General features: G+C 46.1%; 1 protein-coding gene across 2 annotated transcripts; it reads left to right on the forward strand.

Annotated features, from left to right (window-relative positions):
* Positions 1-154159: 154159 nt before the first annotated feature.
* On the forward strand, positions 154160-451731 carry COPG2 (COPI coat complex subunit gamma 2). Of its 2 annotated transcripts, XM_069229321.1 has the most exons (25): positions 154160-154295; positions 184709-184761; positions 189203-189283; positions 195482-195553; positions 206411-206490; positions 237655-237730; positions 241525-241617; positions 252992-253078; positions 303284-303441; positions 304510-304539; positions 305272-305405; positions 307151-307218; positions 308915-309103; positions 309561-309656; positions 311319-311562; positions 312666-312741; positions 314247-314350; positions 314782-314907; positions 363701-363766; positions 364513-364652; positions 384227-384398; positions 392339-392436; positions 393898-394036; positions 432405-432503; positions 450093-451731. In XM_069229321.1, the coding sequence occupies exons 1-25, from the start codon at positions 154259-154261 to the stop codon at positions 450221-450223; spliced, it is 2649 nt and encodes an 882-aa protein (XP_069085422.1). In that variant the 5' UTR covers positions 154160-154258; the 3' UTR covers positions 450224-451731. The 2 variants fall into 2 exon arrangements, with proteins under 2 accessions (XP_069085422.1, XP_069085421.1); XM_069229320.1 differs by lacking the exon at positions 304510-304539 and having other exon boundaries at positions 154161-154295.
* The last annotated feature ends 41812 nt before the right edge of the window (positions 451732-493543 follow it).

Here is a 493543-nt window from a genome sequence, read left to right on the forward strand (position 1 = left end):
CGCCATCCTACACAGAGACACCATCAAAGTCACCACCAGCTCCCAAGACACTATCGGCAACACTGAACACATGCACTTCCTCGTCCACATCAACAACAACTCCACCCTCAGAGGTACACTAGTCTACAGACCACCCGGACCACGCCCCGCCTTCTGCGACACCATCGCAGACAGCATCAGCCCGTACGCCCTCACCTCCACAGACTACATCATCCTCGGTGATTTCAACTTTCACTTAGAAATCCCACAAGACCACAACACTACCTCTCTCATAGACAACCTCAACAACCTCAGACTCAAACAACTGGGCACCGACCCACCCACTCAGCAGGACACACGCTGGACGCAATCTTTACCTCAAGCCAACACATAGCCTACACCCACACCACTGAACTCCTCTGGACAGACCACCGCTGCGTCTACTTCTCCTTCACCAAACCCTGCATACACTACCATCAACACACCACACCCTACCGCATGTGGGACAAGATCCCCACAGAACAATTAAACTCCCAACTGGCCCATAACACCCCCCCACACCAACGACCCCAACGCAGGAGCACACAACCTCTCCAAATGGATCACTACCTGCACAGACACACTAGCACCCCTCAGAAGACACATCACCACCCGCAACATCAAGAACGCCCCATGGTTCACCCCTGAACTCCAAGACTCCAAGCGCAAATGCCGCCAAGCTAAGAAAATACTGAGACTAGAACCCTCCTCAACCAACTTCTCCACACTCAAAACCAACATTCGCACCCATCACCAACTCTTACGCACTGCTAAAAGAGTTCACTACAAGACACGCCTTGACAACAACTCCCAAAACAGCAAGGAACTCTTCACCATCATCAACGAACTTGCCAAACCCAAAGCCAGCAACATAGACCCCACACACACACAGCCCCTATGTGACGCCCTTTCCAACCACTTCCTCCACAAAATCCTGGACATCCACAACAGCTTCACATCACACACACCCATCACACATACCCCTCTCCCACCCAACTCAACCCCCCCTCAACACCCCCCGCCACACTATCCACATGGACCCCTACCACACACAAAGAAACGGAAAAAAACATGAACTCCATCCACTCCGGTTCCCCCTCCGACCCCTGTCCACACCGCATCTACAACAAAGCTAACCCTACCACCGCCCCCATACTCTACAACATAATCAACTCCTCTTTTGACTCCGCCACCTACCCAGACCCCTGGAAGCACGCAGAAATTACCGCTATCCTAAAAAAAAAAAAAGCCGACCCGGAGATCCTCTCCAACTACCACCCCATCTCCCTCCTCCCGTTACCCGCCAAGGTTGCAGAGAAATTAGTCAACACTCACCTATCCCACTTCCTCGAAGAAACCAACACCCTTGACCCCTCACAATCTTGGTTCCGCAAGAACCACAGCACAGAAACCGCCCTCATCGCATGCACTGACGACATCAGGAACAAAGTCGACAAAGGCAAGACCGTCGCACTCATCCTCCTAGACCTCTCCGCAACTTTTGACACTGTCTGCCACCACATACTCCGCACACGCCTCCACAACATAGGAATCCACCACAAAGCCTTAGACTGGCTCTCCTCCTTCCTCACCGACCGAACCCAGAAAGTCCGCCTCCCGCCCTTCCACTCCAACACTACCAAGATCACCTGCGGAGTCCCCCAAGGGTCCTCTCTCAGCCCCACTCTCTTCAACATCTACATGATCCCCCTAGCCAACATTCTCCGAGCACACGGAATCACCATCCTTTCATATGCAGATGACACCCAACTCATCCTCTCCCTCACCCGCAACCCCACCACCGCCAAAACCAACCTACACGCCGCTCTCCTAGACACCGCCAACTGGATGACCACTAACCATCTCAAGCTCAACTCAAACAAAACCAAAGTCATCATCTTCGGCCCCAACAAAACCACATGGGATGCTTCCTGGTGGCCCACCGCCCTAGGCCCTGCACCCACCCCCGCAACCCACGCACGCAACCTCGGCATCATCCTCGACCCCGCCCTCTCCATGACACAGCAAATCAATGCTCTAACCTCCTCCTGCTTCCACACAATCCGCACCCTAAAAAAATCCTTCAAATGGATCCCCCCTGAGACCAGAAAGACAGTCACCCACGCACTCATCAGCAGCAGACTGGACTACGGCAACGCCCTCTATGCCGGCACCACACTCAAACTCAAACGCAAACTCCAAAGAATCCAGAACACAGCCGCGCGCCTCGTCCTTGGCCTCCCCCGACACGAACGAATCTCACCACACCTCAAATCCCTACACTGGCTCCCCATAGACAAGAGAATCACATTCAAGATCCTCATCCATGCACACAAATCCCTCCACAACACCGGCCCAATCTACCTCAATGAAAGAGTAAACTTCCACACTCCCACACACAACCTCCGATCAGCCGACCTCGCCCTAGCCACAGTCCCCCGCATCTAGCACACCACCACAGGAGGCAGGTCTTTCTCCTACCTTGCCCCCAAAACCTGGAACTCCCTCCCCACCGACCTTCGCAAAAACAAAGACCTACTGGTCTTCAGAAAGAACCTCAAGACTTGGGTGTTCGACCAGTGACCCTCCCTGGCCCGCCTCCCCTCCCCCCACCCCCAGCGCCTTGAGACCCTCAAGGGTGAGTAGCGCGCTCTACAAATTTCTTTGATTGATTGATTGAGCATGAAGAAAGCATTCAGGCACATCCCAAAGGGTCTTTAACTCCATAAATAGCCCACTGCGTATCACGCCCTGGAATTCCACGCCTTAATCTTCCCAGGCTAGTAGTCTCATCGTCTGGGCTTCCATAGGCTAGACCGCTATGGTGCCCCAGGAGCACGTGCAACAATTCTATTTCTTATGGCTCCTAATGTGTGTCCAGATCTCCTGATGCCAAATGTATACCTGGCAGACTCCCCTTGGCTCTTGATTGCTCTGCCTGGCAAAACCTCTGTCTCTTACTGTCTGAAGAAACACTGCCTAACTGAATGCTGTTAGAGAAATCCCAGTGGAAGGATCATGTCCAATCACAAGTCATGTTAATATCACAGTGCTTGCTGTAACTCTGTGAAGAAGTGGGAGGCAAACAGATTTCACTCTGTAGATGTCCCACACTTCCTCACTGAGTCATCAGCTACCCGCAGCTAAATACTTACTAGAATACACTGTTTCTTATCCCACAAGAGTCCTGTATAGTCACTGCTCAAGAAACATTCAACTAATGAGTTTTGGATCAAAGTAGTCCCTATTGTCTCGGACTGCTTCCATCAATACGGCTACTACTTCCGGATATTCCATCTGGATCGTACGAAGTTCTCAATTTGAGCCCTTCATAAGCTTTCTCCCCAATTTGAACCAAAGAAAATATACGAAATCCTGATTTAACATGGGAGTACATTCCACCCTTTTAGGGCTTTAGGAACACAGACATTCCACTTTCATGGCTTGATATTGAGAGTCATGCAAAGGTAAGTAAGCAAACATTGCTGGGATGTAGATTTCCATTACCTAAAATTGATATTCTACAAAAAGTCAGGTTTAATAGAGGAATGCTTCACATATTCCTAAAGAGTTGCTACCCCTACTCTCTTTAAGCATGGTAACATGTTTCCTCTTTATTTGTTCTTTAATCAGCTGTCAATAAACCTTCACGAAAGAAAAATGGTGTCACAAGTCTGGTATTCTCCTTGGTACAGTAGTTAGTGATCAACCACAGCTAGTCCTAAGGTCCAGGAGAAGCAAAGGAAGGAAGGTCAAACCATCTAGAGTGGATTTTCATTTTAAGTTGCCCAAAAAAAGTCCAAGAGTAGGTCCTTTGAGTGGGCGTTCTGTGACTAGGGAAAAGTGGCAGCCATTGCAGGCACAAAAGCTTCTTTCCAATGAAGAGACCCTCACTGCGAGTGTATCCTGCTCGGAGAGTGGGCACTGGATACACCATCACACTGAGGAAGCAGTACCACCCCAGACACCCAGCTCCCAGATTAGAATTTGTAGGGCCGAATACCCCTATTCCTCAAGGGCTGGGTGGACATTAATAAAAGATTTATGCATTATCCAAATATCCAGAGCAGGGCTGTAAAATTGCATTAAACATATGTACAAAGGCCAACAGGAAGACACCATAATGAGAAGACAAATATAAAAAGCCACATCCAGGCAGCTGGGACACCACTAATTTCCATCTTCTGGAAGTTTACCAAATACATCTTCCCTCAGTCTATCAAGTTATCAGTTGTATCCTGTGCCTCTCAGTTCACAAAAGCGTAATATTTTCTTGGCAAGCGTTGTTTACATAAAAATCAACATGGTTCACTTTGTTAAAAGCATAAAATGATTCCATAATTTATATATATAATGAACAGTCAATTAAAAAAGTGCAAAGTGTAATATGCTATTTATCACCATTGTGGGGCCATCCCTCACCAGCGGCAACGACTAGAGTAGGTCATGATGACCTCCCCCTCCATCAATGGCAGTAAATGGAACATCAATCTCTGCACATCTGCATATACGGTTTATGCTATGGCATTTGTTCATGTGTATTTGGCATTTAACAAAACACAGGATAAAATGGGCAATAAGGTGTAGTGTAATAAGGTATAGTCACACCGAAGAGGCCTCCTGATTATCCAGCAATGTGCTCACCGTGTAAAGTCGCTGTTACATACACTCTTTGAAGCCAGAAAAAATATTTTTCTCTTGTCAGAAGTTCTGAATTGTGATAATACAAGGAATTTGACCTTTGGACGGTAGTGATGCTCAAATATGGCTGATTAGTACTGCTCGTGTTTTATCAAAATTTCTTTCACTGTCATGACACTGCTAATGATCCCACATATTACATTGTTTGTGACATGATCTATGACATCACTGAAAACATCACCGCAACATCTGAAAAAACATACCTGATAACAAGACTGTGCATGATGAGGGCATGAGTTATACTTACTTTAGGGCACAAGTTATAGTTACTAGAGATAACTATAACTGGCGAATTTCAGAGTTTTTTTTAGTTTAGTTTGAAATGTTATGTTGTCACTGAAATTTTCGTTTCACCTAACTGTAACGTCACTTTATCCTTTGGGGTTTCTAGTGAATTTCTAATTTTTTTTAAAATGTAAAGTAAAATATAACAACATCACTTTAACCTTTGTTGTTTCCATTGAAAACACACAGACACACACTCAAACATATATATATACACACACACACACACACACATATATATGTATATATATTTTTTTTATATGTCCAAACTAGAAAGGTGTATGTCATCTCACATAATAGAACAAAAGATGTTGTAAAATTTTCTATTACACTTCATCAAAACTCCTTATTCATTATTTACATGAGTACAGCCTCCAGAAGCATATCAGATATTGAAAACTGCTAAAAAGCTAGTACTGAAGGTGCAGCATTGCATGTAATGTGCATCTTGGGTAAGCATGAATGACCGCCATTATACAGATAGGCTCAAGTCATCGTCTGTCAGACCTGTGTAGGCTGCTCAATAAAGAATAGGGACTACGATTTTCTTGATGTTGAAACAGAAGCTACAGAGACCAGTAGTACTAAATTTGCCTCACGAATTCTTGCTCTTGAATGACATAGGCAAAATACCCTGGTGAAATCTGGTGAACTGTGACTTTTTTTCTTGCCAAAACACATACAGTGCAGGTGGGGCTCGGGGGTTCAGTCACCTTGACCATTAGAAAGTGGTTCACTAAAGTGCTGTTTTCATATGTGTGGTTCAGCTGGTAGCAAAACCGCTAACTCTGTTCCTCTTTGAGTTCTTGTTGCACACTTCAGATGACAGCGGTCCATTCTTTCCATTGATCAGACCATCCTTGGTGCCATGAGAATGACTGACATGACTTAACCGTGGTAAGAGTCTTGCTCCAAGTGCTCCTGAATCTCTTTAAGATCACCTCTGTCCATATTTCGAGCTTCGGACAATCAAACCTTAATCCAGAAGGTTAGTTGGTTATAGCTAATCTTCTATATTATAGGATTGTCTTCCAGGTCTAAATGTTCTAGTAACACGTCGTATTTTAAGTAACTTGAGTATCCGTTAGAGGAGAAAATGTTCATGGACCACAAGCTTGGACAACCATGTCTTTTAAAAACTTATTTTCATTGAGATTTTGTTCGTTATGTCAAGTATGGAAGCAGTTCAAACAACAATGGACATAGCCACACAGACAAACATTTCAGATTGTACAATACCACGGCTTAAACAATTGGACGTAGGAATTGCAACTGCATAAAATATCCCTGATGCCCCTACGGTCGTGGAGGGAGTGTGAAAAACCTATGTTTTCAATAAGGGGGATGGGGAAATTAGGGAAATTGCAAGTAGAGGGGAACAACAGTGCGAGTGGGGTTGTCAAAGGGATATACAGGAGAAAAGAGATCATCGTGGGTGGGGCGGTTGTAGGAAGCAGGGACGCTGAGGTGGTAGCCGCTTGGGTAGCTCTGTTACCCTCTCCGGCATTGCCGGAGGGGACAAAGACGATGAGCTAGTGTGGAAGGCAATGCAAAACTTGTGAAGTGGGGGGATGGCGTCAGCGACAGGGGAGTATCACAGTGAATCATGGTATGGGGGGGTATTGGGTATAACAGGCCCACAAGCTTAGACCACCATCATGCACACGAAGTTTGGAACTACAAATTGCAACCGACTAGCTTTCACATGATATACTTTCAGTGCTGAGATGATTTAGGATTAATAATGCTCAGGGCTCGAAGAAACACGCATCATATTTGATTCCGAAGGATGGTAAAGAGAGCCTTTCATTTTTGCACTGGGCAGTGATGGCTTGGATTCAGAAAATAGCGGTTTATTGACGTGAAGGGAACATCCTGAAAACAGATTGAAAGGAAGAGGAAAATGTGCATAGAAAAGTCACATATGTATAGGGCACTTTGCTGGTTCTATTTTCCATCTTATTCTGGGGGGGGGGAGTGTAGGTTACCATTATATGACCCGTCTGAAAAATTTAGGAAAGTAGATTTGTCACCAGGTTTGTACAAGTAAGACTCCTAAACAGATTTTGTGATGGAATGCAAATGTGCATACTTGACAAACAAAAGACCGGGGTGTAGGAAGATAGATGCCACTGTATGGCAGACAGCAGACACCTAGAATTGCATATTCAACCTTTGAAGACCCCTACACTTACCCTGCAGACAGCAACGACTCTGGCGTGCTGTCACTTTGCCCAAGGCTGCAAAGCAGATGACATATTAGGCTATTGCTACTTTGATCTATATATGTACATAGTATTTGGGAAGAAGCTATCAGAAAGGCAGCAGAGAGCTATCCAGGGCTAAAGGGGTAGCTGGGTTCTGACAGTGGATGTGGACTGTTGCTTTGTTGTGAAGTCATGCTCTTTAAAGTGGTGTGTCTGCAGAGGCCGGTAACCGGCTGCAAAGTTTTGGAAGTTAAGAGCAGTAATACTGTAGACTGCGTGTGCACTACCACTCTTAACATGTGTCGTTTGTGCTCAACAGGACCTCCAGCCTTGCCAAGGAAATAACTGGTGAGAAGTCTCACCACCTAACTACAAGGACACCTTTCATCCCTCAGCACACCAGTTGTGGTAAAACAAATTGATTCACTATATTGAATCCCAGTTTTGTTGATCTAACACCAGAAATTTGAGAGCTTACTCATATACTAGCATGATGCTGTAAATTCAGGAAAGAGTTTAGAGGCTGCTGTTTAGAGGTTGCTGGCGTAGCAATTGCTACTTCTATGTTGCTCCATGAGATCCATGAGAACTGCTCTGCAACATTTGTTATTATTTAACATAATGCCAGATTTTTTTTAAAGTAGGAAAGCCACAGATTTGTACATGTTTTAGTAGCTGGTTATTTCTGTTTGTTACCACTTACTGATTAGTGTCAGGGTGCAACCTGCTGCTGCACTTTAGTCTGAGACTTCTTCAAAGAATTTTAAAAAATCCTACATGCGCACATACATAAGGAATGCAAGTGGAGCCCCTTATTGGCCTCAAAATATGACACTCACCCTTGATACATTTTTTCAACTTCTGTCCCAGTTTTAGAAACATGAACTCTGTGCAAGGTGCAGGGTTAGCCATTTTTCCAACTAGATCCAGGGAGTCAGGGGGACTGTTATGTAGGAACCACCATTGCATTAATTGACGATGGTGCATATCAGGCAAAGATCAGTCTTGCAAGACTACAGTATTATTTATTGTATTAGTGAGTTCCCCTTTGCTCATGGATGGACACAAACAACAAATCCATACTGTATATTTTAAGAACTTCTTTTTTAAATGAGTCCTCTAATCCAGTAAAGATTTTGTGGATAGCAGTAACAATAAAATAAATTAATTAGAGGCAATGGAAGTGATTAATAAAATAAATGTTACAAAATGGTATTTCAATAATTCATTGCATTGAATGATCAGATCAGTCTCTGGTAATCAACCCCTCTCTACTAGCCCCTAGCTAAACAACAAAAAATGCCTTAATGAGTTTCTTAGATGACCATTAGGTGGTGGCCTTCTCTGGGGATGTTTTCAGCAAAGCTTGAACAATCTCCAAGGGAGCTGAAGATGCCTCTCTACCTAATAAATATGTTACCATGTCTTGGTATTTTGAAAAGAGCAGACCTTGTGATGAATGCAAAAATTAGCACATGAATTGGGTTTGCACATTTACTAAATTTTATCACAAGTTATAAATACCATTAATACATATGCATGATTAATGAATGCACTATCAAACAATAAAAAAGCAACAAAGCGTTATTTGCTGTACGTGTGCAATCAATACTAAACATAGCACCTGTTCATAAATGACATATGTGCATCCAGATACACAAACATATAAAATGCAATGGGTGTCCCTAAGCAGAAAAGGCAAAGATTGTGTCACTCTCTTAGGTGATGGAATTACAAACAGATACATGTTTGGCGAAACACGAGGGGAAGCATATCTGAATCTGGCGACTGAGATCACTGTGACACATGGTGATGTGTGTTTCTAATAGGCCAACTCATCATCATCCTCGGCATACCCAAGCCTATCTAAGCCTGGTTCTTAAACTGAAAAAGTCAAAAAGACAATAGGTGGAATGTTGAATTATTCTCAGCTACTGGTTCCTCCAGGTCTTTAACCCAGGAACCCTTTACTGTGACGTACATGTACTAATACGGACTCCTGCACTGCGGAATGAGTGCCACAATTACATCATTGTTAAACTTATCCCTGATCCAGACGGTGCCTCACTGGCCATCTCACCGGCAACAGGAGAACTCACTATAGTTATGAATGGAGGCACGGTCATCCAACTAGGGAAAACTGTGATCTCTTGGACATGAGGCATCACTCACATCACACTCATGTCTCGGTCACCTACAAAATCCCACAGGTTGCTTTGATTCCATGAATCTGTTATCAAGACTAGTAAAATCCACTATTGCAGCCAGTTCTCAAGGAGTGTTGAACCCAAAGACTTCATAAGGGATGAAGATGCCCACTGAAAAACAATGAACTGAATGGAGGGCGAAGGGCTCAGCGATTGACAGTCCAAAATGTACACTTCATAAGGAATTGGAATTGGGATAAGAAAATAAGGGGCTTATTTAGAAGTAGCTTGTGCCACTGCAGCAACATAATAAGTTACGCTCCAGCAGCGCAAACCTTTCACCCATATCTACGAGGCCATGCACAGTCACTTTGCGTGGCTTTTCATGGCCTCACATATATGGAGTAAGGCAATGCCGCACAAAGTCCTGCGTTGCCTTACTCTGCGCCAGAGGGGAGTTCTATGGGTGTTGCAGTGGGCTTTGCCACGCAACACCCAGGGATTTTGACGCTGCCCCAGATTTACTAGATGACATAAACCTGGGGTTAGCACCGAAACCTTACGCCTCCCCAGTGGTGGCGTACCGAGGAGAAATATTTTTATTTATCCTCATTTTTTCCTCTTTTCCTTATTCTGCAGCACACATAGAAAAAGGAAAATGCCTCTCTGGATTGTTTTTGTGCAGGAAGGTGTTCTTCCCTGCACAAAAACAATCCTGCATGCAACACTGGCAGCATTGCGCCATGGTGCCAGGGTGCCTGCATTGGCGCTAGGCAGCAAATTGTGCACTGGTGCAGGGCAAAGGACAGGATTTCATAAATGAGGTGCATTCCTGCCCTTTCACATTGGCCTAGGGAAGGGCAGCAAGAAGACTTGCGGTGCTGCCCTACGCCAATTCCCCATAAATATGGACCTAATTGTCAACACAGAATCGAGGTCTTTCACAGCAGATGCCCAGTGAGCATTCTCTGTGACTAGGAACTCATCAAGAAGATCACTGGTGCAAAAGAGCCATAGAATGGCATGTCACTTCACACTGACCTGCACCATTCCCTGAGACTGGAGCACTGTCGCGGTGTGTAAGTTGTTCTAATCTTACAATGTATGTTGAGGATTTCATAAGCCAAGTTTCTAGCAGTTCGCTGTAATCAACACAGTGAGTGGGTGGCTCATTTGGTGATCCAGTACATGACTACCTAAGCCTGATGACCCCGTTTTCACCCCTCAGGGACAATACGACAATAGCAAGAATTCAGGTATCATCCTAGGGATACAGATAAGGCCAAACAGGAATTGTGATCCATAGCTACCATTCCCAGTTGCAAACCATGGATGTACAATTAGTACACCAACAAATTAAGAATGGGAATGCAATTTGTAATGCAACCTAAGCACAAATATGTCAAATATCAAATTGGCCATTCACTCGAGAATGTGAATTGACCAGAGTAATGAATATTGATTAGGAAGGCCACTGGTTATGACCCACTATTATTTGCTGTGAATGCATGGATGACACCCTGCAAAAGATAGCAGACCTCAATCCTTGTATTTGTTTTATCAAACAGGGAAACATATTTTATTTAAACCAGCCAGTATCCAATAAAAGACAGGTGCTGCTTTAAAGAATTATCTTCGTTTGGGAACAAATTAGGGGAAGCAGGCACTGGCACTCTGGGTCACTGCCTGCTTCCAACAAGGCTGCCTGACATGATTCCCAAAGGGAAAGGAGTTCCACAGGGACATCTCCCACTTTCCAAATCAAATACCTCCCAAATCCAGCATCAGTAACAGTTCAATCGTGAGTGGCAGAAGCTGTGATCACAAACTATAGATACATTCATTTCTGTGTCCGAAATAGAAGTACATCCCCCTACCCCATATGTAATACAGAATTTTCTGACTCCTAGTATGCGATTGCGCTTTCTAAAAAGCCACTTTGCGATCTCAAACCCTGCAACTTTGACAATGGCAAGGTTAGCAACCACAAAAGGGTGATATATGACCCAATGTCTGCTATCCAGAAAGCTGGGGTGCCAAGTCCCACCTTAGCATGCGTTGTTGTTCCTGATGCACCACTGATGCTTGTTCTAGTAAGCACATAACAAAACACATGCATGTATTCATAACTGAAAGGCAAACATTTTCTTTCTGCCAGTGGCATAAGTCACACTGATGCCACCTCCCCCGCAGAATGTAAGGAGGGGCCCAGGAGTCTCTCAAGTTCCATAGAGATTCATTGACTTTGGCCTGAATGAGGGCCTCAGGAGGTTTGAGGGGGCCATGAAGAAGTGGGGACCCTCTGCGTCATAGGGGCTTCAGGGGCTTCTGTTATGGCCCTGGTTTTGCCTTTTTAGGGTAGAGCACGCAAAGTGCTCTGTCCCTGTTATTCTCTCTCTACAGGCTTGTAACCACGCCCATCATTTTGGTTGGTTCATGGGCTTGCCTTTTGAAATTGGCTTGGTTTGATTAGTGAAAGGCATGCATATGTTATGCCTTTTCCGGTGTTTAGCCCTCCTCGAGCGCACCGCCAATTACTTAAAACATACGAGGATCCAGGTTTTCCGTAGGGTTTCTGGACTACTTTTTCTCTTTGTTTCGCAGACAGTGCGATCTCGCTGGGCAGTAGTAATACACTTTGCATGACATTGATCCTTTTACATGGATAATTGCATTTTTGCCAGTTACATGTAGAATTGCACTTTTGCCGATAAGCTTCACTGTGAGCAAACTTCTGTTTTGTTTTGTGAGTTTGCTTCGCGCTCATGGCGGGCGTTGGCTCACTTATGTGAAATTGTTTATCTTTTCATTTTCAATTTATGTGGCAAGAAAAGTCCGATTAGGAGTTCACAATGCTAATAACTCTAACTTGAGCAAACGTGAGATTCATTGCATTGCAAATGCTTGTTTACATCTGTTAACCCTCGCGTTCGTTTGCCCATTTGAAACAGTAGCCCGCTTTCTAGTTCTGTGAGTAAAGCTCCTATTCCCACATCTCTAAATATGTAAATTATGTTTTAAGAGTTTCATTTTGGTTTTATTCGTGCAAACTTCAAAAAGGTGAACTCTGAGACCAAAAACGGCAATGATATGCTTGTGCATTCTTTGAGTGATATTTATTGCACATATGCACTGTAGTATGCTAATTCTGAGTACGAAAGTGAAACTGGGGCCTGTAGACATGGGATGGCACTGAACATCCACCAGCACCCCCAGAACAACTTTAACTGGTTTACTTTGCCCTGCTCCCAAGTGTAATGAAGTAATTCACAGTTTATTTCTACACAAATATTTAAAACACATACTAAATTTCAGCAACTGATACTTGTTGGCCAAAAACTTTTAATTTTAATAAAAGATCTGCTATTGCGTCTATCACATTTTTCTTTTGCACACTACAGCATGTAACATGGAGCAGTGGGCCAGTCCACTTCAGCCACGGGTTACCATCTCTGTGACAGCAATCTGCCCTTTTATTCTTTTACAAGGATCTAAGTATTTCCTTATGTGCCACGGACTACAACGTCGATATGTGCTTTTTGAGGTCAAATAATATTTTTGCTTTTAGCCAATGTTTTACTTTAGATTGATAAGGCCAAGTAAACAAGTATTGGCAAATCCAATGTCAGCCAATGTTTATGTGGGTGTGTGTGCATGCACGTGCATGGACACGCAAATTAATGCATGCATACTCGCACCCGGCTCCCTCTCTATAAAAATAAAATAAACTGATGGACCCTTTAGGAAGCTTTTGCCCCCTGTAGCACCAAACCACGTCACTGCTATGAACATCAGCTCCTTCCTTTCTATTATTTTCCCCTGCTGAAGATTCAAGACCGATTCACGTACCGGTGGTAATGGAAAATGCTCCAAGTTCTACTGGAAAATTCACAAGTCAAAAGTTCTTCACCGTAGGTCTTGTATTGTTGACAAAATTCAGCTAGTGGATTCTTCTCCAGATTTAACAATTCCCTACACAAGTTGTCGGATTATCCATAGCTACCCTAAGTCAGGCAGCTGTAGATGGAGGGAATGGAACAACCGATTGCTGTAAGTTAGATCATGTCTAGAGAAGCCTCAGCTAGGCCAGCACACACACATACATTTATAAGGACGGCTCCAGAGGTGCGAGTCTAGAGTACTTCGGGTGAGTTGATCAAAGTCACTTGGGTTAGTAGATGCCATTAGTAAAGTAGGTGCAGTGGGTACAGTTGCCATCTGGCCATTTTCTTTACTATTCTTGTCTCTATTTTTAATTCCAGGCCTGTAAAATATTGCAAAAAGCTGTGAAATCAGGTGTTTTTTCCCTTTAGAGACTAGGGGCTCGATTTAGATTATTGTGCATGGGTTACTCCGTCACAAACATGACAGATAGCCTGTCCGCAGATTTACAAGTGCATTTAAATATAATTCATTTTGTGACAAAGTAACCCGCCCGCTGAAAATAAATCAGGCCCATAATGCTTAAATGGGAAAAAAATCAAATAAAAATTATTCAGAACTGAGTGAATCATTTTAGAATGAGTATTACAGCAAACACACGGATAACTGCTTTTTATCAAACACAATCCCCACAATTTTATATAAATTCACCCTCACCCACCAGCTCTTGACTGTTTCACAAGAGCAAAACAAAAACAAGTTGCCAGCAAGTAATTTTTTTCTAAGAAAGGTGAAACAAATGGTGCACTAGTAAGTTATTTTCTAATTGGCACCCCTAGCAGTTGCATCTTGGTCCAGGGGTAGCACAGACCCACCGCATCCCAGTTATGGCACTCTTTCCTACACTAACGAGAAGAGAAATGGCGGTTTTACTTCTGAATTGGAGTCCACACCACCCTTCTTCCCCACTGCAAGTCGCTAAAGAATTCAACACCTTAAGCAATGTGCTGCAGCAGGGCAGCCTGAAATTTGAAATAAGGATTATTTTAAAAAGTGTAATAAGTCGATAGGGCCAGAACTTAAGTAGTGACAACTCCTATAACACGGAGTTGGGAGTAGCAACAAATTAACAGAGGGAGCCAAGCCAGAGTCGACCCAAGGGTCTGGCTCGGACCTTGGAGTGCGAGCCCCAAAAATGTTTGCTATTTAACTTAAACAACAAGCAGCATGTAAAATATGACAAAGTCTCTTCAAGTCACAATATGGCACTGAACTTAAAATTGATAGTTTTTAAGCATGATCCATTAATGAACTAAGAGACAAGATAATTGTCATGTAAATCGTGTAAGTGGCCCAGATCATTATACAGCAACATTATAGTCTATTAAAATCAAGAAGCACATGTTTTTTTTAAATAACTGGTGTTCTGAACTCAAATGTTTCAAAGTGCATTCATACGCGATAATGAGAAAAAAGAGTTTTGGTGAAATAAATATTTGCCTAAGATCACACAATCTAAGCGGGAAAGGCCAATTTGTCCAGGTTTTCTGGTTTCACTTTGTACAAATCAGCCACTAAATCGTTATTTGTCTTTCTTTAGCTTAAGGCCTTATTGATATCTCTTGATGCATTTTTCTACAGTTGTATATAGCGGGAACTTGACCCGAAGGTATTGGAGCTGCTTAACAGGAGCATCAGTTACATTACGTCATCTTTCATTGTTAATAGGGATGAGGAGATTAAATAATTTGTCCACAATCACTCAATGTTAAGCCAATGCAGAGACTCAATACTGGTTCCCCAGGTCCAAAGTAGTCAGCTTTGGCCATAACACCACATCCAAGGTAAGGAAAGAGAGGCGATCTGAGTCTGAAGTTGTAGTGTTGGGGGCCCTAGGCCCTCATTCTACTAATATTAACGTCATAGACACATAGTTAGGGTTTGTACCACTGGCCCAGGGCAAGTGCGCCTGCCCCCTTTTATTAGCAAGGTCACCTGACTGGTGACGCCTGTGATGGATGGGTGTGGGGTGAGTGTGGAAGCCAGCCCACAGCAGAGTGGCTGGTGGAAACACTAGAATGTGTCCAGCCGGACACTACATTCCTCCCAAACTTTATTGAAAAACAAACAACCAAGTCCAACCTGTGGGAGAGAAACATAAACACTAAAATAAACACAGTCTCTTCAGGTGGTCCACCGGACATGCTGCGGGGACAGGTACAGCTGGTGGTACTCGGCCTCACAGCACTCCTCCGTAGTTTAACCAGACTGCAATGGACACGAAGGGCAGTGTTGATGAAGTCCAGATACTTTAATCGTCTGTTCATGACATCACAATGCACTCAGGCACTGTAGGTCCTGTCACAACTCGGCTCACAGTGTGAGAGTCTATTCACAAAGTTCGATGCGGGTACATTAGGAGCAGTGGGGAGTCCACTTCAAGGATCTCTGGGAAGGCATTCAGGCTCCAGGGATAGCGAACCTTCAAAGACTGAGGATGACATGGATGAAAAGGCGTCATCCTTGAAGGCGTTTGTACATCCTAAGATCTGCTGGTAGAGCAGCTCCAGGCTTCCCTCTCGAGCCAGAACTCCATCGGACAGGAGTCTCCTCAAGGCTCTTTGGGGGCTGCCACAGGACTATGTGGACTGTGCCGGGTCTATCGCAGGCCAAGCAAAGGCGTAGCTGAGGAACAGCCAACAGGACCACATCCAAGTCGCCAGGGTGGTTGTCACATGGTCCTTGTGCTCTGATCGTCAGGACTTGGGTGCTATGGCCTTTGTGCAATAGTTTTTGGGTGACCAGTCTCCGTCTGCAAACTAAGTGCTTCCTGGTGCCTGTCGTGGAGCTACCTCAGACACATCTCTCTTGGCGGGATCCCCCTCTTGCTGGAATGTCCATGAGGCGCTTGCCCCTGGATTGGCATGGGACTGTGTGGGCTGTGTGGGCCTCTCTTAGGCTGCCCCAAGGGGGTCGCTGCAGAACTCCCAACAGGGAGGATGATTCACTGGGAAAGCATGCTCTCGTCGGCAGGTCTCAGGTTCACAGGTTTCTGGGTGAGCAGCCTCCCACGGTGTCAGGGATGCCTTGTCAACTTCTGGTCTCTTCGCTGACTTCGGCTCCACTCTGGTGGTGCAGTGCTCCTTAGGTGGTTCGGGTAATGCACCTGTTAAGGATGATGGTCTTACCGAATAGTAGATCAACATGTGGCATTACCTTTCTTGGAGAAGGGATGACTTGTGGGACTTCATGGCCACGTTCTTGTATGGCATGTGCAGTTGGCAGGAGGGAAGCCATTGATGTCAAGCAGCCCGTGACATGTGGAAGGACGGTCGCCTTGAGAAGTGTGCGGCCTAGACGCAGTTCGCGCATGCTGGTGGCTTACAGTTGGTCCACCCATGGAGCTGTTTCCAGTGATGTCTGTTCACCACAGTGGCCGGCTTGTGGTGATGGATGCCCTCTCTAGTACTGCTACAAGTCCTCAGTCCTATCGCTCTTCTCCCTTTCTCTTGCTCACCTGTGATGTTCCTGATCTTCTGTGTGACAGGTCTGTCACACCCTTTATTCTTCGATCCTTCACGTCGTGCCACTGTGCCACGTTCCTCTCTCCTCTCCGTTTCCCTTCTTGATGTGGCATTGGGCCAAGGGTCACACGTTGTGTCACATGGACCTCTCGCTGGCTTATGTGCTGCACCGTGGGTGGTGCATTGTCTTCTGTCGCAGCCCCTCGCAGGCTTAGGCCTATCAGTAGGACTTGATTCCTCCTCCTCACATACCTCTTGCAGGTCTGGTCCCTTCCGCAATCTTCTTGGTGGTCCGCTCCCTGACTGGAGTGTCACTGTTTCTTTCTTTGTGTCTTCACTCGAGGGGCTGCGTTTGCGCCTCAAGACTGCGCCGTGTGGCACTTGCTCCTGCCTCCCTTCCAGTTTGCATGGCAGGATCGGTCACTCCTCGTGACTTGTTCAACGATGTGCTAACGGTGGCCATCTTGTGCTGCAGTGTGGCCAGCTGGCACTGCCTCTTTTTACTGAGGTTACAGCTCGCTCTATCTTTCTCCTGGGCTAGTGCGGCCCTCTGCGCACCTCTTACATTGTGCTCTGTCCTTCTTCCTGGGGGCCCTCCAGTGGCGCTCTGCCTGTCCTTTATCTGGGCATACAGTGGTGTCTGTCATCACTAGGGCTGCACTTTGCAGCATACGTCCTCCTTGCGCCCTCCATGGGGCTTGTGGCCTCCTGAGGCTTTGCTGCTAGGCTGGGTTGTCTTGCCGCCTCTCTACCTTGCTGGGCACACGCACTGTGGGTTGTTCCGGGTGGCTGGCATGTTGTTCATGCTGTGGTGGCTATAGTGGTGGCTTCTGGACAGCTATGGGAAATGTGGTGCTTGATACTGTGAGGGTTCTTCCCTAAGTGCAGGAGCAATAGTCCTGATTCCCAGCCCCTTCACCATCCTTTGGGGCCGTGTGTGATCACTGGACTTTCATCCGCGCTGTCCCCGAGGCAGTCCAGCTTGGCGGGGGGTGTTCTCTTGTCTCTGCTACCTGTAGGGCACCACAGAAATTTTGTTGTTCTGCATGTGGCTGTGCTGCTAGGTGGCACTGCGGCCACTTTACTCACTGCCGCGGCTGCTTCTTTCCTGCAGACAGTGTCTCAGACCTCACCTCCAGCCGTCACAGCACCCCTGCCTTGGGGGCCGCCACCACAGTCATGATCCTTTGGGGTCAGCAGCGGCACGTCCACATGGGCTTCCAGTCCTGGACGGCCGACAGAGGTCTCTCCTCTGCGACAGCCTCTCACCAACTTCCAGGCTGCCTGTCAGGGTCTCCGCAGACGATCTGCATCGGTAAGTGCTGCTGCCCATCCTAATGCAGGGCTCTTTGCAGGGTTCTTGCATGCAACTATTTACTTATGGAGAGGAGTATGAAGGTGGGGGCGGCGGTGCCTCAAAGTCCAGGCGGCCCTTGCAGCACTCTGCCCGGCTCCCTGACTGCTCCAAATCAACTCTCTCACCTCGTGCATGGCAGGTGGGTGGGTGCTGCTCCCGCTCCGCCACTTGACTGGTCTTGCGACGATAAGCCATAGTCCTGTTCCTCCTTTTTTCCGTGCTTTCCCACAGCTGGGGGTAACCAAGGTGGGGTGGGGGGGGGCAGGACACTGCAGGTATGGCGCAATTTCCACTTCACCTCTCAGGCTGCAGCAGCTTCCATAATGCTGTAGGCCATTAGAGATAACAGTGCGGGGTCATAATGCAGGTGCGACGTGGGGGCTTGTGCCTTTGCCACCACCTATGTGGTTGGCTGTATACTCTCCCAGCACATCAAGCGGGGATGACACACAACAGTCTTGCACAGTGACTTTGTGCTGCTCTCTCTTTTGCGACCCCGTAAGGTGCAAGGTGGGCGCCGGAGCAGGACTTGTTGCCACCGTCATGCTCTCTCTCGAGGTGGCCTCATTCTTGCCCAGGATCTGGCATGTTCATGCTGCCAATCGGTGTAGGGGTGCCCTTTGGCAAAGGAATCACTTCCCCCCACAACCAATGGCAGAATTGCTGGTAGCATGCATGCAGGGACGGACCCGCTTGAAACATTGTAGTGTTGGGGACCCTAGGCCCTTATGATATTAATATTAATGACACGGACCCATAGTTAATGTTTGTACAACTGGCCCAGGGACGAGTGCCCGGCACCTTTTATTAGCAGGGTCACCTGACTGGTGACGCCTGTGGTCGATGAGTGTGGGGTGTGTGGAAGCCAGCCCTCAGCAGAGTGGCTGGTGGAAACACTAGAAAGTGTCCAGAAGAACACTACAGAAGCCACATGAAAGCTCGGCTCGTTATGTGCTCGAGGTTCCAAAATGACCTCGAGCTGGCCCAGAGTCATGCTTCAGGCTCGAGCTTTCAGTGGCTCGCCCACCTTTGCTGTAACATCACAAAAGCATAACGGAAGTGTGATGTTATTTTCAAAGCAAAGGCTTCTCTGTCAGGGAGCCCCCCCGAGCCCCTTAACCTCAATCCCGAGCACGCAAAGGAGGCTAAAAGGCACGCCGTCAAATCAAGGTTGCCGGAAACCAACAGAACAGAAGGGAAATAGGGGGGAGAGTTAGCAGAGGATCTCTTTATAAACTATTGTGACTTAAGCGAGGGTCACAAGAGAGTCTGATAACATTTAGAGGCGACGTGGCCTTTCTGCCAGCAAACACATTAAGGCGCAATTAAGAAAGCCAGGGTGACTTATAGCACTGGGGCTGTCAAATCCGCGCCGGAGACGTCTGTGCTCCGCTAATGGGACCGACTAGAAACTGTCAACAGGTGTAGGGCACGATCAGACGGCTTTGCTTCTGTTTCAGCCTGTCACCGTGAATAAAATTCATGTCGTCGTTCAAAGCTTGCGTTAAAGTTTAATTCAAAAAATACTTCACCCCTTGACAGCGTCTCGCCGAGCGCTGGTAGCGGGGCACGTGCGGTTCATCTGTGGTGGCCAGGTGCTTCCGATAATTAAAATACCACCCCACGTGCAGCGATAGAAAATTGCATTGTTTCCGGAATTGATTTAGCAGCAAATAAAGACGCAGGTGCCCTCAAGGGGACAACTGTAAAATTTGTAAACTGTCGCATGAATGTTAGCGTGGGTGTTTTATTCGTGTTAGTCCTCTTCCTTTGCAAAGGCTTGTTCATCCGGGTTACGTGACCAGATGGGTCCATGGCACAGCCACACCTCGTTGTTACAAATTAGTCATTTCCGGTAAACCAATATGATTAAAGTATCAGTTACAACGTATTTTTTTTTAGCTTCCCCTAGAGAATGATGCCGAAGTGGACCCCAAAACCCGCACACGGGCCTTCAAAGGAATCTCCCACAATCTGTATAGGAACAGTTTTACATTTTCCCTAGATGGTTTCTCTAAAAGTATGGCCCAGAATTGGAAACATGGTGCCTCATATGACATGGCTGAAGCCTCTGGGTTTTCGCTTAGCCACTTTTTAGTGGATAGTGTCTGTTGGGTGCTGCTATTTCCCTTCCACTTCAAGCACTACTGCACTGCTCTTGATAACAACTTTCCAAGAATATCGACGCACAATATTACAACCAAAGTGGCAAGGGTGCCTGACAGAATGCCAAATTGTATCAATTTGGGTAAACTACATCTGACATTTGCCTAATTTCTCAGAGGCCCTTGGTCCAAGACTAGAAAACTCAGTAAATTGAAGCCATGGTGGCTGAGCATTTGCAGAACAGTACCAAGCCCAAACACACACACTGAACACGTTTCTCACCCAATGTCGAAAGAGACTTTTTCAGGGTAGCAAAGGGCTGATTTCCAAAAGCCACGAGTCAGGACTTAACCATGACTTTAAAACTGCGATCACTCTAGAAACAAAAGGGCTGGAGAAATGTTTTAAATATTCGGGATAACCAGTCAGAAGCCATCCTAAAACCTAATGTAAACAGACTCTGCCTTTTTGGTGTTGGAAAGTGGGTCATGTAGGCTTCCACAAAGTTTGGACTGGTGTCATGTGATACAGACTCGCCAAACTTGTGGTCCAGTAATATTTTCTGCATGTTTTCAACCTTCTCATGACATATTCTCACTTCCTCAAGACAGCGTTCACACAGGCCTCAGTTTGATGTACCTTGCCTCTGAATATTGCCAGCTACATCAGGACTAGCACATTGCACACCCAGTTGGCCGGGCATAGCTGAAGGGTTCATAAAGGGAAGTGTTGCCACACTGGGCTCACTCTTTACTATGACCTGAGAGGTTTGGTTTTCTTTTGTTGGGCTGCCGATATTGCTGCAGCATGGCAATGTTACATTGACTATGAGGATCCATAACCCAGTACTGACCCACTTAGATGGTGATCAATCATCACCAGCACCTGCTTGCAACCATCTGCTTGGCAAAACCACCCGTAAGCTACTCAGTTCTCAGAGGGCTGTTCGCCCGATGCGGCCGCTCCTTAACATCACACCCGAAGAAAAAAAATAGCACTTGGTGGCAGGCCACTGTCACTGCACCTCCTCAATCAGGCAGAGATACTAATGCTGACTGCTGGGACACTTTGCAGATAACCAGCAAGCAGGTATGGGTGATGATACTCAAGCAGCACTGGGGCTACAGCAAGCACCACAACCCATGATTCCCTGCCACATATGTCGTCAAACTGCATGGATTCCAAATCGAAGACAGTCTTAAAGACTTTCCACATCTGTTCCAGGGACTAGGTTCTCTCAAAGGCACCATGGTCAAGCTACATGTCGATAAAACTATCAAACAAACGGTCCACAGACACCATCATGTGCCAATCTACATACAGCTACTGGTGGAGAAGGAATTGGAGCCGGGTAATAAATGAACATTATTGAAACAGTACCCTGCCCAACTCCCTGGATGTCTCCTATGATCATCATCACAAAGCCAAAGCAGCCAGGGGCAGTCAACTGTGTCGACATGCATCTCCCTAGCAAAGCCATCCAAAGGAAGAGGCACATAACTTCAAGCATGGAAGACATTATCGTAGACCTAAAAAAGGTGCAGTCTGTGATCCTAGAAATTAGACCTGAATGCTGGTTATAACAGTCTCATGCTTGACCTGACCTGCATATATGTCACAACCATCTCAACTCACCTAGAGCTATAAAGGTACAAGTGTCTTAATTTTGGAATTTCCTCTGCTGCTGAGATGTTCTAAAATGTCATTAGGGAAACTCAGGACTATATAGCATTCTGAACATCAGTGATGACATAGTCAAAACACAGAGCAAGTTATTTTGATTTGTAGAGCCAAATCGCTTGGCACAACTCAACCAGAAATCTAAACGGTCTATACATTACACATCAAAAAACAGAGCTTTATTGAGAATAGTATTTCTAAAAAGATTTTCTAAAAATATTTTACATATAAACAACACATTTTTAGTATGATAAATATGTTTCTTCTTACATCTACCATACCACTTGAGCCCTGGGGAAGCAAACATTTATAAAAGACATGTTAGCTGTGGGAACAGCGATAGCTGTGTTGTGATAACTAATGATTTATGAATGTTAGATTATGACCAATGTATTAATAGAAAAGTCAAAGAGATCTATGAAGTTTAGTGATAATATTGTTTTGTGGCGAGAATAACAAAAGTAAAATAATCAACCATAATTCTACACACTGAAAAATGTGTTCTTTATATAATGTTTTTTTGTGAAAATCTTTTTGAAAATATTATATTCCTTATTGTTGGAAACAAATTACTCCACAACGCTGGCTGAACACCACCGCTGCCTAAGGGCAACACTCATGAGAACATAGACTAACGCTACATAGAGTACTGTCTTTGAGAATCGGTTTGAATTTTTCTGATACATCTATTTCAAAGATGGCCTGATGGTGGACCAACACAAATAGCAGGCTATTCAAAATAAATGCCCCTGCTCCTGGAGAGCTATGGAAGTGAGAAGCTTTCTTGGTATGACCACCTATTTTTGTTAGTTTGTTCACAATTTTGCCACCATCTCTGAACCGTTGCGAGCACTAACAAAAGCAAATGCCAGGTGGGAATTACATGCCCAGGAAGATGCAAAGCAATGATTGAAGATGTGGTCTCAATGTCTCTATGTAAATCTAAGGATCAAAGAGGGAGACCCGCTGAGATACCACATGATTCAGTCACCGACTCTGCTAGTGAAGGACCAAGTACTATTGTTGATGTCAAATACATTACCAAAGAAGATACAGCACAAATATTTAATCATACTTGTGAAAATTTGGGATTTGAAGATTTGCTTCATCTGGAGGAAGAGGAAGAATTGTTTCCTCAGTATACCAAACCTACTAGATTAGTCATGCTGCTGCACAAAACAAATTAAATATTTAATTTTTCAGCAATGGAAGTCGTCATGACTAAGTTTTACAAAGGGCCTATACCTTACCTATTGGTAATCATGTTAGTTTTTACTCCATAAAGGTTGATTCAATACTGGCACCACTAATAGGTAGATTCACCATTAACTCAGATGACGATTCTCCATCAGAATTAGTGGACAGAAAGGTGGACCGTGCGCTCATGAAATCCATTGTAGTGCATAACATGGTGCTGAAAGCGGATACTTATGCAGCTTATGCTTCTCCATCCCTTGTACAGGATTCTGAGATACTCTCAGAAGCAGTTCAGGAAAAAGTAGACTACTCAGATATTTTGGTACAGATAGTACATCAAGCTACATATTTAGGGGATATTTCTTCAGAAATTTTAAGAGCAACTTCTCTGGGTTCGGGGATTCGGAGTTGGCTCATCGCAATTTGTGGATGAAGGAATGGAAAACAGATTTTTCTAGTTTCTCAAAATTCTTATTGAAGGCAAGAAACTCTTTAGAAACCAGTTTGATGAAATCATAACAAAATTCCACAAGGATCAGAAAAATGCCCTCCCTTTCAAATCTTCATCTTTCAGAACCTCCAGAGTCTTGAAAAGGTACTCTAAGGAGAGTTTGAAAAAGGATACTAAATCATAGAAGCATTGAAGACCCAAGAAATCTTAGAAAGGACAAGAGAAATCTGGCTAGTCAGGTACAAGGAAGAAGCACTCCTTACAGTATATTTCCTGTCAATATCAAAGAGCCAGTAGGAGGCCTACTATTAAAATATGTCTAGAGCTGGGAAGAGAATGTGAAAGACCAATGGTTACTAAGGGACTGATTACGACCTTGACGGAGGGGTTACTCTGTCATAAATGTTACGGATATCTTGGCAGACGTATTGCAAGTTCCATTATATCCTATGGAACTTATAATAAGTCGGACGGGATATCCGTCACGTTTGTGATGGAGCAATTCCCTCTGCTAAGGTCGTCATCAGGCCCTATGTATTCTGGGAGATTCCTCTTACATCGGGTGGTGTGCGAACTAGAATTCCTCTAATCCTGTCAAAAGGGAATCCTTATGGGCAGGAACTGACATTTTTAACCAAGAGGGCATTTATCCCCAAGCCAGCTTCAGAGCTCAGAGAAGGTACCTACTCGATTCTGTTCCTAGTTCAGAAGTTGTCAGGGAACTACTGTCAGCCAGACAAATCCTGAGGATCAGTTGAAGGCTCAATTAAGTCCCCCTCTCTATCCCCTCAATTCCATATGCCTAAATAGCACCAGTGGAAGCTCGTGGGAGGGAAAAGGGTCCGGGCGGTGCCTGGTGGTGGGGGAGAGTTTAGAGGAAATGGGGGGTGACACAGCAACAAAAAATCTATATATAATAATAATAATAAAAGAAAAAACGTAACCTTTGCCCCAAGCCTCACAGCTCCGATCCGCTCTGCCCTGCTGCGTCCAATCCTAATGCTGCTTTCATCCTGCTGGCAGCATGAAAGCTGGGCGCCAAGCCTCGAAACTCCGATCCTCAACTGCAGGCACAGGCTCCCAGCCTGCCCTGCTGCATCCAATCCTAACTCTGCTTTCATGCTGCTGGCAGCATGAAAGCTGCATTAGGATTGGACAGAGCTCCCAGCCAGGGGGCTCTGAGGCAGAGTGGAAGTCTCTGCCTTCAGTCTCCAATGTGTGTTTGGCCAGCCCAAGACAGCTGTCCAAACATACATGCGCACTCCCCCTTCGTCCCTGTCATCACCATTGGCCCGCCCCTTTTACAAGAAAACGATAATAAACATAGTTTATTTTGATTTATTATTGTTTTCTTATAAAGGTTTTGCAGCTGCTGCAGCTGGCGGGGGTGGGGGAACGCTCCTCTGCCATAGCGAAAGAGCTGCCCCTCGATAGCACAGAAGACTGAGGTGATCAAGCAAGGGATGGATGTGGAAAGGGAACAGCTGGGAAGGCGATGTAAAGAAAGAAAAAAGTCATGAGTGTTCCTAAATCTCACTTCACACATATGTATGTAATCTTAATCCTCCTTGTTACTGGGAAAAGAAAAGACCCAGACTTTCGTCCATATGAGGTAGGGTATGTATGGAATTCCTGTCCCAGTAAACGTCTAGTGATGCTTCTCTGCAATTGTACAAGTTTAAACGAGAACATTAATCATCCTTTTATCTCAGACCCAAGAAGCCTCATCTCTAACCATTAAAACTCTGTATTATTGGTCTTCACCAGTGGTTAGAAACCTTTCTGACTTCTGTGGACCCCCACTATATCATTGGTAGAAGCCGGGGAACCCCACTGAATCATTATTGGAATCCGGATACCCCACACTGAGTCATTACTGGAAGCCGGGGATCCCTGCCTAAACATTGTTCAAGATGTGGACTGCAAAACAATACACACAAAAATTACAGAAACATGCATTCCATCAAGCACATACACAAATGATAACACCTTTTATTTAATTTGCAAACAAAATATAAATAAATACAAAAAATATTAGGAAGGTTGGAACTTTTCTAAATTCCATTGAAGCCACACATCATCCATATTATATTCTGTTTATGCATCTGCACTGCTCTCACAAATCAATTTGACGATGCTGATTTAATTTTTAGCCTCCAATTTCAAATCCTTTGACATTTACAGGATGTTTTAAAAATGTAAATTGTACATTTAGCCACTTTATTTTTATAAACTTTATTGATCTGGTAACGTCTTTTAATTTTTTAAGCAGTCATTGAGTCCCTGAGTAGGCTTTTCGGATCCCCAGGGGTCCCCTGACCAGAGGTTGGGATCCACTGGTCTACACAATACCCACCATCAAAGTTGGGAAGCCTTGCATCCCAGGGGAATAGTCAATCCAAGAACTCTTGTATACCCCCTGGTAAAACTGCAAATAAACAATACAAGTGAGCTCTCAGTCCAAACATGCAACATTGCTTATTTTCCTCCATAGCGCGAAATACTAATGTCAAGAATTCCAAAGTATATGAGAACCAAATACCCAGTTAGGCCTTGTTACATACACAGAGCCTCGGCCCAATGTCAATCGGCCAAACCATCAGCACACTGCACGGTTTACCCAAGTTGCCGATAACATCTCTCTTTGACCACAAAGCCAGTATTAGTTCACCTGGCTTTATATGGACAGTGCGGAGGAGTTGCTCCTGCTGTGCTTTAAACTTCAGAAAGGTGACACAGATATTTGTTGTGCACGCCAAAATCCAGGGGCAGGCCCTCCACGTGGGCAGAGAGGCGTCGCCACCAAAAAAAGTCCCCCCATTACGGAAAGATAAAATGGTAATAAACTTTGTTTATTAGCATTTTATGTTTCAGCGCCCCTCCTGAACTGAGTGTCAGGACGAGGCGTGGCAATTGCTGCCATGGTAGCAGGGAGCTGTGCACTTGTTTAAAGTGCGCATGTCTGTTTGACCAGCCGTATTGTGACGGCCAGCCTGACATGCGCACTTTAAACATCTCTAACCCAACTGTCTTAAGACAGTTGGGTTAGAGGAAGCATAGGCATCCAGCGTTCTGGTGAACGCTGAGAGAACCCGCCCCACTAATCCCGACACTGGTTTCATACTGATTACCAGCATGAAATCAGCATCAGAACTGGCTTGTGCAGTTTCCTGGGTCCCGTGACCGTCGCGCATCGGATCTGGGAGAGACGACACGATGCAAGGAGAGAAGATCGTCAACAGGTAGGTGCCTTTTTTTTAAATGTTATTTTTATTGTATCCCCCTTCCCGCACCCCCCTCCATTGTAAATATAGCGGGCCACCACTGCCAAAATCCAGATACAAAGACAGGCAGCAGCAGACTGAACTGGGAGTTGAATGGTTCAACTGCACCCTTACCACTCCTGCCGAAGACGTCTAGAACCTTTCTCCATAATGCTGGAATCCAGAAGCATAATCATCAGCGCAGAGCAATTTTATAAATGCCCACCCCGCCTTCACTGTGCTGTGCTGCATAGGTGCAACCAAGTTGATGCTCGCAAAGCATTATGGGATTTGTAGTTCTGTATGATACAACAAAAATTAACCAGATCTGCTGTGAGTAAACCACGCCCTACAATGTCCCAATTGTTGTTTAAAGCACCTGAGTACCATTATGATTTAACAAATAGACCATGAGTATGCTGTTCTATGATTGATTATATGAGGTTCACACTGGAGTTCATGCAAAGTCACTGGGAGCATGTGCTCTTAGGAACAAATCTTCGGGTGTGAGTGCAGGGGTAGGTTAATACGCTTGTTTTCAGTCCAGGGAGGACCTGGTTCAGCAGTTCATGCTGAACAATTCCCTTGGAGAACAGGGTCAAGACTGATTTGCACATGGCTGGGTCCAAATGGGGGTGCTGTGGTAGGCAAAAAAACGATGGATTAAACCAAGATCTTTGTGTATGGCGGTGAATTTTTACATTGTTCAGCATTCAGTCCATCATCTGTTCCTTTTGCTTCTGATCATGCAGCACAAGTATTTGCTTTTTTCCCACGTCCTCGTTATCCATGAGGTACTTCCCGATGTTTTTGATTGTCACTACTTATTGAACGAAGTAGTCATGCAATACCGTGAGTGTGTTCAGGTTTGTCAGAAGCTGTAGGTTTCACACATCTTTCACAGTGGTGAGGATAGTAGTGATATACATTGACAAACTCTTCCCCTTTCTAGAATATTAGGTACATGAGCATATGCGTCCTGAACAAATGCCAACTGATCGCTTCTCAACAACCTCAGGCATGAAACATGTAGACCTATAAATAAGATTCAAGTATACTCACTTGTTCTTACTTAAGACCAACACTTTTGAGACTTGGACCACGATATCCTGCAGACTCTTCTTTTTTTTAACTTCAGCATAGACTGGACATTCTATTAAACACATAGATACACCTGGTCAATAGTTGTTTTAAGCCACTTTTTCCAATCTTCTCACCCACTAGCTGGACATACATCCAAAACTCTAGTCTCTCACTGAAAATCAAAAGATCCACAGTAAAGAGCCCCCTTGTGGGGCCCGTTGGGCATTGCAGCACCAGCTCAACATGGGGCAAGCCTGATGATGAAGCATGCCATATTTTGGTGGGTGAGGGTACTTGCTTCTAAGAGCCCATGCTCTCAGTGACTCTACATGAACTCCAGTGTGAACCTCATATAGTTATTTACTGAACAGTATGCTCACGGTCTATTTGTTGTATATAAGAAGAGTGCATACTGGACCGAAAGTCTCCTTGTCCTTCTTTAGATATATATCAATATGATTCCTCATAGTCCCCTCAGCACCACCATGTATATAACCACTCTAACAAATATGCATACTGGGAAGTTTAAAAAGCCTGTGTTACAAATGTATTTTGTGTTGTTTTTATGATACTGCCAGCGTTCACTGCTTTAACCTTCTTTCCTCGCTTCACTAGTGTGACAACTACAGACCAGTGGTCAGGGTAAACATCTGGATCAGGACAGCTCACTTTAGAGTGCTCAAACTGCAGCAAGTGAGTCAGATGGGATTCCAAGGGAACTTAATGTCAACAATAGATTTGCAAGATGCCTACTTGCACATCCCTATCCACCTCAAACACCAGAAGTACCTCAGGTGTGCAGTAGGACCATTTCATTGCTAGTTCAAAGTCATAGCCTTTGGACTCAAGTCGTCTCCTTGAGTTTTCACGAAAGTCTTAGCCCCATTGGTAGCCATGCTTCATTTAGAGGGGGCTGCTGTACTGCCATATTTTGGACCACTGTTCAATTGTATCAACTTCTGTTCAAATGAGAAAGGTGCACATGGTCAGAACCTTGGAAGAATTAAGAAATCACATCTTCATCATAAATCTTGGGACGTCTCACCAAGCCCCACCCCAAGATCAGTTTTTCATTGGGGCAAATTTCAAGACACATGAATATGGTCACTGTGTCCAATAAGAGATTCATAAAAATTCAGACACATGTCTAGAACTTGATTCAGGATATCAACACAACAGTAGCATTTTGTTTGCAAGTACAGGGCGACCTACCAGGGTCAATCTTTTTTGTGTCTTGAGCATGGTGGCACCACAACAAATTAGTAGGTCACATTCTACAAGGCATGGTGTTGGTCTGGACTCTATTAACAGCAGCAAATCCAGTGACCAAAGCAATGCAAAAAGGAACAGGTTTGGTGGTTGTCCATGAAAAACATATTGAAGGGTGTCGCTATGAAGTCAGAGACCCTAATCATTATAATCACAGACACCAACACTACAGGTTGAGGTGGATGGCTGGATGGCCATCAAGCATATGGATTATTGGCTGAAGAAATATCAAATTAGGTCCTCACATTGGAATTCACAAAAGAACAGCAATTATCAGACCAGACAACAACATTGCAAGATATTATCTTAGCAAACGGGGGGCATCTGTAGCTCAGATAACAGATCAAATATTCGCCTAGGCCCAGGAAAATGTATCTCTTTAAGAGTCTACATCAAAGGCACTGTAAATGTGGTAGAAGACAAGTTAAATGGAGTGCTCCTCTGTTGACTGGATTCTGCCTCAGTCATTGGATGTTTCATCAAAGATGTCAGAGATGGGGAACCACAACTGTGAAATTTGTTGCCATTCGGAAGAGCACACTAACACCAGTTTTTTGTTCAAGAGCACAGGAGGATGGGGCTTGGGATTTGGGTGCCCTCTTATAGGGGTGAACGACAGGTCTCTTGTAAGCTTTTCTCCCTTCTTCTGAAATGTATAGAGATATTGAGGAGAGAAACAGCGAAGGTGATTCATGTAGCACTGGCTTGGCCAGGTTCCACCTGGTACTCCCTAATAGTGACTCTGAAAAGAGACAACGAATGGCTTCTCCCTATCCATCGTCCTACTTTCTCTCATCCAGTTCTACAGATTCATCATTTTAGATGATTGCAGATGACAGCTTATAGAGTGAGAAAACAAGGCTGTTAACCAGGGGCCTTTCAGAGAGATTATCTTCTATATCCAGACCCCCAGAAGGAACTCCACAGTAGCTTCTTAAAAGAATAATTTGGGCACATTTTCTAGATGATGTTCAGCTCTACATCTAGATCCACAAACTACAACATTTTCTGAGATTGAAAACGTTTTGCAGGATGGTTTCTCCCTGAGTCTTAAGGTTTCCTCACTCAATGTTCAGTGGGCAGCAGTGAGGGCATTAAGGAGTGCTTCAAAAGACTGGGATGAGGATGGAGATCTAGATAAAAGATTGTTCAAGATTTTGAGACTTTTCGAACTCTAGCACCTCTAAGATTTGCTGTTTAAATTTAGTAATAGTTCTCCAAGCTCCTAAACCATCTCTGTTTGAGCCTCTAAGGTTTGTATATTTAAAGTTCTTAACTCTTAAGACATTTTTCTTGCAGCTGTTACATCAGCAAGGAGATTAGGGAAGTTATGATCATTGTCCTTTAGATTTGCTTGTCTTTCAATATGTGAAGACACAGCAGTCCTTCATTTAGCACCTTCTTCCATCCGCAAGGTAAAATCCTCTTTCCATCTAGAATAGGACATGTTCTTCCCAGTTTTTCATTCAAACCCCCAAACCCTGGAGGACAGGGAAATTCATTTTTTGGATTTAAGGCAAGCAGTCCTTATATAGAGAGAGAGGATTGCACAAACAAGAGTTAAGGGATCCGGTAATTTATTTGTTTATTTTGGAGGTGTCAGAATTTATTTAAAACCTTCTTCTCAGATATTAAGTAGGTGGGTAACATTAGTTTTGACTCTAGACTAACAAGCAGCAGAGGTTCCACCTCCGGCAGGAATTCAAGGCAGGTCAACTGGGGGCATGTCAGCAAACAGATGAAAAACATGGGGCATCCACATCAGTGATTTTTACAGAGCAGACACATGGGTATCCCCATCTATGCTGATTAAGGACCACAGAATGCTTCAGTATAGGAACATTCGCGATTCTTTAGGAGCAAAAAACCTTTCAGGAATAATTGTTGAATAAAGGCTAATACTTTGGTTCAGCATGAATCTCTCTTGCCCTGGTCCCTTTAATGCTTGTGTTCTTATTGTCTTATAAAGTGATTAAGATGAGCAAAAGCAACATTCGGAGGTAATGTTCTGTTATTTACCTGTAATTTCCTTAAGCTAGAGGCTGATTTTGACCATTTAATTAAAACCTCCTTCTGCCCGGTTTGGACCAGGCCAACCAAGGCTGGTGGGCTTGACTTAACAAAAACAGGATGATGAAAACTTGTAAACTGAAGATTTTTGGGAACGTGTGCGGATGAGGCTCATTACTTCGGGAGAAATTAAATTACTGTTAAGTAATCAAACATTCACTACGTTTGAACTACCCATGGAACTCAGAACTGACAATAGAGCAACCTTCCAAAGGGTAGAGTTCAGCGAATATCTGGATAATCTTGGGATTCAGCGTAGAAAGATCATACCAGGTCATCAGTAATGTAAAGTGTTTCTTGTGCGGTCTGAATAAAGCACTGTGCATTGGAGCGGAGCAAGCGAGGATCTTGAGTGGAGCTTACACCACTTCCAGACAATGTATCGCAACACTCCCCATACTACCTCATGGTGTACGCCTCTGGCCCATATGTTCAAGAGGCAGGTGTGGGACAGCATTCCAGCAGCACCACATTGTGTCTGCCCAGTTCAATGAGTAGACAAGCCAACAACGAAGATGAATGACTACACCAGTCAGGCCCAAAGGGCACGAGAATCCTTGATATGTCCAGGTGATCAGGTGCTCACACAGGTATCCTAGCTCGAAGTTCTGGACACCTTTTGAAGTGGGGGCTATGGACAATAAAAATAATTTAGGGTACCATGGTGTTGCCCCACCGTTAAGGAGAATGGATGACCCAGAATGTTTCAGGGCTTAAAAAAATACTTCCTGACGAGGACTGTTAACATGAGGGGGGAGAAGTGAATTGGGGCTCCCTCTCTCCCTTTTGTCTGTAGTAATAGACTGCATGTGGTGAACCTCAGACAGGAGGTCAGCTAATGGGGCGCCTGCCCACTTCTTGCTCTGTGCAGGCTCCTGGTGGGTCCTTGTCAGCCTGGTTCCCCCTCTTCCCACCCCTCTCATCCCCGTGGTTTTGTCTGAATACAGTGGGTGGGATTTCACGGTGTTCCACTCTATCATAACCCCTAACTACAGTTTCCTCTAATAGCAGTATGTCTACCACTGTAGCCTTTGGAAAGCGTTTTTTTGTTTTACATTTAGAATCAAAAAGCGCACTACCGACGGGAGCTTTCAAAAATGTGTTATTTTGCTGTGTTTTCATTTTGCCTTGTTCTTCCTCCTCTTCTGTCCATTGAGGGTAGGCGCAGTCCTGGTTCAGTAATCTGTGTCAAGGTGATGTAAGGATGTTCTTTTCAATTTTAGGTGCAATGTAGAATTTCAGCTCTGGCTTGTGTTGCAGTCTGGTGTTACTGTGAAGAGTAATCCAGTAAAACATACATTTTGTTATTACCTTATGCGAGAGGCTAAACAATAACACAAAAAAACAAAAAAGTGAACCTGCATTCACATCCAAAAGGTGAGACCTATTGGTTGTGCCAATGCTTGTTCAAAAAGCTGCCTGGCCGCAATTGTATACTTCTGTTAGTATTAATTAAGCACACGTTAGCCGATAAGGTGCATAAAAACGTATGGGGAATATGATCACTACAACAGGGTGGAGTCAGCGATTTTGGAGCATGGCAACAAGAAGTATGGCAACTGTAAGTGTAAAATACTGTAAAATAAAAAAGATTGGGAACTTCGCTCCCAATAGACCCCGCCTACTGAAACCACTGCATGGCGCTAAATGAAACAATAACAGAAGAAAACAAGAGACAATACAAATCTTAGATCTACAAGTTAAAAAGTTACGTTTTAAAAAAAATGAGGAAGCTGATCAAGGCAAATCGAAGCTCCTTCAGAGGGCTGTCCCACTCTGTGGCTGCACAAACAGAAGAAGCATTGACACAGCCAATAGGTCTCGCCTATGCAAGAGCCATTGGCTTTGCAAATGTGTTTTAGCCATGTTGTACATCAGCATGGCTGCTGTTCAGCATGGCTAAACGTTATTGGGGAAGAGGAGAGTTGCGTAGAATGGAGTGTCATAGCGTAGAGTGTTGAAGAGTGAAGCAGAGTGGCGAAAGGAGGAGTATACTGTTGTGGAGTGTCATGAACTGGAGTGTTGTGGAGTAGAGTGTAGGGGCGTAGTGTAGGGGGACATAAAGTAGAGTGGCGTAGACTCATAGAGTGGAGTAGAGCCGAGTAGCATAGAGTGGAGTAGAGTGTTGTAGAGTGGAGTGGGGTAGAATATCATAGAGTTGAGTAGCGTGTCAAAGTAGAGTCGCGTAGACTGGTGCAAAGTAAAGTGTCATAGAGTGGAGGGGCATAGAGTTGAGAGGCGTAGAATGGAGTGAAGTGTCATAGAGTGGAGTAAAATGGCATTTAATGTCATAAAGTGTTATAGAATGTCGAGTAGCATAGAGTGGAGTGGAGTAGAGTGGAGTGTGGTGGAGTATCATAGATTGGAGTGGCATAGAGTGGAATACAGTGGCCCTGAGTGAAGTGACATAGAGTGGTGTAGAGTGGAGTCGAGTGTGGGGAAGTGGACTGTGGTGGAATGGAGTGCTGTGTCATGGAGTGGAGTGTCGTAGAGTGGAGTAGAGTGTACAAGCGTGTTGTAGAGTGGAGTGGCATACCGTGGAAGGGCATAGAGTGGAATAGAGTCTTGTAGAGTGAAGTGGTGTAGAGTTGAGTGGTACAGTGTGGGATATGCATGGTGTGGTAGTGCACTGCCATTACAGACAGCACATTTTCAATTGAAATGACCATAACCTTTGCATATATAGTTCTACAGATAAAACTATACAGCGTTCAATCGATAATGTGTGTAAATGGCATCACCAAGTGTACTGATTTGTTTTTCATCTTCTTAAAATATTTGTTTTCGCCACAATTCAGAATTACAAAAACAAATGTGCTTTATTTGTGATTTCCATATTCGAATACATTTTTAAATGATTGCACAGTTCATTTAAAGACATTTATGTTTTTGTGTGTGCTAGAAAAACACCTTTTCTATCCCCAGTACCAGAAAGATTGTCACATAAATCCTCTCACTTTGAAGTCAGAGAAAGAAAACACCAAGCCCCCACGGCAGACAAAGCCTGACATTTGACTTCTGTCTTTTGAATGCACAGCAAATGTGATAAGATAAGAACACAATTTAAAGAAATTTACAGAAACCGAGGACTCGTGGAAGAATACAATGAACAATGGTGAAAAAACTTTGCTCCTCAGGAGGGACAAAGATATGCTGAACAGCCCAAAACAAATAAAGTGAGCAAATAGAAAGCCAGAACAGAAAGCCAGACAACCATTAAGACAGTGGTGAACATTGGGTGCAATACACAATGGGCAAAATGCATTCCCAGGGAAGCTTTCAGAATGCCTACAAGAAGTCCTTTCTCAACCAGACAGCTGCACTATCTGGTAGGCTTTAACCTAAAAAGGCCCTCTCTCCAAGTGCGTTGATCTGGTTTCCAGGATAGCTAGTAGGAGGGAACCATGAGGCTGAAGGAACGTAGCCTGGTTGTAGTGTCTACAATTGATGTATATGAAAGTAGAAGTGGAGCCGTGAATGATCTGGTACACAACAGTCATTGCCTCAAAGAACATTATTGTACTGATAAATAGCATGTGCAGATGTTGGGTACAGGAGAAATGTGATCCCAATGCGAGGTACAGTTATGAGGCATGCAGTGGCATTTTGAAACAGCTGCAAACATTTGAGATTTTTCGTGGAAGATCTAGTTAACAACTGTTTCTGTAGTTCAGGTGGGATTGTACTAATGAGGACTACAAGAATGTGGTATTTGGTGTTGATGAAAAGTAGAATTTTTCTTAGTAATCTGAATTGCCGTAAGGGTGTGGACACCCCTCTGGAGGTCTGTTGCTCCACCTGGAATTCTGAGTCTATATAGCTACACAGATTACGTACTGTTTTTTGCTAGCTCAGGGCAGGCGCCTATCATTTCAGATCATCTAGTCACCAGTAGGCATAGTTTCTGGTGACCAGGAGTTCTGTTTTTGATGGATTTGATCTCTGAACTTTTTTTTCATCCACTGTTGGACTATTGTAAAGGATCGGAGCCATGTAATTTGATATATATGATGGGGAACTTTTTGTCTTTCTTGCTTGTTGAAGATTGATCATTGGCCTGCATATAAAAATACTAGTTTTATGCAGCAGCTGTGCTACACAAAAGGGAAGCTTTCTTTAAGTTTAGTGGAGAGAACATCTTCCTGGGCCCTCTTGCTGGGTTAACTACTAGGGCATAGGACGTTGATATCAGTTGTTGGGCTGTGCGTTTTATCCTTGACCATAACCAGACTCTCTCATTGGAGATTTCTGGGTTGCTAGGCATTGCTCAGTGTAGCACTCCTCTCAAGCAGCTGCATCTACATATGCTAACACAAAATACATCTTATATTGTGTGCAGACAATTTGACAGGCTTTTCTATGTCTTTAACTCACAGGTGATGGTGTCACACCGCCTAATTATAGCTGCAACCAAGTTGACCTGATCTCTTTCAATCCATTAGCAACTTATATTATGGTGCTAATTTTTACACACCAGTATCTGAACATTTTGGTTTACAATCCTAGTGCCTTAAATTCACCTTTGAAATAACTGTAATAATGAAACCCTAATAATGGTCAAAGTCACGATTTATGCCATATTTGGTTCTATTCTACTTGGTCAACATTTGTAATTAACGTACACATGCTCATAAAGTTTAGGCCAATTTACAGCTTTACTACAGATTTAATTTATCTCCAACCCTAATAAATCTAACAACACAATTTGGCTAAAACATAAATCAGTTATACTCTCAGATCAAACAAGGGGAACTCTTAATACATGGCCAACTTATTAACGAGTTCAGTTCTTCAGTGCTGCTAAATGTGGAATCCTGATGGTTCACCTGGGCACTTGTTACCGCGGGGTCCACTTCTCAACGTGTTGCTCATCATTGAGGTAGGGAGTTGTCTCACCAATAGATCCTCTGCTACACGTAGCCTGGGACCTCTGTCAAGATAACCTTGAAGAGGCCCAGCGTAGTGTTTTAAAGTCATTAGCTACCCAAGGAGCTAGTTTAAAATGCATCTTTAAGCATATGTGTTTAACATTTTATAGAACTTACAGCGGTTCAGCATTCGTCGTTTATAGGCCATCACGGTAACATCAATCCAGTTATTCCATTTTTTTACTTGATCAATTACTTGTATCAGGATGTTAAGTTTTAGTCTCTCTCTGTGAAGGTTCATATTCTCATGTGCTTCCCTCTAAGCGGTTGTCTCCAGTTCCCCATTGTTGTGCTGAGCTGAAGGGGCTATGTCTGGCTATGAATTGCTATAATTCCCTTAACTTTTCCCGCAGCTCGCAGCATATCACACCACACTGCTAGCTCCTCTGTCACTCTGCCATCATGTCTCACCGCTTTTAGTTGTAAGTCTTTTAGCTAATGCCTACTCTAAACATCCCTTTGCCAATCACTCTCTTTGGGCCCTCCTGGGCATAGTCAGCCGAAGGCTATGCGTCTCTTTCCTAATCCAAGACCAAGTGTCACAAATCACTATAGAGCTTTCCCCTTCTTCTGTGTTTTTTTTACAATTCGCAGAAGTCACACTTTAGGGAAGCCTCAGGGGTGTAGCTTCAGGGGGTGTGGGGTGTTACACCCTGCTAAGAAATGCATCTTCTGATAAATAGTTGGATATCGGGGCTTTTAGTCGGGTATGGTGAGGTGTCGGTCGAATTTCACCAAGAATTTTGCACAACAAAAACAAAAACACACACACACTCTGTCCTTCACTTTGTTTGGGAATACTTAAAAAATGCTGGTTCTTTCACAAAATAATTTGCTTTCTCTTACTTAGTGTCCCTAACAATCTGCATTCCTCTCCCTTTAGACTGCCTCAAGCCCCTCCTGTGCGCCAGCTTGTCGTATAATGTATTTCAACATTATATGCCATTGTGATTGCTGGGAGTTCTGAAGCTTTCACCCTCCAATCGTACAGACCAAGCTTCGCCCCGTGCAGCCTGTCTTCGGGTATGTGATCTTGATCCGCTTTGTCTGTACCACTTTCCAATACCTTACGAGGACGCTGAAGTTGATGGCAGACTCGAACTTCACATGTTTACTTCTCTCTTCAAACTGTCATGCATTCTCTTTCACCTCAGCACCAGGACTGACATTATAAGATGACATCACAAGGTGCTTCAGCTGTGGCTGGTACATTGACATTCTGCACCCTCATTACGACCCTGGTGGTCAGCGGTAACTTGGGGAAAGGTACTGCCAACAGGCTGGCGGTACCTTTTCCCAAATTATGACATTGGCGGTTTGGCTCAAGATGTAAGATGGGTAAATTCTCCCAGTTCTCCACGCATCTATGTGGACCCTGTGGCTCATCACCAGGCACAGCAACATACCTGTGTGCGTGTCCACAGGGAAGGACAAACAGAACCTGACAGGGAAAAACTGTACCATTTATGCACAATACACTGTGGCCCTCATTCTGACCCTGGCGGTCTTTGACCGCCAGGGCGGAGGACCGCGGGAGCACCGCCGACAAGCCGGCGGTGCTCCAATGGGGATTCCGACCGCGGCGGTAAAGCCGCGGTCGGACCGGCACCACTGGCGGGGTCCCGCCAGTGTACCGCGGCCCCATTGAATCCTCCGCGGCGGCGCAGCTTGCTGCACCGCCGCGGGGATTCTGACCCCCCCTACCGCCATCCAGATCCCGGCGGTCGGACCGCCGAGATCCGGATGGCGGTAGGGGGGGTCGCGGGGCCCCTGGGGGCCCCTGCAGTGCCCATGCCACTGGCATGGGCATTGCAGGGGCCCCCGTAAGAGGGCCCCTACATGTATTTCACTGTCTGCTGCGCAGACAGTGAAATACGCGACGGGTGCAACTGCACCCGTCGCACAGCTTCCACTCCGCCGGCTCGATTCCGAGCCGGCTTCATCGTGGAAGCCTCTTTCCCGCTGGGCTGGCTGGCGGTCTGAAGGAGACCGCCCGCCAGCCCAGCGGGAAAGTCAGAATTACCGCCGCGGTCTTTCGACCGCGGAACGGTAACCTGACGGCGGGACTTTGGCGGGCGGCCTCCGCCGCCCGCCAAGGTCAGAATGAGGGCCTGTATCTTCAAAAGAACATCAAACATCATGTACATTGGCTCCTAGTCACCCAACACACATTTGTCAGTCTCACTGCAACCTCACAGTAGGGCACAATAGTTGCCTTAAACTATGTGCAGCGGTACTGACCGGCAGAGCTTTATGTCCTGCTTGCACATGTCACCAAAATCGGGGACCACCAACAGCTGACACGCCAATTTGTGAGACCACAAAAGGAATAACAGCGGGTAGGTCAGTTATATTGGACAGAGTAGGATACCACAGCTTTTCCAGTCCTGGTACATTCCTCCACAGAGCATGGAGTCATGTGGTTTTCTGAACTCTTGGTAGCAAGGGGGTGCCAGTGTCTCTAATATGCTAGAATTGTGCTGCCTTGTTCAAATACATTTTGTGAAAAGTAACCCCCCATTAGGCTGTCCCCTCTATACTTCAGAGAGACTTTGGGTCCAACCTCCTCACATCTGGACCTTCACTTCAATAAGACGAAAATAGTCTGCTGCTTTCAAAATCAGCTTTGAATCATCTTTGCTGATTGTAATCTGGAAAACCACTTGGTCGTCTACAGTTTTTCTTCAGCATGCTGTTCATTACTTCAATTAGAATAAATACAAGGAAGTGATAGACCTTAGTTCAAAATGAAGGACTTCTGCTAAGAAGAGTGTAGGCTAAGAAAAAGGAGGAGAGAAGGAAGAACTAGTCGATAGGCACCATACAGATGTATATAAAAAGAAGAAATTAAAGAGATCAAAACAGTCAAGCAAACTTCAAGCACCAAAACATGGAAAAGACCTACTCATTGCTTATTAAATCCACCCCTCAGAATGCGACACTACACTTCTTTAATTCAGAAAGTGCCAAAAAAGGTGCACCTCCCCTTGGGTGTGATCCACATATTTGGCATATAGTGTACAGCCTTTCCTCTCAAGATGCAATGCCACACAACATTCATGAAGAAGGTGAATCATGAAACCTACATCCTCTCTGGATGTCATCCGCGTCCGCATCCTACGAGCTCGGAATGCAGTGCAGTTCAACTCAGCATGACTGACATGCCAGCCCTACTCAACCAGTCACTATTAAATCCTGCACCAATGGAAGCCACACACAAATGAAGACATGGTGGTAAAAAAAAATAACAAGGCACTCACACACTCTACCACCCAAATCTCTATTGTTCATCCTCATATCAGAAAAACACATTTAAAGACAGAGTCAAGTAATGTAAAAACCTAAAACCTTTCTAGCTTTTGTAATGTTTGTCAGTAAATGTGGCTTTAATAACAAAATATACAGCAGGATTTTCTCACTTTGTCACAAAAAAGGGAGAAAATATCCAATTAGCCACTACAGCCTGTTCCAAAAGCTAATTCAGACACTATCCAGCATATTTCAAAAAGTCCACAGTCCTCTCCTATCCCTGGGAACTTTTACAAGCACCTGGGGACCACGGCAGACTGTCTGTGTTAGAACATCGGACAAGAGGGTGCCTATCGGAAACCACAAGTACAAATCGTGAACGAGGCAGTTTAAATTAAGCAGATGCATTTAACAATTTACAGTCCCCAGCTCTTGGACCTGGCCCTTTTTATAGGGTCTGGCACAGGGATTTACATTCTATTGCCACACCCGTTTTTTGGCTTTAGTACTCTGTGCACTTTACCACTGCTAATCAGTGTTAAAGTGCTTCTGCTATCTCCTTCACACATGGTAAAAGTGGCCTACACCTGACTGGCACATTGAATTTACTTGTAAGCCCTATACATGTACCCTGGACCTGTAAATTAAATTCTACCAGTGGGCCTGCAGCACTCAGTGTGCCATCTACTAAAGAAAAACAAAATAAAACAAACTTTTAAAATATATTCAAGGACTCAGAACCTGGAATGCAGTTTTAAACTGTCAGTTCAACCTAGCAAAATAAACTTTTTGCCAGGTCCAAACCTCCTTTTTTAATACGTATAAGGCACCCCTAAAGTAAGCCCTAAAGGCTCATGGTGCGGGTGCATTGTATTTAAAAAGTAGGACATGTGGCTTTAAAGTTTTACATATCCTAGCAGATAAAAAACACATTTGTTGACTGTTGTAAGACCCATCTCTCCATTGATTAACACTGGGTTACCTTATAATTTTTTTATAAGTGATAGCTTTTGATTGGGAGCAAATAGAGATATGATGTTTACACTCAAATGAATTTTAATGTAAAATCCTCCTTAGGGGTAAAGTAGGGTTTTAAGTCCCAGTTCAAAAAAGGCAATTTTTAGAAAATTGGCATTTTCTTCACCTAACCATTTATGCCTTCTGGCAGTATCCTTGGTCACATTACTGCGTATGGCTCTGCTGTTGTGCTATGTATTTTCCTTCTAAACACTTAAAAAAAGGGGTATAGATGTGGGCAAGATGGGCCATCCTGCCAGGATGGCTGGGGGCACAGCTGTGCCTTGCCCTTCTTATACTTCAAAAGGCTTACTCCAGCACACACAAAGAAACCTGAGATTAGTCTTTCATCAGCCGAGACCTCATGAAGCCTTGACAGGGGAAGGGAAGAACTTTCCAAAACCAGCTGTGGGGATAGTATAGGAAATTACCCCACTTCAATGGCTGGCACCAGGTATTAATATTGAGTCTCCAACGCCACTCAGCAGTACACTCCTGGACCTGTGATCATTACAGAAGGGCTGCCTTAGTCCCCAGAGGACGGCCCTGCTGCTTGAGGCCTACCTTGCTCCCCAGAGGACTGCCGTCCTACTGCTACCAGAAGACTGCTCTGCTGCTTGAGGACTGCCTTGACACACCGTGGGCTACCCTGGTGCTTCAGTACTGTCCTGCTGTTAGAAATGGGGTCTCTAGTTGGCAGAGGCAAACACCCTTGTCCAAGTAGGGACCACAATCCTAGTCAGTCACACACAATCCAAATTATCCTGTGCCCACCCTCTGGTAGCTTGGCACTGAGCTGTTAAGGCTTAACTTAGAAGGCAATGTGTAAAGTGTGTGTGCAATAAATCGTACAGTAACACAGTGAAAACACCACAAAAACCCACCAAACAGGTTTAGAAAAATATAGGATATGTATCTGGTTAAATTAAGGTCAAAACGATAAATATTCAATAAGCACAAGTTGAAATATCACTTTTGCAGGTCTAAAACGAGTCTTAAATCTTAGAAATTAATAGTTGTCTGTTGATTGCACAAAGTACCTGGTTTGCGTAAAAAAAACACGCACGGAGAACACAGAGAAGGAGATGCGTGGAAAAATATGATGTGGGTCTGATTTTCAAAGCAGCACAGACGATGCGCCATTCCTTTCCAAGCTGCAAGGGGCTTTGTGTGGTTTTTGGCACGCAGTCTTGGTTCCTCACTGCGATGCGGAGATCTTTTTGACAAGCAGGGATGATTCGGGAAAATCCTGGGCATGCTGGAAGAAGTCACAAGCGTTGCGTCGATCCGGTGTGGTGATGCATTGAATTTTCTGTTGCACGGCAGGCGCTGCATTGATTTTCCACTCGGGAATTGGCTACATTGTTCCGCTTCAGCTGTGCGTCGATCCGATAGGGCTGTGCATCGAATTTCCTTTCGCAAGGCTGGCACTGCATCAAATCTTCACTAGGGAAGTCAGGCTGTGTCGTTCCGGTTCAGCTGTGCAGCGATTTCTTGGTCGCAAAAAGGCTGTGCATCATTTCCGGCAAACTGTGCATCGATTTCTGGCGCACAAGGAGTTTCCTGAAGAGGTGAAGTCTTTTTGGCGCTGAGACTTCAGAAAATAGGAGGCAAGCTCAATCCAAGTCTTTGGAGAGTACTCAGCAAAGTCAGAGGGCAGCAGGGCAGCAGTCCTTCTCAGCAAAGCAGTCCAGATGAGTCCTTTGGGCAGCCAGGCAGTTCCTCTTGACAGGTAGCAGGTTCAGGTCCAGAAGTGTCTGAGCTGGCGGGGTCAGAGACCCAATTTATATACCCAAAAATGCCCTTGAAGTGGGGGAGACTTCAAAGAGTGGTTTTGAAGTGCACAAGTTCCCTGTTCGGTACAGGTCTGTCTGACAGGGTCCCACTAGGGGGTTTGGCAGTCCATTGAGTGAGGGAAGGCCACTAGCCTTTGAAATGGAAGTGTCAGGCCCTCCACCCCTCCAGCCCAGGAAGATCCATTCAGTATGCAGATGAGTGCAGGTGTGACTGAGTGTCCTGTGTTTGTGGTTTTCTTGGGTGAAATGCAGAAGGAAGCTGTCAACCAGCCCAGCCCAGACATTGATTGGAGACAGGCTGTAAGACACAGATGGATTTTAAGTGCAGAGAAATGCTCACTTTCTAAAAGTGGCATTTCTAACATAGTAATATAAAATACAACTTCACCAATAAGCAGGATTTCTTATTACCATTCCGGCCATACTAAATATTACCTGGTTACCCATTTCTGATCAGAATCTCCCACTCAAACAGTATATGAGGGTAGTCCTAATGCTATCCTGTGAAAGGAGCAGGCCTCACAGTAGTGGAAAACGGATTTAAGAGTTTTTCACTACGAGGACTTATAAAACACACATGTACATGTTCTGCCTTTTACCTACATAGCACCCTGCCCAATGGGTTACTTGATGCCTACCTTAGGGGTGACTTATATGTAGAAAAAGGGGAATTTAGGGCTTGGGAAGTACATTTGAATGCTAAGTCGAAGCGACAGTGAAACTGCACACACAGGCCTTGCAATGGCAGACCTGAAACATGGTAAAGGGGCTACTTATGTGGGTGGCACAACCAGTGCTGAAGTCCCACTTATAGCATTCAATTTACAGGCCCTGGGCACATGTAGTAAATTTTACTAGGGACTTACAAGTAAAACAAATATGCCAATTGGGAATGAACCAATGTTACAATGTTTATGTTAGAGAGCATGTGCACTTTAGCACTGGTTTGCATTGTTAAAGTGCACAGAGTCCTAAAACCAGCAAAAACAGTGTCAGAAAAGTGGAGGGAGGTAGGCGAAAAGTTGGGGGATGACCACCCTAAAGCTGTCAGGTCTAACACCTGCTGTCTGATTATGAAGACTGAATCTGCTCCCTTCATCCCAGGCTGTATGAGTGACCCAAAGAGTCAGTTGGCTGACCTCCTGTCTGAGCTACAGAGACACAAAAAGCTCCAGAGGCCAACTGCCCAGCTGACCTGCTGCACTGGATCTGCCCACGTTTGCAACTGGAACTGCCTAAGTCCTGCTGACCTCTGCAGGAGTGAGTTCCTGATCAACAAGAGGTGCTACTCCAGGTTTTGGACCCTTGACTGGCATCAGTTGAGTTCCTCTTATAAAGAAAGGTAAAATCATGAAGTTTTGGGCTTTTTGCAATAACGAACAGGCCCATCTGCTCTGAGACTCTGCCGCCTGCAACAACCAGTGAAACTGATTTGTTGTGCTACAATGACCGCTAGCGATGACCGGCAATGCAAGATCTGCACTTCGCACTACGCCAACGACAGCCTGCAGTAACTGCTAACATGAAGCTCCAGCAGCGACTGTCTGTGGTGAAAGTCCATGCCACCTGGTCTGCTCTTCGCATTACAGTGACACCTATCCTCAGCTCTCTCCCTGCGTGCCGCAGCCTCCTCCACCACTAGAGCAATTCTTCGCAGCAGACTTTGAGAAGGTTAATTTGTCAGTGGGACTAACCTGGTCCCTGTATTCAACCTACGTTCCATCACGGGTGGCCTGAACTTGTGACTTTACCCCAGTTTAGCATAACCAGGTGACCGCAGGTGGCACTTTGTGCTTTTACACAGGATACTTACCTAAAACCTTTAAATTCAATATCTTGGTTCTACTGGTTGGATCTTTGTCATTCTGGTACCACTTTATTAATTAAAATGTACTCTATTTTTGTACATTGGTGTAGGGTTTTTCTTGTGTTGCGTTTTCACTTTGTTTCTGTTTGTGTGCTACATAAATACTTTATACATTGCCTCTAAGTTAAACCTAAATGCTTTGTGCAAGGTGGAACACAGGTTAATTTAGTGACTTTTGGGGTTCAACCTGACAAGTATTATGTTTGTTGCTTGAGTAGGGATATCACCACCTCAATATATAATCCAGTTTCTTACAGTCAGTATCTAACTCACCCTACTTTTACCATCTGTGTCCTCTGCAAACGTAGCCTCACATTCCTCACCATAACAGGTCATGCAAGTCCACAAACATTAGCTAAGATTTTTGTATGACACTGATATATTTAAAAAGCAACACAATCCACTCTTTTTTCAAAAACACTGGCATAAATAAAAAAGGCTGCTGTCCTACTGTCATATGTAAATGCAATGTTCGGTCTCTTTGACAGCTCCATCTTTCTAGCCTTCTTTCGCTTTAACTTCCTTATGCAATCACTGGAAAACTTCAATATGTTCCTCTTGCTATATCTTGTCTTTTGTAGTGGCCATAAAATGTGCCCCTTATAGCTTTGTCACCCTCATATAAATGTTTCACTGAGCTTCACACGGAGTTTCAAGGTATCTTCACAGCCTCCTCAGTCAGGTGACCCTCAAAGCTTTTCAACCTTGAACACGCACAGATACATTGTCTACATCTGAGCAACATACATTGTTACATCTGTTAACAATGCACACACCAAGACGTTACTAAACCTTGGTAAAGTGCCTTTTAGTGGGTGAAAATCATCATTAACTGGCCACATCTCTTTTACTGTATTTCTGCACCTCATTTCAAAAGTACAACCTCTCTTTCTTTGAAACCATGCTCCTGCAACACAATAATACCTATTTTCCTCCAGTCTATTAATCACATCAATCATTTACATAAACTACCATAGCTCCCACTAATGATCTTACCTACTCCTGTTAATTTATTCTACACATACAAACTGCAGTGAATACATATAATGGTTTCCTTAAGGCCACAAGACAATGCCAATAACCAACAGATACCAATAATCCATGGATTACCCACTAACCTTGGGTTCCGGACTAGAGTGCTGCCCAGCGTATACAGCTTCAATGCCTCATCGAGGGTAGCAAGCTCTATGAAAGTGTAATTACAATAGAATTAGAATACCATGTGTCTCTTCGAAATGATCCTTATGCATCGGAAGGGCTGGATGAGATGGCATAAATTTAGGTTGGAGGGGTGTCCTTTGTGCATACATTTTAAGAATGCATTTGAGCCAGAATACTACTTTAATGAATGGTGGACATTTTGAGACAAAGGGTTCCCCTATTGGAAAAATACTAATAGATGTGCATAGATTTCTGCCAGATTTATGAAGTGGTTTACAGCAAACTACTTTGGGATAGAGGAACAACATTATAGTGAGGTCAGGGAGAGCTGACCTAATCATTGCCTTTTGTGTCAGACAAGAGGTCTGAGAGGCTCATTGGAGGCCTGTAAATGTAAGTGGAGTGATATTATGTAGAGGAGACTGAAGGCATTCCCTTAGTCAATGCGATAAAGTATGAGAAATTACGGTGGTCCCACAAGAAAGAGATCAGAAGTATCTGTCCAGGGCAAGGACTCTCTGTACCAGAACTTCCACCACAGGACTTTAATTTAAAAGCAAAAATTTATGATAAAGACAAGGTGTAAACTATGTTTACGCTTATGCCTTTGAGATTTTGAGATGACTTTTTGATTATGTGCATGCATGTAAATGTGAACCTTATGTAATATAATTAGTGAGTACCTTACATACCTAAATGTATAGCATTTAGATACATTGATGACTTAAATTGCTAACTATGTTGTATGTCAAATTTTAAAGAACTTGACTGATATTTGTATATTTGTCTTGCGAACAACATTACGGTGTTGGCAGGGCTACCAGTAGAAGTTATTTTGTTTCAAATTTCTGTACTGTGGTGCACTTTTACACTCTGCTTTTCTAGATCCATGTGTAAATATCTTATCTGGTCTAGGATTGTTTGACTTCTGAAAGTTGTAGTCCTGATTTGATCATATAAACAAAAATGCACGTTCCAGAATGTAAAGCAAAACCCTGGATGCAAAATGAGGTTCTTGAATGGAATCAAAAAACGCCAGAGATGAGACAGTGAACCAGCACATTTAACAGAATTGAAGATAACTAAACCATACTTGACAAGGGGGCTTGAGGTCTCCCTTAAATCCGTTTTTAGGAAAGGTTGAGGCAAATTGTGCATGCTATGTTATGTTATGGTATGTATAACTCACTATCACCTGCAAGGGTTTCCTGACACTGAACAGGTGCATGTGCCTATCCCTGCCTAAGGGAGGTTCGTTAATTGAAAAGCCAGGCCTTCAGCTTCTTGTGCAATTCTAGAAGAGAGGAGTAGGCTCTGATGTGGCCTGGGGGGCCATTCCATGCTTTAGGAGCTATGTAAGAGAACACCCTGTCCTCCTGATCTAGTTCTGTGTATGCGTGGGATGTGTGTGAGCAGGAGTCTTGTGGAGCTGAGATGTCTGAGTGGTTGTTGAAAGGAGATGTGACTGTTCAGCAGGTAGAGCCTACATTGTGTGTGTGCCCTGAATATGTGTGTGAGGAGTTTGAAATGAGAGCGTTTGTGCATCAGGGCCCAGTGGATCTCCTAAAAGTGTGGTGTAGTGTGAGTTTTGTGTGGGAGGCTGAGGATGAATCTGTATGCCAAGTTCTGGATGGCTTGTAGTCTTCTAGTGAGTTGCTTTGTGATCCCAGCATAGAGGGTTTTCCTGTAGTCCAACTTGCTGGTGATTAATGCATGAGTGACAGTTTTTTAAATGTTGCTCTCGAGCCATTTGAAGATCTTCCTCTGTCAGGAATCAGACACCTACTTGCGGATCTTCGGTAGTAGATGATGGAGAATTCCAGATATTGATGGTTCTTTCGGGTCTACCAGAAGTAGGGCGACCTCTTCTGGTAGCCACGTTGCTGGCAATGCAGGCTGTCTAAGCAGGAAAGAACCCTACAGAAGTAATCCCACTGGAGATAAAAGCCTGAGGGCAAACAAACGTCAAAAGGCGGATGGAATCCAGGAAGATGGAAAACAACGGGGAAGAATCAAACAAAAAGCTGAGCTGGGATAAGGCAGGAAAAGTAGGAAAAAGACAAAGATGATGGTTGGAAAAAACCCAGTTAAAGCAGGAGCAATTAAATTAACACTAGGGCAGGAACACAAAGGGGGTCATTACGACCCTGGCGGTCATGGACCACCAGGGCCGGGGACCGCGGATGCATCGCCAACAGGCTGGCGGTGCATCCAGGCCTATTCTGACCGCGGCGGTAAAGCCGCGGTCAGAAAAGGGAAACCGGCGGTTTCCCGCCGGTTTTCCCCTGGCCTGAGGAATCCTCCATGGCAGTGCTGCAGGCAGCGCCGCCATGGGGATTCCGACCCCCTTACCGCCAGCCTGAACCTGGTTGTCGGTAACGGGTGTCGTGGGGCCCCTGGGGGCCCCTGCAGTGCCCATGCCAGTGGCATGGGCACTGCAGGGGCCCCCTAACAGGGCCCCACCAAGATTTTCAGTGTCTGCATAGCAGACACTGGAAATCGCGACGGGTGCAACTGCACCCGTCGCACCCTTTCCACTCCGCCGGCTCCATTCGGAGCCGGCATCCTTGTGGAAGGGGGTTTCCCGCTGGGCTGGCGGGCGGCCTTCTGGCGGTCGCCCGCCAGCCCAGCGGGAAACTCAGAATTACCGCTGCGGTCTTTTGACCGCGCAGCGGTATTCTGACGGCGGTACTTTGGCGGGCGGCCTCCGCCGCCCGCCAAAGTCGTAATGACCCCCAAAGTGTTGTAACGCAAGGACTAAGCTAGACAGACTTCCTTATATAGGCAAGAAACTCAGGAAGTTATGAGGAAGCCCTCTTGGATTGTGAATCCGCCTAGGGAAACCTGGGAAGAAGAAAAAATGATGGAATGGAGGCACTGAGGGCATCCTTCATCAGCAATTTCCCCCATGATGGAAGCAGGAGCACAACAGCACTGGCAAGTAAGCCGCTGCAAGGTAAGTGTTGCCAGGTGACCCGGTAACCCACCGGTGGGCTGCTCGTGCTGTCTGCCAGCCTCCAACAGTGCATCCCACCCGCCCAACATGATTCCAGGTGTCGGGCGAGACACCAGTGCAAACCACAGAATGTCCCCCCCTGCGAAGCCCCAGGTTTATGAGGGAAGAGATGGGAAAAACAGCAAACCATAACAGGAGCATGGACAGTGGAGGCATCCTCTCATGAATGATCACAAGGTGAATGCCTTTTCCAAAGAATCAAAAATTGGACTCTGTTACGGAACAGGCGGCAGTCACAAATTTCCTGTACTTCATCCTGTACTTCGTTCTCAGGTCCTTGATCAACAAATACAGGAGGCTGATGGTCTCCATGATAGCAGCAATTTCAACTGTGGTGACGGCAGGCCACAAGGTCAGGGTTCGTTCATCAACTGTGATAGGAAGTTGTTACAACTCTGACAGGGTCCGGTTGAGGGACAAATTTGATGCATTCGGAGGTGATTTTGTTGCAGAAGAATACAGAGAGCTTCCATCTGGAGGTGATTTTGTTATAGAAGAATTCAGAGAGATTGTTGCAAAGGTCTTGAGAGGGGGTGATGTTGCTGGTGGGGGTGGGAGGTGTAGTGATATCTTTGATGATGGCGTAGATTTCCTTCCTGATGTTAGTACCTGTATTGATGCAATCTGCAAGAGCTGTGTTCATGGTGTTCCATGTCGGTCAGTGGTAGGGTCTGAGTTCTGATTTGAGGATGTTTTTGTCTGTTGTATTTTGACTTTTCCTCCATTTGCGCTCTAGTTAATTGCAGTGGCGTTTTGCAGCCTGAGTTCCTCTGTATACCAGCTGGTGTATGGTTGGGCTCTTGTTGTGGGGTTGTGCTTTTGGGAAGCTAGGGTGTTATTGTATGTGGTGATCCAGCTGTCGAGGTTCTTGATCGCTTCCGGCAGGTTGCTGGTGTGCTCGTGTGGGTGGACGGAGAGAGTGGAAGCCAACTTCTCTTCTATGATGCTTTTCCAGCTGCAGCAGACAGTTCCAGTGGTGACAGGTCTGTGGCGATGTGGGATGGGTATGTTAAAACTGTGTGGTCGTTCAGTTCATAGTAATTGGCTTGCCAACTCTGATGTTGCTGATTGAGGAGAAAATCAGGTCCAATAGGTGTATGTGGTGTGGGTTGGTTTGGGAACATGCTGGGTGAGGCAAAGGTTCCTGAGGATTTTTATATTTAGAAAGGTCACATAGTTGAGTTGGTGTGGTCTTCTAGGTGAAAGTTAAGGTCTCCAATAAAGACTAAGGTGCTGATGTTGATGATGAGTCATGTAACTAAGGCCCTCATTATGACATTGGTGGTAAATCCCACTTACCGCCACGCTGACTGCTGCAAACCTACCTCCGCCCCAGCGGACATCCGCTCACCATATTATGACGCACACACTCCAATCCGTCACTATTTAGCCACAGACACAATTCTGCCACACCAAAAGTTGGTGATAAACTAGCGGTATCAAAACCCACACTGTTACGCCAACAGAACAACACCCACCACATTATGACCCACGAATCACCATGGCGGACATTCAATGGTGGTAAATCATTGGCGGTACACAACACCGCGCTCAAAATACACACATTAACAAAACAACACTACATTGGACAATTTGAATAACACACACCTGACACCCATACACACACCACACCCACACCACTATAAAACACACACACACACACATTACCCACAACCCTTTACGACTAAAAACAATTGCCACAAGGGAGATAGCATGACCACAGACAAAACCACAGCCACACACTACCATCACTTATACACCATCCACGCATCTTACATCACACACCCCAACACATCACCCTACACACCCTCACCCACACTACTCACACAACACCCATGGCACCACAAAGACATCCCAGATTCTCAGAGGAGGAGCTAAGGGTCATGGTGTAGGAAATCATCCGGGTAGAGCTCCAGCTATTTGGAGCACAGGTGCAGCAGATATCCATTGCTAGGGAGATGGAGCCATGGTGGAGGATTGTGGACAGGGTCAATGACGTGGGACAGCACCCAAGAACCAGGGATGACATCAGGAAGAGGTGGAACGACCTACGGGGGAAGGTACGTTCCATTGCAGCAAGACACCAACTCACTGTACAGAGGACTGGCGGTAGACCCCTACCTCCTCCCCCACAACTAACAACATGGGAGGAGCAAGTCTTGGCCTCATGCATCCTGAGGGCCTGGAAGGAGTAGCAGGAGGACTGGACTCTGGTAAGTCAACTCACTATTTCTATCACCCCCCTACCTGCATGCCATCACATACCCTCACCCTCACTCCGATCACTCCACCACCACACACACCCCCTACCATCACATATCACTCATCCCAATGCAAAGCCCTGCAAGCACCACCAATGCATGGACACCACTCACAGCCCTGCATGGACACCTATCACTAAAGCATTCACACTAGGGAGAATCAGCTATCCCACCATATACCAACTCACACAAGTGAAAGCTGCTAGGGCGAATACAGCCAAAGAGGGCAACCCACCGATGCACAATATGTCACACACAGAAACAATAACACTGCATTCACATCCACACAGGTACCCCAGCCAATGTCAGAGGAGAAGAGGTGCCAGCACTATCCAGTCCCCCCACAGAAGAGGCCCACAGTGATGACAGTGACTCTGGTCACCTGGATCGAGATGACCTACCTGGCCCAGCAGGGACCTCTGGACAGTCGGTAACCCAGCCACAGTCACACACCACCACAGACCCTGCCCCCTCAGGAAACACCACCACAGCACCTACCCAGCGTACCCATACCTCTATCCCCAGGACACGCCAATCAGCAGTGTGTCCACCACCACAGGGACCCCAGGGCACACATCGCCCCTAAGACAATCAGGGACCTGGGGTCAGTGGCAGTGGGCACACGATTCAGGAGACAGCAGCAAAGGACAACAGGGAAACTGGGAGGAATGCTGTGCGCCAGGTGGAGGACAGGCCCAGGTAACCGACTCTCCAGGACGCACTCAAAGACATCCTGGGAGCAGACCAACATTCCCAGGATATGCTGGCCCAGATCCTGGCCAACGTGCAGGAGAACAGGCAGCTGCAGAGGGACAGTACGAGGGGATCAGGGAGGACGTGCAGCCATTATCACCACACTGGTCTCTATAGCAGGAGTGCTTGCAGACATGGCCAACTTTATGAGGGAGGCAGCCTCACAACAGCGGGCCCCTGCCACTAGCCAGACATCTGAACTGCCTTCCACATCCGCTGCTGCTAGTGGACAGGAGGCCCCGCCACAGGACCAACAGGCCACCGCACCGCTCCCCCTGCAGAAGGAGAACCACCCCGCAAACGTTCCCTGCGATCCAGGCAGAAGCCAAAGAATATTGCCAAAACCCCCACTAGGAAATGAGACTCTCTTCATTGTCAGCCTTGTGTCCCACTCTGTCACCCTGTCCACCTTGAACTGCCATTGTTCCCCTTCCTATGTCCCCTTGGACAATGCACCTGTGCTACCAATAGACTTGAACTATACCCTGGACTTTCCTCCACCATCACCCCAGCCCAATGCACTTGCCCCTCTACTTCTTAGCACTTAAATAAACACCCATTGAAAAATACAACTATGGGGTATGTCAAATGATTTAATTATGTATTCATTTAACCAGGTTCAAACATTGCTATTCAAATGTACAGTAAGGTTCACATTGGAAAGACCTGTAGTTAGCTGCAGCGATCACACCAGGAGCGATAGTGGGGCACCAACATCTGCAAAATGAGTTACCAAAGGGTATAGTGAGTGGGCATAGAAGTAGGAAATAACAGCATGCTAGTGACAAAGATAATCAAGAAAATGTCAGTGTAAGATGAAGTAACACTGTCCTACCTGTGTGTCATTCAAAGTATTGTCTGATCCCTGCAGTTCTGTTGTCCTCATCCTAATCCTCTGCCTCCTCATCCTCACTGTCCACAGGGTCCACTGTTGCCTTGTGGCCATCTCCAGCCTCTTCCTCCTGCAGAAAAGGCACATGGTGTCTCAAGGCAAGATTGTGCAACCTGTTAGATGGAGGCACCAAAATCTGACCTTCAGGAGGCCAAAGGTATGTTCTGTTATCCTTCTTGTACGCCCATGTGCCTCATTGTAACTTTCTTCTGCCTTTGTCCTGGGATTCCTCACAGGGGTCAGTAGCCATGATAGGTTTGGGTGACCTGAGTCACCTGCAAATATGGAGGGACAACATTTAGCCACACAATATCCCATATGGCCTACACCATACCCATACACCAACATCCACTGGGTGGGAACCAGGGCTCACCTATTAGCCACACCCTGTGCCTCTGTACTTGGGCCATCACATTTGGGTTGCTGCTATTTCTCAGGATAAAGGCATCATGCACAGACTCAGGATACTTAGCATTGACATGGGAGATGTACTGGTCCGCCAGGCACACCATCTGAACATTCATGGAATGAAAACTCTTTCGATTTCTGAATACCTGTTAATTTTGCTGGGTGGGACAAATGCAATATATGTTCCATCAATTGCCCCAATTATGTTGGGTATATGTCCCATTGCATAGAAGTCAGCCTTCACTGTGGCCAAATCTTCCACCTGGGGGAATACAATGTAGCTGCAAATGTGTTTAATCAGGGCAGACAACACTCTGGTCAGCACTATTGAGAACATTGACTGCCAAGCCCACTGTCTCTTGGAAAGAAGCAGTTGCCAGGAAATGGAGAACTGATAGAACTTGCACAAGAGGGGGGATCCCAGTGGGGTGACGGATAGCAGATATCAGGTCAGGCTCCAGTTGGGCACACAGCTCCTTGATTGTGGCCCTGTCAAGTCTGTAGGTTAAGATAATGTGCCTGTCCTCCATTGTTGCCAAGTCCACCAGGGGTCTGTACACGGGGATATGTCTCCATCTCCTATTCATCCGCAGCGGTAGCAATCTATGGTGCAAAGAGTGAGGAGCCGGTCACAAACTGAACATTGTAGCCACAACTGTACAATGCATGATGTTATTTTGAAATGTATAAGTGGCATTTGCCCTGTATGTCCAATTGTGAACTGTGGTGCAGTTATAATCCAGGGCCCACCCCCCCCAAGAAATGGCGTCCGCCTGTCCTTTGTGAGGTAATTCCGCTGACGTTGTGCGCTGTTGTGGGAGGCGGTCGGAAACGGCAGGTCGAGCACCCACTGTCGGAAATGGTGGGAGGACCTGAGACGCTGGGCACAGAGGACCGCGGAGGCCCAGCTGGGGATGGCCTCCCAACGAGGAAGGGGTGCCTGTCGAACCCTGACCCCCCCGATGGCCCGCATACTGACGGTGGCCTATCCAGAGCTGGATGAGCACTTGAGGGCATCACAGCAGCCACAAGGGGGTGAGTACAGTGCCCATTATTACAACGTACGCCTGGTGGGGTGGTATCCGGGTGGTGAATGTGTGTCTGTGGGTGCCCCTAGGCCAGGCTTGACATTGTAGAGTAGGTCCCATGTTGGCCAGGGTTCTTATGTGATATTCCTCCTACCTAGCTTGTAGGCATCCACTACTGGGCACGGCTGTGTGGGTCCCAGGTATGCTGCAGTTGGCGGTTCCCTCCTCATGCCCTGGTGGCTAGCATTGTTACTGGTATGCATTCCATAGTGGGTAGACCTTGTTCCTGTGTGTGAGGGTGGTATGTATGCCAACAATGGTGTTGGTGCAGCCATTGACCCAGTGTATCCTTTGCCTCTCTCCCCCTTTTTGTTTTGTCATCCTGTCCTTATATACATTAGCATCATCTGGCGGAGGAGCAGAGGCACCGGCGACGGAGGGAGGGAGCTGCATCCCACAGGACCCATGAGGCACAGTCCACCGACAGTGAGGGCACCAGTGGGGCGGAGGGCGAGGGGAGCACCATGGCGGAGACTGGAGGGGACAGTTCAGACACAGATACCTCCTCCGATGGAAGCTCCCTGGTGGTGGCGGACACTTCTGTGACCCCCCCAGCTACAGGTACAGCTGCCAAGCCACGTACCAGCACCGCCCTCCCAGAGGCCCCTCATCGAGTTGCCTGTGCCTGCTCACCCAGGAGGGTGGGCATCTCCTTTGCCCCAGGCACCTCAGGCCCTGCCCCTGTAAGCCCTGCTGCCCTGCGTGAGGAGGCTATTGACCTCCCGAGATCCATCTCTGTTGGGCAGTCAACCATTGTGAATGCCATCCAGGGGCTGGCAGCCCAGATGCAACAGAGAAATGCATTTCTGGAGGGCATTCACACTGGCTTGGCAGCAAAACAGAGATCGATCCAGACTCTCGCCTCCTCTCTGATGGCAGCCATTGTCCCTGTTTCCACCCTGCCCCCTCCAACTTCCTCTTCCCAATCCCACTCCCCTCAACCCCAGCCTATCCCAAGCACACACGCAGACGAGCATGCACACAGGACAACACTTAAGAGTGGCACAGGCAAACACAAGCACCACAAATCATCCCACAGGCACTCACACAAGCACCATCCAGATGCAGACATACCAACATCCACTGCCTCCACTGTGGCCCCCTCCTCTTCCTCCTCTGCCTCCCTCCCAGTTGCGTCTACTCTCACACCTGCATGCACTACATCCTCATCCACTGCCGCCATCACCGGCACACCTAGCAGGACACACACCTCACTGGCAGACACCACCACAACAGCCATGCACACGTCTCCTGTGTCCTCTCCCAATGTGTCTGTCTCCCCTCCCAAGGTACACAAACGCAAGCACTCAGACACCCAACAGCCATCCACCTCACAACAGCATCCAGCCCATGCATCTTCACCCAAACACAGCAGACAGACACCTCCCACAATCACTCCCTCTTCCTCCACTCCCAAACCTTCTCCATCTTCCCGCCCCAGTGTCCCTAAGCAGCTTTTCCTCTCCACCATTGACCTCTTCCCTCCCTCTCCCCCAGTCCTTCACGTCTGGCCAGGGTGGCTAAAACCCAGGCAAGCACCTCAGCCACCCAGTCCATGGGCACAGTAGTGTCCACACCCACTCATGGTGGTAAAGGATCCAGGGCACCAGTCAGCCTCAAGGAAAGGGTGCTTGCCCCAAGTGCTGCCCGGAAGGGAAAGGACCCCTCCCCAGATGCTGGCAGGAAGGGCAAGGGGTCTGCACCAGCAGGCAGGAAGGACAAGGGGACTGGTGCTGAGATTCAGTCAGAGCCCCCAACAACAACCATGGTTGTGCAGCCGTCCGAGGCTGCAGGGGATGGGCAGGAGCTTCCCCCCACAACCACCACCAGCAGCACCACCACCAGCAGTGGGCTGCCGTCCGAGGCTCCAGGGGATGGGCAGGAGCTTCCCCCCACAACCATCACCAGCAGCAGCACCACCACCAGCGACAGTGGGCAGCCGTCTGAGGCTACACTGGATGGGCAGGAGCTTCCCCCCACAACCACGAGCAGCAGCAGCACCACTACCACCACTGAGCAGCCGTCACCGCAGGCGGACAGTCTGTTAACCTGCCTCCATGGGCTGTTGTGAGGCCTGCCCCCTGCAAATCCTGTGGGTATGACACCCCGCTGAGAGACTGTGACCTTGCACTCCCCAGGATCTGAAGCAAAGGGCATGATGCCCCCTCCAAAACCAGTGGGTATGACACCCACTCACGCCATCCTCCCCAGGATCTGACGCACAGGGCACAATGCCCCCTCCAGAACCAGTGGGTATGACACCCACTCACCCCATCCTCCCCAGGACCACGCAAAGGGCATGTTACCCCCTCCAGAACCAGTGGGCAAGTCACCCACTCGAGAGACTGTGGCCTTGAACTCACTAGGACCAAGCACAGGGAATGTTGCCCCCTCCAGAGCATGTGGGCAAGTCACCCACTTAAGAGACTGTGGCCTTGCACTCCCCAGGACCAGGCACAGGGCATGTTGCCCCCTCCAGAACCAGTGGTGTTGTTCCATCTGCCGGCTGAGGTTGCCCCCGTTCCCCGTCCCCCTGAGGTGCCTGCCTATTTTCCAACTGATGCCCCTACAGTGTTCTCTCCGTGTTGGTGCAGGAGACAAGTGGGGCCTTGGATTTTGTCATGTGGCCCACGCACATTGAGGACTGGGCAGTGTCCCTTGAACTGTACCTATGTATATACGTTTAGATTGAATGTTCGTATTTTTACTGTATTTATATTATTACGCTCAACTTCATCTATTCGTGTTGTCCTTGCATTGTTCCTGAGGGGTACGGGGCCAATATGTTTTCTTACAGCATCTGATTGTGTGTATGGTGTTGGGTGTGTGTGTGTGTGTTGTGCGTGTGTGCGTCACTCTCTTTTTCCTAACCCCCTCCCCTATGTGCTAGGTGGCTGTACTCACCTGTGTCATCTTTACCGTCGTTGGTGTTTGTGGTGGAGCAGGACGTAAAATATCATAGGAAAGATTTGCAGCTCGGGCTCCATGCCATTGTGGTTGTTCCCTGTGTCTCCAAAGGTGAGTCCTTTTCCTTCTGTGCAGTGTTTCTGCCAGGCTTTTGCTGTCATTGGTACCGCCCAGGAAAAGGTGACAGTTTCGAGGGTCTTAATTTGTTGGGCGGAACATTGGCCTCCGCCTGGCTGTTGGTGGCTACCACTGTGGTGCCTGTTGTTTCCGTTCTGGCGGTCGGTGTGGTAAAGTGGCTGTCTATCTGAGATCTTTCCGCCATGGTCATAATTTGGCGGTAGTTACCACCAGCATGTTGGCGGTATTACTGCCATTTTATCACCGACCACCAGGTTTGTAATGAGGGCCTAAGTCTATGATATCACTGGCAAAATTGGTGCAGGGTCCTGGTGGTCTGTATACAAGGGTTCCACCCAGGGAGACGTTGGGTTGGCTATGATGCATATCTTGAACATGAGGTGTTCAATGTAGCTGGTGGGTGTGTCCATGTAGGTGGCGAGGTGGATAGTATCTTTGAATATGATGACAATACCTCCAGGTTTGTGCTGACAGTTTTGCCTGGCAATATTGTAGCTCGCAGAGACAGCTGGAGCAATGTCCGGTGCAGAGGTTGGGTTTAGCCTTGTTTCCTTGAGGAACAGCAGGTCGTGCATAGGTCTCATATGTCAATCAGCTGTTTTGTGACCGAGCAGGTGTTGAGGAGCATGCATGTATGTGTGGCATGTTTTGGGAGTGGTATTTAGTCTTCGTGAGCAGGAGTCAGTGGTTTGTGGTTTGTGTCAGTGAGTGTGGTATTGGTTGCTAATGGTGCAGGAATGATGGGTGTCAGGTGCGGCCCGTCTTTTAGGGCAGAGGTGCCACGCCCCCCAACCTTTTGCCCCTCCTGAAGAGTGTCTGTCAGGCTGAACAAAGGTCAGCCTGACAGACACTCTTCATTTTCAGCTGAGACAGCCAGGAGCAGACATGCGCGATTTGCGCCGACTCCTGGCTGCCTGAGCTGAACTTTGCTGGGCTGAGCAGGTCACAGCTCCCATGGGCGTGACCTCCTCGGCTCAGCAAAGGTGCCTCAAAGCCCTCCCCTGGGTGACGAGGAAAGCGTCTCCCATTGAATTTGACCTGGGCGCTTCTGGTTTAAGCCCTGAAGCTCCATGGGCGAGTGTCAATCAGTGACACTTCGTCACAGGGTGGGGTCAGCAGTCTTACTGACCCCATCCCACTCTTTGACGAGGCTGGGACTGCTGCAGCCAATGAGGGAAGGCAGCAGTCCCAACCCTCCTGGGACCTCGAGGCTGAAGGTAAGTGTGTGTGCGTGTGTGATGTTTAAAATGAATGTTTGGTGCGTGCGTGCATGTTTGAATGTTATGAGTGTTGTTAATGGATGTACGTGCGTGTGTGTGTGCGTGTGAAAGAGTGAGTGTGTGTGATCTTTTAAAATGAATGTTTGGTGCGCGCGTGCATGTTTGAATGTTATGAGTGTTAATAGATGTGTGTGCATGTGTGAAAGAATGAGTGTGTGATGTTTTAAAATGAATGTTTGGTGTGTGCGTGCATGTTTTAAGGGTATGAGTGTTAATGGATGTGCGTGCGTGCGTTTGTGTCTGAAAGAATGAGTGTGTGTGAACTTTTAAAATGAATGTTTGGTGCGTGTGTGCAAGTTTGAATGTTATGAGTGTTGTTAATGGATGTGCGTAGATATCTGTGTGTGAAAGAATGTGTGTGTGTGTTTGTGTGTGTGCTTCCTGCCTGCCACCCTCCCTCCTAAAGCTGCCAGCCGCAACTGATGGGTGTAGGAAGTGGGAGAGTGCATGAGAACTTGCAGGTGGTGCATGTAAACAATCCTTTTGTGCTGTGTGCAATGTGACAGCAGTGCAGCAAAAGTAGGCCACAGTTGAGAGCAGGGAGAAGAGCAGCAGGGTAGCAGTGGGTAGGGGGCATGTCTGCTGTGTGTCTGCGCTGTAGTCAGCATTAAGTAGGTGTTGGGAGGTGGAAGGAGCACAGGATGCCTTTGGCAGGAAAACAGTAATGTAATTTCCTGTGCAGATGGATGATGGGAAATCCAGTGATGTCACTTCTTGTACAAATGGGTGATGGCTTCTTCTTTTAAAGACCCGTTTTGACAAGAAACCAGAGATGTGACTTCCTGTGCAGATGGATGATGGGAAACCCAGTGCTCACTTCTTGTGCAGGTGGATCGTGGGAAATGGGATCATCTTGCTTGCCGTCACACACTAGGCCTGGAGCGGCCAGAACTGGGTATGACACAAACAGATGGATATGATATAAATATAATTAAATATACATATAATTTTAAAGGCGCTGTCTCCTCACATAGATTTTTTGAAATGTTGTAGTAACTAAATAGGAAGACTGGAAATGTCTCCTAAAGAATGCTTTTGCAATGTGGGAAAATGGTGCATTTTTAAATGAATTGGCAAGTAACATTAGACACATCTAATATGGTTGAAAAGATGTGCCAAACACCACTTTTTCTTACTGCCCATTTACAGTCGCAGCTCATGGGAGTTACAGGGGGCAGGCCAGCGCTCGGGGGGAGCAGATTAATGAAATAAAATAAAAACTTACCTCTGCAAAGCAGGCACAGGCTCCCAGCTTGCCCTGCTTGCCCTGCTGCCAATCGTGACGCTGCTTAAAGCAACATTAGGATTGGCTGGGAGGGCCCAGCCAGGGAGCTCCCAGGCAGACTGGGAGCCTGTGCCTGCTCTCTCTAGCCCAGCAACACAATGCCGGGCTGGAAAGAGCACACTGCACATGTGTGTTTGGCCAGCCCGTGATGGCCGACCACACACACATGCGCTCTGAGGAGAGTGCACAGTACACTCCCTTCACTGCTCGTCACCCCCAATGCCCCACCTCTTTCAGAGCGAAAGGATAATAAACATAGTTTATTACCTTTTCATTGTGAAAGGTTTGCAGCTTCTGCTGCTGCTGGGGGCCAGGGGGGCGATGCTCCTCCACCATATTGGAGGAGCCGCCACGGCCTATTTACCGTTTCAAAACAAAATCTGAGACAGGTCCATCACAAGTACCCTGACTTGTTGTCCAAAAGTGTCTATGCCTGTCTAACCCACTGTGGTAGCATTTCAGCCTCTCCACAAGAAGGCATTTACCAGTTTTCTGAAACTTAATATTGGTAGCTTCAGAGAACTGGACCGCTTTGAGTTTCGTCAGACTGATAGCTGTGATGGGCCTGGGCACCAGCCCTTTTCAGCCACCTGAGGGTTTAACAGACAAAGGGGGTCATTCTGACTCCCGCCGGGCGCGGTCACCGCGCGCCCGGCGGGAGCCGCCAAAATACCGTACCGCGGTCGGAAGACCGCGGTGGGTATTTTGAGGTTTCCCCTGGGCTGGCGGGCGGCCTCCAAAAGGCCGCCCGCCAGCCCAGGGGAAACCGTCCTTCCCACGATGAAGCCGGCTCGTAATCGAGCCGGCGGAGTAGGAAGGTGCGACGGGTGCTACTGCACCCGTCGCATATTTCACTGTCTGCTAAGCAGACAGTGAAATACAAGCGGGCCCTCTTACAGGGGCCCCTGCAGTGCCCATGCCATTGGCATGGGCACTGCAGGGGCCCCCAGGGGCCCCGCGACACCCCCTACCGCCATCCTGTTCCTGGCGGCCGAACCGCCAGGAACAGGATGGCGGTAGGGGGTGTCAGAATCCCCTCGGCGGCGCAGCAAGCTGCGCCGCCTTGGAGGATTCCAACGGGCAGTGGTAAACCGGCGGGAGACCGCCGGTTTACCCTTTCTGACCGCGGCTGAACCGCCGCGGTCAGAATGCCCTCTGGAGCACCGCCAGCCTGTTGGCGGTGCTCCCGTGGTCGGTGGCCCTGGCGGCCACCGGCCGCCAGGGTCAGAATGACCCCCAAAATATTGCATCCTGTGACTTTTGTCAAATTCATAAATAAAAGGTAAGAACGCACAGTGATGTTGGCTGAAACGACAGGGAGTTCAACAGGGAAACACGCCCATTTACACTGACATATGTTACTCAATCTTTTTTATCATCTTTCTTTAACATATTGCCACTTAAAAGTACAGTCTCCTACACTGCAGTGAAGAGTGGGAAGGGCTTCCCCGACTACCACCCACATTTAAAGTCATATCATGTTCTGGCAAAAGTAATGTCTACCTAGGTTCTAGCTGTAATTGGGGGGCCAAGTGTTTAGCGCTGCCACTGATGGCTAAGTAGCTAACTACATGTTGTCTAGTCATCAATAATGATCTTGCAGGAAAACCTCCAAAATCTTCTGTAGAATGGTACCCTATTCCTGTCAAATTTTAAACAAAGTTTATAACCCATGTGTTTTAAAATGCAGAATTTGCCATTCAATTTCCCCAAATTGTAGTGGGGAGAACCACCATGGCCCTTGTAATCTATTGTTAAAGTACATCAAGTTTTGTCCTTTCTTCCTTGCCTAATGTGCTTATAAATGTACCATTTGCCACTGGTATACTAAAAAAAACATTTGAGAGAATCAGGATGAGAGTTTTACAACCTATACCCCCGATGCGCACAAAGTGATTTACTGTTCAGTGTGGGAACAGGCAATAAATCACAAGATGTGATGCCTCAGTGAGTTTTGAATTCTTTCCCCAAGGATTATAATACACAGAATGTTACCTTCATGTTCAGTAGTTCGAAACTATGCTATTTAAAGCCAGAGAGCAAGTGTAGTGAGACAGAAATACAGAACAAGGCAGCAGTTTTAGTTATACTTATAGTCACAGTTATTCTTAGGTTGCGAAACTGTCACTAATTGCCTAAAGTTACTTTCTGGCATGAGTTGTAGTTTTCTCAGATAAGTATAACTATCACTCTATCTGCTGAATTTCTGTCGGTTTGTGTGGGTAAAATGTGAAATTAATTATAACATCCCTGTAATTTTTGTTTTTTTTCAGTGAATTTCTATGTTTTTTTTAACACACACATTAATATAACCAGTGCCGCTAATGGCCTTTGGTCTGCACCGTGGGGGTTGGCCGCCGGGCCGGGCCTACAGCCAGAGCCTGCGGAAAACTCTGCTGCATGCATCCAAATCCAAGCTGTGCATGGCCTTCGGCTGTACGCAGCATGGGGATGGATGCAGTAGGTGTGTTTTATGGTTTTTTTTTAATTCTGGATCCACGTATCCACTGCAGATTTACACAGGGGGCCACGCTGAGCCCTGTGGAGGATAAGCGGTTCCCAGATCAGATTTTTAAAAAATTAGGATTTTTTTTTGCCCATAAGGGGTCTCTAAGGGACCCCTCTATGTGTCCTATAGGGTCAGGTACCGGTATCCTGACCCCTTATGTGTTTCTCACTGTTTTTTCCCATCCCTCCAGCTAATGTGACAAAGAAAATGGAGGGCGCAACTTTTCTGTCAGGTTGTGGCCAGCCAATAAGGGCCTTGCTTTTCCCCCGGAATATTCCGTGGGTGGATCCACAGAGAATCTGCATCCATATATATCTATATTTATTTACCTTAAATAACTTTGAATCTATTAAATGGATTCACACCAAATTACAAAAAGAACAATCTATGGACCAAGATCTAGCTTCCTGCCAAATCTGGTGTAATTCCGTTCAGCAGTTCGGGCTGTAGTCCATGTCTAAAAAATGCATAATCCCCATAGGCACAGAATGGGGGAAAAGTGTTTGGGACCCCCTTTTTCTCGGGCCCCGCTTGACAGATCACTCCGAAACTAGCTAAAGTGAGTGTTGTTTTAGTTTTGAAAATTTCGTGAAGATTTGTCAAACGGCACCAAAGGTATTGGCAAAACAAAAATGTTCCATCTATAGAAAAAAAATTGTCTTAACTATAGCTACCTACTGGCTATAGCCAGAAATTGGATTTCTGGTTGGTTAGGGTATGCACCTACGCCAGAAAGAACCCACCACTCTAGTCAGGGCAAGGGAGTCACATACCCAAGATAACCCCTGCTCACCCCCTTGGTAGCTTGGCCTGAGCAGTCAGGCTTATCCCAGAGGCAACACACACAACACACGTGACACAATAAATACACCACAAAGGAAACACAACAAGTTATATAAAAATAAACTGTATTGCATAAAATATCGTTAGACCAAACATAACATGTATCAGTACTACCCTGCTACTAAAGTAGTTGTCAGAACATCACACAGGTTACTAGTACTATGCGAAAATAAGCTGTAGTCAGGTAAACATATAGGTTACTGTTTTTCTGCAACACAAGCAGTAGTCAGGTTTTCATTTTCACCAAGAATGCACATGTCATCATAAACATATTAGAGGTGCCAAGGCACTGTCATGAATAAAACATTCCCCACTTGGTAAGTTCTCAGTATCACCAACATGGTTGCACATAGCAAACAAGCATTCCCAAATGGCAAAGGTCAGGCACCAAAAATGCACAGGTCATCCATACATTCTCCTTCCCAATGTGTGTACAGTAGATGCTGAAGTGCCAGTTATCACAGGAAGGCCTAATGGCATAACCAATCACCCAAGGTCATGAAAATACAGCATAGGAATAAATGAGGACATATGCATACTAGGAACATGCAGACCATGATTGATCCATCCTTGCATCCCCGTGTACACAACTCCATCCACCATCTCTCCATGAGACACAGCACTCCCGCGTGCCTACCATGAGTCCATTCGTAGTGTGCGGGCTCCTAAAATGGACTGGGATGCTTTATACAGCCTCACGCTGTCTCTGGGGACCTATCACAAGGACCCCCAACCAGGACCACTGGTTGGTCGTGCCCCGGGAACTGCTCCCACAGGGGAGAGGGGTAGTGCAACAAAACACCTCCCCAGGTCTGCCGCGTGTAATGACTTGGGGCGGCCCAAGGCAATTACTGCAGGCATGTATGGAGCGCAGAGGGGCGGGGAACTTCCCTGTGCCCATCTGGTGGCGTAGATCGCCGGGCACCCACACAGCTCCTGCAGAGCCCAGGACCCACTCCCATGGGCCTTGGCGGTGAGAAGCCACACAGCAGAACCCGGAACAGCTGAGGGGACTGCAACTGTCCGCGCAGCTCCGACTTCAACTGTGTATGCCTGCCTGTCCCCTGGGGATACCTTCGAGAGCGCGCCCCGGTCACACCCAGTTATTCTCGTCCAGCGGCTCCTCTCCCACGTCGGAAAGGTGGTTGGGGGTCCCACACAGGGGGGTGAATGTTTCATTGGTTCCACATTCCATCCATCATTTGTGTTTGTTTGCTTTTGTCGCCAGAAGTGCGCCGGGTATGCCCAGACGTGGGTCTTGGGCTCACTATGCCACTGGATTCAAGCTAGCCTGGCTGATGAAGGGTGATACCCAGAAACCGGTCCCAGGATGCTTGTTTCCGGTCCAAGGAGGACCTGGCCTGGCAGTTTGCTTCGCGGGGAAATGACCAGTGGAAGGCTTTCAGCCGAAATGCATTGACGTTTTGTTTGGGGAAGCACTGTTTTCAAAATAAACTAAATGGATTGATCGTGTGCTGCGTTATTATATATTCCGCAAACTCAATGGCATGGTAAACAGATGCTGTGGTGTGGCTGTTGGCGGTGGAAGGAATCACGATATATATATAGAGAGAGAGAGAGAGATAGATAGATAGATAGATAGATAGATAGATAGATAGATAGATAGATAGATAAATATAAATATATATATATACATATATATATACATATATATATCTATAGATAGATAGATAGATAGATAGATAGATAGATAGATAGATAGATAGATAGATAGATAGATAGATAGATAGATAGATAGATAGATAGATATACTTATCCCCTACTGGCGGTCGCCAGAAGGTAGTTATAGCAAAAAACGCTTTTCCTACGGAAACGAGGACCTAGCTATAACTACCTAGTTATAGAACTAGTTATAGTTAGGACCTAGTTTCCATTAGGAAAAGCATTTTTTTATTTTGCCAATACCTTGGGTGCCGTTTGACAAATTCTCATGAAATTTTCAAAACTAGTTTGCCACTCACTTAAGGTGCTACCTATGAAAGTTTCAGGGTGAACCGACAAGCGGGGGCAAGAAAAAGGGGGTGTCCCAAAATGCATTTTCCCCAAGCAATTTCTCATAGTCTGAACTGGTGGATGGAATTACACTAAATTTGGCAGAAAGCTAGCTCTTGGTACAGAAAGTGTGCGTTTTGTGATCTGGAGTAAACCTGTTCAGTCATTTTTAAGATATTAAGTGAAAAACAAATTTGCACCTCTAGGGACACAGATCCAACAGTCCCCATGCTAAAATCTGATTGGCTACCAACACTTCAGCCAGGAAGTGTTGACAGCCAATTTGCAACTTGGACTCAGCTGAGCCGCCCCCCCCCAAATAAAGTAACACTAAAGAAAAGGGGGCAGGCTAGGAATACTCTGACTCCCTAGCCCTCATGCTGGGGTCCACTATGGGGGCAAAAAAGCATTTTTTAAAGTTTTCGCCAGAAACCGCGGTGGATCTGATGAAAAAAAAAAAAAAGAACAAGTGCAGGTTCCTGTGCTTGTGTTCTCTTATGAGCCCTCAGGTAGGCCAGGTCCCAGGGGCATTGTTATTAATATATTTTCACATGTGGCTCCTCCTCCCTAACGGCACTTTGTGCCCCTGGGACCTCTGCCTCCCAGGTGCTTCATTATAGTAAAAAAAAAGGATGGGGGCTGTGTGCCCCCCACCTCTGTAGGCCTTTAAAGGGCCCGGGGACCACCATCTCCCTGAGTCTAGGCTTGTATATTAGAGGGGGGCTATGCAGACCACCCTCTTTACAGGGCATTTGCCCCAGGGACCGCCACCTCCCCGGGCCATGGCGAATATACCAAGGTATTTACTGCCCCAGGGACCACCACCTCCCCCGGGGCGGCCTGGTGCAAAGAAAAGGAGGGCTGTACACTAATGGCACTGGGTACTCCCACCTCCCAGGGCCAGCTCCCGATCTCCTGAGGTGCCCGCGCTCGGGAGATAGCAGTTTGCTTTCACTTGGCTGGCGCTTTGACAACTCCTGCTAGGCAAAAGTAAACTGTACGTGCGCTCTCAGCGGTAAAGAGCAGGAAAACTGCTCGCGCTCGCTGGGAGCAGACTTTTCATCTGCTTTACTGCCTGCTGTCAAGCGGGTAGGAAAACAGATGAAAGGAGTGCACCCGCACGCAGGGAGCAGGTAGCCTGTAGGAACCGCAAGGAGCTTGAGGCTACCCTGTGGTCCGCACTACTAAAAGTGAGTAGTCAGTTCTTGCTTGTCATCTGCTATTGAAATCAGAGATCGTTGTTCTTGCTTTTAATCACTATGAGTATGTAAAATGACCTAGAAGCCCGTCTGTTTGGCCTTGCACATATACATTAGAGGTGTGTAAGGTCTTCCCGCCTTTTCCCAGGATGATGGACAGCATACTAAAATGCCCCGAGAGCGCATTTCTCAGCACATGTTAAAGATGTACTCCTGATGCAAAAGAATATAAGCACATCTCCACCAAACAAACAAGCATTTACTACATAAAATTAAGAGAAAGTACTCTTGTTTGATGGAGATTCAAATCTTTGTAGTCTCATCATCTGCTACTCACCAGGATTCATGTTATTGCTGATTTCTGTATGTAGACGCTTGAGGAACTATGACATTGTCATAGGACGTGCGCAATGCAGGGTTGGATGCGTTTGCCCACAGGAGCTGTGATGCCATAGGAAAGGGTGAATTTTAGGACTGAAACCCATCCCTACTACCCACGCCACTCACATCTAGAACCTCAGGATCATCATCGACAGCAAATTCAACATGACCACCCGAGTCAATGCTGTTAGTGCCTCATGCTCTCAATCAGTACCCGGAAAACCGTCCCGCACACCCTGATCGTGAGTAAGCTAGACTATGGGAAAACCTTCTATGCCAGGACCAACAAAAACTCACCAAAAAACTGTAGACCGTTCAAAACTGGTCGGCAAGAATGGCTCTCATTCTCCCACTCTATACTCACATCACAGCACACCTGAAGGAGCTCCACTGGCGCTCCATACACACACGAGCACAATTCAAAATCATGACCCACATCATGAAGACACTACATAACACCAACCCACGATATGCTTTCACAAACCTTCCAGACACCTCCCCTTGTCCAGACCCCTACTTGCACACATCCCACGCATATGGAAAACCAGATGCAGCAGTCTTGTCTTCTCCTACATTGCTCCTACAGCATGGAATAGCCTGCCACTACGCACAAGAGCCTCCTCCTCACTCCTTGAATTCTGCAGGAAGCTGAAGACCTGGCTTATCAAATAGTGCCACATTGCTTTGAAGTCTGGCTAGACCGACGCCTGCTAAGTGCCAGGATACCCTCGCGGGACACAGTGTGCTCTACCAATCTGCATAATGTAACATATCATAGAAAAGGCAGAATGTGTGCCTTATGAATACGAAAATGGCAGACTCATTATAAACAAGACCCTCCCGTCCCAGTGGATACTGCGTCGAAAGCAGAGAGAGGAGAGCGGTGGAGAGAGAAAGGAAGGGCAGAGAGTTCAGCTACTTTATATTGCAGGGAAGAGAGAGAGAGGGGAATGGTGAAGATATAGAGCTGTGGACAGAGAGAAAATAGTATACCTATGAAAGATGAAAAGCAAAGGAAGAGAGAAGAGGGGTTCAGAAACCAACAAAAATTAGGAAAGTGTCATTATAAAGCAGTTGCAGAGAGAAGAGGGCAGAGATAGTTTCACAAAGTAATGGAATAAAGATGTAGATAGAGAAAAGAGCGGAAGTAGAAAAGGGAAAGTATAGAGGAACAGAGTTATTTAACAAGAAGGACGGAGAAAGAGAATGGAAGGAGCAATGTTACAAAGGCAGAAAGAAAGGTTAGAAGAAAGAAAATAAATGAGAGGTGCTATGATAGAAAGAACATAGTGAAAGAGAATGAGATGGTAATAGGCAATGAGCAGTACAGAAAGAAACATTGACACAGGGAAAAATAAGCGTTGGCAAAGCCAGTGGCTCTGCCGCTGGCTGCCAGCCTTTTGACTCTGTTAATGCTTGTTTTGTTTTTTCATGGTTTTTGCAAAACGTTATTGTTTAGGAAGCTCAGGGGCCCTTGTAAATCGAAAAAAACAAAACAGTAGCTAAAGCAAACTTTTTTTGTTCTCAAAAAGCATGCATTGAAATAGTAGTCCTGGCACTGAAGGGAGAATTTTTTTGTGGATGTGTTCCTTGTGAAAAGGAATAAGCTTTGATAAAAGATACAAGATTGGTATCCTGGGGTGATCACATTTGAGAAATTGATATTTTTCCCATTTAATTAGACCACTCTCTCTCCAATCTGTTAACATCTCATGATATTTCATAGTAGATGATTTTAAATCTGACAGCTCAGCTCTAGCGTAGCATTTTGTCACACCAAAGCTTCACAAGAACATTCGGAACCCCCCAGGTAGGCCAATTGTGTCAGCGATGGATTCGCTACTTGAGAATACTTCAAGATACATTGATTATTTTCTAAGACCATTTGTGGAAAGTTTACCTTCTTATGTGAAGGACGCTACACAGTTTCTAAAAATAATGGATGGCTTAAGTTGGGAAGATTACTTCCTGCTCCTAACGATGGATGTTACAAGTTTATATACTTGCATCCACCATGAGTTAGGTCTTAGGGCGGCCAGACATTTTATGAGAGCCAGATCCATTTCACATCTTGGACATACAGAAATGATTTGTGATATGATATGGTATTGTCTCACTAATAATTTTTTCCTCTTCGATAATCAAATATATAAACAGCTACAAGGGATGGCTATGGGTACATGCTTTGCTCCCAGCTATGCAAATTTGTTTATGGGCTGGTGGGAGGAGCAGATGTCCCTTAATATTACTGACAATGAGGACAAGGTTGTGTTGTGGTGTCGGTATATTGACGACATTTTTGTAATATGGAAAGGTGATGAAAATTCAGCAATGAAATTTGTAGCGGCCCTTAATGCAAATTAGTACAATTTACAATAAGTGAACAACACAGCAAAACATCAATTCAGTTTTAGATGTAGAAGTTAGCATTGAAAATGACTGTGTAAATAAGAAATTGTGTAGAAAAGCAACAGCTGGCAATATCTTGTTAAATGCCAGAAGTGCCCATCCCCCCAATTTGATTAGGAGTATTTCACTGTAGCACTAATGAGGATTATCAACAGGAATGCGCGGTAATGTGCAAACGTTTTGCAGAAAGGGGTTACAGTGAGCGAATTATCAATGTAGCTATAAAGAAGGTTGAGGGCCGATCTAGATCAGAGCTACTGTATTCATCATCCAAAACTAATGTCAATGATCAAAAAATTAGATTCATTATGACTTTTTCAAGTCATGCTTATAGGTTGAGACAGATTCTAAATAAAAGCTGGCATATCCTGCAGACGGATTCCTATTTGGCTAATTCTGTTTGTGATCTGCCATCTATCACTTTCCGGAGAGGGAGATCAATACGTGATAACTTGAGCCATAATATGGTGGTCAGTACGAGTAACAACATACAGGATGGTTTAAGGGTTTCAGGGTTCTACTGCTGCAAACAGTGTAAGGCCTGCAGGTATAGTGCTAATTGCCTGGATGTCTTTTGGGGCAATGGACAGAACAGGTACAAGATTCTGGGTCACTACAACTGTAATACTGAATATTGTGTATACTGTTTGAAGTGCCCATGTGACAAAATATATGTGGGGAGCACTATACATAAAGCAAAGAAGAGGATACTGGAACACATAAGAGCTATTCGTAATAATGACCGCAAGTACCCGGTGGCAAGACATTTTCAGGCAGAACATCAGGGCAATGAGAAACTGCTCAGGTATTTGGTATGTGATCAAGAGGTGATATTCAAAAAGCTTTACGGATTATGGAATCTAAATACATTATTAGATTTATGACTCTTTCCCCTGGGGGATTAAATTCCAGTGAGGAAATGAGTAGTCATCTTGGATAGTAATTCTGGATATTATTGGAGGTTTCGATTTCTGTGGTACAAACATATGTTAGATTGTGTAAATATATGTTATGTAGAAAGGGCTTGTAATATTCAGTGTGGGGTTTTAGTGGGCACATGTAAATGAAGACTCTTTGGCAGTGGAAAGTGGATGTGAGGAACATTTTCAATTTAGTGCGAACAATAAGGTGCTTTTTTGTGAATTTGATGACAAATGCAGGGCATCCTTTAAGTATTATGTATGTATTTGTAAAACATATGCAGAATTATTCAAGTGAATGTATAGTAGAATTATGCTTTTAGGATGTAGATGCTCCCCTATGAATTTTTTATAAGGGGTTTTCTAACAATCTGTTAGTAATAAGCACAAAAAGCAAAACAGTTCTTAACAAAAGTGTTTGCATTCTGTTTCTGTGGTTTTAGTTCAATGGTATATCATACACCATTCCAATATGGCCACTGGTTTTTTGAGTAGTTTGTTTTGGTTTATTTGAGTAGTCTGTTTTTTTGTTTTGATGTATCTAGGTATTTGAATGGTTAATGTGTTCTTTTCCCCCATCCGTGAACAAGGCTAAGGCTGAAACGCGTTGGGAGGAAATCTCTGTGTGATAGTAAACTTTTTGTACAACTGGCTGGAAGTGTTCTGACCTTTTCTTTGATTCTAAAGAAATATTTGGTGTATATATATCTATATCTATATATATATATATATATATATATATATATATATATATATATATAAAATCACCTAGTGGCGGTTGGTAGGTGGGATCAAATTTCTATACAAAAAACATTTTTTTTACTTGCCTATATCTATAGCATCACTTGACGAATCTTCACAAAACTTTCCCAAAAACATTTGCCAGGTCTGTCAGCTGCTGCCTGGAAAGTTTCGGGGGGATCCTTCCAGGGGGGCCGAGAAAAAAGGAGGACGGAATTACACCAAATTTGGCAAGAAGGTAGGACCTTGTGTTGCATAGGTTCTTATTAACCTAATGAAACTACTGGATTTGGGTGGCAGAATCACCTGAATTGTGGGGTACTGAGTACAATCCCACATTATGTGATGCCTGTAGGCCTAATCCGGGTATTACCACTCAACTAGCAGTGCCTCATCTCCACCCGAGAGCGGGAATGACTGTGGCAACTGGGGACATGACAGGGAGGATTCCTCAGGGGAATCGTGGCTGATCAGATCTCATCCCTTTCTCTCAATTACATTGGTCTCACAAAGGCAAAGGCAAACAGAAGCAGAGTATAGTTCACAAAGGTTTATTGAAGTAACTGCATCTTAGATAAAATGGCATGTATTGCAATAACTAGGATGACAGAACACACTAAAAACTACATTCTGACAAGGAGAGTTAAACACAAAAACAGTCCCAGCATACTGTCACTAGGAATAATATATTCGTTTCCTACCTAAACTATGTTAGAGCACATATGATAAGCCCTAATCCGCCCTTCAGTTTTCTCCCCTGGGAAGACATCATCCCCATACCAGAGCAAGGAAGCATGTTGTCTAAAAAGACACTGTCCCCATATAGGCCAGGGATTCAGCAGTCTAAGCAAGCAGCTTTTGCGAAGACTTTCAGCAATCAGCATGCAGTCGTGGTCATCTGGCTGGAATCTCCCTCTAACATGTATGGGACAGAGAAGTATTTTTATAATAAAACAGTTTCTGTTCTGAGAAAATGTCCCTATGCAAGGATGTGTATGTTTCTGTGAATGTCGGAGACACAACGTACCACTTTTGCCGGCAACCCTATCTGACTGCAGCCTTGAGGAAAGCACAAAGTGAAATGAATGCAGTGCTAAGAACATGATGCTTTCCTAGGTGAAGGAACAAACAGATAGAGAAAAATAAAACAACATCGCAAATGTGGCTAATGCTAGAAAAATAAATCGATGCTGAATAAAATGTAACTGGGCTAAAGTGCACAACGGCAGGCCTAGTTTGCTAAAATAACATGTCTAAAACATGGCTGAAATAGCTACAACACCCTCCCCCTGCCGGTTCAAAAGGGGTTCAAAGCCTAAAATAAAATATGAAAGCCTTTGAAACTATTCATAAAAGCCATAAAAGCATATAAATATGAATGCCAATAATAATAAGTTAAAAGACACTTGAGCATGGGGTAAAATGGGGCAATTTAAACATCAGTAGTGACGTCAATATAACCAAATTCAAAAGTCAATGTCATTTTTAAAATCCCCAATTACATCAGGGACAATTAAAGCCAGGAAATGTTCCACTTCGGCAGGTGGTAAAGTATCCAGATCGTTTCCAAGGAAAACCAAGGAGCACTCATGTTCCAAAGCCTGAGCTCCATCTGAGGCAGCAGCGTTCCGTGTTGTGCCCACTATTGAGTTAAGAGCTGCATTATCCATGAAGGGCAACTCATAGACAGCTTCCTGTAGCAAACGCACCCTCAACGTACATGTCTGGTAATGAGCCCTCAGCGGGAAGATCGATAGATCAGCATCTAATGAAAGTAAGTGCTGCGTAGAAAGACAAACTTTCAGTGCACATTCGAAAAGTCACCAAAGGCATCGAAACACGGGCTGTACACAATCCAAAATCGGTCTAAGTGACAGAGACCAGTCGCACTCCAGTTGTTCCAGGAGTTGTGCTCCAAAATACTGCATCATGCGTTCATGACACAGTGGTGGAAGCACTTTCAGTCCTCCTTAATGTGAAGGGACAGCCATTGCGCAGAAAAAATAGCCACAGCAGAATGCCAACTATTATGGCCAAAGTAATTGGAAATCCCCCAAAAACACTTGAAAATATTGAGTGTATGGCTGAAGGTATTAAGCCAAATGTAGAGGAAAAGGTGTGAATGAATCCAGAACCAACAGCCTTAAAGAAATACCCGATTCCAGTAGTACTGGATGTGTTAAATATTCGTTCCACGAGTTAACCAAAGTTTCTTGGAAAGTTTGTACTTAAAAGGAACTGAATCTCTGCAGATGACCTCGCAACTTGAAGCGCACAGGTCTCGCACTCAGATGTACGCACCACATGTTTTTGAAGCAATAAAGTCTTGAGTCTGCTCAACTTGTCAAAATTCACATCTGAAGTAGCAATATAAGGCCAAATCTCTGCGACTTCCCTTTGTTGTGTAGGGGGAAAAAAGGACATTTCCACAACAGGCTTGCATTCCAGAACAACTCTCACTGTTAAGGAGCACACAGCTTCCATTTGAGAGCACCTAGAACGCAGTTCTAATCAAGGGAACTGGAACTCCCTTCAGATAGCAAGCCAAGTTCGCTGCCAATGCATTACATGCCCAGTGCAAGGACAGCTGCTTACAAACAATTGAATGGCTCACAGAAGTCTCCCTTCACTTCCGCAAAAAAGACCTCTTTCATTCCCTTGAAACATTTGTGCAAAAAGGGAAGCTCCCACACCTCATGTATATAACTATCCCACAACCTTTCATATCTACCTACTGGAATATGTTTTAAGCAGGATGTGAATTGAAGTGTTGAAATAGGCAGATTAATAACCCCGGATATTAACCATTCACCAGATGGTATTTCAGCCACAGTATAAGGCAACTTTTCTAATTTCTCAATGTTTAGCATGACAAGTCGCTTCCTTCTTAGCCATTATTTGTTGTTGTCGATTTAAATTAAATGTTGAAAATATGTCCATTGCGCTAACATGTTGCCAGGGAACGTGACCGGCTTTCAGTGTTTGTAGTGTCCAACCTAACTGCATAATGGACCTTGGTTGACCCTGTCCATGGTATAAAGATGACATGTCACTCTGTACTATGTCTATTGTAGAAGAGACAATGTTGTTTAAAGCGTATATATTCTGTTTCACAAGGTGTTAATCCCATTATCTACCACGGCTAATGCTTTCTGTAAATTTCCCTGATCTATTTGCCTTAACCGGGCAACAGCTTCCTGTTGGGAAAGTTTCCAAATTTCATTATATACTGCATATGAAAAGCACTTTCTACTTTGTCTTCTGGGACCTAACAGGAAACCCTGCAATCGGTATTGTTAGACAGGAGAATGAGGTGTTCTTTAACAGCATCAAGTGAGGAACTTTTCAACCATTGCTTGCATAATTTCCCTACACTATATGTTGTCACTATACCTTAGTGTTCCGATGACACATAGCGAGGGTCTGGCCTATTTGTTCTAAAACCCCCGTTGAGTTTACAAAACATGTATGGCACCCATTGGTGTCTATTGGCCACAATAACCACCCACCAGGACTTGAAAGTGATGTGTTAAATGTTCCATTCTGGACCCACTCACTGAGCTGATCTTCAGTTGCATTAATGTACTTTTGTCATTTGTAAAACTTTTGCAGCGGTATGAATACTGGGCACATTCAAATCCTTAATTTATGCCTAGCCTAAACAATTTGTCTGTTGTACAGCTTCATTTAAAAATATTATTTCAACAGTTATCAGGCATGCTCTAAATAAAGCTTATTTTCCCCTTATTTGCCAATTTTTAGTTCCCCATACACTTTTTAAGTCTATCGACTTCAACCAATATTCATAGCCTTCTATAGCTAGCCGGGAAACAAAGGAATCAGAATAAATCAATTTTGTATCAGTCACTGAAACGTATTTACTTTCCATTACTGGCAATTTAAAATAATATGACTCAGCCTTTTAAGCATTGTGCCCAGAGAAATATGCAAACCTTTCAGTATACTTTTAGAACTCCCCACTGGCGGAGTTGGACAGTGTTCCCATTGCGTAAGATTAAAAATAGTCTTTGGGGTACTTGCTCTGTGAATGAAATGATATCCATAATAATTATAACCGAACATATCTCCATAATTTCCTTTGGAGTGATACACATCCTCACTTTCAAATAAGGTGAAATATTGCAAATCAGACATCATTGAATCAACTGTTTTCACATCCCAATCATCAGAAACTACTCCTGGTGCTATGACATATTTCATGGAAAGTTTAAATACATACAGAATTTGGATGACCTCCGTCGGGCCATGTATATCAAATGATACCCTACACTGAACAATCCCATCAGGAATTGGTATAGTGGAAATGTTCACTAGAGACAGGTCTCTGCAGACTTTGTGAAAGGAAAAATGTGGTTTTAGGACCTCATCCAACAGTTCAACTGTAGAGCATTCAGGAAAGTAATGACCATGTATCAGTAAAAAGAAAACTATGACAAACCCAATCCAAAGGAGGAAAGCAAGTACAGTTAATAAAAGCCATAGATAGTTCCATGGAAGAATAAAATAGTTAATTTTGAGACAGATTATCAGCTTATGTGTGTTAGGGTTTGTGCACAGCAAAGAGCATGTCCCCTCTCACTGCACTAGTGGGTTCTGTAATAGCTCCCTTTTAAACTTACTATTCAAACCCTTTCTTGTTATCTCACCTTCCCCCCCCCCTTAGGCTTCTGTGTATGTTGTTTAATGTGCTGTTTTGTTTACACATTGGGCCTTACTTTTACCAAGGCTTCTTTAAAACACTCCTCCCTAGGCCATGTGTTAATTCAACTCATTTGCATAATAACTGAAACTCTGCACACCTTTCAAGAACATGTGCAGCATGTGAGGACCACACCCAGCCCTTCAAACCACACCCAGCTCTTCGAACCACACCCAGCCCTGTATATAAAAGGCAGCCCCCGAGCCTCACCCAGTGCTTGTGCTCGTCTACCTCCCGCTTACCTGAGAACAGATCCCTCAGCGCTGGCACTCCTGCTCTCTACAGACTTTCATTGGCTTCAATGGGCGCAGCTGCTGGCTCTTCCTTCTTCTGGTTTCCGGTTCCTCCTTGCCTCAGCCTCTCTCCTACAAACAACCTGCAAAAGAGAAAGAAGACAAGGTTAGACTGATCAGTATCTCTTGCCAGCAACAAGTAAGTGCAAAACTTTTTATTACCTGAAGGAACTTTGACAACAATTTCTGGATTCGTGTGTGGACGGTTTGAAGCAAGATACCTTCCACGAACATTGTGATTCAGGCTCTTTGTTGCAAGAATACCTTGCGGAGCTTTGTGAAACAAACATTGTTTTTTTTTTATGGAACTTTTAAGAATCGAACAGTGGAAACCATTAACAGCAAGGCAAACAGTAAATCAAGGACTTGCACAAATTACATGCTGTATTTTGATGTAAAAGTACAGTATTTGTTTTCCAAAAGATTCTGGAGATATGGGAAAAGTGAGTCTGCTATTGGGAATTTAGGCTTTAGTTATATTAAGATGAATGTTTGATATTGGTAATTCTGATAACGGTATTTGTTTAATGTTTTAGAAGCTTTACAGTAATAGAAAGCACATCCCAGAGCAGTAACACATTCCAAACCTGGAAACTCGAGACCAGGATCCAAGAGGTACTTTTAGAAGAGAATTTCTAATAAATAAAGGGATAGTCAGGAACCCATTTAGGAATAGGTTGCACTTATCTGTTCTTTGTTTATGTTTCATTAGGCACCAGTTTCTACAGAAGTCAGAAAGGGCCGCAGATTTGTGCAGCACTTCAACAGTGGAAACGCAAGAACGGTGTTGTCTCTCTTTTTATTTTATCCACTTCCCCCCTACCCTTGAGCTTCTGTTCTTAGTGCACTGTGTTAAAAACTAGTGTGCTGGAACAAGCAGTTTCAGGGTGGGGTCGGATTGTCTTCAACCTCCATCAGAACTGAACAAGAACTCAGGTGAGCTGGGCTTTGACAGAAGCACAAGCCTTAAAAAATGTCAGTTCTGGTGGACGATGAATACCGGGGAAGAAATAGAGGGCATTGACGTCACGGATATGGCGCAGGCCCTAAATGAGGACTTGGCTCATAATGAATCAGTGTCTGGCATCTTACAACATATGCAAGAGGAAATAGAGAGATTAAAGATGGAGAATACCTCTTTAAAACAGGATTTAAGCAGGTATAAATTTAGGGGATCTCAGTGGAACACAGCTTTTACGCCTTTGTTTAAAACCACCTCAGAGACAGGGGCGCCATCAAAACATACAACTTTGCCTCCCCCAGTTGAGGTTACTGTTAATGTTCCTAATGCTGTGCCCTTAGCAGCACCTGAACGTTTTCATGGAGATAGTAACAAATTCCATGTTTTTATCCATCAATGTCAATTACACTTCGTTTGTAAGCCACAACAGTTCCCTACTGATGCTACGAAAGTGGCATTCGTCTTGTCTTATTTGGGTGGCACAGCAGCCAATTGGTCAATTCCTTTCGTGGATAGAGATGATCCCATCCTCCATAATTGGAATCAATTTAAACGTACCATGACCAGCCTTTTTGCAAAACACACTTTCATGCAGGCAAGTGATAATGAGCTTTTAAATCTTAAACAAGGTAACAAGGATTTATTGACCTATCTCACTAGTTTTAATCGTTTACTCACCGAGACACAGTGGCCAGAAGGAAAGCGTGTCTCCCTTTTTTATAAAGGTTTGAGAGACGAGTTAAAAGACGCGCTGGCTCATATCGTTGATTTGCCAGAAGACTATTCGGACTTTGTAGATTTAGTTGTGAAATTAGAACATAGACTAGGAGAAAGAAAGGGAGATAAATACAAACTGGAATCACGGTTAACTTTTATTAAACACGAGAAGAAAGACACAGATAATAAACTCCCTGAACCTGAGCCTATGCAAATAGGGACACTCAGAGGTCCACTCACATCAGAGGAAAAAGAAAGAAGGAGAAAACTTCAATTATGTTTATATTGTGGCAGGGCAGGTCACTTTGCCAGAGAATGTCCAGTAAAGCCTAAAACTCCACAAAAGGGTGCTGTTTCCTCCACCTCCTCAACTGAATCGGGAAACGATTAAGCTCGACAAGGGGAGAGGTTACTTGTTCGAGAAAACATTTTAATCAAACCTCTAATGCTGCAGCCTTCATGGTACCGCACATACCTAGACATTTCATAATTCAGGTTGTTTTAATTGTTACTACCCAAGTGAGGCATTCTCTCCCTGTCCTACTGGACTCAGGCGCGACAGGAAATTTTGTGGATAATAAGTTAGCTGAAAACTTAGGACTTCCTATGTGCCTAAAGCCTTGTCCAGAAGCAGTATGTGCAGTGGATGGGTCAGAATTGACCTCTGGATTAATCACAAAACAAACAAGTCCACTTGTTATGGTCTGTCAGAATGGGCACACAGAGGTGATTAGCTTTGATCTGATAGATACTCCTAATTTTGGTTTGATTCTCGGGGTACCCTGGTTAACAACTCATAACCCAAAAATTGACTGGGTGAACAGAACTGTTACTTTGGATTCCTCTTTCTGTAGAACCAATTGCTATCAAGAAGCAGGTACAGAACAGAGCACAATATTACACTGTGCTAGTGTTACACAAGATGAACCAAGTCTCCCTCCTGAATATTCTGACTTTAAAGACGTCTTTGATCCAGTAAAGGCTAGTGTGCTGCCCCCACATCGGTCTTATGACTGCCGTATAGATCTTATCCCAGGGGCCCCTTTACCTAATAACAGAGTATATGCTTTGACTGACGAAGAAACCAAATACTTAAGAACCTACCTAGATGACCTACTACAGTCTGGGTTCATCCGTCATTCCACATCTCCGGTATCATCTCCACTCTTTTTTATCCCGAAGCCGGATAAATCCCTGCGCGCGTGTATCGATTATAGAGGACTAAATAAGGCTACAATAAAGAATAAATATCCTCTTCCTCTAATACCTGTGTTGTTGGATCAATTAAGACATTCTACTGTATACACTAAACTAGATCTGCGGGGAGCTTACCACCTGGTCCGAGTAAAAGAGGGGGATGAGTGGAAGACAGCTTTCAAGACAAAGTTTGGTTTATTTGAGTACACAGTAATGCCCTTTGGGTTATGTAATGCCCCTGCGGCCTTTCAGTTCTTTATAAATGAGGTCCTACACGAATTCCTGGACGTTTGTGTCATAGTATACATAGACGACATCCTCATTTACTCTAAGAACTCAGAAGAACATACCCAACATGTTCGTGCAGTATTATCAAAGTTAAAAGAAAATCATCTTTTTGCTAAGTTAGAAAAGTGTACTTTTAATGTCAGCAAGGTGGACTTTTTAGGATACTGCCTGTCACCTCAAGGAATAACTATGGATGTAAAGAAAATCAGTGCTATTGCTGATTGGCCAGAACCATCCTCTGTAAAAGATATTCAGAAATTTCTGGGTTTCGCCAATTTTTATAGGAGGTTTATTGCACATTTTGCAGACATTGCGGCCCCAATAACTACCTTGTTGCGGAAAGGGCAACGATTTCTTTGGACTGATGAGGCGGCACACGCCTTTCAACTCCTAAAACAAAAGTTCACTTCAGCCCCAATTCTGAAACATCCTGATCCTGACTTGCCCTTTTTTGTTGAAGCGGATGCTTCACAAGTAGCTTTAGGAGGAGTTCTCTCTCAACGAGATATAGTAGATGGCCAGTTACATCCTATAGCCTTCTATTCCAAAAAGTTATTACCAGCTGAACAAAATTACACTGTGGCTGAAAGGGAACTACTAGCTATCAAAGTAGCTTTTCAGAATGGAGGCATCATTTAATGGGAGCCAAGTACCCAGTTACAATCTTTTCTGACCATAAGAACCTACAGTTTTTTGGATCACTTAAAGCACTAACACCACGTCAGATGCGCTGGTTAAATTTTTTTAGCACATTTGACTTTGTTATAACCTATAGACCAGGTGCACAACAAATTCAATCTGATGTGTTATCTAGATACGGACATACCTCAGACATGAAACAAGATAAAATAGGAGAACCCATTATTCCTCCCCAAAAGTTTTTGGCACCAGTACAACAGAAGGATTTCATCACAGATCTATATAATGCACACATGCAAATAGCACCTCAGGATTGGTTAAAGGATTCCCATAACACAATACAACGAGGTTTATTGTATCACGACAACATGCTGTTAGTGCCCACCTCTGAATTACAAACACAGGTGATAATTTGGCATCACACCTCACCGTTGGCAGGTCATCCTGGTTGGGTAAAAACCCTGGAAAATGTGCAAAAACACTTTTGGTGGGACACTATAAGAAAGGACATTAAGCAATTTGTCACTACCTGTCCAATTTGTGCAAGACATAAATCTTCTCATAAGGCCCCTGACGGCTTGTTAATACCAATGCCAACACCCAAGCAACCTTGGCACACTGTGAGCGTAGACTTTATTGTAGGCTTACCACCTGTAAAATCCTTCACAACAGTGTTGGTTATAGTGGATTTTTTATCTAAAATGGCACATTTTGTACCATTACGGAAATTACCCACGGCGGCAGAATTTGCCGATATTTTTATAAGGGAAATTGTGCGTTTACATGGTTTGCCAAGCAAAGTGGTGTCAGATCGAGGGAGCCAGTTCAACTCTAGATTTTGGAAAAAATTATGTGAAAAACTGAAAATAGATGTGGCATTATCCACTGCTTTCCACCCAGAGACAGATGGACAGACTGAACGACTGAACCAAACCTTACTTCAAACGCTACGTTGTTTATTGGCTGATTATTCTAGTGAATGGTTGGAAGCTCTCCCTGTAGCGGAGTTTGTTTATAATAATACTGAGCATTCAGCTCTACTTTGCTCACCATTCTATTTCTTGCAGGGGTATCATCCAAGAGCTATACCCATTTTGTTAGAAGAGTCCCTGTTGCCTACAGTAACGGATAGACTAACGAGGTTAGGTGACATACAAGACAAAGCCAGGAAACATTTATTAAAGTACAAGGAAAGCATGAAAAGACAAGCAGACAAACACAGATCTGAGGCCCCAATGTATAAAATTGGTGACAAGGTATGGCTCTCCACAAAGAACCTAAACATAGAGGGATCCCGAAAGCTGCAACCACGTTTCATTGGACCCTTTAGTATAACTGCCATAGTAAACCCGGTAACAGTAAAATTAGATTTACCAAAAGAATATCCAGTACATACTACATTCCATGTGTCCTTGCTTAAGCCGTACAACCCAAAAACCCGACCTGAACCACCACCTCCACCCATACCAATTAAGGGAAATCTAGAATATGAAGTGAAAAACATAAAAGACTCAAAAAGAATTAGTGGACGTCTGTTTTATTTAGTAGAATGGAAAGGATATGATGAATCTGAGAATTCATGGGAACCAGCATCATATGTACATGCCCCACAGCTGATTAGACGGTTTTATTTAAAAAACCCAGGAAAACCCCGTCCTGTAGGAGGGCCTTTGAGGGGGGCAACTGTTAGGGTTTGTGCACAGCAAAGAGCATGTCCCCTCTCACTGCACTAGTGGGTTCTGTAATAGCTCCCTTTTAAACTTACTATTCAAACCCTTTCTTGTTATCTCACCTTCCCCCCCCCCTTAGGCTTCTGTGTATGTTGTTTAATGTGCTGTTTTGTTTACACATTGGGCCTTACTTTTACCAAGGCTTCTTTAAAACACTCCTCCCTAGGCCATGTGTTAATTCAACTCATTTGCATAATAACTGAAACTCTGCACACCTTTCAAGAACATGTGCAGCATGTGAGGACCACACCCAGCCCTTCAAACCACACCCAGCTCTTCGAACCACACCCAGCCCTGTATATAAAAGGCAGCCCCCGAGCCTCACCCAGTGCTTGTGCTCGTCTACCTCCCGCTTACCTGAGAACAGATCCCTCAGCGCTGGCACTCCTGCTCTCTACAGACTTTCATTGGCTTCAATGGGCGCAGCTGCTGGCTCTTCCTTCTTCTGGTTTCCGGTTCCTCCTTGCCTCAGCCTCTCTCCTACAAACAACCTGCAAAAGAGAAAGAAGACAAGGTTAGACTGATCAGTATCTCTTGCCAGCAACAAGTAAGTGCAAAACTTTTTATTACCTGAAGGAACTTTGACAACAATTTCTGGATTCGTGTGTGGACGGTTTGAAGCAAGATACCTTCCACGAACATTGTGATTCAGGCTCTTTGTTGCAAGAATACCTTGCGGAGCTTTGTGAAACAAACATTGTTTTTTTTTTATGGAACTTTTAAGAATCGAACAGTGGAAACCATTAACAGCAAGGCAAACAGTAAATCAAGGACTTGCACAAATTACATGCTGTATTTTGATGTAAAAGTACAGTATTTGTTTTCCAAAAGATTCTGGAGATATGGGAAAAGTGAGTCTGCTATTGGGAATTTAGGCTTTAGTTATATTAAGATGAATGTTTGATATTGGTAATTCTGATAACGGTATTTGTTTAATGTTTTAGAAGCTTTACAGTAATAGAAAGCACATCCCAGAGCAGTAACACATTCCAAACCTGGAAACTCGAGACCAGGATCCAAGAGGTACTTTTAGAAGAGAATTTCTAATAAATAAAGGGATAGTCAGGAACCCATTTAGGAATAGGTTGCACTTATCTGTTCTTTGTTTATGTTTCATTAGGCACCAGTTTCTACAGAAGTCAGAAAGGGCCGCAGATTTGTGCAGCACTTCAACAGTGGAAACGCAAGAACGGTGTTGTCTCTCTTTTTATTTTATCCACTTCCCCCCTACCCTTGAGCTTCTGTTCTTAGTGCACTGTGTTAAAAACTAGTGTGCTGGAACAAGCAGTTTCAGGGTGGGGTCGGATTGTCTTCAACCTCCATCAGAACTGAACAAGAACTCAGGTGAGCTGGGCTTTGACAATGTGCTCCTGACAGTTCTATTGCAGTAGAGGCTGTTGAGTCAGTGAAAGCGTCATTGATGTCGGCAAAATATCCAGAAGCAGTTTGTGCAAAATCTGGAGTTGTGTTTGGAAGAGGAGAGCTAGCAGAAGTCTCCCTTGGTGGTTCATAGTAGATTATACCATCCGTTTGTGTAAAGTTTGAGCAGAATCGCTCAATGTTGTTGACGTTACTTGTCACAGAAGAAGTTAGTGGAACTAATAAAAGATCATTTTCCACCCTCCCCAAGCTCAGAGAGGTATCAGTGTTGCTGCTTAAAACCTGTAGAGGAACATCCTGGTCTGTAGTGAGAGGGATTTGGGTGCTACTCAGGAGTCCTCTAGGTCTGCTGTGCAGGATATGCCATATGGTGTAGCTTGACATTGTTGTTGGAGGCAAAGCATTTTTCTTTAGAACCAGGCAACGGTGCTAGAATGACAGTTCTGTTACTGTGTATTTCCGGGTCTGGAAATGGTGCATGATAGGAAGGACCAAACTCCTTTTTAACTAACAGCAATCTTTTCACGCACTTGATCCCCAACTTTTAGAATCCAGCAGGTAGATGTTATTGGTACATCCCTTATTCCCAAGGAGGCGGCACTGGCAGATGCGTTGTCGTCACAGAAATGTTGTATGTCCTGTAAGACAGTGGCACGTTCATTTATGTCAAAAGATGTACCTGCCACCTCCGCACCAGGACCATCAAGATCTAGAACATGCATTTGTGTTCCGAATAGGCATTCGTATGAGGTACGCCCCCCCCAGGGACCTTCTGGGCAGATTATTAAGTGTTCTCTGGACTCCGTTCAGGTGAATAAGACAAGTAAGACCCATGCCTAATACTCTGGCTGTTAAGGATTGCTTTAAATCCCAGTTTCTTCGCTCCATGGCACTATTTCCCTCAGCATGAAATGGAGACAAATAATGCAGTTGGACCCCTAACGAAGTCATGGAGTCCCTGAAAGCCCTTGAGGCGAAAGCAGGGCCCTGGTCCAAGTGGAAAGCCGCAACACTGTATGTGCCTATATAGACTTGCAAATCTTTAATAACAGTTCGAGCGCCAGCCAAGCGTTGTGGCCAAACCCATAGAAATCTGGAGCATGAGTCAACAGCGACTAAAATGTATATGTATGCACTGTCAGGTGTCAGGGGACCACAATGGTCCAAGTACATACATTGCAATAGTTTGTTTGAAATTAAAAGGGGTGTCTGCGTTGGACGTTTGATCGTGGAACCCTTTATTTTCGGACAGATGTCACAACAAAGGACATACTGCTTGGTCTGTTTGTATAGACCTGGCCACCAGTAATGTGCTTGTAACAATGATATTGTAGCCGCCACACCAGCGTGGGCAGAAGCAACTCCCTCATGCGTTGCTTTGATCAATTCTGGTCTTTGATCTTTGTTGGGAATCACACGATTCTCCACCCCTGGTATGACTACTAGGGCTGTATTGAGGCATCATATGCTATAGGAATATTTGGCAGAATATACCTAGGGCAAGGGCGTGCCCTCAGCCGAAGCTTTCACTGCAGCCAGTGTTTCATCATCCAATTTCATTCTAGAACAAATTACTGCAGCAACAGAAGCCATAGCTACTGCTGATTTGGCTGCTTCATCAGCCAATGTATTGACAGCAACGTGTATTCCAACACGCTGGTGTCACAGTGTATGTACAACATGGACATTAGGTAGCGTTTCCTTCAGATCCGCTACTTTCCCCCACAAGAGTATGTGTCTGATGGTATTTCCTTTTGAATCCCTGAACCCATTCTGGTGCCGATAATGCAGATATTCATTGAATGACTGGGCACAATAGTACGAATCACAGACAATTAGTGTCAGCTGTTCAGGATCCGCGTCTTCCAGTGCCATCACCAGAGCGTTTAGCTCTGCTAATTGTGCAGTGCAGTCCTCTAATAAGCTCTGCGTGTAAGTATACTGTGGATGGAATTCACCATCCTTCATGTAGCCACTCACGACTATCAGTGTCCATAATTGTTTAATATTGTTCAATAGGCAATGTGTTTGTTGGAACTGGGTATTCAAGTTCATATTGCAAAAATTCTTGAGTTTGTACTTTTGAGTCAAAAATATAGTCGACATCAGTGGCCGTCAGAGACGTTGCCCATTGAATCCAACGTGAATGTAGTGCTTTAGCGTTGGGAATGCTAGCCTTTGTAACAGCCTCAAGGGCCGGGATGGAGGATATGACAATGATACATTTCCCCTGGGCCAGAGGTCCCTCTTTGATGACAGCCATCTGAACAGCCGTGAGAATTTTCTCAGTAGGAGCAAAGCGTTGTTCTGCTGTAGAGTACAAATGTGATTTGTATGCAAATTGTGAAGCCCCACCCTCATTGAATGTTACATAGGTGAAACAAATGGCACCAGCAATCAATCTGATGACCAAGTGTTTTTATTGTTCCTTGTGTGTAAGTGTTTAGCTGCAAGCATGTCTTGTTTTAATGCTCTAAGAATGATTGTGTGTTTGACCGTCCAGCATTTACTGGAAAAGTCAGGACGTTTTAAGTCATAGAGAGGTTTAGTGCACTGTGCACAATCTGGAATGTATGTCCTGTATGTATGTATGCCAAAATTTAAAAAGCCAAATAAAAACTGGAGCTTTTTGATGGTGTTTGGAGGTTTTAGTTGTGTGCATGTTTAAAAAAATTGGGGCGCTAGGGTCTTTCCTTCATCTGATAATTCGTATCCCAAAAACACGACACTAAGGAAGGCTATTTTTTTTATTTTTTTTTTATTTGTAGCCTATTTCAGCAAATCCCACAACAATGCGGGCTACCCGTCTTCTATAGCGCATGAGGTCGTCGTCTGTAAGGTAGATATCATCCACGAAGGACAACGTCTCAGGGTCAAAGTCGTGTAAAATAGATGTGTCACAAGCTGAAAACAGTCCTGGACTGTTCTTGTACCCTTGTGGGAGTCAGCAGAATTTTTCTGAGAGCGCTGAAACTTGTTAAGTCCCTACTTTCAGGTGCTATATTTTGGCAGAAAAATCAGTTGGAAATATTCAAAGTTGTTTTATATTTTTGGCGCACTATATTGTTCACAAGTGCTGTGCTGTGTGCATTTTGTATAGCAAATGTGCATATGACTGTTTAAATGTCTGCAGCCTAAGACTATTCTGTATTAATGGTCTGATTTAGCTACAGGGAACAATGGTTTGTTCATTGGTGAGGCACAGGGTTCAATTACGCCCTGGTACTCTAACTGTGTGAGGATCTCCCTCAAGGGCGCTTAGCTTCACGCTTTATTGGTTGTGGTTGTGGTTGGGATTTAATGGGTATTACATGATAGGGAGAATCTTTATCCCACTCAATGTGGTTTTGATATAACACAGGTGCTTGCACCACTGCCCAATCAATGGCGTGAATTTCTATGAGCTTTCTGGTAACAAGGGGCCAGAAAGATTTTTTTATTATTTCTTCCCCATAACGGAGATTACGTATAAATTCTGGTGGTCAATCCTTCTCGGCTAGCAAAATATCATAAATGTTAATGACGCGATCAAAAAAGATGGTGTTGATTGTGCGTTCAGTGTCTCCTTCTAACTGTATAGTTACTTTAAAGACCCTGTCCGGCGTGGACACACATAAGTCGGCAGTCTCAACTTGTAAGAAGTCATCAGCTGCTTTCACCTCCAGATGCTCTTGAAGATCCTGGTGAACTATTGTGAGCTCTGCTGCATGTCTAGCAGTGCTAGTGACCACTTCCTGTTATTCAGTAAAGCCTCTTTCTGAGTGGCATGTCGTATTGCAACTGCTGCCATGTTTTTCTTTTTGAATTGGGGTTTTTGTTGGGGAAGTTTCTCTTCTTTCTTAACAGAAACTTCAGACGAGCGTTGTGAGTCCTTCCTCGGTTTCACGTATTCTGTTCACTGCTCTGACCTCCCACCTCTCTCACTGCATTTTTCTTGTGAGTCCTGAAAGGAATGAGGTTGGCGTGTATTAGTATATTGATATCTGTCACGCGTTTTTATATTATCTCTATTTCTAAGATTATAGCGGTTTTGAGGGTCTCCGAATGCAGAGATTCTCCTCTTTCTTTTTTAGGTGTTTGTTGTTTTTTATCCCAGCGTTTTTTAGAATCTTTAGGTGCTTGCTTGGTAGAATCTTTATTAGATCTACCCTGTAATTGTAGTTTAATGGGTCTGGCCCCCCAGACCAATACTAGAGTAGGTCTCGGCGATAATCTTTGGCAGCTTTCGTTCTTGATCCTGTGCAGGAATGTCCCGAAACCGCATACGCTCCACTAGTGTAACTGCCTCCCCTTTGAGATTACTCAATATTATTGAGGAAACTGTGGCAAAATTGCCCATCAATTGTGTCCCCACATCAAGGACTGGGGCAGCCCTGTAATCATCTTGAATTTGTTTTAACAACTCCGGAAGATTGGCAAGTGTTGGTGTACCGTGTGCGGTAGTATAGAGCATGGCAAATACCGTGCCCCAAGTGTTGCAGTTAACTACTGTGGGAACCATCCCAAATTGCAAGCACACAGTGAGTACTCTATGTTTATCCTGAGGACCTGTATGGGGAAAAGCTAACCAGAACAGAATTTCCTCTTGCTTGGTCGGTACTTTACCCATGATCGAATGTACAGTTGCAGGATTCATTCCTGGTGTAACTGAATGTGGTTGCGCTGGGGCATCAAGTGCTGGGTTTGTACTTAATGTTTGCATTACAAACTGTACTAACAGTCTGTATATTGCTGTGAGCTCTGTATATAAGCGGAGAACCTAGGCTACTGCCAAGGTAGCTGCATCAGGGTGCGGTGTATATATGGCCAATAAAGGCTAGGTCGGGCCATCATTGCTCAGAGGACCTAACGTATAATATTGTATGTGGTAAGGCACCATCAAGCCAATTATTATGGTCTTGATAAGATAGAGGTATCTCTAAATATGCATAAACTCTGTATTGTGTAAATATGTTAGCAGGTGTATAGTGATGAAATGTATTTGTGTTCCAGTCAACTGCTGGAAAAGTGACCCAAGAATAAAATGCTTCTGTTCTGTAGGCTGGATGAGCCTCAACAACAAATGTAACTAGACCCCCCTGGCCGGTGAGGCCATTTACCAATAAATGTGCAGTGAGCGGTGGTTGCATGTTTGCTGCAATTACTACCCATTCGTCATGGTAAAGGTATTTGTGCGGTGGTTGGATTAACATATTGAAATTACTATATGTTAAAAACATATAGAAATTCACTGAAAAAAACAAAAGTTACAGGGAAGTTATAGTTAGGAAACAGAATTAAAAACACCTTAGAAATTCACCGAAAAAAAACAAAGATTACAGGGACGTTATAGTTAGGAAACAGAATTTTAAAAGAAACCTTAGAAATTCACTGAAAAAAACAAAGTTTACATAGATGTTATAGTTAGGTGCTGAATTTACCCATACCAAACCGTAGAAATTCAGCAGTTATAGTTACCTGAGCTAACTATAACTGGCGCTCCCATAATGCACTGCTTATGACCTCACATATAACATCACTCATAGCATGGTCAGTGACATTACTGATGACATCTCGTATGACATGTCCCAAAAATAGGAAAGGGTGATTAGTGGTGCCCACTGGCCCTCATTTTTGGGTAAAAGCCCTTATAATTCATCAACAGATTCGGACTGAGAGCAAGAAAGAGAAAAAACACAAAAGGGAGGAAGGAGGAGCAAGAGAAAGGCGGAAAAAATTATGACAAAGGGAGAACGCAGGCATGAAAAAGAAGCCGTCAGAGTGGGATGAGGGGGAGTGAGTATCTTGTGGTGGATGAAAGAAGCATGAGGTGGAATGAGGTGGATTCAAGGTGACGTAAACTTGGTATTCAGCAGCTCAAACCTCGATAGCACCGGCCAAGATTTCTGAGCAAAACTTTAGGCTCCAACAGTTATTAGTTTACAAGTTAAGCACTGCTGTTCTGGAAGTCAAATTATGAAAATCTGTGCTGTCTGCTATTGGCTTATGAGAGAAGATATGTAAATTTACTAATGTCAATGAGAGCCTAACATACAAGACTAACTCTTCCAGTGCCATAAGCAGTGAACATCAGTTCACCAAAATGACGGTGGTAGAGGGAGTGACATCACATATCTGATGACGGCACATGGCTGACAGCATTTCCCAACTTTAGCATCTCCCACATGGGCTGCTGATGGCACTAAGGGGAATAAAGGGGATTAAGGAGCAATAACTACAGAAAGTGAACAGTCCTCTTAGAGCTTTGTTTACTTCCTCTTCATTCTGCTGCCTTTGTGACCATAGGTAGCAATGGCAGTGCCAAGGTTACCAAAAAGCAAGCAACGGCGACTTCTTCCTTCCCTTATAGGGTAATGGCTAAGGTCCATGCCAGGAGTCCACCATTGTGATATGACTGTAGTTGTATAAATTAAACTAACCGTTAGACGGCACTGGTCATCTGATGCTTCACCTGACACAAAGCACCATATTAAAGCTCAAAAACAATAAACAAATACATAAACAGCTACTCAAAATAAAATAATGAAATAAAATAATAAAAAATAAACAGATAGCGCACAGCATAATAAAGTAAAATGGAGCACCGGCGTTGACATGTCCCCTACCTCCATCTTGCGCACACCGGGAGAGCACAGAAGCAAAAAAACGCTCTTTGTAGATTTGCAAAGGCTTCAGCAGAGGGCCTGACCTCTAAATCTTCTTTAGAAACTAGCTTTGTATCTACAGTGCTCGGAGCACGCAGACGTTGAAGTTGTTTCGCAGAAGAAATACTTCCTCTCAGGAGGGAGGTGTCACATTTAATAATTAAAGTAGTGATACAGAGGACAAAGGAAGAATACGCCATTGCACTGTACCAAAGGGGTCCAGCGGCTTCTCCTCATTCGAACCAATTTTCCACCCTGAAAGACTTTTGCTTCGCAAAGCTCCCTTTAGAAACACCTTTCAGCTTTGAACGTCGCTGACGCATTCAGAAACGTCCGCGCATTTAGCAGGGGTAACAAGTTAAAGTTAATATAGTAGGTGCAGTGGCACCCGGTGGCTGGGGTGTGACAGCCCCTCTACGCCCAATTATATATGTCTATTACAACTCAAAAGTGGAACTTGTGAGGCCCATTTTCTTTGCTTGCATAGAGCCCCGGGCACCATTGTTACTCCGCTGACATTTTGTTCAGTTTTTATATTTCCACTCCTCATTTTATGTTCGCAGGGGTTGTTTTGCACCCTATTCGACCTTTTTGCACATCAAACAGGATCAACGAATTGAAAAGTCTTTGGTCGAATTTCATATTTATTTACAAGGTGCCAGCAAGGCAGTGTGACCCTTGAAGTTCTTGTCAATTGACAAATTCCTTCCATTTTAGATTTAACCAAGGCGCTGGCTTCAGGGGGAAGAGTATAAGTGATCTGGTGAGAAATGGTGGCATGAGAAACAGTCGCTAGAAATGCGTTTTGGGGTTGAATTACATCAGACTGCCAGCAGTTGTAGTGGCCTCGTTCTCTGCTGCGGTTAATACTGCCATCTTCCGGGATGCGCATAGTCAAGATCTGCGCTTTGGAAGCCCGGCCCTGGAGACACAGCAAGACACGCCGAACCAGAAGACAAGAGGGCGCATCCTAAGCCTGCTGTGATACCATGTCACATGTCTCTTACTGACCTTCAAAAATCCCTGAGCTCTCTAGCTGCAGGGGGTTCCACGAGTGACTGTTGCCGGCTGACTATCAATGGGTGGGGTTCATTTAAGCGATTTACCTTTTCTCCATGTCTGCATGCGCCTGGTTTATTCATTTGTGGTTTAATGACTTACATAGCGTCAGATGTACAAAGCATTTTTGTGGTCGAAAACACTCCGATTTGGAGCTTGCAAACGCAAAAGTGCTTTTCTTACTCTTGCACTCCCATTTTAGGAGTCAGAAACATTTTACAGACTCCTAATATGGGAATGCAACCACATACCATAGAGGCTGCATTTTAAAGAAAATGTTACTGTATTAAAAGGTGATCACAAACGTGGTGGTCTGCTGACCCTAGCAGGCCCCCATCACTGTGAGGGCCAGCGTTTGGACAGAATTGTAACTTTGTCCTACCTCATTAATATTCATAAAGGAGGATAGATTACTCACTTCGAATTAGCATTTTATGAACCGGTCTATTAGTTCATAAAATTCTTTACTGATCATAAAAATACTGGTCGCAAATTACAATCAGGTTTTTGCGACCAGTAAGTTGTACATCCGGCCCATAGTTCTGTAAAGAAGACATGTTCCTACGGTATGCTGTGTGTCAGCCATCATTAGTAGCTTGTGCTAGTGAGAAGATTTTCTAAAGTCAGAGATGTTGTCAAAGTCTGCCTTTGTTCCACACGGGGAGTCCTACTGAGAGCATTGCCTTCTGAGTCTACCATCACAATGCCTCCGAGTGTGACCAGACAAATATCCGGCCTAAGATGAAATTGAGTCACTGGCAGCATTTCTAGGAAGATGAGGTACCGGCAGGGCTGGCTTTAGCACAGGTGGGGCCCATTGCAGCAATCCTTTTTTGGCACTCCCCGCATCCCATGAGCACCTCCTCAGGTTCCCTCACTACCACCCGACAAAAGTGCCCCTCATCTTTCCATAGCCCCTCTCACACATACATTTCATTTGTTTTAAATCACTTGTAAATACTGGCTTTATTAATCCACTAAGCTAGCCACCTAAAATGTAGTTCTGTTCTTTGCAGCAGGCGTATTAACCCTCTGCGCTACTTTATGGGGAGTCAAATCTGCCACTGAACAAAACGCCAATCACTCACACTAGCAAGAACATTAATCACAAGAGTTATCTTGACATTTTTTTCTTCCTGAAGGCTGGACGTCTAAGGAACTTTTCAGCAGGTGCTTTTAAATCCAAGTTTCGTGGGTTATTGCTAAATAACCCTGATGTCAGCGCCCCCCATCCAGGCCAGTACCAGGTCTGGCTGCACAGGTCGCACCACCCTAAAGCGATTTACAACAATATATACATAAGAAGACAATACAACAGTGCAAAAAATAGTAATCATGAAATGTAATCAAAGTGCTCCTATGCAAATACTCATTAGCTTACTTTGTGACTAGTCCAAAGACAATAGTCCAAAAAGCAAAAAGAGTTCATATATTTTATGTGCCTCTCTCAGGGAGGTGCTCCACCGCACCAATCCACAATAAAAAACCTGGGTTAAAACTTCAATATTGTAATTCTAAAAATCAAAGTATTCACTACCAACAACACATGTTTACCTCTTTTATAGCTATTCAAATTGATTTGTGCAAATTTGCAGTTGGGAGAATCAACATACCATTACAAAAATAATCTAGTCACATAAAATTAAAGAACAAAATACAATAAATGTGCAAAATCACAATATGGGAGGTGCAAATTCACCAACAGATCACTCATCTTTGTGGCCTAGAGGCAGATACAGAATAACAGCAGACCGGCCATCCTCATGTTGGGACCAAATAGCAGCATATGGTCGCTAGCTTAAATACACTTTCCTCCGTGATTTCAGCTTGAGAAATTTTACAATAAAATGGCACACAAATTACAATTTTCCAACACTTCAGCTTGATTTGTGCAATTTGTGCAATTTGTGAATAAAGTGCAAATACCAACATATAGCATCTATGCAACATAGTATCTGAAAATCCAACATAGTATCTGAAAATACTTTAGATGTATTTGTTTAAAAGGCGAGTGCAAGGAATGTGAAAAACCATAGGATAAAAGTCAGTAAATACAACAGAGAACACTCAACATTTAAAACCCATTGGCCAGGATTATGCTTATCTTTCTTTACTGAAAATTCTACAGCAGCCAATAAACATTAAGTAAATCAATAACTACATTTCCCAACAGCACTTGTAGTTCTAGCATGCCCAATCCCAGGCCTGCTGTCCCTATAAATGACACTGTCTCTTTAGTCCTTCCTCTTTCTTTGCACAAACTTGAACACCTGATCTCCACAAATTGGATCTGTCAACCTCTCAACAGAGAACACGAACTGCCAACTTTGGCTGAACTGAGGCAATCATCTCGTTTCTGCCATTACACTGGTTGTTCATACGCCTTTATTAATGGAGCCTATGAACAAAAGAAAATGTGCTAATAATAACTGGAAATGAATATGTAAACCAAGGGTGGGTACAATTCCAAACATGATAATTCAATTTAATTACATATCACAAATTGTATGATATATCTTATAATTACACAATTATTTCAAGAATGTATTATACAAAATCACAAGATGCTATATCAACAATAGGCTCATGCCGCCATGATATCTTCCAGACATGAACCAGCCCCAAAAGCCTCGGATGCCATGGCTCCCCGAATTGAATTTGCTCCAAATATGTTAATGTCTGTGCTAGCATCCCCGAGTAGCCATTTAACCCATCTAGCCAAAGTGGTTGATGACACTGGAGTGAATGGTTTTTGCAATGAAATCAGCAATTGCACTCTCACATCTCTGCAATTCTCTCTACAGTTTTCGTACATTTTAAACATCTTACTTCACATAGTTTCTGATTGTGAGGAAAGGCTGCATAAGAAATACATTTAGTTGCGGTTTTAGTACATCTAGAAATAGTGACGGAAGCTCCAGATGGAGTAAGTACTCTACCTTTTTTAATCCAGGGCTCGTACATCAGACACACGCCGACATGAAATGAGGCATAAGAGCACAGTGAGTTTGGCCGATAATTGCTTACGAGAAAGATCTTCATTGCATGGCCAGGATCTGATAAAACGCTAAACACTATCTACATCCCATAAAGTGGAATACATGGGTTGAGGGGGCTTGGCCAATCTAATACCCTCTAAAAATTTTGAAATCAAGGGGTGTTTGCCAACAGGCTCAATGTGAGGTAGTCCTGCTGAAATAGCTGACCTGAAATATTAATGATCCTATATACTAAGCCCTGAGTTGCTAAGTCTGACAGAAAATTTGCGATCATACTAATTTGGGTCCCCATGGGATCAACACCCCATTCATTGCACCAACCCATCCATTGCTTCCAGGAGGCTTCATAGCGTTTGTGGGTGGAGGGAGCCCAAGATTGGGAGAAGAAGAACATAGCGTCTCTTGAAACCCCCGGCATTTGCCAACATCTCCGGAAAGTCACCATGCCATGAGTATTAACTGTTCCTGAATTATCAACAGATGAGGAAGCCCTGACGTGTCCAGGAGCAAGGAAGAGAACGATGGAATTGTTATAGGAGGAACACACAATAGTGACATCGCTACTAGAAACCACGATTAAGTTTTCCAAAGAGGGGTCACTAAAATGATCTCCACTAATTGTCCCTGGACCTGTGCGAGTACTCTCTGAATCATAGAGAATGGAGGTAAAGCATAAAGGAGATCTTGGGGGCATTCCTGAAGAAAAACATCCCAGCTCACTGCTAGTGGGTCCGGTCTCGAACTGAAGAATCGTGGAAGTTGGGTGTTGAGTCGAGATGCAAAAAGGTCTATCGAGCATGAGCCCCACCGATTAATCAGATTGTGAAAAATTGACTGATGAAGCTTCCAATCACTGCCATCCCTCAGAAAACGTGAATTCTAGACCACTACCACATTGGAGCGATACGGAATGTACTCCTCTATCATCGAGATTTGATGATGGTGACAAAAATGCTAAAATTCCTTGGCAATCTCTGCCAGAATGCGAGACCTGGTCCCGCCCAGGCAATTTATGTATCTAACCGCTCAAATGTTGGCCATCTGCAGCTGAATACAACAACTTGCTTTGTGAGGAGAAAGGGAGTGAATCGCGAAGTCTCTCACTAGAAGCTCCGAACAATTGATGTGGAGGTTCAACTTCTCTGAGGACAAACTACCTCCCTTCTCCACCGAGCCGCAACGAGCTCCCCAACCCCACTGACTGGCATCCAATTCTATTGATATTTCCAGTGAGGATTCAAAAATGGCTTTGTCATTCCACGCATTCATGTGGTCTAGCCACTAGGGTATCTCCATCCTGGCCTCCTCTGACAATAGAATCTGTTCTGAGTAAGCCAGCCTTTTGCAAAGATGCAGAACCTTTAGACAGAGGGCTCAATCATGTAAAGGCCAGGGGAAAATCGTCTGGATAGAAGAGGCGAGAAGACCCACCAGGCAAGCTAAAGTCCTTAACAATATAGTCGGAGAGGCAAGGGGCTTTCTGTAACTCTCTGTTGATCGACATATGTTTCGCCAGAAGTAATTTTAATTGCGCTTGAATGGAATCCACTTGAAAACCTAAGCATTCTATACATTGAGAGGGAGTCGTAAGAGACTTTTTGTTGTTGATCAGAAAACCTAGATCTTGCAGAATCTGGATCGCTCAAGCAAGATGACTTAAAACCAAATCCTTGGTTTGGGCCATGGTTCAAATATCGTCAAGATAGATAATGGAGCGAACATCTTGTTCTCGAAGGAACTGTGGTACTGGTCGTAATAGTTTGGTGAAACACCAAGGGGTGAAGACATTCCGACGGGAAGGACGCTGAATTCGTACCATTGGTTTCTCCAGCAGAATTGAAGGAATCGCCAATGAGGAGCAAACATCAGCAACGTTAAGTAAGTGTCTTTGAGGGCCAAACGAACCAACCAATCAATCTCCTTTTTTATAAAAGGTCTCTTAATAGATGGATACCCTCCATTTTGAAGTGATGGTACATTATCCAAGAGTTGAAACACTTTAGGTTTAGAACTAGGTGAAAGCCTCCGCTTTTTTTCTGGACCAAAAAGATTGTGGTGACAAAGCCTGTTGGATGGGGAAGTGACCTGACTATTGCATGCTTGCGCAGAAATGCTACTATTTCTTCGTAAATGAAATTGCTCTCTGTTTGGAACAAATGGAGAGGAAAGGGGGGGCACTCCTTGTTTGGGAGTGGAGTAAAAGTCTAGTTTGTAACCCTACACTGTTTTCAAGATCCAAGGATCCTGAGATATGTGCACCCAAGCGGGAAAATGATCTTTCAACGTCTCCCAAGAATAACCTCTGAAAAGGGGATTATTCTCATCTGAAGCTGAGGTGTCTGAGGTATTCCCACTACCTCATCCTCCACCTCTGTAGGCACGACCATGACTTCTCCTGGATCTAGATGGATAGAATCCTGATGTGGTCTGATAAGAACCTCTGCCCTTTTGGTTGTAGCAGGGAGAGGTCTGATAGAATCCTCTGCCTGACGCCGACCTCAATAGCGTCCAGCCCTTGTAAAAAGGTTACCACTAAACACCCTCCTCATCGAGGTCTGAGCCTTATCCAGGGCCGAAAAAGTGGAGAAGTATTTGCCCAAGTTCTTAACAAATTTTTCTCCAAAAAGCAAACCATTCACCAAAGATCCAGGCTCTGTAGGAGCGAGTTCCTCCAGTTTAGGGTCTATATGCACTAAAATCGACTTCCGTTGTTCTGTGGGCCTGGCACAGTTGGCATTTCCTAAAAGACAAATTGTTCTCTGAGCCCATTCCAAAATGGCTTCTGGATCTAAAGGTGTATTGGCTTCTTTTGCTTCAACAGCTAGTTCCAAGATTTTAGTGATGGGCCCTGATAGGTCAAGTAGTTTGTCCTGGCAACTTTTCCAGGCTCGGTCTAATCCCTTCTTATGGTTCTTAGCAAATTTCTGAAGAAACAGAGCCACACTGGGGTCACTTTACCAAATAAGGAGGGGCGTAGGCATTTGGATCTTAGCGTACTGTGCACGTCTTTATCAAAGCTCTTGCAGAATCTCTCCTGCACATAGTGTGTCACCTCTAAACATGGCACCCACTCAGTAAATCTGGGGTGTATAATGCTCTCAGGGTCAAAAAACAAATTCTTCTGCACCACTGTATCCGTCGTGGTATGATGGGATTTGCGTTTATGTTTGTCCATTTGTTTGGTCTCTGCAAGAGCTTGATCTGAGTTAGAGGAATGTGATACAGACAATTGGGACTCCTCAGTGCGTGGCATTGGCGGCCTTGGAAAAGGTTCTGAATCTACCCCAGCACCATGACCACATTCATGGTCCTTGAGGACTGAGGTTGCCATTTGAGTGTTTTTTCCGCTAAGGAAAAAGTTCCCATAAAAGCTCTTGGGACATGGCCCCTATTATCGGGCTGTGTCTCTATTCAATGACTCAGAGGGGGGGAGGGTCACCTCATTAATTCTTTTGCCCAAACCTAACTAGAGGTTGTGTGAAAGGTTTCAATGCCTTTATCAGGGCCTGGTTTACAGAGTCCTGTACATGATGACCCAGGGCTTGTGCCAATCTTTCCCCCATCTGGTGTTCAAAGGGCACCTATGCCTCTTCATGGTAATATTCATCCTCTTCTGCATAAACCACCAGGCTTTCTGGAGCTAGAGGATATGAGGGAGTTCCAGGGGGTGGGGGGAAACAACCCCAGCAGGCAAATTGAGGAGAAAACTCATAATATATAAAAAGAGCCAGTCTCAAATTGGCCCAGTTCTTAATTGTGCAGGGAGCACCTGATCAAGTTTTCCCTAGGTGAAGCCCTTGTCAGTTTTTGCGCCCTGTCGGGCATTCTGGGGGCACTAGTGAGAATTCCAATCAACACGTAGCACTGATGACTATCTCCGACACAAAAAAGTAGGAAATCGATATCCGCGAATGCACAATGCCCAAAATAGAAAGAGGGCAGAGTCCTCTAGGCAGTGCTCGTCTAGCCTCACTAGGAGACCAGAAAAATAGTTCAACGGGCCCTTAACGAAGATCGAAGCACTCAGTGCAGGCGCTCCAATGTTTGCGGAAGTGGGAGGTATCACGCCCACACGACCAATCCCATTATCGGAGAATGGATCGGACGTATAACACGCGTACTATAAACAATGCGTAAGGGACATCCCTTTTCTCGAGCGTCACCCAGTCCCCGATCCCACTCCATGGACCTAGTTGCAATAACAGAATGTTAATAGATTATAACGACAAGCAAAAATTTTGTTTGAGAAGATCAATGGGTACTTATCTTTGGCTGCAAGCAGCAAAGAAAGAGGAAGAACTAAAGAGTGTCATTTATCGGGAGAGCAGGCCTGGGATTGAGCATGCTAGGACTACAAGTGCTGTTGGGAAATGTGGTTTTTGATTTACTTAAGGTTTATTGGCTGCTGTCGAATTTTCAGTAAGGAAAGAGAAGCATAATCCGAAACCTCCGGTCCTGACATAGAATTTTAGAGAAACAGGCAACAGGAACAATAATGTTGCCAAAACGCAAACAAGGTCACTGGTGACATTGTGCTCCATTACACAGCTGTAGTGTAGAATACACACTAGACATTTACCCAAGGAAGCAGAAAGAACTCCACTTGGGTAGATATTTCATGCAATGCTGTGGACTCTTGTTGGATAAAAGGGCAAGTGAGGTTCCTTGGTGGTAGAGTCATCAGACAGGTACTGACACACCAACTCAGAGACTCACACACCCACTCACAGATGCACTAAGACACTCATGAACCCACTCACAGACCCACTTAGACACTCATGCTCCCACTCGCAGACCCACTTATACACTTATGCACCCACTCACAGACTCATGCACCCACTCACAGACCCACTCAAAGATTCACACACACACTCACATACCCACTCACAGACACACACCCCCACTCACAGACCCACTCAGACACTTATGCACCCACTCACAGACCCACTTAGAGACTCATGCATCCACACACTGACCCACTCACTCATGCGCCCACTCACAGACCCACTCAGACTCACGCACTCACAGACCCACTTAGACACTCATGCACCCACTCACAGACCCACTCAGACATTCACATATCCACTCACAGACTCACTCTGACTCTCACACACCCACTCACAGACCCACTCAGACACTCACACAGCCACTCACAGACACTCTCACAACCACTGTCACACCCAGAGACACCCTCTTACACCTACTCTCAGACCCAGACACTCTCACACCCACTCTCACATCCACATAGACCCTCTCACACCCACTCGCACACCCAGACAGACACTCTCACACCCAGAGACACCATCTCACACCTTTTCTCATGCCCAGGGAGACAGGCCATGTGCCCATTTCCTGCCAAACATGCCATAGGCCATCGCCGGGCGCAGAGTTGGAGGGTTATAGGGGGTTGGCCACATGGTCTGGCTGCAGGCCAGGCCCTGCGGCTAACCCCATCATGCATTGCATTGCGCAACAGTGGTTGGAATAATGTATAGTAATGAAAATTACTTTACGTTAAATAAAACAGAAATTCATTAAAAAAAAAACAAAGGTTACAGGGATGTTCTAGTTAGGAAATAGAATTTGAAAAAACATAGAAATTCAATAACAAAAACAAAGGTCACAGGGATGTTATAGTTAGGTTCTGAATTTACTCGCACAAAGCCAGAGATATTCAGCAGTTATAGTTAGAGTTATTTCAAGTAACTATACTCACGGTTAAGGTGACTATAACTGGCACCTTCGCCATGCACTGCTACTTACCCCAGATATTACAGCACTCATGACAACTTTTATTACGTCAATAAAAATATCAATGAAACATTAGAAGTCAAATTATTGAAAAAAAAACTGTGCATGGCAGGGGCTCGAGTTACAGTTTCCTTAGGGCGCAAGTTATAGATACTTGAAATAACTCCAACTGCTGAATTTATCTGGTTTTGTGCGAGTAAATTCAGAACCTAACTAAAATGCCCTTGTAACCTTTGGATTTTTTAAGTGAAAGAAAAAAAATATACATATATATATATATATATATATATATATATATATATTAAAAACAAATAAGAATTAAAATTATATGGTATAAGTATCACATCATTACATTTCAATTATAATACATGAATAAAATTCAGATCACTTCTAAAAACGTTTAAATAGAACTATACAAATCAACTAAAAATAAAATCATAAACATATATAAATAAACAAAATTAAAAACTATGAGTATAAAACATTCCTGCAAACATTAATAAAAATAGCTCCAATTTTAAAAAGGGAAAAAGCATTTCAAAGTCTTACTCCAAGTGAATAAACATAAAAAATGTGAAAAAATAACAGTGAAACTCCATTAAAAGAAAACACTGAAAGAAGATATAAATAAAAAAATAACATCACAACTTCAACATAAAAACAATTAGAAAAAGTGTTGACCTTTGGAGGAACAGCATTTACTTTTCCCACTTCATTCCAAGCAGTAGTAAGGAAACTGCTTTTGGAGTGGTCTGCCAAGGGTCTTATTAAAAAAAAACAATCGAGATGTAGATCTGAGGTACAGTGTTCCCTGTGCAGGTGACATCTTGCACACGGGAGGGGGGGTGTTGTGCCACACCAGGTTGGACTTTTAAAAGCAGCTGATTTAACACTGTTTAAACATTGCAATGTCACAATCCATTCTGATCTTTGTTTGTATTCTAATGGCCAGTACACCGGAGGCCCCTTGACTTTTTCCCCCTTTATTTTATTATTCCCTCTCCTCACACATCCTTTTTATCGCCCTTATTTTTGATTAATGCCCTGTCTACTCCCTGCCTACTCCTCTTTCTTATCTACTTACTATTTTTAGTTTTGTGATCGTTCCTTTTTCCAACGTATCGTTTTCCAGTCATAGCTGACATTTTGATGGGCCCCTCTAATATTCTGTAGCCCGGTATGTCCGTGAGGAGTGTGGGATATCAGATGGATACGCCTGTGGAGGAGATAGCTGAAATGAAAATAAAAACGGATAACCTCAAATTAAGAAGAAAATTAAAGCCTATCTTTGATTGCCTTTGTTTGTTGAATTCTGTAATATTGTCCCGTTCTCATTTATAGCATGCGTACTCTATGTTGTGTTCGTCATGGGCCCACCCATGATGCTCACTGTTCGAGGGAGAAGTTCATCTCCCCTGCAACGTGCTAAACAGTGGTATGGCCGGTGACGTGAACCGACCTAATAAAAGGGCCAAGGGAGTTTCCCTTGTGGCCAGTGATTACATACCAGTGTCTGAGTGTCATTAATAATACCGCTATTCATAAGCAGTTTGTGTCGCGAGGTGTCCTAACCTAGCGACTCAACAAATTGGCGACGAGAGGGGGGATATCGTTCCCGGTGTCCCTCTGGCCCGTACCTGCTGTCCGTGCCGCCTGCTGTCCCTGGTCTGTTTCGCTGCGGCCCTCTGTCTGCTGTGTGGCCGCACACGCATCCCGACGCTCCCTCTGCCGGCGATTATCAGGGAGAAGTGCCAGAGGCAGTGTCAACCGTGCTCTATTGCACGCACGTCTCAACGCGTCCTCAGCTGTTGTTGGGGCAACAATGCTGCTTTGTGTCTTTGTAGTCGGAAGGAGACTCCGTGCGTGGTAAGCGGCGGTGGGCGTGTGGAGGCCAACTTTGCACATTGCACGTGGTGTTCGTCAGACTGAGACTGGTGAGACAGTACCTGACTGTCCCTGACACTCAACCCACACTCTTCTGGGATGTCTTCACACTTAATAACCAGGACTTCTACCTGGGGGAAACCCCTCTCCCTGTCACTCTCACCTAGAGCCAGTAGAGTGTCCCTCCCATCACTTGGAATATGACTCCCTATGCCAGTTCCCCAATCCACCTCAGGGACCCTGTGAATCACTGGAGCTACCTCATACCCCTGAACCTCCTGGTGTGTGTTAACTCCCTCCTTCATGTAGGGCACTACATCTCTGGGCATGAGCACTTCTTCAGCAGCACTGGATATAAAATTGTTGCTGCCACGATTCCAGCTGGACTCAGCTCTCCTGACTTCCAGCTCTTTCAGTTTTAGCTCTTAAGCCAAAATCAACTCTTTCATCTCTAAGTGCCTTTTCCACTCGTCAACTCCCTTTGCATCCTCAACTTTTCTGACTCCAACCGGCGAGCCCTTTCTGCCTGTCTGTCCTACAACTCTTCAGGAGTCAGACCCTTAGGGGACCTACTGCTACCTCTCCTGGAGACCCTTCCCCAGGTATAACAGCTGCCTCCAGTACACCACTGTGTAGACTCTGCACTTCCTCATCCTCATCCTCTGTGTGCCCCCCAGCCTCCTTGTCTGTCACCCAGGCCCTCAATGCCTTTTGCAGCTCCACCCTCCTGGCGGAGCTCTTAACGGGACAGGCAAGATCTTCACAGAACTGTTTCAATTGAGCAAATGAGTACCCCTTCAGTTTCCCTAATTCAAACACAGCTTCAGCTGTTGCATCTCCAGACTGGGACATGACGGTAACAAGTGCAAAGTTCCAAAGGCAGAAAACAAGTTCCCAATGAAGTAAAAAGAATCAGTCAAGGGATCAGCAAAATCATGGAAGCAGAACAAAAAAGGAGTCCTTAAGAGAAAAAGCAAAATCACAAGACAAGTAGTATGTGGTCACGTAGTGGTCTGAAATCAAAACAGTAGTGTACACTTAATTACTGTATGTCAAGTCCAAATACAAGTCCAAATCCCAACCGCTGATCACCAATGTTAGAAATGGGGTCTTTGGTTGACAGTCAGGTTACCCCCTGTTCAAGCAAGGACCCTCACTCTGGTCAGGGTAAAAGAGAATCACCCTCAGCTAACCCCTGCTTACCCCCTTGGTAGCTTGGCAGAACAGTAGGCTTAACTTCAGAGTGCTAGGTGTAAAGTATTTGTACCAAAATACACAGTAACATAATGAAAACACTACAAAATGACACAACACAGGTTTAGAAAAATAGAGAATATTTATCTAAACAAAACAAGACCAAAACGACAAAAAATCCACAATCCACAAGTCAAGTTATCAATTAAAAAGCAAAAAGAGTCTTTATGTAGTTTAAAACACACACTAACACTGTTAACGTGAAAATGTACCTTGGGTGTGTCAATATTAACCCCGCACGGGTGAGTGAGCGTCAAAAAGGGCTTGCGATGCGTCGATTCCACTCACGAGCGGGACCTTGCGTAGTTTCTCCTTTCGTCTGGTCGGGGCGTGTTGTTTCTTCTCTCTGCAGGAGACCGATGTGTCGATCCGGTCAGCACTCTCGGGTCCAGGCAGGCCTTGCATTGTTTTTACACGCCCAGCTGTACTTGGGTCAGAAATCCAGCTGCACGATGATCCGAAAACCAACGCAGCGTGGGTTTCGATCTCCCAGCCTCCGTCAGCGATGCTGCGCGTCATTTCTCCAGCTCAATGCATCGATTCTTCTGTCGCGTTTCCGGCAAGCGTCGATTTTCAGCCATGGAGCCAGCAGTGTGTCGTTTCTTCAGCCGCAGATCAGAGTTGCGTCAATCTTTACCCTTTACCCTTTACGACGCTCTGTGCGTGGATTTCCTCCGCTTAGGCTTCCAGCTTCTCCTTTCAGGGTCCCAGGAACTGGATGGGCACCACAGGGCAGAGTAGGAGTCTCCCCAGAGACTCCAGGTGCCGGCAGGGAGAAGTCTTTGCTGTCCCTGAGACTTCAAACAACAGGTTCTAAATCAAGCCCTTGGAGATGTTCACAAGATGGAAGACACACAAAGTCCAGTCATTGCCCTCTTACTCTGGCAGATGCAACAACTGCAGGATAGCTCCACAAGGTATAGTCAGAGGCAAGGCAGCTCTTCTTCCTCAGCATTTCAGCTCTTCTCCAGGCAGAGGTTCCTCTTGGTTTCCAGAAGTGTTCTAAAGTCTGTGGTTTTGAGTGTCCTTCTCACACCCATTTTCTCCTTTGAAGTAGGCATACTTCAAAGCAAAGTCTCTCTTGATTGTGAAATCCTGCCTTGCCCAGGCCAGGCCCCCGACACTCACAAGGGGGGTGGAGACTGCATTGTGTGAGGGCAGGCACAGCCCTTTCAGGTGTGACTACTGCTCCCCTCCTTCCTAGCACAGATGGCTCATCAGGAAATGGAGACTACACCCCAGCTCCATTTGTGTCACTGTCTAGTGTGAGGTGCAACCAGCCCAACTGTCAAACTGACAAAGACAGGGAATCCACAAACAGGCAGAGTCACAGAAATGGCATAAGCAAGAAAATGCTCACTCTCTAAAAGTGGCATTTTCAAACACAGAATCTTAAAATCAACTTTACTAAAAGATGTATTTTAAAATTGTGAGCTCAGAGACCCCAAACTCCACATGTCCATTCGCTCCCAAAGGGAATCTACACTTTAATCAGATTTAAAGGTAGCCCCCATGTTAACCTATGAGAGGGACAGGCCTTGCAACATTGAAAAACGAACTTAGCAATATTTCACTGTCAGGACATATAAAACACATTACTATGGGGGTCATTCTGACCCTGGCGGTAATTACCGCCATGGCGGAGGTCGGCGGTAGCACCGCCAACAGGCTGGCGGTGCACCGCTGGGCATTCTGACCGCGGCGGTTCAGCCGCGGCCAGAAACGGAAAGTCGGCGGTGTACCGCCGACTTCCCGCTGCCCTTGAGAATCCTCCAGGGGGATTCTGACACCCCCTACCTCCATCCGGTTCCTGGCGGTACTCCCGCCAGGAACAGGATGGCGGTAGGGGGTGCCGCGGGGCCCCTGGGGGCCCCTGCAGTGCCCATGCCAATGGCATGGGCACTGCAGGGGCCCCCGTAAGAGGGCCCCACGAAGAATTTCAGTGTCTGCTTTGCAGGCACTGAAATTCGCAACGGTTGCAACTGCACCCGTCGCACCTTCCCACTCCGCCGGCTCCATTCTGAGCCGGCGTCCTCGTGGGAAGGGTGTTTCCCGCTGGGCTGGCGGGCGGACTTTCGGCGGTCGCCGGCCGGCCCAGTGGGAAAGCCAGAATGACCGCCGCGGTCTTTTGACCGCGGAGCGGTCTTTCGGCGGGAACCGCTTGGCGGGCGGCGACCGCCGTCCGCCGCGGTCAGAATGACCCCCTATATGTCCTACTTTAACCATACACTGCACCCTGCCCTTGGGGCTACCTAGGGCCTACCTTAGGGGTGCCTTACATGTAAGAAAAGGGAAGGTTTAGGACTGGCAAGTGGTTACACTTGCCAAGTCGAATTTACAGTTAAAACTGCACACATAGACACTGCAATGGCAGGTCTGAGACATGATTACAGAACTACTTATGTGGGTGACACAACCAGTGCTGCAGACCCACTAGTGAAAGTAAATTAATGGCCAAAGCAAGGAGGAAGTATACCTAGACTTCCACAGTGATCTAGTAGCTAAAATAATTATAAATATACAATCTATGTAGCAACAATAGTGATTTATTGGATTATTGTGCTTCTTCTTCACATGTTATCACAGGAAGAGGTTAAACTTATTCTGGTAGGTGCTCCTAATTCAAAAACACAGTGAAAGTGAATATTGTGCAGGCAAGTGAAGGTCATATATACAATATATACAGAAGGTGGTTTAAGAACAATATGGACTTCTGTCGGCTCCGGCAATACGGGAGGCCCTGAAGTCACATAAAATTTCTTTACAGTTTTTATTCCACATTCAAAAATTATGTCGACGTTTCGACCCAAAATGTAGAGATAAATCAGAGGTGGGTCATCATCAGGACTGGGAATCAAGTCTGGTAGGTAGCACCTAGGGATTCCAGATTTGGATTTAAGATCTTGTAGTCTGATGCATCTTCATGTCGAGTAGTTCGATGACGTGTTGAACTAAGGTCTAGGAGTGTCAATCCAATTAATGCGGTGTACTGAGTGATATATTCAAGACAGTACAATCACTGGGAGCCCTTCAAAAATGGGAAGGAGGCAAAAAGATTGGGGAGGACCCTGCATAATGAAAAAAGTCCAAAATACATGAAACAGATATGTACAAATGTACACAAAGGGCCACTGCCCAGTCCAATGTACTAAGGGCCCACATGACCACAGGGCACAGTCCAAGGCCCAAATCAAATCCTGACTTAATCCGCATAGAACTCTGCAGGGGGATCAGTCTGCAAGTGGGCAGACACCTCAGGGGGATAGGAGGTGGGGGGGCACCTCAGCCAAAGTCGGGAACAAGCCCACTGGTTCTGGAGGGGGCTCCATTCCCATTTCTCAATGCTGGGGAGTGCAAGGCCACAGTCTCTCAGGTTGGTGACTCTCCCACTGGTTCTGGAGGGGGCTCCATGCCCATTTCTTGGTGCTGGGGAGTGCAAGGCCACAGTCTCTCAGGTGGGTGACTTTCCCACTGGTTCTGGAGGGGGCTCCATGCCCATTTCTCAGTGCTTGGGAGTGCAAGGCCACAGTCTCTCAGGTAGGTGACTTTCCCACTGGATCTGGAGGGTGCTCCATGCCCATTTCTCAGTCCTGGGTGGCCTACATGGCTTCCGCTGGGGGTGATGGCTGCACTGTGTCATCTGGAGGGGAGGGCTGAACTGTGGTGGCACGTGAAGGTGCCACCTGGGCAGCCTCTGCTGGTGGTGATGGCTGCACTGTGGTGGCAGATGAAGGTGCCTCTTGGGCAGGCTCTGCTGGTGGCGAGGGCTGAACTATGTTGGCAGATGGAGGTGCCTCCTGGGCAGCCTCTGCTGGTGGTGAGGAATGCACTTCCTCAGCTGGCGGTGGGGGCCCGTGACCACTTGTGGTAGTGGAGGTGTCACTCTGAGAGCCTCCGCTGGAGCCGAGGGCTTCTTCCCCTTCATGGTATGAGGCGTCGGATCCTTACCCTTCGTGGCATGGGTTGAGGGCTTCTTCCCCTTCATTGCAGGTTTTGCATGTTGCTTAACCTTCCGGGCAGGAGTCGAGCACTTCTTCCCCTTCATGGCAGGAGGTGCAGGCTCCTTCCCCTTTATGGCAGGAGGTGTGGGATCCTTAACCTTCTTGGCTGGTGGAGTGGGATCCTTCACTGACTTGCAACCACGACTAGGTGGTGCCACCACTGTCCGCGTGGACTGTTTGGCTGAGGCTGGGGTGGGACGTTGGGACCCTGCTCTTACGGGCAGAACAGGGAGGAGGGGGAGGGAAGAGGTCAATTTGGGAAAGGAAAAGCTTCTTAGGGACGGTGGAGTTGGAGGAGGGAGGAGAGATGGGAGTGGAGGTTGAGTGAGTGATTGTAGGAGGTGTATGTCTGCTGGATTTGGGTGCAGGTGCATGGGCAGTGTGCTGATGTGAGGTGGACGGCTGTTGGGTGTGTGAGTGCTTGCATTTGTGTCCTTTAGGATGGGGGACAGACAGGGTGGGAGAGGACACAGGGGACACGTGCATGGATGTTGTGGAGGTGTCTGCTAGTGAGGTGTGTGTATGGCTTGGGGCCAGATGTACGAACCGTTTTGCATGGTGCAAACTGTGAAAATCGCAGTTTGCGCGATGCAAAACGGCCATCGCGATGCACATTCCCATTTTGCAAGTCGGTACCGACTTGCAAAATGGGAATGCGACTCGCAAATAGGAAGGGGTGTTCCCTTCCTATTTGAGACTCGCACCGCGATGCAGAATTGCTTTGTGACCGCGAAAGCAGTCGCAAAGCAATTCGCAGTTAGCCTCTCTTGAAGTGGGTGCTAACTCATTTGCAAAAGGGAAGGGGTCCCCATGGGACCCCTTCCCCTTTGTGAATGTCACCCAAAATATTTTTTCAGAGCAGGCAGTGGTCCAATGGACCACTGCCTGCTCTGAAAAAACGAAACCAAATGGTTTCATTTTTTCTTTTGTAATGCAACTCGTTTTCCTTTAAGGAAAACGGGCTGCATTACAAAAAAAAACCTGCTTAATTGAAAAAGCAGTCACAGACATGGAGGGAATCGCAAGGGGGTCCTTGCGATTCGCAGAAGGTGTCTGAGACACCATTCTGCATACAATTTTGCGAATCAGAAATAGCGAGTCGCACCGACTCGCAATTTCTGATTTGAAAAAACTTATCTTTCTACATCTGGCCCTTAGTGTGGTGATGCTGGTGATGGATGTTGATGCAGTACATGCAGGTGTGAGTGTGGACGAGATTGTGAGGGAGGTGGAGGAGGAGGAGTGGGAGACAGTGGAGGCAGTGGGTGTGGTTGTGTCTGCAACTGTCTGGTGATTGCGTGAATGCTTGTGGGATGAAGTGTGGTGCCTGTGTTTGAATATGCCACTCTTGGGTGTTGTCTTGTGTGCATGCTCGTCTGTATGTGTGCATGGGATGGGTTGGGGTTGAGGAGACTGTGACGGGAAGTGGTAGTTGGACGGGGCACGGTAGAAACAAGGACAATGGCTGCCATCAGATAGGAGGCCAGAGCCTGAATCGATCTCTGTTGGGCCACCAATCCACTGTGGATGCCCTACAGGAATGCATTGCATTGCTGCATCTGGGATGCCAGCCCCTGGATGGCATTCTCAATGGTTGACTGCCCTACAGAAATGTATCTCAGGAGGTCAATAGCCTCCTCACTCAGGGCAGCAGGGCTTACTGGTGCAGGGCCTGAGGTGCCTGGGGCAGAGTAGGTGCCCACCCTCCTGGGTGAGCTTGCACGGGCAACTCGCTGAGGTGTTACTGGAAGGGTGCTGCTGATACAGGGGTGGCGGCTGTACCTGCTGTTGGGGTGGTCACAGAGGTGTCCGCCACCACCAGGGAGCTTCCATCGGAGGAGGTATCTGAGTCTGTGTTGTAACCTTCTGTCTCCGCCGTGGTGCTCCCCTCACCCTCCGTCCCACTGGTTCCCTTGGCGTCGGTGGACTCTGCCTCCTGGGTCCTGTGGTATGCAACGCCCTCTGTCACTGGTGCCCCTGCTCCTCTACCAGATGATACTAATGCACACATGTAGATGATGACAAAAGAAAAAAGGGGGGAGAGAGAAAAAGGAAACACTGGGTCAATTACTGCACCAACCCCACAGTTGGCATACACAGCACCGTCACACACAGGGATCAGGCTTGAGCACTATGCATTGCACTGCCAGTGATTTGGCTAGATGCCACAGCAAGATGAGGGCCACACACCGCCAACTGCACCCCCCTGGGACCCACTAAGCCCTGACTGACATGGAATGCTAACAAGCTAGGTTACCTGCATTTGCCATACACCCATTAACCTAGAGTTGACTCAGGCTGCAATGTCTGGCCTGGCCTTAGGGGGACCCATTAACTCACATCCACCACCCGGATCCCATGCCACCTGCCAAATATTTTGATAATTCCCACTGTACTCACCCCCTTATGGCTGCTGTGATTCCCTCAAGCGCCCATCCAACTCTGGGTAGGCCACCGCCAGTATGCAGGTCATCAGGAGGGTCAGGTTCCGACGGGCAGCCCTTCCTCATTGAGAGGCCATCCCCAGCTGGGCCTCCGTGGTCTTCAGTGTCCAGCATCTCAGGACCTCCAACCGTTTCCGACAGTGGGTGCTCCGCCTTGCCATAGACCCCCAGGGTACGCATGTCCTTGGTGATGGCACGCCATAATCCCTTCTTTTGATGGGCGCTGACCAGCAGAGGTAATGCAAACAGGAGAACAGCATTAACCATAGCATCCAGCCTGTCTCATATATGGCCCACCAATCCCATTTCCGTCACCATTGGCACACACATCGGCCGACGCACACCATGTACACCACCACAAGACATTACCCCCCCCGATGATACGATGCTTGCACACACATCGCCATGCATCCTTCCCACATGCACTGTGCACAAAGTGTACTCACCTGTTGGTCTGGAGGCCCATACAGCAGTCCGTACTGGGGTAGGACGCCATCCACCAATCGCTCCAGCTCCTCCTAAGGGAAGGCAGGGGCCCTTTCCCCAGTCACAGGGGCCATGGTAGGTTCCAGACACAGGTCACAGCAGCACACACAGTGTAGGTGTTATCCTGTTGAAGGTCAGGAAACAAGTGAGGAATCAGATAGAAAATGGCGGTCACGTCAGCGGCGGTGTACACCGTCACCGCCGGCGCCGATCCCCATTGGCCACTGTACTCCATATTATCCAATGAGGAATTGCACGGCTGTGCTAGACCTCCTTCCGCCACAATGCCCAACGTCAGTGGAGTTACCTCACTTCCACCTGTCCCTACATACTGGACAGGCGGTCGCCATTTCATGGTGGCGGACAATGGTCATATCAACCTTAACTGTGTCACCGCCTAGATTAGCACATACCTCGCCATTCCCACTGTCCCATCACATAAATGCACTATGTACACTGAAGTTGTGGTTCCATTGTTCAAATTGTGACAGCCTATTCACTCTTGTGTCCCTTAGATACCTACTGCTGCGAATGAATAGGAGGAGGAGACATACCCCTGTGTACAGACCCCTTGTGGACTTGGCTACACTGGAGGGGAGGCACATTATACTCACCTATAGACTGGACAGGACCACAATAACTGAGCTGTGTGCCCAATTGGAGCCTGACCTGATGTCTGCTATCCGTCATTCCACTGGGACCCCCCCTCTTGTGCAAGTGCTATCAGTGCTCCATTTCCTGGCAACAGGTTCTTTCCAAGTGACAGTGGGCTTGGCAGCAGGAATGTCACAGCCAATGTTCTCACAGCTACATGGCTTTCTCCCAGGTGGAAGATTTGGCCACAGTGAAGGCCAGATTCTATGGAATGGGACATATCCCCAATATTATTGGGGCGATTGACGGAACACATATTGTGTTTGTTCCCCCTCCCCCGCCAGAATGAACAGGTGTCCAGGAATCGTAAGAGTTTCCACTCACTGAATGTGCAAATGGTGTGCCTGGCTGACCAGTACATATCCCACGTCAATGCTAAGTATCCTGGGTCGGTGCATGACGCCTTTGTTCTGAGGAATAGCAGCATCCCAAATGTGATGGCCTAACTACAGAGACAGAGGGTGTGGCTAATAGGTGAGCCATGGTCCCCACCCATTGTATGTTAGTGTATGCCTTCAGGTGTCATCCCTATAGCATTGCGTGTGGCTAAATGTTGTCCCTCAATACTTGCAGGTGACTCTGGCTATCCAAACCTATTGTGGTTGCTGCCCCTGTGAGGAATGCAAGGACAGGGGCAGAGGAACATTATAATGAGGCACAAGGGCGAACCAGAAGGATAATCAAGAGTACCTTCGGCCTCTTGAAGGCCAGGTTCAGGTGCCTCCATCTGACAGGTGGATCCCTGTGCTACTCACCCAGGAAGGTCTGCCAGATGGTAGTGGCATGCTAAATTGTTGCACAACCTGGCCCTCAGACTGCATGTACCCTTTCTGCTGCAGGAGGAAGAGACTGGAGATGACCCTGAGGCAGCAGTAGACCCTGAGGACAGTGAGGATGATGAGGATGAGGACGACAGAACATCAGTTATCTGTCAATACTTCCAATGGCACACTGGTGAGACAGTGCAACTGACCGTTCCTCTGACTATTGATGTATTCTGTGTGGCTGTAACATGATGGCATTAACTTCCTTTGCATCATTTTACGGATGTTGGTGATATCACGGCTGTGTACTGATGTGCTGACTACAGACAGCTACAGGCCCTCATTTCTATGCTCTCACAGTGTTCAGATCATTTGCACTAGATGTACTGTTTCTATAAATGCACATTTTCAAAACATAAAATACTAGTAGTCAAGTTGTGTTCAAGGGTGTTTATTGTATTGCTATGAAATTGAGGGAAAAGTGCAATGGAATGGGGTGATGATGGAGGAAGGTCCAGGGTATTGTTCCAGTCTGTTTGTAGCACAGGGCCAGGGTCAAAGGGGCCATGGGTAGGGGAGCAAAAGCAGTTCAAAGTGGACAAGGTGACTGAGTGGGACACAAGGGGGATAATCAGGAGAGTCTCATTTCCTGGCGGTGGTCTTTGTCTTGGCAAGTGTCTCTGGCTTCTGTCTGGCTCGCAGGGAACGTTTGCGGGGTGGTTCACCTTCTTCAGGGGGAGGGGTGCTGATGGCCTGGGGTCCTGTGGCTGGGCCTCCTACCCACTAGCTGCAGCAAAGGAGGAGGGCTGGTCAATGGACTGGCTAGTGGTAGGGGCCAGCTGCTGTGCTGTTGCCTCCCTCATGATGTTGGCCATGTCTGCCATCATCCCTGCAGTCCTCTGGCTAGAGATCAAGGTGGTGATAATGACCTGCAAGTCCTCGCTCATCCCCTGGTACTGTCCCTCATGCAGCCACCTGTTCTCCTGCACATTGTCCAGGATTTGGCCCATCGTGTCCTGGGAATGTTGATATGCCCCCAGGATCTCTGCAAGTGCCTCCTGGAGAGTCGGTTCCCTGGGCCTGTCCTCCCCCTGGAGCACAGCACTCCTCCCAGTTTCCCTGTTGGCCTGTGCCTCTGTCCCCTGAACCGTGTGCCCACTGCCACTGACCCCAGGTCCCTGATTGTCTTGGGTATGAGGTGTGGCCTGGTGTCCTTTTGCGGTAGACACACTGCTGATTGACGTGTCCTGGGGACAGAGGTGCGGGTACGCTGGGTGGGTGCTGTGGTGGTGTTTTCTAATGGGGGAGGCTCTGTGGTGGTGTGTGACTGGGTCTGGGTAACCGGTTGTCCAGAGGTCCCTGAAGGGCCAGGTTGGTCATCCAGATCCTGAAGACCAGAGTTGCTGTCATCACTGTGGGCCTCTTCTGTTGGGACGCTGGATATTGCTGGCACCTCCTCTCGGCTGACATTGGCTGGGGTACCTGTGGGGATGTAAATGCTGTGTTATTGTTTCTGTGTCTGACATATTGTGCATCCGTGGCTTGCCCTCTTTTGTTGTATTTGCCCTGACAGCTTTCACTTGTGTAAGTTGGTATATGGTGGGTTAGCTGATTCTTTCTAGTGTGCATGCTGTAGTGATAGGTGTCCATGCAGGTCTGTGAGTGGTGTCCATGCATTGGTATGGCATGCAGGGCTTGGCATTGGGATAAGTGAGATGTCATGGTGGGGTGTGCGGGAAGTGGTGGAGTGATGGGAGTGAGGGTGGGGTATGTGTATGGCATGCAGGTGGGGGGTAGTAGTAGTATAGAGTTGACTTACCAGAGTCCAGTCCTCCTCATACTCCGGCCAGGCCCTCAGGATGCAGTATTGCCAAGACTTGCTCCTCTCATGCTGTGAGTTGTGGGGAGGAGGTGGATGTCCACCGCCAGTCTTCTGGATTGCGAGCTGGTGTCTTGCTGCAATGGAACGTACCTTCCCCCGTAGGTCGTTATTTGTGGTGCCACAGGTGTTGTGTGAGGTGTGTAGGTGAGGGTGTGTAGGGTGATGTGTTGGGGTGTGTGATGTGGGGTGCGTGAGTGGTGTATAGGTGTAAGTAGTGTGTGGCTCTGATTTTGTCTGTGGTCTTGGTGTCTGTCTCGTGCCAATGGTTTGTAGTCATAAAGGGTTGTGGATAATGTGGGTGTGTGTTTTTTAGTGGTGTGGGTGTGTGGGTGTGGTATGTGTATGGGTGTCAGGTGTGTGTTGTTTGAATTGTCCAATGTGGTGTTGTTTGGTATGTGTGTTGGTATTTTGAATGCTGCAGTATGTAATGCCAATGGTTTACCGGCATTGAATGTCCACCGTGGTGATTTGTGGTTCATAAAGTGGTGGGCGTTGTTCTGTTGGCGTAACAGTGTGGGTTTTGATACTGCCAGTTTATCACTGACCTTTGGTGTAGCAGATTTGTGTCTATGGCTGAATAGTGACGGATTGGTGTATGTGTGTCATAATATAGTGAACAGATATCCACTGCGGCAGCGATAAGTTGGAGGCAATCAGCGTGGCGGTAAGTGGAATTTACCGCCAATGTCATAATGAGGGCCTAAGAGTTTTGCACACTTCTCTCATTGGGATATACTTGGGGTACATCTGGGTGATATTTGCACAATATTTGGGCGCTTTTTTCCCTGGTGGCCATCTTGGGAGACTTACTTATTTGTTATAAAGCTCCCTAATCTCATAGTATCCTGTGTAGAAAATGCTTTCAGTTTTTGACTTTGATTCCATCAAGATTACGCTCAGATGTGTCACACTTTTGGCATAATTTCAGAATGTTAGCACTCTAGCTTCATATTGGCACTCTGCAGAGAAGTTGATGATCACTAGGGAGTTCACTGGCAATCTGCTGCTGGTGTTGAAAGTGCATATTTCAGACTGCATGTCAGAATGTTTCAATAAAGTTGAAGAGAAAGATATTTGAGAAGTCACTTAAAACTCATTTTGCTCTTTTCTAAATTGAATGTTTTAAGTTTTACCAGTTTGATTCAATCAAGATGGCTTCAGGTGTGTCACAATTTTGTCATAAGTAAGAACGTTAGCGCTCTAGTTGTTCTTTAGAACACTGGGAGGCTGCAACTATAATATCCATGTAAACCTTAGGTTTTTCCAGAGAATCTCCATGGGTTTTTAATGGTATTCTCTAACTATAGCGTCCATGGGGGGGGGAGGTGAAGGCGAAGCATGGCGCACACGACTTGGTAGAGCTCCCGTGGTCCACCTGAGAGGCTGGAATCATCCTGTGATTCTAGCTATGGTACCCGGCTAGAGATGCGAAGGGAGGCCTGCGAGAACTCTTGAGAGCTGCTTGGGCCCCCCTCGAGGGCCTCCGGCAGTCGGACTCCAGCTGTCCGTGGACAGGAGCGGCGAGGCCTGGCAGGGTCTGGGAAGAGGCCTGGCCTGCCGCACTCTCGCCACGTGCCTGGAAGAGCCTCAGGGGCCAGCGCAATCCAGTGGCCAGTGAGTGTCGATGCAGCATGAACCCCCACCCCTACCCACATCAGTCGAGGCAGCACACAGTGATCCTGGGGGATCGAGCACGGGCCCGGCACTGGAGGGGGAGCTGGGACGGAGAAGGCCTGAGGTGACTGGCAGTTGCAGCCTGGGAGACTCACGGGAGGAGTAGAGCCACGGCTGAGGGCACTGGGCCTCTCCTTCCCCACCTGTAGCTGTGGAACAGTGAGGAGGCTGCACGGCTGGGCGGCAAAGGTGGGGGAGCATCGCAACGACAAGTGTGACCAGGGCACTTGGTCCACGCGACGGGGGTGTCCTGTCGTCCGGCCCCAGGGACCCCCTCTGCCCCAAACTGAACTGTTGGCAGTGCCCCCAGGCTTCGGGGGAGACCTGTGGGCCGGACCCTGGGGGAACAGTGGGCCTGGAATGTTTAAGAGGAGTATCACGCTGCCTGGATGCCCCCCCGGACTGAGATAAGTGAAGGGGGTTTCCTCTATAGTATCTTGATTGTCTGGAACCTGTTGTGGCTACTGCTGCCTGCTGCCCTGGAGAGGTGCTCCCAAGCGCAGAAGAGCATTGCTCCCGCACCTCCAGTCCAGTCAGTACAGCGCTTGAAGGACGAAAGCACGATGCAGCGCAACAAGACAGCCCCCACTCCGTTCCACCCATTGGACTCAGGAGCACCCCGACACAGGCGGGGGCATAATAGAGGGTAATTTTAATAAAGTGATAACGTCTTTATGAGCACAGATTAAATTCTGGACCTCGTTGCCCCTCTCAGTAGCTGGGCGCTTGACACTGGTCAAAAGGTGATGCTCCCCAGGTTACTGTACCTTCTTTGTGAACCTCCCAATTTGCATACTGCAGTCGACCTTTAGAAGATAAAACAGGTTATTGACAGAACTAATATGGGCCACTGGACGCCGCTGTATTAGTCTTCAAAAACTACAACTGCCCACAGATGAGAGGGGGATGGGTGTGCCCGGTTGCCAAACATACTTCATAGTAGCGCAGCTGCAATGGCTGACACACTGGCTAGCTGTTGTTCATCTGCAGGAGATAAACTACACACCAGCACAATTGGGCAATGGTGATTTACAATTGCTGATCCTGCCTGGAAGCCCTGCTCTTAGCCGGCGACTGCCTCTGCTCTTGCAGAATGCTCTATGGTACTGATGCATAGCGCTTAGGCTAACCAAGACTACAGTGCCATATGCGCCCAATATCCCTTTAAACAATTTTCCCACCTCATCTAGAGTTCTTTCCTCAGCACGGCTGAGGCATTGGGAGGAGAACGTTTTTTCCACCCTGGGGGATCTATTTGAGAGGGGCCACCTATTACCCCACAGAGAATTTATAGTCCAGATTCAGCTCTTAGGTACCTGGTTTCTATCGCATGCCAATATTACTCCGACTGGCGAGGAGCCCCAGACACATGCTCTAGTACAGGCACTCTATGATATGGGGTCGGGGAAGCATGTGGTTAAATGGCTGTATAGAGCAGCACTCACATTCTCGTGCATCTTTGACACCTCCCCAGGACAAATGTGAAACAGACTTGGCACACTCATTACACGATAAAGAGTGGAAATTCCTTTTGGAACACGCACCCCATATACCACGCAATGCACGGTACAAATTTAGCCAATTTGCTATATTCCACAGAGCCTACTTGACTCCTTAAAGGGTACACTCTTTTTTCCCAACTGCCAAGTCTAGGTGTCCCCATTGCCATGCTGAGGAGGCCGATCTCCTCCACATGCTGTGGGTCTGTCCGTCCCTGAGACATTATTGGACTGAAATCCATAACACACTTTGCGAGATTACTGGATCCTCCTATTGGGACTTGGCAAGTCACTGCATATTAGACCTCTATCCCAGACATGTGAAGGCTGTGGTACCTCCTAGATTCTTAGACCTAGCACTTATACTAGCCAAGCAACTAATAACAATCCGCTGGAAGTCCCCTACTCCACCATCAGATCTAACATAGAAAACTGACTTGCTCAATTGGTGGGAGGCAGAAGGTGTGGCCCTAGGTAGGGAGAAATGTAGGGCACTACGGAAACATTCCATATCAACAGAATGGGGCCCACCTTCAACAACTTGGTTCAAATGACACTCAGGAAACTGCAGATGCTACAGATATCAATAGGACTAGCTGAACTGTGATCCTCTGGTTTACACAACTTGTGAACCCTGTCCCAACACACTGTTATGCCTATTCACAGTACTGGGGGTGTAGCTAGATTGTTGGGGGTCCCCTTCCCTTCCCACACAGTGCTACATATACTGAAGCAGATCTATGAGGAGCAGAGAGCAGGTTAAAGCTAGTTGGGGGGGTGGGAGGAAATGGGTTAACTACTTCGTTCCCAGTCGGCTGCAGGCACTGCGAGAGGCTCATGGTTCAGGGATTAGAGCGCACGTGGACAGCAAGGAGAATATAAATGACATACACTCCACTCTACATCATGGAGGGGTTGTTCAATTGTTCTATGAGTCTAGTCTGCAATATTATTGTGACAACATAGCGGGGGCCAATTGCTGGCAGCTAGTTGTTTACTATAATACTTGATAACTCTTGGTTTGGCTTCACCCTGGTAAGACATGCAACAATTGTTATGAAAATGGAATTGCGGTCATCACTGCTGTCTCTATTTACCTTAGGATCACCATAATGCTTGGCAATCCTATACTGTCATATAGGGGGTTATAAGTGGTTTCCACTAGTTTACCTGGTTTAAAGTTTTTAATGCCATTCGAGTTATAAAGCTGAGACAAGACTGTAATAACTGTTTTAAAAATGGTGATAAATAAAAAAAACGATGACATCCATGTAACATTTGTTTTTTAGTACATTTTAAGGGTTTTTTAACATAAAGTAATACTTAATTGCCATACCTTATTCAAACCGTTGCCGCATGCAGCCAACCCCATGCCGCGCGCCGCCTTTGATAATGAAGCACACATTCCCATGAAGCTCACTCTAAGAAAATTTCTGTTTAGGCAGAAAATCTTGCCACTGACTTAATCAACCAAAATGTTTGAATGTAGACAGTTAGTAACCTGTAGTAAGCATCTTGGTTTGATACACTACAACCAGTACCCAACTGTATAAGGACACATACTTTTTTTATTGCTGTAAACCATTATCATGGCATAAAATATCTCTTTTGTGATAAACAATAGCAAACGCAATGGTGAAAGAAGTGCACCCCAAGTGAAAAAAGGACACTGCATAAAAAAGAACAATCAAAGAATTGCTGGTATTTCTCCAATCTCTGCAGTATCTCACAAAGACAGCCTCTTTAAAAGTTTCAACACATTTATCCGCACAGTAACTTTTCTTCATTTCAATCATGGAAGGTAAGGTCTATCTTTTAGATTGTCAATGACGTTTCAACCCTAAAGAAGGATACCAGGGTCTCATCAGGATAAACAGTGACCTGGGGAACTAATAAGGAGAGAGATATTATAGAGTGAAAGGGTGTCATGAGTTTTATAAAGAGTGATAAAAACTCAAATGTATTAGGAGGATTTTACATACTGGTAGTTTTTAGAATCTGGTTTGGATAAATATAAGGGACCGCATCTTGGCTCTGTACATAAATGTCTGGGAAAAAATAACTACAGTCAGGAAAGATATTTATATATATATATATACATATATATATATACATACACAATGGAAGAGAACCTTTCTCCCACTGGGGCATTGTTTACCCAATACTGTATCCGTTTGTATATGGGGCTCAATTACCTCCAATGACCAGACAGCTAAGTATAAACAAAGTGCTAAAGTTAAATAAGGAAGGCTCAAGCAGCAAGATTTACCTTTCGTTTAAAAATGCACCCTTAAATGACCTACAAAAGGTTCCCACGATGAGGAACGCTATTCAGCAGTGCCTCCTGATCAGAGAGAATGAAGGAGAAAGAGCAACGAGGACGGGGTGAAAAACAAACTCTGCTGATCCTGATTTTGCTCAGTGATATTACCCTGTACACATGAGCCTCAGATGTACACAGTTCAAATCCTTGCATGGAACATTTGTTTTATTTTTTTCAAAAACATTTTCCTCTATTTTTTACAATTATTTATTTTGAACCAATAATTTCCCCCTGCTCCACTTTTCCTCCAAGAAACAATCCTTCAGGAAGTATTTCAATTAATAGCATGCTGGCTTGAGCACGTGCTGCTTTCACATGCCTCTCAGCTGTGCTTAATGGAAACAGCCCTCGGGCGAGCATGAACGCCGCACTTGCTACCCGATTTTGGCCCCGGGGACCTGCCACATTTTTTTATGTGAGGAGACTCATAGCCCCCCTTCGTGGGTCAAATGTGACCCTTTAGGACCCCATCCTCCAGGGCCAAAAGCTGTATTTATGGGGGAGTGGGCATGCAGAATTCCTCCCTGGGGCGATTTCTGGCCCCAGGAACGTCATCTTCCGGGGCCTGGCCATATCATGAAGCGGGAGGAGGGCACACAGCCCCTCTCCTTAGGCCAATTTTGGCCCAGGGATCCCATCTCCTGGGGCCCTTCACCTTTTATAAGTGGGGAGAGGGGTAGGCAGCACCCTCCCTAGGCCAATATCGGTCCTGGGGACTGTAGTTTTGGTGAAACAAGCGTGTCCTCATACATGACACGGAGACAGTGCTTATTTGCAGACACGCGTGGAACTGCGTCCTCGCAGTTCCTGCTTTATTTATAACCCCGTGCTCCGTGCCCCTCCCGGACACGCAGAGCACGCTACGCAAACAAGGAGAGCCCGCATGGCTCTCAGTACATTCTTTACATCCCCCCCATGTTTTACTCCCCATGGAGAAGGAGTAATATAGAATAAACTTAAACAAAAATAGAAACAATATAAATTGCTAATAACAAAAGCACTTCAAACCCCTTAACCCCTTATCCCCATGATCGCAAACACTGTATACTTTAAACGGTTGTAAATCTCTTTACGCTATCGACTTCCTTCTCCGACAGCTGCTCAACCATTACTAGACAACAACGGAATCCAGGTTACAAACAGTCCATCTGACAGACAAAGGCCCTCATTCTGACCCTGGCGGTCGGCGGAGAGGCGGCGGTCGGACCGCGAACAGACCGGCGGTCAGAAAAATGGCATTCTGACCGCGGCGGTCACCGCCGCGATCGCCCGCCACTTCCCCACTCCGACCGCCACGGCGGTCATGACCGCCGGGCTGGAGTTTGCGCACTCCGGCCCGGCGGTCGTCCCAAGACCGCCAATGGTATCATGACCCTGCCTACCGCCGCGGTTTCTTGCGGTCGGGAACCGCCATGCGAACCATGGCGGTAAGCACTATCGGGGCCAGGGAATTCCTTCCCTGGCACTGATAGGGGTCTCCCCCACCCCCCACTACCCACCCGAGTCCTCCCCCCACACCCTCCACCCCCCTGCCACCCCCCAGAGGTGGTACGAACCCCCTCCCCACCCCCACCCCGACATGCACATACATGCACCCCGACATGCACACACCCCCAACATGCACATATACACACCCCCTACACACACATACACAACGGGGACACATACCCGCACACATACATGCAGACATGCGCACCTGCCGAACAGCACACATTACCCATAGACACAGCAGCACCCCCCGCCCGCATACACGCACTCACACACCCCCTCTACACACTCACACGCACACCCCCATGCACGCCCACATCACACAACACCCCCCCTCCCCCTCCCCTCACGGACGGTCAACTTACCTTGTGCGTTGGTCCTCCGGGAGGCGACGGGAGCCATGGGGAGGTGACCGCCAACAGAACACCGCCAACAGAAGACCGCCACACAGATATGTGGGTCGTAATTCTGTGGGCGGTGTTCTGCTGGCGTGGCGGTGGAGGTTGACCAGTCTCCACTTTTCCGCCGACCGCCAGTGTGGCTGCTGGCGGTTTCCCGGCGGAACGCTCCCAGCAGTCGGAATGCGCACAGCGGCATACCGCCGCGGTCGGCGGTCTTCACCGCGGCGGTAACTCGGCGGTCTCGCGAAAAGACTGCCAAGGTCAGAATGGGGGCCAAAGTCTTTCAACTGACTGCTCGGTACAGGATTGGGGCGTAAGTCATATCTCGCACTTCTGAGGCACAAACCTTCATGCTCAGAAACGCAACCAGGCCAGGTTTGTTCAGTCAGCATTGGCCTAGTAACGCTCTCCGTCTCTTGGACCACGGTTGATGGACCATCTATGATATCATCTCCTTCTCCCTCTTCACCAGCCGACTCCCTCAGGCCAGCTCTCTTAAAATGTGACACATTTCGTGTCACTCTTTGTCTTCCTCGGGCCGCAGTTATCATTGATCCCTTCACACCAATGACCTCCCACACCTCGGGCTCAAATGGTGTTCTAAACTTTCCTCCTCCTCGCCGACACCTTACTACCACTTGATCTCCCTCTTGAAACCCTCGATACTTAGCTCGTCGTTGGACACTCGCCCTTTTAATAGTAGCTCTTCGTCGTTTTTGGGTGGCTTCAACATCCAACACCAGAGGTTTCCATTTAGGACCTGATGGGATACAGTCACGGGGAGACACTTTGAACATCAAGGAAGAGGGAGCACAACCAGTAGTGCTATGGGGCGTTTGACGATAAGCACTCAGGAACTGGTGCAAACACTGTTCACTGTCTTCCTTCTGCTCCACTCCAATCCTTCGAGCCCTGTTCAGAGTTCGCATGAACCTTTCCACATCCCCGTTCGCCTGAGGCCAGTAAGGCATTATTTTGCGATGACGAATGGCCAAACTGTCAAGATACGACCTAAATTCTTGCCCTTGGAACGGGGGACCATTATCGGTTCGAATTTCGTCAGGCAGACCAAACAAAGCAAACGTCTTTTGCAGAACTGGCCGCACATTTCCAAACGCCGTTGACGATACCACCTCAACCACCGGGAACTTAGTATAGGAATCAATCAGAACAGCAGTCAACCTCCCATCTGGAAAGCTCCCAAAGTCCATGCTTACTTTAGCCCAAGGTTTCAGAGTGGGCGGTTCGGTCACCACTGGGCAACTCGGAGGTTCCATCGATGTTATGATACAGGAGTGACACCTCCCTATCATCTCGTCAACCTGACTATCCATGCCTGGGAACCACACCTTGGCACGTAATCTCGCTTTAGTTTTAGCAGCTCCTTGATGTCCTTGATGAGCCAGATCAATCACTCTGGACCAGAGACATTGTGGAAGCACAATTCTTCGTCCCCTCAGAATCAAACCATCCTTATCGGTAGACAGCTCATTGCGCACCTTCCATATGCTTTGCATAGCTATCCTCTGATCAGGGCAGGACACATGTGTCTTCTCTAGGAAATACTTCCATCGTTTGTGGCTCAAAGCTTCCTTGACATGACTCAACATCGCATCATCCAGGGTAGCACTTACAATGTCAGTTACGAGAAGAGCATTAGGACACGCCGACTGTACGACCATGCTGATAAAACCCTCAGTACTTTCCTCATCTTGTTCTTGCCGAGCATCAAACACCTGCGGAGAAGGGTGGCGAGACAGATAATCTGCCGGATTGTTTGCACCAGGCCGATACACAACCGTGAACCTATAAGGCTGAAGGAGAACTGTCCATCGCTCAATCCTCGGAGAAGCAAGACGGGGGCTCCCTGCAAACAACGACACCAGAGGTTTGTGGTCAGTCACTACTTGAAACTCGTGCCCGTACAAGTACAAATGGAAATGGCGGCATGCCCATCGAATAGCTAGCGCCTCTCGTTCAATCTGCGCATACCTGGTTTCAACCGCCGACAACGCCCGACTGGCATATGGAACTGGGATCCATTCTTGATACCTCTGTTCCTGCAAGAGAACGGCTCCAAGCCCAACGGGGCTTGCATCTACCGCCACTTCAGTCCTCCTGCTGGGGTTGATGTAGGCCATAGTCGCCTTATCTAGCAAGGCATCCTTAATATCCATAAACGCCTGTTGGGCCTCTGGAGTCCAGTCCCAACGGTGTTGCCTTTTCGTAAGTCGTCGGAGAGGTTCAGACATGGTGGCAAGTTGGGGTATGAACCTTCCACAATACGTGGCCATCCCCAGGAAACTGCGAACTTCCGTGACATTTTGCAGAACAGGAGCCTGACGGATAGCTTCAACCTTCCGGGGGTCCACTTGCAGACCATCTTTCGAAAATACATAGCCGAAGAATTCTACTGAGGTTTGATAGAAGGCACATTTCTTCTTATGCAGGGTTAGCCCTGCTTCAGTCAGCCGTTTCAACGTTGCTCTTAGATGACGATGATGCTCCTCTCTCGTTTTGGAGTGTATCAAGATATCATCGCTTAAGTTGATTACTCCCGGAAGTCCCGACAACGTCTCTCTAATTGCATTCTGAAATACTTCAACGGCTGAGGACACTCCAAAGCTTAACCTCTTGTACCTTCTCAGCCCTATGTGTGTTGAGAAGGTAGTGATGTTCCTACTTCCGGGGTCTAGTTCCAGCTGATGGTACCCCGCATTGAGATCCAACTTTGAGAACCACTGCGCCCCGTTCAGATCAGCGATAATGTCGTCCATCGTGGGCGTTATGTGCCTCTCTCTTCGAATGGCCTTGTTTGGCAGGCGCATATCAACACAGAGGCGAATCGCTCCCGGCTGTTTGGGTTTTGGCGCAATCACCAACGGTGACACCCATGGCGTAGGCCCATCCACCTTCTCAATGACCCCTTGGTCTTCCAACAGCTGCAGCTCTTTTTAAACGACAGGTCGCAGATGAAATGGCACTCGACGATGTCTCAGTGCCACTGGAACCACACTGTGGTCTATGTGCAGTTTGATGCGTTTTCCTTTCAGCCGTCCCAGCCCCTCAAAGAGCTGTGGGAACTCGTTAAGAAGGCGTTCCACTTGAGTATCGTATACTTGTCGTGCAAAGAACACCAGTTCTAGCTCTTCTGCCGTGTGACACCCTAGCAGAGTGCCGCGATCCCCTGCCACCACATAGAACTTTGCCTCTGTAGATCTGTCCCCACTGCTTACAGCCACCTCCACTACTCCCTTGAGGGGAAGGGGATCTCGCCCTCCGTAGTTATATATTTTGGTAGCCGTTGGGGTAAGTGGCGGGGTAGGTACGAGTTTTTGGAAAAGAGTTTCATCCATGACATTGACAGATGCCCCTGTGTCAATGAGTACGGAGACAAGCGTGCCGTTGACATGAACATCACTCATGGGCGGCGGTCTTGCTTTCCGTGGCTTCCCTCCCGTGAAGGATATTACGAAAATGTCCTCTTCCTCGTCTTCCTCAAAGACCGGGCCACTCGCCACTGCTTGGTCCCTTACCTCCTCCGTACTTTTGGATACAGCTCTCACACTCGTATCTCGTCCTTTCTGCTCTCCTGGCTTATTCTTCCTAGATCGGCACATTTTAGCAAAGTGATTCGGCTTGCCACAGCGGTTGCAGGACTGTCCTTTTGCCGGGCACCCCATATTTGGTCGGTGTTCATAGCCACAGCTTCCGCAAAGCCCTATCACTGGGTTTGGCAGGGTTTATCTTGCGCTGTGCTGCCTGACGTGTCTGGACAGCATCCACTTGTTCCTCTTTTACCTGGACTACCCTAGATGATGAGGCTGCAGCTAACGACTGACCTCTCACGGCCGCCATCGCATCTGCTCGCACCGCAGACAGTTCATGTGACCTTGCAAGAATCAAAATGTCATCAAGGGACATACCCTGTTGTCAAAGAATAAGCTTTCTCAAGGCATTAGATCAGCAGCCTTGGATGATCTGCGCTCGGATCTCCTCTTGCTGGTTGAGCCCGGTGCACGAACTCACTAGTTTTCTCAACCTAGCGTAAAACATGTCCATCGACTCAACTTCGGTCTGTTGTGCCTGTCTCAGTTTGAAACGTTCATAATCCGAGTTGAGTTGAGGATCAAAATGCCTGTTCAAAGCAGTTACTGCTGCGTCAAAATCAGCCTTGTCCCCTGTATCAGGGAGAGAATCAAAGAGCTCCTGTAGTTCATCTCCACCCATCAGCAGCATTACAGACCTCCGCACCGCCCCATCTGTTTCCCGGGTGGCACAGAAGTAATTTTCTAAGCGATTTATCCATAAGCGCCACCTGGGTGCAGCAGTAGCCGGGTCAATCAGTTGGCTAAATGGTGGTAACGAAGTGAGTGAGGAGTGAATACTATTATTCAGCTGTGCTGGGAGTTGAGGGTTCCCTGGTGGCGATGGAGGATTGGCATTGTCTTGTGGTGGGGCACTCATGTCTGCACCCTCTCACTCCCGATATATGCACGGGTTAATGTTGTCTTTCTCTTCTTTTTTTTTGAATGCCTATTTTATTTATATTTTATATTTTTTTCAGGCTCCTCCCTCCTTTCGTTTCCTTTTCTCTCTCTCTTTCACGTTCCTTTTCTTTTGTTCAGCAACCTGGTCTCCTTGCTTTAAAAGGAGACGCGCCTTCCCGGCAGCTGATTTGGAAACTCCCCGCCCTCGGGGACAACGCGCGTCAATATCTGCTGCTCCCTAGCAGCACCGGGACGCTCAGACGCGGAGCACTCGACGCGCGTCAGTTTCAGCTGCTCTCCGGCAGCGAGGAGACGCCCTGAGGTGGAGCGCTGGAGCTCCGCGTGGCGTTCGCTGTGTGGGGGCGGGGCGCGGCTCACCGTTTCTGGCTCTCACAACCAGGAGGTTGACTCGCACTTCCTCTTCAGGGAAGCCGACCCGCCTTTGTCTTCGCACGCCGCGAGGCGGTCCGGTTCCACCGGTCGCCTTCGTCTTTACTCGCTCCGCAGCCGACCCGCGCCACAACTCCCACAGTATGTTGTTCCTCCCAGCAGGGGCCTGCCAGCATTACGTCGTCACTATATTTATTATATTTACCGCGTGATACCTCGACATCCCGCTCGTCGCCAATGTTGTTTTGGTGAAACAAGCGTGTGCTCATACATGACACGGAGACAGTGCTTATTTGGAGACACGCGTGGAACTGCGTCCTCGCAGTTCCTGCTTTATTTATAACCCCGTGCTCCGTGCCCCTCCCGGACACGCAGAGCACGCTACGCAAACAAGGAGAGCCCGCATGGCTCTCAGTACACTCTTTACAGGGACCTCATCCCCAGAGGCCTGGCCAATTAGTAATGGGGGTGGGTACCCCATCTCCCAGGGCCTGGCTAATTTCTTAGGGGGAGCGGTCTCCTTGGGCCAATTTGGGCCCCAGTGACACCATCCCTCATGGCGGGCCGATAAATGGTGGGTTTCCAGGAGCCTCTTTGTTGAAGGCCCTGAGGGGAGCCTCAATGTTCCTGCTGCCTCAGCCAGGTCCCCGCCCCCGGCATTGATCCCATCTGCAGGGCACAGCTAAAAATGCTGCTCTCTGCGAGAGCAAATTTTTCATCTGTTTTCCTGCCCACCGCAGTGCGGGCAGGGAAACAGATGAAAAGTCCAATACTAGTGGGCACAAGCATTTTTCATGCTCCCGTCTGCTGGGAGTGGACTTACGGGGTCATTATAACTTAGGTGGATGGAAAAGCCTGTCTGTCGAAGTCCTGACGGGCAGATTGCTGCCAGTGCTGCTTCCTTTCCGTGAGCCCCATTAAGAGTTTCCTCAGGGTCAGCGGACGGAAATTATGTTTCTACCCGTTGGCCCACAGGGAAACGCCCAACAGCATTGTCTCTGGCTCATAATAGAGCTGGCGGCAATGCTGTTGTGCGAACATCCCGAGGTTCTGGGGTTCTGCCAAAGTCAGGTCATAACTGTTTCTACTACCACTAATAAAAAAGAAACCCATTTAAAGAACTCATGCTGTCCCAGGTGAGTGGCTTGAATTATTTGCTTTTCTTTGGAATCTGGTATTTGTCTTTTGTTATTCTTCATTTTAAATGCAGGACTACAAGTACCAGGTTGCAAAGAAAGAACTAATTGTCAGGACACAGGAGTATAGTACTGGGCTTTTCTGGTGCGAATTGTTGTAATCAGCTCCATATGGTTAAATAAAACCTATACTGCTGCATTTGTTTCACCTAGGACAACAGTATGACGTAGATTTGGTAGGTTTCTTTTTGTTTAATCTTAGTCCATGGGATTTCGATTTCAGCGGACAGGATTTCGTCACCATTGTGACAGAGTAACTCATCTGCCAATATCTAAATGAATCAGGCCATCAGTCTCTCTGTATTCTGTCTCCAGTCAGCAAAGTATTTTGAAACAGTCTATTTGACAATGCAGGTCACCTGCTCTGAGACAAAGGAGCCTAGCTGGTCTTGTTAGTCCAGGAACATGGTCCTTGAGACACTGTGGTAGCGTTTAGGGAAAAATTAAAATCAAACTGCACATTATGACTTCAAGTTGGCGGTTTCATCTTCCTCCCTGATTTATAGTCACATGGTCCAATTCTACTGATCCTTTTTATAGCATATGAGTCACCCGCAACCTAATTTTACTGGCATTTTGGAGTTGAACAACTACTGAGCGCTGTCAGCTTGCAACTTTACACACCTTTAGCTTTTACTAGAGATGCGTTATCTTGGTGGCAGGGACACATTCAGCATCACATTGTCTGCTTTCCATTCTGAGCAGCAACATGTAGGCAATCTGCGGGAGCCAATTAGGCTAAGACCTGCACATACACTTAGGTCCCTAGGTTATCATTGACTCTGCTCTTGATGACTTTGCAACTCAGGAATCCAACCATAACTTCACCCTTTTCTGCCCCAGCTTCCTCTGTCCCCTAACCCAATTTGTGCCGCTCCTAAAAAGGCATACCCCAGTTTGTTCCTCCCCCAAGCAGGGAATGTGATTCCACTTCCATCTCTGGTACAAATAAGAATACAGATGGTCTATACCCAGGAGCTCCCTGTTTCCTACTACGCTAATTGCAAAGGATCTGAAACTCAGCAGCAAGACTATTTTCACACCTTCATCCATGGCAACACATTTCACCAGTGCTTCATGCATAACAATGGCTACCAATAGCTAGACGGCCTTCCCTTAAGGCACTGTGCAACACTTGCAAAGCCACCCAAGGAAAAGGTCCACACTACCTGCAAGCTAGATTCCACATTAATGCCCAGAACATGACACTCTGCGCAAACACCTTGTCTTACCATTACCTCCTACAATAAAATAGCCTACTGGATGAAGAGCATTCTCAGTGCAGGTGACATAGATACCAACAAAGATATGAAGTATACAATACATTTGAAGTTCTAAAAGGTAGTTAGGACCTGTCTTTTCCAGAAATAAAGATACAGAACCAACCTACATTCACAGTTAAAAAAATAACGACCTCAAAGTCAGAATAAAGCATTTGAAGTGCTCTTGGAGACAGACATAAGTCCAGGGTCAGCTTCAGGAAAAGCCTCAGAAACAACCATAATTTGGCACCCCCATGGCTGACTGTAATAAATGCGGTCACCTAAATACACTTAGGGGGTCATTCTAACCCTGGCGGTCGGTGATAAAGCGGCGGCCAACCCGCCAACAGGCAGGCGGTCCAAAAAATGGAATTCTGACCCTGGCGGGAACCGCCAACACAGGCCGCCACATTAACACTCCGACCACCACGGCGGGACCGACAAACAGCGCGGCGGTCACCGTCAACAGGCAGGCGGCAGACAATGTACCGCCCACCCTATCACAACTCACCAATCCGCCACCTTTTCCGGGGCGGGAGCCCCGCCGATAAAAACCCGGCGGAAACAGACTACGAACGGGAAAACGCTCACCTATACACACTCCACAAGGAAGGAGGACAGCATGGAGCCCGAATTACACATCCTACCGGCTATTGTCTACCTGCTCATCTACCAGGAGTACGAACGCCGGCGCAGACGACAACGGTGAGTACTGCACCTACGACACAGGGGAGGGGGGAGGAGGAAAGCTTAGCGGCACACACATACGCGATACACCCACCCCCCCAACCCACCCCCCCAATACCTACACACCAATGCAGAGCAACAAGTCAGAGTGACACCCCCCAAACCCCCTGGAAGAATGCAAAGACATAATTCAAATGAAGTTTCAAATTTATGTATAAAATAGGTTCATTTAAGTCATGGTAAATATGCCATATGAAATATACAAAAGTGATAATGAACATAGTGCAAAGTATAAACATAGTCAACAAGTCCTGCACAGTCCGTTCAATATCCATAGTCCGTGGGCCAATGTGTACAAACACATGGGCAAAGCCCACACAGGAGACCGGAAACCATTGGAGAGAACACTGCTGGGGCATCAGATGAGAAAACAACAGGCACCTCAGGGGGAAGGGAAAGGGGGGCACCTCAGCCACATGAGTCCACGACGCCAGATCCACGAGAGGCCTCCATGCCCACTGTACCATCCTGGGAGTGCAAAGCCACAGTCCATCAGATGGACAACCGACTCCACTGGTATTGGAGGAGGCATGGTGCCCAGAGTGCATCGTGAACACCTGCTCGACACAGAACCGGCACTGTCAATGGACCAGCGGTGCTTGAGACGGCGGTGCCCAGCGGAGCGGTGCTTGAGAGGAAGGGCCCAGCGGAGCGGTGCTTGACAGGAATGGCCCAGCGGAGCAGTGCTTGAGAGGAAGGGCCCAGCGGAGCGGTACTTGACAGGAAGGGCCCAGCGGAGCGGTGCTTGAGACGGCGGTGCCCAGCGGAGCGGTGCTTGAGAGGAAGGGCCCAGCGGAGCGGTGCTTGACAGGAATGGCCCAGCGGAGCGGTGCTTGAGAGGAAGGGCCCAGCGGAGCGGTGCTTGATAGGAATGGCCCAGCGGAGCGGTGCTTGACAGGAAGGGCCCAGGGGAGCGGTGCTTGACAGGAAGGGCCCAGCGGAGCGGTGCTTGACAGGAAGGGCCCAGCGGAGCGGTGCTTGAGACGGCGGTGCCCAGCGGAGCGATGCTTGAGAGGAAGGGCCCAGCGGAGCGGTGCTTGACAGGAATGGCCCAGCGGAGCGGTGCTTGACAGGAAGGGCCCAGCGGAGCGGTGCTTGAGACGGCGGTGCCCAGCGGAGCGGTGCTTGAGAGGAAGGGCCCAGCGGAGCGGTGCTTGACAGGAATGGCCCAGCGGAGAGGTGCTTGAGAGGAAGGGCCCAGCGGAGCGGTGCTTGACAGGAATGGCCCAGCGGAGCGGTGCTTGACAGGAAGGGCCCAACGGAGCGGTGCTTGAGACGGCGGTGCCCAGCGGAGCGGTGCTTGAGAGGAAGGGCCCAGCGGAGCGGTGCTTGACAGGAATGGCCCAGCGGAGCGGTGCTTGAGAGGAAGGGCCCAGCGGAGCGGTGCTTGAGAGGAAGGGCCCAGCGGAGCGGTGCTTGAGAGGAAGGGCCCAGCGGAGCGGTGCTTGACAGGAATGGCCCAGCGGAGCGGTGCTTGACAGGAAGGGCCCAGCGGAGCGGTGCTTGAGAGGAAGGGCCCAGCGGAGCGGTGCTTGACAGGAATGGCCCAGCGGAGCGGTGCTTGACAGGAATGGCCCAGCGGAGCGGTGCTTGAGACGGCGGCGCCCAGCGGAGCGGTGCTCTTCACGGCGGTGCCCTGTTCAGCGGTGCCTGTCTTGGCGGGGCCCTCTTCAGCGGTGCTCCTCACGGCGGGGCCCTGTTCAGCGGTGCCTGTCTTTGCGGGGCCCTCTTCAGCGGTGCTCTTCACGGCGGGCCGTCTTCAGCGGTGCTCTCCACGGCGGGGCCCTGTTCAGCGGTGCCTGTCTTGGCGGGGCCCTCTTCAGCGGTGCTTGTCCTGTCTTTCAAGGGAGACAGACCTGGCCAAGACTCCCCGCTTAGTCGCCCTCCGACCTTGCGGTAGCGGGGCCCTCCTGTGATGGAGTCTTGTGCCCGTGGGTGTCGTCCATCACACCGGGTATGGGGCTGGTGGGGCCCTCCTGGTGCGCTCGGCTGCTGCATGTCTTCTCCGCCCTGCTGCCCTTGCCCTCCTTCGCTGCAGCTCTCGGGCCCTTGCCTCCCTTAGTTGATGTGGCAGGTGATGTGGCAAGGCCACTCTCCGTGGTGGCAGCCGTCTCAGGCTTTTCGCGCCGGCCCTTAAGTTTTCTTGTCCTCTGCCCAGGGGGTGGGCTGGCTGTCCCCTTGCTGCTGGCCGATGTTCCTTCCCTAGGAGCTGGTGGACTCCAATAGCCCTGCACTATGGTGATACTAGATGCAGGGCTGGTGGTGGCTGAGGTGCTCTTTGGACTCTTACCAGATGGAGGGAGTGGGTCAGGTGATGCAAAGAGGTTAATTTTGGAGAGGAAAAGTTTTTTAGGAGCAATGGGAACGGTAGGTGCAGTGGGTATGGGAGTGGAGGAAGAGGATGTGGTTGTAGGAGAGTCAAGTGTGCTGTCTTTGGGTGCAGGTGCTTGGGCTGGAGGCTGTCGTGAGGTGGATGGCTGTTGGGTGGGTGGCTGCCTGCGTTTGTGTGGTTTGGAAGAGGGGGTGACAGACACAGTGGGAGAGGACACAGGGGACGTGTAAATGGCAGTGGGGGTGGTGACTGCACGTGTGCTGACTGTAATGGAGGGTGTGCTGGTGATGGAAGTACTGGCTGATGGTGGTGTGCATGCAGGTGTGAGTGGAGACGTCACAGGGAGGGAGGAGGGAGACGAGGAGGAGGGGGACACAGAGGTGGTAGTGACTGTTGGCATGTCTGCATCTGGATGTTGTTTGTGTGAATGCTTGTGGGATCTGTGGTGCTTATGTCTGGATGAGCTTGCCTTGGGTGTTGAGGTGTGTGCAGGCTGGTCTGATGGTGTGGATGGGATAGGCTGAGGAACAGGAGACTGGGACTGGGTGGAGGGAGTTAGAAGAGGGAGGCTGGAGACAGGGACAATGGCTGCCGTCAGTGCTGAGGCCAGAGCGTTGAACGATCGCTGATGGGCAGCCTGACCCGAATGAATGCCCTCCAGGTATGCATTGCTCAGATGCACCTCCCTTTCCACCCCCTGGATGGCATTCAAAAGGGTTGACTGCCCAACAATGAGCGTCCGGAGGAGGTCAATGACCTCCTCACTGAGGGCAGCAGGGGTAACTGGGGCAGGGCCTGAGGTGCCTGGGGCGAAGGAGATGCCCGCCTTGGTGTGCGAGCGGGCACGGGGCGAACGCTGAGGGGCTGCTTGGAGGGCGGAGCTGGTGCGCTGGGTGGCGGCTGTACCTGTAGTTGCGGTGGGCATGGATGTTGCCGCCACCGCAAGGGAGCTCCCTTCCGAGGACGTGTCGGTGTTGCTGACGTCTCCACGGGTCCCCGTTGTGGAGCTCCCCTCGCCCTCTGTCTCACTGCTGAACTCGGAGTCCGTTGCATGGCCCTCCGGGGCCATGTGAGATGCAGCTCCCTCGTGCGCCGATGCCACTTCTCCTCCGCCTGATGATGCTAATGCACACATGCACAGGAAGAAAAAGAAAATGGGTGGGGGGGAAAATGAAGACAGGTTGAGTGCATGCATTGGCAACACCGTTGGCGGAGAGGACAGACACAGAAGCCCCCTGAACTACGCTGCGCAATCGGGGTACACTACTCAGTTCTTGTGACTAGGCCTACAGGTCTATGGACGACAAATGCACACATGGGTGATGCAGGACCATGGATAGCTGTACTTGGCACCCTACAGAGGTGGGGGGCGGGGGCACAGGGCCATGGCTAACGGAGGGGACTAGCCTACAGAAAGCGCCCTGGCCTTGAGTTACCCACATCCCTCCTCCCCCACCCAGACACCTCCACTGCGCGCAAAGATGGCAGAATGTGCTGATACCCACCCCCTTGTGTCTGCTGTGATGTCCTCACGTGCCCATCCAAATCGGGGTAGGCCACCGCCAGGATCCGGGACATCAGGGGGTCAATTGGCGGCTGGCACCCCTCCTACGTTGGGAGGCCATCCCCAGCAGAGACTCAGCGGTCTTTCTGGTCCCGCGGCGGATGTCCTCCCACCTCTTTCGGCAGTGGGTGCCCCGTCTGTTGTGGACCCCCAGGGCCCGGACGTCCTTGGTGATGGCACGCCAAATGTCGACCTTCTGATGGGCGCTGACCTATTTGACATGTACAGGGTGGGAAAGGAAATATCATCACTTTTCTGCATGGTAGATGTGAGTGGCCCCCCCTCCCCAACCTTGCCATGTGGCACATGTTCCCATCTGTCGTGCGTTGCACTATTCATTCGCTCCCCTCCCCACCATCTTACATACACCCCACTCAACACAGGCATAGCCCATTCAGCGTGCACCCTGTGTACTAACCTGTTGGTCTGGAGGACCGTAGAGTAGCGCATACTGGGGGAGGACCCCATCAACAAGTTTCTCCAATTCTTCGGAAGTGAAGGCACGGGCCCTTTCCCCAGTCGCAGCAGCCATTGTATCTCCCAGACCGAGGTCACAGCAGCAATTGTAGTATAGGTCCTCTCCTGTGGATGATCAGGTCTTGAGTGATTAATCAGATAGAAAATGGCGGTCACGCCCGCGGCGGTGCGTACCGTGACCGCCGGCGCACATCGTCATTGGCTCCTGAGACCCATAGGGTTCAATGTTAACCAATGCTGCTTTGCGCCGCGGCCTTCGACCACCTACCGCCACGGTGTGCCACGCCAGCGCAGTGACCTCACAACCCACTGTCATACTTCACAGGTCAGGCAGCCGCCATTTCAAGGGCCCACATGGCATGATTTCTACTGCGTCACACAGGCCTAGGCCTTGCATTGCCACTCATACAAGCCGTTCCATGCATAGCGATTCGTGTACTGTGCAAGCTGTGTGAACGAACTTGTGGGTTGCTTGACTCTGTGCTCCATGTTGTCCTTCCTAGGCACCGTCCGCTGGGACTTGCGAGGAGAAGGATGAATTCTCGCGTGTACAGACCGCTGGTGGACCTGTCGACAATGGAAGAACGACATATCATACTTACATACCGGCTTGACAGAGCAACTATACATGAACTATGTGCCCAGCTGGAGCCAGACCTGATGTCCCCCATCCGCCAACCCACAGGGATTCCCCCTCTGGTGCAGGTTCTGTCAGTATACCATTTTTTGGCAAGTGGGTCGTTTCAGACAACAGTGGCCATATCATCTGGGATGTCTCAGCCTATGTTTTCTAAGGTTTTGTCCAGAGTGTTGTCAGCCCTGATAAAATACATGCGGAGCTACATTATTTTCCCTGAGGTGGGCGAATTAGCTACAGTGAAGGGTGATTTCTATGCCCTTGGACATATCCCCAACATCATTGGGGCCATTGATGGGACCCATGTGGCTTTGGTTCCCCCCAAAGACAGTGAGCAGGTGTACCGAAACAGAAAAAGTTATCATTCGATGAATGTCCAGGTGGTCTGTTTGGCTGACCAGTACATCTCCCATGTAAATGCCAAGTTCCCTGGGTCAGTGCATGACGCGTATGTCATGCGAAATAGCAGCATCCCTTATGTGATGGAACAGCTACAGAGACACTGTGTGTGGCTAATTGGTGACTCTGGTTACCCCAACCTGTCGTGGCTACTGACCCCAGTGAGGAATCCCAGGACAAGGGCAGAGGAAAGCTACAATGAGGCCCATGGGCGAACTAGGAGGATCATTGAAAGGACCTTCGGGGTCCTGAAGGCCAGGTTTAGGTGCCTGCATATGACAGGGGGATCCCTAATGTACTCACCAAAGAAGGTGTGCCAGATCATCGTGGCCTGCTGTATGCTTCACAATCTTGCATTGCGACTCCAGGTGCCTTTTCTGCAGGAGGATGGTCCAGATGGTGGTGTTGTTGCAGCTGTGGAGCCTGTGGAGAGTGAAGAAGAGGAAGACGACGGGGACGACACGGACAACAGGGATACAGTCATACAACAATACTTTCAGTAGCACACAGGTAAGAAACAGCCACCCCAATTTACATTTACTTGAGGCCTCATGCGTCTCCACTGTCTGTGTTTCCCCCCAGTTCCTGCTAACTGATTTGTGACTTTCCCTTCCCTTTTCAGAGCTGTATGACCCACTGCCTGACTTCAGCTTTGTTTGCCCATGGACTAAAGCTTATTGAAATTGGTATGTTGTCATCACAAAGTAACTGGACAATATTGAACCGTTATGCGTAATACATTTGTTAAGAATACAAGCAGACTCCTGTTTATTTAAGTGGAATAAGTGATTTATTTAAAGTGCTAGATATAGGTAAATGATTGGGAAGCGGGGATGGGTGGGGGTGGAGTAATGTCCATGGCAGAGTCCAGTTCTCAGTCGCACAGGTGCATTGTCCATATGCATGTGGAAGGATGGAGCAGGGGCAGTTCAAGGTTGGACAGGGTGACAATGTGGGACAGTGGGATGACATCAGGGGGTATCTTAGGCTGGCGGGGGTCTTGCAATCCTACTCTGTCTTCTAGTGAGATCTCAGGTTCCGCTTGCGGGGTGGTTCTTCTTCTGCAGGGGGTGGGGTTCTGGGGGCCTGTCGTTGTGTGGGGGCCTCCTGTCCACTGGCGCAGGCGGAGGTGGTAGGCTATTCCTGGCCTGGGCTAGTGACAGGGGCCCTTTGGGGTGCCACATGGTCCCGCAATGTGGTGACGATCTGGGTAAGGGCCAGGACGAGGGTCCCCATTGCGGAACCGATGTTCCTCAGTTCCTCCCTGAACCCCATGTACCGTTCCTCCTGCAGTTCCTGGATCTCCTGGAACCGGGCCAGTACCGTCGCCATCGTCTCCTGGGAGCGGTGGTATGCTCCCATGATGGTGGAGAGGGCCTCTTGGAGAGTCGGTTCCCCGGGCCTGTCCCCCCCCTGTCGCACAGCAGCCCTCCCAGTTCCCCTGCGTTCCTGGGCCTCTGTCCCCTGGCCGGTGTGCCCACTACCACTGCCCCCAGCTCCCTGTTGTTGTTGGGGTGGTGGGTCAACCTGGGTGCCCTGTAGTGGTGGACACACCGCTGATTGACGTGCCCTGGAGACAGAGGCATGGGCCCGCTGGGTGGGAGCTGTGCTGGTGTTCCCAGAGGGGGTTGGGTCTGGTGTAGCCTGTGGCTGTCTGTGGGGAACCGACTGTCCAGAGGTCCCCGATGGGCCGGGCTGGCCGTCTGGCTCCAGGGAGACAGAGCTGCTGTCATCGCTGGGGGCCTCTTCTGGGGGTGGGATGGACATCTCTGGACCCTCCGTGGCGGTGTGGTGGCGTTCGGGTCCTGCAGGGGTATAAAGGTATGGTTATTGCTTCTGTGTGTGGCATTTCGTGTGATGGGTGGGTGTCCGTGTACCCATGTGCAGGCATTTCCTTGTGGGGGCTTTTGTGAGGATGGCTTGTGGGGGTGATGTGTGTGTGCAGTGGGCATGCTTTGGTGATGGGTGTCCATGCTTTGGGGTCGCATGCAGGGCTTGGTGTTGGGATGGGTGGGTTGTGATGGTGAGGCTTTTGCTAGGGGTTGGTGTGATGGGGGAGGGGGTGAGGGTGGGGGTATGATTTGGCATGCAGGTGGGGTGGGGGTGGGAAGCAGTAGTGAAGATTTGACTTACCAGAGTCCATTCCTCCGCCTACTCCTGCGAGGCCCTCAGGATGCAGGATGTGCAAGACTTCCTCCTCCCATGCTGTAAATTCTGGGGGAGTAGGTGGGGGTCCGCCGCAAGTCTTCTGCACTGCAATGTTGTGCCTTGATACCATGGAACGCACCTTCCCCCGTAGGTCGTTCCATCTCTTCCTGATGTCCTCCCGATTGCGTGGATGCTGTCCCACCGCGTTGACCCTGTCCACTATCCTTTGCCATAGCTCCATCTTCCTGGCAATTGTGGTGTGCTGCACCTGTGCCCCGAAGAGCTGGGGCTCTACACGGACTATTTCCTCCACCATGACCCTGAGTTCGGCATCACTGAACCTGGGGTGTCTTTGGGGTGCCATGGGGTGGTGTGGTTGAGGTGTGGGGTGGCGTTTGTGGTGATGAGTGTGGTGCGTGTGTGGTGTGTGGTGTTTGGTGCGTGGATTCTGTGTGGGTGATGGTGTTGTGTGCCTCTGTGTTGTGGGATTCTCTATTCTGTGCTCTGTCTCTAGCCTTCGTCAATGATTTCGGGTGGTAGGGGCTTGTGGGTGATGTGGGTGTGTGTTTTATATTGTGATGGGTGTGTGGGAGTGGTGTTAGTATGTGTATCAGGTGTGTGTATTTCGAACTGACCAATGTGGCTGAGTTTTCTATGGGTGTGTGTATTTTGACCGCGGCGGTGTGTACCGCCAATGGAATACAGCGTTTGAAAGACCGCCGCGTGGATTTGTGGGTCGGAATGGTATGGGCGTATTTCTGTTGGCGTGACGGTGGAGGTTTGGTCAGCGCCATTTTTTCGCTGACCTTTGGTGTGGCGGATTGTTGAGGATGTCGGGTTTTCGGCGGTTTGCCAGTTGCGGGTCAGAATGACCGTGGCGGTTTACCGCGGCCGCGGCGGTGTTATGGCAGTCTTCTGACCGGCGGTAAGCGCCTTTTACCGCCGAGGTCAGAATGACCCCCTTATTCTTCTCTAGGAGGACCAAATGACATGACCTGTTTCTGTCTGTCAGTAATCAGAGCACACTGGAACATACCTCCTACCCCAACTTGTACTCGCTGAAACAATAATACCAGGAGAACCTGTAATCGGTAAAGCTGTAGTGAATGCCTAACATTTCAGATAACCACCACCAATCCTCTAACACAATCCACACAACACTGAGGGGCCATGCCTCCAATGCACAGAGAGATCTGCCACCCATCATTGTGAATTACAACTGTAATACAAAGAGCTGGCATCTGGGTGACATTAGTATAGTGAATCCCTGCAGGGCCCAATCTGCTCCTCACCAGACCAGATTCAAAACTGAAAACTCTTTAATATCAGCCTCTAATGCAGTTTATCCAAGTGGCTCTCGCGACTCTTTCTCTCTGAACCTCTTCAAGATTATAAAGAATAGTGGCCTCGAACTCCGTCAGGGAGCACAGCAAATGGATTGATGGTTCAGACGTCACTCGGATTTAAAAACAAACAATCAAAGGGGACCTGCAGAATAACTCGAAGCAGCCAGGTAACCAGCCACCGCTCTAACTCACTTTTTTTCAGGGGCGTATATCGGTCAATGCAAATGGGAGGAGAAGGAGCACGAGCCTGAGATTCCCCAAAAATCACCATACTGTAGGTAACATAACACATGGTAGGACAATCAGGGTGTGACCGTGTTTGGGGGTGTAAGGAGAATAGAGGGGTGAGGAGTTGTTAGGGGTATATCAGTGGCAGGAAAAATTATATTTTGAAAAATAAAAGAAAACATTTTTGAAGACATTCAGATCTCTCCATGCTTTGAGGTGTCTGTGTTTTGTAAAAAAGCAAAAGAGCTTGAGAAATTAACCTGCCAAATCTCTGGGATGTAAGATTCAGGCTGCTGGCTGTAATACCTACCTGACATTCACAGCGGTGTGCAGGACGGCGGTAGGACCCCCACCCCCCGGGGGTCACAGGTAGACGTGTCAGGAGGGTATTCTGGACTCTACACTGACAGTGCAAGCAAGTGCAGTGAGAAAGAGGAATCCCCAAGGAGCCCTCAGTTCTTGATAGGGAGATACGGCTCTTTTTATCCCTGTTCACCACAGCGACCCCGTGATAGGCAAGCACCACAGATTGGAAGGGAAGCCTGGGTCTTCCTCTGCTGATACCCAGAGCTTGTGCAGTACTAGTGATATTATTCCACTTGTGATGGGCAGTGTTGCTTGCTCACCCCTGGATAAGTAATTCTTGTAACTAAAGCTTACCTCAGGAGCCATGAATCTAAGAAATCTTCAGTTTTCCTGTCTACAGTGCTTGGTATACTAGGGATTACTCAGGGCTTGGAGGTTTCTACCAGGTAGTACTCTTGCCAGGCAGACCTGCAAGGCCACCAGGTGAAATAGGGAAATCAATATGGCTGTGCTTAACCCACCATGCTGTCCTTCCCCACTGCCCCACCATTCTCCCACCCAGTGCAGGGAATGGGGGGGACCCAAGCAGATCCCGGCTCTCCAGAGGCTATGATTGAGTCACAGCCAGGTTCCGGGCTGGACCCAGTGAAATTTGCTGAATTTGTTCAGGTGCATTTTGCCTATAATGGGACACACTGAGCAGCACCCACACGTTGTCTGCTTTCTGTTCCAAGAAGCAATGTCTGGGCGGCCAAGAAGTTTTCTTATTTTTATTTACAGTTATGACCCAAACAAAGGCTGAATTTAAGGGGCCATCAGGGCTTTTTTTGTTCAAGTATGAGTGGGCTTGGGAACTATCTGGAGCCTAACACCTATATACAAATGTAAAGGAGGGAAACAAAGGCACACTTCTTATTACTTCAGAAGTACTTAAGAGAAAAATGTGAGGCAGGTTTGTGACTTTGTTTAACCCCTGTACATAAGTGATTTGTATGCAGAGTAAGAATGTGAGATGTATTAGCCTGTCTCAGTAGTTACACAAATAACAATTTCAAAAGTCCTTCATAATAAATTTTTTTAATTAATTCTTTAATACAGCTTTTCATCCCAAGGTAGGGTGTCAGTACTTGCATCACAGGCACACGTTAAACAAGTTATACTTTGGAAAGAAATCAAACATGTGAAAATCAATGTATAGGGTGTGCTACATAAGACAATGAGGGTTACAAAGTGTAGGAGTCTCATATTGTATTTCCTGGTATTGGTAAGCATTATCTGACAAGAGTGCATGGTCAGGAGAAACACAAATTCAGGATTTAAAACGTAATGCAGTGCTTTGGGTTGCCTGTAGTAATAAAACTATTACTACCCAAAGGAACCCTTCTTAGCAGCCCTATAACAATGACAGATTGAGGAAAAAAAACAATGAGGTTCTACATCTGTGCCTTGAAGTTTGCATGCAGCTTCTTGACGCTGGTTCACAGCTCACTGTGCTATGTTACTTGGACTGCAATTTATGAACTGCAAGAAACAAAAGGATCTCTGTGTCAAAAGCAATAAGCCACTCACCTACATAAAATAAAATCTGTGATCTGCAAGCTGCATGATGTGCTTTGCAGGAGACACATTGACTCTCAATGCAACTATCTGAATCAAAACTGTGACTAGACAAAACACAGTTCTCACCAGCAACTACATTAACCACCAGAGCTATCTTACCATTATTTTTATCACCTGCGATTTGCTAGACACACAAAGATCTCTGCAGCAGGTGTATTACTCCGTCAGATATTTTAAAATACACCCTTTGTGACTAATTAAGTTAGAACAGATTCACTGTCACATTTGTCCTTGTTGACAATTTCTTTGTGGCAGACTTTACAAAAATTAAATGTGTAAGTTTATTGTCATACTCTGCTTTTCATGACTATGTCCCTCATGACTCCACTCTCTTTCCGTTGCCACACCTTGACACCCAATATATGGATTCCCAGAGTATATTTTTTGCCAATGCCCTCCGCCCACCTCAACTCAGCTGCCTATCTAATGGTGCAATTATCGCGAGACTGTTTACCTCCTGGAAGTTACAGCGCCAGTCCCAATAAAGACAACTCAGGAGGTTGAGTGTCTTCTTCAGTATCTGTGTGTACCTTCCTGGCCACAGGTTCCAATAACAGTAAGATGGCTTGGTGGGTTTATATATCTGTTGTACAATTGTGTGTATATGAAAGTAGGGTTGCCACATGACCAATTTTCAACCAGCTCCACCGGTATTTGATATCCCTGCAGGTACTAAAAAATATGCAAAATCATGAAAAGCTGATATTTGTTAGCCTTTATCAGTACATGCTTCAAAGAGCAAATAGAAATAAAAATTACATTTATGTGTGTTCAAGAGCTGCAGGGATGTCCGCTCTCGCCACTGCTCTTTGCTCTGGTGATGGAGCCACTAGCAGCAAAGCTTCATAATGATATGAGAGGTTTTGGCATGGTGGTGGGGGAAGGTCACACATCAGATATCACCATAAGAAAATGATGTGTTGTTTTATCTGCAGCACCCGGTGGATTCTGTCCCCCTGCTCTTAGCACTCCTGGAAGAATTTGGCATGGTGGCAGGCCTGTGTGTTAATAGACACAAATCATAAATGTTCCCTCTCGGAGCCCTGGCAGGCTGTCACATAGACGATTTGACCCCACCCTGGCTTCCCAGGCTTGAAACGGGAACCATTTTGTTCCACTACCTTGGCATTGTAGTGGGACATATTATACAGGTTCAGTGTCAGCACTGTATCAAACCTTTGGTCACCGGACTGATGAAGTCCGTCAAATTCTGAACCACACTGCCCCTGTCCATGGCAGGGAGATTTGCAGTGGCAAACATGGTGTTTTTGCCCAGATGCTTGTACGTAATTCAGAATGCCCTAAATACACTACCTTGCAGTCTGTTCAAGACGTTGGATAGCTTAATGGTCTCCCTTGTGTGGGCAGGGAAGAGAAGTAGGGTAGCACTACTACAGCTTAATCAACTGGAAAGGAGAATGGGTCTACCGGATTTAAAGCTACATTATTATGTGTTCAAATTGCAACAAGCTTCAAAGTGGGCCCCTGGAGAAGGCAATTGGGAGACACAGCTTTTACACGGCACATATAGTGAGTACTCCCTGCTGTCTCTGTTGATCCATGGCAAACGTGTACCGCCCGGCACCCCTAACCTGATTCATCAGTTAGCCGGGGTGTGGAAGCGAGTGGTTACTAGTGTGTTTAAATGACCTCCCTTTGGTAGGGACCTAGGGTTATGGACGCTACTCCTTTTCAGTTGTATCGAGGAGGACATGTCTATGGCCAGATGGAGGGAAGAGGGATGCGAAACACTGGGGATTTATGTCCGGGGAGACGTTTCTCATTTTTGCAGAAGCATAGGAGGCCTTTGCACTTAGGGGAGGCCAATTCCTGCAGTATGCCAAGATGGCAGGCACAGCACAGGACATTTGGATTGACTTCCTGAAAGTGACCAGCAGACAGAAACTTTGCATTTGTTATCGACGCGGTGGTCGGCAAAACATATAGTGATGCATATTTACAAAACACTCAAGAAGGACAGGGCCTGGGGACAACTGGCGGCACGAAGGACATCGGGATAGAATCTTGAGGAGCCCCTGACACACCGGGTATGGAATGTGATATGTACACTGGTTAAGAGAATCTTGTGCAAAGCCAGATTTGAATTGACCCATTTCAATGGTGTACTTCGCAGCTTTCTGACGCCTGTTAAGCTCCGTGGGATGTATGGATGCAGAGGGGCAGACTGTCTCCTATGTGGCAGTGAGGGTGCCTCCTCACTACATATGGCATGTGAGTGCCCGAAGGTGCAGGATTATTGGCTCAGGTGTCTGCCAGGTTGAGGGCAGTGGCTGCGCTGACAACTGAGGCAAGACCCAAAGAATGTCTGCTCAGCATCATTGAGAGGCCGGGGGGGAGGGAGGTCAAAGTGCACTGGAAATGTATGCAGCTAACGCTAGCCTTGGCTAAGAGAAGAGTTGCTATGGCATGGTTGGGTGTCAGGACCCCCTCCATGACACTATGGTGCAGGGATGTAGAAGAATGGGAAATTGCTGAGGAAATACATATGAAGGTTAGTCACAGGGATGACAAGCTACAGGAGGACTTAGAAACATGGGCCTCATTGCTAGAAGCCATGCACAAAGTAGAATAAAGCAGAGAATCAGGGTGGAAGCATGGTCTCAAGGCACGGCCCTCTCCGGCGTGCAGGACCACACCCATGGGGACGGGGGATCAACTGGGACAGGCCTGAGCCCTTGATGACTGTTGGGTGGTTGAGGAGGAGGGTGGAAGGGACCACATGGCTGCTCAATGCTCCAAGGCATTTCTGCTCTAATGTTAAGTGAGGAATAGCTCCGGTTAGGAAGTTAAGGATTGGAGCAGCTGAAAAAGGGAATCAAGTCGGGAGGGAGGGGAAACTGATGTGTCTCTAAGGTATCGACTCAACAGAAGACTGAATACAGTTGCAATACCATTACCTGTTTCTCTTTCTTTATTTTCTTTTATTGTTTCTAATGTTTGGAATCATTTCGAACTCTACTTCTAAAGGAATTCACTGTACGCAAGTATAATGTGAATGCGATATGATGTACTGCATGGAATGACGAACAAAAAAGAAAAAAAAGAAAAATTAAAAAAACAGATCTTTTAAAAAAGAGTATTCTAGAGCTGCGTTAATGAGCCATAAGTAATTAAGTAAACAAAGACAGAAAATTTACAAATGAATATATATGGTTTTATTTAAAGTCGTATTTAGTGTGACAACCCTGCTTTTGCAGACTCTTAAAACAACAACAAATGTCCGGCATTTTTCTCTTGGAAAGTGGAAATCCTAAGTATTCCACTTCAAGATGTTTTAACTTTATGTTAGTTTGTTGATATAGAATAAACCCAACATCAAGTACCAGCAGATCCCGCCCTCTGCAGAGGACAGCTGTCCAGAGTACAGCATCCATTTTAGTACATCCTCATTCCTCACTCCTCAGCCCTACTTCTCAACCCTGCTTCTCATCTGTCATCCCCACTTCTCATCCATCATACATCATCCCTATTTCTCATCCATCATCCCTGCTTCTCTTCCATCATCCCTACTTCTCATCCATCATCCCTACTTCTCATCCATCATATATCATCCCTACTTCTCATCCATCATCCCTAATTCTCATCCCTGCATCTCATCCCTGCTTCTCATCCAACATCCCTACTTCTCATCCATCATCCCTGCTTCTCTTCCATCATCCCTACTTCTCATCCATCATCCCTACTTCTCATCCATCATATATCATCCCTACTTCTCATCCATCATCCCTACTTCTCATACATCATCCCTACTTCCGATCCATCACCCCTACTTCTCATCCATCATCCCTGCTTCTCTTCCATCATCCCTGCTTCTCGTCCATCACCCCTACTTCTCATCCATCATACATCATCCCTACTTCTCATCCATCATCCCTACTTCTCATCCATCATCCCTACTCCTCATCCCTGCTTCTCATCCCTACTTCTTTTCCATCATCCCTACTTCTCTTCCATAGTCCCTACTTCTAATCCCTCATCCCTGCTTCTCATCCCTACTTCTCATCCATCTTCCGTCATTCCTACTTCTCATGCCTCAGCCATCATCCCTACTCCTCATCCATCATCCCTACTCCTCATTCCTCATCCCTCAGTCATACCAACACATTTTCAGTTTTGTGAAACACACCTTCACACTGATTGGTTGGGAACAGCCAATCAGAGTTATGAGAGAGAGCTGCATTCTATTTCAATGAAAAACAGCCTCCTCATTGCACATGGTGGATGAAGAGGTAGGAGAGAAATGCAACTGTGTGTTTGTTTCCAGTGAATTCAAGGCTGCACAATATTTCATTTTATTTAACTCAGTGTTTTTCTGTTTGCACAGGCCTCTGCAGAAAGCTCTGCTGGTTTGGGAAATACAAGGAGCCCTAGCAAGGGCCATAAATCAGCTCTTGGAGAAAGGGTTATAGAGGTCATCTGCAGTTCAAACGAAAACCTTTCTGGTTTCAGTTTCATATGTAGAAAGAAAATGTTTAAACTCAACTCTGGTGACAGTGCAATTCAATTCATCCAAACCTTTTCTGGTTTCATTTTTATTTGTAACAAATAAAGGCCCTCATTCTGACCCTGGCGGTGTCTCACCGCCAGGGCAGAGGGCAGAGGAAGCACCGCCAACAGGCTGGCGGTGCTTCCGGGGCATTCTGACCGCGGCGGTAAAGCCGCGGTCAGAAAAGGGGAACCGGCGGTTTCCCGCCGGTTTTCCCCTGCGCCGCCATGGGGATTCCGACCCCCTTCCCGCCAGCCTGGTTCTGGCGGTTTTCACCGCCAGAACCAGGCTGGCGGGAACGGGTGTCGTGGGGCCCCTGGGGGCCCCTGCAGTGCCCATGTCACTGGCATGGGCACTGCAGGGGCCCCCTAACAGGGCCCCAGCAAGATTTTCAGTGTCTGCATAGCAGACACTGAAAATCGCGACGGGTGCAACTGCACTCGTCGCACCCCAGCAAATCCGCCGGCTCCATTCGGAGCCGGCTTCATCTTTGCTGGGGCTTTCCCGCTTTCCCGCTGGGCCGGCGGGCGATCTTTTGACCCCCAAAATGTTTAACTCTCAGCCTGCTTTTTATTTGTAACAAATAACATGTTTACATCTGAGGCTGCTTTTATGTCTGAGAGCTGTTTTTTCTTTTCTGAAACCAGAAAGATTTTTGATGAACTGTATAACCCTTTCTCCAAGAGCTGATTTATGTTCCTAGCTGTGGAGTCCTTGTATTTCCCAAACTATCAGAGCTGTAAGAATGCAGCTCTCTCTCATAACTCTGATTGGCTGTTCCTAACCAATCAGTGTGAAGGTGTGTTTCACAAAACTGAAAATGTGTCCGTATGACTGAGGAATGAGGAGTAGGGATGATGGATGAGGAGTAGGGATGATGGCTGAGGCATGAGAAGTAGGAATGATGGAAGATGGATGAGAAGCAGGGGTGAGAAGCAAGGATGAGAAGTAGGGATGATGAAAGAGAAGTAGGGATGAGAAGCAGGGATTGGAAGTAGGAATGACGGAAGAGAAGCAGAGATGATGGATGAGAAGTAGGGATGATGGATGGGAAGTAGGGATGATGTATGATGGATGAGAAGCAGGGATGATGGATGAGAAGTAGGGATGATGTATGATGGATGAGAAGTAGGGATGATGGATGAGAAGTGAGAAGTAGGGATGATGTATGATGGATGAGAAGCTGGGATGAGGGATGAGGAGTAGGGATGATGGATGAGAAGCAGGGATGATGGATAAGAAGTAGGGATGATGGAAGAGAAGCAGGGATGATGGATTAGAAGTAGGGGTGATGGATGAGAAATAGGAAAGATGTATAATGGATGGGAAGTAGGTATGATGGATGAGAAATAGGGATTGTTATATTGTTATTTTGTAATAGTATTTATATAGCGCTTACTACCCCTGACGAGGCGTCGAAGCGCTTTTCGGCAAGTAGCACGCTACTCCGGAACCCAACAAAAATTAGTGGCGGATTAGTATAGGGAAACATGAGTACAGTTTTAGTATTATTATGAGTGCATTTGAGCCGTGGATATGAGAGTTTGTTAGTTAGATTGACTGGAGTAATGGGGGGGGAGTGGAGGAGGAAAGAATCCAGAAGTGTTAATTGGGAGTTTATGGTAAAAGGATTTAGGCTTGGGATGAGTAAAGGTAGGATGGAGGAGGGAAGAGTCTGTGGAAGGGGTTAGGGAGATCATAGTAGCAGGGTGAGAATAATGAGGGAGAATATAGTAGGGTTGTTTGGGAGATCATGGTAGTAAAGTGAGGTTTGGTGGGTTAGATGTGGAAGCGGAGGGAATAGCTTAGACAGAGTTATTTAGGAGATGAAAGTAGTAGAATGGATTTGGGATGAGTCAGAGTGGGAATGGAGGATAGATTGATAGAAACATGACATATGGTGATGGGTAGATAAGTGTGATATAAGATGAGAGCAGGTGATTGAAATTTGTAAGCTTTTCAGTGATCAAGGATTTTGGAATCCCACAGATCTCAGTACTGGCTTTTAATAGAAATTAGGTCATTTTCAACCCTTGCTGAATGCTCCTTTAGTAGCAATCACTATGTGGGTTCTTATAAGATTTTTTTTTAGAACTAAGTTAGAGAACTAGGGGACCAGATGCACAAAACCATTTTGAGGTTGCAAACGCTACAATTTACAAAAACACAGGGGTTAATGCCACAGAATGGCGTATGACCATGTACAAAAGTCCTTTTATGACTTGGAAAACACTTTCTGTATCATAAAAGGGCTTTTTAAAGTGTACGTAGCACTGCCTGACCTACATTAGCGTGTTGGTGTGCTAGAACACCCACACAGTAATGTTTTGTGAAAGTAAGTTGTGTAGACCATGTAGCTACTTTGTATATGTCAGCTATTGGAATGTTTCCTAGGGAAGCCAAGGACGCTCATTTCTCTCTAGTACAGTGTGCTCTAGGAGCTGCAGGTAAGAGTTAATTTGGCTTCAGCGAAACATGTTTGAATGCACTTAGCTATCCATCTGGCAACACCTGATTTGGATATAGGCTTTCCTTTGAGATGGTGAAAAAGCTGTTTAATGTCTCTAAAAAAAATTGTTTTGTAGAACATAAGGGCTCTTTTGACATCTAATGTGTGGAGAGCACTCTCCACAATCAATTCTGGTTGAGAGAAAAAACTAACTCGACTGATTGAGGTGAAAGTCAGAAACAACTTTTGGTAGAAATGTAGGTTTGGTGCATTGGACCACCCTGTCTCCTTGGAGATGGAAGAAAGTTTGTTCCAAGGTATACGCCTAAAGCCTGCTAACGCGTTTAAGTGAGGTAATAACAATTAAAAATGACACTTTCCAATAAAGATATTGAAGGAGACCGGTATGCAGGGGCTCGAATGGAGAGCCCATGAGTTGTGTAAGAACAATGATAAGATTCCATGAAGGTGCAGCTGGAACCCGTGGTCGAACTACTCTCAGGCCCCTCCATGAAGGCTTTAATGACTGGTATTTTGAATAGAGACATGTGTTGCTTATTTTGTAGATAGACAGCTAATGCAGTGAGATGTACCCATATGGAGGTGAATGCTAGCCCAGAGAGTTGTAAATGAAGCAGGTAAAAGACAGTGTTTTGTACAGTGGCATTAAAAGGATCAATTTCTTTTGAATGACAATAACAAACAAACCTCTTCCATTTAGCTGTGTGGCATGACTACAAGCTTCCCTGAGAATAGCCATAAATTGAGGTGGTAGATTCAGGTAACCAAATTCTATGACCTCAGGAGTCAAATCGCCAGGTTGAGAGCCTTGGGATCTGGGTGCCTCATTTCTCCATGGTTCTGAGTGCCAAGGTCCGGCCTGTTGGGAATCTCCTTCTGGGGGACTACAGAAAGGTCCAGTAATATTGGGCCCGTCAGCCCTGGTTCACATGTCGGAGCCACTAGTACTAGAGTGAGCAATGTCTGCCTGAGCTTTCGAGCTAGAAATGGAAGGAGAGTGGGAAAAGCATAGGCAAATATTCCTGACAAATTAATCTACAGTGTGTTGCACTTAGATGGTGGGTGTGGGAACCTGGCTGCAAAATTTGGGCATTTGGCATTTTCTACGGTTGCAAAGAGATCTACTCGAGGGAAACCCCCCCACCCACCAATCTAAGAAATTATAGAAGGACGACTTAGGGATGGAGTTCTCACTTGTAGACATGTTGCTGCATCCTGCTGAGGACGTCTGCAAAGTCGTCTGTTACTGGAAGGTACTGCCCTAACAGGTGAATGATGTGATGCAGAGCACATCTCCAAATTATCTGAGATAAGTGAGATAATTGTAGAGAATGTGTCCACCCTTTTTTTGTAGATAATGCATGGTTGTCATTGTTTGTCCGGACTGGACTAGGACAACCTTGCCAATTAGGTGAGGTAGGAATGCTTTCAATGCTAGGTGAATAGCTTGAAGCTCTAGATAGCTGATGTGGGGACCCTGGTGTTTGGTGTCCTTGAGACCCTGTAATGTGAGATCCTGCAGGTGTGCACCCCATCCCATGAGTGATGCTTCCTTTGTGACAGTGAGGTATGGAACAGGGCTAAGGAAAAGCTGCCCTCGTAATAAGTTGTTGGTATTCCACCACTGCAGGGAGTTATGTGTGGCGGTCTATCATCACTAGATCTTCTAACTGACCCTGTAACGGAGACCACTGTCCTACTTGGCTTTGGAGTAACCGATGCAAGGGGTACTATGGCAACACAGGAGGCCATCATCCCTGGGAGATGCACGAGTCTCCTCACTGCGAGTTGTTATTTTGTCTGAAACAACGTTTGGAAACTCTTGATTCTTGCACAATTGGGATAGGCTAATCCTATTTGCCTGTTTAGAATAGGCCCTAGGTCTGGATGAAACCGCAGAGGTTGAAGGTGAGATTTTGTGATATTGATGGAGAACCCTAAGCATTGGAGCAGATTTATTGTAACCGGAGTGTGTTGTTGACACTGTTCATGAGTGCTGGCTTTGATAAGCCTGAACATGCACTTTTTGTCTGCGTAGATGGGTTGCTACCACCACTAGGCATTTGGTGAATACCCGAGGTGCAGTAGTTGCCCCGAAAGGTAGGACTTTGAACTGATGATGTTTGCTGCCCACTACAAACCTGAGATATTTGCAATGTGCTGGGTATATTAGTATGTGAAAACAGGCGTCCTTTAGGTCTAGTGTAACCATAAAGTCACTGTGTTGGAGAGGTGGCTTCATGTCTTGCAAGGTAACCATGTGGAAGTGCTCTGACCGGATGTACTTGTTTAGGGGCCTGAGGTTTAAAATTCACTGCAGCGATCTGTCCTTTTTGGTATTAGGAAGTATGGAATGTTTACCCCTGAACCATTATGACGTAGAGGGATGGATTCTATAGCTCCTTTGAGAAGAAGAGCTGGCACATACTGTTTGAGCAATGCCTGATGTCTCGTTGACAGCCTGTGAGTGTGAGGCAGAATGTTGGGAGGTGTGGTAATGAGCCCCAAACATAGCCATGTTGGATAATGTCCAACAACCACTGGTCTGATGTAACTGCTTGCCATGTGGGTGGGAAATCTTATAGGTGATCCCCGAAAGGTGTTATATGGCCAGGGGTAACTGGGGGGAGGGGTGGGGAGGAGTCACTGTTTAGCAGTGGGTGTTGACCCATGTGGGAAAGCACCCTTATCTCTGCCTTTGGCATTATTACCTATGAAGGAGCCACAGAAATAATCGTTGTGGGAGGTAGTTTGACCTGGATTGCATTGATAGGAAGTAGGTGTCAGAAAAGGTTGCTTTGCAACCACCACGGTGTTTGGGGCATCGAAAGGAGTCATGGGTGGTTGGTGTGTGGATGGCCCCCATTGCCTTCCCTGTCTCTGTAGCCTTTATTTTTCTAGTGTTTGGTCTACTTGGAGACCAAACAGATGTTCTTTGTCGAAGGGCATATTAAGGACACTCTACTGCAGCTCTGGTTTAAAACCAGAAATACGAAGCCACGCATGACGTCTGAGTAAGATGCTGTTATTGATGCCTCTAGCTGCAATGTCAGCAGAGTTTAAGGCACACCAAATTGAGGTGTTAAAAATAAGCTTGTTTTCCGAGGCAAGTTGTTGTCCTCGTTACTTGTGCTCCTCTGGGAGATGTTAGAGTAGAATCTCCATTTCATCCCAGTAAGAACGATCATAACAGGCAAGTTGGCCCACTGAATTGGCAATTCGCCAACGATTGTTGGATTGCGCCGCGCCACTCATCCCTGCAGCATCATTAAGCTTACTCTTCTTGTCAGGCAGCTAGGCATCTCTGCTAGTTTGGGAATTGAGTGCTTGCATGCAGTGGTATAGACAAGTGAGTTTGGTGGTAACTGGCCCCTGAGACATATGGTAATCAGACGGTGAGGCCCTCTACTTTTTAATCTACTCCTGGGACGATATCTCTAGCCGTATCAGGATCTTTAAAAATGTCCTCAGTGTGTCTAAGCATGCCTTTTAGCATAGGGAGATAGTGTGTAGCCCAGTGAGTGGGGGAATTCTCTTCTAAAGGCTCTTCATGGAGCTGTACGTCATGATATACTGCCTATAAACTCCTGATCATCAGGAAGGGAGGGACGGGCGGGGATCTGGGTTTGTGTCCTCTGGAGAATCGTCGTCATAATTGTCCCAGCAGTCACTATATGGTGGTGTTTCAAAAGTGCCTTGTGCCCCACCCTCCCCAGTTGTGTCATAATGTGGAGACCCTTTAGGTGAAATTTCTAATGGGTCTTCTGGAGAATGTGGTTGAGAATGTGAGGCTGGTACTATTGGAGGAGGTGGTGAGGGTGTTGGAGGAGGCAATGGTCTGGTGGCTTTGTCTGCTTTCTTCCGGTGTTTTGTTGGCATTGGTGAGTCCAGAGCCTCCTGGAAAGAAAGCGGTCTCTTTGGAGTAGGAGTGGGTGTCGAGAATGTTTCAAGGATCCGGCCGGTGTGAGGCTGGATGTGAATTGTCTTTTGTTTGACATCCAGTTGTTTCTTGGAGTCTACGGAAAATGTGCTCCACTGGTTTGCCAGAATCTATTGACGAGGTTGGCTTAGAAGATTTTGTGTACGACCCAGTTCTGGTAACGAAGAGCCACTCTGCGTCAAAGCGGTGGACGGCGATGATGATCGGCTTGGTACAGAGGATCGGGTGGGCAAGAAAGTACTTGAGGCCAAACTCTTCGGTTTGTGTTTCGGTGCCGAGCCGGAGAGTGGGGCATCTGATCAAGCTACTCAGTGCTAACCATGGCCAGAAGGCAGTGGTGGGCCGAGGTCTTTTGTCTGTTTTTCCAGAGGGGCCAAAGTGTTTTTAGGATGATCGGTGCAGTGTTGAGGGACAGGGGGGTACACATGGTTTGCAGAGCCAGAATTTCGAGGTTGACCCAGGGGTCGGAGTCAGAACTGCCCTCAGTGGAGAATGCCTCCTCCTCTTCCACCAATGGCTGCGGGTGTTCTTAGACTTCTTCATGACCGAATCTCCTGATGCTCCTCCTGGACGTTTTGAGCAGACGTGGCTAGTGGTCTCAACGAGTTTTCTTATATCAGAGGGAGTGCCAGGCCTTGCAGCCTGCTTCCCTGTGTTCTGGAGACAAACACAGGCTTCAGACCGGTTGTAAATCGGTCTGTGGATACTTCATGGAAAGGAGTTTGTTCCATCACCAGCGATGCATTTTCTGGAGAAATTGATGGAGCTGAAGATAACCTCCCAAAGAGGCCAGAGTCCAAGCGAACCGACTCGAGCGAAAAGATATACAATTCACAGAGTGAAAAACGTGATCTATGGCACAAACCGAAAAGAGCGCTATGATGGTGCTGAACTGGAGTGCAGGTACACAGGTCCGGAACCCAACGGCAGAAAGAAACTAACAATGGAGTTGATGCCCATGCACACTATCACCAATAGGAGAAGTCACTCTACCTCGTGACTCGAAAGACTTATTCGAAGGAAAACAATTTGCACACATCCGGACCCAACACTAGATGGCAGGAGTATGCAAAGCATGCGTATCTAAGGCTACACATGCCTCGAACACATTACGTTTAGGCGCACAATAATTGGAATGCCCGGGTCTATTTTGGAATGCTTCTTACATCACACTGCCCTCAGAAGCCTTCTTGAGCTAAAGCGCACCACCACACATTCTTTACTCCCTTGTTTCTGCTCTTAGGGGCAGGGACAGCTGATGCCAAGATGGTCAAAAGTGTTGGGTGCTTCTCAGTGACCACAGTTCCTTCTCCTGCCAGTGCCCTTGGGAACGCCTGTGGCTGTTAGAGCGGTCTAACGGGCTGAAACAGTGACCTTGTTCTGAAGGGAACACCAACAGATGTCGATCTGCCTTCATACCCCGTCCTATACGCAGGGGTGCACGTCATGCATGGAGGTCAAGGAACCACAATGACCAAACTGTCACAGGAATCCAACATTGGTTCTGGTAACACGAGAATACTGTGTGGTACCACAGATGATTCAAGCTTTGTGAGCTGCAACATGATTGGAGCTGCAACATTTTGTTCATGGACTCCAGAGAAATAACAGGTAGTAGATTTTACCGGTGGAGAAAGAGCTAAGACTCCAATAGGAGAGAGAACAAATGGGAGGCACTGGATACAATCAAGCCATAGAGGCATGACTGGTGCTGGTTGTTCATATCATGTGGTCTACTTGCGGGTTTGTGGAGCTAACTGTTAAGCTCTTGTGGAAAACAAACATGTCCAAGAAGAAGCCTTGGAAAGAGGACTTTTTCTAGCCAAGCAGTTGAATGTGCAGTCAAGGATCGAGAGGCTGCTGCAGAATTGAATGATGATTCATGAATCACATGCAGAGAAAGTGACTTTTGCGCACCAATAAAAAAAACAAAACAAAAAAAAGACATTGGTTATTGTTAATGCAAGGCTGTGGAGAGAAAACTTGACAGATGGATAATTAGAGTCCAAGGGATTAAGTAGGAGCAAAGGAAGGCTATTAGCAGACTTCGGTTTGTGAAGCAGCAGTCAAGTTAAGCAGATAAAGTGATGCTGGAGCATTTTTGTTTAGGGCTAATTGAACTGAGGCCAATAGCAAATTGAACAACTCCCATCTTGGGAGATTTGTTTGGTCTGAAAGACGAAACTGCATAAAACACACTGATTGCCAAATTTCAAGTGGCACTAAAGGATTGCAGTCAGGTTTTTCCTGCCCCTGTAACCTGCACCTTTCACTTTGCAGAGGTCTTACACTCGACCGTCTGTCTTTGCCCCACTGCTCATCTGAGAATATCCATTTAAATTCCCTGCGCTGGCTTCATCGGGCTAGAGAAGAGACTGGAAAGCGGCCTCTGGCAGGGCTGTTTCACTTAACATTATCACAGAACAAATAATGATAGCCAGCTTGCTTGAAGTTGAAACAGTTTCAAAATATATTAGCAATGAGACTGGGGCATAAATCTATTACAAGGTACGCCTGGGCATTGTAGTCTCCACAATTAGTAAGGCCTTGAGAAAAAGAATTAGGGATGTAGGAAGTTTGAGAGATCTACTCCGCTGTGCCCCTGCCGCCTGCCCACTTTCCTGTTCTCTGGTGATTGTGGCAGCATCAAACTGAGTGTGCTTAATTTTTGTAATTTTTGTAATTTTTTTTTTTTACAAAGTGCACACTGCTGAGTGACCCACCTTTAGGCACAAAATAGAGACAGTGGAGCAGCTTGACAGCAAATGTTAATCATACAGTCATTCTTTCACCACATGCCTAAAGATATAATGAATGTGAACAGAAAGGGAATTTCACACCTTTGGGCCAAATACCGTATTGCTATAACATTTCAGGAATCTTGAAAGTATGAACACGTTCTGACATTAACACATAGTGAAAGCATTTCCCCAAAAACGGGCCTAAAAGCAGAAATATCCAGTATTGGTTTGTTACAGTAGCACTGGAGGGTGTAAAAAGAACTGGCTGCGTCTTGCTCCCCAGCCCAAGCAGCTGAGGGAAACTAACAGGTTGTTGCAATAGATGCTCGGGTCTCGAGGTGGAATTATATAAAATTACAGCAGACAGAGATGTATAGGTAAATTATATTTTTTGGACCCAGGACCTGTGCGTGGGTTTGAATCATCATTGCTTAAGTGAGCCTTCTTGTTTTAGTGACTTGGGTCTACCGGAACACCGAGAAGCAGTTCCGTTCATGTGTGTGTGCATACAGTAGGCAAGAGTCATCAGCCCACCTGAACTATGTACTTTAGTGGCCATACAGGAAGGCATTTCATCCCGGCTTCAGAAAGCAGCAGACCCACTGCAGGTGGCAATAGAAAAATGAAAGAAGCCAAAGTCGCAGAATCCGAAAGCCATTACAGAAGAGGACCGTGCTAGTAAAAACAAGTAGTGATGTTGGGACAGGGGCGGTGCAAGAAGTGATGTGGGGAGAGTTGTGCGCTCGAGATCTGAAAATTCCGGCTTTTGTTATATTCTTCAAGGTATCTAAAAATATGCCAGTAAGAAGAGAAACAAATGTTTGGATCGGTGTGTCCTCTGAGCGGCTACTCCAAGCAACTCTCAACATGGAAACAGTAAAGACAATGCCACACAAACTCGAGCCACAAAGCCAACTTTAAATCTTAGCTCTGTCCTGTTTTGCGTGACAATTCGCATTGCAATTGTTAGTGCTTTGCTGAGAATATATATAGTAAAAATAAAATGCACTTGTTAAAAGAGACTCAAACACACCCAACAGGAACCCCTGATCACACATGAAACATCAAAGACGCTGACAACAGGGGAAGGAAAAAAAAAAAAATGGTGGAAGAGAAGCAGGGATGATGGATGAGAAGTAGGGATGATGGATAAGAAGCAGGGATGAGGTGCAGGGATTAGAAGTAGGGATGATGGATGAGAAGTAGGGATAATATATGATGGATGAGAAGTAGGGATGATGGATGAGAAGTAGGGATGATGGATGAGAAGTATGGATGAGGAGTGAGGAATGAGGATGTCCTAAAATGGATGCTGTACCAGAGAAGGACTTCGCCTTTATGGTGCTTTCCAGACAACTACATTGTGTGTTTGGGGTCAATTGAAAGCAGATTATATACAAATAAATACATGAAAAAACACATAGACTGTGACGAGGAAGGCATCATGTTGAGAAGTGAGAAAGCCATCAGATCTCTAAAATGCCTTCATTTTATTTTAAGAGAGAGTTAAACGCTAGCCCCAAGGACCATGTTGCAAATACAGCATCCTTCCACCTCCCTGATAGCGTTACGGCCGCCCCACCTGCCGCTCTTTGCATTAAGTATGATGAGGCACTAAAATGCAATTAAAATCATTATTTTATTAACAAATATTAGGTTAACCTGACATTTTTTTGTATAATAATGTTGTTATTGTATTAGTAATTATTAAACCGGTGACTACTTCTTAAAAGTAAAAACACCTCGTACGTGTTACAGAAACTACTGTTCTGTGAAGAACTTCTATTTTGGAGATGACTGTGTTTGTAATAAACGAGAAGCCAAACGACTTAAGACAGCAGCGAACTGCCCTTGAGCCACGAAAACAGCAACGTGGAGGCAGGCAAGGCTCGAGGTACGCTAGATTCGCATGGCCGCGCCCCTTCATTAGCATTAAAGACGCCGGTCGTTCCTTCCGCTCATGCGCGGTGGCGCCTGGAATCCCTGTCTGTCAGAGGCGCCCCATCAGGCACAGCATCGGCCGCAATGATCAAGAAGTTCGACAAGAAGGACGAGGAGTCCGGTACGGGGTGGGGAAACACGACGCTAGGATGGAGGGAGGGGCGAGAGACCACCGAGGAGAAACGTAATGGGATTATGACAGGAGAGGTCTGCTCATGGCCTTCAATCCTCGGTCTTGCGTAATTTACTACCGGCACATGAGGCGCTAAGCTCGACCAGTCCTACAGAGACAAGCCGCTGAATGCAAAAGCATTAGTTTTCCCGGTCTTCGCGGAATAGTAAAGAACAGACTCTTGGGACCGGTGTGGCTTTTTCGGCGAATATGAGGGAGGGGTTGTACTGGTGTAGTGGCGGTGCATAGAGACAGGGATGTTTACCTACTAGTAAGCACGTTAAATGTATTTGCAGTCATAGCGATGTGGTGCAGGAAACTTACACTGTCTGAGTTTTGTGGCCTAGGACTAAAGTCTTTAAGACTGTTCTAAGGTGGTAGATTGCACTCAGTGATAGATAAGCCACCCCCTGCTCCTAGGGCAGTATTATAGGTTAAGAGTATTGGCTCCCCTTTCCTGAAAGTCGACTCATTGCACTCTTTTTTTCGATTTTTTTATTGACCATGCTGCACAGCATCTTGGCTATGCTGTACAACATCACCGAAAGGCATTGTAAAGGCAGTATGTCCCAAATACGAGTCTTATTGCCTTTGCCAATGTTTGTTAAACCTCTTTGCTGAATAAGCCGTATGCAAGTGCATTAAAATGTGGTCTTTCTCTCAGATGGTTACTTTTACCCTCTCCTCGGCTCTCTTCTGCAATTACCATTGCGCTAGAGAGAAGAGATCACTATGGTAGTGAAGTTAGTGAATGTCTTTAATATTATTTGAAAAATTAACTGTTTCTGCGTTTTTGTTTCAATGTACGTAATGTTAAATGAGGAGCTGAAGACCCTCGTGCCGTTGCGCTGTATAGTAGGCACAGACCTTGTTTCTCTTATGTTTGATATCTTGTCAGTAATGTCTTGGTATGGTGACACATTTGTGTTTGGGGGGAAGAGGGGTGTTTGGGTACAGTGGCGTCACAAGTGCAAAGCTGAGTACAGTCTTGTTCTGGAGAATCTGTAAACTCTGAATTGCCTAGCCGGGAAGAATATCAATTATGTTCAATTCTGTTTACTGGTCAGACTTGTATTTAGTTTCACGTCAAGAATCGGGTGTATGTTGATACTTGAATGAATAGTGCACGTATAGCAGTGCCTACATACTTGTCTTCTTTGGGAACTGGGCCCACTTCTTTTGTGTGACGGTAGGAATAATGGAAATCACTATCTGTTGTTTGTATTTATATTATGACACACTCGAAATCTCCACTCTGTAGTTATAGTTCAGCCACACCTTCCATTGAAAGGCATATTTTGATTTCCGTAACGTTTGACTTGGACAGGTTTGCACCGAATACATCCAGCCAAGGCTCAGCATGGCAATTTTCATGAAGATCTGTGCGAAAGGTTGGGGGGTCCAAAGGAGTGGGAGAATAATGAAAAACGTTGTTTTCCCATTTGACCTCTAACAGGAAAATATACATCAGCTAGGCTGTTGCTCATCATGACTAAAAGTTAGTGGCATAAAGGAGAACAGTGACTTTGAGTGTCATGGAGTAGAGTGGTGTGTTATTGAGTGGCTTAGAGAGTTGTAGAGTTGAGTGGTGTTGAGTGTCAAAGTGAAATACAGCGTCCTAGAGTGGAGTGTTGTAGAGTGGAGTACAGTGGCCTAGAGTGAAGTGGAGTAAAGTACAATGGTTTTGAGTAAAGAGGCATTGCATTGGCAGTAAGTGAATTGTTTTTGAGTGCAGTGAAGTGGAGTAGAATGGTGCATGGTGGAGTGGCACAGAGTAGAGTGTAGTAGCTTAGAGTGGAATGGCACAGGGATGGAGTAGAGTGCAGTGGCATAGAGTAGATTGCTTCAGAGTAGAATGAAGTAGGGCAGGGTAAAGTGGAATGGTGCAGGCTATAGTTCAAATGTGTAGAGTAGAGTAGAGTGGAGTACACTGATACAGAGTAGATTAGAGTGGCGTAGAGTATGCGTTTGTACCCACCGTGGGACAAGAATGCAGCTTCTCTTTCGAATCAAAGGAGAAAGAGAGAATATCAGATTGCAGTGGCATAGAATAGATTGTTTTAGAGTAGAGTGAAGTGGTGTAGAGTAGAGTGGCATAGAGTAGTTGTGTGGAGTGTACTGTGTAGGAAGCTGGCTATTTATATTGTGGGCCAAAAAGTAGTATACTGTGTAAAGAGTCCAAGCAAAACCCAGAGGAATTACAGAGGCACAAATAACACTCCAGATGCTCTCTTTTGTGGTAGTGTGGGCGACCAGTTAAGCATATCAGAGGGTAGCGCTATGTATGTATTGCACAGAAAAGCAGTAAGCGAGACACACACTCGATAAAGAAATCAGATACCAATTTATAAAAAAAAATAACAGATACTCTTATATAAATGTCGATACCAAGATCATCGGAACTGGGTGAGTACTTTTCGAGTTATGAGTTTTTACAGTTTTCAAAAGTTGACTGCGATTTTTGGAGTGGTGATGTTATCCTTTGTGGGGGAAAACATATACTGCATACGGGTACTTATCAGCGACTTAAGGTGAGGATGGGGCAAGGCCTAAGGCAACATCAACAGTTCACCTCAGGGGGAGGGTGTTGGGGGTGGGGGGGCTCTGAGGAGTCCGGCTGCAAAGGTGTGTTACTGCCACGGGTGTCCCATTCACTTCAATGGAGATTGGTCCGGTCAGAAAGAGGCTGCAAGCAGGGAGTGGGTGGCCAGTCTGGGGACCACAGAGGGATTCGACCCTTGAGAACCTTGGGCACGTAGGAGCACCGCTGGCCCACTTCTCCTGCAGCTGTGGGGCTCGGGTGCAGTGGTGTCTTTTGGTGTCTGGTTCTGATGCAGGAGATACTTGCGGTTCGAGGGGGTCTGCAGAAAGATGCTGCAGGCAGCATCAGGAAGTCCACTGTTGGCAAACCAAAGGTGGAATTTGGTTCTGGAGGGCCTGGGGACCATGCTGGCATAGTTGGCCCACAGGTGCAGTGGTGCACTCCAGTGTTGGGTTTTGGCAGTCCGGAGTCCATTGGCGACTGCAGGGCAGGAGCTCTGTGATTCCACTGGAGATCCTCGTTACTTCTCGAGGTGCTGACAGTCCTCCTAAGCTTTTGGAGGCAGAACAGCAGCAGGACGGGCTGCCTTTGGCACATTTGGCGAGGACAGCAGGCATGCTGCTGGGGTTGGGGCTAAGTCAGTTGCTGCTCCTCAGTTCTTGCTTCTCATGGCTCTTCGGGTCCTTCTTCTTCTGTAGTCCAGCAAATCTGAGGTCAAGGTATCGGAGGCCCCCTAAATACTCTATTTAGGGGTGGTAAGTGGAGTGAAAGGTAGTAGCCTCTACCTATCACTGACCCCTGGTGCTACTTACCCTAGGGGTCACTACACCCCCTAGATTTCCAATTCCTTTGGGGAGTGGGTGTCACCCTGTCCCAGAATTCCTAATTCCACCACACAAGATGATGGAATTCCTAAGGCTATGTTCATTTCAGGCTGGCCACCCTAGAGGTGTGTACAGCCTGCAAATGCAACACGCCTCCTGCATATCTGATTTCCCTCCTGTCTAGGTGCCTAACGTGCCCTGGGGTGGGGGGAATGTCTTGGAATGCAGATTTGCAGGTCAACTTGTTGGGAGGGATAGGTTAACACCCCTGCCAAAGCAGGGTTTGTTCCTGACCGCCCGAGAGCAAGTGCTGTCACCCTTGGGGGTCATAAACTCGTCTGTTGGTGGCAGACTGGTGGAAACTAGTCAGTCAGCCCACCAGCAGTTGGTAGGTTTTCAGGGTGCACCTCGAAGATGCCCGCTGAGTGCATGTATTAATAAATCCATCACTGGAATCAGTGAGGGTTTATTCATATAAGTTGTTTGATACCAAACATCCCTATTTTCAGAGAAGCCATCACGTAGCTGGGGAACTCGTGAACCAGTGTCCGGCACATGTATTTAAAATGACTTCCTTGTTCACCTGCTATGCCTAAGAATCGACAAAGGCATGGTAGAGGCATATTTGCTCATGCAGATATGCCCTCACCTATATATAATGTGCCCTGCCTTAGGGCTGGAAGGCCTGCTGTAGGGTGACTTGCAAATATTACATACAGTGTTAGGGGACATGGCACAGATGTGGGCCATGTTGTGTTTTCACCTTTTGGAGCACCTTGTCATGCAGTGGCAGTCTGTATGCATTTGGTGCTGAGGGCCCTTAGAGTGGCACAAGCTGTGCTGCAGCTCTTGGGGGATCTGCTTTAGTACCCCTGTCCTAGGGACCAGAGGCACCATTTACTAGGGCCGTACAGAGGTGCTAGAGGTCCTGGCCACTTGGGGATCAAGTGACCAGGTGTCGTGTTTTGGCAGAAGGAACACTGGCACTGGGGACCTGGTTAGCAGGAACCCAGTGCACTTTAGTCAAAGTTGCATCAAAAACACAGCAAAAAGTGTGTGGGGGGGGCTTCTGCAACCAGTACCCAGTTTCCTGCACACTGGCATAGAGTGGAGGGGTTCACAGTAGAGTGGAGTGGTCTAGACTGCAGTTGTGTATAGTGTAGTAGAGTGCACTGGCATAGAGTAAAGTGGTCCAGAGTATTAGAGAGGTGTAGAGTGAAGTGTCATACAGTAGAGTGACGCAGTGGCATAGAATGCAGTGGTGCAGATTAGAGTACCACAGAGCTCAGTGGCAGTGTTGCAGAGTAGAGTGTCGTAGAGTGCAGTGGCATACAGTAGAGCAGTGCAGAGAAAAGTAACATAGAGAGCAGTGGCGTAGAGTTCAGTGGTGTAGAATGCATTGGCTTTGAATAAAGTGGTATTGAGTGGAATAGAATGGCGTGGAGTGCACTGATATAGAGTAGATTTGATTCGGAGTAGAGTGAAGTGGTGTAGAGTGCAGTGGTGCAGAGTTGATTAAAGTGGCTTAGAGTGGAATGGCATGTGGTGCAGTGTAGAGTGGAGTGACATAGAGTGCAGTGCATTGGCGTGGAGTTCAGTGGCCAGGAGTACAGTGTTGCAGAGTAGACTGGCGTAGAGTGCAGTGGTGTATGGTAGAGTGGTTCAGAGTGGAATGGTGGTGGGAGCAGTGGCGTAGAGTACAGTGGTGCAGAGTAGAAAAGAGTGGCATAGAGTACAATGGTGCACTGTAGAATGTAGTGGCGTAGAGTATGCTGGTGTAGAGTACCGTGGTGCAGAGAAGGTTTACATAGAGTGCATTCGTTTTGAGTAAAGTGGTAAAGAGTGCAGTGGTAAGAGTAGAGTTCAGTGGTGTAGAGTGGTGCCTCACATATTGCAGTGGCACAGAGTAAATTGTTTCAGAGTACAGTGGAGTGGAATGGTGTATGGTAGAGTGGAGAAGTGCAGGATAGAGGGCAGTGGCAACGAGTAGATTAGAGTGGGCGGCATAGAGTGGAGTGATACAGAGTACAGTGCATTGGAGTAGAGTGCAGGGCTGCAGACTGGAATGGCTTAGAGTGCAGTAGTGCATAGTAGAATGGGGTAGAGTGCATTTGTATAGAGTAGAGCGATGTAGATTAGAGAGGCGTAGAGTGCAGCTGTGTTGAGTGGTGTAGAGTGGAGTATGCACGATGTGGTAGCGCACTGCCATTAGACAACACATCTTTGATTTAAATAACCATGACGTTTGCACAGACATACAGTTTTACTGATAAAAGTATGCATCCCACAAATGATAATGTGTGGAACTGTCATCACCTAGTGTATTGATTTGTTTTGATGGTGTTAAAATATTTGTTCCAACCACACTTAAGAATTACTACCAGGAGTCAGCTTGATTGTTACATAAATCCTCTCACTTTGAAGTCAGAGAAAGAAAACTAAACACCAAGCTCCCACAGAAGACAGAGTGATATTTGACCTCTACCTGTGAATGCACAGCAAATGTGACAAGTTAAGAACAAGATTTAAAGTACTGTTCAGAGAAAGGGAGCACTCGGAAGGATACTGTAAATGCGATTTTGGCAGCGGAAGGGACAATATTAAGCTGGACAGCCTAAAACAAAAAGAGCTAGCAAAAAGAAAGCAAGAAAATGTGAGTTACATACCCAAAAGCCACTGGTAAGTAACGGGTGGAATGCTTTTCCAGGGAATCTTTCCAAATGTCCCCAAGATGTTGTTAGCAAACCAGACAGCTGCACTGTGTGGTAGGCTTTGGCCTAAAAGAGACGTACATTGTAGACAGTGTTAGAAATGGGGTTGTGTTGCCTGCATTGCTAACCATAAATTGGTGAAAAAAAATAGCAAAGGAGCCAAAACACACACACATTCACATTTTAATTATATCTCCAAGTTAGCTGAATGAAAATTGACTAATAAACTGGAATAAAATTTTGGTGGATTTTTGATAAGTGGTTTCAGAGTTAAGAGCAGAGAAAATGTCCTAATGGAAAGCCTATGTTATTTGTGAATGTTGCAAGTTTTGGTCTCCTGGTGTCACTTTTGATTTTCATTTGTTTGAGTTAACGTCTTCAAATTTGTCATGCTTAAAGATTGCCTACCAAATGAATGCAGTGTTCCCCTCCAGGGTTAGTGCACATTTCAGAAATAGCTGGAATGGTATTAAGTGTAACAAGCGTTGTCAAAGCCAATAGGACTCAACTATGTAAGAGTTATTGGCCTTGCCAGTATCATTTAGCCATGTTATACAGCATTGTGGCTGCTGTTCAGCCTGGGTAAAAATTAGTGGTGTGGCCTAGAGGAAAGTGGTGGTATGGAGTGGCATATTGTAGAGTGCAGTGGTTTGGCGCAGAGTGGAATGGGGTGGGGTAGAGTCCCATTGAACGGCATTGTGTGGACTGGAGTGGCATAGAGTTGAGCAGATTGCCGTGGTGTGTAGTAGAATGTCGCAGAGTGGCACTATGTGGAGTTGCGTTGTTTGTGGTAGAGTGGCACAGAGTAGTAAAGATGTGGGTGTAAGTAACTAAAGCATCAATACAGACAGCAGATAGGGTGAAAGCAACATAAACAAGAAGCGTACGCCTGTGTTAAAAATGGAAAACTACATTGCACATCCAGGAATAATAGCAGAACACTTATAAAAGAAAAAAAAAATAGTACGCTGCAAAGGATGAGGAAGAAATACGTACTTGGTCCGTACCCCATGAAGAAGCTAACATAAGAAAGAAAGGGAAGCCTACGGGAGTTAAGCAATCGAAAGATTGTAAATGAAAGTGACAGCGAAAACAACCAAAGGTATGCTGCTTGGGTGGGTGAGCACACTGAATTCTAAACAATATTTCTCTCATCACAGCACATGCCCTGTGTAGGTGAGACTTAAAAAATGGGATTTCCTATACCAAGAGGTGGCAGTCTTAACTACGGAGTTGGCAATAGTGACTCTGTGATTATAGGTAATTAGAGTTTTGTATTGGAAGTGTCCTTGTTAATGTACTTTTAACTATGGTGACAATTGAATAATTTATGTAGAATTTGTCTGTCATTTGATATATCCAGTTTAGTTTCTTCATATCAAATTTTATGCAGATCGGGCAATATGGGAGGCAAAGGTAGTCAAATGATGTAATAGCAGTGTTTCTTAATTTGAGTTCAAGAATTTTTGCTCTCCACTACTGCAGAGACCACAGAATACGTGTTGTATGATAATGGAGTAAAAAAGTAGACCCTTGTTATGTTGCCACATGTTTGTTATGCAGTTACTGCACTGTGGTATAGTACGTCTCAATTGAGAATGGCCTTATTAACCTTAGATAAAAAGCGAAAGTTTATAGTACATGCAAACAATCCACTATAGTGGAATACATTGCCACAAAGTTGTCAGGTAAGCGTGACGTAATTTGTTTGCATCCGCAAAACTGCAAAGAGCACCTGTAGTGCTCTCAGGCTTGAAAGATCTTAACTGGTCCCTATTGTCCTTCGGCCACTGATCTTCTGTCTTTGGGGAGCTATGTTAACTGGACACCGTTTCTAAAGAACATGCTTTACTCCCCCCACTTTATTCTTCAATTTGGTTAGGTTTCTCATTTTGGATGGTGAATTTGAGGTGAATGGACTTCTGGTCAATAGACTTGTGACTGTTTTTGCTGGAAAAGTAGCTGCATAGATCTAAAGACACTTGGTTTTCCAGTGTTGCACTCCGAGCCAGACGCTAAGGCTGACATCAGACTTGTCTGAACCAACTGTTTACTTTGCATCTTACTGCTGGCATTTGTCTCTCTGTGACTTAGATTTGTTTGTGCGATAGGCATTTATTGTAGCAAACTGGTTTGTATATTGGTTAACTGGAAGACCTAGCAGAAGGGGAGTCTCCACAGGTAAAACAAGGAAAGAAAGATCTTCTTTTGAAAAACCCTCACCCACCAGGGTTACCCCTTGGTGGCATGCTTCATCATTCGGTTCCTTCTGTTCTGCTACGGAACGGAGCGTGCTATATCCAACGAGATACGTGGGAGCACTGGTATATTTTCATCAATGCAACTCCAGTGAAGGGAGTGATAGGAGTGGGGGGGGTCTTGAAGAGGTTAAAAATACCTGCCTGCTAGTGGTTCCAATACTTTAATAGATCTCCTAGTGGCGGTATAGTTAACAAGCATTTGCAAAGCAACGGGTCTCACTGTTGCTCAAGTTAGAGCTTTTAGCGTTGTAAACTCCTAACCGGACTTTTCTTTCCACACAATTTGAAAGAAAAAAAACGAGCGCTATCGCACTATGTAAAACGCAGCGCGATGAAATTGAAAACCAAAAAAACGAGTGTGATTGCGATATGTGGAAAATAAAAAGATAAAGTAGCGCAGAAACCATGCTGAAAACATTGAGCCTCGTAAGTTTTCAGTAGTTGGCCGGTGCGCTCGAGGAGGGCTAAACACTGGAAGAGGTGTGATGTATGCATGCCTTTCACTAATGAAAGCAAGCAGATTTTAAAAGGCAAGCCCATGAACCAATAAAGTGACGGGCGTGGTTACAAGCCCAAAGAGAGATTACAACAGGGATGGAGCGCTTGGGCGCTCAACCCTAAAAAAGGGGTACTTGGAAGTAGGGTATACAATGTACCTTACTGGTCTACATGTTTCAAAGCCTGCCCCGTGGCTTATCATTCGGATCAAGGATGACTCCCTGGTTCTACTCCTCGCAGAGAGATCAAATATACAAGCACTTACTTTGCATGCTAAAGGCTAGAGAATACTATACCTATCTTGTGTAGTGTCATTAAAGTAATACCTGGAGAGACATAAAAGACACAATTAAGCTGCCCCTGTGAAAGAGAACAATGGTGGGTGTGCAGATTGCGCACACATCTGAAGGGGTTAAATGAGCACATTCCATGGAGCCAGCAGATGAAACCGTAATATCACGATTGCAACTGCATTGGTAATCACCATATCATTACATTTGGGAGCATAGCACCTCTAACCTATGTATTTTATGATCTACAGGGTGGGTCCGTTCAATATGCAGCATGTTATGACCATTTCTTAACCTTAGTATCAATATAATGCTTAGCCAAACCGGATCTGATTTTTCTGTATTTTAACCTGTCAAAATAGCTTTTTTCACAAGCAGTCTGGGATACCTAAAGGGGCTCTCATGAATAACGCGGAGGGCCAAGGAGAACCACCATTTTGTTTAGGTTAGCAGTCTAGAGCTATGACGTATTCTTACATCGTAGCACGCTGCTATGAACGCACAGAAGCCGACCTCTCGGAGTTTAAGAACTCCTTCCATTTGCAAATCGTTAACATTTGGACCCGGGAGAGATGAGAAATAGGTAAAGGAGCAGGAGTGTCGCTTTGATGTAAGTGTAACCTTGTTTTCTCCTCATCGCGTCTTAGGCGCTGGCCATCAGAGTAGTTTATTAAATTTTAATGCCATATTACATCTTTAAAGTGTGATTATAAGCACACTCCCACCCGGCGGATCTATGGCACTGGAGCCAGTAACCTACAAAGTATGTCATGCATGGACCCTGTGTATTATTCTGTCTGCTTTACGTGTTCTATGTTAAGTTTGTCTTGTGTTGTCCACAGACTGCAAAACTATTATAATTTATCAGTACTCATCACTTGATCATTGAAAACCACGTGTGTTTTACATATTTGAGGTGTTGTTTGCTCAGTTCTGGCACCACACCCACAAGCATACAAAACATATTTTGGCCCAATATTGCACAGGGGCAGGTTAATTGTGTCTTTTATGTCTCTACAGGTATTACTTTGATGACACCACATAAGACAGGTGTAGTATTCTCTATCCTCTAGCATGCAAAGTACGTGCTTGCATATTCGATCTCTCTGCAAGGAGTGGAACCAGGGAATCATCCTTGGTCCTGATGATAAGCCTAGGGGTAGGCTTTTGAAACGTAGACCAGGAAGGCAGGTACATTATATACCCTACTTGAACGTAACCCCCCTTTTTAACCATACCGCCACTAGCAGATCTAATAAAATATTGGAACCGCTAGGAGGCAATTATTTTTAACCTGCTTTTTTGAGACCGATAGTCCAGATCACAGATACCTACTTCAAGGATACAAAATACGTACTATGTTTCATAAAAGACATAGCCTTTGACCCAAAGACTGAGATATTAGTGGTATTAGATGTGGAAAGCTGGTATACCAGTCTCCCTCACACAGATACATTACACATAATTGAGGTAATTTTTTAAGTAGACTGGGAGTATCAAACACCACAGAATGTGGTGATGGAGTGTTGCTGTTTGGGCATAACATGGAATTTCTTTGAATTTGAGGGAACTCTTTACCTTCAGAAACACAAGACCAGCATGGGAAGCTCTTTCGCACCAAGCCTAGCTGGCCTCTATGTCCACCATCTTGACAAACAGAAGATCCTTACTCCTCTTAATCAGTACAGACAGAATATCAAAGTGTGGAAAAGATACATTGATGACATACTGGTCATATGGAAGGGTGAGGCAGCATTGATAGAAACCTTCCTAGAATGTTTGAATAGACAGGACGAGTTTCTGAGAGTTATTCACACATTGAGCAATGAACAAATAGTTTCCTTGGATTTGAACATCATAGCCACACAAGGGACTTTAAAGACAACCATTCATGAAAAACCTACAGCTGAGAACTGTTTGCTCTTATATGTCAGCTCCCACCGCGTCACCTTAGGGAGAACCTCCCTTTTGGACATTTCCTAAGACTAAGAAAGAATTGTTCAGAGGTAGATGACTACAAGGAACAAGCTCAAAGGCTAGCATCTAAGCTGGAGGCAAGGAAATACTCACCCAGGATAGTCAATCAAGCCATGAAACGAACTCGCAACAACAATAGAGATGCTTTATTGGATATTCCTACTCCATAAAGAAAGGGAAGAGAAACCAATATGCATTACGACATTCAACATAGCTTCCAACTTAGTGAGCAAGATTGCCAACAAACATTGGCGTATCCTTAATAGTGGCTCCTTGAATATTCCTAAACCTATGCTCTCACATAGACAGGGGGAAAAGTCTGAGGGACATGCTGGTGCATACCCATCCCTGACAAACACATAAAAAACCAGACAGAACAAATAATATACTCCTGCCCACAGGACATTGCCCATGTGGCGGATGCAGTGTTTGCCATCTTACCAAAGTCACCAAAACAATAGTTTTCAATGACAACACGACATGGGATATCAGAGTTTTTACCAACTGTAACACCCAAGTAGTAGTGTATCTGATAACCTGCCCTTGTAATTTACATTATTTTGGTATGACCACGTGCAAGGTTAGAACCAGATTCTGCGAACATCGCAGTAACCTGAGGTGTGGATGTGCCACCACAAAGATGTCCGCCCACTATAAAGAAAAAGCCCACACAGTAGAGGACTACTAGTGGGTCAATCTGGAGCATCTAAAAGACACTAGTAACTGTGAATCCAGACTTATTGAAGGAGAACAATGGTGTGTTTACAGATTGTGCACACATCTGAAGGGGTTAAATGAGCACATTCCATGGACCCAGCTGATGAAGCAGTAATATCATGAGTGCAACTGCGTTGGTAATCACCAAATTATTACATTTGAGAGCATAGCACCTCTAACCCATATATATATATATATATATATATATATATATATATATATATATATATATATATATATATATTAACAACAGCGTGAGTCCATTCAATAGGCAGCAGTTTATGACTGTTTCTTAACCTTAGCATCAATATAATGCCCAGCCAAACCGGATCTGATTTGTCTGCATTTTAACCCATCAAAATAGTTTTTTTCACAGACAGCCTCTGGGACACCTAAAGGGGCCCTCTTGGCCAACACAGAGGGCCGAGGAGAGCCGCCATTTTGTTCAGGTCATTAATCTGGGCTACAACGTATTCTTACATCATAGCACGCTGCTATGAATGCACGGAAACCTGATTCCAGGAGTTTAAGAACTCCGTCCATTTGGAAACCAGTAACATTCGGACCCCGTGGAGGTGAGAAATAGTTAAAGGAGCAGCAGTGCGGCTTTGACGATGTAAGTGCAACCCTGATTTCCCCTCACCGCCTTTTTGACACTGGCCACCAGAGGAGTTTATTGTATTTTGATGCCATATTATTACATCTTTAGAGTGAGACTATAAGTGCACCCCCACCCAGCGGATCTATGGCACTGGAGTCGGTACCTACAAAGTATGTCATGCATGGGCCCTGTGTGTATAATTCTGTGTGCTTTGCGTGTTCCATGTTGTTTGTCTTGTATTGTCCACAGACATTGCAAAAACTATAATGATAATTTATCAGTACTCATCACTTGATCATTGAAAACCACAAGTCTTTTACACGTTTGGGGTGTTGTTTGCTCAGGCACCACACCCACAAGCATACAAAACTTATTTTGGCCCAATATTGCACAGGGGCAGGTTAACTGAGTCTTTTATGTCTCTACAGGTATTACTTTGATGACACCTCATAAGATAGTTGTAGTATTCTCTATTCTTTAGCATGCAAAGTACGTATGTGTATATTTGATCTCTGCGAGGAGTGGAATCGGGGGGCGGGGGGGGTTCATCCTTGGTCCTGATGATAAGCCTACGGGTAGGCTTTGAAACATGAAGACCAGGAAGGCAGGTACATTATATACCCTACTTCCACGTACTCCCCTTTTTAACCATACCACCACTCTGAGATCTATTAAAGTATTGGAACCACTAGGAGACAGGTATTTTTAACTTCTTTAAGACCTCCCGACTCCTATCTTTCCCTTCACTTGAGTCACATTGACAAAACAATACCAGTGCTCCCACGTATCTCGTAAGTTGTAGCATGCCCTGTCCCGTAGCGGAACGGGAGGAACCCAATGATGAAGCATGCCACCAAGGGGTAACCCTGGTAGGTGAGGGTTTTTTCAAAGGAAGATCTTTCTTTCCTTGTTTTACCTGTGGGGACTCCCCTCCTGCTGAGTTTTCATGTAACGTTACTCGGTTTTCAAGGAGGGCAGGCCCAGCAATGTATCCTCCTTCTTTCTCTTTTTGTTTTGATTATTGGTTAACTTGGCCATATACTACAAAGTTACTTGTTTTTTTTAGCACCTATCTCTTGAATGTTGTTAGTTAGTTTGCATTTCTGCCCAAGGAAATGCTAGCATTTTCTAGCCTTTTGTGTTTGTCATGTTTTTTTAAATCTTTATGTTGTGTATTTATCACAAACTAATAAGGCGTAAATACATATGACGTAACGTAGAACAACCAATCCCCTGCTTGCTGTGATGTAGAGAAATATAGTATAAATCGAGTGACAGTTTCTGACATTAGTTGTGTTGGACTCAGTTCCTTAAATGCTATGGCTCTGCCCTCAGGTCTATGTGTGACCAGGTTTCCCAGGGACACCCTACCCTCTTGAAACTCCCTTCAGCTGCCGGACATATATATATTTTTTTTATTCCAAAAATCTGTTTATTATTATTTTTCAGCGTGTTGTAACATTTTAACTTACATCAACATTAGGATAACAAATTTGTGCAATTATCAGTCGATTGAATAAGCACGTTCGCCGAAGGTAAGCATTGGAACGGTTGACAGCTAGGCCTCCAGGCAGATTGTTTAACCGCACGCTACCAGAGCTTGCGTAGAACAGGATTATCTAACATACGAACTCTAAAGCAAAAAAGTCCATACACTGGAATCTTGAAATCCATGGATAATTTGAAAGACAGCAAATACCACAGTGTCACTTTAAACTGCACATGAAAATCATCACATTCGCACAACGTTATGCTTGCAGGTATTTATCTTTAAGCAAACCACAGATGACAATAAGAAAATGAACAAACTTTGGAGGACTATTTCTACGATCAATAGGTTGTGATTGAAGCATGTCGCCGTGGGCACGGGAACTCTGCCGTTCTGACCATTCGTACCAATATAGGGCGGAAGCGCGTGCAGACCACATACACCTGTCACCCAGATAAGCCTCAGCCACAACTCCAAAACTGAGGCTGGGCCGGCCGCTCAGACTCCGGCACCCACCTCCACACGCACTGGCGCCGGGAGCATGTGCACACTCATTTCGGCAGTCAGACCAGTTCCTCCATATCCGGGCCCTGCCCCAGACCTCGCAAGCAAGCCATCATCGCTTCCCAGCTATCTGACAACGGATACTTGCCCAGCCCCAGCGCATCTTCCCTTTTGTAACGCCACTCCCTCTGCATTTGCCCAAACCTCAAATGAATATTTCCAGGCCCGCTCAGCTGGTGGGTCGGGTGACTTCAACTGACGGGTTATCAGTCTCCTGGCCGTTATCAAGCCTAAATCCAGAAATCTTGCTGCAGCTCTATGCCGCGTGCCCCTGGGGAAAAAGGCCTAGCACACAAGTCTCCCAGGTGAACGGAACTGAGCGCGACATGCACTCCGATAGGCAATCTACCACCGCCCTCCAGAAGCGGTGCAAGGATGGACAGGACCATAGCATGTGAATCATGTCTGCATCAATGTGGGAACAACGGGGACAGGCTGCATCGCGACGAGCAAAATATCTGTTTACTCCGGCTGGAGTGAGGTATGACCTATGAATGATATAGAATTGGATCAAACGGAATCTGGAGTTACGGGGTACATTAACATGGGCGGAGAGAGTAGATTTCCATTGCGTATCTATGAATGAGGTGGTCCCATCTCCGTCCCAAGCCGCACGCAGTGTATTGCATTCTAGGGCTGTGTGCAAGCGCAGCGCTTCAGTAAACCATCTAATCAGGTGACGTCCCTGCCCCATCACCTGTATGTACTGTACCAACAGATGCTTGGGAGGAGCAATAGACAAGTCGCCCCACTTAGACGTTAAAGACTTCAGCAATGAATTATACAGCAGAAACTGTCCTGCAGGAAGGCCCGACTCCTGCACCAACACAAGCAACGATATCAGTTTACCATCCTCATAGAGGTCGCCCAGTGTATACAGCTCTGCCGCATGCCACGCACGCAGCTTAGGCCCTGACGTAACTTTAGAGCCACAGGGAGTGCCCAGCAACGCCAATGCCGGAGCAAATGGGACTGTCCGCCCCCAGCAAGGCGCAGGGACCTACGATAACAGCTAAAAGCTACCTTAAGGAATAACTGTCTCGGCAACGCCACACGTGCTAATGGGTGAAATAAATGCGACACTTGCATGAGGGACCAAGGGCCCTCCGTGGTTGCCGTGTCGGTGAGATGCAGGCCCACCAGCCATTTGGACACCCATTGGAGCTGAGAGGCCAAATAGTAATGCTCCAGATTAGGGACCGACAGGCCGCCCCTCTCCAGCAGCAAATACAATTTTCTTAGCGCAACTCTGCAGCGTCCCCCATTCCAAATAAAATCCCTCAACGTAGACTCCAGACTCTTGAAGAAACTAGGAGGGATATAGTGCGGGATGTTAGCAAAGTAATATAATAGGTGTGGCAGGACTATCATTTTTAGCAGCGCTATCCTACCTGCCACCGACAGCGGCAGCGTCTGCCAGAAAGCCATCTGGGATTTGATTGAGGACACCGCCCTCTCAAGGTTCCCATCAATTAGGTCCTCCTCATGATGATAAATGCGGATGCCTAGATATCGGAATGCGTGGGGCTGCCAAGGAACTGTACTCCCAAAGAAACAAAGCTCTGGGTTTGAAAGCGCGGGGTCAAAAGGGAAAAGGCATGACTTAGAGCAATTAACCCTGAGGCCTGACAACGAGGCAAACTGTTGCAACAGGGTCCCAACCTCTGAAGGGATTCGCGAAATATCCCTGAAATACAACAAAAGGTCATCAGCATATAGCGATATCGCGTGCAGGCCACCCCCCAGGGGAATACCCCAACCAAAACCCCTGTCACGCAGAGCCGCTGCCTTGGGCTCCATGGCAAGGGAGAACAGCAGTGGGGAAAGGGGGCAACCTTGCCTCGTACCTCTGCACACATTGACAGACTCTGATATAATGCGCCCCATCTTAACCCGAACCTGAGGTTTAGTATATAGCAGTTTAACCATACGAATAAAGAGGGGCTCAATGCCGAATCGCCGCAAGACCCTGAAAAGGTAAGGCCACTCTAAGGAATCAGAGGCCTTCTCTAGGTCAAGGACAAGACATCCCGCCCATGGCCAGTCTCGTCTCGCATAGTGCATGATACGGAACAGTCGCCTGATATTGTACGACGTATCTCTCGCCGGTACGAACCCGTTTTGGTCTGGATGCACCAGGCCCGGCGTTATAGGCGCTAGACGTATTGCTAGGGTTTTGGCCAATGTTTATAGTCCGTGTTGAGCATAGCTAGAGGGCGGTGCGAGCCCAGCTCTGCCGGATCTTTGTCAGGCTTGGGAAGAGACACGAGCATCGCCTCCCTCTGAGATGTCGTCAAGTATCCCCTCTGTACCGCCTCCTCATAGACGTGGAGAAGCTTGGGTGCAAGGATTAAGGTAAATGCCTTGTAAAAGTCGGTCGGTAGACCATCCGGACCCGGTGTCTTGCCAGACGCCAGCTTGCGAATGCTGTCCTGTTTCTCAGTAAGGTCAAGAGGCTCCTCCAGCGCACTCATCTGGTCAGCCGTCAGACATGGGAGCTCCACCCCGGAGAGAAACTCGTCATAGGACCGTTCAGGGGAAACCACGACTGAGGCATACAGGGTCTTGCAGTGCTGCGTAAATGCAGAATGTATTTCCCCAGGTGTATGCAGCAGACGACCAGTCTCCGAGTGAACCTCCATAATCGGGCCATGGTCGCGATCACCTCTTATCAACCAGGCCAGAAGTCTGCCCGACTTGTCTGCTGAGGCGTGCGTTCTCGCTGAGTGAGCAGTGTAATTCGAGCGGCGCAGCCGTTCAAGTAGAGATAAACGTTCAGCACGGGCCCTGGATACAAAGCCATGCCTGCGGGACTACGAGCAGCCTCTCGCTCTGGGCGCAGCGATTCTCGCTCTATATGAGCAAGGTCCTGCTCGATCGAGCGCCTCAAATTCCACTGAGTCCCTGTAGGAAAGTACCATCTTGCCTGGCATGTTACCCCCATTTTTCACTGTATATATGTTGTTTTAGTTGTATGTGTCACTGGGACCCTGGTAACCCAGGGCCCCAGTGCTCATAAGTGTGCCTGAATGTGTTACCTGTGTAGTGACTAACTGTCTCACTGAGGCTCTGCTAACCAGAACCTCAGTGGTTATGCTCTCTCATTTCTTTCCAAATTGTCACTGACAGGCTAGTGACCATTTTTACCAATTGACATTGGCTTACTGGAACACCCTTATAATTCCCTAGTATAGGGTACTGAGGTACCCAGGGTATTGGGGTTCCAGGAGATCCCTATGGGCTGCAGCATTTCTTTTGCCACCCATAGGGAGCTCTGACAATTCTTACACAGGCCTGCCACTGCAGCCTGAGTGAAATAACGTCCACGTTATTTCACAGCCATTTTACACTGCACTTAAGTAACTTATAAGTCACCTATATGTCTAACCTTTACCTGGTAAAGGTTAGGTGCAAAGTTACTTAGTGTGAGGGCACCCTGGCACTAGCCAAGGTGCCCCCACATTGTTCAGAGCCAATTCCCTGAACTTTGTGAGTGCGGGGACACCATTACACGCGTGCACTACATATAGGTCACTACCTATATGTAGCTTCACAATGGTAACTCCGAATATGGCCATGTAACATGTCTATGATCATGGAATTGCCCCCTCTATGCCATCCTGGCATAGTTGGCACAATCCCATGATCCCAGTGGTCTGTAGCACAGACCCTGGTACTGCCAAACTGCCCTTCCTGGGGTTTCACTGCAGCTGCTGCTGCTGCCAACCCCTCAGACAGGCAGCTGCCCTCCTGGGGTCCAGCCAGGCCTGGCCCAGGATGGCAGAACAAAGAACTTCCTCTGAGAGAGGGTGTGACACCCTCTCCCTTTGGAAAATGGTGTGAAGGCAGGGGAGGAGTAGCCTCCCCCAGCCTCTGGAAATGCTTTGTTGGGCACAGATGTGCCCAATTCAGCATAAGCCAGTCTACACCGGTTCAGGGACTCCTTAGCCCCTGCTCTGGCGCGAAACTGGACAAAGGAAAGGGGAGTGACCACTCCCCTGACCTGCACCTCCCCTGGGAGGTGTCCAGAGCTCCTCCAGTGTGCTCCAGACCTCTGCCATCTTGGAAACAGAGGTGCTGCTGGCACACTGGACTGCTCTGAGTGGCCAGTGCCACCAGGTGACGTCAGAGACTCCTGCTGATAGGCTCCTTCAGGTGTTAGTAGCCTATCCTCTCTCCTAAGTAGCCAAACCCTCTTTTCTGGCTATTTAGGGTCTCTGTCTCTGGGGAAACTTTAGATAACGAATGCAAGAGCTCATCCGAGTTCCTCTGCATCTCTCTCTTCACCTTCTGATAAGGAATCGACTGCTGACCGCGCTGGAAGCCTGCAAACCTGCAACATAGTAGCAAAGACGACTACTGCAACTCTGTAACGCTGATCCTGCCGCCTTCTCGACTGTTTTCCTGCTTGTGCATGCTGTGGGGGTAGCCTGCCTCCTCTCTGCACCAGAAGCTCCGAAGAAATCTTCCGTGGGTCGACGGAATCTTCCCCCTGCAACCGCAGGCACCAAAAAGCTGCATTACCGGTCCCTTGGGTCTCCTCTCAGCACGACGAGCGAGGTCCCTCGAATCCAGCGACTCTGTCCAAGTAACCCCCACAGTCCAGTGACTCTTCAGCCCAAGTTTGGTGGAGGTAAGTCCTTGCCTCACCTCGCTGGGCTGCATTGCCGCGACTTTGCAGCTACTCCGGCCCCTGTGCACTTCTGGCGGAAATCCTTTGTGCACAGCCAAGCCTGGGTCCACGGCACTCTAACCTGCATTGCACGACTTTCTAAGTTGGTCTCCGGCGACGTGGGACTCCTTTGTGCAACTTCGGCGAGCACCGTTTCACGCATCCTCGTAGTGCCTGTTTCTGGCACTTCTCCGGGTGCTACCTGCTTCAGTGAGGGCTCTTTGTCTTGCTCGACGTCCCCTCTCTCTTCAGGTCCAATTTGCGACCTCCTGGTCCCTCCTGGGCCCCAGCAGCGTCCAAAAACGCCAAACGCACGATTTGCGACTAGCAAGGCTTGTTGGCGTCCTTCCGGCGGGAAAACACTTCTGCACGACTCTCCAAGGCGAGAGGGATCCGTCCACCAAAGGGGAAGTCTCTAGCCCTTTTCGTTCCTGCAGAAATCTCAGCTTCTTCTGTCCAGTAGAAGCTTCTTTGCACCCGCAGCTGGCATTTCCTGGGCATCTGCCCATCTCCGACTTGCTTGTGACTTTTGGACTTGGTCCCCTTGTTCCACAGGTACCCTAGATTGGAAATCCACAGTTGTTGCATTGCTGGTTTGTGTCTTTCCTGCATTATTCCTCTAACACGACTATTTTGTCCTTAGGGGAACTTTAGTGCACTTTGCACTCACTTTTCAGGGTCTTGGGGAGGGTTATTTTTCTAACTCTCACTATTTTCTAATAGTCCCAGCGACCCTCTACAAGGTCACATAGGTTTGGGGTCCATTCGTGGTTCGCATTCCACTTTTGGAGTATATGGTTTGTGTTGCCCCTATCCCTATGTTTCCCCATTGCATCCTATTGTAACTATACATTGTTTGCACTGTTTTCTAAGACTATACTGCATATTTTTGCTATTGTGTATATATATCTTGTGTATATTTCCTATCCTCTCACTGAGGGTACACTCTAAGATACTTTGGCATATTGTCATAAAAATAAAGTACCTTTATTTTTAGTATAACTGTGTATTGTGTTTTCTTATGATATTGTGCATATGACACTAAGTGGTACTGTAGTAGCTTCACACGTCTCCTAGTTCAGCCTAAGCTGCTCTGCTAAGCTACCATTATCTATCAGCCTAAGCTGCTAGACACCCTATACACTAATAAGGGATAACTGGGCCTGGTGCAAGGTGCAAGTACCCCTTGGTACTCACTACAAGCCAGTCCAGCCTCCTACAGTCCCCATGCAATGACCATGGATGAAGACTTTGAAGGTGTCCCACTCCATCTGGCCCGTAGTGGCAGTACCGTCGTTGTGCTCTAAAAATTCAGGGATCGGCTAGTGATGCTTTAAAGGCAGCATCCTCCAGGAGTTCAGTTCTGAGCCTCCAGGTGTAGGGACAGCTGAAGGGGAGACATCCCAGCCCAAACGTACAATCTGTGGGTTATGGTCTGAGTGCGTGCGTCCCAGATAGTCCGCATCTACAACCGCAGAGGTCAGGTCTTGCGTGCAGAGTATTCTATCGAGCCGCACATGCAGGGAGTGCGGAGCAGAGTAATATGAGTAAACTCTGTCTGCGGCATTTTGCTGCCGCCATTTATCTATCAAGTGCCAGTGTTGGGTCCAGTTGACCAATCCACGCGCAGCTGCCACAGTAGATGATGTAGGCAGTGGGGGGAAGGAGCAATCTAAGTCAGTATCTAGCACACTATTGAAGTCCCCTCCCAGTAACCAGGGGTAGTCGCTCCAACCCGATAATTGATGGGACAGAGTGTGCAGGAAGGAAGTTTGATCTACATTTTGGGCGTATATAGAGCCCAGCACTATGGCCCGACCTGCAAGTCGCCCACGGTCCAGGGCAAGTCTCCCTTGCGGATCTATGATCTGATCTTCCGCCACAAAGGGGACACCCGATTTAATCCAGATCAGGGCTCCCCTAGCATAAGTGGAGTGGACTGTTGCATATAATTGCCCTCTCCAGTGCCGCTGCAAGCGAGGGAGCTCTGATCGCGCCAAGTGGGTCTCCTGCAAGAAGGCGATGTGGACTGAGTGCCTTCTGAGATATGAATATATGGAGTACCTGCGCCTAGGCGTGTGTATGCCGCACACATTCCAAGTGAGTGCAATATATGAAGTCATAGCGGCATTAGTTCAGCATGCCCGCATACTACCCATCCCGCCCTTAAGCACCATACTGCGCGCACAACAACAGATTCCCAGCGCCCAGTCCGACAACCCGAGTAGAGCCTCCGACATAACCAGAACAAAACCAATACCATCAGAGCAGATGAACAACCGGTCCCCGCCCAAACCCAGCAACTTGAACATTCAACAACATAATCACACATGATAATTCTCAGATAGTAGGAGAGTGGGGTAGGCCAGGTCACACAGGGAAACAAGCGAGCACTAAACCAGTTGTCCCGGCTAGAGTGGATAACAGAGGGGTGGGGGGCAGCGGCGGGCTGGGTTTTTAAGCTGTGATGTGAGACAATTACACCACCAGTAAAAACTGCACATTCTGCCTATATAACATCTCATGCCTGGCAGTTGGGCCATCAGTCGGCACACACTAAGTAACATACCAACTCTGTAAACCAGGCGCTCCATTTACATCAAGCAAAGAGTTACATCATGTCTGGGTCATCCAAATGTGCCCCAGCAGGGCCTAGAAAAGGTCGCACGCGGTGGCAGGAGTCACAGTTGGGCATTCCGGAAAACCCAACTCCGAAAGCTGGTCCGGCGTGGCAGGGCAGTTGCTGGGAGGCTGCGAAATTTCAGTTTCCGATTCCGACACCACCAGTGAGGCGCTGATCGCCGCCGCCGACTGTAGCGCCTTGCGCCGCTCCTGTATGAGCTGTTCCAGGTCAGGAGCATGTGACGCGGCCTCAGCGGCCACACCACCCCTCCTACGGCCACGTCTCGCCCGCCCGCACTTGCTCTTTGATGCAGGCGGGTTCCTCTCCGCTTCACGGCCCGAAACGCGGCCTGTTGACTCCAGCCAGTCCCACGCCGCCTCTGGCGTGGTGAAGAAGTGAGATTTATTCTCGGCTATGATGCGGAGCTTGGATGGGAATAGTAGAGAGTACTCCAGGCGCAACGCCCTAAGTCTACCCTTCAAGGGCAGGTAGGAGGCCCAGTCCAGCTGTACCGCCAGAGTGTAGTCGGGGAACAGCATTATTTACGCATCGTCCACTCGAGGCGGCGGGGAGGATCTCACAGTTTTGAGAATAATAATATCTCGATCCGCATAAGGGGGCAAGCGAATTATAAAGGGACGAGGGCCACTGCCCGGAGTCCTGGGCCGCGTGGGGATTCGATGAGCCCGTTCCACAGAAAAAAAAAGGGGGTCAGTGTACGATCCGGCACTAGCCCCTTATGCCAGTTGTCAGAGTAGGCCACCGCATCCCGGCCCTCGGCACCCTCTGGCAATCCAACACTTATGTTATTTCGCCTGGTGCGGCCCTCCGCGTCCTCCACATGGCGCTCCAGTTCCGCCACACATGCCATAGCACCCCCCATTTGGCCTCCAAGTGAGACGCCACCGGTGCCAGCTCATCCACTCTCGCCTCTATCATACCTGTCTTGTCCGCCAGGTTGCGGTGGTCAGCGTGTAGCAGGACAAGGTCACTGGCCACCTTGTCAATCTTGGCTTCTAGAGATGTGTGAGCCCGCTCCAGCGAGTCGCCGATGCGCTACACCGCGGCCAGCACAGCATCCAACTTTTGACTGTCCTGCGCTGTGACGTCTTGCGACCTCCCTGTTCCAGTGCCAGAGTGAAGGCGTCCTGTCCCCGCCATGACCAAAGTCTATCTGGACTCCAATTGGCGCCACTCCACTCACTGGACGACTCGCCGCCAGTGGCGTTGGCCAAAAGCCCACCGGTGCGCCCAACCAGCTCAGGAGGACCAGGGCAGGAGATCAGTGTAGCAAATGCCGCAGTCGCGCAGTAGTGCAGGTCCTCCAAGTCAGTCCCCGGGCCCTCTTAATCAACCACCTCGATGGCGCGATTACCCAGCACCATGATCCAGCAGGGATCGACTCCTCGCCACCAGCTGCGCAACCAGCAGAAAATCCACTGTCAAATCGTTTCTGGCGTTCACTGGACAAGCGCCTCACCAATCCACTGAAAGGCCGGGCCCGCTTGCTTGTGCCCCCAGAACGGTGCCGTGCAGCAGCTCGAACAGCCCAACCTGCGATTTACTCGCAGCCTACCTCCTTCCACCTGTCTCCAGGTCTCTGATCACCAGCTCCGGGCCCCAGGCACTCCAGGCAAACTTCCCAGTCGGGGGCAGACGACTCAATCCAGGCCACATGGCTGAGAGGCCCGGCTCTTCTCTCCATCGACTCAGCGCCAGACCGGGAAGCTGATTCCCTCCCCCGCGTGCCTCTCAGCTCCTCAGACTCCGTTGCTTCTTTGAAGGAGCACTGGCCCCACAGGTACCCCACTCATACAGGCCCCGGCAGCCAGGCCCCACGGCGCCTCGATCTTGCGCCACTGCGAGGCCGCGCCCACTGCTCACCAGAGCCCTGCAGGCCGCGGACCCACATGGGCCTCTAGGAGCCGGCGTCAAGGATCGCCACGACCCAGGGCGCCACAGCAGCTCAGCACCCCTTCCGATTGGGCGCCGCCGGCCCGTTAACCCCTGTGTGCCGCCGGATGAGCCGGGCGAGACGCGGAGCTCACTTAGCTCGCGTCCGCCATGATCGCCTGCTTGGCCACGCCCTCTTCAGCTGCCGGACATATTACCCATCAAGAAAACCTCTAGGGGGCTCCCTCAATCACTCTCCCTCCATCTCTTCCCAGTGGTCCCACATCTTTGCAAATTTGTGGGGGGGTGGGCAGCCTCTTATTTAGTTATCGGTTACTCCGCCTGTCGGCACCTTTCCATATTGGATATCCAGTCTCTCAGTGTTGGAATCTATTTACACCCCCAATATCTTAGCACATTGCGCCTTGTGACCCCCCCCATTGCTGTGTTGCAGAGCTCGAGTGTGTACTTGTCCAGGGTTACCTCTTCCCCCAGATGCTGAGGGAGGAAGACCAGCCTAAGGGTATGCTCCATGGACTCTCCTACTACCCTTGAGTCTACATTGTACCCCGGTCCAGAAGACCCTCACTCTCGGATGGTCCCAGAGAGAGTGTGCACCAGTGTTCCCCCACTGATCACATGCCCTCAGACGTAGGTCTGTGTCGCTCATCCCCACAAATGAGCGAGAGAGAGAAAAATGATATCCTGGGTACAACAGTTTCAGCTGTATTAGCTGAAATGCCATCCGGATGGCACCCGCCTTGGGTTGTTTACAAGCTGCCCCTTCCCCCAATTATCCTCCAATCTAGCCAGGTCACCCTCCCACTTCCACCATAACTTGTGCAACTGGGCCTGTCTTGGTAAAGATAGTGGAGCACAGCTGGGATATAGCGTGTCTATGCAATGTAGCAACGGTATTCCAGTGGGCTCTCATCCTCCAAGTCCTAAGGTTGAGGCTTCAGTCAACACAGGATAGAACTCCTCCACAAGTACTGCAGGAATTATTCACCTGGCCTTTCATATTGACTCTGTAGATCCGCAAACATCAACCATCCTGAGTGTCCCACTGCCATCCGCCCCCCAACCCCCAAAGTATCCTCCCCCTTTGAAATGCCAATCATGTCCCTTCACCAGTAACCCAATACCCTTTGTAATTCCACCAACTTGTTCATGCCCCACAACAAGTGTTAGTCAGTCCACCCACCCACCCACCCCAGCCTTTCTGTTGCACGTCTCCAGGTTTGACCCACCTGAGCAGTCGGCTCCCTGAGGGTTGTGATTTTCCCCGCTTCGTAGAGCCATTGTGTGAAATCGTGAGGCTCCAGTGCCCACCTGTCTGCCATCAGAGCTGGTTCCCTTTAGTCCGCAATAGACCAATCATTGATTATCAGCAGGTGAGCATCCCAGTAATACATTTGGAAATCTGGCAGGGTAATACCCCAATCTACCGTCCACCTTGTCAATGTTCCCATAGCAATCCATGGGGTGGCTCAATCCCAGGAAAAAAAGGATCTACCCTCTGCATCCATGCCTGGAAAAGGTTGTTGGAGACCTCAAACTTTAAAATTTGAACTGCATAAGGAAGCTTTCGTAGGTAAATCATTATATATAGCACTGCTTTTCCCAGTACGGAGAGGGTGAGCCTACGCCAGCGTTCCACACCTTTGTGGAAATTCTGCAGGATTTACCCCCACATTTGTATCAAAGAACAGTGTACGATCTGTGCCCACATGTATTCACCAGGTAAGTAAACCAAATATCAGTCCACGCCAGCGAGACAGGCCATCAACCCCTCCTCCCCACGAAGCCTCCCCAGCATCCACCGAGACAGCAGGTACCCCATGGATTTTCCCTTGTTGATTGTTATGCCAGTGAAGACACCGAAGATGCACAAGATCTCCAGGGTTCTCTGCAGGGCCTGGTCCAGGTTTGCAAGATATAGTAATATGTCATCAGCATACAGGAAGATCGTGTCCTACCAGTATTTATCCCAGCGAAGGCCCTGCAGCAGTGCATCCCGCCGAACCCTGTTAGCCAACCGCTTCATCACCACTGCGAAAATTAGTGGAGAGAGGGGATATGCTTGTAAGGTGCCCCTGCCCAGTTCGAATTCCTCTGACAGCATGACATTCAGCCGTACTCTAGCTGTCCGCTTTTGATACAGAAGGTTCACCGACGCCCGGTAAACCGGGCTGAAGCCCATATGGTCTAAAAGGGTCATAAGGTAGGGCCATTCCAAAGAATAAAGTGCCTTCTCTGCACCTAGCACGAAGAGAAAAGCTGATTCTGGAACCTGAAGTCATCTGCCAAGAGCCGCCAGAGATTATGCTGTGTGGCTCTATATGGCATGAACCGTTGACTGAACCGGAGCCACTATGCCATCTATCACTAACTGTAGGCGATTTGCCAATATTTTCACAAGCAATTTAGTTTCCAAATTCAGAATGGATATTGGCTTATGAGTCGTATTCTTCCAGGGGCTTGGTTTGTGGATTAAGACAGATGTTGCCTGTTGAAGATCCAGAAGGAGCTCCCCCTGTACATGTTCCTCACAATACATATCATTCAGGGTTTGATCACCTTACTCTTGACATATTTAAAGAATTCAGGGAGATGTTGGGACCGAGGGCCTTCCCACTTCAGATTAGGGCAAGAGCTTCTCCAAATGATTTTTCTGTAACAGGGGCCCCCAGTGTATTCCTGGTCTCCCTACCTAGTTGTGGAACCGAGAGATCTCGCACAAAATTATGCATATCCTACTTCACCTTTACGGGGAAACTCCCTACCTAGTTGTGGCACCAAGAGACTCACACAGAATTATGCATATCCTACTCCACCTTTACCGGAGAGGCGAGAGGTGTATAGATCTGCCAGATATTGGGCAAAAATCTGGACTGCAGTAGTAGGTTTCTTAGCCATCTCCCTTTGCTGTGTGGAAACTGCCAGAATCCATTGCTGGCCCTTCTTCTTGGCCAACCAGGCCAGCATCTTTCCTGCCTTGCTCTCTGCCTCCTAGAATCTCCTCTGCCGTGCCCTGTGGAGTATCCTGGTTTCTTGGAGTACCAGACATCCATATTCCTCCCAGAGTCAAGTTAAATTCTGCTTCAGCTCTGGATCCAGCACTTCCACATGGTCATCCTGTCTCCATCAGCTCCCTTTTAATTTCCACTACCAAATGGACTCTGTCTCTTTTCTTCCCTACCACGTGCGCTATTGGGTGCCCTTGCACAGCTGTCTTTTATGCTTCACAAAGAACTGTCCTGAAGGCCACTGTACCCCTGTTCTCCTGGAAATACAAGTTAGTCGCCAGCCTGCACAGACCCCTGTGCCCACAACTATAATAATCAGGAAATGGTTTGATATGCCCCTCGTCAAATGTGTTTCTATATCTGTGTCAGTGGGACTCCGGCACCAGAAAATAGACAAGTCATGCCAACAAATGAGGCGCATTGGCCGTGTGTGAAAACTGCTCCCCCACTCCCTGCAAGTGAGGCCCACCATAGGTCCTTCCACCCCAGGCCCCAAAGCAAGAACTAATGCAGTATTAAATAACACAACACCACACCTCTCTTTAGCTTATTCCCAACTCCATTCACATTCAATGAGATATTTCTAAGGGAGGCCAGGTGTCCTTAACCATTGATTGAGAACCGATCTGGACCAATGTGCTGAGTCATCTCATCATTTCCTAGCTGCCACTGTACATCTAATCTAGGTGTTATTGCCAAAGCTAGCTTACACTGTCCTCCCCCCACTTCCTCCCAACCCTCTGTGCTTCTCATGCTGCCAGTATAAAATACCCCCTCCCCCCCCAATGCTCGAGGCTCTTGTCACCCCCAACCATCCCCCGCTCAAATCCCCTAACGTTGTGTATTGCTTACCATTGTGTCCAACGCATCCAGTAAGGGTCTAGCATGGCCAGTCCAGCTGGCTCAGGCTCCATCAAAGCACCTTAAACACAATCAAAACTCCACTTACTGAACTCTGGGCCCCACAGGAGCCCATCCGGCATCCGCCCCCAGAGGACATGTCAGGTCAAGTCGTCTGCTGTCCTGGAGGAAACCCTATGGAGGTCCAAAACCACAACATCTTCACTTGAACCATTCAATCCTTCCACCAACTTTCCCAGTTCCCTGTCCAGAAGTTCCCACCGGTTCACAGAGGGCTTTGAGGCCTGGTTGTGGGCCTGCGACCGCCTTATCTCCACACCTTGGCCTTGGTGGTGGCTGCTGTAGATCTTCTGCGCTGGCGCCGCCAAGGCAGCTAAATCCGCCCTTCAGAAGAGTACCCACCATCCTGATCCTTTGGAATTGGATGGCCCTGCTTCTCCAGCCTTTCTTTCACCTCCTTTGCCCATTGTAACTTGCAGGCGGCTGGGAAGAGCAGGGCATACTTTAAGTTGAAATGCCGCAAATGTTTCTTTACCTCCAGTAACAACTCATGCTGGCTTGGGACCAACATTATATAGTCTGGATAGATGCTCACTGGGTTGCCCTCAATCTGCGAGGGCCAGTGGGAGCGTGCCAATTGTGGTATACTGTCCCAGTTCTTGCAATTAAGTAGTCGTGTCACTTTTGGTCGGGGTGGTGCGCCGGGGGATGGGCCAGGACTCAGTACATCATTTTCACCGCGAACAGTGTCGACACCTTGGCCCCCCCCAACACCTCAGAGGATAACTATTGGTCCACAGAAACGTCCGTCGGTGGTCCCTCTGCCCTCTCTGGCACTTTTGCCAAGTGTATGTTGTTTCAGTGGGAGCGCCCTTTGGCGTCCTCCACTCTGGCTGACCAAAATGTCCACTTCCTTTTGCAGCTTAATCAACCTGTCCTCATGGTCCGCTTGGGCGGGTTTAAGTTGGACAGCAGTTGCCTCTGTGTCTGCGATCCTGTCTGCCTATCTGGTTTAGTTTTCCCTCAGGAGACCCACTTCGTTTACCACTGCCTCTATTTTCTGCCCCTGTGAGTTCTTGGTATTACAGATTGCTGCCAGGATCATAGCTGGATGGGACTACAAGTCCATATCAGCCCCCGTAGGGATCCATCTCTTAGCAACAGCATCTTACCTGGCAGGTGCTGGGCCTTCCTGTTTATTATAGATCTTAGTGAGGTCCAGCAGTTACAGGTCTATGGTTGTCTGCAAAGCCCTTATCCAACAGCAAGAAACCAATGCAGCGCCCAGGTGTCACCCTCATAGGGTCCTCCCCCACAGCCCAGATGAGGGTTGGGGGGTAGGCACTGTAGATCCTTTCTGGCCTCCAGAGTCCACCAGCTGGTTGTGTGCCAATATATGAGTCCCCCCCCAGAGGGACTGCTTAGACCTCAGACCCTGCCCAGGGGCCATGCTTTCAGTCACTCCTGCTCCAAGAAAATGGGATAGTGGCAGGGGGTGCCCTTCAGCACATACCTTGCCTGTCCTCGGCAAACTCCACCAGAATGTGCCCTCTTCCTGTGCTCCCTCCTGATTGGGCCGTTGGCCCAGTGGCACCATCTGCTGCTTCTCTGGTCTCCTCCGATTTCCTGGGGCAACGGGGAAGAGGAGAGCTGCATCCTTCGTCTTCCAGTGCTGCAGGCACTCATAGAAGCAGGCCCGTATTGTTGTAGCCCCTGCCTGGCTCTGAGGCCCTCCGTCAACGCCGCTGTGCTGCCAGGGCAGTGCGAGGCTGTCCAACAGCAAGGCACCGATGCATGGCTCAAACCGCTCCACCGGCAGCCTCTGCTGTTTTGTGCATCTTCAGCCAAGGGAGACAGCCCCTTGCGGCGGCCCCCGATGCTCACAGTCTCCTGCAGTTTTCCAGGGCCATGGGGCTTTAGTGTAGTCAACAGGATACCTACACCAGCGGGTCAGCGGCGTTGGAGCTCTGGGCCAAAATTCTGGCTCCATTGCTGCCATGGCCACGGCCCCCTTAGTCCTGTTTTTGACTGCCCCACGTTTTATACCTGTTAATGAAGTCATATTTTTGTTAGAAGTTGGAACAGTTTCAGGGTATTCAATTTCTTTCTATTAATTTGCTTTTCAGGCTTTATTTTATTTTGCAAACATTGTGGCCTCCTAGAGTAAGCCTTGACAGCTTGACTACGCTAATCTTTGAGAGTCAACTGCCCAAGAAGAGTAACTTGATTATGTAATTGGAGTGCAGTTGACCTTTCACACTTCCATGTTGTTCAGCCATCTGTACATTTCAGCTTGAACTAATGTAACGGGGTCAGAGGTTGGCAGTGGTGTGCTGATTGTATAGACATATACTGGTTCACTTTTAATATACCTTAATAGCATATACTGACCTCTGATTGCCATTCCTATGGCCCTTTCGAAGATGCCTGATAATCTATACTTTTACCTTAAGAGTGACATACATTTCCATCAACCACAGGCAAATGCTTTTTTTTTTTTTAAAGAAACTCCAGTAAAAGGTTCACTGTCCATTTGCTATGTAAGAGCATGTTCTTCCATTGGCACTAGGTGAATGTAATTTTGCAGACATTCGAAGTAACATATACTGAATGATAATTTGAAAGCCAGGGACAAATTGTGTGTACAATGATGCTGCAACAAGTATGGACTTTTATAGTAGTTTATAGGGTAACCTTTGGTGGTCTGCCTGGGAGTAAAGTATTGTGTGGGGCTTAGCTTGTTGCTTACATAGTGTTGCATGTTCTGATAACCCAAGCCTAATCCATCTTTAATGTATTTTCTTGCTCAGGAAGTGGTTCCAATCCTTTTCAACATTTGGAGAAGAGTGCTGTTTTACAAGAGGTATGACTACTGCATTCTTCTTCATATGGAACTCCAAAGCATTTTAGTACTTTTAAATTTAAACAGTGCAGTGCTGTAAAAGGAGCTAGGCGATATGGCAGATTATCGAGAACAGAAATATCCTGGTACAAATACACTGTGGCATAAATATGGAGAACATGAATATTGTGACAGTAAGTAAAAATTGATAAGTAGAGGTTTACTATTCTTAACTGCACTTCCACTTACATTGAAGATGTATATTGTGAGGGTAAATATATCTATATTTTTATACTTTACCTTTATATACTTGCCCTCGTATATTAGTTTTCAATATTAAGGCCACAAATTTTTATCTATTCGATGTTCTGGTACTATATGTTCTAGAAGTGTATCAAATAAATTGTTGTTGGTTGTGGACAACTTTGCATGTCGGCCCTTCGCATTATCATGATGCCTAGTTTTATATGTTGTTTTGCAAACTACTTGTCTTAGGTTAGGATGGTGTTGACCATTGATGTGCAATCTAGGTGAAGTACTGGATCTGAGAAACAAAGCCTAAAAGAGTCTGAAAGCTCTCTGACCGTAAGCAAGGTCTATCATAAAAGAAGCAGAGTATTGAACACCAGCTAGCAAAACATTTGTGCTACCTGTAGTGGGAGTCCTTAAAACAAAGTGACACTGGGAGCACTGGGTAACCTTGTGCTTCTCTACTGTCCATGGTGTTTCTGTCCTGTATTCCTCTTTATTTCCAACTTTCTTTATATCCGCTGCCATTGCATTGGTATATACCTTTAGCTGTCTTTACCACACAACAAAGAAAATAGCCATTACGCCTGTTCATGATATAAACTCTTCAAGACAATACAAAATGTCCCTTTTCAAAGGCTCAATAATAAGAATCTAGGGTTGAGGGGAAGAACAGTAAGAGAGGGTCACATGTCTGGATAATTACACCAAGCCAGTTCCCAGACTCCTCTCCCCTTTTCTCTGGAGAGAGTTCTCAGAGATCCCAGAGTCAGCTTGTCCACTAAGGTACAGGCCTCTTGCCCACCTAAAGGATGCTCCAGCTAGAGAAGAAACCCTTGAAGCAGCATTAGGAAAGAGTAAACTTAGATTCATGTCTCTTCACTTCCAAGGCTATGTACAAAGCCTGTGGCAGCTTCAACTCGGAAAAACACTTATCTTTCAGCGTCCTGGGTCACTTTTTCATTTTTTTTTTTTTTTTTATTTTTTTTTTTTAACTATTGGTGTTTAAGTTTTATAATACATCAGGCTTGTAACAGCCATCCCCACATTGGTTACACTGGGCAAGAGGAAAGAATCCGTTTAGCATACTTGTTAACCGCTGCTTAATGTGTAATAGCACCAGTTGGCCCACTTGTTTTTTTTTTTTTTGGGGGGAGCAGTTAATCAGTCTTCTTTTCCTTCAGAACCAGTTTAGCTGCAAAATATGACCCATGATTTACATAAGTCACTTTCAACATAATCAACAAACCAACCAAAGCTACAAGGCCCCGGATATCCGTTCTTTCCTGACTTCAACCAGTACTCTCATTCTCATAAGTTTGTCTTGGCTGTGGTCCGCGTTCATCAGATGTCGCCCGTTCTCCAGTAACACTATTTCCTTTAAAAAATGATGCCTGCAATATGTACTTTTGGAATTTAGTGGGTTAACTGGTCAAGTTGGCATCAGTAGCCTGTCCTCCATTTTTACCAATAGAATTCAATTTTTCTTTTCCTCCAGCTGGTGGTTCAGGTGAGACTGAGCTCCCATTAACTTTTTGAACACTGTAGTTATCACCTCAGGCAGCTCTTCATCAGTTGTTTTATTCAGAGAACTGGCAAATGGTCGTCCCTTCTAATATTGTCCAGCAGGTCTTTTTCCAAGTCTGCTTTCAATTGCACAGTTTTTGAAAGTCTTCAGACATTCTGCTGGCTCTTTTGTGTCTCTGCATTGGCCATCAATCTCCCGAATGTTCGTTTTCGAGTTTGCCATTTCTTTCTCTAGGCTTAACTTACACATCAACAAGAACTATATTTTCTCTTCAGATACCTTCACAGCAGTTTTAGTCTTGGTTGTCTTTGGTTAAGGTTGGCAAGATACAGATTTTAGTAGGTTTCTCACCTTTTGTCATCTCAAAATCAAATGTTCGTTCAAGTTCAGCCTTCTCTCCTTTTGTATGTGCAGTAGTTCGGGCTTAAGGAAATCTTCTTTACTTCTGTCTTTGTCAGCCGTACTGCACTGAGGTCAAGATGTAAACCCCAGGTGGGCAATCCTGAGATGAATCTGGTCGGATTGGCCTTTTTTGTATGGTTAGAATCAAGGGGATAAACATTTACCCTGCCACTGCATCCTCTATCTCGGCCTGTAGCAGCACATCCCTGGGTCCACAAAGTGAGAGGGATCTATAAATTGATTCTGATTTATAGCAGGCTGCCTGATGATGATGGTACCATTTCACGGAACTTCAATTTGTGCTCCTTTCTTATATACCTTCACATGCACCTAGGCCTCCTCAGTACTATGCAGGTTTACCCCGGCTTCTGTTGTGACGCAGGTGTGCTACAGACATCCTTGTCTGGTTGCATGGGATCTCCCCTCTCGCTTTGCTTCCTTTGGTGCTACCTAACCACATCATACATTCAAGGGAGGAGGGGAAAGATGGGCCCACAGCCACCAAATGAGAATAGATCGAGAACTGAGAAGAAGTCACCAGGAACAGTAGAGAAGAGGGCGCTGGATCACACAATGGTAGTCTCCACAGGTGTTGCAGCAGTATCAAATCTTTCTTCTCTAAATGTCTCTTGGTATGTTGTGCAAAAAGCAAGTCTCCGGTCTGATCAGCACTTCCTGAGGCCGTGTTGAAAGCTTTGGCTGGACCCAAAGAAGTTTCTGCCATCTCGGGCCTCCTCAGCACATGTGCACTGCCTCTGTCTCCTCTATAACAGCATAAATAGCACATTCCAGGGTCCACAGAGGCAAGGGTGCTTTCTAAATCTATTCAAGATTATAGCGGTGTGCCAGATGGTGAAGCAAACACTGAATGCCACCTGTTCATTCTTCCTCTATCCCAGTCTCTTCCATGAGGTAACCAGGTGACTTCTTATACCTAGAAACCAACAAACCATCCATCCTCGTGCTGAGCTGACGCCCACATATTTAATCACAGAGGAACCACCGAACCAACACAGAGACTTGCAGCCTTTCTTGTGAATACCGGTCTGTTTTTAAGTGCTGATTTATATTGAATAGATACATAAACATGAGCTGCCCAAGATTACAGAATGGCATTTGAAAGCAAAATTGGACCTCTGTTATTCGTCTAGACCATACCTCATGTGATAGCACTTCTACTCATGGAGGTAATACCTAACTTCCATACCCATTTATCCCCAATTCTTTGTGACCATGTCATTGTAAGAGATTGCTTTCATGCTCTTATAACTCATGGGGTCCTTTTTCTATTCTGTGGGCTCTTTGAGAAAATGCTTCATCTGTGAAGCAAAATGATACCCAATTCTTATGCTATGATTTTGAGGTACAACGTAGGGGTACAGGTTTGTATTGAATTAACCTATTCTTAAGGTAAATCAAATATACCCCAAACTGAAAGGGTGTCAGTTCTAAAATAAATCTTGCTGCATAATATTATGCACTCATTTTAGTTCTCGACCTTTTGAAAGTCTGATTTCTTGGAGTGGCCAACACTACGATCCTCTCCTCTCTAATCAAGTCCCTGTCCCCAGATCTAAGCCATTAATGACCTTGCCATTTACTTAATTGCATGTAATTAGGTGTGAGGGACTTAGTATTAGAGCAGATCAGATTTGAGCCCATGTATATTTATTGGAGCAGTATTAGTAACACAGTACAAGACCCCAGAGGACATCTAATGCCAAAGAGGCAACTGCTAGACGTCTTTTCAGATAATCTGCATACCTCAAAAACTGATGTGCATTACAGTGTTTATATGTTTTATATTGGTTTAAGACAGTATATCCCCACAAGAGATAACTGTTTCATGGAACAATATGGGCAATATAAAAATTAGGATGAGGCTATGTGCGTTTGTCATCAAATGGTAAGTCCTGCCCTTATGCTTTGGTCTGTGACAATCAGGAATTTTGCCTACAGAAACACTGCTGTACAAACCTTCACACCTAATACTTTCCACTGAAACTTAATTTCTGTATTGTCTAATGGTTATAATAACACTGAATTCTGAAATAAACACTTTGAAGTGTGGTTACTGGCTTCTGTATTTTATTGTAGCTTGCTCTAGCACTAATTCTGTTTATTTACCTATATCCTTTGAGTATATGGCATTCCACCTCGTTCTGAGTGCTTCTGAATCCATTCATAAGTGATTTTCTTTTTGTTTTTTGTTTCTTCAGAAAGAATTGAGTGAATGAATTGGTCCTTTCCAATCCACTGACTTATTTTCTTGTGCATTTGTAGGCCCGAATATTCAATGAGACCCCCATAAACCCACGAAGATGTTTGCATATTCTTACAAAGATTCTTTACCTCCTGAACCAGGTAAGAACACTTTCTGCAAAGCACTGTATTTATCCTTTTTATTGTGCAGTTTAAATACTGTTCATTTGTCTTTATTATCTAGTTGTGAATAAATATATTTTTCAATGTGTTAATTTAACCAATTTGGAAAAAAGATATAAAGAATGTTTTACTAGTGCAGTATTTCTTTTAGTTGCCAGAAAATGTCTAGCCTCAAAGGTACTCTCATTAGGCTGATATTTGTCTGTTTTGCCAATTGATAGGGAATGTGTAAGTGAAGAAATTCACACATGCAGCATTAGGCTCAGTCAAAAGGTAGACAGCCTTTAGGATAGCTAAGGTATGCTTAGGAAATAAGTGGTCACTTCAGGTATGTTAAATAATTTTTGAAGGAGCAGAAAACCAGACTGTGCCTTTAAATTGTCTGCAACCAAGTGATAAATAGAATGCTTTACTTAATCCCAGCAATTGTTGACTGTTGAGGGATGCGTTTCAGTTCATTGTTCTTCATCCATTGTTCCACTCTAAGCAGAGCCTATCCACATTCACATTATTATTGGTACTACTCCCACAAGAACAGTTAGGCACAAATGTCCAGGTTAGATCCCCTCCAAATGGAAATGCAAACAACCCCAGAGCAGTCTCGCCCTACTTGGTCTTATCATTGAGGTACACCTTGAGTTCTATGGTGCACTGAGCGTGAGACCCAGATGTGGGCATACCTATCCATTCAGAGCATTATTGCAACAAACAAATGAAAGGAACGTTTGAATTGATCTTAACCACTAGCAACTGATCAGGGTGCTTTCCAGCTCATCATTTTTCACTCACTGTGCCATTCTGGACAGAGACCAGCAGTATGCAAACTAGTCTTGGTAATTGTCGGATGGAGTGATAGATGTGCCCAGACATAGGTCTTGTGCTCGGTGTGCCATAGGAAAAATCTTGTCCCTCACTATGCTAAAATGGGTCTGTGTATGCTTGTTTCCCATTTAGAGGAGACTTGGCCTGGCAGTTCAAGCTGAACTGTTACAATTGGATCGGAACCGAGCCTGATTTGTATGAAGGTGTCTTGAGTGGCACCGTGGCGAAACAAGGACTGGAGTATGGCCCTTAGTAATTGCTGGTGGCTGACATTTAGTCCAGTATTTTATCCCATCACCTATTTGTTTTCTTCAGTTCAAATAACTTGACCTGAACTTCACTCAAGTATTGCAGCATGCAGCACCACTACACATTCCTATACCTTTTATGCATCCATTCCCCACAAGGAGTACTGTGGTCCTCTCTTACATTCTACAGATAATACAGTCTATTTAATGGCTGCCAGCGTAATAAATAAAGGGTCATGGGGACATTTTTTTATTTCTATTACATCTTTTAGAACCAACTATTCCCAATGAGGTTTATGCAGCAGTTTGGGGTTTAAACGTCCTGCTTCATCGGTTATGTGCTCGTCGTATCATAACATTTAGTAGCTCTGGAAAGCCGTCAAGAAGGGAGGTGAGGGAAATAGCATCAAGAGGGCCTCGTGGTTGGGTTTTTCCATGTTCCAGTAGCCATGTTGAATTACTTTCCCTTTGAAAGACTGCATTTGGTGTCACATTCCAAGTAAACAAATTGCATAAAATGCTTTTATTTTACTTCTTGACACTGTGTCTACAATGACTTTTAGCTTGCAACCCTTGCAAATTTAGTGCTCCACATGATTCCCAGGCCTTACTACTCCAAAGATCTTTACCAAGTCTGGGGGCTAACACTCTACGGGCTCCATCGTGCACTGCCCCTGTGACCTCCAATCTAGTATTGGATGCTGATTTTTGTACAACTACTTGCAGCACCATACATGCCAAAGGGAAATTCTTGTCTTGGAATGTGGCAGGCATTAAGAGTAAATTATCTGATCCTGAGTGGGGGGCTTATGTTGAATCCTTCTGTATTTGTATGTTTCAGGAAACTTGGGCCACAGCTTGTGTGTACAGGCAAGGTTATTGTTCCTTCACTAAAAATGCGATGTAGTCTCCTAGGGGCAGGGCAATGGGGGGGGGCTATGCACCTGGGTTAAGCTGACTGAGGTGGGTAGAGTAAAGGAAATTGCTGTTGATTCCTGTGACATTCTAGCAATAGTAATACGGCCAAATTTAGGTACTCCTGTGCTATGTATTAACATTTTATAACAGACCAGGCCCCTCCAATTACCAGTCTGCCACTATAGATCTCCTGCATAATCTCTTATCTGACTTTCACTCTAAATATCGTATTATCATTGCAGGCGATCTAAACGTGCGATCTAAACGTGCAAACTGAACTTGACTCAGCTTTTGCTGAGTCTACTCAGGTTGAAGATGAAGTGTGGAACGTCCCCCCTTCTTCTACCCATACAGTGTTATCTATTTCTTCCTGCAGGGCGATGCAGATACTAGATCTCGCAGTAACTTTTGGCCTTCGTTTTGGAAACGGCCGATTTCCAACTGATTTTCCTGCTATACCTACTTTCTTTAGGGGCCTTTATAGCAGTATCTTGGATTATGTAATCTTCGACCTACGGGTTTGGCATTTTATAATTAATGTAGAGGTGGGTCCATGGCTTACTAGCGACCATGCCCCTCTACAAATTGCATTTAACACCACTCTTTTCACAGGGCCCTCGTCGCTTTATGCTTCTAATGCTCACGATCTGCTGAAATTGTCCAGCAATAGGCGCGCTGTGAGATGGGCTTCATTCCAGAAGTCCAATTTGCTAAATGATGAACTCCACGCCTTAGTTTCCAGCCACCAGCTTTTTAATGACTCTATTGTATTATCTCCTTTGGAAGTTATGTCTTCCCATGTGGCTCTTTTTGCGGCTCTTAAGGAGCTTTTTATCAAATCTGCCACGATCCAAAGGAACCCCACAACCGTACCTAACTGTAAATGGTTTGATAAGGGGTGCCGGGAGGCCAAGAGCCTCCTGACCAAAGCACTAAAGTCAAAGAATCGGGACGTCATCATATATGCGAGGAGAACTTATGTCTCCACCTGCAAATCATCCAAACTCGAGTATGAGGAAAGTTTATGGGGCAATTTGGCGGAGGCGGCCAGGGCTCGCGATGCCAAACTCTTCTGGCTCTTGGTTTCACGCAGAGACCCAGATCTTTCACTTACTCCAGAATGCCATATTGATGCTGAGACTTGGCTCACTCACTTTGGGGAACTGTACGGCTCTTGGTCGGAATCTGCAGACTCTAGCCTTGCAGACTCTCCAACGTGTCATCCTGCGGTGCCTCCCTTTACTCTTAAAGAAACAGAGCTGGCAATTTGTGCCCAAAGAACAGGGAAGGCCCCTGGACCAGACGGTATCCCCTCGGACCTGTACAAATCAGATTTGTCGACATGGACCCGGTATATCAACAGGATATCGAATACTGCCCTGACAACCCGGTCTTATCCGGACTTCTGGAAGGTGGCAACTAATGTCCCTATTCACAAAAAAGGAGAAAAGAGCTTTCCAGGTAATTATAGACCCATCAGCTTATTAGATCACCTGCAAAAAATATTCTACTCTCAGCTGCTATCCAGACTGAAACATTGGATAGCGAAAAATCAGGTTTTAAGTCCTCTTCAGGCAGGATTTAGGGACAAGGTCAGCACTATCGACCAGGTCTTCCGCTTTGCTACCATCAAGTGGAAGATCGTAGACGCAGACCAAGGCCACTTATTTGTGGCCTTTGTTGATCTGAAATCTGCCTTCGACCTTGTCCCGCGTACAAAGCTGTGGGAGGTTTTGAGCAATACTGGAGTCCCGGGCTCCATGATCAATATTATTAAAGATCTTTACTCTGACAATTGTGCCAGAGTTCGCTGGAGCCCTTCAGGTGATCTGACCCCAGCATTTCCAACAGCCTTTGGTGTGAGGCAGGGCTGCGTCCTTGCGCCCACCCTGTTTCTCCTGTTTATCAATGCATGTATTCCATATCTTCTAGATTGTCCTGGCGATGCCCCTAGTATGGGTGGGCAGAAGTTCCCATGTCTTTTGTTTGCTGACGACACCTTGCTACTTTCCCAAACAGCTATGGGTCTTTCTAGTCTGCTTTCCAAGTTTATGGACTTCTGCAATGATCATGGTTTGGAAATCAACTCAGCAAAAACAAAATACATGGTCTTTGGGGACAAGAAGCAGAAAATGAAGAGGCCTGTATATCTAGAAGGCGTCTCCCTGGAAAGAGTGGGCACTTTTGATTACTTAGGCTTAAAATTAGAAGACTCACATCTCTGGCATGCCCACCGCCAGATATCACTACTGTGTTTGAAGCAAAGGGCGGGTGGCATTGTGAGATTTGCTTCTAGATCACCCAGTTTTGCAATGACTCCTGCTCTCGAAATATACAAATCTCAAGCCGCGGGGGGTGCCCTGTATGGTGCAGAGCTTTGGGGCCACTGCAACTTGGCGAATCTGGCAAGGGTGGAAAACCAGTTCCTGAAGATGCTGCTAAAAGTTCCTTCCAGCACTCCATCCCTGCCCATCCGAATGGACCTAAATCTCTTTTCAATTACGCAGATTGCTGCCTTAAGACCCCTCTTGTTTTGGATTCGGCTATGGTCATCAGATGCCCTCATTCCATTTAGATGTGGGCTCCTCAAACTGGTGGGCCGCAACCCCAACACGAAAACTAATTGGTGTGCTTATGTCGAACGGTCCTTAACCCACCTTGGCTTAGGGTCCTATTGGCACAATCCTTCTTCCATCCCTAAAAATACTGTGCAGCTGTTGAAGGACGCTTTCTGGCATAATGTCCAGACTGCTGAATTTGCTAAGGTTGTCCCGTTGTCCATGTCTGATAGTTACTTGTCAGTCAAATGTCACTATGAATTTGAGCCGTTCATGGACGCAGCACTTTCTCCATTCGCACGTGCCCTTTTTATCAGATTCAGAGTAGGGTCCCTCCCTTTGTGTTCCGTAACCTACAAATGGCCCAATTCCACCAACAGGTCTAAGCTCTGTCCGATGGGTTGTAAAAACGAAGAGTCTGTTTCACACGTTCTTCTCCACTGTCGTGCATACAATAAACAGAGAGCCCTTTGGATTAGTCCCTTATGTAAACGATTAGGTGTTAGGACCTTTTTACATGCTGAGAGAGTTCTTAAATCTGACCCATCCGTTTACATAGTCTATCCAGTGGCAAAATTCTTTGAATCAATCTGGCGTCTTAGATTAGCAATTTTAAAGAACAAGATTGGGTAGCTGATTTTTAGATCTATTTATGCATATTAATTGAACTTTGACGCATGATATTAGTTGACATATTGTGGCATTATAGGTACTGTTTTTCCATATTATTGACTATTAATGGATTTTGGGAATTGGTCACCTGTTGAGAGGAACTCTTTATTACTGGAGAAAAATATTCTATGTTTATTCTGCCATGATTTTAACTTTTTTCCAATTTTTTATCCATTTTATTGCGCTTTTACTTCTAGTGTTTTTCCACAATTTGTTGTGTATTGTACTTTTATGGTATGTTTTTACTTACCGAAATGAATGAATGAATGAATGACTTTTAGCTGCAAGTGCTGGACATGGTCCCATCCTAGCACCAACACGAAATGGCATATAGGCTGCATCCTTAGAGAGATGTAGCCTTCGTTGTAAATGTAATATCATTGAAAGCACAGCTTAATTTTTTCTACTCCTTGCACCTCCTTAGTGCTTCAAACTGGTTTATGCCCTTCCAATTTGCCATAAACAACAGGTATTACTGTTACCCAGCTAACCAATCTTGTGAGGATGAAAGGCTGATTAAGCCTTGCCAGAATTTTCACTGCTGGTTTCCAAAGATGTCCAGGTTAACCACACCAAGCCACTTGCCAGACAGAATGGTAACCTAGTTGAAAAAGGCCTTAACCTGAGAAGCAAGACGAAGGTGAAGCTGCAGTGCAAAAATTGATATATTACGTTTCTGTAGATGAGAATTTTGTGAATGCAAATGCACCTTACTGGCCTCACCAGTCATCCTATTCTGCCAGTATTTGCTGCAGTCCATCAGTATTTTGGAAAAAATGATATGCTCTAATGTGTTGTGGTGATCCAGGTAGCCTTAGTTTGTTAGCAGAGTGTAGTGTTTAAGAAAGACCTTCTGCTGGCTTGCTGAACTACGTAGACACTGTTGTGAACGGTCATCACTTCTGTGTAAATTTCTGAAAATATGTTCTTAAAATGCCTTTTTTTGATCCTATCCACAGGGTGAACATTTTGGAACAACTGAAGCCACAGAAGCATTTTTTGCGATGACCAGATTATTTCAGTCCAATGATGTAAGTGGAAAAACTCTGAGATTGCCTACAGATTCTGAGTTGTAGTCAATTTAGAAACAAGCAGTTGTAATGCAGTAGGCCTCACATTTGTAAGAGTTAGAGGTATTGACGTTGTAATTGGCAATGTATTTTAGCTATGTGTTTTGGTTTGGAGTGTAGTGGATGTATGCCAGGTGTCACAACAACCCTCCTAGGCCTGTCGCTGCAGAAGAGAAGACACAACAAGACCTCAATTTTGGGAGTGTTTTTGCCTCATTCCTACAGAGTGACTATGATATATATATAGGAGTCCAGAGGGTGATGGGGAAGTGCTGTGACAGCCACTAGGGAGGGATTCGAGGTGGGGCCTCTTCAGACAGGAAGCAGTTCTATTTGTTTTAGACTGCAATTCTGGAAGTAGCATCTGCATGGTTGCAGTAGTTGTGAGGGGACTGTCAAAGTCATGTCACCTAGTGTTAAGCTCTACTCAAGTCAGTTGGTTAATGCACCCACTGCAGAGGTCTTGACAGAATGAGGATGTCCCAGATTACAATCCTGACATAGCTTTTTCACTTCTTCATCTCTGCAAGGTTGATGCAAATGAATTATAGTGATTTTGTTACGGATGGCACCTGCTTTGCAGCGGCATAAAATGGTAGAACAAGCGCTATTAAAAAATAAAATAAAAAAAATAAAAGTAATTCCCAGACTGCCCCAAAATGCACCGGACAAAGAACCCTAGAGAGGAGGATGTGGCGTATGGGCCAGACCTGCCGACTTTGGGGCTGGGGAACATGGTTTGAGACTTGGCACTGACTCAACATCCTGTGATTATTGGGAAATCACTTAATCTCCCTTTGCTACCAAAAATGTATGTGTTCTTGTGCAGTTTAACCAGTGCTCATGTAAAGCACTGTAATTTCTTTGTATCAAGTTTGTGAGATAGACTGCAAAAAAAGCGCTCCAATCCCTTCATGTTGAGTTTGCAATGCATAAAACTGCAAAAAATTAAATAATTTAAAAAGACCCAGCAGACATTGCAAAGAAACTGCAGGATGCCCAAATACAAGGAAGAGGAAGAAACAACATACAGCCGCAAAGCGGCGAGGCAAATGAGAAAAATAGTGCACCACACTAAGTTATGTGGCCAATCGTGCAATAATCCATGTAACTGGGTCAGTCTCCAAGACGGTAACAAACCAACCTCAAGATGGGTAAAACGTAAAGAATTTACCAGCGACATGAAGGGATTTATGAAAGGCAGACCCAGGAACCAATAAAAGTGATGGGTGTGAGACGGGCACGATTAAAGCCCACAGAGTAGATTACATGTCGAGAAGGGCAGCTCTTGCGCGCTGCTATGCTCAACCTAAAAAAAAAACTTTAAAAAAGGAGCAACCGTACAGGGTAGGCTTCACCATCAAGTCGTTTGTGATTTACAGGTAGCACTCCAGCTACCTAGAAATAGCCCTTCTATGTGCAGCCCAACATACTAAATTAGAAGCTTTGCTTTAGTGGAATTATATGTATAAAAATGAAAAGCATGTATTTAAGACAATAAATATATTTTTAGAACTCTCAAGCTAATATTTGGAGAAAATTGTTGAGCCTCCAAAATATATTTTAAGCAATATTTGACAGATCAAGCATGGTGCCAGGTAGACTAATTACTAATTTTATTACCGTGGTACCAAGGGCACTGAAGATATCTCGGTTATTTAATACTGACGTAGTGGCATTCTACATTGACAAAGCCTTTTTAACAATACTGCTGGTAGCCTCAGTTCATCAAGCAGGGTTATCACTCCCCTTAATCTCGCTTATGATGGCCATGAATATAATTTTTCCCTAATGCCATTAGTATACCACTAATAATATTAGTAGCTTAGGATGATTTTCATTTAACATAAGTAGGTCTTATTACAGAAAAGGTTGGCGACCCCTGGTATAGGAATATTGCCTCTCAGAGGTATGGTTTCCTTTTTAACCCCTTCGCTGCCAGGCTTTTTCCCCTCAGGTGCCAGGCCTTTTTTAGGCTATTTGGGGCAGTTCGCGCTTAGGCCCAGTGGTTATTTGCACATCTCTGATATCCGGGTTGCCCATACTAGCTTGTGAATTACAGGGCATTTCTGAAATAGACTTCTTTTTTACACAGTGTCTTACGTTTCGAAGGAAAAAAATGTAGAGAAAGACAAGGGGCAATAACAATTGTTTTGCTATTCTGTGTTCCCCCAAGTCTCCCGATACAAATGGTGCCTCACTTGCGTGGGTAGGCCTAATGCTTGCGACAGGAAACACAACAATGACACATCACATTTTTACATTGAAATCCGACGTGTTTTTTTGCAAAATGCCTAGCTGCAGATTTTGGCCTCTAGCTCAGGCGGCACCTAGGGAAACCTACCAAACCTGCTCATTTTTTTAAACTAGACACCTAGGGGAATCCACCATGGGGTGACTTGTGGGGCTCTGACCAGGTTCTGTAACCCAGAATCCTTTGCAAACCTCAAAATTTGGCTAAAGAAACACTTTTTCCTCACATTTTGGTGACAGAAAGTTCTGGAATCTGAGAGGAGCCACACATTTCCATCCATTCAGTGTTCCCTCAAGTCTTCCGATAAAAATGGTACCTCACTTGCTTGGGTAGGCCTAGTACTCGCAAAAGGAAATGCCCCAAAACACTATCTGGACAGATCAACTTGCTTTTTTGGTCCTGGGCTCAGCAGCCATCTAGAGAAACCTACAAAACCCAGACATTTCTGAAAACTAGACACTCCAGGGAGGTGTGACTTGCATGGATCCACCAATGTTTTCTTACCCTGAATCCTCAGCAAACCTCAAATTTAGCTACACAATCCATTTTTTCCCACATTTCTGTGTGGGATCACCGCACCGTCACAAATTTTTCACCACCCAACGTTCCCCCCGTCTCCCGGTAAACATGATACCTCACTTGTGTAGGTGGGTCAAGTGCCTGTGACAGGGAAGAGCCAAAAATTAACAATGCCATCTTCCATTTCCCACTATTAAGGGGTTTGATGGTTAAGTCCCTTCTCTTGAAATGCCTCTCTGCTTAACACACACATGCAGAAAAGCCTAAAAAAAACACCTAAACATTTACTACTACTGCAAATCCTCTCACCCTGTCTCTTTCCACATCCCATGTTTAGCTATTACTGATTTAGGTCTTCTGTGGAAGTCTGCCTTGTCTCTTTTAGTACCTGTTATGAAAGTCACTGCATCTCTAGGTATCTCTGTGTTCCTGACTATGGATTCTCCTGTGACTTCCAAACTGTGATTCATGTTGCTGCTAATGCTTGGTCCCTTGCATTCATTCTTGTTCTATTCCCATTCACTTTATCATTAATTGTGAACCCTTATCTCCAAAAAAACAATCTCCTTAATTATGACTAAGGCTTTCAGTTTTCCTTTTTTTTAACTGATTTTTACAGATAAATACAGACAGAAAATAATTTATTTCCTGTCTGTATTTATTTTGAAAAGTGAAAAAATACAGAAAATTGTGCTTCTTGAGAGTTATTCTCCTTATTGTCCTTCAGGAATTCCACAACAGCTGCTAAGCAGATAAACACCATGGGGATTTGAAAACAGGATGAGATTCCTTTAAATTTGGGCATATGTTAACATATATTTGTATGTAATGCTAATGTATACATGTTGGTGTAGTGTTTTTCTTTAAATCTGTTTATTAAAGACTTACTAGATGTGCATCCATACTAAAGTTGCACCACATTTGCAACAGTGATATAATAGTACAGTAGCTAATAGCAATGTTCAAGTGACAAAGGTATGCTAAATATGGTGCAAGCGCAGGGTACCCAACAAAGGGGCTTTGCAAGCAGAGTGAAATGTCATGGGTCTAAAAACAATAAAACCAAATAACAAAACTAGTATAGGTCAAAGTTGTAGCTCATAAGGCTACCAAACCAGAGAGATGTTTTGGTATAGTATAGGGGGTGCCTCTGTAGCAGTGTTTGGGGAGGGTGGGAGGGAGTGGTGGAGAGGCAAGGAAAGGGTTGAGAAAGGGGCATGAGTAAAGCACCATAGCTTCTCTATTGCCATTGTGTGGGGGTGCTAATCAGAGGTGTATGGCTTTAAGCCAGGGTGGTGTGAAACAGGTGTATTCTAGGTGAGGAAGGTGATCAATCAGTGGTTGTCAGATACGGCGAATTTAGCGTCGGTGTGGGCCAACTTATGAGACAGAAGTTCCATTGGCATAGCATGCCAAAGAGGCTTAAACCATTGAATGATGGGCGGGCAATGGGTTTCTTCCAGTGGATTTCTATTAGCTGTTTCGCAGGACCAAGCATGTGGCTAATGTGAGCAATCAATGTGTCATCACCTCTCATTCAAAGGACCAGATACTCAGAATAATTATGGTGTTGCAGGCAGGGAGTGGGAAACACACAGCACCTTTTATGTGACCTAAGTAGTAACAGTAATTAGTAATGAGAGAGCATGACCACCAAATATGGCAGAAATCCCCCGGGTTCAGTGTTGCAAGGCCAACAGAGGACAGCACAGTGGGGTAGATGGTGTGGAGGCATGTCAGTGTGTAGTACCATCGTGTCATGATCTTGTATGCTGTCTCAAGCTGCAGTGTATCTCTTAGTTTTAGGGATGTTGAGCCAGAGTATTTCCAACTGCTTTTGTGAGATGACCTCTGCAGAGCTATTCTGTCATTGGGATTGACTTGGGAAGCCAGGGTGGAGTAGTATGATGAAGTTCTTGGTATGATGAGGTTCCTAGTGCCACTGTATGCTCTAACTAATTTCTCAAAGAGAGTTTTGGCCTGTGTAGCTCCCTGTGTGTTAGAGGGCTGAAGCGCCCAGTGGCGCAGTTGGCATTATTGCAGTTGTGTTGATTTGGGCACTTTAAAGTCTGCTTTGCATTGTTCAAAGGTTTTAATAGCATCCCCCCCTCAAAGAGATCATGTAGGGTTCTACACACACCAGCTTCCCAGCTGGGGAATGTGTGTAGGTCAAAGGCCGGCGTGAAGTCCGTGTTATGTGCAAGTGGTGTATTGGGAGAAAGGAAGGTAGTAAGGCCGCTTCTAAGCTCTACCCTATCCCAGATCTCAAGAAACGTGTTAGTGGGGAAGACAATAAACGCACTCCTCAGTCGAGTTTATTTTGGGGATTCGCTCGGTCCATGTGTAACCAGTGCTTATCACTTTCGTGGACCACTGGGAAATATAGTGTACACGAGACACCCATTAGTAGTTGAGCTGATTGGGGCAGGTTAGCCTTCCCCTGTCTCTTGGCAGTATTAAGACTGAATTTGATAGCATGGGGCATTTACCACCCCAGATAAAAGTGCATATGTCTTGATGTAGATGTAAGGTGTCATCGTAGGGGATGGAGGGAGTGGCCAAAGATTGAAAAAGGTAAAGAATTCTAGGCAGGAAATTCATCTTGATGATGTTAAGTCGGCCAAACCATGATATGTGCCGGAGATTGCCCAGGATGATCTTTTGATATTCCTGCCAGTTGGCTTGTGTCCAAGATGTCGGGTGTGGGTTAAATTAAGGCTTAACTATCTGATAGTGGGAGGAGCCCATTGAAAGGGGGGTAGTTCTTGCAGAGCCGGGAGGTCCTGCTTAGGTAGGGAATTTTCAGATCCCTTCCTTTATCAGTGATTGGCTTGAAATCCCCTCACTTGGGCAGCCTAACTGGGGAGAGACCCTGAAAGAGTTGAATGGTGTGACGACCATGGAATACCACATCTCCTTTCCTCCTGGATGCCTGCAAGATGGCTCCTTTTTCTGTGAAGAAGTGCACTTCATGAGGATGTCTAGGACAGAAATGGGGAGCCCCAGTGCTGGAGTCACACAATGGGATCTGTCCAGGTTTGGTGGTGGGGCCTCTATATCACCCTATATCGTTTGTAGACATTCTGCTGTGAAGGCCATAATATCGTCCCTTTCTGCGCCACTAAGGACTCCTCAATGCACATATTGTTTTGGTGGCTTCTGTTTTCTAAGCCTTCCTGCTTGGCCTACAGTTCCACCCCGTGTTCCTCGAGTGTGGCCACCCTGCACCAAAGCGTGTCCAGGTCTTCCGCCTGAAAGTCCGTGGCATGTTCCAGGTCATCTACACCCTTCTCTATCACGCTCCTCTATTTCAGATATTTCCCGCTGCATGTCCTGGAGGTAGGACTTCAAGTCCGTTTTGAGAGAGCCTATTTTGGAGCAGATGTCTTCTAGGAATTAGTCCATATAGGTCTGTGTGATGAGCACCGGCGAGGATCCCCCATGTGCAGCTGGTGGGGTGCTTTCTTTCAGGTCCTTGTCTGATGTTGAGGTCCTGTGCCAAAGCTACTTGCAGGGGTGTGGAATTTATTAAAATATCTACTTGTCCAGGGGACAGGTTGCTTCTCAAATCTACTTGTCCTGTAAAAAGATCTACTTGTCCCTTTGGTGCCATGTAGTGTGGCGACAAATTATGGCAGCAACCTCATTATGTAAGAGCTCTGATAATAGCCTCTCTGATTATGCCAGGGGTACTACCATAGTAGGGCTTGAATACTTGCAGTTTCAATCCCTACTGTAGCAATTTCCTTATTTTGCCACCTTTCTGCAGATCTGCATACTGGGGCTGGAGGAAGCAGTAAGCAATAGTTCCAGGGCTGGAATGCCTTTGAGTCTGCAAACCTACTAACCTGCATGTTTTAAAGATTTTCACCAGCTTCTCTCTAATATTTTCCCATAATAAGAAAGGTTGGACATTTTCTCCTGACAATGGCAGAATTAGAACTTCTTCCAGGGTTGAGAAGAAAGTGGCTGGAGGGAAAATGAACTTGCAAATGCTCAATAGATTTTCACATGAGCAAATCTACACATCGTGTTTACCCATGCTAAAACACAGTTCACAAATATTTTATAGGGGTACGACATATACCATGGGTGCACTTTTGTGACTTTCTTTAAGAATTTGGGGCCACATGATTTGCGACCTGCAAACTGCGATTCAGAGCGAATCGCAATTTGGGAGTCGCAAATCCGAATGTAGGATGGTGTCCCTGGCACCATCTGTGATTCGCAAGGGCTTCGCAAATGCCCAGCTCATGAATAATCATGAGGTGTGTCGCAATTTGCGACCCCCTTGCGAATGGCGGCCCTCACAGGGATGGTGGCCTGCTGGAGACAGCAGACCACCATGTCTGTGACTGCCTTTCAATAAAGCAGTGTTTTTTTTTTTTTTTTGTAATGCAGCCCGTTTTCCTTAAAGGGAAACGAGATGCATTACAAAAACGAAAAATGAAACGTTTTCGTTTCATTTTTTCCGAGCAGGCAGTGGTCCGCAGCTTGCTCTGAAAAAATGTTTACAGTGACATTCACAATGGGCAAGGGGTCCCATGGAGACCCCTTCCCTTTTGTGAAAGTGTTAACACCCATTTGAAATGGGTGCAAACTGCGATTGGTTTGCGCCCGCGTTCGCGGTCACAAAACAATCCTACATTGCACTGCGAATCGCAATTAGGAAGGGAACACCTCTTCCTAATTGCGAGTCGCAAACCTGTTTTGCGATTCGGTAACCAAGTTACCGAATCACAAAACTGGGTTTGTGCATCGCAATGTGCTTTTTGCACGTCGCAAACAGCGAAAGTCTCTGTTTGCGACATGCAGAAAGCTACCTACATGTGGGTCTTGGTCCCTAATTAGGTCTGGTGTTAACAAAGACATTTTGTTTTTATTAAACTTCTATTTCTCTCTCTTTCGGCTGGCTTTACTGTGAGTGATCGCATTCTGCTCTTCCACAAGGAGCATATTGGCACACAAAGTAGTTTTGTTCAGTGTCAGGAACTACAGTGGCAATCAGTGATGTAATGAAACTGGAGGGTGCCCCTTTCCAAAGAACATGGAGGAGCCCCCTCTCCAGACTCACTCAGGGCATGTGCTGTGCTGAAGGGGCCCCCTGGAGGGCGGCTGCGGGGCCTTTGTTATGCCACTGGTGGCAACGTGTGCTTTTAGAGTTCAAAAACGTTTTTTTTTTTTTTTTTGGCCAGTGTTTGTTACAATGTTGAGGGCCTGGTAACTCCCACAACAATAAAGTGTTACAAAAGCCATGTCAAAACAAGACACGCATTGATTAAACTAAAAGACTTATAAAAATATGTCAGATCAGTTGGCTTTGTCAGTGTTTGTTTATTTTCATGCTTCCCATAATCGTGTTGAAAATGGTTACACTGATTTTCCATTAGAAATATTTTTGGGAAATACTAGCACGCGTCAACACATTTTACTAAATGACACTTCATTTGCATCTAATCAGAGAGCATTCTGGGAGCATTATACTTAGCCTAATAGCCTAAACTTTTCAAACATGTGTATACACGTTTTTTTTTTTTTGTACTGGAACCAACGTTAGTAGTGAAGTGTGGCCTTAAAACATTTATTTACAGCACTCACCCTAATAATGAAGACTTTCAAATAATGAACCATAAATACAAGTTCGAACAGCTTTATCTTTCAGAAACACATTACCTCAAATGCAGAGAGTTCCACTCCCTATAAACAGGCAGCCAAAGGGTTTGCGCTGCAGAGGGTTGGGCCTACTTGTCCCAGGGACAAAGTAAACATAAAAACTTGTTGCCCTTGACCCCAAACAAGATGTCCCGGGCGTCGGGCAATAGGAATTCCACATCCCTGTACTTGATAGAAGTCTCCTTGACAGACTGGCGCCGTGGCATGGTGTACCTGGGCAGACACAGTTGAAGCGAGGTGGCAGGGATATGGTTAGGTGAGAGCCCCCTCTTTACCCATCAGTGTAGGTTGCACGAAAGTCACCGGAGAGGGCAAGGGGATGGTCAGGTCTAGCTCGCAGATGCCCACGTCCGAGGTGGCCAAGGGATGACAAGGAGGTACCACTGGTGTACTGATCAGAGTAGTGATGGGCACATGCCTAACAAAGACCTCCAGGCACGTTACAATGCTCGTGTTATCTCGAGTACACTGGGTGTTTACCTGCCAGGTGCCCACTAGTCGCCAGCCACCCAAGAGAGGTCCAAAGGAGTCTCAAGCAGATACTCCTACAGCAGCGTGACCAGTTTGTAGCAACCTGTTGGCGAGGGATTGAGATAGGAATTCGTCAGTCACTTGTGCTCTCTGTATGCGCTGGAGGGGCAGTACAGGCCTGCAATTCATGGTCTGGTAAGGGAGCCTTCAGGACACCCACAATCTAGTGGTGACTATGTTTCAAGGCAGTACCAACAGCAGCATGTGCAGCACATGCCTAGTTAGAACCCAGATGCAGAGGAGGCACTGGCAACACAGTCAGGCGGAAAGATGAACAGGCAGAGAAAGGCCTCCAATTAGGTCTGGCCGGCTGCCACATGCCAGCTTGTCGAGTCCGAGCCACCCCGTGGGCTCAGGTCTCATCCTAGCTGAGGTCTGCGCACCAAGGGGCAGTCCAGCGCCCCGCACCTGCCCCCAGTTCGCCGATGGAGGAGACCATAGGGCCGGTCCCAGGGCTATAAAGCCGCATGAATGGCCATAGAAGTTTGTAGCTGAGGCACCGCAGGTCTCACCATTCCCGTCCTGTAGTGTTTTGTTATATTTGGCTGCTTAATTTGCTGAAACACAGCAGGCATCAAAGTGTGAGTGCATGTTTATCAGTTACATAAATGTGGAAATGTTCCATTTTACAGCTCCATTTATTCTCAAAACATAAAAAATATATAGGGATAAATACCAATTAAATGGCCAAAAAATAAATATGGATAAACACAGACAGAAATGTTTAAAAAAATAATATATATGGATGGGGCCCTAATTGTGACCTGTTGTGTAAAACACTCTAAAGTTTCCCCTTAATATTAGATCAAAAACTAATAAATAATCATCTTGAGAAGAGTTCATCCTGTGATTCGAGTTACCAGAATGTACATATGCAGTTTAATCACATGTCCCATTTGCATCAATGATTTATCTTCTTCCTTGAAGCCCATACCACATCACACTGTTAATGCACAGCAACTTGTGTTTATACGTTTTCATTTTAACTTGCTAATCCCCTGTCCTGTTTTCATATGCCGCGTTCTTTTATGAATGAAGGCATGATGATACACTTGTTCAGGAGCACAGTTGAATGTCTTAATTCTTTGACGCATGATGGTAGTTATATACTCTTGAGCCTCTGATCAAATGTGTCCTGTATAAGCAGTAACTAAGATAGGTGTCCCAGGATATCTGTGAATTGCTTTTGCAGTCTAAGGGCCTCATTACTAGGTTGGTTGGCTAACGGCCGGCGGCCCGCCAGCCTTGTGGAGCGGATACAGCCACAGAGCTGGCAGTCTCCTCCCTCCTCCCCCCCACCCAACCGCCACCTACTAGTTCCTCCCCGCCCACTCCCCCCATTACTATGTTTCTACTGGGCTGACTGGTGGAAACCTCTGAAAATAGTAGCATGGTGGTCCAACCGCCACTGCGAGTCTGGCAGTCCTGAGACTGCCAGACTCTTAATGAGGCCCTAAATTCAGTGTCGGGTTCTACAGTGTTTAACAGCCTCAACAAAGTGGCCAAGCAATAAATGCACAGATCTTTACTGCCCTCCTATCCTACATCCATCACTTATTCTCTTGGGCTGGCCAGATTATTGCATATGTGAAGTGTCATTTGTTTAACATTTGCTGCCTAGAGTACACTGCCTCTTCCTTTTCTTTTTCATGATCAGAGAATACACAGAGGAGAAAATATGTAGTCTCTTTACAGTTCTTATTTTTCAACAGAACTTAAATAATTAAATAGACATATACGTTGCTGTTTTTCCTTAATGACTATGCCATTTTAGTAGCTGTGCCAATTTATTTAAGCAGAACTAGGAGTTTATCATTTTGTTTGTTTTCATACTTTTCCAGCAAACCTTGCGACGGATGTGTTACTTGACCATCAAAGAAATGGCCAACATCTCAGAGGATGTAATCATTGTCACTAGCAGGTACTGTTGTCATCTGCGATCTGATTAAAATGTCATTTACTTTCTTTTCTGTTATCAAAGTTGGTGCAGGCATTCCACAAGTGTTTAAGGAAACCAAATTTTTGCTTGGAAAATTGTTCTTCTTTGAGTTTCTGTCCTTAGCTGTTGGATTCTGGGAGTCATAAGACTCATGCATGGAGAAGTTGACTGCTTTGAGGTGCTGACAATTCAGTGGTCATTTGAAGAAAAAAAATCTCATCAGTTTGACTATTACTGTTAGCAAAGCGTTTTCAGAGGTAGGGTTCTTTTGTGGCTCTTGAACCGCTTTACCTCTTATATCAGCAAAGAAGTGACCATCTTAGTTCCCATATAGTAGGCTCCCATTTGAGCATTTACTTAGGGCCTGATTTAGAACTCGGCGGTCGGGCTACTTCATCACAATGGTTAGCGTGGATAGCATATCATGGGATTTAGCTTTCGGCCGATGGGCAATCTTTCACGGTTGTGACTGAGTAACCTGTCTGCCGAGTTATAAATCAGACCCTTAGTGTTTAAAAGCAGTTAGTTATTGTTGATGTGAATACCCTATCAAATGTCTATATTACAAATCACTTGAGCAACAATGGTTGGGGGCCCTCTTTGAAGACGGTGAATTCCTCCCGTTTCTGGAGTTCCACTTGAGACATGTCCTTCCTCCAGGTAATTTCCCCTTACATGGTTCATTAACGGCAGCTATTCGTAAACACGGGTGGGCGGGCACAACGAAACCACCACAAATGGCCTGCTGTGAATACGTAGCTACTTTCTCCGGGACCTTTGAGGCAGTTACATGTTTATATAGGAGACTGCAGGGAGATATCCCCTTACCTTGGATCGTGCTGCGGGTCTGATGGGAGGCGGACTTGGGGACTGCTATCCCAGAGAGGGACATGGACAGGGAGGTCATACTAGAACAGATCCCCAAAGTATCTAGAAATGCCATATTTAAACATATTGATTTCTATATGTTACAAAGGTCATAGCTCACGCCGAGGAGGATCAATAGGTATTATAATTTAACAAATGTGCACTGTCCCTTTGGTGGGGAAATAGGGGCTGAATTCTTCCACCTGGTCTGGAATTGCCCTGTATTGCACAGTTATTGGGAGGAGGTAGTGGGTACGCTAGCCGAGGCCATTGAGAGAGAGGTCCTGTGCACTCTGGCACATATCTAGCTTTTGTAATTGCCAAACGAGATATTGCTAGAGACTGGAAATCTCCAAGAGGACCCAGGTGGCTATACGGAAGAGAGAGCTTCTTAAGTGGGAAGGATATGAAGGCGAGCTAAGACTCTGAGAGGCCAAAAGAGGTCAGGGCTCCAATGAGATGGCCAGAGCATGGGAGGCATTAGTAGATGCATGTCGCCACCCTGAGCCCCCCACGCCTGAAGAGCGTTAATTCACCCCCTTTGACCTCCCAGTGATACTGGGATGTGGTAAGTGACATACAGCCTCCATATGACTACATCCAGGGACAGACCTATATACTTGACTACATCTCCATACGGCTCACAGGATCTTCTTCAATACTTGGTTAATTGTTGTTCTATATAGAAGAGAGATGACCTTAGGGCATGCACCGGGGTGGGGTGAGGGACCTGTGGGAGCACTGATTCTTGGTTTAACGAGAACAGGGAATTTAGCTTTAAGTGGTCAGGGCACATCCTTATGTACAGCTGGAAGTACTGCCACAAAATACTTGATCCCCACTTGCAGTCTTGTTACTGCAAAGAGCTGACCGAGCACCTTCTGGAATCTTAGAAAGCCATACTGTATTGCAGATATGCCCTGAATGGGGAAGCGCAGTATTAACAACAAATACTTCAATAAAGTTTGTTTACAAAAACCAAAAAGTACTGTCTAGCTCTACAAGCTAAGATTTTTGCCGAGTTATGTCCACAGAGTCTGCTGTAATTGTGCATTGTGTTTACGAAAGAGGGCTTTAGCTTCATGGATGTTAGAGGTTTACAGCAGATAATCCTTTGGGGGTGGTCAATAGAAGCATCCAGCACCTCCTTGATATTTTGTTCTATGCTGGACTACTGTTATAAAATGTACACATAAAGCACGTATGCGGACTAGTACACACACTCTTCCTCTTCCTCCTCTTCCTCTTTCATTGTTGAATGTTCCTTCTTTACTTTTTCAAAATAGGTGTCCCCATGCTGATGTAAGAACTGCAGATGTGTATTGTTTCACAGTGAAATGCTGGAGCAGTCTGGCTTCTCCCGACCATTCACTAAAACAAAGGACTATTTTGAGTGCTGAGAAAGTTAATTTTTTAGGAGTATATAACCGCTCGAAATACAGATTTAAAGTAAGGGTATTAAACTCTTTTATTTCAGAATACTGGTATAAGCTGTAGAATCTATAGAACTGGACATAGCTGGAAAAATAAACTTCCTTTGTTGTCAGGTACAGTTCCATTACATGATAGGTTGAAGCAAATGGAGGTAGATCAGGTATTTATGTCCCATGTTTATGAGCCTTCCTTCACACCACATCTGCAATAAAATGTAAACAAAAATGTAGTGACTCCACTTTTCCATATTCTTATCGGGAACTTAGATTTATGTTAAATCTTTCAGTAAGTTCAAAATTGAGTTTGTAACATCAGTTCCTTTATTAAGAAATATTCCAAAAACATCTGACTATCACCTTAGCTGCCACATTGTGCAGTCACAAATTCTGCTTTGTGTAAAGTAAAGAATATAACCTACTATGACAAAGATTGTTTGTAGTGTAGTTGATCTGGGAGTATCAAGGATGTTGTGCTGGCTGAGAAAAGTTCACTCTTGGATAAACTCCTTTGAGAAAGCGATCTGTAGGATGGCATTGCGAAATGTGTTGGCTGAAGCTTTCTTGGTGTATTTTTGGAATATATCATAATGAAAGAACCAATGTTGCAAACTCAATAATAAACTTACCCAATGTTTGAATATAAATCTAGGTGTCATGAGAAGGATGTGGGAAAGTAGTGCCTCTATACTTTTGTATACATCTACATTATTTGACTGTGTCTCCTATTAAGAGCACTGGAAACACGGTGAAGTTTACCTAGACCATTCCTTATTGCCATGTAAATAATGCTGTCTGAAGAAATATTAGATCATACTTTTAAAATGCTAGGTGGAGGATACCACTGTCATGGCTTCATTCTTCAATAGAGATGTTTAGTTTCTTTGCATTTCAAGATAATGCAACCTGTTCTGAGTCGTTACTGTGCCAGTCTTTACAGTGGGAGTCACTATATTGAGGTAAATACATTGGGGGTACCTTTATTTCAGTGTTTTTGTTTTTAACATCTGAAGTGCCTTTACTTCATAGGTAAGATTGTAAGTATTATTTCTAGACCTACACACATGCGCTCAGTCACACATTCCAAAGAGGTAACTTAAATCATTTTTTTTGTTTTTAAAATTACAATAGTAATTTAAATTAAATGTAATCTTTTTTAATATATTCAATTAAATAATTTAATATAATGTCATTACAAATTACACCTCCATGATTCCTAAAATTACTCCTTCACTCTATCCTTTTCTGTACCTTAAAAACTGTTATGCAGTTCCTACATAGGTAATAGGACTGCATGTTTAGGATTGCAGAATGACAAAGTGTGGGACACTGAGTCTATCCATGCAGTTAGTAACTGCCGGCCTAACTCCTGGCTAGCTCACAATGTCTCACCCAAACCTCCCAACCGACTGGGGTAAAAGGTGATTATGGGAACCTGAACAGATCATACCCTTTCGTAATGTTACTCATACATGCCAAAGCAAGACAAAAAGATGCAAGATAAGTTTTCAGTGCGTTTATTGAAACAGTCTCAATCTAGCATATAAAGAGTGAGCTGAGACAATTGGGCAGAAGAAACAAAGCAAGGTAATCAGCATTACGAAAATGGTAAAGAAGATAAACAATCGAACCATAATGCATGTGGTCTAGACATACCAGAGGCTCCTACCTAACCCTGTGTCTACTCTGAGAGCATAGCGGTTGTAACCCTCTGCGTGGCTCAGAGGCGTGGCATGATGAGATGGACGACTAGCAGCGCTCATCCGGAGCACCCAGGACGATCGTAATTATCCTGCAGACTCCTGTGCTCCTAACCCCCAGGGACCCTTTCTTGACAGCATTTGGCCCGTGGTGGGCATTCTCCTTGCCGAAGGGCCTGAGATCGTCCCAACCAGAGGCCATACTGCCTGAAAATGAGGCTGGAACAATGAGGCGTGATCCCAACCGCCGTGAGGCCTGACACGCCCACGCTGCAATACGAGACAGACTAGAGCGAGGGGCAAGGGTCGGAGACCTGAACAAGAAGGGGGCGCCCGCTTTCTTCCAGAAGAGACCCGGTGAAGATTGGTGTTGCCCGGGCACCTGCTCATGGGGGTGCAAAGATGGTCCCCCAGATAGCGCCGGGCTGCGAGGCGGTCTGGGGGCTTCGCAGGGGAGGATGGCCTTGTGGGTGAAACGGAGAACGGGGTGAGTAGAGCGCTGTGGGCCTAAGGGGCAGTGATGGACAAGAGTGGAGCCTGGAGAGCCAGGGAGGTAATCAGTTGTCCCCCTGCATGGTTCTGCTGCATCCTAGGCCCTCAGTGAGTGGGAATGCCTGGTGCAGTTTTGAGTGTCGGCGGCGGTGAGGTGGCCTGTGAACTGACGACGGGCCAGAGGAGGAGCACTCATCCCTGGGAGCCTTGACGTAGTGGCGGTTCAATGTGTGGGCCCCGGTGCCACGCTGAGGACTTGGGGGCGTGATATGGAGACCTTACCTGCCCAAATGGTTGCTTTGCACTTCATGTGCGCGGTACGAGTGACAGCTGCCAGCGGTGAGGAGGAACCAGACTTGGGAGGCCAGATGGGGGACCTGGCAAATCCAGAGGCCAGGGGCCCCTAGGGAGATATTTTCTTGGATGTTTTGCCTCACATTGTGTGTTCCTTGATTGGGAGGCTTTTCAGGGGTGCCCCTCACATAGCCATCCAGTCCCTAAGTGGACCTTGCAAAGTGGATGGGCTGTGTTCTGGCCTTGGGGTCCTGCAGACCCAAGGGTGGACGGATAGATTGGAACTGAAAGACTTGGTGCCGCCACCCAACCCCTAAGGTCAAGCCCTGGGATATCCCAGTGCATATCAGCAATTTACTTCTATGACACCCAAGTTGGGGGTGGTGCCCACTGTTGGTCTTGTATTGGAGAACCAGTGGTATAGTATCAGCTGTGTCCTTTCGCGGACACACCACCATGGGCAAGGAGAGAACCATGAAGGCAGCCCAATCCAACACAGTTAGAAATGGGGTTTCTGGTTGGCCAGGGTATACACCTAAGCCAGGCAGAACCCACCACTCTAGTCTGGGCGAGGGAGTTACACACCCAAGATAACCCCTGGGTAGCTTGAAACAAGCAGTCGGGCTTATCCAAGAGTCAATGTGTAAAGTGTTTGTGCAACACACTTGACTCAATAAATACACCACAAAGGCAACCCAACAACAAGTTATTTAAAAATAAACTTCATTAGACCAAACATGGCATGTATCAGTAATACTCTACGCAAACAGTTGTCTGAACAGGTTACTAGTCCTCTGCGAAAATAAGCAGTAGTCAGATAAACTTATAGGTTACTAGTTATTCTGCAACACAAGCAGTAGCCAGGTTGTCATTATCACCATAAATGCACATCATGGAAACCTTACCCAATGGCATAAGTCATAAAACCATAACTACAACTTGGGTGCACATAAAATGTAACATTCCCATCAGGCCCCAAAACATCCTCAACCTTCCCATACATGCAATGCCAAGACTTCAGCTGGAAACACGAATATCTGGGGGGGGGGGGGGGTAGAGGGAGCGAAGAAATGGTCCTATGGTGGTAGGAAACATTTGCAGGACTCTTCCCGCAGTGCCTTGTACCTGCAGGCCACATCGCTTCTGCGCTTCTCTTACACTATATACAGTGAGTGAGTACCCACAATGGCTGGCACCTGGGTTCTTGTGCTCCTACCCCAGCAAATACAGTACTTATGCCGTGGTCAGGATAACAGCCTGCTCTCCTTATGGGGGTCGCTATCACTAGAAATGTGGCTATTGGGGGGGGTGGGGGGGGGGGGGAGAGAGTGTCAGGCGGCTCCTCCTGGCTCTGGTGCCCCAACACCAAGTAAAGAAAATAATTCACCCAGCAACCTCCCATGTCCACACAGAGCGATTTCTGCCTCGCACAGCGCCTTACACAAAGCACGCGTCCGAAGCCCTCCAGGGCCCCTCAGAACACTACCTTTCTTCTTGGGATGCGGCCCAGCCCAATGGGAGCCTTCCAGCTGCAGGCCCGTTCCTTCCTTAGTTTCAGTTTTCCCTTGATTGCACTTTTCTTCCGCCCGAGTCACAGCAGTGATTTTCTCAAAGGAGGGGCCTGCGAGTGCCCCGGGGGCACAATATAAAGCGCGCTCATCCATGCTGACGCAGAGGTTCCACACAGCCTCTCATCTGACAGGGGAGCGGAGAGCCTCACGCGGGGACACAGGAGCGCTTTTCCTTGGAGGTGCAGAAGTCCATAATCAAGCGCTCCTCACACGCTGAAAAAGGAAAGCACAAAGCGCTCTCCCCGCGCTCAAGCAGGGGAATACTGAGGCGCTCCTCCTACATCCAAGTAATCCCAACCAATACTAACCGGTTCCAGGAGTGTCCCCTTTCTCCTTCAGCACTGACTCCAGACATCAGTAGGGGGGAAACCGAGCCGTTTGTGTGAGGCCAGGTCACAGCCTTTACAAAAGCAGGTGTTTCCCACTTCTCCCTCTACCAGCCCAGGAAGACCATTTGATATGCAGATGCACTCTTGTGACACCTCCACCCTCCCTGTGTACAGGCTGTCTGAAAGGTATGCACAAAACCTAGCTGCCCATCTGCCCCAGAGGGGATTGTAGTCAAGCTGCAAAACACCAGAATCATAAGCACAGAGAGGGGGGCGTGGCCAAGATGGGCGGCCGGAGCGGACGCTTGAAAGAGAAGCTCTGCTCTCGGCCCACCAATATTCTAAAATGATCCTGACACCAGCGCCAGTCTAATACCAAAATCGCAAGCGGAGTCCCCCCCCCAGAACCCCCACATGGGGATGTGAGGCCCTGGAGCGATCCTGAGGGGCCCTGACTGAAGATGATATCTAAAGGCGCAACCCAGCCCTGCATATAGGACATCGCGCGGCCTCACTCACGGTCCTAGTTAAGGGGCTGGGCCGCCCCGTGTGAGAATAGGATCGGCTCGCGGCTGTCGGTGACCTGTGGGGTCCGGCGCTGGACGCAAGGTGAGCGTGGCAGCGGCTGCCAGGGCCGGCGACGGCGGGTCTCGGTGACCGCGGCGAAGCGAGTGAGGCCGCTGGAGTCAGAAGGGATCCAAGCGTTTGCACAGAGGCGGCCCAGAGGGTTGCCGGGGAAATTAGCTAAGCGCCCGCGAAACCGGGTGCTAGCGCTGGACGCACCGACGCGGGCCGACGCAGACCGCGGCGGCCGGACTGGAAGTACAAAGAAGGCCAGGCGGGCTCGCGGGGCGACCTCTACTGGGTGGCTGCGGCCCGCCTGGGACTGCGGCCGTTGCCGCTGCAGGATCCGAGGCGAGGAAGGGGGCGGCGCGGGGCAGACTCGGAACCCCGACATCTGCTGTGACGCAGAATACCCGGCCACAGGAGCATCCTGGACCGAGTACAATGCCAAAGAGGGCATGAACGCGACGGCACAATAAGCACTGCGCTTCCCCCGGCAGCTGGCCCGTAGAGGGATCAGGCACAAACAACCAACCTAAACACTAGCGCGGCAACACCGAGGGCTGGAGCAGCTGATCCGGCACAACATTCGGTATTAAACCAAAAGAAGAGAGGAGGAACAAACATTATATCTGCTGACAACAAAAACATGTAGCACGGTGGTACAACCACAACCGACTGTCCACAATTAGCGTGTCTTCAATCTGACACCACCAAAGCCTGCACAAACGCCCCAACTGCAGTAAAATATAGCCCAATACCCCCCTCCCAAAAATATAAAATAAATAAATAAGCCATCAGAGGGAAGTGAATACAACCATACTGGCCCTAGCAGAAACAAGCAACAAACAGGAGCTGCGCACGATCCAACTGCTCATATCAGCTGGAATAATGGTTAAACCAAAACTGCCCAAACCTGGGCCCCAACTGGACCGCAGCACCGCACCAGATTTACAAATCACAACAATATCACAAGTAAACGAGACTCTGCGCACGCACTCGATGCAGTTCGAAAAACTCCTGCAAGCAGTTCTGGACACTAAGACATCCCTCGAAAGTAAAATTGACTCTGCAATATCAGAAATCACCATACTGCATGCGGATCACCGCAAATTAACAGATAGGGTCACCGTCACAGAAACAACATTAGAAAACGTCCAACCGGAAGTAAACAACATGAAAAATAAAATACAACAACTGGAAGCGGAAATCACGCAGCTGCAGCGAAGAACCGAAGACGCTGAGGGCCGCTCCAGACGAAATAACATCAGATTCCTGGGTATTCCAGAAAGAGCAGAATCATCCAAGGCTGAAGTATTCCTAGAGAACTGGCTTAAAGACATAATGGAAATACAGGACCCCGCAAAAGTGCCAATCATAGAAAGAGCACACAGAATCCCAGGTAGACCTCCTCGACCGGGCGCCCCACCTCGCCCGCTGATAGCGAGATTCCTAAACTGCAGAGATAGGGACATAGTCTTACAGCACTTCAGAACCACAGGTACGGCCAGCATGGAGAATTGCATTGTCACAGCCTACCCGGACTACACGACGGAAGTGCAAAACAAGAGGGCATCTTTCTATAAAATCAAGCAAGTCTTACGCGAGAACAAAATTACTTACTCACTCATGTTCACAGCTCGCCTGCGGATAGTCGCCGATGAAAGAACACTCATATTCTCAACTCCGGAGGACGCCTGGACGTGGGCTCACGCGAAAGGCTTGGTGGAACCAACTAAAGAAGACAAGCTGAAGGAGGACTGGATAACACCATACCCCCGACGGGGGGAGAAAAAAGAAAAACACACCAGCGCACCCATCTAAAACACAAATGGGCAGATGATCAGGCGCAAGCCTTAAAAATGATCAGCACGCTAGCACGCTCGTGGCTGAGCTCCAACAACGCAGCGGATTTTAATGACAGCAGCTCACAACACAGCAGCACCAGCCCCTTCCTCTCCCCGCTGATGGAAGGCTCACCCCGTCTCACCCCGCGCACGGCCGACGAAATATGAGGACCTCTAGATAGCGCCCCCACGGCAGTGATATTTAACAGCTGCTCTAAAACAACAGGGGGCACCGAGCATGCGAAAGGCCGATTTAATACAACACTGGAGACGAGACGACCCACTACGAATGCACGAAACCGCGGGAACAATTGAACCGAACTATACAGAAATCTACAGACTGGCACTGGAAACAAGCCATATAGATGTGGGCCACGGGCGAGAATGCGGCCCCTACCAACCCACGCCCCCCACTACCTGAACGGTACCTGAATGGAACAATGACACATCGGACACGATTTAGGCACCGGTTGTGCCATAGCAGTTAAAGTTGGGCCTTGCCCTATATATCCTTTTTATTACTCTATGCTGCTTCCCTCTCTTTACCCCTTCCTCACAGGGGCTCACACCACTTTCCTGGGGCTATTAATATTCTACACACTCAGGATGGTATTCGAGTGGGAGACTAGCGCGCCACGCCGGACCTACACCGCGAGATGTGCGTAGTCGACCCTGCTCCTAAAGCGGGCTCAACGAGCGAAAGATGCCATAACGTAAAATGACACACAGGGACACAACATATAACATAATAACATGGAATGTAAAAGGCATCGCTGGCGCAACCAAACGTAATAAGGTACGAGCACTATTAAAACGCTATCACATACACATTGCTATATTACAGGAAACACACATTACACCGGAAGACGCCAAAGCAATGGAAAAGAGTTGGACAGGACAGCTATATGTGGCAGGGATGTCTTCTTTCGCGAGGGGGGTCTTAATCTGGATAGCTCCGGGGGTCCCCTACACCACAAAGCATAATATAACAGATAAGGAAGGCAGATATATCCAACTGGTTGGATCGCTGGATGGGGAACCACTGACGATTACTGGGCTATACACCCCCAATGTCAAACAGGGCGAATTCTTGCAATCCACCATCACGCACTTGTCAAACACATTAAATCTACCTAGCATCTGGGGCGGGGACATGAACTGCGTCCCACAAATAGACATGGATAGATCACACCCCCCGTTAGTGGCCGCCCCAGTAAGGAAAAACTCACAAACACTCCAATCCTGGATGTCGGAGCACCGCCTGATAGATGTGTGGAGACACCTTCACCCACTGGCCAGAGAATACTCCTATCACTCACCTGTACACCTCCTACACACCCACATAGACCTAATACTTAGTTCACAAGACTTGATACACAAATTCGCCAAGGCAGAATACTCCGCCAGAGCAATCTCAGATCATAGCCCACTGATAGCACACATTAAATGGGGTAGACCGCGGACACGAATCTCGACATGGCGCCTCCAACCAAGATTATAACAGGATCCCCCCCTTCAGAAATGAAATAGCCACTCAAATCACCACATACTTTGCACTCAATAGTGGATCTACGAAATCCAGAGCAAACGAATGGGACGCACATAAGGTGGTAGTAAGGGGCATATGCATGACAATGTCCAAGGGTGTACGACAAACACTGACAAACGAAATCCGAGAGCTCGAACAAAACGTGAGATCCGCAGAATGTAAATTTGCAGAGGGCACACTGGATAAAGCGGACCTCACAGCACTGAGAACACTATGGAATGAAGCAGATCACCGCCTGAGGCAATATGACTACAGATATCACATGGCCCGCATGCCCTCAGAAGGCGACAGGCCGGGCAGGCTCCTGGCGTGGCTCCTGAAGAGCGAGCGTCATAATGCTCCCATCTGCGCCATCCGCCTAAGCACGGGGGAAATCATAAACAGCCATGCCGAAATAAACGACACTTTCAAAGAATATTACAGTACACTATATAGGGCGCACCCCCCTCCCTCACAGAAAAAGTTGCACACGTTCCTCAGTGGATTACAAATAAATCACCTCACACCAACACAGGCAGAGGAATTAGATTAGACAAACCAATAGACATTGCGGAATGTGCAACAGGCGCTAAATCAGTTGGCACATGGCAAGGCACCAGGCAGCGACGGTCTCCCCATAGAATATTATGACACCTTCCAGACGCAAACATTGGCTCCATATTTAGAAATGTTGGCCGAAGCTTCAGCACAGGGCCAGCTAACTGAATCCCAACGCGAGGCGGTAATAGTAGTGTTGCCCAAACCAGGCCGCGACCCAATGGATGTTCGATCATACCGGCCGTTATCACTATTAAACACAGTTTGCAAATTGCTTGGCAAAATATTAGCAAACCGCCTGCTCCCCCTGATGCCAGAATTGGTACATCATGACCAGTCTGGATTCATACCCGGCCGTAACACATTTGTCAATATACGGAACCTAATACGATTAATGGCAAGCACCCCAGAGAACGAGTATGGAAGGGTGGCGGTGTCACTGGACATCAAAAAGGCATTTGATACACTTGGCTGGCCTTTCCTGCTAGAAAAACTTGTCTAATGGATTTTGTTAAGACATACACAAACTGGATCAGAACTTTATACTCCAAACCGACAGCTAGAGTCAAAACAGGAGAAACCATATCGGGGAAGTTCAGAATAGAAAGGGGAACTAGACAGGGTTGCCCATTATCCCCACTGCTGTTCGCTTTAGCCATCGAGCCCCTGGCCGCCAGATCACGAATACACGCATCTGCTTGGGGCATTCAAGATGGTCACAAGCATCATATAGTCTCACTGTACGCGGACGATGCATTAATATTCCTACGTGACTATGCAACCTCCCTTCCTGGTATACTTGAATTGCTGGATCAATTTGGCACCATATCTGGCTTAAAGGTGAATTGGTCGAAATCCTGCGTATTCCCAATGCGTGCGATCCCAGAGCCTTACCGTATGGACCACTCTTCGAGTGAGTTGAAATGGTGTTACACCACATTTAAGTATCTGGGGATAAACATCTACCATGACCCCCAAGACCTCAAAGAGGGCAACTTAGGACGTGCGATCAGAGCCCTCCGAGGCTCCCTACCCTTCTGGTGCTCGCTCCCTCTCTCCCCAATGGGCAGAGTGGCAATAGCAAAGATGATTGTCCTGCCGCGTCTGCTATACTTCTTCTCCGCGCTACCATTAACATTACCAGCCTCTATCTTTAAAACCCTGAACAGTCTACTGACGGACTTAATTTGGGGCAATGGCCGCCGCAGAGTGGCTCTAACTAAAATATGTCACCCACTCGCACAGGGAGGGATGGGGGTGCTGCGTCTAGAACTATACTATGTGTCCGCCCAACTACAGTGGGTGCTTAAATGGCTATGCGACCCTGCCAACATACAGGGAGTGCAGAATTATTAGGAAAATGAGTATTTTGACCACATCATCCTCTTTATGCATGTTGTCTTACTCCAAGCTGTATAGGCTCGAAAGCCTACTACCAATTAAGCATATTAGGTGATGTGCATCTCTGTAATGAGAAGGGGTGTGGTCTAATGACATCAACACCTTATATCAGGTGTGCATAATTATTAGGCAACTTCCTTTCCTTTGGCAAAATGGGTCAAAAGAAGGACTTGACAGGCTCAGAAAAGTCAAAAATAGTGAGATATCTTGCAGAGGGATGCAGCACTCTTAAAATTGCAAAGCTTCTGAAGCGTGATCATCGAATAATCAAGCGTTTCATTCAAAATAGTCAACAGGGTCGCAAGAAGCGTGTGGAAAAACCAAGGCGCAAAATAACTGCCCATGAACTGAGAAAAGTCAAGCGTGCAGCTGCCACGATGCCACTTGCCACCAGTTTGGCCACATTTCAGAGCTGCAACATCACTGGAGTGCCCAAAAGCACAAGGTGTGCAATACTCAGAGACATGGCCAAGGTAAGAAAGGCTGAAAGACGACCACCACTGAACAAGACACACAAGCTGAAACGTCAAGACTGGGCCAAGAAATATCTCAAGACTGATTTTTCTAAGGTTTTATGGACTGATGAAATGAGAGTGAGTCTTGATGGGCCAGATGGATGGGCCCGTGGCTGGATTGGTAAAGGGCAGAGAGCTCCAGTCCGACTCAGACGCCAGCAAGGTGGAGGTGGAGTACTGGTTTGGGCTGGTATCATCAAAGATGAGCTTGTGGGGCCTTTTTGGGTTGAGGATGGAGTCAAGCTCAACTCCCAGTCCTACTGCCAGTTCCTGGAAGACACCTTCTTCAAGCAGTGGTACAGGAAGAAGTCTGCATCCTTCAAGAAAAACATGATTTTCATGCAGGACAATGCTCCATCACACGCGTCCAAGTACTCCACAGCGTGGCTGGCAAGAAAGGGTATAAAAGAAGGAAATCTAATGACATGGCCTCCTTGTTCACCTGATCTGAACCCCATTGAGAACCTGTGGTCCATCATCAAATGTGAGATTTACAAGGAGGGAAAACAGTACACCTCTCTGAACAGTGTCTGGGAGGCTGTGGTTGCTGCTGCACGCAATGTTGATGGTGAACAGATCAAAACACTGACAGAATCCATGGATGGCAGGCTTTTGAGTGTCCTTGCAAAGAAAGGTGGCTATATTGGTCACTGATTTGTTTTTGTTTTGTTTTTGAATGTCAGAAATGTATATTTGTGAATGTTGAGATGTTATATTGGTTTCACTGGTAATGAAAAATAATTGAAATGGGTATATATTTTTTTTTGTTAAGTTGCCTAATAATTATGCACAGTGATAGTCACCTGCACACACAGATATCCCCCTAACATAGCTAACACTAAAAACAAACTAAAAACTACTTCCAAAAATATTCAGTTTTGATATTAATGAGTTTTTTGGGTTCATTGAGAACATGGTTGTTGTTCAATAATAAAATTAATCCTCAAAAATACAACTTGCCTAATAATTCTGCACTCCCTGTAGAAGCACAAACCATACACAGCGAACTGGGACACACTAATATAATAAGCCACCTAATGGATAGAGATGAAACACGACGAACGCAAAATACACTACTTCACAACGCACGGGGGATATGGCACCGTTTTGTGCTGGGTAACGACAAGAAACCACAATACTCCCCCAATATACCACTACTAGATATACCTAAAGTTGAAGAGATAGCCACAAAACTAGACCTATCAGCTTGGCTGGAGAAAGGCATACAAAAAGTGGGTGACATGTTCAGTGAGGGCCACATAATAACTTACGAAGCATTGGCGAACGCCTACAGCCTGGGACGCGGTGATTTTATCGCGTTTGGCACGCTACGACAATTAATACACATCACATGGGACTGCGGTAATAACGAGCCTACAGTGGCCCCAATCTTACACGAACTACTAAACGGCACACAAGACCCAATGAATATTTCGAGTACGTACAGAATTTTGACCACACAGTTCACTCAAGGCCAAGAACAAGCTAAAAACAGGTGGGACCAAACACTAGTCACCACTCTCTCACAACAGGTGTGGAATCAGACTCTAACATTGACACAGACCGTGCCACGCAACCCCAGGCTCCGATACACACAGTTTAACTATTTACATCAGACATATCTATCTCCACATCGACTGGCACGCATGTTCCCCCAAACATCTCAGAAATGCACCAGATGCGGAACCATTGACGCCTCCTTCTTTCACATGACATGGGAATGTCCTCCGGTCTTAAATGCTTGGAGCGACATAATATCCCAAATAACCGAATGGTTAGACACCCCATTATCCCTCAACCCGGAACTCTGCCTGCTGGGAATAAGAGACAGACCCAAAGGCAGAAAGCAAACACATAAATGCATAGATCTAGCGCTAGTCTTGTATAGGCCACTAATAGCTATGCACTGGAAGGCGCCCAATGTACCGGGGGATACAACAATGGCGCGCGGAGCTCTTGCGTTGGGCAAAAGCAGAAGCATATACACTGCAATCGATGCTGGACAGAGGGATCAAAGTTAAGGGCGTAGAAACATGGAACTCCTTTGTAACAACTCTGGAAAGCAAAGACAACAAGCTCCCCCCTGAGAACAAATTTAATGAATAAGTAAATGAGTATAAAAACAGATCGCAGCGTATAACCAACACAAACCATGAAACATACCCCACACACTCGCCAACTAACAGCAACCAACAGAATACTGCCGAAACCATCTGAGCCGACCCACTCGACTCCCCATACTCGCCCCCCTCTCCTATTTCCCTCTTTACTCGACTTAATATCTCTCTCTCTCAGCTCCTATCTTGTTCTTTCATCCTAACTATCCCCAAGAATATCAGCAGAACACACCAAAATTACCATAATGTTAAGTTAGCAGTTCACAACTGCGAGATTCTAGCTCTGGTGCAAAATATAATTGTTACTTTAAAAGTTTTCACAAGATAACATTTTTTTTTTTTTTTTCCTTTCCTCTAACTCTCTCACTCTTGTGTGTAATGTTAAATAAATATAAATAAAAAGATGTAAAAAAAAAAATCATAAGCACAGAGAAATGCCCGCTTTCTAAAAATTGTATTTCTATAATGGTAATAAAAAATCCACTGACACCAGTAAGCAGCATTCTCGCTACCATTACAGTCATACCAAACATGCCTACGCCACCCCTCATAGATCAGACAATACCACCTGGACATATGTTAGGGCATTTCCTATGTAATCCTATCAGAGAGGCAGCACTCGCAGTAGTAAGAAACTAGATAGGCTGTTTATCACTACCAGGACAGGCCACACAACCATGCACATGTCCTGCCTTTTAACCACACAGCACCCTGACCATAGGGCTAGCTAGGGTCTACCTTAGGGGTGACTTATGTGTAGTAAAAGGGGAGTTCCAGGCCTGCTAAGTAAATTTGGATACCAGCTCCCTGGGACAGTAAACTGCGCATGCAGGTCTTGCGGTAGCAGGCCTGAGACTGGTTTGAAAGGCGCTGTAGGCCCACTAGTAGCATTTATTTTACAGGCCCTGTATGTGGATAAATTAAATGTGCCAATTAGATGTAAGCCAATCATATCAAATTTAGAAGGGAGAGCACATGCACTTTAACACTGATCAGCAGTGATAAAGTTCTCAGAGTCCTAGAGCCAAAACTAGGAGGAAGACAAAACACTTTAGGGATGACCCTGTAAAAAGGGCCAGGTCCAACAAAACCATAATGTAATATACAGTAACTACTCCTGGGCCCCAACAGGCTGGAAGAGGTTTGTCCCCATCCCCCAGAACAGCAAGGAACTGCACAGGGCACAGCTGAAATCCTAGAAGCAATACATGGCTCCCAGGAGACACTGGAAAATAAGTTGGACACAATGGTCATGGACATTAACCATCTGCAGCTAGACCTTCGCACCACAGTGCAAGAGCTGCAGGCAACGGTCACGGAACTTTGAAGCAACGCCACTCTTAAGAATGACCAGTTGGAGGATACTAAGGGACTATTGGTATTTACAGAGCGAGCAGAGGGCCCGTTTGCTGATTTTTATTTTATTTTTATTTTTTTCTGGAGGAGTGGCTTGCCGCGGCTTTGCAGCCACACATGTTCTCCAGGTTTCTCACGGTTGAAAGAGCGCACCGGGCCCTGGGGCCGGCATGCTGTCTGGGTGTTCCGCCACGTGCAATGGTAGCACGGCTGTTTAACTGCAGGGATATGGACATCATCTTTCAATACGTCCTAATTATAAAGGCATGCCTATCCACATATTCCCACACTACACCAGGAGGTCCAAGATCTCAGAAGAGACTTTCTTCCCATCAAACAGAAGATGCAGACTCATACTATCAAATATAGCCTTCTTTTCCCGGCACGCTTACGTGTCCAATAGAATGCCAAGGTGTATTTGTTTTAGAAACCCCAGGACGCTGCTGATTGGCTTGATTCTATAGGCTTGGATCGAGTTTTGAAGCAGGAATTTTGAGCCGGGGTGCAAGACTCTCTGGATTGCTGGTTGAAAGGTAGGGGGTTGGAAGCTACTGCCTGTGAGTGGCTGGTGTTAGGGAACTTACGTTGAATGTCTACAACTGTTTTTACAGGTTGTTATTTTCGCTGTATAGGTTTTTGTTCTAAGTCGATAAACATATGTTAATGGGGGATGTGGGGGGAGTAACCCTCGAATAGGTCACCCCAGGGACCCCTTTTATGCCCGAGGCCGATCCTCGCTATACGAGAGACAAGAGGTGCACACACAGCAGGCTATTATTGACGTTTTCGACCATCTACGTACTGTTTATTCACACCCCCACTGTCTAGGAGACTTGGGGGTGCTAGATGTATCCTTAGATGCACTTCCTCTGGTGACTATCTCCCCCGCAAGAAATACTAGAAGCAATAAAAGCTCTTAAATGGCGAAGGCACCAGGAAGCGACGGTTTGCCCGCCGAGTTCTATAAAGCTTTCTCGGACGATCTGGCTGATAGACTGTTTGATGTGTCAACAGAGGTATACAAGACGTGACGGTTCCCTCACTCCTTGTCAGAAGCCCTAATCACTTTGACACCAAAACGGGTTAAAGATCCCCTTGAGACTCATTCATACCGACCCATCTCAATGTTAAATATTGATATCAAGCTCCTTAGCGGCATCCTGGCTACTCGCCTCCTCCCACATTTACTGGGACTGATCCGTAACTATCAATCCAGCTTTATTCCGCACCGAAATACATCATGAATTCTTTGTCACCTGCCTCCAGGAGGACCACTATGCCATGGCCTTCCTGGTTTTAGAACAGGCCTTTAAATTCCCTTCACTGGGAATATATATATGGAGAGTAATGGGCAGGATGGGACTGGGCAGCAGATTCATCCAATGGGTTCAACTGTTATACACCAGCCTAAGACCTGCGTACGGGCCGCTATGTATCACCGGATATGGTGCTATGCCCAGGAACTAGGCAGGGATTCCCTTTATCCCCTTTAATATTCGCCCTTGCTATGGAACCATTGACGTCCCGATTGTGCCAGGTGTTACAGGGTTGGAGGTGCAAGTGGGCACAAAAGAACATCTTATAGTCGTATATGCCGATGATGCCTTGATTTATTTGCGATGTTCTGATATCTCAGCTCCAATTCCAGGACGTTTAGTAAAAGAATTTTGGGAATTTTCAGGTTTATGGGTTAACCTGGCGAAATCAGTACTATACCTACTGGGTCACCTCTGGGACTAGGCCCTGGAGCATCTGCCTAGGTCAGGTCTGCCATGGACGCTGGATGAGGTTAAGTACTTGGATATATATATATCACACATCATGAGAAACAGTTCTACCTTTGTAATATGGGACGGGTGGTGGAGGGACTGGGTTCCTCTGATCAGTTCTGGAACACTTTACCATTATCCCTGATTGGGGAAAATAGCCCTTATAAAAATGGTAGTATTGTCACACTGGCTATATGTAATGCAAGGCGCCTACTATCATATCCCCAATGATACATTGTGGGAAATAGACAAACTACTGGTAGTGCGTGTGGCAGGGGGGTGGGGGGATGTTTAATGTTGTCAGACCTCTTCCCAGACGGCGCTTTGTTACCAAACACCAGGCACAAGACAAGTTCCACCTAGGCAGAGGCCAATTTCTACAATATGCTAAAATGGAAGCCACAGCAAAGCAGCTTTAGCCGTCTTTCCCGGAAGAGCTCAGTCCCACACAAACCATGGTCACGCTGCGAGCTATGGCAAGAGAATGTCGCCTTGTTATACACATTTACTAAGCACTGCACTCTGATAGGCAGTTGCCGCCATTGTGGATCGAAGAGGTCTGGCTGGCAGCAACATAGTGAAATACCTATCACTCCGCAGGAGTGGGCCAGAATACATGAGGGGGGGTCATGAACACAGCAATTTGTGCTAGGTTCAAGCAAATACAATACAATATTGTTCATATGACATATCTCTTACCACACCGCCTTCACCACATACATCCTTCTAGGAAGACCACCTGTCCTAGATGTTGGGCACTAGAGGCAGACTTCTTGAATATGGTGTGGCACTTCGTTGGGGAAAGGGACTTTTGGGGGGCGCTCCTGGATGTTCCGAGGGAGGTGACAGGCTGTGAGATTCCACAATCGATTAGGACTTGTCTTTTAGTGATACTCCCAGAAAATGGAGGTAAAAAACAAGCGTAATTCGATCCTGCGTCTCACAGTAGCCAAACAGCATATAGCCATTCACTGGATGAGTACTCTCTTACCAATAAAATTAAGTTGGACAAGAGATTTAATAGAGTGGGCAGGAGCAAAAGAAGCTTGTATACATAAACTAGACAGGACACAAATGTACAAAACAGCCACCCAGCGTTGGCGACTATGACCCAAACCCTAATAGAAGGGACTACCACTAGTCAGGGTGAGGAACATTCAAGTTTGGAAGGATCCAGACAGTGAATGGTAGAATACACCTCAAATCATTCTTCAGGTCGCTCAACACCCAATAACCCCCTTTAGTAGACTGCACCAAAGACTGGTTACCAGAACAGCAATGTCAACACATACACTATGCTGGGAGTTGAGGCATAACAAAACTAGGAAGGATGATATGCTGGCTGTACCAGGTTGTCTTCCTTTAGTTTTCATAACATGAATGTTTGCTCAACTGTGTTTATATATATTCTAATAATAAAAGAATCCTCTGCCTGGCTCGATCTAAGGGATTTAGCACCAGCCCCATACCTGAAAAAAGTGTCCGGAATCAGCCTGTGGCATAGATTGCAATCCTCTCTCAAAGCTGGCAGATAAGTGCCAGCCAAGCTGCATGTCACACAGTGTGCATCCCTGGATAGTCCTGGCTGGAATGCCCTCTGCCCTCCTTGGGTCAGTGCACCGTTTATATAATAAACTATATCACATTAGAAGTACAGTTCTGATGCAGTTTTGTGTCTAGGTGATTAAAGCTGTTTCCTGAACGGGCACCCAAAATAGCATATCAAATACTGCCTTCCATAGATTTGGACAGAAATAACTCATTATATGTTGTGCAAAAGCTAACTAAACGAGCAGCATGTTTCTCACTTTCCTAGAATAAAAGCAATCAGATAACATGTGTAAAAGCCATCACTAAAAAGCGGCTAAGATAAAACATGGGTGGCCAACCTGGGTCATAGAGATCCTCACGACAGAACTCCCTAATACACCATAACGCTCCCTATTACTGAAACTAAACACAACTTACTACTTGTTAATGCTACCCTTTCTTGAACAATAAAATTACTATTTAACGTTGCTCATCCCTTCATACTGCCACTTCACCTTCCTTGTTTGAAGTGTTGTCAGAAAATCCGATCTCTGCATGCGATTGGGAGGGGTCACGAATCTTTCACGTCCCTATATATACAAATTTGGATTTCCTTAAATTTCTCACCAAATAACAAAAAGGGCTCTTTCTGTACCAAGAGCTACCTTTCTGCCAAATTTGGTGTAATTCCGTCCAGAGAAAAATTATGTATTCCGATTCTGGTTTCCTTACGGCACGTTCCGTGTCACCCCCTCACATTCGCCAAAACCCTGTCTCACCAAAACAAAACAAAAAAAACTCAGAAGGGTTAGATGCAGTATAAGATGACAATGTCTAGTCACAGGGTAACTCTGGTCCATGTTTTTTATGACCCATAAGTGTTTCAGGGTCCTCTTCTTCTCTGGAAAAATCGTATTGCCCACATATTGCAGTCCACATGCACATACCAATACGTAAACCACAAAATCATTGTTACAATTCATGAATTTCTTTATTTTCACTTTCCGTCCTGTGGGAAGGGTGTATATGTTCCTATTAGGGCGATGGGGGCTCACTCACACCATCACACATCCACTCAAACCCTCATGCACCCTCTTTCACACCCAGACAGAAAACTGTTTCACACCTATTCTCACACCCAGAGAGACAGACCCTGTGTGTGTGTCGCTGTAGATACACATGGTCTGCATAGCTCGCCATCTGATGTTGGGTCGGAGTGTTACAAGTTGTTTTTCTTCGAAGAAGTGTTTTCGAGTCACTGGACCGAGTGACTCCTCCTTCTGTGCTCATTGCGCATGGGCGTCGACTCCATCTTCGATTGTTTTCTTTCCGCCATCGGGTTCGGACGTGTTCCTGTCGCTCCGAGTTTCGGAACGGAAAGAAAACGGAAGATTTTCGACGGTATCGTTGCGATCCGGTTCGAGATAAACACATACGACGACGCATTGAACATCGAAGCGCTTCGGTGCCCTTCGGGGTAGATTTCGGCACACCGTCGGGGCCTAGTCGGCCCGACCGCGTGGAGAACAACGCCGATGGAACGGACCCCGTTTCGATTCTGCCCTGAATGCCACAACAAATATCCCTATACGGACCAACACTCGGTCTGTAACCTGTGCCTGTCACCCGAGCACAGCGAAGAATCCTGTGAGGCCTGTCGGGCGTTCCGGTCCCGAAAAACTCTGCGCGACCGTCGAGCGAGAAGACTGCAGATGGCGTCCACGCCAAAGGAGCATCGGCAGTTCGAGACAGAAGAGGAACAGGAGGAATCCTTTTCCATCCAGGATTCAGACTCCGACGAACTCGACAATACAAAAACTGTGAGTAAGACGTCGAGATCAGAAATTAAAAAAGGCAAAAAGGCCCAGGGGACGCCACTGCCAACCGGCCATGGCTCAACCCAAATTCACGGTGACCAACAATCGGCACCGAAAAAGGCCCATTCAGTGTCGAGATCGTCCGACTCCGGTCGAGACACCGGCACGCAGCCTCCTCGGGACCGAGAGAGTGCTAAAGAGAAGCATTGACACCGAGAGTTCGGTGTCGACACGGATCGACGCCGAGACAGTGGCGCCGAAGACCATAGAGGCCAAGATTTTTCGGCACAGAAGAAGAGGAAGGTTACCTCGGAGCCGAAAAAACAAACAATAGGGTTTTCGGAGCCGAAAAAAGCACCAACAGACCCAGTTTCAGGCTCCTATACTGAAGAACATTCTATGTCTTCACAAATGAAAAGACACAGATTCGAACAAGAACTGCAATCCACTGAAGTGGATCACACGCAAAAGCGTATCTTTATTCAGCAGGGGACAGGGAAGATCAGTACCCTTCCACCTGTCAAAAGAAAGAGAACACTTCAGTTTGGAGCACGAGAGGCTCCTCAGCAACAAACAGCAAAGACGGTAACACCTCCTCCCTCGCCTGTAACTCCGGCTTCGCCAACTTACACCCCGTCACATTCGCCAGCTCACACCGCCATGAGCCACGACGACCAAGATCAAGACGCGTGGGACTTGTACGATGCACCAGTGTCTGATAACAGCCCAGACACATACCCAACTAGGCCATCACCACCTGAGGACAGCACAGCCTATTCACATGTGGTGGCTAGAGCAGCTCAGTTCCATAATGTGGAACTACACTCTGAACAAGTAGAGGATGACTTTTTATTTAACACCCTCTCCTCCACCCACAGCTCCTACCAAAGCCTGCCTATGCTCCCAGGCATGCTACGCCATGCAAAGGAGATCTTCAAGGAGCCAGTTAAAAGTAGGGCAGTAACGCCTAGAGTGGACAAAAAGTATAAGGCGCCTCCTACGGACCCTGTATTCATCACCTCTCAGCTGCCACCAGATTCTGTGGTGGTAGGGGCTGCCAGAAAACGGGCAAATTCACACACTTCTGGGGATGCACCTCCCCCAGATAAAGAAAGCAGAAAGTTCGATGCAGCCGGGAAGAGGGTCGCTGTCCAGGCAGCAAACCAGTGGCGCATCGCAAACTCACAAGCGCTGCTAGCGCGATACGACAGAGCCCACTGGGATGAGATGCAGCATCTCATTGAACATCTCCCAAAAGATCTACAAAAAAGAGCAAAACAGGTTGTTGAGGAGGGTCAAAACATCTCCAACAATCAAATACGCTCCTCTATGGATGCAGCAGACACAGCTGCAAGGACCATTAATACGTCGGTTACCATCCGTAGGCACGCATGGCTCAGAACGTCTGGATTCAAGCCAGAAATTCAGCAGGCAGTACTTAACATGCCAGTAAACGAAAAACTTCTGTTCGGTCCGGAGGTCGACACAGCCATAGAAAAGCTCAAGAAGGACACTGACACTGCCAAGGCCATGGGCGCACTCTACCGCAGAGCAGAGGATCTTATACCACCTTCCGCAAAACACCTTTTAGAGGAGGGTTTCGGGGTCAGGCCACACAAGCCAGTACCTCACAGTCCGCACCGTCCACCTACCAGGGACAGTACAGGGGAGGCTTTCGGGGCCAGTATAGAGGAGGGCAATTCCCTAGGAATAGAGGAAGATTTCAAAGCCCCAAAACCACTACCAACAAGCAGTGACTCACACGTCACTCACCCCCCCCACACAACACCAGTGGGGGGAAGGATAGGTCAATATTACAAAGCATGGGAGGAAATAACTACAGACACATGGGTCCTAGCAATTATCCAACATGGTTATTGCATAGAATTCCTGCAATTCCCTCCAGACATACCACCAAAATCACAAAATTTATCAAAACACCATTCACAGCTTCTAGAGATAGAAGTTCAAGCACTACTGCAAAAAGATGCAATAGAATTAGTACCAAGCACACAAATAAACACAGGAGTTTATTCACTGTACTTCTTGATACCAAAAAAGGACAAAACACTGAGACCAATTCTAGACCTCAGAGTAGTAAACACATTCATCAAATCAGACCACTTTCACATGGTCACACTACAAGAAGTGTTACCATTGCTCAAAAAACACAACTACATGACAACCCTAGACCTCAAAGACGCATATTTCCATATACCAATACATCAATCACACAGAAAATATCTAAGGTTTGTATTCAAAGGAATACATTACCAATTCAAAGTATTGCCTTTCGGTTTAACAACCGCTCCAAGGGTATTCACAAAATGCCTAGCAGTAGTCGCTGCACACATCAGAAGGCAGCAAATACATGTATTCCCGTATCTAGACGACTGGCTAATCAAAACCAATTCGCTCATACAATGCTCAAACCACACAAATCAAGTCATACAAACCCTCTACAAACTAGGGTTCACCGTCAACTTTGCAAAATCCAACATTCAGCCAAGCAAAGTACAGCAATATCTAGGAGCCATAATAGACACGACAAAAGGAGTAGCAACGCCAACTCCACAAAGAATTCACAATTTCAACAGAGTCATTCAACACATGTCTCCAAATCAAACAATACAAGCAAGAACAATACTACAGCTCCTAGGCATGATGTCCTCATGCATAGCCATTGTCCCAAACGCAAGACTGCACATGAGGCCCTTACAACAGTGCCTAGCCTCACAGTGGTCTCAAGCACAGGGTCACCTTCTAGATCTGGTGTTAATAGACCGCCAAACTTACCTCTCGCTTCTATGGTGGAACAGTATAAATTTAAACAAAGGGCGGCCTTTCCAAGACCCAGTGCCACAGTACATAATAACAACAGATGCTTCCATGACAGGGTGGGGAGCACATCTCAATCAACACAACATAAGAGGACAATGGAACATTCATCAAACAAAACTGCATATAAATCATCTAGAATTATTAGCAGTTTTTCAAGCACTAAAAGCTTTCCAACCAATCATAACCCACAAATACATCCTTGTCATAACAGACAACATGACAACGATGTATTATCTAAACAAACAAGGAGGAACACATTCAACGCAGTTAAGCTTATTAGCTCAAAACATATGGAAGTGGGCAATCCACCATCAAATTCGCCTAATAGCACAGTTTATTCCAGGGATCCAGAATCAACTGGCAGACAATCTCTCTCGAGATCACCAGCAAGTCCACGAATGGGAAATCCACCCACAAATTCTGAACACCTACTTCACACTCTGGGGAACACCTCAAATAGACTTATTTGCAACAAAAGAGAACGCAAAATGCCAAAACTTCGCGTCCAGATACCCACACAAGCAATCCCAAGGCAATGCCCTGTGGATGAACTGGTCAGGAATATTTGCTTACGCTTTTCCTCCTCTCCCTCTCCTCCCTTATCTAGTAAACAAATTGAGTCAAAACAAACTCAAACTCATTTTAATAGCACCAACGTGGGCAAGACAACCCTGGTACACAACACTGCTAGATCTATCTGTAGTACCCCACATCAAACTGCCCAACAAACCAGATCTGTTAACGCAACACAACCAACAGATCAGACACCCAGATCCAGCATCGCTGAATCTAGCAATCTGGCTCCTGAAATCATAGAATTCGGACACTTACAACTTAACCAAGAGTGTATGGAAGTCTTAAAGCAGGCCAGAAGGCCATCCACTAGACACTGCTACGCAAGTAAGTGGAAAAGATTTGTTTGTTACTGCCATCATAATCAGATACAACCACTAGACGCAACTCCAAAACGTATAGTAAATTACTTGCTCCATTTACAAAAAAGCAAAGCTAGCCTTCTCATCTATTAAAATACACCTTGCAGCAATATCTGCATACCTGCAGACTACCTATTCAACTTCCTTGTATAGGATACCAGTCATCAAAGCATTCATAGAAGGTCTTAAAAGAATTATACCACCAAGAACACCACCTGTTCCTTCATGGAACCTAAACGTGGTCCTAACAAGACTCAAGGGCCCACCTTTCGAACCCATGCACTCTTGCGGAATACAATTCCTAACCTGGAAAGTTGCCTTTCTCATCGCCATTACATCTCTGAGAAGAGTAAGTGAAATTCAAGCGTTCACAACACAGGAACCTTTTATACAAATACATAAAAATAAGGTCGTCCTACGACCTAATCCAAAATTTTTACCAAAAGTTATTTCACCGTTCCATCTAAATCAAACGGTAGAACTACCAGTTTTTTTCCCACAGCCAGATTCTGTGGCTGAAAGAGCACTACATACATTAGATGTCAAAAGAGCATTAATGTACTACATTGACAGAACGAAGAACATCAGAAAGACTAAACAGCTATTTATTGCATTCCAAAAACCTCATGCAGGTAACCCAATATCAAAACAAGGTATAGCCAGATGGATTGTTAAATGCATCCAAATCTGCTACCTTAAAGCAAAAAGACAACTGCCCATTACTCCCAGGGCACATTCAACAAGGAAAAAAGGTGCTTCAATGGCCTTTTTAGGAAACATCCCAATGCATGAAATATGTAAGGCAGCCACATGGTCTACGCCTCACACATTCACCAAACACTACTGTATAGATGTGCTATCCGCACAACAAGCTGCAGTAGGTCAAGCTGTATTAAGAACTCTATTTCCGACAACTTCTACTCCTACAGGCTAAACCACCGCTTATGGGGAAATAACTGCTTACTAGTCTATGCAGACCATGTGTATCTACAGCGACAGATGCCATCGAACTGAAAATGTCACTTACCCAGTGTACATCTGTTCGTGGCATCAGTCGCTGAGATTCACATGGGCCCACCCACCTCCCCGGAAGCCTGTAGCAGTTCAGAAGTTACCTTCAATTTTGTACATTTGTATATATATTATTTAAACCTTTAATAGGTACATACTTACACATTTCATTGCGCGGGCACTATTACTATAGTACAACTCCTACCTCACCCTCTGCGGGGAAAACAATCGAAGATGGAGTTGACGCCCATGCGCAATGAGCACAGAAGGAGGAGTCACTCGGTCCAGTGACCCGAAAACACTTCTTCGAAGAAAAACAACTTGTAACACTCCGACCCAACACCAGATGGCGAGCTATGCAGACCATGTGAATCTCAGCGACTGATGCCACGAACAGATGTACACTGGGTAAGTGACATTTTCAATATATATATATATATATATATATATATATATATATATATATATATACACAACCCCCATAACCCATAATAATATATTATTCTTAAGATATATATATATCCCCCAGAATATATATATTCTGGGGGATATATATATCTTAAGAATAATATATCCCCAGCAGCAGTCCCCACTAGGTAGTTATAGTTAGATCAGTTGTTCATAGGAAAATCTGTTTTTGTATTGCTAATAACATTGATCCTTTTTGATGAATCGCAACAAAACGTTCCAAAGAGGTGCTACTGTTTGACTAGTTTGTGCATAGAAAGTTTCAGGGTGATCCGTTGCGCAGGGGCCGAGATAAAATGGGGGTTCCAAAATGCAAAATCGTCGTGCATTTTCCATTGACTTCTTTAAGAATTGTTACCGCAAGAACTGGTAAACGGAATTACGCCAAATTTGGCAGGAAACTAAATCTTTGTCTGCAGATTGTACATTTTGTGATTTGGTGTAAATCTGTTCAGTGGGTGTTTTTTTAGAAATTAGGGATCAAAAATAGTTGTATATCTGGACGATTGGGTCTGCAAGCAGATCGAGAGACTCCCACGGGAGCGCCAATTTAAAAATAGAACATTCTGTTTGGCCCTGGGAGCTTTATTTCCTTTGGGTCAATTTTCTCCCACCAGAGCCAGCACTCTGGTTTTCTCATGTTGCTGGTAGTCATTACAGGAGTCAACGGGGACTTATTCCCTTGTCCGGAAGTTATTTAAAAAAAAAGTGATACTACGGAGCAGGGTGCCGAGGGAACACACACACATTCTCACTCTCACACCTCCCCCCACCCCCCATTTATTTTGCTGTGTACCCACTGGACTCCAGCGTGGGCATAAAAAACTAAATTATAGATTTGTGAGGACCAACCCCTGGGGCTCTTTTATTTATTTAAGGGGAGGCAACTTCCAGGAACAAAATTTGTATAAAGTGGAGGGGGGGGCCGTGCTTACTCCTTCACCAACCTCCAAAGGCCCTGGGACCTACTCAAACCATAATATGCCCTTGGTAGCCGTCCCCTGGGGCTGAATTTGACACAAAAGCAGAGGGGCCACTGGACTGCTCTTCTCCCACCCCCTCCCTGAGCCTTAGTAGGCTCTAGGGACCACATCCTCAGGGCTGTACTTAATTGTAAAGGGAAGGGGTGCACAGCTGCCCTCCATGAGCCGGCCCTGGGGACCCCATGCCATGGCACCGGCTCAAGTACTTTGTCCGGGGGATCCCATTCCCAGGACAGAGTAGTTTCCCTGGCCTCTCTAGCGTGGTCAGGATAACATGTTTGCTCCCGCATGGCAGGAGCATTTTTAGATCTCCGCCAAATAGAACCATACATGCCTTCCCTGCTTGCAGCAGCGTGGACTAAAAAGGCATGTTTGTTCCCAGCTGGTGGGAGATTTTAACATCCTCCCGCTGACTGGGAGTAGACTTCTGATCTGTTTCCCTGCTCACACTCTGTGGGCAGGTGAACAGAACAGGTATTGCTTCTGCCTGTAGAGAGCAAACATAGATTGCTAATTCATCCAGGCGGTATCCATGCCGGATCCCGCACCATGTGGGGATGTGGATCCCGGGGCCTACAAAGGCTGGGGGGGATGGGCGGGATGGGCACACCCTCTCTCCTTAGAATTCAGCCACGTGGGATGGGGTTCCTGGGGCCTAATAAGGCAAGGGAAGAGGAGCTGGTTGTACCCTTCCCTTAACATATTTCAGGGCTGGAGTTTTAGTTTACAAGGGCGAGCTATTTTTAGATTCCACTTGACCCTTCTGGCCAGTGGACAAAGAACAGGTGTTCTGTTCAGTTAGAAACTGAATTAGCAATTACGATGCCTTTAAATCTTATTCTTGTCACATTTGCTCAGAGTCAGAGATCAAAAGTCAGTTTATCTTCTTGCAATGCAAATGCTTTTCCTTGTGACTGCAGAGTTCCAGGATTTTGTAAGGTGAACTGTTAGACCTATGTGAAATGAAAGGCTTTTGGTATTAGGTTTTTTCTAACATACAATATGACTATAACGAAGTCAACTTTACAAACATTTCAGAATATATTTCAGTAGCTGTGACGGACCATTTTTTTCCTACTTCTGTGTGATGAAAAAAATATTGTAATAGAATGAAAAAAGTCAACACTTTACTTGGTGATGTCCAAATGATAAATGTTTTATGAAACCCAATTTTCACAGTTTATTGTTAATACACTATTTAAGTTTTATCAGTAAAGCTGAAAGTTAGTGGGATTTTTTTTTGCCATTTCTTGGAAATTTACTGTCTGTAAATTACAGTGCGCTACCACATGTTTTAGTAATATATTTATTAAAAGTGAGTGTTTAAACAACTGAGAAACACTCTTACCTTGATGGCAAAGCTATTAGTAAACTAAGAGGCAAGTCATGCATGGATCATGTGTACCCTATAAGTGGGCTAGATTTATTATACATGGAGCAAATGTTTCGTTTATTTAATCAAACAGGATTTTTTCACAGCAGAAATGCCGAACTCACATACTTAAAGGTGCACTCATATGTGAGAATGACGAAAAGGGCAACTGTAAAATACAGTATTTGCCCAGGATGATACAATTTCAGACCCGTTTCCTGGTCAAGTACATTACAGTTAGGTCGAGTAGATTATATGATTTTTTGAGGCCTGTATTTGTATGTTTTGGTCCTAGGGCATTGGGTCTCTGGGGCCCCTCTTTGCTTGGGGTGGGTTTAGCGCCGAGGGATGGGATCCCCTTGGACAATGTGGGTTGGCTGTCTGCAGGGGGGTGGTGTTGGCCAGAGGGTTCGATTGCAGACCAGGCCCTATGGCGAACCTCCTGCTGCGCACTGCCAAAGCCCATGCACACCATGGGGTTGGCTGCCTGCGGCCAATCTCACGCCGCAAGCGACCAAAGGCGTGACCTCTGGTGGGGGTTTGGCTGCGCCTTGGTCTTCTGGCCAACCGAGGGAGAGAGAGAGAGAGAGAGAGAGAGAGAGAGAGAGAGAGCGAGACACACACACACACTTTTCCCACTCCCCCTCTCTCCCCTGCCCCCCCTAAAAAAAGGCAATGTGCTTAGTTGGGTTAGCTTTATGTATGGTAACAAAATATTACTTTATGTAAAAAATAAAATAAAATAAAAATTAAAAAGCCCTAGAAATTCATTGAGGAAAATCAAAGGTTAAAGTGAGATTATAGTTAGACTCTTTCATTGTATATCCTTTACATTTAAAAAACAAACCATAGAAATTCACTGTAAAAAAGAAGTTAGTGATGTCATAGTTAGGTGAATGTCTGTGCCAACATAATGTTTTGAAGTTTAAAAAATCCCAGAAATCCACCAGTTCTAGTTAGCAGAGCTAACTATAACTTGCGCCCCTTATTGCACTGCTTATGACCTAACATATTACATCACCCATGACCTGTTTTGAGACATCACTGATGAAATCACTAATGGCATAATCCAGTGAGTGTGTTGGTTTGTTTTATAGTTTACATGGTGGCAGGTACTTTTATGCCTAATTTTCGACATCCTCTGTCCAGCTAATTTTTGCCCCTGTCATGTATGGGCCTTTCTAGTTCTCTGCTTTCAGTAGTTGGCCCACCTTTTCTCTTGTTATTGGCTTGAGTTACCCACAGGGGTCCCCTTTGTAATGCAGTACTTCCAGAGCTGCCTGATCTTAGGATGGTTGCTCATTTGGCACACAGAGCAGATTGGGGTATTAACTTTGTAATTTCAGTCCACTGCATAGTTGCTGAAATAGGCAATGCACGTGGCCAGTATTCTTGATACCTGGATGCCTTGGATATATGTTAAATAAACCCCAGAACTGGTCTAATTGATCTGTTTGCAAACTTCTTCCACAGTGATCCGCATTGAAAAAGGTGACCGGTTTTGTTTCCATAAAGTTCAAATGATGTGTTACAGGGTAATGTTTGTTGTATTTTTTGTAGATTGCACTGTTAACTTGGCCTCTCAATGTCTTGTTGTTGAACTGTTTGTGGATGCTGTGCACATTGTAAAACGCATTGTTTATGGTCCAACTGTGTAACTGACAGAGATGGATTCTTAGTCTCTAGCTTCATAATTCTGCCTCAGGGTATATTGTCTGGTATCTGCCACAGAGCGAGCCTGGTCGAAAGTAATTTCTGAATCATTGTAAAAATTAAAATGCGTTGTGTTTTTCTCATACCCTTTCACATTGAGCTGATTGTATTAACCTTCAACTAATGTAATTGTTGCAGCCTGACCAAAGATATGACTGGAAAGGAAGACGTATACCGTGGCCCGGCCATCCGTGCTCTCTGCAGGATTACTGACGTAAGTGTCAAGTGTGTGGCTCTCTGTATGTATGGTGTTACCTCTTCTGTGCTGCTTGGGAGGTAAGAACTTGTTATTGAGTAAGGGTGAAATATCAGTGCACAGAGAAGAGACTGGGGGAAGATCTTCACCTTCTGAGAGCAAGTTTCTACATAGCCAGGTGGTTCAGGCTTTGCAGAAGAATGGGAGGTGATGGGTTTCTGTCTTTTTTCAGCTGGCAGATAATTATAGTCAATCTAATCGAAACGTGTTGGGAATTGTGATTGAATTGATCAGTCATGTATTGATGCAGGAAGCAGTGGGCCCTGATCTGGTTTCTACAAGGAGGTGGTGTTTTCTGTATTTTAAGAGTTTTGGCAGAGTTTCTTGTCTGATTTGTGAGTTTTTAAATGGAAAGCTTTTTATTGGGAGGATGGTGGAGGCTCCCAAAAACTAGGGGCGATTTATAGACTTGGGTGGTTATGTTTTGCAGAATCTAGAGTTATATCTTCTACAGTGAGATTAGCATGCACTTGTGGACAGCATGTATTCATTGCCTTTCTTTGAATTTGGGATTTGTTTAATGTTTCGGTTAGTTTGACTGTGGTAACCGTGTAGTGCTTTTCGAGCAGGGAACATTTTTAGCAAGACTCTGTGTAACCTAGTTCTTTCTAACAGACCTTGTAAGTAGCTCTGCGTTTTTGCTGGAATAACCTTTTTTGGGCTACAAATTTGTAAGCTCTCTTTGGTGTTACAGAGACAAAATATGACCAGAAGGACGTTGTGAAAGATGTTTTAAAGACACATTTGATTAATCTATTTCTTATTTTACTTTGATTCTGGCAGAAATTTTGAGGTCATGAATTTCATCTTAAACTTGTGGCCTTTCTGGAATTTGTGGAGTCCATCTTCTGATATGAGTTAACTTCTACATGAATGGTTCCCAAACTTTTGACTCCTGTGGACCCCCCACTGAAAAACTACTGGAAGCCGGGGACCCCCAAGCAACTTGTACAATTTAAATTTCAAACATTAAAGCAGTAATTTAGAAAAAATACACAAACGAGTACACATCAAATACTCGAATTACCAATGATATAATTATTTTATATTGAAAACTTATGCAAAAATAAAAAAATAAATTATGAGAAGTTTGCCGCAGCATCTTGGTGACTAACTTTTCAATATTTGGTTTTATTTAGGAAAGCTGAATTCTCCGGTCAGATTCTACATTTCCCAAGCGATTTCTGTTTTTATTTTTTTAGGTACATAAGATATGAGAAAGCTTTTTCACATAAATATGTATTGGGGAAAGGAAGTAAAACAATAAGGGCTTCTCATGTTTCCATAGCCTCTCTGTCACGTGTAATTCAGTTGTTTTGAAGCACTTTGCAGAGCAGTGGAGGGTGTCTGAGCACCTTACAGTGGTCTCTACAAGGTGTAGGATTCACATGTCATCTACAATGGTAGGCTTTTTCCAAGAGTTCGTGGTCTGGTGAAGCACAAAATCAGGATTCAAAACATAACAAAGTGGTTATCATTGGTTTTAATAATAAGAATGTATTTCTACGCAACCAAACTTTTTTTAGCAACATAAGGATAATGAAAGGCTGGGGATAAAAACGAATTTACTAATTTGTGCCAGGCAGTTTGCATGCAGCTCTTTGATGGCAGTTCATAGCTCACTGTGCTGGATTACGATTGTAGCTTATGAACTGCACAATAACAAAACAATCTCTGTCACAAAAGCATTAACTCACTGTGCTGTGCACATAAAATAATTTTCTTTGCGTAATACAGGTTCTCTGCATCAGCCCCATAGACAAAACTCCCATGTCTCTCCAGCAGCTGCATTAATCACCAGAGTTTTCTTGATGCTTTTATTTTCACCCGAAAGCTGCTGGTTGTACAAGGAACTTAGAAGTGCTTTTACAACTGCTGCACAAATAAAATCACGCCCGTGTTTCTGTCAGGCCCCAGCTGGAAAAGTACCTTTCTGTCGTCCCAGGCCTGTGGACCCCCTGGGAATGTGTCACGGACCCCTGGGAGTCAACGGACTGCAGGTTGGGAACCGCTGCTCTAGACTAAGGATGGTAGGGCTTAACACATGCATTTATTGTAAGCCGTTGTGTTTTGAATGAAGGTGGCCCATTGCCTTTTTGTACGTTTAGCTGTGAAACCTTCTGTAGAGCCGACCTATTATACGACCCTTTGGTTAGTGCTGCTTCGTCTGGTCCTTTTGAGCAATGCTTCCTTGTTCCAACCTGCTGGAAGGGCCCCTTTCTTATGCTTTATCATAAGCCTGTCCTGAAATCTTAGTCCCATGTGATTGTTTTTTCCTATCAAGTGACTACACCTAGACAATAGTGATATTTAATTCAGATCACGCTTCTTGTTCCTTTCTGCCATGCCATGTTTATGGTGAAGTATTCAAGCAATTGGTCCTTCTGAAGGCAAATGGCATTCTTCATCCTGGATCCATCATTTGAATTATGCTGTTTTCTGGTGTTTATATAGCGTTAGATCATGGAAAGCTTAATGTGCTAAGCTCACAGACTACTGGGAAAGCTCCTTGTAATAGTTTAAACATTAGGAAAAGTTAATTAATATATGTGACAATATATCCAGGTTTATGGTGGGGTGGAAGTGGGGCAGACAGTAAAATCTGTGGTAGAAAACCAGACCTTATGGAAACTACCATGAAGGTATATATTATTGTGGCTCAGTTTAACAGTAAATATGATGACATGGATCTTGATGTGTTTTGTTTTGCATTCTAGTTAATTGAAATATATAAGGTCTGTGCCCCCACACACTTTCTTTTGCCTCTGTCATGATGCAAGGTTCTTTGTGCCCTCATCTACCTTGTCTCCCTTTGTGTGTTTGTGCAGACATGCTTGCCACGTTCAGTCAGGTGATAAGTCAGAGCCTCCACTGGGAGACTGTTGTAAATCAGGGTGGGCAAATTACCTCCATACACTCAATAGTTAGCTTCCCTCTATTAAGCCCATCATGTAATTTAGTTTAGCCACCATTACATTAAAGAGCACCACATACAACAGTGTTTTAGTAGTCAGTGACACTTCTTGTAGGTTGTTCTACACACACCCTTTCATCCTTGAAAGTGAAGAGTAGCTACAAAAACTACAGGAAATGTCCAAAATATATACAACCAAGAACCCTGTATTTTTCACAGAAAAATTGATGACACAGTTTTTCACTGTCCATATCTACAGGTTAGCAAGGGCAACATAAAGCAGCCTTTGCAAAAGAAGCTCGCAAGGCATTTTGTCCAATTGACTTGTAGTAGATCTTAAAGGATGTTAATTCTGAAGTCTGCTCTATTATGAGCCTCAATATTACTTAAACAGACTATTACGCTGTAAGAGCCCATCTCCATCAGGTTTAACAAAGGTAACTGAAATTTTGTGATTCTGAGGTTGGGGTGTTTCTGCATATTTATGAATTTGCCTCACTTTCCACACAAGGTATTTAGGTGTTAAAATGATAGTAATTAGGATACACCTTTGCCAGACAGTGTTAACATGTAAAAATAATGAAGTAATACTGTCACCAAATGTGCTGCATAATGCTGAAGAATTAGCTTTTCTTGCTTCATAATTTAGTCCACCCCTGAAGCGTAACTCTAGTGGCACTAGGTTTGGAACTGTTATGCTTGCACAAGTTATAATATACTAGTACAAATAATGCATACATCTGCACCTGATTGAGAATAGATAAGATGTAATGGAAAGAACTGAGAATTATGCACATTGGACTCTAGATTGTGATCTTGTCTTACTGTCTCTTTCCAGGGGACAATGTTGCAGGCCATTGAGCGATACATGAAACAAGCCATTGTGGATAAGGTGCCCAGCGTTTCTAGTTCAGCTTTGGTGTCGTCCTTGGTAAGTAAACCATTCTGCAATAAAATTCTTTGATGCCAACATAACGATAATTCACAGGAGAGTAGTCTGAGTAAAAGAGACAAACTGTGAGGTTCAGGGAATGCCTATATGAAAACTGTTCATAAAGAAATGGCATTAGGAGTGTTTTGAATTTGGAGTCTTTGCATTGAACGAAGAGAAGGCTTAGTCTTTCTATGAAATGTTATACATAGAATATATCTATATGTATGTGTATGGTCAGAGTCATTTTCTCAAAGACTCACTCAACTGTTGGTGCTGGTAACAAAGGAGACCACCCTCGAAGAATATTGTGTATCCAAGAAATGATTTTACCGCACTCCAAAATTCCTTTGGCAGGTTTATTTTTAGCAATAGCAACCACCAACGCGTTTCAACTCCACTTGAGTCTTGTTCACGGTTAATGAGTCCCTTTTCCCCTTGAATAGTGTGATTTTATTACTACCACCCCATTGCATTTTGGTTATGGTAGTTTATCATTACGCAAAATTATTTTTTTAAATTAAGAATATATATAAAAATTCCACAAATTTAAATCATAAAATTGAAATAATGTATAACGATCATAGCAAAATACTAGGTTAATAGTAGTTGTTTTTACACAGCTAGATTTCTTACCCAATATTGTTTCTCTGTACATTACTATTTTTCAAAAACTCAATTTTCACCATATGAAATATTTTTCATACAAATATTTGCAATTTTAAGGAGGATAGGATTATCATGGGCCTCAACATAATCTATTATGAACCAGTTCATTTCTAAGCTGAATGAATTTATGCTTCTAATGATTACTTATAACTTCGTGTTTTTGTCTTACAGTTGCAAGAAATTCAACCATTTCAAATCATTCATTGCTGCTTATTATATATTTCAAAACCTATTAGATAATTTTTGGCTAAGTGCCTTTGCAAATAAAGTATGTTGTTTTCTCAACAACAAGACTAAAATAAAATCCCCAGCCATCTACTCTAATCCTACATCAAAAATTCCTTTCAATAATAGATTTTAGATATTTTATAGGTCATATCTATGTCCACATATTAGATTAAATGTATTATCCATATCCTCCTTATTCAAACAATGATAATATTTCCTAATAATTATTTTACAAACCAATATGAGACGTTGCATTTGTCAATAGATGACCCTGTTGTCCATCAAGTCATTTAATTCAATATTACGTTAATCAGTTCCATTATCCATTAATAATGTTCTTTATCCCTTATAAATGTACAAAGAGTTCTTCGTCCACATTCAACCCGTACGGAGTTGAATAATGTATTTACTTTCAAGTTGTCTCAACAGTAGTGTTCTATTTCCTCCACGCTCATTAACATTTACCTGTGCCAAACCAAAAAATTATATACTTCTTCAATCTGTGGTGTGTGACATCTATTATGATGTCTAGCCACTGCATAGCTGCGATCTTGGTGCTGGATTGCTCTAATATGTTCCAAAATTCTCTTCTTCAGTGGGCATATTGTACTTCCCACGAATTGTAATCCGCATTCACATTGGATCAAATATACCTCAAGTTGACTATTACATGTCAATTTTTGCATAATCTGTACTTCTCTTCCTTTGTAGTCTATAAAAGACTTGGGGGGTTATTACAACTTTGGAGGAGGTGTTAATCTGTCCCAAAAGTGACGGTAAAGTGACGGATATACCACCAGCCTTATTACGAGTCCATTATATCCTATGGAACTCGTAATACGGCTGGTGGTATATCCGTCACTTTTGGAACGGATTAACACCTCCTCCAAAGTTGTAATAACCCCCTTTGTGTTTTTCGCAATTTGGCATACCTTGCACTTGTTACATTTGTAAAACCCTATTGCACTTTTATTTAACCAATTTGTTCTGGGATGTTCTACATAGTGGCTCTTGACCAACATGTCTTTTTAGGATCTCAATCTCCTATATGTTATTTGTGGTCTTTTTCCTATTATTCGTTTGAAATCCTGATCCTTAGGCTCTTCCAATATCTTCTAAAGATTCTCTCAATCATTCTGCTGCTTTCTTTACTATATGTTAGTATCTGGTTCTGCCTAACGGAATTTTGGAGTGCAGTAAAATCATTTCTTGGATTTTATATATATATATATATATATATATATATATATATATATATATATATATATATATATATATATATATATATATATATATATTATTTTTTTTGTTGAAAAAACATTTTTTGACCTTCCTATATCTTTGGTGCTGTTTGAAGAATCTTCAAAAATTTTCCAAAAAAGTGTTACTGAGAATCTTGGGGTACCTGGGAAGTTTCGGGTGATCCGTTATACAGGGGCCAAGAAAAAAAAGGGGGGGGGGTGTCAACAAACTGTTTCTCATTATAATTCCTATAGGGATTTCATACGTGACTAAAGCAAGAACTTGTGGATGGATTTACACCAAATTTGGCAGAAGGGTAGCTTTTGGTCCAGAAAGAAGCCTGGTTGTTGTTTGGTGTAAATCCGTTCTGTAGGTTTTGAGATATTAAAAGAAATATAGATATGTAGAGGCGCAAATACCTTGTGAATCCTCCTGATCTCGTGCTGAGATATGATTGGCTGACAACACTTCAACCAGGAAGTGTTCGCAGCCATCTTTGGTCTCTGTTTCAGCCGAGCCCCATAAAAAAGATTTTAAAAAAGGAAGGGGGCCAGGGTAAGGACACCCTGACCCCTTAGCTCTCGTGTTCTCTCCCCCCCCCCCCCCACCCCTCCCACCCCCAGTGCAAAAAAGCACTTATAAAAAAAAAAAATTGCCACAAATTTGCAACTTCTATTAAATTAATATTTTAAAAAAGTGTGGTCTCCCACACTTCTTTTACTAAAGCCCCCTGGTGGGCCAGGTCCCGGGAGCATATAAAAAATGAAGGTGGGGGCTCACGGAGCCCCCCTCTTGGGCTTATTTATGCTCCGGGGACTGCCATCTCATGGGGACTTAAATCAAATAGTATGCAGAGCTTTCCTCTGGTTTCCTGCCTGCAAACATGCTGGCAGGGAAACAGAGGAAACAATTGTTCTCACAGGCAGGGAGCTGCATGTTTAGTAGCTCCCTGTCTATTAACTGCATTGCCAGCACCCACAGGAGGTGGGGAGTGGCCTGGGACCACGCAGGACATTTAGGCTCCGCGATCCCCAACAGTGGTGACCGGGTGCCCAGGTGACATGGCTGGGGGATGAGGTCCCCGGGGCTGATATTGGCCCGGGAAGCGTGGCTGCCAGGCCCCTTCCCCAAAAAATAAAGTATATTATAAGGCCAGGCCCTAGTGGTTGGGGGTCCCCGGGGTAGAAATTGGTTGAGGGGAGGGGGGCCTCGTGGCGCCCTCTCCTCCATTTAATGAAGGCTGAGCCCTGAGGATTGGGGGGGGGGGGGGGGGGGGGGTTATGCACAATGCAATTCACCCAACGCGATAAAACTTACTAACCGGTAAAAAGTACTCCAGTTGGATAGACATTTTGTGCAAACCTGGCTCCTGTTGCACAAAGGAGCAGATGAGCTTCCGTTCTGCCCATGATGCTCATATCACAGAAATTAAACCTTAACAGGAAGCACTTGAAGGAAGCTGGCTCTATATACTATACCTAAGTAAGGTATAGCGTGCACAGAGTCCAGTGGATCCCCAGAGGCTTTACAGAGGCTAAAGTAGATAATAAAAATGCTCTCTCTTGTGGTAGTGTGGTTGAGCAGTTAGACTTATCAGATTGGTAGTGATAAGCACTTGTTGTACACAAACAGTCAAGAAATGAGGCACACACTCAATGAATAACTCCAGGCCAATGTTTTATGTATCAAGAAATATACTTAACTTTTTTTTTTTAGAACCAACAGGATCTTTGTTGCAGGTAATAATTTCAAGAATGTATCACTTTCAAGAGGGGTATCCATATCGACTTTACCTTTTTCCCCTCACTAGCACACACAATCTGCAATGGCAGTGTGCATGAGTTTGGTGAGGGTCCCTTAGGGTGGCACAATACATGCTGCAGCCCTTCGAGACCCTCCCTGGCCACAGGGCCCTTGGTACCACTGGTACCTTTTATAAGGGACTTAACTGTGTTCCAGGGGTATGCCAATTGTGGAAGCAATGGTACAATTTAGGGAAAGAACACAGGTGCTGGGGCCAGGTTAGCAGAATGCCAGCACACACTCAGTCAAGTTAGCATCGGATAGCAGGCAAAAAGTGAGGGTGGGGGAGGGGAGTAACCATGCAAAAAGGGGCGCTTTCCTTCAGCACTTACAAATATAAATGTAACAGTTGCTCCAATTGAAGCTCCACTTCTGGAAAGGACAGATGATCCTTACTCCTGGGCTTGACGAAGGCAAAGCAAGTGTTTACTCCGCAGTTCCACATTGAAAAACGATTTCAAATCCTTTGCGGAGGTGAAGGCATCTTTAATATATAGGAGCACAATCGGACACTCTCACACCTACATAGACCCTCTCACACCCACACAGACCGTATAGCAGCCACTCTCATACCCAGAGACACCCTCATACACCTATTCTCACACCCACAGAGACAGGCCCTGCAGCTAACTCCTGACACACACGGCCAAAAGCTGTGCGCAAGGTGGGTTTTGGTGGGGGTTGGGGGGGGGGGTGGAGGTTGGCCGCAGGGACTGGCCGCAGGTCAGTGGCCGTGCGAGGGGGTGGTTGGATTAACATATACTATGAAAATTACTTTACATTTTTTTAAAAAAACATAGAAATTCACTGAAAAAGCAAAGGTTGCAGGGGCGTTATAGGTGTTGAAATAGAATTAAACAAACATAGAAATTCAATTAAGAAACCAAAGGTTACAGGGACGTTATAGTTAGGTTCTGAACTTACTTGCACAAAACCAGAGAAATTCAGCAGTTAGTTACTTGAAATAACTAACTATAACTTGCACCCTCGCCACGCAGTGCTAATTAACCCAAATATTACAGCACTCATGACCACTTTTTATAACGTAATTTTTTTTAGCAATGAAACATTAGATGTCAAATTATTGAAGGAAATACTTTGCATGGCTGGGGTGCGCGTTATAGTTACCTTATGGCTGCAATTTATAGTTACTTTTAATAACAACAACTATAACTGCTGAATTTCTCTGGTTTTGTGCAAGTGAATTCAGAATCTACAGTTCTATTTCCTAACTAATGTCCTGGTAACCTTTTTCTTTTTGCTTCTGGCCTCCTGTTTTTGATCCTCTGCTGAATTTAGTTTTTGCAGGCTTTAGGACTCTGGGCACTTTACCACTGCTGACCAGTGCTAAAGTGCAAGTGCTCTCTGTCTAAATGGTATTGGTGATTGGTTTATTCATAGTTGCCATATTTGATTTATTAGTAAGTCCTAGTGTAGTGCAACATGTGTGCCCTAGGGCCTGTAGATCAAATGCTGCTAGTGTGCCAGCAGCACTGATTGTGCCACTTACACGAGTAGCCCTGTAAACATATCTCAGACCTGTCCATGCAGTATCTGTGCGTGCAGTTTTCAAAATGCCATTTCAACCTGGCTAGTGCACCCACTTGCCATGTCCAAACCTTCCCTTTTGCTACATGTAAGTCACCCTTCCGGTAGGCCCAGGGCAGCAGGGTGCAGTGTATTTAAAAGATAGGATGTGTACTGGTGTGTGTTACATGTCCTGGTGGTGAAAACCAAACTTAGCAGCATTTCACTATAGCAAGGACTGTCTCTCCCGTAGAGTAACTTGAGGAGTGCCTTGAAATATTTTTTAAGTGTAATTTCCCATTGGGAGCAGATGGGGAAATGGAGTTTGGGGTCTCTGAACTCACAATTTAAAAATACATCTTTTGCTAAAGTTGTTTTTTGAAAATTGTAAGTTTAAAATTGCCAGTTTTAGAAAGTGGGAATTTCTTGCTTAACCATTTTGTGCCTCTGCCTGGCTGTGGAAAACATGTCTTGATCAGGGTGACTGTTGGGCTGTTTGTGAATTTGTTCTAGACAGTCACACAAAGGGAGCTGAGGTGTGCCCTGCATATCTTGATGGATCTTCCTGGGCTAGAGTGATGGGAGGAGCTGACACTTGCACCTGAATAGAGCGGTGCCTGTCCTTTCACAAAGCAGTCTCCAACTCCCTGTAGTGTGTCTGGGGCCAGGGCAGGAAAGGCAGGGTCTAGGGCACTACAAAGACTTCTCTTTGAAGTTTGCCTACTTCAAAGACAGAAATGGGTATAAGTACTGGACCTTTCACCCCACAAAGTTAGAACACTTCTGGACTGAGGACATGCTGCCAGGAAGAAGAGGCGGATGAGGTAGGAGGGACTGCCACTCTGCCTGTTGCTTTGTTGTGCTGGCCTGCTAGCCTTCTGCTTGCTGCGTCTGTCCTGGGAGTGAAAGGACTGGACTTTGCTTTCTGTATCCTGTTTTCCAAGGTTCTCCATGGGATTGAGTTCAGCTTGGCTCCTGTTAAGTCTCAGGAACATCAAAGACTTCATCTGTCAGCCCCCGGGCTCTCTAGCTCAGAGTGCTGACTTGCCAGGTGGTGCCAAACCCATTCCCTCCTCCCTTGGAAGTGAGCCTATGGTGCAACTAGGAAGAAACCAAGCACATCCACTCCAGGGTGACTTCGGAACCGGCGTCCCTGCCTGACTCTGCTGCCTGCATGGGGGTCCCTGCTGATTGCAACGACCGCAACCTGCTGAACAGGCCCGCCGCAGTGCCTCCGAAGTCCTGCCACAGCACGAGTCCCGAGTGTCATGTCTCTGACGTCCGTGACACCTAGCTCCGCTGCAGCACCTGTGGCCCCATGTTGTGAGCTTGACACCGCAAATTCTATGCTTCACATCTTGACTTGCTGGATTTTTGGACCCCACCCCCGTTGTAAGGAACCAATGCCTCGCCACTGATGCCGCATCATCTCCCCTGCAACAGTAAGGAACTGACACCTCACCTCCCCTGCCTAGCAGTAAAGAACCGACGCCGCACCAGCTCCATTGACGCCTCTCCTCCCCGACTCTGTGCAACATCTTTGTGTCCTTATTGTTTTCCAAGGTACTGTACCCAAGGTCCGTGCGATTCTGTGACAGGCCGCTCTCCCTCACAAGTGGCCGCAAACTGATGTGAACGACTCCGTCAAGATGCTGTGATAGCCCCAGTGGGAACTATTGTGTTTCTAAGTGCTTTACTAATATTTAATCTTTGAAAATGTGTATCTTTACTTATGTATGTTGGATTTTTGTTGTTTTGGTCTTGTTTTACTCAGATAAATATTGGCTATTTTTCTAAACTGGTGTGGAGTACATTTGTGGTGTTTTCACTGTGTTACAGTGGGAATGTGTATACGTGTGTGTATCTACAGCCACACAAATACTTTACACATTGCCTCTGAGATAAGCCTGGCTGCTTGAGCCAAGTTATTAAGGGTGAGGAGGGGTATTCTTAGCTGTGTGACTCCCTTACCCTGACTAGAGTGAGGGTCCCTACTTGGACAGGGTGCAAACCACTGTCGACTAGGGACCACGTTCTGAACTTACACGCACAAACCATAGAAATTCAGCTGTTATAGTTAATTATTTTAAGTAACTATAACTCGTGCCCAAAGGTAACTTTAACTCACACCTGTAGGAGGCTGGCTCATTATATTGTGGACCAAAAAGAGGTACACTGTGTAAAGAGTCCAAACAAGCCCCCAAAGGAATTACAAGTGACACCCCGTGTGCTTTCTTTTATGGTGGTGTGGGCGAGCAATTAGGCATGTCAGAGGGCAGTGCTAAGCATGTAAGGCACACACATAGGCAGTAAATGAAGCATACACTTAATAATGAAATCTGACACCAGTTTCTAAAAATAACACATACTTTTATATAAATTTAGATAAAGATCACCTGTAATAGGTGAGTACTTTTGAAATCAAAATTTTTTGAGTTTTCAAAAGTCAACACAGTGCATTTTTAGTAGCGTCAATGTTACACTATGGGAGAGAAAACATACACGGCAATCGGGTACTTCACAGCAACATACAGGACCAGTCTTCTGGACTAAGGGTGCGTACAGGGCAGGGTCTTAGGCCACACCAACATGTCACTTCGGGCTGCACTGGGGCAGCCAGCTGCAGTGATGCAGTTCAGCAGCGGGTGCCCAGTGCTAGTCAATGGGGATTGATCCAGTCACAAAGATGCTGCGGAGGTGGACCTGAAAGTCCAATCTGGGTGAACCACCAAAAGGGTTCAGTTCTTGTGATCTTTTGGGACGTAGGGACACCAGTGGTCCTCTTCTCCGTCCGGGGTGGCTGGGTGCAGAGGTATCTTGGACCGTTGGATTTTTGTCACCGGTTGCGGTTGTGGAAGTGGGTCCCACAGAAACAGGCTCCAGCTGTAGACTGGAGGACCAGTGGACTCTGGTCTGACAAGCCTGGGGTATGTAAGGTCACAAGGGGTCATCTTCTCCTCCGTTTTGGGCATCCAGGTGCAGAGGTGTATTGAACCTTCTGGTCTCCGTCACTAGAGGTGGTTGTGGTAGAGAGGGGCCTGCAGACCGAGGCTGCAAGCTCCATTGGGAAGTCCACAGTGGGCGAAATCAAAGTGGTATTTGTCTCTGGATGGCCTGGGAACCACGTTGACACCACTGGCCCACTTCAGCTTGGGCTAGGCGGCTCAGGTACAGTAGTGGTGTCCGGCATCGGGTTTTGTTGGTCCCGGGTCCTCACAGTTCTTCTTTGGTTGCCTGCAGATGCAGGGAAGCAGCTTCTCTGCTTCAAGGGAATTCTTCTAGGCGATTTGTGCAGCACTGGCTGACCGGGTTGGCGCCAAGTCCGTCGTGCTCCTTGGTTCTCAGGTCAACAGGCTTCTTGTCCACTCCTTATTATTTGTCCAGCGAAGATCTGTTTTCCGGGTACCAGGAGTCCCCTAAATACTCCATTTAGGGGACATAAAGGGGATTGATTGGTAGTAGCCAATGGGCTTCCTACCCTTGGGGTCACTACACCCCCTAAATGACTACTTCCTTCGGGGAGTGTTCATCACCCTGTCCCATAATTCCTAATTCAAACACACACAAGATGGCAGAATTCCTAAGGTTGTGTTCATGTCAGGCTGGTCACCTTATAGGTGTGTCCGGCCTACAAATGCAACACGCCTCCTACATAGCTCATTTTCCCACCAGAACCAAATGGGTCGTGGGGCAAAGGGGTCAGCATCTCCCTTCTGAGGGATGTCAGATCTGCGTACCAAAGGCTTGGGCTTCTTTTAAGCCTCCTGCCTTGGAATGCAGATTGGCAAGTTGTCCTGTTGGGAGGGGTGTGTAACACCACTGCCAGAGCAGGCTTTGTTCCTGTCCTCCCGAGAGCAAAAACTCTCTCCCTTGGGAGTCAGAAACACATCTAGTCAGCCCACCTGCAGTTGGTAGGTTTTCAGGGGGCATCTCTAAGGTGCCCTCTGGGTGCATGTATTAATAAATCCATCACTGGAATCACTGAGGGTTTATTAATATGAGATGTTTGATACCAAACAGCCCTATTGTCAGTGATTCATCATGTAGCTGGGGAACTTGGATTGACCAGTGTCCAGCACATGTATTTAGAATGGCTTCCCTGTTCACTTACTATGTCTAAGAATTGACAAAGACATAGTAGGGGCATATTTGTTCATGCGTATATGCCCTCACTACTAATATAATGCACCGGGCCTCAGGGCTGTAAGGCCTACTGTGAGGGTGACTTGCAAATATTACAGGCAATGCAATCAGTCCTGTGCTGTGCACTGCCTTTGGCCGTGCATACCAGGTGCGGATTTACCCTGGGAGTTGCGCTGAGCCCCGCACTGGATCAGCAAATACGCTCATTAGCCCCTCCAAAAAAAGAAAACATGTAAGCAATGTTTTGCCCATGAGGAAACTTCTACATCTGTCCTATGGGGTCTAGATACCTCTATCCTGACCCCTCAGCTCACTTTTCACTTATTTTTCCCTCCTCGCACCGAACTCATAAACAAAATGGCGGTCACAACTTTTCTCTCAGGTTGTGGCCAGCAAATCAAGGCCTTGCTTTACCCCTGGGATCAGGTGCGGGTGGATCTGCAGAGGATCCGCGTCCTTAGATATCTTTATTAATTTTTACTTTAATAACACCAGAACTACTGAATGGATTTACACCAAATCACAAAAAACACGCTTTCTGGACCAAGAGTTATCTCTCTGACAAATGTGGTGTAATTCCATCCTTTGGTTCAGCCTGTAGTTATGTCTAAAATCCCTACGGGAAATTGCATGGGGAAAACGCATGTTGGGACCCCCTTTTTCTCAGCCCCTACTTGACAAGTCAACCCAAAACTTTCCATACAGCAGCTGATGGGAGTGGCAAACTAGTTCTGAAACTTTTGTGAAGATTTGTCAAACAGCGGCAAGGTTATTAGCAAAACAAAAACGCTTTTTCTATGCAAATTATGTTTTAATTTAGGTTTTAATATGTATATTGCCAGACATGGAATAAATATTGTGTTTTCAACGTCTGAGGGTCTGTGCCTGGTCTTTTCGATTTCATCTCCTCTGGGCAGAGGGATATATATATAATCAATCCAAAGCAATACGGTTTGCCGGCTCGCTGGTCGTGGTGCCATGAAAGGCACTAACGCCTAACATACAACAAAATCCCCACTCCAAATAAGAGGGGTCCAGCACTGTAAAACATGAAGGATGCAACTTTTATCGTGGCAACATCAGACCGAACCAACAGACCACATTTCGGCTGGAAACCAGCCTTTGTCATCTTGTGAGGCACCATTTTTTAAGGGATTAAATACTCTCAACTAGATAAACCTAGACATAATCCTCTGTTACTAAATTTCCTTAAAATGTCATTAAAGTTAATCACATCAGAATAACACGAACATTGCATAAAGAAAATTATCATTCCGTGATACAAATCAGATAAGTCATAGCGGCTTTAAACAGTTCACTCTTTTCAACTGCAGTGTTGAGAAAGGGTATTGGATATAGATGGAAAACAGATCTGTTTTCTATTTATCTCCAAAACTGTTTCTCAATTCTGCAGTTGAAAAATGGTGAATTGTTCTCAGCTGTATTCCTGCCAGCTAGGCCTGCACTAAATACAGCCCCTTGTTTAAACCTTTATATTTCATAGTATTAGTATGTTCAGGAGCAGGTTATTTAAGCATGTATTTTTCTTTAAAAGTCTGCCTTGAAGTGATAGCAAAGTTTGTCAGATCTCTTCTGTATTACAAGTGTGGTAAACGGGCAGTACTATCCCATATAGTGTGTGCCCAGTCACAGTACATTTTGCAAGGGTTGATGTAAGTCGCACCACTAGCAACTTCACCTGACTTCCCTCATCTCCTACTGTTGTCTGAGCACCCCACTCATTTTCCAACTTATCTTGTAGCACATGATGAAGATCAGCTATGATGTGGTAAAGCGCTGGATCAACGAAGCCCAGGAAGCTGCCTCCAGTGACAATATCATGGTGCAGGTATGTTTGCCCTCAGGGTTGGTGTGAAGCAAGACTTTAGTCCTTGCCAACTGGTGCTGATGTTTGGGGTAGTGAAAGTTGTGTGTGGGGCTAGTATAGGAATTATGGCTTGTCATCCTATCTGCCCCTATCTGATAGAGATTTCTGTTTGCAGAATCCTTACCTTTGAATTTCCCCCAGGTGTCGGGCTGGATCAGGAGAAATTTCTGAGCAGTACCCCTGCGCGCTGTTAGGCATCAATCCGCTCTGCATCAGTTGTCTGCGCCGGATATGACATCGCGGGTCCTATATAGGCTCCACCATGGTGTGCTGACCTCAGTTGCTTTCTTTCCGTGCCAGCTAACACTGATCCGAACAGAGCTAACCCTCAGCCATTTTTTGACTGGCTTTTTGACTTTTTATTGAAGATCTTTTTGAGTTTTCAACTCCTGGTGTGTCGAGGAAGACCAGGTTTAAGCCCTGTGGTTCCGGTCATGGGGCGATGTCCTTGACAGATCCGCACCTTGTGTGTCTTTGGTGCCTGTAGTGTGACCATTACCCGAAGTCATGCTCTGAGTGTCGGACCATGCATCCAAAGGCTTTGAGGGAGCAGTCCCTGAAGCGGATGGCGGCCCGATGCTGAACTCTGCAAGTCAAGATCCAGGTCGAGAGGAAGGCCCTGGGATCAGTTGTGGAGTCTTCCATCGTCACCATCCCACTCCAAGTTCTCGGGGCAATTGAATAAATTAAGGCACAAGAAGAAAAGCAAGAAGTCGAAGCTTTCTTCAACTTCTCCTTGTCTGTCGGCCGACGAGATTATGGAGTGTCAGCGTTCTAGAACTCGCCTTGGGAAGCCTGTGCTTGGGCAGACTCCACACCTCCCTGAGTTTCCGGGAACTGGAACGACCCCCGCCCAATTTCCATTTTTGGGCATTCCAACAGAGCTGGAGCACCTGAGGGGCCCCTTTGGGTTAAGCTCCGGTGGCTTCAGTCTCTGCACCGAAGGGCACCCATGGAACCAGTCCTGGATTCGAATCTAGGTTGGCTGTACCACCTCGTCCTTCTCTGACACCGGACCTACCAGTGCCGCCATCCCCATTCTCATTGTCAACTCTGACACCGAGCCGGATGGGTGTGGTACGACTCTGACACCGACAGGCGCTGTGTGCCTCCTGTGTCGAATCCTGATCCCCTTTCTTAGGGGCTAGAATAAAGAGGAATGGGAGGGGTCGCTGCACCCTCTAGAATTCCAGCTCCAAGATCTATGGACTGGCATACAGAATTGTGTGAATCCAGCGGACTGGATACTTCTCCAGATACTGTGATGCTCTCTCCCTACTGTGGCTTCGGAGGAGGGAGCTACCTATTTCATAGTAATGAGAAGAACAGCTGAGGTCTTGGACCTTGAGTTGCCTTCGGTGGCCATCAGAACTAACCTCCTGACAGAGGTGCTTCAACCTGGAGCTTCCTCATCCGAACCCATGCTACCCATGGGTGTCCTACTGAGTACCTGGTCTGAACCCATTACAGAAGCTCCTGTGAACAGGATAATTGTCCACCGCCATCACTCGGTTCCAGAGGACCCAAGCTTTCTGACACAATATCCTACCCCTGAGAGCTTGGTTATATAGGCCTTTACTTCCCAGAGTGTGTGTTCCCTTCCGCAATCCCGGATGGGGAACCCAAACTGTTGGACACACTTGGGAAGATTTTTTTTTTCTTCCACCAGCCTAGCATTGTGGTCCAAGAACACTGCATGCCTTTTTGGCCGTTGGGATATGGTTGCGCAAGTGCTGCCACAGGTCCCGGAGGTGATCTGCGCTGTACTTTCTCAGGCAATTGCCGATGGGAGAGATGCAGCAAAGTTCACCATCTAGTGTGGCCTGGACACGACTGACTCACTAGGCAAAGTGATTGTGTTGACTGGCCCTGAGGTGGCACACCTGGCTGAGGATGTCTGGCTTTTCAGGGGATGCCCTGGCTACTTAAATGGGCATGCCTTTTGATGGCATCTGTCTCTTTGGAGACAAGGTAGACTCGGTGCTCCAAGGATTCTCATGTTACAGCCAAGTCCTTGGGCCTCACGGCCGCCCCTTGTCCTCCTCAGTCTCCATTTTGTGTCTCCGGATGGGGCCTCCAACCACGTCATTCCTGGCCAGTCACTGTGCTGTGCATGCTACACAGCCTCTGTGTGGACGAGTACGTGGGATCAACCAACTTTGTGGATCAGGGAGCCAGCGGTCTGGCCAGTATGCCCCCCCACCCACTCCCCATTCACCCCCAGCCCCCTCCCTCAGGTACCTCTGAGCCTTTCTAGTCTGACTTCACATCAGGGGCAAGTCGGAGGCAGGGTCCGCCATCACCTGCTACACTGGCAGTCCATCACGTCAGAAAGGTGGGTTTAGCAGATACTCCAAAGGGGTACTCCCTCCCATTCAAGACTACTCCTCCATCCATGCCACCAAGCTACAACTGGGTGACAGAGGATAACCCTATCCTAGACCGTTGATCCCGTGATCTTTCTCAAGGAGGAGAAGTTCAAAATGCTCACTCTGGCTCAGGTTTATCTCCCCTGGACCCAGGAGACCGGATGGTAGCTTTGGACTTCCAGGATGCTTATTTCCATATTTCCATCCTGCCTGCCCATAGACATTATTTGCGGTTCATGGTAGACCATGGGCACTTTCAGTTCACTGTGCTCCCCTTTGGACGTACCAGCGCCCCTTGGGTGTTTACCAAAGTGATGGCTGTGTTCGCTGCTCATCTGTGCAGATCAGGGTTTTCAGTCATCCCTTATCTCGATGATGGCCTGTTGAACGTGGGCACGCCAAGGCTGTCATCTCCCATCTCCAGACTACAGCAGACCTCCTACAGTTGTTGGGTTTCACTATAAACATGCCAAAGTCGCACCTGATATCCTCTCAGACGCTCCTTTTCATCGAAGCGGTTCTGAACACAGTGAAGTTTGGGGCTTATCCTCCTGAGCGTTGAGTGCAAGATATTCAGGCTGCCCTACTGATGTTTCAGCCTCTATCCTAGATTTCAGTGAAAATGACTCTGAGGCTGCTGGGTCTCATGGCCTCCTGCATTCTCCTGGTGACACATGCCAGATGGTATATGTGGGCTCTGCAGTGGGACCTGAAGTTCCAGTGGGCGCAGCATGAGGGGAGTTTCTCCAACAAGGTCCAGATCTTGGAGGGAACTGTGCAAGATCTTCCGTTGTGGTAAACGAACTATGATTGGATCGGAAGCAGATCGTTCTCCCTTCCCCAACCAGATCTGACAGTAATGACAGATGCTTCACTCCTGGGATGGGACGGCCATCTCACAACAACCTGTTGAAGCTCCATGCGATCCAGCTAGCATTGAAGGCATTTCTTGGTGCAGGGGTTTACGGACAACACCACTGCCATGTGGTACTGCAACAAGCAGGGCGGGATGGGGTTGTGTACCCTTTGTCAATAGGCTCTGCCTCTAGACTTGACTGGAACAGCAGGGCATTTCCCTGTGGTTCAACATCTGGCGGGCCCTCTGAAAGCCAGAGCAGATGAACTCAGCCAAAAGTGTCTACTGGACCACGAATGGTGTCTCCATCCGGAGGTAGCGCAGGGTCTCTTTCAGCAGTGAGTAAAGCCTTGGTTTGATTTGTTCACCTATGCAGAAAATGCACAATGTCCGCAGTTTTGCACGTTGGGGTTTCCAAGACGGCAATAGCTCGGAGACGCTTTGTCTCGAGTGGAACTCAGGCCTCCTGTACACGTTTCCGCCCATACCACTTCTGCCCAAGGACGACTGGGCCCAAGTAATCCTTGTAGCTCCGGACTGGGCAGAGAGAGTCTGGTATCCAGAACTGTTGCACATGTCCATCAGTCCTCCAATCAGACTGCTCCTTAAGAAGGATCTTCTGTCGCAGGGGAGGGTTCTGTTAACTCCCTGTTACCTCTCCGCCTTCTTGCATGGAGATTCAACGGCGACAGTTGACGGCTTTTGACCTTCCGTCCAAAGTCTGCAACGTACTCTTGGCAACCAGGCGTCCCTCCACCAAAACGATATAACCCTGTCCTCAGAAGAAATTTGTGGTATGGTGCACAGACAAGTCTGTTGAACCCCTTTGTGTCCCTCTCTCTGAGGTCCTGTTGTTTATCCTTTTTCTGTCCCAGCAGGACTCTGCTATGGGCACTTTCAAGGGTTATTTGTATGCTATTTCTGAGTTTTTGAGGTTTCCTTTTAGTTTAAGCCTCTTATTTTAAATAGTTTCCTCAAAGGCCTTACACATCTATTTCCTCCTTCCCCTTTCATTATGCCCAAGTGAGATATGAATTTGGTTTTGACATTTGCTTCTCTTTCAAAACAGCCGTACATGTGGCTATTACATCTCACCGCAGGGTGAGTGACCTGCAATCATTGAAACCTAAGCCGCCCTACCTTTTCATCTGTCCTGATAAAATGGTGCTTCGCACTAGGGCCTCCTTTCTGCCAAAAGTGGTTATGCCCTTTCATGTAGGCTGATCCATCACCTTGTCTACTTTTTTATGCACCCGTGCATCCTTTTAAAGAAGAGGAGAGACCCTGTCTCCTGAACACAAAGAGCATTGGCAGACTTCCTTGATTGTGCAAAGAGTTCCGGGTGGATGATCCACTATTTGTTGGCTATGTGGGTGCAAAGAAATGTCTGCAGTGCAGAAGCAGACCATCTCCAGATGGGTCCTATTGTACATTAAGATCTGCTCCTCACTGGCCAAGAAGCAATCCCCTGAAGCCTTGCATGCCCATTCTACTCGAGCTACAGCTGCCACCACTGTGTTAGCATGCCTGCCCTTGATATCTGTCAGGTGGCAACGTGGGCATCCTTGCATACGTTTACCAAACACTACTGCCTGGACTATCAGGTATTTGCCCGTTCGGTCCTGCAGGACTTTCTAGTATGATCTTGGCTGCAGACCCACCTCTGGGTATGGTATTGCTTGGCTATGTATTCAAAGGTAAGGAATCTGCAACTAGAAGTCTCTATCAGTTAAACAAGTTGCTTACCTTAAGTAACGCCTTAACTGGTAGAGGCATATTCTAGTTGCAGATTCCTTACTGACCCACCCATCCTCCGTGTTCTGCTAACTGATTTCTAGGGACAGGGACTCCACTTTAAGGGCCTTATATTTAACTCGCCAGTAGTCGGTGTTCTTCAAGGCTCTGTGTTTCTGCTGTGGAAAGTCGTGAAAAGAGTGACATTAGCGTGTTGGGGTGGTGCCTATATAGGACCCTCGACTTCTTATCTGGCGCGGACGATGCCGATGACTGACATGGAGACTATCAACGCCACCTAACAGCGTGCAGGGGTACTACTCAGAAAATTCTCCGGCTCCAGTCTGGCGCCTGGGAGAAATACAAAGGTAAGTAATCTGCAACTAGAACATGTCTGCACCAGATAAGGTGCTACAGAAGGTAAGTAACTTGTTCTACAGTGCCTCTGAATTTTATGGCTGATTTCACTTTTTTTTTTCTTCTTTTTTTTTTTTTTCTTTTTTTACAAGAAAAGCACTTAGTTTAGTTCAGGACTGTGGTAGTGTCTGACAAATCTGCATGAAACTACTAGAAATAAAGTTCCTTCTGAGTTTGATTTGATCATATGAAGTTTGGTGCAGACTGGTTGGGGAGGGTGCAGGGGAGGTTTGTCAAGGGAAAGCAGTCACAGGGAGGTGTTCAGAAATCCTGATATCTCTATTTTAACTTCACTTCTGACAGAGCTTCAGAATAAGCTACAAAAAAAAAACTGACAGCCAAAATTATACCAAAATTGGCATGCAAATATATCATAACTTCTACAATGTGCTTTAAAATTGTGTACCTCTATTTGTTTTTTCTATAATTATAAATTGAAATGTTGATATCGTGATCCATCAACTTCATTCTTTCATACACAGATGTAGAATCTGTTTGGCTACTAGAAACTGATTATTTTGCTTTGTTCCTCTTTTTCCAAGGGGCTGCACTAAATGGTCCATGTCTGGTCCTCAGTTGTTATGCAGATTTTTCTATCAAATCAAACTGTAGGTTGCATGGTATTAATGTACCTCTACTCTTTAAACTTAAGTATGTACATACCCCCCCCCCCCGAGTCTGTACCAGTGGAAATATGTAAGGCTCACACAGCCATGACCTAGTTACAGAGGAAGTTAGAGGAAGGTCCCAAAAGTTGCACTTTCCATTCAAATAGCCTTTTTTTTAATGGTGGGTATTTGGCAGGCTGTAGCATAGATACGGGACAAGCGTTTGGGAGAGGCGGTCAACAGGTGCACTCACACGAGGTTCCCTTTTATGTATGTGTGACTATAAGGAACTTCATCCCTTCCCTAGACCAGTGGCTGTTTCCCCTCTATTATAGGATGTTTATATGGCGAATTACCACTCAGGTAGAATCTGAGTGTGTTCCTCTGTTTTGACAACCTTCTAGTTGGAATAGGTGCCAATTTTCCATATAACTAGGGATCCATAGCCCTGAAGAATGCCCCAGACCTGTACAGGCTCAGAGTGAGGGCAGAAACATGTTAGCTGTTGTAATGAAGGGTGAAGCCATTATACTCATGCTGACCGTCGACCTAGGTTTTTAATCATACCAACGGACACGCTTATTAAAGGTGAAAACTACTGGTAGTTCATTAGGTACTTTTACTGATCTGGATCCCAGTACTATCCAGTAAGCTTTATACAAGAACCCCTTCTGGTATGTTCAAACCAGGAGGTTGAGTGAGCCTGTGTGGCACTGTCCTACCAGGGTGGGGAGAGGTGGTCTATAATAAAGCATGAAACAATTAAGTATGTGAGACCACTTCTTCTGTAAAGAAGAAATCCCCCTTAGTTCTATCAACATATTAGACTGTCTATAAAACTATTTATGGTGTTACGGTCACAACCTAATTGAGTGTCCCTATATCAATTAGCTCTCCACACCTTTTATGTGTATTGTTTAGTTTTGGAGGACGTGTGGAGAGACATACCTCTCATCTCTCTCTGTGTTTCGTGCATAGATACGTTCACCTGATTGACGGTACCAACTCTTTGACCACCACCAGTTGGCAGTAAGCAGTGCCATGGCAGAGAGAGGCTACTGCCTCCTCCTACTGAGATTAAAATCGGAGCCTCTGTTTGGTGACAGTCAGGATGCTTAATTTTTATTACAGGTCTCTGTGCTTCCACTAATTTTCTGTACTTGTAATTGGATTTCGTGCTGGAGTGGTTAGCTAATCTGCCGTAGTGTTTGTGTGTCGATACTAGCACAAAACACGCTGTTTTCTTATTCATTTAGCCGGAGAATTTGCTGGGTTTTTTCATAGCAGGTCTTGAAGCACAGAACGCATATACTATTCAGTGCAGTAAAGAAGTCTGAGAGCATTCCAAGCTGAATGTTGGATCCAACTGTCTTAAGCACTCTTGCTCTTTACATAAATGCAAGTTCCTTGGAAAAATACAATGAATAGTCAGAATGTTTCACCTATTACATTACTTAACCTCCGCTAGACCCTTGCTAGTGCATTTGATCCTTAAGAAGTTCATTCATCTGTCAGCCGCAAAAAACAAACAAAAAAAAACTAGCTCAGTGTAAACCTCCAAATTTCATTTCCAGAATTAAGATCATATTGAGGCTCAACTACGGTTTAAAAGGTACTTCAGACTTCATGATGAGGCTGCCATTTACGAAGTGCAGGAGCCTTTTTTAGAACTGACTTCACAGCGCAGCTGTCACTTAATTTATATGATTAACGCTAAAAATGAGGAGTACAACGGAGAGGGGCTTTAGCTGCGCCCATTTGTTGGTGGACAGGAGTATGTATTGATTAGGTAGCGATTGTGTGATTCCACAGGGAAAATGCTTACTCTCCACAGCAGTTGTGATTTTTTTTTTTTGTTTATCCAGCTGAATGAGCCAGCACCGCAATGGGTGCCTAGCGAAGGTCCACTAACATGCATAAAGTATCAGGCTTAGAATTGGATGGAGCTTGAGTTTTCTGGTGTCACACAGATGGTGCTGTAATACTGGTAAATTGTCTTGGATAAGTAGATGATTTGTGGTGTTTATTTTGTTTCTTGCAGCAGCATGGATTTCCTTTCTTTTCCAACATTAACTCTGCCCAGGGGTAAAGTAATCTACAGGCATTTTTAGGTCTTTCTTGTTAGCACATATTTTGCCTGACCATATGTGGGCATCCAGAAATATCTTTCAGAATACTACTCGATGAGGTTCTTCCACCTTCATGTTGGTTTTCCTGAGTAGAAGATTTGATTAGGCCAAAGTTGTGTGCTTCCACTAAAAAAGTGCTTGTAGTGCACCTTTTGGTTTGTGGCAAAGCGTATGCTCAGTGCAGCAGGACTGACTTTGTTATGGTAGCAAACCAGTGATAATGGCTCTAGGCCAGATCTCTTTTTATGGAATGTTCTGAAAAAGACAGTATTGCTAATGTATTTGTGAAAAGCCTATGTTAAACTCTATAGGTGTTTAAGGATGTTTTGTTATTACTCTGTGTTAATGCCTGCAAATATGTATTTTGTTATCTGGAATCTCAAAGATTGCTGTAGTAGGCAAGGGGTTTGGAGTGAACAAACTGGATATACAAGATTTGCTTTGTGAGAATCCCTTTTAGGCCCTCTTGGAAGAGATAGTATTTTGCGTTGCTAACTGTAATTTTGTGTGGCTTTTGAATTTTCTGACTGTGTGCCTGATGGTTTCCTTGCAAGAAAGCCTGCACTCAGAACGGAAGGCAGCATGAGTTGTTTATGGTGACAAGCGGATGATAACACCGGTAAGCCTGATTGGTGCACACAGAAAGTTACACCAGATGCCATAGTCTGGTCTGTTTTACCATAAAAAGTAATGAAAATAAGTAGGCCTGTCTAATATATTATGAACTTTATTTGGTAAAGCCAGTTAGCCTCTAACATTATTTATCACAGGCTGTAGTCCTGTTTTTGGCTATATGTAATCTCGCAGATTATCATAGTAGGCAAATAAATGTTTTGGTCACTGCCTCTGACAACCCTAGGAAAGAAGATTTTCACTCTGATGGTTCTTGTTAGGCCCTAGAGAGGGATTGCAGATTGACTTGCAAACTGTTATTCTGTACATATTTGTAGTTTATAGCTGTATGCATGATGGTTGCCAGTTTATGCACACTTTAGTAGGCCTGTGGTGCTTCAAAGCGTTTTACAGTGAGTAGCACGCTACTCAGAGCCTAGTTAATTGTCAGTCAATTGGTTATTGGGGTTAGTTTGTATGCTGTGTGGGGGCTTGTTTCGTTTGATGTGATTATTAGAGGGTCTACATGAAGCACAATAACTAACTGTAATATTTTTATGGTTTCAAAAGCGCTTTAAGGCACATAGTTATGAGATTATTAGAGTAACTTGTACACAGATGAGGGAGACAGAAGGTAGAAAAAACCAGAGGTCGATTTAAAAAGGTTGAGAATTTTAGCGTGCAATTTGTGAATGTAAACCTGTTGAAAGAAACCGTTTTATTTGAAGATACTTCTCACAGCAAAAAAGGAAGCACAGTGTGACAAATAGGAGTGGCTTTTTATATACCCACTACACCATATTAAATAGTATAATATAAAAGTATTGGAGTTCATGCAAATTATATGCATTTTAAACAATATAGTATACAAATTTTGTAAACATCTATCAAGGCGCAATAAGTATAGACACATTGCAGTAGCCATTAGTATATTCAGTACCAGGTCAGACACAATGTCCAGCTGAATGGATGTGCCTGTGGTCACCTTCTAGGATCCACCTTGCCTTGTAGTGTCGTGATGGTAAAGGCTACCAGTCTAAGCACTTCACTGGGAAAAAGTATGTAAGATTCTTAAGAGTGATCTGTTTATTATAAAACGTTATGCAAAAGCAAGTAGACCTGATGTACTTAATGTGAAAAGCATGTGGCCTTTAAGAGTGGATTTGATTTTTATCACACTCTACTAAAACCAGTAGGCAGTTGTTTTGCGGAGATAGTTGAACGTTGCCTAATTTGCTTTCATGTAATTCTGCAAAATTTTAGGAAAACTATGCAAAGACCACCTCTCCCCACCCTGGTAGGACAGTGTCCGGGTGGCACTGTCCTACCAGGGCGGGGGAGAGGTGGTCTATAGTAAAGCATGAAACAATTAATAATCTGAAATGCAAATCTGCCATTTAGCAGTTTTTTAGTGCAAAATGTGGTCTTGAGGCTATTTTAGATGCCAGCACTCATTGTCTGCAAAAAATGCGTGGAAAACACAAGGGCCATGAACAACAGAAACTCGCATTTTGGTTGTTTGCATTGTCCCTGTGGCCTCTGGGTATAATTGTGCCGCAGATAGTGGCACAATTTACAGTGTGGAGTAATGAAGCCATTTTTGGAACTTTGCGAAACAAGTGTTACACAAAATTACGCTAATCATGCCGGCATAATTTACATTTCAGCGTGGTATAATATTTTGTCACATTGAATCTCATTGATTACTGTAGAAGGCAAGGGTTTTAGTGACCCACCTGAACAAACCTTGGAGTTAGATGATTTGGATTATAGTAACCCTTATTAGATTATAATTTTGTACATGTTTTTACTTTTATTACAGTATACCTGATGGATGCATTGTTGGAAAGTTTAGAGCCAGCACAGTAGGTTTGAGTTGATTATAGTGACAATCCAGTGATAAAGGTTATAGGCTTGATTGTTTATAATGAAAAATTACGATAAAGGCAGAAGCCCTGACATATTGATAATGAAAACCAAAGGTTAAAGCCAGTAGCTATTTAAGGGTGGATTGTTAGTACGCTGTATTAAAGATAGTTGATTTGATACATGAACGCTCACAGAATTTATTTGTAGGGAAGGCTTTTCGTGTTGGTCTTCCCCTCTAACAAACCCTAGAGGTTGAAGATTTCCACTGTAATCATTTCTTCTATAATCCCTTTGCAACATCTGCAAGGCTTAGCTGTCTGCAAGGATTTTGTAATTTTAAAAAGTTATGAAATAAAATATAGATAGATAGACACACAGAGGGCAGTTGGGTCATCCTTCTCCTGCCATTGGTATATCTGAGTATATTTAATGTTTCTTCCATCCATGACAACTTACTGCAGGGGTTAATGGTAGAGACCATGTCAGTCATTGGCTCTCTTGCCCCCGTGAATGACAGCAGTTTCTCGTTACATGTACACATCCACCTGAAAATAAATGCATTTCAGTGCCAAAGCTGTTTGGCCAGTCTTTTAGTTTTCAATTATCTCCTTCTATAGTTTCCCTTCCGTTTCATTGCTTTGTTTTTTTAATTTTATTTCTTCTTTATAGTATACTTTAGCTTTCTAGACAGTGCTAATGAGCCTCTTACTTGCTGTTAATTAAACGGGCAGCGCACCCTATCCCATGTAGCTACTTCCTCTAAACTAGGCAAACATTTTGGAATGGTGTTGCCCGTAGTGTATTGCTTTAGCTTTAGCATTCTAACATGGCCAACACTGAACTTGGTGGCCATGCTGAACTTTAACAGCAATAGACTGTACAGTACTTTGTTAAGTGTAGGTCAGTGCAGTATAAGCCTGCCCCGATAAGATTGCAGCATGTTTTTAGTTTTTCTACTTTCATTCTTTTAATTTACCTTGCATATTTTGTTGCATGTGAGTGCTTTCTTACACTGTCAGAATGAATGCAATAATGAGTTAGTGGATTAGGGCGATAGAGAGCAGCAAGATGGCCACCACTTAGCGAGGCTCTGCCAGCTGACAAATTTATCCAACAGCCATCCCCAGTGCCTAGGCACTTATCAACACACTTTGGGCATGAGGCGATGCCCTATCTGATGGAAACATGAATTGAAGCCATTATGTTTTAGTTTTTGGGCCTGGCCCTTAGTTTTTGGCCCTGGCAGCCCCGGATGCCCCTCTCTCTCCTCTCCCAAACCTCCCCCCACCCCTAAACACACACCTTTCCCCACTGGTGTAGGGGTCTCTGTGGTGCTCTTTGTAGGAAAGTAGGATTTCTCTGACATGGTTACCCCCACTTTTTACCTGGTGTCAGTGTGTGTTGATTATAGCACACTGGGGTCCTGCTAACCAGGGCCCCAGTGTCAATGTTCTTGCCCCTAAATTTGTTTGGTAAGGACTTTCTACACCCCACAATTGGCATACTAGTGTACCCCTGGGAATCCTTGGTATATGGCACTTAGGTACCTAGGGCATTTGTACACCCGGGGTCCCCCATGGGCTGCAGCATGTCTTGTGCCACCGATGGGAACCCATGCAAACCGTTTCTGCAGGCCTGCCATTGCAGCCTGTGTGAATTGGTGCAAACATCTTTCACCCCAGATATATGGTTCCCCTTAAACCGCTGCCACTGCACTTTGACTCTATAAGTCACCCCTAAGGTAGGCCGTTCAGCACAAGGGCAGGGTGCATGGTTCTAAGTGTGAGGGTCCCTCTTCACGAGCAGAGGTACCCCTACAAACCCCAGACTCCATTTCCTGGGCCTTGTGAGTGCGGAAAAAACATTTTGTGTATGTAGTGGACTCTGGGCATCACAAGATGCCCCACTACATAATGGATTCTCCGAACCTAGTCCTGTTTGGTATCAAACATGTTGGACTCGTGCAACTACACCAGTTCCAGTAGGGGTGTGGAATTCCTACAGCCCGACACCCAGGACATATTGTTTGGGCTCAAGGACCACAAAATTGCATGTTTATTTTGTCCTTGGGACAAGTAGGCCCAATCCCCTGCAGCACAAATTCTTTGGCTGCCAGTTTACAGGGAAGGTAACTGTCTGCAGATGAGGGAATATTTGTATTCATATGTTAATGCTCTTTGAACTTGTATTTATGGTTCATTAATGAAAGACCTTTATTATTAGGGTGAGTGCTCTAAATACACTTTGTAAGGTCACACTGCACTACTGACAGTGGTTCCAGTGGAAAAAAAAAGTGAACACACATGTTTGAAAGGTTTAACAATATGAGGCTATGTGTGATGCTCCCAGAATGCTCTCTGAATAGATGCAAATGTTTGCAGAAGCTTGTTAGCAATATTGATGATTCTTTGCTTTCAAAATAAAATGTTAAGAAAAAATGCAGGTGGGAAAAAAACACATTGCTAAATTACTGTGAATTTTTAGGTACCATTTCTTTAAAGCATCTTTTAGTAAAATGTGTTGATGCATGCTTGTATTTCCCAAAAATGTTCATGGAAATGGAAAATTAGTGTAACCATTTTCAACAAGATTATGGGAAACATTAAAATAAACAAGCACTGGCAAAACCAATTATCCAACATTAGTTGTCAGTCTTTGGTTTTGTCAATGTGTGTCTTGTTTTGACTTTGCTTTTGGAACACTTTATTGTTCTGGGAGCTACCAGGCCCAAAAATCAAAGAACGTTTTTTGGTCTCAAAAAGCACACATTACCACAGTAGTTCCTCGGACTGAACAAAACGAATTTGTGTGCCAAAATGCTCCTTGTTGAAGAGTTCTCACAGTAGAGCCAGTCGATAGATAGATAGAGAAACAAAATTTTAGTAAAAAAAAAAAAATGTTTTGGTTAATGCCGGACCTAAATAGGGGCCCAGATCTTAAAATCACAAAAGTGCATCCATTGTATATGTCTTTGAATTAGTTGCTTTCATGAAAAATGAATTTACAGACGTAGACAAGGAAATCTTACTCCTAGAACATATGTGAACTGTATTTTAGCCCAGGCAAATATGCATGTATAGATTTGCTCATGCTAAAATCTGTTGAGCGTTTACAAGTTCACTTTCCCTCCAACCACTTTTTTTCCCCCACCCTGGATGAAATGTTACTACCGATCTTGTCAGGAGTAAATTTCCAACTTTTGTCACTATGAAAAAAGATTAGAGAAGAGCTGGTGAAAATCCCTTAAACATGCAAGTTGGTAGGTTTGCACAGACTCAAAGGCATTTCAGCCCTGGAGCTATTGCTTACTGATTCCTTAAGCCCCAGTAGATATGTGAAAAGGTGGCAAAATAGGGAAATTGCTATAGTAGGGCTTGAAATTGCTAGTATTTAAGCCCTCCTGTAGCATTAGCCCTGGCATAATCGGAGAAGCTATTATTAGAGCTCTTACATAATGAGATTGCTGCCATAATTTGTTGCCACACTACATGGCACTAAAGGGACAAGTACATTTTTGTTATAGGCAAGTAGATTTACGAAGCAACCTGTCCATGGACAAGTAGATATTTTACTAAATTCTACATCACTGTCCCAGTGTTAGTTGCATGATACCATGTACATTGGGGGTTCCTTAGAGGATCCCCCTTGTCTGTCTGTTCAGCCCTGCAGGGTCTGCGTGCAAGCCAGTGGTGCTGCTGACCCCAGACACTGTTCTGCCCTCTTGCTGCGGAGCTTAACTCGGGCAGGGGAAGGCAGAACAAAGGATTTCCTGTAGAGGAGAGGTGTTACCCCCTCTCCTTTAGAAATAGGTGCCTCTGGGCTGGGGTGGGTGTGCGCCTGAGCTCCACCAGACTGCTTTGAGGGGCTTGCAAAACTGGTTTCTTCCAGTGCAGGAGCCCCGGGCTCCTGCTCAGGCACGAAACACACAAAGAACAGGGGAGTGCCCCCCCCCCCCTGTCCAGCTCCTCCCCTGGGGCTGCACAGAGCTCTGCCAGGTGGCAACTTGATTCTGCCATCTTGGAAGCAGGATGAGCAGAAGCACCTAGGCTAACTGACTGGTCAGTCCAGTAGAGTAGCGTCCCTGACCTCCCCACCCCTGATAGGTGGGTCACTGCAGTAGTCGTCCAAGCCCCTGAGGATGGAACCCCAAATTTGTCTTCAAGACTTCTACTGTGACCTGGACACCGGATTCTGCTGCTGGACTTCACCAGGAATCAAGACAAAACTGCAACTGGTAGGAGGGCTCCTACGCCAACCTTGTCCCAGGGTATTGCAAGGACTCTGCAACTTCCGTGGCCGTGCAATCTACAGAGTCCAAGGACTCTGCCTGCACTAAGGACATTTAGAAGGAATTTCCCTTGGAGTGAAGGAGTCACTCCCCTGCATCTGCAGGCATGTCAGCGACCAGTCTGTGGATCCTGCTGTCCCAAAGACTCCTGAAGGCTCTGCAACACAGGTGGTGGTTCTGTGGAAACTGGCATTGCGGTGGTCCCTCGTTGGAGCTGCTGAGATGGAACCCCTATGCACTGCGTTTGTCATTACCAAGGCTTGTTGGCTTTTCAGCTTGAAGATATCCTTGCTCCAAGAAGCTCCAGCCTCAAGCATCACACAGCTCCAAGCCAATGTCCACTCTGCAACTCCTGTAACATGGCATCCATCTTCTTTGTGCTGCTGAGGCCTCCTCGCAACTTCCTGTGCCTGCTGCCAAAGGTTCCTCCTGGTGTCTCCATCGATTCCTGCTGCTCCAATTACTGCAGAGGTCTGGTGCTGATTTACCTGTAAAGGTTGAGTCCCTCGGACCTTGCTGGTCCCTACTACTGCAGCTTTTCTTGCATCACTCCTTTTGCACTTGCCAAGGTTTGTTGGTGGTCCAGCTGGCCACTGACCCCTCTGCATTTTATCAACCGCCATGGGACAGCTCATGGACATCTTCTGGGAACCTTCTGCATCGCCTGGACACCGAAACTGCATCTACACGACAACCGTACGTCAGAGAAGCTGAGGTCCCTATTGACTTCAACTAGAGTTTTTGACACAACTTCACCCTCTTACACCTTGGCTCCCTGGTGTAGGTACTCCACTTCTCTCGATATCCATGGGTGGGGGTACTCTTGAACCTTCCTTGTCCCAATGGGTTTCCTGGGAAGGGTCCTTCTGCAACCTTTTCAACCTTTTTCTAACCACGACTACCCAAAGATATCCTATGGGGCACCCAACACTAGGTAACACCTCTGCACGGGGCTCTTGGGGGATGCCTGCTACTTACCTCTGGCGTTGTAGTACTTCTCCGGTGTAGGAAGCTGGCCTAGTGTGTGGTGAGCACCTATTGTGTTATCACGTTATACCAGGTATCCCCTCCTTTTAGTGAAATGTAGGCAGTGTCTAGGAAGCCAGGGCTCTCTAGAGGTAGCTGTAGATGAGCAGCCAAGACTTATCTAGGAGACATGCAAAGCTTATGCAATACCTCTATAGTCACACAGCAGTTACACATGTGAAAGAACCACACAGTGTTACAAAAATTATGGTAACACAAATAATAAAAACACTGTACAGTCCATAGCATAACTCAAGGTAAGTAAAAGCACTATTATATACACACATTAGCAATTAGGAATTAGCATAGAAAACAATAGGCATTGGTAAAAGCAATAGCAAACAGTGAGGGCCCTGGGGAGGGACCAAACCATATCCTAAAAAAGTGGAATGTGAAAGGCAGTCCCCCACCCAAGGAAGTGAAATCAGTAGAGGGGAGCTGGAGGAACTAGGAACCCCAAAAGTGAAGAGGTAAGTACTGGTTTTCCCCAAAACCAACAGGAGGACTTTGGAAAAGGACTGTGCAAGACCCAGACAAGAGTGGAAGAAACCAAAGGTGGATCCTGACAGAAGAGGACCTGCAAAGGAAGGCGACCAAGTCCAGTTTGTGGTGGAGTGTCCGGCTGTGACAGGAGCCACTACCCACCCTTCTGTAGTTGCAGGACCAGGTCGATGGTGGAAGAGGAAAGTCAGGAATGCAGCACAGGAACAGAAGAGGAGTTCTAGAAGTGATGCAAGTGATGTCCCATGTCGGCAGTCGTGATTCAATCGGTCAGTGGTGCTGGAAAACCACCAACAAGCCTTGGCAAATGCAAGAGTCGGAGAAGAAGATTTTGCAAGGCGGAAGACCAGCAAAGTCCAGGGGAATTGACCCAAGGAGGGGAGTCCAAGGTGCCCTCATCAGCTGGGAGTGTCACAAGAAGAGGAGGCAGCTCCCATAGGCGACCCACCGGTAGCAGGCACAGGAGTCGCTGTGAGGCCCACTCAGCACACCTGAAGAAGTGTCCATGTCGCTGGTGCAGCAGGCAGGAGACTGTGCACTGCATGAGGAAGAAGTGCTGGAGGCTGGGGCTACACGGAGCCTGAAGATCCCTTGGAGGAGGAACAAACAAGCCTTGGTAGCTGCAAGAGTCACGGTGTACGGGGTACTGTCCTGTGCGGAGGGACAAGGGCTTACCATCTCCCAAGTTGGACAGCTGGTAGAGAGGACCAAGAGGACCACTCCAGACCACCACCTGTGATGCAGGATCCACGTAGTTCAGAGAAGAGAGGATCCACTCAGCCGATCATCATTGCAGTTTGTGTCTGCAGATGCAGGGGAGTGACTCCTTTATTGAAAGGGAGATTACTTCTTCTTGTGCAGGCAGAAGACTCCCGCCCTCAGAGAATGCACAGCCAGGGAAATGTTGCAGTTGCATGAAGGAGCCGGAGAAACAATCTTGCAATGCGGAGTCTTCGCTGTAGTTGCAGATTGTCAGTTCCTGGAGGGTCCAGTTGCAGTCCAGTGGCAAGAAGATGAAGTAAATGATGCAGAGGTGTCCTACTGGAATCTTGCCCATCGAACTAAGGACCCACCCAAGAGGGAGACCCTAAATAGCCCAGGAAGGAGGATTGGTCACCTAGGTGATCACCCTGCTATCAGGAGGGGGCTGTGACATCACCTGCCTGACGTGGCCACTCAGATGCTCCCAGGGGCCTCTTCTCACCTTGGATTCCAGATGGCAGAATCAAGTGGCCATCTGGAGGACTATGGGCACCACCCCGAGGGTGGTGATGGACAGGGGAGTAGTCACTCCCCTTTCCACTGTCCAGTTTCACGCCAGAGCAAGGACCGGGGGTCCTTGGACTGGTGCAAACCAGTTTATGCAAGAAGGGCACCAAATGTGCCTTTCAGGCATAGTGGTGGCTTGGGGAAGCTACCCCTCCCAAGTCTTGTAACACCTTATTTCCTAGGGAGAGGGTGTTACCTCACTCTCCAACAAGAAATCCTTTGTTCTGCCTTCCCCTGCCTGAGTTGGTCAAGCAGCAGGAGGACAGAAACCTGTCCGAGGGGTGGTAGCAGAAGACTAGTAGGATCAATGCTGGGGGTCCTCGAAGGCGCGCGCATTTCAGAGTGCATGAAATCATACAGCCAATACCGGCAACAGTATTGGGGTATGATTCCGACATGTTTGAAACCAAACGTGCCCAGGTTTGGAGTTACCATTATGTAGCTGGACACTGGTGTGTCCAGTACATTGGTAAAATGGCTTCCCTGCACTTACAAAGTCCAGTGTAATGGGGCTGGAGTTTGTAGGGGCACCCCTGCTCATGGAGGGGTGCCCTCACACACCTTTTCACGCAGGCTTCAGTGGAAGGCCTGCAGACACATTTGTATGGGCTTCCATGGGTGGAACAATACATGCTGCAGGCCAGGGGGAACCCCTGGTGCCCCTATGCCCTGGGTAACTAAATACCATATGTTAGGGACTTTTATGGGGGCAACAGTATGCCAATTGTGGGGTGTGCTAAGTCCTATGTATCCAAATTTAGAGAGAGAGAGCGAGCAGTCACTGGGGTCCTGCTTTAGCAGGATCCCAGTGAACACAGTCAAAACACACTAACAGCAGGCAAAAAGTGGGGGTAACCATTAGAAAAAGAGGGTACTTTCCTACATCCAGTCCTTAGGATCCTTGAGTGCTAGTCTTGGTTAGCTGTGCCTTTTTATTAACCCTTTTTTTTTTTTTTTTTTTTTTTAGTATGTGGTTTGCCCCCTCCACAACCCATAGGAACCCATGTTATTTTATGCTTTTACCTGCCTGTTTTGAAGTATATTTCTGTCTGTACATATCTCCGGTTAGAAGATATACCAAAGTTAGTTTAGTGCCTGTGTGTTAAAAAATAATAGTCTAGTTTTCTAACACTTGGTGTGGCTCTTTGACTGACTTTGTGGTTATTGCAATTGCCTTACACCCTCTCCGATGAGCCTTAGCTGCTCTCCACAGCTATCCTTTGAGAGATTTGGTTAACAGAGACCACTAATACTGTCACTAAAGTTTGCTGGACTCTGTGCAGGGCGCATCACCTATAGGTGTACACCATTTACTGACCCAGTCTCCTACAGTCTGCGACCCCAGATCCTGGCAGGAGCCTAATCCGCAACCACTTGACAGAGTAAAGGTGGGCGGTGATGACTGGGGCTTGCCGGAGATGTGCAAGGCCTATACACATCACACCTGACAGACTGTGGGCACCCATATACACCTGTTCTTTTGCGGTCGGCGCCACTCTCTGAGGCGACTGGGCGGCCGGGGTTCTCTAACTGCAGCAACTCATAAATAGTGGTGAGTGTGGGACTCCTGCACCCCCCCCCCCCCCCCCTTGGACTTTCGGGCGAGTGAAGAGGGCGCCTTGGGGGAGCTATACAACCCCAAACTCTGCAGAGAGCCTAATTTACACCATCCCCCTGGACTCGGGCAGGAGCAGAGGAGGGCTACCAGAGTCGTGTGGTGCTGACCGCACTTGCCACACCCAACTGAATGGATACTGGGGTCCCTTGCCAGACCCACTGAACATAGGGGCCTGTGCAGCACTTTGGGAAACACTTCACTGGGGTCTGCCCTCCTGAAATCCTCTCCTGTGATTGGGAAAGTGCTGTGCCTCCTCCTCATTGCCCTCCACCACTGTCCCCTCCCTTGCCTCTTTGTGCCTCCCGGACCCCCTTGGGTGAGGTGGGCCCTGAGGCCATAGGAGATTAGCAGAGGGCTACATGCCAAACTTTTGAACCTGCATGCTTTCCCTCCATACACCCGCACAACATGGGAAAACTGGAGGCCCGACAGTCTGAGTTGGCGGTTGAAGGGGAATATCAAACACAACATGCAGATTATGACAGGAGCACCAAACCCCTGATCCCGAACCACACACACTCTCTCTCCTTCTCCCTCTCGCCCCCAACAACCAGGCACAAGCCTCAGCATGCAAGACTAGGGCATAAAGGAAATGTTGATCGACGTCAAGAACAGTCTCTGTACTATTAACACCAAAATTGACTTCCCAGCTAGCCACATTGACAACATAAAAAAGGGTGGATAAACAAGACGCCCGGCTGGACCACTTAGAGAGTCACATTTCTGACATGGAGGACGTACAGACTGCTGCTGGGATACATCTTGCATCTAAGCTTAAAAACGAGGTCTTAGACGTGCCCTTCAGGCAAAGTAACTTCTGCATTATTGGCATACCTGCCATCAACAAAATGAAAGATTATGTAGAGGGAGTGTTGAGATCCTTGTTCGCTGATGCTCTCTCAGTGGTCTTTATTGTGGAACAAGCTCACTGCTTGTTTGGTCCATGTCCTCCACCTGGCGCGCTGGTCCTACCCATAGTTGCTTGACTCCTGAAGTACAGCAACACTGTCATAGGGCTTGCTAGAGGACACCACACTGTCTAGTACCAGGAAAATAACATCTGTTTCTACCCGGACCTTACACTTACGGTACAGGCTGCCCGCTGGGAATTTCTGCCTGCCAGCGGCTGCTTCAAAAATCTGAGATTATCTATGCCTTACTGTACCCTGCAAAGCTACGCATCCAGCACAACAGAAAAACCTCATTACGTCACATATCCTAAAGCAGAGATTACATTTACTCACAAGCTATTGTGCTCCAAGGAGGCCCCTCGAGAAATTCCCACATTAAATGATGATAGCCGTCTCTGTAAGATTGTTGACGCCACCTGAGAGGAGATAACCCTCTGGCCACGAACATGGCTACGGCCACTGTAACTCCAATCACCCTGCCCTGGACTTGCTGATCGGACCAGACCAATACATAACTCTCAGGGCACGACCCACACTGACCATGCCTCCTGCATTCTTCAGTTGTGCCCACACTATCCCTGTTGAGGTCCTACTCCAGATTGTCAGCCGCCACATTGGTTTATGACTGGGTAGTATCCCTGGCTCTCTGTCACCTCAACAGATGATTCTTAGAATGTTCTGCTTTTGTCGGGGATTTGTTTTTGTATGGGGTGGCTGGAATCTGGTATTTCAACCATGTTGGAAGGTTGAAGTGGGTGGGTGGGGGGTGTGGCTTTGTTGACATGTCTGTTTTCCCCTTGTTTTCCCTTACATGCTCTACACTTGGTGAGACACCACGCTCCCTTTCCGGCACCCCGTACGCATTCTTGGTGCCCCTCTCGCTATTGATCCGGCCATTACTCTTCTTCTAGACATGGGATGACCCCCATATGTTTCTTGACCCGGAATATCCACGGGCTCAATGATAGACCTAAAGCCCACCTAGTGCAGGCCTACATTAATAGACACCACATCGCCATCTGCTTCCTACAGGAGCTTCATGTGTCCCCCAGAAGCTGTGCCCCAATTTCAGGCTAGACAGATCCCAGCGACTGATGCATCCCTGTAGTCTAATTATGCTCGAGGCACCACCATACTCATGCCCATGGGACTGCCGTAGCATACAGTGTATGCTATGCGGTAGGGAGGGGGAGATATGTAATTGGCACTGGCTCCATCCACACACACAGTCATCCACGCCTCCATCAACAGCACCACAACACAATCCTGAGTTTTTTTGCAGAAGTCTGGCATATTATCGCCTCCTGGTGCCATTCTATGGGAGGGGACTTCACTGTCATTCTTGATCACACTGCAGACAGCTCTAGTTCCTCTAGGCGACTCCATCCCAATGCTGCGACTCTGCTCCCTGCACCTATGCTTGATAATTGCCTATCAAATGTCTGGTACATAAATCATTATACCAGCATAGAGGGCACCTGCCTCACATCTACTCATGGCACATTGTCCAGAATTGACTACTGGCTGCTTACACGCCATGCTCTTACCTGGACCACAAACGTTGCTCACATACCCCATACCTTATCTAACACACCCCATCCTGCTGGAGATACTCCCCCCGCCGGCTTTCTCTCTGGCCTTCACATTGAGGCTAGCTACCAATGCCATCTGCAATTCTGTCTTTCGGGACGAAATCCGAACAGCTATCCTTGGTTTCTGTTCCCATAATGAAGGCTCGGTCCACCACACCTTCCATGCTGTATGAGACTTTCAAAGTGGTCATACATGGCGCCTGTGAAGCAAAACAATCAGGGCTACTCACAGTGATGTAAACTCGACTTGCCACACTCAAAAGGGAGATCTGTGTTTTCGGGCTGGAGTTCTTCACGACACGTAATATGCAAACTCTTGCTGTTATTTTAGAGGAAATATCAGGATATGATGAGGAGGCCCACCGTAAAACTTGCTACCTCTGCAGAGAAGGAGCTGTTTGGTGACAGACCTGGCAAGACATTGGCAAACATGCTTCATAAGCCATGGGCCAACACCAAGTCGTAGAGCTTGTCGATGACCAGCAAGTGACTCATGCACAACCTGATGACTTACTCCAGACCATGACCCCTGGTGCGACAGCTTTAGATGCCTATCTTGACACTGTCAAGCTACTCTGGCTTTATCAGGAGCTAGATGAGATAACTCAGGTGATACAAAGCCTCCCTGGAGATACGGCACTGGGGCTGGATGGCCTCACTACGTCCTTTTGTAAAGAATATGCTTCCCTTCTGGCACACACCCCCTGGCAATGTATGTTGACTCCATATCCGCTGGCCAGTTACTCCCGTCTTTACAGGAAGTGGTTGTTGTTACAATACTGAAACCCGATAAGCCTGGCAATAGATGTGATTTATAGTGACTGCTTTCAATGAGAAATGTCGACAACAAGATATTTGCTAAGCTACTTGCTAATTGCCTCCTCCCACTACTGCCTGACCTGGTTCGACTGGACCAGTCAGGATTCGTGCTGGGCCGTTCGACCTCCCACAACTTTTGAACAATGTTTGCCCTCATGCACGCCATAGACCCCCAACTGGCAGTGGCTGCAGCACTGCTCAATGCCACTAATGAATTAGATTCCCTAGACTGGCCATATCTCTTCCTCCTACTCTCACGCTTTGGTATTAGCCCTAGATTTCTGCGCATGATCAGCCTCCTATATGCCTCCCCAACAGCGCTTCTTTGCATTAATGGCATAATCTCTGCCCCTTTCCAGCTACGCCCAAGACCAGACACAGATGCCCATTATTTTCCCTCATTCTATTTGCCATAGTTATGGAGGCCCTATCTGCTCGGCTAAGACAATCTCATGCCCACAGAGGTCTCTGCTTCACAGCTGGAAGGATCTTGGTTTCATAGTATGCAGATGACATCACGCTGTACGTATGGGAACCACATATGCACCTGTCCATTTTATGAGTGATAGTTCGATTTGGGGTATACTTTGGCATAGATATCAACTGGTCAAAATCCACCTTATTCCCCTCTCACTTTCCAACAGTCACCCATTCAAGCCAGAATATCCACTGCATTCGGCTACTGAGCCAATCTGATACTTAGGAATATGGCTAAGCAGAAATATCGAAGAGTTGTGGAGGGCGAACTGTGGCAGAACTATGGCCTGGCTGGAGGAGGGTGTCCTGGTCCGGTCTAGGCTGCCCCTGTCCATAGCCAGGAGGATATTTGCCATCACCAAAATGGTTGTCTTACCTAAACTACTTTACCTATTTATCAATATCCCGATTCCACTCACTCCTCAGTTACTCAGACGGCTAAGTTAAAATCTAATCTCTCTGGTCTGGGTGGGTAAACAGCTGAGGGTTGCGTGGGAAATGGTTGCACTACCCTTTCAACAAGGCGATCTGAAGGCCCCTGACATGCACCTATATGTGTACTGTGCACAAGGCCAATACATACACTGTTGGCTATATCCTACTTTGTTCCAGCCTCAAAAAGCGGTGGAGACGGGCCAGGTAGCCCCTTGCTCACTAGCCACGACGCTATGCCAGCCTTTTAGACCACTGTGTGTGAGATTGACACAGCGGTCAGTGTCCTCTGAGCAGGTAGCAAAGATTCTGGCTCCAAAAAGACGTATTTAAACCAAGGGCAAAATGAAGTGTCAAATGTCTGCACCTGGCTATGATCAGCCTTCTCAAGGGTCTGACTTAAATCTTGGCTGGGTTACTGTCAAGTCGCGTTGACAGAGGAACCGAAAAGACTGCCAAGCCAACTGTGTACTCCCCACTGTATTTAGATGCTACTGTGCTGTAAATGGATTGACTGGCGACTGATTGCTGACTGAGGGAGATGACGGATTCCAGAGTATTCTGGACATTGGCAGGGGCTATGGACTAGAGGTAAGTGACACACACAGACACACACACACTGTCCCTTAGGCATGTGTGTAGCTCTCCACTACACAACCCATTGCCATTCCAACACAGTCTGTACATGCCGAAAACACACATTTCCATACATCCATGCCATAACGTACACACACCGTTGACTCTGCACCCACATACGACACAACCACAGCAGCCAAAACAACCACACACTCAGCTACTCCCACACATGCACAACCACACACATCACGACAAAGTCCGCAACACAGCCGCAGCACTCACTTGAATGTGTCACACAGTAATACAACATATACAGCAACATTGGTCTCACATGCAAGTGACAATCACACAGACACAACCCACTCCAGGTCCGTCCACTTCAAACAGCCAATCCCCCTTACAACTCCCACACACACACACAATGGATGGCACAAACCTACCCAAAGAGGTCCCTTTGCAATGTGCACACATCAACACCGTCATCCAGTGCGAGCGTACAGTTATTGTGGTGCCAGCATTCATTTTGCAATGAATGGTGACACCACAATGACAGTTGTGTATTTGTGCGATATGCGTGTTGTGCCAATATGTCCCCAGCCATGTGTGACACCATCGTGTACCCCACATATGCATGTCACAGTAATGTCAAACGAGCATTTGCAATGCACTAGGGTCTCGCATTTCTCAGAGTTACAGCTATTAACAGTTGTAAACTCCCAAACGGATTTTTATTGCCATATTGACTGGGGAAAAAACAGCGCGATCGCGCTGCTACAGTTCACTCGTAATGAAACCTATCGGCAAAAGTGCAATTAACTATGTAACAGGGTTGATGTTATGCAAAGCGCTCAAATTCTACCAAGCGCGATCGCGCTGCTACAGTTCACTCGTAATGAAACCTATCGGCAAAAGTGCAATTAACTATGTAACAGGGGTTGATGTTATGCAAAGCGCTCAAATTCTGCCAAGCGAGATCACGCTGCGAACAAAAGATAAAAAGTAGTCCATAAACCTGACAGGAAACGGAGAGCCTCGCATGTTTTCAGTAATTGGTCGCTGCGCTCGAGTAGGGCTAACCACTGGAAAAGGCATGACGTATGCGTGCCTTCCACTAATGAAAGCAAGCAGATTTTAACAGGCAAGCCCAGGAACCAATGAAAGAGACTGACGTGACGTGGACGGGGCTCCGAGCCCTTTTCTAACTCCTAAAGAGTCTCGCAAGCGAAACACAAGCGCATGCGACACAGGCTCAACCCTAAAAATGACTGTAGCATGTATTTGCCTGCAGTGGCCCCAACCTCCCATGCAGTACCCACCCAATGTACCCTGACAATGTGGCATCCCTACATTCGAGTCCAGTGGTGGAGAGATTGTGTTTTCTCAGTGGGTCGGTGGATGCAGTGAAAGAAGGTGTTGTCCAGTCATGTCCAGTCAAAGACTGGGTGGAATGGGGAACAAAGGGTAGTTTTCATCCCTTCCCCCTCCAATCTACCAACTCAAACACTGAGGTCGGACCGCCACTTTTTTTTTTGGCGGTAAGGTGCATCCAAATCTGCACGGTTTGAAAGGTGTCTGGGGTGCTGCCGTCACTCACTTTTCCTTCTCCCACAATCGACGCAGACAGTGTTTCTTTGCCGAGATGACGTTTTAAATGCGGGTTTTCGTCTATGGGACTGCAAGCATCTAAATATGGCGGGAGGACTGTCGCTGTGGCAGACGAGTTTTCAGTCGAAAAGTCAGTGGCAGGACTGTTACCAACAAGATCTAAATCAGCCCGTTAAGCACAGCCCCTGCCTTGAAACTGACCTTGGCTTAGAAAAGTGAAGTCTGTATTTATGCCTCCACTATACCACTCACTCGAAACCCCATGTTCACTCTGCTGTGCTGATAGATGAGGATCTTTACCCGGAAGGTTAGTTTTTGGCACCCCTTTACCTCTTGGCGCCAACACGCGCCCTAGCCTACTGCGCTAGACATTCTTCTTTGCCAACAGTCACATGCACACGCCGCATGATGCATTCCCTCGCCACCGCCCAGGCTGCATGCTCTGGACCACCTGTTAACAAACCATTCTTCCAGGAAGATAATTACTTGCTTATACACTACTATGCAGAAGAAGGCACCGGCGTGTGTCCCTACAACCCCCACAGCCTGGGAACTTGATACACATCCTCCCATATTTAAGGCACAGTAGACATATTACTGTAGTTAAACTGCAGTCGTGTTGCCCAATTACAGGCTTTGGCTCATTCATATTAAGTTCCTACATAGACTATGTCGCACATCTGTGCAGGTGTACCACATGGGCCTAGTTGAGGAGGCATGTTGCTTGGGATGCTCTGCACTCTGGCTTTGTCCCTCCTCTTGCATGGGACTGCCTGAATATAGCTAGCTACTGTCCAAACGTTTACGGAGATCTGACTCTGATCACTAGCCTTTCGCTGCCACAGCCTCCACTAATAGGCCTCCTGGGTCCACTTTCCTGTTACCATAACTTTATTCTTTCTATACCAATCAAACTTAAGCAACACAAACGTAAGAAATTCTAAAGTTATACCTTAAATTTATGCACCACCTTCAAATTACTATAACTCGCACACCTCCGTACACAGTGTTATCAGCTTGCTAGCCACACTACAGTAACTATAACTCGCCAGTTTACCATGCACAGCGCTCTAGCAAGTGATGTCATTTGCGATGTCATAAGTGTTATGCTATTAATTCATATAGTAGAAGTGATGTAATATGATGAAATAAAGTTTTCTGACCTATAACCAAGCTTTAAGCTTTCTTTTTTTTTCATTTAATTTCAGTGGATTTTATTTTTAATAAAGGTTTTTAAAATCGTAAAGTGGAGTGTCATTGAGTGAGATGTTGTTAAATGGAGTGTTCTACAATGGTAGAGTGTAATGTCATAGATTGGAGTGGCATTGCACAGAGTGGAGTACAGTGTCAGAGTGAAGTGGCATGTGGTACAATGGGGTGGTCTATGGTGAAGTAGATTGATGTGTTGTAGAGTACACGGCAGTGGTGTGTCATAGAGTGGCATGTCTTAGAGTGGAGAGGTGTAAAGTAGAATAGCGTACGGTGTAGGGTCATGTTATAGAGTGGGTGATGTATCATACATTGGAATGGTGTCAAAGAGTGGAGCGTGGTGTCGCATATTATCGTAGCTTGTAGGGGCATACAGTGGAGTAGAGTGTTGTGAAGTGGTATAGAGTGGACATGCATGTCCTATAATGGCGTAGATTGGTGTAGAGTGTTGGAGAGTGGCGATGCGTAGAGTGGTATGTTGTACACAGTGTTACAGTGGAGTGGCATGGAGTACTGAGGCTTAATGGAGTAGAGCAATGTGTCATAGAGTACAGTGGGTGGGGTAAAGTAGTGTGTAGTTGCTTAGGAGTTGCGTAAAGTAGAATAGAGTGGAGTGTTGTAGAGTGAAGTACATTGGAGTAGTGTTGTACAGTGGAGGGGCATACTGTGCAGTGGCGTGTCGTAAAGTGGAATGTCATTGACTGTCTCCTGGAGTGTCATTGACTGGAGTCTCATGGAGTGTCATCGAGTACAGTCTGAGTTGATTAGAGTGTTGTGATATAGCTTGGAGTACAGTATTGTTTAATGGAGTGTTGTCGAGTGGAGTGGAGTGAAGTGGCGTAGAGTGGAGCAGATTGTCATAGAGTGGAGTATCGTACAGTAGCATGTCATACAGTAGTGAGGTAGAGTGGTGTACAGTCGAGGGGCGTACAGCAGACTAGAGTCTTCTAGAGTGGAGTGGCATACAGTGAAGTGTCTTAGAGTACAGTTGAGTGTTATACAGTGGAGTGCACTGTCATAGACTGGAGAAGTGACGTAGAGTGGAGGGGCATACAGTGGAGTAGTCTTTTATAGTGGAGTGATGTGTCATATAGTTAAGTTTAGCGTCATTGAGTAGAATGGAGTAGGATAGAGTGGAGGGTCAACGAGTGGAGTGGATAAGAGTGCCATGTGATAAGAGTGAAGTGGTGTGTTGTAGTGTCATACAGTGTAGTAGAGGTGTGAAGCAAAGGGACATAGAGTTGAGAAGAGTCTTCTAGAGTGGAGTGGCGTACACTGAAGTTGCATGCCGTAGAGAAAAGTGGAATGTTATTGAGTGGAGTGTTGTGATGTGTCAGAGTGGTGTATAGAGTGTTGTGTAGTGGAGTTGCATAGAGAGTAGTACAGTGTTGTTGCGTGGAGTAAAGTGTCAGAGTGTAGTGGTGTGGAGTGTAGTAGAGTGGACTGGCATAGCACAGCATAGTTGAGTAAAGTGTCATAAATTAGCGTCTCATGGAGTGGGGTGTCATACAGGAGAGTGGAGTGGCATGTGATGCAGCCTTAAAGCGGAGAGGTGTGCGGTAGAGCAGAGAGGCCTGCGGCAGGGAGAAGAGGCAAGTGGTGGAGAGGAAAGGCATGTGGTATAGGAGAGTGGAGTGGCATGTCCAGTGGAGTGTCATATAGTGGAGCTGAAAGTAGTTGTTTGGAGTACGGTGTCGTGGAGTCAAGTGGGGTGTCATACAGCAGAAGGGAGTGTCATATCATAGAGTTTTGTTTAAATAGACAAAGAGGGGAGATCCTAGAAATACCGCAGCACTGCTAAACAGACCGTAATAGCATAGTCATCCAGATGAGTTCAGTTGTAGTGAAATCTTCTTGTTAATGGTAGAAACATCACTTTGGCAAGATGAGTATGATTCCACAGCCACAGTTTTGTTTAAATAGACGTAGAGGGGAAATGGCTAAATACATTTAGATGACATTTTGAAGAAATATAGATTATGGGGTGTAAACTGTCCTTTCCGGTAGTAGATCTAAATAGTTTCAGTAGTTGTAGGGCCTGATTCAGAAAGGTAAACGTACACTTTTGTGTTAGTTTACAATTGTTTGCTATTCATGAAGGTATTTTATGCGTACCGTCTTACTGACTGCATAGTCTACGCACTTAAAAAGATAGTATAGTTCTATCTTTTTATATGTGGAGACTCCGCAATCTTAAAGATACGACTACACAAAAGTGTAAGTTTACCATGTGCTGCAGTACATCACAATGACAAAAGAGTATTTTATTGGTTAATGAAACCCCTTACAAAATTAAAAGGCAGCCATATTGTTTAGACCACACTTAGGGCCTGATTTAGAAGTTGGCGGACGGGTTACTCCGTCACAATGGTGACGTATGTCCCGTCCACCGAAATCTAAATCACATTGGATATAATGAGATTTAGATTTCGGCGGACAGGACATCACTCGCCATTGTGACGAAGTAACACATCTGCCAACTTCTAAATCATGCCCTTAGTCTGCGGTGTTACTGAACATTTCACCGAAATATAACATTACTTGAATCCTTGTTTTTTAGTGAATTTGAAAGTTTTCTTAACATAAAGTAATATTTAATTACCATACATAACTGCAATCCCCACATGCATCTGACCCACGCAGTGGGGAGTTGGCCACAAGGCCTGGTCTGGGGTCCGGCACTGTGGCCAACCCCTGTAAGGCAGCAAATCCCATGCTGCACAGGGTCTTTGGTCGTGCAAAGCAGGGTTAGGCCACAGCGCCAGACCTGTGACCAGGACCTGGGGCCAACCCCCTTCCCCCCCAACCCCCCAAAAAAAAACAGCTGACCCCACACGGCACACAACATGTTTGGCCGCAGGACCTGGCCCTGTGGACCCTGTAATAGACTGGCTCAGTTCATGGTGTACATGTGTGGCACTCTATATTTAGTCCAGGCAACCCTCAGTGATAGTGAATAGGTGTCCAGTTAGCAAAAGCTTTCTTGGGATAGCTGAGGCGAGCAGCTTAGGCTTATCCAGGAGGGATGTAAATCACTTGCAATACCACAGTAGTCAGGCAGTATCCCACTCACAAAAGAGAACCACACAAGTGCTGCAAAAATAAAGGATTCTTTATTAAAGCACTACTACTAGACTAGTATTGGTATATTTCCCTTTTGAGATATCTTCACACAATGTATACACAAAATAACCAACAGAAATAGCATAACATTAATAGGGCCCTATGGGGTGGGTGGGAGGGCAAACCATATACTAAGAAAGTGGAATGCAAAATAGCGAGCCCAACCAAGGAAAGTGTGGTAGTTAGCTAGGAGCTGGGGGTAGATAGAAACACTAGAAGTAAGTACGGTAAGTGTCCCCAGCGATCAGGTGCAAGATAGTTGCCCACCTAGCCGTCTATGTAACACAGGGAGTAGTGGTTGGAGTTAGTGTGATTCGGGACCCTTCCCAGTGTACCCTGAGGAAACCAACAGACAAGAGGAAGGCTGGAGAGTGACCTTACCAATGTATTCCCAGAAGACGAGAGTACCTGCACCAGGAGACCTGGATGCAGAGGGAAGGGACTTTCTCTGAAGTCAGTGGAAGCCTCTGATTGTCCAGCTGCTGTCAGGACATGTGGACCAGGCCAGTAGCACCCAAGGACGGATTCCAGACATGGAGGACCTGAAAAGGAAGGGGACAGAGTCCAGCACCCTTGGCGGTGCCCAGGAGGTGTAGGTGGCAATGCTCACACTCCTATAGGTGAAGTTCCTGCAAGTAGGTGGAGGAAGAAGTCCAACTGTGGGGTCCAGGAGCTGCAGAACATCCCAGGAGTCCCGTACGAGCTGTCCCTCGATGGTCGCAAGGTTGCTGGAGGGTCAGTGACCAGTCGGGTCACCAACAAGCACTGGCAAATGCAAGCAGGGGCTGAAAAGAGATTTGCAGTTTTGGGGACCAGCACGGTCCAGGAGAATCTACCCTTGAGGGGGAGACAGGGCTGGCCCCTCAGCACGCAGGAAGGCCAGCAGAAGTCGTTAAAACCCCCACGAGTGACCCACCAGCGATGGTCACAGTGAGCCACAAGGATGCCTCACCAGCACCACAAAACAGAAGTCCCATGCCACGAGTTGCAGGACGGGCGGATCTTCGAGTTGCAGAGTGTTGGAGTCTGGGCCTTCTTGGCATCTGAAGATCTCCTGGAGAAATAGTCAACAAGGCTTGGCAAGTGCAACATTCGCTTTGCACAGGGGTTCCAGTCCAGTGGCAGGAGCAGGGGCCCACAGTCTCCCAAGTTGGTAAGAAGACAAGCAGGACCCAGAGTAAGCCACAGACTCTCCATTTGTGAAGTAGAGCCTTTCGATGTCCATGGAACAGCAGACCCCACCAGCCGCTAGACGTCTTGAGGTGCATGCGGATGCAGGGGAGTGGCTCCTTCACTCCAAGGTATATTCCTTCATGCTTCCAGGTGCAGAGTCCTTGTGAGCCTGCAGATGCACAGCCTGCAGATGTTACAGAATTCTTGCAGGATCCAAAGAAACAATGTTGCAATGGGTGCCTTCCCTCCACAAGTAGATGTGTTTTGGTTCCAAAGCAGACCAGCAGTGGTTTCAGAGGCCAGGAGCATAAGATGTCCTGCAGAGTTCCTTGGAGAGTCTTGCTTGACAAATCTGAGGACCCACCAGCGGGAGACCCCTTGAATAACCCTAAAAGATAGTTGGACTCTCTGAAGTGACCCACATATCAGAGGGGGGGTCAGGGACGTCACCTACCTTGCCTAACCAGTCAGATGCTCCCAAGGGCCTCTGCCCTTCTTGTTTCCAAGATGGCATAATCAAGTGGCCACCTGGCAGAGCTCTCTGCACCTCCCTAGGGGAGGAGCTGGACAGTGGGGTGGTCACCTGTCCTTTGTGCAGTTTCGCACCTGAGTGGGAACCGAAGGTTCCTGAACTGGTGCAAACTGGATTATGCAAGGAGGGCCCCAAATGTGCCCTTCAAAGCAGTCTGGTGGCGCTCAGAGGCCATCCCAGCCCTTAGACACCTAATAGACAGGGGAAGGTGGTCACATCTCTCCCTTGCAGGAAATACTTTGTTCTGCCTTGCCAGCCTGAGCCAGGCTCACCAGCAGAAGGGCAGAACAGTGTCTGGGGTCAGCAGCAGCTTGGGCTGGCAGCTAGACCCCGTAAGGCTGCACAGGCAGAACTGGGGATCCTCTAAGGAACCCCCAGAGTACATGGTATCATGCAACTAGCACTGGAATCTGTGTACTTACATGATTCCAACATGTTTGATACCAAACATGCCTAGGTTTGGAGAAGCCATTATTTAGTTTGATCATTTGTGTTGACAAGTGTCCACTACATACCTTATGATGGCTTCCCCACACTTACAAAATCCAGGAAATGGAGCCTTGGGTCTGCAGGGGCACTCAGCTCATGCAGGGTTACCCTCACGCTTAGAGACATACACCTTGCCCTTGGGCTGAAGGGCCTACCAGAGGGTTGACTTACAGTGTCTTAGTGCAGTGACCAGGATATAAGATAAGCATTATATCTGTGGCGAAGGGGTGCATGCACCATTTAACGCAGGCTGCAGTGGCAGGCCTGCAGACACAGTATGCACGGGCTCCCATAGGTGGCATAATACATGCTGCAGCCAATGGAGGACCCCTGGTGTACCAATGCCCTGGGTACCTAAGTACCATATACTAGGGACTTACATGGGTGCACCAGTATGCCAATTGTGGGGTGTAAAATTCACCAGCAATCAAACTTAGGGGAGGGAGAACAGGCATTCGGGTCTAGGTTAGCAGGATCCCAGTGCACTACAGCCCAAAACATACTGACACCAGGCAAAAATTGGGGGCGTTTACCACAACCAGAACCCAGCTTACTACAGACCCCACCCCCAGGATTTTTTGTAATGTGGGAGGCATGTGCCAACACCGTTCCACACACACCCACACCCCCCCAAACCTATTATGGTCCTGGGGACTCCATCCCCCAGGGCCATATATATATTTTAAAGGGGAGGGGAGCCCTGTGCCCAAGACACATGCCTCATTAAGCCTTGGGGACCAGAGTCCCCAGGACCTTATTTTAATGGGTGTGGGGGCATCCTCCCCACACCTTATCAGGCCCTGGGGACCACATCCCCCAGGGCCTTTTTATTTTAATTAAGGGAGAAGGGGGATGTGTGGCCTTCTCCTCAGACCTTATTAAGCCCTGGGAACCCCATCTCCCAGGGCTGTTTATTAACTAAAGGGGAGGAGGACCGTGTGCCCCTCCCCCCCCCTTCACCAAGCCTTATTAGGCACTGGGAACCCCATCCCCCAGGGGCATTTTTTTTTTATTAAAGGGGATGGGGGCCTCTTGGCCCCCTCCCTGAGCCTTGTTAGGCCCTGGGGACTCCATCCCCAACAGATTTACACCAAGTTTGTCAGAGAGCTAGATCTTGGGCTAGAAAGACTGTTTGTAATTTAGTGTAAATCTGATCAGTAGGTTTGAGCAATTAATGCTCAAACGTTGAATACATCACACTGCAGAGGATAATCTGGGTCAACAGATCTCACGGTGAAGTCTGATTGGCTTCCACCGCAAAGATGTGGGGGCAGCTATCTTAGGACTCAGGACGGAGTCCTAGGGGAGAAAAAAAACATAAATGAGCAGAGTAGGGATATCATGCCTGGTGGGGTCCTACAGAGACCAAAAACTTTTAAAAAAATATATTTTGCAGTGAATTTGCTGCAGATCTGTGACAATTTAAAAAACAAAAAACAAAAAAAGAAACATGCTATTAGGAACCCTCCATCCTCAGGTGGAGCGGGGAGGGGAGGGCCTTAAGATGTTTTTTGGGGAGGGGTGCACATGGCCCCATCCCTGTGGTCATTCTGTGAAATAAAGGGAGGGGGTACGCGTTCCCAGTCGTTGAGCCTTAATAGGCCCCGGAACCCCATCCTCGAGGGCCAAATCAATTACTGTTTCCTGGGGAGATCAGCCCCGGGACACAGTAGCTTTCCTGCGCGCAAGAGTGCAGACAAGGAAACTGAAGTCTACTCCCACTTGGGTGCAGCTTTGAGCATGCTCCCAGTGGGTGGGAGCAGAATTCTACTTCCCTGCCCGCGCTCTTGTGAACATGGAAACTGAAAATCCTCCTGCCCAGATGGAGCAAGCAACAACTGCTCCCTCCCGGCAAAGTCAGCTCCTGATTCACCCTGGGTGGGCCAAGGGGGCCCTGCGACCCGAACTTACTGGTTTGTGGGTGGACACCAGGGTACCCACCTGAGGCCCAGAGAGATGGGAGGGGGCTGTGTGCCCCCTCCCCTTAATTTATAAAATAGGGAAGGTTTATGGGTTCCAGGGACCCAAGGAGGCTTGGGGATGGTGTCTGTTCACCCCTCCCCTTAAGTAATAAAATAGACCCTGGTAAATGTGGTCCCCGGAGCCCAGGAGGCTCTAAGAGGTGGGCTGGCACCCCTCCCCTTAATAAAATAGGCCTTGGTAAATGTGGCCCCCGGATCCCAAGGAGGCTCGTGGATGGATGGGGGGAGGGGTGCATTCACCTCTGCTTAATTAAATATTAAAATGCCTCAGAGGATGGGGTCCTCGTGCCATAAAGACTCAAAGAGGGGGACTGTGCGCTCTCCTGATTTATTTTTTTATTTTTATTAAAAGGATGTCCCAGGTGAGGACTGGGACACCAAAGTGAATAATAAATAAGTGGCAGGGGCAGCTTATTTATTATTCACTGCTCCACCATGGAGTGCCTAATAATGCCCTGCGAGGACTCCTCTGTTTTCTAATTTTTAAGCTTTGTGGTGCCTCTGGAATAGGGAGGGACACCACTAAGCATATTTTTTTAATGTTTTTGGGTAGCTGCAGGAAGTGAAGCAGCTCCCAGCAACATTAAAGGAGAGCTTACAATATTTTTAAAGCACTTCTAGCGGGAGCTCTATGCTTTTAGCTGGACTGCGAGACCCTGTTGTGGTTGTGTTTATAATTGCAGTTTGTTGGCTAAAAAATGGAAATGCAATTATAAAAACTAGGTTCACAGAAAGACTCACACAGTAGTTTATTTATTAATATGTTTATTAAACATTGCATTGTAGTAATAACTGAAATGTACACTAAATTAACAATACTGGTGATTTTTGGAGAAAGATGGTAATAGGGTTATTTTTTATATTTTGGTGCTGTGACTCTTTGGGGAAAATCAGTAATTCTACCTGAGTGCATCGAGGACCTCCAAGACAAAGCGCATACTTTGCATTCCAGAGGGCAGTGTGTGGCGTGAGGTTGTCAGTCAGCAGGGGGGTTCGATGTTGGGCCCAGCTGTAGGCAAGCACCTGCAGCCAAGCCTCCGCCAAATGTGTGCAATAGAGGATTGGCTTTACAAATGGTAAAAATGTATTAATTTAATTATTTTAAAAGAAATACCTAAAAATGTACTGAAAAACACAAAGGTTAAAGTGGTGTTATGGTTAAGTGAAAATGTCAGTTAAAACATGCCTTTTTAAATGTACTAAACCACTGAAATTCACAATAGTTATTTCCAGTAACTATAACTCGTGCTCCAAGGCAACTATAACTTGCATCCTCAACATACACTGCTTATTAGCCCACATGTTGTACTACTCATGACATCTTCTATGACATCAGTTATGGTTGATAAAGGTGGTTTCTTTCAAAATATTTCACTACTAAAAATCAAAGCTTTTTGGGGGAAAAAAGCTAAATAAATGAAATGCCAAACTATCAATTAAACTGCGCCAAGCAATAATATGCTAGGAGGGAGCTAATCGGTGCTTCGAGAATTTGAATGCATTTTATTTCTTGGCAAGTTATTATCCATATTATTCTAGAGGGAGAGTGCCCATGTATCTGGCTGATCTGCAGCAGGTTAAAAGTTCAAACCCTGAAAGAAATAACTCGGACTTCCAGTTTACTGAGGTTGATAAAATGAATATGATCGAATTGTAACTCCTGTTAATTACAGTGTAAGACATTGGAATAGCTCCTATAACAAGGGCAGAAAATAAAATATTACTGTGCTTGGTAGGAATGAGGTACAACTTAAGTGTCCCTCTGTCTCTGTGCCGCCTCCACAGATGCTCTTTTGTTCAATGGTGGCCAATAATTCGAGCGAGGAGGGTAGACAGCAGCACACACGTCCTCACACTCGACCATCTACATGCACAATCACTCATTCATTCACAACCATTCTCCCATGTCACCCATTCACAAGCACATACACATGCACACCCATTCACGACACACATGCACCCACAAATACATATACATAAATTCATGTTCAATCATATGCACCAAACATTAAAAACAAAAAATTTACCTGCCGCCCTGATTATCTCAGGTGGCGGAAGGAAAACATTGGTGGTAACTGGAGGATTGGGACTGCCTCCTCCTCCTCTCATTGGCTGACCTTGTTATGGATCAGCCAATGAGAGGAGGTGTCAGTTTCTCACTCGTCACAGAGTGGGATGGGGTCAGTGAAACTGCTGACCTCCGCCCACTCTAACAAGTGTCACTGATGGATACTCAGCCCAGAGCACATCAGGGTTTAAAACTTAAAGCGCCCAGGTCCAAGTCAGTCCATGATGCATCCCCTTGTCATGAGAGGGAGGGCCTCCAAGTGCCTTGCCTGGCTGAGAAGGTCACGACTGTAAGGCTGTGAAATCTTTATCCTGGCAAAGTTCAGCTCAGGCTGCCAGACATGTGCATTTAGGTTATGTACAGTAGCTGGCAGCCTGACCTGAACATGAAAAGTATCTATGAGGCTGACCTTTGCTCCTAAACTATTCATCTTTGTAAAAAGGTGGAGGTCAGAGGGGTGAGGCCTCTCCAAACTTGAGGACAGGCTGCTACTGTTGGTAGGTTTTATGGAAAGAGCTGGCTATATTGCATTGCATCTGTAAAATGACATCCCTGTCAAACAATCCGTACCTAGTTGCGCAGACACTATTTGTGGTAGCACAGCGCATTTCTGTGGTATGTAGGGTATGTACTGCAAATGTGAGCTGCATTGTGTTCAGTTCATTTGTTTACCTATTTAGTTATAATATGGCTGTGCAGATTTTAATACATATGTAAAGGATGTATTTAGAACTCCCTTGTGCCTCTGACACATACTTTAGAAAATTTGGAGAATATTGTGTTCGATGGCATCTGTCGCTGTAGATACGCATGTTTTGCATAGCTCGCCATCTGGTGTTGGGCCGGAGTGTTACAAGTTGTTTTTCTTCGAAGAAGTCTTTCGAGTCACGGGACCGAGTGACTCCTCCTTTTGTCTCCATTGCGCATGGGCGTCGACTCCATCTTCGATTGTTTTTTTTCCGCCATCGGGTTCGGACGTGTTCCTGTCGCTCCGAGTTTCGGAACGGAAAGATAGCTAATTTCGGAAGATTTTCGTCGGTATTGTTGCGTTCGGGATCGGCGTAGTTAGATTCAACACCGCGTCGAAAGATCGAAGAGCTCCGGTGCCCTTCGGGGTAGTTTTTTCGATCCCCCGTCGGGGCCTGGTCGGCCCGACCGCGTGCAGAAGAACGCCGATGGAACGGACCCCGTTCCGCTTCTGTCCCAAATGCCACAATAAATACCCCTATACAGACCAACACTTGGTCTGTAACCTGTGCCTGTCACCTGAGCACAGTGAAGACACCTGCGAGGCCTGTCGTGCGTTCCGGTCCCGAAAAACACTCCGAGACCGTCGAGCCAGAAGACTTCAGATGGCGTCAGCGCCGACAGCCCACCGAGAGTTCGAGGAACAAGAAGAGGAAGGAACCTTTTCGATCCACGAATCGGACTCCGAAGGATTCGACGATACACAAACCGTGAGTAAGACGTCGAAAACCACTCAGAAGAAGATTTACAAGGCCCAGGGGACGCCACTGCCACCAGGCCATGGCTCGACCCATAAATTCGGTGACCGACCGTCGGCACCGAAAAAGGCCCAAACTGTCACGACTCACGTGCTGCTTGCGCCTGGAATTTGCAGATCTGGTGGCGTGAATCTTCAATGTTCGGCTTTGGCCCAAAAAGGGGCGACTCTTTCTGGTAGCCACGGTGCTGTAGGCAATGGAGACACCAAGAACAGACCGTGCCCTTCAGAAAGTAGCGCCAGAGGGAAAAACCCCTTCCAAAGGGGAAAAACCTCCAAACAGGAAAAGTCCTGGAGAAAAACAAGAACAAACAAACAGGAATCCAAAAGGAGCAAAAATCAGAAAACACAGAATGCTGAGTCCAAAACCAAAAGGCAAGGAAATCAGGAGCGAAGACACCAACTGAGCAGAAAGTGTTGCAGCGCAAAGAAAGAGGAAAAACACAGCCCTTATATACCAAAAAACAGGAAGTGACCCACAGGAAGTAAAAGGACACCATCTTAGAAAGGGAAACAATATATAGAACAGAATAGTAGAGGAACCATAGAGAATAGGGAACAAGGAATGCTGGGAAAGCACAGGAATCTGGGAAGGAGGAAAAGACATAAAGAAAGGCACACAACAGACTGCAAAAAGAAGAAAGGACAAAGAAACGAAGAAAAACAGGTAAGAGGGTTCAGAGACCCCTGGGACAGTGAAAGGCAGAAGGAAGAACGAGGCCCCAAGCAAATCTGGGGCCTCGAAACGAGCAGGAGAGGCTGGGGGCGCGCCGCGTCTTAACAACGCGGTGCGCGGCCCGAGCCGAACGCCCGGCAGAAGTCGAGCTCTCGGCTCGCGCCGCACCGCACGGCGCGACAGTAGGTCCCCCTCCCGAAGGCCCAGGTTTAAGAGGGAATAAACCGTGAAAGCGTTGAGTCAGGAGAGGAGCGTGAAAGGAAGAGGCATCTTCCCATGAACATTCACTGAGAGGATAACCCTTCCAATGAATCAGATACTGAAGTCGTTTATGAAAAAGACGAGAGTCACAGATTTCCTGCACTTCATATTCAGGAGCATCATTCACAAGGACAGGAGGTGGACAAGGAAACTGACGTGAGTAAGGATCAGGCACATAAGGTTTAAGCTGAGAAACATGAAAAACCGGATGGATCTTCCATGTATGGGGTAAGTGAAGACGGACAGTGACAGGATTGACCAACTGGAGAATACGGAAAGGCCCATAGTAACGAGGTGTGAACTTGTTTTGAGAGAGACGTGAGGGCAAGAATTTGGAGGAGAGCCAGACTTTATCTTGCAGATGATAATTTGGATTGGTTGTACGTCTCTTGTCTGCAGCCTTCTTCATATACCTCTTGGTATGTAACAAATTAGATCGAATTAGTTTATGGAGTTGGAGAAGGCGTTTGGAGAAATAGTTAATAGCAGGTAGAGGAGAGTTGGATTGTGGAGAAGTAGGGAAAGAGGTAGGATGAAAACCATAGGAACAGAAAAAGGGAGTGACCTTGGAGGCACTATGGACTGAGTTATTGTAGGAAAATTCAGCTAAAGAGAGGTAAGTGCTCCAGTTACTTTGGGTAGAATTGCAAAAGCATCGAAGATATTGCTCTAGTCCTTGGTTCAGACGCTCAGTCTGTCCGTTGGTCTGAGGATGGAACCCTGAAGACAGGGCTCTATTCATATTCAGTGTTTTACAAAAATGCTTCCAAAATCGGGAGATGTACTGAGGTCCTCTATCAGAGATTATGGTATGTGGAAGTCCATGGAGACGGAAGACATGATCTATGAATATTTGACCTAGTTCTTGGGAAGTAGGCAGCTTTTTTAGGCCAGTGAAATGAGCCATCTTTGTGAAAGAATCCACTGTGACCATGATAACCCGGTTTCCTGCTGATGGTGGGAGCGAACACATAAAATCAGTAGAGATAGTATGCCATGGGGCCGATGGAACAGGCAAAGGTTGTAGTAATCCTGCCGGTCTGGTGTGAGGTATTTTGACTTGGGCACATATGGGACAGGCCTGAACGTATCTTTCCACATCCAGTTTCCAGGTAGGCCACCAAAAAAATCGTGAAAGTAGTTCTTGTGTGGCTTTGATGCCTCTGTGACCAGCTACAGGGGAATCATGGCACATTTGTAATGCTTTCTTTTGCACCTTGTTTGTAGGGAGGAATATCAGGTCTTGGTAATAAAAATATCCTTGTTTCTTGTACAATAATGGTCTTAGTTCTTCTATGTCATGGTCCGATAGGTTGGCGTATTCTTGTTGTACTTCTTCCAGGAAAGACTGAGCCACTCCAATGATCTTACTGGGTTCTAGAAGATACTGGGATGAGGAAGGAGAACACTCTGGATATCGGCGAGACAGAGCATCAGCCAGAATGTTTTGAGACCCTGGAATATATGTAATATAAAAATCGTACTGACTGAAGAAAAAGGCCCAGCGGGCCTGACGACTATTCTGGCATACAAAATTTCTTAAACATTGTAAATTACGGTGGTCTGTCCTCACCTCAAATGGTTCCTTGGAACCCATCAGAAACTGCCTCCACTCAAGGCAGGCTGTTTTCAGAGCCAATAATTCCCTTTCAAGTACGGAATAATGTTGTTCAGCTGTGGAAAGGATATGAGACAAATAGAAAACAGGATGTTCAAGGCCATCATCCTCTTGTCGTTGGAGTAAGACAGCTCCGATGGCTCTCTCAGAAGCATCAGTTACTACTATAAATTGCTTGGTGGTATCTGGATGTCTTAAGATGGGGGCTTGGGTGAAGGCTCTCTTTAAGCTTTGAAAGGCTGCTTCAGCAGCCTCAGTCCAGACAAACCCCTTCTTTAAATTGTCCTTCTTTAAGGTGTGAGTTATGTGGCTAGTCTGACTGGCAAAGTCTAGAATGAATTGTCGATAGAAGTTTGCTAAACCTAGGAAACATTGTGTTTCTTTTATGGTAGAAGGAGAAGGCCACTCTAGGATAGCTTGTACCTTTTCTTGATCCATAGCTATGCCGGTGGGACTTAAATGATAGCCCAGATATTTGACTTCCGTTATGTCGAACTCACATTTCTCTGGTTTGCAAAATAGTTGATGATCACGAAGTCTTTGAAGAACTTGTTTCACATGGGAAGTATGGAGTTCAGGATTTCTAGAATAAATAAGAATGTCATCTAGGTAGATCACGACTGTCTGATTAAGTAGGTCTGAAAACACTGAGTCCATAAATCTCTGGAAGATTGCGGGGGCGTTAGTAAGACCAAACGGCATAACCCTATATTCAAAATGGCCAAATGGGGTCCTGAATGCTGTCTTCCATTCGTCGCCTTCTCTTATGCGTAAAAGGTGGTAGGCTCCTCGTAAATCCAATTTAGTAAAACGTTGGGCCCCTCTGATTGCTTCCAGTATGTCCCTGATGAGAGGCAAAGGATAACGATCTTTAATGGTGATTTTATTCAGACCTCGAAAATCCAGGCACGGACGAAGATCCTTAGTCTTCTTGGGCACAAAAAAGAGAGGGGCCCCAGCCGGAGACGACGATGGAACAATAAGACCACTCTGTATATTTTCGTCCAGATACTCCTTTAGAACTTCCCTTTTGGGTTCCGTGAGGGAGTACATCCTCCCAAAAGGAACAATTGTGCCGGGTTCTAATGGAATTGCACAATCATATTCTCGATGTGGAGGTAGCACAGGTTTTGACGGTTTTTGGAAAATATCCTGAAACTCCAAATAGTGGTCTGGGACCCCTTGGACCGTATTAATGGACATACCAGTGGCACCTTCAGTAGCTAAGGATCTTTTCGGAGACCAATACTTGTCGGAAGTAAAACAGTTCTCGTGACAAAATTGCGAAGACAAAGAGACTGTCCGGGTAACCCAATTTATATATGGGTTATGTCTAATGAGCCACGGAATTCCAAGAATGATGGTATGGTTAGGGGACGTAATAAGATCGAAGGAGATGTGTTCTTGATGGTTTCCCACCTGTAGACTTAACATCAAGGTAGTGGTGTCTACAGGACCAGAGGATATCAAAGATCCATCCACAGTGTGTACCTGTTCGGGTACTTCTTTTGCTTGAGTAGGAACTAGGTTAGCAGCAGCCCATGTCTTGTCCATGTATATACCACTAGCACCACAGTCTAGTAATGCCATAGTCTTTTCTTGACGACCGTCAGGAAGTTGTAACAGGACAGGAAAGATGAACAAGGCAGTTGTATTGTCATTAAAGGAGCTGATGGAAGGTATAGCTGTAGATCCCGTCCCCTCCCTTCTTACAGAGGACGGGAGGTGGCGTTTCCCGAAGGTCTGGACGGACGTACTGGACAGGTACGGAGTATGTGACCAGCAGAACCACAATACAGGCACAACCCTCTCTTGCGTCTGTCTTCTCGTTCACTAGCAGAGAGCGGACCTCGGGTAGTATCCACCTGCATGGGTTCCCCTTCGATGTCTCTAGCAGGAGTGCGAGGTTCCTCGGAACGCTGCAGGTATGCACGTGAGCTACTTGGCTGGGTAAACCCTCTACTCCTTTTCTTTTCCGATCTCCGTTCCTGAAGACGATATTCGATGGACAGTGCTTGATCCATCAGGCCACGAAGATCTTCCGCTCTGGTAGAATGCACTAGTTCATCCTTTATTTCTTCTTTGAGTCCTCTACGAAATAATGTTACCAGAGTACGTTCCACCCAAGTGGTCTCTGCCGCCAGCTGACGAAAACGGGTTATATATTGCAGGACGTCTTGGGAGCCTTGTTGGATGTCGCACAAGGCTTCTTCAGCGGAGGCTTCCAATCCAGGACGGCTAAACATTTGTTTGAAGCGACTCACAAAGGCGGAATAGTCTGACAATACAGGGTCGTCGGAGGACACCATCGGGGTTGCCCAGGCCAAGGCTGGACCGGATAAGGCACTGATAAGATAACCCACCTTGGTCCTGTCGTGGGAGAATTGAGTAGGTCGGAAGGCGAAATACACCGTTAAAGCATCCAAGAACTCGCGAAGCTTGGTTGGTTCACCAGAGAAACAAGGGGTAGAAGCGGAGATTGTCGGAACATCACTGGTGCGGAGGGCCAAAGCCTGTCGTAACGCAGCATTTTCATTACGTAGTTGTTGCAACTCCTGGGCTTGTTGCTGAATCGTGGTTAACAGAGATTGCTCCGGATCTGCAGCAGCCGCCACAGTATTATCCATGGTGTTTGAGGACGTCGGAATGGTTAGGCGCTGCAATCTGTCACGACTCACGTGCTGCTTGCGCCTGGAATTTGCAGATCTGGTGGCGTGAATCTTCAATGTTCGGCTTTGGCCCAAAAAGGGGCGACTCTTTCTGGTAGCCACGGTGCTGTAGGCAATGGAGACACCAAGAACAGACCGTGCCCTTCAGAAAGTAGCACCAGAGGGAAAAACCCCTTCCAAAGGGGAAAAACCTCCAAACAGGAAAAGTCCTGGAGAAAAACAAGAACAAACAAACAGGAATCCAAAAGGAGCAAAAATCAGAAAACACAGAATGCTGAGTCCAAAACCAAAAGGCAAGGAAATCAGGAGCGAAGACACCAACTGAGCAGAAAGTGTTGCAGCGCAAAGAAAGAGGAAAAACACAGCCCTTATATACCAAAAAACAGGAAGTGACCCACAGGAAGTAAAAGGACACCATCTTAGAAAGGGAAACAATATATAGAACAGAATAGTAGAGGAACCATAGAGAATAGGGAACAAGGAATGCTGGGAAAGCACAGGAATCTGGGAAGGAGGAAAAGACATAAAGAAAGGCACACAACAGACTGCAAAAAGAAGAAAGGACAAAGAAACGAAGAAAAACAGGTAAGAGGGTTCAGAGACCCCTGGGACAGTGAAAGGCAGAAGGAAGAACGAGGCCCCAAGCAAATCTGGGGCCTCGAAACGCGCAGGAGAGGCTGGGGGCGCGCCGCGTCTTAACAACGCGGTGCGCGGCCCGAGCCGAACGCCCGGCAGAAGTCGAGCTCTCGGCTCGCGCCGCACCGCGCGGCGCGACACAAACAGTGCCGAGATCGTCCGACTCCGGTCGAGACACCGGCACGCAGTCTTCTCGGGACCGAGAAAGTGCTGGAGACAAGCATCGACACCGAGATACCGGTGTAGACACGGCTCGACGCCGAGACAGCGGCACCGACGAAGATCGACGCCGAGAGGTTTCGGCCCCGAAAAAGAAAAAAGTCACCTCGGAGCCGAAAAAAGATGCAGACAGGGTTTCGGTGCCAAAACAAACTGCAACCGACCCAGTTTCAGGCTCTTATACAGAAGAGCAATCGCTAACCTCCCAAATGCGAAAGCATAGGTTTGAGAAAGAGCTACAATCAACTGATGTAGACCATACGCAAAAGCGTATATTCATACAGGAGGGGACAGGAAAAATAAGCACCCTTCCCCCTATTAGAAGAAAGAGAAGATTGGAGTTCCAAACTGAACAAACACCACAAACAAAGGTGGTGAAAAAGGTTACTCCACCACCCTCTCCTCCACCTGTAATTAACGTCTCACCAGCACAAACTCCATCACATTCCCCAGCTCACACCACCATGAGCCAGGGTGACCAAGATCAGGACGCATGGGACTTATACGACGCCCCAGTGTCAGATAACAGCCCGGAGGCATACCCTACGAAGCCATCTCCTCCAGAGGACAGCACTGCGTATTCTCAAGTGGTGGCTAGAGCAGCACAATTTCACAATGTAAGCCTCCACTCAGAACAGGTCGAGGATGACTTTTTATTCAACACCCTCTCCTCCACCCACAGCTCCTACCAAAGCCTGCCTATGCTCCCTGGTATGCTCCGGCACGCAAAAGAAATCTTTAAGCAGCCGGTCAAAAGTAGGGCAATCACACCAAGAGTGGAAAAAAAGTATAAGGCGCCTCCTACAGACCCGGTTTTCATCACTACACAGCTGCCACCAGACTCTGTCGTTGTAGGAGCAGCTAGGAAAAGGGCCAACTCCCACACATCTGGAGATGCACCACCCCCAGATAAAGAAAGCCGCAAGTTCGATGCAGCTGGTAAGAGAGTCGCAGCACTAGCTGCAAACCAGTGGCGCATCGCTAACTCTCAGGCACTACTTGCGCGCTATGACAGAGCCCATTGGGATGAGATGCAACATCTCATTGAACATCTGCCCAAGGACCTACAAAAGAGGGCAAAACAAGTGGTTGAGGAGGGACAGAACATTTCAAACAACCAAATACGCTCCTCCATGGACGCTGCAGATACAGCTGCACGGACAATTAATACATCTGTAACTATCAGAAGGCATGCATGGCTACGAACGTCTGGATTTAAACCAGAGATTCAGCAAGCAGTTCTCAATATGCCTTTTAACGAAAAAGAACTGTTCGGTCCAGAAGTGGACACAGCGATTGAGAAACTCAAAAAGGACACGGACACTGCTAAAGCCATGGGCGCACTCTACTCCCCGCAGAGCAGAGGGAATTACAGCACATTCCGTAAAACGCCCTTTAGAGGGGGGTTTCGGGGTCAGGGCACACAAGCCAGCACCTCACAGGCAACACCGTCCAGTTACCAGGGACAGTACAGAGGAGGTTTTCGGGGACAATATAGAGGAGGGCAATTCCCTAGGAATAGGGGAAAATTTCAAAGCCCCAAAACCCCTACTACTAAGCAGTGACTCACATGTCACTCACCCCCTCCACACAACACCAGTGGGGGGAAGAATAGGTAATTATTACAAAGCATGGGAGGAAATCACTACAGACACTTGGGTTCTAGCAATTATCCAACATGGTTATTGCATAGAATTTCTACAATTCCCTCCAAACATACCACCAAAAGCACAAAATTTGACAAAACATCATTCCAATCTCCTGGAGATAGAAGTGCAGGCACTATTGCAGAAGAATGCAATCGAATTAGCAGCAAATACATGTGTTCCCATATCTAGACGACTGGCTAATCAAGGCCCATTCGTTAATAGAGTGCTCAAACCACACAAATCAGATCATACAAACCCTCTTCAAACTAGGGTTCACCGTCAACTTCACAAAATCCAACATTCTGCCGTGCAAGGTACAACAATACCTAGGAGCCATAATAGACTCAACAAAAGGAGTAGCCACTCCAAGTCCCCAAAGAATTCAAAATTTCAACAACATCATACAACGCATGTACCCAACACAAAAGATACAAGCAAAGATGATATTACAACTCCTAGGCATGATGTCTTCATGCATAGCCATTGTCCCAAACGCAAGACTGCACATGAGGCCCTTACAACAGTGCCTAGCATCACAGTGGTCACAAGCACAGGGTCATCTTCTAGATCTGGTGTTAATAGACCGCCAAACTTACCTCTCGCTTCTATGGTGGAACAACATAAATTTAAACAAAGGGCGGCCTTTCCAAGACCCAGTGCCACAATGCGTAATAACAACAGATGCTTCCATGACAGGGTGGGGAGCACACCTCGATCAACACAGCATACAAGGACAATGGAACGTACATCAAACAAAACTGCATATAAATCACCTAGAACTGCTAGCAGTTTTTCAAGCACTAAAAGCTTTCCAACCAATAATAGTTCACAAATACATTCTCGTCAAAACAGACAACATGACAACAATGTATTATCTAAACAAACAAGGGGGGACACACTCCACGCAGTTAAGCCTGCTAGCACAAAAAATTTGGCGTTGGGCAATTCACAACCAAATTCGCCTAATAGCACAATTTATACCAGGGATTCAGAATCAACTCGCAGACAATCTCTCTCGAGATCACCAACAGGTCCACGAATGGGAAATTCACCCCCAAATTCTGAACACCTATTTCAAACTCTGGGGAACACCTCAAATAGACTTGTTTGCGACAAAGGAGAACGCAAAATGCCAAAACTTCGCATCCAGATACCCACACAAGCAGTCCCAAGGCAATGCCCTATGGATGAACTGGTCAGGGATATTTGCTTACGCTTTTCCTCCTCTCCCTCTCCTTCCTTATCTGGTAAACAAACTCAGTCAAAACAAACTCAAACTCATATTAATAGCACCAACTTGGGCAAGGTAACCCTGGTACACAACGCTGCTAGACCTATCAGTAGTACCCCACATCAAATTGCCCAACAGGCCAGATCTATTGACACAACACAACCAAAAGATCAGACACCCATATCCAGCATCGCTGAATCTAGCAATTTGGCTCCTGAAATCCTAGAATTCGGGCACTTACAACTTACCCAAGAATGTATGGAAGTCATAAAGCAAGCCAGAAGGCCAGGCACTGCTATGCAAGTAAATGGAAGAGGTTTGTTTGCTACTGCCATATTAATCAAATCCAACCATTACACACGACTCCAAAACATGTAGTGGGTTACTTGCTTCACTTACAAAAATCTAACCTGGCTTTCTCTTCCATTAAAATACACCTTGCAGCAATATCTGCATACCTGCAGACTACCTATTCAACTTCCCTATATAGGATACCACTCATTAAAGCATTCATGGAGGGCCTTAAGAGAATTATACCACCAAGAACACCACCTGTTCCTTCATGGAACCTAAATGTTGTCCTAACTAGACTTATGGGTCCACCTTTTGAACCCATGCACTCCTGCGAAATACAGTTCCTAACCTGGAAGGTTGCATTTCTCATCGCCATTACTTCCCTAAGAAGAGTAAGCGAGATTCAGGCGTTTACAATACAAGAACCTTTTATACAACTACACAAGAATAAGGTCGTCCTAAGGACTAATCCTAAATTTTTACCAAAGGTTATTTCACCGTTCCATCTAAATCAAACAGTGGAACTTCCAGTGTTCTTTCCACAGCCAGATACCGTAGCTGAGAGGGCACTACATACATTGGATGTCAAAAGAGCATTAATGTATTACATTGACAGAACAAAGAACATCAGAAAGACTAAACAACTATTTATTGCATTTCAAAATCCTCATGCAGGAAACCCAATATCAAAACAAGGTATAGCCAGATGGATAGTTAAATGCATCCAAATCTGCTACCTTAAAGCTAAACGACAGCTGCCCATTACACCAAGGGCACACTCAACCAGAAAGAAAGGTGCTACCATGGCCTTTCTAGGAAACATCCCAATGCAAGAAATATGTAAGGCAGCCACATGGTCTACGCCTCACACATTCACCAAGCACTACTGTGTAGACGTGTTATCCGCACAACAAGCCACAGTAGGTCAAGCCGTATTAAGAACATTGTTTCAGACTACTTCCACTCCTACAGGCTGAGCCACCGCTTTTGGGGAGATAACTGCTTACTAGTCTATGCAAAACATGCGTATCTACAGCGACAGATGCCATCGAACTGAAAATGTCACTTACCCAGTGTACATCTGTTCGTGGCATCAGTCGCTGTAGATTCGCATGTGCCCACCCGCCTCCCCGGGAGCCTGTAGCAGTTCGGAAGTTACCTTCAACTATTTGTATATATATCATTTCAACCTTAAATAAGTACATACTTAGTCACTCCATTGCATGGGCACTATTACTACAATTCAACTCCTACCTCACCCTCTGCGGGGGAAAAACAATCGAAGATGGAGTCGACGCCCATGCGCAATGGAGACAAAAGGAGGAGTCACTCGGTCCCGTGACTCGAAAGACTTCTTCGAAGAAAAACAACTTGTAACACTCCGGCCCAACACCAGATGGCGAGCTATGTAAAAACATGCGAATCTACAGCGACTGATGCCACGAACAGATGTACACTGGGTAAGTGACATTTTCATTCTCACACATACTCAAAGTATATCTGTTTCATGGCCAATAAAAATGAAAGATGAAAAAAGCATCAACCTCACAGATGTGTGTGAAAGGAAGGAAAACTCTCCCACGCCTTTTCACGCAATTCTCTGCTTTCCCAGCAGCACTCTACAGAGGTGTTATACTTCATAACCAAAGCACATATATGTGTATTTAAAAATTGACCTTATTAAAAAGACAGTCTTTCCCTTGGTCCTGTCTTCAGTTAGACATGCACTCGTAGATGAGCGCTTTTATTGCTGTATTGAATTCCAGTTTGTGTGTCCCCGTAGTGGCTGCATAGTCTGGGTACAGTTTTCTTGCACACCCTCTTCAGTAAGTGACGGATTGTCCTATGCCTGCATTGTTTTATCACTTAATAAAATTGTGCTTTAAACAAAACCTCGCATCAACTTTGGAGTACATTAGAAAAGAGGCATTGACAAGGACCCTCTCAATGGGTGTTATTTATAAGACCGGAACCTTCAATTAATTTCAGCAATCACGGATAGGGCTCATTTTGTGCTTGAAAAATAATTAGGACCGTGTTCAGCCTCTTTCCATGTTTTCGTTCTCTTAGGGGCAACAATGTGTTTGCAGCAGACAGTGTGCACACTGTGGCGTGCATTTTCCCTTAAGTGCTACTATGTATAGTTCAACCTTAGAGCTCTTGGCAATTAATGTATGTAGGCTGGTAGGTGGTGGATTATTGGTCGCTCACCCTCCGTTGAGGAATTCGGTAACTACCTAGAATCCTAGTCCTGGCAAGGGTAGAGCAGCTTTCTGCTACTAATAGGACAACAGCTACACCCAACATCATGAATTTGGCCATCTCTGCAACCACTTAGCTAACCTGTTTATTCCTTCTTACAGTTAATCACGTACACACACACATGTAGTCATCCAGCTATCCAGCCGTGTATTTATTCACCTATTCATACAGAAATGTATTCACTTACACGTTTATCCATTGATTCATATTGTTACTTACCCATTCATTCATCCCTGCACTCTCTGCCAGCCATCCATCACATGTGACTTAGTCTTGCATTAAACAACGCTCAAATCCACACTATCGCACAATATCACCACAAAATGGAGAAGCACTTTACCTACTTGTTTTGTCAGTGCTTGTTAATCATCCAAACAATGCTGCCCTCAGAACTGAAGCGACTGCACCCTGCTATTTTGTGGAAGTGATTGTTATAATCTACTTCCAAGTCACTAATGGCCATCACTTGGGATAATCCGCTTTGCATTAGCCTGGCACCTCCGAAGTGGGGGTGTTTGGTGAACACATTGTGTGACCTCAGACAAGTACTTGTGGAAACGCTGAACTTATGCTTATAAAGTGGAATATAAATATATTTTGTTGCTGAAATTGTGTGTTTTTTAACATTTTTTGCAAGTCAGTTTTGCTTTTGAGGGAAAAGGAGACACAAATTAATGTGGGTGTGGGATGAGTAGGTTATTGGCCATGATCTAGCTGTTATTTTCAGGTAGTACTGTTGATTTAAAGGTTGTTAATAATAAATTTGGGTGGTATGTTTCTGACCTGACAGAAACACTAGAGAATCTCTAAGCTTATGGCAGTGTAGCGGAAAAACACCTCTGTCCCTTCATTTCCTTGGACAGTACCATGCGTTGGGCCTCCTCTACTACCTGCGGAAGAATGACCGTCTTGCAGTTACGAAGATGCTAAATAAATTCACCAAGTCTGGCTTGAAGTCTCCATTTGCTTACTGCATGCTGATCCGCATAGCCAACCGTCTTTTGGAAGAGTCAGAGGGCGGGTGAGCACCTCAGTGGCAGTAATATTTTTCCCTCTCTGTGTGTTGTCTTGTTTTTCTCTTCTGCTTTTTTTTTTTTTTTTACTTCTAACTACTGCTTCTTTCCTGAATGTTTCTTCCCCCGTTTATCTTCTTATCTTAATTACCATTGACTTGAAAAAACTATACATTTCTTCGAATACTTAAGATGCAAATTGTCGATTATGTATTAGAGATTTCAAGTGTTGACACCAGAGATGTATGTACCTGTTCAAAATCCTATTGTTCCTTATCATGATGGGAGTGACGGCGGCCAGCCTGCTTGTTAACCTAACCTGCCAATGAGATGGCCAAGGAGGGAATGTCTTGTAGTAGCATTCTGTTTCTAGAACAAGGGTTCATGAGATAAGATTGAGACCTGGTAGTCATGAGTTGTGTAACTAGTATACTTGTGGATGAAGTGTGGGGAATGCGCGAGTAGCCGGTGAAAATGCATTTCAGATATTCACAAAGGGTTCTAGTGAACTGAACATCCATGGGATGGGCTGAGTTGTGAAACAGGGAATCTAGAGAGCCTTATGTGTTATCCATGCTAGCGCTGTTGCTACATAATATTCAACACTTGCTCAAAGTTGAGTGGGATATGCTTTCACCATCCATTTCGAGGGTTTCTGTAGAAATCAATAGGTAATGTCACAAAGGGGTACGCAAGCGCACACACAAAAACCCCCTCACCTTTCCTCACTCTTCCCTCCCAAAAGTGCTTAAAACTGTAGCAGGAGCCAGCCATGTCCTTTTTGTTTTTGTTTTCACATTTTTTTGTTTTTGTTCCAGCTTTTATATCTTGGGAGCTGCTAGTTTGAACAAAATTACTTGCTCGAGTCCAGCATGGGGAAGGCAGTATAGCTTGAAAACAAGGATCAACACAGCAGTACATTGATTTGTTAGGGTCCAGTTTTGGGGTTATTGGGAGCAGTCCGGTGTGATGATGACAATCCTATCAGTGGGGCAGTGATTTGCTAGGGTCCAGTGTGGGGAGGGCAGTCCAGCTGCACAGCAACTCATATCCTTGAAATGCTTATTTCTCCCCAGGAAGGAGAGTGACTGCCGAAAGAAGTCTGGGTATGTAGCACCTGTTGGTTCTCTTTGTCTGTATCAATTAACTCTCCCTCACAAGGTAAACGGTTGTGCACTGCCTTCCTTGACATGTCCTTTTGTTTTTCTTTCTTTTTCTTTAAAAATGCACATGCAGTTTGTATTGTGGCCATATTGTGGTTGAAAGAATCGGAGCGTCCTCAAAATTCCTTAATCTATGTGATCTTTAACACAAACACTTGCTGCAGGCTATGATATTAGTTGTGGATGGTTGTGGGCAATAAGCATTGGTAGCAAAGTTTTTAGTTGGGTGGTTCACTTATGAAATTGAGTAGCCTGCGATTTTGGCTGTGAAGTGCAAGTATGCATTTTCTATAACTCAGTGGTGGTAACTTGGCTCCAGTTTACTTCCTCTGTCCCAATTATAACACACTGTGCCTAATTGTTCGACCAGAAAGGTCAAGAGGGATGGCTGAGGTGTTGATGCTGCTAGAATGGAGTGCCATCAGTGTTCTGTGGTGTGAGGTGTTAGGTTAAAGCTAACCATTTAATTTCCTGCCAATCATAATGATCTTGTTTAAGGAATGTGTGCACTAGTAGACAACATATGTAATATTACATTGTCCCACAGATGAGGGAGTACAGACAGCCATTGCTTCCTTGTGTGTCCTGTTCCTTCCCATGTTTGACACTGAAATACTTGTGATATGATACTGTCTACGCATATTTATTTAATCATTAAAACTTTCATTTTGACAGACATGAGAGTCCCTTATTTGATTTCATTGAGAGCTGCCTTCGTAACAAACACGAAATGGTTATTTATGAAGCTGCCTCCGCAATCATCCACCTTCCCAACTGTACAGCACGAGAGCTTGCACCTGCCGTTTCAGGTAAGTGCATGAAGTGGTTGATGTTGCCTATTCCTGGCTTCAATGTGCAGAATCAGATTAGTTCAAAAAGTGGTGCTCTTTGGTCCTTTATCTCTCTCAAAATAATGTGCATAGCTGGGGCCATCTCCCTATTGTCCATTTAGGCAGCAGAGAATATCTCGTCTGTTGATATCACCATTTGATTGCTAGTAACTAAGATGAGGCAGTCATTAACCATTTGATGAGGCAGTCATGAATGAGATAACAAATCATTGACGGGAAGCAGTCCGTTACTAAGGCCTTGTGTGTTTTGCTGAGGGAACTCTTATTCGTCGACTATCTGCAGCACAATATGCACATTCGTACCATCTCATTTGAGTAAGTTGAATCTTTCGAGTGATAGTATGGTTTCTAAATTTGCATTTGAGATGAAGGAGAAACCTAGATTGAATGCATGTTCAAGGTCCCAAAATAAAGATGAGCCTTCCTAGCAATCTCCCGTCTGATGTTTCATAATGTACGATTAGGATCTTCTTGCAGTTCTGGCCTATTGCTTTTTTGTGTAACTGTCAAAGTCCTGAGTTCTCTAGGAGTTTGTTGAGGTTCTACATGATTACTAATTCTTGGTCATTTAACAGAAGAGGTACGGAAGAGTCCAAATGTCTCAAAGGTTAATAGCTGCTAGTGCAGAGTGTGTATTGTTGTAACTGCCCACATGACTGAGCCAGAGGGTAAAATATATCAAGAGTGATGGGAGATTTCAACAAGCAGGAATGGTGCAATGGTGGACCCAATAACATCAGTAGAACAAAAGACTAGTACAAGGGCACAGTTTATAAGGGATTGAGAGGATTTATTTAAGGGAGACAGGAAGGCAGTAGAAGGTAATGGACACCACAGTTCATACCACTGTTCTGTGGTATGATGAATCTTTTGGATGATAGTCGTTTTGGCTGCAAAACCAATAGTATAATATGCACAACTCTCAGGAATTGAGTCTGTTGCATAGGATATCTTGGCACTAAGCATCATACTTCATACTGGAGCAGCCTTTTCAATAACACTCACTTCTCTGCTCTCAGTGAAGTCAAACATTAGAAATTGTAGCCAGCGATGCAAATTAAGCCATCACTAATTCCGTTATTATCACAGAGTCCAAAGCAGATGTTTTATTAAATACTATGCAGTTTTTCCTCTGTAATTGTCATCTGGACATCATGATGGGGCCTAACAGTTTCTTCACTGCTTTCAATCCCTGCCTGTCTAATTGAGAATTAACATACATGGTGTCCTCTCAGTGCTCTATTGAGCTTTCAGCCACACAGAGGGTCAAGAGAAACGTGCGGAATATACTATTATCACTTGACGTATTGCTTACTTTGAGGTGGAAACCATGACACTGTGACCACTGCAAATACATACATACATAGTAGTCGATTTAACACATGTGAATAGAGAAAGGCTGTTCTGTGACCAGATGAGAAGAGATCCCGCCCCATTTACCTGTGTTTGCAAAGTCCTGGTATTAGATGAACAAATTGGTTACTCAAACTACATGTGGTGTTAGTATTGTTATTATTTTTTACATTTTACTTGGATCATGACTTTTGGAATACCCTCTCTCAATGTTTTACATCAAGATTTTGTTTTGCCTTCCACAAAATCATATGGCAACATAGGACTTCTCCAAAGGGAGAGATGACAATGTGATGCTGAGTGCCCGTAAACTCTTTCTAATATGTTAATATTGTTGTGATCCTGTTTAGTTTTGCAGCTTTTCTGTAGCTCTCCCAAGCCTGCTCTGAGATATGCTGCTGTTCGTACCCTTAACAAGGTGAGTGTTGGGCTTAATCTAGGAAACTTAATGTGAGCAGTTTTCTGTTTATAACCATAGTATTGTAAATATTTACAGCTAGTGCTTGAGCGCAGGAAAACATTATTTCATTTTGCTGTTCTTTATAAATTACATAGAGTTCCATTGATTCTGAAACACATTTAAGTGTGATCCAAGATCTATACATTACTTAATTTAAAGGCTCACAATAGTTAATAGTTTAAAGTTGATAGCATATTTAACTTAACAAGCAAACATCACTGAGGTGACAAGTATTTAAATGTTATTACCTGAAGTAGTCCTAAGGCATCCTAGTCGTCGTGGTGGTGGTGGTGGTGGTGGAGTCCTAACAATGTTGTGAAATCAAAGCCTTGACTGAATAGTAAAAGCCAGGATGTACCCAAAGCTATGAAACTGTACTATATCAGGCCTGCCCTAAGCATATGCTCCTACTTGAACTTGGGATCAAGTTAAAAACTCTTGCATTATACACAGAGCATACAAGGCTGCATATCCTGGCTACCTTCACATTCTGGCTTGCCCTTTCTCTCCAGTCACAAATATCTCTCTTTCTCTGCCTATCTTATCAAACAACACTACTTTGAGATGCTTACGTGCGGAGGAAGGTCCATGGGAATCCAGGACCAAAGATTATGGAACAGCTTCACCCTTTATCAGTGAATGCAAGCTTTCTATGTCAATTCAGGCAAATCCTGAAAACTGTTATATTTTGCATAAGAGTGACTGAAGAATGCTTGTTCTAAGCATCTTCAATGCTTAACCTACTAATCTAGCGATTCAGTTCACTTATTGTTATGTGTTTCTGTGTACCAGCGTTCTGAAGTAGCCTAGGTGGAGTGTTTCCCTTTACAAAACTTCTACTTAAATAAATGCAGTCATAGTTCACTGTGAGGCAACCGCAACTTTGTATTCTCAGATTTAACCCTAGATTCAGTTGAAACAGAAAACATAAAAACCAACAGCATGGGTGTACAATTCAAGCAAGGGAAGTAAGGATGACTCCCAACAGCTCATTTGTCATCCTTCTCTCCTACAGCCATAGATTAGCGTGTGATGCTTACTAATGTAAGTGTTTTTTTGCCTCACCAACAGACTGACTTCTAGTTCTTTTGTGTAAAAAACTAGTGCAGAACACCAAGTTGCCCTACACGTTATTCGTGATTAATCATTCTCTTTGGTCAGGGTCTTGTGCTGCAAAATAAGGGGTCTTTTCACCTCTTTTTAGATACTGTCACAGCTTTAATCGTGTCTAATAATAGACTGCTGCCAAATCTTACATGCAGAATACGCTGTCTCTTGGAGAAAGATTTCCTTGCTTGGTACTGTACAGGATGGTAGCCTGAAGTGCTTTTGAAAATACTTGCACTGTTGAGTTGCAAACCCATTAGATTACATTTCACTGTGCATCTTCCAAAACTAACTGCCCTCTCCAGCATCATTGACAGAATGGATACCATTTTAGAGTGCGTATCAAAGCCAAACTTATAGCATTTCTCAATAAGTGCAGTACGTATTGGCTTTATTGTAAATGTGGCTGGGTGTTTTTTGTTATTTAATCTGTTTTACTTTACATTGTATAAACCTAGACTGACCATGACCCTGTAATGATTATGACTTCTAACAGTGCATTGGTTTGCTTTCTTCCACACAAAATGCTTGTCTTCTTATCTTAAAGGTGGCAATGAAGCACCCATCTGCAGTTACTGCCTGCAATCTGGATTTGGAGAACCTGATTACTGACTCAAATCGCAGCATTGCAACACTGGCAATCACCACACTTCTGAAAACTGGCAGTGAGAGCAGCGTGGACCGGCTTATGAAGCAGATCTCCTCCTTTGTGTCAGAGATATCGGATGAGTTTAAAGTGAGAATGCTGATATATTTACTTCTCCCGAGCACCCTTCACCCTGCTATCTAGCCACAACTTTTCCACGTCAGAAGTGGAGGTTCATTAGCACAAGAAACCATAAAATAACATAAGTTTGTGTAGGAAACACATTTTAGCTGGAATGCAACATTGTTAAGGAATACCTTGCATATGCTCCTAGGTTATGTTTAATATTGATTGTACTGTGCTTCGTTTGGCATGTGCATCATCCTTTCTTCCCTTTTTATTGGTCCTGTGCAGTGCAGGGGATGCCCTTTCTTTTATAGTCCATCATTGGATTTTAAATACCGTTATCTCCCAGCAACTTCCTTTCTGAGTTCTCACATATCAACTTGTCTCATTTCCTTTAGGACAGAGATTGCAAGAACTGGATATATTTGATAGTTTAAGCCTAGATTACATGATGCTAATGTGTATTGTTGTGGTGTTTCAGGTCGTGGTGGTACAGGCCATAAGCGCGCTGTGTCAGAAGTATCCTCGCAAGCACAGTGTGATGATGACCTTTCTCTCAAACATGCTCAGAGATGATGTAAGTAATGGTTTGTGCACTTTAACTGTTCTTGAATGTGGAGCCTTTATATTTAATTGTCGATTTAAATACCATGATACTTTAATACAGAATCTGTATTTGGGACGAAGAATTTGTTGAATCAGGATAATAAAATATTATAGGGATATCTCTTTGAGCTTATCAAATGTGGTTGTCCTTGAAAGCCAATCAAAATCAACAGGGCTGTAAAATAAGACAGTAGTGTATGACCTGAAAGGTCCCAAAACGTAAGGAGAGCATGCTGTATCTCTGAGGGTTGATTTGAAATTGTTCTTTAGGTCTGAGGGCCTAATTACAAGTGTGGCGGTCCTTGGACCGCTACACTTTCGGTGGCTGTCGGACCGCCATGGTTGTGGCGGTCTGATCGCCACATTACGAGGTTGGCAGGCAGCCCGGCCACCCTACTGCCGTCTCGGACCCGATGGGCTGACGGCAGTGCAGGTTGGAATCAGCCAGGGCGGTGCAGAACTCCGCGTCGCCCTGCTGATTGCAACCTGGTTCTCTTCCAGCCTTTTAGGCTGATGGAAAACAGGTGCAGGGGCCACAGGGGGGGCCTGCACTGCCCATACACATGGCATGGGCAGTGCAGGGGTCCCCGTGTCCAGCACCCTCGTAATGAGCACTATCTGCTGGGCAGACATTGCTCATTACGAGGATGCTAGTCCCCCCTGTGGGCAGGAGCATTGCCACTGGCTCGTTTATGATCCGACAACTATGCTGCCACCACTTTCCTGCTGGGTTGACCGGCGAAAATCTTGGTTTCCATCAGTAAGCCAAGTGGGAAAGTCTTAATGGAGCTAGCGAGGAGGTAGCTAGCACGGTGACAACCACCCCGTCAGGAATTTGGGAGACTGGTGTTCCCGTCTGCCAAACTCATAATCGGGCCCTAAGTCTGTATCATCGTCACTGTCAGTTAGGAATTATACTCAAGAGACATTTTCTGACATTCTTTTCTGTACACATGATTAGGGAAGTAAGAACAGCCTTAATATTATATGTTGTTTGAAGTTTTATATCTGTTATGAATTTAAAAAAAAAAACAAGACCGTCCCTGTTAAAAAAACATTTACCTTCTGCTAAGCTGTCAGGTAAGTTTGTTCAATGGTTGAAACTACTGTGGCAGCAAATGATTACATAAAACAATTCCTCTTTTCCCAGGTGGTTAAGAAAAGCCGCACAATGGTCCGTTTTCTCACCCACTAGATTGTTTCTGCTTGGTCTTGCCGTTGACTGTCAGGCACAGAGAAAGAAGGTCAAGTTCACTCAGTGTAGTCTAGCTTTAAACATGTTGGCTGGATTTATGGAGAACTGATTGTGCCTCCCACGTATTCTATCAACAGTAAGGCCAGCAAAATGGTTGTCAAATGTTGCCATGTTAATTGTGAAGCCAGTTCTGCATTTGGACATGTAAATGCTGGGATGTGGAACACGCTTGCATGGAAAGTCCCCAATTTAAGTGTGAACTTATCTGCTAGTACTAATTGTCTTTTACAGCCCTGGGGCTGAGTTAGGCATATGTTGTTGTTGTGTTTAAAATTTTTACATTTTAATAGAGTGTGTCAGAATGTAAAGTGTATTATTTAGTGATGCTTGTACAATGTGTTCATTGTTGAATTCTCATGTTTGTTTTCCCTTGCCAAGGGAGGGTTTGAGTACAAGCGTGCCATTGTGGACTGCATTATCAGCATTATAGAAGAGAATCCGGAGAGCAAAGAACCAGGCTTAGCTCACCTTTGTGAGTTCATTGAAGACTGTGAACACACGGTCCTTGCAACCAAGATTCTCCACCTGCTGGGCCGGGAAGGGCCCCGAACTCCTTCACCTTCCAAATACATTCGCTTCATTTTTAATAGGGTTGTGCTAGAGAATGAGGCTGTGCGGGCTGGTAAGTAATAGATCTGCATATGCTACATTTGTACTCTAATATCCAAGCTCCCATTCATACTTCAATAAAATCAACAACAGTGTTTTAATAAACGAAGGTAATTTGCACTAAGGAGGCATACCTGCAGCTCTAAATTTCCCTCTGTGTTAAAACTTTGCCTTTGCAGCGTACAGTCTTCCGTCCGTTATGACAGCTATCTTACACATTGTGGCACTCTCAGAAGATCCATAATGATAATTCATTCTATCTGTTATTGTTACTTTTCAGTATTATATTAACTGGTCGGTGGTCGGGATATAGAAAGGGGAACAGAATGGCTCTGGGTACTAAATAAATATCAACAGACAAGTTGAATGGTCACGTTGAGGATGGTGAAAGGGTCAAAAGGGAATGTGACGAAGATTGAATTTAGATGTGCACACCTGTCTGGATATGGTGAAGGCCACGGTATCCTGCTTAACTCTTAAATAGTTGGTGATCAAGAAGTGGTGGGAAGAAGGAAGTGGACATTAGAATCTACAAAGCACAGTGATGGCTTCTTTGGAGGGTGAATATAGGCTAGTTTTTAGCAGGCTGAGGTGAAGCAAAAGTTGAGAAACTACACGTATTTTGCAACCATACTACATATATTATGATCAAGGCAAGTAAAACCACAGTAAGTGTAGTACAGCAAAGTATAATGTAAGAACAAATTAATCAGCACTGTGGAGCAAAGGTGAAAATTAAAATGTGTGCTTCCAAAGTATAGGATAGGGCATAAAGCAGTTTGGAATAGATTAATCATCTGAGAAAGGGCAGAAATAAGAGGCACCATGGTGGAAATGAAATAAGCAAGAGAAGTGTTTGTCAACTGCCAAACAGCAGATCAGTGAAAAACAATATGCAGGGGACAGCAAGTTTAAACCATCATGGTCTGTACCTTGTCATTGTGAAACTGGGGTTAATGGGGAATTTAGCAAAATATAATTCTCATCACTTTATAGCCAATAGTGCTTTGACAGCAAAAGTCTAAAACACCTTAGACTTGACTGTTTGAATTGTTTTTACCTTTGGTGAAACTAAGCTGCCTACAGTAGACATACTTTTTTTTTTTTATCTAACAGCTGCTGTCAGTGCTCTTGCCAAATTTGGTGCCCAAAATGAGAATCTACTCCCCAGTGTCCTGGTCTTATTACAGAGGTACGTAAATGCATGTTTACAAATGGCTTTAATACTGTCTTGGAAAACCCAAACAATCGTTTGCTGTATATTGAATTCATTGTATACACTCTGGTTCAGTTTCCTTTCTTTTATGTTAGTGAGCTATTGTGTACATGTTTGTTACCTCATCCGTAATGCTATTGCATGGCCTACCTTTGAGTGTTAACAACTATAGGAGTGAATGTAAAAAAAACGGGAGTTTGACAGTGATAGAGTATGATTTCTTAAGGGGGTTCATGTGGGCTTTCTTAAACAGTCTAGAGTGTCCTTGAGTGTTTTAAGTGGTATTTAAGTTTCCTATTTTTGAATGTACAAAGATATTAAACTGCCACATCTGGTAACCTCTGTTATTGAGCGTTTGCTCCAAGTATGCCTTCCAAGTTTTAGATTATGATTAGGGCTCCCGGTTTTATGGTATTCTTTTTTTTTTTTTTCTTTTTTTTTTTTTTTTACATTTCCGTCTGTATTTATCCATATTTATTTTTTGACCATCTTATTAGTATTTATCCATATTTATTTTCTTGTTTTCAAATAAGTGGAGTCAGTGGTACAATTCCACACTTATTTAGCTGATAGACATACACTCATACTTTGGTGCCTTAACAAATTCAGCAGCCAAATATAGCAAAGCACTACACCCACAGGTAAATATTAGCAATTTACTACAAATATATATTTTTATATGCCTATATTTAAATATGCCTTAACCTTAACTCCCCATGCTGCCTATCTGCTGTCTTGGAATTCACAGTAGACTGCATGGAAAGTCATTGATCCGAAGCACAATTTTCAGTATTTTTCCACTTTTACAGATAGATACAGACAGGAAACACATTGTTTTCTGTCTGTATTTATCTGTAAAAATCAGTAAAAACGGAAAACCAGAAGCCTTAATTATGATCATTATCTGTGCAGATTCCAGAAACCATTAGCATATGAAGTTCACCCTACTCCATATTGGAGTGCTTTTACATAAGCTCCAGTTACATCCTAGTCCACCAGAGGGAGTTAGCTGATAGATTTCCTAATGTGTCAGGATTTCTTTGCACCTCAGCCACTCAAACAATGGACATTTGATGTGTTTCAAGAATCCAGGATGGTTTGTGCTAGAGGTGTAAACGCTATAATCTGTCCTTCAGTGTGCTCTTCCTGAAGAACTGATTGTCTGTTTTTTTTAATGATTTTTTATTTTTTTTATTTTAAACATGATATCCATAACCTATCTACCCAACACATGTTCATTAGTCTGTTTAATAAAGAGGGACCCCTAAAGGATCTTTGTCGCATAAAAACTGAATTAAATCTTACATTTAGGTCTGCACAACTGAAATATGTCACTATTAAATGTTCATTAAGCACATCAGGGATTGAAAGAAGTCGATCTAGAGCTGGGCTTTCCTCACTGGTATGTTTTTCATTCCCTTTCTTGCTTTTTCCCCTTATTGCCTTTTGATAATACTGTTATGAATCTTCTTTCTGGACAGGTGTATGATGGACACAGATGATGAAGTACGTGACAGAGCCACCTTTTATTTGAATGTTCTAAAACAAAGACAGATCATGCTGAATGCTGCTTACATTTTTAATGGTTAGTCTGGGTGTTGGAGGGGTTGGGACAAGGTGAAATAAGTTGCAGTGGGGTTATATGTGTTATTTCTTAAGTCTGTTTTGTTTGGATTAAGCTTAGAGGCCAGAAACCTAGATAATTGGAAGGTCTGTTTGGTGATATCTATCCAGCAGTATACAGTTAATGACTTGGCCTCAGCCACCTTCAGCAACATAAGTGTTGGTTACAGTAGTCATAGATTACAACTGTCAGGGGGTTATGTGACCTGTTAAAATCTGATTGGAAAATAGTTTTTGAAGGCTTCTATTAGTTTTTGTCTTGTGATGGTCTTATTTTAGTGGGAAAACACATTGGAGGAAGGGAATGCATTTTTATCTATTCTTTAAGTTTCTTCCCAGCACAAAGGGTCCTTTTTCTTAGGCACGTATAATTAACAGCAGTTTGTTTCGTAGGGCTGACAGTGTCTGTGCTTGGGATGGAGAAGGCTCTGCATCAGTACACGCAAGAGCCTACAGAAAAGCCGTTTGACATGAAGACTGTTCCTCTGGCCACGCTGCCATTCTTTGAACAGAAGACAGGTAAATTTAGTTTTGTTTGCTTCATGAATTGATTTCTGGTATTGATAACTCTTAAGAGAATACAGTTAATTGTATTAATTCCGGAGTCATCACCACAGATGACCTATTTCTGAAATAATGGGACATAATGAAATATTTGTGTGCCAGTAAAACATCTTTGGGGCTGTGCCTGCAAGTGCATGTGAAGCGCATGTGTCTCACTTGTGAGAGACTGTTGTGTACAGTAAAGGACTTGGAGCCCTCCAGTCTCTTACAATTTGTTGGCTTGCGTGGCACTCTTCTTTACAGCCTCGTAATTCATCACTGCAGGCCAAGCATCATTTCAGTTCCTCTGTGTGAAGCAGAAACCAAGCACTGATTTGATTCAACTTAGTCAGTGCCCGTCCGCTGCTCCAAATGTGATGAGGTACTATTTTGTTCTTTTAAACTGCTAGTGCCCTGGTAACAGAAGGCTTGCGACTAAAACAAACTTGCCAAGCAGGACAAACACGATGTCAGATTTTTAGTTTTTATAGCTAACTTGCTTTTATTTTTCCAGGTCATATTTTCTCACTTTGCACTCATGTTTTCTTTTGTTTTTGCTCGTGGGTGCTGTTCTCAAAAGATCACTATTATCTTGTTCTAAATATTACAAAGTGACATTGTTTCTTTATTATGTGTAATTTCAGAAATTATGCTGTAAACACATAACTGTGCAGTACAGCCCAATCCAACCCACACCACACCACACCAATCCAAACCACTCCCAGGTCTCGAAAAATCATGAACATGTTACTGTTCTTGCTGGTCTAGTAACTTGAATAATCTACTCGACCTAACTGTAATGTACTTGACCCGTAAATGGGTCTCAAATTGTATGATCCTAGGCAAATCGTTTAGAGATGCCTTTTTCTTCATTCTCACATATGATTGCACCTTCAGATATATGAGCTCAGAATTTCTGTTACACAAGAGAACTATTTTTTTTATTTGTTAAGTAGACTAAAGTTTGCTGAATCTAGCCCACATATAGGGGGTCACGTGACCCATGTCTAGTTTACTAATAGCATTGCCATCAGGGCAGGAGAGTTTCTAAGTTTGGTTAAACACTCACTTTTAAAATATATATTACTAAACCGTGATTTGGTAGCATATTGTCATCTATACACAATAAATTTCCAAGAAGTGTCCAAAAACCTTTGCACTAACTTGCAGCTTTACTGATAAAACTAAATAGTGTATTAACAATCTGTGAAAATTGGGGTTCAGAAAACATATCCTTTGCACATCAACACGTAAAGTACTCCGATTTGTTTTCATCAAATTAAAAAAAAAATTCAACACACAGGAATACAAAAATGGCATTTTACAACTAATGATATATATATTTTGAAATGTTTGTACAGTTGACTTAGTCATTTAAATGTTGTGTGTTAGGAAAAAATGGATACCCTGTAGCCTTTTATTTCATACTCTTAACAGCAGGTCAGGTTCCCCTTACAAAATCCTGAAACTCTGTAGTCAGAAAGAAAATGTATTGTAAGACAAACCGATTTTTTACCTCTGTCAATGTGACATACAAAAACAAGATTTAAAGGCATCTTTTATTGCCCCTCCACTTTCTGGCTGAACAGAACACCTGTTCTCTGTCAACTCGCCAAAAGGGGCGAGTAAGTCCTAAAAATAGATCGATCTGCCCAAATATGACTCACAATAGCAAGTGGTTGAGTCGAATTTTTTTTTTTTTTTTTTTTTAGCCCTGCACTCACCCCAATCTAGTCCACTCCAACCCACCCCAATCTGATCTGCCCCACTCTAGTTCGCCCCATTCCAATCCAAAACAATCTACTCCAGTCCACACCAATCTGCCCCACTCCAATCCAAAACAATCTGCCCCACTCCAGTCTACCAACTTCAGTCCACCCTAATAGCCTGCCCCACTCAAATCCAAAACCGTTGCCTCACTTTAGTCTGCCGCACTCCAATACAAACCAATCTGCCCCACTTCAATCCATTTCAATCCGCCCCACTCTAATCTGCCCCACTTTAATCCAAAACAACCTGCCCCACTCCAGCCTGTCCCACTCTAGTCCCAACAACACACTTGAATCCAAAACAATCTGTCCCACTCCAGTCCACCCCACTCCAATCCCCCTCACCCCAATCCAATCTACCCCACTCATTCTAATTCATCCCACTACAATCCAGTCCACCCTACACCAGTCCCATCCAGCCCACTCCAATCTACCAAAATCCAATCCAATACACTTGACCCCAATCCAACCGAACCCACCCCAATCCACCCCACCAGATTCCAGTCCAACCCATCCCACTCCAATCCAATCCAACCCATCTAATCCAGTCAAGTCCACTGCTACCCAATCCACCTCACCTCACCCCATCCAATCCACCCACACCAGCCTAATCCATCCCGCTCAATCCACCCCAATCCAGTCCACATGAATCCATCCTACACCAATCCAATCCACCCCATTTTGTTTTGCAATTGTATATAGCGCAAACTTGACCTAAAGGTATTGGAGTGCTTTTACATAAGCTCCAGCTACATTACATGAGAATACAAGAATTCTGGTAGACACAGCAAGATTAAGTAACTTGCCCAGAATCACATGATGTTGAGCCGTCTCAGAGACTCGAACCTTGTTCCCCAGCTCGGGCCGGTCCACTACATCCTGTCTCCAATCCACCTCACTCCAATCCTCCCCACTGCAGTCCAATCCACTCCACTTCACCTCTCCCCAATCCACTCCACCCCACCGCAATACAATCCACCATCCTATATACAATCCACCCCACTCAATTCAATCCACTCCCCTCCAGTCCGATCCACCCCAACCTGACCCACCCCACTCAAGTTCACCCTACTCCAATCCACCAAACTCCAATCCAATTCACCCCACACTAATCCAAACCTCCTCACTCCACCACACCCCACTCCACCCCACCTCAGTCCAACCATTCCCACCTCAGTCCAGCCCACCCCACCTCAGTCCCACCCCAATCCAATTCACCCCACTCCAATCCCATCCTCTTCCTGTTCACCCCACCCCATTTTAATCTACCCCTTCCCATTTCAGTCCACTGCATCCCTTTTCAGTCAACTCAACCCCATTTCACCCCATTCCAGTCCATCCACCCCACCTTAATGCAGTCCAACCCACCTCACGGCAATCCACCACATTCCAATCCCAGTTCAGTCCATCCCACTCCAATCCTGTTCATCCAGCCCACTTTACTCCAGTATAGTCCACACCACTCCAGTGCAATCCAATCCAATCCAGTCCACCCCATCCCAATTCACCCCACTCCAGTACAATCTAATCCACCCCACTCCAGTCCAATCTAATCTACCCACCCCAATCCAGTCCACCCCCACTCCAGTCGAGTGCACCCCACTCCAGTCGACCCACTCTAATCCAGTGAATCAAATCGACCCCACTCCAATCCACCCACTCCAATTCTCCCCACTCCAATCCACCACACTCAAGTCCAATCTAATCCACCCGGTCCATCCCACTTCAATCCAATTCACCCCAGTCAACCCCACTCCACTCCAATCCACCCCACCCCTCGCCAGACCAGTCCACCCCACTTCAATCCAGTAAATCGAATCCACCCCACTCCAGTCCAATCTAATCCAACCCACTCCAAACCAATTGATTCCAATTCATTCCTCTCCACTCCAGTTCAGTCTGCCCCACTCCAGTTCAGTCTGCCCCACTCCAGTTCAGTCTGCCCCACTCCAGTTCAATCTGCCCCACTCCAGTTCAGTCTGCCCCACTCCAGTTCAGTCTGCCCCACTCCAGTTCAGTCTGCCCCACTCCAGTTCAGTCTGCCCCACTCCAGTTCAGTCTGCCCCACTCCAGTTCAGTCTGCCCCACTCCAGTTCAGTCTGCCCCACTCCAGTTCAGTCTGCCCCACTCCAGTTCAATCCACCCCACCCCACTCTACTCCAATCCACCCCTCCACTATCACTCAAATCCAGACCACCCACCCCACCCCAATCCAATCCACCCCGCTCAAATCCACCTTTCCATTTCAGCCCACCCCACTCCAATCAATCCACACAACACCAGTCCAACCACCTCCACTCACTCCATCCCATTCCACTCACTCCACCCCACACTACCCTAATCCAATCCACCCCACCCTTCTCCAACCCAATCCACTCCACTACCTCAACCCACTCCACCCTATTCCACCCCACTCCACTTTGACACTCTCTGCCCCTAACCACTGAACTCTACAACACCCTACTCCACTCTACAACACACCAACAGTTCCACTCTACGACATTCTACTCCCCCACTCTACTTTGACGCTCAACGCCATTAACTTTTAGCTGTGCTGAACAGCAGCCACACTGGTGTAGAACATTGCAGAACACATTGTCAAAGCCAATAGCTCTTGTATAGGCGAGACCTGTTGCCTTTGCCAGTGCTTTTTGCAGATTTACTGTGAAGCCAGTACACAAGAGATTTGGTTAGCATGCCTTTGTGCTTTTGGTCCATGCAAATCACAAGCATTTATGAACAACAACAAAATAGAAAACTCCCCAAATCTGTTAGAACACAGTGGACCAATGTGCCTAACCCAGTTGCTTTCACGGTATCCTGAGTGTGGTGCCATTAAAGTTTACAGAATACCAGGAGGAGATGTGGCCTAAAAGCCAGAGCTGCAGACTTTGGATCTGTGAAACCAGGTTTGAGTCCCAGCACTGATTTATCATCCTTTGATTCTGAGCAAGTCACTTAAGGCCTGATTTCGAGTTTGGGTGTGGGACTCTGTCACAAACATGGCCACTATTCCATTTGCCTTGTTACAAGTGCATTAGGATAGAATGAACATCTAATAAGGCATGCAGAATATCTGTCACACTGATGACAGAGTACCCTTCTGCCAAACTGTAAATCAGGCCCTTTAACTCCCCATGCCTAAAAAACAAAAATAGAATTAATCCAACCTTGTGTAACGTATGTAATCTGGTGATCATGTAAAGCTCTCTAATGCCCATGAGCCAAGTACGCACTATATAAAACTGCGGGAAGAAAAACACCTGTTTACTGGTACAATTGGATTCTAATGCAAAGGGTGGAGATTAGAGAAGTGAAGTTTCAATCACAGAAGGGAATTGATAATCACTATTTTTGTGCACCTCAAAGTGATTTAGCTCATAGTTTGTCCCATGTTGTACACCAGAACCTGCTGATTCTAATTAAGTCAAAGGAGAAAATAACAGAAGAATGGCATAATGTGTAGAAGAATATTGGAATGATGTGTACCTCTAGACATGCTCTGGGATACCTCTGCTCTCTGGGAGGGGTACAGAAGCCTGTGAGGAACATTCTCTACTGAAGAAAAATAAATGTCCTGAAACACATGTCTAAAGATACAGAGGACAGTCTGCACCAACAATGATGAATACTAATTAATGACTTTGAACTGAAGTGAGTGTTTATCATTTACTGCATTTACCACATTGCATATCGGCAAATTGTGTGCTAATATGCCAGGCAGTGTTCTCCCTCCCCCTTTCGTGCCTCTAGACATATTTGTTTTGTTGAACAATCATATGAGTATTCAGAAAACAGAAATGGAGTTAAAACACCTGAGAGAAAACATCTGAGAGGCCGAGAAGGCCTGAGGTAGACTGAAGAGCATGTTTCACACACTGTTGAATAATGTTGCTGCATTCAAGCTTTCAAACATGAGGAAAGGAAAAGGAAGGCAAGTTAAGCCATGTGCACCAAGATTTCTGGGGTTGGGTGGAGTAGACCCTTTCTTGAAATCCAGTAGGAAACAGAAAAAGCACAGAGCAATTGTAGTGGTGTGGTTAGGTTCAATATCTACAAAGACTGGGCTCTCATACTCTCCTTAGCTAGGCAAACTAATCGCCAAAGATACTTTGGTTCACTTATGGCGGCGAGGTCAAACTGTCTAGGCCACCAATCTTTGGAAGGTGGGGAAGCAAAGTTGAGATGCTTTTTAGCTCAATGATTACTGTAATCCAGTAGAGCCACATCCATACAGAACTTGACAAGTAAACGTATGTTGAAGCAGAGCTATTTTTAAGAATATACATAGTACTTGTTTACTCTAAAGTAACATATTTTAATTTAAGAATAGTTATGGAAAAAATTAACCAGTGCTTTCTAGACCTAATGATTCTGGGATTTCCAAAATGTGAAATTAGAGATTTTAGGTTATTCTAAATTAAAACATTTATGCTCTAATCACTGTTGCTCATCACTAAATGATGAGTTACTGGCCAAGGGATAGGATGACTAAATCAAGTCAGGTTCTGGAAACAACTTTGTGCATTTTGTGGTGCTGAAAGATTAGTTGTAATACAGTTATAAGTCCCATAGGACAAAAAAGGTATGCAGATTATTATTTATGAAAGATTACTAATTATTAATTCTAGATGTCTCCCACAATGATTCTGAAGGAGCTGGGTTCTATTCGTAGTTTGTTACGCTGGGGCAGGTGTTTCTAAGAATTTGGCTGAGAATCACACAAGGCTTGACCCACACCTCCCTTCAGCAGACAGACTCACTGAAAGTTCTTCTTGATTATAGCTTATGGAAGTGGCTCTTTATATGATATATCAAAATGAGATATATTGTGCAAAGAGTCTAGGAGTTCCCTTACTAGTGGACAGAGGTTACTCTAGCAATCCCAAGGTGCTCTTTTTTAGAGGGTAGTGTGGTCTAGCAGCCTTAGGCTTATCAGAGAGGAGTGTTAGACATCTGCAAATACACTCAGTCAATAAATGAGACACATGACTCCGGAAGGAGATCCACCCCAATTTACAAAAATAACAAGTATCTTTATATATGTTTAGGCACTAGAATCAATCCGATTAGGTATGTACGTTTTGAAAGAAAAATCTTTATAGTTTTGAAAAGTCAACACTGCAATTTTTGGAAGCTGAAATGTTATCCTATGGAGGAAAAACAAATACGGCAAACACGTACAGTACAGCGACTTAATGGACCAGTCTCCTGGACTTAAGGTAGGTATTGGGTAAGGGCGAGGACCACACCAACAGGTCACACTGGGCAGCACTGGGGCAGCCAGGTCCACAGGTGTAGTATGTCGTGGGGTGCCCAATGTTAGTCGATAGGGATCGGTCCGGTTGAAAAGAGGCTGCAGACGAAGACTGGTGGTCCAGTCAAGGGAACCAACCAGTAGGTTCAAACCTCGAGATGCTTGGGAAATGGGGACACCTGGGGTCCTCTTCTCCATGGGCCGGGGGCGATGGATGCAGAGGTGCTTTGAGTCATTGAGTTTTCTCCACCGGGAGCTCTAGCGGTTTTTGGGGGCCTGAGGGCATAGGCTGCATGCAGTGGTGAGTCCACAGTAGGTAAGTGCAAAGTGTGCTTTCTCTGGAGGGCTGGGGAACTACATTGGCACCATTGTTCTACTTCAACTCGGGCTAGGCGAGGCGGGTGCAGTGGTGCATTTAGGTGTTGGGTTTTCTGTGGTCCAGAGTCCTCTCAGGTCTCTTGGGGTGTCTGCAGGATGCAGGGAAGCAGCTCTGCTGCTCTACAGGAGTTTGTGGGTCTTTGCTGAAGGCAGGCGGGCCTCCCAGACTTTCGGAGGCACAGCAGCTTGCAGGATGAGTCGACTTTGGCACAAATTGGCAGGAACAGCAGACAGGCTGCAGGGCTGGGGTCCAGTCAGTGCTTCTTCCTTGAGCTTTGCTTTTGTGGCTCTTGAGTGTCCTTCGTAGGTCAGCAGGAATCTGATATCCTGGTTCAAGGGGCTCCCCTGGATACTGAATTTTTGGGCGTTTCGGGTGGCGTAGGGTAGTAGCCAATTGACTACTATCCACTGGAGTAACTACACCCCCTCTATCACCACTTCATGTGGGAAGTGATATAGCCCTGTCCCAGAGTTCCTAAATCTGCCAACACCAAGATGATAGATTTATAAATGTTGAGTACACATCAGGCAGCTCACCTTAAGGGTGGGACTTACCTGAGGGGTGGACACACCTCTCTGAATACTAAATTTCCCCCTGTCCAGGTGCCAAATGGGCCCTGAGGCAGGGGGTCAGCATCTCTCCTTTGAAAGAAGCCAGATCTGCATACCAAGGGCGGTAGGCTCCTTTGAAGCCCCCTGTCCTGGAATACAGATTCACAGGTCATTCTGGTTGGTGGGGTGTGTAAACACCACCCCCAGAGCAGCCTTTGTCTCTGACCGCCTGAGAGCAAAGGCTGTCACCCTAGTAGGCCAGAATTCTTGTCTTGTGGTGGCAGACTGGCTAAAACTAGTCAGTCCCCACACGGGTAGTTGGTAGGTTTTCAGGGGGGACCCCTTTAAGGTTCCCTCTGGGTGCATGTATTAATAAATCAATCGCTGGCATCAGTGGGGGTTTATTAATATGATATATTTGATACCAAACATCCCTATTTGCAGTGACGCCTTCATGTAGCTGGGGAACTCGTAGTGACCAGTGTCCAGCACATGTACCTAAAATGGCTTCCCTGTTCACTCATTATGTCTAAGCATCGACAAAGACATAGCAGGGGCATATCTACTCTTTGAAATATGCCCTCACATGTAATATAGGGCACCCTGCATCTGCTAGGTGACAGGTCCCTGAAAGTGGCACAATATATGCTGCAGTCCTTGGGGACCCTCTTTGGTACTCATGCCCTAGGTACCAGGGTTACTATTTGCTAGGGACTTACAGTGAGACCGAAGGTATTGTCAATTGTGGAACAATTGCACAGTTTTTGGGAAAGATATCTGGCACTGTGGGGAGCTGGTTATCAGGTACCCAGTACACTTTCAGTCAGAATTGCATCAAATACCAGGGAAAAAGTGGGGTGACCATGTCAAAAAGGGGCACTTTCCTACTCCCATCTAATGCATGCTGGTTGCCAATATTTCACTTCAGCCAGTTACGCTTGGATAGCTCTCTAAGGGAGTTATTGACAATGATGCTCAGCAAGCAGGCTCCTTGGCTCTTCACAAGCAACAGGCAACCGTGAGGGAGGTAGGCAGGCCGTGTCTGAGGGACGACTGATCCTGTATATAATCCTGATGGAGCACAACAGCATCTGTGGTGGTTGTAGCTCTAAACTGCTCCTGACACAAATTATTAGTAATGTTGGTCCAGAAAATGTTATGCCAACAGGATGGTGACCTCACTTGAGGAAATTATGAGATCAGTGTTCAAACATGGCCAAAAAGAAATCCTCAGGTGAGAGGGACAAATTGGGACATAGTAGGTTGCAGCAGAACTGCAGATGGGAAAATGACTGATATTTACTTTTCTTTTCCAGATTACATGGTCTCCCATCGTAGGTTTGATTTCCCCCCTGGAAAAGATTCTCTGGGATGCAAATTAGGTTCTCAATATCAAACACAAGCCCCTCAAATACAAAATAGTCCCATCATGTGCATTCCAACTGCTTTGTGAAACAGAGTTCAATGTTAAAACTCCATTCTGGGCTGAAAGATTCAAAGCTTCAGTTAGTATGCATGCTTTTGTTTCTGATTTAAACAAGTTCTATTACACATGCACACCCCAAGGTATAGTCATAGTTGTTTCTCACATATTGTAAAAATTAATCCACAGTCCACACAGTACCTATAACTAATTAATACAGTTACTCCTTGGACAGGTAGTAATATTACACACACATTATGCAGTGACAACACAATCCTATTTATATGAAAAGGGGTGTAGTTTCTGTGTTATCATTTTGCCATTTCCAACTAAATAAAGCTTAACTTTCCAGTATCGAGAAGTGTTAGAGACCTGTATCTAATTGGCTTCATAAGGCTCAGGTGATTGGGTGTGGGATTATCCTAGTGGTCTGTTTTTTGGCTGATGAATAGGTGGTGTGGGTCAAGAGAATTATCATCTAGGGTAGACCATGTGGGAATTCTGTGACCTCCAGTCCAGACTCTCACAACACCCAGAAACGAAATTTGCATGTCTATTGCTGGAATGCAGGAGGTGGGTGCTTAGGCGTATGGGACCAGGGCAGAGTACATGAGCGAGCTCACCTAAGCCAGTCTGTGTAGATTAATGGTGTTTTTGCTTATAGATTACTTTTGATTGCAGACCAGAAAACCTTCCCAACCAGGTGTCTATCATTGGGTCTCAGGCCTGTTCCCATGCAAATTGGGGCAACGTTCTTCACTGAATAGTCCACCTCCACTTTTTCAGTGGGAGATTATAGCAAGTGACCACACCACATTTCTATGCCTGATCCTTACACTGGGAGCCAGAGCAGCACAGGTTTCTGCAAGTGGCCCGTGCCTTCCTAAGTACAAATAGCTAAAGCTTCCTCAAAAGTAAAAGATTAAGTTAAGTACTGGCTCATTAGAGCCAGTATATCTAACATTCTCCAGTATTGGATCTTTCATAGATTCACATACTTGAATCATTCCCCGTCGTAGAAGTGGGAATCCCACTATATCATAACAAGAAGAATGCATTACTTTAATAGACTTAATAGCCTATCTATTTCCTTTAAAAAAAAATAAAAATAAAAAAAAAAGGAACAAAGTTGTCCATAGACCAATCAGACGAAAGCACCCTTTAGAACTCTCACCAGAGGCTTCAGTTCCTCACATTTTCTACCACACGTCGTGTGATGGGATTCTCCCTGAGCTCTGCTCAGTTTTCTATTCAAAACAGCTGTTTCCAGGAAGATTCTTCTCAGGTCAGCTCTAAAATTCACCTTAATTCAGCCTAGAATACTATGACCATGTCATAATATCCAAAAAAAGGGGCTTATTTAAGCCATTCAAGAGCTGTAGCAAAAAGAGACTACACTCCGAGGACCTTCAGAGAGAGTATATTTACTGTCTCTACCCAGCGCATAAAGTTAAAGATTTCATAATCTGTCGTGCATTCTCACAGAAACCCTAAACGACAAGGAGGGAAGACTACCCTTGTGGTTACAGAGATTTAAATCAAAGGAACACCCAGTCTCTGAAGAAGAAAGTGATGACTCTTCAACCATTACTAAATCTCACGAGAGAGAAAGGTCACAGGAAGGTGAACCTTCGGAGCTCACTAGAAAGGCACTTAAAAAATCTCACCATGTGCAAACTGGTAAATCTGAGGAGATTTTGCCACAGAAGAAGAAGTATTCCCCTAAGTTCTCTTCTGAGCCCTCAACACCAGTTATTACGGAAGTTTTTCTGAGCAAAACATCAAAATTGCTTCCTTTATCAACAGAGGTTACTCTGCACCTATCACTACACCACCAGATCAGCCACTGCCTTGGTTCTATTGGGAAGCGATTCTCATGTATGTCAGGACTTGCAGTTTGGGCGGCTAATTCACTTCTGATTCTTGCAAGATTCGACAGACAAATGTGGTTGGACATGTCACAATTCATAGGTCTCCGGATGAATCTAAAGAGGAAGGAAGAAAAATTCTCCAGGAGGGAGAGCGAGCGTCTGCGGAGATAATAGACTGTGCCAATGACATCTCCTCGACAGGAATTCGGCAGTTGGCGGGGAGTAGCTGTACTTAGGAGGCAAGCCTGGCTGAAAGCGGGGACCTTTAGACCAGAAGTGCAAAGCAAAATTTCAGATGTGCCTTATGATGGTGAATCATTATTCGGAAAACGTAGGGATCATGGGACTCTCAGAAAAACTCAGGAGGAGCTGGGATGTCCTATTGCCTTGCCTCCTCTTAGCCTACAAGGAGGTTCCTCAAAAGGAAGTGGGCTGCAGCCATTTTGAGCTTTTGTTTGGACATCCTGTTAGGGGTCCACTTGCCCTTGTGAAAGAAGCCTGGGAGCAACCTCTGAAGACTCTCAAACAGGACTTTGTACACTATGTATTGGACCTAAGATCCAGAATGGCTGAATACATGAAGAGGGCATCTAAAAATCTTCAGGCCAGCCAAGCACTGCAAAAGCAGTGGCATGACCAGAAGGCTGTGCTAACTCTTTACCAGCCAGGACAGAAAGTGTGGGTCCTGGAGCCTGTAGCTCCCAGGGCACTCCCAAGATAAATGGAGTGGCCCCCACACAATTGTGGAGAGAAAAGGTGAGGTCATCTACCTGGTTGACCTATGAAGTCCCAGAAGCCCCCACAGGGTGCTTCATGTGAATCATCTAAAGCCTACTATGACAGGGCTGACATGACTCTACTCATGGCCACTGATGAAGGTCAGAAAAAAGAAAAAAGACCCCTTCTCCCACAACTCAGTGGATGGTTCAGTAGCAGGAGTTGTTCTTGTTTATTCTCTCTCTGACCAACAGAAAGATGACTGCAGAAATCTCTCGGGTTAATTCTCTGACTGTTTTCCCTGACCCCTGGTCAAACCCCATGGTGTGAACACACCATTGACACAGGTGACAGCCTGCCTGTCAAAAGCACAATATACAGGCAGCCTGGTCATGTCAGGGAATGCATCAAAGCAGAAGTGCAAAAGATAATTGACCTACGAGTTATTGAGCCTTCAGACAGGTCTTGAAATAGTCCTATAGTCTTAGTGTCAAACCCTTACTCTCAGAACGTCAAAAAAGAGATTAGGTTCTGTGTGGACTACAAAGGACTTAATACAGTCACAAAGACTGATGCTCATCCAATACCTAAGGAAGATGAGCTGATAAATACTCTGGCTGCTTCCAAGTATCTTAGCACCTTTGATTTGAATGCTGGATAGTGGCAGATCACATTGTCAGAGGATTCCAAACCCAGAACAGCATTTTCAACACCTAGAGGGCATTATCACTTCACAGTGATGCCCTTTGGTTGGAAGAACGCCCCTGCAACATTTCAAAGTTTGGTGAGCAAAGTTCCCCAAGGCCTAGAAAGCTTTTTTTCAGCTTATCTTGATGACCTTAGCTCCGCCTGGGAGGATCACCCAGTCCACGTTTGAAATGTACTGGAGGCTTGGCAAAAAGCAGGTCTCACTATCAAGGCATCAAAATGCCAGATAGGGCAGGGTAAGCTGGTTTGTTTGGGCCTCCTGGTAGGTGGCCGGGGAAAAATCCAAACAGTCTTGGATTGGATTGACGTTCAAACCCAAATTAGTTGGTTTTATTTTATTTAAATTTTATTTTACATTATCATTTTGAAATATGCAGGGAACAAACAAACCGCAATGCATTTCAAGCAGGGGAGTGATATCACAGAGAAAGACAGATAATAATTGGTACATGTCCTTCATATCAATGTCAATTTGAAATCACAAACAAGTTAGGCAGGAAGACATAAGTAAATTAAACTTCACACAGAGTGACTAACGTGAGCAGGGTGGACTCAACCTTCACTGGCATCAACAGATCCCTGGGACATTGGAGGAGAAGTGGAAAGCACAAGCATTTCTCAGCGGTTGCCAGATATCTGTGGGTCTGGTACTCACAGGTTGCAAAGTAGCGTACAATTCACTGTTTGTATCACAATATGTGAGGCTGGCCAGCCAATAGTGGGTATTGGGTGTGTTTTTGAAACCCCATCTGAGCGATGTCTCTTGTTTAGCCAGCAGGAGAGAAAGTGCAGTGAGGCGTCTAATGGTCTTGGGTAGGGTCGCCTGTGTAGCCAAGAAGGGCCATGAGGGGCTCAGGTTGCAGAAGCCAATCGACAATGGACGACAATTTGTTATACACCTCGCACCAAAATGAACTGATTCCCGGCCAGGTCCGGGCCATAAGTATAAAATGGGCAGTCGGAGCACTGCATTTGGAGCAGGCAGAGGAGCAGTTCAAGTCAATACGGGCAATATCTGTGGGCGTGATGTATTTTCTCCTAAGAAATTTAAAGTGGAGTAACTTTTGGCGCTTATTGGGAGATTGGGTCCTTCTGCGACAAGGGACAACCCAGATCCCTCTCCCAGGATTCCCTGAATCGAGGGTCTAGTATCGGGAGAGCTTTAATACAAAATAAATAAAGTTCGGATTCCAAGCGTGCTCCTGAGTCCGCAGTAGCCACTAAGGTAAGAGGAGCAAAATCTGCAGGAGCCAAAGGATATGTGGCAAAGCGTGCCCATACAGCGCGCTGCAATTGGCAGAGTACAAAGTGTTGTAAGTGCGTGGCATCAGTGAATCTAATGTCTGTGGTGCGTGAGAATGTGATCATCCGGGAAAACATCCCCGAAGGTATCCAGATGGAAAGTGCGCGGTATGCGTTGGACTAGTGTCTCTTGAGTGATGGGTATAAATGGATTATTTATGAGTGTCAAGGCAGGAGAATAAAGTGTGTAGCAGTAAAATACACGAGAAAGCTTGCGCCGTACCCAGCAGGTGGTAGAGAGAGTTTTAATATAGCTGCTATGTAACGGGACACCCCCAGGCAGGAGGGCTTTCAACGAAACAGGAGCAGAATGGTCTCTCTCTATGACAGAGTACGGGAGACGAGCATCCGGATGATACCAATGATATGTTTAGTGCCACTGTGCCACAAGGTAGTAGAGCTGAAATTACGGAACACCTAATCCACCACGCTCATACGGGAGAGTCAGGACCTCCGAGTGAATGCGTGGATGATGATCTGCTTATACCAGCCAGGTTACAGAGCATTGCAAAAATTGTGGGAGAACCACCATTTTTAAGGAGTGAATTTCGGCCCGCCATGGATATCGGTAGTTTTACCCATCTCTCTACCTAGGCAGTAAGTCCCTCTACCACAGGCCCGTAATTGAGCCGCAACACCTGCTCACTGTGTAAGTGAATTCCAAGGTCTTTCACCGAATCGGAGCACCAGCGTAAGGGGAACCCCGTCACAGGCGGTTAGGTAACATCAGTCAATGGGAAAAGCTCTGATTTAGCCCAATTGATGTGGAGCCCCGAGAATGTACCAAATGAGTCACCTCTTCCAATATTGGTGCAAGGTTGATCTCGGGATGAGGGACGAACAACAAGATATGGTCCGCGAATAGCGACACCAGCAGTGGTTCTGTGGTCCATCGCAGCCCTCTATGTATATGACCCTCGCACAAATGGTGCACTACTGGGTCCATAGCCAGGATGAAAAGCAAGGGTGATAAGGGGCAACCCTGCTGAGTGCCTCGCGTTACTGGGAAAAATGGGGACAACTCGCCATTAAGCCATATAGCTGCCGTGGGCCGCGAATAGAGCAGAGAGATCAATTTGATGTAGCTGCGGGGGAACCCGAGCTTTCGCAGAACTGAGTGCAGAAAAGGCCACTTGAGCGAGTGAAAAGCCTTTTCAGCATCTAATAACGCAACCGCAGCTGGAACCTCAGGGGACACTCTATTTAGCAGTGCGAATAGAGTGCGTACATTAATGGAAGTGGAGCGCTGCGGGATAAAGCCGGACTCAGCGGGGGAGATGATCGCCTCCAACAAAAGGGATAGACGTGTGGCTATCATTATGGCTAAAATGTTGTTGTAAGAATTAATCAAGGAGAGAAGGGGGTAAGACCCACAATTTAGAGGTTCTTTACCAAGTTTCGGCAACAGAGCTAGGACCGCCTCTCTCATCAACTCCGGCAAGGCCCCAATCTCAAGTGCCTCGGCGTACACCGATAGGAGGTGAGGGCTAAGAATGTCCTTCAATTGCTTATAGAACGCTCCAGTGAACCCATCCAACCCCAGGGCGCGCATTCTGGTCAAAGAATCTATCGCTTGTGAAATCTCTTCAGCAGAGAAGGGCTCATTGAGGAATTGCTGTTGGGCAGATGACAATCCGACCATAGCGATATCGTCAAGATAGTCCTGAAGTGTTGAACCCAAGGGCTCAGTTCTCACAGTATAAAGACTGAAGTACTATTTAAAAAACCCTGCCAGGACCTCAGAGGTGCCGCCAGCAATACTGCTGTCAGATCTTTGAATTTCAAATAGATGGGATCTGGGACAAGATGGTCGGATTAATCTGGCAAGTAGTCTCCTGGGCCTATCTCCCTCCCTATATCTACGAGCTTTAGTATACTTGCTCATGTATTGCACCTCTCGCTCTGCTAAGTCATTGAACTCCTCAAACAGAAGCCTACGAGGACCCAGATGCGAGGCAGCCTCGACATCAGTGGATTCACAGTTGAAGTGAGCAAGCTGCGTCTCGTCCCGTGTAAGACCATAGGGTATGTCACATAACATCAGCGTGTGTTGAAATGCAAACGCTTCAGATATATTCCTTGAAGGCATCCCACAACACCGTCCAAGTGTCCACAATCCCACATTCCATTAAAAAAAAAAGTTGAGCACTGATAAGCGCAAAGATGAACAGAACGGTGCGTACAACAGGGCCATATCCAGGAACCTCCAGAATTTCCTGCAGCTGCTGGCTGCAGGTATAGAAAGAGTTAACAATACTGGGGAGTGGTCAGATAGTGTCCGCAAGAGATGCTGAACCGCCGTGACCCATCGTGCAGCAGCAACCGCGAGGAGCCAGTGGTCTATATGGGACCAGGTTCAGTGTGGTGCAGAGCGAAAAGTATATGCTAACGCACCAGAGCCATGCTGCCGCCATCGGTCCTAAAGCGCGAAAGTTAAACAGAGACCTAAGGGAGCGGGCTTAGATGACGGAGCTTGAGAAGTGGTATCCAACGAAGGATCTATTGCTAAATTGAAGTCCCCGCCCAGTAGAATATGATCTATGTCAAAGTGATCAATATGGAAATTAATCTCTTGGAAAAATTCAGGGGTGTCAATATTGGGTGCATCCACGTCGACTAACAAGATCTTGCGCTTCTCCAGCAGCCCGCAACCATTAACCATTAAATATCTGCCCGCAGAGTCCACCTGGGTCAACAGTGACCGAGAAGGCACAGATTTGTGGACCAGCATACAAACCCCACGCACGGAGTGGGTGCTGTAGCTCGTAAAGTACCGGTCGGGGGCCCAAGTGGTGGCAAATTGGGGGTGCCACCCCAGTCGCAAGGTGCGTCTCCTGCAGGTAAGCAACCTTCACCGCGTGCCCGGGGAGGTACTGCAACGCCATCCTGCATTTTCAGGAATTATTTAGACCATGTACATTCCAGGACCTGAAAGAAAGTCCCAGAGCACTTGTGTGTGAGGAGGCTGCCATTCCTCCGTGTAGATCATGTGATATCTGCGTAAACTACGTGAATGGGAATGGACTGCATTGCAAAATAAAACAACAATACAGTGCATGAATTGAGAACAGAAAACACCCCTCCCACCACCCACACCGGGCTACAATTACCAGGTTAAACCCACAGGACCCTAAAGGAAGAACATGAAGAATAAGAAAATGGATCATGGTGTATACCATGGGAACATGGCAACGCAACCACGGGAATCTCCCACAATGCAGATAAACCCTCAACCGGGCTAGATAGATCATGCCATAACGAACACCAGTTTTATGAGCAAAGCTTTGATCTCTGTAAATTTCCGCTTGGCGTCCTGCACCGCAGGCGTAAAATCTGGAAAAAGGGACACTGGCAAAGAAGCTTTCTCTCTGGCAAGTCGGAGGGCGGTGTCTCGGGCCCTGAAATTCAGCAGACGGGTGGTTATCACGGGGTGAGGGGGTGTTTTAGGGCCCAAGGTACGGTATGCTTTTTCCACCATCAAAGTTGAGGTGAAATCTTGGTGCCCTAGTAGATCCGTCAGCAACTTCTCCACAAATAGGTCAAGCCATCTGGTGTTAGTAGATTCAGCAATTCCGGCAATGCGCAGGTTATTGCTGTGCCGCCTGGCCGCTTAGTCTTCGTTCTTTATGGCCGCAGTCTTTAGCCTCCCTTCTACCTGGCGCAGAATCATCCTCAATGTCAGAAATTCGACCCTCTGCACCCTCCAGGCGTGTTTGTTGTTTGTCCAAGCGACCGCTCATACTATCGAGTATGGTGGTCAGAGTCAAATCTATTGTCGATGGCGCCAAACCCAGCCCTCAACTCTGTCAATATGGCTTCCACTTCCAACGATTGGTCACCATCCTGACCACTGTGGACCTCCTCCGGGTCTCGTAGCGGGGCTGTGGCCATGTCTGCTTGATGTTTTTTTTCTGAAACAGGAGTCTCCGTTGTTTTGGGTCGCCACCGCACATGGCCACCAGTAGCCATCCAACAGCGTGCAACAGATCTGGTGGTGCGTCGCACAGCAGCCGGCAATATCCCTAAAAAGCGGTTGGTGCAATTATGACCACAGCAGCCGACCACCACCAGATCAAGGGATAAGTGCCTCAGTGAATCCTCCTATATGGATGTGCCTCAGTAGTACAATGCACAGGAGACGCAAAGCATGTGCCATCTGGACCACCCGAATCTGTAGCAATAAGGCCCCCAGCCGGTCAATGTAAATACACATAAGCCCCGGTGCAAACCAGGGTAGAAACCTGCAGGAGGTCAGCAAGGTGGCGGTGGAGAGGAGGGGGAGAGGCTGTCCCCGGTACGCATTGCAGCTCTCCAACGTGGAGGAGTGTATATTAGCCAGTTTCGAAATAGGCTTCAGCAGGCCGCAACAACATGGTAATTATCTTAGCCGGGTGGCAAGACAGCCTGTATCACCTAGCCTGTGTCGCGTTGTTCGGGGGAGGGAGCCTGCTGCTGGTCATCACTCCGGCAGTACCGCACCACCAAGCGGCCCAGCCACCTCAGGCTCACCCGAGGCCCCTGTCGGCTCGGGCCTCTGAGGTGTGTAGGCCGACGGACACGGGCCACAATGAATACCGCAGCCTCGCCCCTCGAAAGTGTTGCCGCGGCCCTCCACTTAGTGCCCCCCATGCTCATCACCACAAAGCAGGCATCATCTGCCCGATTGGAGGTCCCGGGTGTCTTCATTTGCCAATATTAGGGGATCTTCCGTCTGAGCTTCAAAGCCATGCTACCATTGCGGTCGGCGGGTTGGCCATGCCCCAACCAGTTGCTTTTATAAGCAGAAGTTTGACCCCCCAGAGAAAAGCATTGGTCAGCCATAGAGAGGGAGGCCTTTTCTGTGGTCTGGGCCTTGAAGAAGCTGAGGCCATACTTGTTTGCACTTACTTCCTTTTTCAGACAGACCACAAACCCCTCCTATGGCTTAAGCAGATGAAAAGCGAAAATCACAAATTATTGAGGTGGTCCATTTTCCTACAGGGAATGGACTATACAGTGGAACATAAACCTGGAAGTAACCGCTCCAGTGCATATAGACACTCCATATATTTCTACTTAGACAATGAAGATTCAACTGGGCAAGGTTAGTCTTATTGCCCTTCGTTTGGGGTGAGGGGGTTGTGTAGGAAAGTACCCTCTTTTTGGCATTGTTACCCCCGCTTTTTGCCTGCTATCAGTGTCCTTAGATTGTTTTCACTGGGATCCTGCTAACCAGGACCCCAGTGATTATACTCTCTCCCTCCAAATGTGGCTATCTTGGAACTTTGTGCACTCCACGATTGTAATTGTATTTATATAGCGCTTACTACCACTGATGAGGCTTGGAAGCACTTTCCGGCGAGTAGCACGCTGCTCCAGAATCCAAGAGGAATTGGTGGTGGATTAGTATAGGGAAATATGAGTAAAGACTTCATCTTCATGAGTTAATTTGAGCAGAGGAAATGTGAGTTGTTAGTTGGATTGACTACAGTAATGGAGAGATAGAGGAGGGAAGAATCCAGAAGTAGTAATTGGGAGTCTATAGTAATAGGATGAGGCTTGGGATGAGTAAAGGAGGGATGGAGGAGGGAAGAGTCCGTGGAAAGGGTTAAGGAGATCATAGTAGCAGGAGTGGTTTTGGATGACCCAAAGTGAGATAAATGAGGGAGAATTTTGAAGGGTTGTTTGGGAGATCATGGTAGTAAACTGAGGTTTGGGGTGAGCTAGATGCAGTAGAGGAGGGAAGAGCTTAGGCAGGATTATTTTGGAGATGAAAGTAGTAGAATGGGTTTGAAATGAGCCAGAGTGGGGCTGTACACATTTGTTAAACCGGCTTAAAGAATATCTGTATAATTTATTATTATGAAATAGTAACAATACATATTTCTTAAAGAACTATACATATCTAGAATAGACACATAATCAGATTATAATTATTTATCAACACAGGCATATGCAGTCCATTGCTGTTTAAATATGGTGGTTATGAAGGAAAGAGGCAATTCTTGAGTAGTCTTCTGAAAGCAAGATAGTTATCTGTGATTCTTTCATTTTGGGGTAATCAATTCCATAGTTTGGCTGCTTGAACAGGAAAGGATGCACCACCTATTGTCTTTTTCTTGTTCGGTGCTGTTTTAAAACGGGGTGCCAATCTTGAATGGAGGTTTCTTCAAGGTGGATCTTCTGGCAATGGGTAACCAATGTAGTGCTCTCAAGGCATTGGAGATGTAGGCTTGTGGCTTTACATATAATAGTAGCCTGGCAGCTGAGTTCTGAATACGTTGTAGTTTTTTTCATAATAGATAGAGATGATCAATGGTAGAGGTCTTTGGCATAATCCAGTTTGGATAATACAACAGAGATAGTAGCCTGCACCTTGTGTGGAAATACAAGGTAGGGAAAGATGCATCGCAGAGTCTTCAAGGTGATGAAGATGGATTGTGCTAATTTGTCCACTTGGGCGTTCATTGTTAACTTGGTGTCCATGGTAATGCCAAGGTTTTTAACTTCCATGGATACTTGAGGATGTGGTACGAGATAGTCAGGCCAGGCCCACAGTGGGTCATAATTTTTCCAGTCGCTACATGTCTTTATTTCCGTTTTGGAAGCATTCAGTTTGAGATGGCTCCAGTTCATCCACTGATCAGCAGCTCTCAGGCAACTAAAGATTTGCGTTTTCAATGTCTTTGGGGCATTCCAATTTAAGTAGTATTTGTGTGTCATCTGCATAGTTGTAGCATGTGAGTTGAAAATCATTGATAAATTCTGGTAATGACATCATGTAGATGTTGAAAAGCATAGGTGAGATGATTGATCCTTGGGGGACCCCTCCTTTTGTGAGGTAGGGTTTGGATGAGAAGAGGGGCGAATAGATAATAATAGTTCTGTTTTGAAGGTAGGATATAATCCAGTCAAGAGCAGTCCCTTCCCTTCAGCTCCGTGGAGTCTTTGGATTAGGATGTCACAGTCAACAGTATCAAAGGCAGCTGAGAGTTCCAAGAGAAGTAGCGCAGCAACTCCATTGCGGTCGACTGTGTTTTTAAGATCATCCCAAAGTGCTATGAGTGCCGATTCAGTGCCTCTTCATGGGTGGAATCCAGTAATCTGAAAGTATGGAATTGTGTTCAATAAATTTTGAATTGTGGATGCTGCTCTTTCGATCAGTTTGCCCAGTAAAGCTCCATTTGTGTGTAGTCTGTAGTTGTTGGGGTCCTGTGGGTGTATGTTTGTTTTCTTTAATAAAGGACATATGTATACCTGTTTCAGGTCTTCAGAACTGTAGTTAGAGTTATTGATGATTCTTCTTACAGGTGTGGCAGCGAAGTAGATAAAAAAATGTTCTTGAAGATGTGTGGTGGACAAGGGTCAGAAGGGCAACTGGAAGGCCTGCTTGCTTTGACCAAATCCGTAAATTCACCTCGTGATATTTGTTTGAAGGCATGCAGGGGCTGGGTTAGTTTATTCTTGGAGGGATTTTAGGAAAGAGGTTGCTGCTGATCGTTTTCTTTTGTTTTAAATAGGAGTCCAGTGTATCTGCCTTGGTTGTGTAATGAGTTGCCAGTTTGTTTGTGAAATCTTGAGTAATGGGATGACTTCCTTCCATGCATTTAGGTTTTCGAAATTCATTGAGAATTGTATACAATTCTTTAGTTGCAGATTTAGCATTTTGAATTCTGTCTGAGTTGTACCTTTTTTAGCTTTTTTGATTGATGATTTGTATATTCTGTTAAGTTTGTGTAGCTGAAGTTTGTCTTGAATGTTGTTTGTTTTTAACCAGGTCCGTTGCAACCTTCTGATTTGTTGCTTTATCTTTAAGCTCATTGTTTCTCCAAGATGTTGGTTTTCTTTTGCCCTGTTTAGTTTTTCTGAGTGGTATTAGGATATTGAAAGCTTCCTGTAGCCACTCATAACATTTTGGAATTGTATGTAGATCTGTGTTGGCTGTTAGTTGTGTTTCTAAGTCTTCAAAGTTGAGTTTGCTCCATGGTCGTTAGATGCATGTATGTAAGTTGCTATGGGGTGTGTTGATTCGTGCTGTTTTATGTCGTAAATGGTGGTCTGACCATGTGATTGGTGTGATGCTTTGAACAGATAACTAGTGCATGCTTTGCAAAAATGACATCTAGGATGTGTCCAGTGATGTGTATGGAATTGTATACAATCTGATGTAGGTTCAATGTGACTAGGCCAGTGGTGATAGCTTGTGGGGGGGGCATATTGAGTTTGTCAAACCAAATGTTTAGGTCCTCAAGAATGCATAGGTTTGAGTATAATGTTATAAGGTTTGAGACTGTATGCAGACAAGTGTCTGGGAATGATGGGTTGTTAGGTGGAGGTCTGTAAAGGAGTTACAGGAGGAAGTTGATGTAGGGTGGCATCTGGTGAGGAGGGCCTCACAACCTTGTATGGAAATGCTGTCTGTTTTACTGAGAATTATTGCTTGTTTGAATATAATAGTTAGCCCACCTCCTCTCTTGCCTATACGGTTTTGTGTGATAGTTTGATAGCCTGGAGGAATGGCATAATGCAACACTGGGGCCATGTCATCTCCCACCCATGATTCTGTTACGAATAGTAACTCATGCTGTGTGTCCGTGAGCAGGTCGTAGGTGTGTTGCTTGTTTTTTCAGAGTGATCGAGCATTTATGAGCAGGCAGTTTAGAAAATGTTTGTTTGTAGCGATGTTTTGTTTTGGAGAAGGGTGAGCAATATATTTTGAGCTTGTAGCAGGTGTGTTGTTAGTTGTGATAACTGTGTGAGGCTCACAGTAGTCCTGTTTTTCTATATAGTGTTCCTCTTCCAGCAGGCTTAAGAGGCATTTTGTTGAATCTGTGCGTGTTGATGGTGGACTTGGTGGCTGAGAGTGACATGATGAGTGTAGTTTTTTTTTTGTAGAGTGGCCTTATTGTATAATAGACAGGGGGATGCAAAGTTATTAAGAGTTGCATATTGTTTATTTAGTTTGAGTCCGTTTAGTGTGGAAGGAGTATGGGTTGGAGTGATGGAGGAGCATGTGGATCATAATGTAAGGCTCTAAATTGTGCCATGGATGAGAGGTGGATGAATGAATGTTGCTCTGTTTGGGTGCATGTGGTAGATGTTTGTGAAGAGTGAGAATGTAGGAGTAAAGATTTGGCAGGATTTGTATTATTTGTGTAGTCATGAGGGTGGGAGAGGGTGTGACGGAGAGTATTATAAAAGTTTGTGTTATTTTGATGTGCTAATGTGTGTTGTCGGTTTTGTTTTTGTGGAATAGGGAGAGTAGATATTGATGTAGTGTTTTTTTGTGAAGAATTTGTATTTGAGTTTGTGCTGGTGAGTGGTATTAGAATGTTACAGGGGGTGTTGATGTGTTTTGGAGAAGAGTGTATGAGGTGTGTAAGAAGGGATGGATGTGGGTCAGGGGTGTTTGTGTTAGTTTTGATGACTGGAAGAGGTAATATGTGTGGTGCAGTGGAGTTTAAAGATTGTATGGTTGTGTGTAATTGGTGAAGAGAGGGGGAGGGTGTTTGTAGGTGGTGTGTTGGAAGGCTGGGTTTAGTTATTGTCATTTTAAAAGGGGATCTGGCAGGAGGTAAGAGGATAGCGCTATTGGTTTGTATGAACAGGGAGTGTGTATCTGGATGGCCGAAAGTAGTGTATAATGTGGTTTTGTGTCGTGTGGTCGATGGTAGGTTATATTAGTGGGAATGGACAGAGTAGTGTTGGTGTGAGAATGAAGGTGTCTTACTGTTGTAGGTGTGGTGGATATGTGTATAGGTGTGGTATGATGTGGGGTTTTGTGTTTTTGTGTTGGTTGATGAGTCATTGCAATCTGTATGAGGTCAGTTTGTGATGCAAGAGTTGGATGTATTTGTTGATAATGTGTTTGTATGTTGATGCATGCGTAGGGAGTAAGTTCCTTTCTGGTAAATGGAACTTTGGGCAGCATTTCTGGCCCTATGCCCGACCTGGCCCGAACAGGCAACTGCCCTTGTCCTCTCAGCCCTTAGCTGAGACACCGTAATCCCTATGGTTAAATAGCACCATTGGCCAATAGAAACCTAGTCCTAACCCTAACCAATTAGATTTGTAACCCTAAACCCCACAACCAATGGGAGACCCAGCCCTATTCACCAATCTTACCCATAGTCCTGACCACCAATCACAACACTAACCTTAAAACCACAAACCAATTGTAATCCCAACCCTAGTACATATCACAATATCAACCCTAAAATCATGAACCAATAGGAATCCCAACCCTGGTACCAATCACAACACCAGCCCTAAAATCATGAACCAATAGGAATCCCAACCCTAGTACCAATCACAACACCAACCCTAATCTGTAAGCCAATAGAAATACTAATCACAGGAACTAATCACAACAATATATGCAACAACCAATAAAAACGTATCTAAGGGCCAAGTTATATGAAAGCCAAGCCTCTGTGGAAGGGAGGAGGAATCTGCTGCTCTATTCAGAATCTCCTTGGATACAGACAGGCTGAATCCACACTTCCAAGCTAGCAGAGTATACTTTCCAGGTAAGGGGGAGATTGATAAACACTGAAATACTGCTTGTCGTGAACTCAGATATTTGGCTTTTTTCAAGGCAAAAACAAGTGATGTACACACTTTCTAAACACAATTTAAATCACAGAAACTGATTAAGCAGTCTCCTAAACACACTCTAGTTAGCCACTGAGGTGTATGTAGCCTTGTTTCTTAAAAAAAGAGAGGTGGGGGTAGTTGGCTTTATGCAGTCTTTTGCCAAAAACTAGGAGGGAAATTTCAAACAGTCACGGCTAAAAAAAAAACAGCAATTTAAAAAGGCCAAGCTGGCTGAAACACAGGGAGCCTACAGTAAACAGGCCTGGGTAGCAGTACAAACACTTTTTAACAAATAACAAAATTTCCCTGAAAGTCTAGGGCTCCTTACCAGTCTCCTAGGATGACTGGACTGTATTAGGGCACTGGGAAAAAGCTGGGCTAAAAAAAATGGAGGCATACTGGTGTTCCCCCTATACGTCACTAGTATACGGTACTTGGGTGCCCAGGGCATTGGGACACCTGGGGTCCCCTATGGGCTGCAGCACGTATTATGCCACCCATGGGAGCCCATGCAAAATATGTCTGCAGGCCTGCCATTGCAGCCTGCGTGAAAAGGTGCATGCAATCTTTCACCACAGGTCACTGCACCAGGTCACTTTAAGTTATCGCTATGGAAGACCCTTCCAGCCCAAAGGGCAGGGTGCAGGTTCCTGTGTGTGTGAGGGCACCCCTGCATGAGCGTGGAAGCCATTTTACCAGTGTACTGGCCACAGGTCACTCACTACCTGTGGTACAGCTACATAGTGGTAACTCTGAACCTGGGCGTGTTTGGTGTCACACATGTCAAAATCATACCCCAATACTAATGCCAGTACTGGAGGCATGATTCCGTGCGCTCTAGGGGATCCTTAGAGGACCCCTCAGTATTGCGCCTACCAGTCTCCCAGGGTTTTATGGGCAGCCCACACTGCTGCCACCCCTTAAACAGTTTTCTACCCTCCTGTTGCTTGACCAGCTCAAGCAGGGGAAGGAAGAACAAAGGATTTCCTGCGGGAGATGAAGGCAACACCCTCTCCCTTTGAAATAGATGTTACAAAGCTGAGGAGGGGTAGCCTCCCCAAGCCACCAGTTTGCTTTGAAGGGAACATTTGGTGACTTTCTTGCATAAATCGATTTGCACCAGGAGAGACCCCCCCGTCCCTGCTCCGGCACAAAACTGGACAAAGGAAAGGTTAGGGACCACACCCCTGTCCATCACCACTCCAAAGGTGGTGCCCATAGGTCCTCCAGGTCACCACTTGATTCTGCCATCTTGAAACCAAGATGTGTAGAGGCCCCTAGGGGCATCTGAGTGGCGAGGTCAGGCAGGTGACATCAGGGACCCCCTCTGATAGGTGGTCATAGTGTAAATTGACCAAACACCCTGTTAGGGCTACTAAGGGACTCTCTTGTGGGTGGGTCCACAGATTTGGCGTGCATAACTCCATCAGGACTCCTGTGCAATCTACATCTTATGCTCCTGACCACCGGAACTGGAACTGACACAACTGCAACTCCAAAGACTATCTTGCCTTGCACCATTGTTTCCCCAGCACCTTTCAGCAACTGCAACATTTCCACAGCTGTGCATCTTCTGGGGTCAGTAAGTCTTTAGCTGCACCAAGAAGCAAGAAGTAATCTTCCTTGGAATGAAGGAGTCACTCTCCTGCATGAACATCCTGCAGCGACATCTGGCTACGTGGATCTGCCATCCGCTAGAACTGCGTGGATCCTGCAACACAGGTGGTGGTCCAGAGTCGCCCCCTTGGTCCTCTCTGCCCTCTGTCCGTTTTCGGAGACGGTGAGCCTTTGCCTCTCCTTGCAGGACAGTACCCCTGTGCACCGTGACTCTTGCCGCAACCAAGGATTGTTGACTCCTGCTCCAAGGGCTTTTCAGGCTCCAAGTAGCCCCGGCCTTCAGCACTTTATCCTTCCAAGGACAGTCTTCTCTCTGCAGCTCCAGCGATGTGGGACTCCTCTCCAGGTGTACTGATTGGGCCTCACTGCAACTTCCTGTGCCTGCTGCCAGTTGGTTTCCTGTGGGTCTGCAACTGCTTCTGCTGGCTTTCCAGACTGCTGAGGGTCAGCCTGGACTCACCTCCTTGCTGGTCCTTTTCAGCCTTGCAACTCTTCCTTTGCTCCAACTTTCAATTGCCAAGGCTTGTTGGTGGTCCTCCTGACCACTGACCAACTGCAACCCGGCGACCGATGTGGGACATCATCTGCACGGCTCCAAGGACTTCTCTGCAGCTCCTGGGCTCCACCGGTGATCTTCTTCCTCCCCCGTCGACCCGGATCTTAATCCATAGAATGGTGGGTAGTAGCACCTGCCCACACAGGACACCATCATGGGCTGGACTGCGTCCCCTTCTTTTGCAGGTCCTCTTCTTCTAAAATACACCTTTGGGTTCCTCTGGTCTGGTCTTGTTCTTGCAAAGTTCCTTTTCCAAGTTCTCTTCTTAGTCCTTGGGAAGACCAGGTACCTACCTCTGCTCTCCTGGTCACTGGGAGTTACTTAGGTACTCACCTCTAGGGGTCCTGAGTTCTCCCAGCTCCCCTCTAACAACTACATATCCTTGGGTGGGGGACTTCACTTCGCATTCCACTATTTTAGTATATGGTTTGGCCCACCCCTAGGGCCCTAGCCATTTTTCTATAATTTCTTGCCAATGCTTGTTGTTTTCTATGCGAAGTCTTAATTATTACTGTGTAGATATAGATATATATATAGTGTACTTACCTCCAGTTGGGGGACTGCCTATAAGTAATCCAGTTCAGTGCTACTGTAATAAATTATCTTTATGTTTGTAACACTGTGTGGTTCCTTTCAGGTGTGATAAGTTACTCCGTGACTGTTGTGGTATTGCAAGTGCTTTACACTCATCCTTGTTAAGTCTTGGCTGCTCATCCACAGCTTCCTCTAGAGCACCCTGGCTTCCTAGACACTGCTTTCATTCACTGATGGGGGTTACCTGGACCTGGTATAAGGTGCCAACACCATAGGTGTCCACCACACACCAGGACAGCTTCCTACACCATCCACATCTAAAACAACCACTGATGGAATTTTCTCCTAAGATCGTAAAAAAAAAAAGGGGGGGGGCATTAGAAAGAGTTCAGAAGCCTTAAAAAGGAATGAGCTTCTACTCCCCTTTCTTTCTCATCAGGAAAACATCAGGAGACTGGCGCCTGATATTAAATCTTCTCAAACTAAACAAATATCTGAAAAAAGCCATTTCGGATTGTCCCCTTACAAGACATTTTACACCTTCCAAACCATGGGGACCACATGACATCTATCGACCGCCAGGACACATTTTCCACATCCCCATTCATCCCAATCATAGAAAGTACTTACGATTCCAGGTAACTGGTGCCCACTTCCAATTCAATGTACTCCCTTTTGGTTTAAAGTCAGCTCCTTGAATATTAACAAAAATTCTTGCTCTGATAACAGCCCATCGAAGACCAAGAGGAGTTAAAGTATTCCCATACTTGAATGATTGGTTGATCAAAGCCCCCACAACTCAAACAGTCACAGTTCATACCAACTTACGTCTGACGCTCAAGAAATTGGATTTCACAACGAATCTTCAAAAGTCATCACTTACTCCAAAGGCGAAACTAACCTTTCTAGGCACAGCCCTCAACACCAACACAGACAAAGCTTCTACCTCTTTGGACAGACAGACAAACAAAAATCCAGCAACTGGCTAGAAAACCTATCAAAAGAAAGTCTGTTTCAGTTTGAATATACAAGTCGTTCCTGAGAATGCTATCTTACTCCAGTATTGGAACTTTCATAGATTCACATGCTTGAATCATTCCCCGTCGTCGAGATGGGAGTCCCCGGTACCTTAGAAAAGACAATGTCCCCAAAGACATAACATCAATAACATTAAAACTCTACATTTTAGTAATCTATCCAAGTTATGTAAAAAAGACCAAACTTGAGCCTCAGACAATCAAAGTGCCCCACCCTCTAGAACCCTCCTCAGAGAAGCTCCAGTACCTCAGATTTTCTACTGCACATCATGCTAGGGAGTCTCCTCTGAGCTCTGCTCAGTTTCTTCTTGTGGAAGAAGATTTAGGCCCTCATTCTGACCGCGGCGGGCGGCAGTCGCCGCCCGCCATGCGGTTACCGCCGAATGACCGCCCCGCGGTCAAAAGACCGCAGCGGTCATTCCAACTTTCCCGCTGGGCCGGCGGGCGACCGCCAAAAGGCCGCCCGCCGGCCAAGCGGGAAAGCCCCTGCAACGAGGAAGCCGGCTCCGAATGGAGCTGGCGGAGTTGCAGGGGTGCGACGGGTGCAGTGGCACCCGTCGCGGTTTTCACTGTCTGCTAAGCAGACAGTGAAAATCTGTATGGGGCCCTGTGAGGGGGCCCCTGCACTGCCCATGCCAGTGGAATGGGCAGTGCAGGGGCACCCAGGGGCCCCACGACACCCGTTCCCCCCATCCTGGTTCTGGCGGTGACAACCGCCAGAAACAGGCTGGCGGGAAGGGGGTCGGAATCCCCGTGGCGGTGCTGCAAGCAACGCCGCCATGGCGGATTCCCTGGGCCAGGGGAAAACTGGCGGGAAACCGCCGGTTCCCCTTTTCTGACCGTGGCTTTACCGCCGCGGTCAGAATAGCCCAGGAAGCACCGCCAGCCTGTTTCAAAAAGACCTCACAGGGTCTGGTGAAGGCCGCAGTATGTCATCTTCACCTCAGGAGAGCAGATTCTCATCTAAGTCTAAGCATCGGCCTTCAACATCAAAAGAGGTACCTAAACCTTCCTCAGAGCCTTCTACGCCTCCTCCAAAGGTTCTGATGGGGTTCAGAAAGCCTTCTTCAGCTCCGGAGGACAGACTGTGGACTACGATTCCACTGTTGACTAAGTCATCATCGTCGACACCGACACCGTCATCGACGAGAACTTACACAGCTACTGCATCGACAGTGACGACGGCAACAGTAACCAGTCTTTCAATGGTGGCCTCCTGTTTGTCGACGACACCATCGACGACGAGGATGTCTACGCTGTTGTTGGCGACACGGTCGACTAGAGCAGTAGGACTATTGGACACAACTTCATCGACAACCTCGTCGACGGCACAGTCGTTGATAAGGAGAAAAACGCAGTCTTTTTCAGGAAGAGGAGATATCACTCCAAGAGCTGCATCCCCGAGTAAGGTTACACCATTAATCCCAACTCATCTTTTGGAGGAAGATTCTGATGATGGTGGGCCGTTTGGGGCAGCCCATAGCCCTTCACAACTCCATGTTAAGTGTCAAGAGGGTGAAGAGGAGTATTATCAAGAGTATTCTCCTAAACGACAGCAACCATATGTATCAGAAGACATGGGTTTGGGCAAGAAATATAAGGCCCCAGAGGACGCCCCAGTGTGTCTAGTTAGTCACCCGAAGCCGTACTCTGTCATACCACAGGCAGCACAGAGGCGTTCAAAAAATCCATCAATGCCAGTTTCAACTCCTACAGTTAAGGAAGGGAGAAGGCTAGACAAATTCGGGAAGCGTTTCTCTTCCATGTCGGCCTGATAGTAAGAGCAGCAAATTCATTGGCAATCCTGGGGAGGTATAACAGGCACCTGTGGGCTGATATTGCCCCGTATCTAGACCACCTTTCGGAAGACTCTTAAGGTGGAGGTGAAGAAAATCCTTTTGGAGGGAGAGCGCACCTCAGCTGAGGTGATAGACAGCGCCATGGATATAGCAACCACAGCTTTTCGGCAGCTAGCTGGTGGGGCAGTGCTGCGGCATCAGGGCTGGCTTAGGGCAACTTCCTTTTGTCCAGAGGTTCAGAATAAACTATTGGACCTCCCTTTTGATGGGGAGGCTCTTTTCAGCAAGCGTGTTGATGAGGCCCTACAAGCCATCAAAACAGACACTGCAAGGTCCTTAGGAACCCTTCAATTTAAGAAGATGCCCTTTCGTGCCTCCATAGGTCGAGAAGTTTCGACATATCGAGGGGGTTACCAGAGCTTTCGTTACCCCTCCTATGCTACACAGCAGTTTCAACCGCAATACTCCCAGAGGCAACCACCTCAGGTGTCCTATTTCAGACTCCCTCCTAGGGGTAGACTGCGTCAGATCAAAGAGGCGGTCAGACGTCAATGACGTGTTCCAGGCTCCAGCTACAACGTTACCACAAAGCCAGAAGATAGGAGGAAAGATATCACACTTCTATCGGAAGTTGGAAGAAATAACATCAGATCAGTGAGTTTTAAACATTGTTCGAGTTGGCCATACTTTAGAGTTCATTCAACGCCCACCTTCTCGTCCTCCTCATACCTTCTTTCAGAAGCATCTAAAACAACTCCGGCTGGAGGTCGTGACCATGCTTAGGAAGGGAGCGATAGAGAGGGTTCCTTCTTCAGAAAAAGGCAAAGGTTTTTTACTCCCGGTTCTTTCTGGTGCGCAAAAACAAGGAATCTTGGCATCCCATTCTGGTTCTCAGGGACCTAAACAAATACCTCAAACGCCAAACCTTTCGCATGGTCACATTGCAAGTCATTCTTCTCCGCATGAATCAAAGATTTTATGACGTCCCTGGATCTACAGGACGCTTACATTCATATTCCGATTTCACCTGCCCACAGATAATATCTCCGTTTCACAGTAGCCAGCAGCCATTTCCAATTCAGGGTTCTTCCATTTTGCCTGAAGTCCGCCCCCCAGATCTTTACAAAGTTCCAAGCTCCGGTAGCGGCTTCCCCGAGAAAGAAAAAAATATTTTTTTTTCCCTACTTAGACGATTGGCTAATAAAAGCGCGTCATCTCAGGCAGCCTCCTACTCAACAAGGGCTTGATAGCATTATTCGACGAGCTGGGCCTCACTCTGAATCAGAACAAGGCAAACGTATTGGCAACAAGAATTATGACCTTTTTTAGGGGCAAAAATCGACACAATCAAAGACAGGGCTTTTCCTTCAATGGAGAGGCAAGGGAGACTCATTTGCCTAAGAAGCAGAGTAAAAGGAAAATGGCTCTTTCTGTGCGCACCTACAAATCGCTTCTGGGGATGATGTCCTCTTGCATACAGTTAGTCCTCTTTTGTCGACTGAGAATGCGTACTCTGCAGGAGGACCTAGATCTTCAGTGGATTCAGAGGGGGGCTCATTAACTCCTCGGATGGTTCAAGAGCGCCACTGGTGGAAAGACCAGGGGAACATCACAGTAGGTCTTCCTTTCCTACCTCCTCGCCCTCAGTTAATCATCACCACAGATGCCTCCCTCGAGGGGTGGGGAGCGTATCTTCAAGACCTTCAGATCAGCGGAAAGTGTAGCAACTCCTTCTGAAAATATCACATCAATTTCCTAGAGTTGAAAGCGATTTCCCTGGGCCTGCAGGCTTTCCTCCGAGAATAAAACGCTCAGCGGTTCTCATAAGAACTGGCAATACTGCAGCAATGCATTATTTAAACAAGCAAGGGGGAACAAAATCTCTCCCCCTATCTTGAGAATCGCAGACTATTTGGAATTCGGCCATTCGCAGTCGCATCAGTCTACGAGCGGAACATCTACCAGGAAGGCAGAACGATCCAGCAGACACTCTCAGCAGACTGACTTCCTCCTGTCATGAATGGGAGCTGAACCAGGAGGTACTCGACCAGGTCTTCGGGAGGTGGGGAAAAAGCAAACTAGATCTTTTTTCAACTCCGCAGGACACCAAATGCCGCTATTATGCAAGTTGGGTTCACCATTCGGGCTCTTGGGGGAATTGCGCTTTCGATGGCATGGTGCGGAATATTTGCCTACGCTTTTCCACCCATTCCTCTAATCTCCAGAGTACTTGCAAAGATCAAACAAGAGCATTGCAGACTCATCCTCATAGCTCCGATTTGGCCCCACCAACACTGGTTCTTGGAACTCCTCCTGCTCTCAGAGGTGGATCACATTCCACTGAAAGTCTCACCGCAGAGCAGCCTCCTGGAAGACTACTCACGCGTTTATGAAGCACTACGTCTGGATGCTGTCCCTAAGGGAGATACGTCCTGAGACATATGTTCCAGTAACGGTGAGCTCACTTTGCCTCCCTCCATCCTTCTTTTCTACTCCGCACATTGCATGGTTTAATCTTTGTGTTTCATTTGCATATGTCTTTTATAGTATATAAATATGTGCACAGGTAGATGATATATTTATGGAAAGTAATGCTTTCATATTATTAAGGACAGCTCAAAGATCTCTCATTAATTTGAATGATGTAGACTCAAAGCAGTGTGCTCTGAATACTGCTTTATAGTCTGATTCAAGCATGTGAATATGAAAATTCCAATACTGAAGTAAGAAAATAAGTTACTTACCTGTTACTATAGTTCTCCAGTATTGAAATCTTTCATAGATTCACATGCGACCCACCCACCCACCCCCCCGGGGAAGCTCACCTTTAAATATCTCTTGTTCAGCCTTTAACTTCCGCACTAGTGCTCAGAAAATCTGAGGTACTGGAGCTACTCTCAGGAGGGTTCTAGAGGGTGGGGCACTCTGATTTGATAGAATACTAATTGTTATTGCTGTTATGTCTTTGGGGACATTGTCTTTTCTAAGGTACCAGGGACTCCCACCTTGACGGCGGGGAATGATTCAAGCATGTGAATCTATGAAAGATTCCAGTACTGGAGATCTATTGTTACAGGTAAGTAACAAGCACAAGGATCCTTCAACATTATTCGTATGACTCTGATAATGGTATTTTCCAAGCAGTGGAGGGCTCAGAGAAGAAATATTGCAGAAGGATTAACATTTCTACCACCAATAGCAGAGTTTGTGATAATAACAGACACGTCTCTACAAGGATGGGGTGCTCACCTACTGAATCTCCATCAGCGGAAAATGGTCCAACTCAGACAAGAGTATGCACATCATTCATCGCAAACTAAAGGCCATAGCTCTAGCACTCTGCTTGTTCCTCCCCAGAGTTATCAAATCATCCGTGCTCATCAGAACGGACAACACCACGTGCATGCACTACTTAAACAAGCAAGGTGGAACAAGTTCTACAGCCCCGTCACACCAAGCGGACATTTGGAAGTGGGCTATACACAACAAAATCACTCTGAGAGCAGAACATTTACCAGGAGCATCAAATGTACTGGCAGACACAATAAGCAGACTGTCTTCAGCCTGCCATGAGTGGGAGCTCAACCATCAACCATCAACTATTACAGGACTCGGTACACCAAAGCTGGACCTGTTAGCAACCAGGAACAACCGCAAATGCCAGTACCACGGAAGTTGGCATCACAAGAAAGGATTGTGGGGAGATGCATTTTCTGTAAAATGGGTGAAAATATTTGCTTACGCTTTTCCCAGATTCCTTTAATCCCATTGATACTTCGAAAATTCAGGATCATTCTCATTGTTCCCAGATGGCCCAGACAATTCTGGTACACATAACGTTTCCTACTATCAGAACAGTCACACATACAATTAACACCCAGTCTGACGATGTTAACAATGAACAAAGGCCAGATCTTGCACTGCAATCCGACATCTCTACGTTTATTGGCCTGGCTCCTGAATCCCAGAAGTTCAAAAACCTGAACATTCCCTCAGATTGTAGAGAAATTCTGGCTAAAGCCAGAGCAGAGTCCACCAACAAATCATATAAAGTAAAATGGAAACGTTTCTGTATTTGATGCCAGCAAAGAAATGTATACCCGTTTTCTTCAACTCCTGAACAAATTTTGCCACATCTCCTACATCTAGTAAAATCTAAATCTGGTCTTCCCCATTCATCAATAACTGTTCACCTAACAGCAATATCTCGTTTTAGGAGTGTAGGAAAGTACCATCGTGCCTGGCATGTTACCCCCATATTTCACTGTATGTATGTTGTTTTAGTCCTTGTGTCACTGGGACCCTGCCAGGCAGGGCCACAGTGCTCATAGTATGTGCCCTGTATGTGTTCCCTGTGTGGTGCCTAACTGTATCACTGAGGCTCTGCTAACCAGAACCTCAGTGTTTATGATCTCTCTGCTTTCCAAATTTGTCACTACGGGCTAGTGACTAAATTTACCAATTCACATTGGCATACTGGTACACCCATATAATTCCCTTGTATATGGTACTGAGGTACCCAGGGTATTGGGGTTCCAGGAGATCCCTATGGGCTGCAGCATTTCTTTTGCCACCCATAGGAGCTCTGACAATTCTTACTGCCACTGCAGCCTGCGTGAAATAACGTCCACGTTATTTCACAGCCTTTTACCACTGCACATAAGTAACTTATAAGTCACCTATATGTCTAACCTTCACCTGGTGAAGGTTGGGTGCAAAGTTACTTAGTGTGTGGGCACCCTGGCACTAGCCAAGGTGCCCCCGCATCGTTCAGGGCAAATTCCCCGGACTTTGTGAGTGCGGGGACACCATTACACGCATGCACTATACATAGGTCACTACCTATGTATAGCGTCACAATGGTAACTCCGAACATGGCCATGTAACATGTCTAAGATCATGGAATTGTCCCCCCCAATACCATTCTGGTATTGGGGGGACAATTCCATGATCCCCCGGGTCTCTAGCACAGAACCCGACTACTGCCAAACAGCCTTTCCAGGGGCTCCACTGCAGCTGCTGCTGCTGCCAATCCCTCAGACAGGTTTCTGCCCTCCTGGGGTCTAGGCAGCCCTGGCCCAGGAAGGCAGAACAAAGGATTTCCTCTGAGAGAGGGTGTTACACCCTCTCCCTTTGGAAATAGGTGTGAAGGGCTGGGGAGGAGTAGCCTCCCCCAGCCTCTGGAAATGCTTTGATGGGCACAGATGGTGCCCATCTCTGCATAAGCCAGTCTACACCAGTTCAGGGATCCCCCAGCCCTGCTCTGGCGCGAAACTGGACAAAGGAAAGGGGAGTGACCACTCCTCTGACCAGTACCTCCCAGGGGAAGTGCCCAGAGCTCCTCCAGTGTGTCCCAGACTTCTGCCATCTTGGAAACAGAGGTGTTGGGGGCACACTGGACTGCTCTGAGTGGCCAGTGCCAGCAGGTGACGTCAGAGGCTCCTTCTGATAGGCTCTTACCTCTCTTGTAAGCCAATCCTCCTTCCTTGGTAGCCAAACCTCCTTTTCTGGCTATTTAGGGTCTCTGCTTTGGGGAATTCTTCAGATAATGAATGCAAGAGTTCACCAGAGTTCCTCTGCATCTCCCTCTTCGACTTCTACCAAGGATCGACCGCTGACTGCTTCAGGACGCCTGCAAAACTGCAACAAAGTAGCAAGACGACTACCAGCAACATTGTAGCGCCTAATCCTGCCGGCTTTCTCGACTGTTTCTAGGTGGTGCATGCTCTGGGGGTAGCCTGCCTTCACCCTGCACCAGAATCTCCGAAGAAATCTCCTGTGGGTCGACGGAATATTTCCCCTGCTAATGCAGGCACCAAAAGACTGCATCACTGGTCCTCCGGAACCCCTCTCATCCAGGCAAGCGAGGTCCCAAAACACAGCAACTCTGTCCAAGTGACTCCGACAGTCCAGTGACTCTTCAGTCCAAGTTTGGTGGAGGTAAGTCCTTGCCTCCCCACACTAGACTGCAAAGCTGTGTACTGCGTGATTTGCATCTGCTCCGGCTCCTGTGCACTCTTCCAGGATTTCCTTCATGCACAGCCTAGCCTGGGTCCCCAGCACTCCGTCCTGCAGTGCACAACCCCCTGAGTTGGCCTCCGACGTCATGGGACCCTCTTTTGTAACTTCGCTTGGACTCCGGTTCACTATTCTTCTAAGTGCCTGTTGGGGTACTTCTGCGGGTGCTGCCTGCTTCTGTGAGGGCTCTCAGAGTTGCTGAGCGCCCCCTCTGTCTCCTCCTCCAAAAGGCGACATCCTGGTCCTTTCTGGTCCTCAGCAGCACCCAAAAACCTCTACCGCGACCCTTGCAGCTAGCAAGGCTTGTTTGCTGTATTTCTGCGTGGGAACACCTCTGCAATCTTCATCGCGACGTAGGACATCTTCCTGCCAAAGGAGAAGTTCCTAGTCCTCTTCGTTCTTGCAGAAATCCAAGCTTCTTTCATCCGGGGGCAGCTTCCTTGCACCTTCATCCGGGGTTTCCTGGGCTCCTTCCCCACCTGGACACTGTCGCGACTATTAGACTTGGTCCCCTTGCCTTGCAGGTCCTCAGGTCCGGAAATCCGTTGTCAGTGCACTGCTGGTGTTTGTTGTTCTTGCAGAATCACTCTATCACAACTATTGTGCTCTCGCGGGGTAGTAGGTGTACTTTACTCCCACTTTTCAGGGTCTTGGGTTGGGGTATCTTGGACACCCTGACTGTTTTCTTACAGTCCCAGCGACCCTCTACAAGCTCCCATAGGTCTGGGGTCCATTCGTGATTTGCATTCCACTTTTGGAGTATATGGTTTGTGTTGCCCCTAGACCTACACTTGCCTATTGCAACCTATTGTAATTTTACACTGTTTGCATTACTTTTCTGACTCTTACTTACCTATTTTTGGTTTGTGTACATATAACTTGTGTATATTATTTACCTTCTTACTGAGGATACTCACTGAGATACTTGTGGCATATTGTCATAAAAACAAAGTACCTTTATTTTTAGTAACTCTGTGTATTGTGTTTTCTTATGATATTGTGCATATGATGTAAGTGGTATAGTAGGAGCTTTACTGGTCTCCTAGTTCAGCCTAAGCTGCTTTGCCATAGCTACCTTCTATCAGCCAAAGCTGCTAAAAACACCTCTATTCTACTAGTAAGGGATAACTGGACCTGGCACAAGGTGTAAGTACCTTTGGTACCCACTACAAACCAGGCCAGCCTCCTACAAGTAGGGCAGACAGACACCTTCTTTTTGGTCATTGAGAATTATCAAACAATTCATTAAAGGACTTTTCAGGATTTTTCCCGCTGTGAAAAAAACCACCTCCTACTTGGCATCTTTTTTATTGTATTAAGCCAGCGGATGTGAGACCCATTCGAACCTGCCCACAAGATAGACTTAAAATATCTTACTTGGAAAACTGCACTGCTACTTGCGCTTACATCTGTTAGAAGGTTTGGTGAGCTACAAGTGTTTACTGTAAAATAATTTTTCATGCAGTTAAAAAAAGACAATATTCTCCTTAGGACTAACCCTAAATTCATACCTAAAATAGCGTCGGACTTTCATCTAGATGAACCAATTGTTTAAAACAAAAAAAAAAATCCTCAAACAAGAGCAGTGCAAACTCTTCACATCTTGGGTATTAAGAGGTGCATCAAGTTTTATTTACATAGCATAAAACTGTTTTGCACATCAGACCAGTTATTTGTGACATTGTGAAATTTGAGAAAAGGGCTTCCAGCATCTAAAGCCACAGTCGAAAGTTGGATTGCAGATGCCATCCAATTCTGTCATACGAAAGCAGGAAAACCATTACTGGATAGAGCAAAGGCCCACTCTACAAGAGCTGTGTCTACATCAACAGCTCTGTTTGCTGGTGTCTCCACTCAGCAGAGCAGCAGCATGGTCCAGCAGACACACCTTCACTCAGCACTACTGCCTGGATGAGGCTAAGTCGGATGCAGCAGTGGGGCAAGCTGTTTTACGCTATCTATTCCACTAAGGTGAGCCACATTCAAATTTCTATATCCCACCATCCGCTTATTCTGTATATGCGTGTTATTTATGGTTACAAACTGCTGACTATTCTGTTTCAAGCATGTGAATCTGTGAAAGATTCAATGCTGGAGAAGAAAATAAGTAACTTACCTGTAACTGTAGTTCTCCAGTATTGGTATCTTTCATAGATTCACTTGCAACCCACTCTCCTCCCCATAGAGGCTCCCTCTAATGGACTTTCAGTATTAACTCACCCTTGTGTGGGTAAATCTGAGGGACTGGAGCCTCTGTAGTGAGTGTTCTAAAGGGTTCTTTCACCTGATTGGTCATTGGACAACTTTGGTCCTTTTTTTAACTGCTTGTTATGACACTGCAGAATTCAGTATTTTACAATATAGCTTTAACATAGATCTTCAACTACATTTCTGTGAAACAAGAGGAGAATGGTAGTCTAAAACAACCAGTCAGGCTCCATAACACAATTAAGTAATTTCTGATGAGGCTTCCCACTCCCTCTTTCAACTTGTGAAGTGAGCTCCCCTGACAGAACCGTTTAGCATTAATCTTGATTTTATCTGGGCGGTTCCTATACAATAAAATGGAACATAAATGATGTACTATCTAATGTTATGACTGAAATGAGTTCTGTGATGGGAAAAACACATCAACTTCAAGCACATTCTTGGACAGTAGTAACAAACTGTTGGGAAAAACACATCAACTTCAAACACATTCTTGGACAGTAGTAACAAACTGTTCTGTGCCAAATATGTCAAATTACAACAACTTACTTCTAAGGTAGAAATCTTCACTGGGTTGAGGTTAACCATGAACATCACATTATGCTAGGGGTAAGTATCCTTCCTAAGATGTCGAACGCCTGTTCAGACACTCTTCTGCATGATACAGGGCACTGAAGCATGGCTAGTTTTACTGACCATTCTTCCTTGCTAAGTATTTGTTTAGAGTCCCTGAAAGAAGCAAGTTCAGAACCTTATTCACATTCCACAAAATGGAGCAGCTGGGCTCCAGAGAAGAGAGCACCACCTGTCTTTACCCCCTCTCCCCTTTAACTACTTGCAAACTGTTGTATGCTGCCCCACTGGTACGTTGCCCACTGAGATGTGGCCCATTGAAATCACCAATAGAAGTGCATTTACCAATCCATAGGCAGCCCAGAAGGTGCATACTCGGAGATGCAATTTGAGACCTGTAAAATTTGTCCCCACCAACCCAGACCCCATCTAACACACCTAGTCTATCTCTTCCATGTCGGGCTGCACCTTTTAACTGTGATGTCGACCCATGCTCTCCGAATGAACTCCACAGCCTATTTCTATAGGCCCGAGATCATCCAGCATCCCCTATAGTCGTCCAGGCCAAGAGACATACAGTACCCTCCTTTACTAAATGATGTTTGAAGCCCAGTGGGTTCATCAGATGATTCCTAATGCGACCACTCGACCGCGGGGAATTATTCAAGCATGTGAATCTATGAAAGATTCCAATACTGGTTAATTACAGTTACAGGTAAGTAACATTTTTTTTCTTGTGTGCAGTGGATGGAAAACACATTTCTAATTACAGGGTGCCTGTTCTGAAATACATTTGGAAGTCCAATTGATTCGAAGTGCATCTTCCTTGCTTTTCCTCACTGTGAACCATGAGATAGAGCGCACCAAATGGTGTGGATGCGATTATAGTCCATATATTCTAGAGGGTCCATTTTCCAGGTTGTCATTGTTGTTGGGCAGATCTCAGTATCTCTTTTCACATCCATAGGAAGGAGGGGTGGGAGCAAGCAGCATGCCCATCTGAGTGTTTCAGCTCTCGTCTTGTGAAGAAGGTTCTACCTTTTTTGACATAGTGATGGCAGTACCAGTGCAGGCACTGATTGTAGAGATAGAGAAAATGAAATGCACTTCATTCACTTGAGTGGGACTTCCTTTTTTGGGTGACATTTGCTATCTCCTTTTTAAAGGACACCTGTATTGCTGCTGTTGCACAATAAGCTGCATTCACCAAGCAATCCTCAGAGGAAAAGAATGGTCTAATTTTGTGAGACTGATCATCTTTTACCACTGGGGCCTCGAAGCTCTCGTTCAGTGGTACAGGGAAAAAGCTGTGCACCCATCAGGTAATTAACCACTGCCACAGATTGTCTTTTTCCATATAACCTGGTGAGTGTCAGTGGTAGAACTTTGCTAGAAAGCAATTGCAGGCAAAAAGCCAGGCACATCCCAGTGTGCTTGAGATAAGAGTCCTTTGAGCTGTAAAAATGCCAGATCAGAGAAAGTGCTGCGCGCAATGAAAGCTGGATCGCATGTTCAGCCAACCTACATGTGCCCAAGCTAAAGCGTGAATGAAAGATTTCCTAACAGTAATGAAGATAAGTTTAAATTCTAGCACAGATATGGATGTGAGAATTCAGTATTTTACAATATGGCTTTAACATAGATCTTCAACTACATTTCTGTGAAACAAGAGGAAAATGGTAGTCTAAAACAACCAGTCAGACTCCATAACACAATTAAGTAATTTCTGATGAGGCTTCCCACTCCCTCTTTCAACTTGTGAAGTGAGCTCCCCTGACATAACCGTTTAGCATTAATCTTGATTTTATCTGGGCTGTTCCTATACAATAAAATGGAACATAAATGATGTACTATCTAATGTTATGACTGAAATGAGTTCTGTGATGGGAAAAACACATTAACTTCAAACACATTCTTGGACAGTAGTAACAAACTGTTCTGTGCCAAATATGTCAAATTACAACAACTTACTTCTAAGGTAGAAATCTTCACTGGGTTGAGGTTAACCATGAACATCACATTATGCTAGGGGTAAGTATCCTTCCTAAGATGTTGAACGCCTGTTCAGACACTCTTCTGCATGATACAGGGCACTGAAGCATGGCTAGTTTTACTGACCATTCCTCCTTGCTAAGTATTTGTTTAGAGTCCCTGAAAGAAGCAAGTTCAGAACCTTATTCACATTCCACAAAATGGAGCAGCTGGGCTCCAGAGAAGAGAGCACCAGCTGTCTTTACCCCCTCTCCCCTTTAACTACTTGCAAACTGTTGTATGCTGCCCCACTGGTACGTTGCCCACTGAGATGTGGCCCATTGAAATCACCAATAGAAGTGCATTTACCAATCCATAGGCAGCCCAGAAGGTGCATACTCGGAGAGGCAATTTGAGACCTGTAAAATTTGTCCCCACCAACCCAGACCCCATCTAACACACCTAGTCTATCTCCTCCATGTCGGTCTGCACCTTTTAACTGTGATGTCGACCCATGCTCTCCGAATGAACTCCACAGCCTATTTCTATAGGCCCGAGATCATCCAGCATCCCCTATAGTCGTCCAGGCCAAGAGACATACAGTCCCCTCCTTTACTAAATGATGTTTGAAGCCCAGTGGGTCCATCAGATGATTCCTAATGTGGAGAAAACTGATTTGAGAATTCGAAGAAAGTTCAGAACATGGCAACAAGACATGTAACCTCTAGTTCTGTGCCATGGGTTCCAGATCTGCCGATTTGTCCCCGTACATCAGGTATCACCCATGTGATCATGGCAAATGACGGGAAAGCATCATTGCATTCCGCACTAAACTCTTTCATGAACTCATCTCTTGGTTGCTCCTAATTCTTGTGTCCAACCAAAGTGCTTTAGGAACTGACAATCAAATAGGGTCACATTTGTTGATGAGTTACCAGTAAAACAGTTGGGTTCAGTCTCTGTGCTCTGGAGTCCTGAATGTATCTGAGTGACAGTCCTCACTGGGAAGGTAGTCTGCCCTCATTGAAACTTGATTCTTCAGATAAATATAAAATATCCTTGGCCAGTCCTGCCTACGCCTTTGATTGATTGAGTGTGTCCTAGGTGATTTACATATGTGACTGCCGAGGCATTTGAACCACAAAGGAGCAAAAAGCAGCTCCAGACAATTGATATGCATGCTCAGTTCTCCACACCACTTTCCTTGTCTGGATAATGTTCCACATCTGGTTTTCAGGATTTTTCCTCAGGTGTTGGAGTGCTCTATAGTGGAGCAGTTTGGGAACAGCACTGAAATGGGAGGAGTAAATTAGGACCCCCAAGAGGTTTGAGCTTTCTTTTGCAAGTGGTTTCCTTTGTTCCCTCCAAACTCTTACCTTTTTTTTTTCCTGTGGAAAGCGCAGCATCATCTGGAGGAGGTCATGTTTCACTTTGGAGGCAAGTGAGATTTCTCCTCATTTCTCATGAATACTAAATCTTGAAAGAGGTTGGCTGCCATCCCCAGATGTTTGAGAATGTAATTTGTGCATAGATCCATCAACCGTTTGTCCCCAAAATGGACAACCAGTCTCACTCCTGTGGTATTTAATTACCGGTCCCAATATGTCATGAAGGACCACGATGCAGACAGTAGACCATTTGGGCGCTTCCTAAACTCAAAGATCTGTGTCTGCCACAGGAACTGCAGGACCATTTAATGCTGTGGAGAGATGGGTATTGACAAATATGCACCCTTCAGGATGCAATATGAATTTCTTGGGCCTAAGACTGTCTGAGAAAATGGATCACCCCCTTCTTGAAGTGGTGGGAAGCTAGTTGCTGGTTGAACTCCCTGAGGTTAATGACAGGATGTGCAAGAGGTTTCTTTAAAAACCTTGGATCTAAGGTTGATTGAACTATGGCTTCTCTCTCTTCCAGAGCCGAAATGTCTTGATCTAGGAGGGGCTTCTTTGACAATAAGGAGGTCGGTATCTCTTGCCACCCATGAATAAACCATGCAAGATACTATCCCATTTCCCTACCCACCACATGTACATTTACCAAAGAAACTACTTGGCACTTACCCTTCAGAATGTACAAAGTTCCTGCCCATGTGGTATCTGCTTCAGCAAATTAACAGTATTGCTATGGACAGGAGTGAGGTTATATTGTTATAAAAGTTTAAAACAAAACAAAAAAATGAATTTCTAACGGGAGGATGGGGAGGGAAGGGTGTAGGTGCTTCCCGCCGAGAATTTAAAAAAAAAAGCGCTCTGATGAAGTCAGCGTTTGTTTAGGTTTTTTTGTTATGTTTTAACTGTCAGCCATGCTGCAGAACTGTGCTGCTGTGCAACACGACTGAAAACATTGACAAAATCAATAGGTCGCATAGGCAGCAAGACCTGCTGGCTTTGCCAGTGCTTTTTTCCCAGGTCGAAGGGGGAAGCAACAATAGGCCACATGTGCAAAAGGATATAGCGGTTGCTAACAGCTAATTGGGCCGTTTGCGACCGCTAAATGGCCTTCTGACCTGCACCAACCCTATTTTGCGAGTTAGTAACCTATTTCTGACTCTCAAAATAGGGTTTGAGATTCGTTATTTGGAAGGGGAGTGTTAAGGGCGTCTGTTCCTAATAGCCACTCGCAGTTGTATGTGTGAATGTTTTGGGACCAGAATGTGGTTACAAAACATTTGCAAGTATCATATTAGTTGTAACCTATTCGCAAATGGGAAGGGCTCATTAAGGGACCCACCTTCGCATTGTGAATGGGGCACCAACAGAGCAGACAGCAGTACCAGCGATAGTACATGTGGCCCAATGTGTGTTAGGATGGGGTTTGGTGGGGAAGGCTGGGGTGCAAGCAACAACGTAAGATTGAATGGAGGAGGCAAGCAACAAAGCTGGATGCGGCAGGCGGGTGGGAGGAGGTAAGCAACAATGTGGGAAGGGGCCGGAAGGTGATTGGGGGCAAGCAACAACACAAGTGGGGGGACAAGCAACATTGCAAGACATGGGTGAAAGGGGTAAGCAACAGATGCAGTGAGACAAATAAGGGCAAGTAATGGGATGGATCTGGGGGGAGTGAGCAAGTAACATGGAGAGGGGTGGAAGGGGTTAAGTAACAACATGGAGCAGAACTAGAGGGTGGAAGAGGGCAAGTAACAATACAGAGGGATGGGAATGTGATGGTGGGCAAGCAACAGCACAGGATGGTGATAGGAGCGCATGAGGGAGACTGCCTGTAAGCACACTCTTAAGCAGTTCTTGATCTAAATTAAAATGTTGCTCAAAGTGCAAGCAGTGACAGGATAAAAGTTCTTGGGCCATGCACTAGAGGATGGATATATACATGAAGAGAAAGTGAAGTCGGTGCGCTGGTCAAAAAGAAACTTGGAAATAAGTGGCAATGGAGCCAACCAATGCTAAGCAATGGGCAGGCTCCAAGCCTACTGTAAGGTAACAAAATGTTCTGCAAGCAACAACGCATGTGCTGTCTTGGGCACGATCTAAAAATGTTGCTTTGCTGTAGAGAGTTAAAAAGTGTTTGGAAAACTCATGTCTGCCTATGCACGGGCATCGCACTATTATGATCGCGTTATGATGTATTAGCTACCTGTTGACAGTGAAAAGACTGCCCCCACATCGCTATGCTCGAGAAGTAGTAAGTCCTTCTCACTGGAGACAGGCACTGCAGAAAGTGGGCCACTGCCTCTATTTCAGTGGGGTTGTGTTATGCTGTGCCTTGTTCGGCTACCACCCTGAAAGGAAAAGGTCAGTAAGCACCAAACTATTCACTTCAGATCCTGAGCTCAGAACAAGTCCATGTCATGTGCAAATGCAATAAATATATTTACACTATAAGAGACCAAACAGGGTAACTATCTGCTGCTGAGCAATGAAGAAAGAGGCAGTGGGAGCCTCGTCAGGCACTGTATAATATGGATTTTGATTGGTTGTTTCGGCCTACTATTTTTCCTTCGCTATCTGGGACATGCAGTTGTGGGTTTATGATGAAGTGGTATGCTGTTTAAAATAAAGCGAAGAAAGAAGGCATAATCTTCGCCTCCGGTTCTGACTTAGAGTTCAATTTGACTGGTAATTGTTTGTACCCAAAACACTTTCTGCGTCATTTTTGGCTGCAACAATCAGTATAATATAGACCATTTTAGCCAGGCAAATGTGTTTATCCATATTCCAGAACTGTTAAATGACATCCCATAATCTGGCTTTTTCTTGCTGTGGTTGCATCAAGCAGTATGGTTCACCCACTCGCTTTGCTAAATAAAATATGTTTATCAGTGATCTTATTTAATTTTTTAATTGCCCATTTGTCACGTGCCTTTTTATGGTTTTTAGAAATTGTTTGAATGTTTACCTGTAATAGTGTTTTTTTTTCATTTTATTTTGCCTGGCAGTGCAATACAGTTTTATTTTAAAATAAATTAATGAAATTTACAATGAACATTTATTACAATAGAATGAGTTTTAAAAACAAATAAATACCTTGTTAAGATGTGTAAATACCGAAAGATTCAAAAAGTTCACTACATTTGTGCAAGCAGTCATTAATGAACAACTATGGGGCATATTTATACTCCGTTTGTGCCGGAATTGCGTCGTTTTTTTTGACGCAATTTCGACGCAAAACTAACTCCATATTTATACTTTGGCGTTAGACGCATCTAGCGCCAAAGTCCATGGAGTTAGCGTCATTTTTTAGCGTGGACACCTACTTTGCGTTAATTATATGCAAGGTAGGCGTTCCCGTCTAAAAAAATCGACTCCGAGGCATGTGCGTCGGATTTATACTCCCGGGCAAAATTCACGCCCGGGAGTGGGCGGGTCAAAAAAAATGACGTACGGCCGCTTTTGCGCCGTTTTTTTAGCGCCTGCAAAAGGCAGGCGTTAAGGGACCTGTGGGCTCTGAAGGAGCCCAGAGGTGCCCTCCCATGCCCCCAGGGACACCCCCTGTCACCCTTGCCCACCCCAGGAGGACACCCAAGGCTGGAGGGACCCATCCCAGGGACATTAAGGTAAGTTCAGGTAAGTGTTTTTTTTCATTTTTTTTTGTGGCATAGGGGGGCCTGATTTGTGCCCCCCTACATGCCACTATGCCCAATGACCATGCCCAGGGGACAGAAGTCCCCTGGGCATGGCCATTGGGCAAGGGGGCATGACTCCTGTCTTTGCTAAGACAGGAGTCATTTCTATGGGGGTTGGGAGTCGAAATAAATGGCGCAAATCGGGTTGAGGCGAAAAAATTGCCTCAACCTGACTTGCCCCATTTCTTGACGCCCAAGCCCCATATCCCCCTACGCCGGCGCTGCCTGGTGTACGTCGTTTTTTTATACGCACACCAAGCAGCGCCGGCGGCTAACGCCGGCTAACGTCATTGATTAAATACGGCGCCCGCATGGTGCTTCAGAATGGCGTTAGCCGGCGCTATTTTTTTTTACGCAAAACTGCGTTAGCGCAGTTTTGCGTCAAAAAGTATAAATATGGCCCTTTAAGACTTAATTAGAGCAATACCGCTTTCTTATTGCTTGTTCCACTAAGAGTAATTAGCAACAGAGGGTCGAATACTAAGACATGCTAGCGTGTGCCTTTATTTAGACTCCACCAGCGGTAGCATGTAGAGCCTATTTACCCTTCCTACACAGGCGGCATTATTTTGCAGCGGCCTGCATGGATTTCTTTTCATTGGCAGCCTTCTGCGTTTGTTGCATTATTTCCGAACAGGGTTGGAGACTATTGCAGTGCCAAGTGGCCATCTTGTCTCAGACATTTCCAGCTACAGAGACATGATATATAATTAGTTATCATTTCTCTGTAGCTCGAAATGTCTGAGGCAAGAGCTGGCCACCTTGCACTGCAGTAGTCTCCAATCCTGTACGGCATGTCGAGTCATGTAAAAAAACATTTAATCATGTTAAATAATACAGTAAAATTGTTCAGGTAACGGTTCATATTTTTTCAATAATGTGCATAATAGATCAGTCGATAAACGGGATTGAACCTGCAGTGCAAGATAAATCATTTCTGTGTATGCAAATGTTGTTTTGAGATGCTCTTGCTAATACTTTGGACTTTAGTGCAGGTTGTTTCTTGAGGTTGTTTCATGCATCTCATGCCTGCAAGAGCATCGAAAGGGGTGGGTACCTAGAGATATTGCGAGCCCTTCTGCTTCGTTTGTATTGCTAGTCTTTACTGTTAGAGTATCAAACTGGCAGTTCAGTAACAAGGGTATAGTTTGTCTTGTTGCCGAGCTTGTAGTCAGGCGTTCTCCATCCCTTTCAAGAACACTCGTGATGTTAGAACTTTCAACCCCAAGACTGCAGTTTCATTTTATATTTTTAGGACAGACAGGTTGTCTCTTTGCTTGTCTCGCTGCAGATTCAGGATCCTTGCGAGGGTTAGTACAGTTTTTTTTCCGTGATTGTTTTTGCAGTTTCTTAATTCCTAGGGTCGTTGGGCCTAAAGAAATCCCCCCAGATTTATACGTACTACTCGGTTGCTGGTGGGCTACTTAAATGAACTCTGAGATCTGCCCGGTGCTTAGATGCAAATTATTTTTTTATGTGCCCAGTTTCTTTGTATTGTTTATCTACCTTGAGCTTGATAAACGGTTTTCATATGTGTAAGTTTAGGGATTGCAAGGATACTGTCAGCTGGTCAATGATGTCTTCAATAAAGAGTGTAAGTGTGTGATTTGATTACGAGCATCTACACTTGTAAACTCCTAGGTACCACGCATTTGTACAAACTCGAGGTGTTTGCGTAATGTTGTCATGCAGTGTTTGCCTCAAATTTAAGAGGTTGCTTGCTTTCTGAGCTGTTAACGGGCATTTCAGGGACTATTTTTCTGTAATGTAATTCTCTTTCTCAATGGAGCGGACAAGAGCTAAACTTCTATTAAACCAGTGACCCGATGTATTACTACTCAAAGTGACAGTTACACCATAATGTTTGCCAATTGAACTTGTGATTTGACAAATTGAAGTCAAGTCAACACAGGACTCAAATCTGGTTTATTTAAACCTCATGGGAGAGGTTTTTTTTGTTCACGTTATTTATTACCATATTTTGTACTGCGACCTAAAAAAATCTGTTATTGCAGCACTATACAAATGGCATCCGAGAATATACTTCCAAACGGTAGAGAGACAGAGAACATAATGGCTGAAAATAAATGGTGACAAATGTAGGTATGGCAGAACAGTCCATGTTCCAACTAGTATCTCTGATTCATCTGAACAAAAATGTTTAAAAGTCTTCTAGTAAATTAGGGGCTTTCGATCAGCCCTCGTAGTCCATTGGCCTGTTCAGCGGTCATTTACATTTTGCCTCTTACCCTAGAACACAGCATGGGGCAATGGGTCAGCCTACTTTAGCTGTTGGCTCTCTTGCCTTGTAAATAAGCAATATGTCTGATCACATGTGAATCTGCCTAAAAACTGAAGTGCACTTCAGTGCCAGAGATGGTTAGCCAATACTTTACCTTGTCAATGCTTAGCCAATACTTTACCTTGTCAATGCTTGTTTTGTCCCATTCTTTATACTTAATCTTGTATCCATCTTTATGTTTGAACTCTTATCTTCAGGTTACGGTAATTCAAATCTATTAGTACATTTTCTTTGAATCAATAAAAATTAAAACTAAATTGATTTTTTGTAATTTAACCTTTTTATTGTAAGCACATAGCCACCATGTTGAGGTGGCAACGTGTTTTCCTTTTTTTACTTGTTTTTTTGTGGTATGCATACTTAAAGTAAAAAACTCTAACATCCACTTGCCGAGGCCAGACCTGTCGACTTGTCAGTGCTTGTTTTTCTGTCTATAAAGCATATTTACTGTTGCAGTACATGGTCCTCCACTAAGCAAGTTATTAATGTAGGTAAATTAACAAACCTCTTTCATTGCAGAAATGACTCCTGTTGTCAGTAAGCAGCATGAGAAAATTACTCCAGCCCGTCAAGATATATTTCAAGGTGGGTGAAAAATAGCTTCTAAAAATAGAGCTTCTCATAAACCAATTTCCTGAGACCAACATATTTGTATGCCATCTACATAAGAATGTGATTTTTAAGTTATGAAATTCAGTGAGAACTCCGGACTGGAAGTGTGTTCTAGTAACAGCTGCTCTTCTGGCACACCTGGGTGTAATGATCTGACCAGGGTTTGAGTAGGGCTACGCATAGACTACTTTGTGAAGTTGCTGCATCTAACATTTGAAGACTAGGACTTTTAAACTTTGTATGATATACTGTGCCATGAATGGGAGTTCAAGGCAAATGACTGTAGCTTGTTGAGGTGGCATACCACTCCTGCCCACATATTTCTAAGTGTACTTGTGTACCAGCTATGGAAAGTCAAAGGGTATGATTGGAGCATGCGTGGACATACAACACTACATCCTAATCTGGGAAGGGCCTCTTGGAGTATTTTTGGAATTAGAGCTTTGGTGCGCAAGTGGTGAAAGTGAAGACAATTGGCAACTTTGGCCACACAGCATTTATGCCCTCACAGCTCCTTGGTTTTAGACAGGGCAGAATTATAGTGTGCTATGTAAAAGGGAGAATAAGGACAAGTTGTTTTTACATTTACTGCAAACAGCACACTGGAAGCTCCATTGTGTAAATCCTGTATAATTGTGTCCTAGCAACTCTTACTCTCGTCTGAGTCCATAATATCTTCGTGAACCGTTGACCTGAGCATTTTTAATGTTTCTTTCCAGAGCAATTGGCTGCCATTCCAGAGTTTAAGAATTTAGGCCCGTTGTTCAAGTCTTCTGAGTCTGTGCAGCTGACAGAGCCTGAAACTGAATATTTTGTCTGCTGTATCAAGCATGTGTTCACAGACCACATCGTTTTCCAGGTAAGTCAGACAGACCTTTCTCTGGTCTGTGACATGCCTCAGACCAGCTAACAATGTATTGATATTTTTATGGCATGCATGTTGTAGATACAAATACTTTGCATACTCCTGCCATCTAATGTTTGGCACAGATATTTGCAGGGTCTTTTTTTCCTGTAAGATGTTTTGAGTTACAGGATGCCGCATCACTCCACCCTTAGCCCAAAATACACAAGGGCAAACACAATTCTCCTCAAATTGTTTTTTTTTTTGCCATCTGTTTCGGACGTTCTCGGACTGACAGAACATTTGATGCCATTCCTTGAAGATTTGGTTCCCTCATTAGAAGAATTCAGTACTAGTGCAGCAACCACAGTTTGTACTCCTATTCGGTCACCTTCGCATCAACACAGCTGTTGATATCCAGGACTTACTGAGGATGACTGCACTTGGGGGATTATTCAGTACAAAATGACTTACCACTTCTGCCCAAAATGTAACTCTAAATTCCTCATGTCTGAACAAGCATCGTGTGTGCAACCTCTGCTTGTTTCCTGAGCATGAGGAGTCGAGCCATTTGGCGTGCAGAAAGACCATCCGGCACCAGCACAAAAAATGTTGGGAACACCAGAAGATGCAACACCAAGGATACCCGATACACTGGACATATTTGGAACACATCAGTGGAGGGGGAGAGGAGCCAAGTTTTCAGGTATCGAGCCAGCGCAGAGTGAACCAAGCCCAGAGATTCTGTCCTCAAATGCCTCTAAGGCAAGCAGAACTTCCCAGAAAAGGCCCCTCTTTTTCACTCACACTCACTCAAGGATCATCCCTCCAGAGATGAGCCTCATAAATACCCCCATGTTGAGGCTGACCCATGCTCCTGAGGGAGTCTGTCATCCAGCCGCAAATAAGCCATAGGAGGCACTGATCTATGGGCCTAGCTCTGAGCCCCCTCAACACAGAGACCCTCCCAGCCCACCACTGCAGTCTTTGACGCTTAGGCCCCACTCATCACCACACCTTCTTTACCACATGCTCCACCACTGTAATCTCATCTTCTCACACCTTTTTGCTGTCACAGCTCTCATCACAATCAGACCACTCTGACTCAGAGAAGGGGAGGTTTGTATGTAAGCCAGACAATCCCCATCATTACTCTGTTCCACCAGGAAACCGGGATGATCCAGGGGAAGATTTCCATGCAGATCCCCAGGATGATACAGACATTGACCCCCACACTATTAAAGGTTTTCACCTCAACCCCACATGCACCACCCATATTAATACCCCCACCCCCCCCTCCACATCTCCCCCAGAGGACACCACTGTCTGCCACAAAATAATACAGATCACAATGCACCACCACAAGGTAAAACTGCATGTCTTCTAGCAAACGCACAATATTATTTCTTAGTGGAGGCCCTCTCAGTACTGAGAGATTTGTACAGTACCTATCAATGCTGAGGAATATGCGAAAATATACCACTGAATTTTTATTTTTAAACCAGTCAAGGTTCCTGTGGTCACCCCATTGGTCGAAAAGAATTAAAGCTGCCATAGATGACTGAATCTACTTTGATGCAGAGCCAAGAAGAGGACCTAAGTGCAGGTATCAGGAGATGCTCCTCTCCCAGATAAAGAAAGCAAGAACATCAATGCAGCTGAGCAATAGGTGGCAGCTGTCCAGTGTAGGACTGGCAGTTTTATTGGACTGATGTCCAGCTATGATTATCATGCTGGGAACAAATGGAAACTGGGCCAGGAGCTAGTATTGGAAGGAAAGGCTATTTCCAGTGGCAATATTGGGTTTACCCTGGACTCGGCTAACACTGCCTCTTGAGAGGTCGACACTAGCATTGTGGCACAGACTGGCTGTCGATCTTGGGCTTCACGCCAGATGTACAACAACATCTTATCAGTGTCCTGTTTGGCATGAAGCATCTGTTTTGAGCCGCTAGTTGACTTGCAGCTTAAAGATCAAGAAGGGCATTGAGATTGCCAAGGGCATTGCCCCAACAGACTCCAATACTGAGGCCTGTCACCAGTAAGTAGCAGGTGAGAGGAGGCTGTAAACTATTAGCTCCTATCTGAAGGCAAAGTACATGCAGGAATTCAAGTCCTTCGGAAGAGGTGGTTACTGTGGCAATGGCCGAGACAAGGGTAAGCGTGGCTCCAATGGGGAAGTCTCTACTTCTAAATAGTGACTTGCCCACATTCCCATAATCCCTCAACACCAGTCAATAGAAGGTTGAGACTCTTTCGTATATGCTGGATGAAAAAGTCTTGGATGAGTGGGTGCTCTGTGCTACAGTGGGAGTACTGCCTGGAGTTCCAGGCGGCCAAGCATACCATTGTGTTGCCATGTAGTGAGTCACAACTGTTTACTTCTGTCATAGGAAGACGTAAAAACACTCCTAACCAAAGGTGCCATCAAGCTAGTGCCCCCCTCAACAATAGGAGTGAAAGAGTCTGCTTCCTGATCCTCATTAAAGATCATACTCTATAGCCTGTCCTATATCCCAAGCCCTTGAACTACTGCATCCATTCAGAACACTTCAACATGACTTCGCTTCAGGATGCCATTCCGTTGCCCTGCACAGAGGATCACATTGCGACTCTCAGTCCCAAGGATGCACACATCCACATCCCCATACATCCGACACATCACCGCTACCTGTGCTTTGTAGCAAGTATATAACACTACCAATGTAAAGCTCTACCCTGCAGGGAAGAAGGCAGCAAGTATGACCTTTTTGGGGAACATTCCCATGGCAGACACTTGTAAAGTTGTTGCCTGGTCAATACCACACATGTTTATCATGCTGTGCGGCTATTCTTTTCCGGCAATAGGCATTAGTTAGCCAGTCTTGAAAACACTGTTTCAGACATCTGCATCATCTGCCCATCGAGCCACCCCTTAGGCAAAGTACTGCTTTACAGCTAATGCAAAGCAGGTGTATCTACAGCAACACATGCTACAAATAGAAAATGTTACTTATCCTGTAACCATTTGTTTGTGGTTTGTAGTGCTGTAGATTCACATGCACCCTTCCTCCTCGCTGGAGACAAGGGAAGATGCAAAATGTTTTCATCTGAGTCCCTCCGCAGTACAAAGTTCATATTTTCTGTCCTATTTCATTCCACACCACTGACCGTACTCTTCCCCTGGTTAATAAACACAATCCAAGTTGGAGTCTTTGTCCTGGTGCATTATGGGCTAAGGGAGGAGACTCAAACTATCTTGCAAATCTAAACTTCTTCATAGAAAAACCACAGGTCCGTACCCAGCACTAAATGGCAGGAGTATCCAAAGCTTGTGATGCTACAACACTACAAGCTACTAACAGATGGTTAGTAACATTTTCCATATTCTTAAATCTAATGTCTTGATAGAGCAGTGAGTGTGAATGTTTGCATGTTTACTGCATAACTGGTGTCAAATTTTAGCATACTTGCTTACCACATTCTTTTGTTGTAACCCTGTCATTCTCCACCAATGAGTGCTCCGGTGACCATTGTCTTCCCTAATTACCCCAGCTGAAATGGGGAACATCTGTGGTATGCTCTGTGTAAAAGAGGTATTGGAAGATGGCATGTGCCCAGAGCAGAAAAATCAGAACATTGCATTTTAAAGTTCTTTTGGGTAACTAACACAGGTGATAAAAAAACTAAACAACAACAAATGTATTTTTTCAGTTGTACAGTGTAGTTTAAGTCACTCATGGTAGGCCAGATTATCAAACTGATGAAAGTTCGACATGTTCTACAAAATAATAGAAACCTACAGAGGTAGGTTTCTGACTTTCATGAGGTTTGTAAATTATCACAGGAACTCTCCAACTTTGCAAAATGTAATTCTGGATTTTCCACAAGGTGTATAATTTATATGAATAAAGGATAAATTAACCTTTATAAGCTCTCTCGTGCTCCTTTGCTCTCATTCTTCTCTCCATGTCTTCTCCCTTTCACCACTCCCTAGGAATATCTTTTGTCCTGTGGAGGCACCTTTCCAGCAGCTTGTTCCCTATTTTGTGGTTGTAAGAAATTGGGCTACTTGTTGGGGGCGAGGGGTGTCAACCATACTTGAGGAGGAACCACAACCCTCGTCGGGGTGAAGTCTCAAGCAAACCCTAACTTAATCTGTGCTCAGTCCTCTGGTACCTTAGCACAGTGCAGTCTGGCATACCTTAGAAGCAAGGTGTAAGGTATTTGTGCAACATTTTAAATAGTAATAACGCGAAAACACAACACAAGAACCATCTCACACCAGATTAGAAAAATATAGTAAATTGTAATAAATAAGACAAGACCACAGCAACAGAAATCCAATCAGTAGAAAAGGACATATGCAATTTTAAAGATTATGGTGGAAATAGTGCCAAAATGCACAAAACGCCAACTGTGTATATCTTGTCGCGCTGGACCTGGAAAAAGTAGCATATTCAGGTTGACCGTGATGGAGTGCGAGTTGGCAACAGGGACTTACTTAGGCCCACTGAACAAGAGTCTTCACTCCTGGTTGAGCATTGCAAGGTCTTGACTCGAGGATGCGTTGTGCAGCCAAGGCAGTGTGATTAGCTGTGAGGCTGCAGTGCCATGTCCTACTTTTACGTTTAGGCACTCAACGAGGGTGCTTGCAATACGAAGTCCTGCTTTGAGGATATGTTGTGCACCCGCTGGTTCCTAAGAAGTGCTGGTAAACTCCTGCTAATAAAGGCTACTGGTTGGTCTAGGCCGTACTCATTTACTGTGCTAAGACAACCCCTCTGCCATGCTCCGAAGCATATGTCTGCACAATAAACTCCTTAGAGAAATCGGGATCCTAAGAGTACTGATGCTGTACATGTGGCCTCCTTGACAATGTCAAAGGCTTTCAGGATGGCCTCTGGCTTCTTGGAAGTCAGCTCTGTTAAGGAGGCAACAATGGTGCAATATCCCTTAACAAACCTCTTATAGTATCCTGTGAGGCCCAGGAAGGCCCTCACCACAGTCTGTGTTTTAGTTAGTTGCCAAGCCAGGATAGTCTCAATCCTGGCCTGGAGGAGCTGCCCTTTGCCCCACCCACCTTGTGGCCCAGATATACCACAGAATCTTGACCAATTTTGCACTTACTGGTCTTGACTGGCAGGCCTGTTGACTGCATGGCCTTCAGCTCCTCGTGGAGGTGGTATCGGTGTTCCTCCCAGTTGGAGCTGAAGACGGCTATGTTGTGTAAGTAGGCTGCACAGAATGCTGCCTTCCCAGCTAGGTCCCTGCTGATCAACCTCTTAAAATTGGCAGGGCCATTCTTTAAGCTAAAGGGCATCACTGTAAACTGGAAGTGGCCCTCTTGGATTGAGGATGCAAACCTCTCTTTTGCCCCCTCAGTCAGAGCAATCTGGCAGTACCCTGATGTAAGATCTGAGACACTTGGCAGCACCCACCCTGCCTGTCTGTGAGCCCATCATCTTGTGGGATAGGGTGTGCGTCAATCTTAGTGATGCATTTGAGTCCTCAGTAGTACCCACAGAACCGGAGTTCTGGAGTGGTGCCTGATTGGGCAGCCTTGGATAATAGCACTACGAGGCTGGAACCAGGACTGGTGGAAAGCTCAATCACCCCTAATGCCTTCATCTTGTAGACCTCCTCCTTGATACTGGCCCTCACCTGATCCAACAGCTTGTAAATTTTTATTTTTGACATCCATACTGTCCCTAGTATCTATGTCATATTTACACATATGTGCAAGCTCAGGGGTGAGGGAGAACAGAGAGAACAGCTCCACTAACTGGTGAGAATCACTCTGCTGTTCTGGGGTCAGAGTGGGGGAGAGGTTAACACCTTCTACTGACCCATCGTGCTCTTGGGTAGAGAGCAGTTAAAGGAGAGGTTCACTCTCCTCTTCTACCTCTTCTGTCACCAGGAGCATGTTAACTTTAAACCTCTCAAAGTGAGTCTTGAGGTTGTTAATGTGGAGCCCACTTAAAAGGTTCCTAGGGGTCTTAAGATCGTCCAGGTAGGTAGACTTCCCCTTCTGTTGTTTCACCTCATATGGGCCTTTCCAGAGGTCCTGGAGAGCACTGGGTTCCACATACTACATAACCACACCCTTTGATGCTGACACTCTACCAGAGTGGCCTTCTGGTCATACTAGAGCTTCAGTACCTCCAGACTGGCCTCAAGATTTTCCTGTTTCTTTTTCCAGAAGCACTACATCTGATTGCGGAGTGCCAGTATATAGTGGTCTACACCTTGAGGATATTTCCTGGGAGCTTGGTCTCCTCATTCTCTTACAATGCTGATAGGTCCCCAAACAGGGCGGCCTAGAGGTGTTCCAAGGAGCAAAACACACCTCCCCCTTCTGTGGCACTTCTCTATAGGCAAATAGCAGGCATGGCAGGAGGATGTCTCACTTTTGCCTCATAGGCTCAGGTAGGCCCATTATCATGCCTTTAATGGTCTTAGTAAATCTCTCCATAAGCCATGTTCATTTGGGGTTGATAAGGTATGTAGAACTTATAAGTCACTCCATCCTCATCTCACATGGACTTCCGGTATGTGGACGTGAAGTTAGTGCCTCTGCCAGACACTAACTCTTTGGGGAATCCCACGCAGGTAAAATCCCGATCCGAGCCCTAGCTGCCGTAGGTGTAGTCACTGACGTCAAAGTAATGGCTTCTGGGTAGCAGGTGGCGTCTTCCACCAAGACTAGGATGAACCTGTTGCCAAAAGCTGTCTTGGAGTAACAATGTCGAAGCCCATCCACTCAAGTGTTCCAACAACAGATAATGGGGTCAGGGGAGCCTTGAGGTATGACCCTGACTTCCCTTTAGCCTGGCAGGTGGGAAAGTACCTGCAGAATGCATCTGAGGCCATCTTCATCCGGGGTCAATAGAAGTGGACCCCAAGTCTGGCAAAGGACTTTTCTTTCCCCAGATGACCTGCCAGGGGAATTACGTGAGCTAAACCTAGTAAGAAGGCCCTGTAACACTGAGGGACCACCAGCACACAGGCGGTCCCAGATCCAGGAACCTTAGCTCACTGTAAATGAGGTCATTCTCCAAAAAGATAAGGAGATCTCCAGAGATGTCACCTGCTGCTTGAGCCTCAGGTTGCCACCTCAAGCCCTTCAGAGAGATATGAAACCCTACTCAAGAAGCAACCTCAGCCAAGGCAATGCGAGGTCCGCATCGGATATGTGTCACGCAGCGTCTTTCCAGGGAGCTACAAGACGGCAATGCGAGGTCATGCGTTGTCATTGAGGAGGCCGCCAGTGAGGGGGCACTAACTAGTTCCAAAGAAGTTGCTGGGCTTGCGATGCAAAGTCCTGCATCATTATCAAGGCTGCAGTCAATGATGGGTTTGCGATGCGAGGGCCTGTGTCGTAAATGCGTCGCATAGTGGTGGTTCTGATGAGGCTGCAGGCTGTGATGCGAAGTCCTGGCGCCGAAAAAGTCCACACAGCAGGGGAGGTGCATTGGTTCTGCTAGTTCCACAGATGGGCTGGCAGAGCAGCTTCAGGTTTAATTCCAGGGGTCCAGGATGTGGGTGGCACTACTTGGCAAGGTAGGATTCACAGTGGCAGAGTCCAGGTGCTGTTTACTTGAGTTTAGCCCTTGGAATCACACTGGTGTTCCTGGGTATGGTTTGCAAGTCCAGTTCGTCTTGTACAGGCAAGAGGGCAGCGGGTCAGCACAGCAGGCAACGGTCTTTCAGGGCAGCAGTCCAGCAGAGTGGCAGTCCTCACAGGTGCACAGCGGTCCTTCTTCCTGGCAGTCTTCCACAGGTCCAAAAGTGTACTGGAGAGTTGGTGTCTGAGGTCCAAAATATATACCTTGTGTCTTCTTCTTTGAAGTAGGAGAAACAAACTGGAGGGTTCCCTTTGAAATGCTCAGATTCCCTGCATCCTCTGCCTGGCTCCGGACTAACTATAGGGGGTATGCAATCCTTTGTGCGACGGCAGGGCACTGCCTATTCAGGTGTAAATACGGCTCTGCCCAGCTCCGCCCTCCCATCCTACCAGTGATAGCCCATACAGAAACACCTAAGCTCTCTATTGTGTGTGGCTGTCTAGGAGGAAAACACAAAGACCAACTGCCCACTACACCCAGTTGTGTGACCCAGAGACAGGCTGTAAGCACTAAAAGGCTTAGGCAGGAAAATGCCAACTTTCTAAAAGTGGTATTTTCAAAATTGTAATATTAAATCTGGCTTTACTATAAAAGGGGACTTTTCATTACAATTCCAAAGATACCAATCCTGAACTGTTTAACTGCTGACATTTGGAACTAACAGCTCATTAAATGTTGTAAGGTAAGTATTAAGCAGTAAGTATTATCTGTGGGAGAAACAGGCCCTTTAGAAGTGAAAAACAAGTTAAAGAGTTTTTCACTACCAAGACATGTCAAATTTAAAAGTACATGTCCTACTTTTTAGTCGTATTGTACACTGCCCTGTGAGCTGCTTAGGGCCTACCTTGGGTTTATTTTGTTAGGTCTAAAACTGAACCCAGAGACTGCAATGGCAGGTCTGAGACAGGTTTGCAAGGTTACCTAAGTGGGTGGCACAAGTGCTGGAGGTCCTGGGTACATGTAGTACCCCTTTACTAAGGACTTGTAGGTAAATTAAATATGGGAAATGGGGACCAGCCAATGTTCCGTGTTTTAAGGAGTGAGCTCACACATTTTAGCACTGGTTAGCAGTGGTAAAGTTCACAGAGTCCTAAGGCCAACAAAAAAAAGATCAGAAAAATATGAAGGAGTAAGGCAAAAGGTTTTGGGGAAGACCATCCTAAGGCTGCGTGGTCTAACATTGGTGCATTCTTTTGCTACATCTTCATAAAATATTGAGATGTCTCTCCACTTTTCCACCTTGGATACGTATTTATCCTGTTCTTTCATAGGGATGATGGGAACGTAGATGCCAAATCTATAGTTCACAACTAATTGAGAATGTCCATGGGCATGCTGTTTTTAGGGTTTTCATGACACTTTATTGAGTAGCTGCTAATGACGTCCCTGCATACCCTTTCTTCTTCCATGTCCGCCCTTCCCAGATCCTTTGCCCCTAGAATGGTGGCCAAGAAAAATCTGCCATATTAGTGGATTGTAAACAGATGAATGTGCAGTTTACGTCCTAAAATTTCGCTAATGAAAGTTCTGAAAATGATGGACTAGAATCTTAATATTTCTAATTTTTTCAACACCTACATAACATTTAGTTGCACAAAACATTGTGATTTGGGCCAGGAGGTTGGGATACCGGTGACTTCTTTGGGTGTTGGATACTGCCACTGAAGACTTGACTGTAGGTCTCAGAGCCACATCCATAATGCACTGGTGCTTTGCAGCAATGTTTACATTAGTCTAAAGATGAAAGAGCCTTTCAGCCTGACCCATAGATACTTCTGTTTTATAGACAGCCTTCTAGGCATGACTGTCTCAGCCAAGAATTGGTCATTCACCATAATGCACGCTTTGGTGCAAGCATTAGTGCTTCCATAGTTTGACATTTCTCTTGTTCTCAGATGTTTAATTTAAGGTGCCCAAACCTTTGTCTGCATGTGCTTCATAGAGCTATGCTCTTTCCCTAGGACCACATTTACAACTGTGAGTTGTAATGCATTGTTTTCATGGTAACTCCTCTTTTACAGAAATGATTCTTGTTCTCATATGCAGATGCAAAGTTGACCATTCTGAAGTGAATTTTAGTTTGTCTGTCTCTCCTTTTTCACTCTCTTCTAAGACATGCCATCTAGTCTGGTTATTCCCGTTTGACAATAAATCTTAGCACAAGAGGTAATCCGCTATAATTATGTCTGATCTATAGGAAATGTCCAGCAGTCAAAAGAATCTGCATCTTGGACACAAACACTGCTGGTTTTCCCCAGCAAACATTTCTTTATACGACCAATGTATTTGTGATCTCAACAAACCCTGATGATTTTCTTTCTTTTTTGTGTTGCCTCACAGCTGTTACTGTGTGATATTCAGTGAGCAGGAAAAAACCTCTACAGGCATGGCTTAAGACATATCTCTGTATAAGAACAAAAGGTTTAACTTTTGGAGTTTGGGGTCCTTATCATAGTTTGTGAAGTTGTGCTACGTTGAGACACTAGAGCTGGGCTGTCTGGGTCATCTTGCCATCTCAAAACAGATCATCGGAAACTGACAGTAATAGCAGCCTAATCCATAGTCTGGGTTAGAAACCTCTTTACCCTGAACACCATAGAGATATGTCCTTTTGACACCCTCCATTTAAAGTTGGTGTATTTTCTCCTTTATACTGTTCTTTTCCCCAGTGATATCTGAGACTTGCATGGACATTGCTTGCATGTGTGTGTATTGCTTTCGCGCATGTGGCTGAACAGGTGAATAAACTAGTCTCACAAGAGGCAGCAGAGCTACATAATTTGGACATGAGGTGACAATGTCCAATCTTGTTCCCCAAGATTGGCAGACCACTTCATCTACTCTTTCTATTCAGTACTTTGATCAACTTCTTGACTGTGCAATTAAGGAGGACCTCAGTGCCACTTAAGGAGGAGAACTCAGAAGAGCCAGGAGAATGATTGCTTGCTGCTGTGTGGCTATTCTCCATGCAAACTGTGCCTTGGAGCCTGATTTATAGTTTGGTGGATGGATTACTCTGTAATTGGTATCCCGTCCACCTTATTACAAGTGGCATAGCTTTTTTACCCCCCCCCCCAATGACCATCAAAGCCCAACTACTGAAAGGATCTGCATGGGATGGCCTTAACAGACTAAGGGCCTCATTCCAACCCTGGCAGTCTATGACCGCCAGGGTGGATGGCCACGGAAGCACCGCCAACAGGCTGGCGGTGCTTCCATTGGCATTCTGACACCGCGGTCGCCCAGCCGGGTCCGGCGGTTTCCCGCCGGATTACCCCCGGCTGGGAGAATCCTCCATGGCGGCGCTGCAAGCAGCGCCGCCATGGGGATTCCGACCCCCTTCCCGCCAGCCTGTTTCTGGCGGTTTTCACCGCCAGAAACAGGATGGCGGGAACGGGTGTCGTGGGGCACCTGGGGGCCCCTGCACTGCCCATGCCACTGGCATGGCCAGTGCAGGGGCCCCCTAACAGGGCCCCAGCAGGATTTTCACTGTCTGCATTGCAGACAGTGAAAATCGCGACGGGTGCAAATGCACCCGTCGCACCCCTGCAACACCGCCGGCTCCATTCGGAGCCGGCTTCAATGTTGCAGGGCCTTTCTCGCTGGGCCAGCGGGCGCTCCTTTGGCGGGCGCCCGCCGGCCCAGCGGGAAAGTCAGAATGGCCTCCGCGGTCTTCTGACCGCGGAGCGGCCATTTGGCGGTTCCCGCCAGGCGGGAGGCGTCCGCCGCCCGCCGCAATTGGAATGACCCCCTAAGACTTCCCCAGAGACATTAGATTGGCCAAGCCAGCTGTCCAGGAGAAGCACTACCCAGCACCAATGAATCTGGGTTTAGCAGAAGATCCATCGGCATCTGATGTGAAGAACAGTGAGTCTGTACTTTCCTGGCCCTCCTTATGCCCAGGGCATCTGTACTCTGATCTCCTGTTGAACTTGTGAAGTTCTGATTAAATTCACACTTCACCCCCGGGCCTTGGGGTCTATTCGGTTGTGTGGAGGATGCCTTGCTGTGTGTGCAACTGTTGGAATTATCTTGCTAGCCTATACAGTTTTGGAGATATTACTTGTTGAAAATGGCATACAGCAGCTCTTGTACTGGTGAGTAGTCCACTAGTTACTGGACTCTCTGGTATATGTTGTCGGGTTACCTGTAAGGTGCCCTAACCACTGTGAAATCTCACTGTGAAAACCAGTAGATTTCTACAAGCACGGTTCTGTCTCCTGAGTGACTCCTAGAGTGAGCTGGCAACCTATCCAGCCACTCCCGCCACTAAGTAACCCAGGGGCATACTTACAAAATAATGACGCATCCCGGTGCAGCAAGCGATCTTGCAGCGTGAGCTGCACTATTAGGAAAGTGCAGAGATGGCACCTTATACCAGGTCCAGGCAACCCCTATTAGTGAATGAAGACAGTGTCTAGGGAGCCAGGGCTCTCTAGAGGTAGCTGTGGATGAGCAGCCAAGACTTGGCTAGGATGAGTGTAAAGCATTTGCAATACCACGACAGTCACACAGTAATTTATCACACCTGAAAGGAACCACACAGTGTTAAAAAAAAATAAAGGTACTTTATTACAGTGGCACTAAACAAGATTACTTATAGGCAGTCTCCCAACTGAGGTAAGTGCACATTAAATATATACACAGTAATAATTAGGAATTAGCATAGGAAGCAACAAGCATTGGCAAGAATTGTAGAAACTAGCTAGGGTCCTGTGTGGGGGAGGGAGGCATGGGGGGAAACCAAGTACTAAAATAGTGGAATGCGTAGTGAAGTCCCCCACCCAAGGATATGTATGGAGCCGTTAGTGGGGAACTGGGAGAACACGGGACCCCAAGACGTGAGTACCTAAGTGCCCACCAGGAGAGCAGAGTTTAGTAACTGGTCTTCCCAAGGACTAACAAGATAACTTAGAAAAGGAACTTTGCAAGAACTGGACCAGCACAGAGGAATCCAAAGGTGGATCCTAGAAGAAGAGGACCTGCAAAAGAAGGGGACAGTCCAGTCCACGATGAAGGTCCAGATGGGCCAAGAGCCACTACCCACACTTCTGTGGATGAAGATCCAGATCGACGGGGAAAGGAGAAGATCAACTTTGGAACCCAGGAGTCGCAGAGGAGTCCTTGGAGCGGTGCAGATGATGTCCCATATCAGTCGTTTGGTCACAAATGCAAGAGGAGGTAAGCGAAGAGTTGCAAGGCTGACGAGGACGAGCAAGGCCCAGTGAACTCAACCCTTGAAGGGGAGTCCGTGCTGACCCTCAGCAGTCTGGAGAGTGAGCAGAAGCGGTCACAGCCCCTACAGGCAACCCACTGGCAGCAGGCACAGTAAGTTGCAGTGAGACCCATCAGCACACCTGGAGAGAAGGTCCACGTCGCTGGAGCAGCAGAGGAGGGACTGTACTTGCAAGGATGGTGTGCTGGAGGCCAGGGCTACTCGGAGCCTGAAGATCCCTTGGAACAGGAGACAACAAGCCGTGGTTGCTGCAAGAATTGCAGTGCATAGAGGTACTGTCTTGCAAGAAGAGGCAAGGGCTCACCGTTTCCCAAAATGGACTGGGGGCAGAGACAACCCCCTATGTTGCAGGATCCACGCAGTTCCAGAGGAGGGCAGATCCACGCAGCCGGACGTCTGTGCTGTAGGTGCCTGCAGATGCAGGGGAGTGACTCCTTCCCTCCAAGTTAGATTCTGTCTAGCTTCTTGGTGCAACTGAAGTCTTGCCGACCCCAGAGGATGCACAGCCGTGGAAATGTTGCACTTGCTGGAAGGAGCTGGGAAAACAGTGTTGCAAGGCGAAGTCGTCTCGGGAGTTGCAGTCTTGTCGGTTCCTGAAGTGTCCAGTTGCGGTTCTGGTGGCCAGGAGCAGAAGTAGCGGATGCCGAGGAGTCCTGGTGGAGTCTTGCACGCCCAATCTATGGACCCACCTGCAAGGGAGTACCTAAATTGCCCTACCAGGGGGATTAGTCACTTTGCACGATGCCCACCTATCGAGAGGCTCACTGACATCACCTGCCTGGCCACTCAGATGCTCCCAGGGGCCTCTGCACATCTTGTTTTCAAGATGGCAGAATCAAGTGGCCACCTGGAGCAGCCCTGGCACCTCCCTTGGGGTGGTGATGGACAGGGGAGTGGTCACTCCCATTTCCATTGTGCAGTTTTGCTTGATAGCATGGTCCTGGGGTCCCTGGACTGGTGCAAACCAGTTTATGCCAGGAGGGCACCAAATGTGCCCTTCACAGCAAACTGGTCGCTTGGGGAGGCTACCCCTCCCTAGCTTTGTACACCTATTTCCAAAGGAGAGGGTGTTGCCTCCCTCTCCCACAGGAAATCCTTTGTTCTTCCCTCCCATGCTTGAGCTGGTGAAGCAACAGGAGGGCAGAAACCTGTCTGATGGGCAGTAGCAGCGTGGGCTGCCTGCAAAACCCTGGAAGACTGGTAGGAGCAATACTGGGGGTGGTCTTTTAAGAAGCCCCAAAGTGCATGGAATCATACAACCAATACCAGCATTAGTATTGGGGTATGGTTCCATCATGTTTGATACCACACATGCCCAGGTTCAGAGTTATAGTTATGTAGCTGGACACACCTGCGGCCAGTACGTGGGTAAAATGGATTCCCCGCACTTACAAAGTCCAGTGCATTGGAACTGGAGTTTGTAGGGGCACCTTTGCTTGGGGTGGGATAGGAATCTGACGCATTCCCAGCCTTGTAAATCTGGGAATGCGTCAGATTCCATGGATGTTGCGTGGTAACACCCACAGCAACACCCATGAAACTTCCCTTTTACACGGAGTCATGTGGGAAAGGGAGAAGTATTTACAAGGCCATGAAAAGCCACACAAGGTGGCTTTGCATGGCCTTGTAAATATGGGCCTTGCACACTGCGCCACTGGAGCGTACATTTTTTTTTTTTTTTTTTTTAAACTGTTGATACTGGAGGCTTGTAAATATGCCCCCCAGTGGCTACTAGACTTGGGCTATAGTGACTGAACCCACTAGACTCTGGTGAGCGGACAAGGATTCATCCACCTTGAAAACCATATGAGACACCTAAAGATTTATTTTACCTTAATGGCTTAATGGTGGGCTCTTCATTTCTTTAGGTAGTGGGTAATAGGTTACTCCAGTATTTGGAACTGTCATAGATTCACATGCTTGAATCCTGCCCCGTCGCCAAGATGAGGGTCCCCAGTATCTTAAAAAAGCTATGTCTTATTAGACATATACATTGTAGACCTTAGACCTTTAGTTTAACATCATATCACAGTCCTTTTTAAAAAAAAAAAAAAAAAAAAGACCAAACTTTGGAGTTAACCAATCAGGTCACACCACCCTTCAGAACCCTCCTGAGAGAAGCTGCTTTCCCTCAGATTTTTCACTGCATGCCGTGCTAAGGAGTCTCCTCTGAGCTCTGCTCAGGTTTCTTCCAGTCACAGCTGCTTCAAAATTATTGTTTACTCATTTTCTCTCGTCTTCTTCATAGAAGGTCATTCTCTTCCGCTTGGTGCTTCAACCTGACGCCTATTTTGTTAGTGGCACCAAAAAAGGGGCTTTTTAGAGCTTGTGGCACTTGCAAGAAGAGTCTGCATATAGATGATCCTCACAAAGACTGTATATACTGTCTTTACCCTGAGCACAAAACAGGAGACTGTAAGGTATGTTGCACATTTTCTTCAAAGACTTTAAAAGATTGTGAGAGACGACTTCTTATTTGGCTGCAGAGGCTCAAATCCAGAGACAACCCTGTCTCTGATGAAGGAAGTGAAACCTCCTCCACTTTGTCCTCTAAAATGCCGGTAAAGCGAGCTAGAGAGGTTCCTGTCACTCCTTTTCAAGAAACTCCAAAAAAAGGCATCTAAAAAGTCTTCTGAGGTCTCTACAAAATACCACAACCCATCCAAATCACCTCATATACGTGCCATATTGCCACAAAAGGATACAAAGAGGTCAGGCTTCCCTTCAAAATCCAGACAGAAATTGACTTTAGAGCCCCCATCGCCACCACCTCAGGTGAAACATGTATTTAAAAAAACAGCTTCTGCACCACTGACAGACAAATCGTCAACTGTATCTCAGTTGACTAGAACATCGACAACTCTGTCCACAGTCTCTTCTATTACATCTACCATCACCACTATAACAGTGTTGACTGTGGTGTCCTTCCTGTGAACGACTTCATCGTTGACGACTCAGTCTCCTCTGCCATTGATGATAGACATTGCATCATTGTCTACGCAGTTGCCGACAAACACCCTGTCAACGGATCTCCTGTCGACTGTACTCTTGTTGACGCCTCCATCGTCGGCGACTGGCCACCAACCGCCTACAGTTGATTTAATGGCGACGGACTCCACCAAGTCGACTATGGTGCCTTTATTCTCGTCAACGACAGCGACACCCCATACAAGGCAAAAGTATTTGAAAGAGACACAAATAACACCATCTATAACGTCACCAAGCAAGTTCTCCACCCTCGTGCCATCCCACCTTCTGGATGATGACTCTGATGAAGATGGCTTTTACAGAGCGGCAAGGAGCCTATCTGAACTACACGTCAAATGTCACGACTACTCAGATGAAGGCAAATATTATGTTCAGCAAGATTTCTCACAAGACTGTCAACAACCTCACCAGTACCAACAAGGCATGGCATGCCTTCCGTCACTCTTATATCTGATCTGCAATCTATGCTAGCAGATTATAGGACGTTTCCCTCCAGTAACTACTCCTGCTCAGAAAGCTCCAGCCTCTACAGATAATAATCGCCCTCAAACTCTTCCTCCTCAGCCCCAGCATTTTCCTGCAACTCCGCTTTTGCACCGCACTCCACTGGTGGTGACACTACATGACCCAACATCGTCTGAAAAGGCGAGAGAGGAAGGTGAAATTCAGACTCATCAAGATAAATGGGATAATTGCATTTTACCAGCATCTCCAACATCTCCTCCAGTTGAGTCACCTCTAGAAGATATAGGAGGTTTCCACAACATCGAAGAGCGGCCACACGTCTTGACCTGCCTATGCCTGCAACACAACAGGACTGTTTCCTTTATGACTTCAAAAGAGCCCTATAGGAAAATAGTCAGGGCCATACCCATTATTGACTATGTGTGGAGCCAGGGCTTAAAAATCAGGCACAATCCAGCCACAGTACCTGCTGTTTTGCCCAAACTTGATAAAAAATCTAAAACCCCAGAGGATCCTCTTGCTTTTCTCAGAGGACACCCTAAACGTGCTTCAGTCATCACACAGACAGCACAACGCCAATTATGAAACCTCTCCACACCTCTGACAAATCACCTGATAAAGACAGCAGACATCTTGATAACATTGGGTAACGATTTTCTGCAATGTTCATCCTTAATGTAAGGGCAGCAAATTCCCTAGTGCTCCTCAGCCGGTATGACAGACAACTATGGTCCAATATGTCCAATATTTGGACGAGTTTCCTGAAAATATCAGAGGGGAAGCAAAGAAGGTGTTGATGGAAGGCCAACGTTCTTCCTCTGAGATTATAGACTGCTTCTTAAACTTTGCCTGTAATGGATTCAGACAACTGGCTGGAGCTGCAGTTCTACGCCGTCAAGGATGGCTTAAGGCTACCAACTTCAGACCTGAAGTTCAAACAAAAATACTGGACTTGCCATACGATGGAGAGGCTTTGTTTGGGAGGCATGTTGATGAAGATCTCCAAACTATCAAGTCGGACACGGACACTGCAAGGTCGCTAGGCACGTTGCAGTACAGAAAAGTGCTTCTTCATTGCACTAGAGGAAGAGGTCAACCCTCCTTTCATGGAGGATGTCACCTGTATCACTGTGGAGGCAGATAACCACAGACCAGTGGGTCCTCGACATAGTTCAATCCAGACACCTTTAAGAATTTGTACAAAGACGTTCCTAATGCCACCTCTACGTGAAGTACAAAAACACCTCTGCTTGCTGAAATTAGAAGTAGAAACCATGTTGCTAAAAGGAGCAATAGAGTTCCCTGCTTCCAGAAGGGTAAAGGTTTCTATTCCTGTTTCTTCCTAATCCGCAAGAAGGCACAACGGTGGAGACCAATTCTCGACTTGAGAGAACTCAACAAATATCTCAAGAAACAATTGTTTTGCATAGTCACACTCCAAGACATATTGCAGATCCTCAACAAGAGAGATTACATGTCCTCCCTAGACCTCAGGATGCCTATTTTCACATATCCATCCATCCGCGGAACAGAAAATGGCTAAGGTTTCTGGTAGGTGGCAAACATTTTCAATTCCAAGTTTTACCCTTTGGGCTCAAGTCTGCTTCCTGCATCTTCAGCAAATGTCTAGCACCAGTCTCAGCTTGTCTCAGGCAAAAGAGGCATCAAGTCTTGCCCTATCTCGATGACTGATTGGTGAAAGTTCCCACCAAACAGTGCTCAACCTGGTCAAATTGGTGCTCCAATCATCACAGAGAATAACGTTCCTGGAAGCCATACTGGATATAAGCCTCAATATGGCCTACCCACACTCGAGAGACAGCGAAAAGTAACAACCCTAGGAAGAAAGCTGCAAAAAAGAAAGTCACTTTCAGAACGCCTGTACAAATCTCTTGTATCCATCTCATACCGTACTGTCACCCACATATGTGTCCTCTTCAGGAAGCACTAGATATACAGTGAAAGCAGGTGGCAGGGTTGTTCGAGGATATCATTCAAGTAACTCTGCTCATAGTCAAATCACTCGCCTGGTGGACACATCCAGCAAACCTCTCAGTGGCCTCCTGTTTTTACCTCTAAACTCCCCGCTAGTTGTTACAACGGATGGGGAGCTTATCTGCAGGACCTCCTGGTCAGCGGCAAGTGGCCTCCTTCACATCGGAGTCGTCACATCCATCTTCGAGTTAAGGGCTGCATACCTGGCACTACAAGCCTTCCTTCCCAGGTTTCAATAATCTTCACTGTTTGTCAGAACAGGCAACACAACAGTGCACTACATAAACAAGCAGGGAGGCACTCAATCGTGCCTACTGTCTCAGGAGGCTCAGTTGATCTGAAACTGGTGTACACCTGAAGGCAGAACATGTGCCAGGACACCAGAACGCCATAGCAGACACCCTAAGCAGGCTGAGAATAACTTATCACAAGTGTAAATTGGACCCGGGAACACTGGACCTCATCTTTCTCCGGCGGGGCAAACCAATTCTGGCTCTCTCGACCCCCCCCCCCCGTCCAAAAAAGCCAAATGCCTGTTCTTTGCAAGTTGTCATCCCCGTAAATGCTCACCTTTATTTACCTCCGTGTTCTACCATATGTACGCACTAGTGTTTAGAAAATCTGAGGGAAAGCAGCTTATCTCAGGAGGGTTCTAAAAGGTGGTGTGACCTGATTGATGAACTCTAAAGGTTTTTTTTGTCTTTTTTTTTTTGGAAAAATTATTGTGATGTGATATACTAAACCAAAGGCCTAAGGCTTACAGTGTATATGTCTATTAAGACATTGCTTTTCTAAGATACCGGGGACCCCCGTCTCGACAACTGGGAAGGATTCAAGCATGTGAATCTATGAAAGATTCCCGTACTGGAGAACTACAGTTACAGGTAATTAACTTATTTTCTTCTTAGGCATCTTTGGACACCTATATTGGTTTAGTGGCATTGGGCACATTCCAGGACCCTGAAACCAAAACTCAATCTGTGCACACTGAAACTAACATTAGTTTTAGTTTAGATGTTTGATCTGAGTCTCCAGAAGACTTTAAAGTGTTGCAGACCTGAGAACTCCAGAAAAGAGCAAAGACCTACCTTTTGTTGTAGATTAACATTTGCCATAGCGCTCAGTGTATTTCCTCTGGCCTGTAGCACTCCTTATTTTCAACTTCACCATCTAGCAGGTGCTGTCTACTCAATCCCAGTGATTACAGAATTATTGTGAACTGGAGCTAGTAGCAAGATATTCAATATTATTGTTGAGCAGCACATGCGGTCTAACATGTTTACTCCTTTTGCTTGCAGTTTGACTGTACAAATACTTTGAATGACCAGCTTCTGGAGAAAATAACTGTGCAGATGGAGCCGTCAGATGCCTATGACGTAGTCCATTACATACCAGCCATGAGCCTCTCGTACAACCAGCCAGGGATGTGCTATACTCTTGTGAGGTTGCCCGAGGATGATCCATCAGCAGGTGCTAACAATAGGCTTGTTTTGATCTTGGTGTACCTGTGGAAGTGTAGTTTGTATGCCAGATTTCAGAATTTGTAACAAAGTACCCAGAACAACTTGTGAACATGAACACTTTCATCTGAGGGAAATCTTGTTTGAGTAGTTTGATCATGGATAAATGCAGGCGTCAGTATATTTATGGGTGCCAGTGGTTCTCTTTGAGGGGCAACGTTCAAGCTAATTACATCCAGTCAAATTTTAGGGTAAAACATGTAGGCATTCCGAAAGCATGACCAAACATTCGCAGTGCAAGTTAGATTGACAACTGTCATGATGCTGGATCAGCCTTTTACATTGAAACAGACTAATAATAGAATGCATTAGAGATATCGATGGTCTGTCGTTTGAGCACAAGTTTCAGTACATAACCTGAAACGTCTATTTTTATTCAAATAACCTTTTATCGAAGTAACTTTATATGGATTTTCCTCTTAAATATTAATTAATTTCTTGGATGCTTCATGTGGAAAATTACATATAAGGTTGATTGCCATATGCCTCAATATATTTATGAAAACCCCTCCCTTAACTTGCCTGTTTAAATTAATTTCCTACATAGTCCTCTGGCACATATAGGCTACAGTGTTAGATGAAAATTTCAATAAACTTTGTGCGCTTGATTACCAAGCAATTTTCAGCTATACACCTACATTTGTGGTCTAAAATTATGGGATGTACAACTTCTAGGTATTTACAAACTAAAACATTTGCAAACTTCTGTCAGACCTTTTCCCACTGTGGAAATAGTCAGAGATTTGCGCCTCTAAAGGACTTGAGCCATCCCAATCCAGTGTGGGAAGGGAACACCACCATAGTTCATTTGGGTATATATGGGTTTCTATGCAGGAAAGACCCATTCCCCCTTATACACAAAAAAGGGAAAAACGTGTAATTGCAGAGTGGGGTTTCTTTTTGCCAACTGTGGAAATCGCAATGTTAAAAATATATACTTAGTATATCTCGAAATCTATAATGGTCACAGCTATCCAAGCACACTACTGTGAATAGAGAAGAATTGCACATCTGCACCTGGGCGCAGGAACACTTTTACGTGTGCAGATTTATGGTTTGTTTTGTAAATTGAGCCTTTTTGTCTAACCCATTAAATAAGACTTCATGTCAGCTGGGTCGCCAGATTGCTCCTAGAGCACAAATATCACTGCCATTGGTGCAGAGCACGGCACACCCCTTATATTGCAAGCATTGTATCACAATACAATTATAATCCAAATACTGCATTTACCTAACTCACTACATCATATGTTAGCATTGCAAGTCTGATCAATGAAAACAGTAGTTAATAGTTTGTTTCTAACAGTATGCTTAGCATCAGAACTAGTGGAAGGCGATATATAGGATTGTAGGTTGGCATTATTAAATTCGAAATAGTGTCATTCAAACAGTAGCATTCGTCAACAGGCTGCTTAATCATTGATTACCTTGCACAAACTGGCATCAGGGGCATCGAAAATCTATGTTGTGGGAAAGATTTTATCTAAAGGTTTGTACTAACACCTTAGCATGCTGTCAGGTCTACTCCTGCATGGGCTCTGATATCTTTAAATGATTAGGAACACAGTTCCTGACCTAATTTAAAACATCAATTAAGGGCTTTCATTGAATAGCCCTAAATCCATCCATTTTAATAAAAAAATGAAAGGTTTATGTTTCTCTGTGGTGAATGAAAAGCACAATCCTAGCTGGAAGGTAGCAAAGTGATGTTACAGGCCAAGCCAAAATTACAGTCAATGAGTGGTTGGAGGGGTAGCTGGGTTCTGAGAGAGAAAGTGGACTGTTACTGTGTTCGCAATTAGTGTTCTTTAAAGAGCTGTGGATTGGGCTAGGTCAGGGTTGGGGCGGTCCTGATAGACATGTGGGCCAAGAAGGGGAGCAAGTGGGGTTCTATCAAGTGGGGGTGATGATGTCATATTTCTTCAGGCCCTTGATGAGGCACGATGCAATGAGTAGGATTCCCTAAAAGGGGCTACTAATTAGTCTGGGAAGCCCTGAAATAGGGCATTGTCACAAACTATATGCAGGAGTACCAGGAATTGAACCATAGATCTGAAGTCACTTTCTGTTTCATTTTCTTTTGTAGAAAGAGCTGACACAAGGCGTTTTGGTTTTCTTGGCAGTGTATTTCTTGAGGTTGAGTTTGTTGTACAAAGTGACTCCTAGTGTCTCAGCAATGGATGAAAGTTTGGACTTAAATCCATCTAGGTTCATGTCATTGACCCAAGTTTTATTCTAGTTGTTTCATGTCCTTGGCAAATAGGAGTTCTGTCTTGATGAGATTGTGATTCAGGTAGGTGCTGACCATCCATGTTAATTGTATTCATTTTCTAGAGCTGTGGAAACTTTGTGGTAGAGTTGTGCATCATTGATGAATTTTAATGTAGTTGTCGGTGAGCAGAGTCCTATAATGCTTCATAGGTATTTCGAGAATGACAGGACAAGATCCATATCTGGGAAATTGTGCAGGTGATGGGTATATTCCGTGTCTCGGAGGTGCCCATGTGAATGAATTGGTGTTAATTGGTTGGATAGTAGGAGGAGAGCCAGTTAAGGATGTTGCCAGCGAATCCATTCAGAATTTCGTGATTTGCAAAGTAGCTGCATCTGTGCTGCAGTGTGATCTGAAGCAAAAACGGTAGTTGAGCTGAAGGAAGTTGGCATAGATGTGATTGTGGAGTAGTTCACACCTGGTTTTGATGTAATCTTGGAGATTTTTACAAGTGAAGGCAGGCAAGTGAAGGGCTGGTAGTTGGTGACAAATTATTATTTTGTTTTTGTTTCTCATGGGAAATATTTCACCTTTTTAATGTTGGCGTCAGCAGTTTTACTATACTCTCATCTGATATTCCAAAAACGTTTAAATTATAAATACCATTTTTTAAAATACTGCTTGAATCAATAACTTTGCCACTTTAAATGGTAAGCAACATCGGACTTGGTGCTTCAAGCTGGCTACTGAACCAGTTGGAGTGCGGCCTGGGAAGAAGCTAGTGAGCTATGTTATTTTAGTATATTGGGTAACTGGTCGATTGTTAACCTGTTTGATTATCTTAGAAACAGGGTGGGTGTAAAACTTCAGTTGATCTAACCAGCTTTTTCATGGCATATACCAGATAAAAATGTACCAGCCACATAGACAGGCAAATATCCACACTCCTAATTAAAGAAACTATTTCAGAAAACGTGAAGTTTCAATAATGATGTTTCTGTGATTAAATAATGGCAATAGTTTTTTCAGCATCTCCTTTGTGTTCTAGTGGATGGCTGTTATTTTCCTCTTCTCAAAGGCTAAGATTTCACTGCCAAAGGAATAGTATGTTTTGTATCTTAGTTCATATTTCAGTTAACTTTTCCTTATATCCCCACAGTGAAAGGTTGTGTATCTTACAACCATAATTACAAATTGAATGTTGTTCTAAGTTCTCATTGCCTTGTTAACTTCGGTGGGAACTTCAACACTAAAAAGGGATTTTATACTTCCCAAAGAGGTTTTTCAGTTTTTAATAGATGGCAACCTATAGGCACATTTTGTCTCTTAATGACGGATTTTACTCTATAAGATTTTAAGTGGTTGCCTCTGAAAAAGAGGTTGTTCCCTTACTGAACAGATTATGAAGATTCTGTTCTAAGAATAGATCATTCCAGAAAGTCAGCTTCTATTGAGGCTGCTGCACGTGAGGAGCCTGGGGAAGCCCCGGCCTGTCCCTTTCTGCATTCAAAAGACCTCCTGTTAACCGGTACTCCCATAGTGCTTAACCTTGACCTCGGTGACAACAGACAAAAAGATGATAGGTGTGTTGTCCTGTGAGATTTGTGGAACCATCTCTTCCAAAGCCAATAGCAAATCCAATTCATCGGCTGTACTGAGGAAGTGCAAAAAGGTCCTTGTTGAAGCCTGTGCATCGATTTGTAGATGAGCTCCCTAAACAAATGAGACGACTTCTAAAAGGTCAGTAAGTTTTTCTCATGTCTAATTAGGCCATTGAACAAGTTACTTATCTTCGGTAACAAATTATCTGGTAGAGACAATATCTAGTTGCCGATTCCGTACCTTAGGATTTCCCCCAGGCGTCAGTCTGGATCTGGAGATTTTTCTCAAATAGGCGCCATCCCGGCACGCTGACCTCAGTTTCTTTTCACGATTTTCCATGCCAGAAGCGCAGAGCCCTGAAGAACACTCATCACTGGTGCGTCAAAGCAAGGGCCTTGAAATGGGAGTCTCTGTCCCTAGAAATCAGTTCGCAGAGCGGGAAGGATGGGTGGGTCTATAAGGACTCTGCAACTAGATAGTCTCTACTAGATAATGCGTTACTAAAAGTAAGTAACTTATTCATCCAATGGAGACATCTAGTTGCAGATTCTTTACCTTAGAATAGATGCCAAAGCAGTACCACCAGGGGTGGTCTGCAAACCAAGATCACACAGGCTGATTGGGCAAAGTAACAGTCCCTTCGGACCTGATTGTCAAGGCAGTAGTGTTTGGTGAAAGTGTGCAAGGATGCCCACGTTGTTGCATGACAGATGTGCAGGACTGGAAATCTGCGTGCAAATGCAGTGGTTGCAGTTGTCGCTCTGGTATCGTGAGCAGGCAAACCCTACGGGGGTTGCTTTTTAGCCAATGCATATCGCATTTTATTGCAGAGAATGACCTATCTAGAGATGGTTCTCTTCTGCACTGCCTGACCTTTCTTCACACTCACATACCCAACAAAGAGTTGATCATCCACCCAGAACTCTTTGGTACGATCAAGGTATAACACCAATGCTCTTTTTGGGTCCAGGCGGTGGAGTCTCTTTCCTTCTTCCTTAGAAGGATGGGGGGGGGGAGATTGTAAACAGTAGGCAAGGTGATGGATTGGCCTTCATGTACGGGTGTGACCACTTTTGGCAAAAATGAATCCCTGATGCATAGCACTACTTTGTCAGGGTAGATGGAAAGGTAGGGTGGCTTACATGACAGTGCGTGCAGCTCACTTATCCCACGGGCTGATGTAATGGCCACAAGGAAGGCTGTTTTTAATGTTAGAAGCCTGAGAGGAGAATTGTGAAGAGGCTCAAAAGCAGCACAGTTGTGAAATGTCAGAACCACATAAAAATCCCATTGTGACTTGATGAATGGTGATGGGGGAAACATGTGGATAAGGCCAATAAGGAACCTTCTAACAATAAGAGACTTAAACAAAAAGGGTTGGTCAGGTAATCTCAGAAATGCAGAGATAACAAACAAATAACTTTTTGGGCTGCCCAACGCAGAGCCCTGCTGGGCCAAAGAAAGTATAAAGAATAGGACCTCGGAAAGAGGGGCACAGAGGGGGTCAACAGACTTGTCTGTGCACCATGCCACAAATTTATGCCTACATGGGTATACCGTTTTGGTGGAGGGATGCCTGGCTGCAAGATAACATGACAAACTTTGGGCGGAAGGTCAAAAGCTGTCAAATGATGCTGCTCAATCTCCAAGGCGAAGTCTGGACAGGTTTGGGTGGAGAACCCTCCCCTGCTGCTGCAACAGAAGATCCTCCCAAAGGTGCAGTCTGATTGGAGGATGAATAGCCATGCTCAATAGCTTGGGATACCAGACTCTTCGAGCCCAGTCCGGAGCCACAATGATTACTTGGGCCAGGCATTATTGATCTTCTTCAGAACTCAGGGCAGAAGCGGTATGGGCGGAAAGGCGTTTGAGGCTTTTGCTCCACTCGAGATGAAAAGCATCACCGAGTGACTGCCTCCTTGGAAACTCCCATGCACAAATCTGCTGACATTGCTAGTTCTCTTCAGAGGCAAACAGATCTAACCGAGGCTCTCCCCACTGCTGACAGACCTTGCGACATCCCTGGATAGAGAAGCCATTCGTGATCGACCAGGCATTGTCTGCTGAGTTTGTCCAGTGTGGTGTTCAAAGAGTCCGCCAGATGTTGAACCACCAGGGAACGGCCCTGTTTGAGTCATGTCTAGAGGCGCAGAGTCTCCTGACAAAGGGTCCATGACCCCATCCTGCCCTGCTTGTTGTAGTACCACATGGCGGTGGTGGTGTCCATGAACACCTGCACTACTTTCCCTCTGAGAGAAGTAAGGAATGCTTTCCATGCCTGTCTGATCACCCGGAGCTCCAAAAATTGATGTGGAGCCCAGACTCCGCTGGAGACAAGGTGCCTTTGGTCTCCACCTCCCCTACATGGCAGCCCCATCCAAGGAGTGACGCATCTGTCACTACTTTCAGCTCTCATTGGGGAAGGGAGAGGGATCTGTCTCTGACCTAATCGATGTTCAAGAGCCACCACTGCAGATCTTGCACAGTTCCCTCCGAGATCTGGACCATATCTGAGAGATTCCCCTGGTGCTACACCCACTGGAGCTTCAGGTCCCACTGCAGAGGCTGCGAGTGCCACCTGACATGTATCACCAGCAGGATACAGAAGGTCATGAGTCCCAGAAGCCTCAGAGTCATTCTCACCAAAATCCAGGATTGAGACTGAAACATCTGTATCATAGCCTGAATATCCTGGACTCAATGCTCAGGAGAATAAGCCCGAACCTGCACTTTGTCCAGAACAGCTCCAATGAAAAGAAGCATCTTAGAGGGAGTCAAATTTGACTTTGGCACGCTTTGGGTGAACCCCAGTGAATCCAGGAGGTCTGTTGTAGTCTGGAGGTGGGAGGCAACAACCTGTGGTAAGCCCGCCTTCAACAGCCAGTCGTCGAGGTAGGGGAAGACTGAAACCCCTAACCTGTGCAGATGTGCTGTGACCACTGCCATCACATTAGTGAACACACGAGGGGCGCTGGTAAGGCCAAAGGGGAGCACGGTGAACTGAAAGTGCTTGTGAGCTACCGTGAATGGCAAGTAATCTCTGTGGATGGGCAGAACAGGAATGTGGAAGTAGGCGTTATGCAAGTCAAACTCTTCCATCCAGTCTCCTGGGTCCAGGGCAAATAGAACATAAGCCAGAGTGAGCATCTTAAACTTCGTCTTGAAGAGATTGAGGGACCAAGGTGTAGGATAGGGCGGAGGCCTTTGTGCTTTTTGGGCACCAGAAAGTATCAAGAATAACAACCACGACCTACTTCTTCCACAGGGACCCTCTCTATAGCTCCCTTGGCCAAGCGAGCTGTAATTTCCTCGGGGAGAAGTGCGAGGTCCAAGGACCTGGCCATAGCCCGGGACTCCTTAAAGGGTATGCCCATAAGGGTGGATTGTACATCCCCCCCCAAAATACCAGACATCTTCAACCAGAAATGGCGCCTCAAGGCCACAGTCATTGTAATCGATCTCCCTTGTAAGTCGGTTGTGTCCAGCCCACATCGTATTGTGAACTTCGCTGCATCTCTCCCATCAGCAATAGCTGTTGTGTCACACTTAAACCTTACTAGGTTTGTATACTTCCACTATCCCTAGAACAGTGTCTACTCTTTAGCTGGATAAAATTTAGCTTTGGTGGTCAGGAGATGATTTATTTTTTTAGAAATATTGCATGCTGTTCTCTGATCTGCAGAGTAAGGGTCGATAGGAGCCCTTTTTCTGATGGTAGGATTGTATGAACTGTTATCCCATAGTGCACTTTGCACACTTGCCCACTTGTCACATTATCAGCATGTGCAACCGCTCGACATTGTATCCTATGTTCACTTGTTTTACCCAGTTTTTCTCTCATACTACTCTTTGAAAATACTACTAGAACTAATTACTGTTGATGAAATCTGAGCAAATCAAGAACTTTTAGAAAACCTTTTATAGACAAGAATAGTTTGACAACAACTGGTAAAGGGGGTTAAGGAGGCAGTTGTACTGGTAGTAAAGCTTTTGTTTGTTCTACACATAAATGTTAATGGAGAAAGCATAGGCCCGCTTGATATTTGTGGTAAAATGTGTGTTTTCTTTACTCTCAGTTTCCTGCACGTTCAATTGCACAATGAAGTTTGTGGTGAGAGACTGTGATCCCAACACCAGGGTCCCAGATGATGAGGGCTATGATGACGAATATGTGGTAAGTATTTTTCAGACACAAAAGGATGATGGACGGAGTGCTGACAATGCAAACACTCGCCCCCAGTCACAGATCTGGGTTTAATCCATCGTACTTTTGCTCACCATGCCACCCCACTTTGGACCCAGCCATAGGCAAATCAGTCTTGACCCTGTTCCTCATGGGAACAGTCCAGCCCGAACTGCCTGGCCAGGTCCTCCCTGGATCGGAAACAAGCATCCTGGGACCGGTTTCAGGGTATCACCCTTCCTCAGCCAGGCTAGCTTTATTCCAGTGGCACAGTGAGCAAGGGACCCACGTCTGGGCATACCCATCCCACTTGGGGCAACTTTACCAACACAAAAGGATGATGGACGGAGTGCTGACAATGCAAACACTCACCCCCAGTCACAGATCTGGGTTTAATCCATTGTTCTTTTGCTCCAGTTTGGACCCAGCCAAATGCAAATCAGTCTTGCCCCGGTTCCTCATGGGAACAGTCCAGCCCGAACTGCCTGGCCAGGTCCTCCTTGGACCGGAAACAAGCATCCTGGGACCAGTTTCAGGGTATCACCCTTCTTCAGCCAGGCTAGCTTGATTCCAGTGGCACAGTGAGCAAGGGACCCACGTCCGGGCATACCCTTCCCACTTGGGGCAACTTTACCAACACAAAAGGATGATAGACGGAGTGCTGACAATGCAAACACTCAACCCCAGTCACAGATCTGGGTTTAATCCATCGTTCTTTTGCTCACCATGCCACCCCAGTTTGGACCCAGCCATATGCAAATCAGTCTTGACCCTGTTCCTCATGGGAACAGTCCAGCCCGAACTGCCTGGCCAGGTCCTCCCTGGACCATAAACGAGCATCCTGGGACCGTTTTTTTTTGTTGCATTTGTCGCCCTAAGGGGGAAGGGTATGCCCAGACGTGGGTCCCGTGCTTCCCATGCCACTGGATTCAAGCTAGCCTGGCTGATGAGGGGTGAAACCCTGAAACTGGTCCCAGGATGCTTGTTTCCAGTCCAGGGAAGACCTGGCCTAGCAGTTCGGGCTGGACTGTTCCCATGGGGAACAGGGTCAAGACTGATTTGCATATGGCTGGGTCCAAACTGGAATGGCACGGGCAGCAACAAAACGATGGATTTAGGCCCAGATCACTGTACTGGGGGTGAATGTTTGACAATGTTCAGCATTCAGTCAATCACTTGTTGTTTTTGCACAAGAATTTTTCATAGTCAATTATATCATGTGAAATAGTGATTATCTCACTAAAAGCTGTCTCACACAGTAAGTGAATAACTGCTCTCTCGACGTTAATCAAATGTGTTAATCAAATGTGTAGATGTTTCTCCGTGAGCTGTCTGCTCTCTATTGCTGTTTGCTCAAAACTCCATTCTGGTCTATGTTTTGTGATTAGCATTAATTGCCTGCTGTTTAAGCATGCATGTGCTTACTAAAATGTATTGTCTTACCTTCCCCAGTTAGAAGACATGGAAGTGACTCTCTCTGACCATATTCAGAAAGTTCTGAAGCCAAATTTTTCAGCCGCCTGGGAGGAAGTTGGTGATGAGAATGAGAAAGAAGAAACATTTGCTCTTGCCTCCATAAAAACACTGGAAGGTAGTAAGCTTTTTTTTTTAAAATACGTGTGAATGGTGTGAATGGTGTCATTGACATCTTGAAAAAAAACTGTGACGCAACCTCTTACTGGTTTATTGTGCAAACTGTTCACAGCCTATCATATTGTAGATAATACGCAGTATTAGTAATGCTCAGTCTCAGCTGATGCATCGGGTAAATGTTTACAGCCACACGCTTGGGTACTTTGATCACAGACTGCTACCTGTCAAGAACTTTACTTTTTGCAGTTCATTTCATCAGGCAGCTACTAAATTTCAACTGCCCACTTTCAGATAGGATTTGTTTTGAACTGCATTGCATTCCTGTCATTTCACATGTGGCTGCCATCAAGATTCTTCCTGTGGACCTATGATTGTAATTTGGACCTAATGATTACCTCTCCAAAATACTCAGTTTGATTGTGCACTATGACAGAATCCTCTACCCTGGATTTTTTTTTGCTTTTTAATCTATCTGCCACTGTAGAGTTTAAAAAGATACTAACAGTAACAATTTTAGTGAGCAGTTGCATTCCGGTCATTTCATAGCAGTAAGGTAAATACATACAGAGTGCTTTTACATTGTTCTCCCTCATCACCAAAGGCCATACCATCTGTCAGACCTTCCCATTATCCCTTTAATAGATGTGAAAAGAGACTTGTTTTTGTATTCAAGCACGTTGTTAAACGATGGGTCCTTCTCTGAGAATGATGCAGAAAATATTTTTGCAGCATGTACCTTGTCACAGTTATATGCTTTTTGTATTGCTTTGATGCTCGTTTCTGATAGTCACCTTTTCAGGCCAAAGCCTACTAACAGCATAGCAGTCTGGTTGAAGACCTGCTTAAAGCTTACCTGGGAATGCATTCTGCGCCTTGCTTTCCATTGGCTTGCTGTTTTGTCACCCACATTTGCTTGCTTTCTATTAGCTGTCTTTATTTGTTGTAGCCCGTTGATCATGTCTTTGTCCCTCCTATGGTTAATAGCTTGTTTACCACCTCTCTGGTTGACTCTTTCTATTTTTCCACGAATGCACGCTTTTTGCAAAAAAAAAATGTTTTCCCTTTTTTTTTTTTTCATGAAACACTCCATGAGAGTTCATATGTTTTCCAACCGTCTCCCATATATGCTTTTCCCCCTTGTCACTTTCAGACACTCTGCTTCTGTGCACCCCGGCTGTTACCCTTGTGCTCCATGTTTCTGTTTCAATTGTTTCCTTTTGTCAGCCTACCTGCACCCATATAGCTCTTCCTAGCCCCTGTGCTTCTCTGCCCCCTGTATTGCTTCAACCCTTCTGCTGACCTGCTTTTGTGATAGTGACATCTAGTTTCAGATTCCTTGCTACAAAGCGCTGATGTCGTTCCTTTTTTATGCACTTCCAACGCGGATCTGGAGCAGTTCCTTTGGCTATTTTTGGCCAATTTCAACATTTTTGCTGTCAAAGGAACAGTGTGCCCCTTTTTTCTATGTCCTCGGGGTTCAAATCTTGTGGATCCTGTGGCAGGCAGATGTTGGCCACAGACCCTCATATTGTTTGTATGTGGTGCCTCAGGAAACACCGTGACTCCGCAGATTGGGGGTCATGCTGTCGCCTTTGCCCAAAGGCATTGCAGGAATGGCATATGTAGACCATGTAGTGTGACTGGCGTAGGCCCCACGTCATTGTCTATCTCATTCAAGGTTCCGGGATCGATTGGGAGAATGATCCAGGAGCCGTTCTCGCAAGTTTATGTCGCTCTTGAAGGATAAGACATTGAAATTCAGGTGGTCAAAGTCGCTGCATCCACCAACATCACGCAAGTCTTGTGTTTCTGATGCCCTCTTCCAGCCTCCGGTTGAGGAGTTGGCACATGAGTCTATACCATGCCTCCCTACTTTGCCCGGAGCCAGGGCAACTCTGGACCTGATGTGGGGTTATTATAATTATCTCCATGCTGTCTTTGGGCTCCTACCTCCCTCTGATGCGTCTTTGTGCCCCAAGGAGGTGAGAGGCATCCTGCCTGACTCCACACTAGATTTGCAGCTCCCTTTGTGGAGGTGACCCCTGACCCATTAATAACAGTGCTTAACCAGAGCCAAACAGGAATAGTGCCTGTGCTTCTTTATTGTGAAACACTGTATGATTTTTAATAAGGGGCCATGCCACATCCTTGCGTCCCTGCACTCCTTTTGCGAGCTGCCTTTGCTATACCTCAGCGGCATGGGCTCTTGCTGCTGGTCTCTCTGGCACCAGTGGTACACGGGTTCCAATTCCTTCTTGTGTTCTTAGTAGAATGGGATTTTTCATTCATCCTTGCACCCTGCTGTTGTCTTTATTTGTGGCATCTTGCCTACTTTCCTATACTGTGCGGGTCATGCTCATGGCACTCTTCTCTTGTGATGCCGGTCTTGTAGTCTTTACGCTGACTCTTCACCACAAGGAGACGTATTATACTTGATTATAGTTTAGAGGCAAGGCACCTTTTATGTAAGTGGTCCCTCACCACCCAGGGTCTCAAGATGTCTACATATTAATTCTTTAGGCACTGCCATGTAGCCATCTTGTGTGTTGATGTCTATCTTTCATCTTATGGTGGATATCTGGTAGTTTATGCATGTTCCTTGAACATTACGGTTCCTTCTTTCCCGGGATTTGTTTGTAGTAAGGATTGGGTGCGCCCTTTGGACACAGTCTCCCTGGTCGGTTCATTTCACTCTATTCTACAGGATGTCATAATAGTTTTAGTCCTCCGGGGGCAGTTATAACGCTTCTGCGTGACTGTTAGGGTTCCTTACTTTATAAGGGAATGTTCCTTGCTTGCTGTGTACCTTACTTCGTTTAGAAGATGCCTTTATACACTAGTACAATGAAGGCGGTAGACATGCTTGTCTTGTACCTTCTGGTGATTTTAATGTCTCTTTTTTCCTGTAGGAACATTCTTTCCTATAATCATTGATTGTTGCTCTTCTAATAGGTTAAAACTTGTTTTGTTGCTTCAGCTTTACTACGTTGTTTTCGGTTTGTGGACTTCCACTTGTGGGGTTTTGTCCCTAGAGGACTATGCATTTTACCTTTTGTTCCGTACTTCAGCCAAGTTTTTCTCACCTGCTGTCTTCTTTTAAGCCTTTGATATCAGCGACCTGATTGTAGACTTCTCAGTCAGTTAGCATTGGTTTGAATGCTTCAGCACCCTTTACTTTACTGGGGGGGTGTGATGTCTTCCACACTTTCCATCCTCTTACGTTCGTACTATCTTGCTGATTACATGGCTCGGTGTGTGTGTGTGTGTGTGTTTGTGTGTATGTATGTATATATATATATATATATCATAGTAATGCCTTCTGTCTGTGGAAGATGTCTATATACATATTTCCTTTTGTCGTTACATAGGCAATTATTTTTCTTTTTCTCCCATGTGTGTTCAACATTACACATGATCCCAGAGGTCTTAACATTAACTCTGGCCATTTTTTCTTAGGACCAGTGTTGTTTCTATACCAATAGTTGCTGTTGGTGTCTTTGCCATATTTCTATTAAAACATTGTTCAATGCTTTCTCCATCATAGATGGTTCTTGGATTTCCCCCTTTTATATGTGCTTTTACAGAGCAGTTTTGGCTACAATAATGCCTTTCTGTGGCAAAGAGCTATAGCTCAGTGGCATTGCCTGTTGACTCTGGGCCCCCATGTACTGGCTGACCATTAGTTTAATCCCTCCTTGGGACCAAGTCGTTTTTATGTTCATATTGTCTCTTGTCTTCCACCACATTTTTGTCCCACTGCCATGGTAATGTTATTCCTATGCCTTTCAATGCCTTAATGTCTTTACTTACCAGTGGTCCTTCCCACAGTTCTTCTGGTGTGGCATGTGTTTTTACTTCTCTAAATGCCTAAGAGCATCGGGTCTCTTGTCTCTTTTTCTAGACCGGCTTGCTCTAGTCAGTGGCTTTTAGTAAGGTCAGTAGTGATCTGCATTACAATCTGCTATGCATTGGCCAGGAAGCATCCCTCTGAGGGTTTGTGTACTCATTCTGTCTGAGCCAGATCCACTATCACTGCATTAGAATACGGAGTTCCGGTCCTGGATATCTGCCACAGCAACTTGGGCTTCCCTGCACACATTTACCAAACATTACCGTCTGTACAGTCAAGTCCGTTTTCACTGGCATTTTGTCCATTCGGCCCTGCAGGCCTTCCTTGTCTGAAATTGGTCTGCAGACCTTCCTCCGGAGATGGGGTATTGCTTTGGTATCTAATTCTAAAGTATAGAACCTGTGGTTAGATGTCTCTATCAGAAGAACACGTTACTTACCTTCAGTAACACTTCATGTGGTAGAGATGAGATCTAGCTGCAGATTCCTTATTGACCCACCTATCCTCCCCACCTACAGGGGAAGCTCAGCTAACTGGCTTTTCTTTTTCTCCCAAGATCCCGTTCTGGGCATTATGATGCCTTCTTTGGGAGTTCGTAATTAATCAACAGAGATGTCTCTTTTTCAGCACACTGTTTCAGTAGGCAGTTTCTATTAGTGGTTTAGTGTTTTTGGCCTGGAAAACAGTCACAGAAGAAACTAACGTCTGGGCATCAGAGAGGGGATTATAGGGACTCCATCGCATCCTGTGGATGACGTTGCTACGACTTGCACAATGCCCCCTTCCGATGAGCAGAGGTTCTGCCGGGGAAAAATGTCTGGATACAGGGTGACGCCTGGGGGAGAATTCTAATTTTAAAGTAAGGAATCTGCTGCTAGAACCGGTCTCTAGCAGATAAGGCGTTACCGAAGGTAAGTAACTTGTTCTCCAGGTAAAATGTGTTTAAAGGGGGGGGTGAGCGTGGTGTGGGGCATCAAGATGGTGGTCGCACTCAGAGTGCTCCGGATGGCTCTGTCATCCTCGTTCTAATGGGACCTACCAGACCTTTGCTTCCGGCCTCGACTCCTCCTGAGAAGACTGTGGATCGGAGGGGAGGCACCGCGTTGCTCCCTCATGCCATGGCCCTCACTGTGCTTGGAAGACAGAGGCAGGGAGACAAGATGGCGGCGGCGGGCACCCGCTGAGCCCTCTTGTCCTTTTGCACTGTGCTCCCCTTGCCCCATGCTCTGTGGCCACGGGCTGGGGCCCTCTGGCTTGGGGTCTGCCCATGCATTCACCTGGCCCCCTTTAGGTGAGTCCCAGCTGCTCTGGTTGGCCGGGAGACCTGTAGCTGCATTGGTGGAGGAGCTGCGGTGGCCTGCCGGACTCACATCTGACCTGGGCACTGAGAGGCGGGCTGCCTGGCCGAACGTGATCCCGACCGCGAGGTGCGTCTGCCTGTTTCCTGCTGTTGCACACCGTAACGGGTCCCGATTCTCCCGCCACCGGACGCAGGGACAGTTGGAGGGAGCCGGACTGTGTTGGACTCGATCCGGCCCGCCGGACTCGTGCCTGGCCCAGAGTCGCTGAGGGGGCGGGCCATCTGGCCAGTGCGGCCTCAAGTGATGCGACCCCCCCCCCCCCCCGAGGCTTTATTATGAGCACGACGTGTGCTACCTGCCATCTGCTGCTGCCTCTAGGGCTGTGCAGGGAGGAGCCGCGGCACCAGCGGCCTGCGACTGGCCCCATTGGCCTTCCTAGCTGGGGCCTGGCGAGGGTGAGCTGCGGCACATCTGAGCCCGACTGCCTGTGATCGCCTTCCGGTAGCCGCGCGGAAACTCCCTGGCTGTGGGCCTCGTGGTTAGGGCCCTGGGGCCAGGTCCAGCTTGAGCAGCCTGTCCCGTTCTCTGGGTTCTTCACAGTCACCCCCTGATTGTCACTTATTGACTGCATGCATTCTATCAGGAGGATCCTGGTCCTCACTGTTAATACCACTGATTAGACCACTGTGCCTCTGGATACCCCTCTGGAGTTTGGGTGGACGGGGTTGGAGCCGGGGGTGTAAGACTGAGATGTTGTTTCCCCTCCCCCCAAAGAATGATCAGTATGGCAGCACCATGACTGGCCTGGGGGCCATATATGCATGTTCCTAGTGGGAGACATCATGAAGACCTTTACTTCTGTCGTGGGAGACCCGGACAAGATCCTATGGGCCATTCAATCCTCACAGGAGTCTGTCAAGAATAGGATCGGGGAGGTGCGAGTGGACATGGCCCCCTTATGGCAGAATCTCAAGAATGCCACAGCGTTCCTCACTGAGGCACGTATCATCAGTGAAGGATGAAGTTCAGGAATCAAAATCCAAGGTGACCCACTTGCTAACTCACACTCGTGGGGTTACAACAACACGCAGAGGATGCAGAGAATCACTCAAGACAGAACAATCTACGATTCATTTGCCTTTCAGAAGGGGTTGAGCGTCCCCAGCCTGTTAAATTTCTAGAGATATGGCTTAAATCGTGGATGCCCTTTGGTGGGCTGTCCCTGTGGTTCGCTATTGAGTGAGCCCACAGAGCTCTTTCTACCAAACCACCACCTGGTATACTTCTTAGGGCATTGATTGTCGGTTTTCTTAACTTCTGAGATAGTGACAGCACCGAGAGGCCTGCTTGCAAGCTGAGATTCACTTCCAGACCTCAAAGATTCTGATCCTCACAGATTACTCTTGTGAAGTCCAAGCCAAGTGATGCTCTTATGAGCAAGTGAAACAAAAACTGAAGGCCGTGCATTTGCATTACATGCTTTTTTTTCTGGCATGACTCAGAGTTCTACATGCCGGTAAGACCTACTTCTTCGACACGCCGGAATCCCATCGTGCCTCGGCCTGTGCGACTGGGGCATCTGCGGGGGGCGATTGCCCTGAGTACTCCAGCGCTGGCTCTCGCCACAGGCAACGGAGGACTCTCCCTTCCTGGAGATCCTAAAGCCCTGAGTCTCCTACCCTGCTGCCCTCGCAACAAGAAGACGCCTCCCACAACCCGATCCACTGAGATCAGCTGCCCACACCGGGAGGAGATAGACTGAGTAAAACACTGCTAGTTTAGCTGATCCCATTGGGTCAAGGTGAGGTCTGGACAGGTTCATTACCATGGTGCACAGGAGATACGGCTCCCTGGAGGGAACAACCACTTTATATTGTATTCTTCTTTTCCTTTTCTTTGGGTCATTGGTGGAGTTAGCCTAAAGGGCGACATTTGCTTCTTCAGTTGGAAGGGGGGAGAATGAGGAGGGAGCGAGTTGGGGGGGGGTGGGGTGGGGGGTTTGTTAATCGGCACACTGTTGTGTTGTTGCATTATTGTTTGCTTTGTGCTTTGATGTCATGCAGGGGCGAAAGGTCTCAAGTTGTCCAGATCCCTACACAAACACAAGCTCAATTTTATATAGCAAGCCCATCCAATATGCACCCTGCGCTCCCGGCCATGCGGTCCGTTCCAAGTAGATTTCTTTCCTTTGGCACCTCATGACCCCTTCCACCATAGTTTTGTTGAGTGTTAATAGGCTTTCTGGATAAAATTAAAAGGGCAGGAGTACTGCATCATGTGCGCTGGCTTCGCCCCTCTATCCGGTTCCAAAGGAGACGCACCTAATGGGGACCTCTTGCCCGTTCCTCGCTCGATAAGGCTTCGACTGTGTGTACCACCTGCAATTTGCACTTGGGGCTAGAGGGGTCACGATATTCCTGCATTGCGACTACTCGTTGAAGGTGCAGCAGACATGGTTGGATCCTCAGGGGAGATTTCTTGCCCTAAGAGGCCGGGTGGATAGTCACCCTATTAATTTACTCAGTGTGTATGCCCCACGCCCCCCATGACTCGTGCTTGACCCGTTCTTCTCCACATTCATCGACCTAATAGCTCAGATGCCCGTAGGCTCTACCATTATCCGCTGGGACATGAAGGCGGTCCTAGATTCGGGCTTAGACGTAACGGGCCCCCATCAGAGGCCTGCTGCAGGCTCTCCACATCCCTCAGCAAATGGGTATTGAGTCGTGACCTTTACAACATGTGGAGGACCTCGCACCCTCGCTCCCGACAATATACTCGCACCTCTCCGGCACACCACACACATGCTCGCATTGACATCATCCTCATGCCTGCCACTGAACTTTCCTTAGTCACCCAAGTGCAGATACTTGCCTGCGGGGTTTCGGATCATGCTCCGACTCTCCTGACCATAGGCCACTCTGATAGCACTTGCAGGCTCATGGGGCGCCTAAACGCTTGGTTCTTACAGGACGAGACTTACTCTACCGGCCTTCGCACGAAGATTGAACACTATTTTCAAGATCATGAGGGCCCAGTCCAGTCTAACCTCGTACTCTGGGTTGCAGGCAAGGCTACAATCCACGGTCATGTTACGGCCCTTTTGCGGCACCAGGAAAAGAAGAAACAAGCATGTATAGCACACCTTGAGGCTCAAGCACTCCAGTTGGAACACAAACTAGACAGCAGGAATAGAGGAGGCCGCCCATTGTGCCTTGGTGATGGTGAGGGAGGAAATCAGGACTCACTCCCAAGAGGAAGCGAAACGAATCTGACAAGCCTTGCGGGTGCGCATTTATGATTGGGTGACAAGAATAGTAAGTGGCTTTATTGGCTAACTAACAGGCCACTGGCAGGGAGAGTGATCCCTGAGGTGGCGGACGGGAGTGGGACACTTCATAAGGACCCCCCCCCCCCCCCCCCCCCCCCCCCAATGACATAGCATCTACCATTGCCCGGTATTATGCCGCTCTGTATAGAGGTGCCTAGGCCAATTATCGAACGTGAGACGCCGCTCCTACACGAGATAGATATGCTTTGTCTTCTGGTTTCTGTTAGCAAAAGTCTAGACAAACCTATAACCATAGAGGAGATCGCAGAGGATATTGTGGCCCTTAAGTCGGGCAAGACTCCTGGCCCAGACAGCTATCCTGCAGAATACTATGCTAAATTCAGAGCCATACTGATTCACCTCTTCCATGGTCTTTATAAAGAGGCCTTGGAGAGAGGCGACCTTCCTCACAATTTGGACCAGGCTACAATAGTAGTACTTCCAAAGTCTCAACCCCCCTCAACGGCCTGTGCAGACTACTGGCCAATATCGCTAATCAATGGTGAAATTAAAATATGCCACAGTATTGGCCACTCGTTTGAAGACGGTCTTGCACCACCTGATTCACCCCGATTAGTGCGGATTCATACCAACCCGCAGCACTAGGCACTGCCTGCGAAGGTTACATGTCACCCTGGCGCACAGACACATGCACCCCTCTCCACTGGCCCTCTTATTAATAGACTTTGAAAAAGCATTCAATACAGTGGACTGGGGGCACTTGGACCTTGTCCTTTAAAAAGTGGGCGCGGAGCGCTCTTTTTGCCACATGGTGCAGCTTCTATACCAAATGCCGACAGCTTGTGTCCTTGTGAATTGGGTGCTCTCTGAGGCTTTCCCCATCGAGCAAGGTACGAGACATGGCTGTCCTTTATCCCTACTCCTCTCTGCCCTAGCCATAGAACCACTCACACACTTGATTCTTCAGGACACCTTCCTTACAGGATGCAAGTGGGTGGGGGGGAAAGAGGATCGCATTGCACTCTACGCCACAATGTGCTTCTATATTTATCGCATCCGGCGGTGAGTGGACCTAGATGCCTTCAGCTGCTACGTGTATTTGGGGAGGCCTCTGGGTGAATTAATCAATTAAATGATACTTGATTATGGAATTTCTGATGGATAATTCCAACAGCAGATTCCTGATATTGTGAATACCCCGACTGGATCCGAAGATTTTTCTCATTATTGCTCTGGTGCACTGATAGGTGGCGTTGCGCTGCGTCTACTTCAGACCAACCCTAAAGTGATGCCTGATCCACTTATATGTGCCAACCCTTCACAATGATGTCAGTTCCCTTCTTTTCCCACCCTCTGATGCGGATCTGGAGCTCACTCTACTTTTCTTTTCTTTTTGATGATTTTTCCTCAAACCTTTCTTACAGTGTGCAAGGGAACATGTCCCATATAGCGACTACAGGGTCGAAACCTTGTGGGGACTGTGACGAGCAAATGTCTTAAAGATCTCCACCGGGTATATCTCGGATTCCTAGGGTCTTTGCATGACTCCAAGTCCAGCGAGGGCTGTTCAGATGAATCGCAAGATGATCCAGGACTGCGTAACTTAGCTCTGCATTGCCCAAACACGGCCGGACAGCGCATAAGGGCCAATCCAGCCTAATTGTAACTGACAGAACACTATCACTGCCTAGAATGCTTAACTTTCATTATGCCTCAGAACACATCCACCATGATGATAATGGAGATGATGCATACCATTATTACAATGAGGACAACATTTTCTGGAACTTCAGGTCGCTAGTGGACAAGCACCCTTCCAGACACTGGGTTGAACTCTCTCCATTGCCCTTCCATAGACGAAAGAGCTGATTTTGCTTTGGAGATCAGACCGGTGTGGACTTTTTAGATCTGCAACTTCTGTCCGTTGAAGTTAAGGCTAATGTCCTGACAAATGTCCAAGAGCCTGAACAGACTACTATAGAGCTGCTTCTCCCTTTTTATTAAGCCCTGATGGACAAATGAACACTTGGGTCAAACTTTCTTTTGTCTATAGGGAAATAGAGAAGTCGCCAGAAGACATAGACCTGCCCCTGGTGACCCTCCTTTTCTCATGCAGCGCCCTTTGCCTGAAAGCTTGTTGGTCCAGGTATCAACAAGTGGACTGAACCATAACTCATTCTCTACTGCACCTCCCAATAGGGAATCAAAGTGAATGGAGGAATTTAGGAAGAGAATGTTTTGATCAGCCATTTTCGCTCTTTGCTCAGTAAATGCCAGTTTCCTACTGGGACGCTCCTCTCATGTGTTTTGGGATATGGTCAGCAAGATCTTGCTGACAGTCCCTGATGAATACCTAACTAAGATTATTTAAGATTGTCAGGATGCAGTGACGTATGTCATCCTCTCTGGGCTGAACACCACTGACTGCTTGGACAGGGCAGTCTGTACCAGTGTGTTGCTTCTGCATCACTTGCAGATAAGATCCACTGGCTTTTCAAGTGATGTTGAAGTATCACTATTGGACTTAGCATTGGATGGTACCTGTAAGAAATTGGATTATTTGGATGGGGTGACTACCCACCTCAAGGAATAATCACAACCCTTTTCACAGTGAACCTTAAAGGGAACCAGAGATATGATTTTTAAAGTTTTAAGTAGAAATAGCGCCATGAAGCACAAAGTGCCAATCATAGTCAGTGGTTGCAGTAGACAGGGACCTTGGCACAATTTGAGGCTGACCGCGATAGAACACAACTCGGATACACCAACCAGGTTTGTCCTGGTCAAATATTCTGCCTTCTGACTAAGGGGGTCTGATTTAGAGTTTGGCAGACAGGTTACTCTGTCACAAACGTGACTGATATCAATTCCGCCATATTATGATGTCCATAGGATATAATGTAATAGTAATACGGCAGACTGGCTATCCATCACGTTTGTGACAGAGTAACCCCATCCACCAAACTCAAAATCAGGCCCCAAGTCTGTTCAGTCCCAGTCCACCACAGGCATACACTACTTAGCCCCCAAGGAACTCGGGGAAAGCACCTAGAGACTCACAGGGTGTCATGCAGAGGCCAACAGCATGGTGCAGTCCAGGTGCAATTGATCATCTGGGTACTTCCAGGAAAAGGCCTCTTGCAGCTTGTCTCCCTGTTGTGATACAAAAGGTCAGCCAATTGACCCTTGGAGTCCACTTCTTTGTCCTGGGTACAGGAGAGAGAGCAGGTCCAGTCCTTTAGGGTTCCTCTCAGATCATAGACAACAGGTCCAGTTCTTTTCTGATCTTCTGCAGTTCCAGAAAGTGTTCTGAAGTGGGTGCATGGAGGTACCTCATTTATGTCTGGCATTAGCTAGTGAGTGGGATCGACTCCTGGGCCCAACCTGATGAATGAAGTTTAAAATCTCTAGGGGTAACTCTGTGCATTTTTGCAGCAGTTTCTGTTTGCCTTACAGCACACAGGCCCAAAATGCCATCTGTCTGTGCATTTTTAATAAGGTGAAAGTCTTTGGTCACATTAGACATGGACTCTGAGGGCTGGCGGTACATGAAGGGCGTGCACTATGATAATCCCACATTTAACACTAAAATACAATTTGAAGCAGGCACTGTACCCACAGCAGACCCAGATACAGAGGTCTGGTGGGACAAAACGTGGTCCTTCAACAACCAGACTGGGTATCCGCAATAATTGTCTTGGCATCTTGTTCTCTCCCTTTCAAGAATGCCCCAGGTGTTACATGTGGCTTAACAGACCTGTCAAGCAGGATTTAACACTGTAGTGTCCAAAAGGATGCTCACATCCCTCACTCTACAGATTCTTTGGAGTTCAGAGGAGCCCTGTCTGGCTGTTCACAGCAGCTTATGTTTTGTTCCTGGAGGACATTTCACACTTTTTTCACACCTGTTCAAGATTGAGCACAGGGTGAGAGATAGCAGAGGCCTATGTTAATTAGTCCTCTGACAGTTCAGGTAAGTAACCTTTACAAAAGGGACTTTTTCTTAATATTAAACATCTGACCACCACTAATTTGGAACTTTAATAACTAATAAAAATACAGATCAATTATTTTCTAGCTGGTGCCACAGATCTAGGCCCTGCTCCCATGTGTCAGCCGTGGAGCCTAAATCTGTGTTCACTCTGCACCTCACATAATTTCCTGAAGCCATAGCGATGCTCACCCAATTAAAGGAGTTTTATGAGGCCATGCGCCTCATATTAGGGCGGGCAGACGTCTCTGGAGTGACTTTTGGCCCCTATGGGCTCAGCAGGTGCCCCACTGGATTTCTGCTGGTAGATCTGTCCTCAGCATTAGTTGGGCCCTCTGGATTTGGTCCTGGATCCAGATCTGTTCTGTTTGCAAGACTGACACTTTCCCCGGAGCCCATTCCAGTGGCATTCTTCCGATTCAGCTGACACTCCACAGCAACACCAACCCTAAAGTTATTCTCAAATCTGATACAGAGCTGGATAGGCGTCGCTTGATGTTGGCTCCTGCACCAGCCGTAAGTCGACCTTCCAAGTCAGAGCCAGGGCCTACTTTTTTAGATAGACCCTCCAATGAGCATGATTGGGAGGATCTGATGATCCCTATGGGTACCCGAACCCCATGGAAAAGCCTGAAGATAACTGGTATGAGGAACTGGCAGATGTCAGTGGTTTGGACATCTCCCCAAACACTGGCTTGGTCTCCTCCCAGTGTGGCTATGGAGAAAGGGGCTTCATTTGCCATGGTGGTGATGAAAGGTGGCTGAGGTCCTGAATCTTAAGTTGCCCTCAGCCCCTGTCTAGACAAACATGCTGGCCAAGATGCTTAAGCCAAGAGTTGCCCCCACAGAACCACTCTTCCCTTTTAATGAAGCCCTCACAGATATCCTGCTTGGGGTGTGGGCCAAAACCTGCACAGGGGCTCATGTCCACATGAAGATTGCCCTCCACCACTGCCTCGCTCCTGGGGACCCAGCTCTCCTCACCCAGCACCCCACCCCAGAGTGTCTCCTTGTCCAAGCCTCCATATCCAGTGTCAACCTTGATGCATTCCCTACCAGTCCACCAGATACGGAATCCAAGATGCACGCCTTCAGCCAGAAGATGTTCTCTTCCGCATGCCTGTTGGGCCAGTACTCCCACACTATTTGGGATTCTGTTGCGTAAGTACTGCCCGTGGTCTTGAAGGAGGCTTGAGCCATTCTGACCCGGGCCGTAGCCAGTAGCAGGAATGCAACAAAGTTCACCATACTCTGCGGACTGGATACGTTCGACTCGATATGCAGAGCGATTGTGTCATCAGTGGCACTCCGATACCATGCCTGGCTGAGATCTATTGGCTTTTTGGGGTATTTTCAGGCATTTCTTATGGAAATGCCCTCCAATGACAGCCACCTCTTTGGCGATGAGACAGGTTTGGCACTCATGCACTTTAAGAATAGCAAGGCATCTTGCAATCGCTGGGACTTTCCACTGCCCCACACTGTCTTTTGCCCCTTCCTTGGCTATGGAAGGGGCACCAACTACTTACATTCCCACCCTGCCACAAAGGCCAACAGGCTTTCCAGTCCGTTTGTGGCCATGGACTCTGTACCTACAAGTCCCATGGAACCCAAGACCAGAGGTCTGCCCAGTTCAACACCCCTGCCACCTCCCTCTTCTTCCACCTCCAGGGAGCTGCAATCTCCAAACCCCTTTACTTTGCTTCTCCAAATTGTTTAACAGGGTAACAATCTTCCATTCACAGAAACCTCTCAGGCCATCCCACCATGCCCAGACCAACAACGGAGGTCCACTTCTCCCTGCTGCGTCAGGAAGTGCACGCTTTTTTGGCCAAGGAGCCATCGAGAGGGTGCCGAAATCGGAAGTGAGTCATGGTTGATATTCCTGCTACTTTCTGGTGGCGAAAAAGAATGGAAGCCTATGGCCTTTACTTGTTTTGCTCTCCCCTAACTTCTTCGGAAGAAGAAGAAATTCAAAATGTTCACATTGGTTCATGTCCTGTCTGCCCTGGACCCGCGAGACTGGATTGTAACCTGGGATTTGCAGGATGCCTATATTCACATACCTGTTCTGCTAGCCCACAGACGTTCCCTGTGGTTCAAAGTGGCCCACAAGCATTTTCAGTTTGCTGTGCTCCCCTTTGGCCTTACCAGCGCCCCTCGGGTGTCCACGGAAGTGATGGCGGTCGTTGCAGCCCATCTACAGAGTTCCGGGGTCCCAATCTTCCCCTACCTCGATGACTGGCTGTTGAAGGTGGGCTCTCCCTAGGCAGTATTCTAGGGGTGGGCCCTAGAATATGGAGGAGCTCCTGCATTCACTAGGGTACATTCGTACGTGCTAAAGTCACACGTGACTCCCTCTCAGACTTTTTCATCTGAGCCATTCTGGACATAGTTCAGTTTCAAGGCTATCCTCCGGAACGGCAAGTCCAGGATATTTAGGCTGTGATTCTGATGTTTCAACATCTATCCTGGAGTTCAGTGAGACTGACTCTGAGGCTGCTGCGCCTTATGACCTCCTTTCTCCTGCTGATAACACATGCCCATTAGTATATGTGGGCTCTGCAGTGGGATCTGAAGTCCCAAAGGGTGCAGCCAAAGGGGAATCTCTTCGACCTGGTCCAGATATCGGAGGGAGCTGCGAAAGATCTGCAGTGGTGGTGGATGAACCGTGATTGGGTCAGAGGCAGACCCCCCTACCTTCCCCAACCATAGCTCCCAGTGGTGACAGATGTATCACTTATGGATTGGGGCTGCCATTTGAGAGTGGTAATGATCAGAGTACTCTGGTCTCATGCAACCAACACTGGAATCAATATAGTTGGAATCAATGTAGTTGCATGATTCCAACATGTTTGATACCAAACATTTCTAGGTTCGGAAAGCTATTATGTAGTTGGACTGCTCATGTTGACAAGTGTCCACTACGTACCTTAAAATCGCTTCCTGGCACTTACAAAGCCAGGGTAATGGAGCCTGGGGTTTGTAGGGGCACCTCTGCGCATGCAGGGGTGCACTCACACTCCGGACCATGCACCCTACCCTTGGGCTCAAGGGCCTGCCATAGAGGTGACTTAGTGTCAAAGTGCAGTGACCGCAATATAAGCCAAGCCTTATATCTAGAGTGAAAGGTGCATGCACCATTTCACACAGGCTGGAATGGCTGGCCCGCAGACACAATTTGCATGGGCTTCCATGGGTGGCATAATGCATGCTGCAGCCCATAAGAGACTCTTGGTGTACCAGTGCCCTGAGTACTATATACTAGGAACTTAAATGGGTGCACCAGTTTGCCAATTGTGAGGTGTAAAAGTTACCAAACATCCAAATTTAGAGGAGAGAGAACAAACACTGGGGTCCTGGTTAGCAGGATCCCGGTGTACTACAGTCTAAACACACTGACACCAGCCAAAAAGTGGGAGTAACTATGCTAGAAAGATGCAACTTTCCCACAGTTATTCTGTCAGCCAGGCATTCCTCAACTAAGACTGTATGCAGCTGCTGCTGGAACAGGTTTGTGGTTTGGTGTACTACTAAACATGTTGATCCCCTCTGTGCACCTTTGTCTGAGGTGGTGGTGTTGGTTCACTCAGCCTGGCAACACTTTGCTTTGGGTACAATTAAGAGTAATCTTTTAGCCATATCTGCTTTCTCGTGGCTATTGGATCAGCCCTCCCTTGTTTAAGTCACCTGTTTTTTTCCTGAAAAGATTCCAAAACATATTTCCATCAAAACCCTTCATTCTAATGGATATATCTACCTGCGGATTCCTTGCCTTTTGAATCCCCATGTGCCAGCTTGGACCAGAAACTTTTTATAAGCTCTCAGTCGTCCACATGAGGTGCATCAGTATGTACACAGCTCCACACACAGCACTAAGCAATGTCACTGGAGCCATAAAGAGCCTCTGTCGTCATGCTGACGTCGGTTTTTCTTTATCTGCGATGCATAACGGTTTTCGTCAACTCTTCAGTAGAGAATTGTCGAGTTTTTCTTCGTCTTTTTAATGATATGCGTTTTTTTTGTGACAGTGTCACCACCCTGAATATCGGAATTTAAGCCATGCAAAGACGGATGGTCATATGTTGATTACTGACCATCATGATAACTGTCTTTGGTGTTTAAGGGCGGATCATGATGTCGACGCTTGCTCCACTTGTCAACGGATGAATCCAAAGACTCCTAAAGGAAAGGAGGCAAACCTGTTCATGGCCAGAGCAAGACTTGAAAAAAGGGTTGTTGCAATTCTTGTCCTAGTTTGAAGTCTCTGTCTTCTCATTTGTCGAAGTCGGTGTAGAAGAAGCATAAAAAGAAGCAACATCATTGCTCTTGAGAATGCTCTTTCGAAGGACAAGTCACTGAGGTCGGTGTGTTCACATCCAACTTTGGAGGATAGTCAGAAGGAGGACACTCCAATCCGGCTCCAGTGCCACTATTAGTCCCTCTTGGTTTTCATCGCAGTGTCTGACTTCTCCTCTGCCACAGGACACAACCCCAATTTCAGATCCAGTTCCTCAGCAGGAGTAGGTGTACCAAGCCTTTCCAGCACCATGTGCCGATACTAGTCAATTTTTTAATGTTATGCTCACCATCTTTAACGGAACAATGACTCTATCTGGTGCACCTGAGAGCCCCATGCGTCGCCTGGCTTATTCTTTGGGAAAATTTCCAAAGCATTACTACCAGACGCCCTTAATGCCGATAGCCCAGGTTTCGTGGCCGACTCCTGTGTCATTGGACATTTCTGGAAACAGGGCACCATCTCCTTTTGTCCTTCCACTTGTAGAAGTGTTGCTGAAGCCACAAGTGACTCCTCTAGCGCTGGCTACCTTCATGCCAACGTTGCAAGATTATACTTTGTTGCCTCCTACATCCATGACACAATTGTTGCTGGCACCTATACCTAGGCCTCAGCATAGGTCAAGAGGAGAGACTCAACAACTCCTAGATGAAGGACAATATTGCTTTGTAGAGACATACCCCCTAAGAAGAGGAAGAGGGTGAAATAGTAGTGCTGCCATTCTTTGACCCAGTTTTGGAAGGGTTAGGAGAGGAAAGTGGTTTGTACACTTCTCCAGAATGGAAATTATTGTCTCCAAAGGTTATTCAAGTGGGAAACATTTACCACAGTCATTACAACGCATAAGCCTGCAAAACACATGCCATTACAACGAAAATGTACGCATATATCAGGTGAAAACCCTTATATACGGAATTAGTTTAAAGGGTTTTTGAGGGTTTAGGGCTGGATAAGGGTATAGGGTGGCAAGGGTGATTTTAGGGTTGGGTAAAGGTATTTGGTTGGCAAGGGTATGTAATGCTATGTGTATTTTACCATGGACTCCATTTTGACCACTGAATCCATTTTGTACTTAGCTTCAGGTGCCGTCACAGCTGCGGCGCAGGATTTTTCCACACCAAGCTTGTTTTCCACACAGAACCATGTTTGCGCTTTCCTCACCAGCACAGGGTTACACTGTGTTGGAATAAAACATGGGAGATGTGAAAGGTAGACATAAGAGAGTCCCAGCATGGGAATATGTTCATCAAGGAAAAGCACAGCTCTGTCTTTGGAATGTGCATTGGGGCAGGGCCTGTTCCTTTGCGTGTACAGCCAGCGCTTGAATTTCATAACTGAAGGAAGGGGAGGATTGCTGCTAGAAATGTCTTCTCGAGTTTGATTGAGGTATAAAAGGTGGGTAAACTTGGCACCAAGGCAAGAGCTCACCTGAAAGAGGACAAACTGTTCAGGGAAAAAATCCCATGTTGGAAAGTCTTCCTGCTTCAGCCATCAGGGTTCCTCCGCTTGATCCTGGCAAAGATGAAGGATTCAACCCCCATGGGAATGCATTTTAATTTTTAATTATTTAGCTTGATTATATACATTTTCACTGCATATATTCACTGTTGATGTATTGTACATTTTCTGCCTATTGTTTATCTGCTGTGAGTATTTTGGCATTTACACGTATTTCACTGCATTCAAGTTAAATGCTTATATTCATATTTTCGTGTGCTTTTATTTGATTGCTGGGAAGTGCCTTAATAAATACATTACTCAGAATAAGAGTTCTGCATTCTTTGGTATAGTTTTCGTTTAGTTTAATGTGGAGCAGTACAGAGTATTTTTTAGGGTTTAGGGTGGGTAAGGGTATTTTTAGGGTTTAGGGTGGGTAAGGGTATTTGGGTGGTAAAGGTATTTTTAGGTAGTAGGGGGATTTGGGTGCAAGTATATTTTTAGGATTTAGGGTGGGTAAGGGTAGGGTAAGTGTACTTAGGTGGTTAGGGTATTTTTAGGTTTTGAGGGTGGGTAAGGGTATGTGGTTGGTAGGTGGCGTGGCTTGGCCTTCCGGCATATGGCTGCCACTTCGTGAGGCTCTGCTGGGCAGGAGCGATTATCTGGCATTTCTCCTGCCGGGACCGCCCCCCCCCCTTATTTTTGGTGGTGCATTTTGGGGGCCCTGCCTGACTCCTCGAGAGGTGGCGTACCGCTGCAGCCTGCGGGAACGACAACTGCAGCTGGCGACACGTGGCTGCGGCTGTGGTGGCTGCGGCTAGGAATGAGAGGCCGCACCTCCATTGGAGGACCTTGGGGGAGCCCATTCAGCCCTATTTTGGACGAGGCGTGCTGGAGCTGCCTGGGGACTGCAAGTGAGGGCTCTTGGTCCCGGGCGTGTTGGGTGACTGCCGGTGCCTCCTGTCCTCTTTTTTTGCCTGGGTGGCTACCCGCGCTGGCGCGCTTCAGTGTGTTCGCCTGAGTGGCGCGAAAAGTGCAGTTTACTATGGGGAAGGTGGATCAAAAGCAGCCCAAACTGAGCAGGCAGACTGGTCGGTCGTCGGACGACCTACCTCAAGAGGAGGACGTGCAATCGCCTTCTGTGAAAGCTATGTTTGTTGACCTTAAACACAGCCTGGCTAGCATCGATGGGAAGCTGGATCACCTGACTGAACAGATGGACCGCTTGAAGGAGAGGGTGGATGGCCACACCACTCATCTTGAGCACATGGAGTCTCACACATCGGATCTCGAGGATGGCCTTCGTGAGAATGGAGAGAAACTACCTCTGATGGAGTGGGTGTTAGAACTTATCCATATTAAAAATGAGAACCATGAGGCCCGGTCCTGTCGCAATAATGTGCGCGTTTTAGGTCTGCCGGAGTCGACTGCCATGGGACGTATGGAGGATGACGTGGAGACTATGTTTGCATCACTATTCCCCGGTGAGCTATCTCAGGGTGCTGGTGGTGGAGCGGGCGCACCGGTCGCTTGGGCCCTGGCCTCTGCCGGGGGCGCCGGCTCTGGCGCGGCCCATCATTGTGCACCTATTGAACTACCGGGATAGAGACTCAATACTCCAGTTGGCTCGTGAACGACGCCCAGTGATATACAATAAAATGGAGCTAAACATTTTTCCGGACTACACTCCTGGGGTGCAGGCCGCTCGTAAGGCGTTTCTCCCGGTTAAGCGCACCTTGGGTCAGACAGATGCCAAGTTTTCCCTCATTTATCCTGCCAAGTTGCGTGTACTGCACAAGGGCAAATTGCACTTCTTTACGGACCCAAAACTGGCTTCCAGATATGTAAAGTCTATTCCCAAAAAAGCGCCTCTGACCAGTATGCAGGCGGAGGTTGAGCCCCCTGCTGGTAGTGACTCTGACTGACCTCAGCTCTGCTGCTGTGGTCTGTGGTGCCCCTTTGCCTGGGTGAAGGACCTGGTCCAGATTGGCTCTGGACTGACCTTACAGTGTTTGGTCCGGACCATGAACGTTATTCTGGTGCTCCAGCTCATCCACCCCAATTGGGGAGGTTCCCGGATGGCCTCGCTGAAGCTCCCTTGGAGGAGTCCTATTAAACTGCTTATTGAGTTGTACTGGGTTTTGAGTTTGGGTGAGGGTGGGTTCGCTGGACTAGTCCGATTTGGGGGCCAGCATGGGTGGGATTGTGAGTTACTGGTTGTTGGGATCGTTGGTGCTGTACCTTTTTCCTTTCTTGTTCTTCCTTTTTCCTCGGCAGCTGCTGCTTTGTGCGGAATGGTTGGGGAGGGCATGCATCTGGATGGTTGATGGGACGGTGAATACCAGTGCAACAGCTGTTAGATGCCTCACTTGAAATGTCAGGGGGCTAAATGATGGCCGCAAGATGCTCTTGGTGTCTGCTTATGTGCAGCGCCACGTGATTTATATCTGCATGCTACAAGAGACCCACTTGCTTGAGGGCACGAGAGCTGGCTGGATAGGCGAGACCCATATGGCGATGTACTCTGGCTATGTGCGAGAAGTGGCGATTCTAATTCAGAAGGGATTGCTGTGGCGCACCGGTGGGGTGGTGGTTGACCTGGGGGAGGCGATATGTCATGCTCAGGGGCACTCTGTTTGACAAACCATTCTGCTTGATATCTCTTTATGGGCCTAATGACGATGACCCTGAGTTATTTGGGGAAGTTTGGCGTCTGATTGGTGCGCTAGGCCCTGGCTCCATTTTGTGACTTCAATGTGGTCTTGGACCCGGAGGACCGCAAGAGCTGGGCCAGACCTCAACGTATGGCGGATGTGAGGGCAGTGGCGCATGTCATGGCTGAGGGCGCTTTGGTGGATTTGTGGAGGGCCCGACATGGTGGAGATAGGCAAAGTACGTGTGTTAACTACACGCATGGCAACTGGTCTAGATGAGATAGGAGGCTGGGTACCAGAGACGTGGAACTATTGACTACGTCCATTGAGCATATGCCCGCACTCTTTCGGATCACTCCCCGGTTTTGTTGGAGCTGCATTTGCCTGACAGACCTGGACGCACGTTTATGTGGCAGTTGCCTAGTGAACGCGGTGAGACCGTGTTTTTCGCAAAAAGATTAGTACTGTTATCGTGGACTATTTCCGGATTAACCAGGGCTCGGTGTCTTCTGCTGGCACTCTCTGGGAAGCCTTGAAGGTTGTGATATCTGTTTGGCTAAGCAACATGGTGTGCTGAAGGCAATTAGACGGGAGTTGTCGGCGCTGGAGGTGTGCCTTGCTGAGTTGGAGAGGCGGCTGGCTTCCGACTGGATCTGCGGATCTTCTGGCTGAGTTTCTGGAGGCGATGTCCTACTATGTGGAGGCAGCGCTTCGCGAGGTGTGCTTCCTGGGTAAGGAGGCTAGGGCGAGACAATATGGTGAGGGTGAGCGAGCCGGGCGGACGTTGACGACTATGCTTCACAGGCCGTGGGCCGGGAATTACATTGTCGAACTTACTAATGCGACTGGGACACTTCGGACTGGTGCTGCAGAGGTTCAGCGTGTCATGTCTGACTTCTATTCGGATCTATATGCTGAATGGCTAGGGATGAGTGGTTTGGATACTACTGCTTACTTTGAAGAGATTATCCTGCTTTGGCTTGAGAACTCTCACAGGCAGTACCTGAATGTCCCCTTTTCGGTTGAGGATGTAATCCAGGTTATATGTAGTTTGCCAGGTGATAAGGCTCCGGAGCTGGATGGCTTGACGCCGGCCTTCTTTAAGGAATATGCACATGTTTTGGCACCATACCTTCTCGAGGTCTATGCTGAAGCCCTTAAGAGGGGTGACCTTCCGACTTCGCTGCGGGAAGCTCTTATAGTGACGATTCTGAAACCAGGGAAGGATCCTAGTAGCTGCAACTCGTATCGGCCGCTCTCGTTAATAAACATTGATAACACGATCTTGGCAAAGCTTGTTGTGACACGCCTGCAGCCCTTGCTTACTTTTTTGCAGTTTCTAGTATGATCGGACCTGACGATCATACGGAGGCAGTCTTTCTGGATGCCGCGAAGGCGCTTGATTTGCTAGATTTGTTGTATACTTGTGCCCTACTGGCCAGAGTGGATTTAGGCGTTCGATTTATTCAACTGATACGCCTATTGTATTCCCAGCCGACTGCTCAATTGAGAATCAACGGGATGTTGTTGGCTCCTTTTTCGATTGCTAGGGACACTCGCCAGGGCTGCCCCCTTTCGCCTCTACTTTTTGCTGTGGCCATGGAGCCCCTTGCGGCGCAACTGCGACAGCTAACTACGGCACAGCAGTTGCATGACTGGAGGATAAGGTGGCGGTCTGGCGCTCACTGCCGCTGACCGGATCCATTGCAGTAGCAAAGATGGTGGTATTGCCCAAATTCTTGTATCTTTTTGTTAACTTGCCTCTGTCACTTACGACAGGTTTCTTGAGGCGGTTGCAGTCCTTGCTGGTGGCTCCTGTGTGGATGGGGGGACAGCCCAGAATTGCATGGGAGACTGACTTTACCGTTTGAGCAGGGAGGACTTGCGGCCCCGGATTTGTAATTTTATTATTACTGCGCGTAGGCCCATTTTATACTTTTCTGGTTGCACCCCATACGCTATTTGCTGCATTAGGCAGCAGAGCATGACTTAGTCTGAGCGGATAGGCTGGATGGGGTAGTTGGAAGATCAGCTGGGTCCCATCGACGGGATGTGGGCACTGTGATATGTTCGGTGCGGGCTTGGACATGTTTGCTGAAGCGGGCAGGAGTGCACGAGGTCTTTGCGCTTTCGATGCCGATGCGTGTTGCGGTGGGCCTCACCCTGCTGGAAGATGGACAGATATCTGAACGTCTCTGGGAGCTAGATATGGTTACTTTGGGGTCTTGGTTCTCGGCTGGGATGTTTATCTCCTTGGAGGATGCGCTGGGAGTACGCGGCGACACTGCATTATATTGCTTCCTGTTTTTTAGGATCTGGGCCTTGCTGCGGGTGCGGTATACCTTCTTTCCCGCAGAGCCCCCTCTTTGCCGTGCGCTGGAATTATTGTACAAGGCACCGACTGCTCGCTTTCTCATTACAAGCTTGTATACTTGCTTGCAGACTACGGAGCCCCTGCCTGATTCCAAGGCCAGGGTGCACTGGGAGCACTGGGAGGCAGACTGGGGTGCACCCATCTCAGAGGAGCAGTGGCTCTATTGTTGTGCTCCGATGCGGGTGCTCTCCCCAAATTACAGATTGCCCCAATCCATTTTAATTTCCTGCATCCGCTGTACTATAGCCTAGTTGACTGAAGAAAATGGGTCTTAAAGCGGATGCGAATTGTGTACGCTGCTTGGCCTTGTAGGCGGATTTCATGCATTTGGTGTAGGACTGCGGGGCGTTGCATGATTACTGGTCTGAGGTGTTGCATGCAATAGATGGGATGACTGGTCTTACGTTGCCATGTACTCCTGTGATGGCGCTTCTGGGCTATGTGGAGGAGATCCCCTCTGCGTCCAGACGGCTGGTGGGATTGCTGCTGCTACTGGCTAAGCGCAGGTTTGTGATGTGCTGGGGCCAGAAGCGGGTACCTCGCTGTGATGATTGCCTGAGAGATGCTGCATACTGTCAGGAGCAGCTGGCAGTATACTGGGAGTTGATGCCGGAGGGTTCCCGACCGAGGGATATATGGGCCCCCTTGGTAGCGTTTCTTGCAGCTCGTGCACATGGAGATGAGTAGCTTTCTGTGCCTCCCTTTGATGATCCAGCTTTATACGCTACAGCATGTGACCCCCTTTCTCTGAGGGCGTTATGTTGACAGCGCTGCTTTTTTCCCCCTCCTCTTGCTTTGTTCTCTCTCTTCCCCCTCCCCCGTTGCTTTCTGTTCCTTAAGTTCACCTACAATACCGAATGGAGGTACTCATGTATGGGATTAGTTTCTCCTGATGTTTCTTTTGCAAATTGGATGAGTTAGCGTTTCTGCAAGCCCTCCCAGCAGAATCTGTTTTATGTACATTATATGTGAACGCTGGTTTGTGTTGTTTGATGATGTTTGCTTTTAAATGCATAAATAAATAAAAAGGGTATGTGGGTGGTAAGGGTAGATTTAGGTTTTTAGGGTGGGCAAGGGCACTTGGGTGGTAAGGTTTTTTTTTGTTTTTTAGGGTGGGTAAGGGTATGTGGGTGGTAAGGGTATTTTTAGGTTTTTAGTGTGGGTAAGGGTATGTGGGTGGTACTGCTATTTTTAGGGGTGGTTGAGCTTAGCGGCCAATGGTCGATAGGTAATAATTAGATCTATATCTGTCTAACTAGATATACACACATATGAATTAGTCTCTCGCTTTCTTTGTATGTGTGTGTGTGTGTGTATATATATATAATATATATATATGTTCGATGGCATGTGTAGCTGCAGATACCCATGCTGTGCACAGTCCGCCGTCTGGTGTTGGGCTCGGAGTGTTACAAGTTGTTTTTCTTCGAAGAAGTCTTTTCGAGTCACGAGACCGAGGGACTCCTCCCCTTTCGACTCCATTGCGCATGGGCGTCGACTCCATCTTAGATTATTTATTTTTTTTTCCGCCATCGGGTTCGGACGTGTTCCTTTTCGCTCTGTGTTTCGGGTCGGAAAGTTAGTTAGAATCTCGGAAAAAAACGTCGGTATTGTTTGCGTTCGGTATCGGGTTAGTTAGAACAAATCGACACTGAATTTTGAAGAGCTCCGGTGGCCCTTTGGGGTTTTTTCGATCCCCCGTCGGGGCCTGGTCGGCCCGGCCACGTGCGACTTCAAGGCTGATGGAACGGACCCCATTCCGCTTCTGCCCAAAATGCCATAACAAGTATCCGTATACGGATCAGCATCTGGTCTGTAACTTGTGCTTGTCCCCCGAGCACAAGGAGGATACTTGTGAAGCCTGTCGAGCGTTTCGGTCGAGGAAGACACTGAGAGACCGAAGAGCCAGGAGACTACAAATGGCCTCCACGCCGACAGGTCAAGAACGTTTCGAGGAGGAAGAAGAAGCTTTCTCCGTCCACGAGTCGGATTCTGAAGAACTCGACGCCGAAGAAACACCCAAAACAGTGAGTAAGACGTCGAAAATCAAGACTCACGAAAAGTCCACAAAAGCCCAGGGGACGCCACCGCCAACAGGCCATGACTTAACCCGAAAACTAGGTGACCGATCCAAGGCACCGAAAAAGGGCATGCTGGTGTCGAAGTCATCCGACTCCGGTCAAGATACCGCCACACAGCAACCTCGGAGCCGAGACAGCGGCTCCGAGAAACTTCGGCACAGAGACAGCGGCACCGAAGAATTTCGGCACCGAGACACCACGCCGAAAACAAAGAAGGTTTCTTCGGAGCCTAAAAAGACATCCGAAAAGGTTTCGGTTCCGAAACATCCAGCCTCGGAGCCGAAAACTAGTTCCTATACAGAGGAACAAGGATTAACCTCCCAATTACATAGATTTGGAGAGGAGCTTCAAGCTGTAGAGCCTGACTACACGCAAAGAAGACTTCATATTCATGAGGACACAGGGAAGATAACCACTCTTCCCCCAATCAAAATAAAAAGGAAACTTGCCTTTCAACAAAAGGACAAGCAACCACAGGCAAAGGTGGCAAGAAAAACAACCCCACCACCGTCTCCACCACCATCAATACATGCATCACCACCAACAACTCCACCACTGATGCACTCACCAGCTCATACTACAATGAGTCAGGATGATCCCGATGCATGGGACCTTTACGATGCTCCAGTGTCTGACAACAGCCCAGACACCTATCCTACAAAACCGTCACCACCTGAGGACAGTACATCCTACACACAGGTGGTCGCAAGGGCAGCCGAATTTCACAACGTCACCTTACATTCTGAACCAATTGAGGATGACTTTCTGTTTAACACCCTATCCTCCACCCATAGCCAGTACCAAAGCCTTCCCATGCTCCCAGGGATGCTAAGACATTCAAAACAGATATTTCAGGATCCAGTTAAAGGCAGAGCCATAACTCCAAGGGTGGAGAAAAAGTACAAGCCACCGCCAACAGATCCAATCTATATTACAACACAACTAACACCAGACTCAGTAGTTGTCGGGGCAGCTCGTAAGAGAGCCAACTCTCATACCTCGGGAGACGCACCACCTCCAGACAAGGAGAGCCGCAAATTTGATGCTGCGGGATAAAGGGTTGCAGCACAAGCAGAAAATCAATGGCGTATTGCCAATTCACAAGCACTTTTGGCAAGATACGACAGAGCTCATTGGGATGAAATGCAACATTTCATCTAACACTTACCCAAGGAGTTCCAAAAAAGAGCGCAACAAGTGGTGGAAGAGGGACAAAGTATCTCAAATAATCAGATACGGTCTTCCATGGATGCAGCAGATACAGCTGCAAGGACAATAAACACTGCAATCACGATACGAAGGCACGCATGGCTGCGCACTTCAGGGTTTAAGCCGGAAATCCAACAAGCTGTGCTCAATATGCCATTTAATGAACAGCAATTGTTTGGGCCGGAGGTCGACACTGCCATTGAGAAACTCAAAAAAGACACCGATACAGCCAAAGCCATGGGCGCACTCTACTCCCCGCAGAGCAGAGGCACATTTCGAAAAACACCTTTTAGGGGAGGGTTTTGAGGTCAACCCACAGAAACCACAGCCTCGCAAACAAGGCCTACTTACCAGGGTCAATATCAGAGGGGAGGTTTTCGGGGGCAATATAGAGGGGGCCAATTCCCAAGAAATCAAGGAAAATTCCAAGGCCCCAAAACTCCTCAAAATAAACAGTGACTCACAAGTCACACAACCCCATCACATAACACCTGTGGGGGGAAGACTAAGCCAATTTTACAAACTTTGGGAGGAAATAACAACAGACATTTGGGTCTTAGCAATTATCCAACATGGTTATTGCATAGAATTTCTCCAATTCCCTCCAAACGTCCCACCGAAAACACACAATATGTCAAAACAGCATATAGATCTTCTAGGACTAGAAGTTCAAGCATTGCTACAAAAGGACGCAATAGAATTAGTACCAAATCTACAAAAAAACACAGGAGTTTACTCACTGTACTTTCTAATACCCAAAAAGGACAAAACTCTGAGACCAATATTAGATCTCAGAACACTAAATACCTACATCAAATCAGACCACTTTCACATGGTCACGTTACAAGACGTAATCCCACTGCTCAAACAGCAAGACTACATGACAACATTAGACCTAAAAGATGCGTATTTCCATATACCAATACATCCTTCACACAGGAAATACCTAAGGTTCGTATTCCAAGGAATACATTACCAATTCAAAGTGTTGCCATTCGGAATAACAACTGCGCCAAGAGTTTTTACCAAATGCCTGGCAGTAGTAGCTGCACATATCAGAAGGCAGAAAATACATGTGTTCCCGTACTTAGACGACTGGCCAATCAAAACCAACACGCAAATACAGTTCTATATGTCATAGAAACCCTACACAAACTAGGTTTCTCAGTCAACTACCCAAAGTCACACCTTCTGCCGTGTCAAACACAGCAATACCTAGGGGCAACAATCAACACAGTAAAAGGGATTGCCACTCCAAGTTCACAAAGAGTTCAAACATTTCACAATGTAATACAAGCCATGTATCCAAAACAAAAGATACAGGTCAAAATAGTAATGAAACTGCTAGGCATGATGTCTTCATGCATAGCCATTGTCCCAAATGCAAGGCTGCACATGCGGCCCTTACAACAGTGCCTAGCATCGCAATGGTCACAAGCACAGGGTCAACTTCTAGATCTGGTGTTGATAGACCGCCAAACATACATCTCGCTTCAATGGTGGAACAGTATAAATTTAAACCAAGGGCAGCCTTTTCAAGACCCAGTGCCACAATACGTGATAACGACAGATGCATCCATGACAGGGTGGGGAGCACACCTCAATCAGCACAGCATCCAAGGACAATGGGACTTACAGCAAAGACAGTTTCATATAAATCACTTAGAACTGTTAGCAGTATTTTTAGCGCTGAAAGCATTTCAACCCATAATAACCCACAAATACATTCTTGTCAAAACAGACAACATGACAACAATGTATTACCTAAACAAACAGGGAGGAACCCACTCGACACAGTTGTGTCTCCTGACACAAAAAATATGGCATTGGGCGATTCACAACCCCATTCGCCTAATAGCACAATTTATTCCAGGGATTCAGAATCAGTTAGCAGACAATCTCTCTCGGGATCACCAACAGATCCACGAATGGGAAATTCACCCCCAAATACTAAACACTTACTTCCAAATTTGGGGAACACCACAAATAGATCTATTTGCAACAAAGGAAAACTCAAAATGCCAAAACTTTGCATCCAGGTACCCACAACATCAGTCTCAGGGCAATGCGCTATGGATGAACTGGTCAGGGATATTTGCGTACGCTTTTTCCCCTCTCCCACTCCTTCCATATCTAGTAAACAAGTTGAGTCAAAACAAACTCAAACTCATACTAATAGCACCAACATGGACAAGACAACCTTGGTACACAACACTACTGGACCTTTCAGTAGTACCTCATGTCAAACTACCAAACAGACCAGATCTGTTAACACAACACAAACAACAGATCAGACATCCAAATCCAGCATCGCTGAATCTAGCAATTTGTCTCCTGAAATCCTAGAATTCGGGCACTTAGACCTCACACAGGAATGTATGGAGGTCATAAGACAAGCTAGGAAGCCTACCACTAGACACTGCTATGCAAATAAGTGGAAAAGATTTGTTTATTACTGCCATAATAATCAAATTCAACCCTTACACGCATCTGCAAAAGATATAGTAGGATACTTACTACTTTTGCGAAAGTCCAAACTAGCTTTCTCTTCCATAAAAATACATCTTACTGCAATTTCAGCTTACCTGCAAATTACGCACTCAACTTCATTATTTAGGATACCAGTCATAAAAGCATTTATGGAAGGCCTAAAGAGAATTATACCACCAAGAACACCACCAGTTCCTTCATGGAATCTCAACATTGTCTTAACACGACTCATGGGTCCACCTTTTGAGCCCATGCACTCTTGTGAAATGCAACACTTAACGTGGAAAGTTGCATTTTTAATTGCCATCACATCTCTAAGAAGAGTGAGTGAAATTCAAGCATTTACCATTCAAGAACCATTTATTCAAATACACAAAAATAAAGTAGTCCTACGGACAAATCCTAAATTTTTACCAAAAGTAATCTCACCGTTCCACTTGAATCAAACGGTAGAATTACCAGTGTTCTTCCCACAGCCAGATTCTGTAGCTGAAAGAGTACTACATACATTAGACATCAAAAGAGCACTAATGTACTACATTGACAGAACCAAACTAATTCGAAAGACAAAACAACTATTTATTGCCTTTCAAAAACCTCACACAGGAAATCCAATTTCAAAACAAGGCATTGCTAGATGGATAGTTAAGTGCATTCAAACCTGCTATCTCAAAGCTAAAAGAGAGCTGCCTATTACACCAAAGGCACACTCAACCAGAAAGAAAGGTGCTACCATGGCCTTTCTAGGAAATATTCCAATGAACAAAATATGTAAGGCAGCAACATGGTCTACGCCTCATACATTCACCAAGCACTACTGTGTAGATGTGTTAACTGCACAACAGGCAACAGTAGGTCAAGCTGTACTAAGAACATTATTTCAAACTACTTCAACTCCTACAGGCTGAACCACCGCTTTTGGGGAGATAACTGCTTACTAGTCTATGCACAGCATGTGTATCTCCAGCTACACATGCCATAGAACGAAAAATGTCACTTACCCAGTGTACATCTGTTCGTGGCATTAGTCGCTGCAGATTCACATGCGCCCACCCGCCTCCCCGGGAGCCTGTAGCCGTTTAGAAGTAGATCTTGAACATTTGTAAATATATTACTTTAAAATTCATTATATACATACGTATTCACTCCATTGCATGGGCACTATTACTAGCATACACAACTCCTACCTCACCCTCTGCGGGGAAAACAATCTAAGATGGAGTCGACGCCCATGCGCAATGGAGTCGAAATGGGAGGAGTCCCTCGGTCTCGTGACTCGAAAATACTTCTTCGAACAAAAACAACTTGTAACACTCCGAGCCCAACACCAGATGGCGGGATGTGCACAGCATGTGAATCTGCAGCGACTAATGCCACGAACAGATGTACACTGGGTAAGTGACATTTTCCATCCATATCCCATTTTCCGACATTCCCCGGCTACTTCCACTCTAGTAGGGTCGGTGCGATGAGTGGAAGCCGGCCACTGCTCAATAGAAAGAAAAAAGGAATCTAGGTACCCCTGTCACCGGTACCAAAGAAACACACTGCACAGGCTTGTGAATTATGATTAAGAAATGTAATGGCAACGCGTTTCGATCTTCCAGAAATCTGCCTCACAGCCAATAAAAATTATGTGCACCACCTCCCTTAAAAACACTTGAAATACCTTAAACATAGTGAAAAGACTATAAGCCATTGACAGAATACAAGAAGAAATACAAAACTATATATGTACAATTAATCAACCACTAGTCATTTACGTGATATGACTATCAATTTGTACAACCACATTTTTAACATTATGTGAATTCACAGCAAACGTGTTCTGGCCAGTTAGCAATATTGCACCTCAAACAGCTGATTTTATATTACAGTATCTCAAATGTTCAATTATAAAATACAAACATATTTTCATCATTTCCAAAACCATTATACAAATATCTGTACTGTATATACTGGCCAAGTGGCCATATAGTGTATCATAATCTCTTGCACATGGTTTGTCTGACCATACACTTTTAGCCCCGCCTAGATCTCATTGCGTAAAATATATGCTCATCTTATATATTAAACCAATAAAATGTCATTTTATTCTCTCATGTCAATCTTCTGCAAAAAACAACCCCATGCACCCACATGACTAGGTACGTAAATATGTAAACTAAGGAGAGTGCAGAGAAAAACTTCCACCTATTATCCCACCAGAGATGCCCCTAACATTTGTCTCCCATAAAACCACTCATCAGCATAATGCAAACAATGAGAAAGCTATTGCCAATTGTCTCATATTCTGAATGTTGTCAACCTATCTGAACCGAAAGCTCCTCATCAAGATTCAGACCCACTGGGGCCTTACTGTTAAGATGCACAATATATTCAGACTCCAAAATCCGGAGTTTTCCCTCTCTTGTCGCCTCCTCTTGCTGATACCTCCACCCTGTGAATACCAAAAAAGGAAAGAGTATCAGAATTTTTGGCATGTTCTTGTTTCCAATGTCTCGCCACCGGATAATTATGATCTCAATTCCTAATCGCTCTCAAATACTCAAGGATACGTTTCTTGACAGGAAAAATGGTACTTCCAATGTATCGTAAGCCACATGGGCATTCCAAACATATACACAGAAATCACTAATATATGTGATTACCTTGTTGATCTTCCTCTCTAGTCCATTTGGTATTGTATATGTCTTAACATTGACACTATTCTTGCAGGCTTTACAATTACCACACTTATAAAAGCCCTTCTATTCAGTCAGCCAACTAACCTGTTTGGGAGCCTTCTTCGTGTCACTATGAACCAGAAGGTCTCTCATTGATCTTGCTTTACGATGAGTGATCAAGTGGGAAGGTGAAACCTTACCACCAATCACACTATCTGATTTGACCACATGCCAATGTTTCGAGATCATCCTTCTGATCTCCTGTGATTCAGCATTGTAAGAGGTAATGAGTCTCACCTTATCCTCATCTCTGGGGAAAAACTAGATTTCTTTGTAAATAGATCCTTCCTAGGGACACTTCTTGCTCTGTCTCTAGCCGTCATAAGGACTTGATGGGACTGTCCTCTGACTCAAAATCTATGTAACCTAATGGCCTCTTCTTTCTCATATGCATGCTCATCGCTACAATTGCGCCTGGCCCTCAATAATTCGCTGTAGGGGATACTCCACTTCAAATTGGTCAGATGATGATTTTGTGCATGCAGGAGACTGTTACCTGCTGTCTGTTTATGATGAAGGCTAGTACAAACCTTACCTCCCTGAATCTCCACATCTACATCCATTCTCTACTGTGGAACTGATGAGTAAAAGCTAGATTTATCTAATTACTCGATATGAAATTAAAAAAATCAAGCAAAAGACTGACAGACCCATCCCAGATGACAAAAATATAATCAGTGTACCTTATCCAAAGGGCTATATGACTCGTCCAATGCTCGTTCTCATCTGTCCAAACATGTTGTTGCTCGCACCAGCCCATAAAGATGCCAGCAAAACTTGGAGCAAAACAACTTCTCATGGCATTCCTGGTAACCTCTATATACCATTTTTGGCTGAAGATAAAAAAAATGGTGACTGAGACAGAAATCCAACATCTCCTATAACATCATGGTATGATCATACATATGGATAGCCGTGTCCCGAAAAAAATGTTTACAAGCTCCAATTCCGAATGCATGTATATAAAGCCACTACATCTATGGTAACCAAAAGATACGTGGACTGCCAAGGTATTTCCTCAATTCTAGAGATAAAATCTGCACCGTCCCTGCAGTACGAAGGAAAGTTCAACACATAACATAAAAGGAAAAAGTCCAAATAAGTGGAGTTAGGTTCCAAAAGACTACCGCTTGCCTAAATAATCGGCCTTCCCAGGGGATTGGTCTTATTTTTATGGATTTTTGGAAGCATATAAAAACAGGGTGCCACCAGTTTCTGTACATATAGAAACTGAAATTCTTCTGTACTAAGAAGACGCCGTTCTCTCCAATCTCCAAGTTTACTATGGCAACATCCTATAGACTGCTTATAATTTTCATGTAATGAGACCTCATAATCTCTTGATCTCATAAACTGTCTATCTGCTTCCTTCAAGTATGCCTGTACATCCCACCCTTATCAGAAGTTTTAATAACTACATTAGAATCTTCCGCCAATGATTGAAGAGCCAATTTCTGAGATGCAGTAAGATTTTCGGCAAAACGGTTCTTACTCTTCTGCCACATCTTGAACAAATTCTTTGTCACTAATTCCTGAAAAGTGTCAATGTTGTCATGAGGAGTCTTAGGGTTACACTTAGATTTGGGTTTAAATGAGTTGCTACTTGTTCTATCCACCTCTAGATTCATTGCCACCAGAAACTCCCTTTCTGATTGAGAGGACTCTTACACTATATTCCAAATCGTGCAACGTCCTAAGTCCCTCTATGTCACTCAAACACAGATTATCAAAAGTGTGATCCACACCAGGAACTAAAACAGAAGTTTTTGAAGATCTGTTCCTCTGTTGCGTGAAAATCTTCAACAATGTCAGCTTTCTACAGAACAAGAAAACATCAATACGAGTTCTACAATAATCCATTTTAGCTACATTTGCAATTTTGATGTTAATTCCACCGACTTGCCTCAAAGGCATGTAAAAAATGGGTAAAAACTGACAGATGCACTTTATGACTCCAGTGACATCATGCAGAGTTGCTTGCAGAGCTGTGCCCATACCGATGACCACAGCCGATGTAGAAGAACTATTGAAAGGTTTCCAGTCCAAGCTGGCACATGGAGATATTCAAAAGGTGAGGAACCCCCAGTTAGAGATTATATCCACCAGAAAAGTGTTACTGGCGGTAAGTACCTTGTTCTTATGACCCAATGTGACCTTGATCTAGTTTTGAGATTTTTGATTTGCTCGTCCTTTGAGCCCATGCACTGCTGCCCTTTACGTCTGTTAACCATCAAAATGGTCCTCTTGGAGACCATTATATTGGCCAGGAGGGTTAGTGAGCTTCAGGCACTATGTGCCCCCTCGATACACCAATTTCTTTCCAGATAAACTGGTCTTTCTACCCCATGCCTCATTTCTACAAAAAATAGTGACACCCCTCCAGGTGACCAAAGCATCAAACTGCCAATCTTTTTTGCCTCGCCCCACCCTACTTAGGAGGGGGAGAGACTCCATTGACTTGACCCAAAAAGAACGTTGTCATTTTACATTTATCATAACAGAGAACACTGGGTGGACGGTTAGCTCCTCATTGGGTCCTCCAGATCAAAAAAGGAAAGAGACATGCAGGTTTGGACTTTTTTCAGATGGAATGTGATCTCTATTAAGATCTGCTATTCACTAACCTAGAAGCAACCCCCAAGGGCTTGCAGGCTCATTCTGCCAGAGCCAAGGCTGCAACCACTGCGTTAGCTCGTTGAGTCCCGTCCTAGGCACTGTGATGTAGGCATCTCTGCACATGTTTACCAAGCATTACTGCCTGGACAATTGTGTCGCTGTGACGGGCACTTTGCCCATTGCCCTCCAGGACTTCCTGGTCTGATTCTGTTTTCAGGCCCACCTTCCTGGGCGGTATTGCTAGGGTATCTGTTCTAAGGCAAGAAATCTGCAGCTACAAGTTGATGAAATGTGATGAACAAGTTACTTACTTTTGGCAGCCACCCTATCTGGTAAACACTCTATCTAGTTACAGATTCCTTACAGACCCTCCCATCATCTCAGCTTCTGCAAATGGATTTTCCAAGTAGTATGGCCCCTGTAGTTCCTTAGTGTCTACACAAGGTCCATCAGCATTCTGCTTCTGGTGCATAAATGTCATGGAAAGAAACTGACACTAGCACAATGGGGTGGAGCCTATATAAGCACCACACCATGTCTCTTCTGGCACAGAAGATGCTGATACAAAGCTGATCGACACCACCTACTGGTGTTCAGAGGTACTGCTCAAGATTTTCCAGATCCAGTCTGACACCTGGGGACTATTCTAAGGTAAGTAGTCTGCGGCTAGATAGTCTCTACCAGATAAGGTGTTACCAACGTTAGATAACTTGTAGGAGTATGCATACTGGACCATGTTTAGAGGGGGAGCACAGGCACTTTGCTACTGGTTAGCTGGGATAAAGTGCACAGAGTTCTAAAGCCAGCAAAACAGATAGAGCAAAAACCTGGGCACACAAAAGGTGGCCATTTCCTACAATAGTCGTCTCGTGGGAGATAAGACAGACATGGCCATGCAGCACTTAAAAGATAGCAGGGCCACAGCACACTCCCTCAGCCTTTCTGCACCTGTGCAGCAGTATCCCCAACAGTTTCGCCCCTTTTGAGGCCCTGGAAAGGGCTTGGCATACAAACAATGCCTCAATCCACTTCCACAGCAATAGACCCCAAGTCCTTTTGAGGCCGGGGTCAGGGATGCAGCAGACAATATCCAGGCCCTAAGGGGCAACATGCTTCTCTGTCCCTTGCCCCTCCCACTACCAAGCCACTTTAGGCTGTCCTCTGCATCCCATGGCCACCCGGTAGAAGCAGAATAAGTTAATACCTCTATGGTTGGCAGAGTATTACATCCAACAAATAGATGTTTCAAATAGTCCAGCAAGGGTATGCCCTACAATTCCTTTTAGATCCACTTCATATTCCACCCGCATCAGCGCGACTTTTGGAGGACTATTTGTTCAACTTACAACATGAGATAATGGCTCTTTTGGACAAAGGAAGGAACTTGGTGTTAGTCATGTTATATCCTGTTGCCGAAGAAATACCAAGGCCTTCGTCCTATTTTAGAACTTTGTCCTCGGTTTCTTCCTGAAAAAGGACAAATTCAAGATGCTCATATTGTCCCAAGTTCTATCTTTCTCGATTCAAGCAAACTGAATGGTACCTCTAGACCTGCAGGATGCCTATTTTCACATTTCCATCCTTCAGTGTGACAGGGTTTACCTGGGGTTCAAGGTGGGTCAAGAACGTTTTCAGTTCTCCATGCTCCCCTTCTGCCTCACCAGTGGCACTCACATGTTCATGAAAGTGATGGTCGTGCTTGCAGCACATTTTTGGAAGCTGGGGTTGCAAGTCTTCCCCTCCCTTAATGACTGACTGTTGAATGCGGGCTCCGACAGTCATTCATGGACAATCTCCAGATAACGACAGATCCCTTAATGTCTTTGGGGTTCTCAATCAACATGCTGAAATAAGACTGGACTTCTTTGCAGAAACTCCAGTTCATCTGAGACTGGTCCAGGTTCCTAAGGACAACTCCACCGCCATGTGGTACTATAACAAACAGGGCAAAGTAAGGCCATGTGTCCTATGCTAGGGGGCTCTGCACCTCTGGAACTGGCTGAGTTAACAGGGCATGTCTTAAGTTGCAAACCACCTGGCAGGATGTTTGAACACTGGGGCAGACTAACTTAGCTTCCGATGCCTAAGAAAGGTAGCGCTGGGCATCTTCCAGCAATGGGTAGAGCCCTGGCTCGATCTGTTTGCTACTGCCGAGAACCTGCAGTGTCAGCACTTCTGCACACAGAAGGTCCAGAGAAGGGTCTCTCTCTGAGACATCATCCACCTAGTGTAGAGCTTAGGACTTTTGTATGTCTTCCCGCTGCTACCTCACCTGCCCCATGTTCTGGAGATCAGAAATGATTGGGTCCTAGTTATCCTACTGGGTACTGGGTGCTTGTTTCTGGTTCAGGGAGGATCTGGCCTGGCAGTTCGGGCTTGACTGTTCCCCTGGGGAACAGGGTCAAGACTGATTTGCATATGGCTGGGTCCAAACTGGAATGACAAGCAAAAAAACTGATGGATTAAACCCAGATCTGTGACTGGTGGTGAATGTTTGATTTGCTCTGCATTCCGTCCATCATCTGTTGTTTTTGCTTTTGCTTTTGCTTTTGTGGTTTCATAGCCATGAAACCTTGTGATAAAGTGGTGATGCGAAGGTGCTACACATTTTGATTTTCAGTTTATGCTATAGATTTTTTTAGTCACTCACATTCATGTTATTGCGTAGCTTGTATTGGGACCAGAAATTTAAATGTTCATATATTACAACATTCTCTCTTCGACTGTTATATGCCAACTTCAGCCGGACTACAGCATTCGATTGATAGTCTCAGTAGATACAACACAATCAACTACTTACACTTTAAGTAGAATAAAAATCTCGAAATTCAACAAAAAAGCTACATTCAAGTGGTACATACATGACTCAAAAATAGACCTAGTTACTGATTATTGTTATTTTAGAGTAACGTTCTCTGTTACTTAATATAAACATAGAAGCTAGGGCTATCAAGCAAAAAGTGAGTTCAGTTTGTGCAAAGTAAATGTGCTCTATTGGGCTTATGGGCTGTTTTTTTTTTAATTTAAAGATTTTTCTGGCAAAGTTGAGGCACCAGTGTTATATACCTTGGACATGTACGGCGGTAAAATCCTCAAGTTTTTATTTAAAAAAAATAATGCACTGTGTAAACAATTTTATTTAAGCACATCTACTCAACAGCTATTTATTACTTTGACCTAGGTCACTGATCAGTTAGCATTTTAGATGACAAATTAGAATTGTTTACTGTTTAAAACTTGAATGACTAGATTCAACCCCATTGAAGAGTTAAGACTGGGTAATGGCTGCAGCTTTGGCTTATAGGGTAAATTGTCAAACTTGTTATCTACTTCTAAATAGGACCACATATAGACAGACTGTCAAACCCACTAAAGAATAAACAATCCTGACTATAAAGTTGAATTAAAAAATACTGCACCTTATTACAGGAGGTTATACTTAGACATTACGGATCACTAGAAGGGCGAATAATATAGATGAAGTTATCTGTAGGCTGTGCAATTTGACTGAATAAAGTTTAATACATATAATATAAATTTGCCTTAGTTTATTGGACTTAAGTAGATATTAGAAGCTCTACCTTCTACAACATGGGGTGAGACAGTCAAAAGCTGCAGTAGATTTTTACAAAGTCTGATTTGCCAGCAAAAGGTGAGTGTCATTGGTCCATTTTGTACAGTTGTCCCTCATAAGATTGGAGGTGTGGAAAGATACTAAAGAATAAAGGGGTTAAAGCACAGACCACCTTTGAATATTTTCTGCCTGTAGTCTTACCGACATATGGATACTGCGGATTATTCATTAGCTTTTGTATTAAGGCCTTATATTCTCTTTAAACTGTTTTAGCACTAATTTTTTAATGGCTGTTTATTATAGTACAGTTAAATACTGTGCAATTTGATTTCTTCATGTATAAAATTGATGGCTAAATTGAATCCTAATTTAATTTCTACTTGTTTTAGTTTAGGAATGTTGTATTGGGTTTGATGTACCAAAAAGCAAATAACCTTTAACTGTAAGGCATGCATATCTCATTTCTTACAGAAGCAGTGAGTAATATCATCAAGTTCCTTGGAATGCAGCCCTGTGAGAGGTCAGACAAAGTGCCTGAGAACAAGAACTCACATACACTGTATCTTGCTGGTGAGTATGGAGCCTAGTTAGTGTATTTTTTTTATACATAAGTGCTTATGCTAAAGTGTGTAGCACTCACTGTAAGAGACATGAATTTTACAGTATGCTAGTGAAAAACAAGATAACTCTATGAGGAACCGAAAACGTACCCTTTCCAAGGATTTTTGTGCCTTCATTGTATCTACATGAATCCACTTTAAGATGACAGGTGGGGTGCTTTTGTATCATCTTATTCTAGCTAGATTCTTCATTGTTTCAAAATGGTAAATCTTTTGGTTAAGCTTGGATTTTTACACATCCAAACGCTGTGGAGGGATAGCTGTCTTTGGGCCACCATTAATAACGCTGAACCAAAATGAAGAATGCGTTTTTCATTGCATCAAGAAAGTTGCATTTTGCTGGTAAATAGAGCCATGTTCCACTTTTAGGTAAACTGTTCTGTGCCTGATTTGAGTATGGGGAAAGAACATGACTTACTTGATTTTGAATGTCATAGCACATAACCTATGGTTGTGCGCATCTGTCTGTGATTTGGATTTATGAGACATCTTATTGCTTCACATTAATCCCCAATAAGAAAGCTAAAAATCAAAATATGAATGCAGGGTACTGAAGCTGATTCCACTATCCAAAGTGGTGCAAGCGGAGCATTGAGAAAGCACTTTTGATATTAGTAAAATTCTTGATAAATATATATAAATACACATGGTATGCGTACTCCTGCCATCTAGTGTTGGTCCCAGACATTTTGCAAGTTGTTTTTTTCTAACAAGTTTGAGTCACCAGACTTGTGACCCGCAATTGTTCCAGAATGGATCATCAGAACAGCTTTATCATGTTCGGAATGTTGCTCTTAAGTCGTGTTAAAATGCACCAGACTACCTCTGCTCGGTTCACTTTCGGGTTCTGGAGCTTTCTTGTCTGCCTCGAGACGAAAACAACAACTTCAGATCCGATACCTTTGATTATTTTTTTTAAATGTTTTCATAAACCACTCAAAAGCTTTGAACATTTACTCATTCGACCTTTGATGCCTATTTGAACTAGACCTGAGAATGCTCCGAGGACTTGGTTATGGAGCAAACTGTATTCCACTTAGGTCCAAGGTGCAATGCAAAGTACATCCACTCTGATCAGCACAAGGTCTGCAATCTCTGCAGAGCACAAAGAAATAGCGTGCAAGGAATGTAGCACATTTGGCTGCAAGAAAATCCTTAGTCATAGAAGTGAGGGAAGGTGGGCGCACTATGAGATGAAGCGCAAGGAGCTGTTGGTTACACCTGACATCTTCGCAGCTGAAGAGGAAGAGGCTGGCCTGTCTCAAATCCTCTTTAGTCAAGTGCAGGAACAGGTAGCAGCCTGCTTCTCCAGAGGGAGAAGTAGAGTTCCTCAAACTACCCCAGCAGCACCAGCTTAGAGATCAAATATGAAACTTACACCGCATGCCCTGGCAGTGCTTTCAGGTCCATTTCGAACGCACAGCTGTCTATGCAGAAAACCGCTCAACCTGGCATCAAAACCAGGCACAAGAAGCCAAAGTCTTCGAGGTCTATTCCTCGCGAGCCTTGACCCACATCATGCTCCATCATCAAGTATCCACCCAGACACAAAGAGGCCTCCCACTGCACCAAAGTCACATTCCTCCTAGGCACTGAAATCTCAGCCTCACTTGTGGTCACAGATACCCACACCTTGAGCCCAGGCAAGCCTACGAGCCAGCACACCTTGACTTCAAGGTTGATGCCAAAGCCCCCCCTCATTGCTCAGGTCGAACATCTCAGAGGGGGTCTACATTTGAAAAACTTGCTAAGATCCTGGATGAATAACAGATTAAAAACTCATCCTCCTCCCAGAAGCTAGCAACATTCTCACTAAGTCTGCCGCTTCAGAACTCATCATCGTCCCAAAGAAAAGATGCCTAACCTTTGAGGAAGAACCATACTTACCACCCCTACCAAGGCCTAAGAACATCAACCACATGACTACCTGACCTCCTTACCTCTCACCACTACCTTCCACACCAATTCTACCTCCTTATTCCCCACCACCTGACACATCAGGGCCCAGGGGAAGAGCCCCTTAGGCCACAATAAAAGGGAGGAGGGGGATTTCTTGGAAAGACTATAGTTGACCTACAGGATGACCCAGATCTTGAGCCGTACCCGGCCAAGCTGTCGCCATCTGATGATACAACAGTGCATTGTGCTATCATACAGATGGCAACTCACCAGGTCCAGGTGCACATAGTAGAGGATGAAGAGGATTTCCTACTCAAAATCCTGTCCAAAGTTACTTGCTCACACCTAGGGGCATGTGTAGGAGGCTGGGCTGGCTTGTAGTGAGTACCAAGGGGTACTTGCACCTTGCACCAGGCCCAGTTATCCCTTATTAGTGTATAGGGTGTCTAGCAGCTTAGGCTGATAGATAATGGTAGCTTAGCAGAGCAGCTTAGGCTGAACTAGGAGACGTGTGAAGCTACTACAGTACCACTTAGTGTCATATGCACAATATCATAAGAAAACACAATACACAGTTATACTAAAAATAAAGGTACTTTATTTTTATGACAATATGCCAAAGTATCTTAGAGTGTACCCTCAGTGAGAGGATAGGAAATATACACAAGATATATATACACAATAGCAAAAATATGCAGTATAGTCTTAGAAAACAGTGCAAACAATGTATAGTTACAATAGGATGCAATGGGGAAACATAGGGATAGGGGCAACACAAACCATATACTCCAAAAGTGGAATGCGAACCACGAATGGACCCCAAACCTATGTGACCTTGTAGAGGGTCGCTGGGACTATTAGAAAATAGTGAGAGTTAGAAAAATAACCCTCCCCAAGACCCTGAAAAGTGAGTGCAAAGTGTACTAAAGTTCCCCTAAGGACAAAGAAGTCGTGTTAGAGGAATAATGCAGGAAAGACACAAACCAACAATGCAACAACTGTGGATTTCCAATCTAGGGTACCTGTGGAACAAGGGGACCAAGTCCAAAAGTCACAAGCAAGTCGGAGATGGGCAGATGCCCAGGAAATGCCAGCTGCGGGTGCAAAGAAGCTTCTACTGGACAGAAGAAGCTGCGGTTTCTGCAGGAACGAAAAGGGCTAGAGACTTCCCCTTTGGTGGACGGATCCCTCTCGCCGTGGAGAGTCGTGCAGAAGTGTTTTCCCGCCGAAAGAACGCCAACAAGCCTTGCTAGCTGCAAATCGTGCGGTTAGTGTTTTTGGACGCTGCTGTGGCCCTGGAGGGACCAGGAGGTCGCAAATTGGACCAGGAGAGAGAGGGGACGTCGAGCAAGACAAGGAGCCCTCTCAGCAGCAGGTAGCACCCGGAGAAGTGCCAGAAACAGGCACTACGAGGATGCGTGAAACGGTGCTCACCCGAAGTCGCACAAAGGAGTCCCACGTCGCCGGAGACCAACTTAGAACGTCGTGCAATGCAGGTTAGAGTGCCATGGACCCAGGCTTGACTGTGCACAAAGGATTTCCGCCGGAAGTGCACAGGGGCCGGAGTAGCTGCAAAAGTCGCGGTTCCCAGAAATGCAGCCCAGCGAGGTGAGGCAAGGACTTACCTCCACCAAACTTGGACTGAAGAGTCACTGGACTGTGGGGGTCACTTGGACAGAGTCGCTGGATTCGAGGGACCTCGCTCGTCGTGCTGAGAGGAGACCCAAGGGACCGGTAATGCAGATTTTTGGTGCCTGCGGTTGCAGGGGGAAGATTCCGTCGACCCACGGGAGATTTCTTCGGAGCTTCTGGTGCAGAGAGGAGGCAGACTACCCCCACAGCATGCACAAGCAGGAAAACAGTCGAGAAGGCGGCAGGATCAGCGTTACAGAGTTGCAGTAGTCGTCTTTGCTACTATGTTGCAGTTTTGCAGGCTTCCAGCGCGGTCAGCAGTCGATTCCTTGGCAGAAGGTGAAGAGAGAGATGCAGAGGAACTCGTCTGAGCTCTTGCATTCGTTATCTAAAGTTTCCCCAGAGACAGAGACCCTAAATAGCCAGAAAAGAGGGTTTGGCTACCTAGGAGAGAGGATAGGCTACAACACCTGAAGGAGCCTATCACAAGGAGTCTCTGACGTCACCTGGTGGCACTGGCCACTCAGAGCAGTCCAGTGTGCCAGCAGCACCTCTGTTTCCAAGATGGCAGAGGTCTGGAGCACACTGGAGGAGCTCTGGACACCTCCCAGGGGAGGTGCAGGTCAGGGGAGTGGTCACTCCCCTTTCCTTTGTCCAGTTTCGCGCCAGAGCAGGGCTAAGGGGTCCCCTGAACCGGTGTAGACTGGCTTATGCAGAATTGGGCACATCTGTGCCCAAGAAAGCATTTCCAGAGGCTGGGGGAGGCTACTCCTCCCCTGCCTTCACACCATTTTCCAAAGGGAGAGGGTGTCACACCCTCTCTCAGAGGAATTTCTTTGTTCTGCCATCCTGGGCCAGGCCTGGCTGGACCCCAGGAGGGCAGATGCCTGTCTGAGGGGTTGGAAGCAGCAGCAGCAGCTGCAGTGAAACCCCAGGAAGGGCAGTTTGGCAGTACCAGGGTCTGTGCTACAGACCACTGGGATCATCGAATTGTGCCAACAATGCCAGGATGGCATAGAGGGGGCAATTCCATGATCATAGACATGTTACATGGCCATATTCGGAGTTACCATTGTGAAGCTACATATAGGTAGTGACCTATATGTAGTGCACGCGTGTAATGGTGTCCCCGCACTCACAAAGTCCAGGGAATTGGCCCTGAACAATGTGGGGGCACCTTGGCTAGTGCCAGGGTGCCCTCACACTAAGTAACTTTGCACCTAACCTTTACCAGGTAAAGGTTAGACATATAGGTGACTTATAAGTTACTTAAGTGCAGTGTAAAATGGCTGTGAAATAACGTGGACGTTATTTCACTCAGGCTGCAGTGGCAGGCCTGTGTAAGAATTGTCAGAGCTCCCTATGGGTGGCAAAAGAAATGCTGCAGCCCATAGGGATCTCCTGGAACCCCAATACCCTGGGTACCTCAGTACCATATACTAGGGAATTATAAGGGTGTTCCAGTAAGCCAATGTAAATTGGTAAAATTGGTCACTAGCCTGTTAGTGACAATTTGGAAAGAAATGAGAGAGCATAACCACTGAGGTTCTGGTTAGCAGAGCCTCAGTGAGACAGTTAGGCACCACACAGGGAACACATACCTATAGGTCACAAACTTATGAGCACTGGGGTCCTGACTAGCAGGGTCCCAGTGACACATAACAAACACACTGAAAACATAGGGTTTTCACTATGAGCACTGGCCCTGGCTAGCAGGATTCCAGTGAGACAGTGAAAACACCCTGACATACACTCACAAACAGGCCAAAAGTGGCTAGAAAGAGGCTACTTTCTCACAGCATGCATAAGTCCACGGCAGACATTTTTAAATACCCAGTCAAGGCCAGAGTGGGAACCCCTCCACATCAACAAAAAAAGTACAAGCCAGCTCCAAAAGATCCAGTTTACTTTAGAGGGGGCTATTATCCCTGACTCGCTGGTAGTGCCTGTAAGACTGCCTCTGCTCAGGATGCAGCATATGCTCCTACCCCTGATAAGGAATCTAAAAAGATTGATGTGGCAGGGAAAAATGGTTGTTTTTGTAGCAGCCACTCACTGGAGGATTGCAAATTTGGTGGGCCTCCTCTCTAGGTTCGACCTGTACAATTGGGAGGCCATGAAGGAGCTCATCATGCAACTCCCTGAGGCTTCCATCCCCCAATCACACTACATCTTTTGGTGTAAAGATAACCCAATTCCTGTCAACTTGGCCATACCCCCTCCCACCGTCATGTACTGAGTTAAAACTATCTACATCTTTTAGAGGAATAGTTGCAGGTACTCCTAGCAAAGAGCACCATAAAACCTGTTCCCGTACACAAAGTGGCTGGAGTCTAGTCCCTCTTGTAAAGAAGTGCTGTCTTGTATGGTCGCCCCCAAAGTTTGGACTGAAGGTTCTGTTTTTTCAACTCTGAAATTTGCAGTGAGCAGGTACCCAGGCTCCCAACTCACTTTAACTGGTCCTGCAACGGTTTTAGGCACTTCGAACCGCTGATCCGGCTCGCCAGCTGCCTCTAACTGACTTCATGCACTCTCACTCTTTCTGCATCTCCTGCGCTTTGAATTTCTCATTCTCTCATGGCAGTTTTTTATTCCTCATTCCTTTTTTTCTTGCTCACTCTCGTCTCCTTCATTTCTTTGCATTTGTTTCTCTTGAGTGCCATTTTACATTCGTCATTGGTTAGCATTCTCGCTTTTGTTAAGTTTCTGCTCTTCTCACCCTCACCTTGTTCTTTGTTTACATTCCTCGCTCCTGTTCATTGTCACTCTTGCTTTTTTTCCATTTCTCTTTGTTTGCATTTCTCACTCTCGCTGTGTTCAGTGTTTGCCTCAGTCCCACTTTTGAAGTTTGTTTCTTTCTGTTGTTGCCTCTGTAGCACGCCTTTCTCTCCCCTCTGCCATTCAGTTTCCCCCTCCCCTCTCCTCTGCTGATTACATGGTGTCCTGTGTGCGTTTCACACCTATTTTTTTGCAAGCCCCACTCACTGCACCCGCATGGTGCCCCTCACCTCCCAGGACCTACTTAATGGCGGCCACAATGCAGGCGCGTCACCAGAGTGCCAAAGGCAAGCCTGTCCGTGTCTGTCCACACCTGGACCGCACCCAGTGCCAGAGACCCTGGTTCTACACTCCTCCTCATCTTCACCACTACCTACCTCCTCGTCTTTAACCCCAGACCACCCAGCCAGCTCTGTCGCCACACCTCACCTCACCCCACCGCAACCCACATTACGCTAGGTCTTTTCACCTGCACCCAATGTAACTTCATCTGCCTCAGCACACCCATGATCATGCCAACCTACCACCACACAGACCCCCTCCTCACCACTACCACACCTCACCACAAACTTGCATGCATCCTCCTCAACAAGCGCTAATTGTGCAAAGACGTCACTGAGATGTGGGGCCTGATCTCCACACTCGCACCTGATGTCCCATTTCTCACAGAGACTTGGCTCAATCCTCTTCTAACCCTGATAGATACAAGATCACCCACCGGGACTGTATCAACAGACCTGGAGAAGGAATTTCCATCATCCACAGAGTCCATCCAGGGCACCACCACCACGGGCAACCCCACCTCGATCATAGAACATCTGTTCTTCAGGCTCCAAACTGACGGCAAGTAGACCATCAAAGACACACTCACCTACCTGTCCCCCCTCCCCCCCCCCCCGGTCCTTGCCACATCTTCTGCAGCTCCATCCCCAACCTCCTCACACCCCTCGCTACTTACTCCAATTACTTCATATTCCTCAGTGACCTCAGTTTCCACCTCATTGACCACAGCGACACCAACAACCTCCTGGAATGCATGAACAACATAGGACTGACCTGTCATGCACTCACCTGTTTCCAACCGTAGGGATGACACTGGAGCCGATGCTAGCCCCCACTCCTGATCAAGAAAAAGACAGGCATAGAACTCCTAGTACTGGATTCAAGCTAGCCTGGCTGATTAGGGGTGATACCTTTAAACCAGCGCCAGACTGCTTGTTCTGGTCCAGGGAGGCCCTGGCTTGGTAGTTCGAGCTGGCCTGTTTGGCCTGTTCCCATGGGGGTTCAGGGTCATGACTGATTTGCATATGGCTGGGTCCAAACGGGTGACGTGGCAAGTAAACCCAGATCTGTGACTGGGGGTGCGGGTTTGAAAAGTTTCAACACTCAGTCCATCATTTTATTTTGTGATCGACAAAACAGACCAACTCGTACACCAGGGGACTCGGAGCAGCAAAACGCATCTGCAAGCAACACGAACGAAGATGGGGCACCAGCAAGACAACACTGACAGAACCTCCTCCATGACCACCCTAAACAGCTACCACTGGCTACTGAGGGAGCAGAAGAAAGACTCCTAGCAGCTTGCATCGAGACCAGTTCCAACCACAGCAAATAACTCTTCAACATTGTCAGGGAGTTCCCCCAACCCAGCAGCCATAGGCAATAGCATCACCCCCTCCAAGGAGCTCTGTTATAACCTCACCAATTTATTTCACGACCGGATCGCCACCATCTATAAATACTTTGAGCCCCAGCCCAAGCCTACAGACTTCCTCAACGGACACATCGGCACCAGCACTGTCCACCAATTGACCACATGGAACTTGCTCACCTCCCAGGAAATTGCTGCCATCATGAACTCCATCCACTCAGGCCCCAAGGACCTCTGCCCACACCACATCTTCAAGCAAAAGAATCAGCCACGATCTTGACTCTTTGCTCAGCACCTCGATAACCACGGCCACCTTCCCAGAAGACTGGAAACACAGCGAGGTAAATCCTGTAGGAAAGTCCCTTCTTTCTGGCATGGCTACCCCCACTTTTTGCCTGATGTCAGTGTGCTTAGACTATTTTCACTGGGATTCTGCTAACCAGGACCACAGTGATTGTGCTCTCTCCTCCAAATTGTGTTGCCTTGGTAATTATTACACGTCACAATTGGCATACTGGTGTGCCCCTGTAAGTCCCTAGTTTATGGTACCCAGGTACTCAGGGCATTGGTACACCAGGGGTCCTCCATGGGCTGCAGCATGTTTTATGTCACCCATGAGAGCCCATGAAAACTCTCTCTTCAGGCCTGCCATTTGCAGCCGGCATAAAAAGGTGCATGCACCCTTTCACTGCTGGTCACTACACCAGGTCACTGTAAGTGACCCCTATGGTAGGCCCTTCCAGCCCAAAGGGCAGGGTGCAGGTCCCTGTGTGTGTGGGCACCCCTGCATGAGCAGAGGTGCCCCTACGAACTCTAGTTCCAATTCCCTAGACTTCGTAAGTGTGGGGAAGTCATTTTAGCTATGTTCTGTGGCCCAGCTACATAATGGTAACTCCGAACCTAGGCATGTTTGGTATCAAACATGTTGGAATCGTACCCCAGTATTGATGCCAGTACTGTTGGCATTCCATGCACTCTGGGGCTCCTTAGAGGACCCCCCCAGTACGACTCCTACCAGCCTTTCAGAGTCTGCGAGCAGCCCACGCTGCTGCAGCCCCTCAGACTGGATTTTGCCCTCCTGCTTGACCAGTTCAAGCAGGGTAAGGCAGAGCAAAGGATTTCCTGTGGGAGAGGGGATGCAGCCTCTTTTCCCTTGGAAATAGGTGTTACTGGGCTGGGGAGGGGTAACCTCCCAATGCCACCAGACTGCTTTGAAAGGCACATTTGGTGCCCTCCTTGCATCATCTGGTTTGCACCAGCCCAGGGACCCACTGTCCCTGCTCTAGCGCAAAACTGCACAAAGGGAAGGAGAGTGGCCACTCCCCTGTCCACCACCACCCCAGGGTTGGTGCCTAGATCTCCTCCAGGTGTCCACTTGATTCTGCCATCTTCAAAACAAGATGTGCAGAGACCCCTGGGAGCATTTGACTGGTCAGGGTAGGTAGCAGACGTCAGTGACCCCATCTGATAGGTGGTCACCTCAGAGGGTGACCAAGGCCCTTTTTGGGCTATTTAGGGACTCCTGTGCAGGTGGGTCCCCAGATTCGTTGTGCAAGATTCCACCAGGATTCCACTGCAAAGACCTCGTCTGCTGGCCTCAGGAACCGCTGCTGGACTTCACAGGAACCGAACAAGACTGCAACACTGAGATGACCTTTCCTTGCAACATGGTTTCTGCTGCTCCTGTCCGCAACCTGCAACATTTCCACAGCTCTGCATCCTCTGGGGTTGGCAAGACTTCCTCTGAATCAAAGAAGCAAGAAACAATCTTTCTAGGAGTGAAGGAGTCACTCCCCTACATCCGCAGGCACCTAAGGCAACGACGTCCAGCTGCTGGGATCTGCTGTCCTCTGGACTTGTGAAGATTCTCCAACACATGTGTCATTTCTGAGAGGTCCTCTGATGTTGAGACGGTGAGTCCTTGCCTATTCCTCCAAGACAGAACCCCTGTGCACCGCGACTGTTGCAGAAACCAAGGTTTGTTGACTCTTGCTCTGAGGGTTCTTCAGGCTCCAAGTAGCCCAGGACCCCAGCGCTCCACCTCTGCAAGGACAGTCTCCTCTCTGCTGCTCCAGCGACATGGGACTCCACTTAGAGTGTGCTGCCTGGGCCTCACTGTGACTGCTGCCAGTGGGTTGCTCATGGGGGCTCCGGCTGCTTCTTCTGGCTGTCTTGTCTTCTGAGGGTCAACCTGCACTCCCCTCTCAGGGTCGAGTCCCCAGGACCTTGCTGGTCCCCTTCAGCTCTGGAAATCTCCCAACAGCCCCAGTTGCATGTGCTTGTTGGTGGTCCTCCTAACCACTGCAATTTGGCGACTGACGAGGGACAGCTCCTAGGTGACTTCAGGGACTCCTCTGCTGCTCTTGGGCCCCGCAGCTGTTCTTCATCCTTTCCCATCGACCCGGACCTTCACCCACAGAAGGGTGGGCATTGCCTCCTGCCCCACGGGGATACTCCTGCATGGACTTGAACTCTGTCCTCTTCTTTTGCAGGTCTTCCTCGTCCGGAATCCACCGTTGGGTTCAACTTGCCTGGTCCTGCTTTTGCAGTATTCCATTTACAGGTCCCCATGTTAGCTTATGGGGTGACCAGGTAACTTACCTCTTCTCTCCTGGTTGCTGGGGGTCTTCTAGATACTTACCTCTTGGGGTTCCACTCTCTCCCAGCCCTTGGCTAACTACTCCGTATCCTCTGGTGAGGGACCCATTCTTGCATTCCACGTTTTTAGTATATGGTTTGGCCCCACTATAGGGCCCTTGCTATTTTTTGCTCTTTTCCAATACTTAGTTGTGTATATTTTGTGTCTACTTACCTCCAGAAGGGGGTTTACCTATAGTAATCTAGTTTTGGTGTTCCTGTAATAAAGTACCTTTATTTTTTCAACACTGTGTGGTTCCTTTCATGTGTGATAAGTTACTGTGCGACTACTGTGGTATTGCAAGTGCTTCACACTCCTCCTAGATAAGTCTTGGCTGCTCACCACGCTACCACTAGAGAGCCTGGCTATCTGGACGCTGTAACACTATCTAATAAGGGTTGCCTGGATGCTGTATAAGGTGGAACACCACAGGTGTCCACCACACACAGGGCCAGCCTCCTACAAACCCCCTGCTCAAGAAGCTGTCAGCCGACAAAGTGAACTCAACTCCCTGGCCATCTGCATACTCCATTTTTCAGCCAGGGTCCTGGAGAAAGCCACCAACATACAACTCACCAAACATCTTGAGCAGAGCCATCTTCTCAACTCTTTCCAGTCTGGATTCCGCAGCAACAGAGCACTGAAACCATCCTAATCGTAGTCACCGACAACATCCGAGTCCTTCTCGACCAAAGCAAGACGGTGGCTCTGATCCTCCTCAACTTCTCAGCAGCATTCAACACCGTGTCCCACCTAACTCTGATCGGTAGGCTACACAACATCAGCATCCAAGGCGGCGCTCTCAGATGGTTTGCCTTATTCCTCACCGGAAGTACAAAGAAAGTCCACATTTCACCATTCACCTCCAAGACCAAAGAAATCTTCTGCAGTGTCCCCCAGGGCTCATCTCTCAGCCCCATCCTTTTAACACCTACCTGACACCCCTGACCAATATCGTCAGATCCCAAGGACACGACATCATATACTCAGATGAAACTCTACTCATTCTTTCTTTCCCCCTTTTTCTCTCTCTCTCTCTCTCTCTCTCTCTCTCTCTCTATCTCTATCTCTATCTCTCTCTCTCTCCTCACCACCACCAGAACCAGCTTCCATAAGTGCATGACAAGCATCCCAGAAACGATGAGAATCAACTGCCTGAAGCTGAACACTGACAAAACGGAAGTACTGATCTTCTGGAACAACAACACACACTGGAACACTTTCTGGTGGCCTACTGAACTAGGACTAGCACCCTCCCCAACGGACCACACCAGAAACCTCAGCATCATCCTTCAAAGCAAGATCACCATGATGTCCCAGATCAATGCAGTCTTCTCTGCCTCCTTTTTCACTCTTCATATCCTATGTAAGATCTTCAAGTGGCTCCCCCTCAACATGAAGCGCACCCTCACTCAAGGACTTATCACCAGCAGAATGGACTACAACAAGGCCCTCTACTCAGGGATCGCAACAAACCACCTTTAGAGATTACAGACCATTCAGAATGTCGCAGCCAGACTCGTCCTTAACCTTCTCTGACGTACCCACATCACCCCTCCAGCCCTGAGTATATAACCGATGCTAGTATAAACTGATGCCCCATGCATACAAGACCCTATAGGATCTCGGACAAACCTACATAAACCACTGCCTGAACTTCCACAAACCTTCCAAGCAACTCCCTCTCACACGCCCAAACTCACAGCCTCAACAGAAGCATGAGCAGAGGGCGTGCCTTCACCTACCTCGCAGCGAAGACATGGAATAGCCTTCCCCTGCAGCTCCAGACCACCCTTCCTCTGTCTGAATTCTGAAAAGCGTTCAAGACCTTGTTATTCAAATGAGTCCCTCGGACCCTGCAATCACCTGGATACCCTCTTGTGTAATTAGCTGCACTATATAAATTGGCGGATTGATTGAATGAGATCTGCTAACCAGACCTCTGTGACCCTAAACCTCAGTATGTTACCAAATATGTACATTTAATATTGTTGGACCTGGCCCTTTTGAGCAGTTATCCCTAAACTGTTTTGCTTTCTTCCTCTTATTTCTTATTTTTTCTGTCCTGCTTTTGCTGGCTTTAGGACGCTAGGCGCTTTACCACTGCTAATCAGTGCTAAAGTGCATGTGCTCCCTGTGTAAACTGTATTGGTGATTGGTTTCACCACAATTGGCATATTTGATTTACTAGTAAGTCCCTACTACAGTGTGGCAGGTGTGCCTAGGGCCTGTAAATGAAATGCTACTAGTGCACCTGTAACACTGATTGTACAACCAACATGAGTAGCCCTCTAACAAGTCTTAGGCCTGGGAGTGGTGGGGGTCGGTCTTAAACTGCCATTTCGACCTGGCAAGTGCACCCACATGCCAGGCCCAAATCTTCCCTTTTACTACATGTAAGTAACCCCTAAAGTAGGCCAAGAGAAGCCCCCATGGCAGGGTGCAGTGTGTATTTAAAAGATAGGACATGCACTGGTGTGTTTTACTTATCCTGGTTGTAAAATACTGCTAAATTTGGTTTTCACTATTGTAAGACCTGTCTCTCCCATAGGGTTATATGAGGATTGTCTTGAATTATTATTTAAGTGTAGTTTCCCATTGGGAGCAGCTGGAGATGTGGAGTTTGGGGTCTCTGAACTCAGTTTCAAAATGCATCTTTTGATGAAGTTGATTTTTGAATTGTAAGTTTGATAATGGCACTTTTAGAAAGTGGGCATTTTCTTGCTTAGACATTCTGTGCCTCTGCTTGTCTGTGGAATACACATCTGGGTCAGGATGACAGTTGGGCTGTTTGTGTATTCACTCTAGACAATCACATAAAGGGAGCTGAGGTGTGCCCTGCATATCCTGGTGGCCCACCACCAGGCTGATGGGTCTTCCTGAGCTAGAGCGGTGGGAGGAGCTCAATAGGGGTGTGCCTGTCCTTCTACAAAGCAGTCTCCAACCTCCTGGAGTGTGTCTGGGGCCAGGGCAGGGTATTGTGCACTACAAAGACTTCTCTTTGAAGTTTGCCTATTTCATACACAGAAATGGGTACTGGACCTCTGACACCACATAGTTAGAACACTTATGGACTGTGGACATTCTGCCGGGAAGAAAAGCTGGATTGTTGGAGGAACTACCACTCTGCCTGTTGCTTCGGCGTGCTGGCCTACTGCTTGCTGTTTCTGTCCTGGGAATGAAAGGACTATACTTTGCTTTCTACATCCTGCTTCCAAAGGTTCTCCAAGGGCTTGGACTGAGCTTGCCTCCTGTTAAGAAGTCTCAGGGACATCAAAGACTTCATCTGCCAGCACCTGGACTCTCTTGCTTAGAGTCCTGACTTGCCAGGTGGTGTCAAATCCAGTTCCTGGGCCCTTGGGAGTGAGTTCTGGTGCAACCAAGAAGAAACCAACCACTTCGACTCCAGAGTGACTTCAGAACTAGTGCCGCTGTCTGACTCTGCGCCGCTGCCTGCACCGGAGCCGGGGTCCCTGATGAGTGCAACAACCACGACCGACGCCATAGGCCCGACACCGCTGCAGCACCTCCAAAGTCCTGCCACAGCGTGAGTCCAGAGTGGCGTGTCACCGATGTCCTTAGCACCTGACTCTGCGACAGCACCTGTAGCCGCGTGGTGTGATCACGACACTAAGTCAACGCCTCACATCTTGACTTGCTGGGTCCATTGACCCCTCCTTGTAAGAAACCGACGCCTTGCTGCACATCACCTCCCCTGCAACTGTAAGGAACCAACACCTCACCTCACCTCCCCTGCCTAGCAGTAAGGAACCAACACCTCACCTCCCTGGTGGCAGTAAGGAACCGACACTGCAGCGGCTCCAGCGATGCCTCACCTCCCAGACTCCGTGCAACATCTTTGTTTCCTCATCGTTTTCCAGCTGTAACTGGGGTGCGTGCGACTGCGTGACTGGCCCACATTCCCTCACGAGTGCCGTCTGTCTATTGGAGACAACTCCGTCAAGATGTCGTGATAGCCCCAGTTGGGGCTGTTGTGTTTCTAAGCGCTACATTAAGATGTAACCTTTAAAAAAATTGTACCTTTGCTTGTGTATGTTGGATATTTGTTGTTTTGGTCTTGTTTTACTGGTGAGGAGTACTTATGTGGTGTTTTCACCTTGTTACTGTGTGTGTATGTGTATACAAATACTTTACACATTGCCTCTGATATAACCCAGACAGCGCGTGCCAAGCTACCCAGAGGGTTAGCAGGGCCTATCTTAGCTGTGTGGCTCCCCTAACAAATATGTTACCCAATGTATAACAAATTGGCATAACCCAACTTAATTGTAAGTCCCTAGTACATGGTACCCAGCACTGATTGTCCCATCCTGGGTGTGACAACGGTAGAACATGGCTCCCAGTCTGCCATTGCAGACAGAAAGGGCAGTTGTAAAATACTAACATGACTTTGCCATTTAAAGCCTTGGCAAAGCCCAATCTTACCTTTCTAATCTATGATGAGCCCTAAGGCAGGGTGTTAAACGTTGGACATATATGTGTTTGCATGTTCCAACTGTAAAAACCTGCAAGTGTTGTTTTTACTACGTCAAAGACTAAAAATCCCATTGGTGAGTGCAGAGTTAAAAGCTGACACCTCAGCCTTGCTAACTTCTAATTGACACTACTGAAGTTCTCACTGTAAGGCGGTGGTTCTTAATCTTTGGACTTCTGTGAATCCCCACTTTATCATTACTGGAACCTGGGGACCCCCCACTGAGTCATTACTGGAAGCCAGGGAGCCCGACCTAAGCATTGTTGAAAATTGGAACTGCAAATCAATGCACAATATATACAGAAACAAGCATTCATCATACACAAATGATAACACATTTTATTTAATTTGCTAACAAATATAAATAATACAAATTTTAATAGGAAGGTTGGAGCTTTTTTTAAGTTCAGCTGAAGCCAGACATTGTCAATACTATATATCTGTTTGACGCACCTCCACTGCTCCCACGAATGAATCTGAGGATACTAATTTCATTTTTGCCTTTAGTTTCAAACTCCTTGACATGTACAGTACGTTTTAAAAATTTTAATTGTACATTTAGCTCCTTTAATTATATATACTTTATTAATCTGTTACTATTATTTAATTTTCTAAGTAGACATGGACCCTCTGAGGAGGCTTCTCGGACCCCCCAGGGGTGTCCTGACCACAGATTGGGAACCACTGATGTACTAAAGTGACAAAAATAAAGTTTTTAAGAAGTCTAACCAACTTGGTTGCTTTTGCTAAGCTTCCTAAAGACTCTCCCATCCTATCTGTTCATAGGGTGTAATGCTGTAGATTCACATGCACCCTCCTTCCTTCCTTCCCGGAAGATAGCAGTAATCGCAGTTGTTGATACATACCCTTACTATACCATATCTTCAGCACATACTTTCTAGATCAGTTTGCTCCACTCACAATATTCATCCTTTCAGCATAAAAAGAATTCTAAGGGCGAACCATTGCGCTAACGCATTCTACAACTTGGGAGGAGTCGCAACAAGACTTGTGACTCAAACTTCTTCAGGAAAAAAAATAGCTTGCAAACATCCAGGCCCAACACTAGCTGAGTCAACCAACACCACCTGATGGCCCGCACGGGTACTGCTCAAAGAAAAATCTCTGTATCCAGTTTGACACCTGGGGGAAATTCTAAGGTAAGGAGTCTGCAACTAGAGTATGTCTCTACCAGATAATTTGTAACCCAGGGTAAGTAACTTGTTCTTCAGCAGGCCTGCGTCACACTGTTGTTTATTATTGTCTCTTTCATGTTTTTCTTCCATCCACAACAACATATAGCTTGGGGCACTGGGTCAGTCCACTTCAGTCACTGACTAACTTCACTGTGAGTGTGATTGATGGCATTTTGCCCTTCCACAAGGAGCACAACTACACCTAAAGTAGTTCTTCAGTGCCCAGGGACTACTATGGCAATGTGTTATTTTCGAAATCAAAACTTCGTTTTTTTTGTTTTTTGGGGGATTGATGAAGGCCCAGCAGCTTCTGCAACCAAAAGAGTTCTCAAAGTTTTGAAACAAATGTGACAAGGCAAGCAGAGCAAAAAAAACAAAAGGCCGACAAGCAGCACCAGACTGTTGCCAATGTTTTTTTTTTTTTTTTGTTGTTTTATTATTATTTTTTATTAGCGAGGTCCCCGCAGCTCCCACAATGTTTTATAAAAATCCAGGCAAAATCAACCAAGCCTTGACAAAGCCAAAATTGTGAAAACCAAGGCCAGACCATTTGTCTTGATAATGCTTATTCAATAATGGAACTTATTCGCAGGAACAGCACTGTAATCTTCCAAGTGGTTCATGACATGGTGACATAACTTTTCTATAATGAAAAAAGAAAATATGTTGTCAGAAGGGTCTGTGCGCTAAATTCACAGATGATATGATCTGTTAATTGGATCTCTCGCGATGGGCTGGATCTGTTGGGGAATTGGCTCTGTCCGTGCGATTGTAATGACCATGCTGCACTAATATGGTAATAGGAGGCTTTCCATTTACATCCAGGCCTCTTTACTAAGAAACCTTGTCAGAGTAGCACACACAAGGCATTGTTAGGCTAAAGATGGAGGCAACATGCACTCAACCTCGTAGAGAGAAGGGGTTAGAGAAAGAGATTGAATGTTGCATGAGCCTGTTGCTACCACCAATGTGGGGATCTGTGACAAGCAAACGTCTTTTTCCCAGTGTTAGGTAAAAGAAGGCTTAAGCATGTTCCAACTTGCTATAGCACACTTCTATTCTTAAAGCATGCATATCAGATGGTTCCTTTTTACTAAGTAGTCCTGTAAAACTGTGCACTTAAATTACGGAATTTTAATGAGCTGTTATGGAAGAGTATGCAGTAAAATTGGTAATACTGCAGTTTTTGCCAAACTATAATCTGTCTTTTCAAACAAGCCGTTTGTCTCCCCTCTGCCCTCTCACAGGTGTGTATCGTGGTGGTTCTGATGTGCTGGTGAGGTCCAGGCTCGCTCTAGCGGATGGAGTGACCATGCAAGTGACAGTTCGAAGTAAAGATGAAACTGCAGTCGATGTTATCTTAGCCTCTGTCGGTTAATGTGTGCAAGTTCTGGACCATAGAGGGTGGATTACTTGCTGCATATCCTATATGAATGTAAATAGTTCAACGACAGTCAACTGGCAACTCCCTGCATTATGAAGACTTGGGGGTTCCCCCATGTTAACTAATGATCTTAAAGACACCAATCGACGGGATTAAAGTCTTTCAACTGTGTTGTAAGGGATCTTTCACATCCCCATGATCTATGTTTTATTTAATGTCTTAACTTTACTTGCTACACAGTAAACATGTATCCCGGAGCACTAGAGAACATTCATCTCTTGCATCTTCAAGTGTCCCTCATTTGGCTTCACTTAAATAATCTATTCTTCAAGTAGATGCTAAGATGCCTAGAAACCATAGGCCTTCTGACACTTGGTGGCAGTATGCCGAATGAAAGACCGAAAGTTACAGATTTGTTAAATTCCAGATCTTTTCCAAGCTGGATGGACAGAAGTAAACATGAACTATCCAGACACTGCACCATCCTAAAAGACTGTCTCAGTTCTGAGTAAGAGGCGGCTGATATCCAGGTTTAAATGATGTTGAAGCCTGGCTGGTCTTGGGAACAGACTTTATTTCTGACTGACCCCATGTGAATTGTGGCACAAAACATTGGGTATGCCTATGCAAAGCACTGACATTTACTACTACATTCTTTGAGACTACTTGCATTTGTTGTAGGTGGGTAGTTAGCAGGGGTGAAGAAGGATGGGAATAAAGCAGCGTTGGCGTTTGAAGGTGCCCCTAGGCACGCCTAGTATAAAATGCATCCAGAACACCTTATGTGCTGCATGGAATTAAACCATGTGCTCAGGTTCTGCTAGATAGCAACTGTCTGGCAACAACAGTATTTGTCATTAACAGTCTCCACATATTAGCCTAGTTGAAAGTTGTTGATGTTAAGATACGACATTGTTTTGCTTTCCAGTTCCTCAACCAAATATCTGCCTTAATCAGTTTTCATTCAAAATGTCTATTGCCTGGCTAACACTGGACTTGCATATCGCATGTGCATCATGCATCAAAGGAGACAGAATTTAAAAATAAAGGCCTATGGCCAGTATAGGCATGGGGGGGGCAGAGCTGATGTTCTCCTTTGCACAGTTAGACAGTTGACATGACTGGCTCATGTAAAAAAAAAAAAAAAGAGGAGACACTGTGGATAAGGTCTCCTGTCTGAATATAGCGTTTAATGGTTTTGTAAACCATTTTCTAAAAAACATAGATTAGTTACGAAAATTAATTATTGGGTTAATTTCTTCCCAACGGAAATCTGCACATGGCTTAGTTCGGTTTCAGTTTAAATATTTTCCCAAATAATTGGAAACTCCAAATCCGTGCGAGACCCTCCAGTTTGAAAACTATTTTGAATCCAATTGTGTGTTTCGCCTAAACTCAGTTTTTATTAGAGAGCAAAAAGTGAATTCTTCTTGTATGTTCATGCTATGAAACTTCTCATTACATTTCAGAATCGGATCATTAAAATACATGTTTTATTTTCAGGTACTGGTGAGATTGTTTTCCTTGTATGTTTTCCTAAGAGGAATGCTTAGGATATCCATATAACTGGTCTTTTATCAACAATTGCACCATTTCATATTGGTTACACAGACAATATCAGCTATTACAATCTCATCTCCAGCAGAGGGTGCTTTAAGCCACATATCTTAACCCCTTCGCGGCTAGGCCTTTTTTTTTGTCTATTTGGAGTAGTTTGCGCTTAGGCCCCAATAACCTTTTGTCCGCATAAGCTATCCACACCAAATTTGTGTCCTTTTTTTCCCCAACATCCTGGGGATTCTAAAGGTGCGCAGGGTTTTGTGGAATCCACTAGAGGGGACCAAGAAATTGGCCAGATTAGCCAAAATGCAGCTACTTTTTTTGGGTGGGAGGGATGGGAGAAAGGGCTGCAGAAGAAAGCATCTATTTTTCTCCCCTGCAATTGGTATCAACGAAGTGTTTGCTGCGCTAAAAGCACTATCTTCCCAGCTTTCAGGAACAGGCAGACTAGATTTATAAAACCACGTTTTTCAACAGTCTTGCCATTTTAGTGAGACATAGTCTATTTCTCTGTATATTTTTTTGTGCTTTCAACCTCCTTCTAGTTAGTGACAGAAAAGGGTATGAAACCAATGGTGGATCCTGGAAAGCTATACATTCCTGAAAAGTAGACAAAATTCTGGATTCAGCAAGGGGTCATTTGAATAGATCCTTCAAGGCTTTCCTATAGAAAGTAACATTAAAAATAAAAACAAATATTGAAATTGAGTTGAGCAAAACAGCCATTTGCGTCTAAGTTTTCATCTGTAACTTTTTCTTAGTACAGCAGATTTTCAAACGCAAAATACCATTACGTCCACTCGACGCTTCTGGCTGCAGGGATATATAGGACTTGTGGGTTCTCCAAGAACCCAAGCTACCCAGAGTCCATAACTGAGCTGCACCTTGCAATGGTTTTTCATTGTGGGTAAACAGCAGTTTATTTGGTAAAATGGCCAGACTGAAAATAGGTATCAAGGAAACCTGTGCATTTCCAAAATGGGCACAAGATATGGAGTTTAGCTGCAGTGGTTATTTGCACGTCTCTAAATTTGGGGGTACCCATACTAGCATGTAGATTAGAGGGCATTTCTCAAAATGGCTTCTTTCTTACACACGGTCTTACATTTGGAAGGCACAAATTGTTATTATGTGTTCCCCCAAGTCTCCTGATAAAAATGGTACCTCACTTGTGTGGGTAGGTGTTGTGCCAGCAACAGGAAACGGCCCAAAACGCAACATGGACACATCACATTTTCGCACTGAAAACGGACTCATTTTTTTTGCAATGTGCCTAGCTATGGATTTTGAGCCCTAGCTCAGTCGGCACCTAGGGAAGTATAGCAAACCTGTGTATTTATGAAAACTAGACACCTAGGGGAATCCAGGATTGGGTGACTTGTGTTTCCCTCACTAGGTTCCGTTACCCATATCCCTTGCAAACCTCAAATGTATCTTAAAAAAACATTTTCTCACATTTCTGTGATGGAAAGTTCAGGAATCTGAGGGAAGCCACAAACTTCCTTCCACCCAGCATTTCCCCAAGTCTCCCAACAAAAATAGTGCCTCACTTGTGTGGGTAGGCCTAGTGCCCACAATAGGAAACGCCCCAAAATGCAACATGGACCACATCACATTTTACCCCTGAAAACTGACTTGTTTTTTGTAATGTGTTTAGCGGTGGATTTTGGACTCTAGCTCAGCCAGCATCTAAGGAAACCTAGTAAAGCTGTGCATTTTTTAAAACTAGACACCCAGGGGAATCCGGGATGGGGTGATTTGTTTGGCTTTCGCCACATCTTTGTACCCAGAATCCCTTGCAAACCTCAATATTTGTCTAAAAAATATTGTTTCCCACATTTCTGTGGTGGAAAGTTCTGGAATCTGAAGGGAACCACAAATATCCGACCACTCAGCATTCCCCTCGGTCTCCCAATAAAAATGACACCTCACTTGTGTGGGTGGGCCAAGTGCCTGCAACAAGGGAAGGCCAAAAACGTGTAGAGATTGAGGGGCCACCGTAGTGTGTTCATGAGCACAGTTTTTTCTATACATTTTTAGGCTGACTCTGCTTTGCGCACCCACACAAGTGAGGTATCATTTTAATCGGGAGCCTGAGGGATACGCTGGGTGGTAGGAAATGTGAGGTTTAATTTCTGTTTCTGGAAGAATGTGGAACAGAAATGCAAGGAAAATATGTGATTTTAGTCACATTTTGAGATTTGCAGGGCAATGTGGGTAAGAAAACTTGTTTCGATCCACGAGAGGCACACCACCTTTTACTACCCTGGGTGTCTAGTTTTTGAACATATCTAGAGTTTTACCCTAGACATGAAGTGAGAATGCTACCAAGTCTTTTACTTCTGTGATGCCACAAACACTCAAATTGTGAAAAAAAACGCCCTTATGTTTTGTTAAAAAGACCCCTCCCCCACCAACCTAGTTGGTGGCATGCTTCATCATTGAGGTCCCACCTGAGACACCTAGCGAGTCAGGAATGTGCTTTGATGCCTGATTTCATCAGAGCAGATTTTTGTTGTGAGTGAGAAGTGCAATAACTACGTCTTGTGGCTACCAACCAATTTTTTTACGCATACATACTGGTTGTATTTGGCACGAGGGGGAGTGATGGTTCAATATATAATATTTTATTAACAAGAGATTTCACACAAAAAATGCACTGTTAATAATTAAAACATCAAAAACTGAACTAATGACTTGCTGCTCCTGAGCTGTAAAGCCACGACAAGGCACTAAGCGCTTTACAGGCCATTCACACTCATTTTATACGTGACACACACAGGACCTTTCACACCGCCAGCCCAGCACATTACAACATTCACAACAAGAAACAATGTACACCCTGGCAGAGAAAGAAAAGACAACTATTACTGCACAACTCACATCAACAGGCAGCACCATTCAAGGGCCCATCACTGTCATACGCCCACATGCCTGACACCGCAATCACACCGGCTGATGAAGTGTGTGGACTATTGTTTGGCTAGCACTGTGTGTAGTCACCAGCAGCAAGTCACTATTCACACACCGCCAGCCAAGCACCAGCCCACACACACCGTAAGAGAAGTACCAGTCAACACACTCTGTCAGCCAAGCGCCAGTCCACGCGCACCGCTGTCGTGTTTTTTTTTTTTTTTACAAAAAAGAAAACACAAACCAATTGTAAGTAAATACAAAACGGCAAACACAACAACTCTAACTCAAAACATCACACTAATGCCAACCGTGAAACAAAACAAAAAATATAAAACGAAACACAGACCAGGCAGCAGTCAAGGGTGCTCCCAAAAAATAATTTTGTGTGTGGTACATTCTAAAACAAGCGGGCACACACAGCCCAGGTTTGGAAGGACAATCAGGGCAGTGCATATTATTCTCCTTCCTCATGCCTCTTCGCATACAGACTCTACATCTCTTACGGGGGTTATGTTTTTTTGTGGGCGTGGGAGGAATGTGATCAGCAAAGTGGCGATCTTTCAATCTAGCCACATCCTCCAGCACTCCAACACTAGGAACACTTGCCTATTCCACTACAACACGGCCACCTATCACAGATTCCTGATCTGAACAAAAGTCATCAAACAGAAGCCTTACGAACAGCAGTGTAAGGTTCCAATCTCTGATCTACTCTATCTACATCACCCTAGTGCTTATTGTAGTCTAAAATGCACACAGGTTTCCACACTTCAGCAACCTGACACCAAACAGTCACAGGTAAAGTACTTTCATCATGGATGGTAGTCAGCATGTAGACATCCCTCCTATCTGCAAATTTCACAGCTAGCAGTTCATCAGTACGCAAGGCACTGCACTGTCCCCTCTCAAGTTTTTTTGTTTTTCTTTTTTTACAAAAAAGCTCCTTTGGATAACCTTTAAGGTGCCACAAGCAACAGTGTCCACTTTAAACAATTCCCTGAACAATTACGCACCAGTGTAGAAGTTATCTAGGTACACAAGGTGACCTTTGTTAAGAGGTCCTCTATCAGGTTTCCACACAATTTTCTCACTAACTCCAAAAATGGACAGGCAACCAGGAGGGTCAATAGTGGAATCCCTATGATTGTAGACCCGGAAATTATAGACATATCCTGTACTACTCTCTGACAGCATATACATCTTAATTCCATTACGGCCCTCTTGCTAGGAATTTACTGCCTAAGAACCAAACTGCCCTTGAACAGGACCAAAGACTCCTCTATAGCTGTTTCTTTCCCTGGAACATAGATCTCTGAAAACCGATCTACAAAGTGATCATGGACACGCCAAATCTTGAAAAGACGGTCACAATCAGGGTGATCTCGTAGCAACGCTAAAGCATTATCAACAAAATGCAGCATCCGAAGCAAAAGCAAATATCGATCACGACTCATCATTGCAGGAAATATGGCTGTTGCCATCAAGGGACTAGTACACCAATATGAAGAAAGTGACGCTTGCTTATCAAGCCTATCAAAAAAAGTTCAACCCAAGAACTTCCACTCTTCCAGATTTGTGGGAGTCCACCGGGTAGCTCTAGAGTGGGGCTTAAGTCTGGCACTGTTGTCCCTCAAGTACTGTTCAGCATTCATATTAGTCTGCTTAACTATCTCACCCAAAAATATATTGTCCATAAACAAGTGAAATAAATTTATAGGCAAAAAGTGTTCTTACTCTACACCCTGTGACGCTAGTAAAGGTAGGCAACGCCAGATGCACCATGTTTGGGGGCAACCCAAAGTTCAGTTCTTCCACTGGAAAACCTTTCAGCCCCAGACTGCTATCCAGATGCCTCTTGCACATCACTCATAATCATGGTCAGAGGAAGGTTCAAAAAGCATAACAACAACCTGCTGAGTGGTTATCTTGCAGCTAGCCATAATCCTTATTATTAAAAGTAACTTGACAAGTCGAAAACAACCAACACTGTATAAAATAAGAAATAAAGTGTGGCTTTATCAGAACTTAAAAATGATACCACTCACTTGCCAGAGGTAGCTAGACTCACAGCACCTACTACACACAGACACAGCAAGCACCAACGATGTCTAATTAAAAAGGAAAAACAAAATAAAATTACACATAAGACAACACAATACACATAGTGCACAAATCCATTAATAATTTCACACACAATAAAACATAAGGTAAATATGCTGCTATTACACCATTTATATATTTAAAAAAACGGTCACAACCTATGTCCCCAGAAGAGGAGCGACCCTTCCCCCATGGAACCACTCCCCAAACACCACAGATATCATCCATAAACAAATCCCTGGTGTCTAGAGGCTTTTGCCTCCCCTGGGGGTCAGATGGGCCTAATAGAAGGCCGATCTGCCCCCATGGGGGCCACAAACGGCCCCAAAAGGGGAGCGACCCTTCCCTGTACACCAAAAATATCATCAGTCAAGAATCCGTGGTGTCTAGAGGCTTCTGCCCCCATTGGGGGCAGTGGACCTAATAATACATGATTGATTTGCCCCCATCACTAAGTAAGACCTTTTTCTGAGTGATACCTCTAACCACAAATTCCTTACTTATAAAATATTCCCCAGGTGCCAGTCTGTATCTGTAAACTTTCACATCAGTGCTCCTGTGTCCCACTAAGTGGCACTGTGTGGCTCTGCATTTGCCTTGTTCTCCCTCAGAAATGAGGGAGAAGAGCTGCATTTATGCACAACCCCTGCATGTCGACTTCTGATGGATATTTGTAACCAAATATTTCCCAGGCATCAGACTGGATTTGAAAACTCTTACAGCAGTACCCTTGCATGCCAGTAGGAGGCATCTTGTAGCTTCATGCTGATGTTGTTCCACTCCATAAGTGACGAACAGAGCTGCAAATAAGCTCTACCTATGTGAGCAGAATACAGTTTGTTTCTTTGCACTCTTTCAGAGGAGGATCCAGAGCTTCTAATGTTACCAAGATTTACCAGTGTGCAGGGTGAAATGTCACCCCCTAAAACTACAGAGTTCTAACTGTCTAGGGACAATCACAAATGTCTGTCACGGATCCTCACAAAGTATGCTAATGGTGTCTGGATTCTAAACATGACTCCAGGACTTGACGACTGTGCCCAAATCAACCCGAAGGGCATATGGGATTGTGAGGCCAAATCTTATGTCACCAAACACAAGAAGATTCCACGACGCGACCGGAAGATCTCATTCCTCCTCCTGAAGTGGTTCCCATGGCAGATCATTGTCTTCAAGAAAAAGCATAGTAAGTTGAAGCGGGAATCAACCCCTGCCAACCACTCTCAGACTCCAGCAAGGGTGTGTCCCAGTCTTCATTGAAGATGATTCAGAGTCTGGTCCCAATCCAAGCCGAATTCCCTGGCCGGGCAGCGTTGTCGTAGCAAGTAGAGGCATTCAGATGGGCCATTCTGTGCATTCTCTGTATGTTACCGTCTCCTGCTGGCATTGCTTTGGCCCCAAAGATTTTCAGAGGCCTCCAGTTAGGCTTCCGCAAGCGGGTCTGCCCTCTGTACCGTCTGTGCCCCTTGAATTAGTATTGAGTTAGGCACCAACTTTGATGCCAACTTCGGTTCTGGCACCATCTTCTGTGCTGCTTTCCTTCACATTAGTGCCAAAGCTGGAGGTAAATTGGCATGCAGCCAAAAGGCAATCCTTTGGATTCCGATACTCTGTCCTTAACACTTGGTAGGGCTCAAAATTTAAACAATCTTTTAGGCACTGACCCGAACAATATTAATAATTATGAGGAAGGAGGCAACTAGTTTTGCCAGTACAATGAGAAAAGCTGGTATGAGGAACTCTGAGATGCCAGTTATCTGCATATTTCTCCAGACACTGGCCTTGTGTCTCCTGCATGTCCTGCCACAGAAGAATGCTCCTCCTCCACACATGGAGAGGGGGACAGAAGTTCTAGACTTACAGCTACCCCCTCGAGGTGAAGACTATTGTGTTAACTGAGGTACGTCAACCAGGTCAGGTCCTTACAGAATTCCTATTACTATTTAATTAGTCCTTCACACATATCTTGTAGGGAACATGGTCTAAACCATGTTCAGAGTGCTTGGTGGTGCAAGCATTCACAAGAAAAGTAAATTCAAATCCTTTTATAAATGTGCCTATTCTTTTAGATTCTCCAGTATTGGATCTTCCAAACATTCACATGCTTGAATCATTCCCCGTCGTCGAAGGGGGAGTCCCACTGTATCATAGAAAGCAGTAGAGAAAAGTCTACATAGAAGTCAGTGTTAGACATTCACTTTAATAGCTTATTAACATAATTTAAAAAAGATCCAAAGTCAATCGATTCAGGTGACAGCAACCTTTAGAACCATCACCACAGAGGCAGTCCCTCAGATTTTCTACTGCACGTCATGTGATGGGAGTCTCCTTGACCTCTGTTCAGTTTTTCCACAGTATAAGCAACTCAGTCTACTACTCTTGCCTAGAGATTCGTGAACACTAGCTGCCTTCTTGGCCGCTACTCTCATGCGTGTTGGGACAGAGTGGCACAAGTTTTACTAGTTGTGGACACTCTTCGGGCGTACCTTACACAACCTATTTATGATCGTTGTGGTGCCGGGAAATTTGTCACATGGTCTGGCTTGGAAACATTCTACTGTTTAGGTCTTTGCCCCATTTTTGTTTTTCCATTGTATGTTGAGCAATGGGTGTTAGTGTGTCTCTTCGGTGTCATGCCTGGATAAGGTCTACTGGCTTCTCTGGGGATGGCCAGGCATTCTTAATAGACATGCCATTTGATAGCTCTCACTTTTTTGGTGAAAAAGCAGACTCAGCCCTGGAACGTTATAGAGAGCAGGGCCACAGTGCATTCCTTAGATTTTTCCGCCCCCACAAGACAATTCCACTAGCAATTTCACCCTCTCTGTGGCTCCACCCCATCCCTCTAACGAGGATGAGAGACTCCATCGTCGGAACCCTAACAGGGCATTACAGTTTTATGTTGATTTCACCAAAGAACATTGAATGGACAATTGTAGGGTTTCCCCGGGCAAAGCAGTGACTAAAGGGGCCATCTCTAAATGGATTGTCCTGCACAAAGAACTGATGTGCATGGACTAAAAAGCAGCCCCAGAAGGTTTATAGGCTCAATCCACAATGGCCAAAGCAGCTACAACTGCTTTGACATGTGGAGCACTGTCCTGGACTTTTGTTAGGCAGCTATGTGGGCATCAGTACACAAGTTCACACCCCACTACAGCCTTGACAGTCCGGTTCTGTGAAGGGACATTTTTCCCACTTTATCTTGTAAGACTTTTTGATCTGAGATAAGTTCACAGACCCACCTTCTTGGGAGATACTGTTATAGTATCTATTCACAAAGTGCGGAATCTGCAGTTAAAAGTATCATCAAGCAAGTTACTTACCTTCAGCAACTATCTTTCTGGTGGATACCATGTCTAACTGCATATTCCTCATTGGCCTTCCTACCTCCCCATTCTGTGAACTGGGCTTTTTTCCATCAGTTAGAGATATACACTGTTCAGGCCAATCTGCTGATGGGGTCTGCATCTTGAGGGCACAGGCAGCCAGGAGAGCAACTGATGTTAGCGCACATGGGTGGCATTTACTTGCAGTTCTACTAATCACTTCCTGAGTAGAACAACATCAGCGTGGAACTGTGAGATGCCACCTACCGGCACGCAGGAGTACTGCTCAAAACTTTTATGGATCCAGTCAGGTGCCTGGGAAATATTCATAGGGCGTGACATCTCTGATTAGCTTAGAGTATCTACCGCACAGGTAGTTACCAAAGGTTAGTAACTTTTATGTTGTACCTTTCTCTCTACACCTTTGAACACGGACCCAGAGCGCAGCTTTATTTTTTGTTGGTTGAGGAATTCTTACAAATTCTTTTTCCAGTGTGCAAGGGAACAATGTCACTACCAAAGGCTGCAGGGATCCAGCTGTGCCATGACTGTTGATAATGTATGTTCGTGACAGACCCCCATGAGGTGTGCCTCTGGTGTTTGGGCTCAAAGTATGACTAAGTCATGCTAAGAATGTGCAGTTAAGCACCTGAAGTCCATCCACGATTGTGAAGGGACGCTGTACATTTCAGAAGACTGAAACAAGACTTTGTGTAAGGTCCCCTCCCGCTCGAGAAGTGCAAACCCATTCCTGCTCTCTGGGCTGTTACCAGTGATTGGAGAGTAACTCCGATCATATTGTGAAGAATGGGTGAGACAGGGATTTGCCAATGAAACACTAGATCCCCAACTTCTTATGGAAGTGCTTAATCTGTGAATGCTGTGAATTTCCTTCGAATGAGTAGTTAGAAATACAATGTTTCTTTTTGTTATAAAAATAAGTATTTGGTTGGACATTGATTTATTGCTGCTGCTGTGTGCTCTTTGTACCCTGTCCACACCTCGCCCTGAGGGAGCCTTGGACTGCTTGTTCACATGTACCACTGGGAGTGAAGTGCAGAAGAGGTACATGGCCCAGTTGGTCAGGACCCATAGTAGGCCAGGCTCCAGAACATCCGGAGTAAAACGCCTCATCCACCACAGTTGGGCCCAGTAGCCCATGTGTGCCCCGTGGCCCACAGAAAGGGTTTCTGACAATTGGTGGCAAGCTGTGGAGCACCTGATGTTTAGGAGCCTTTATAGAGAGGTGGTACACAAAGACAACATGCACACACAACCGAAAACACAGGGTTGGGAATTGACCTCAGCACTACGTCCATAGATCAGATGAAGGATTGATGTGGGGTGGAGGGTGAAAAATTCCCAGAAGTTGGGGCAGAACAGTCCTTGCTAATTTCATTAGGGACCAGTTTGAGACACTGGGTGAAAGGGATGAGGCTGAAGTTGACTCAGGGGTGGGGAGGGGGGGACAAGCATGGCGGACACCCAGAAAGACAGCACTGTAGATTCAGGCTCTATCCCAGACACAAGCCATGTGTGTCCCCTAATGCACTTTCTAGAGTTTCACCAAGACACTTACCACCATTAGTTTGTAGACTATTTCAGGTGATTACACCACCTCGAATGTCTAAGGTACCACTATCCCCAATCCAGGAGTAAATCCCTTGGGTGGTTTGAGTCTAGCAGAGAAGCTGAGATTGCAGTTGGCACTTCATAAAGCTATGGCTGCGGAAGATGAGAAAGCCAGAGGGGTTGAGAGGGAGAAGCTAAGACTAGCTCATCAAGAACAAGGGAAGAGGAAGGAGAAACAGAAGGAAGAGACCCGCGAAGATAAATTGTGAGAGAGAGAGAGGAGAAACTGAGAGAGTGGAGAAAAACAGAGGGAAAAGAAAAAAGATTTGCAAAGGGAAAGTTAGCCCTTGAGAGAGAGAAACTTAGGATTGCAGCAATGACAACTCCATTTGGGAATTCTACATACAGTTCAGGCCAGGTGTTGGCCCAGGTTCAAAAAGATCTTGTGCATGTGGAAGGTCAGAATATCTTGGAATTGTTTGTGAACTTTGAAGTTGCTTGTAAGGTGCAGGCCTTAAATGAGGTGTCCAAGGCATCTGCCTTATGAAAATGAAATGAAAAAGAGTTTATAAAGCGCACGGTGTCAAGGAACGACATTCTTCCACATTCAAAAAATGTCCCAAGAGATACTAGGAGGATTAAGTGGAGAAGAGCCATGTTTTCAGGTGTTTTTTTAAAAAAATGCTCCTTGCAATGTGAGCAGGCAAGGTGTTCCATAGCTGGCCACAGACACTGAAGTAGAACAGCCTCCCCATTTGGCCTTCCGAAATCTGGGAATTATCACCATCTTGGAGAAAGAAGATCTGAGAGGTCTGCTAGGCGTGTGTCAGCAAGAATGTATTAAGTTGTCTGGGTCTTTTAAGATGCAGGGCAAGAAAGCCCACACAAAGAGCCTTGAAAATGATCCTCTTTCTGACTGTAAGCCAGTGGAGGGAGCGGATCCCATCTCTGACCGAGAGATGTCTGGGATGTTGAGGACAAGGCAAGCAGGCGCATTCTGAATGGCCTATAGCTGATTGAGGCTAGAAGCTTTGATGTTGGATACAGTGAGTTACAATAGTCCAGTTGCAAGGTGGCAAGAGCGATAGTGTCTGTCATAGTTCCGAAGGGATATATGGGAAGATCTTTCTCAGTGTCTTAATCATAAGAAAATAGGTGCGAGTGGTCCAGCTAACCTGAGTCTCAAAGCTCAAGGTGTCATCGAAATTGACACCTATGTTTCTGGCTGACTTGACCGGAGTGGGAATGGGTCCGCAGTCCTCCGGCCACCAGATGTTGGCCCAAATGGATTTATGAGTGCCAAACACCAAAACCTCAGTCTTGTCAGCATTGAGTTTTAAGGTATTGTCCTTCATCCAACCACTGATGCTGGATATGCAGAGACTGAACTTCTTCATGACAGATTTCAAGTTGTTAAAGATAGATACAATAATCTGGGTGTCATCTGCATACGACAGTACATGGAACTCAAAGGAGCGCACCAACTCTGCCAGCAGGGATACATACACGTTAACAAGGGTTGGGCTCAGGGATGAGCCTCGGGGCACCCCACCAGGGAAGACTAAAGGCTTCCGCCCTCAAACCCCCACAGCTGACAATTTGTACTCTGTTGGTCAGAAAAGGACGAATGAGCCTCAGGGAAGTTCAACAGACACTGACTTGCTGCAGATGTTGGATCATCCATACAGACAAGGTGTGTCAAACGCTGCAGCCAAATGAGCATCACCAAGATAACCGTCCCACCCGATGATGGATACTATCTGAAGCCACAATGAGGGCCGATTCTGTACTGAGGCTGCTTCTGAAGCCATTTTGCCAAGGGTCCAGAACATTGTGTGTGTGTCAATGAATTTAACCTATTCTGATTGATGGATTTTTCGAGTGTCTTGGCCAGAGCGGGTAGCAGAGATATGGGATGAAGGTTCTTCAGATCTTTAGGATCTGCACCGTTGTTTTTTTTTTTAGAAACCGGATTACAATCGCTTCCTTCCAGGATGCCGGGAAAATTCCAGATTGGAGAGTGAGTGGAAACATTGTGCAAAAAGTCCACGACCAGATCTGGGGCCAGCTGGGGAGTTGCAGGTGGACAGAAATCTAATGAAGAACCTGATTTTATGCTCAGCAGCAGGACCTTTGTTTGCTGCAGGTAAATTTGGGGGGACGGGTGGAATTCAGAGAGCTGATTGGCCTGAAAGTCCCAGGAAGCATTTTCGGTAACAGTCTTGCTTTCCAAAGGTAGATTGAATCCTGAATAGATATTCAAAATTATATCTCAAAAGAATTGTGCTACCCAGTCACAAAAAGTCTTGAAATGACTTCAGAGCAGCCTAAGAGGGGTAGTGGACAGTTCTTTTACTACTTTGAAATATAGCTTACAGGAATAGTTGATGGCTGTAATTTTCTCTGTAAATAGGGATAATTTGGTCAGTTTGATGGCTTGGTTATATCTCAATAGGAGGGCTTTATTCTCATTTTTACCTGGGTTTAAATTAGCTTTCCATTTCCTTTCTTGTCTATGGCAATATTGTTGTAGGCCCTTGAGTTCTTCAGAGCACCAGGGTGCAGATGGTTTACATCTGGCCACTTTTTTTAACCTTAAGGGTGGACAATAGTGTCCAGAGCAACATTGACCCAATCTAGGTAGCCTTCTGCAGAATATTCAGAGGAGGCTTCTGGTCTGGCTTTATTAAGGTTAGGTCCCTGTACTAGGCTCTTAGAAGTGATCTTGCTCAAATTTCTACTAATTATTGATTTATGGGGTATCCCTGGTTTCCCCATGTGTAGGCCAAACAGATTGTAAATTTGATTTCCTGATGATCAGCCCAGCTAAGGGTATGACCAAGGTCAGTATATACGTCATCATAATTGGTAAATATGCCATCATAATTGGTAAATATGCCATCAAGGATAATATGTCCAGCAGAGTGTGTGGGAATGAGTACCGGCTGGGTCAGACATCAGTTTAAGAAGGAAGGCAGTGTAGTTACATGAGGAGTCATTAAAATGAAAGTTATAATCCCTCAAAATGGTAAAGTGATTGTGCACCATGAATGGCTTCAGGGTCTGGCACCAGAGCTCTGGAAAAGTAGCCTGTGTACCCAGAGGACAGTATACTAGAAGACTCGAGAAGGTGTTATTAGCAGAGAGTTTGAGCCTAAAATGGGCTACCTCCATGGAGTCCTCTGTGCTCATAGCCACAGGCTCTAAGGTACTGCAAAGCATGTGCAATCGGATGCATGCCATTGGTAGAGACCGCAGTCACTGGGAGAATGCCTGTGACAGACCAAATGGTCTATAAGTGAATGACAGAAGCTCTCATTAGGTGGTTTAGGTTGCAACCAGCTCAATACCTCTACAGATTCCGTGGTTGCAAGAGCTTGCTTTCATGGTGTATTGTATGATTGGAATGAGTGGGTAAGAGGGATGGGGACCAATGATTTTCAGTCACTTAACTGGTTGATGGTGACAGAGCAACTCAAGGAGGAATACTGTACCCCACTTAGGCAATACCTGTCTGATTTGACAGAAAGATATCCAACAAAGCTTGCAGTGTTGGCTGATAATGATTTTCTAAAGAGATAGAACCGCTCCGTTTTAAGCCAAAAGGGGAGAGGAACTTTCTACAGACTGGTTCCAAACTGGAGAGTAAGGGCTAGGGTAATTGTCAAAGGATTCAAGGAGGGTCTAAGAAACATGGAAACGGTAATGGTGTATTCGGGAAGGAACATCAGGAGAATGGAAGGCAAGGAAACCCTTCCAAGTCCAAAATGGCAACTTGCTTCAAGTGCCACCAGGTGGGACACTTTAAGAAAGATTGTCAGGCGAAAGAACCTGACCTAGCAGAACCCATGATAGCAAGCATGCTACACCTGAGAGAAGGAACCCAAAAGGGACAGGTTACGTTTAACCTATTAGCTATGGACATTTTGGAGAGGGACCCAGATTCTCTGAAGCACATTCATCCTAACACAATGAGATTAGTGCAGGAAGTTAGTATTTATGAGTGCCTGCCCTGGGTGATACCAATGGGTATCCGTGCCTGCCCTAAAGGACACAGGAACCTTCTGCACTGTGGTTGAGAAGAAGTACCTTAAGCCTGAAATTACACTCCATGACCCAAGGATACAGGATTGGGAGCCAGTGGAGAGGGCATGGACTATCTGCTTGCCAGGGTTCAGATTGAGCTCAATGGCAAAGCACCATGATTGATGACTGGGTAAAAGCAAGGAGCTGGATGTCGTTTGGGCAATTATTTGATTGCCCCTGGCTTGGTACCAGAAGTCTTTTTGGCTTGAACAAAATCTGCTGTGTTAACCAGGGCACATGCCCTTTCAGGGTGGAACTGAGATCGTCTCTGATGTGCAGGGATAAAGGTAGCTTGCAGGAAAGAGAAGACTCTGGGAAGGCAATGGTGTGCAGACGACACTCTCTGCCACCACACTCTACGCACACGCCTCAGCAATGCAGGAATCTGCGACAGAGGCCTGGACTGGGTCACCTCCTTTCTCACCGGCAGAACCTGGAGTCCACCTCCCCCCATTTCGCTACGAAGCCACCAAAATCATCTGTGGCGTACCCCAGGGTTCGTCCCTCAGCCTGACCCTCTTCAATGTCTACATGGCCTGCTCGCTAACATCGCCCGATCTCACAACCTCAACATCATCTCATACGCCGACGACACCCAGCTGATCCTCTCCCTCACCAAGGACTCCGCCAAGACCAACCTCCACGAAGGAATGAAGGCCATCGCCGAATGGATGAAGAACAGCTGCCTCAAACTCAATTCTGACAAGACGGAAGTCCTCACCTTCGGCTCCACCCCCTCCGCATGGGATGACTCCTGGTGGGCTGCCACTCTTGGATCTGCTCCAACTTCCACCGACAACACACGCAACCTAGGATTCATCTTGGACTCCTCATTATCCATGACCAAGCAAGTCAAAGCCATCTCCTCCTCCTGCTTCAACACCCTCTGCCTGCTCCGAAAGATCTACAAATGGATCCCCACTGAAACCAGAAGAAAAGTCACCCAAGCCCTCATAAGCAGCAAACTGGACTACGGCAATGCCCTCCACGCAGGAACCACAGCCAAACTCCAGAAAAGGCTGCAACGCATCCAGAAGGACTCCACACACCTCATCCTGGACATCCCCCGCCACTGCCACATCATAGGCCACCTGAGAGACCTGCACTGGCTCCCTGTCGACAAGAGAATCACTTTCAAACTCCTCACCCACACTCACAAAGCACAGCACAACACCGAACTAGAATACCTCAACAGACGTCTCTCCTTCTACACCCTGACCTGGCAACTCCGCTCAGCCGACCTCGCCCTCGCAAACATCCCACGCAGCCGCAGAACTACAACCTGCAGCAGATCATTCTCGCACCTCGCTGCCGAGAGGTGGAACACTCTTCCCACCCGACTGCGTCAGACCAAAGACCTCCTTACCTTCAGGAGACTCCTCAAGGCCTTGCTGTTTGAGCAGTAGCAGCGTAGTTCAGAAGGTTACTTGGGTAAATTCTTGGTGAACAGAAGTGCCACAAGGGAACTCAAGAGGGTTTTCCATGTGAACAGGCTGAATCCGTACCTCCATACAGACTACATAGTGAATGTCATGGATTTGACAGAGAAAGACAATTAGCATTTTTCTGACTTGCTGCATAGTGACATGAAGGATGGAGCTGTGGAAGGAGTTTAGTTAGCTCCTGAGTTAACGATTGAGCATCAGACAGAATGTAGAGAGGTGTTGGGCAGTTTGCAAATTTCTTCTAGCTGACTGTCGGGTTGAAACCTGTCTGTGTGCATGACAGACATGGGCAACAGTAAGCCAGTAAAGGGCAGAATGTCTGACAAAGTTCAGGGATGCATTAAGGGGAAAGTTGCCAAGATGTTGAACCTGGAGTCATTGGGAGATCCCATAGACTTTCATCTAGCCTGTGGTTCTAATACCAAAGCAAGAGTCTACTGACTCACGGTTCTGTGTGGACTACCGAGCCCTCAGTGAGGTAACAAAAATTGATGCTCATCCAGTCCTCAGAGCGGATGAGCTTGTTGATCAGGTAGGGGTTACCAAGTACTTGAACACCTTGAATCTGATCAGTGGATATTGGCAGACTGCTTTGGCACCATATGCTATGGAGGAGCCTGTATTTTCTACACCACAAGGGCTGTATCAGTTTAAGGTGATGCCCTTTGGGTTGAAGCATGCTCCTGCCACTTTTCATTGCCTGGTCAACCATGTTCTTGCAGGGTTCGAAGAGTCCTGAGTGGCCTACCCGGATGATACTGCGGTGTTCAGCAATTCATGGAAGGACTACCTGAGGAACCTTGAGCAGGTGTTAGCTAGGATTAAGGAGGCAAACTTATTCCAATAAACCATATATGGTTATTGTGAAACAGTTAAAAGTTCAGTGTTCCTTGGTGACCATACAGCTTTTTGAAAAGAGTCTTTAAACCACAAAAGCCCATATTTATACTTTTTTAGCACCGCGGTTGCGCCTTTTTTTTAACGCAAAAGCGGCAAAAACGTACAAAATACAGTTGTATTTTGTACGTTTGTGCCGTGTTTGCGTTAAAAAGCGGCTCAAATGCGGCGCTAAAAGTATAAATATGTGCCCAGGGGTCAAAAACATTTTGACCCTAAGGCAATTGCAGGGTCTTCATCCGGACAAGAGTATTCTTTTTGAGCACAAAGTTGTTGCTAAAACCTAAGAGTACACAAATCCTATTTTAGGTAAAATGTCTACATAAAGTAGAACTGCTATACATAACATTTCCTATTAAACAATTGTACAGTTACCTGATATCTGAGAGTGGTGAATAATGGGAGATAAAGCAGCAGAAGTTAAAGGAAGAATCAGAACAGGATATATCATGAGTTGTGTGAGCATCTGGTGCCTCAAGTAGTGGAAATGCTGAAAATAGATAACTAGTATTTGCAATTCCAGCAGATTGATGTGAAGCTGGCCCTCAACCAGGGACAAGATTCCCTTGATCTCTAGCCACATACCAGTAGGGACACGTCCAGCTCTGGGTGTGGAATGAAGAGTGGCCTGCTGCTGGACCAATTGCAGTCAAGCAGCCATCACTGCAAATCTCAAGCCGTCACCTCTAAGACCTGGACGGGAAACAGTTAAATTGCCTTGATGGTCGACGCAATGGAACTTCAAACTCCACTGTAGAGTGATGGTCAAGAAGTCTTAGAGATGCTCACCGTGATCCAGCACCAAGCCTGAAACATCAGGATCACAATTTCCAGGATTGATCCAATGAATGGAAGGAGCCAGGGGGACTTGGGCTCATTGGTAGTAACTCTCAACAATGTCATGAGGTCAGCCATCATCCAGAGGTGGTCTATGACTAGGTGTGGCAAGCTAGTTCCAACAGCCATGGTTGAGGTACAGTAATACTGTATTGCAGACCTGTGAGTGGGCAGCGACCACTGCCATCATTTTCTTGAACACCTGATTGGCACTGGTGAGGCCGAAGGACAGCAAAATGAAAATTCTCCTAACCAGCCTTGAAGTGCATATAACATCTGTAGAACTGCAGGATGGGTATATGAAAAATATGCAACCTGCAAGTCCAAGGACCCCCATCCAGTCACCTGGGTCCAAAGCAGACATGTTTTGCATCAACATGAGCATTTTGAATGTATCTTTTTCCAGGAAGTTAGTCAGAGGCCAAAGCTTCAAAATAATCCTGAGGCCTTTGTACCTCTTTGAAACAAAAGATAGTGAGAGTAACAACCTACTCCTCTCTCTGTGTCTGACACCTTCTGGATGGCACCCTTGGAAAGCAACTACTGACCCTCCTGTAGCAGAGTGGATAAATGCTCATCTGAAATTCACTCTTGAGTTGGACAAATAGTTGGCAGAGACGAAAGGCTGGGCATAGCCACCTTGAACAATCTGTAAGACCAATCTGTTGGACGTGAGGAAATGTTGAATCCTGCCCACTCACCTCTTGTTAAGCAAGTGCCACCCAGGGCAAACTAAGGTGGCTTGGTGGCTTTTGTACCAGGGGAAAAAGAATTGGAGGACTAATGCCCCTGCTATCCCACATGCTGCCTGCAAGACCTGCGTCCACATCTTCAAAGGACTGGGGTGTCTGCTACTTCACCAGTAGGGAAGGCTTTCTCAGCCTACATGCCAGCCTTTTGAAATAGCCTCTTAACTTTCAGAATTGATGCATTAAATGTTTTGCTTCGATCAACAACCCCAAGAAGCGTGCTTTAGCTCTGCTGTCCCTAAAGCACTCTAACACAGACCCGCCTTTTCTCTCCGAAAAGGCGGGACACATCAAGACGCATATCCATAAGGTAGACATGTACATCGAAGAATCCTGTGGATCGTATCCATGCGTACCACTGGAGGACAACACTGGTACCAACCATCCTCCCAAGCAGTGCTTAATTTGTAAATAAAAATGTGCCAGTGCCCAAAGCGCCTCTGAAACATGCAGCTGCTGCAATTAAATGTGCAAGCACATAATACTGAGGCAACGTAATCCTAAAGCCATCTTGGGCCTCTTTAATCCATTTACATTATCTTCATGCCCCTTCAGCTCACTTTGCAGCTTTCTCCTTTATCCCTTTGTGCGGCATTTCTGTCTTTCTCGTCCCATATGTGCCTTTTGCTCTCAGTAAATGCCTGATGGAGAAAAATAAATGTTGGCACCCAAAAATAAGTGCTGGTGCCCCCCCACCGGCAACCACCGGCTCAAATTAAGCACGGTTTCCAAGCAACTCAAGTGTCCAGACCTGTGCAGAGAACTTATTTGCCCCCCTCTCCTGTCCATCGTGAACAGTTTGGGGGCAGGAGGCCCTATGATCTTCTGTGACTGTCAGCAAGATCTGCCATGTCCCAAAGGGCATATGCATAACAGTCTAGCAGACAAACCGCATGTACGGACTGGAGTGCTAGACTGGTGGAAGAAAAGATGTGCTTGACAAAAGCACCAAACCTCTTGGATTCCCTGTCCAGAGGAGTTGTCTGAAATTAGTTTGGAGTCACCATATTGGTCAAGGCTTATATGATACAATTCTCTGAGGTGGGGTGCTTGGTGAGAAAATCTGGGTTGCCAGGCACCAATTTGTAACATCTCACCACCTACCTGTTCACAGGTGGGCAAGAACTAGACTTTAAGCCATCAAATCATCAGTGAGGGCATCATTGAAAGGAAGTATGGGCTCGGATGTCAATAACCCAGGCTGCAAAATCTGCATTAGAACATTTCCTTTGGTCTAGCTCCTCAACCACCCTCCAGACCGTGACTGCAATTATGGCACTTTCTTCCATGATGACCCATCTGGAGAGACAAACTCTGTCTCAGGTGAGGTGCTGATTCCCCTGGCATTCTGTAAATCCATTAATAGGGCATCAGCTTACTTAAAAAGGGAAGAGCAAGCCCTCCGAACAAAAGATGTTAGGTTAGAGTCAGGGTCCAGGACGACCGGTTTCACTTTTGTAATTTCATAGCGCAATATCGCCCAACCTCGATTCCAAATCTGTTTGGGTCAGACTTTTGCGTCTGCACCGAATCATCTTTCAGTGCTGGTGGGGTTGATACTGATGTTGCAGCAGCAGGGACTGGCATGGATCTTGGGGCCAGAGTAGAAGCCTGTAGTAGATCGCGAGCTACAGCAGAAGTCTGTAGGGGCATCGGTAAGGGCCCGGTAATTGGTCCCAAGGTGCTGATATTGGAACCACCAGTGGTGACCAGACTGCTGGCCCCTGCACTTTCATGGAGCCAAAACACAACGAAAACTTGCACCATGGTTAACGGTAGCAGAGCAAGCTTGAGGTGCGTTGGGATCAGCTGAGGAATTTGCTCAGTGATCGGTGACCTTGATGGAGTGGGACTTGCATTTTGACGTCCTCACACCTTTTTGGAGTCAAAATGGCAGGGTGGGGTCAGGTCCCACTTCACTTTCTTATGCTTTGACTTCGATTTACCAGATGACTTTGAGCACATAGTGCGAAGTTGCATAAGCAAAGATTGTAACTTCTTGTGTTTGGGCAACATACAGCTTTGTCTCCCAGCTTCAGGTGCATGAGGGCATGCTTATCACACAACTAAGCCGTGACCAGAGCCCGACACCAAAGACACACTTCATGCGGGTTTGTGGCCAACATCTGCTTCCTGCTATGACAGCATATCTTGATACCTGTAGGTTTTGGTGGGGCCATTGTTCCCTAGCACACCAGTAAGAGGGTTGGAAAACTGACAAAAACAACAGGCGTGGAGATTTGGCTCCATGTTGGAGGGCCAGAAAGAAATTGACACATAAATGCAGGGTTGGGGCTTATATGCAGCTCAGCTCCATCACTTCCAGGACTGTGTGAGTTCAGCACGGCGCCACACACCACCACCTAGCAGCAGGCAGGAGCACTGCAATGAAAAAGATTTCCAGTCTGGCTCCTAGGGAGTATTGTAAGAAGAGGTGTCTGTGGTTAGAAGTATCCATCAGAAGCAGGCCCGTCAGGTGTTTTGCAATGTCAGGAGAGTCCAGAAGTGCTATCCCCACAGGCACAAGATCAACCTCCAATGCGTCTGCAGGCTGAGGAAGTGTACTGCTCCCTAGGGAGTCTGGCCTCCTCCCAAGCCTAAAGAGGCACTGACCATCGGTCTGGCAGTTGAAAATACTCAACACAGAGCTGCCATAAACTCCAAACAAGCCATCAGTGAAGGGTGCTGAGTCCAGCCAACTGTCACCACCAACTTAGTCACAAGACCGCCAGTTAGACTGGCACCATAGGAACCTTTGACTCGGAGGCTGGACAGAAGCAAACGCCAGATTACGCTTCAACCCTCCAACACCCTGGGGCTTAGGACAAAAGACAAAGGAAGATCTTTGGCCACTCTTCCATGGAGAAAATCGTCAACAAGACCCATTCACAGCAGACAGTGTGCATTTTGAGGGTGCTGGGCAGAGGGGCCCCTGCACTGCCCATGCCCACCGACCCCCGCCCGTGGCTCCCTGGCACTGTGTTTCTGTCAGCCTTTCCATGGTGGGGTCCCGGCCATGGAAAGAATGGCGGAAACAGGAGTCGTGATCAGCACTGCAGCGCTGAGTTCAGCACTACCGTGGCTGACCACGAGTCCGACCTTGTCCTGGTGGTGATAGCAGTCCTCTGCCCGTCCGGCCGTCCGACCGTCACTGCGAGTCTGGCGGTCCTTGGACCACCAGACTCATGATGCCCGAGTCTCGGCGCTCAGAACTAAACAAAACTTGCTCCTGTTGACCACAAAACCTAGAGATTCCAAAAGGTCTTACCACCAGGCTCTTTTGAATCCTCAAAATGTCCATGTTCTGTGCCATAATCATGCCATAATCAATTTCATACAGATAAATAATTAGCCTGACACCCCTAGAAACCAACCGAAGAAACAACTATCTGCAGTACGTCGGTAAAACAATGGGTTGAAGACAGGCCAAAAGAAATACCTGTGAACTTCCACAATCTCTCTTCCTTAACGGAACTGTAGATAGTCTTATTTGGACCTTCAAATCTGTAATGTGAAATACCTAGCCTTGAAGTTCAACCTCATCATCCCCCCATTCCTTTATGAAAGATCCATTCAAAAATGTAATCCCCCAATTTTGAATTGGTGTTTAAACCACCCAATCATTTATATCTCAGATTTATCACTGGATGCATTCCGTTGTCCTTTTTGTACTAAAATATATTGCTTATGAAGCCCACTGTATCATCCACCACTTCCACAATTGTTATTTTTATCAGCAGTTCCTCTACCTCAGTATCCACTAATATTCTCTCCTTAGCAGAGGATACATTTCCCCTTGAAAACTTTGCTTGACATTGTTGACCTAAAAACTCCATTGTGTGTCCTATGACTGTCTCTAAAACCCATATGTCCTCTGCTAATTCCTGCCACCTTCCATAATAACACCCTAGTCCGCTACCCAGCCTTACTGCGAAGGGTGTAGGGTCTTGTACTACACTCGCCTGGCACTCCCCATTGCTGTCTTGCCCCTGGCTCCTCCTCCCCAACGTCTTAGCCTCTGAGGGAAGAAGACCTGGGAAGATCAGATTCCAAACCGATTGAATCCAAAAGGGGTTCTTGCTTCGTAGGCTAACTATAATCGATAGACCCTGACCTTGGCCAAGCAAAAGATTCCTCACTCATGGCCCTTGCAAAAACTTGATTATTGAAAATATTCTTTATATCTTTCTGAGATTTCTGTATAAAGCTACAAGTGCCTATAAAATGAGCTATTTCTATAAAATCATCAACCTGGAGGCAACACTGAGAAGGGACCCCTTAATAGCCAGATTTGACAGCTTAGGGTTGATTTTTAGATGGATGCTTTCCTTCTCTCGGTTTACATTGTAGTAGTAGTGTATGTGTTGCCCAACAAACATACTGAACACTGCACCGAATTCCTCAGTATCCACTGCCATATCATTAACATAGGCACCCTCTGTCAACTCTCAATGATATCCAAACCTCATCTTTGTAATACTTTAACCCTATATCAAGGACCTTGCAGGATCCCCCCGCCCCCCCCCCCTCCAAACCCAGGACTGGCATCTCATTATGGAGTCACTGACATCTTATCAGCCAAAGTGAGCCTTGGGCAATCTGAACGTAGTCTCAATCTCACCTTCTTCTGTATCTCCCTACGTAACCAGTACCTCACATGATGAGCTGCATGAGGAAATGTAGTCCACATCTGGGATAACAGGTACTTGATCATATAATGGTTGAACATATCATTACCCAGTGGGTCCACAAGTTCAGGTGTCAAGATGCTGTACCTTCCTTATCTGGTGTTCCCTTACGGCTTTGAAGTACAGTGTCTGGATTTGAATACACAAGAGTTCAATCTCCACAGCCTCAAAATCTCTGCCCCCGTACCAAGGAATCTTATTTCTGTCTTATGACCACTTTGGGCCTCCTTTTTGCCCCTCCACAGTGCCATCTGCCACAACCATGAGGGCCTCTCTTTGAAATGACTCGTTAACAGAAGGAGCCCCTTCTCGGGCTGATCTGCCTGCTCTATCACTCGCACTCATGGTATTTTGTAAGTTTGCGCTGATTTTGCGTCAAAAAACGACGCAAATGCGGCGCTAACAAAAGTATAAATATGGGCCTAACCCAACATTAAACCAGCTTGCACATCAACAGTTAGCCTCTAACAGCTACACAAAAATAAACCAAAGTAAGCATGCTCATAATCCTCTGAAATCGCCATCAATTAAGCACCTCTACCAAGGCTTTCAAATTGAAACAGCCACTCCGGATTAAAGTATCCAAACACACTTGAACCAAAAATAAGCCTAAAATAGGATGACACCACCAAACTCGATTACATGCCAACTTAATTACAAAGTACTTATCTTGAGAGCAGCAGCAACAAAAGAAGGAAGATGGCTGCATATTCTGTTATATTATTTCTTAGAGTATTGCTGAGAGCTGCCAAGTCTTTATTTTGTAACTGCTGTGAATGAAGCAGGAAAGGATGCTGCAGAATGTTAGCCTCCATGCCTTGCAATAAAATTCAAGGCATACCTCGATGACCCTGCGTATATTAGGGGCCAGGACGTGCCTTTCCCAGCAGGAAAAGATAACCTCTGACAAGTATGTGCTCCCAGGATAGCAGCAGGGATGCTGCTTACACTTCCTCAGCTTGGACCATCTATTGAAGGAAGAAGTGCAGGTGCTTCTCGCTAAAGGTGCCATGAAGCTGGTGCCCCCACACCAGTGCTGTGGGAAGTTTACTCCCTCAACTTTTTAATCCCCTAAAAATGACAGGACCATACAGGCAGTCCTGAACCTCAGGACTTAGACTACATTCTGTCAAAGTACTTCCGCGTGGCCACCTTGCAGGACATCAACCTGTTGATTCATTGAATCCCTAAATCCCAAGGATTCCTACTTCCACATCCCTTTACATCCAGCCCACCATCGGTTTCTCTTCTACGTGGTAAATGGGCAATACCCCTAATTCAGAAGACTACCATTTGGGGGTCACTAAGGCTCCAAAGGTATTTACCTTGTAGGTTATGTTCGATACTATACGACTCCCCACACCTTTATAATTGTGTTTACAAAGTATTTAGTAGTGGTGGCAGCGCATCAGCACAAAAACACCATTCTTGTATTTCCATATCTAGATGACTGGAATTCAAGAGCAACAGCAGAGGGCAATGCCTAATGAGCACTCAGACAGCAGTGACTTTTCTCCATGAAGTAGGGTTCACTAAACATGCCAAAAAATCCATCTTCATCCCCAGTTGATCCAGGCCATATTTGGGTCGATTTTAAACACTGTGACTGGAAAGACCTACCCCAACCAGAAAAGGGGAAATGGGATTCCAAAAGTGGCTGCCTCTTTTCAGATAGGACGTCCCCTCACTGTACAAACGGTTATGAGATTGTTGGGTATGATGCCTTTGTATATCGTAATAGTACTACACGCAGAACGCACATGCATCATTTGCAGTAAGTTCAAATGAGGCAATACACACTGGACAAAGTTTACTGGGATCATCTAGTGTAGATAAAAGCTAAAATGCAACACACTCTTCTAAGGGGCAACAGTAACAACTCTGTTCCATAAGTGACCTTTATCATGCTTCACTCATGGGTTGGGGAGAGCATATCACAACCACATTACTGTGCAAGGTATTTGGACCGGGTTGCCACATCAACTTAGAACTTATGACAGTCTGCCTGGCTCGCACAGATTTTCACATGTTCATTCAAGCTAAAACCGTCCTGATAAGAATGGACACCATGACAGCCTTGTACTACATCCACAAACAGGGAGAAGCACTTTCCCCAGCTGTCTGCGTTGGCTCAGGAGAAATTGCATTTGGACAGTCACAACCAGGTTCTGCTCCTGATGGAATGTGTCTTGGGTGAGGGCAATGACTTTGCGTACTAGCTAAGGAGAATACATCAACAAGTCTGTGAGTGGGAGATGAATCCCCAAGTGCTCGATCAGTACTCCTGCAAATGGGCACTCCTTCCATAGATCTGTTTGCTACTTTACAACATATAAGGTGCCAAAGCTTTGTCTCCATGTACTTGGTTCTATGTGTTTACATTTAGCTGTTGTTGCATCGTTCCTCTAAAATAGGGAATGTCTATCATTTTAAAATCCCTATCATTTAGCCCTCCACTGAAGGCCTTAAAAGAATCACCTCCAGCACCTGTCTGGAAGTAGACTCTAGTCCTCACTAGGCCTATGACGAGCTCTTTGAAACATTACACTTCTACGATATGCGGCTCTTGTCAAGGAAGGTAGAATTTATGCTGATCATAACTTCTTTGATGGGCAGCAGTGAGTTACAGGCCTTAAAAGTAAATTAACCTTTCATCCACATTCATAGGGATAAAGTAGTCCTGCTAACTGATCCCAAATTCCTACCAAAGTTGGTTTCCGTATTCCATCCCTACCAAACTATTTGGGTATTTTTTTCCTGTAACCAGACCCTGTATAAAAAAATGACATTTCACACATTAGATGTTTAGAGGGCACCTCTGTATTAAATAGAAGCAACTCTATCCGTTATACCATACAAGTATTTGTAGATTTTGCTAAGCCATGCATAGGAAATCCTATTTCTATGGCAGGCATCACCAGATGGATTGTAAAATGCATAAACTTATAATGTAAAGGCCTACACTACTTGTACTGCATAAAGCACATTCCACAATTAAGAAAAGTTCTGATAGAGACTTCTAGCCGGAGATTCCTCACCTTTTTAATATTCCCCAGGTGTCAGACTGGATTCAAAAACTTTTTAGAAGTACCTCTGTGTGACGATGTATAGCCCCTATATAGTCATCACTCCTGCACGCACGTCAGTTTCTTTCTTTCCATGTCACCAGACCTGGATCCGGAGCTACATCCTGTCTCTCAGAAGACCCTTAACTCTATCGAACATTGTTTTACAGTGTGCAAGGGACGTTCGTTCTCAAAAAGCCAGATGTCTGTGACAGATTCTCACCAAATTAGCCTGTGGTGCTGGAGGACGAGCCATGACCCTAAGACCTGCATTGACTGCGCATGGATGAACCTGAAGACCATACAAGACTGCAGGGCGAAACTCTACATCGCCAAGCACTGGAAAACTCTGCAACAAGACCAGTCCAAGTTGAAAGTTTGGTCCCACTCAAAGTCCAGTTGTTCCATAAGCCAGCCTTTCTCTTGATCCATATATTTGGTTAAGTCGAAGAAAAAACACAAGCAGTCTAAGCAAAACTCTACTCCTTCCTTCCACTCACACTCCCTGGGAAGGTGCAGGGGTGTCACCATACATCTAAATCCCACTACCAAAGTAATTCGACTTTAGAACTAATCCCAGCACTTGTTCCAGCACCACCCTAGTTTCAGGGGCCATCCCCACCTCAGCAAATTGAAGAGTTCCATGCAGACATGCTCCTGCTCTTCGGATTCCTGCTGACTCTCTCTGGCGCGCTGGTGGGCTCCATGGAGCTGAAATGTTCTCCAACTGGATTACCGTCGGTGGGTTCGACTTCTGAACCCTCTTAGCCCACAACACAGCTGCCGCCTGCTCCACTCTCGACTCCACCAACAGCACAATGGTCCACGCCAGGCTTTGCCAGAAGACCGATTGTCCCCTCTGACCTTGAGGCAGTGCTGGTTCAACTTCGATCGAAATCATGCCTGACCGCCATTTAGGCTCCATTTCTTCCATTTGATCTGCCTTCATGACAACTGCACACCCTACATTCCCTACTCAGCACGGATTTCGATAACCATTTAATGAAAATGGTCAACTGGTCAAATGGTGATGAAATTGGTCAACCTGATAACAAAAAGAATTGTTTGATGACCTACAGGAGGCTAGTGGCTTTGATACCTCCCATGAGCCAGGACTTCTTTCACCACCTGGCCCTCCCACTGAAGAGAGTGCTTCCTACACACATGGTTATGCAAAAGGCAGCCAAAGTTGTTGACTTCTAGCTACTTTGGAGGTTAAGACCAATGTACTTATAGAGGTTCTTCAGCCTGTTCAACCACTTACCATTTGACAAGAACCTTACAGATACCTTGTTGGGGGTGTGGGCCAAACCTTGCTCTGGCTCCCCAGGTCTACTGCCAAATTGTACAATGCCACCACCATGCCTCACCTGAAAGCTTTGTGGTGCACAGGCAAAACTAACCTCAACACATGTCCATAGTTATAACTAACCCCAACACATTCCCCAAATACTACCACTCTCCCCAAAGGGAGTCAAAACGAGTGGAGATGTTTTGCAAGTGAGTTTTCTCAATAACCAGCGTGGCTGTCTGCTGGGGAGCTATTGCACACACTTGGGCTCGGTTAATCAAGTCCAACCCAGGTGTCCCTGACAATCTCTGACCGGTCTTAGTCCATGCCATGCAGTAAGGTGATGATGCTGCCAAGTTCCGAATACGTTGTTTCTTTGACACCACTGATTCCATTGTGCATGCCATTGGCACCAATGTCAACATTCACTGCCACACTTTCCACTATTTTTCCAGGTGATGTCCAGTCGCCCCCTCCATGCACATGGCATTAAACAGGACTCACCTGTTTGGGGACAAGGCAGACTCTGCCCTTGAGCAGCTGAAGAACAGCAGAGTCAAGGCATGCTCCCCAGGCTTATGTGCCCCACCTCGCCAGCCACATTAACCCTACAGTTATTTCTGAGCTTTGGGCAAGGTACCCCTTACTGTCAGCCAATCTAACTCCAGCACAGCGCCAAGCAGTTTTGCTGTCATGGTGCCCACTGGCCATGCTGTCAAGGTCAACAGGCCAGCAGTCCTCTACCCCTGAGCAGCCTCACCTGCCAAACCCCTGTGTCTTTAACGGAGCACAGCCACCCATTATGCAGTAGGCCGTAACATCAGACAAGTGAATCCTGCAAACTGTTCAAAAGAGCCATGCCCTTCCCTTCCATTCTACACTGCAACACCTTCCATTGTTCCCCCAATGATCGATGGAGGACCATCTTTCCGTTTTGTGTCAGGAAGTGCAAGCCCTTTTGGCCAAAAGGGCTACTTAGAAGGGTGCCCACACCAGAAGTAGGACATGGTTTTTATTCCCAATTTCTAGTGACCAAAAAGGATGGATGCTCTATTTTAGATCTATCAATGCCTTACTCTGGAAGGAAAAATTCAAAATGCTCCCACTAGCCCACAACTGGTCTGCCCTGGGTCCTGGAGCCTGGATGGTAATGTTGGTCCTCCTGCATGCTCATCAGCATAATCTGTGGTTTGTGGTGGTACAGGAGCATCTTCAGTTTGCTCTGCTCCCCTTTGGTCTTACCAGTGCCCCTTGACTGTTCACAAAAGTGATGATGGAGGTGGCAGCACATCTTCAGCAGTTAGGGGTACCAGTCTTCCCCTGGCTTGACATCTGGCTGTTGAAAGTGGGCTTTCCCCAGGCAGTCGTCAACCACCTCCAGACTATGACAAACCTGTCAACTGTAGGGTTCATTGTCAACATGCCAAAGACACACCTGACTCCTTCTCAGACGCTCCTCTTCATCAGAGCCATTCTGGATACTTTTCAGTTCTGTGCCTTTTCCCTGATCTTTCACCCTCGTCCTCGATTTCAGTGAGGTTGACTCTGGGGCTGTTGGGACTGATGGCCTCCTGCATTCTGGTTGAGCATGCAGGTGGAATTTGCAAGCTCTGCAGTGGAATCTATAGCCTTTTTGGGCCCAACATCAAGGGTGACATCTCTGTCCACATTCAGTTTTTGTGGAAGACTGTAAAGCACCTTCAGTGGTAGCTCATGGACCTTCATTGGGCAATGGCAGACCAGTTGTGACCAATGCATCATTGCTGGGTTGGGGCAGCAATCTGGGAAAGGTGGTCATCAGAGGCCTCTGGTCTCTGGCATAGTCCTGGCTCCGTATCAACCTTCTAGAGCTGAGGGCCATCTGCTTGGCGTTGAAGCCTTCCTTATGTCCATTTAAGTGAGGCTGGTACAGGTGTTCCTGCACAACACCACTGCCATATGGTATTGCAACAAACACGGTGGGGTAGGGTTGCAGACCTTGTGCCTAGAACACTTGTGGCTCTGGGAATGGCAGATTCACCGGGGAATCTTCCTGGTGGTAAACTACCTGGCAAGGTCATGGAGTGCCAGGGCGGACAAGCTCAGCCTTTGGTGCCTAGGAGATCATAAGCAGCAGCTGTACCTGGAGGTGGTGCAAGGTCTCTTGGGCAACTGGGGAGAACCTAGGCTTGATCGGTTTGCCACCTCTGAGAATACGCAATGTCAGCATTTCTGCATGTTGGAGTTTCCAAGGCATCTCTCGCTATCGGACACATTCCACTCTCAGCGATATCACTTTTGTCCTGAGTCTTAAAGATGCTCCTTGGGGAGCAGGGTCAAGACTGATTTGCATATGGTGGGTCCAAACTGGAATTGCATGGCGAGCACAAAAACTGATGGGTTAAACCTATATCTGTGACTGGGGGTGAATGTTTCATTTGTTCTGCATTCTGTCTATCATCTGTTTTTTTTGCACAGGGTTCCCTGTACAGCACAAATGGCTAGGGTCAGGCACTAGAGGAATGCACTAGAGGAAGAAATGGTGAAGGTGGTGGCAATGGTGCAGACAGGCCTGGGGAAGTCTGGTCTATAGTCACCTAGATTAGGGTCAACTTCACCAATGGAGCTATAGCCAGCAGAGCTATTGCAATTGGTTGTATGAAGCATGTATGTAAATGATATGACCTTGTCCATGTTGACAACTATATGAGCTTCTATGAATTCTATTTGAGCCAGTAATCAAGAACAGATAGTAGCATACTCATCTGTCCCAAATTGTGTACAGTAACATGCATGTGTCAATACAGAGAGATCACAGACTAAGCAATCTGAAAGAGGGTGACATCTGGTGGAACCTAGACCTCTCATGTGTAATCTTAGTGGTCCTCAGGCAATGTTACATATCCTGCTGCAGACTTTAATCTTCATTGCATGCCTAGGAGCAAACAGTACCTCAGGCTCTTCTTCTCTGTTTACATCTTGTGTAGTCATGACAAAATGTCAGACCAGAAGCTATTGATACTTTGGTTCACAAGGACCATAAAGCTGACAGGTGAATCTGTCCTTGGTCATCCAGCTTTCAGGGTCCTAGGTAGCTGTGGACTGAAAAAATTCTCCCTCTGCCTTCTTACAACTTCCGTCACAGCCAACTCAGACACTAAATAAGTGGTATTGCCTGGGAGTCTGGTAACAGCAAATCCATTAACTAATAGCAAATGTATAGTTTGAGACCCACGCTTGGATTTGCTAATGTCTGCAATGGTTCTCAGTTATGGTTGTAGGTTTTGTCTAACTTTCCTGGAACTGAGATAGCCAGTGAACATGCCCTGTGATCACCTGTAACCAGGTCAAAACTAGGTGAAGGGAATTCAACCACAAGGTCCCAAAGAATTAGGCACAATAAGTCCTTTTCATGGGGGTCCTGAAGCAATCTATGGTTACTGGGCATTATCGTTTAGGGGTCATGTCTTCACTCTGGAGAATCAGGACATATTGTAGTTCACTCCAAATTGGAAAGCCAGAAACTCCATCAGGACAGTGAAGACAAACAGTCATTAATTACTCCATTAAGTTTGGGGGAGTAGGGAAGTTTAAAACACAGTGCCGTATATAACATGTTAAATAAGATTTCAATATCCAGTAAGGTCTTCCCTTTATAGAAAAAAAAATAGAAAAAGACTAAGAGGTTAGTAAAATAGGACACTTCTGAGAATTCTAGCAGCTGATTACTTACCTTTGAATATTCCCCAGGGATCGGACTGGATTCGGAAAATCTTGAGCAGTACCTCTATGCTCTGGTAGGTGGAGTCGATCGACTGAGGGTCTGTCATCCGCACTTGAAGTCATGTGCACAGTGCCTATATAGGCATCACCCCAGCACACTAACATCAGATATTTTCTTTCTTCACCATTGGCGTAGTTCCAGAGAGAGATACCTCAGTCTTTTTTTTAGACTACCTTTATCACCGTTTTGTCAAAATTCTTTTTGAGCTATGCTCCCAGTGTGCTCTTAGGGATATCCCCTAAAAAACCTGTGTGGAGTAAACCCTGTGGATCCTGTCAGAGGCAGATGTCTGTGACAGACCCTCACATGGTTTGTCACTCCTGCCTGTAAGGCATTTCCCTGGTGGTTCAACATCTGGCGGGCTCTTTGAATGCCTGAGCAGATGAACTCAGCCAAAGATGCCTAGCAGATCACAAATGCCGTCTCCATCCAGAGGTGGTGCAAGGTCTTTACAATGATTGAGGAGAACCTTAGTTAGATCTATTCACCACCATTGAGAATGAGCAATGTCAACACTTCTGCACACTGTAGTTTCCAAGGCATCTCTCTCTCTAAGACGCATTCAACCTCGTGTGGAATTCTGGACTCACATATGCTTTCTCCTGATACCATTCCTGCCCTGAGTTCTCAACTCAGAACATATCAGGCCCAAGTCAATTTAGTGGTGTCTCTCAACTAAGACCACATACACCTCTCAATGGGACAAGTTGTGGCTTGGTGCGCTGGCAAACATGTTGATCCTCTCTCTGCACCTTTGTCTGAAGTGATGTTGTTCATTTTATCATTAGCCCGGGAAGGCTTTCGGCACGGTTAAAGGGTATCTATTGGCCATATTGGCTTTCTTATGGGTTCCGTATCAGCCCTTCCTGCTCAAGTCACCAGTTGTGACTCGTTTCCCAAAAGGCCTTCAGCACGTTTCCTCCAAAACCCTTCATCATGCCCCAGTGGGACCTTAATTTTTTATTTTTTTTAATTTTCATGTGTTCACCATTCGAGCCCATGCATAATTGTCCTCTACGTCCTTCAACCATCAACGCAGTCTTCTTAGTGGCCATTATATCGGACAGGAGGGTAACACAATCAACCCTATTTTCCCTGCCAGCAATCATGTCTCTTTCAGCCACACAACCGAACTCCACTGGACAGACCAGTGCATCCACTTCTCCTTCAAGAAACCCACAACAAACCACCACCCACAACGGATCCCCCACCGCAGTTGGAACAAGGTCACAAAGACCAACCCACCCATCGACACCACCGACACTGATGCAGCTGCCCGCAACTTCAGGCAATGGGTCAACACCTGTGCCAATACTCTCGCCCCAATCAAGAATCCCTCCAGTAGTCGCACCGACAGAAAGGCCTTCTGGTTTGCCGCCGACCTCCACGAATCTAAGCAAAGCTGCCGAAGACTTGAAAGAAAGTGGTGCCAAGATCAGACTGTGGACAAACACTCAGCCTTTAAAAATGCTATCCGCAGACACCACCAACTCATCCGAGCCGCCAAAATAACTGCCTTCGAAGACCGAATCAACAACAACGCACATAGCCACAAGGAGCTCTTCAACGTTGTGAAGGAACTCTCCAAACCCAGCTCCAACGTCAACGACATCCTGCCATCCCAAGACCTCTGCGACTCCCTAGCCTCCTACTTCCACCGCAAGATTGCAGACATCCACGACAGCTTCAGCACCCAGACCCCCCCGCCAACCACCAACACCACAGATTCACCTCCGACCAACCTCCTGCTCTCCTGGACCCCCGTCAATGACAACACCATCGAAATCATGAACACCATCCACTCCGGCTCTCCATCTGACCCCTCCCCTCACCACATCCTCAACAAAGCAAGCTCCGTCATCGCATCCCAACTACGGAAGATCATCAGCAGCTCCTTCGAGTCCGCCAGTTTCCCAGAGAGCTGGAAACACGCCAAGATCAATGCCCTCCTCAAAAAACCCAAGGCAGACCCAAAGGACCTCAAGAACTTCCGGCCTGCTCCCCTTCCCGGTAAAAGTCATTGAGAAGGCCATCAACAGACAACTAACCCGCTTCCTAGAGGAGAACCGCACCCTGGACCTTTCATGATCCTGATTCCGCAGCAACCACAGCACCGAAACTGCCCTCATCGCCTCCACTGACGACATCAGAACCATACTCATCCTCCTGGACCTCTGGGCTGCGTTCGACACCGTCTGCCACCACACCCTACGCTCACACGTCAGCAATGCTGGAATCCACGACAGAGCTCTGGACTCGGTCACCTCCTTTCTCACCGACATAACCCAGAGAGTCCACCTCCCCCCATTCCGCTCGGATGCCACCGAAATTATCTGCGGTGTACCCCAGGGTCCGTCCCTCAGCCCGACCCTCTTCAACGTCTACATGGCCTGCTCGCTAACATCGCCCGATCCCACAACCTCAACATCATCTCATACGCCGACGACACCCAGCTGATCCTCTCCCTCACCAAGGACTCATCCAAAACCTACCTCCACGAAGAAATGAAGGCCATCGCCGAATGGATGAAGAGTAGCTGCCTCAAACTCAATTCCGACAAGATGGAAGTCCTCATCTTCAGCTCCTCCCCATCTGCATGGGATGACTCCTGGTGGCCTGCCACTCTCGGTACCACTCCGACTCCCACTGACCACACACGCAACATAGGTTTCATCTTGGACCCCTCACTATCCATGACCCAGCAAGTCAACACCATCTACTCCTCCTGCTTCAACACCCTCTGCATGCTGCGAAAGATCTATAAATGGATACCCACTGAAACCAGAAGAACAGTCACCCAAGACCTCGTAAGCAGCAAACTGGATTAAAGCAATGCCCTTTACACAGGATCCACGGCCAAACTCCAGAAGAGGTTGTAACACATCCAGAACGCCTCTGCAAGCCTCAACCTGGACATACCCCGCCACTGCATATCACAGACCACCTGAAAAACCTGCACTGGCTCCCAGTCAACTAGAGAATCACCTTCAAACTCCTCACCCACGCTCACAAAGCACTGCACAAACCCAGACCAGAATACCTCAACAGACGACTCTCCTTCTACACCACGACCCGGCATCTCCGCTCCGCCGACCTCGCCCTCGCAACCGTCCCACGCGTCCGCAGAACTACAACTGGCAGTAGATCATTCTCTGACCTCAGCACCAAAATGTGGAACACTCTTCCCCCCCACCTGCGTCCGACCAAAAACCCAATTACCTTCAGGAACGTTCTCGAGACCTCGCTGCTCGAGCACTAGCAGCACTTCTCCCACCTTCTCCCCCTCCCCTCCTCAGCACCTTGAGACCCTCACGGGTGAGTAGTGTGCTTTACAAATCCTTGATTGATTGAGAGATTCAGGCACTCTCTGCGTGCACCCCCCCATACACCAACCTCTTTCCAGACAAATTGGTTCTCCGGACTTGTGCCTCTTTCCTACCAAAGGTGGTGATAGTGATGCCTTTGCCTGTAGGCCAAAGTTTCACACTGCAGATTTTCTTTGCCCCGCCCTTCTAGAGAGTAGTAGAGACTCCATGGACTCAAAAAGACCACTGTCCTTCTACACGGATGCAACAAAGAAGACCGGGTGGACAAAACTCTTTTTGAGTTTGCTGGAGCAAGGAAAGGAAAAGCAGTTCAGAGAGGGACCATCTCTAGATGGATTGTGCTCTGCATTAAAATCTGCTACGTACTGACCAAGAAGCAACCCCCTGAGGGCTTATGGGCTCATTCCACCAGAGCTAAGGATGTGAGCATTGAGTTAGCTAACGGAGTCCTCGTCCTGTACACCAGCTACATGGGCATCTCTGCACACATTAGCTAAACATTACTGCCTTGACATTCAGGTCCGTAATGATGGGCACTTTGCCCGGTAGGTCCTCCAGGACTTCTTGGTCTGAATCTCTTTGCTAACCCACCTCCTGGGTGGCATTGCTTGGGTATCTATTTTAAGGTAACAGCTATAAATCTCTATCAGATGAACAAGTTACTTTCCTTTGGTAACACCTTATCTGGTAGAGACGCTATCTAGCCAGGGACCTCAGATTTCTTACCGACCCACTCATCCTCCCTGCTTCTGGGAACAGCCTTTTCTATCTAGAAGAGTCTCTGTAGGTCCTTAGTGTTTGCCCATTGGTCCATCATCTTTCTAATGTGGCTCCATGCTTCACGAAAAGAAACTCTGCACTGGGGTGGCGCCTATATAGGCACTGAGCACATCACTTCCTTGCAGCCGATGCAGAGCCAATGGCCCCCACCTACGGGTACGCAGAGGTACTGCTCAAGGCTTTCTGATTGAGTCTGACACCTGGGCAATATACTACGGTAAGGAGTCTGCAGCTAGATAAGAGTCTCTCAGATAAGGAATTACCGAAGGTAAGTAACTTGTTCTTCAAAATGAGAGAAACTGAGAAACCAAAATCAGTGATCCAGCCCCAAACGTATTATAGCTCCTCCATGCTAAATGCCAGAAACCCAATGGACACTGATTCTCATATGAAGTGCTTGCAGTCGTCTGATCTTTTCTAAAAGGTTCATGCCCCTTAGAAGAATAAGGGGATGATTAACTGGTTACAGACATAATTATCACTACCTAGACTTTACATAGAAGAAACTATACATGGCACCCAAGGATGCTCTGAATAAAATGTCATCCGTATTAATCCATGTCATGGATTCAAATGGTGAGACATACAAATGTCAACAATTCCTAAACCCTTAGTGCCATCACCCAAAAAGCAAGACACCCACTCTCAAGAAAGGGTCGTCATGGTTCAGTGAATGGAACACAGTCCTTTCACAGGAGTAGAATCCACTTTTATTGCCCAACTAAACAATGGAAACAGTTTCTACCATTGTCCCTTTTTATGCCTTGAGGGCTGGTGAGCGAGTTGTATTTCAGTCATAGACAAGATTTTTTAGTGGCAGTGGCACCCACAGTAGTTATTTAGACCACTGTTGACGGGCTGGGTTTCAGGTTGGGATGGCTGCACCTTTGTCTAGCAATCTCTTGAACCATTAAAGCTAGAGATGATTTCAACAGCTCCAGAATCATGAATATCGCCTCCAGCTAACATGAGCAGACCACGCACCAGGGGTTGAAAAGTGTATCCAGGTCCCACTGAAGCATAATAGAGGTAAGTATCGGGACAGGTGGGTTTGGATGAAGCAGACTCACACCTCCTGATATGTGAAGGGCATGGGCCAGCTGCTTGACCAAGTCCTGGATCTACTTCTGTTTGGCAGCTGGGCTGGGTAGCCTTGTAACATCCTGAACAGTTGATGTCTGAGCTGCCCCCTAACAGCTTGTTCCAGTCAACTAGGCCTTGCACTTGCTTTGCGTGGATCAGGTGTCTCCTGGCTATCACAGCCCAGTCAGAAGGTCTTCCTTCTCTTCCCATATCAAACAGCAAGGCTCCACAAAGATTTGCAGGTGTGGGCATGGTCTAGAATTGCAACAACACTGAGGTGCAAACCTAGCTTTTCTGTCATCTCTCTTAGGCTGGTGCCAAGCTTCCTCGTTTCAAGCTGAAGTGCTGGCTGAGAGAGCCCATAATTATACTTCTCTGGTGGTGTGACACTGCCTACCAGAAAGGGTGCAATTTTCAAACGTTCTGTAGCCCATCTTATCCTGGAGGAGCACTTTCCTGTTGTGGCTGGCCAGTTTTTGCAGACACCCTGTGTGAAATGGCAAAAGGGTGGATTTCACTGTAGCATGGCAAACAGAAAAGATCTGATTTGGCTACTACCTGCCTAAGTGTACTAATTTGAGAGGATAACATGAAAGTGTATTAGCAGGCAACAAAGTTTAAGAGACTGTAGTACTCTAGAACAAACTAGACTACCTACGCCAGATACACACACGTTAAAGACATTCTTCACCCATGTCCCAGACATGATGATTATTTGGGACTCAGTACACCCTTTTCTGCGTGGGAGGGGTCATTAATCACTCTGACCTAGACTGGAAGGAGCCTCTCTACCTGTTCCACTAGTATACATTTGCCTTGACCCCAGAGCACAAATTCTGCTTAGGTGTGTAAATACCTTGTGGATTCCAGGTTAAAAGCACCAGTATCAAACAGCTTCTGGTCCTGTCAAGACCCTTCAAACCTGCCATGCAGTAATGGTGAAAAGTCCAAGAAAAGCAATAAGAATGCAGGCAAAGAAGCATCCATAGTGGAGACAGCGACGTCCTAGTTGGAAGAAGGTTTGCCGAGTCGTGCTGCGTTTGTTACAAAGAAAAGGCCACAGAAAGGAATCTAAGATGGCCGACGAGAAGCCGGAAGATTAAGTTGTAGTTCTAGTGTTGCATTCAGGTTAGTTGCTAGCATACGCGCACGCCGCTTGAAAGCTTTGCACTTCAGCTGTGATCTGACAGGAATCCAGATGTACAGAGAGAGCGCGTCTTTTGAGGTAAACATCTTTTGTGAGAAAAACTAGATTCTGCATGTATTTTTACAGATAACGAGTTAACTGCAGATAATAATAATTCTCGGGGTAAAAGCATTTACGGATACAGAAAGTTTTTTTCGAGTGCTCTGAAGAGTTTTCGGCTTAAATGGACTAGTAAGAACATTCAAAGAATATTAAGATATTCTAACAACAAACCACATAATCTAGTCAATAATATACAAACAACAAAACTTAGGAAAGCTACAACAAGAAGTTCATTACGCATTTTTTCAACAAGGCACACAAGTTATTCTTCCTAGAAAAAGTAATTAAAAGATAGTCAAGAGGAAATCTTTAACACACCTAATGCAACCATAAATATCTATTAACTATATATATATATATATATATATATATGTTCGATGGCATGTGTAGCTGCAGATACACATGCTGTGCACATCCCGCCATCTGGTGTTGGGCTCGGAGTGTTACAAGTTGTTTTTCTTCGAAGAAGTCTTTTCGAGTCATGAGACCGAGGGACTCCTCCCATTTCGACTCCATTGCGCATGGGCGTCGACTCCATCTTAGATTGGTTTTTTTCCACCATCGGGTTCGGACGTGTTCCTTTTCGCTCCGTGTTTCGGGTCGGAAAGTTAGTTAGAATCTCGGAAAAATCGTCAGTATTGTTTGCGTTCAGTATCGGGTTAGTTACAACAGATCGACACCGACTTTTGAAGAGCTCCGGTGGCCCTTCGGGGTTTTTTCGATCCCCCGTCGGGGCCTGGTCGGCCCAGCCACGCGTCTCTTCAAGGCTGATGGAACGGACCCCATTCCGCTTCTGCCCAAAATGCCATAACAAGTATCCATATACAGATCAGCATCTGGTCTGTAACTTGTGTCTGTCTCCAGAGCACAAGGAGGATACCTGTGAAGCCTGTCGAGCGTTTCGGTCAAGGAAGACACTAAGAGACCGAAGAGCAAGAAGACTGCAAATGGCGTCGGCACCGACAGGACAGGGGCGTTTCGAAGAGGAGGAAGAAACCTTCTCCATCCAGGAATCGGACTTGGAGGAGATCGATCCCGAAGAAACGCCAAAAACCGTGAGTAAGACGTCGAAACACAAGACTAACGAAAAAACCGCAAAGGCCCAGGGGACGCCACCGCCAACAGGCCATGGCTTAACCCGAAAAATAGGTGACCGTCCATCGGCACCGAAAAAGGGCACGCTGGTGTCGAAGTCATCCGACTCCGGTCGAGATACCGGCACACAGCAATCTCGGGCCCGAGATAGCGGCTCCGAGCAAGTTCGGCACCGAGACAGCGACACCGAAATGAGTCGGCACCGAGAAACCACGACACCGAAAGCTAAAAAGATTTCGTCTGAACCAAAAAAAGTAGCCGAAAAGGTTTTGATACCGAAACATCCGGTCTCGGAGCCAAAATCAAGTTCCTACACAGAGGAACAAGGACTGTCCTCACAAATGAAAATACACAGATTTGGACAGGAATTGGAAACAGTGGAGCCAGACTACACCCAAAGAAGGCTCCACATCCAAAAAGAAACGGGGAAGATCGGCACTCTCCCTCCTATTAGAATGAAACGCAAACTTGCATTCCAGGAGAAAGACAAGCAGCCACAAGCAAAGGTGGCTAAGCAAGTAACCCCGCCACCGTCTCCACAACGCTCGCCGCAAACATCACCGGTAGCTACTCCACCTATGATGCAATCCCCTACCCATACAGGGATGAGTCAAGACGACCCTGACGCGTGGGACCTTTATGGCGCACCAGTGTCAGATAATAGTCCAGACTGTTATCCAGCTAGACCTTCGCCACCAGAGGATAGTACAGCCTACGCACAGGTGGTGTCCAGAGCAGCAGCATTTCATAATGTCAGCCTGCATGCAGAGCCCATTGAAGACGACTTTATTTAACACACTGTCGTCCACACACAGCCAGTACCAGAGCCTTGCCATGCTACCAGGAATGCTAAAACACTCCAAACAAGTGTTTGAGGAGCCTGTAAAAGGAAGGGCCATTACTCCAAGAGTGGAGAAAAAATATAAGCCGCCTCCAACAGACCCTGTGTACATCACACAACAGCTAACACCGGACTCAGTTGTAGTAGGGGCAGCTCGCAAGAGAGCGAACTCACATACTTCAGGAGATGCACCACCTCCAGATAAAGAAAGTAGAAAGTTCGACGCAGCAGGCAAAAGGGTGGCAGCACAGGCAGCAAACCAGTGGCGTATTGCAAATTCACAGGCTTTGTTGGCCAGATACGATAGGGCTCATTGGGACGAAATGCAACACTTTATAGAACATTTGCCAAAAGAGTTCCAAAAGAGAGCACAGCAGGTAGTAGAAGAAGGACAAAGTATCTCCAACAATGATATACGGTCAGCAATGGATGCTGCAGACACAGCTGCTAGAACTGTCAACACAGCAGTGACAATAAGGAGGCATGCATGGCTGCGTACATCAGGATTTAAACCAGAAATACAGCAAGCTGTGCTGAATATGCCATTTAACGGACAGCAAGTTGTTTGGGCCGGAGGTGGACACTGCTATCGAGAAACTTAAAAAAGACACTGACACGGCCAAAGCCATAGGCGCACTCTATTCCCTACAGAGCAGAGGCACATTTCGAAAAACACAGTTTCGAGAGGGGTTTCGAGGGCAAAGCACAGAACCCACAACCTCACAAACAAGGCCCACTTATCAGAGCCAATACCTGCGGGGAAGTATTCGGGGACAATATAGAGGAGGACAGTTCCAAAAAAGTAGAGGGAAGTTCCAAAGACCCAAAACTCCTCAAAATAAACAGTAACTTCCAAGTAACACATCCCCAACACATAACACCTGTGGGGGGGGAGACTAAGCAAATTTTACAAACATTGGGAGGAGATAACAACAGACACTTAGGTACTGGCAATTATCCAGCATGGTTATTGCATAGAATTTCTCAAATTCCTTCCAAACGTCCCACCGAAAACACACAATATGTCAAAACAACATATAGATCTTCTAGGACTAGAAGTTCAGGCATTGTTACTAAAAGAGGCAATACAATTAGTACCAAACCAACAGAAAGGGACAGGAGTTTACTCTTTGTACTTTCTCATACCCAAAAAAGACAAGACTCTGAGACCTATACTAGATCTCAGAACATTAAATACCTACATCAAATCAGATCACTTTCACATGGTGACATTACAGGACGTAATCCCACTGCTCAAACAACAGGACTACATGACAACATTAGACCTAAAAGATGCATATTTCCATATACCGATACATCCTTCACACAGAAAATACTTAAGGTTTGTATTCCAAGGAGTACATTACCAATTCAAGGTGTTGCCATTCGGGATAACAACTGCGCCAAGAGTTTTTACAAAATGCCTGGCAGTCGTAGCTGCACATATCAGAAGGCAGCAAATACATGTATTCCCGTACCTAGACGATTGGTTAATCAAAACCAACACGCTAGAACGGTGTTCACAACACACAAATTATGTCATAGAAACACTCCACAAACTAGGTTTCTCAATCAACTACACAAAGTCACACCTTCTGCCGTGCCAAACACAGCAGTACTTAGGGGCGACAATCAACACAGCAAAAGGGATTGCCACTCCAAGCCCACAAAGGGTTCAGGCATTTCAGAATGTAATACAGGCCATGTATCCAAGACAAAAGATACAAGTCAAAATGGTGATGAAACTCCTAGGCATGATGTCCTCATGCATAGCCATTGTCCCAAACGCAAGGTTACACATGAGGCCCTTACAACAGTGCCTAGCATCACAATGGTCACAGGCACAGGGTCAACTTCTAGATCTGGTGTTGGTACACTGACAAACATACATCTCACTTCTATGGTGGAACAGTATAAATTTAAACCAAGGGCGGCCTTTCCAACACCCAGTGCCACAATATGTAATAACAGATGCCTCCATGATAGGGTGGGGAGCACACCTCAATCAACACAGCATCCAAGGACAATGGGACACTCAACAAAAACAGTTTTACATAAATTACTTAGAACTATTGGCAGTATTTCTAGCGTTGAAAGCTTTTCAACCCATAATAAGCCACAAACACGTTCTTGTCAAAACAGACAACATGACAACGATGTATTACCTAAACAAACAGGGAGGGACACACTCCACACAGTTGTGTCTCCTAGCACAAAGAATTTGGCATTGGGCGATTCACAACCACATTTGCCTAATAGCACAATTTATTCCAGGAATTCAGAATCAGTTAGCAGACAATCTCTCTCGGGATCACCAACAGATCTACGAATGGGAGATTCACCCCCAAATCCTGAACACTTACTTCCACATTTGGGGAACACCACAAATAGATCTATTTGCAACAAAGGAAAACGCAAAATGCCGAAACTTCGCATCCAGGTACCCACAAGATCAGTCTCAGGGCAATGCGTTATGGATGAGTTGGTCAGGGATATTTGCTTACGCTTTTCCCCCTCTCTCACTCCTTCCATATCTGGTAAACAAGTTGAGTCAAAACAAACTCAAACTCATACTCATAGCGCCAACATGGGCAAGACAACCTTGTTACACAACACTACTAGATCTCTCAGTAGTGCCTCAT

This window comes from Pleurodeles waltl, chromosome 4_1 (genome assembly GCF_031143425.1).
Source record: "Pleurodeles waltl isolate 20211129_DDA chromosome 4_1, aPleWal1.hap1.20221129, whole genome shotgun sequence".
Taxonomy (NCBI): domain Eukaryota; kingdom Metazoa; phylum Chordata; class Amphibia; order Caudata; family Salamandridae; genus Pleurodeles; species Pleurodeles waltl.

Excerpts from the sequence above, each read along its gene's own strand:
- COPG2 (XM_069229321.1), top strand. The coding sequence starts at position 154,259 with ATGATCAAGAAGTTCGACAAGAAGGACGAGGAGTCCG. Across the intron at positions 195,554-206,410 it reads GATTATTTCAGTCCAATGAT|CAAACCTTGCGACGGATGTG; the intron begins GTAAGTGGAAAA and ends ATACTTTTCCAG. Across the intron at positions 237,731-241,524 it reads CTCTCTGCAGGATTACTGAC|GGGACAATGTTGCAGGCCAT; the intron begins GTAAGTGTCAAG and ends GTCTCTTTCCAG.